The sequence below is a fragment of the Talpa occidentalis genome, unplaced genomic scaffold, assembly GCF_014898055.3.
Source record: "Talpa occidentalis isolate TD23 unplaced genomic scaffold, MPIMG_talOcc4v2.1 talOcc4.4, whole genome shotgun sequence".
In the NCBI taxonomy this organism is placed as follows: Eukaryota; Metazoa; Chordata; class Mammalia; order Eulipotyphla; family Talpidae; genus Talpa; species Talpa occidentalis.
The window spans coordinates 16,689,144-17,231,431 of record NW_023604295.1 but is presented as its reverse complement, the minus strand read 5'-3'; the positions used below and the strand labels follow the sequence as shown (position 1 = coordinate 17,231,431).

The window sequence follows — 542,288 nt, the reverse complement described above, 5'->3', positions numbered from 1 at the left end:
CGGCTGCCGGGGAACGAACCGGCGCTGCAGAGGCTGCAGGCAGACTCAGCCCAGCGCTCAACCGCTGCGCCACCAAGGGAGGCCCAGGAAGTTCTATATTTTAAGTTATAATGTATTTTTAATTTTTTAATAGGTGATACATTCATAGGGCATAAAATTGATAGAGTGAAAAGTATGATCACTTATTCATCCCAGATGCTCTGTACATATTCAGGTAAATGTGGGTGAGCCTACTCTGATTATTTTTAAAAATTAATAGTGACTGGATTGGTAATGGATGGGTATTAGGTTTTCGATTGGAGCAAATGCAAAATTATGACACTGAACAGGAAAGACAGGCGGAGCAGTAGCAAATTTGAAAATAGAGTCCTCTTTTAGCCATGCAACATTTAACATACTAAAATCTGGGCGAGATATTGGGACCTAAGTAGACAACTTGGGGCTCGAGATAGAAGTCATAAGCATGAAGACAAATTCTAAATATCTAGAATAGATGAAAGCACCGTGGCAGAAAATGTACAGAGAAGTAAAGGTGGAGTTTGATGCCTGATTCCTCAAAGATTTGAAAGTTAAAGTTTCAGTTTTAGTGATGTTAAGTTTGAGAAACTTACTCGGTCTTTAGGTAGAGCTGGTGAACAGATACATGGGGATATGCCACTGGAGGCAGGACATATAAACTTGGGAGTAACAGCATGTACATGTTGGAGATTAGCAAGGAATTTATGTAGACATAGCCTAGGGGCCAAACTAGGCATTTGACTTAAATAGAAAGGAGTAAGATGAAGAAAAAAATGTGTACTCAGACAGCAGACGCAGACAGGTACTGAGACACTGTGTGTTTCCACTGCTGCCACCCAGCGGCAGGAGAGTATTCCTGGCATACTCCATCTGCTGACTCCTGTCGCTGAAGGATTTTCTGGTGTTCTGGAGAGTTTCTATTTCTCAAAATTTTTATGGGATTTTTGTCTTGGGAGGGGTGAAAAATCCCCATCGGGGATACATTGAACAAATTTTATTTTGGCATTAAATGCAGGTAAGTGTAGGGATGGGGGTAACCTTTATCAGTACCTCAGAAAGAGTTTAGTTGGGAGAGTTTAGTTCTGTCTGGATGACCTTAGACAAAACACCTGGTCTCTCAATTCCCTTTCCTCACCAATATAATGAAGATAGTCAGACCAACTTAGTAGATTGTTCTAAGGTTGGTAAGTTAGTGCCTGTCAAGCACTTAGGCTGGCGCATAGCACTCTGTAAATGTTCATTGCCATCATCATCATTATTGTTAATAGTATTAAACAAAGTTCCATGTTTTCCAGAGAAGGTTCTGTCCTATGCCTCTTGTCTTATTGTTACTACTAACAGCAATAAAATATTGGCTTTTAAAAATGCCTCAGATTGGACAGATAAAGTGAATGCATGGCTTTTTCATTCTTTTGCTATTATTAAAAAACCCACCTTTTCCATTCATTTACTGTTGTCTATAGAGGGCTTGGGAGTATCTGACTGCAGGTAGACATGAAGAGGTTAAAGACCTGAAGACAGAAATAAGTATCCACCCGATTATGGAAGCAAGATGACCATTGCTCTGTGATTACCTCTGGTCTACGTAAGAGTTGATTAAAAGTCTTGTAGGTTAATTTTCTTTATAACTCATGTTCACTGTAATGCTTAAAAGCTTCCCTGGACAACCTCTAACTAAAAATGGTAAGGTCCAAACTCTAGCCTCACTTTAGACTTTCACAGCTGGTCTTCCATTACCATATTCTTCTATGCTTATACTTGTATGGGAGTGTGTTTGTATGTGTGTTTTGTAAACATTTTTTTTTCTTTTTTTTTTTTTTTTTTTTATTATTTTTTATTTCTTTATTTATTCATACAAGCAAGCACTGGGTACAGTCAGAAGCGCGGGAGGGTGAGAGAATTCACCAGAGCCAGAGAAGGGAGCAGAGCAGGCAGAAGGACCGAAGCACACTGCTGAGGGGAGCAGCGGGCGGCAGGAGAGATCTGCTCACCATGTGGGACCCTCCTCCGGTGGCCGGGGAGCAGCCGGGGACCGAACCGGCGCCGCAGAGGCCGCGGGCAGCTTCGCAACCCAGCGTTCAACTGCTGCGCCACCGGGGAGGCCCAAACATTTGTTTTTCTTAATTTAACAAATCCCGGAAGATCATTCTCAACCTATTGTCTGTCATTTATGTATCTACCTGTCTAAAACGACCAGTTTTTCCCAACTGTAACATTGCATCATAAAGATACACTGTAGTTTATTTAACTAGTCTATTTGATGGCCATTAAAATCAATTCCTTTCTTTAGAAATGAGATTATAAGCAGTATATTTGTGTAGACATCATTTTGCGTAAGTATAAATATATCTTTTTTTTAGGGTTAATGATACTTCTTTTTTTTAAAAAGATTTTATGGATACAAACTGGGGTACAGGCCAGAGGTGTGGGGGGTGAGAGGATTCACCAGAGACAGAATGGAGAACAGAACAGGCAGATGTACTGAAATACACTGCTGAAGGGAGCAGCGGGCAAGTCAGGAGAGGTCTGCTGCGCCATGTGGGTAGCTCCCTGGCCAGCTGGGGATTTAACTCATGCCGCAGAGGCTGTGGATTGCTTCATAGTGCTTAACCCCTTGAGCCACCAGGGAAGCCCAGTATAAATATACCTTTAAAGTACATTTTTAAATGGGACATGGTGAGTGAAGAATATTTTAATATATTATTGAAATACCTATTTAAACATTGTAGCAGCTTCTGCTTGCAGTGGATGAGAGTGCTTACCTCTCCCCACATCCTCACCAGTAATACTCTAATCCAATTTTTGATCTATCCCAATCTCTGAGAAGAAATTATCTCATGGTTTAGAATTCTATTTCTTTTTGTTCAGACATTTCCTATGTTTAAAAGCCATTTGTATTTTTGACAAGTGTTCATATGCTTTCTCCATTTTTATTTTGTATTACTACTCTTAAAGGATTAACAAAATGAGCCCTTCATGATATGAAATGCAACTTTTATTTTTGCTACTTTATAGTTTTGCTTTGTTTCTGGTCTTTTCTGTTTCTGACCTAATCCTAATCCTCCAAAACTGACTTCTTGGTTCTGTGACTTCTTCCTTCTCAACTGTATCTTCAGCGTGTTTATCTCGTCTCACTAAGTCAGACTTCTTGGAAGTGGAGGCATCTTTACATTTAACGTTTAACATGTAGTTGGAGTCTCGGTGATTTTCGTTAATAATTGCAGCAGATCTGACTTTGTTCCTATGAAGCTATCACCCCATATCTTTCCCTCAGTATTTCTCAATTTATCTTTAGTTTCTTCAAGTTTCTGGAGTTCTTGCTCAGAATAGTCTTTATGGAATCAGCACAAACTAAGCTAGTGAAGAACATGAGTTATCTTGCATTTGAAAAGATGTGTCTAGTTCCTCTGTGAGGTTAGCTGTCACACACTAGTCCAAGTTGAATGATGACTACTAGCATTTTGCTCTTTCAGTGTCACTAAGTAGGACATTTTTCCTCTCATATTCCAGAAATGTCAGCAGTGAGGACATTTTAGGGAGCAGTAGAATGAGCTTGCAATTATGAGGAGTAACTGTGATGAAGATAGCAAAGACTGCAATTGCAACCTGTGGGAAAATGAAAGTCTTCCAACATTCCTCTTCCACCACTCCTGACCTGATGAGACATCTTTTTTTTTTTTTAAAGATTTATTTTTATTTACTTATGTATACAAGAACTGGGGTGTAGGCCAGAGGTGCAGGGGGTGAGAAGATTCACCAGAGACAGAGTGGGGAGCAGAAGAGACAGGAGAGGTCTGCTGCCCCATGTGAGTTAGCTTGCTGGCCAGGGATCAAACTCATGCCACAGTGACTGGTGATAGCTTGATAGAGCTGAGACTTTCACCCCTGTGCCCAAGGGAGGACCCAGGGAACATCTTCTGTGTTCACAGAAACAATGAAATAAAATCAAACTATTTCGTGAGTGGAAATGCTGTCTCTACCCTGCTAACTAAATCTATGTCCAGTGCATAGGTAAAGGACAATGTATGCACTGCACAGTAGCAACAGGGCTTTGTGATCTTGTGTTGGTAGGTTTGATTTAGACTTTTTTTGTGCGTGGGCAAATGGTTTGTGATACAGTTAAGAAAATTACATAGCAATTCAAAATTTGTAAAAACACAACACCCAAAATATCCATAGGCTATGTCTAGTTGAATAGAATTTTTTAAGACATGATCAAGAAAGGTTTTGATTTCTTAAGGCCACAGAGGAACAAAATGCAGGTCTTCAGATTCCTGATCTAGTGATTTTCCTGGGAATTGAGGTGTACACATATGAATACCATGAAACAATGTTTCAGAATAAAATCAGTGACATAAAACGTTCATTTTCAAATTGGCCATAAAATGAATATATTTCTTATCATGGCACAACAGTATGGGAATATATAAAGTAAAAACTCTCTTAGAAACATTTCCCATCCACGAAAATATCTCCACTGGAGGGATTAATCTTTTCTCTGTGCTTTTAGGTATTTTTCTCCTAAATGAATAATATTACTTTAACAGAACAGTAAGTTTATAATCTTTTGTTGTGTTAATAACTATGGCACGCTTAATTAAAATCCCACATTACCAATGACAATTCTACATGTAGGTCCATAGTAAAAGAAGCTAATGCTTTTTGAGAAGGGAGATTTGTTTGTAAATTAGAAAAGAATATCTGATGCCCCCTTGTGGCCAATAACTTTATAAGGTCATTTATTCCTTTTCATTGCAATTTTATCTGAATCAGAATTCCATATCGATCCTGTTGTTTTCTAAATGACAAAATACTAATGCTTACATATCATTAACAATTTAAGAGTAACCATTATTAGAAGTTAAGGACTATCTTTCCAACCCTCTATCTCCTAAAAATGTGTCCTGGAGTTCAACTTGATATTTGAAATCCTATTTAGGTCACGTGGGCCAATTTATTTCAATACTCTGTTTTCTCATGTGTAAGGTGAGGGTAATACTAGAACAGACATAATTTTGTCAAAGAATGGAATTACACTTACACTATCTGTAAAATGGAATTCCATTTTGCTACATAAAATGCTTTATGCATGTTAAGTATACATATGAACTATAAAGGTTAATATCTTGTGATATATGAGTTCTATTATTATTTTTGGGATTTATTTTCAGACTTCATCCAGCTTATGTAAAAATAATAAAATTTATTGAGCATTTGGTATTTGCCAGGTACTGAAATATTTTACATTAATCATTTCACTTCATTCTATGACAAACCCGTAAGTTCTATTATTTTCACTTTTTTGGAAGTTTTCTCTCTGGGCCTTGTCTTTTAAGATGTCTTTTTTTTTTTTAATATTTAAAGAGGTTTATTAGAAAAGAGATAGGATGTAAAAGACACTTGCATAGACAGAAGCGGGCAGGAAGAGCTGCCCCGCAAGAGACAGGTTTGCTGAGAGAGGCCTGCATGGTTGCAGGCGGGCAGCCTTGAGGAGAGCTGCCTCCACTGAGGAAGGTCAGTGAAGAGAAGCCCCGGAAGGGACAGGCAGGAGGCTGCTGCCCTGCAGAGGGAGAGGGTTGGTGAAGAGGCACCTGCATAGTCCCAGGTGGGCAGTGGGATTGCTGCCAAGATGTCTTTTGATAATAAAGTTTTGCTTTACTAATTCCAAATTCAAAGCACAATTTTTCTGTCATGTGGAGAAAACATTCCTATGCTAAAGTTTGTAACTATGACCTTCCATATTGCCTATTTTTAGTTTCATAATTTCATCTTTATGTATCTATAATTAACCTTTTACATTCTTAAGTAGGAATTTACCATAAACGGAAAAAGATGCATAGCCTACTAATTCACTATTAGTGAACTGTTGGGCTGTCAGAAAAATCATGACCCATTTTTGTTTCAAAAACATAAAATACGTCATGACTTTTCCGACAACCCATTATTTATTTGTAAAGTCACATTCACCTCGCATTAAACTTGTGGTTCTGCACTTGTGATTTTGTCTCATTGGTAGAGTCTGTCTTATGTCATACATAAGAGTATACATAGATAAATCATGTTAAAACAATAACATGCTCATCTTTAAAACATTTTTTTGGTTATTTTTGAGAACTGTTCTTTGCGCAAATGGAAAATCAGGTTTTCAAGTTCTTTTAAATTTCATGGGAATTCTGATTACAATTAATACTAATTTTACATATTAAAGAAAAAGTTTTGTAATACATAGATTTAAAAATGTTTTTGTAAAGATTTGTTTATGCATACAAGAACTGGGGTACAGGCCTGGGATGGGGATGGTGAGAGGATTCACCAGAGACAGAGTGGGGAACCGAACAGGCAGGATGACTAAAGTACACTGCTGAGGGGGGCAGCGGTTAGGGAATTGAACTCATGCTGCAGTGGCTGAGCACAGCTTCATAGGTTGCATCTTAACCCCTTGCACCACCAGGGAGACCCTGACCAAATTGGTAGTTTATCTCATTAGAAACATAGTATATTCTTCAGATCATTTCTTTTTCTTTAAAATTTTTCTCCTTTATGGGATCTTCTGTCACCTTTCTGTTGTTAAATTTTATTCCTAGATATTTCTTTAGGCATTTTTCTCCCACAAAGTACTATTTTTAACATTTTCCCCATCCAATTGGTATATGTAATTGGGAGCATTGGAGGAAAAGTATATAATACTATCATTGTTTTACAAGCATTTATTACTTTGGACTCTTTCTTTTGAGGCACAGAGATCAGCAAAGATAAAATTTTGTAACCACATTGCGTTTAGTTCGGAATTTTAAGTCTGCCCACCAAACATACATGCTATCTGGTTATCAGCGATGTATAGTACTTGTAATATTAAAATTAAATCCTTAGGTGCTTTTGAAAAGTCTATTTACCCCGCCACTTCAAATCTTTGAAAAAAATTCATATCTCTTTTTCTCTTTTTGTAGTTCAAGTACGCTTTCAAGACTGATGACATTACAGTGGTATAAATATGAAGGACTACCGAAGAATGTGAAGGACTGTACTATTTGGCTTTAGACCTCTAGAAAAGACTTTAACATACTGAAAAAGGCACCAGGCACAGAGATTAGAGTGGTTGTTAAAAACAAATCTACTTTGTGAAATGGCATAGGGGATTAAAGTCAGATGTTACATCACAATCAGTACAGGCCAAAGTCTTGGGTAGGAAAATACTATGCATAGTCACTTTAATGGTAAAAGGATATTTTGTTGTAGTTGTATTTGCAGTTAGCTGCTGCTAACAAATTTTAGACCTTTTATACGCCTATTTTGATACGACAGCCTTTGAGGAAGACATGGTTAATAAAAAATTATTTTTAAGGAAAAATTTAAATTCTTGGTATCATTTTTTTCTTTGCTGAACTCTGACATGAAACATCCCCTTTGTTCTTTCTCCCTTATTTTTAATGCACAAAACAGAAACACACTGTCATGCCTCAAACTACTTTTTATTTACAACTACATGATTTCACGCAATTCTTCTGAACAACAAGACATAAAATAGATTTCCTTGTGTATAAATAACTTACATACTCTCCATAAAGTAAATGCTTAAAGGTGCTACAACAGATCATCCACTCCTACAGTGTTCTTGTATCCAACAGAGTTGATGCACAATATATAAATACTCAAGTCCAATATTAAAAACTCAGGCACTTGACTAACTTTAATAAAGTTTCTCAAACTATATCAGTATATCTAAAGTGCATATATATATATATTTTAAGAAAGATTATTCTCAATAACATCTCTATAAAAATAAGTTTGATGGTTTGGCCCATCTAACTGTACTACTATGAGTATGAACTTTTAACTTTTACTATGTAGTCAGGTTTATTCTACTTTTTCTCAACATGACACCAACAGTATCAAAAAGCAGCTAATGAGGTGCTAACATGTGAGGATTAATCCAGTGATTCCGATCACAATGCATTCCAGGAGGAGGTACCCATGTCACTGGAATTGGGCGATATGGTTTATTCTTCCTTCCCTGATTAGGATAACCAAATGGAACAGGAGGAGGGTAGTGACTCTGATGGCTATTCCCTCGGTACATTCCCGGCTTTTTTCTGGGCAAAGGATGCCACATTGGAAGAGGAGGAAATATGAGTTCTGAAATCTGTAGGCAAGAGAAAACATAAGTCAATTCAAAGGAAAAATTAGTCATATGTTATGTAAAAACTAAGTGACTTTCCAGACTCCTTAAAAGTACATTAAAAAGAACACACAGGTAATCAAGCAATGTTTTCTGAATGAATGAAAAGGAATAAATTCAAAAATAGCACTCTAAAAACCCTAGGAATTTCTGGCTATTTGAATCAGAAAAGATTAAAAGACAGAAATGAATGGCATCATGTTTTAGACCAGTATGGTTAAGTAATGGAGTCACTTAAGGAGTTGTTAAACACAAAACAGTCATGTTCTAGTTCCAGTTTACTGAACAGTAAGAGTAACAAAACCTTAGAAATAAAAGGTCAGTATTTTGATGGAACTCTGCAGGTGATTCTGATGAAGCCAGTTTAATGTTTGGAAACAATAGTCTTAGATTATCCATTAACTCAGATGGGACATCAAGTTCACATTCTTTCAATGTTATCAACAGTTTTGGATCTCTGTTAGAATGCTAAAACCTGCGGTTATGTGTTTCAGAGTTCTCTGACTTCTAATCTGCTACTTTTAGTACAGATAATTTATCTCTTGTTAAAACAAATGTAAAGCATGGCATTCATATGACAGACTACTTAAAAGATACAAAAACTCACACATTGGAAAGTCCTTCGTTACCTGATTACCAGCTTCCCAACTCCCCTGTCATGCGATTTTGTTGTGTATACTTTTAGTAATATTTTATATATACATGCCTATGTGTGTATGTACACACATTTAAACACAAATACACACAATTCTATATATTGCTTTCTGCACTTGTAGTTACTTGACTATCTACAATAGTAAAGAACTTCTGGTTCAAACTAACTGAACATATTACAAATGAGTAGCAGCAAAATGAAATGTTTTCATTTCTTCCTATATTGGGGTGCTGATAGGATTTTAAAACTGTAAGCAACAGACTAAATATTGGATCTTAATTATTCCTTCCCAGTTACTCCTCACACCCCATAAGCAACCACTGTTATGATGAATTTTATCATAGACTAAGTTTTCTGTTTATGAACCTCATATAAATGGAATTATCCAGCATGTGTTCTTTTCTATCTGGTTTCTTTTGCTCAATCTAATGTTTTTGAGGTTCTTGCATATTGTGTCAATTAGTTTTACTTTATTGGTATTGTTCCACTGTATGAATACACAGAATCCTTTCTACCCTCACTCCTTTGTTAACAGACATTTGGGCTGTTTTCCATTCTTGATTTTTTTTTTTACTTTTGAACTATTATAAAAGAAGTTGCTAAAAATATTCTAATACAAGTTCTTAATTGTTTCTTTTGATGAGCAAAGAGTTCTGATTTTAATGGAGGCAAACTGTCTTTTTAGTTTTTGTGTCCCCTGGAAGAGATCTTTGCCTTTTCTAATTAATAATGATATACTTCCCTACATACTATGCTAAAAGCTTAAATTTACATTTATGATCTATCTCAAATTATTATTTTTATGTATCCTATCAGGTTCACTTTTCCCTCCCATATAGATTACCCAATTGTTTTAGTACTAGTTCTTGAAGATTTTCCTCATGGAATCGCTGTGGCATTGACTGTATTTATATGATTTACACCTGTAATTGCTACTATTCCCATCTTTGTATCTTTAAACAATGACCACATTGTCTTAATAAATATAATGGCTTTATATTAGAGTGAGGCCTCCAACTTCATTTTCCTTTTTAAAAATTTTAAAATCAATCTGTCGGGCCTCCCCAGTGGTGCAGCGGTTGAGCACTGGGTTGCTAAGCTGCCCACAGCCTCTGCAGCGCAGGTTTGTTCCCCCGCCGCCGGGCAAGGGTCCCATATGGTGTGCAGACCTCTCCTGCCGCTCGCTGCTCCCCTCAGCAGTGTACTTTGTCTGTCTGCCTGCTCTGCTCTCCCCTCTGGCTCTGGTGAATCCTCTCACCCTCCTGCGCTTCTGACTGTACCCCAGTGCTTGTATAAATAAATCTTTAAAAATAAATAAAAAATAAAATCAACCTGTCACTTTCTAGAAAAGATTTGAGATTTTGATTGAGTTAAATCTATAAATTGGGAAAAATATGATAATGCTATAATAACATAATCTTCACTTCCTAATTAGTGGACAGTTTTAGTTTAGTTTCAGAACACAAAGAATCCTCAGAGAAAAAGACCCCAAGCTACAATGTTTTGTCCTTACTTTATTAACCCCTTTTGAAGCTTCTACAATGCCAAGTTCAAATGAAAAAGTGGATAGGAAGAAAAGATTAAAGTGGGCCCCTTGCACTGCTGTCTATACAATAGCTTATAATCACTATAATTCTCTGCCATAAAATGTTTTGTTGGTGAATATAAGGTCAAGGAGAAATGATTTTCTTAAAAAGCCTAAAAAGTAACCTTCATTTCCATTTGTTGTAAGAGTTATCCCAACAGTCTTCCAACATTGAAAAATAAATATAATGTAAAGTCAAACTAAAAATTAAGTCAATTTACTTATAAAAGTAAAGCAATCAGTTCAATTTGGACTTATATTAATGCATCAAGCAAAGAAAAAAAAATACCCAAATTATTTATGACAAAGGTCTTAAAAATCATCCCTGAAATACAAATATATGTCTACTTATCTATACAGAAAATCTCTTGGAAAGAATACAAAAATAACTGGTAATGGATACTTTCATGGAAGGACATGGGAATGGTGGTTGGGTGGAAGAGGGACAATATGTCATCACACTCCTTTATACTATTTGAAGTTGTTGTGTTTCTTTTTTTTTAAAGCAGGTGTTTGTATATACAGATGTATACACCCCTAAAAACATTATTTTTAGATGTACTCTTTCCCTCAAGTGTAGGAAGGATAATTTAACCCCTCGGGGGGCAGGGGCAAAATAAAAAAATTATACTAAAAGAGTACTCATTTGGAAATGTATTTTGAATGTAATAGTCTAGTTTCTCATTTTAAAAATTCCAGTAAGTTTTCATTTTAGTCAAAATTCAAGCTGAACATAAACCTGTTTATTTATGAACTGTTTCATTATGTCTAATTAAGGTCAAATTAACAAAGATAGGTATATTTGAAATATATTCAAAATTAGAAAAACAAAGTACTTAATGTAGGATAAGAGTCAACTTAAAAGACCTCTTTAATTTTTTTTAACATTAAAATATTTTCTATTAAAGAGTAGTCTGTTCAGAATTTTAAAAGTATATTAAATTTTCTTTGGTGTGTAAGATAAAAATAAGTAGGTGAACAAATCTTTAAGTTCATGTACAATTGCTGTATGACTCTTCAAGTGGCAAGGGTGATTGTTTTAGCTTGAGTGAAAAATTAGCTAATATAATTTAGCGAAGTTTCTCCTTAATCATGGAATGGGAGAGAACAAGAATGCTAAACTCAAAGGTACAAACTGGAAGTGTCAAACAAGAAGGACAGTAACTGGCCATTTCTGAATAAGAAACAGGAATTTAAGAACATTAGAAATATCTCATCACCAAGATTTTTTTACTCTTTGCCACGCCTTTTAAAATATATTTATCCTAGTTATTGAATAGTCAAGGAGACCTCTGAAAAAGTGACTCAGGATGTCTACTTCCAATTCAGAGAAGCAGCTTCTCCTTATTGTGAAAAGGTAAGAACTGTGGTATAGCATCGCAATCAGAAACTTTGGGCAACATGAACAGAACTACCTGCAATGACCTGGCAAGCCCTGCTTCAATGTGGTTACCTGGTACACTGGGCTTGGGGTTGCAGTCAATGAACTGGGTTTCACTTCTACTTCTTTACTTGTTTCTTCATCTGAAGAGGAGGATCCCGAATGATAATCAGAGGTAACCTTATCAAGGGCTCTAGTAACTTTCTTAGAGATCTCATCCTTGTTTTCATCCTCATTTTCAAAGCTGGCAACAATGAATGCATTGTTTTTCTCTCCATACCTAAGAATAATAATAAAAATACAAAACAACTTGCAAACTTTTCATAGCATCAAACATGAAATGCCCATAAAATTGAAATATTCATAAAAAATGAAACCCAACTAAGTCTGGACACACCATTGGTCAAATTAAAGAAGAAACCATCCCAGAACTTGACCTTATATATACCCACTGACAGAGCAGCAGATTAAGGAGCTATGGTATATACACACAATGAAATACTAGTCAGCTACAAGAAAAAGACGGACCTCTTGTCATTTGCAACAATATGGCTAGAACTGGAAGAGATTATGCTAAGTGAAATAAATCAGAAGGGCAAAGACATACACAGGGTGATTTCACTCATGGAATACAGACGGGAAAAAGGAACTGACAAAAACTAAACCAAGACAAATCCTAGAAATATGAATGCAGAATTAAGGCTCCTAAAGAGGAAGGCAGTGTGGGAGTGGAGGGAGAAGGGCAAGCGGGTATAATGACCTAGGGTAAAGGACTATGTGTGCTTTCATGGTGGAGACAGTGTGGTGACATACACTTGAAGTGTCAACCTCTTCCTCTAAGTCATGTACAGTGCTATAAACCAATGTTCTCTCCATAAAGAAAAATTTTTAAAAAGAAAAATGATGTTTAAAACATTAAAGAAAAATTCTGTTTAGATTATATTTTTATATGTACCATTGAAATTAGTTACACATACAGTAAACTTTTCTAATGTATTTTTAACAAACCCATAATGCATATGGATTTAATGTATACCTTAGTAAGTAATTCAAGTCTCAATTGACTAGATATTTCTGAGTTTCACTTTTATAATGATTGAATTAAAAGGGGGTATTTCCTCTATCCTCCCTGACAAAAAAAGATAACTGAGGTAATTACTGTTTTAAAGAAACACAACTATTGAAGAAAAATAAAGAGGTTTTGATTGTATTGTTTACCTCTCAGATTCCTAGAGTAACTGCTTATCTCTCACCTTAATTTTTTTTTTAAAGTAAAAGAACGTGCCTTCCTGGTGGCGCAAGGGGTTAAGCACTGCACTCTGAAGCAATCCACAGCCTCTGCAGCAGGTGTTCCATCACTGGCCTGCCAGGGAGCAACCTACATGGTGAGGCAGACCTTTCCTGTCTCTCCCGCTGCTCCCCTCAGCAATGTATTTCAGTCAGTCTGCTTGTTCTGTTTTCCACTTTGTCTCTGGTGAATCCTCTCAACACCCCACATCTCTGGCCTGTACCCCAGCTCTCGCATGCATAAATAAATAAATCTTTGCCAAAAAAAAAAAAGTGAAAGAGCAAGACTTTTTATTCTTCCAGAACTTTTTTAAACCGAATGGTCTAAGAATAATTGTCAAAATATGTAATTTTGGCTACTGGTTACTAAAAAAAGGGAAATAAATTTTGCAAAGAAGGCAAATAGCATAGTAAACAGAAAAACTAGGAGTTTTCATTCAGACAACAAAGGAGACACCCGCAAATCTATTTAAATAGATTGCACAACATATACATTATCAGACAATTTCTGGTTAACATCAGAACAAAGTGAATTTTAAGTGGTTCTTACATACATGTAATTAAAGTTAGAAAGACAATTAAATGGATTTTAAGCTTAAGAAACAAAAACAACTTCAATAGAAAAACAGGGCTAACTATGACTATGATGTCAATAAATTTCACTTCAAGATACCTCATCTCAAATTATTTCTGATCAAGGTGATTATCTAGCTTAAGCCTACGTGCAATAAAGCCTCTGAAAGTTTATATGGAAATTGAGTAGTTTCACAGGTGAGTTCTGTTATAGCTTTGGTGTCTTCCCCTCTTATAGAGGCATAACTTCCTTTTTATTTTTCATTTCACCTCATAAAAAGAGTTGCTACACAGCAAAACTGAAAGTAGGCCTAAGCCCATTGTTAAACATTACTGGCATTAATACATATGAATTAACCTTTGATTACACTGAAATTTGCTGAGTCTTTAAATCCTGGAGAAGACAGAAATGTAAGATTCAATTGCTAAAACTCAATGCTAAGTAAATTTAAAATATAAGAATTCTGTGTTGTGAGAAATGTGCCCTTGTTAGACATCTTATTACTCAACAAATCACTAGTTGAAGACCAACCAGTATCCAGCCAGCTATAGCTTCCTCACCCAGCACATATGAAACTGAGGCCTGGGGAAAATAAATGATTTGTTCCAGGTCACAGAGCTAATTCAGTGCCAGATCCAGAACTAGAAATGTGTATCATTCTGCAGCAAGATTTTTTATGAAGTTAAGTGAAAACCCATTTAATACTTATTAATGGAGTTTAAGTTCAAGCAAAGTCAAACAAAACAGAAAGGAAGGAAATCTGAGGAAAATTCCTATCTTCCAAGTAATAGAAACAGCAACCAAGAATAGACATCTATTGATGAAATGATCAGCTTTATTAAAAACTCATTTTTCTTTGATATGCAAATTCAATTAGGTTCTGCATCTTTCCCTTTGTAGTATTACTGAAACATTAGAAGGTACAGTTAGTTTCAGAATCAGAATGAACAACTTTTAACTTTCCATTTATCAATGACACTACTGAAACATTAAGGTTTAGTTAATTTTAAATCAATATTGAATGCTTTTTATCAGAAATGAATATAGAAACTACAGAATAAGATACAGAATTTGTAAAATAGATAGTAAAGTCATGAGCTAGTCTCAGACTTTCTCATTATAGGAAAGATCTGTTATTTATTCTGTTTTCTCTCAAATATTTCCCTAAGAGATACCCTTTCTAGACATATAACACTCTGCATCCCTCCAATATTTTATCCTGATAAAATAACTCAGACTAGCAACTATGTTCTTTTTGAGTGTTATTTCAAAATTTTTCTATAACCTTAGTCTCTACCAATGAGTTATTATAGTTAATGACTTTCAGATATTTATTTCATTATATAAATAGATTAGCTTTAAGTTTTAGACTATTTCTTTCCAGTTTTAGACCCATCTCTATGTCCTCAATTAGCTTACAGCAATGATTTCTACTCATCATTAGCATGTCTATCTTTTTTGAAGATTTGTTATCAATGAATGAGCCCCACATTCTGAAGGTGATTTCTATTAGCTAACCAAAAAAAAAAAATCACATCAAAATCCATTTTTGAATTTTAATCATAAATAAAATTACTAGGAAGCTACTGAACAAAGATTTTCTTATATTAAAGATGAAAGCACAGTAAGTTTTCATTACCTGCCATCATCAAGTCATGAAGTATATACATAAAAATGTCCACATAACTAAAGTTTTACTTGAGCACTTAAGCATTTCAAATAATTATAAGCAAAATGTTCATAAAATTACACAACTTCCTAAATATCCTATGAAAACAACTCTTTCCTAATGATTTAAGATTGTTGTGTTAAATATTACTGATTTGGTGATAATACATTTGTACTAGCTCTTTAGCTTTTTGCCACTGTCTCTTTGTCAGACTACATAACATTACAGGTAGCTTCATGACTACTGGGAACAACTCCGTTTCAAAATGCTACTTACAATTTCTTACAGGCTGAAAAACTACACAACTTAAAGAACTATGTTAAATAAGAGTCGATCTTATCTAAGTGTGGATCTAATAAAAAAGTAAGAAATTCAACATAGTAACTCTGACAGCTATTGAGGTCTTCTGCAGGGGTTCAGTAGTTAACTTTAACCCTAAATTAAGGTGAGTTTTTAATTAATCTCCAAATCTAAAAACGTTGACATTCTCAGACAAAAACTTGAGCTGGTCTTGCATTTTTCTTTTTCTAACTAAAAAACAAGTATGGAAGAATCTACTACTTACGCATCATTTCCTCAACCAACAAGCTTTTAGCAACAGCTTTTTTTTTTTATTTATACAAGCACTGGGTAGTCAGAAGCATGGGAGGGTGAGAGAATCCACCAGAGCCAGAGCGGGGAACAGAACAGGCAGACTGACTGAAATACACTGCTGAGGGGAGCAGTGGGCACGGCAGGAGAGGTCTGCGCACCATGTGGGACCCTTGTCTGCGGCTGGGGAGCAAACCGGCACTGCAGAGGCTGCAGGCAGCTTCGCAGCCCAGCACTCAACCGCTGCGCCAACAGGGGAGGCCCTTAGCAACAGCTTATACCGAGCAACTACAGGGTGGTCCATAAAAAAATCAGTGGAAGAATAATGGTGTATTTTTAGTATGATAGATATGTCTTGAGGTCAAAGGGTCTGACCACCTCTAGAACATAACATGACTCTATAAAGGAACAGCTGAAGTAAACTGCTCATTTGGGGGTTTGGGGAACGGGTAGGTGAGGCATGCATCTGTTAATCCCATTCCTTCTATCTGGAAATGTCCTATCCACTTTGACACCTGGTTAACCGCAACTCATTTTCCCTCTCCCAGCTCAAATATCACTTACTCAGTAATCCTTCCCGACTCCTGGCACAGGCAGTAACTTTCTCTTTTGGGCCAACAACCACTATGTTTTGCACATATTTCTATTATAGTACAAATCATACTGTTGTATTCTGCTTATTCTTTCTTCTCCCTTATTACACTGTGAACTACCTAAAAGTAGAACGTCATTTTCATCTTTTAAAACCTCACAGCTAAAAGTGCCTGGTCCCAAAAGAATGTTTTTAGAATGAATGGAATTCAACTAGATCATACCTAACAGAATTCTTTTACAATTCTGTTTATTAGGAAATGAGAGAAATAATTTCCATTATGAAATCAAAACCATGGAAATATCACTGTCACCTAAAAATCAAACAAAGGAGGAGCCAAAAATAGAAAAAACAGATTATAAAGTCGCCAGCTATTCCTAGGCCAAAGGTTATTATCCAGTATTATTTGGGATTAGTTTCTTTCTTAAATTAAAGAGGGGAACGACAAGTGGACCACCAATGAAAGACAACAACAGCCAACCTATAGGAATCTGTGTCTATAGTCTACTGCTTGGTCTACAGTAAACTTCTTGGCAAAGCTCTAGAAAACCCCTACCCAGTTTCTGAGGTTCTTTAGCTGTAAAACAGGAATGCAACCAGCCCTTCACTATCAAGTTTTATTTTTCTTAAGATTTATTTATTTTTTATACAAGCACTGGGTATAGTCAGAAGCGTGGGAGGGTGAGAGAATTCACCAGAGTCAGAGCGGAAAGCAGAACAGGCAGACTGACGAAGTACACTGCTGAGAGGAGCAGCAGGCGGCAGGAGAGATATCTGCGCCCCATGTGGGACCCTCACCCGGTGGCCAGAGATCGAACCGGCGCTGCAGAGGCTGTGGGGAGCTTCGCGACCCAGTGCTCAACCGCTGCGCCACCGGGGAGGCCCCACTATCACCTTTAGATGAGGCCTTTACAAAAACTCCTATTTGAGGAAGTCAAGCAACGAGCTCCTGGCCATAAATACAAACAGGCAGGCAATACTTGAAACAATTTTATGAACTCAGTTCCAGTCCCATGGTGATCAGTTTAGCCACTAAACTCAAGAACTCACCGGCAGCATACTTCACATGGATCCACCCACAAAGTGAGCTCCTTTGGCAAACCCAGGTCACTGTACAAAATGCAGCTGTTCTCACAGGCTTTCAGGACATCAGGATCAACTCTCTGAAACTTATTGACACGAATGCATCTACAACAAAGTACAGTAAAAATAACAGCTTTATTAAATCTTAATCATAAACTGTCATGTCTATTAGTATTTGCCAATGCGAATTAAGAAAAAAAAATAATACCCCGGTGGAGAACCCAGAACATCTACCTTAAATAAATAATAAATGTGAACTACAGGAAGAGAAGTAGCACCAACAAGACTACCTGGTGTGATGGAAAGAAGAGGACATTTGTGTGAGCCCAGAAATCAGAAATGGCTTATTTTACCTAGAAACTATTCAACCTCACATGAACAATGAGTATGAGATTTAGAGCTCTGAAGGTAAAAGTTTTTACAGGCCAAGTTCCTATATAACAAAATGTCCCACAATGTTTCAAAAATATTTGGAATTATTGTGACATGTTTTGACCTGTCGGTACCTTGCTTGTACATTCTAGGTAGCAAAATAAAAATATTAATTAAGAAAGGTGTCCTTTACCTTACCTACAACTATTCTATACAGAACCAATCAAGAACAGTCATTCATATTACATACTTAAGATTAAAATATAACTTTAAAGAGTTATTGGATTATTTCACTTGAAAAAATTAGAAAAAATTCTAAACCAATTGAGGCTCTTTTTTATTATTTTTTAAGCTAAGATATACTATTTCTACCTAATGAAATGCTCTAAGCTGACTTCCAGTATGAATGGAAAAAATACATGTTCAATTAAGCATACTGCATTTACATAGAGAAATGGCAATTACAATTCAAGTGTTCACTGCCTACAACTAAAAATCAATAAAATCCAGATTTTAGTACTAGTTCTAGTACTTATTTATTGCATAGATTTACATTTAGTCATTTCACCTCTTCCTCAGATCCAACTCTATAGTATAAAAAATACAAGTTAACTAACAAATAGTAACTGTACCATTAAATAATATGATAGCAATAGAATGTGCTATATTTTATTACTTTATTGATCTCAATTTATATTTAAAACCTTGAAAGTTTAAATTAACTCTAATAATTATTTCTACATAATTTTACACTTAAAATAGATTAACTTTATTGTACATAACTCTTTTTGAAATTTACTGTGAAAAGGACAGTTACCTAAATGCTTTTGTATCTATTAACTCTTTAACCTCTCATAATTATACTGCTAGATACTATTTTCCCCATTGTAAGAAAAGGAGGCAGTTTGAATAACTAGTCCATCACACAGTTAGAAAGTGATGAATCCAGGATTAAATCCAGGACTCAATACTTCAGAGCTCATATTATCAAACAATTATCTTTCCTGTCTGTACCTATCTTAACATCATTATTAAGATTTCAGCAAAACCAGAGTGAAAAAAGTTATTTTACAGCATATGATACTGTTCCTTTCTATAAGACTGTCCTATTTTACAGATTCTAGTGTTGTGCTGATTCAGAAGTCCCCTGTGCCTCAGGATCAAAGTAGTCAAGGGTAAGGAGATAGATGTTAAATGTGTTTTTGTTATCTGCAATGAGAGTGTCATAGGTTCTAAGTTTAAAAAACACATATGTAAATATACTCTGCTTCAACAAAATTTGCATATCTCAAGTATTTTTATGCTGTTTTTTATTTTACATAATGTGATTACTTATCCATTAACCACTCTTCAAAAACAAGATTTTAAAAGTTGCATTGAAATAGTCTATCATTTACTTAATGCTGACAGTTTAGTTCTTTCCAATTTTTTGCAATTATAAAGTGTAAGAAACATCCATATTCATACACTATTTATCAGCATTTGATTATGCTTCTAGAATAGTTGTAGACTTACACGTCAAGGAATATGAATATTTTTTCAGCTCTTTATAATTTTGTCAAATTACCCTCCAAAAGCATCTTATTTGTTTATACTGTAGAGAAACTATTTTAATTTATAAACACTTTAGAAGAAAAAAAATATACCCATCAAGTCTACGAACTCTTGTTAATCCTATATTCTATTCATTTTTATAATATAAGTCTAAGAGTTTTCTACTTCAAAGATGGTTTCAAAATGCCTCAATAATGATAGTTCTGATCACATGCCAATTTAATCCTTTTTGGCTAACTTTTTTTCCTCAAGTTTTTAGAATTAATGGAAATGAAAGTGTACACTGTCTGACCTTTAAGCATTTACTTGACAGTGTCTCTTCTTTTTCAGTAATAGTATGGTGGCCTGGCACTTCCAAAAGGCTTTGTTCAATGTCAATTAGATCAGTGTAAAAAGCCTCAACAGTTCTACCTCACAAAAGCGCTTCACTCTATCAAAAATGAAGATGTACAGGAAAAAAAAATTTAACAGACTCAAGTAAGAAGATAAAAAATAACTTGAGTCTTTTATACGAACATCCACATTTCTATTTTAATTCACATTTTACAATTTCCAATTTAGGGAACCTCTCAGGATAAAAATGAAGAGGAAAATACATTACTTACTTTGATTTTTCTTTTCAATAAAACATGCTCATTTAGCTTATGGCATTTGAGAAACAAGCCCTATTTTCACCTCCTTTGTAGACTTTTGAATAGTCTTCCCCTTAGAAGAGCTCAGCAATTAAAACTAAGTCCTTTTTACATCAAAGTAGTGAAGTACTGATTAATGGAGGAAACTCTGGAAAAAGCAATATTCATAAATAAAAGAATTTTTCTAGTCATGATAGCATCAACTGTTCCCATTATTTTCTATGACTACATCCACAAATGGGGCCACTGAGTTTGGTAGAACACGTTCCACTCTGGCTCCCAAGCAGTCACATAAATGCTCACAGGCAGTGAGCCTGCCAGGACACGTACCACCAGTGCCTGCTCTCCTTTAAACTGTAAATGTAACTTACAAGGCAGCGTGCGAAAGACAGCTGGAAGTGAAATTTACCTTCCCTATGAGAGTCAAAAGCAGTAGTCACACTGCAATGTACTGAAAGCCCACAAGAATTTAGGGTCAGTTAGACCTGAGTTCAAAATCCCAAACTAGTACTTGTCAATTGTGGACACGGGTGTTTCATCTATAAAATAATTTATACTGGATTCTATCATAAAGACTGTGTATAGTATAAGTCAAACCTGATCAAGAAAACATTAGATATTGAATAATCTTAACTTTAGTTTGCCATAAAACTCTTATTTTTTCAAAAAAACATAAAATGTGATTTTAGATAAAAGGAGGCTCATTTCTGTCAATTCTGACCATGCTCATATATGGATGATAGTTTTGGGGAGCCCTCTAAAATTGAAAAAGTAAGAGTACCCTTGATAAAGAAACACAGTCAAGAGCCAAACTAGAACTACATGACTAACTCTTATGAGCCTACAATACTGGCTTTCCAAGTCTAGGCAGTTGAACTCCAATAACAGATGCTTGTATTTTAAAATGAGCAAGGCAAAAATACCGAGACACCCAGAGTTCTGTATTTTGCAAATAAACTGTGGGAGCCACAGACTGGACACCTTCAGTCCTCTGGTCATGTACTCAATTCTGGAGTTGATCAGCCTTTTCACTTAGTCCAATCCAATCATCTAACCTAATCTTTTACCTGTACGCCTGTCCTTTTGATGGTTTTTCCGGATACCAGTGATTTTTGTATTTTTCTTGAAGTATTAGAGTCAATTTCTCAGCAAACCTCTCCACTGCCTCCTTTTTCAACTTATCATGTTTTCGAACTAGTCTTGTGAAAAAGAAGACAACAGCAGCAATTTCGTTCTTCATTTTTCCCTGCAAAAGTAAAAATTTTTCTCAGAAGACAGTAACATAAAAACTGGAAGATAAAGCTCTGTAAAATTGCTCTTCTTTACAACCCCCTCCCTTTCTCCTTCCAATTTTATCTTGTGTTTCACTGGTTCATATCTGGAAAAAGGAACAATCATGAATTCATGACATAAAGACCTTATTATAAAATGCTGTTGAAGAATTTTATCACTTAGCTTTGTGAAATTCAATAAAGAGAGCAAACCACTCAAAGAGAAGCACTATAATGACACTAGCTTTTACTATGTGTGTTAATATTTAGCTATAATAATTTGTTTAAAATCTGTGAAATAATTTGAGTTCTAAAACAAAAACATCCACTTTAAAATTTAGTGTTGCAGAGCCATTATAGAAGAACATGGCAGTTCACAAAAAGGTTAGACATAAGACCTATCACATGACCCAGTAATTCTATCCCTAGTTACATACCCAAAAGAAATGAAGTGTCCACACAAAAGCTAGCATATGTTTGTCACAGCATATTATTTATAACAGCCACAAAGCAGAAACCCAAATGTCCATCAACTGATGAATGGAGAAATAAAGTATGAGGCATATATATGTAATGGAATTTTATTCCACAGCAAAAAGAATGAAGTACTGATGTATGCCACAACATGGGTGAACCTGGGATACACTGAGCTAAGGAAACGAAGCTAGTCACACACACACAGGAAATATTGGGATTCCATTTATAGAATGAATATATGAAATAAACACATGAAATGTCTTGAATAGGCAAATCTAGAAGAAAGTAGATCAGTAGCCTAGGAGTAGGAGGGATGGTGGGAAAGGAGTGCTAATAAAACCCCCCTTTTGGGGTTAATGAAAATATCCCAGGATTGACTATGGTGTAAGTGTACAAGCCTGAAAATATTCTAAAGCCAATGAACTGTATACTTCAAATGCGTTAACGGTATAGTAAGTGAATTATATTCCAATAGAGCTATTATATATAAAGAAAAAGAATTCCAACACTGAGCTTCTGTAAGCATTTCTTTGGGAACAGAGATATATGTACCCAAAAGATGACAAAAACGAATTGTACTATCAAAACATTTAAAGGAGTAGCAATTCAGGGTCATCTACAGAAAATCAAACTAAAGGAAATAATCACAGATTGAACTGTATTTTGGAATTGCCTCAAGGACTCTTTCTAAATGGCAGATCTGATTTATCATTGATTAATCCATAAAGGCATATCCCCAGTTTCAATGTATATTCTGTCTTTAAGCGATGAGCTCATTCATTTGGCTGCTGCAAGTAACTTGGAATTATTCACATGCTGCATTTATGAAGCAACATCACCTTTTCTGAAGCCAATTATTAAAGACACACAACCTCTGCTATGTTTAGTGTAAAAACTGACTAGCCTAGCTGAGAGTTTGAGTTCTTACACATTCAAAAAATAAAGCTGATTCTATTAGCTTCCTTTTTCTTTTCTCGAACCTGATCTTACAGACTGTCTTTATAGACTGCATTACTCCTTGTGCAAATTCAAACAAGGGACCTCACTGTGAAATAAATTCTATATAGTTATCTGAGAGGTGTGCTGGCAGCGACAGTCCTGGATGGAAGACACCCAAACCCTTCCTGCCGGAACCCTGGAATACCAAATCCACCCTCTATGGCCAGCTACCAGGCACCAGGAACTGGGCTCCCCAAGAGTGTGCAGACACACAACTCCAGTCTCCTCCACAACTGCTGTGAGCCTTGTTCTGAAAAAATGCGAACCATTCCCACCTCATAAAGCTGGATTTATTTTCCACCACGTTAGGATGGAAAAGCAAACCCTCTGCAATTTAATATACGGTCAGGGGTGAAAAGTGCTGATGGAACTACATGAGCCTCCACCCCACCCAAGAAAACAAGGACCCACACTAAAGAAATGGGCAGGATTCAGGATTCTTAACTAGCTCATTCTCCTCATTCATTCAATTTGCCAACTCTGTTCTGCTTATCTGCTTTCGGGTTTTTTTTTTTCTTTCTTTGCTGTTTCACATCAAGAAAATAAAAGGAAGAGAGGAAAGAACCACTTAGTGGTTGTTTTTGGTTGTAACACAAGATGAGTCATAGGGAATTACTTTTTTTTTCCCTCTTTGAAGGGATGGTGGCTGCAATAGCTGAAAAATCACCCACCCCCCACCCGCCCGACTCCAGCAGCGCCGAAAGGTGGCAGCGGGCGCCCCATCCAGCCCCGCCGGGCCAGCCAGGTCTCGGGGCGCGGGTCCGGCGCGCGGCGCCCCCACCCACACTCGGAACCCAAAGCTCCCATTTTAAACATCGCTCGGTGACGTCATCCCAGGACGTCGTCACCTCGGCAGAGGCTCCTCAAGTTCTACTTTGTTCCACAGGCTCCGCGGCTCCCGGCGGCGGGGTGCACCCCCTCCCCCCAAGAAAAAGCCGGTCGGGCCTGCCAAGAGTTTCCAACTTTGACTCTTTCTCCCCTGCAACGAGAAGCCGCCGAGGGCGGCTCTGGGAACCGGCCTTTCCCCTGACAGACGCCCCGGGCTGAGGGAGCGGGAGGCGGGCGCCGGGGTCGCGAGGGGCCGAGAGCCACGTCCCCGCCGCTGAGGGGTTGGGGGGCAGGCGGCCCCCCAGGAGCGGGAGCGGCCGCGCCGGCCGCCAGCCCCGACGCGCCCCCGCGCCGGCCGAGCGCGCCGAGGGGAGCGGGCGCCCGCGTCTCCCCAGCGCGTCCAACTTCTGCCCCGCGGCGGCCCCGAGTCCGGGGCGGGCGCCTCCGGCCCCGCAGCCTCGCGAGGGGCGCCGCCCCCGGGACCCTGGCTCCAGGGCGGGCTTCCCTCAGGCGCGACCCCCTCAGCCGGCGGGCGGCCCCGGCCCCGGGACGCGCGCGCCGCGGAGGGGGAGCCCGAGGGTGGGGGGCGCGGAGCAGCCGCCCACCCCCCGCGGAGGCGACCGCGCCGTGGAAACGTGGCAGGAGCCTCCAGGCGGCGTCTCCTCCGTCCCGATCCCGCCCAGGGTCCCGCGGACGCCCTCCCGGGCCGCCCCCGCCGGGCTCGAGCCCGTCCTCCGCGCGGGTCCCCGGCGCAGCCCGCACGCGAGCCTCCGACGTGGCCGCCCGGGCGCCCGAGCTCCCTCCCCCGGCGCCTCAGCCCCGCCGAGGCCGCCCCCCTCAGCCCGGCGTCCTCACCGCCGCCGCGGCAGCTCTCGAGCAGCAGGTTTCGCGGGGCCGACCGTCTCCGGGCGGGAACCGGGGGCCGCCTGCCTGGGCCGGCGCCGGGCGGCAGCGAGCACCGCGAGCCTCGTCCGGCGCGTGCGGCTCCCGCGTCGTCGGGCGGCCCAGCGCGCGCGCAGAGGCGGCGGGAGGCGAGCGCGCGCGGGCGGGCGAGCGCGGCCCTGAAGCGGCGCGCGGGGGGCTCGCGGCCCGGAAGAGGGGAGGGGCGATGACCCGGGAAAGGGTTGGCGCCGCGCGGGACGGGCTCGCGCGCCTGGGGGGCGGGGTTAGGGGCGGGGCCTTGCCAGGAGCCCGCCCCTTCTCTCCCCCCCACCCCCGCCCCGAGACCCGGGCCCCGCGGCGCGGACGCGCGGCGCGCTCAGCCGTGTCAAGCGCGGCGCGCAGACCCCAGCGTCGCGCGGAGTCGACGGAGGGTCGCGGAGCCCGGTCCCTGGACTGCGTTTGGGCCTCTGCCGGCCCCTCTGGTCTCCGCTCGCCCACCGGCACCCCGACACCCTCCGGCCGGGAGGCGAGTCTAGACCCAGCTCTGGGGCTTCAGCTCGCTAGATAGACCCTGAGCCTCCTGGGCGACGTGGACCAGACGGGCCGGGAAACTTGGCATTTAGGGGCTGAGCCTCGTCCTTCTAGCTGTAGTAATTGAAGGCAAGTCAAGTGTGGGGGTGTCCCGTGATGGATATTTAAGGGTGGTTGTGTAGGACTCACCCTTTGGGCTTCCCCGGCCGAGGTCACCCCAGAGCAGGTAGGATCTGGGGACCGCTGTGTCCAGGTGTGGCACTGAGTACAGCACAAAGGTGCAGCTCCAGGGGTGTTGGCTGGAAAAATGAAACCTTGAGAATTCAGGGTTCCTATTTCTGAGACACTTCTCAAGGTTTTCCAGGATGCAAAGCTTGATCTTTGAGCAAATATAAAAAGTGGGAAACATACATTAACTTTTGTGAAGAAAAGGAGGAACAGCTTCCCAACTTTTTATATTGAATTGACACCATGGTAATAGTTTTGTGAAAACACTTTCATACATCAAAGGGCCAGAATTAAAAAAAAAAAAGGCATATCTTTTTTGGTTGTTCTTAAAAAAGCCAGGTTTCTCGCTTTTGATTGAAACTTGTAAATTACTCAAGAACAGATTTTTAAGTTACGGATTAACTAAGTTCTTCACTGCCTACCAGGCCTGGGAGCATGGTTTTAGCCCAGTTCCATGAATAAATTTTTATTGTTGGTGGTGATTATAGCCTGTTAGCAACTGAAAGTGATAATTTTTTAGCAGCTCTCAATGTGCAGAAATCAGTACAGTAAATTTATATGTAAAAAAGAAATTATGCTTTTGTAGGAAGGGTTACTTAGTCAAGTTAAAGAGGATATTGATATTTACACCCTAAACTGTTCTAGGAGGGTTTTCATTCTAAACTCATAACGATCTAATTGAGGTTGTTTTACCCATGAATTTCATAAAAGAGTTGGGTAGCCCCAAGCATTACTCAAGATTTGTCCAGAAATTTCTGTAGCTCAGTATTTTTGTGTGTGTGATATTTATAAACCTGTGGTGCAAGTGATCCACAGCAGTACTATATTCAAAACATGTACAAGTCCTTCAAAGCTCATTTCAAAATAACTTTTTAAAAAAATTCTCATAACCCTAACACTGAGAAGCAGGTAAAGAACAAACACTGCTACCTTCAACACTTGTTTTTTTCCATTCACTGTTCTCACACAGGGTAGCTGCTTGTACACCTCTGTCTCTCAAAACTTGCTGAACCCTGGTGGTCTTCAGATCTACACCCCTTTCCCCCCAACCTGGGCTCTCCTGAATCATAAAAACCCAAAAGAATTGGTCTAGCAAGGCAGGACTGTTCCTTTTAGGACACTGAAAAAGGAGAACAGCACTGATACACTCAATCATTCATTATTAATGTATTTCCTTTCACATCTCATTCCTTTTCATAGTAAACTCTAAATATTCACTAAGATGGTGTAGTAATAGGAGTAGTTTGCTTTTCGCACAGATCATTTCATTTGAAAATGTGCCACCCTAATTGGGCAGGAGCTTTTTAATCACACACACCTTGTGGTTGTATCCCCAAAATCACAGAGACACACTCAATTACCAAGATCTATAAATAGCTTTCAAAATCTGCACTCCTTTTCATCAAATGTCAGTGTAACTTTCAATCTGTTAGTCCTTTGAGTTCAGAGAAGTTCACCACCTTCTCAATCCTTAGAGTTTTGATCTGAATACAAAACTTCGCTTTTATAGTGGGCATAGAGAGCTCTGTTATGTGATATAAGGAAAAAGTGTGCAACTATAGGGAACATTGAGGTCTAGGAAGTGGGATTTGAGACTTTTTTAATTCTAAAATCATTGCAATATGTTTCTTTAAAAATTTCCAGGACTTAACTGAAAAATTCCAGGCTAAATTAAAATAAACTAGGTCTACCTTCTTTGCTTCAACTTCTTAGATATCCATAAACTGGCAGCAGTTTCAACAAACATAAACATAAAAGAAAATTTGTAATTTTTATTATTTTTTCCATTACATCCATTACAGCTATAAAAGTGACTTCCAAAAGTCACAGGCCCTCTTGATGAATGTGGCAATGGAAACTGGACATACCAACCCCTATTTGGAGTTGGATTAACAGTTAAAACCCTCCTCTGCTAGAGACATGCCCTGAACATGCCTCAACTTTTCCAGAAAACAATGTTTTGATCCAACTTCTTGGATTTTTTTATTGGCAACTGGTCAGGATTTATTGCATAGGACTGTATATAGACCATAATACTTATGTGGGTTGCTCTCTCTGGGCTCAAGTAGAGCTTCATGTTGGAAATCGCTGGTGTAAAATTTCCTACTCCCCAGGAGAGGTGCCATTGTTGTGCCTACCCTTATGCAGTATAACAAAATTAAGAACACAGGTATATTCATTTAACAAAATGTTCAGAAATATAAAAATAACTGCCCTTTTTTTTATATTTAAAGGGCAGGTTTATTAGGGGAGGGATAAAACAGTAAAAGACACTTGCATAGACACCAGCATGCAGGAAGAGCTGCCCCCAAAGGGACAGGTTTGCTGAGAGAGGCCTGCATGGCTGCAGGCGGGCAGCCTTGAGGAGAGCTGCCTCCACTGAGGGAGGTCAGTGAAGAGAAGTCCCAGAAGGTACAGGTCACGGCAGGCAGGAAGCTGCTACCCTGCGGAGGGAGAGAGTGGGTGAAAAGAGGCACCAGCATAGTCACCGGTGGGCAAACAGAGTGCTGCCAACAACTGCTTTGAAGTCCAACCATGTTAGTTAGGGTTCTCCAGAGAAACAGAACCAATAGGATGTATATGCAAAGAATTGGTTTATGTGATGTGAGAGCTTACAAATCTGTAAGGCAGACTGGCAGGCTGGAGACTCAGCAAGAGTTGAGGTTGCAGGGCCTCCCTGGTGGCGCAATGGTTGAGTGCTGCACTGTGAAGCTGTCGGCAGCCTCTGCAGCGCGAGTTCAATCTCAGTCTGCCAGCGAGAATCCCACATGGCATGGCAGACCTCTCCTGTCTAGCTCGCTGCTCCCCTCAGCAGGGTATTTCGTAGGTCTGTCTGCCTGTTCTGTTCCCGGCTCTGTCTCTGGTGAATCCTCTCACCCTCCCACACATCTGGTCTGTACCCCCGATCTTGCATAAATAAATGAATTTTTAAAAAAAAATTAAAAAAAAAAGAGTTGAGGTTGCAGTCTTGAGTCCTAAATCCATAGGCATAATTGCTATGGTTTCTTCAGGAATTAGTGTTCTTTTATTCCAGAAAAATCTCAGTTTTTGCTCTTAAACCCTTCAACTGATTAAGGTTCACCTACATCATTGAGGATAATCTCTTTTATTTAAAGTCTACTGACCATAAATGTTAATCATATCTACAAGGTATCTTCAAATACAGCACTATCCAGACTAGTGTTTGATCAAATATCTGAGCCTGGCCATGTTGACATATGAAATTACACAACGACTTAAAGGCATTGGGATAAATAAATTTAAAAATATAAATCCCTAAATGAACAACATGAGGCATGTTTTCATTAAGAAAACAAATATCCTTGTATTGATTCTGTGTTTGGTTAGTGTGAGGGGCCTGTGGGGATGGGAGAGGGAAGATTGGGTGTTGGTTTTCAGGTAACCTCTTCTGCATAACCATGTCAAATGTGTGAGAGCACTGAGGACAGTGAGTCCCTCAGAGAGGATCAAAGATGAACAAATAAATTCCTCACAATCTAGTGGAATACAGACATCTAACAATCTGTTTTACATATCATAAGTTGTATAATAAATTAAGTGCCACAAAAAAGTATAAAGGCAATCACATAGGTTTATAAAAGGGTTTGGATGTGATTGCCAGCTAAAAGAAGTTTCACAGACTTGTAGGGGCAGCATTGCAAACCCTCCTTATAAATTTTTGAATACAGACAAGTGGAAGGGGAGAGGCCATAAGCATAAGGAAATTGCTTCCAAGGAAGAGTCACTCCTTTGATGCGGCAACATCAGTTGCACCACAGAGACTGCTAGAATTAATCAAATTCACACAGCAAGTCCTGACATTTGATGGTCTAATTAGGATGATTATGGCTAAGCTTTAAAAATGTGCTTTGTCAGCAGATGATCCAATGAGATGTTACCATAAACAGCATTTCCCATCGCACACCTGGCCCAGGAGAAGCTCAAAACATGGACCTGAAGTTAGTACATTAATAATTGTTTGTGATGTGGTTGGCAAAAATATTTTGTAATTGTGCTTATAGGAGTGCTTTAGGGAGGTGAGTGCTTTTAGGGAGGTGAGTGCAGCAGTTCAGGTTTTTCTTTACCTTGTAGAAAGGTGTCAATCTTTTTTGCCATACAAACATTTTATATATGACATGTAGTATATATGTAAATAAAAGCTTTTTCTTTGAGAGAAATTCATGATAGAAAGATGAATGATATATTTTTCTTTCTTTCTTTTTTTTTTTTTTTTTAAAGATTTATTTATACAAGCACCGGGTACAGTCAGAAGCGCGGGAGGGTGAGAGAATTCACCAGAGCCAGAGCCGACAGCAAAACAGGCAGACTGACGATGTACACTGCTGAGAGGAGCAGCAGGCGAGGCAGGGGAGGTCTGTCACACCATGTGGGACCCTCACTGGCTGCCGGGGATCGAACCGGCGCTGCAGAGGCTGCGGGCAGCTTCACAGCCCAGCGCTCAACTGCTGTGCCAACGGGGAGGCCCGATATGTTTTTCTTTTTTGTTTTTATGCTAGCCTAAAGAGCTCACAATTTTTTTTTTTCCAAAAATAAAGTTACTGAGAATAAAAAACTAGTTATCACCCATATCTTTAGCAACAACTGAAACAGAGTAGGGGCAGAATGTGTGGAAGCAAAGAGCACTACAAAGTCGTTGCATTGGTAATTTTCTTGTTTGTTTTGCTTTTGGTTTTTAATTGCATACATTTAAACCAAGATGAAAGAATAATACTCTTTTCCAGACATTCAACATAAATGTTATATTAAAATGCGCACAATTCAAAGACATTAAAATGTTTCAGCAACAGATATTGAGGGAATATAATTCGCTAGTGTCTTGATATGGGTGTGTAGTTTATGCTAATTACACTAAGGTTTGATTTTTTTTTTCAACTATATCTTTTGTGTTTAGTTTGGAAAATTAAAATCAAGTGATGATGACTATTTTGGATTTATGCAAAAGTGTGAATATTATTCAATTTTACTATTTTTAGATACATAACTATTTTAAAAATGTTTTGGTGTGTGAGATTATTTCTATTTGTATTTACAAGTCAGAAAAAAGCATGATTTAGGAGAGACTTTCAAAAAGACGTAGGGGAGGAAGCACCCCTCCTTACTCCCATTTATCAGTGGTGGAACTCATCTGATGGCTTTGAACACCGTTGACGTGTGAGGACTCCATAATTAATAGTTCCATCCCCAGACTATCTTCTGAACTCCAGACTTAACATATCTAACAACTTAGTAAACATCACCACTTGGATGTCTGATAGGCATTTCATGAATCGCATGTCCTAAGACGAACCCTTGTTTGCCCCTGCCCCCCGCCCCATAAACTTGTTCCTCCTACATTGTTTATCTCTGTAAAATTCTTCTATCTTTTGCTTAGGCCAATGGTTTGGAGTCAATAGTGATGCCTCGCTTTCCCCCATGTCCTGTAGGCCATCTGTAAGCAAATGCTCTGACTCATCCTTTGATTTTCTGACTATCTTTGACCTACTCAAATGGCAGTTTCATTCTGTTCAACCTAAAGTATGTCTAACCCTTACAGTTTCTCTACTTTGAGCAATTGTGTGAAGGATTGCACAGTCCATCTAACTGGATTCTAGACAGAGGAGTTCAGAGTGATCCTTTTCTAATGTATGTTTGATTATGTCATGCTGGCTTCCAACCCCCATGTCCCCATCTCCCTGATCCCCTCTCTCCCCCATTTCACCCATAGTAAAAGAACAATCCTTCACCATTGTCTGTGAGACTATTGGATTAGCTTTCTCCTCCAATCCATCCACCCTACCTCTTGTTTCATCTCCTATTACCATCCTCATCTCATTTCAATCCAGTGTGATAACCTGTATTAGTTTTCTGTTGCTGCCTTAGTAAATTACCACAATTTTAACTACATAAAACAATACAGTTATTCACAGTTTTGTAGGTTATTCATTCCAGCTTGACTGTTTTCTGTGGTGTTTGAGAATTCTGTGCCATGTTTTTATAGGACTAGGGTCCCCTTTTCCTTGTTGGCTATTAGCTAGAGGATGCCTTTAGTTCCCAGAGGCCTCTCAGGTCTCTCAAGGGACCCTGTATCTCAGTAGCAACAACAGTATGTGGTACTTGTTTCACACTTAAAATTTGATTTTTCCCTTCTGCTGAATCTCTTTTGCCAGAGAAGTTTCTCTACCTTTGAGGGCTCATGTGATTAGATGAGACCTACCAGGATATCCCAAGGTAATAAAGTCTGGAATTTTATTTTGGTCTGCAATGTAATCTAATAAATTCACAGGCTCTGGGAATTGGAACATGGACATAATTAGTCTATCAATGATGGACATCAAAAGGTCTATCATTGAACCTCTTGGCCAAACATGCTTTCATCTCAGGCCCCATATGTTTGCTGCCCTGCTACCTGCAGTATCTTCCTCCTGATAATTATATAGCCCATTCTTCTTTTGAGGTTTTTGCTCATTTGTCAATAGATCCTCTTAGCCTCTTCCACCAACCTTTAGAACAAATGCCCGCCCTCCTTCACTTGTCCCCCTCACTGAAAGTGTGCAGTTTGGGAGGATTTCACAGGTGGGATTTTTCACCCTTGTGATGACAATTGTAAGACATGGCTCAATCTTAGGGTGCAACAACAGGGTTTATTTACAAAAGGGAAGCTGGGGTAAGGAAAGTCTCCTAAGACCATAAATGACCAGCTATCCTACCCAGGTAGCATCCAGTAGTCCAAACCAAAATCTCATGCAAGATAATGTTATCTCTCTGATTAGAGCCTGGAAGTAGCAGCACACCTATAAGCAGTAGACCAGGGTCCGGCTAACATGTGGCTGCTGGGGTAGTCACAGGTAGTGCTGCTGAGGCAGTATCATGTGCCTCCAGAAGCCAAAGTCCAGTCTGCTCTGAAGGTTCTTCGAAACTGAGTCAAACCTTCTGAAACCAAATCAAGCCTCTCCTTTCAAGCTGGCTCAAGTCTTCCAAACAGCTCCTCTCCTAAGTAGCTTTTCTCTCAGGCAGCTTCTCTTAAATCTCTGCTTATATCCTGCTCCAAGGTACCTGCCTTTCTAACCTGATTGGTTCTTTTTACAAACCAGCTCTTTCCAAGACTTAATTGGTGTTGGTACAAACTTGAACTTAATTGGTGTCAGTGGGAGCTCAAACTCGTTTGATCTGTTTTCAAAACCAACTCAGGATTCAAAACCAAAACTCTGGTAGTGCGTCCAATCTTCCCTGCACCATCTTGTCCAGGAGCTGAGCAGGTGAGCTCTGCTGTATTTGAGAGGTACTGGTCAGGTTCAAACCTGATCCACATGTTTCTAAAACTGTCACAATTTTCTCTCTCTTTTTTCCCTAAAACCAAAACATGGCTGCCATGGCTTAGCCCAGGTTTATGGTACTCACCTGGAGTTGCTATCACAACACCACTGCTTTTCTTCACACTAGCTAACATTGAATATATTTGTTTGCTGTCTTCTTCGACCAAATCCTTTGAGATCAGGGAATTGCATTTATTCACCATTGAATTTCCATTAGCTTCAGCAGTTCCTGGTAAGTGGTAAAATGTTCAATACAGTGGTTCCTACCACCTCCCATACATGGTTTTCAATTTTTATGGTTTCAGATACTCAATATTTTCATGGTCTGAAAATATTATGTACAATAACATGTTGAGACAGAGATCACATTCATGTAACTTTTATTGCAGTATATTGTTATAAATATGCTAGCTGATTATTAGTTGTTGTTAATTTATTACTATCCCTAACTTGAAATTAAATGTTATCATAGGTATATATGTATAGGGGAAAAGTATAGTATATATAGTATACATAGAATTCAGTAACCAAAGTTTGAGGTATCCAGTGGGGGTCTTGGAATGTATCATGTGTGGCTAAGAGGGGACAAATACAAATATTTGTTGAATGAATGCAAGTCACTAAAATAAGCCTGAAAGGCCTTACTATTTTAATCATGTCTGAGAAGAAGAGTTAGCTAACTTTGAATTGACCTAACAGAACTATTTTTTATTAAAACTCTTACTCATAAGGATATCATTAGTTTGTCAAATGCCTCTCTGAAGTCATTAGTTACAACTTCTACAATATCTCCTCATCTATCATAAAAGAACAAAGAGTTTGGCTTACCTAAACTAGCTCAAAGTTTTCATCTCTTCAAAGTGCTAACAAGCTTTTAAATAATCTGTTCTAAAATCTTGAGAGAGCTCAAGTCTTTAGTTTTCAGAATTCACTTTTTTACTTCATTCAAAATTAGGATATATTTCATTTGCAAATGCTTGGTATTGCTCTTATTTTAAATATATTTTCAAAGATTATTATTGACAGTTACCCTAAGTCTATAATGACTCCAGAGTCAGAGATATCAGTCCCCACAAAGTTACTTTTTCTTCCTTTTCTTTAACCCCCTTCCCTACAATGTTTGTTTTGTTCTTTGCTGTTTAAGTTTGCTTTGCTTGGAGCAAGGCATGGACACAGAATGGGATTTTGAAGGTTTTGCTTTCTGTCTCCTTTTGCACTGAGGAGAAAGCTAAACATTTTCTCTGAAATTAGCTAAACAGTATCAGCTTATCCTAACATTTAGCCTTCCCTTCACCATTGTTAAGGATTTCAGCCAATTTTTTTTTTATTTGTTGCTGTTCTATCAGGTATCACCTTGTTCAGTCTCTTTGGTTTCCTATGCATCATCCCCTTTTCTTTCTTTCTGATTAATATTTTTGATAATATGGACAGAATATTTTGGAGTAGCCCATTCTTCCAGAGCCATTTTCTATTTTAGATCTTTGTCGATGCAAGCGTATCTGTTCATCTGAATTAAATCAGATTTTGAAAACTGCAAATTTTTTGAACCCATGTTAAATGCAAGCAAGAAAATATGCTATATTGAGCAAAGCAGCAATTTTTTCCTCAAAAATTTCCCCCTGAATCAAAATCCTGAACCTCTTGAATCAGAATCACAGGATAGGGAGGACAGTATTTTTTACAGTGTAGATTACCAACTGCTGGATCAGCATTAGAAGGAGGTGGATGGGAAACTTGAAAAGTAGTATTTTAAACAAGTTTCTCATGTTATGATCTTTAAAGTTTGAGAAACTTACCTATCAAGACTATGCAGAAGAATCAATCCCTTCTATTAAAAAGCTAATACTATATTCAAGATAATATGGTATAAAAATAATATATGAATGGCAAAGATAGTAAGTGCACTTGAGCCAGTAAGTCCAGCTCTTAAGGATGGGGTAGGCGTGTTGAGAGCCTGTCGGTTGGCTTCACAGAGCCCATGTTTATTGCCCGTAAGATATACTCAACACAGTCTGTTGAATTAATGAAAGAGTTGTGCTGAAAGATGAAGCCATAACAGTTTTTAACTAAAAAAAAGAACTTAGAGTACTATTGTCTTACTCTATTATCACACAGATAAGGAATCTGAGTTTCTGAGAAGTTATTTGTCTCAACTGTCCATGTCACAACACTTGATGGTATTGACTAAGACCAAGGTTTCCTAATTCCAGACTTAATACTTTCTCCACTATTTCATGAGAGAATTTAGACTGGCTAGAAGTAAGGGAAAGGCATTTTAAGAACAGGTATAAATGTGATTCAGTATGTATCAGATGTGTGCATTAACCATTGTAGCAGGAAGGGTATAGGATTTGGTTGACAGATTGATGACACACAAATCTGAAAAGGTAGGTTGAGATCAGATTGTAAGAAAGTTTGAATGCCACAGTAAAGGATATAAATAGTGAAGAGCTGCTGAAAAATTTGCAAATTATTAGGAAGATTAAACCATTTAATGTGGGAAAGAGGAGATGAAAGGCCAGAGCCTGGGAGACATGGGGGAAGTGCCAGCTTCATGACCCATGATGAGAAAACTCACACCCAGATAATAAATGGATGAGTAAACAAATTTAAAGAATGGGTCAATAAAACATGGAAACTAGTAGGTAGTTGAGTCTGGTCTATTTCAGTGGTTTTCTTCTTTTAGCTGACTGACATTTTAGTTACAATTTTTAAAAATGAGGGATTCATCTTTCTCACACCAGTGTAGGGCCCAACTTTTTCTTTTTTTCCAAAACTAATTAGCTAACCAACATACATTTAGAAAACTATAAAGGCACTCTATACAATACCAATTTATTCTACAAACCTTTAAAGGAAGCATCTACTCTATGTTGAAGAAGAGAAAGAAAGAGAGAGAGAGAAAAAGATAGGAGAGAGAGAGAGCGAGCAGGGAGATATATGTTCCCCAGCTCCTGTCAAGAGAAGTGAACAGAATTTCAGAAAATAGAGATATCAAATGTACACTTTCAGATAATTGTTGAAAGATCAGTATTATATTAAGAGGATGATGAAAATCTGAATAGTAAAATGTATTAAACCCACTAAATATATTATTGTTACATTGTCATTGTAGTTTCTTTAACTGAAAAATAAGAATTCACTTTTTTTTCTTAAGGATACACTATGACACTTATTGTAAAGCCATATAGAGTTTAGTGGTCAATGGTTTAGTGTAGTTTTACAGCTTGTTGCTTATAGTTTCAGAATATAAAATAAAACAGTTGAACTGAAAATTGTTGCTCTTACCCAACTTCAATCACCCCGTGCTTTCCATGCACTTTTGCTTTCTGTTGGCTAGCACACGGTTTCATTTAAGCCAAGTATTTGAAAGTGTCAAATAAAAGTATTGAGCAGCTGACTTTGTTTTTATTCAAGTGTGAGATGGTGCTCACAGATGTCAACTTGATTTCTTTTTTTAATGAAATAATTTTTATGAATTCCAAATATACAATAACATTGCCAGAAATACCTTTGAAAACTTAGTGTGCGGGAATCAGTGCAGAGTCCAACAACACTTCAAATAGACCAAATACCCATTTTCATAGTGTCCTGGTGAGGTCAGCATTACAGTATTAATGACTTTGACTTTATAAAAAAATTCACTCTTAATATTTTAATTTTATGCATTTCTCTATGTGTGGTTATTTTATACATTTTTCCATATTACTGTCACCTAAGACAGACTGTAAGCTAAAGACATCTTTATGTGTTGCTCAGCCATCTCCAAGAGCAGTAGACTAGACTCCACTTGATTATGGAGAGGTGATATGAGTTTGAGAGTTACACTATTTCAAAAATGTTTTAATTTGGGAAATTTCAACAGAAAGCAGCAAACATGGTTGAGAATTTGAGTAGAAATCACTTATTTACTGCTTATTTCCAGTTTATCACATAGCTCCAGAGTGGACTATTGTAGCTTACAAAATTCATGCATCTCTCCAACATTTTGAAGGTTTTTACAGTTTATAGGTTAAGACTGGTGCCTGAATTAAAAAGTTTGTGAAAAACGAAGTTGAAGGGTTCAGAGAGAAATTTAAGAGAATGCAATGTGAGTTAACAGCCTTAGGAATCTCTTCTCAGCTTTTTGGCTAAGATCAAGTAACTGCCTTAGGAAAGATCAAAGGTAGGAAGAATTATAAAAAGATAAGGAAAGTTTGTAGACTAACAAAGTTACATATTGATATGGAGTCTCAGCTGAAGGGGATTAGGACAAGCTGGTCAAGGTTTCCAAAGGTGATGTGAAGGAGACACAAGTCAAGTTGGCAAATTAGATGGTCATTAGAAGTAGAGCTTCTAATTAAAATTAAAGGAACTAGATTTGCATTTAGACAAATCTTTATCTATAAGTCTGAAGGTTTGAAGGAGGGAGTTTAGATTCTGGCTAGAAAAGAACTATGGTGAACTATGGTTAAGTAGCCTCATTCTTTAAACCCCTGCTGAAGTAATTGTATAACATGAGAAAACACTTCTTTAGGTAAAATTTTCATATAAAATTTTCTTTATCTATAAGAAGCTTATAGCTCAGAATGACTTTATACACACTAGAAAAGATAAGCAGTTCTTTTGGACCAATGGTATGTTCTGGAATAAAGTGAACAGAAAAGAAAAGAAAAGAAAATTTCAAAAGGTCATGAAGCTGAGTGTGATCTTTAGAGGAAAGATTTCATCTCTTAAACTCTACATAATAGTGGAGCCCTACATGAACAGATCTGCCAGCTGGGACCTGCCTGTTGTAGAACAAAGTAGGGGGTACCTCATTGTATCATAGCTGAAAGACAATGTTGCTTGTCTTTTTGAATTTTGACTCCATGCACTAAAAAGAGATAGCCTCAATAGGACTCTTTTTGGACTAAGATCCTTATAAGCACAATAACTTACAGTATGCCAGGAATCAGACTGACAACCTATGGGAGCAAGTTATTCAGATATAACTAGAGAAAGTTCAGTTGGTGAATTGAATTCATTATTTCCATTTAGAACATTGAACCCAATTTTTAGCTCAGGTATACTTCCTCCAACATTCTAGCTTGCTCTGGAAATCAGTAGAAGAAATGATGGTTGGTATTTCATGTATGATATGTCAAAAACTACATTTTGGAGGACTGCAGAAAAAAAGAAACAGAAGTATCCACTTACAGTGTTTACCAGCACTTCACCATCTTCAGGTCACTTGGGGCATTCACCCAAGCTAATACTGATGAACCCACAGACCTTTGTTACCCTTAATTTCCTTCATGCCTCTGATGACTGTCACCCTCTGGTCTCAGTGTAGACTCCTCAGCCACCTCTTTTTATTTTTTTCTCCGTTATGCTCTGTGCTTTTCTTCTTTGAGTTGTCTTCTCATTGCTTCCTACTGATGACCTCTGTCACAACTCAGCTAAGCAGTTCTCATTTGAGTCTCTCTCGCAATTACAACTTGACCTATAGAAAATCACTTGATCTGACTGTAGACAACTAAAGACTTGACTGCACTGAATGCCCAATATTTCTCTCCCACGCAACTGGGAATAGATGCTAGTTGGAAGCTAGGAGTTTGACTGGATCTGTCTACCTGAGTACCTATGTCCTCTCTATATGTCTCCCTGTGGTTGTTCATGGCATGGTGCCTGAGTGTGAACAAGGGAGAGTTCCAAGAGCACACATTTCAAAACTAGGTCATAAACCTTGGAAACACCAGAACATCAGTGCCATTGCGTTCTATTGGTCAAACAAGTCAATGAGAAAAGCCTAGATTCAAGAGCAGGAGAAAGGCTTTTGATGGGGGAGTGGATATCACAATACTGAAGAGTATGGACAGAAAAATGTAATCTGCTCCATGCTAACACAAAATTCCTTGCCTCTATAAGCCATTTTTACTTTTTTAGTTCCCATGTCAGAGGAAGCAGTGTTCTCACATACTTTCATAGTTGATACCTATTAACGTAAAGCTTAAGTCTTACACACCTCTTTAGAAATCTCAGTTTATCAAGTCTCCTCTCATGCATTCAGTCTTCTCTGTTGTTTTTCCGCAAATATCCTCGTTTCTCCCTTAAGAAATATAATTTATCTTTGGTTCTATATTCCACTCCAGATAATTGCCTTATAGTTCTCTCTCTATAAAGACATGATTTTTAAAAATTGGTTCTATTCAAGATTTCATCTTGCTGTCTTCCCATTCACTGCTCAATCTGCTGAATACTGCATATGATCTGCTTTTCCTGCCACTATACTGACACAATTCTTTTGACTTTAAAGACTTTCTGACTGCCTAACTCTAAATGTTTATTTCAAACTTTTGGCAATATTTAAAGGTGGTATTACTCCTTAGACTATTTGTGCCTATTTGTGGGTTTTTAGTGAATTCTCTACTGGCTTTTTATATGACATATTGGTAACGTGTTGATGGTGAAGTCTTAAAGAATTAAAATAAAGAATAACATTAGTATGTTAATTTCCTATGGCTTTGTATTACCACACATTTGGCTGACTTGAAATAATAAGAATTTATTCTCTCTCAGTTTTGGAGGCCAGACGTACCAAATCAGTATCTGTGAGACAAAGATCAAGGTGTCATCAGGCTGTGTTCCCTACATTCTCAGGGAGAATAGGTACCTTTTCCACTCCAGCTTCTGATGGCTACTGACATTGCTTGGTTTGTGGATGTCATAATCTTGTGACATCCTAGGCTCCAAACTTCAAAGATAGCATCTTCAAGTCTTCACATCTTTTCTCCTGTGGATGTCAAATCTCCCTCTGCCGTTCTCTCCTAAGAACACAAGTGGCAGCATTTAGGACACACAGACAATCCAGCACATAGCTGCCTAGTTCAAGATCCTCATTTTTTTTTTTTTAAGATTTATGTATTTATTTATACAAGCACTGGGTACAGTCAGAAGCGCGGGAGGGTGAGAGAATTCACCAGAGCCAGAGCAGGAAGCATAACAGGCAGATGGACGAAGTACACTGCTGAGGGGAGCAGTGGGTGGCAGGAGAGGTCTGCACGCCATGTGGGACCTTCGCCAGGTGGCCAGGGATAGAACCGGCACTGCAGAGGCTGCGGGCAGCCTCACAACCCAGCGCTCAACCGCTGTGCCACCGGGGAGGCCCCTCAAGATCCTCATTTTAATACTATCTAATCCATTTCCAAATGAGGTAGAATTTACAGGTTCCAGGAATTAGGACATGGTTATATTTTGTGGTTCTATTTATTAACCTTTCATAGATGGAGAAGAAAACTGATTTAGTAATTCAAAACCTAAGGTTTGTTAAAATAACAAAAGACTGGGCCTCCCTGGTGGCACAGGGGTTAAGTCTCAGCACTATCAAACTATCTCCAACCACTGCAGCATGAATTCGATCCCCGGCTAGGGAGCTAACCCACATGCCACAGCAGACCTCGCCTGTCTTGCCTGCTGCTCCCCTTAGCAGTGTATTTCAGTTGATCTGCCTGTTCTGCTCCCCACTCTATCTCTGGTGAATCCTCTCACCGCCCGCAACCTCTGACCTACACACTAGTTCTTGTATGCATAAATAAATAGAAACACATCTTTAAAAAAACCCAAAAGACTGGAAACTACATTCTAGAGGAAAAGTAGTGGCAACTCTAGGTTTAAGATGAATAGAAGGAAGCCACTGTCATGGAAATGGGCTGTAAGGGAGGAAATCAAGGGAAAACTAGCTATCAGTTGAGATGAGAAGGAAGAGGTACCTACCTTAGATGAGTATGTACCTTGAAATAACAGTTGATATAGTGAAGTCTTGTTAGTGTGGTGAACAAACAGTATAAATCAATCTGAAATATAATTTGTTTCAAATTAATAGTGGTAGTACAAACCATTTATCATCATTTCCAAGTACTACCCTGGAATAGATACTTTATCATTAATGCATAATTAATTAATTAAGGTTTATATAGGAAGACTACTAAAATTCCAGACAACAGTGCCTGATTATACACTTGCTCAAGAACTTTAATTAAATGGATTTAATTGAATTAATGATCTAATGAATATAATGATCTCAGAAGTACTTGGAGTCTGATCTGCCCTTTCTGGGGAAGAATTGTCTCAGGAGACTCATTTGCACACTAATCTATCAAGGTAAGCTCACTTGCTTATAGTACCAAATAATCATTCACATATACAGTTCTTGAAATCCAATGTGTATGCAGTTTCTTTCTCTTTAATTTCCTATGTAAAATGGTAAGAATTTTAAAAACAGTCTATTGCTTGTAACAGTAAATTCTTATTTTAAATTATGATGAATTTGCTTTGAAATGTGGAAAAAGATTTTAGAATTGATCATGATATACTTAAATTCAAAAAGAATAAAGGCAAAAATGTACCATAATTGCTCTTGATGCAGAGGCTATTGATTTCTTCCCCAATCATCTCATCAAACAGAAAGTTAAGGAAGAAAACTACAAGTTCAAAGGGACCAGATACTATCAGACAAGAGCTTTGAGGGAAAATTTCTGCCTCATTAAAAACATTTAAAGGAAGCAGCTTGTCTTCATGTAGGAATCATTATTCTCAGTTCGAGTTCATCCTCTGGAGTTTCCCCCTCTTCAGAAGGACACATTCTGTGTAATTTCTAAGAAGTGATTTTTTAATGGGAGGGATTTATGTTAAGTTGATTCAGGAGAGGTAGACAATTGTGGAGCCTTTTTAATGGACTACAATAGACTCAAGTAATTAAATAGATTTCTTTTCCCTTAGATGGTACCTTGGTTCTAAAAACACTCCGCTGAGCATGTAAAATCAATTTCCATTACTGACCTTGACCTTTGCAGTTTTATAAACATGTTTTTTCCCTGGGTTTGGAATGTGGTTCAAGGACAATAGAAGACTAGAAGATGAGACAGGTCATTGTAATAAAAACTGCTCCTTTCACAGTGAAATCTTTTAACACAAGCATTTATTCAACTGTGTATGTTATTTATGTATATACATATAGGTATATATATATACATTTACAATTATAATTATATATGTAATTATATCCATACCTGTTTCTCTATTTTATATTATGTATGTATATATGTATTTATATGAAAGCAGGATTTTTAATATTGCTCTACTATAAAAAACTGTACTTTGTTTTCACTGCGGAAGATATTTTTCCCCTTCCCATGCCAAGAAAGTAGCCAAACCATTGTGTTCCTTTGCCCCAAGGGCTTTGGGTTGCTGAATGAAAAGCAGATGTTGCAGAGGACAGCTTTGTTTCTTTTCTGAGGTTTATTTTGGAAATCTAGATTCACTGTGGAGATTATGCCACATCCCTCAGGGTAAAAGAGAAGAAAGATAGGGCTTTTGGGCAGGTTTTGTGGGGATGGAGATAAAACGGGATATAGGTAAGCAATTCTGTGAGGCAAGCAGGAGGAAAGGAGTTTGGATGGATTCAAAAAAAGGTATCCCAGGTCTTGCTTGTTAATTCCCAGTTGGGTGGATGCTTGGGAGGAAAGATTTTAGGAGCCATGGACTTGGGAATTCAGATAATGGGACTCTTGTTTAAGCTTATCAATTCAGGGACAAAATCATGTGGCTTAGGCAGTGAAAATATCAGTGGGAACTGGTGGGGACCAGAGGATGGCATAGCCTGCCTTTGAATATTTTGGGCTATAGAAGACATTCCCCCATTTCGACCCCAACCTTTGGAACTGAGGGTGGAAATTGCAATGGGAGTGGAGGGTGGCAGTCTAGAAATGACTAAAATGGAAAATCCTATTAACTGATTGCTGGTCTAAGCAATTTAATTCAATTAACTTAAATTTAAAAAAATGTGATGTTCTTACACTCAGAATTACGGTGAAAATTGTACTGCCTTTTTTTCTCTTTCCCCTACTTCATGTGTAAAATGGTGATTATTAAATCTACTTTGTAGAGTTGTTTTAACATTAAATTAGTTGACATGTATAAAGTAACTATATCACTTTATATGATAGTCATTTTACAAAGTGACTATATTGATGTCATTTTTGGAGTTTGGAGTGAGGGGTCCTTGGGGTAACTCTGGGAAAGGTTTCACCAGCGTGCCCCTTTCAGTAGCACAGTGTGTTTCCCAGGCGAGTTTCTCTATGAGGCATATGTTAGTTATGTTTAAAGAACAGGTTTATTAGGGAAAGGGACAGAAGAATAAAAGACACTTGCATAGACACAAGTGGGCAGAAAGAGCTGCCCTGAAAGGGACAGGTTTGCTGAGAGAGGCCTGCATGGTTGCAGGAGGGCGGCCTTGAGGAGAGCTGCCTCTGTTGAGGGGTGTCAGTGAAGAGAAGCCCAGCCAGGTACACATCACGGGCAAAAAGGAAGGATGCTGCCCTGCGGAGGGAGAGAGTTGGTGAAAGGAAGCACCTGCATAGTCACAGGTGGGTAGAAAGATTGCTGCCTCGTTTTGGGGCAGCGTTAGGTTTTATCGTTTTCAGGGAGGGGCTCATCTTTGTGGGTGGATGGTCTGTGCTCCTGACACTCCCTATAGCAGTCTGATAGTTTTTGGGTGTTGCCCCTCGTGATCTGGGTGTTGATGCCTAGGGTATTGGTTCCTATAACTGGGCTAATGGCTTACACTAATCCCCTCTACCCCTACCTCCTGATCTGGGTGTTGATGCCTAGGGGTCTTGGTTTCTATAACTGGGTTAACAGATTACACTAATTCCCTCTACCCCTACCTCCTTGTGTGAGTTAGGTTCTGACCTTGTATCTCCTTTCCAGTTTTTCTATTCTTATCCTCCATCAATATTACCTAATAGATGTTCAATAAATTGTCATCAAGAGATATTTATATATGTACATATGTAATAGGAACAGTGAAATACAATCTATGTGCTAGTGAATGACACTCATAACCAACTCTATGGTAAAAGATAAAGCCTCTTGGCCAGGGGCTGATAGAAAATAGGAAAGGAGCAGGGCCATTGCCAGTTAAAAAGTTGCTGGGATTTTGGCAGTTAAGATGCTGATGAAGAGGGGTGTCTCTGGAGAAGCCACCAGCTTGCCATGTATGGCTTTGAACCTTAGTCTGCTCAGTGGACACTATCTGGGGAAGGGCAGACATCTGACCATATGCTAGCTTTTATATTCTCTCTCTTCCCTCCCTTTTCTCATTCCCTATATTAATATATCCTGTTATTGTTATTTCCCCCCATATGTCTGCTTTTAGGTTGTGTCCTATATTCTTAAGCATGAGAATGAGGACCAAACAAGTCAACATGGTTCCCCTGGGTTTGCTCTATTTCACTTACAGTTGAAAGAATGGAATCAGATGCCAGGCTTTCAAGAAGCACAAGGCATATTTCTTGTTCTTAAGGATTTTGTTATAATCAGAGATGCAATTAAATTCATAGAATTATCTGGAAATATTAGGTTTATCAGTAAGTTATACAGGCAGGTGAAACATGGGAGGAGTTATATGGAAATGAATGGAGAATTTGGAGCCAGGAATCATGTTATAGAACAGAAAACCTACAGGGAGTTTAGAAGAGAAAATGGTAATGCTAGGAGTGAAAGGAATTTGTGTATACTATCATTGAAAAATTTTCTTCAAGACACAAATAGTCATTCATACTATATTTGGACAGCAGGTATGGATTTTTTCCCTGTGCATTTCCCCCCTCAATTAAAAAAACAACATAAGTATAGGTGCAAAAAATTAAAAAAAATAGGAAGTCCATTGGCAAGACAGTGACTGAGTGAATATGCAGTGTTTGCCTCCTTCACATATTTACAACAAAAAAGCAACAAAGTACAGTAAACAACTCCTGAGATGTTGCATCAGGCAACACCATACTGATAAGAATCAGGAGTCATGGAGCAGGGTACATAATGCAGGATGCTGCTGAAGAGCAAGATCCTGGCCCTTTTATTGACACACATAATTGGTTGTAAGGGGGAGGAGCAAAAGGAGATTAAGGGGAAGGAGATTAAAGAAAGGGGAAGGATGTAGAAGATTAAAGATTGTGAATCTGCCCTCCAGGCACTTCTTATCTACTTGATGACACACCCTAATCCCCAGCCATGGTTCTAATCTTATCAACAAGGCGTTTCACTGATCAGCTTCTGGGGTCCCTTGTCATACATTGGTCCTGGGGGGGGGGGGCGTTGTTCCCGGTCTTACCTCTGATATATGTGTAAATCGGGAGTACGTGTTATGCATTGGTCCTCAGCCCCCTGGGCGTTCCAGACATACCCCGTGGGGTACATGTTATGCAGCCCCCTGGGTGTTCTGGACATACCTTGTGATGCATAACCTTCCCAGTGTGATCCAGCCTTGTGCTCTTGTTTGATTTGAAGGGCTGAAGGTTTGGGCTCCTGTTCCTAATTGGCCAGGCCATTTTGACCTTGTTTAGGTGACAAAATGGTGGCTGAATAGGTTGCCTAGGAGTAGCAGACCCACACTGAGAGATAAGTGGATCACTATCACATACATCAGGAGCAATGATATAACAGAAAGGGGTAGTGAAAACTATAATTAAACTGTGTTTGAAGTGATCCTGAGGCAGTACAACCCATGATAGGAAAGGGCAGCTGCTGAACAGGGTGCCACTGTTGTTAACTCAAGGGTACATGCCCATATCAGGAACTTTAAAAACCAGGCACTATACAGTGAAGGTGTGGGGGACAAGAGCTGGTGTACAGAACAGTGGGTGCATCACTAGAGGACTGTTGTAGGAGTACAGAGCAGTGATTACTGTTTTGTTCCTGAGACTTTCAAGCTAAGACATTTGGAGTCTCCAACTGTCAGGAAAAGTCACATTGGTTTATTTTTCTCCTCATAGGAAATGCTATTATTTGCAACCTGAAGTATAGACTATCTGCATTAACCCTGCAGAAAGGCCAAAACCTAGACAACTGAATGCTCTCACTAACCGAGCATAAGCACCTGGATTTTTTTTTTTTTTTTTTTATATATATATATATTTTTTTTTTTCTAGAGGCATGTCTTATTTATTTATTTATTATTTGTTTGTTTGTTTGGTTTATACATGCACTGGGTACAGTCAGAAGCGTGGGAGGGTGAGAGAATTCACCAGAGCCAGAGCGGGGAGCAGAGCAGGCAGAAGGACCGAAGTACACTGCTGAGGGGAGCAGTGGGCGGCAGGAGAGGTCTGCCGCCATGTGGGACCCTCCTCCGGTGGCCGGGGAGCAGCCGGGGATCGAACCGGCTGCAGAGGCTGCAGGCAGCTTCGCAACCCAGCGCTCAACCGCTGCGCCACCGGGGAGGCCCTGGATCTTTTTTTTTTAATAGATTTTATTTATTTTTGTGTAGAACTGGGGTGCAGGCCAGAGGTGTGGAGGGCAAGAGTGGGGAGCAGAGCAGGTGAATCTACTGAAATACACTGCTAAGGAAGGGGAACAGCAGGCCAAACAGGAGAGGTCTGTTGCATCTTATGTGGGTTTGCTCCCTGGTATTCATTGAACTCAAGCTGCAGTGGTGATAGTGCTGAGACTTAACCCCTAGGCCACTAGGGAGGCTCCAGCACCTGGATCTTAATAAAAGGAAAAATTACTCCATGATGTGGTTCTATACTCCAAAAGTAAAGAGAACATTCCCACAAGGAAAGAGGAAATTTTGCCATTTACAGTAAAATAGGAGTTTGAGGGAATTATGTGTAGTGAAAACACAAAGCAAATGAAAAATACAAATGGGCCTCCCTGGTGGCACAGGGGGTAAAGTCTCAGCGCTATCAAGCTATCACCAGCCACTTTGGCACGAGTTTGATCCCCAGCCAGAGATCTAACCCACATGGTGCAGCAGACCTCTCCTGACTTGCCTGTTGCTCCTCTCAGCAGAGTATTTCAATGGATCCACCTATTCTGCTCCCCACTCTGTCTCTGGTGAATCCTCTCTCTCACACACCCCCACCTCTGGCCTACACCCCAGTTCTTGTATGCATAAATAAATAAAATAAATATTACAAATATTACAAAGACAAATATTGGCTATTACATTGTAGACAATTCAACAGGGCAAATATTTATAAAATCTAGTGGGCATTCATGAAGTGAGGCTTTGAAGTCACTAGGGAGAAGGAAGAAATGTTCAAAGGCGTATGAAGGATGGTAATGGGAAAAAATATCACAATCCTAAGACAATCAACCAGCTAATCAGTCAATAAGAGTTTACTGTATGAAAATAACTTTAAAGAATAAATACCCTAATGGGATGTTGCAAAAAACACAACAACATCCTTAATCTCTTTCATACATTCTATCTTTAGTCACAAGCAACCATGTCTAAATCCTTCAAGTTTTTTATCTTCTTTCTTTCAATATATGTTTCTAACTAATATACTAATATTGTCAGTCTTAGGTTTTGGGTTTCAGTTATTATCTGGAAAATTAATACATCCCACTTTGGAAGATGGTCATTTTTCTGTAGTCTTTGTGCCTACATCCCACTCTATCACATGCATTATATTTTGCTCCCCATTTTGATAGTTATTTTACAAATCGGGTCAGGGCAAATTCATTGTGTTACTGTGTGATGTAAATGTAATTCACAATGATTTATTCAGGTATTATTATTGTTCCCATTCACATATTTAAGTCCCTTAAATTTTTTCAGTTAGTTTTCTGTGTATTCCTAATTGGAGCTTCCTGCCAATTGTTTAAATCTCTTTTTGGTGTGCTCAGAAACATCTCTGAAACACTCCCTCTTGAAGCACACTAACCTGCCCTAATCTCAGGGTCTTCATATAGCTGTTATGATCATGGATGCTCTTGACTAAGGTTGTACGATTTCCTCCCCTTTTCTCCTCAAAAGGGTTCCTGTCTGATTTTTTTCCTCCTCTTTTCCATTTCTTCATCTTTTTTTTCTCTTTCTGAGAGATTTCTCTGGAAATCACTTTTGTTGAGTTTTTCATTTATGCCAATTTATTTTTTTATTTTATAATATATTTTTATTTATTGCATTTATTTTTGTAATAAGCTATCCATGTGCAATAGAAACAATATATCTTCTTACCTTCACAAAGATACAAAGATAATATGTTTTCTTCTCTCTGGTATCTCTGGTTCATCTATGTTTAAACAGTTGCTCAATTTTCTATTTTTTGGTATTAAAAGAGTCAGGCATCTGATTATGCTTTATGTTTGCACATATTTCAGAGTATGGCATACTTAGAGTGTGAGCATAGAGCTTGTTAACTTTGCTGTAGGGAGATGTCAAGATGAGTGCTATCGGGCCTCCCCCGTGGCGCAGCGGTTGAGCGCTGGGTTGCGAAGCTGCCTGCGGCCTCTGCGGCGCCAGTTCGATCCCCGGCTGCTCCCCGGCCATCGGAGGAGGGTCCCACATGGCGCGCAGACCTCTCCTGCCGCCCGCTGCTCCCCTCAGCAGTGTACTTCGGTCCTTCTGCCTGCTCTGCTCCCCGCTCTGGCTCTGGTGAATTCTCTCACCCTCCCGCGCTTCTGTCTGTACCCAGTGCATGTATAAACAAAACAAACAAACCAGCAAACAAATAAATAAAGCATGCCTCTAAAAAAAAAAAAAAAAAAAAAAAAAAAAAGATGAGTGCTATCTAGTGTAACTTTATGTGTGATTGACATGTCTACATGGACACTATCCAGTTCTATAACCATTAGTCAATTTGTCTGTTGATCACTTGATGTGTGGCTAATGGAACTGTTGCTTTAATTTTCCTTATTTTAGTTTACTTACTTAATCTAAGTTTTACTGTGAATAAAAGTAGCTAATGTCTACTATATTGGACAGTGAAGGTCTAAGCTTTCCCTTTGAATATTTCTTGAGTGAATTGGGATGGATTCATTAGAGAATGAACTTTGAAATCCTTTCTGGAAGATTTAGGCCTGATTGGTAGCATTCTGAGAAATAGGCAGAATGGGAGGAACAGGAGGGATGGTATGAGTCTTCATTTTCTTTATATTGACATGTATTTAATTCCAATTTTCTGTTCAGTATTGCTGCTCCTCAACTTTCCCAGGGCCCTGTATTTAGTTTTTTCCCAAAAAATATGGTGAGGGTAAATCAGGGATTTGGAACTAGCTGTTTGTTTTTTGTTCTTCCTTCATTCCATCTTCCAGAGCCGGCTTGTGTTACCAGTTCACAAGATCTGTGAAAGCTTCTCAGTTTTTCTACTACCATCTTAGGAACTGGCACTCTAGAACATGTTATATCAGATATACCATTAGTTAATCTTTCCAACTTTCAAATTTTGTTGCTTTCATCTCTTTCCTCATTCTTTGTTCTTATAATTTTATTTCCTGAAAAAAATCCTTTATCATATTTTAGTGTAGTTTCAGAAACATCTAAAAAACAAACCATTTTTACTCCTCAGTTAAATTAGCTCTTATCTTAGTCCATTCAGGACTTAGGCAAATTGGCCTAACCAACCAATATTTATTTCTTACTCTTCTGGGGACTTAGAAGTCCAAGGTCAAGACACAGCAGATTCAGTCTTTTGTGAGGGGGCTGAGGGTTTTACCTCGTGACCTAAGTACCTCTCAAAGGTTCATCCTTCTAATACCATTATATCAGCCATTACAATTTCAACATATGAACATAAGCATTTAATCCATAACATGGGTTTATATTTATGATTTTTCTCTAGTGTTTTTTAAAGTTGATCTTTAAAAAGATTACTTATAATTTTATTCAACTGTTATAATTCAGAATTCATACCTCCAGGAGTAATTACAAATCTATATATAACATTTTTCCCTCATTTTTTTTAAAACAACTCCATCAGCCAAACTTTTATAAGCATTTTAAACTTCTACTGATTGTGACGGAATTAGAATAATTGAATAGGCCTCCCCTAACAGGAGCAATTTTGTGTAGGCTAAAATATCAAGTGAATTTTTAATCTCTAAGAAAAAAATTGGGGAAAAATATACCTTTTGTTCAGATATAAACAATTAGCTTTTCAAAATAGTTGAGTAAGCTACAACGGAGAGACTTTGTCAAGACTCAGATGTTTTTATGGAATAATTTTCAGGGGAAATATTTATGTTCATATTCATATGGCATTTAAGAAAATCTGTAGAAAACCTAAAGCATGGATTAATTTAACTACATAATTAGTGCTATTCTGTTTTCCCTCCTTTTCTCCCATGAAGGGGATCATCAATAGTGATGAAGGTTAGATTTTTCTGGAGGTGCAGATTCAGATCACTATGATTTATAGAAAATAATGCATTGTTTATTTTTCATTGGTTTATGGACTTGATCATAACAAGTAAATATCTAAGTAATATATAATGAGAACAACAGAGACCTAGATAGAATAAGCCATTTAACTTAGGAAGTAATACAATTCAAACTTATGTTTCAGTTTGGAGTTTTCATAAAGCTGAGTGATTTATTTCTGCTCCTCATTTCCTAACTGTAAGCTGACTTTATATTTTTGCAAAATAAAGATGGTTACCCATCTCTTATCTGCCATGAATGACCCCAATCTAGGTCTATGCTTAGACTTTGTAAGTGCTCCAATCTTCTGTGTGAATGTTACCTTGGGAATAAGCCACTAGGACTCACTGCTTTTCCTAGCATGTCCTCTGGGTGCTAGAATGAGTTTCTTCTCAGTAGGTTGGTCTTCTGTTTTTATTAAATCTACAGTTTCACATCTGTGTAAATCTTAGTAGTTGGCAAATCCAGTATGTGTTTGTTTTTTTGTTAAGTGGTTGAAGCTGTTGCTCCATCTACATTGTTTTTCCTTTCCTCTGAACTCCTGCCCCACCTAGAATTTGCACCACACAGTCTAGTATCTTATTCTACAGTGTTGTTTTGTTGCTGCTTGCCTCAGACTTTCTTAATTCCCCCAGTTTCCCACTCATCTCTCTATCTGCATTGGTTCAGAAGGCAAAAGTCGTGTGTGGTATATCTTTGTAAACCCCACAAGTGGGCACACAGAGAGACACTCAGATAGGACTTCCTCATCTTGAGAAACAGGATCCTGACATGTGTTACTGTTTATCTTGTGCATCCTCTGTTTCAAGTGCCATGTAGGCATTTTCATGTTATTTCTCATCTCTACAAAGATCTGCTATTTTTTTTTTTTTAACCTCATTTCTCAATTTAATCTGACACTCAGAGGAGGCATGTCACTTACATATAACTACTGAGCATCAGTCAGGATTTGAAACCAGGTGAATCAAGGATTTGATGCCCTGTTCTTTTTATTACCGTATACCAACTTGCCTCATTCACAGGGCTCATATTGAGTCCAAATAACAGATAATAGTAGCATTATTTAATTTTCATCTGTATTTGTGTCTTAGACTACTAACCTAGATGGAATTCAGTGATGTTCAATGTTAACTCTGCTCTTTTGAGAATCAGATGACCAACTTTTTTTTTTAAGATTTTATTTATTCATATGAGAGCTGGGGTACAGGTCAGAGGTGTGGGAGGGTGAGAGGATTCACCAGAGACAGAGTGGAGAGCAGAACAGGCAGACTGACTGAAATACACTGCTGAGGGGAGCAGTGGGCGAGACAGGAGAGGTCTGCCACGCCATGTGGGCATCTCCCTGGCCAGTCAGGAATGGAACCCGCGCTGCAGAGGCTGCAGACAGCTTCACATTGTGGTGCTCAACCTGTTGCGCCACCAGGGAGGCCCTGACCAACTTTTGCCCTGAGCAAAAACACCTGTCTCTACAAGGTCACTGGAGCCTGATTTGAACTTGGGAGTGTCAAGATATCATTAACTAACAGCTTGGTTCTGAAATGCAGAAACTCCCCTTAGTGAGTCTAACAATGGCATGACTGTTGTTGTGAGGTAGGCCCTGTAACTTGTTCCTTCCTTCCTTTCCTTCTCTTCATTTCATCACTCCCACATTTTTGAAACAATACTTCCTCTATGATATAATAATGGTCAAGTATTCTGAGTTTGCAGGTGACAAGTGAGTGCCAGGAATATTTTATTTGTCTTGGAAAGATGTAAATTCCTGGGTCTATGCAGACTCTAGTGGCTTTCAGAGACAGAATACGCTGCGTTCCTTAAGAAAGGCCACCAACAGGAATGATTTTTGGTGATGCAATGCTGATATTTTAGTACCATTCTGGAGAAGTGAAGAGGAGGGATTTCTTTGGAGCCAGATGAACTCATAATTAGTTTTCAGCCAGGCTGCTTAAGCAATTATGATGCAACCAAATCACATTACTCTTTTCTTCTGCTCTGGATAAAAGCCTCAACCTTACTCTTTCTGCCCCATAGGGCACTTGACTGGTCATTATTCCTAACACCACAGATGCTGTTTTTCACTTTTGTTTCCAGGCTACAACTGTCACTGTGTAAAATAAGAAGTGTGGGGGAAACAATGTATATCTCTCAGTCTCACTACTTCAGAGGCACCTAGCAACCCTGTCTCCAGGCAAGCAGCACGCATCTCCCTGGTACTTTATTGCCCACTCACAGCAGAGGCGGCATGCTCTCTGCAAATAACCTGCATCTTTGCTGGTGCCAGCTTGGCAGTGGGGTGGCAGTGTCATTTGGTGTCCTCAGAGATGCTTGGTTCTTGTTCTGGGAAGACTAGGGCAAAGCAATGACTATTTTCCCAAAGCTGTTTATAGAATCAGGAATTAGGTCACCAATTCCATACTTGAGGTTACATAGTCTACAATCAAATGCAATGGTTTACAATCTTCGTTTTTTCTAGTTTTTGATACATTTTTGTTGTGAGCCTCCTAAAATGTTAATGATATTCTTTTCTAAAAGATGAAAAGTTTGTATTCCAGGTTTATCTAAGGAATTGCAACTCTCCTGGTCATTTTGTCTATCTACCAACCTGCCCAATAATGCTATGCACATTAGCCATTTCTTCCATATCCACTCTCTGCCTTCAAAATGTCCATTATAGAGAGCACTGCACTGGCTTACCAGCCAATCACATGAACTTTCCATTTCAGGCTCGTGTACCACAGGAAGTTATGTATGGATGTTAAGACTTGTAATATGCTTTTTGTGCCTTAGAGAATTGATAAAGAGTCTTCATTTTTTTTTTTTTACTAAGTGTAATTGATCTGCTTTTTAACCCTCCCCCAGAGAAAGCATCTTAGAGAATGAAAGTCGCATCCCTTTTGGAGGAGAACCAAACTTTTCCTCTGTGGTGATTGATCATAGAATGGAAGAACTGTGCAGCTGTGGGAATGAACAAGTTCCTCCAAACTGAAAAAGTAATTTGAATCCAAATAATGAAGTGGCCATGTCCATTAACCACACTTGAAGTTTATTAAAGACAGCTTATGTACAGAGGTCCTCAATGCCAAAGCTGATGGACTGAATTTCAGGTTGAGACAGGATCTACCTTCTTCTTCTTCCCCATTAACAGAGGTCTTTTTATACCATGCTTATTATATGTGATCTTTCTTGTGTGAAACTAGTGATTCTGGGGGACATGTAACATGCATCTTTGTTCTACTAAGATTAATAGAATTGTGCATAGATCACAAGTATAGACTAATACAAATGAAGGAAATAATGGGGAAATTGGCTGTCTTCCTAGGGTAAGGCAATTACTGGTCACAAGCCTAAGATGGCATCTATAAAAAATGGAGTCTCTTTGGTTTTTCCTACAAAGGACTTAATCTCCCAGTAATATAAAGCTTGATTTGGGAAGATGTGAGTGCTATTGGGTAGAGGGTGATTTCAAGATATTAGGAAGGGAATAGGTTTTAACCTCCAAGAGTTATTCATTCACTCTCCAAACAATTGTTGAATTCCTACCATGTGTTAGGCCCTATGATAGGAGCAAGGGAGACAAATATGAATAAAAAATCTTATTGACAAACTCATAGCCTGGGGGATATTTTAGTCAGAACAATTAGAAACAATATCAGATTTGTTGTAATGTAAGTACTTGCAAAGTGCTTTGGGAGCTTAGGCAGGGATGGGAGGGCTCTCTAGAGAGATGGGTGGGGGAATGAAATCTGTGTTATTTAATATTTAATAACAACAATGTTTAACAATCAATTCACAACATTCCTGAAAATCTAACTTTTAACTTAGATTGGTTCCAGCACACTGTGAGATGAAAAGCAACATTAGGAAGTGTAGCTATGTCTTGTAGCCACAATAAGCTGGACTTTCTCCATGAGGCATAATGATCTGAAATATTAATTAATGCTTTTATTTTTTTTCTGGTGTTATATATTTTTACTTTCTCTTGCCAGAGAAGGTACCTAACTTTGGTTTTCCCTTGTCTCAGAAACTTTTTGTATTGCTGAGCAGAAACCAAATATTTCTGATGAGCTAAGTAAGCTTGGCATTACCTTCTTTCATAGGACCACATGAATATATAGTCAAGGTGAAGATCAGCGGTGAGCATGGTAAACTGAGGGCTCATCTTTCAATATTCAGTGGGAGAACTCTGTATATCCCCAAAGATCCTTGGTGGAAAGCAACACTGCTGGTGAGATTATGGAAGAACAGGAGCTCTCCTTCATTACTAATATAAATGCAAAATGGTACAGCTATTTTGGAGGACAGTTTGTTGGTCTCTTGTAAAACTAAACATACTCTTACTATCTAACCAGTAATCACATTCCTTAGTATTGACATAGATGAATTGAAAGTTTTTGTCCATGCATCCCTCCTGTACATTAGTTTATAGTAGCTTAATTCATAATTATCAAAACTTTGAAGGAAGCATGATATTCCTTCATAAGTGAATGAGTATATGAACTGAGGTACATGTAGACAATGGAATATTATTAATCTCAAGAAGAGATGAACTGTCAAGCCACAAAAAACATGGAGGAACCTTAAATGCATATTACTAAGTGAATGAAATCAGTTTGAATAGTTACATACTGTATAGTTCCAACTCCATGATATTCTTGAAAAGGCAAAAATAGAGACAATGAAAATATCAGTAAGAGTTGGAGTACAGGGGAGGAATGAATAGGCAGACCACAGATGATTTATAGGATAGTGAAAATTATGATTGTGATAATAAATGATATATGTCATTAAACATTTGTCCATTATAGAATATAGTACATCAAGAGTGAGCTCTAAATTAAATTGTGGACTTTGAGTTATAACAGTTGTAACAATGTACCACTCTGTTGTGGCATGTTAATAGTAGGGGAAACTGTGCCTCTCTAGAGAAACAGGCTATATCGGGAATTTTTGTACTTTCCTCTTAATTTTGCTGTGAACCTAAAATTGCTCTTAAAAAAAAATCCTATTAAAGGGAAAAAAATAGAGTCTGAGAGCTAGCATGAAGATTCTTGTCCCAATATCTAAATGACAGTTTTGGAAACCAGAGCATTCCTAACATGCACTAAGATGATTTCTTACCAGTAGGCTACATTTGTATAAAGATCAATGAGTGTGTCAATGAAGAGAAATGAAGGAGGAAATTTAGTGTGGTGGGAGGAAATTTAGATACCCAGAATTATAATGAGGTATGTGTTGAAGAATAGATTATGAAAATTTCAGCCAATTTAGGCTAGTTTACTGTTCAAGAATGTCAGGTAATTTTGGACTTTATCAGAACCCTTTTGGGGTTAGAAGGGGAGGTGTCAGCTCATGTTTATAATCATCACCTTTCTGCTGGACATATTGTTGCAAAAGCGTATTTCAGACCATATTATTCTAAGCAAGTGGTCATACAGCCTGTGTATACCTTGAATGTTTTCAGTCAAAGTCATTGATGCAAAGATTAGTACTTTTATGAAATACTCTCTCCAAGATGAAGATAGGTGTGTGTTAGAGGGAGGGTCAGGTCTTTTCAGTCAAATCGGTGGACAGGATCATCTACTAAAGGGAGGGACGTGGAATCAATGGAGTCTTCGATCTAAAAACTCTCCTCCTGACATGAACTGGCAGGGATATGTATTATTTATACTATGGGGGCACAGAGGAAAATGCCTGTACAACTCTGGGTTCTTCTCAGGCTGGAGAAACAAACAAATAACAGAGAGATTAGCAGGAGAAAAAGACCGAATTTAACTATATACATATGAAGACTTTACATGGCTATATATTCTAAGGTAAATAAGCCAGGCTGAATGTTTATATCCTGAACTAAGGAAAGGCATGGGGCCTGAGACATCAAGGAGAGAAGAGGGAATGTCACATGATAGGGAGGAGATGGCTTCCTAGACAAAATTGGTCTTTGCCCTGCCTTCAAATAGGTTGCTCTGATAAAAAGTTATTTCTGGAGATGACCCAAAATCTAGGTAATCTTTAATGGTAACAGGTTTTTCTGAGGCCCATAGGGCCTCTATTGATCTCATGTCTACACGTCAAGGTGATATGTTTTGGAAAAAGGATGCTTAAGATATCTTGGGAAAAGCCTAGCTGAACATTTTGGGAGAGGTCTGTCTCACAATACATTTTTCCTCCCAAGATGGAAGTGCCCAACTTCTAAAAGTCATATAACCTAAACTCTACTAATTTCACCAATCAAAACTTCTTGCTAACATGCTAAATAATAAGACTTCTGGGGTGTTGATTATGAGGAAAACACTTGAATGCAACCTTGTCAATTCTTAGGGTATTAATTCTATTAGGCCACTTCATATGCTAATTTATCCCTAGGGTGTAGATTAGTTAAATTGTGCACAGGGAGTTCCCTGTGTTTACAGTGCCTCAGTATTGTAAAGCAAATAACAGCAGACAGTAAAATCAAAGGAAACATCAAAGAATACGATTTTTTAAAAACTCCAAAATTAAAATGAAACTGTACCTCTGTGTTTCATTATACTAGTAACTATGAGGTCTAATTATACATGTTCCCAATTACCATGCTGGAGAGAGTGGGTTTATATGGGACTTTATAACATTTAAATAAAACAGTGGAAAACAATTAACTGCCTTGGGTTTGAAGTCACATCATGGCTCCTCTCTGAGATTCCCCATTAACAAAAAATTTTCCATTAACAAAATCTCTTATGTAAGACTTTATTTGATGAATTTTTAAAAAAATAACAAGAGCCATGAGTACTATGAATATACAGAAAAATACCCAGAGAGAAGTTGTCATAGGAACTATGCTAGGAGAACAGTGACACATAACTTAGAATGAACTGTCCAAAGAGGAGAGGAAGGAAGTGATCTTGAGGTACTTTCCATCACAGGGAACAAGCTTCATAAATCTCCTCATGGAAATTATCCTCAGAGACAGCAGAGGTATGTGGGACACTAGGAAGCTGTATGAGTAATGATATTGTAGGAAGGAGCAGTGGGAAAATTCCCTTTTTTTGGGCTGGTCACATAATCAAATTAACATCCCACAGTTTAATTGGAGAAAGGGAACAAATCTAATAACATGTATAATGGACTTACATCCTCTATTCTAGATAATAGAAAAGAGATAGGGGGCTGAGGTGTCAAGGAAAGAGGAGAGATGTCTCACACAACAAGGAGAGGGTGACTCATATGACAAAACCAGATGCTCTAGATGTTTGCCCTGCCATAGGAAGTTTTCTCTGATAAAAAGATCAGTCCTGGAGATGACCCTACATCGGAGTAATCTTCATTCTTTATGTAATGATACAGCTCTCTTAAAACTCACAGGGCCTCGACTGACCTTAACTCCACATGCCAAGGTGACATGTATTGGAAAAAGCCAGCTCTAGACATTTTTTTTTAAGATTTATTTATTTATTATACAAGCACTGGGTACAGTCAGAAGTGCGGGAGGGTGAGAGAATTCACCAGAGCCGGGAATAGAACAGGCAGACTGACAAAATACACTGCTGAGGGGAGCAGCAGGCACGGCAGGAGAGGTCTTTCGTGCCATGTGGGACCCTCACCAGCGGCTGGGGATCGAACTGGTGCTGCAGAGGCTGTGGGCAGTTTCGAACCCAGCACTCAACCACTGCGCCACCAGGGGAGGCCCAAAAAACAGACGTTTATAAACCAAATGAAGAAGTCCACAGCAGAAACCAACCTTGCCAAACTTAGACTTCTAGACTCTAGAGCTGTGAAAAAATAAGTTACTGTTGCTTAAGCCATCCTGTCAGAAGCACTTTGTTATGGCAACCTGAGCAAATGAACAAGTCCTAGAGTGGTCTGAGCATTATAGTTCAATTCAAACCCATGTCATCTTTTCATCATGGGAGCTCTACTCTTAGCATTCTGTGACTGTTGTATCATTATGAAGCATTAGGTATAGAATAGGAACCCACTGTGTAAAATGGCACAAGTCCACTTTGGAACTGGCTCCAGAGAAGTTAAGTCCAGGAAAAGTAATCAAGATACATGCTTCTTTGTGTTCTTATGCCTGCCTCCCACTCACCCAGGCTTTCCCAGGGAATGATGCCTTCCTCAGAGCGAACACAACACTTTGTTCATATTTAAATGCAAGTTCTTACAGGACTGCACTACCATTAATATTTTATATGTCTGTTTACCACCCCCACCCCACCCCCAGTTAATTTCTGAATTCATAGACTCTGAGATTGCAGCTATAAATGATTAATTTCTGTACTCCCAGCACCTATTACAATTCCTACTTCAAAGAAGTCACTAATTCATGTTTGGGCTTTCTCGAATAGATACACTTTTTATCTTTTCTTCTTTGCCTCTGATGAAGGGATGTTTGTGGTATATAGTCAAGTGAATGAAAATTCACATATATTAAACCTGTTATGCCAGAAGCCGTGGTCAATGTTATAAGAAAAAGTCTAATGTTTATTTTAAATGTTCCAATAAGAAGATTCTGAAATGTGTAAGCCTCTCCTTATGAGGGAGAATGCCAGCATAATATATGTTGAGTTGTCTAGGAAAAATGGTTAACATCACATCAATGTACTTAATGCCTATCATCGAGATAGAGCCAGCACCCTGTGATGGGCATCCTTTGGGAGGCTGGGAGAGGAAGGAGGCTGCAGAGGAGAGGAATTCCTTGGCATCCATTCAAGACAGACTCCATAAAGACTGTCTGGGCTACTCATTGGAAAAGAAATATTTCACCTCTGGGCCTCTGTGTATCTGGACTAGTTTTAAGTAGAATTGTTTCATTTTGGTAATGAACTGTATCTCATTCTTCTCAGACTTTTGGACAGAAGACAGAGAACATTTAGATTGTTATGAAATTTATCCAGTTGATCACACTGAACCATGGAGACGTGGCACTGCTCATCCAGTTCCTCAGTTTAGAGCAATGGAAGTAACTGCCCTATCAGTGGGTTGAACTGGAAACAAAATACAGTCTTTCTGAATATAGGCATTCACCCCCCTCTTCCAGAAGAACAATCCAAGGAAGGTCAACTTCTAAAACTTTTAGTAAAAAGCTGACAGACGACCATTGTTATTTTTAGACAACAATAGACCAGGGATGAAGTAAGAGGTGTTAATGTATTTTGCACACATGCTTTGCACTACTTGAAATACAATCCTTCTTCAGGAGTTTACTGTTGCTGACAGTGGGCCAACACCCACGGATTTGTGTTGGGAACCACAAGGATGTAGAATCATCATTTATGAAGAAGCAAAACAATCCCCCATTAGATTGTATATCACTAAATGTGAGCATCAGAGGAGGTCAGATCTATATTCCAGAGTCCTAATTAGAGGAGGAGCAGGAGGGAAAGGGGATGAAGAAGAAGAAATAAAGACTGATTGAAGTCTGGGAACACTAAACAGACAGGCATAAGATATTTGCTACGTTTCATGTCACATCTTCACATGGTCAGTTTTTTTCTTCTAAGGGCATTTAATTGTGTGGATTGAATTCTCCTGATGCCTAGGAAAATATAAATGTCATCAACTGTTTGATCTCTTTTGGGTAGTTCGAAGGCTGTTTGTTTGTGGGTAGGGAAGTTAATGCCACAGAAAGCACAAAGCCCCTACAACATTCCGGTTTAGAATGATTCCCAGTGAGCAGTTCACAATGCAGATCAGATGGTACATTTCTGATGTTTAAAAAAAAAAGGGAGAGAGTCCAGAAAACTTAAGATGTGTATACTATTTGTCATCCAGTGATAGCCAACTAGCATTGGGACATGGTTACATTACAGTTTGAAAAAAAAATATATTGTGGAAAACAAAAAAAATCTTCCTAATTTAAACAGTTTGAAAATTGTCACAAAGGAAAGAAAAGGGTCTTTTATGTGATATATAAGGAAGATCTGTTGAGGAAAATTAGCTCCTACAGGAATAGGATTGATAATGTGACATATACTCACTTTGATCTAAATTTAACATCTTCCCACATTTTCAACATTCCAGTGCCTTTCTAGTTACTATAGTGATTATACCTTGCAATTCAACATTCCCTTCCTAGGTAACAGACAACAATCATGATTACCAGGGTAGATACAGGTAAAAATCTATTTGTTAAATGTTATTTAGAACTAACTGCTTGAATAGCATCTCTCTCCTCTCTTTCTCTCTTCTCTCTCTCTTTCTCTCTCTCTCTCTCTCTCTCTCACACACACATATACATTTAAACTCAATATAACAAATGAGGATATCAAAACACCTCCAAATATGAGTTGTACAAGAATGCTCAAGAAGCGTGTTTGGACCCTAATTTTGAGTATAGGAACCTTGATCTGATGTCATAGTATTGCTAGTGAAACAAAAAAATGAGGATTCTAGAATAAGTACCTTTCAGCTGGAGTGACCTATAAAGCTACTCTTGATATTTAATGACGGTGTGGATAAAAAATACCCTGTTCTGTCCAGTTACAGTGTACCAAATTCAATGTTCTTCTTCTTCTAAAATGGAAAGATACATGATGTGGGAGTTTTATTTTCTCACAAAAGCAATGTATATTAGAAATTTCCAGATAAATTCAGAAGACTCTCCTGATGGCTGAAGAGACAAATAGTAAGGACTTTCTTATATTCCTAATCATACGTCTTAAACATAAAAAGGCTGATTTTAGCTCTCCAGTAAAAAGATTGTCCAAAGACTCATCACAGAGTAGCCCAGAAATATTCCACAATTCACACTTCTAGATGTTGGCTCTATAATGCAGTCTTCTTATGTTAAAGATAGTATTAAGTCAAATCAAATACAGGAATCCAAAGAGAAAACCATATTTTTAAATCTACCTTTTGTTACATGGTATACAATAAAAGTAAAGGCAATGATAAACAAATGAAAAATTAAAAAAAAAACAACTAAAAAAAACACATAGGAAAAGTGGCAAGTTACAAAAGAAGAGTATTTAGAAGTCAGAAACCTAAAGATAAATAATTGTAACATTTGTTAAATTCTTCCTATGTGTCCAGTCCAAAGCTATGTACTTTAACTCTCATTTTGTATTTAATCTTCACAGTAGATATGAGACTGTCATTATCTCTCCGTTTTACAAATGAGGAATTAATACTAAGAACATTAAAGTAACTTGTCCAAGGGATTTCAGTCAGGCTAGTAAGTGGAGGGACTTTTATATATTTTAAAACAAACAAATCCCAAGAAGTTCACAGGAAATATTATGGGTATTTATTCTTAACAAATTCCAAAATACAATTCAGAGGATCCTTCAGATGTGCCCTAGAGCCTCAAGCAATGAAGTCACAATGTCAAGTGGCCAGAACAGGTGTCCAAGTCTCTCCTTGAACAGAGGAAGCTAGAAGCTAAGATGTAGGTTTGACTTTCATAAAAACCTTTTCATCCTTCTATGTAGGAGAATTTCTTGTGCCCTTTGATAAAATTATTTACACTTACGTATATAGCTACATCCTCAAATTGGAAAGCAAAGTACGTAGATGTCTTTATTACAATATAGAAGAATGAGATGATATTAGACTTTATGGTTGTTTCTCTACAAAATAGTCCTATGGAATACAAATGAGTGGTAGATTTATTACTGTTGGGAACTCTGGGTGGGTGTCAACCAGTGATAATCATATTTCATTACAGCTCAGAGTAATTTTAGCAGCTAACTTTGCAAATCCCCACATATCATTGATTAGTGTTCTATTTGAATCAGTCACAGATGAAATGTAAGATGGAATGGTCTCTTGTAAATTGAGTTACATAAAATATAATGCGGACGTACCAAACTGCTAAATTATTGCAGTAGAAAAGAACAATACCTGAAACACACCGCAAGAGGGCGTGCTCGTACTTTTGAATATCAGAAACTTGACAGGTAGTGTGAACACAAAGACAATGTGCAGATTTCAAGTATAAGACAGTTGTTTTCTGCAATCATTAAATATCAAATCCAAATGATTTTCTTTCGCAACATTCGTGGGATTTGAAAAGAGTAATGAGGTTTTCAAGGCACATTGCTTATTTTCATAGAAAGAAATGAATTCTTAAAAATTTATTTCCAGCATATTTTATTAGATATGTAGTTTGTACCACTATAAATTATCAAGATAGACTGGGGAAAATTGAAAGAAGGGATTGTCTCCTTTTGTTATCAGCAATACAAGGTACAAGTTGGTAAAATTGGAATTCATTTCAGCAGATGGAGGAAAGATTAAGTGGCGTTAAAGCAAATTAGTAGAGATCCAAATAATCTTCTCTGTACCCCCTCTTCTCATACAAATAACTAGGTGATTCATTTTACATCAATAATGCATTTTAATGATAACATTATCATTTTTAGGTTTTACTATTGCCTCTTTAATAACTAGTGAAATCTGAACATGAGGGTTAAAAAAAAGGATATATACATACATGCTGTACCCTAAAGCTAAGGATTAAAATTTTAAAAAAGGCAAATGATAAAATTCCCACAGCTAAAAAAAAAAAAAATTCCCACAGCTATGTGTTTTGGAGTTTTCCTGGAAGTACACATGGTGTTTCTCTATTCAATGAAAATTTACAAATATTATCACAGGGAATGTTCCTTTAGTTCAGAAATCAGCAAACTTTTTTTATGGAAAGGGCTTTGCAGGGGTGTGGTCTCTGCCTACTTCTGCCTATTCAGTTTTGCCACTGTTGCATGAAAGTAGCTATGGACAAGCAAATGAATGGATCTGATTGTGTTCTGATAAAATGTTATGTACAAAAACAGGTGTCAGGCTAGATTTCTTCTCTGGACCATAAAGCTATGAACCCCATTTTAGTCTAGCTGTGGATATTGTCATTGAAAAGGTGTGACAAAAAAAGAGAAATAAAACTTTAAGACCTGGATATAGGGACACAAAAATAACCTGCAATTGGAGTGTATAAGGATATAAAAAGCTGCACCTCAGGTCCCTAGAGATACTGAATAGAATCCTTAGCAAGAAGAAAAATATAAAAAGTTTCTTAGGAAAAAGTGTATTTTAGAAAGTTGGCTGAAATATATGCTTAGCCCATGTCTAAAATATGTACAGCTCCAAAGGCTCAATAACTCAAAAAATAATTAAGGTAGGTGCTTTGTCCTAAGCACCAGTAGCATTGATACCAAGAAGGAAGGAAAATCTTAAGCCCTGCAGAAAACTGTGGTTTCGTAGCAGGACATTTGTAGGTTAAGAATTAGCTGCAAAGATACGCTCTTATTTTCTGGACATTAAAAAGCATGCTCTAAGTCCCAACTGAAGCACATTTTCTAAAGGACCACTGGAACTTTAAATATTTCAAAAATACATTTCATGGTTTGTAGAAGCATCAGATAGATTCCCTAACAGTATCAGATGCATTGTATTTTGACTTGGGAAATGAGCGAAGATTTCCACGAAATCAATTAATTGCTGAAATAAAAGCTTAGAAGGGGTTTTCTTGTTTGTTTTTACTACAATGGTGCTCAAGTCTAACCGCAGAAAAACATCAAGGAGATTTAAAAAACAAAAAACAAAAAACTTAGTTTCCCAGACCTCATTCCAGATCTATGGATTAGGTTTTCTGCATCTGTGGTCCAGATATTTTGAAAACCACCATGTGGTTCTTAGTACTGGCCAGGCTAGCCCAGGGACTAGTGTTCGGAAACCACTAGGACTAGGAACAAGTTTCAGATTTGAAGTATGGCCATGCTGATTTGAATTCAGGCTCTACCTTATATTTGTCATTTGGCCTTGAGTGAGTGATGTAACATTTCCAAGCTTCAGTTACAATATTCAAGCTTCCTGGGGAGTTACTGTTTGCCCTTAGGGAAGGCCTGCAACTCTGGTGTGGCTCTTTCAGGCCAGGGGTGTAGAAGCTTTGGGCTTTTTTGCATCCTCGCTCCCTTTTCTTCATGGGGAAAAATATAGCTGGATTTGCTCTGTTTGCTAAGTACATAGGTTTTTTACTAAAAGTGAGAATATTCTTTATTTGAGACCTAAGTTTAGTTTTGCTCCATAAAAGTATTTTTTCTTGAATTTACTGAGAACTCTGGGTTCAGGTCATGGTCTCCTCATCTCTATTCTTAAATCCCAGCTGGGGAGAAACCAAAGAAGGGAGAGATCAGTCCTCAAGCTTCCGACAAGTTTTAGCCTCTGCTGACTTTCTTTGCAACTTGGGTTAAGGCAGTTTTAAACTCATTGCTGGTAAGTTGGCTATTCCAAATTCCTGCTGCACTTGAGTTTTGTTCTAACATGCAGGTGTAGGAGGTTTTCACTGCTTTGTCAGTCTGGACAGCAGTGAATTAGGCCACACCTGCTGGTCTTTTTTTTTTTTTTTGCCTTTCCTCTTCCTCTGGTTTATCTCAACAAAGAACTTTGCCCAGTGTAATCTGGAGTGTGGAAAATTCCCCGGAGCAGTTTACCAATTGTTACTTGGCAGTTACATGATACTAAGGAGGGAACTGGCAACGACCTGCCTCTGGCCAGAGGCATTCTTATTCATAAGCAATTATTCTTCTGCTGTTTGAGAAGAGAAGTTGTTCCTTCTTCCTGAACATACAAGTCCAAAATGAACTCATCAAGGAGGAAAATAATCTCTTTCCCCCCCTTATATATGGAATCTTTTTGTTTTGTTATTTTATTTATGTTTTTATTATTGAGGTAATTGGTTTATAGCACTGTGTATAACTTTGGGAATAAGTGCACACCCCTGTACCCCACCCACCACCAGAGCACCCACATCCCTTTATCATATAAATTTGCTTCCTCCTACTTTGTTCCTACCCCCAATCTCCTCCTTTAGTACCCTCAATTCTGCAGTTATATTTCTAAGCTTTGTTTTGGTTGAGTTTTGCCAGTTCCTTTTGTTTTGTTTCTCGATATTCCACATGTGAGTCACATGATCCAGTATTTGTCTTTCTCCCTCTGGCTTATTTTACTTTGTATACTCCAAACAGGAAAATAATTTCATAGTGCAAGTTGCTAAAGCTTCTTCCACAGTAGGAAAGTGCTTGTGGAACCAAAGAGTAATGGAGTTTGGCAACCATCCCATTATTTGTTGAAAGAAGAAAGCCAGGAAAAGTAAAATTCCTGTTCTAGGAAGAGTTGCTTTGGTGTACAGGTTCATGAGTTGTCTCCAGTGGTTGTGTCTGGCAGATCTACCTTCTGGAACTTGTGGGCTCAGCATTTGATTCAAGTTTTCTTTAAAAGAGAAACCTCTGGGTTTTGTTGCATTCTAATTTAGAGGTAGGCGTTAGCCAAATTAGGAATGAAGAATCTCACATCAGCAAATTGCTTACTTTCACTACTGATTCTACTTAGTGACTTCAAGCAGAGTGAAGAAAACATCTATAATCTTTCAAGGAAACAACATGTGACAGTTGGACATCATTTGAACAGTAGAGTGTTTTTTAAGGACAGTAGTTATAAACTGAATGACATTCCTAAGGTCTGAAAGTTAATTTAATTTTTACATCCCTCAATTGGAGGAAAAATAAACATTATAGAATCAAAGTATTATTTTGCATTATTTTTACCAGAAAAAATCTCCAAGCTATATACATTTGTTCAAATTAGTTAGGAATAAAATTGTTAAATAAAGCTGAGATACTCGTATATAAAAAGGAAACAAAAATATATGAGTGATTTGCTATAAATTTTTATTTGCAGATTAACCATCTTAAATGCGTATAGAATCTCATCTCTAAGACAAACTATGTTTTTTATTTTTCTGCAATAACATTTCAAGGGCTTACTTTGGGAGTTGGAATAATAACACCACTTTTAGTGATTGAAAATGACTGTTTTGTACATTTCCAGGCACTTCTGATATTTGTGGTAGAGAAAATTAGTTCAAGTCAGGAGAAAAGACTTTCAGAGCTGTGGTTCTTATAGTGTTTTGTTTGTTTGTTTTTATAAATGGATGCAACTAACTATGACATCATTTAATAGTGGTGCTTCTCCAAGGCAGTGAAAACTTGAACTTTAAAAACAGGTAATTAGTGCTACAAAAGCAAATAGCTATCCAGTCAAGACATCACTTCAGAAATTTAGAAAGGTTGATCTCATCTTTTTTTTTTTTTTTTTTTTTTTTTTTTTTATAAATTTTATTGTTATATTCCCCATACAATTGCCGCCCCCCATTCTGACCCCAATCCCTCCCCTCCCCCCCCCCCCCCCCTAAAAGTGTCTCTGGTTCATAGTTTTTTGTTGATTTTGATTTTCACTTTCTTATAGTTTTTCATTTTCCTGGTCCATTATTTAAGTTTTCTAGATTCCTGCTATGAGTGAGACCATCCGGTATTTTTCTTTTTCTTTTTGGCTTATTTCGCTGAGCATGATCCCTTCCTGCGCCATCCATGTTGCAGCAAATTGCATGTGTTTATCTTTTTTGAATGCTGAGTAATATTCCATGGTATATATGTACCACATCTTCTTGATCCAGTCATCTATTTTTGGGCATTTGGGTTGTTTCCAAAGCTTAGCTATTGTAAACAGTGCTGCTATAAACATAGGGGTGCAGGTGTTCTTTGGAATTGATGTTTCTGTGTCCTTTGGGTAAATACCTAGGAGTGGAATTGCTGGGTCATATGGAAGCTCTATGTTTAGTAGGTCCAGAAATCTCCACACAGCTTTCCACAGTGGTTGGACCAGTTTGCACTCCCACCAACAGTGCAGAAGAGTTCCTTTTTCTCCACACCCTCGCCAACATTTGTTGTTGCTAGTTTTTTTAATATGTGCCATTCTCACTGGTGTAAGATGGTATCTCATGGTAGTTTTGATTTGCATTTCCCTGATGACAAGTGATGTTGAACATTTTTTCATATGCCTGTTGGCCATTTGCATTTCCTCTTCAGAGAAGTTTCTTTTAAGCTCTTCTGCCCATTTTTTGACTGGATTATTTTCTTTGTTGTTGTTGAGTCTCATCAGCTCTTTGCAGATTTTTGTGATCAGTCCTTTATCATTAGTGTTGGGTGCAAAAATGTTCTCCCAGTTGGTGGGGTTTCTCTTTGTTTTTGTTATTGTCTCTTTTGCTGTGCAAAAGCTCTTTAATTTGATATAGTCCCAGCTGTTTATCTTTGCCTTCACTATCACTGCTTTGAGTGATGTGTCTGTAAAGATGTCTTTGATGTGCAAATCACGTAGTGTTTCGCCTATATTTCCTTCTATATATTTTATGGTTTCAGGTCTTATGTCTAGTTCTTTAATCCATTTTGAGTTGATTTTTGTGTATGGTGTGAGGTGGTGGTCAAGCTTCATTCTTTTGCATGTAGCGACCCAGTTTTCCCAGCACCATTTATTGAACAAACTTTCTTTGCTCCAATGCATAGTCTTTGCTCCTTTGTCAAAGATTAGTTGACCATAAATCTGTGGGTTTATTTCTGGATTTTCTATTCGATTCCATTGGTCTGTATGTCTGTTCTTGTTCCAATACCATGCAGTTTTGATGATTATGGCTTTGTAGTATAGTTTGAAGTCTGGGAGTCTGATGCCTCCATTCCCTTCTTTTTTTTCAGGAGAGCTTTGGCTATTCGGGGTTTTTTGTGATTCCATATGAATTTCATCAATAATTTTTCTATTTCTTTGAAGAATGACATTGAAATTTTGATTGGAATAGCATTGAATCTGTATATTGCTTTTGGAAGGATGGCCATTTTAATAATGTTTATTCTTCCAATCCATGAGCAGGGGATGTCTCTCCATTTCTTTGTGTCTTCTTCTATTTCTTTTAACAGTGTTTTATAGTTTTCTTTGTATAGGTCCTTTACCTCTTTTGTTAGATTTATTCCAAATATTTGATTTTTTTTTTGTTTCAATAACAAAAGGGATGGTCCTTTCGATTTCTTCTTCTTCAGATTTATTGTTTGTGTATAGGAAGGCTACTGACTTTTGCGTGTTGATTTTGTATCCTGCCACTTTACTGAACTGATTGATGAGTTGAATTAGCTTTTCTGTGGAGTTTTTGGGGTTCTCTATGTATAATATCATATCGTCTGCAAATAGTGATAGTTTGACTTCTTCTTTTCCTATTTGGATTCCTTGGATGTCTTTCTCTTGTCTTATTGCCCTGGCTAGGACTTCCAGTATTATATTGAAAAGCAATGGTGAGAGTGGACATCCTTGTCTTGTTCCAGATCTTAATGGAATTGCTTTCAGCTTTTCACCATTGAGAATGATACTGGCTGTTGGCTTGTCATAGATGGCCTTTATGATGTTGAGGTATGTTCCTTGTATCCCAAGAACTTCAGGGCTTTTATCATGAATGGGTGTTGCACTTTGTCGAAAGCTTTCTCAGCATCTATTGATATTATCATATGGTTTTTTATATTTCTTTTTGTTGATGTGTTGGATAACGTTGATTGATTTTCGGATGTTAAACCATCCTTGTGCCCCTGGAATGAATCCAACTTGGTCGTGGTGAATTATCTTATGGATACATTGTTGGATTCTGATAGCTAAAATTTTATTGAGGATTTTTGCATCAGTGTTCATTAGGGAGATTGGCCTGTAGTTTTCCTTTTTTGTGTTGTCCTTGTTCGGTTTTGGTATTAGTGTAATGTTGGCTTCATAGAACGTGTTTGGTATTGTCCCTTCCTTCTCAATTTTTTGGAAGAGTTTGTGAAGGATAGGCACTAATTCGTCTCTGAATGTTTGGTAGAATTCATTTGTAAATCCATCAGGTCCTGGGCTTTTGTTTTTGGGGAGGTTTTTGATTACCATTTCAATTTCGCTAATTGTAATTGGTCTGTTTAGGTGTTCTATTTCTTCTTTATCTAGCTTTGGGTGATTGTAGAGTTGTAGGAATTTGTCCATCTCCTCTAGATTGTTAAACTTGTTTCCATATAACTGTTCATAGTAGTTACTGATTATTCTTTTGATTTCTGCTGTGTCCGTTGTGATTTCTCCTCTTTCATTGATGATCCTGTTTATTTGTGCTTTCTTTCTCCCTTTTTCCTTTGTGAGCCTGGCTAGGGTTTGTCTATTTTATTGATTTTTTCAAAGAACCAGCTCTTGGTTTCATTGATCTTTTGGATTGTTTTTTTTAGTTTCAATTTCATTTATTTCTGCTTTGGTTTTTATTATTTCTTTTCTTCTACTGGTTTTGGGGTTTTCTTGTTGTTCTTTTTCTAGATCTTTGAGCTTCGAGATTAGGTTGTTTCTTTGCGTTCTTTCTTGTTTCTTGATGTGAGCTTCTATTGCTATATATTTTCCTGTTATTACTGCTTTTGCTGCATCCCATACATTTAGGATATTGGTGTCCTCCTTGTCGTTCAATTCAAAAAATTTTTTAATTTCTTCTTTGATCTCCTCATTAGTCCAATGGTCTTCCAGTAGTGTGGTTTTTTAATCTCCATGAGGTAGGAAAGTTCCTTGCCTTCTTTTTATGGTTTATTTCTAGTTTGATGCCTTCATGGTCAGAAAAGATGGTTGATATGATTTCAATCTTGGTGTATCTGTTGATGTTTGTCTTGTGCCCCAGTATGTGATCGATCCTGGAGAATGATCCGTGTGCGCTTGAGAAAAATGTGTACTCCGTTTTTTTTGGGGTTTAGTGTTCTATAGATGTCTGTTAAGCCCAATTGCTCTAGGTCTTTATTTAGAGCTTTGGTTTCTTTACTTATTTTTTGTCTTGTTGATCTATCCATTGTTGATAGTGGTGTGTTGAAGTCTCCCACTACGTATGTGTTTTCTCTGATGTCTGTTTTCAGAGAGGACAACAGTTGTCTGATATATTTTGGTGCTCCTTCGTTTGGTGAGTATATGTTAATGAGTGTTATTTCTTCTTGAAGTATTGTCCCCTTGATCATAATGTAGTGACCATTGGGGTCTCTTTTTATCTTTTTGAGTTTGAAATCTGTTTTATCTGATATAAGTATAGCTGTTCCTGCTTTCTTTTTTGGTCCATTTGCTTGTAGGATTGTTTTCCATCCTTTAACTTTGAGCCTATTTTTATCTTTTGTAGCTAAATGTGTTTCCTGGAGACAGCAAAAGGTTGGGTTTTGTTTCTTAATCCAGGCTGCAACTCTGTGTCTTTTTATTGAAGAGTTTTAGTCCATTTACATTTAGAGTTAATATTGATATGTTAACATCTGTATTTGCCATTGTGTTTGTCTTTCCTTTGATTTTATTTATTTATTCTTTTAATAACTTTTTTTTTTTTTTTTTTTGGCCTTCTTTCATTGTTATTCGTCGCTCTGAGGTTCTGGCTTTAGAACTCCTTGTAGTATTTTTTGGAGTGGGGGTTTAGTTGCAATGAAATTCCGGAGTTTCTGTTTGTCTGGGAAGGTCCATATTCTTTCTTCAAAGAGGAAGGAGAGCTTTGCGGGATAGAGTATTCTTGGTTGGCATCTGTTTTCTTGGAGTCTGTTGACTATGTCCCTCCACTCTCTCCTTGCCCGTAGTGTTTCTTCGGAGAAGTCTGATGTCAGCCTGATTGGTTTTCCTTTGAATGTTATCTGTTTCTTCCCTCTTGCCAGCTTCATTATTTTTTCCTTGTCCTGGAGTCTTGGGAGCTTTACTATTATGTGTCTTGCTGTATTTTTCCTTTCGTCGTGGAAGTTTGGTGTTCTTCTTGCTTCTTGTATATCAATTTTCAGCTCCTTCTTCACATTTGGGAAGTTCTCTTCCATTATCTCTTTGAATATTTTCTCTGTTCCTACATCTCTCTCCTCTCCTTCTGGTATTCCTATAACTCTTATATTTCCTTTCCTCATGGAGTCCGATAGTTCCCGAAGTCTTTCTTCGTTCTTTTTCCTTCGTACTTCTCTTTCCTTCTCTGTTTTGGTTCTTTTTATTTCTGTGTCTTCAAGATTACTTATTCGTTTTCCATTTCATCTATTCTGCTTTCATTGCTTTTCCCAGAATTCTTTAGTTCTTCCATTAATTCTTTGATCTCCTGCATTTCTTTTACTTCCCTCTTTAGGGACTCAATTTCTTTCTTCTGACCATTGTTTCCCTCTCTAGGGACTCAATTGCATTCTTCTGATCGTTGATTATTTTTCCCTTATCATTGTTTTCCTTTATGACTTCTGTCAGTTTTTTAATCACGGCAATTTTAAATTCTCTTTCTGGAAGGCTCAGAAATTCTTCCAAGTTATTGTCGTTGCAATCTGGGGGCTGGCTTTCTTTTTGTGGTGTGCTTTTCTCTGGAGAGTTGCTAGGTTGCGTGTGGTTCTTCTCCTCCCTACTGTCTGTTTTCTAATTTGCCGTATGCGTTGGGACACTGTGTTGTTGGGACTTGCCGGCATCTTGGGTGGGCTTCTCTGTTCCCCTCTGGTTCTTCCAGGAGTCATCTGTCAGTTTCAAGCAGCCTTTACTGGAGAAAGGTCCCTGTTCTAAAATGCCGATGTGGGGACACACTCCCCTGTGCGCCTGGTCTGCCCCGGCGGTGGGTTCCTGCTCCCCTCTGGGCTTGGACTGCAGGCCAGAGGGGGTCTGGCGTGGGCGAACTTCCCCCGCTCACCTCTGGCTCCTGAGGAAGCCTTCTGCAGGTAGTCTTTACTGAAGAAATGTCCCTGTTCTAAAATGGTGATGTGGGACACACTCCCTGCGCTTCTGGTCTCAGGCACACTATTCTGCGCGCCTGGTCTGCCCCGGCTGTGGGTGCTCGCTCTCCCTGTGGGCTCAGACTACTTGTTCAGAAGGGGCCCGGTGTGGGCTAACTCCCCAGCTGGCCACTAGCTCCTTCAGTAGCCTGTGCTGGGGTCAAGTCGCTAGGTGGCACCAGAGATCTCTCCTAGAGCCCTTGGGGAGCTGATTTTCCACCCCGTGGGACAGGGAGCAGAGCGGGGATGGTAGGGTACACCTCAACGGCTTTGGGGTGCTGTGTCTGCCTTGTGCCCCACCGTCGTGGGGAACCCACGCCCCTAATTTCGTGCCCCGGGTCTCAGTTCCAAAGCCCTCAGTTCCAGGACGCGGGCTGTAGCCCAGATCAGTGGCGCGGGAATGGCGCCTTTTGAATCCCGCTCCCCTGCCTGGGCGCCTTGTTCCTGCTCACTCAGGGAGGGCCTCCGCCCGGGTCTCAGTTCCAAAGCCCTCAGTTCCAGGACGCGGGCTGTAGCCCAGATCAGTGGCGTGGGAATGGCGCCTTTTGAATCCCGCTCCCCTGCCTGGGCGCCTTGTTCCTGCTCACTCAGGGAGGGCCTCCACCGTCTCCCCGCAAGCCTAGGTCGCAGGCGCAGGGCCCTGGGCAGCTGCAATCCGAGCGCCGCTTTCGCGCAAGCTTACCGGGCGGCTGGGGCTGTGTGCTGGTGCTGGGCTCCTCCTGGTGGGCGGGGCTCTCTTTACTGGCGCCTGGAGCTCACCTCCGTGGCGGATCCTGCAGGGTTCGCCTCAGCTCCCGTTCACGGGGTGTGGTGGCTGAAATAGTTCCTTTCCACTCACAGTCCCACTTGCTGCATCCGTTTTTCTTGTTGGGCGTTTTGGTTTGTTGTTTCCCTCGTCTCTGCCGGTCGGAGAGTGCCGCCTCTGTGGGCGGGGGAGGGGAGCAGGGTTCTGCGCTTCCCTCCCTTCTCGTCCTCTTTTATGGCAACTCTCTTCTTCGGGCAGTTTGCTGGAGTCATCCGTTTATCTTCCCTGACTCAGTTCTCACTGGGACCTGCCGCTTTTCCTCCCTATTAACTTTTTTTAATGGGAGATCTTACTCGCAGCGTCTCCTCGCCGCCATGTTGCTCCGCCCCTCAGGTTGATCTCATCTTTGCTTTTGTTCTCTCTTCCCTTAATTTGTGACTAACTTCTTAGTCCCCTCTCCCCCATGTTCTCAACCATTGCTTGCATACTTCTCCCATGTATCTCTCCTCTAAACTACTGCAACAGCCTACTAAATGTCCCTCCTTTATGTTTTGGAATCCGTCCTCCTGAAATATAGACCTGATCTCCTCCCACTAAAACCTTTATTTGATGCCACTCTGATGATTCTAGTGAGGACCCATGTCTGGGGTTCTCTCTGCTTTAGAGTAAAATCTTCACTAACAGTAGAGCATCATGTAAAGAGGAATGTAAGGACTAAGTAGATTATAAGACCCCAACCAAGTAACTCAGGTTCTTTAAGATGCTAGAAGCTTAGTGCAAACCATGATTGCTGATGTGGACATTGAGACAGAAACCCTGTTGTATGCACTGGACACATGGAGAGGGTGGGAGCAGTTGGAGACCCAATGGACAGTGAGTGCCCTAGCACAGAGTGCAATGGATAGTTACAGAAAAACTAAGCCCAGAACCCACTCTCTGATGGATGGAGTATCCAGTCTACTTCCTGTTCTATCCTGAAGCTTTCAAATGCTAAAGCAATCATGATTAGATCTTGATAAATGCCAGGAGAGCAAGACTAAGTGGGGCTTCCTCTAATCCCTACAATCATGGTTCCCAACTTGAACTCATACTTTGAATTTCTCAACAAGATTCTAAGGACCCATTACAAATGGTCTGAATCATGTTTTCCAAGTCTAACTCCCGGAAGTAAACATTTTAAGTGGGTTTTTCATGTAGTTCGTATGTAGTCAGTTCAATATAGGTATGATCTAAGAGGGGAAAATAAATGAATTGGAGGGGAAAATAAAATTAGCAATTCTTATTATGACATTCAAGATTCTCCACCACAGAGCTCTGATCATTTTGTAGCCATTCACCTTTGTGAGCTTATTTTTCTCTCTCTTCCTGTGTACTTGATGATCCACCCATCTGTACATTTGCTCATATTTTTCTCCTTGCTTTGAATACTGTTCCCCATCTTCTCTGTTTGGAAAAATCCTACAGTTATATCAGTATCCAAGTAATAGATCTGTTGTGAAGTTTCCTTTGAAAACCAGCAGACTTAATTGGCTTTATGTTCCCAAAGAACAAACTGTTGGTGGTAATGGTCATGATAAATTTATAGTTACAAGGTCAAGATATTCTGAATCACAAACCAGGACACATGATACAGCAATTGGAACCATCTCAGATAATGTAAGATATTTGATTCCACAATTTCAGTTGCTTGTGTGCCTTCCCTGATTTTAAAAAAAGAAAATGTGAGCTTTTATGGGCTAGAGAGAATGCTGAATTTGCTAGAGAAACCACCCAACCCTTAATACAGTAAAGGCACACAAAGGTGCCTAGTAAATGTTGACCCATAGAGCATTTATGTGAATATGGTGTAATCATTGTGAGGGCCGAGGTACTTTTAGTACCACCAGAAAACTGGGACTTCCAGACACCTCTCTGCAGGTGAATGAGAGGTTTTGTTTGTTTGTTTGTTTTGTTTTTTAATGTGTGTGTTTCACTCTTTGTCATATTTCAATTAAAATTAGGCATAAACCATGCTGCACTGAGTCAGCAGGGTAAGGGAAGAACTCAGGACCTGACAGAGAGGGAGGAGTGTAGGCTGTATAAGATATATACAAAATCCCAGCTCTCATAATAATTAAATTCTTGTAGGGAAGATGGGCCAAGTTCAGGCTAAATAAATACGGTATTTCCCAAATTTTTAGGGCTTATTGTACTAAAGGAAACAGACAATGAGGAAATATACAAATAAAATTATTGAAATATGATAAGTGCTCTGCATAAAATAAAAGTGGTGATGTGTCAGAGAGGGTCTCTTCTTGTTGCAAGTGGTGGACCAGGATTAAACTCTTAGAAATGGCTTTTGTGTTGAAAAATGGGGATGAGGGAAGAGCCAGCCATACAGTGAACTGGCAGAAAATCTTTTCAGGAAGGGGAAAACTCAGTTGGCATGACCTAGAGATATGAATGAACTTGCATGAATGTTTGAGGAACAGAGACACAATATGACTAGAGTTCAGTAACAGAGGGGCCAAGCTGCAGGGGATATGAGTGCAAAAGGAGGGAGGACAGATGATGTGGGTGTTGGAATGTTTATTTTTTGCCAAATGCAATGGAAAGTCATTGGAGTGTTTTAAGCAGGAAGTGGATGATACTAGGATCTACAATTCTGAGAAATAGTTAAGAAGTACAATTAATAGAATCTGTTGATTTCTCAAATACATTTAAATCAGAGTGTATAGCAAAGGAATTCAGAGATTCAAAGGTGACCCTCATTTTTTTGGCCTAACTAATTGGGTGACCATGGTGCTACAGAAGGAGGAAGATTTGTATGAAAGTTAATTTGTTATTTTAGACAAGATGGATCTGAGGTTCCCATGCAGTACCTAGGTAGAGATGGTAAATAAGAAATTGTGTCTATGTGCCTGAAGCTTTGGAGAGAAGTCAAGGTCAGAGCTATAATTAGAGACACATCATTTTCTTTTAACTGGCTGTTAAAACCATAGGAGTGACTGCAATTACGCAGAAACTGTGCAACTTGTGGAATGGGACTGTTTTAAGAGTGGGTAGGGATAACAGTATCAACAAAAGAAATGGGTAATGAAATCCTAGGAATCACTTTTACAATAAAGACCTTAATCATATAGAATCTTATAGAATCTTAATAATATAGAATCATATAGACTTGATCATATAGAATCTTCAGTGACCTTGGGGAGGCAAATTGAAACAGAAGGCAAATGTTGGCTACTCTGAGAAGTCTGACAGACAAAGGAAGGCAGTGAATTGCACAGAGCAGTATAAGGTTGAATATTTTTTAGGGTGGGAAAAACAGGACCATGTTTCTTAGGGTTGGAAAAACAGCACCAGAGTAGAAAGAGGAGATTAAAATTTTTAGAGGATAGGGAAACTTGGAAAAGTGAGAACTTGGAAGAAAAAATGGAGGGAGTTAGAGGAGTTCTCTTTAAATAAGAAGGGTACTTCATTTTTTTTTTTTTTAATTTTTACTTAGAGGAGCTGGGATGTAGGCCAGAGGTACAGAGAGGGGGTTGTGTGTGAGAGGATTCACCACAGACAGAGTAGGGAACAGAACAGGCAGATTTACTAAATACACTGTTGAGGGGAGCAGAGGGTGAGACAGGAGAGGTCTGATGCACAGTATGTGGATTAGCTTCCTGGCCAGGGATTAAACCAGGCCATTGTGGTGATAGAGCTGAGACTTAACTCCTAGGCCACCAGGGAGGCCCAAACCTGATTCTTCTGTCATGAAATGAGCTGAGTAAAAGAGTGGATGTCCACATGTTTGCATGAGAGGCGATAGAATTTATATACAACTAAATAATTATTTAATCTAGTTAGATATTAAGAGGTCCTTAGTTCAAGAAATCTATTTTTTTGCTCTAATTTTTTATTGAGGTGAAATTCATATAACATAAAATTAACTACTAAAAGTACTTTTAGTACAATCACAATATTGTGCAACACCACCTACTTCTAGTTCTAAAATATTGTCAACAACCCAAAAGAAAACACCATATCCACCAAGCAGTTATTTTCCATTTTCCCCTTCCTTCTTGCCCCCAGCAGCCACTTATTTGCTTTCTGTCTCTGTGAATTGGCCTATTCTGGCATTTCCTATAAATGGAATCAATGTAATTAATATGTGACCTTTTGTGTCTGGCTTCTTTCACTTAGCGTATTTTCTTTTCTTTTTTTTTTTTTTTAAATAATAAATTTTATTTTTATATTCCCCATACAATTGCAACCCCCCCCATTTTGACCCCAATCCCTCCCCTCCCGCCCCCCACCCCCCAAAAAGTGTCTCTGTTTCATAGTTTTTTGTTGATTCTGATTTTCACTTTCTTATAGTTATTCATTTTCCTGGTCCCTTATTTAAGTTTTCTAGATTCCTGCTATGAGTGAGACCATCCGGTATTTTTCTTTTTCTTTTTGGCTGATTTCGCTGAGCATGATCCCTTCCTGCGCCATCCATGTTGCTGCAAATTGCATGTGTTTATCTTTTTTGAATGCTGAGTAATATTCCATGGTGTATATGTACCACATCTTCTTGATCCAGTCATCAATTTTTGGGCATTTAGGTTGTTTCCAAAGCTTAGCTATTGTAAACAGTGCTGCTATAAACATAGGAATGCAGGTGCTCTTTAGAATTGATGTTTCTGTGTCCTTTGGGTAAATACCTAGGAGTGGAATTGCTGTATCATATGGAAGCTCTATGTTTAGTAGGTCCAGAAATCTAACCAGGAGGTACTTTGCATGGCTGATTCAGTCTCACAAGGTCATGCCCAAAACTTCCAATGTAGACACAAACTTCTTTCATCATTATTGTGCCTCAGTAGCTGCTATACTTGTATTTTTGCTTGAATTTCCCAGGAAATGAACTCTGAGAGGGAGGTTGTGTGAAAAAAACTCAAGAATGCCCATGAGTTCTATTTTTATGGAGGGGAAAGGGGGCAAGATTGTGCAGAGGGAGGATTTAACTATAATGTTGTCTTCAAAAAAGCCATCAGCCGACCCCAAAGAAGGGATGATAATTAAATGAGGGCTGCCCACTAGACAACATAGCTTTTTAGGGGTAGAGTGATTCCCAGGGGCAAACTCAGCTGAGAACCATCAGTTACCAGCCCACAGTACCAGCAGATAAGGGAATGAGTGCTTTGGTCTTAAAGGGCACACAGTGGCTCACACACATTCACTACATGTAGGGGGGAAATACGTGAAAGTTGTTAGTTTCCCTAGAGTGTATTAAAGTTGTTTGATAAAGTTCCCAAGTGGGAAAGTTTTTTTTCATTTTTAACAAATCTCTAAAGGTTATTACTTACTTTGTATAATCTTTCTCTTTTGCAGAGCCTTCACCTTCTGAAAAGAACTGTGACTCCAATTTCCTCACCAGTAGGATCAGAAGACAATATTATTGACATTTGATAGTATCACACTTGCCTTCTCAATCATCCATACCCAACTTTGTTGTCCTTTCTCTACTCAGAGGAGTTCCTTTCTCCAGCATGAGAGCCACAGACCAATGATTAATGATTATGCTGAAGCTTCTTTCTCTTCACATCCATCTTGGAATGAGTTTCAATATTTCCCTACCTTGCTTTCTGGCAGGCTTCTTGTGCTTTTCGTAGGTAGGTCTCAACAACCTATAATGACTTGCCTAACCGCTGATATGGGTGATCCCTTGGGGGAACCTTGCCAGATATGGCACATTAAAGATGTCTAAGATTTTTTTTTTCTCTTCCCATCAAGAGGTTAAAGTGGGGCAAGATGGGATTGTTTATATGTCATTTCCTGGAAATTGTGTGACTGATTGCTTTGGTCAATAGAGAAAATGGCACCAGTGACATCGCACCGGTTGTCTGGCCTAGCCCTTAAGAAACTAGCAGGCTCCATTTTCAGATTCTTGGAAAACTTTTTCTAAGATCACTGTGCCATGTAAAAAGTACAGCTTCCTGAGACCTTACATCATGCTGGAGAGGCTAGCATAGGCACTGCAGCCTACCTGAGCCCAGCCTGCCAGACATTCCTGCCTGGGTGATGCCAGCATGTGCATGAAGACACTTTGGACTCTCTTTTCAAACTATGCATAGAGGAATACCCTGAGCAACCTCAGTCAGTGCTTTGAGCTGCTAAGGTTTTGGATCTATTAAATACGGCAATAAGTCACAGGATCATGAGGTATGTAACATTCTCTGTGTCTGACCAAGACAGTGATATTTCCTTCATAGTTATTTCATAAATGCTATAACTAAATGTTCCAAAATGTTCAAACTTCATCAACAAATTGTGTCTAAGCCCTCTTTCTGTTACATATTATCTTGGAAGTCTGTTTAGAGTTCATGGCTGTTTTTCTAGTAGATGAGTATCAAAAGTACCAGGTCTCTTTCTCTGTGTTTTCTCCCTCCCCAACTCCACCCCGTTCCCCTTTTCCTTGCATTATAATCCATTTCATACAACCTATAATCATATTGAAAGGATTATGAAGAGATTGATAAATAGAGAGTTACAAGTTGTGTTTGGAGTCAGAATGACATATAATCCTAGCACATGTGACCTTTGCCAGTTGGGGAATGCATCTCAGAGCTCTTCACAAGTCTGACCTTGCAGAATAGATACTGTTACTTAGTATCTTTCCAGTGAGGAAAAATCAACTTTCCACAGAAAAATTTCAATTGTTTTTTAAAGAAGAGAGAATAGAACATTGGAGTTAATAGGGTGATTGCAATGAAAATATGGACTTTGTGGAAGGAAATATGATTGAGAAATGATCCCTAAATTGAATCAGACAATGCAAAAAAGAGAATCTAGTTTCTTCTACATGCTGAAGTTTTGTCCTTGTGAGCCTTGATATTTTAAGATCTCATTGGGCCTAGGAACTTGAAAAGTCTCCTGAGATTTCTTTGTAATTTGGTTTATAATCTTGCACTGCCTGCCCTTTTCTGGGTGCTCTTGGATAGGTGTAGAGTACTGATGAATAACGAAAGGGTACAGAAATGTTATCTACCATACATGCAAGACTAATGCAATCACACTCATTTCTGTGCATTACAATTACAGAGTGAAAGAGATTAGATGCTAATCCTGTCTTTCACTCATGCAGAAAAAGGAGGCCCTCAGAATTTAAATGACTCATCCAATAGCACATAGCCAGTTGTCAGTAAGTAGGGATAAAAAAAAAAAGTCATTGTTCCTATTGTGACTACATCAACTCTTGCTTTTGTAAACATATTCTTCCTAAAATATTTAACCTTGGGCCTCCCTGGTGGTGCAAGGGGTTAAGTCCCAGCACTATGAAGCAATCCACAATCCACAGTCACTTCAACACAGAGTTCCATTCCCCACCCAGCCAGGGAGGTGACCCACATGGCGCAGCAGACCTCTCCTGTCTTGCCCGCTATACCCCACACCAGTGTATACCCCTCACAGTCAATCCGCCTGTTTTGCTCCCCACTCTGTCTCTGGTGAATCCTCTCACACACACTGCCGTCCCCTATCCCCGCACCTCTGGCCTATACCCAAAGCTCGTGTATGCGTAAATAAATAAATCTTAAAAAAATACTTAACCACTTCTAATACATGACATGTACTGTGCCAGACACAGGTAATCAAAAGCTGAATAAAATAGGGTGGTCTTGCCATGTGAAGCTTGCTTAATGAGATATGGTGAGGCTGAATAAAAAATATGTCACTCTGTAGTGGAATATGGAGTTAATGGTATGACAAATCAATCTTCTTTTAATTTCCTCTAGGATACTCTGATATCCAGAATATTCTAAGGGGAGAAAAGTTTGCTCTTCTTCCCACTTTTATTAAAATTAGAGATTAAATTCGCAAGTTTTATTTCTGTTACTTTGTTGCAAGATTTGTCCTTGGTCTCAAAAAGTCTGGAAGCTGACTAGTCAATCTCAGTTCTTCCTGTAAAGGTTGATAGTCCTATAAAAGATTTATTAGTTTGATTTTGTTGTCAGGGAGAGTCATTTATTTACTCTGCTTCTCTTGGTTTAAAAGTTTTATCAGGTAGAATTGATTGCTGTTATGAGAAAAATAAGTTAATATAATAATATAGACAATTCTAGTATTTTGATTAGTACAGAGAATGTTCCAGAGGAATATCAAGCCAAGATACAGTTAGACTTTCTTTATAAACATGTGAGCAGGGATAATTGAATAAGAAACACACTTAAAGACTAAATTCAATGGGAACAAATTAGGATAAATCATATAAGATTGCCTATATTTAACTATTTTTGACCTACAAAAATGGCAGTGTCCTATAAATGCAACCAAATATATTCTGTTATTTGTATTGAATTGATTTGATTTAATATTCACATTTATATTTGGACAAATGCTCTATTCAGAGCTTTGGGCAATTTTACCTATACAAAATTCAGTTTCTTTATTTGAAAAGTGGAGATATTAATAATTTATATGTATTTATGAATGCATGTAAGTGTATGTATGTGTGTATTTGTGTATGTTTATATGCATTTTCAAAAATCAACTTATCTGTCCTGGCATATGTTGGCTTACTACTCAGGTGCTCCACAGGAAGGACACAGTGCCATCCTCAGATTGGCTGACTCATGACTTTAACCTGCTCCTTGGAATACACAGGCCTTTTTGCTAGACCTCTTATTAGTCACAAACTGAAATCACTATGCTCAAAATCATCTGTATTTCAATTCCTAGCACATTTATATTGCATTTATTACTTTTAACTTGAACTTTTCAAGTTTCCCAGTTTTACTGACATATAGTTGACTTACAGCACTGTGTAATGACTTGATCTACATATAGTATGAGATGTCTACCACAATATAGTTAACATCCATCATCTCATACAGATAAAAAAAGAGACATGATTTTTTCCCTGTGATGAGAACTCTTAGGATCCACTCTCTTAGCAACTTCTAATATACTGAACAGTGTTAACTATAGTCATTGTTTTGTACATTCATTTATCATATTAATTTGTCTTTTAACTGGAAGTTTATACTTTTTGATCATCTATAAGTGAGATCAGTATTTGTCTCTTCCTGTCTCATTTATTTCAAAAGCGTAATGCTTTGAAGATCCATTCATGTTGTCACAGATGAGAGGGTTTCTTTCTTTCTTTCTAGCTGAATAATATTCAATTGCTCTGTGTGTGTGTGTGTGTGTGTGTGTGTGTATCTCACAATTTCTTTATCCATTCATCCATAATGGACACAAAGGTTGTTTTCATGTCTTGGCTATTACAAGTAATGCTGCCAGCTCTGCATTTTTAGATCAGTGGTTTGCAAACTTGGATGCATATTAGAACCACCCCATGAGTTTTTTGAGCATACTCGAGCCTGGAATCCATCCTAAAGCTCCATATACCGTTAGTCTTGAGGTTTTAAAGGAATCAGTATTTTCTCAAAAGGTCCTTAAATCCCATGTTCTACTAGGCAACTTGGGCTGAGAACTAAAGTCCTCTGAGAAATAATTCCATGCCTATGTATCTTCATTGCTGTTTCTCTTCTCCCTCATGAAACCCAGCACCCTGAGGACTTATCCTAGGTCATTGTAGTGGCAGGAGAGGACACTGAGCAGGTTTCCTATGATCCAGCACACAGGTAAAGGAGGGTCTTGGAGCTCTCGGTGGCTTTCTCAGGCTTTTATTGATCTGTACATGAATTGCAGCAACCAGGTACATGGCAGGCAGGGATGCCAGGGGGCCAGGAGGCCCACAGGCTTCCAAGCCCCTGGCAAGTCTTCACTCTGGGTTTCTTTCTCTGGCTTTCTCTTCCTCTCTTCTCTCTCCTGCCTCTTCTCCTGCTTCTGCGTGTCTTGTTTCTGCTTCTCTTAGTGACTACCTCTAAATACTCCTCCCATGGCCCACAGAAGTAAATAAGTCAGTTTGCAACAATGTAACAACTGCAGGTGCCCCATTGGGCAGGGCAATCCTAATGGTGGGAGGGCAGAAAAGCCTGAAAACCATCAACCAAACCATTTACCCTATAGTCATATTAGTACTTCTTATCTCGTTTTTTGTATACATCCCCTTGCATCTCATATCTATTCCTTCTGCATAAATAAGTTGTTAATGAATAAGGAGTTTTTTCTACTATAAGGCCTGGAAAAAGGTTGAAAAGAAGTTTAGTGATGGAGAATTGAGGGTGCTTGTTTAGGGAAGGCTTGGCTACTACTGGTGGCATTTTCCCATTTCTAGTGGGAATCCCAACAAACTGGAATGCATCCATGCAAACTGCCTAGAAAATACACAGATAAGCTTTTGGGGTCTCCAAAAATATGCCTGGTGGGGTCCTTGAGCTACATCACCATTGTACCATCTTTGCCTCATCTCGTCCTCTGTCTGCAATCTGTGGTTATGGGCCCAAGCTAGTATACCATTATCAGCATCTTTGCTGGACCAGTTCTGTCTCAACTTGGCAGTTGGAATTCTATCCAAATTTTGTCTGCTCCATAAAGCCTTTCCTAGGTCCCCTTCAACCCTGTCTCATGTATTGTATGAAACTTGTGACTATCTAGCAGATTAGAAATAACAGTGGATTAGGGACTGGACTAGGCTCCAATTCTGCACAAACCAATAGTGTCTGGACAACTATACTTACAATGAGTTGTTGAATGATTGAATGATCGAATGAATGGGTTGCGTTGGGGAATAAACTCTTCTGAAACTTTTTTTATCTATGAGATGAGGCCAGTATAGAGAGTGTTTTTACTTCTGTAAGGGTTGTCCTAAGAATGCCTGTATCAATACTCCTTGGGCTTCTTATTTAAATGCTGAATCCTGCCCTTTTATATGTATCACAATTACTGGAGGCCTAAGAATCTGTGTTTATTATGCACCCCAGGTGACTATTATGCTCAAAAATTTGGAAAACAAATGGATTTGTGGTTATATGTTCAATAAAGTGGCATGATGGCAATTATCAATGTAAATGTTTGGTATTCATAGAGATGAGAGGTTATTTTTGTTGAAGATATATGGAAGAGATATCTTGGTTGGAAAAGTGCTAGTAGTGGAAAGAAAGGAAAATATGCCAGGAATATTAGGTTCATCAACAGGTAGAAATATATTAGAGTACAATGATAGCATATTTGAATATCATATGCTCCCCTTTGTAGTCAATAGTCATGCATTAAGTATCTCTTCATTATCCTAGTCAAGTGATGGGGAGAGAGGAGTGGTTTTTGTCATATCTGTTCCATGTTCCAGATGTGACCATTATTATTATTCAGTCAGTTCCAGGACCAGGAACCAGAAGCTGAGTGTAATTTCCAAGATGCTCGACTATCTTCTTAAGATCTTGAACTCTGCCTGGCAACTGTTTTTTTCATCTGGGGTATATGGATCTGTTTTCCATAGGAATGGGTTCTGAGTTTTATAAACGAGTTAAGGGAGAACAAGATTTTCTTTATAAGAATGTTTTGGGTAGATATCTTTACTGTAATGTACCAAATCTAAGCAGGCTACATGTTATGTTACAGGTTTTTGAACTGAAAATTCTCCTAAATACATAAAATCACCAGCTGTGACAACTTTAATTTTGCTCAAATCATCATTCAGCTCTAGATGAAATTTCAAGTCATCAAAAAAAGAGCAGACTTGCTGTGTTTCTGATTAATTGTCAGAGATCTTCTTGTTAGAAATGCTGGCTTTTATTTCTGACTATATTACTGAACCACTATGTGATCTTAAGTATGTTAGAGTTTTGGAATATCTTGGTTTCACATTCTGTAAAAAAGAGACAAAAATACACTGCATATATCTTTCAGAAGTGCCATGAGAATTAATGAGTTAATGTTTCCAGGCATATTAAAGTCACCCAATTTTCTTCATACTCATATTTCGGCTTCATTTTCTAATACTGCAAAAGGGTTGTGGATTATTTTTTAAAAAGCAACTATGCAGGATTAAGAGTATAGTGAGCTGTAATAGTTATTTCCTAAAATGAACCAACAGATGACAAGGAGGATTATTAAGCTTCTATATATAAATTTCCCTTTTGCTTTAATTCCTTGTTTTGTCCATACTTTAGAAGAGAATTTTTTACAGTGCTAGGAATCTCGATCCATATGCTAGGCCGTCTGTTTAATTTAAAAACCACTAAAATGGATTAAAACCTTAAATTGTCAGTAATAATTTGCTTTACTGAGTAATGAGAGCTCTATCTCTAGGCAAGCAGTAAGCCCAGAGCCCAGCTTCTGTTTGAGGAGTATTATCTCTGAGAGAACTCAGTCCCTGTTGGATAGAACTCATGAACCAAAATTCATAGACTAAGGGAAAGGGAAGAACTATCCGTCATTGCCAGCTCATCCATCATGCTGTTGCTCTACATTGTGCAGTGAATTTGCCTGCCATGAATTTCATCAGGGTTGTATTTCATAAGGCAAGCCTGGTGATCCTACAGATGAAACCCCATCTGGCGAGTGAGGCATCACGTGGCTGCATGTCTTTCCTGAATTGATGGCTACCCCAGTATCTGAAGGTTTTAAAGATATCGAAAGCAACTCAGAAAAGGTTAAGGGAGCAGCCCTGTGGCTACATAAATGTATGCAAACTGCAGGAATTGAGGGCTGAGTGGGAGGCAAGAGTCTGGAAGGTGATAAAAACAAGGAAGAGGAGAAGCAGGAAAAAAAAAAACATGGGGAAAAGACCAATATTAAATAAGATAGATGAAGCAAATACCAGAATTATAAGGGAAAAGTGAGGATAAAAGGAAAAGAAAGCAAGCACAGATGGTAGTAAACCAGAAATATATTCATTTTTACATCCACTAAGATAGTACATTTGGGGGTAAATCCTCCATGAAGTTCCCGGTGTCAGGTCAGTGTCATTGAATCTACTTTCCCACAGCCTTTCATAGTCAAAGTGTTTATGTAAGTCTTCCCCATTCAATCCTTTCAACAAGCTAGGCCAGTGTTCTCCCTATTTTACATGTGAGAAAAAGAAGGGCAGGCTTATCATGAAGTAAATAGAAGTGAAGCTCCAGGATGCTTCACTAGATCAGGCTCCATCCAAGACTCTGGAGAGACCCTAACAATGTGATTACATCATCACATATTTCTGTCAACTTTACAAAGGGACCCCAATCTTCAGATTACTGCTTTCTCTTTCTGACTTCTTCACCTTACGTTGGGTGACATTAGGGCATTTTTGGCAACTGGCTTAGGGAAGTTGAGTTGAGAATGCATTTTGATGGGGGCTTCTAGGTCATTACCATGTTCGGTTAATTTATATATTACTAGTTGTTCCAGGTTAGCAGTAGCTTCCCAGATGTGTTTTATGTGCCTTTCTTCTTCCAGGAAGTGTCCAATTCATATGGCACCAGGCTTTGTTGATAGTAGAGAAGAAAGAAGACTCGAAATTAAGGGTGTTAGAAACTAGTTTAGGGAAAAATTTTCCAGCTATCTGACATGTGAGATTGTAAACCGGCCATAAAAAGACAGGGATAAAACTTAAATGCATACAGCAAAAGTGAAAGAAGCCAATCTGAAAGACTTACTCTATGATTCCAACTATAGTATGTGACATTTGGAAAGGCAAAACTATGGAGACAATAAACAAAGTGGTTGCCAGGATGGGGAGGGTATAATCCGTACAGAGGAATTTTAGGGCAATGAAAAAAAAAAAATATGATCTGATAATGATGAATATATGCCCTTATGTATTTGTCAAACCCAGAAAATATGTAATACCAAGAGTACCCTAACAAACTATAGGCTTTGGATGGTTATAATGTGTCAATGTAGGTTCCTATCCTTGGTGAAAAATGTAACATTCTAAAGAGACGTTGGTAATAAGGAAGGCTATGACTTTGTGGGGGCATAGGATATATGAGAAAGTTCTGTTTCTTTTTATCAATTTTGCTGCAAACCTAAAACTACTTTACAAAACAAGTCTTCAAATTGATGAACCCCCACCAAAATTGCAAAAAAAAAATATTTAGAGAGAATTCAGCTGTTTTTAATGTAGAAATTTTCTCTCAGGAATGTACTTGATAATGTAACATATGTAATTATAACGCACCATTTCACTTCTTTTTTGGTAGTAATACCACAAATGGAGCTTTTTATCAACATGTTTGTATGACAAAATGAGTAGCAGTAATATAATGAATACAACTGAATATGAAGTTGCTTTTTTTAAAATGGATCCCAACTATGGAGAGAAAACAAATTTCAATTAAACATGCTAGAAAAAAAATTTGTTCCCTTGAGAAAAAAATTGCCACATTATCATCATATGAATAAATTATCAAAGAGTATGCAGCCAGTAAGCAGGCAGAAAAGTATTAGCACTGTAGGCAGCATAAAAGTAACTTTTTATCAGAATATTGTGATATAGTTGTATTTTTCAGCTTAAACAATTTTTTGTTATGATTTTATATCTTGCTATAAATGTTTGCTTTTATAATTAATTTTGTATTCATAAATGTGTCTTTTTCTTAAACCGGATCTCTAAATATATTCTTTAGGTCCACATAACCTCGGTTTGAGCCTAGGAATAAAAGAGCAGATAATAGTTTTTCTTTTTAAATTTCATTCATTTACTTTTTACTGAAGTAATATTGGGATACCCCCATCACATATTACCACCGTAGTGCACCCACAATCCACCATAGACCATTGTGCTTCCTTCCCTCTTTGTTCTTACCTTTCTCCCACCTCCTCCCCACTTTGGTCAGCCTTCTGCCCAGCGCGTCCAGTGTCCAGTGGAGTAGCACCTAGGCCAGTTAAACAGAAAACAGTCATTTTAGAAAAGCTGTTTATTGACAGTTTCATGTCACAGTGAGCTGATTGGCAAACCCTTAGTATATTAAGAATGCTTTTTTTTTTTTTTAATTTGAGAGAGATGGAGGAGAAGTGGGAGAGAGGGGGAAAAAGTAATATTACAAAGAGAAATGACAACCATAGGTAAGAAAAGATAAGTCTTGGTGTATTTAGGATTTTTTTTTTAAGATTTATTTATTTATGCATACAAGAACTGGGGTACAGGCCAGAGGTGTGGGGGGGTGAGAGAATTCACTAGAGACAGAGTGGGAAGCAGAACAGGCAGACTGACTGAAATACACTGCTGAGGGGAACAGTGGGTGAGTCAGGAAAGGCCTGCTGCACCTTGTGGTTAGCTCGTTGGTCAGGGATCGAACTCGTGCTGCAGTGGCTGTGGACAGGACAGCTTCGTAGGTTGCGTCTTAACCCCTTGCACCACCAGGGAGGCCCTGTATTTAGGATCTTAAGGAAAAGTCTGAATCAACAGGAAGAATAAAATCTTTCCTTGGATGCTCACCTGTAGTGGCAATACGGGAACACAATATCTTGGTTGGGACAGAAATTGACCTATATGTTTCTTCAGTACTTTCTAAGTTGCGCAAGTCCTGGACAAGAGCCTGGTAAATAAAATTGCTTTTGATATTTCAAGTAAAGTTATCCATCTTGGATGGCATTAGAATAGCAACAACAAAAATTACTGTGTAATTTCTTTTCTTGCTATACAAAGTCTTGATTATATAAAATTCCTATCAGAAAACACACACATACACACACACAAACACACATCATACTTTAAAAACAACAACAACACAAAACTATGACAGAGAAGGGCTTAACTTTGATTAAATTTCAGGATCCTTTCTTTTAAGAGCTCTTTCCACTAAAGGATCAGATCTTACCAATAGAGAGTTGGTTCTTTGCTGTTAGCTTTCTTTTAATGTCCATCCCAGTAAATCTTGTCTGCACACATAAAGGCAACATCTCAGCATATTTGGTGTATTTAAACATCTTTGTCAACAATCCCCCTCTATCTATACCTAACTGCCTTCTGATCGCAAATCCTTGCTGACCTCTTTCATGTACATACATTACCTCCCCTGCTTCAATCCTTTCCTCCCTCAGCCTCACAAACTGGTCTACTTCTTAAATGCATTTATTACATCCATTTCTTTCTATCTGCACTAACAGGGTCTGACACTACCACTTTTCAAGCCTAACACTGAATTTACAGTTCAGTGCTGCTGGAGTGATATTTTTGACACCTAACTCTCTTTATATCAGTTCCACATTCTTGTGTGTGTGTGTGTGTGTGTGTGTATACATAGGTTTTTGTTTCTTTTTTCAATTGTGTTTCTTTTTTTACAACACTGTATATGATTTAGGGGCATAGGTGCACAGCTCTTCAGATAGGTGTTACCATACACACCCATACATACCCATCACCAAAGCACACAAAATCCTCCACTAGAATCCATTAGGCCCCATTCTCCCTTTATTTTACACCCCCACCATCCACCTCTGGTAGCCTAAATTCCAGAGTCAGATTTCTAGGGTTTGTTTGGTTTAGTTTGCCTGCTCCTTTGTTTTGTTTCTTACATTCCACATGAGTGAAATCATCAGGTATTTGTCTCTCTCTGATTTATTTCACTTAGCACAATCCTCTCTAGTTCCATCTATGTCCTTACCAAATTTCATCTTTTAAAATATATATATAGCTGAGTAGTATTCTGTCATACATGTGCACACCACAACTTCTTTACCTGTCTTTGGGTGCTTAGAGTATTTCCATGTTTTAAGTTTTTAAGTGGCTTCATTGTTTCCCTTGCCCTCTAGAGAAAAAAATAAAAATTCCTGAGAAACATGCAGTAGATCTTTGTTCCCAATCACCATCTGACCTCCTGCTTTCCTCTTGTGTCCTTCCATCTCTCCTGACACTGCAGCTATTATTTTCAGTACCTACAAGATGCCCTCTCTTGCTATCTCTTTCCAAGGCCTTCACTCAACACTCTTCCAAATCCTTCCCCACTCATCCTTCAGGATTCCACACCTTCATTTAAACCCCAGGAAAATCTTGCTGTTCTTCCTCTTCTGCTAGTTTAGTTTGAGTGTCTACTGTTTGTCTAGCTTCCTTCAATTTCCCATCTAATAAACCATCCTCTTCAGTGACTGTAGGCTTGTTTGTACTTTGTAAATGAATGATTCTTTAAGTATTTCAAAGATACATACATCTAAAAACTTCATGGACCACTTTACAGAGAATTAGAAGATGCAACCAATTTGCAAAAAAGTAAGTGGTGGAAGGATCTAATATCTGGTTTCTTCTCTGTGAACTTTTTCTTTTATTACACTCTACTATTCTACATTGTACTATAAAATAGCTGTAACTGTGGGAAAATTTCACATTGGTAGCATCCTCAGAAATTACCCTCCTTCCTCATCCTAAATGAGAGACCACAGTAAAGGAACTGGATGGTGTAATGGACATGTTATGATTCTTATGTAGGGTTCCGCATCCCTGAGATTACTCACAGAAAATCACTGACTGTATGTCCTAACTACTATATGTCCTAACTGCCTGCCTGCAACACAGTTACCTTCTTAAACTGTTATCTAGATATAGTTAACTGTGGGAGGAATTGATACTACCAAAGGATAAACTGTGTCACAAGGCAAACAGTGTGATTGTGGATTGTATATAGCAATTCCAAAAAGATTCAGAGTTAACCATCTATTACTTCTGCTCTAAACACTCCTGTGTTCAGGCTTCTAACATGTCCACACTTAACCGACTTCTCTATTGTCCATGTTTATGAATGTTGATATGTATGCCCATGATTCCCTTCTTTTTGACAGCACTGTGTATTTTCCTTATTTCTGGAAGAATAGTTTTCAGTTATAAAAAAAACAGTGCTATGTTAAATCCTGAAAAATATGCTTTGGTACCTAGAAATTTAGGTGGTGTTCTTTGGAAACCATTGAGCACAACTCATAAATTTCTGTTATTTGTATCTATTCACCATTGAGATATAAAGTACATTTACATCTATTTATCGTGTTATATCACTGAAGATCCTGTATTTTATCCCAACTGAACACAGTAGATTGTGGAAAAATATATAAGAATGTCTTACTATTTTCATTATGACTATGATTGACTTGCTGTGACATTCCATGTTCCTAATGAATATAAAATCGTTGCTAAAATGTCCTCATCCAGCAGAAATACATTAAAAAAAAGTAATTCAATTTTAGCTTATTTTTAACTTTGACTTAGAGGTTACCAACCTTGGGTGGTAGCCACAAAAAATCAGGCAAATTCCCATGATGCCAGGTTACAAGGCAAGTTTTCAGCAATAGAAAGTGATTGCAGGGGTTTTTTTCTTACAAAAGTTTGAAAATATAACTTTTTCAAACAAGAGGTACATTCTCTTGCTTAATAATATACATCCTATAAACACCCTTTACATGTACTTCCTGTTTTGTGGCTGCCATAGAATTCCTGTCTGCCCCTGATGTCAGCAACTTCCTCATTCTGTTGGTCTGGCTGATGAAATCCTGTGGTCATTCGTAGTGGGTTCTTCACATGCTTGCCTCCTCTCCCTTTCACCAGCACAGGAGCATCGTGTTTCCCTCTCTTCTTGATGTCAGAGAAGAATTGAATTTCAGAACTGAGAATATGGATACATGTGGTACAGTCCAAACTGGAACTCTAAATGTGTTTCTTGTTAGGATTTCATGTGGTAGACTACCTTATTCAACTCTGTGAAAGTTTGAATAGTGGATTTTCCTCACAGTCTTAGACATAAGCCATCACATAATAATAATTGTGGAGAATATGTTAAACAATGCCCTTGGGGAGTGGCAGGAGAATGGTGATTTGGGGAAAACTGTAATTGCCTGAGCTCCACCACTGCTCATATTCATATACTATTGAAACTTATATTCCCTTAGTAGCAAAATGCATGGTGATTGTAGGAAGTGTATCAGTTTTGAAACAATCAACATAGATAACTATTATAGGCATAATCAAATCAAAAGTGAATGACAAGCTCAGTTAAGTGACATCTGAGAGTGGCCTTCATCCCATTTTTATAAAGTGTTCTTATTCTAGATTTTTGCCAAAGGGTAACTATGGGAAATCAAGATAACTGAGGATAATTTTGAGGTTGACTTTGCTTTTTAACATGCCCACCCCTAAGACCCAATATAAATTTAGAAGGCAGATTTAGAGGTGTATGGTGTTTTATCAGGTTATTTATGTTTTAAAATTATTCCTAAATAAAATGCCTATTGAGACCTAATCACTAGGCCCTTTGGAAATTTAGTGAGCAATAAATGGTTGAGATAGAAATGATATGCTTGTATTGGTGAAGTTGAATGTACAGGTGTTTAGAAAGATCCTATGGCTTCAGAATGAGGGTGGATGTCATTAATTAAAATGAACACTCAGAGTGAAAATCACAAGGGAAACAGATGTGGAGATGAAATAGAGAATAGCATCATATGCCAGAATTAAGTGATTGAGTGGCCAGAAATAGTTATCAAATAACCATATGGGTATTTTCTTTGATAAAAAAAAAAAAAACAGGTAATTTGAGGACTAACGGACAGTAAGGACAAGAGTGGGGAAAATAAGCTAGATAGGGGAAGAACTTCCATTCTGTAGCTAAAATCTTCCTGTTGAAGCTTTACCCTTTTTAATGAATGAAGATTAACTTCTCTCTAAAGGTGAAGTCTCTAGTGTATGACTTAAGTCTTTCATGATTCTGCTTTTAAACGCTGAATTTCTTAACTTTCTAAAGGCAGCAGCTTTACAGAAAGATAACTTCAAAAGTATCCAGGGAATTATTAGTAACGAGAGGAAGGGACAAAGTAAAAAGAACCAGAACAAACTGTAAGCTTCAGGAACTGAGAGTGCAGAAAAGAAATTGCATTTTAATGCAGAACCATTAAACTATGTTTAATGCAGAACCATTTGTGGGGGAGACAGAGGGCTTAAGGGCAGTTTGCTAACAAAAAGGAAAAGTAGTGTCAAAATGCCCCTCCAAACATAACTGAAGGCAATGTTTAGAGTCCAGGAAAACTGGTCTGGCTTTAAGTTAATGTCCAAAGATTTAGGGTCATATCAAGAGATTCATAAAGAGAAAGATCAGGCACATTCACCAGAATTCCAGACCAAAAGAACTCAGTTAAAATCATTAAGCACCTGAAAAGTACTCTCTGTATCAGAACTTAGCTGAATGAATAGTGTAGAAGGCACAGAAATACAAGCCAGGGGTGTCAGGGGTTTCATTGACTGCAGGAACAGAGAGGGTGAGGTGTGGGTGGGCAAGAGCAGGCAAAGGTTTGAATGGGTTTCTAATATTTACTTATATGGGGGGGTTTCTAATATTTAAATAAAAGAAGTGAGTCATTTAAATATTACACAAAAACCTGGATTTAAAGAAGGTAAAACTTGTTTTTTTTTCAACAATATTACAGAGATGTAGTCCTGATGATAGGTGGGGACAAGGGACACAAAACTGACCAAATAACAAAAGAGGGGACACAGAACTGAACAAATAACAAATAATTGTCTGGGAGCTCGTTGGGGAATGGATGAGCTCCATTCCTAACTTTATGACTAATGTTTTAGTAACCATTTGGTATTTAGAACCTTGAGTTTGGAGCTGAGTTTGTGTGTCTCTAAATGTTGGCTATAGCATCCATTAAAGGTCTTTCTTTGTGACCTAGGGGAGCAGGAATATATCTGAATAAATTAAACCAAGTTCTCATTATATTGAAGTTGTAGAGTATCAGAGAAGCAGTGGGGATGTTGAATTCTGCCTACAGATTTATATAGTATTTCTTTGTCTTAATCAGTTCAGATATTTAAATAGCATAGACTGTGGACTCCCTTGGGAGAGAGGTACACCCTTGAGTTTTCCATGGCCAGAAGCATTCCTTGTTATATGGCATAATAGTTTTACCTGCCACATACCAAAAGATTTTTCTCACTATTTGGGAAACAAAGAACTACAACAGCTGATACTAGTGCACTGATATTTTTTTAAAAGGCAACATTTCAGGAGTTTACATTGTTTTGAATTTTTTCATCAACACCTCAAAACTAGGCGAAGATGGCTTCATCCTTTTACTAGCTCAAAGTATGTCTCTAGTACCCAGTTGCCCTATTCCAGGCAGGAAATCTAGATCCTCCTTCTTAAAGACCTGCCTGGTTGTTTAAGGATCTAGTCAGTTTGGTCATAATTACAAACACTAGAATTTTCAAACACCATGACAGACTGCTAAAGCAGTTGTTTGACAAAGTTCTCTTGCTAGGACTCTAGCAACTACTTCCAGATCTTCACAAACCCCACATACTCAGTCAGGTTGACCTTCCTTTCTAGGTAGCTATGTCAAGGGCCAACCTGTTTGACTCAGAGTTTTTTCTAACTTCAAGGCTCTGGAGGCAGAGCTGAATACCATCTTTGCCAGAAGACTCTGGACTACGTAAAAAGACTTATTTCACCTCAGGTGACAACTGTGTTACCTGCTGTTTCCATGAAGAAGAGAATCTTGCTTGAAAAATGAAAGCTGCTTTTTCACCTTCTGGAGCCCTTCATCAGCCCATAAAGAGCCTCATTCCTCTATTCTCCACTTTTACTTAACTGAGAGAAACCACCCAAATGCTTTCTGAAACAGATGATTTGCTTCTGGGTGACTTTCTCTAATTTTCTATTTCTAAAATTTCTTATTGAAGTGAACAATGCATATTTTTGCATAAACATTGGTTTATAGCATTATATAGATTTCAGGGGAACAACATAACTCAACACCTGTATGTACTAATTATGTTCACCACCCAAAGTCAAATTTCTATCCTTCACTATATGATTGGATGTTTTGACAGGATATACTCACCTTTCTTTCCTCTTCCCTCCAATAACCACTATTTTTTTTTCAAAATCTAGGAGTTTGTTTTGTTTTGTCAGTTAATTTGCTTGATTCTTGTTTTGTTTTTGCCACACAGAAGTTTTGACTATGCGTTTATTAGTATTTTAAGACTTCTAGATGTTGGAGTAACAGTTGAAAAAGTCTTATTTTCTTCTAGTACATTTATGAATTTCTTTTTTTTTTTAGTTCAATTTTTGAGACATTGATCTTTTTTTTTCTGGTGTTTTCTATGAGATTTCAGTTCTATTTAAAATTTTCCCCCAGATGGCTACCCAGTTGTCCAAATACCACATATTAAGTAGCTTAATTTCCCCTCATTTATCTGAATTGCTATCTGTAATCCTCTTGTGTATTTTGTTCTATTTTAGACATTCAATTCTTTTGCTAAGTCTTTTTATTCATGGGCTAGTCAATACTTCTATAACTGTTCAGGCTTTATAGTATACTTTAACATTTCAAAGGGCCGATTCCCTTGCATTGCTCTTTATTACCATAGTTTTCCTAGCTGTTTTGCCTAGTACTTTTGTAAAATGAACTGCACTGTTATCTTGTCAAACTTTAAAATATCATTAATTGTATTAAGAGAATAAGAAACTTATGATAATTTACATTTATATGATATTTAATTTTTTCTCCTAACACATAATATGCTTTTCCTTTTGATCATTATTTTGTGTCTATCAAAGGCTTTTTTTTAGCTACACTTTTTAGTTTTTGTTCATTTCTTATTAAGATAATTCTTAGGTATGTTATACTTTTTGCTGTGATTGTAAATCACTACAGTTACTTCTAGTTACTAATGTGGATAGAAGATACTCCTAAGTAAGTAAGAATGGCCTTTTACTGGGTCAACTGAAACTACATGATAGAATAAAAGTAATTCATTTTGAGTAAAATGTTCTCCCCTATTACAAGTATTAAACATGAGTTCAAATTAAGGACATGAGTTCAAATTAAGGAACTATTTTCAGATAATTTGAATGGAACTTGTTCTTTTCTACCTCATATTCTCAAAGGAAAATTATAAAAGTGTAAAATATTTTTCTTTTGCAGATGTTACAGATTTGTGTTTTCAACAAGAATAATAGGCCTGATATCTAATAATAATAGATCTGATATCTAAATACTATCAGTGGGGGAAAAATGCAGATATCTACTAAATTATCACTTTGGGGGGGTTAAATATAGCAAGGTACCCAACTAAAATTCTATTTTGCAGCTTTCTGCGATGCTAGATGTATTCCTTTGATTGAGTGCTGGCTAATGATGAGTAAAAAAAGTAATGATTTCCAAAAATGTTTTCTAAACATTTTTGTTTAAGGTTTAAGGAAAAATACAAATTAAAAGAGGCTTAATTCTCCCTGTTGAAATTAAGGGAAGAAATATTTCCCTCCCTCTTTTTCCTTAGAGCATTTACTTTTATTTATTTATTTATTTTTTAAAGGTTGTTTTTACTTTTTTTAAAAAAGATTTATTTATTTATTTATACAAGCACTGGGTGCAGTCAGAAGTGTGGGAGGGTGAGAGGATTCACCAGAGCCAGAGTGGGGAACAGAACAGGCAGACTGAGGAAATACACTGCTGAGGGGAGCAGCCTGCGTGGCAGGAGGGATCTGAGCGCCATATGGGACCCTCGCTGGTGGCGGGGGATGGAACCGGCACTGCAGAGGCAGCGCTCAATCGCTGTGCCACCAGGTGAGGCCCGCATTTACTTTTAGAAACTTGTAATCAGAAGTATTTTTTTCTCTCTTTAAAATGTATATCAATCATTTTGAAAAGTAATTATATCTCTTGTCAACTTTTTGACCCAGGAATGTCAGCCTCAAGAACTTGTCATTAAATATAAACTTCCAATGAAGATAGCACCTTATTTCTTAATTTCAGGAGAGAAGGAGCCTAACTTTAGCTGACTTTTCCCTCCAAGTCATGAAACTTTCCCCCATCACAAAGCTCTGAGAAGTTTGTCCTTTGTATAATATCAGTTAATAAATACAGATAGGCATCTCAATTACCACTTAAATGTAGGTTGAACAATGTGTAACAAAATGGGGTTGTTGAAGTCTGGCTTAAGGACCAGTTATTGTTTATTTTGAGAACATGTATGTAATGGGTTGTATTTGACTTGCTATATAGGTGAAAGGTAAAATTTGTTTTTGAAATCTCTTTTCATATTACCTAAGATGCAATCACCATCTGGTTTAGTGTTTATTTAGTAATAAAAATGTTTTTTTCTCTGCTACCTTTGTGCAGAGGATTCCTCAACTGGAAGATTTTTTTCCACACTGTAAACTTTTTCCCTTAAAAAAAAAATGAAGTAATATTGTTTTATAGCATTATATAGGTTTTATGTGTACAGTATTATAAATCAGCATCTATATACTACATTTATGTTCATTACCATAAGTCTAGTTTCCATTCTTCACCATGTACTTGATCCCTTTTACCCTTTTATTCACCCTTCCACCCCAAACAAATGAACAAACAAACCAAAAGCAAACTCTTAGACTATAAGAACAAAATAGTGGTTACCAAAAGGGGTGATTTGCTTGTAGCTGTATTTCACCAGTCAGTGGGTATAGTGCACCCTTTCCTATGTCCTCTTCAGATTCTTCTACGTGGTAGTAGAAGCTATAGCTTCCATCTTGGACCTTGAGGATGACCTTGAAGATGGCAATCACATAAGATGGTGAGGAAGATAAAGAAGGAACCTTGTTTCCTGATAGCTATGGAGCCACTATGCAGGCTCTGAATTGCCTATTTTTAGACTTATGATGTGAGAAGTAAAATTCTCTTGTTTTAGCCACTGTTATTTTGGTTTTCTGTAAAAATGAGGTTGAAATTTATTCTAACTGATCTCCTGTCAGAAAAAATAGCTGCAGATAAAATATAGGCAAATCAACTTTCTTATTTAAGCACCTCTAGCATTTAACTGGTTTTTTCCTCACACATAACTGCAAGTCAACTGATTTTGTTATTGAGACATACGTTTTGTAACTAGTTTATTTTGGATTCTCTGCCCTGGAGCCATGTGATCAAATTTAAATGTTCTGTAGGTGCTTTTCTGCCACTGAAAAATGACTAAGATTGATTTTTTGATAATATACATCTTTATCTCTATCAGGCAAAAATATTACTTTGGCTAAATTTTGAACAAAAATTTGATCAAATCAATCCTTCATCCATGCTTATGTTAGAATGGGCCTACAGTGTTGTTAAGGGAAATCTTGACCTTCTCTCAGACTCACTTTCAGGCAGTAGCTAGATCTTTTATTTCCACATGGGAAGGAAATATTCTTCAGTTTTTGTTAAAGGATGTTAATTCAGGGCTGGCTTTGCTGATGATTAAAACCCATCATTCTATCCTACGGGAGGCACCCGAGAATATCTCCAGGGACTTGTCATGAAGTATAACATTAAATTATCATCCACTCGGTATGAAGCAAAAACCCACTGAGAAGAGTAACATTTTCAAAGGACCAGCTTGAAAAATAACCCATCCTTCTTTTTTTTCAGCTGATTAAAAATCCATCTTTAGCCAAACAGATGATTGTGCGACCATTTATCTAGATTCTATTGCTTTCGTCTCCTGTAAATTGGCTTTTGTTTGTCAATTATGTTTTCTTGTTACTTCTGTCTACCTGTAAAGATATTATAAATAACATCTCTGTTAACTTCTAGTAACTACTATAAGACTAATTGTTGGGTCAGTAATTCATTACATGGCATGGTGTTTTCTTTATTAGGTCACATGCAATGACTTTGTTTTCATTACAAAACTTTGTGTATCCATTGAGTACCTTGTTAATTTTTATTGAGCAATTGCTTTATTTTAATAGCAGCACATTTTCATGTGATGTATCATTTTCTAAATCCAATGACATCATTTCTGAAATTGAAATACATGCTTGACTTTTTTTTTTTTTTTTTTAAGAGGCACGTATTTTATTTATTTATTTATTTGTTTGTTTATACATGCACTGGGTACAGTCAGAAACGCGGGAGGGTGAGAGAATTCACCAGAGCCAGAGCGGGGAGCAGAGCAGGCAGAAGGACCGAAGCACACTGCTGAGGGGAGCAGCCGGCGGCAGGAGAGGTCTGCGCGCCATGTGGGACCCTCCTCTGGTGGCTGGGGAGCAGCCGGGGATCGAACCTGTGCCGCAGAGGCCGCGGGCAGCTTCGCAACCCAGCGCTCAACCGCTGCGCCACCGGGGAGGCCCCTACATGCTTGACTTAATATAGCTTCCCCTTTTACAGTTTCACATTTTGTCCTCATTTCTCATAATTATTATTCTAATGATTTTTCCCCTTCTGACTCATCTCTTAGATCTAGTGTCTTTTAGATAAGGGGAAAGTAGGATACTTGGTTTACCCTGTTTTTCTTAGTAGGATAAAAAATAAAACTACTTTTTTTTGCCATAGTGGAGAAATTTTATTGAGTTTTAAGGAAAAATTATTCCAAAACTGAAAGTCTTAGAATGATTAAAAAATAGAAATAGAGAAAAAATAGAATTTCTGCTTTTTAGATGAATAATTTAGTTATTTTAAAAATCTGTTTAGAATCCTTATTTTACTTCATCTACTTTTTAAAAATTGATAATATATCCATGATGCTCTAAAACCAAGAGAATCTGTTAGTGGGCAGACTGAGGAGTACCCTGGAATCCCCAAACATGCATTCTCTAAGTGGGTTCTGCCATCTACCATCTACCACTAAGTATTCTTAGTGTGTAAGAACTTCAGTAGACCTTTAGTAGAAGAACTTCAGTTAGTGTGCATAGAGAGAAGAGAAGAAAGGTAAACAGTTTCCCAATGAAACACCCAATGTTACTCATTCTCCCATGGTTAAATGCCCAGCCAAACAGGGTTGGCCAAAGCAGGACTACCGAGGCCTAAATCTTGCCACAAGTCTAAGGCACCTTCTGGCAGGGAGCCATAGGAAAGAGGCAGAAGGGGTCAGGCAAATCTGAGATGAAAGGAGCAAAATCAGAGTACAAATTAAGGGAACCACTGCCATTGTCAGCTTCCCCATGGCTCTCTCACCCATACCTCTTCCAAGTGTCTCTACTCCATGTGCCTTCTCTAAGTCCCCACAAGTCCAAAACCTAGAAGTAAGTAGGCCCTTCTACTCCATGTGTCTGTCTGCTCCAGGTACCTTTCTAAGTCCTCTTCCAAGTCTCTTCCCTCATAGCTCAACTCCATCCCTTATTAGGTAGGGCAGGGAACATGGAGCCTCCCCTTTTTAATGGAAATTTTACTCTGTAAGAGAACAAGGGGATATGTAAGGAAGTTTCCCTACCTCAACCCATATCCCAGCCTCCAAATTCCTTTCCTTGGAAGTTGTCAATGTTAAGTTTCTTTGACACCCCAATGTTTGTTATTATTTTGTATAAATAAACAAATACAATTTTATCCTCATTTTTTTTTGGAATATATTGATCATACTGTGATGCCCTTTTAATGTCAAGAACAATGTATTTTAGCGCTTTCTCTATATTAATACATAAAATACATTGTACATGTATTTTAAGTTTCAATATGTATTGACCACTTATTGCCCATAGAAGTACTAATTTATATTCCTCTAGTTGTTTTTTATTGTTTTGCTAGTGAGGTTCACAAAGCACCATGTTATTTTAGATCATCACAGTGCTGTACAGAATTAGCCATAGATGTTCTGTACTTTTAAGAACTAACATTCAAAAGAGATATTTTTTTTCCTAAGTACATGCACATTTTTTAATTGATTGTTTTGCTTTCTGTCATGCATTGGCATACATTTCTTTGCTAAAACTTAGAAAAGTCAGGAAGAATGAGTTTAAAGAAATAGGCAGAATCAGCTAGAGAGGTAGTTAACTCAGAGTCCTCCTTCATGTGAGGGCCCATCATTTAGTCATGAAATTATCTCTTATCCCTGGATTTACAGAGGCCAGACGCTGCAGATTGTTCATCCACGTAACACCAAGAGAGTGAGGAGGGACGAGCTGGAAGTCTGGTGTCTAAAAGTGGAAGCTTAAACACAGACTCACTCAAGAAAATGTTCCAAACTACAAATTACTCTTGACTTAAAAACAAATCTATCCCCACCAAGAATTCTGAGGTGACGAATCAAAAGGCTATTTACAAACAGATTACTAGGCCTTGCCAAGCAAGAGTCAGGCAGAAACATTTAGTCTCACAGGGGTGGGTCTTATACATGGCTCTGTGTCTTTTCCTCCCATCTGTTTTTACCTGTGAAATTGAATGATAAATACATTTTTCTCATTGTCTTGGAGTGCTTAAGTGCTTGACCCTGGGATCATAAGCTAGTTGTGGCTGAGACCCGGCAGGAACTTGAGAAGGTGGTGCTATCAGCCTGCATCCTGGCCTTAGGGCCAGGATCTCACTCTCCCAGAAGTGGGAATGCTGCCTGGCACTCAGGACTCTTGCCCCTAAAGTTGCTCCCCACACTGTGACTCTAACTTATTCTCAGATAACTTTTTTTCTTTTTTTTTTTTTTTTTTTTTAACAGAATCTACACTGACACAAGGGAATTAAATGCTCATCTGGGTACAATATTCTTTTACATCTCATGTCTTCATGATCTTCCTATGTCTGGAAAGTTTTTTTCCCCATTACTATACATCAAAATTTCAGCCATACTGTGTGTTCATTAAATTTTCTCTAGGGCCTCCCTAGTGGTGCAGGGGTTAAATCTCAGTACTATCTAGCAATTGCCAGCCACTAAGACATGAGCTCTATCGCAGGCCAGGGATAGAACTCTGTCTGGTGAAGCCTCTCACTGCCCATTCCCACCCCTCCCCACACCTCTGGCTATACCCCAGCTCTTTTAAAAAAAGATATTTTTTTATTTATTTATGCATACAAGAGCTGGGGTGAAGGTCAGAGGTGCGGTATGACAGGGGGAAGGGAAAAGCGGGAGGATTCACCAGGGACAGAGTGGGGAGCTGAGCAGGTGGATCTGCTAAAATACACTGCTGAGGGGAGCAGTGGGCAAGGCAGGAGAAGTTTGCTGTGCCATGTGGTTTAGCTCCCTGGCCAGGGATCAAACTCATGCTGCAGTGGCTGTGGATAGCTTCATAGGGCTGAGACTTAACCCTTTGCACCACCGGGGCTGGGGAAGGGGAGTTAAAAAATATATCTTATAAAAATAAATACATTTAAAAAATTTTCCCTAATGCTGCTGTGACAAGCTCAGTATATTCTCCCTTGACCAACAAATGCTGCACTTTCTCATACTTCTGATCCAGAATTCTGGGAGAGTTTTCAAGTTTATAAATTTGTCTCTCTTATCCTACATTAGATGATAAAAAGCCTATCAGGGCCACAAATCATTAATCTTTACATGCATTCCAGTGCCAGCCTCACTTGAGGGACTTCCACACACACTCACACACATGAATGTATTTTGCATTTATACTAATTTATATTCCTCTAGTTGTTTTGTGTTATGATTGAAGATGAATGAAAAAGTGTGATTTTCTTCTTATAAGTTGGATGGTGGAAGACATTTATTATAATTGATGTCATATATTTGCAATGGAAGCTATTGTTTCTGTCCTTTCTAACAATCTTGTGATCAGCATGCCACCAGGATCACCAGGATAGATTGTTAAAACCCAGATTGCTGGGCCCTACTCCTAGAGTTTGAATGACTAGACCTGAAATTGTATATTTCTGACAAATTTCCAAGTGCTGCTAATGCTGTGGGTACGGGTACCAGATTTTGAGATTGTAATAAGCTATGGCAATTGTGTGAGTATAGTAACAATGATTCCCTAGTCACTTTTGCCCCAATTAGGTCTGATCTGTTTACCCAGGAGGATTTTTGACAGATTCCACAAACAGTTTGGATTGTGCCTGTGTGTTTGTAGACTTTGACTGAGAGAAAGGCCAACTTTGTGGCTCACATAATTGGAAAATTGTTCCCTTGAGTCTGTGACAGAATCCAAAGAAATCCTTTTGTTGTATTTATTACCTCCCAGATGAAGGACAGTAGCTCTTGAAGGTCAAACACTATTTAGACTTCAACACTCCATTGTGATAACACCTGGGATGGCATTTACCACCTGGGAGTCAGGTCCCAGGCTGACCTGGGCTCTTTGTGGTCCCAATGCCTAAATTACAATCTTTTTTAAAATTTAGTTTCTTACATCATTGTTCATTTTTATACATGAATTGGTTTCTCCCCTCAGGTGTAGTCACCAAAGTTCTCCCACCACCATAGTACCTGTGACCATCCCCATAGTCCCTCGTGCTTTTCCCTCCCCTCTTTTGATGCCCTCCTCGCCCCTCCCTTGCTGTATGCATCAGATCTATGGCCAGCTTGCAGGTTTTCTCTTTTTCTTGACCTTTTGTTTGGTTTCTTTATATTCCACATATAAGTGAAACCACCTAATATTTATCTTTTTCCTTCTGACTTATTTCACTTAGCATAATCCATTCCAGCTCCATCTATGGTGCTACAAATGAGTAACATTCTATTGTGTATATATACCACAACTTACTGATCCATTCATCTCTTTTGGGTCATTTGGGTTGTTTCCATATCATTGTTATTGTAAGAAATGCTGCAATAAACAAAGGAGTGCAGGTTTCCTTTCAAATTAGTGTTTTTGTATCCTTTGGATACATTCCCAGGAATGTATGAATCATATGGGAAGATCCATTTTTTAGTGTTTTGAGGAAACTCCACATTGCTTAGTGGCTAGATGTTTACATTCCCAACAGCAGTGTAAGAGGATTCTTTTATCTCCATATCGTCAACAGCTAGTGCCTAGATTTCAAAAGAATGGGATCACACAGCATATTGTGGGACCCTGCAAATTAGGGGTCCTTTGTTAACAAATCATTATAAATTTCAAATGGCTACACCAGGCAGGTAAAGCAAGTGTGGGGCCCTTATGAACATTGAACTTTGTGTAACTGGCCAGTTTGCATGCCCATGAAGCTGGTCTTGATCTGGGCCATGCTAAGGCTTCCCACTATTTCTGGAAGAGATAGCATAGACTCAGACAGAGACTGGGTGAGTAGGAAGAGCTGTACTCTTCATAAGTAGATGATGCAAGAGGAGGAGCTGGGGTTAAAGAGCTGACTTTCCTGATTTTAACTTTCTCTCCATATTGCTATAGTTTTTTTTCTTCTTAGAATGGAGAGCAACAAAGGGTTATTGTGGCCCACAGGATATATGGGCTATGATGGGTTAAGAGAAAATGCATAACACTACCAATCTGCTGTCCCCTCTAAAACAATGAAGAGCCCTGAGAAGCTCCAGGCTGACTGACAGCAGCAGGACCACCCCAGGGAATGTACCAGAAGTTAAAATTGCTGCTTTTCTTCCTTAAATCCTCTTTTTCCTTTGCCCCCCCCCTTTTTTTTTTGACTTCATGTACTATTTTTCTATGGAAAACATTTTCTTGAAAGAAATTATTTTGTTTGGTTTTTAATAAAAGAATCCCTGTATTCTCCATTAAGTGCCTACTAGACAGCTAGCTCTGGAAGAGCCAGGACCTGTTCCATTAAGCCAGGGATCCTTGCTCCCAGCAGAGTGCTAGGCCTGCAAGCAAAGCAAGGTACAATTATGATGTACAATTGAAGAGAATTGGTTTCGGCATTTGCTCTGAAGCTTCAAATTCTCTCCACAGGGTCTAGCATGGTGTTATTGCTTAAATTAAAAAAAAAAAAAAGTAGCTGATTTCATGCACGCATTTGGGTTATGAGCTAAAACTTTGTCAGCTTTACTATGGGTTCTTTGTTGTTGTTGTTACAATAAAACCATTTGCTGGATTATGTATCCAAAACATTTTTAAGGTTTGAGGAGATTTAATTTGACACAAAGTAACTGTGTCATCTAGCTTGCCATTGAATTAGCCTGAGCCTTATCTACTCATCCATTAATTTGTCACTTAATAGAGCAATCAATTCATTAACATTTGTTTATAGAATCAGGTTTTGCTGAGCACAGAGCATCTTTACATCTAAATATATATATGTATATTGTGTATATATGTGTGTGTGTGTATAATTTTAACCTATTTATCAGCTGGTGGTCATGACAAGTAAGGGAGTGATGTAGTTATGACATGTGCCAAAATGGCGGTAGGAAGAAGGATCCATGAACTTAAGGAAGGTCCCTCCTCTCTGTGTCTGGGATGTTGAGACAGATTTACAAGATGGACACCCAGTGTGTGTCCCCAGAAGCAGTGGGGCTCAAACTTCTAAGTATATTAGTCAGTGTGGAAGAATTTCTAAAGTTTCTTCCAGAGCTAGTATATTAAGATACTAGGATTTAAAAGAGGACTTTTGAGAAGCTTATAGTCCGCACATATATCTATTTTTCCCTGTTTTTAACTCAGGCAACCAACTATCTTTTCATAGACATATCTGTTTTCACTACATGGCTCTATTTGCTGTGGTAAGCAGACAGCTCTTTAGTATTTTTATTAAGGAGCATAATTTCCTCACCACTGTGATATATTGGTTTCTTCTTTTTTTCTCTACTTTCTTTTTTTAAAAAAGGTTCTTGAGAAAGCCTTGATTTAAAAAGAACCCTTTGAGCAAGAGTAATTTGTTTTCTTAGCAAAATTAAAGGTGAATCATCTCTGAAACTCATACCTTTATACATTCCTGAATTCTTGAGTTTTTAGCAAGGTTCCCTCATCTTCTGGTGAAAATTTTTACTGATGGTCACTTGTATTGCAAACAGCTTCCCTAATCCTCTCTCCAAAGGATGGCTGGGAATATATTTCTAAAGAAACCATGTTGATTTTATTAATTTTAGGAAGCATTTTAATTTTACTTTTTAAAAAAATATCAAGGTCTAAAGCTTAATTCTTCTAATTCCTTAGAATCTGAGAACTTGTTAAAAATAGAGGTTCCAGAAGATTTAGTGTTCCTGCAATGGGTGGCCTTGACCTTGAGCAGCTCTTTGTTCCCCAAATTGCTACAATAGAACCACTTAATCTTTGAGAAGAAGAATAACATTTTAGAACCTCGAGTTTTCTAGTATCAAATTAAAGCATAATTTCTGTAATTGATACACGATAATGTCACTTCAATTTTATTCCCTCAATGTTATTTTAAACAATGGGGATATAATATGTAAATAGTGAGGATTATCCTACACATGGGCTATTTTTAATTTTAATGTTTTGCTTTTTTGGTGTGATACACGTGAGTGCTTAATAAGGACTGTTACGTGATGCTGGTATCAGTATTGGAAGATGCAAGGAAGTCATTGAGTTTTGTGGTTCCATTTGGTATAAAGATGCTATGATCTCTATCTCCTAAATTGACTGCAGCTTTGGATTGGGAGTGGATTTTAAAAACTAGATAGAAATAGGTTTGGTGGAAAGTAAATATTGTTCACCCCATTGTCTTTACACTATTGGGGATAGATTGTGTTGTTGTTGTTGTTGTTTTTCTATTTTATAGCATTGCTCTGCCTCTTTTCCCTATACCTTCCCCTTAAATTTGGACAGCCTGGGGAAAAGATGTGACTGCTGACATTCAGCAGTTTCAGGAAAGCTGAGAAGGTTGAACAATTTAGTGTGATTCTCTCCTCTGTGTGTTTTTTCACATACTGAAAAGCAAAATCTGGAAAGATCCTGAAAGGGGGTTTACTTGGTACCAATCACAACTGCTAGGGTACTAGTGTTCTCTTAGCATACCTTCCCTCATGTGGAAACTGTTTCTTTCAAATATTGCTTCTATTGTGTAACTAAAGATTAAATAAAGATGAACTATAATGACAAATTCCTAAGAAAGATTTCACTATTTGCTCATTTAGACGAAAGTAGAGTCATTCACTTAAAAAAAAAAAAAAGCATCATTCTCAGCAGAATTTGCTTTTGTTTTCTTCCCTATAATTTACTGCTTGGTTATGGTTAAATAACACAATATAGTCTATTTTATTGGCCCTATAAAACTTGCAGGCAGAGAGACATCTGCAGTCAGATCTGCTCCCATTCTGGGTAAAGAAATGAAATCCTGAAGTTTAATCTTGGTCAAAGTGGAGCTGTGAAATTATAAGGGAAATTGAGTTTGCAGACATTTTTGTTGAGATAAAGTTGTTAGACACTCAACTCTTACAAACCTCCTTCAGACCTATCTCATCCAATGCTTTTACTTGGTTTAATTTCTTGACATTTTTTGTGTTGTTAGTATTAAGTGATGTAATATTTTAAAGAGTTATGATTGCATTGAATGTGCTTCTAGAAATTTTCTAAAGAAAACACTCCTAGGTCCCAGAGGGGTTAATTCTAATAGCGATTTCATCAAGGTTTTTACGTTCTATTTTTTAAAAGAAGCATTTTTTACTTTATTAGTATTCAGGGGAATGCAGGAGGTGATGGAGTGTAGAATGGTTTAATTATTGGAAGTATCTGTTTATGTGCCTGTAACAAAATGAGAGTTTTTATGACCTAAAGATAGGTTTATGAAAAGGCATTTGAATGAAGGCTAAAGAAAGGCATCTTTTCTTAATTGTCTCTTACTTTTTTTTAGAGATTTATTTTTTATTTATTTTTGCATGCAAGAAATGGGGTGTAGGCGAGAAGTGCAGGTGGTGAGAGGATTTACCAGAGACAGCGTGGGGAGCAGAACAGGTAGATCTGCTAAAATACACTGTTGAGGGGAACAGCGTGCAAGGCAGGAGAGGTCTGCTGCATCATGTAGGTTAGCTCCCTGTCCAGGGATCGGCAGTGGTTGGCAATAGCATGATAGTGTTGAGACTTTAACCCCTGAGCCGCTAGGGAGGCCCTCTCCTATGAATAAATGGGAAAAATCATATAGGTGACAGCATTGCATTTTGTAAGTAGATACTACAATTATTGAATGTTGGAGTAGAAGGCTAAGAACCCAGACCCTGTGATTGAATGCCTGGTCTCAAGTCCCAGCTCCAACACTCACAATGGTCTGACAAAGTAAATGCAATCTCATGCCTTGGTTTCCCTTCTGTAAAGTATAGCCTCATTTAGGTTTGCTAAGAAAATTATTTTAATCCATGTAAGTCATTAGAACAACTCATCGCACAGGTGATTGTTATATAAATTCTCATTAATATTTGTTTTTATCATTTATTCTAAATTACTTTGGTCAGATAGCTCAACTTTTAGTACCCTTTTATGCTTCTACTAACCAGAAACAAAGGGAAAAAAAGCTAATCTGTGGGTTCAAACATGCTACATTATGCTGGTCAAGACAGAAACTGAATGTGTGTATGTGTGTGCACGTGTCTTTAAAAATGTGTCTATGTTTCACAATGCATCTCAGTGAAATGCTACAATTCCCAGCATGCATACTGAATGGGGGGCATCTGGGAAAAAGCAAGGTGCACATGTATGTTGGAGGTGGAACAAAGGCAGAGGGGAGACACATGGGGAAGAAATATTGTGGAGAAGAGACTTGGGTGAGAGACACTTGGCGAGTCTGTTCCTTGGCAGAAGCAATGGCAGCTGTTATCTTGACCTCATGGTGAATAATATGGTATATTTTGAATTTTAGGTCTCTCCTGTCCCTACTCTCTGGGACCTGCCTAATACCCTTTTTTGTGGTACCCTGCAGGAGGTAACTTAGACTTGTGGCAAGCTTTTTGGCCTCAGCTGGCCATTTTGGGCTAAGTCTGAACATTTGCCTAAGAGAGGATGGGAAATTTTTAGAATTTTATGGGAATTCATTATTTGTAGTACTTTTTTTTCCTCTTTCTCTGCATACCAGTTCTCTTTTATTAAAGATTTTTCATACTAAGAGTCTGCATTTTTTGCTTTTGCACATGTGGATGAACAGACCCTTTTTAGAGTGTGCACCTCTTAATAATTTGAGCTCCTGGGTACCCCTCAGTTGCATACTTACATCTTTATGTCAAATAATGTCATCCTAGATACTGCAAAGTAATGTCTGTCTCCCTCCAGTGAGGAATATCAACTATTATATGTGCTCCTAAGGGATCTCTCCCTAGATATTTCCCTCACCACCCTGTCCCAGCATGAGCTCTCATACAAACACTGGGCCTCCTCTTCTACCGGAAATTTTAATGTCACCAATGATATAGTTAGCAGCCAAAAACTTTAAAGAGACAACATGGAGTAGCATGTAACAAGCCCTGTTTGCCCAAGTCATCTCTGTGGTATTTTGGATTTTGGCAACCATCAGTAGTAATACTGGTCACAAACACCAGGCCAGGAACAGGAACACTCTTCCAGAAACTGTACATTTTTATGTGATACTTAGTTTTCTTCACTGCCCACAGTCAGCGCTGGATTTACTGCCTTGGTATTCCAAACTCTTGCTGTGTCCTAAAAACTAAACACCTTTGCTTTTTGCCTTAAGGCCAAAATGTAAATGTGTAAGACGTACTTTTCCCCAGGCAAGTGATTCACTGCAGATGTAATGACAAGCTGTCCTTCAGCTTGATAGTTGATCATTGAACTGGATATGGAATTGCAGGAAATCTGCAGTGTTAGATTAGATAAGCAAGATTACCTCTAAAAGAAGTTGCTACTTGTTAAAACTATCTACTGCTTGAGCCTAAGTTAATGGATATCAAAATTTGGAAAAAGTGATTTAATAGATTAGTTATAGATATTTCCATAAAAGGACAAGGTACCATGTTCCCCTCCCCATCTAATTATGGGGAAAGCTGAGTGCCCAGGTGAAGTTATATAACACAGAAGGCATGTGGGCTCCGGAGACAGAAAAGGGAAGAAGAGAGAGACCTTTTGTTTCTGCTGCTTGATTTGCACCCTGGTACTGCTGAAAAGAAATGTGGGTGAGAGACATGTGGAAAGGCTGACAATGGCAGCAGTTACCTTGATTTGTACTTTGAATTTGCTCCTTTCATCCCAAACTTTCCTAGCTCCTTTCACCCTCTTCCTTTTGTTCCCTGCCAGAAGGTGCCTTGCGCTTGCAGCGAGCTTCTGGACTTCAAGCAGCCCTGCTTTGGGCCAACCCTGTTTGTCTGGGCATTTGCCCATGAAGGGGTGGATAACATTCAGTGATTTCTTGGAAGAAATATTCTTTGTTCTCTTTCTATGCATAGTAATTCCATTAAAGATCTTTAACATTAGTAACTGTCTTTGCCTTTGTGCACACGGATGGCTGGAGCCATTTAGAACATGCAAGTTTTGGGTGGGGTGTCCTGGGGTGTCTCCTTGGTTGTGTGCTAACAGACTGAGTTCATTTTTTTCTATATTAATGTAATGAACATTTACTGCCAGTCTCTGTGCAAGGGATGAGGTTACAAAAATGAAGAGATACTATCCTTGCCCTTAGGAAATTTTTAGTCTTTGACTGTCACTGACCCTAGAGAAATGCTCCCCAAAACAGAGCTATAAGCAAAGTATCACAGGCGCACAGAAATTTGGAGAATGATTTTTCAGAAGATCTTAAAGTGGGACTTAAAAAGTAAAAGGTAATTTCTGGAGAAAGAAGGGTAGTAGGGCATTCCAGAAACAGCCAAAGAGCACATGTCGAGGAAGAGACAAGGGGCTGTTGTTATGTTTGTGGGATTGCCCAGAGGGAACATTCACAGGAAAGCTTAGTGAGAAACAAAGTGAGTGAGTTTGGGTCCAAGTTTGGGTACAGAGCTTTGAATAGCATCCTAATGGGTATGAATCCCACCCTCAGGCAATTTTTAAGTACGGATGTGGGATGGATAAATCAGTCTTTGAAAACTTAGTTGGCAGAACACCTGGAGTATGACACAGTAGAGGGAAAGTCTGAACAAAGGCAGAGTATATCACTCAGCTTGAGCTGCTATGACAAGTACCATATACTGGGTGGGTAAACCCACAGAAATTTATTTCTCACAGTTTCAGAGTCTGGGAAGACCAGTATCCCGGTGCTAGCTGACTCTGTTCCTGGCTTTCAGAAGGAAGGAGAAGGGGCAACACCACCCTTTTGAGTCTTCTTAGGGCATTTTTCTGGTGCCATGTCTGCATCTCTAGTAATGAGATTTTACCTGATGTGACTGATGGAAACACCTCAACACACATAGACATGTGTCCAAGCCGCAGGCTGCTCTCAGACTTTAGTTGACTCTGTGCTTTGCAGCAGGCTCAATTTCTCTTCCTGTCCAATATCACAACAGGAAGCCACACGGTGGCTAACTGCTTAGGTTCTCCGTTTTCTCGTGATTAGGGTTAAGTTAGTGGTGATGACTCAGAAGAGGGTTACTTAACTGACAGTTTCAGATGTTCTGAAGTTTCCTTGTATGTAACTGGGTCTTCATTTCAAATTCATTGTTAGGTATGAGAGGAGAATTTGGCTTCTTAATAGGCTTCCTTGCTGCTCCTTAACCATCTTCTATATATTTCTAAGGTGTGGCCTTGAAAGATGTCATTTTTTTGCACAGGAGAGATAATAAAAGGGACATTTGGGGATTTGTCATTTTCTTCGTTGACATAGGAAATCCCTCCCCCCCCACACCCAACGCACCATGCTCAGTCACTCAAATATATGACTACAATTATAATGACTTTAGTGCCTTTGATTTGAAGGACCAGTCAGGAGCAGCAGAGTATGTTTTACTCTTTTTTTCTAGGCAATAGCAGTGGACATTTATATGCTTTGACATTTCCTAGGGTTGCATTTCGCTGAAACTGGCTTTTTGATGTAAGCACAACACTTGCTATGTTCTGCTTCTAATGATATGATCTGCTCTCATAGCCTATCCTGGTTGCCCTACAGAGAGAGGACATCTAAAATACCCTCTGGATTCATTAGCAGTTTTCCTGGTTCAGGCAAAACTTTTATTAACTTAGTAGGAAATCTTGCCCTGTCTTGTCTTTTCCCTGTGTTATCCTCTCCTGGCTATTTCTGTGTTCCACCAGGATGTGGGGAAATATCCTGTAATTCCATTATAGAAGTATAGATCTTATGTGATAGAAATAAAAGCTAGGGGCCCAGTTGGAGGAGGTATCACTTCATGAAATCAGAAGATTTGGGGGTTGGTCCTTGCCTCTGTGACTAATGAGATTTGTAGAATGTTTGGAAGTTTCTTAAACAAATTAGGCCTTCCAAGGGGATGAGAATAGACCAGCAGTTTCTAAGTGGTGCTTTCTTGATATGCAAGGCCCTATAGGTCATTTAAAGCCGCTCTGGGGCCCATGGTGGCATTTTTGGGGATGGTCACTGAGGAGGATGTGAAGGTGGCTTTGTTCCAGCAATCTCCATCACTGTCACACAGAATCTTGAAAATGAAACAAAACCTAAATCAGTCTCCATGCTTTCATAGCTCTGCTTTCATATACATAACATCTTGGTTGTTTTTGAAAGATTTTTTTAAAAAAGAACTCCCCTAAAATAAAATAAAACAAAATCAAATCAAAGCTATATGACTCCCCAAGGCTCCTTAAGTACCAAACATTTAGTGGTTTCCTGTGATGTTCATGCACCTCCCATGCTGGGTTGCTTTGTTCTCTAAGTTGAGACCACTGTTTCTCTGGGATGTGTCAATCTGGGACAGAAATTCCATCAAAACTTGATAAAAAGCAGGACATGAGCATCCACTGGTCTGTGCTTTGTTCACACAGACATGATGATGAGAGAGATGGAAGAAGCTGAGGAAATGTGATTGTGCATGTCAGTAGTTCAACTCTTCTATTTTCTGTGGCTGTTATGGAGCTCCCTCTCCACCCCCTATCTCGCTGTAGGGCAGCAGCAGTGCACATTTTTCTAGTGCTTTTGTGAAAAGCAGTGTGGCAGCAACAGTGGAGAGAAACTTAGCAGGGGGACTAGATACTGGGTTTTCTCTTTTCAGTTATCTGATCAAGATAAAAAGGAACAAGCTCCACACAACATGATAGGAAGCAATTTCATTATTTACCCAGTTAGTCATGGGGGGTTCTAGAGTTCTTCTACTGCCCAGGACTATATAAATGTGTTTTATAATGTATGACTTCTATTGACAGAATTGAGTGGTATCTTTCTCTGATAGAAAATAACTCTCTAGAGAGTTATTTGTGGGATGCAGGTTAAGAGAGAGCAGGGAGAATAAGAGTAGTAGAAACCAAACATTCAATATTCTAACAACTTTCAATAATTTACTTAAAATTATTGGGAATTGGATCTATAAGGGGTTGTATGTGTCTTTTACTTTTTGCATAAGACTCAGTCTACAAGTAATTCCAGACCACCACCACATTAAGAGGGGGAAAAAGGATAATTAGATAAATGTCTTTGTTATGTAAGAGATTGTTTGAAGAATAATGAAAAGCTGTCCCTCCAAGCTTTTTGAAAACACATGGAAGAATTCAGAGTTGTATCAGAGGTTCTTGAGTGCATTTCTTTCCCTGGAGATCACAAAGACCTGAGTTATGGGGTTTTGGTGTGGAGGCAGCTATCTGGATGAGATATGCCAGATCCATGGTTTCCAAACTTATCAAACTTATGGAATATTCAAATAAAGACTAACTCTGATGGTTACTTTTATGTTTTAACTTGGGTAGGCCAAGGTACCTGGTGGTTTGGTGTAACACCAGTCTAGATCTTGCTTTAACAGTATTTTTAAGGTGTAATTAATATTTTTTAAAAAGATTTATTTTATTTATTTATACATACAAGAACTGGGGTGTAGGCCAGAGTTGCGGGGAAAGAGAGGCTTCGCCAGAGACAAAGGAGGACGCAGATAAGGCCAATCTACTAAAATACACTGCAAAGGGGAGCAGCAGGTAAGGCAGAAGTCTGCTGTGCCATGTGGGTTAGCTCCCTGGCTGGTGATTGAACTCAGGTCGCAGTGGCTGGCAATAGTTTTATAGCACTGAGACTTCCCTGCACCACCAGGGAAGTCTGTGATTAACATTTAAATCAATAGGTATTGAGTAAAGCAGATTGCCCCCCATAATATGGGTGGGCCCCTTCTAATCAGTTGAAGACCTTAAGAAAAAAAGACAAAGAAAATGGGGTTCTGCCTACAGACTGTTTTCAAACTCAAGACTGTAACATCAGTATCATCTAGACTTTCTATCCTGCCAGGCTGCCCTGCAAATTTTGGATGTATCAACTGTCACAAATGTGTGAGCCAGTTCCCTAAAATAAATATGTATGTATCTCTGTATCATCTGTAACTATGTACATCCTGTTGACTTTGTTTCTCTGGAGAACTATGAGCTATACACCAACACCAGATTGTGGTGTTAATTTTTACCAAGTAAGGACTCAAAATTAAACAAATAAGTAAAAATGAAAATAAACAATAAATAAAAATGAAAACCTATCATCTACTGTTATAATCACTTCATGAAAGAAAGAACAATTATTCTAGTCTCATAATAGGAAAAATGTAATGTCATAATAAAGGACAATGCTATTGATTAAATAATATCCTACTTATACAGGCTATCCACTAACTTTGTATTTTTTAAATTTTCCTTGCGCAGATGGAAATGTCTGTGCTATAGATGACCCAACTTCTGATTGTGTGGGAGGACCATCCCGCTGTTATTCCTAAGAGAATAGTCTCCCCAATAATTTTCCCTGTTATAAGAGTGTAGAAGAGTAATAAAAGTTCTTTTTTGCTTCGTATACACTACATGCTCTTCAACAGTGTGTGGAGAACTGTACAGTTTATGAACCAGGATGATTCTGCTGTCTTTCCTCTTTTGTCACAGATGATAATAGAACTAGGTGCTTTTCTGTAAAAGCACCTCACAGTTTCTTCTAAAATGAAACCACATTTCCTTTATGTCCTTTCAGCCTAGTTCTGCTGTTCATGCAGGGTGTGAGAGATTTTTTATCGTGGGTGTCTTAAATTTATTATCCTTATAGAGGGTTAGAGCTGGAAGTACCCTAAAGATCAGCAAGTTCAATCTCCCTCTTTACAGATGAGAAAACAGGCTAAGAGAGGTAGAGTGGTGCCCAGAGGCAGAGGAGGGTCAGAAGCTATGACCCCAAATGTCTGTTTAGCAATCACCTTGCTCATAACTTCCTTTGCTCCTCACCATCTTTCAATAAAGTTGCCTCTTTGCCCTACATGAGCCCTTCTCCTTTTACATTGCCTTTTCTTTGCCTTGAAGTTACAGATAGAAAATGCCTTGGCTTTATTTCACATTCTGTGTACCAACTATTCTCTTATAAATCTCCTTTTATCTAGACCAGATGCTTCTATACTTACCTCCTCTGAAGGTTGATATCATCTGACCTTAAGGGCTTAGCTTTCAACAGTCTTAGTCATTCTTGTTTATAGGACCAATTATTGAGAGGACAAATGAAAATAACAGCTTGAAAATTATTAAGTTAAAGTTATAAAATTCATTTTCTGCCATACACTATGTGCAGTAGCTTGTCAGGTTTTCATTTTCTCCACTTGAAGTTTTATCTATAGGGTAAGGTCTTTGTGCATTTTGTCCTTAGACCACAAATTAATATGAGTTTCAGATTCTATTTTCAGCAGTGCTGGCAGTTTAGTTTACCTCAGTGGCAAAATATACTCCCTCTCTTCATGTATTTACGGCAGCAAAATCTGAATGCAAATTCAGAGAAATCCAACCAATGGCAGGTCATGTGTCTCTGTCTCTGCCTCTTCTAACACGCTGGCAGCCTTGCTGTGTAGCGAGAACCTCTGATAACTCTTCAGGAAGCAGCCATTTAGCACTTGTCCATTTCCCTAGGGTCTCTAACCCCTTTTTCCTTCTCTGTCATAGAAAATGGAAGTATTCAGGTAGAGGCTTGCTCAATTTACTCTTTGATGAATCTCCCTCAAATATTTTCAACTGCAGTTTTACCTTTTCTCCAATGTCAAAGCCTGAGGTGATCCTAAACCTCTTCAAAGACAAATCGTTTCAGCTGCCATGTTCTGTTAGCCTCCTCCATACTTTATGCCTTTGATGACTGCTCTCAGTCCATCTTTAGCCTTTCCACTAGATCTGTCCTCTCAGTATTTATTCTCGTTCAAGTACTTTCCAACTTAGAAAAAATCTTGGATCCATATCCCCTCTGATTTTAATTTCACTTTGTGGTCAGATCTGTCAGAGATCACACCATAAATTCACTACCCTATCTACCCCTCTCCCTCGACTTCAAACATTCTGACCTACTTTTGTTCCGGTAGGTCCATCAAAAGTCTTTGCATTGAATTCCTGGTTGCTAAATCGAATCACAATGTTCAATTCTTCTTCTTTTTTTTTAATCTCTGGGCAGAATCCTTTTCAACTGACCAACAAACTCACATTTGCTTTTATATCCCTTGGTCCCAAAGCCTACAGGACTTGTTAGAGTGCCTTGCAATAAAAAACCCTAACTTGAAAGAATTAAATGGAATACAGGTGGGAGTCACGTGGTGGGGCAGTGGTAATGTAGAAAAGTCTTTGAGCAAGGAAATAGCATCATCTTTTCTTTAGGGAAGTAAGCTCTGCAGTGATGGATAACTTGGAGAAGTGGTTTGCAAAGTGCTGTGTAGATTAACAGCTTCACCTGGGAATCTAGTAGCTGAACGTTTTGGGGTTACCTCTCCCTTAACCCCCAAAGTATTTGATACAGAATTTCCAGAGGGGTGTCGAGGAGTGTTTCATGAACAGAACAAGTAGGAATTATCAAGGCTTGAAGGAGTCATAGAGGTGTTAGGGAGAAGATTTGTAGTATTCAAACAGTAACTGAGTGGAAGGCCTTAGGGGTTTTTTTATGGGAGGGGGTTAGCTATTGATTTATTTTTAGAATATAGGGTCTGTGGGATAACAGTTTTCTTAGACTGTTTTTCACTGTGACCTTCCTAGTAGGCAACATGTAGCTTTGAGAGGTAGTGCGCATGTGCAGAGAGCAGTAACTGTGTGACTTGCATGTAACTGTGTTCACTTGCATGAACACCTATTTCTATAAACTAGGCTTAAACTTGGCCCTGTGCTGGCTTTGTCTATACATCATATAACATCTAATAGGGCTCCTGGGGGGAGGACATTCATTGACCATTCATGGGACACGAGGCCACTGCTGCAGCCCAAGCCCTAGGGGCTGCCGTTGCTGACGATGCTCTGTTGCTTTTGCTGCTGGTATTGCTGCCTTTGTTGCTGCTGTCAGGGCCCAGGGGTCCATGGGGAGTGCAGGTGGCCAAGAGAGCCTGAGGCTGCCCAAAAGGGCCCAGGTCCTGCCACCACCAGGGTTGGGCCAGGCTGTTGTCCCTCGAGCCACTGGGTTGGGCTGCTCACACCAGGCCAGCTGGACAGATCACGCTGTTGCTACCTGTGTATCTTCTGCTGCCTCATGATAAAGACTAGCCCCACATAGGGGCTTCATGCTTTCTTGTCTGCCGCCATCAAGAATCAGGCAACGAGGCCCTACATAGAGGAACTGCAATCCTGTAACTGCCATTAATGTCTCTCCTTCCTTCAAGTGATGTTCACTATGCCGGGGATCATTTAGTATGAGGGAAAGCACAGGCCTAGTCCAGAGCTAAAGTTATCATCATCCCTGTTGTCATCTCACCACCTCCTCCAAAATCCTGGTAGATACAAACTGAATCAGAGAGCTGGGACTTAGTGGACCATAGCAGCCCTTCTCTGTCCTTGTCTTGGTGAGGAAAGAATTCACCGAGTGTCTCTAACTAAACTATCTTACTTTTCTCCTTCAAAACTACCAGTACTTATTCAGCAATCAAAAAAGATAAACTAATGCCAGTCATAGCAACATGGATGGAGCTAAAAGGAATTACACTCAGTGAACTAAGTCAGAAAGAAAAAGAAAAATATCGGATGGTTTCACTTACAGGAGGAATATAGGGGAACCAAATAAGATCTCAGGGGCAAAAAATAATAACAATACAAAACAAAAATAGACAATTATAAGCCAGAGACATTCTGCAGGGAGAGGGATCAGAGGGAGGGAGATGGTGCACAGGTGCATTGGTGGAGGAAATTCTATTGGGACTACACCTGAGGGGAGGGGGGGCGGAAAACAAACATTGTTTACAAAGGGACAATGGTGTCAAATATAAATAAGTAAATAAAAAAAAAACAGATATGCTGATGTGAGGGAGAGGGAGAGAGAATGTCTAGTGACCAGATGCCTGGGAGAAAATCTCCTCATTAAGCTATTTGCTCCCTGCCCAGCTACTCTCAACAGCCAGAGAGCCACTGAACCCTCTTAATTCTGTGAGGATCGAATGAGACAGCATATGTGAAAACACCTTACCAAATATACTAGGCTATGCAGATGCAAAGGATCGTTATAGTACTATGCAGGTTGCTTTTATAGCCACTTTTATTGGCCTGGTTGCTTTTTAAATGCCGTAGTCTATGTGAATTAACAAACACAAGCCCATATCTGTAAAAACAATTGCACATCTTTGTTTTCTTTAAGTCTACTTAAACCCAAATCTAGATCTCATTATAATTCTGGGTAGCAGGAATTAAATCTAAATATTTATTAGTGCTCTCCTGTCCCACATATTGTGCAAAGATTCAGTATCTTAAATAGTGCCAAACCATAGGTTGAAGAACCCTATGGTCTTTGATCATTGTATCTCACTGGAAAATATGGAAATGGCCACGATCCAGTCAGCTTAGTCCTCCATGGCTTCTAGTGCATGCTTGGTGTTCAGGAATTTTTGAAAGACCTGGGTTACAGTGTCCAATCTCTGGGCGCACAACACAGTTATTCCCTAGTCTTGCCAGATGCTATGTCTCATTAGACTTTCTGAATCCTGACATTTCCCAACATCGAAAAAACTTACTCCATCTCTAAGTTTGTTTTCTTTAAGTCTACTTAAAAAGAGAAAAAAGAATTACTGATGTAAATTTGCAAGTCATGTAGAATATACAAAAGAAAGGATCTAGGACATCTCCATCACATTTCAGGATCTTTTAAAATGATCTTTTAAAAACTGTTTTTGAACACTTTTAAATACCAATATATAAGTGATGTATGAGTAATTTCAATAATTAGAAGCAGAGAATGGAACATTCTCCAAAGTCACTCCACCTCTGAATACTTTTAACAGGCAAACTGACATTGGTATTATCAAAATGTTGAATTTCTCTTCAGGTTCTTCCCATCAGTTTCAGCTGACCCACCAGGCTCCTGTGGTTCTCAGCAATTCATTTTTGTAAGATCTCAGTGCAGACCACTGGGTATGGATCCAGGTAGATGCAGTGTGGTAGGACAGTTCTCACTTGCAAGCTAGAGAAAGCTACTCTTGACTTAGCTCGGAGACCAGACAGGAACAAAGGGAATTAATAGCTACTGGGTTCCTGGCCTAATTTTCACAGAGCAGTGGCTACTTAATACCATAGGCCTGGAGTTGACGTTACCCTCCACTCCCCGCTATGGAATACTATGGACACGCACTTCAGCTTTCAACAGGGATCCTCCCCACCCAGTTTTCTGGCTTCATCAATCAGGGTGAGTTGTCTCAGATGTGAGGAGGTTGGGATTGTAAGCTTGTGCTTCCAGAGGTAAAGATGTATGCCACTGGAACACTGTAATGGGACACAGATGCAGAACACCGAAGGGGGAAAAAAGAGAAAAAAGAATTCTTGATATAAATTTGCAAGTCATGTAGAATATACAAAAGGAAGGATCTAGGACATCTCCATCAAATTTCAAAATCTTTTAAAAACTTTTTCTGAACACTTTAAAATACCAACATGTAAGTAATGTATGAGTGTTGTTATGCCCTTAGCTTTCCCTCCTATTCTATCCAATGCATACTATGTGCCAGTCTCAAACACCTGCCAAGAATTCTGGGTCCTGTAATGTTAAAATGAGGGAGAGCAAATCATTATACAAATACTTAGAAAATTTCCAAGAAGGCTTGGAAACTAGGCAGACATGAAGGAGTTGAGGCAGCAGTAAGCTTATACTTGACCAATTGTTTGCTCTAGAGTGGTGGATTCAGGCTTTAGAAAAGGGACAAATTTCCCTTGATGTCACAAAATAGTTAAAGCTGAACAGGAGAATATTTGTGGTCTGATAATCTTTCCAACATTTTGTCAAAACCAGACTTTTGGTCTTTATTGCCTCTTCTGAAAAACAAAGTGAGTGGTGGTTTTGGATTGTTAGCCTTTGAAGACACTTTCAGGGACACTAAATATTCTCTTAGCAACCCACTGAAGGTTTCAATTCTAACATCCCTTATTTTGTAATTTGCTTCTGATCTTTTGTACAACTGTCTTTGTCTTGGAGTTTTAAATTATTACCACAAAGTTATAAAAAATCACTTTAAAAATCAGTTGTGAGAAAAATGGTAATTTGACAAAAATTTAGATTCATAATGCTAACAGGTGACCTTGAATCCTTTGTTAATTTGTTTTTAATATTTAAAAGCCAATAAAATTATTCACAACATCTCTATTCTACCAGCCCCCAAGCGAATACGTGTTGAACCAACAGTTTAAAGAACAAATTATATATTCATACAATACTAGTTAGCAAAATTAGGGAATGAACTACTGATTCTTGCACTAATTGGATTTACTCCAAATCACTCAGCTAGTGAAAGCCAGAGGTGAGTATATACTACTTGATTAAAACATAAAGTGGAAAGCAGGCCAATACAAATCATGTTCATACAGAGCAGAACAGTGGGGGAAAGAGACTGGGGAGTGAAGAAATCACAAAGGGGTGGGGGTTATTAGACATTTGTATACATTTGTTAACACTTAAACACCACACCTAAAATCTGTGTATTTATTGAATGTAAACTCCAATTTTAAAAGTTGTGTAGAAATCCAAGTTAGTTACAGGAGTTTTATTTCCTGCTTCTGGACTTTTGGGACTAAGAATATTCACGTAAGTATCAACGAGATTCTCACAGAAAATTAAGAGACAACAATTCTAAGTATAGACTCCCTAAGCCTGTAAAACAAAACTCTTTTTATAGGTCAATCATTAAAAAGAAAAAGCAAAAATGATTTCTTAAAAATAACCACTGAAGCAAACAGATAACAAAATACTTATTTTATTGTTGTAAAATTAAAAATAATCGACAAGCATATGTAGTTATACTTCCAAAGCAGAGCAATACAAATATATAAATTATTGCAGTTTTAAAAGAAAACAGATAAAGTCTTAAACCTTTTTAAAACCAACTTCTTTTTTCCTACAGCAGCTTTTCTTTTTCCAAACATCTTAGCACAATTTTGTAAAATAAATTTCTAACACCAAAGAGATTAAGTTCAATGAACACAGATATGCTCCTCAAATTTAAAGGTTAGCACACAAACTGCAAAGTCAGGAATGGCAGTTAACAGAAGTCACTACTAAGCAATTTCAAATCTGCCGACATGGAGGCAGTAGAATGCAATGTCTACATTTATTGAGGAATAAACACACATTTACTAAAATTCCCTTTGATTAATGTTGAGTTGAAGGAAATTCAATTAACACTTTTTTTTTTGAAAATTGGAGGCCAATACTCAATACCCAACCACAAATTTCCTCAAATAATTATTTCCACCAAATACAATTAAACTCTGAAACAAAATCAATTATCTCTGCTTTATAGACACATCTGAAGAAAAGCTTTTTAAAAATTTTATACGGAACTTTTCATAAGTATACTTAAAATACTCAAATATCTTACTTCATTATAAGCAATAGTAACAGCAGTAAACTCTCATAAGTCAGAAAAAATAACACTACAAAAGTTTACACTATATCATTTAAAAGTCTACATGTCATATAACCTAGTTTTATAGTCACTACCTGACCCTCTTACTAAGCTACACAAATTATTCTTTAAAAATTCCTACTTAAGTTCAGAGCATATACATTTTGTATTACATTTACAACATTAATAACACAAGCAGATTTCTTCTAAAACAAAATAAACCCAAACTGGTAAACATTAACACAGAAATAGATTCAAAACATTTTTTAAAATCTAGCAAAAACTGACAAGTTTCAACAGTGTAAACATCAAAGCAGAAATATATAAACAAAAAAGAACTTGAAACCATTTTTCATTGGTAGAGAATATGGTAAAGGGAACAATGCACAAGAAATCTCAAGATGCTAACAAAAGAAAAATATGTATGACTAAATTTCTGAAATCACTTTCCAACATAAATTTATTTTTTGGAAAAGCTATATAGCAATATTTATTAAGAAACTTTACACCCTTATGCCTAGCAATCCATTTCTATTTACAATAATGAACTTGTTATCTTAAAATAATCCTCATGTGTATATAAAAATGGGCACTTTGTGGTGAAATGAGTACATACTTTGAAAAACTAAGAACATTTCTCTGCTCCAACATTGTGCACAAGAAACTATATAATGGAACATTCTGCTACCTACATCAGCTATTTGTGTTTACTTAGTGCATGTCTTCTTTTTTAAAAAAGACTAATTTGGCTATTAAAAATTAGGATCAAAGGATGATAACCTCAAAGTAGAAATTGTTAGCTTAATTAAAAGGTTGAACAGATATTAAAGTTTTAAGGAGTGTGTAATCACATTGTGTTTATCAAAATCACTTTTGATTTCAAGCTAATTTTTTAAACCCAACTTGTCTATGAAATCTAATGCAAAAAGAAAATGTTTTATTTCACTCCCCTTAATTATAGTAATGAATGAATGGCAGTCTCTCTTTTGCCATTTTTGACACTGAAATTACACAGAACAGCAGAGTATGGTAACCAGTATCTGTGGTATTTTTTTTTCCTCTCAAGGAAGAGCTCAACTCTGTCTTTTACCCATATTTTAGAATATTCAACAATTGTATATTTAATTAAGAAAAAAAGGAATATAAATTCACCAAATATTTGGATAAATGCTGTACAAAATACAAGTTAATTTACTGGAATATTCATCTGAATAAAGTACTAGAGTACCAGCAGACATTTTTTAAGAGCACCTTTCCTTCAAAGAGCTTAAGTAGGAATATTTAAATGGAATAAATCAAAAGTACATGTACAAGCCTATCCAATTGTTCCAAGTCCATTAGGAGAACTACCTATTTGCCAGAAGCTCTTTAAGAAAAAAGCACTTTCTTTGGATAACACTGTTGTATCAGGAATGCACCATATGGCTCATATTCGGGAGATAAGTTATTACTGGTATCAAAAGCAACACATCCCAAACGTTCATGGCTGTCCCTAAGTGATCTAAATAGAAGCAGAAATGTGTACTAGCACACATTCTTAGTGAATTATGCCACAAATGTAAAGTTAAGTTTGAAAATGTAACCTTAACAACTAATCACTAAGATACTGGCATCACCAGGAAATGTCTTTTTCAACTTGTAAATTTATAGATTTTGATATTGCACTCATTCAATTTAAAGCTTATCAAAACTAAGGCAATGCATCCCTACTCCCTGGATTTTAAATTCGTTTTGGATAATGTAAAGGATCCAGAGAAATTGAAAGCAACTTTCAAAAGCTCCCTCCATAAAGCAGTTATGTCTTACTATAAAGAAAACAAAATCAACGCGATATCAGTTAAAACCTCTGCACCTGCCCCCCCCCCACCCCATCTAAGCAAATCCAACTCATTTTGGCATTACAAGAAAATTGTTTTCTACTAGAATGAGACATTTCTTTGCTTAGTCAAAAACTGTGTTCAAGTTTAAAATCTGACCCAGGCCAGGGCAGGCTGCCAAATTTAAGGCAGAAGTCATTCACTCATATCTTTATGCATGAAGCTGCTAAGTTAATGGGCTTTTCTGTAGATCCTTTCAAGCAAAGGCTCTATTTCATGAACACATTCTAAGCACCAGTTGAAAACAGAATTTAGAGCCCATTTTAATTCTGCATCGGTGATAGTTTTTATTATAATACATCATTAAAAGACTTATCTGGAGGTTTGACACACATTTATTAGTTAAGAACTCTTTGGAATCATCATAGGCAACTTTTAAGACTATCCTTTTAAATAAGGATAAGGGGTAATTTTTTAAGGGATAATTTTTAAAATTAGTTTTGTTTATTTTGTGTCAAGCAATCTTCTCTTTTCTCCTGGATTTTAAAGTTTATTAAAATACCCCACAATGCTTTCTTTGGGCACTAACTTCAATGATGTTGATAACAGAATTTGGACAGTTTAAGGATTCTTAAAACTTCATCTGAAGTGGTACACAGAATAACTTTCTTTTAAAGATAGGACAATTTTGCAGTAAATTCAATGCAATGGTAGATAACTACATTTGATGTAGAAGAAGATTGGCTTAATTCTGTCTAACAAACCATTCAGAATGAAAGTAACAATGAAGTAGAAGAGTCTTTTACAAAATTCCATGGGGACAAGTTGACACACAAAAACTAGATTAGCATTTTCTTCCTGAACTAATTCAGAATTGCTTTTGATAGAAAAAAATAATGTTTTTTATTTTCTTGGATATGGGCTTTAAAAAGTTAATTCCTCTTTCATAAGAATTCTTAAGAGGTTAAAACAATTCAACTAGATATATTTTTATTCCAAAATACATTTATCTTTGGAAAATAACAATAATTGTAAAAATGGTGTATTAGAAGAATAAATGCAGTGATCTAAAATATGGGTGAACATACTCACACATGAAATTTACATATACAGAACCATTCAAATACACATTTATAAAGAGAATGGAAAGATACCTAAAATAGCACTTTATATATAAAATTTTCATAGTAAAATATTGTTCATAATAAATAAGGTGATATTATTGAAATTCATTTCCCTCTTACAAGTTACCATTAGAGTTCAGACTAATTTAAGAAGTTTGTTAACTTGCTATTGTTTGAGAGGTGAATTACATTAAAATATGTATAATAAAATTACACTGTAACAGTATATTTAAGTAGTCACATGTGGTACAAGTTAGGGAGGGCCATTAGTAATTATGGGAAAAATTCCCCAAATAAACCAAAACAATTAACCCTAGAAGACTAGAGAGTAACAGTCTGTTTTATTTCACAAAGATGCTAAATATCACCTTCAGCTCTGTAAATTTTATGACTATAAAAAATGGACCACAACTTTCTTCAACTTCTTTGAAGTTTGCACGTGGCAGACCAATTCATGACATGGCATAGGAAGTAAGTGTGTTTAGTTCGGCTGTTTGTGGGTAGGTGTCCTTCCCATTTGCAGGCATGGTAATTTTGAATAGTTCTTGAGAAGCTGTTCGATGGCAACATGGCGGACATGGAGCTCTGAGGCCAAAGAATCTTTTTCTTGTACTTGGTGTGTTAACTCTTCAAAAACCTCTGTGAAGATTTAAAAAGCAATTTAATTTTTTATACACAGAAAGGTGATCCTGTAGACTAATTTTTCAAATACACTAACTGAAATGAATGTATTGGGTAAATGTTCTCAATGAAAGCGCTCTGACAGTAAGGAAGCAGCTGTGCTCTGCTCATCCTAAGAAGCTGTATATTTGGCAACTGGAATATTGTGCTGTTTTTCCTCCATCAAATGAAATTTAAGAGTCATAAGCTATGATTATAGAGATGCACAGCAGAAATGGTGGTTATTACTACTCTGAGACACTTTTCTCAATTCAAATATATAAATAAGTTCAATCAGTAAATAAAATGACGTTATGGAATAAGAACTGCCCTTCTGTGAGGTTGCAGAATCAGAGTTTCTGAACTTCTGAATCCTTTCTCCAACTCTCAGGCGTCTCAGGGAAATAAACTATGTTTTAGTTTCTTCTTATGTATACTTTAATAACAACACAGTGAGCAACTCACAGAGTTAAATGACGATTAAATGAAATTACACTTGTAAAGTGCTTACCACAGAATAAGTGCCTGATAAATGTAAGTTGCTATTACTATTATTATTTTCAATAATAATAATAACTCATTTTGGCATTTAGTATTCTGGGAGGCTCTGAGGTCATGAAAGTCTACTAGCTTTGGAGTTAAAAAGACAGGGGCTAGAATCCCCAATCTCTTAATGACTGGGTGGATGACCTTTGTAAGCAATATAACATCTCTAAAGGGCAATTTCCGCACCTCAATGGAAATTAATTGGAAATATAGGAGAAAACTGGGGAACCGAATTGTTAATTGTTAGTGTTAATAGCATTTTATTTGGTGATGCTAAGGAATTACTAGCTGGTATTTTTTTAGGTGTGATAATGATTGTTTTGAAAAAAACCTTTTTCATAGAAAATTCTGAAATGTTTATATTAAAACAACATGTTATTTTGAATTTGTTTCAAAATAACTCATGCTAACGGTGGGAATGAGGGTGTGAAGGGAGTGGCTAAAAGTGCAAGTGGAGATGAAGAAAAATCAGTTATGCTTTTGATAATAGTTGAAGATGGTAGAGTTAGGTCAAGAGTTTCACTGTTCCTAATGTAAAGAATTAACTACAGGGTTAATACCACCTGTCTTAAATGACTGTTAAAGAGCACACTAACACAATGTCTGGCACCACTGTAGGTAGTCAATAAAGTGTTAGTAAGAGATTTAGTTAGAGATTAAGTTGTGGTCTCTATTCTCACAAGAAAAACCTATTTCCTTTGTAGTTCATAAAGAAGTTGTTTTCTTATCCTTTTTGCTCTGGAAACTAGCAGGTTCTAAACCCATTTCTAAATTTATATGCAGATAAAGCTTATGCCCTGTTTTTTTGTTTCAAAATTTCTATATGTATCTAAAAAGCATTGAGACTTATTCTTTACCCTGTATTTGCTGTCGGAGCTTTGCATTCAGCTGCTTTACCTCACCAAGAGACATCGAGTTCACTGAAACATGAAAATATATTCATTAATACCACAACCTAGGAAAATAACTTGCATATATCACAACAACATACCTTATTAAAAATAGGATTATCTGCCAACATGACATTGAGCAGTACCCTAGGATTCATTCATCAGCTCTTGGAAGTGTGGAGCTTTCAAATCCTGACTACAACCCCTAGAAAAGAACATTTTATATCACTCCCAGAATACCTCCACCTGAATCAAAAGTTTCACCAAAAAATGCTGAGTATTGCATCCACTGGATTCTGATACTTCCTTCTGTTTCAGTTTTTGAAAAGTGCTAGTCACTATCCATCAAGCTGATATTGCTCATGCACGACACAGTTCATGATCTCAGTTTAAAGTGAAAGTATTATAGAAATAGTTTAGTTTGAAAAATCAATTTGTCTGTTTAGCTATATAACTAGATAATTCATGCGTAGAATTAAGAAGTTTTATAAAAGCATACCCAAGCTTCAAAATCAACTGATTTTAAGTCAATCAAAATTATTTCAGCTTCTGTGAGTTTTTATAAAAATAGATGCAGAATGAATGAATCACCTTTCCAACATTAAAGTAAGTGCACACATTACCTTTGGTCTTTAGTAAAATGTCGGATATTTGCTTCTGAAATGCCACCTCTAGTCAATCAGTCTTGTAGGGATTAGCAACATAACAATGTGTTTTAGATAATAGTTGAGAATGAACTGCTAAATAGTATGAAGCTGCGCTTTCCAATTAATCCAGTTTACTAATTTAAAATGGCCAAATAGATGATGGGACTGTAGAATTCCAAAGCTTAGGATACACTAAGGAGTATTCCAGAGAACTGACAGGGAGTTCTAAGGTATCTTATTCTTGCCAAGGTGAACCTGTTATTTAAGTACCACATTATCAAATCCTTAATCCTACATCAAAATTCTTCACATATCACACACATATAAAAATGCAAACCAAAAATCCAAACAACAAAACTGCACTGTTTACCTTTCCATTTTACTTACATTCCTCTCTGCTGTATTGTGGGTGCTGCATCTGGACATTAGCCTCTGGATTAGAGATTGTCTCTTCTTTTTTCTGTGCCTGGTTGTGACTATGTGGCCACAATACACTTTTATGGCATAAATTGGTACCTGAATCTTGTAACACAGAAAGTCCAAAGTCTGTGTTCTCTCTCTGTTCCAAAATTCTTTGTGTGCAGTTTGCAAGGCCACCTGGACTTCCAGCTATCCATTTCGCAGAATACTTTGGTACTTGGGAGTCAAACTGTGGGAGTAACTTTTTATCCGGTTTATGCTGGAAATTAAAGAGGGGATGCTGGGGATTTTTAGAACACTCATTTTCTGAATCCAGATCCTTATTTTGTGCATACTGTACAATCCAGTTTATCTTCTTAGTCAAAACGGTTTTAACTTCTTCATAGGTACTTTTTGAAAGCTTAGATCGTGGACAATCCTGATTTGCAATCAAATGGAATTTTTCAAAGCAGTCTCTATGGCCTCTTAATGATCTGGTGTGCAAGAGATTAGATTTTGGTACTCCTTTTAAGGAAAAAAATAAACAGAAGATGAGAAAATTTTAAGTTATTTAAAAGTTGCTTTAAGAATATACAATATACAGGGCCTCCCTGGTGGCGCGGTGGTTGAGCGCTGGGTTGCAAAGCTGCCAGCAGCTTTTGCAGCGCCGGTTTGATCCCTGGTTGCTCCCTGGCCACCGGAGGAGGGTCCCACATGGCGCGCAGACCTCTCCTGCTGCCCGCTGCTCCCCTCAGCAGTGTACTTCACTCCTTCTGCCTGCTCTGCTCCCCGCTCTGGCTCTGGTGAATTCTCTCACCCTCCCGCGCTTCTGACTGTACCCAGTGCTTGTATAAACAAATAAATCTTAAAAAAAAAAAAAAGAATATACAATATACAAATCTTAATAAAATATGCAGTCACTGGTAGTTTGTTAATTTGAGGAAAAGTCCTAAATAATATTGCTATTAGTAATATAAAATATGGACTAATAATGCAGCTTCTTCAATTTAACACTATTTTCAGTAATATGAATTTTTTACAAGTAGCAAAGTCTTTCCAAGGACTTAATAAATTTAATTTGAACTTCACACCACATATATATATATTTAAAAAAAGCCATTTTTTATTTACAGAATTTTGACCTTACATTTTAAATGGTTTTTTCACTAATCTGCTCTGAAACACTTGTAAAAATTTCTATTATAAAGCTCAGTAAGAGATGAGCTTGACAATTTTTTTCTCAACAAAAACATATTAAATATTATCTTTAAATTATTAGTTATATTTTTACTGGGGGACCAGAAAAATACACTTATGAAAGCCTCAAAAATTAACAAACTATTTAGATTTACTTTTAAGAAAAAAGCATCTAAAATGAAAACATTTAATACATTTCCACATTTCTATTTTATACTTAAAATGTATCTCAAAATATAAAAATTCATACATATCCTTATGTTCAAGTTACATTATTAAAGTTAACCAACAGTGTTTTTATGCTGATGGTGAATCAGACATGTGGAGTTGAAAATTAATACTTGCCAGAACTAACCAGCCTAAAAATGCTTAGTTCTGAAAACAAAGTAGAGAGCCATTCAGGTGCTAGGATTTAAAAAAAAAAAAAAAAATTCTTGCCAACCTATCAGAAAAAAATACATTTTGTATTCGTGCTTTGTTTTAAAAATTGAAGTCAAAACCATTTTAGTAACTGAACTCCAAACTCTAGCTAATAGTAAAATAATGGAGTATTTGCACATTAATGATATTAAATCAGGCATAAAAGTGCTTGTGAATATTAATTTGCTCTAAAAAGATATAACATCAGCCAACATGGGACCTGCTGAGTTTGCCAAAGCCAGTGCTACATAAATGGGTTCTCTATTAGCTCCTTCACAAGTGAGCTATGTGAGCACATCTTCTGAATACTAATATAATCATAGGTGAACAACTTCTCATGAGGTTAACTCAAATATCTCAGCCTTGTTTTTTCCACTAGCACAAAATTGAATTTAAACAGAACTTCATATACATTTTATTTATCACTTTGCCACTTGTATTGCAATTCTCTGTCTCTCTGTCTCTCTCTCTTTCTCTCTCTGTGTGTGTGTGTGTGTACATGTGTATTTACCAGTTATTGTCTTAGGTCAGATTTCTAGCAAGATTAAAACATTTTCAGGGAAAAATCTCAAAGCTCTATTTGATAATGTAACTTCAAAAATCAGGTAAATTAACATAAAAAGTTCACAAACCTTGTTGATTAGAATAAAATTGTTAAAAGTTTTGTTATTGTATATCCTTTAGATCATGAATAAGACAAAACAATAGTTAGTTCAAGCTGTAAACCAAATAAAAAAACCAGCAGCTTCATTCTGCTGTTGGATTCTAATACTGCCCCTGTGTAAACAGCAGGTAGGCAGAAAGAATTTGGAACCTGCTTACTGCTAACTTTGGAAAGTTTATTAAGGAGCTCCTATAGGTCTCCTTGCCAACAGCTGGCAAGCTAGTGCCCCCAAAACAGTGAATAGTCTCATTTGCAGCCCACTGCCACAGGGCTGATCCAATGATTTAGTTGAGTCTAAACATAGTAAATTATACGTTTCTACTTCAGTCTATAGGAAAGAATTCTTCAGCATATAAAAAAGGATTTTAAACTAGGCTACACAAAATAATTGATTTTTTGCTGTGAACTTTTGGGTATTTATTTATATAAAGAAATTAAATAAATATAATATATAAAGAAAGATATAAAAAATTATACAAAGAAAGATTTAAAAAATTATATACAAAGATTTTCCTGATGTATCCCCAAAGCTTCAACAGGTCAACATAATAGGATGTCTATTTTAAGAATAACAAGCACTCTTAAAAGATTTCTTTATCCAGTTTTGTTTCTTAGTAATTCATATAAGTTTTTTTTTCCCTCCAGAAGAAATTTTTCTCTTAACACTTGTGTAAATGCCTAAATCAATGCTAGCAATCCAGGCAACAATTATACACATATAAGTAATCTGTTGAGATACACAGCACAATATTCAATAGACTATGAAAATACATAAGTGTAAAATAAATTTCAAGTCTTTTAGACAATCAGGAGAAAAATACCCTATGAATTAAGACATGAAAAAAAAATGTCATGAGCAAGAAGAGTTCTGAATACCTTGTACATTTCCACTTAAATGTCCTATAGCCTCCTCAAACTCACTCTCCTTAAACAACTCATCCTCTCAGCAAACTACTCAAATCCCAACCGCTATCAGAATTTTCCCAGTCTGCTACCCCACGTCAAAGAAGGAACATGGATGTCTTTCCTGAGATAGCTTCCCCCTCTGTCTCCCATCCGAGAGGTTTTGTCATCCATCTTAAAAAGGTTTTTTTCGCCATAAAATTTAGCACATTCAAATCTTTCTGCTTCACTCTATTACCACTCCCGTTATATACTATCTGGGTCATCAATCATCTCCTAAATATTTAAATCCTCTAAAAAGTCTTCTCCAACCAATATAGCTGAGTTAGTTTATCAACCAGATTTTCAAATTGCCTCTTCCCTGGCGTTTATCTCCTACTAGAAGCCAAGTCCTCTGAGAAAAAGGACCATACCTGTTTTACATGCATTGTTAATGTAATAGTGCCCAGCAAGTAGTGCATACACAAAAAAGAGGAGTTAAATGAATAAAGGCAAATTAAAATTATATTAAAAATACCAAAACCAAAGTTATTACCAGTTATTAAAGATCTACTGCAGTGAAGTTTTGCCCATTCTAGCAAGGATACCAGTATGTGCTTTTTTTGGCCTGGCTGCTCAGAGGATAATTAAAGGCATCTTCCCGTGAGGTTACTCCTATGTGAGTTTAATGGGGCCACTAGTCTCAGGAACTGACAAGCAGCACTATCATAGAGAAGGCATTCTTTAGCATCATTCAATCTACCAAGTAAAATGATGAACTTCTACTCAGTTATCTATTTTAAAAGATATTTACATATACAAGGTTGTTTTATGTAAACTGCAGCTCATTCTTCCAGATATATACTTCTAGCTTTTTTAGCCCACTAAACATTTAAAACTGAAACTGAGTTTTAAAGCTCAATTTGAAAATACTTGTTTTATAAATATACTTTAAAACATCCCATTCAGGGGCAGAGGAAATAAAAAATTTCAGAAATAAACACAATGACTTCTTCATATACTTGAAAAAATTACTTTTTAATCTAGAAAACAACATGAGTAGCCCACTTAATTTGTTTCAGCATTAGATGTCATTTTATAAACTTCTGAAGTGATTATGTTTTTTCCACATCATCAGTTTGAATTAATGTAAGAAAAACAACCATTGCTATTATCAGAGATCCCAATGAGTTTCCCAACTGACTTTCCGATTTTAATTGCATTTAAAAGTGTAAACAGCTCTGAGCACTAGTTTGTTTCCTCAGCAGTTTTTGAAAGGGAATGAATCTGAATGCAATTAAATAAGTTGATATTTTTGAGGAGCTGAGTTGTAAGGAATTTCTAATCAGTTCAACAAAAATTGCACTACACAAAGATTGCACTACAACTTCTTTACCAATAAAAATTTTAAAAACCAATGACTTGGTATGTTGACTATTATGAAAATGTCTTTAAAACCTATCTCAAAGATAATCATGTAACTATTTTTAACAAAAGGTCATTATTATTAAAGAACCAGAACCTTAGTTGGCAATGATAATTGCTGATTTTTTAAAAAGTACTAGTTTCTTCTGGATACAGCCTGTTTCAAAATTTATATAGGCAGTCTATTTCTGTATAGTAATATTTTAAAATTCCTATTCAATAGCTTTTTTCTTTTTTATCTTTTCCTACTTTTATCTGATTTTATTATGCCATTCTCAGATACTTTGAAAATGCTCCCACTAACCCATCTGGCATGCTAACCCTACTTTTATTCTTTAAATCTCTCTTTAAGAATCAATTTACTTTTAAAAAGAATTTGTTAAACAATAGAGGAGTGAAAGTCACTCAAATGTAGATCTTCATTTCTTACATTTTAAGTATGGTAATATTCAATCTGCCTATTAGAGTAACCTATTTTTTTTCCCTAGTCATAACTCAATGGCACTAAAAATAGTTACAAAATCTGAAACACTTAACTTCCACCACATGTCCCATTATCCTTGGTGTTTACTCCCAGTCCCTGCAAGACCTTTTTTATGATTCGGTGGTAATGAGGTAAGCTAAGCAATCTTTCCCTGATGGTTTACCCGCTGATCCTATCAATATCACCATCTCTCAGCTGACTACTCTGATGCTACATGGCTTTATACTTCACACATTCTTGAGTATCATCTGACTGCCTTATGTATGTTTATTCTGTCAATATGACATCATCTTGTATTTGGTGACTATTTCATTTCCAAATTGCAGGAATGAATGGCTTTATATAATCTGTTGCTCTAAAAGTAGAGCAAATATATATATATATATACACATATATATATATAACACAATACAATCTGCATTTGAATGTAAAGCTATCATACACATGTTTTCTCAGTAGTAGATCTGGAAAGCTCTAAGAGAGTGAGCACTGCAACTTTTACTTCTAACTTAAAACAAAATCAGAGAACTGGCAGTATTGGTTTTCCAAATGGTGGATTTGTATGTTCTTTCTTAATATTTAAATAAGGCAAGAAAAATTCATTATGATTTAACTCTAGGTTAACATACTGTGAAGTAATTTTAAACATATTGCCTTCAAATATGACCAACATTTGTGCAACAATTCATGAAGTTCTGCTCTGAAATCTTTTTTTTTTTTTTTTAATGGAGGCTCTCATATTGCCCAGCTTTAAGAATTTTCCAAGAATCAGGTTTTTTTGTTTGTTTGTTTTTAATGATTCTCTTATCTTGGTTGCAAGAAAGGGAGAACAAGCACCTCAGTGTTTATTTAGTGTCCACATTAAGAAATAATCCTGTGCTATTTTAAGCAAGTGTTACTTGTAAAAATGGGAGGACAGCTTAACTTCATTGAAAGAATAAAAGGATTAAGATGTTACTTCTTTGTTTTTGAGGCTCAGATTCCCATTTCTGATAAAATAGAGAAAAATCTTTGCAAGTAAAAGTGGCTGACCCATAGTCTAGATCTATACTGCAGAGAAGTTTTGTTTAGCCTACAAGTGTTTTCAAGGAAAAACACTAGAGTCTCTTACAATTTTCAATTTTTTGCTCTCTTTAAATCAAAACCAGAAGGTCTGACAGCAACTGGCTAGTAATGAGACGCTACTACTCTATGAAAATAGGGCAAGTGCTCAATTCAAATAGCCCTCATTCCCTTCATCAGCATACAGGTACTTGTGACTTAGCAGGTTGGTGGGCAAGTTAGTGGCACTGGTACCACTCCTACGACTGTGCACAGATGTAGATGTGAACTACTTCAGTGTAAACACTGCTTGCCCCATTCCCATGACACTTTCAAACTCATCTAAACCAGATCACTCTGCACTTGATGCACAAGCAGCACAGCAGGCAAACCATGATTCAGGAAGAGTTCTAACTAGTATATCTATTGCCATTCATAGCCACTCGGCAGGAGGATGCTCAGACTGTCTACCCTGTCAGTGACTAAAGGTGAAAGATCAGACTAAAGGGGAGAAGGCAAGGATGGCTAGTTGGTGCAACTACTTCCTCCCTAAACCTACAACAGGACAGAGATCTTCCTTTGGGAAATTTGTGTTAGTGGTCCCATGTACCTTAGTGAGTATGTGGTAAATAGTAGCCCATTCCTCTCCCTCATGCCTTTAGCTGACTCTGGAGACACTTAAGAGTCTGTCACATTCCAGTACCTAAGATACTGTTTTAAAGTAATAGGTAATTACTTATCCCTGCACTGGTAGCAGATGGAATTACTGGCAACCACAATATGCCAATATACAGATGGATTCAGCAACTTGCATTTCCACATTTTGAGAATCACTACCCTAACAAAAGATATATAAACAGGTGGTCTTTACACAGCAGATTTCAACTTAGAGCTGTTTATTCTATTTTAAATGTTTTGCGTGTGCTAGGATTAAGTCACTAATCAAATCAACTTAACCCAATAAATGAATTATAAGGGCAAATTTCAGTGAGCAAAGAGTTCAGAGATGTTAAATGATAAATTTCAACCTTAAGCAGAGGTAGAACTGAGCTCTTACACTGACAGAAGATACATAAACTGCAAATAACTTCTCAAAAAGAAAACCTCACTCATACAAATTTACTTTTTCATGGTAACAGTTGGAAAATTGGGGGAACACACCTACATAACAACTGTTTATTACTAACAGGGCATAAAAAATAACAATCCACATTCAATACTACTCCCTAATTTAGCTACCTGTTTTCTAACCAGCGTCCACCAGAACCTTCTGTGATGACAGCCATGTTCTCTATACGTCCTCTCCAATACAGTAGCCATTAGTCATATGTAGTTACTAAGCATGTGAAATACACCTAGTGTGACCAACCAACTAAAATTTTAACTTCATTTAATTTTAACTAACTTAAATGTAAATAACCACACTGTGGCTGGACAGCCATATCAGACAGGGCAAATTGTCTACAGGCAACTGGCTAAGCAAAAGGGCACCTGGGAAAGGAACATGGATGGAACCTATCCACTTCTCACTACTGATGTTCTAATGTGGGGTGTGAAGGTCACAGCAACATGGAATATAAAAACCTAAATGTTTTTCTAGTGTACTAAAATATGTCAAATTTAAGCTTCAATTTTTAAGTGCACAAACAATAAAGTTATATTATAAAAAGTTTTAAGTAAATAATAGAACTCAAGTAACATGGTACTTGCTCCACTTGTCCCTTAGGTAATGACATTTACTCTAATGTTGTACATGTGTGCATGAACAGACTCCTAGAAAGCTACTCAAATTAATTATAACATGACTTAGTTATCTGCTTTAAAATACTCTTTTAACTATGTGGCATATGAATATACTTATTTTCAGGGGAGGGAAAAACCCTTTCTAAACATAGACAAGGTTGAAAAGATGTTATATAAAGAGCCTCAAAAAAAAATGCCTTTACAATATCAGAGAAGGTAATTTTTTCCTCTTTTTTATTATTTTATATATTTTTTTTTACATCATTCTTCATTTTTTACAATGTATAAAGAGAAGGTAAATTTATGGGTTCAAAAGTAAGAAACTGATAGTCATAAGTCATTGTCCATCATCATCTGACTGCTAAATGCTCAATTAAGGTTCTGGCTGATTTAGTTTCTTATAAGTTAAAAAAAGCAAGCTGAATACTGGTCTTATAGCTACTACTAAAACATCAGCTTTGCATTTCAACTTCGTTGTATACATAAAAATCACTGTTCCTGAAATTCTATTTGACTTTTGCTTAAATAAGTGCTTTAGTTAGCAACAGGCTAGTGAATGTGAAGGCCATATATAATTCAATTACTACTATACAGATAATAAGTGGCAAAAATTAAGACTGATAGGAAACAATCACTACAACCCACCAACCATTTGTTTAGAAAAACTAATGCTAAAATAAAAATTGATGACTCATACTGTAAAATGCTAAAATAGAAATACTGTGACTATGTTAATTGTATCATAGCAATTCTAGAGTAAAAAGAACTCTGACCTAAACAAAAGGGTTGAAAACTGATGCAAGATAAAAATTTCCATAGTGAAACAAAGTTTTTTAATGATAGATTACATAGTATTAGTTCAGCAGTAATGGAAGACATTGGAAGAAATGATATAGGACTGTAAATTGGGGCATGCCTTTGACCCAAAAGTCTACCCCTTGTAATTTAAGCTATGAGAATTTGGAAACAGACATCTAAATAAGATGGAAAAAATAAGATATGTACATGTGAGAATGTTTTAATATTGGTAAATTGGAAGCAAGCTAAGCATACATGAATGGGATACTGGTTAAGTGAGCTATGGTACGAGAGAACATGCAACATTTAAGGAAAAAAATCACCATGGCTGGATTTCACCTACTGACATGAAAAACATGTTCTTAATATAGTAAATAGAAAAGATGGTTATTAAATGGTATATACTGCCAATTTCATTTTTTAAACATAATTTACTGCCCCCAAATACACAACTGCAGAAAAGTATTAGAGTATTAAGATACTGCTGGATAATAGATGGGATCTTAATTTTTTTTTTGCTTCTTGTATTGCTTTTTCTATAAAAGACATAAATTACTTTTCAAATGGAAAAAAAGGGGAAGCTATTTCCTGCAAAGCAAAATATTTTATCATTTGTACGTAGAGATAATGTTAGATATTTTAAATAATACCTGTAAAGAAGTACATTTTGGTTTGGTTTAGTTCACAACACATTAGGCATTAAGTATTCTACTGTTTGTTCCAATGAATGAAGTGAAACAAAAATAGTTAAGATATTAAAATATTAAAAAACAAACATACCTAAAATACCATAATATCCTTAATTTCTTAAAAGATTGTGAGAATTCATTTTAGGCTAACAATGTTTCTAGCAAAGAAAGTATTTAACTTCAGGTGAAAGCAGTCTCTTCCCAAAAAGTGAGATCATAGTCAACATACAGTTTTAACTGGCAATCCTTGCAGAGGCCCAAAACGTTAAAGGGCATGTGACAAAAAGACTAAGAAGTGAACACAATTTGTATTACTGATAAAAAAGAAAATGTGAAAGGATTTGCTGGGCAGGTGCTATATGATGGGAATAAAAACAAGAGACGATCCTACCAAAACCAACTCATAGGAATCTAGTAAGCTCAGGACAAAGTCAAATCTCAATGTACTTTAAACATTCAATCATTTTGGTAACGGAGAAGCTTTTCAATATACAAGCCAAATGTAAACTTTTCATTTCATCTTGGGAGATGAGATGAAAACAAAACCTTTGTACAATTTAAATTAATACTAACATTGCATCACATACCATAACTGCCAAAGGACTGCAATACACATCAGCTTTTGTGATCTTCACCACAGTCCAACGTAAGGGGTGATGTTATTTATCATCACCTCTATTTATTATAGTTAGAGGTTAGGCAGCTGCATATAGGAAGGAGAAGTAAAAGGTGTTTAGTGCAGAGCAACTAGATTAGCAAAAGCAGGAAGTGAAAAGGAAAGGAAGGGACAGAGAGTACATACACATGAGTGGCTTGGAGAGAGACCCCAGAGGGATTAGAGATGAAGGTGACCAATTAAGCAGCCACCTGGTCATGAAATGCATTACCTGTCATGTTCGGGTATTAACAAGCCAACCTGAAGGAAATAGTAAGGGATCAATGAAGCGTTCTAAGATGAATGACATTATCATATTTTACTTTAAAGATCCCTGCGGTGATCCTGAGAACAGGGAGTGTAGTGTAGGGTAATGATGGGGAAAGGTGGAAAAAGTCTCTAAAATTACTTAAGTGATTCTTGAGGTAATGTTAGTAAGGAGGAATAGGGTCTGGACAAAAGAGAAGCAGGAGGAAGATGGAAAGTAGGGAAAAGGCTGCAGAGTATCAATAGGGCTCAGGGGCAGACTGGAGAGGGTGGGATGGAAGTAATGATAGTAACAGGGCTGCTTGGAGCTCACAGGCTAATCTATTTTTTTTTCAAAGATTTATTATTTATTTATACAAGCACTGGGCACAGTCAGAGAGTGGGAGGGTGAGAGAATTCACCAGAGTCAAAGCAGGGAGCAGAACAGGCAGAAGGACCGAAGTACACTGTTGAGGGGAGCAGCAGGCGGCAGGAGAGGTCTGCGCGCCATGTGGGACCCTCGCCCAGCGGCCGGGGATCGAACCAGCACAGCAGAGGCTGTGGACAGCTTCACAGCCCAACGCTCAACCGCTGCGCCACCAGGGGAGGCCCTAAACTATTTTCTTTTTAAAGATTTATTTATTTATACAAGAGCTGGGGTACAGGCCAGAGACGTGGAAGGGTGAGAGGATTCACCAGAGACAGAGTAGGGAAAAGAACAGGCAGATTGATTGAAATACACTGCTGAGGGGAGCAGCGGGCGAGGCAGGAGAGATCTGCTGAGCCATGTGGGTAGCTCCCAGGCCAGCTGGGGATCGAACTTGTAATGCAGAGGCTGTGGATAGTGTCACAGGTTGTGTCTTAACCCCTTGTGCCACCAGGGAGGCCCTCACAGGCTAATCTACTATTGAAAACTGGAAAACTATCCTTGTCAGAGCACACAGCTTGAAAAGCAGGGCCTAGCATAAGATTACAGTCCAAACTTATCACCGTGTCTGTACAACTTGAAATCTTGAAGAGCCTGGATATATTAATTCACCAAGGAGAGTTTTTCTAAGACTGGTCATTAGTCCACCTGTATTTCTTGTTAAAATGCAATCCCTAGAATCAGCCTGAGGCCTACTCAATCAAAATTTCCAGGGCACACAGCCTGGAGTTCTATGTGAACCAATGCTGAAGGAATATAAAATGCATGTGTACATGGAAGGAGATAAATTTAGTTAAGAAACTTAAATTCAAGACACCTTTAGAATATCTAAATGGCGAGGTCTAGCTGTTTGGCCTGGTGACATGTTTGTGGAGTACTTTCTGTTAGCTTGCAGTGAGAGAAAAAGGTGAAGTATGAGAACAAGAAAGGCGAGGACAGAATTCAATGAATCACTAAGACTTCAGGAGCATGTAATAGGCAATGAACCTAAGAAGACAGAAATGTGGGCAGAAATCATAAGCCTGAGTGATTTTACTATAGAATTCAGGGAGTCAACCTATTTAAAGGAGAGGAAAATGTTAAATGTCAGATTTTGAAAATGACAAGGAACACAAAATTATTTGTTGTGTTGACAATCAGGTGGTCACTGGTAAAAGCAAAGAAGGTTAGCAAATTGTAGGGGTACTTAAGAATAAAATGGGAGGCGAGAAAGAGCCTGAATAAAAACTGCTCTTTAAAGAACTATGGTTTAGGGAAAAAGAAAGTTTTTTCCTTTTTTTTTTTTCTTTTAAATATGCGAGTCATAACATTTCTGCCACTCGAATCATTTTTTTGGTCAATTTGCCAAATTACAGAGAAGATAACTGTAGGCAAGATGATGAGTCCGTATAAAGTAAAACAATTGTAGGAGAGGGTAAATAAATGAGTTAAGAAGAGTAGATGACAGAAAAAAGGTTGTTTACAAAAAAGATTGTAAACATGAAACTATCTTAACTGAGAATTATGAGATTTAAAGTTCTTCTAATTATCAGACACTTAGTTAACGGAAACAGAACTAATCCTGAAATTTTCACTTGTGTTTGCACTGTCTGCTTCCACTTACTTGGAAACTCGTTCTGCGAGTGGAAGACTAATCATTAAGTATGTTAGTCTCTATTACCTGGATGCCTTGAAGGATGGGGAACAGCAATGTTAGAACCACTGCTTCATTACCAGCTGACACCTGCATGATTCTTCCGCAAATGTCAGTCTGCAGCTCAACTTCCTTGTCTCTTCTGAGCAGTAACTGGCAAGACTGTCTTATATGTGCCTTATCTTCCTAGGTCTTCCTTTTTCTGCCATCCAGTCCTTCAGATTATTGTCACACAGCTCATCAGTAGTGTACATTTTGGATATCCCTCCAAATGTGTATTAATCATACAATGACATGGGTTAAAACTATTTTCAATTAGGAACCCAAATTTTTTTCTTTGCTTGAATATTCACATCTGTACAATTCATCTTCAACTCTACCTAAAAGTTACTTAATATCTCCTAAATTCTTACAAGTCTATGTCATTTTCTTTGGAAGCAAAAATGATTTAGGCAATTTTGCTTTTTGGACTTGATGTCCCTGGGTTAGAACTTTTGAGCTGTGTAATTTTGGATTAGTTATCCAGCGCTCCACTTTCCTTATTCAGCAAATTGAACACAGCACCTATCTCAGAGTTGTATTGAATAGAATAAAATAATGCAAATAAAATTACACAACAACGGACAAACAATATCTGAATATTAATCTGGGTAAACCACTGATCTAAATGTTTAAATGCCTGAAACTCTTGGCAGTTGGACTAATTTCCCCCAACTAGAGAGTGATATTTGACTTCCTTCAGAGTAGAGCAATAACCTATCTTTGATTTCTTTCTTCACAGGTCAGTATTATTTGTAATAGAAAAATTACCTTTTATTTCTGGGCAACTGATTTTATAAATTTTCTTTTTTAAAGATTTATTTATTTATTTATACAAGCACTGGGTACAGTCAGAAGCCTGGGAGGGTGAGATAATTCACCAGAGCCGGGAACAGAACAGGCAGATGGCCGAAGTACACTGCTGAGGGGAGCAGCGGGCGGCAGAAGAGGTCTGCGTGCCATGTGGGACCCTCGCCTGGCGGGCGGGGATTGAACCGGTGCTGCAGAGGCTGCGGGCAGCTTCGCAAGCCAGCGCTCAACCGCTGCGCCACTGGGGAGGCTGATTTTATCAATTCTAGTAACAGTTACAAATTATTAGTCTTGAAATGTACATCCATTCACTGAGATAATTTTGACCTAAGTATTTAAGATTTCAATCTAGATTTGTTTCCATATATCTCATAAAACATTTCACCTTTGTCAATACATTGGGATGAATTATGAATTTGAACAAGAATGCCATTTTAATGTACACTAACAAATCATTTTATTTATAATTATGATCTTACTGGTAAGATATTCTGAGTGTATATTCTGCTTTGTTTTCAACCTTAAATCACTGATCTAAGCAACATACTTTTTTATCACTGATTTTTAAATATTTTTATTGAGGTTAACATTGGTTTAATTTCATCATTGGTTTAAAAAGCACTCAGGGTCATCAAATGCCTTTGGTTCTTCATTATGAATGCACGTCACTATAATGGGGTGTTCCATAATGCCATGTGTAAAACAAAAATCTAGAAACTTCAATCTAAACGTAAGTCCTTTCCTGCTCTGTATTTGGGGGAAAATACTATGTCTGTTTTTTATCCTCTTGACTGAGAAAGATAACCAGATTATCACTGTCAGTATTATTGGCTACATTATATATATATTTTTGAATGTGCTTAAAAAGTTCTCTATTCATAAGACACACAAAACTTTAAGTAGATTCTAGAAAGATCTCAAGAAATTCTATGAAAGGGCAGAAATATATAACACTTTCAGGGGAAAAAAAGAGTTTAAGGGAAAAAAAAAATATGAAGGACAGTCCCCAGAGACTCCTTTAGATTGATTCATTAGTTATTCATTCATTAATTCTTGGCAGTCCTTGTTCTACTACTGAGTATATACTAGTAAGTATAACAGACTTATCCATTTTTTCATGACATTACAAATTTGGAGGGGGGAGAGAGAAAATTCTAACGTATGGCAGGAAGAGAAGAATGCTATGAGGAAAAGCACATGGGGTAGGAAGTGTGGTGGATGGAAGGAGCAGTGGAGGGCAAGAAAGGAGGCTTTGAGAAAGTGACTTTTTAAGAATTAGGGTAGGCAAGTTCTTCTGTGAGGTTACCTAGCAGATACTTTAAGCAAGGATCTTTACCTTCTCTACGCTTCCTACCCTGATATTTTTAGTCGCGGGGATTAAGCTGAAGGGATTTGTTTACTTATTTACTCATTTCAAAAAGAGCTATGGGAAGGGTAAAATGAGTTTAGCTTTAGACATATATTTTGACGTGCTTTATGAGCTACACAAGTGAAGATAATCTAAAAATTAGATATTTAAAAATTAGATATATAACAGTTTGAGGGGAAGGAGGCAGGTGGAGAATCACTAGTTATCAGCATAAAAAAGGTCATGAAAGCCCAGAGAGCTTAGTGTGGCTGGCAGGCCTAGGAATGAGCATACCAACAAAAGAGATAAACGCAGGAAAAAAGGAGACTATAAAGCACACGATCAGAACTAATCAGAGGTATTAGGAAAATCACCCACAAGTGACTGCCATCATCACAGAGGGACTAGTCTACAATTGCTAAAATCAGAAAAGATCAGCATTCCAGAGTGATCACAAAAGCTCTAACATCACAGACTGGGATCTGAACCCCTTCTGACTTGCTTACTATCAGTGCTACTTTAGGGCAAACTCAACTTGACCCACAGCCTTTGTTTTACCATATAAAAGGCAGATACCGCTACTTACCTCTCATTCCTGATAGGCAAGCTCTGTGTTAGCTATAATAAATGTTGAATTTAGCTGAAAAATCAGTTGGTAAAGGAAAGGTTTCCAATCTTCCTAGTCATTTCTATCAGATATTTAGCTATATGCTTATCACTAATGAGAGGAAGTGCATATGAATCAGTTCCTTTTTAGGTGGGTCTATACCTTTAGCCACACTAATAATTTAGAAGGCAACTGCATGTGGTCTCCCAGTCAGTAAGTGGGGATTGGAATCCAGACAGTCAGGCTCTGGAGTGTGTCCCACACCTGGAATTTTGGACTCAGTTTGGAAACTCTGCTCCTAATCACTATCCTTCAATTGCTCTGCAGCTTCATTCTGAGCATAAAGAGCAAACCTAATCAGAGCCCCAATGCTTATACTGTCAGGTATTCTTTGAATGAATGGCAACAACTGGAGTTCAACCTTCTGAATCACTTCCTGGCACAATAATTTCAAGATTAAGAAATGAAAATATGAAATTGCTCTTACTGGTAACAACTGGGTATCAGTGTGACACTATAAACTAAGGCATCTTGCTAAGGAAACCCAACTAGTAAGTGGCAGGATCAAGATCCCCAGCTGGGTCTGAGTGCAGAAAAGCAATCATCCCTGAAAAGGGACTGAGGAAGGTGAAATGACCATGTTAGTTTGTTATGCTCAGAGGTTGGGAGAAAGCAGGGAGAAGTTTTTCTAAGTTTACAGTATCAACCTTGCTTATTCACACAAGTTTCTAACAGAAGAAAAAAAACTGGAACCACTTTATGAACATTAGTATTAATCATGACATTTTACTTACAGAGATGGGTGAAAAACCTGAAAACAGCTTTCAAGTCCATCTGAGTTCTGGCTATACAACCATCCTCGGAATATAATCTGTTTGCTAAAAATCCTTCCAGTTCAATCCCGAAGGTTAGAAGAATCATCAGAGCATAATTTGCTGGTCTTAACTGCAGCTTAATTTTTCCTCAATGTAGTTTAAGCCTTTAATTACTAGAAAGGCCTCCCTATGGCTGATTTTGCTAGTTGCCTACTCAATGTTCACTGTCCCCTTCTTTGTAAAACACTGATTTGGAGGAGCTTTTACTGGATTTAATGGCAGTAAAATGTATAGGAAATTGTTAGGTGGGACTTAAGGACTATTTAGAGGCAGGAAAGACTGTTGGCATGTCCCTTTCCATCCCTTTCATTAAATTAAAATGGTTAAATGCACTAACTCATCACTGCAGTAAACAGAAAAATATTTATTTGCAAGTATTGAGAACATCAAGAAGAAATTTCTAAAAATGTTTTTCTTAAAGGGTTTTTTCTCATGAAGGCTTAATTGGCATTTTAAGATATAAAACCTTGCAAGTGGGAGGAATATTAAAATGAAATATTTCTAATTTAAATACTATTATTTCAAAAACAAAGGACTTATATCATGCTTATATACCAATTTGTTATCAGAGATAAAATATTTATAAAGATAGTACCTGAGAAATATTTGTATATCTCCTACTAATGACTGAGAACCTATTAAAAGGCATATAAGAAAGGACTAGGAAAGCAATTATGACAGCTTAGGTTTCTGCGGTCGAATTTCATCACAGTGTAAAAACTATTAGCGATAATTTAGTAGGAAGTTCTGGTTAGGAAAAATTAGCTGACTGCATAGTAAGGATAACCAGTTAGGATATTCAGAAAGACAGGTTTCTAATATTAGCCCTAGCAATTAAAATGAGTACTGAAAATAGATCAATGGAATTACATAAGATCACATACACCAGAATCAGATCTTTAGGCTTCAAAGCCCAGCACTGCCATTTATTGCTGTGTGACTTCAAAGTCACATTTCAGTTCTGAAGGTTCAGTTCCATCATCTTTAAAATGGATAAGAGTTGTTTTGAGTTGGATAAGACTTATCTTGAGTTAAATAAGATAATCTATGTAAGGTGCTTATTTAGTGCAGTGTCTGCCATGTAACAATCGCTCACTATCACTACTAGAGCAACAGTGGGCAGTCCAACTACCTGGTCCTCAGTTCCCCTCAATATGCAAAACACAGGTTTGCACTGGGTAACTGCCAATGCCCTTGTCCATCTCAAATTAAAATCTACAAGGTAGGGTCTCCCTGGTAGTGCAAGGGGTTATGCACAACACTATGAAGCTATCTGCAGCCTCTACAGCACTTTTGAGTTTGATCTCTGGTCAGGGAGCAACCCACATGGCGCAGCAGGCCTCTCCTGCCTCCCCCACTGCTCCCCTCAGCAGTGTATTTCAGTCAGTCTGTCTATTCTGTTCCCCACTCTATCTCTGGTGAATCCTCTCACCCCTACACCTCTGGCCTGTACCCCAGTTCTTATATGCATAAATAAATAAATCTTTAAAAAAATCTACAAGGTAAAAGATTGCATAACAGTAACTTATGTCCAAAAAGCAAAAATTCAGATCTTTCATTCTACATGATTAAGGAATTAGAAATTTAAATACTACATAAGCATCAGATTTTTAAAATGAAATTAGTTCTAATTACTATAGTCATTAAAGCCAGCATTATATGTACTATGTATAACCCATAGGAAATCAATGATCGCCTATTAATTATCATAATCAGCCTCTACAATTCTTCTAAACAGTATAATGGCAAACTGTCATAACCGATATGATCTCAAATGGAAGATGAATATCATGTAATTAACTACAGGTTTTTACTTGTCTACTTAAGATTATAATTTTGACTTTCATTATGGAAAATCTAAAGATGTTAATTTGGTGCCTACAGCAATTTCTAAAAGACAACGAATCTCAAAGTAAATACTAATGTATATGTTCTTCCTACAATGAGAAGATCTCATATCTCCTGCTTAGTAAATAGGAAAGTAAAGGCGATGAGAATTTCTACATAAATAATCCAAGAAAAAGAATAAAATACTGTTTGGAAACTTCAAAATCTAAAGGTCTAACAATCTTTACTGAATTGTTACAATCAAAATTCAAATTTCAGGCAAACTCTCTAATGGCAGGAATATTCTTTATAGTGAGCCATAAATATGTTTTCAAAAACCAGAGTTTTATCATGATAACGTGAAGATAAAAAAAAATTCCATATATTTCTTGGAGGGAAACTAATGATATTCATAGACACTTAACCCAAATACTTTCAATATAAAGATTACTTCTTAGTATTTGTAGAACTTTTCCATGTACTCTTAAAGATACTATTAAATATTTTTAAAATTTTTTCCTTTTAAATTAAAAAAGATTATTAAAGGTATATATGTGAGCACTGAAAAAGAGGTCACATAAAAATCTAAAAATGCTTTCCAGATAAGATAGAGTCCTGGCTCACCTCAAGACCTAGCAGGTAGGCCAAAGGACTAAAATTACATTTGTCCCTTCAGTTTATTTAGCTCTCAATATTAGAAAAACATACTGAGTCTCCTCCCCCCACCCACCTGTTAAAATCTGACAACCGAATAGGCTTTTAAACCAGAAAACGTTTCCCAGTCAATATTTCTGTCTTAGCAAAAAATGGCGTCAGTGCCATGGAGGTTAAAAAAATAAGCTTTTAATAATAGAGGTGCTAAAGTCAGCTTTGTTTCCAGAAACCCCCATAATCTAGGAGAGCTCCACATTTCACTCCAGGCACAATTTGCAGTCATTCAAGAAATTTAAGCTCTACCTCACAACGAGTGCAGCATAAAGTTGTGTGACAATCTCATGCCATAAAATGAACGTATAGGGTGCCCTTACCGTCAATATTTAGTTCAAAACAAACGTGGCAGAAGGACAGGGTTTCTTTGTCTGTTCCCAGCTTACAAACACTGCAAACGTTGTCATCATTCAAATCAATGTTGACAAACTGCTCCTCATCGTTCATAGTGCCCCTGAAGAAACCGAAGAGGAAAGTTGCGCAATCTCAAGAACTTTATGTTACGACAATGTCAGAACTTCTAGGAACCCCGAGGGATGCTGTTCGCTGTCTATAAAGCCACCGTCCTCTCCAAAAAGCATCCCAGGCTGGTACTTGACGACCCTACCTCTAGTGCGCAAAGACTTAAAGCCACTAAAACTTGGAGCCGCGCGGGAGATGCATTCAGCCCGGGTGCCTTTTCTTTAATCCCAGATTTCATTCAGTAAAGGGGATCTGGAGAAAGGCAGTTCGGGGTACGCGAGCGAGGTCCCCCCCAAGCCCCCCGCTAGGCAAGGACATGCTCCGCGAGGCCTTCTCAGCGACCAGGTCCCAGCACCCGCCCGGGGCCGCTCGGCGCGGGAGGACGCCCCGCTCGGGACCCCGCTCCACCAACTCCACCGGCACCCGCGGACGCGCGGCGCTAACTCGGCGCCGCCCGCCGTCCCGTCGGGGTGGGCGGCCGGGAAATGCACGTGGAAACGCGAACACCGGGGCGGGCGGGCGCCCCGGCCGTGCCCCCGGCACCCGCACCCCCGGCCCGCAGCGGCTCCCCGGTGCGGGTCCCGCACGGCCGGGGTTGGGGTGACCACCCGGCCGGGGGGTTCCGGCGGCCAGCTAGCGCTGGCGGGAGCACCGCGACGCCCCGCCCCGGGCTCCTCGTACCCCCAGGAGCCGCCGTCCGGCGGCCACGGGACCCCCAACCCACCCCGGCGTTGGGGCGCGCGCCCGCTCCTCCGGGAGCCGCGAACCCGCCTCCGTCCCTCGGTCGGTCCCTTGGCCCGTCGGGGCGCCCCGCGCGAAGCAGCAGGAGAGACGCCGGGATCCGGGCGCGCTGGCGGCGGTGTCGGGGGGCGCGGGGCGGCTGGGGCAGTGGGGGCAGTGGGGGAGCGCAGGGGCGCAGGGGCTTTACCGTGCGGCTCGCGGCTCCCGGCTCCGCCACTATTGTTTCCGGCCGCTGCGGAGGCAGCAGCGCAGGCGGCCCCGGCGCGCCGGCCCCGCCCCCTCCCGCCCGTGCCACCGCGAACGGGCGCCGCGGGGGGCGCGAAGGGGGGGCGCCCCGAGCCGGCCGCCCCCCGGGGCTGCAGCCCCCGTCTGTCCCCCCCACACCGACGCCGCCGGCTCGGCTCGCGCCGTCTCGCGTCTCCGCGCCCCGCGGCTCGGGCCTGTCGTGGTTCTGGGGAGCCCGGCAGCTCAGACACCCCCTCCTCGGGGAGCAGATCGAGGAGTCGGTTACTAACACCCCCTCCGGCGTAGTGGAAACTACTGCCCCGGGGCGGGACGCGGGCGGGGGAGGAAAGTGACGAGGGGACGGAGAAAGGGGCTTGCGCGCGCGGGGGGACCTGGGGGGAAATGGGGGGACAGAAGCCCGGTAGGCCCCCCGCCCTGCGAGCTAGGCGCCCGCCGCGGAGGCCTTTGGGGACCGGAAAGTTCATTTTGTAAGTTTCACCGTTTAGGGGCGATTTTAAATACAGAAGCTTATATTTCACAGATTTTTTTTTTTCAATGAGGCGCCCCACATCGTGGAATGTGGTAGAGTCCCTGCAAGCCCACGCGGATAATCCCGGAGCCAACCTCTTATTTTGAGGTCCCGCCCCTTTCGTAAACTCCCTTTTAGCCCCCTGTGCCTGACATTTCCAGCCATTCTCCCCCCGCCTCCCGCCTGGGGTGGTAGCTCGTCTGATACTTTCGCTTACGTTTTCTGTTGTCGTTTTCACAGCAGCCTGGGGAGGAGAAACGGGAAGTGTTCTTTAATTCTGCAGTTTAGGGGTAACTCGGAATATCCGTTGATGAAAATCAGAACCAGGGCTTGAACCGAATGCAACTGATGTAAAATCGCTGTTATTTCCCGCAGCATCATAAGCACCGGTGCTGGTTACGTTTTTAAATAGAAGGGGGTCTGGGCTTGCAGTCTACCTGGGACTGTTGTAGGAGTGGATGCAGAGAGGTCTGGGGAACTTCTAGACCCAACCGACCCAGTTTATAAACCACAAAAGTGGTCCGTGTTCTAGCTAAAGTGTAGTAGATGAATCAGCAACATTTACATCACCTGGTGTCTTATTAAAAATGAAGAATCTTAGTCGCATCCAAGATATTCTGACTCACAACCTGCATTATAACAAGGTGATTCCTAGGCGCCTTAAAGGCTGAAGCATTAATTGGAATAGAAGTGTCTGTTTTTTCTATTTAAATTTATTCTATAGAAACATGATTGAAATGCCATGCATCCTGGAATTTACCGATCTGTTCAATAAAAGTGTATTCTAAAATCACAAATAATTTCCTTGTAATGAAACTTATTCTTTTCAGTTGTCAGTAATCCCTCTTCTCTGTGGTGTTTTACCCCATTAACTCTCCTTAAAATTCTTTTTTTTTCTTAAGTCAACTAGTTGAGTTGTACTTACAGAGATAACAGCTTTTCACTTTAGAAGTATAGTTAATGAGTCTTGATAAATGCATACCCTTTTATAACAATGACCCCAATCAAGGTATAGAACATTTCCACAACCCCCAAATTCCCTCAGGCTGTTTCCTTTTCACGTCTCCAAATTGTGAATTAATTTACATCACTACAGACAAGTTTAAGCTGTTCTGGAACTTCATAGAATTAACTGGCATCTATTCTTTTGTCACTGGCTACTTCGTGTTTTTGAGAATTACAACAGATATTTTGTCGCAGTAGCTCCTGTTCCTTTTTATTGTTGAATAGTATTCCATAATTTATCCATTCATTTGTTGATGAAGACATGAATTATTCAGCACAATTTCTGGGTTTTGGATGTTATAAAGCTGCTTTGGATATTCAAGTGAAGCCTTTTTAGGGTGCTTATCCTTTCTTTCCTCTAGGCAAATACCTAGGAGTAGAATATCTGAGTCCTGGCAAGGACTGTTAAGATTCTTTATGAATTGACCCTTTTATCATTATAACTTTCTTTTTATTCCTTGTAGTATTTCTTCTGTAATTGACTTCCTCTGATATAAATATAGCCACTCCTCCTTGCTTATGATTAGTGTATCCATTTCCTCTATTTGTATTTTTGCTCCCTCAATGTCTTTATATTAATATGTATATTTAACATAGTTTTGTTTGTTTTTTAAAAAAGTCTGATAATCTCTGTCTTTTAATTGATATATTTAATTCATTTACATTTAATGTAGTTTATTGATCTGTTGAGTTTAAGTCTACCTTTATTTGTTTTCTGTTTGTCCTATATGTTCTCATTTCTTTTCCCCTGTGAATTCCAGTAGTTGTTCAGTTTATGGTTCCCCAGTAATTCTTCTTCCCCTGGGAGCTCATTGTTGCCTAGCCTCTTTGAGTCACACTTGACCATGTGCAGATTAGTATTCAGGCAGGAGTTAAAGAGGCTTCTGAAAATCTATGTGCTGCATGGGGTCTTGTTGCCCCAGCCAGATAGGATACTGACAAGCAGCTAAAAGAAAGGGCCTCATACCATGGGGCTGAAGATCTGACATCCCTTTGCTTTTTGTTCTTGGTCATAGAGAGAGAAAAATTTATCAAAAAATATATTAGGCAATAAATTATATGTATCAGCATACTGTAAGTAAATGGCACAGAAAATTGTCTGTTTAGAAATTAGTTGTTGGGCAGTTTGGCCCACTTGACAATGGGAGACAGTTTGTTGTGCATGCCTGACAAGCAATCCAGCACAACAGTTGTAGTGGGTCCTTCTTTTGCCTTCTTTTGAAGTTTCTTGGGAAAGTTTTTAAATGAAGCTATTTAAGTTAGGAGTTTCTAGGTAGAAAAAGTTCTGATAGCTGAGTAGCAGCCGGTCCCCGGCTGAAGGCCACGCGAATAAAAAAAAAAAAGTCTTTTCTTGCTTAGGCTTTGGCTGATAGGGATGTACTGACAGTTATCTACTGTCTTAGGTTATTGTTTAGCTGAAACAATGAGTTTTAGTGTAAGGCTTAGTTTTTTATTAACCTTGAAGGTTGCCTTCTTACTGAGAGCACGTAGTGGCCAAAAGCCCATAGAAAAAGAGATGCACTGATTGTTTCTGCTTTGTTTCTATGCACATGATAATGTAATCTCATTGCTTGCAAAAAATGTATAAATAAAGAACCTGCTGAGCCTCTCGGCAGAAGATACTAGCACCTCACCAAGTGTCAGTGTCTCCTCATTCTACCTCATCCCCTTCCCCTCAGTCCTTTCATTTTCGCCAACGCCGTCTCTCATCCTTTCAGGAACCCCTGACACGACATTTTGCCGGAGGCTGGTCCCCGGCATCTATGTGTAATTTTTCTTCTCTAGTTTTTCAATTCCGGTCATCTCATACTCCTCAAATACAATCATTGTCTTTTCAGCCCAGCTTTGCTTAGCTCTCCCATGTGGACCATGGTTTAAAAGTAGTTCCAGGCATAAAACCAGGGCTACTTAAGGGCTCACCTCATTTATTTCTTTTTATTTGGGATCACATCTTTTCCTGTGTTTTAGTGTCTGACAAGAGATAATTCATATCATTTGCCCTATTTGCTAACTTGCTGATATTCCTTGGTGCGTCCTGGGTGGAATCCCTTATTTTGTCAGTGGAGTATTAATTCACCAATGAGTTTCTTCACAGATCCATTCTAATTTTTTTTTTTTCAGTTCATCCTTCACAGTTCATTCTGAAAACACACTCAGGAAATCTCCTTCTCAAAACTTGTCATGGCTTCTTGTCATTCTCCTAACAGTAGTACATAAGTCTACTTAGCATTTCAACAGTTACAGTGAAATTTCCAGTTTATTGTCTCATTTAATATCACTGATTAACTTGCAAGGTCAAGAATTTTATCTCTAACTGCAACCTTTCTAATCTTGTAACTCAATAAAGCAGGCAAAAGTGTGTCATATACAATACGGTGATATGCAATGATTAGTTTTATAATTTGTTCTTGACCTAAAGTAGATATTATCTTGACTTTAGCTTTAAATCAGTTAGAACCTTTTTAGATGGAAGTACCAGAAAGCCTGATTAACAGTACCTCAAGCATCATGAGGTTTTATTTGTTTCACAGAACAAGATCAGAGGAACCAACTACTGGCTAGTATAGATTGGCTCACTGTTGTCAAGATTATTACCCTCTCTGCTACTATTCAGACTTTCCGCTTAAGAGTGAAGAGTAGTTGTCCTATAATTAAGCAACATATTTTCTTCCAGGCAAAAAGAGAGAGGTGGAAGATATAGGAAGAAGGTAAGGGTAAACTGTCTCGTTTTTGCAAGAAAGGAAACTTTTTCCTGAGAGACGCTGGTAGATTTCTGCTTATAGTTCATCACCAGAATTTATATGCCAACAATGGATTCTAGAAAAAAGTACTTAAGAGTCTTTCTGAAAATAGGAAAGGAAAAAAAGATAGCTAAATAAACAAACAATGACAGAGAGGTTACATAATTTTTCTTTGAAAATCACTTTAAATTCATCACTGCTATGAGGAAAATAATTCTCACTCATCATTCAAGTGAATTTCTGCTACAAAAAATTCTCTAATCTTCTCACTTTTCTGAATATCCACAATTCATATTAATACCACTACAATTTTTGGTATTTTTCTTGGCATGGTCCCATTTTAAACTAGAGGATTCTGTATACTTAGCATATGCATGCATGCACACATCTATCCATTCATCTCTCACCTCATCTTGTGTTATTTTATTCTCTGCTGTTGGAGATGTGTCATCCACTTGGAAGATTAGCAAATGCAGCCCTAGACTTAGAGCTTTCGAGTATGATGACCCTAAATTCAATGGACACTCAAGATGTATGAATACTCAATTGCATTATTATTTCCACTTCTTCATACCCTTCCTCTGCCACATAACCTTTATGGTTCACTATAGTAGGCAGAATGTATTTCCCCACCCCAGTGGAATATTAATGAACAGCAATCTTACTTATGGTTGCATGATTTAGCTTGGTTTCTTGAGCCCTGCCACATATCATGAGAAGATATTCACCCAGTTACTACTCTAAGGAGGATGAGAAACATGTGAAGCAGATTGGGCCCAATCTGCAGCCTCAAGCTAGGTTCTAGAGGCCCCGCCGATCTACAGAAGTCTAACAGATGTTTGTTGTGGGTTTTGTTATGCAACAGATTGCAGTGGTGGCTGATGAATAAGCAGGATTCTAAATGGCCAAGTTAAATTCATATGTCCATCCTGAATCAATTACAATGACTGGTACTTTAAATGGTCAGGAATTGCGGTCAAAATAAAGGGGTTGCAATTGTTTGGGGAATATAAAAATAAAAAAAATTAAAAAAAAATGGTCAGGCTTGGATTACATTCCCTCTTCTCCCCCTCACCCTCAAATATATGAAGTTGGCTCAGAAATAGAGCTATGAGAATTAAAATTTGATCTCATGATATGGGAGAATAGTTTCTCCAAAGGAAATTGGTTGTCATTACCAGAACAAGAGAATTGATTTGAAAATATAAACTGGCAAAAAACATCATACTCTACTCTTGGTCCTCTATGTACATCAGCATACATTGCTAAATTTTAACTTGGTTGTATGTAGGAATTCTGCCTTAGTTATTGTGTATTTATTTCAACATATAATATTTTATTTATTTATTTATTTTTTAAAGATTTATTTATTTATACAAGCACTGGGGTACAAGCCAGAGTTGCGGGAGGGTGAGAGAATTCACCAGAGACAGAGCAGGGAGCAGAACAGGCAGAAGGACCAAAGTACACTGCTGAGGGGAGCAGCGGGCGAGACAGGAGAGGTCTGCCGTGCCATGTGGGTTTCTCCCCGGCCGATCGGGATGGAACCAGCACTGCAGAGGCTGCAGACAGCTTCACAGCGCTGTGCTCAACCTGCTGCGTCACCAGGGAGGCCCAACATATAATATTTTATAAACTCTCCTTTTAACAGTTAGGGTTAGGTTTCCCTGCAAGTAATATAAAGCCCACAAATTACAGTGACTTAGAAAGATTTTACTTTTTCTCTTACATTAAAGTCTAGAGGAGAGCAGTCTAGGGTGGATGTGGTGGCTCTGACCCACTAAGTCCTCAGGCAAGCATACTGTTTCTAGCCTTCTGTTCCGTTATCTCTAAGATGTGGGTCTCATCTGCTTGTGCCAGAGATAAGCCATTTTATTGGAACTCCCTTCCAAATAGCCAGGTGGAGGAAGATGAGATGTCAGGGCAAAGAATATATACCAGCTCCCCTTTAAGGACATTTCTCAGAAACTTGCCACAGAACAGTTCTAGTTACCCCCGTTTCTCTAGCTGAATGGGAAACTTGGGGATCAAATCTTGATTTGAGGCATTCCATGTGTCCAACCTGAAAGCAGAGTTTTTTAATTTTTTAAATTTTTTTTAGGTGATACAAATAAACTTTATTGAACACTTCTATGAAGCAGGCAGTTTCTACTTTCCATATCTTGTCTCATGAAATCTTAAATTTTGTTTGTATCAACTAAATTGTGTCCTTTAATCATTCTTTTTTTACAAAGAGATATATAGCAGGATTTATTCAGTGCATTCTTTATATTTATGAAAGTGTCAACAGGGCCTCCCGGGTGGCGCAGCGGTTGCGAAGCTGCCCGCAGCCTCTGCAGCACCGGTTCGATCCCCGGCTGCTCCCCGGCCACCGGAGGAGGGTCCCACATGGCGCGCAGACCTCTCCTGCCGCCCGCTGCTCCCCTCAGCAGTGTACTTCGGTCCTTCTGCCTGCTCTGCTCCCCGCTCTGGCTCTGGTGAATTCTCTCACCCTCCCGTGCTTCTGACTGTACCCAGTGCATGTATAAACAAAACAAACAAACAAATAATAAATAAATAAAACATGCCTCTATAAAAAAAAAAAAGTGTCAGCAGCAGAAATGGCACACATTTATACGAACTTCTGGGCTGTGTTTCCCCCACCAGCAGTGCATTTTGACCTTATTTATAGAATAGTAGGTAAAGTCAGAGTTTGTTCTTTCAGCTGTTTGCATTTCTTTTTTTAATATATTTTATTTTGTATAATTCTTACATAATTTTTCATTTTTGCACAATGTATGCATTTTCATTTTGGTTATATTCCCCATACAATTCCCATCCCCCCTTATTCTGACACTAATCCCTCCTCTCCTCCCCCACCCCCTATAGTGTGTCTCTGGTTTATCGTTGCTTGTTGATTTTGATTTTTTCTTTATTATAGTTATTCTTTTTCCTGGTCCTTTATTTAGATTTTCTAGATTCCTGCTATGAGTGAGACCATCTGGTATTTTTCTTTTTCTTTCTGGCTTATTTAGCTGAGTATGATCCCTTCCAATTCCATCCATGTTGTTGCAAATTGCGTGAGTTTATCTTTTTTGATTGCTGGGTAATATTCCATTGTGTATATATGCCACATCTTCTTGATCCAGTCATCTGTTTTTGGGCATTTGGGTTGTTTCCGTAGCTTAGCTATTGTAAATAGTGCTGCTATAAACACAGGGATGCAGGTGCCCTTTGGAATTAATGTTTCTGTGTCCTTTGGGTAACTATGTAGGAGTGGAATTGCTGGATCACATGGAAGCGCTATGTTTAGTAGGTCAAGAAATCTTCACACAGCTTTCCATAGTGGTTGGACCATTTTGCACTTCCACCAGTAGTGCAAAAAGCAGAGTTTTTTAAAAGAGGGTTTATGGAAATTGGAATAGGCAAAAATCTGCCACAGTGCTCAAAAAAAAATTTTTTTTCAAATAAATGTGAGTGAGTAAATAACATGTTTAAAATTGGTTAATAAACACTGAACTCAACAGCCAATCTTAGATTAGCTGGCTTAGTATATTTTGGGTTAAAAATGCCTGTTTACACTATTTTTTTATTTTTAGTGAGCAAGTAAAAAGTAATGAACTGTTTAAGAATTCCTTTTGCTTTGCACTCAAATTGGGCAATGTAGCAGACTTATTTCAGTTTTGTGGATGCATTTTCTGAATGTCTAATCCTCACTAGGTTCTAGACAGAGAATCCATCGCTGCTCTGTTGGAATCCTTAACTCTAAAGAAAATACTTTCTTGAAATTATAGCTCCTCTCAAGCTTAGACAAGTATTCCTTTCTGAGTTTGGGATACAAATATTTGCATTAAAGGAATTTACCACCTGTAATTTCAGTAATGCTGATATTATAGGTAAGTTCTTGGCTCATCCATTGTCCTGTTGTGCAGGCAGAGCAAACCAAACCTATTTCCAGCCTGTGGATAAATTTACTGTTGTTATTGCTGGGAGGAGATTGGGAGTTAACTACCAAGCTATTGATTTTTTTTTTTTTTTCTGCTGTGGGCCAAACCCAGTCTTTAGTAATGTGCACAATTCCAACTGTTAAATTCAAGGTGATAAAAGGAAAGTTTTGGATTGATGGCTGAAGTTAGAAGAGAGGCTGTTTCATAATATTTTACCAGAGTTTTATTTTTATATTTCATTGTATAAACATCAGATGTCTGGGAGTGGGATAGTCAGACTAGAATTTGAAATCCAGACATATTTTTAGGTTAACTATTTGTGTACCCATTGGGTTGGATATAAAATTTTAAATTTCAGAATTTTCTCTATTCAGGAAGGTTTATTTATGACAGATGATAAATTAAGAGTAGATGATAAAAGAATAAAACTTTCCTGGCTTTTTGTTTTTGAATTTCTACTAAATGTTATTTTTCCACAAAAATTAAAAATAATTTAATATTCTTTATTTTTTCATTCAATCACTTATTCATTCAGCAAAATTTATTAATTTCTCATTGTATGTGAGATACTGTGCCTTGTAATATATAATAGAGGGCAAGACAGGTTCCTTTTGAGATATTTATCAGCTAGTGTAAGAGAAAGGCAGTAAGAAATTGCTTTTGGAATGGAGTTTCTAATGGTACTGATGTATAATTTAATTGGCATTTAATTAATTCAAGCATATTTGCATTTTGATTGCTGTAGCACTATAAAAGATATCTAAGTAACACATTAGCAAATAATATTTTTCTGTTTTCTTTTTGGTTATTATTCTGCTAAATCTTACATGTCAAATATAGTAATAATTCATTTATCAATAGTTTGTAGGCAATGTAGGGTTTTTTCCAAAATAAGTGGAAAATGATGGGTTCACAACTTCAGAAATTTTACTGTTTTGAAAGAGAACTGCAGTAGACTGACCGTCTTCCCTCCCTGACATGGTGACAAAACTGTGATGAAGGTGTCTAGGAATAGAAGTGGCCCTCACAGACTGGGGTCCTTCACAATACGCAGAATCTGCTGGCACCCTAAACTTGGACTTCCAGCCTCTAGAACTGAGAAATAAATTTGTGATTTCTATAAGTCACCTTATTTACGGTATTCAGTAATAGTAGTCTAAACTATTACAAAAGCTTTCTAAGATATACTATGTCCTCTTTTGCCATCTTGAAATATATAGAAGATTATTTCTGCACTGGCCAGGGAGTTAAAGTTCTGTGTTAAGCAACTAAGTAGCTATAAATGTAGAGGTAGAAAAGCAGGAACTTAATGAACAAGATTATTTCTCCCTCACGTGAAAGTCAAAGGTGCTTCAGGTTGACTTAGCTCTTTTCCACATGATGATTTGGTGGCCCAAAGTTCTTTCATATTGTAACTTCCATTCTCTAGGACCTAGTCAGCAAATGCAAGGTCCAGGTTTGGTTACCACATGCAGGTTTTAGCCATTTGAAAGGGATTTTTTTTAAAGATTTATTTATTCATGCATACAAGAACCGGGGTACAGGCCAGATGTGCGGGAGGGTGAGAGGATTCACCAGAGACAGAGTGGGGAACAGAACAGGCAGACTGACTGAAATACACTGCTGAGGGAAGCAGCAGGTGACACAGGAGAGGTCTACCGCGCCATGTAGGTAACTCCCCTGCCGGCTGGGATCAAACCTGCGCTGCAGAGGCTGTGGACAGCTTCACAACACTGTGGTCAACTGCCTGAACCACCAGGGGAGGCCCTCAAAAGGGATTAATAGTGGAGAAAGAACACTTCTTCTAGGCCCCAGTCCTGGAGAAGCAGGCACACATCACATCTACTCACACATCACCGCTAAGAATTTAGTCACGTGGTTACACCAGTCTGCTAGGGAAGCTGTGAAATGTAACCTAATTATGTGCCCAGAAATAAGTAGGGATGACCATTGGTGGGTGGCCATTATCCCTCCCACTGTCAGCAACTCTGGCTGTCAAGATATTGTGTGTATCTTTTTTTCTCACACTCATCATGTCTCCAGGCAAGACATGCATCATACGCTCATCCCTTTCCCAAGGGAGAAAACTCAAAGTTCCATGCAGTTGCTGATTTAGGTTCAAACCAAATAACTCCTGGGTGACATGTAGTCCTTTGAGCTGGGTCCAGATATAGCTCAGGTGGATCGGAGAATTAAAACTTACTCAGAAAAGAGAAGAATATGAAAGAACATCACTGTGCTGGTCAATAGCACTGTTGGAAACCAACTGAGCAAGCTGTTTACTCTGGCAGTGGAGGAGGCATCTCACTGGAACCTGTTTCTGCTCTCAGGGAGGAAATTCTTGTCCATTGTTCTCTGTGGTCCTTTGCTCTGTTCTCTGGAAGAACTTCCTTGTCTGTTATTTTCCTTGGCCACAATTGAAATGGGTTTTGGGAATACATGCCCCTTGGGGGGAGGGGGGCTGCATATAATTTGCAGCTGTTTATAGACTCATAAATTGTTTTAAGGCTCATAGAGATATAGCCCTTTGGTTCTTAGGCTCAATGAATTTTTAAGAAGAACATTTGTTCAGTCTTTGTAATCTCCTAATTTGTTTGCTTCAAATGTGTCTGTAAGTACAATCTAAAACTTTCTGGATATATTCTACAGGGTACTTCAATCTTTGGTTTTTTGTTCTTTGTTCTTCTGACATGCTTTTTCATTTTGGTGGCAGCTGTCTTGAGGTCTTCTGAAAAATTAGGCTTGACCAGAAAGACTTGACAGTTTGACTTTCTGCTATTTCATATGCAGAATCAGTCAACTGTTCAGGCTGGGGGCCCTTATACTTTGGCTTTCTTTCCCTTCAAATCATTGTCACTTTCTCAGGAAGCCTTCTCTGATGACCCTTTTTAAAAAATCTATTCGGTTCCATCTCACCCTGATGTTTAACACAAAATAAAATAAAACCACTTATCACTTTTATATGCACAACATGGTTTTGCACTATATGGGTCCACTTATATGCATATTTTTTTCTTTTTGAAGAATATTTTTATGGAAGCAGCACTGCATTATAACATTGGGTAAGTTTCAAGTGTGCATCAGTAAAGATTAAGAGATGCATATATTATATTAAACATATTTTTTTTTCAAGAAATACAGTTGGTTGCCTATATCCACAGATTCTGCATTCATAGATTCAACCAATCTCACATATTGGTTGGTTGAATCTACGGATGTAGAAATCTGGACGCAGAGGGCCAACGCTAAGGCACTTGCGCATCTAAGGATTTTGGTATTCTGATGGAGAGGGGAGGAACAGGGGCACTGTTCTGAAATCAGCCCCCTGAGGATGTCAAGAGAAAACTGTAATTAAGTTTTTTGGGCAGTCAAACATACACACAAATTTTTGACTATATAAGAGTTGGTGTCTCTAACTCCTGAGTAGTTAAAGTGTCAACTGTATGCATGAAATATGTACATGTAATACCTATATCTTATTATTTATCATACTTATTGCTTATTATCTGTTTTCTCCTCTAGAATATAAACTCCATGGGTTTGGAAGTTATATTTTGTTTTTTAATGTATTGCAGGGATGGAAATAAGGCCTATCATATAATGGTGTTCAATGAGTATTTGTTGAATAATGAATAATTTGAGAGTGTGCTGACTTTTCACTTATGAAAATGCTGAGGTTTTAACCATTACTTTCTCTTTATGTTCTTTGATAGACTAGAGCAGGGAGGATGCATTTCTGTTCTCTACCCAGAGAGAACCAGTTATGGAAATTACATTCTTCTTTTATGGTCTTGACCAGTGAGCGGTAAACAGAAGTGTAGTAGAATGGAGGACTTCTGGAAAGAGAAAAAAGTTTTTTCCTATGTATTCCCTTCACTTCTGCTTTGGCCCTTTGTTCTTGTGATGATGTGCTGTCAAAACTTTACCAACCATCTTGTTACCATGGAAACAGATAATTGCTAACATGCTGAAGGTGGAAGGTGAAAGAGTAGAAAGGTAGAAAGAATCTGGACCCATATGAAATAACTGAATTTCTGTACTGACCTTGGAAACATTTCCTTTTAAAATGATATAATAAATATCTGCCTCATTTAATCCATTTTTAGTCTGCTATTCTGTTACTCATTGATAGCAGCCAAAAACATGCTGCTAGTTTAGGGGCATCTTTAGTAGCTATTGAGACTAATTGACTACCATACAGCTACTCAGTCAACCATTTGTGCTTTCATTCATTTACTCAGTTTTCTGTATACCAGGCCTATGTGCAAAACTTAGAGTAAGTAGATTAATGAGATACAGTTGATGCACATCCTCAGGGAATTGACAAAAAGAGTACAGAATTATCTATCAAGTACACTGTAATCATAGAGCATGTTCCTGTTAGAAATCAAAATCAGTATAGCTAATAGAATTGGTCAGTAATGGGCCTTCCTGGTGGCGCAAGGGGTTAAGCACCACACTATGAAGCAATCCGCAGCCTCTGCAGCCCAAGTTTGATTCCCGGCCCGCCAGGGAGCAACCCACATGGCGAGCAGACCTCTCCTGACTCGCCCCCTGCTCCCCTCAGCAGTGTATTTTGGTAAGTCTGCCTGTTCTATTCCCCACTCTGTCTCTGGTGAATCCTCTCACCGCCCCGCATCTCTGGCCTGTACCTCTGCTCTTGTATGCATAAATAAACAAATCTTAAAAAAAGAAAAGAATTGGTCAGCCTCCTAGGTGGACCAAGATGAATAGAGGATCAATAGAGGTGAGCTCTCCATGGCTGCAGTGGCTCCATAGATTCTACTCCAAATCACCATCTGAGGGAGACTGTCTTTTGTTGCCACAGAGAGATGGCAACAATGCAGGCAATGTTTACCATATTATTTATTTTTTATTTATACAGATATAAATTCGTTGGTAGGGAAGATTATAAAGTTAAGGAGTTAGGTGGGATAGTTTGCCTCTTTCTTCTCCATCACCACTTATAGGTCCTTCTTAAACATGCTAGAGAACAGAACTGTTGTGGTTAGAATGTTTTGAGTTAAGGGCCTCCCCTGGTGGCGCAGCGGTTGAGCGCTGGGTTGCGAAGCTGCCCGCAGCCTCTGCAGCGCCGGTTCGATCCCCAGCCGCCTGGTGAGGGTCCCACATGGCGCGCAGACCTCTCCTGCCGCCCGCTGCTCCCCTCAGCAGTGTATTTCATCAGTCTGCCTGTTCTGCTCTCCGCTCTGGCTCTGGTGAATTCTCTCACCCTCCCGTGCTTCTGACTGTACCCCGTGCTTGTATAAATAAATAAATAAATCTTTATAAAAAAAAAAAAAAGAATGTTTTGAGTTAATTTGTGGCAGCTTAAAGTGCCACTACAGACTATTGTGGGTAAAATTTGCATGTATGCCTAGAACACAAATATTTCATTTTAATTATCTGAAAGATTATGGTGTTTTTTGTCCTCAAAGACAAAATAAAACAAAACAAAAAACCCTGAAGCTTTATCATCTAAAACTAGTTGTCTAGTCATAGATATATTGAACTATTTTTTTTCAAATGGATTCAGTATCTGCAAATGGAATGGTAACTGCCAGATGAGTAGGTGGGGCTTGTACCTAGAACACAGTAAGGGAATTTTGAGTATACCAGTTCTTTTTATTAATTAAAATTCAGTTTTCAAGTGCATGTATATTCAATATGAGTCAATCTCTTTAAAGTGCATCATATAATATTAGGTTCATTGGCTTACCTTTGATGTTAGGCTCGTTGAAATTTCATGTAGGAAAAGCAAACTCAAGAAAAATTAGTAACTGAAGGTAGAACAATGGTTTCTGACAGACCTAACAGGTAGATTAATTTATATGCCCATGGAAAATGTTCAGGAGCTACTCATAGTTTATTTATTTCAAGTTTGTGTCAATACTTTAAATATCCCTAATTTTTTTTCTCTGCTATAGAATGATTTTGAAATTTCCATTCTTTGTTCTTATCTACTCTTTGATCACCAAATTTTCTAATGGTATTAGAATATTCCAATTGTTTGCTTTGATTTGTGATATGTAGTGATTGGATGCAGTTAATCAGGTGTAGAAGAGAGATTCTTTAATTTGACATGTGAAATTAATATTTTTGACACATGAAATTAATATTTTAGAGAGAGACAACTTATGTGTATGTCTGTGAAGAAAACAAAGAACAGAAGAGGAGATAAAAATATTTAATGTGTTACTTTCTCCTTATGACATTCTTACTACTGTATTAGGAGTAGATGCAATCTTCAGTTTATATTGTGCACTGAAGACTGACTTACCCATAGGACAGAGATGAAAATGATTCCAAGGGTAGTAAATTTCTCATCAATCATGAAAGACATTTTTATTCACTGCATTATGTATAAGATATCCTGAACAGGTGTCCCCTGCCTTTTGAAAGTTCACGTTTTAGCACTTTGCTTTTACAAAAGACCTACATTAGTACCTGTTTTTGCTAACTGAAAGAAGTCTGAAAGGGACTTTTTGCTTTTTAGACAAAAAACAAAAATTGAAAATAGCTTTTAGCATTGGTTTTGCAGCAGCTATATGCACCCTCAGCAGTGAGAGAGGCCCTGTCAAGCTCTTTCTCTGAGAAGTACTTTATACCCTAGGTATTTAAGCATATATTTCCTGATATGTTAGTGTTATTTTAGGTTTTATGTATTATTTGGTATGATTTTGTAGGTTATTTTTAGGTCTGGGAATACTCAAAATTTTTTCTGTATGAATTAAATATAATCATATCTTTGCTTTAACTTGCTCAGGTTTTCATAGGAACATTCTACTTTCAGATAGCAAAGCAACTTGTATTGTGTCCTGAGTTATTTTAGAGACCAGTGGGTCTGTAAAAATTCTGACTCACTGACTTCCTGAGGGCACATGGGCATTACATTCAATTAGAGGAGGAATAGAAGGGAGGGAAATACAATTCACCAGATGGGCAGCACTGGACATCACTCTTCTTTAAGACTTCTTGTGTGGGCCTCCCCTGGTGGGCAGCGGTTGAGCTCTGGGCTGCAAAGCTGCCCGCAGCCTCTGCAGCACTGGTCCCACATGGCGCGACAGACCTCTCCTGCTGCGTCTGCTGCTCCCCTCAGCAGTGTTTTTCGTCAGTCTGCCTGTTCTGTTCCCCGCTCTGGCTCTGGTGAATTCTCTCACCCTCCTGCACTTCTGACTATATCCAGTACTTGTATAAATAAATAAATAAATAAATAAATCTTAAAAAAAAAAAAAAGACTTCCTGTGCATCCTCACACCAATCTAGGGGCTAATCTCTGGTTTCCAAGTTGATAGTTCAGGTGAAGGTTGATACACTTCATACATGCCATTCATCATGGCTTGACAGTCTCATTTCTCAAATAGAAACCAATTTCTCTTTTACCAATGTTTGAACAAGCATTCTTTTCAGAGTCTCTGCAAGGAACCTGCTGTGTTGAGTCACTACACTTAGGGAGCCCAAAGCTGTGGTTTCCACCAGGTATATATAGTCCATACATAGTTTCTCTCTTGCCAGATGCAATTTGTTATCTTTTATCTTAAGAAATATTGCCCAGTAGCACTGCTTTAATTCTACCCATTTCAGGTTTCCAGGGAAACTGTGCTATAAAGTTAACTCAAGATCAATTTTGTTTATAAAGGACAAAAGATTTTGTTAATGTTTTGTCCACAGTTACGCAGCCTCTTTTGTATGATTAAGACTAAGTTGAAGACTTAGCAGACCTGGGTTGCTGATCAAATGACATATTTTCTTTGGCCTTTGAGAAGATGGAGTGGATTACATTTAATTTTATAGTTAACAAAAATATATTTGCATCTTATGTTATAAATATAATCCTGTTGCATATTTTATACTTAGAACCATAGGTAGAGACATAAGTAATTCTTGCCCAGTGGTACAGATCAAATGTAGGCGAGAACACAGCCCCACTGTGGGAAGGTCCTATGGAGTTAAAATGCTGTAACCCAGAGCAAAACAACCTCTAACACATAATCTGAGTTTCTACTTACATCTAAAACAGCACAGATGAGAACAGATATTTCCACGGAATACAGGAAACGCAGATACACTCTATTGGAATTTCTCCCAATATAACATTTTCTAGTAGAATGTTTAGTAGAATATAATAACAAATGTCATAAAGTGTACATCTCTCAACTGATGTATATTTAGGACAAGTTTACACTTATCCTCTAAAATGTAATATGAAATATTTTTGTGGCATATTACATGTGGTGAAATGCACAAATTCGAGGTACACCATTCAATAATGTCTACATACACTCATGTAATCTACACTGTTGTAAGTTACCAGCTTAGACAATTCCCTTTGCTATCTTATGGACAATCTTCTTTCTTTTGCTCCAACCTAAGGTGACCACTATTCTAATTTCTATCAACGTCTATTTGTTTAACTGGCTTTGAACTTCATAGAAAAGGAGCTATAAAGTATGTACTCTTTTGTGCCTGGCTTGTTTTGCTCATTGTGTTCTTGTGATCCATTGTATGCTCTGGTGGTTCATTTACCATTATGATAATGTACTACAATGTGTTTATCTGCAACTGGTAGTTGGACAATTGAGTTGTTTCCAGTTTTAACTATTATGAATTTGGCTGCTGTACTTTTGTGTAAATGTTAATAGACATGTTTTCACTTCTCTTGAGGAAATACTGAGAGTGAAATTGCTGCACCATAATACAGGTGTATGTTTAACAGCGTAAGAACATACCAAGCGATTTTCTACAGCATTTGTATCACTTTGTACTGTCTCCAGCAATTTATCAGAGATCTGGTTGCTCCAGATCTTTGCTTGCACTGGGTATTGTCAACTTTTATTTTTAGCCTTTCTAGTATGTGTAAAAGCCTCTGAAAGAAAGAAACTTGAGAACATCTTTGTGACCCTGAGTTAGGGAAAGACTTCTTAAGCAGGATATAGAAATTACTAACCATATAGGAAACAACTAGATTCATCAAAGTTAAAAGCTTCTGCTCTTGGAGATGATGGTAAAGTAAACCACTAACTGGAGGAAATATTTATAACACATATATTTGGTAAAGGACTTGTACCCAGAATGTATAAGTGACTCATATCTCAATAATAAAAATAAATGCAGTTGAATAAAGAAAATGGCTAAAATACCTTAACAGATTTAACAAAGGAAGATATACAAACACTCAATAAACACATGAAAAATATTTATATCATCACTATCAGTGGAATGAAAAAATCAACAAAATACTTTTAGCGCAGCAAAGTATCAAAGTTTTCAAATTATTTCCAACCACAATATCAGAGTAACATGCTGATATTTTGAAAAAATTTTAAAGTGTATGGAGAGGAGATATTCAGCACAATGCTATATACCAAACAACTGATTATTAGCTATATTAATTTCTCGGTTACTGGAAAGTAGTACTTTAAGCATTTACAATTTAACATGATAGTTTGTTATTTGTTTAGAGTTTTTTTTTACTTAGTTTTAGGAAATTGGCTATAAGTCTGTGTTTAAAATAGTCTTCTACCCAGTAGTTGCCAGTAGCACCACCCTCAATTGTGACAATTATCTCCAGACATTGCCATTTGCCCATGGAGAACAAACTCCCACCCCCATTCCCCACCTCAGCTATCCCCCTTCCCTATTGAAAACCACTGCTCCAGAGTTTTATCTTAACACTGAAGTCTACTTTATTTTTTTTTAAAGACTTATTTATGCACAGAAGAACTGGGGTACAGGCCAGAGGTGTGGTGGGGTGAGAGGATTCACCAGAGACAGAGTGGGGAACAAAACAGGTAGACTGACCAAAATATACTGCTGAGGGGAGCAGCGGGCGAGGCAGGAGAGGTCTGCCTCGCCATGTGGGTTGCTCCCTGGTCACTGGGGATTGAACTCGTGCTGCAGAGGCTGTGGATAGCTTGATAGTGCTGTGCTTAACTCCTTGTGCCACCAGGGAGGCCCCACTACAGTCTACTTTAATAGCAAATGCATTTGATTCCTGTAGCTGTCCTCTGACTCAAGAACAGACTATACTGAACAATGTTGGCTAGTGACATTTACACCTTAGTGACCCAAACCCAGCATAAAATTAGAATATGAACATGATTCAGAGTAGATGTTAGATATAAAGAAAATAGCAATTCACTTTGATAATTTCAATTTAGTATTGAACCATTTCAGTCAGTGATTTATTATGATTTTTAAAAATAATGTAAGTTATAGTTCCCCAAAGAGAGCTCTTAATCCTTTTAAGAATGCAATAAATGCAGGCCTCCCTGGTGGCATAGTGGTTGAGCGCTGGGTTGTGAAGCTGCCCGCAGCCTCTGCAGCGCCGGTTTGATCCCCAGAAGCTGGGTGAGGTTCCCACATGGTGCACAGACCTCTCCTGTCGCCCGCTGCTCCCCTCAGCAGTGTACTTCGTCAGTCTGCCTGCTCTGCTCTCCGTTCTGACTCTGGTGAGTTCTCTCACCCAACCGCTCTTCTGACTGTACCCAGTTCTTGTATAAATAAATAAATAAATCTGAAAAAAAGAAAAAAAAAACTAATAAAAATATATATAAAAGAATGCAATACATGCCTTTATATCTGTTGTAAGTATAATTTTTCATAGGCCTTAAAGTCATATATACAAGACAAGTAACATTTTATTTTCCCGTAACTGAACTTAGTTATCTCCTATTTCCCCTAATGCTCTAAAGCCAAATCTCGTCATTTCTAGGTGAACTTAGCCGTTGTTATGCTTTTTCAGTCAGTTTGAGTTTAAAATAGTGTCAGTTCCGGATTTCACCTTCCTCGCTTCCTCCTCAGGGTGACACTTGTGTTCCAAGGCTATTTTATGATAGTGACAGGGTAGAGGGGAGGAAAGGAGAAGAGCCATTGGGGAGGGAGGGCGTCTTCCCTTTGGTGGTTATAGTATTTGCCACTCTTCCAAAAGAATCATCTTCTGAAATCTGTGATTGTAAGAAACAAGATTCCCACTAGCATTCAGTTTACGAATTCAAACTCCTTTGGCTCTCAGCTGTCTCCATCAACTAACATCTGAGCCTTGCTTGGGGAAGTAAGGAAATCCCTCTTCCCACGCGTGACCTTCAGGTAGGATCAGAGCTGTCTTAGAACATCACTGTTCTCTGATGCCACATCTAGCTCTGTCTAACTGTTGGCCCAACGTTATTTTGGTGCAGTGAGACTCCCACGACAATTTCTGCCTTGGCATTGGGCTTCCAAAGTAATTTGGTAGATCTAGAACAGCACACTTTCCCCCAACCTTCTCTCTTCCCGAGCCAAACACATCTTGGAGAGAGGTCACCTTCTAGTTCTCCATGAATATGTTTAACCCTTTTGATGCTCCTCTGTGAATTCTTTTCACCCTAACAAGAATGGCATCCACAGACATGAGAGCTTGCTTTTTTTTTTTTTTTAAAGTACTTTTGCAAAAACTTTGTTATCTTAGAACATTGCTTTTGATATTGAAAGCAAAGAATAGGACATACTTTTCTCCTGTTCTGTAGATGTTCTTTTTCTGAATTAGCAAATGCTCACTAATAAATAGGAATAGGGGAAGTTCTTGGGTCAAAAAAGAATTGCAAATAAACACTCACACGTATACACTTCATTTTTTGTCATTTGACATATGAAAGCATTCCTTTCTCTTCATCCCCCCATTTAGAACCATCAGATTCTAGCATCTTCATTTTATTGTATGCATCTGTTCTTCCATTGCCATGTCTCCCCTTCTACTCTCATACTAGCATTTTGCAATGGCCTGGACTAGTTTTCACTCCCATTTTGACATTCTACAGACTGGTTCCAGGTGAATCTAATAAATAGTACCAAAACCTTTAATGATGCTGTATTTCCTTGTGATAAATTACATTGACCTCCTGCATAATCTCCAACTTTTATTTTTATTTTTTAAATTTTTTTAAAATAAATTTTATTTTTATATTCCCCATACAATTGCAACCCCCTTATTTTGACCCCAATCCCTCCCCTCCCTGCCCCCCACCCCCCATAGAGTGTCTCTGGTTCATAGTTGTTTGTTGATTTTGATTTTCACTTTCTTATAGTTATTCATTTTCCTGGTAACTTTTCTTTTTAAATAAAATTGACCTGCTATTTCTCCCTGCATGAAATTTATAGTTTACTAGTATGAAAACCAACGTTGACTACTTATTATGTTCCAGACACTGGAAAATGGGTGAAAGATTTTATTTATTCAAACAGAAAAATTCTAAATAAGAACTAAGGAATCTTTGAAGGAGTTCATACTTCCATGTATTTCATAATTCAGCCATGATGGGAGAAGTGGGAAGCCAGATATTTTCCAGGGATTATGGAGAGGGGTTAATGTAGAGAAGGATGAGACATGGCTTTCAGCATCAGTAAAGAAACATAGGGATGAAATAATAGGTCCCGTGTAGTAGCATTTGTTTTTCTGTCTTGATGACCCAGTATGTAAACATCTTTTCCACAGCTGGAAATTCCTTATTTTTATTAAACAGAACCCATTTCCATTGTAGAAGCTGAAGATACTGTTAGCAGAATGAGGGTCATCCTGTGCTCCCGAAACTTGCCTTCTCTAAATGGGTTCTGCCTTCCGCTGCATAAAAACAAACATACTCTTAGTGTGTAGACTTTTAGTAGGAAAGAACCTTAATACAATTAGTGTGCAATAGAGAGAAAAGAAAAAGTGTAGTTTTTTTTTTAAAGATTTATTTATGCATACAAGAACTGGGGTAAAGGCAAGAGGCGCGGGGTCGGGGGGAGGTGAGAGGATTCACCAGAGACAGAGCGGGAAACAGAACAGGCAGACTGACTGAAATACACTGCTAAGGGGAGCAGTGGGCAAGTCAGGAGAGGTCTGCTGCGCCATGTGGGTAGCTCCCTCCCCGGGGATCAAACTCATGCTGCAGTGGCTGCAGATAGCTTTACAGATTGCATCTTAACCCTTTGTGCCACCAGGGAGGCCCTGAAAAAATACATATTTAAAATGAAGCACCAAAGTTATCCATCCCCTCATGGGTAAATGCCTATCTGAAAGGGTTGAACCAAAGTGGGGAAGCTGAGGTCCAAAAGCTTGTCACAAGTCTGAGGCACTTTCTGGCAGGGAATCATAGGAAAGGGGCAGAAGGGGCCAGGCAAGTCTGGAAGGAAAAGAGCAAAGTCAAAATGTAAGTCAAGATAAGGGCTGCTTTTGTCAGAATCCCAAGGTTCTTTCACCCACATCTCTGTCTCTTTTAAGCATCTCCTTCCATGTCCCCCATGTCTCTGCTACAAGTCCAAGACTAAGAAGCAAGAGTGGCTTCTTCACATATCTCTTTGTTTTATGTGTCTCCTTAGGTCTTGTCTCTTTTCCTAAGTCCTTCTCCCAGTCTTTTCTAGTTCTTTTGCTGTTCAGCTCCATCCTTTCTTGGGTGGGACAGAAAACCTTGTCATGGGACAAGGATATAGAGAAGGGAATGATGGAGTCATTTTGCAATCAATCTACAAACACTGTATCTGTCCAGTTCTCTAATGTGATTCTTTGGACCACATAATAAGCCATTAACGTAGCTTAAACAATTTAGTAGTCATATTACTCAAATAAAAAAAGAAACAAGTGAAATTAGTGTTAATAATAATATTTTAGTTATCATAATGTATCTAAAATAAAATTTCAACTAATCAATATAAAAGTTATAAATGAGCTGCTTTACATTCTTTTTCTTTGCTAAAATTTTAAAATCTGTTGTTTAGCTCTCTCTGTTAGAACCTCTCATTTTATTATAGTGACATTTCAAGTTTTCAATAACCGTGTGTGACCACTGGCTACCATATCCATCTGTTCTAGAACATTCTTTGCCATAAATGAGTCTTTGAGAAGAACTGGAAAATTAATCAGCAGAGTGAATGGTATTTAAGAAAAGGTTCAGGGAAGAGAACAACATGGAGTAACCATATACTATGTATTGAACACTGTTAAAAACATTTTACATAATGTCTTAGTTTGTTTTTTCCCAAAGCAGAGTCTGAGGCAAACATTGAAAAGAAGGTAATCTATTTGTTAAATGTTTCTGGGAAGCCAATTAAAGGCACTATTATTAAGCCAGCTATTGCTATGAGCAACTGTGTTCAGCTGCACTGGGAGCCATCTAAGAACTGTGTAGAGTGGACTTCAGAATTGTCGCTCCAAAGAACCTCTGAGGACTGGTGCATTTGTCCATTCACTCCTACTCCTCATTGGTTCAGGGTTGCCCCTATGGGCAAATTGCCCCATCTTTTTGGAATGTCTTGCATAAGATTGATGAACCTTATATCTTCACAATAAGTGCTGAGGCATAAAAACTGAGAGATAAGACAGATTCTTGGAATTGAGTTTTGTCATAAGTTGGGGAATTGTCTTCTACCAGTTGGAATTGAAATCAATTACTAGGCACAGGCTTAAACCTCTCCTATACATACATAATATATAAAGTATAATACTTGAAGGTAGACAAAATCATTTCAGTTTAAACATGAGAAACCAAGCATCAAACAAAAAGGTGATACATCTTTTAAGCAACAGAGTCTACATAAATACAAGAAGGTCCACAATGGGCATATTTTGGGGAATTTTTCATTTTTATGGGAAATCTTCAGATATTTTCCCCTTTATTCTAAATTACTATATAAAATATTTAGCAAATATACAAGTTAGGTTTTGGTTGAACTATCTTTAACCAGTTCTTCTGAAAAAAATAGTATTAGAAGTTCTATATCAGAGTTTCATAAAGGTATGATATGATTAAAAATATACATTGCTATTGTGCTTGCTATATTCTTTGACCTCCAGAAAGAAATTTCCAGTAAATTTTGTAAGCTTACTTATTTTTGTTATTCACTGCTGAATTTCTAGTATAGAGTTCATTTTCAAGTCGATTATTAGTATAAAAGATCTTCCCTAAATGGAGGAGCCTGAACACATCACACACTGGACAGCTCCCATTATAGGAAATAGCTGTGAGCAGCTTTAATGTTAGAGATTTGGTTTAAAGGATCGTCCTTTTGGAAGGCTGGCTGTGGTTGTTTTTGAGGCAGAACAAATTATAAAATGATTATAGCTTCAAAGATGTATGTTTCTCAATGATTGTTTCACCAGTCTATAAAATGTCTGCTTTTTAAAAATTGATGAAATGTGAGTCTTAAGAGATTAGATCATTGAGATATTATTAAACTTGTTTTCATAGGGCCTGGATACAAGGTCACCAGGATATATAACTTACCAAGAGGAAAGGACAGGAAATTATCTGCATAAAGAAGACAGGTAAGTTTTAAAATGAAAAAGAAAAGTCATAAGAACAAAATTGTAAATAAACCTCACCCCAGAAAAAACAGTTGAAAGGGTACTGTGCAAACTATTAACTGTGTTTTCCTCTGGAGAGGATAATCAGAGGTGAAGGATGTAGGAACAAAGGTGTCTTTTTTCTCTATGTGTTTCTGGATTTACTTCAGTTTTTAAATATACAAGGATGTATCATGTATAATTTTGTTCAACTAAAAATAATCTTAAAAGAGAAAGTCACTGATAGAATTACTTTTCTATTTTATCCTGCTATTTTTCGCCTCTGATTTAATTTTCAAGTCTATTAGCATGCAGGAATATTCACTGGGCATTCCTTGAAGGAGGAGGAATCTTCAGAACTTTTGATGTTGTCAACAGTTTCATTTTTGCTGTGTAGCTTTTCAATGTTTCCTTCAAAAAGGTAGATTTTACCGTTAAATCTGATTTTGTGCCTGTCAGACTCATTCTACACAGTGGAAGACACGGTGTCTAATGCTAACAAGTGCAGAACAGAAGCTTTTTAAAAACAACAATGATGAAAAAGCTACCTGAAAAGAGAGAAGGAATATCTGTTAAAAAGGGACAATTAAAAAAATATTTTGCTATATCCCTTTGATCTCTCTTTTACATTAATTTGAAAATATTTGTTTTGGTTATAAAAGTCATAATGATTTCTTAGATTTATATTTGGGGTCCTTCTTAGCCTGTTTCATTGGAATTACCTCTCTCCAGACATTTAATTGAAAGGATGGTCTTGAATGGCTGCTGTGTTTTGACCAGCTGACTTCCCATGCCTGGTTCTAGCTTATTGAACCAAACAAGGATCCTTAATTCAAGGTCAGCCAATCATCTTGTCTCTTATGGATTTTATCTGAGAAAGAAAACAACTAAGTCAGTTGTTGGTGGTCTATGAAACTATGGACTAGAGCAAGAGTGGCATGTTGGGATCCTGTGTATATAAGCAGAGGCAATAAAGGGAATAATGCAGATACCCAGAAGGAGCATACACAAGAGATAATGTGCTCAGTGAGAGAAGAGACAAAGCAAATTTTTATTTGTTCCATTACTTACAGATTTAAATGTCTTGTGAGAACTTCTCTATTTCCTGCCTGCAGTTATAGTCCCCAATTCTACTTTATTTAGGATAGGTTGAGTGCAACAGTGAGGATAGGTGTTGAGAAGATGGCATAGAGAAGGTTCCCTGCTTTGTTCTTGAGAGGATAACCTAAAGTAGTTCAGAGAGGCATTGGACACAGAGACGCCTCCAACTCAGGGTGAAACTAGAGCAACTCTTGGACTTTGAGGACCAATGCTGACTGTGACAAAAGAGACACTGAGGAAATTCAGCTCTTTAACAAAAGGTAGATGGAGAGAGGTGCCTAGAGACTGGCCAGAGTTGAAGTCAATGGGGAGAAATGGTGCTCCCATATTTGGCTGGTGACCTTGGGGAGTTAAGCTGCTCCCTTAACTGAGGACACATGCATTTGGAAGTGCTGGAGTGAGACAGGTGGACAGGGTCCTCAGTGAAAACACAGGGTGCAGAGAGGCACATCTTTTTCCCATTCCTGTGAAGCAGTGCTAAAAGACTACAGAGACTACAGAGACACGGTCAGAAACCCAGTGAGAAGGGCAACAAAGATACCACAGAAAAGAGCCTTGTACTCCTACAGGCCCTTTCCCTACCTCCTGACTCTTGCTGTAGGTCAGTTTCCCCCAGAATTAATACTCATATGCCCTTTGGAAATGCTAAGACAGGAAAAATTAAAAAAACAAACCAACCATAGTGCCATCTACTGAAAAAATGGAAGTTCTGCACCCTTAGGATACTGGTGGGGTTGTGGAGGGAAGATGGGCAGATGGAACAATACAACACATGGTGCCTTGTGTCCTCAAGGAACTATGTCACCACAGAGAGAGAGCAAATTTCCAGAATCCAACCACAAAGATATGGAAGAGCTTTTCTTCCTATTACAGAGTTCAAAATTGCCATAATGAAGAAGTACAAAGAAATCACAGAAAAGCTGATCAATTTATGTAAGAAAATTCAAACACATTAATGTCCTGAGAAATAAAATGGGTTAACAGAAGAGAGAAATTTAAGTGTTCAATAAGAAAATGCTGGAGATGCAGAATATAAAGAGATCAGTAGAGGAGATAAAAGCTTATAGAAGTAGAGTAGACCAATGGAAGATCGAATCAGTGACCTTGAAGGTGATAATGCAAAAAGAATACAGGTGGAAGAAGAAAGAGAACTACAAAGAAACAATGTGAGAGCTATGACTCCATGAGGAATGGTAATATAAGAATAATGGGTGTTCCAGAAGAGGAAGAGAGAGAGTAAAAGGAACAGGAGAACCTATTTTAAGAAAAAAATAAAGGAAAACTTTGCAAACCTGGAGAAGAAACTAAATATACAAGCTAGAAACTAAATATACAGAGAGCTAGAAGACCAATAGATTATCTAAACATAATGAGACCTACACCAGTTGGTCACATAAGTAGTGAAACTTCCAAGAATTCAAGATAAGGAATGGAAATTGAAAGCCCAGAAATATAGATCTATAAACTGTTAACCAAGAACAAAGTAGTCAAGAATATACGTTGGAGAAGGAAACTTTCTTTAACAAATTGCTTTGAGAAAACTGCAGTCACATGAAAAGAATGGAGGTAGACAACTATCTGACACAAAAAATAACTCAAAGTGAATAAAAAGTTTGGATGTAAGGCCTGAAAGCATAAAATACATAGAAGAAAACAGGCAAAACAATGACGTAGAGTTCAGTGATGTCTTTATGGAGTCATCTGAAAAGGCAAGTGAAACAAAGGTTAAGTAAGTCAGAAAGAAAAAGAAAAATACTGGATGGTATCACTTATATATGGAATACAGAGAAACAAAACAAAGAATCAGATAAAACCAAACTAGTAAATCCTAGAAATCTGACTGTAGAATTGAAATTACCAGACGGAACAGGAGAAAGGGGAAAACAAAGTGGAAGGGGACAATGGACTATGGTGGAGGATTATGGGTGCCTTGGTGGTGGGTCTGGTATGGTAACATACACCTGAAGGGTGTGATCCTGTGCTTCTAAATCACATACAGTGCTGTGAACCAATGTTACCACAAAAAAAAAAAAAAAGGCTTAGTGAACATTGATTGTTGCAAAAAAAAATTTAGAGGGTATGTAAGAAGTTAAAATCTCCTGTAAAATCTATCCATATATAAATCTCCTTTTAGACTGCTTTCCCCCTTATGGAATTGCTATAATCATGCACTATGTCAAATTTCCACTTTTTTTAAATTTAAAATTCTGGGCATTTTTCCATTTTGTGAATCCCAATCCTGGCTAAAGCCAACTCTCAGTTTGTCAAGATCTGTCTCAGTTTGGCTGAACAGATATGGAGAAAAACACCAGCTCACTGACAGGTCTCACTTTCAGTTCATTGCCACTAATCACAAGTGGCCACTTAATGCTGCTGGCATTTCTACTGCATTTTGCTGGTCCTCCACTCCCCACTCATTGCCCAGAGACCATTTTATTCTTCTTTCTCCTCAGTGTCTCTTCCTCTATCCTCACTCTCTGCTGAGACCTTGTTTCCTATTTCATGAGACTATTGTAGAGCTTATGTCACCACATCTGCCCTCCTTTGTGTTCTCTGCACACACCCTGTCTTTCGTTACAGTGGGCAAACTTTCCATACTAGCTAAGACCAGTACCCTCTGTTTTTCCCCCAGTTTCCATGTCCTCATAAATGTTCAAGGATATCCCATTAGCAGTTGGCTTCTCTCTTCTGTAAAATCATATTTTCTCTATTACTTGTTCATTTTCATGAGCTCATACAATGCTATTATTTCCTCTATCTTAGCGAGAACAAAATTTTCCCGACTCTATCCCCCTTCAGTTACTGGATCATTACTCTGCTTCTGTGAGAAGCGTATCTTCTCAATAGTTATTTTTACTTGATATTTGCAATTTGCTTGTGTGTGATTTTCTAATTAGGCACTTATTCTCATAGCTCCGAAAAAACGGCTCTGGTAAAATTGTTGTTGACTTCCACATAGCTGACAGTAATGCTGCATCTTAGTTTTCATCTTCCTTGAGCTGTTGGCAGCATTTGATAGAGATCATCACTCTTCTCTTAAGTATTTTCTTCACTTGACTTTTAGGACAGTGGTGTTGATTCTGTTTCTTCTTTACTGACCCCTCTTTTTCAGGCTCCTTTGCCCTGTGCCCTGTGCTCTCGTCGCTCTGGACAAACTGGACGCATTAAATAGAAACTGTATTTTGGATTTTGAATTTTTTTAAAGATTTATTTATTTATGCATACAAGAGCTGGGGTGCAAGCCAGGGGTGCGGTGAGGGGTGAGATCATTCACCAGAGACAGAATGGGGAGCAGAACAGGTGGATCTACTGAAATACGCTGCTGAGGGGAGCAGTGGGTGAGACAGGAGAGGTCTTCCTCGCCATGTGGGTTGCTCCCTGGCTGGCCGGGGACTGAACTCGTGCTGCAGAGGCTGCGGATTGCTTCATAGTGCAGTGCTCAGCCTCTTGCGCCACCAGGGAGGTCCTGGATTTTGAATTTTTATCTTTTTCCAGGTTAGTGATATGGACTACAATTTTTTCTAGCGATGCTGGGCAGTGATGGAGAGCTGTAGCTTCTTCTCAGTCACAAGATCATGATGGTGCACAACTGCTACTCTGCAGTGTACTGTGTGGCCGGCATATTTGTATATTGTATTTTTACTACCATCAGGTCTACAAAGCATCCATCTGTGCCTTCTGCTAGTAGGAAGAGCTATGGAGATCAATAGAGTATAGTGTTTACTGTTAATATTTCCAGAAAGCTTAAAGAAATAGATTATGAGTATCAATTGTACAATTTCCTGCCTAACACATGGTTGATAAAATAGTGATTTTTTTTTGACTCTGCAAAAGGTACATCAAGTTTCTTGTAATCACTGAGTTGAAAGAGCCAAAACTCACATACAGCCACTGAGTATGTGGGTTGCCCAAATTCAGTATCATTTAAATTTGTGGCTTTGGGGCCTCCCCTTTGGCACAGTGGGTAGAGCACAGTGCTATGAAGCTGTCCGCAGCCTCTGCAGCATGGGTTCGATCCCCGGCCAGCCAGGGAAATACCCACATGGCGCAGCAGACCTCTCCTGTCTCGCCCCCTGCTCCCCTGAGTATTGTTTACGGTCGTCTACCTGTTCTGCTTCCCGCTCTGTCTCTGGTGAACCCTCTCACCCTCCCACACCTCTGGCCTGTACCCCAGCTCTTGTATGAATAAATAAATCTTTAAAAAAATTATTTAAAAAAATTTGTGGTTTTGTAATGTGTCTGATGTGAAGTCTAGGCATTGCTGAGGAAGAGCTAGGATGCTGATGTCATATGGGAGACACTTTATCTCCCCACTGAGTTTTGTTGCTAAGTAAAGCAGCCCTCCTTCATTTGTTAATGCCCAAAAACCCTTAACAAGTCCTTTAACAGATCCTTTTAAGGGGTTTTCCTGGCCAGGGAAAGCCAATTCCTTTTCTGTCACACCCTTACTCCTCTTTTTGTCTCAGCTTTAGCTGTTGTCGGATACCAGCATTCTCTGGAAACCAATTTTAAGCAAATCTGTGGGATAAAAGAAATTCCCACAATTAATTGACGTGTGTGTGTGTGTGTGTGTGTGTGTGTGTGTGCGTGTGTTCTGAAGGAGCAAGGCTAAGAGGAGCAGATGATTTTAGATCAGGTGATTGTAGTGTGATGGGGACACTCACTGAGATTTTGGATTCAATGTGCCTTATCAAGCTGGGAGTAATTCTATTTGTTTCCTTGCTTGGTTGACTTGCTAGGAAACAAAGCCTCGCATTGTGTTTGAATCAGAAACAATGAGTGGCACTGTTATTCTAAAAGCCAGCAGATGTTTGTAAAGAAGAAAAAACTGAATTGATTTCTCTTCCCTCAAAAACTTTATAGTACATATAGATTGCATGATTCTAAATCTTCTCTAAAATAAATTAGGGGTATTAGATAATGTAAGTGAATAAAATCAGATATATTATTCATGTAACAATAATTTGCTTTGATACATTGGAATACTCTCAAACAAAATTTAAAATATAGTCACATTTTGAGGAGAAAGATTCATTTATTCATTAAAATGCTTATTGAATGTCCAATATGTTTACGCAGTATAATAGGCACTGGAGATACAGTAGTAAACCCTGGACAAATGACCATTCCCTCACATAACTTATATTCTAGAGGAGGAGGAGCAAGGATGAACAAACATTAAAATATACAGTATATCAGAGGATGATTTGTCTAAGAAAAACAAATTAGAATAAATTAATATTCCCAGAGTAGGGAAAAAAAGAATGTCATGGAGGATGTAACATTTGAGCCATGGCCTGAAGGAGGTGTTGAGGTCGACTTGTGCATTTCCCAGGGCAAGTCTATTCTAGGCAGAAAGCATAAGAAGGTCAAAATTCATGAACACGACTGGCCTAATGGCGGAAGATCAGGACTGGAGTGGAGTGAGCCAAGGTGTAATGTAGGTGGCAACGTCAGAAGTATAAAGTTTCAAGCCAGTTTGGATTATTTCTTTCCCAATAAGACAAAGATAAAAGAATTAAACAGTAAGGCGTGAAAGATTAGAAATGAGCCTTGAAGTCAGACATGACCTGAAGTCTTCCATCAGTAAGAGGAAGTGGTAGAAGTGGATTGTGTCTAATGTACTTGTGAAGGCAGAAATGAGTTGCATTAGTTGTTTCATTAACACTCACCTGGCTTTCGCCTGCTGATTCACTCCAGTCTCATGGAAGAATTACTTCAGATCAATTTACTGAAGAGGAAAATATTCATGTCTGGATAAAAATGGTTTTAGACCAACTGGGTGCAAATTACTGCAACATCACTGCTCTGCCTAGCATTGGCTGTGTAGAACTATGGAGAAAGAAAGTATTTCTAGTGGACACAAACTCAAACAATTTATTTTATTGCTTGTCTGATAAACAGTGACTAATGGTATAATTAGATTGGAAGGGACATAAAAGAAAGAATTATAAGGCTGATACTGAGTTTTGGGGAAGAGTTTTGGCATAGACATATATGGATGAGCCTGTCTGAGTGAGGCTCAAAGTATCACTAAAGGTATCCTATGTGAATGACCACCGCGAAGATGCCTTTAATTATCAGATGTCTTTAATTATCAGCACTCCATTTATGCTACTCTACTTCTTTCCAAAACCTCTGTAGTATTTGATCAAAGTGGCTATGGTCACAGGCATGAGCTTCCACTCAAAAACCTGCCTTTGTTGCAGTTACCTGCAAATTACCGAGCCTGGGCTTGCAATATAGCCCCATAGCCTGGAGAAGCCAGCCAGACTCTTTCCATCACGCTTTAGATCTTAATTTGCCTTCTTCATTGGTGGTTTGGTGGAGAGTAAGTGGAACACATATATATATGGAAGAGCGAAAACATAACCCCCAAAATTAAAATTAAGACAATAATTTGTTTTACCTTCCAATTTTTCTTCTTTTAATACCACCATCCTGACCTCAGCATTTATATACTATTATAATTTTCTACCCAACCTCCTTCTGACCAAGGTATTTCATTATTCAGAGAAAGAAGTGGGACAAATTAGCAATTGACTGGTTTAAGATACCCCAATGCCTAGACAAAATTGTGGTGTAACTAGAGTCCCACATACAGTATAGCTGAGATACCACACCATGTGAGTAGAGGACATCTTATAGTATTGTTTTACGCCAGGATCAATGTATAATGTTCTGTCTCCCATAGGCTGCAATATGGGCTTGGAGACAATAGGATGGAATGAGAATGAAGTTTCTCCCTAATGCACCTAGTAATCTAGTTGCAGATGTTTTACCTCCCATCTCCATTCTTTTAGATTTGGTTTGCTTGAAGATTTTAGTATTGAATAGCGGAATGATTCCACCTGCACTATAAGAATGATTCCACTCAGTCTGACATTTAGACTGCCTCTTAGCCTTTCAGTTTTCTCATGCCATGGGGGAAATGGGCATAAAGAAAATAATGATTGCAAAGTGATGAATCCTGTCAAAGGCTTCACTACACAGTGGTTTCAGAGAGAAGCATGGATAGACTTGCAGCATCTTATGGATTTCCTCCTTGTGCTGCTATGTTCACAGGTACAATTTAACAGAAGTCTAAAGCGACTCTTTATAAGCAGAAAGATCAATAGCTTAGATACAGTAGGACTGAAATTTTATGTCAACTGCTGGTTGAGAGCAACGAGAGGTGCTCCCTGGATGGGTCATGAACAGGGAGCTCACGAGTACTTCCCTTTCTCCCCCAAAAGCCTTGGCATTTATCAAATCCTCCTTTGTTTCTGAACCCTAAACATGAATTTTTGTTCCCCAGGTCCATGAGACTGTATGTTCATCTGAGCTTCATCAAGAATCAGCAAAAGGGGAAAAGTCACTCTGACACTCAGATTCCCCACTCTGAACTTCCTTCTTTTCTTAAATCTAAGCCTCTCATGTCCTCATAGCCTCAGTAGCTTTATGACACATTCATGGACATTTTTTAAAATTCTACTTTTCTAGTTTACTCTGTAGGTTGGTCGGTCTGAAATAAACTAGTTTGCTATTAGTAGACTCATGGAACCACATTCCTTGTCCTCATAGCACTTTGTCTCACTTTGCAATTTTAAAAACATTTTCTGCAATAATTTGCTTAATACCTGTCTTCTTTACAACATGCCATACCTATTGTTGCTCACTGTAGTGTTACTGTCCTAGCACAGTGCTAGTTACATAGCAGATACTTAACATTTAGTAAGCTGATGAATGAATGAAACTTGGACAAGATACTTATTATCTTGGGTCAAGACATGTCATTGGGTCAAGACAATCTCTGAACTAATATCCTTTTGTTTATGCTTTTTTAAAAAAAAGATTTATTTATTTATTTATACAAGCACTGGGGTACAGTCAGAAGTGTGGGAGGGTGAGAGAATTCACCAGAGCCAGAGCGGAGAGCAGAGCAGGCAGACTGACAATGTACGCTGCTGAGGGGAGCAGTGGGCGCTAGGAGAGGTCTGCGCACCATGTGGGACCCTCGCCCATCTGCCGGGGATCTAACCGGCGCTGCAGAGGCTGCGGGCAGCTTTGCAACCCAGCGCTCAAGCGCTGTGCCACCGGGGAGGCCCACTATTATTTATACTTAAACACCAAAACGAGAAAGATTGTTTTGCTCTCTGGATCAAGGCTTTCTCTTACGTGGACTTTAAATAGCTCAGAAGGGAAATAAGTGTTTGAAGAACTCATTGCACACAGTGAATGACCATCCCTGGGAGGGCGAAGCCCAAGGGAATTGAAAATAGTCTGTGGTAGCATCGAGGAGGGAACAAGATAAGCAAGTGAGTTATTGGTTAGAAACATAATATATGATACCTGTTAAGTCAGAGATCCAGGATCCAATGTATTATTGAAATTTATATGTGTAATGTTCTTTTCATTGATTCATTTTATACTTTATAAATGGGACACCAACTCAATAATATGTTTGCTATCTGCTTAAAAATTTATGTCTGTGCATAAGTATAGATATATGTAAATTATGGATATATACATGATGGTTTATTGATGCTTTCTTGTTTGTAAGTTCTTGAAAGAACTGTATTTCATTGTTATTATGAAGTCCCATATTAGCTACTAGCTTTGACTAAGCTACATTACTCAGGGAATATTTCAGACACTCCAACTCTATTAGTGACAATTTATAAGAGTAAAATAACAACTGGACATGCAAAGTAGCTAACCACCATATTAAAAGTCATCCAGGGGCCTCCCCTGGTGGTGCAGCGGTTGAGTGCTGGGCTGTGAAGCTGCCCACAGCCTCTGTAGTGCCGGTTCGATCCCCAGCCACCGGCGAGGGTCCCACATGGCACTCAGACCTCTCCTGCCGCACACTGTCCTTCTGCCTGTACTGCTCCCCACTCTGGCTCTGGCAAATTCTCTCATCCTCCCGCGCTTGTGACTGTACCCAGTGCTTGTATAAATAAATACATAAATAAATAAATAAATCTTTTTATTAAAAAAAAAAAAAGTCATCCAGGCTTCCAGTTTCTGGATAAAGTTGAACAGGGCAATATGTTTACAAATAGAAATGTACCCATCCTAGATGATAACAATGAAGCATTTTTTCACGATCAATTTTAATTTGCAATTGCATCATTTAAGAAGAAACTTTTATTCAGAGCTTGCAACTACTATTGCACATTCAATTACTGGTAACAAAAACCCAGAGAGGCTAAACAAAGTAGAGACCATATTCTCTCATGTCACAAAATTCTTAAAAACATGCTGCTCTGAGCTTATATAAAGTTCCATGGCCATCAGGGAATGATATTCTTATCTTTCTTTAGAATGTGACTTTGCATCTTTAAGGACATATGATGTCTCCTAGGATTCCAGGCATTCTGTATCTTTCATGGAGAAGGAGGGGTGGCTTAAATGACAAAATTATTTTTCTCTCAATTGAGTCCTCCTCCTTTAAAGTGGTTTCCAGAAAGCCAGCGGTGAGTTTTTACATCTCATTGATCCTCTGATCTTCTGTCATGGCAAGAGAGAGTAGGAAATGGAGTCACTGAGCTGGATATTTTGTCACTTAGAATAAGATTGGAATTCCACAAGATATAAGAAAGTGCAAAATAGCTCTCTGTGTCACGAAATTCAAAGTAATCTAAGAAAGGCAATAGCTGTTGTTAAATACCTAATATGTGCCAGCCTATCCACTACATCTTGGGGCACAAATACAAAATTGGACAAGCTCTTAAGAGTCTTATTGTTTATTAGAGGAGACAGATTATAAACAGCTAGTTTGAAATGTGGTATTATTTGTGGTAATGACACCATAAATAATATGTAGATAAAGAATATTACATAAATATATAAATTACAGTAATGAATTTGTGGTGATAACGAGAGTTTTACAGGGTGATTGTGAGAGAGCAGAGATGAACACAGCCCGTTGTGAATGTTTTGGTTTCATGAATGATATGTTCCCAGAATCTAACCTTGAAGGACTGGGGTAGGGTAAATAATTGTCAGGCTTTTCTGCCCTCCCTCCATTAATATTGATGATGGATCCCTGTGGTCCTGAATGCATGCCTGATGGCGGGCACATGGAGTGGGGTGTGGGCATACTTAGGTGGGTACACCTGGGCTGAGAGACTGAGTTTATAAGGGCGGCATCACAGGATGCCACAAGATGAGACCAGACCAGACCAGACGAGGAGTACAAGTGAGAGAACAAGGCCACGAGAGAATGCCAGAGAGCCCAGAAAGAGTGAAGACTCGCGGGGGGCTGGGAGGTCTGTCAGCCTCCCGGCACCTCTGGCACCCCTGCCTGCCGTGTACCTGGTAAACTCCATAAAAGCCTGAAAAAGCTACCGAGGACTCCAGGACTCTCCTCCTTTACCCATCTGCTCCAATCGTAGAAAACCTGCACTGTGCCCTCCTGCTGCTACAACTGGTAGGCGCTAAGTGACATTCCAGGCCTGGGGAACACCATAGGGAAGCTAAGAGTAAAAGAAGCATTATTTAGAACTGAAGGCAGTAGAAACTTATGGAAGGTGGAAGTAGAAAAGTTAACAGTCAAGTTGTGGAATGTGTTAACTGAATAACAAGGCTATGGAGAACCTTGGAAGGAGGTAAGCATGGAAAGTTCATAGTCAAATTGAATTTGAGATATGTTATTCTGGCTCTTATGTGGAGGAAGATTCAAAGAATAAGATGAATAGAGTTATTAGGAGGGTATTTTAGTAGTCAAGTTGAGAAAGCGTGAAAACCTGATGAGGCAGTAGTAGTAGGGATGGGGAAAAGGATTATAGATTCATGTGGGAGGAATAATTAGTGAGTGAAAAAATGTGGGTAGCTGGAGAAATAGGAGTTTAGAGTGACTACAAGATTTCTGCTTTAGAAAACTAGGTGGATAATAGCACTATAAATTGAAATCGTAAGTGTAGGAGGAGCAGGTGGGGGTGGGAGTGGAAAAGTGGGAAAAAGATGAGCTCAGCTAGAACATGTTGAGTGTGAAGCATCTGTGTAAGATACAGTTGGAATAATTAGTGGGTAATTAGATATAAATTGAAGTTAGTGGTCAGAGTGGAAAAAGATATTTTTAAGTCATATCCTATAGTTAATTGTTAAATCCATGTGAATATAGGAGTCTTCTTTTGGAGAGAGAGTAAGCAGAGAACCACAAAGTTAAGGAAGAAACTGCAGAAAGCAACATTTGAGGAGGAAACACCTGATAAAGGCAATGAACTATTGAGTGGTTGCTGAGTTAAGCCAAATAAACCATAGAGACTTACTAAGGGCTGACAGGCACTAAACTGTAACTAAAAATCCTGTACAAACATGACAAACATAGTCGGCTGCTTCTGGCAGCTTAGAATATTGAGGTTCATAAATTCATACATTAAATAGAATTTACCTCCACTATGGACAATACAAATGACAAAAACATTCTCTTAGAACCTGAAGAGTAGGAAGTCAAGAAAAAGAAGCTCGCAAGCATCTAGGCTATTAAAGGTCCATGTGGCTGTTATATTTGACACTCAGTTTTGGGTTTCCTGGCAACTAAAGCATATAGAAAGGACTTACATTTCTTTTTGGAAAGGATTTTTACCCTCAGGAAAGCAAAAATGTTTTTAGCACTGAACTCTGAAAAACATTCTTAAATTAGGGCCATTGAGAGAGAGAGTAGACAATGCTCTTGATTTCCCCAAAGAAAGGAATGGATTCCCTGCAACTTTGTGTTGGTCTTAGAAATATTAACATCATCTTAAAATGTATGTTAATGGAGGCCTTCAATAAAATGAAGGTCATCTGGCCCAAATGAATTTCATCCACCAAAAGAAATGGATCATCTCCAGGACCCATTCAAGGAAAAGAGTTTAATACACTGAGTTTTTCCCTTGGTAACAGCCTATATGTTCGTAGTCTCTGTCATCACTCTTACATCTCCTGAGTGTATCTCTCTGTGACTCCATTTTTGTTTAATTTTTGTTGTTTTGCTTTCAGCTAGTTATTACTTCTCATATTAGCCAGAAAGTTTCTGTGCCAGCTAAATTTTTTAAAGATTTAAGATCCAATCCTTTTCTCTAATTGTTGGTCTTTTCGGAGCTTTATGTATAATACATGTTGTGACTCTCTAAGAAAAATAATGTTCAGAATTTCTCAATCTGGTGTGAGGTTGGAATTCCTTTCTCTTCCACCAAGTGCCTGCTGGGAAATAGTCTGAAAGCTATTCTTTGAGAAAGCCTCAATGTTCTCATGGGGTACTGCCACTTCGTTTCAGGATTAATGATGATCAGCAAATCTTTGAAAGTCAAAGCCATAAATTTGAGGTAGCATATCCTTGGCATCCTGGCAAGCAAATGGAAAATATTTGGGTAAGTAGGCCTTCTTAGAATCCTTTAGGTCATACAATATATTTGTAAGATCAGCTCCCACAGTCTTAGCCATGGTCCTAAAGTGTTTTTTTTTTCCTCTATGAAAATAAGATTGTTATTTTTCAGCCCAATCTTTGAATTCCAGCTGAAAAAAAGTAACCAATAAAAATACTATTGAAATCACTTGAAACCTGTTTTAAACTACCACTTAAAATTGTGCATAATAATTTTTGAGCAAGATTTATAAAGAATATATAAAGGTAGAACTTTAAAAAATACTGAATCCTGTCAACATGATGAAAAATCACTAGTAAATCAAAGCAAAATGATAATTAGTGATATCAAGCACCTCGTGCATGGAGCTTTATAACTCATAGCTGGAAGTTACTGAAGATTTTGAGGCTGGGTAGATTGGAAAACAGATCTCATTTTTTAAATCTTAGAAATAAATATTAGTAACTGTAGGGTAAATGATTGGATGATTGTCAGGCTTTTCTGCCTTCCCATCATTCATGCCTGATGGTGGACACCTGGTGTAGGGTGTGGGCATGCTTAGGTGGGTACACCTGGGCTGAGATGGGCTTATAAGGGCAGCGTCACAGAATGGAACAGAACTAGGAGAAGTGAGACAAGAACAAGACCAGCAGAAGAGAAAGGCCACGAGAGAACACCGGAGAGCCCAGAGAGAGTAAAGATTCGCTGGGGGCTAGGAGGCCTGCCAGCCTCCCGGCCCCCTGGCACCCCTGCCTGCTGTGTACCTGGTAAAATCCCAGTAAAGCCTGAAAAAGCCACCGAGGGCTCCAGGGCACTCCTCCTTTACCCATCTACATAGGATCCTAGAGATCCTGCACTGTGCCCATCCTGCCACTACAGAAACCATCAGGAGTCTGTATTTGGACTGAGGAAAGTAGCAAGATTCCTACAATTTGTCTTTGAAATGTCGGTTTTAATTTTTGGTGGTTGAACAATACTACAACTCTCCTCGCCCCCGCCCCCCATTATACCAAATGCGCAATTTTTTTTTAAAGATTTATTTATTTATTTATACAAGCACTGGGTACAGTCAGAAGCATGGGAGGGTGAGAGAATTCACCAGAGCCAGAGCGGGGAGCAGAGCAGGTAGAGGGACCGAGGCACACTGCTGAGGGGAGCAGCGGGTGGCAGGAGAGGTCTGCGTGCCATGTGGGACCCTCCTCTGGTGGCCGGGGAGCAGCCGGGGATTGATCTGGCGCTGCAGAGGCTGTGCACAGCTTCGCAAGCCAGCACTCAACTGCTGCGCCACCGGGGAGGCCCTAACAATTAAATATTTTCTCTGGACCTCCCGATGGTGCAGGCAGTTGAGCACAGTGCTGTGAAGCTGTCCGCAGCCTCTGCAGCATGGGTTTGATCCCAGCCAGCTGGGGAAATACCCAAATGGCACAGCAGACCTCTCCTGTCTCACCCGCTTCTCCCCACAGCAGTGTGTTTCGGTTGGTCTGCCTGTTCTGTTCCCCGCTCTGTCTCTGGTGAATCCTCTCACTGTCCCGCACATCTGGCAAGTACCCCGGTTCTTGTATGTATAAATAAATAAATCTTTAAAAATTTTCTCTTTAAAAATAGAATTTTAACATTTGTGACAAATGTAGTTCCTATCCTTCTGTCTATAACATTAGTCACCAGAAAGTGGAATTCTGTGTGATTAAGTTTCTCTCTTGTGCTCAGTAAATCTAGCCTGGACACTTTTGTCCACTCTTCTGTGTCTTTGACTTACTGTTCAGTGTAGCTGCAGAGAACTCTCTCACTGTATGATGAGCTCATTCATTCTCGAAAACCCAACATAGCTTTCTTTTCCAAGAAACTTATTTATTTAGCTAACATTGGTTTACAACACTGTATATGATTCAGAGTTATAGTATCACCCCCTTCAGGTGTATGTTACCACACCCAATTCCAAAGTACTCGTAGCCCTCCACAGTAGTCCACTAGCCCCCTCAACACTTTGTTATTCCCCTTCCCCTTATATCGTCTTGCAGCCTCAATTCTACAGTAAGGTTTCTAGGGTTTGTTACTGGCTTGTCTTTATCTGATCTTTTGTTTTGTTTCTCTATATTCCACATATACGTGACATCATCCTATATTTGTCTTTCTCCTTCTGACTTATTTTGCTTACCATTAGATCTTCCAGTTCCATCCAAGTTGTCACAAAAGGCAAGAGTTCATCTATTTTTTAATAGCTGAGTAGTATTCCTTTTGGCGCTTATGCTGTTTGCCTGGCTTACCTGTTGTAAATAGTGCTGCAATGAACATAGAAGTCCATATGTCCCTTTGATAAGTAGCTTTTGCTTAACAACCTCCTAGCTTCCACATATATTTAATCAATCTCTTTTGCACTAATCGTGTGCTTACACCTATTTCTACTTTCCCATTTATCCACTGTGTTCTTGTGGAATTTTCCCCACGTAGAGTGTGAATTCAAGAAAAATGTGAGCTACATCTTTTTCATTTCTGCACTGGTGGGCATGGGGGGAGAGAAAGGGAATTAGAGTTTACACTATAATACAAATAAGCACAAAAAGCCGCTTCCTTTATTTGGTGTAATTGGTATTATGTAGCTCTGGGGAACTCTGTTTCTATTACTAGTGTGAGTGTGGTAGAAAACACTTAACTTGCCTATTAAAGGTAACTCAAGATTTTGGGATTGAGTTAGTCTTTGTGATTAGTCTTTACGGGATAGTGGAAAAAATATTCCATCAGTTAATGTTCAAACTCCTTATCAGAACTCCTTCTGCCCACCTCTCATGAGGTCTCCTGTTCCCCTCCTTTGCTCCAATAGCATGTTTGTTTTGAGAGAAAAATTGTTTCATGCAGCATGGAGGCAAGGCCATCTTCTATGGTTGGGCTGCCTTCTCTGTTCTTGTTGGTCTCTGTTGAGGAATGTGTAGCCTGTTCAGTGCCTGGTTTTCTTTGACTGGTGTCTACTAAGGTGTTGGGTATCCTTCCTGGTCTACTTGGGTCTCCTGCTGGGCCCGCCCCTGAAAATCTACACTTCCTTTTATTTGTATGGCTTTTCCAGGGTTCCAAGTTTGATGGTCTCTTCCTTTCTCTCTGACTCAAAACAAAGGAACAGATGAAAGTAAACCGAAACAAACCCTAGAAATCTGACTGCAGATATGAGATTACCAGAGGGAGAGGCTGTGATGGGGTCTGAAGGGTAGAGTTTTGGTGGCGGATTATACAGGCATTGGTAGAGGTGTGGTGTGACATACATCTGAACAGGTGTGAACATATACTTCTAAATTGTATGCAATGTTGAAACAAATGTTACCATAAAGAAGATAATACAACATCAAAAGAAGAAAGTATAAAAAAGAAAGGAATAAAGTACATTGCTTTAAATTAAAAAACAAAACTGCTGTCAAAGTTAGACAACGGAATTGCTTGCATGTCATTGCCTAATCCTTGGGAAAACAACTGAATGTGACATAATTTCTTACAGCTCTTCCATTAAAATACACCTGTGAAAGAATACAATTTGGTGTGTCGTGGGTAGTAAACTAAAGCAGTGAATAACATCTGTTACTCTCAGAGATCATTTAGCTTGGCATCACTGCTTTTCCCCTTTTGCTAAAAACCTCTAAACATTTTTGAGAAACTATGAATATAAAAATTATAACCTAAGAATTCCCAGCAGGCGGAATTATTTGCTGAAACACTTAAGACCAGCAGGTGTTTTGGGAATATGTGACATTAAAAGCCATTTTCTCTCAGCCAAAGCAATCTTTCACATGGAGGTATAAAATGGTATCAGAATTCAGACAGGAAAAATGCTGAAGCAGTCTCTTATTTTTCTCCCTTGTGTCTGTGCTTGAGGCTGTTTTTGTTTTTTTTTTTAACTTTAAAGTCATTTTAGGACATTTCATTTTTTTTTTGTATAATCAGCTTTTATTTACCCTTTACTACTTTGAGCTTAATGGAAATTAACTTAGGCAAATAGAAGCATTTATTATATAATTGGTTAATCAGAAATTTTCTGATTACTCTGTGAAGTTACATAGTAATTATAGGCATTATTGTTCAATTTAGCACTTAGTTATTTGTTATTGTTTATCAAGTTTGTCTTATTTCTTTCCTAAATGATAGACTCTTTGTGTTTATGTGTGTGGTTAACTGGGTTACAGGGTATCCAGACATTTGGATAGACTTACTCTAGGTGAGTCTGTGTTTTTGGGTGAGATTTACATTTAAATCAGTGGACTTCCTAAGGTGGCTGGAACTCTTCCAAATAACAGAAGGGCTAAAATGAATAAAAAGTAAGAGTAAGAGGGAACTCCTGTGTGAGAGTTTTGAGCTGAGATACTGATCTTTTCTTGCCTTCAGACACAAACTGTTACATTGGTGCTCCTGGGTCTTGCCAACTATAGATGTTGGGACTTCTCAGCCTTTTTAATCATGGGAACCAACTTTGAAAAAAATATATCTCTTTATAGAAACATATCTTAATGTTTCTATTTCTTTGGAGAACTCTGGCTAATACAATGGCTAATGTCTCCAATACTCATCTCATAGTCTGCGTATAGCATACATAGCAAACCATGGTTAGGGGAGAAGCTTAAAATAGACCTCTTGGAAGTAGAGTTATATTTGATCAACATGACTCATGGAATTTAAAGGGAATTACTCTGAGACAAAATCCTGACTATACATTTGCTAAGTTCTGAGCGCATGTACTATTGTACTTGTAAGTGGACAAAGGTGGAAATAAATGCAGTGAGAAATTCAGTATTGATCTTGATTAGGTGGTATCAAATTTCTATATTTAAGTGATGAATTGTAATTATAACATTATGCAGCATGATTTTAATTATGAAAGATATTATTTAATGATAGTTTAAACTCTTTTGCCAGACATTTAAACTCATTTACCATAGTCAAAAATCTGTGTACATCTTGTGAAAATTCATGATATTCTAAATGACTTAAGAAAGGCTCTGTTAGGGCCTCCCCAGTGGCGCAGCAGTTGAGCGCCAGGTTGCGAAGCTGCCCGCGGCCTCTGCAGCACCAGTTCGATCCCCGGCTGTTCCCCAGACACCGGAGGAGGGTCCCACATGGCGCGCAGACCTCTCCTGCCGCCCGCAGCGCCCCTCCTCTTCTGCCTGCTCTGTTCCCCGCTCTGGCTCTGGTGAATTCTCTCACCCTCCCTGCGCTTCTGACTGTACCCAGTGCTTGTATAAATAAAATAAATAAAATAAATAAATAAATAAATAAACAAACAAATAAATCTTAAAAAAAAAAGGTTCTGTTAATCATGGTGGCCTGTGAGATTTGTAAACCAGTTAAGACATGTCTTCTTTCCTGTGCCAGCTGGGGCTTTTGACTTATGTCAGGGCATGCCTTTGGAATTGTTTTTCAAGGTGTTTTGATGAGTATCTTGTCTGAGTTCACCTGTGACCTTGGACATGGATTTGTAGGAAGACAGATTCACGTGAAAGTTTCGGTGTGTTTGCTATAAAACAGAATGAAGCTGCAACTAATCCATGTTAAATTAAACTTTATGATCTTGACCTCATTTTGTTTGTGTAATAACTGAACTCATAGACGAAGGTTAGAACATGTGCCAAACTTTAAACTAGAGATAAATGAGCAGAGAAGTGCATTTGTCATGAATGTGCTAGGATTCTGTTTGCTTCCTAGCAGGATGGTATGTGTGTCCTCACCTGAAAGTCTATTGCAAACTCACATTTATTGAATCCAAATACTTACAGTCTTCAACATAAGCATGTGATAGATACCATTTATGAAAATATAAAATGTATTTTTTCCCCTGAGAAGAGAGCTAAGGTATTTTAGCTGACAAATCTGAGAGAATGGAAACATCAAATTGACAAGCACAGAGGAAAATTCCCCATTGAAATACCTGATATCCTGCATTTGCTATTTGTCCAATTTTTATATGCATTTCAGGAAGTAATTTCCTCCTAATACTTTTCTGGAGTGAGCATAGAAATATAGAGAAATATGATTCATGCTAACATGCCTACCATATATTGGTCATGATCCAGTTAAATACTCCTGAACAACTTCTGGATCAAATGCTGACACTATTATAGGGTGGTCAACATGGCATCCCTGTTACTTTATAAGAGGCATCTTTTCAACTCCACTTTCATTAAGAATTTCTTCAAATGTGAGAAAAGAAGGCCCTCTTCATCACAATAATGATTTTTGTTATTCCACAAGTTATGCCTCAGAAGTGATAATTGCTAGCATAATGTTTTGAACTAGAGATGTGTTCAAATATATGTTAAGTGGTCCAGTGAGTAACCAACTTGTGAGTTAATGATTGTGAAAGTTAATCATAAGGCTCTGAAGTAAAAAAATGAAATTTTAGTCATATGGTGATTTTTTTCACAATATTGAAAAATCTCTAAAAATAAATAGGAACATTTATACATCCATGTTCTTTTAGCCTTAAGAAATAAAATCTCCTAGCTGTTTTTTCCGAGTTGAAGTTATCGAACTTCAGCAAACTTGAAGTAATGTTGCTATTTGGACTCAAATGGGTTCCCATTCACCAGCAAGTAATGATACAACTTTGCTCCGAATGTCTGTCTTGAGTGAATATATTTCACAAAACAGTTTTTGCTGCCCTCTGGTGGACATGGCTCAATAAATAAAAAGTATATAAAGGCATGACCTCTATTTGACTATATTCCCAAAGTTTCTTTTGAAATTTAAAATTTAATGCATTTTCACATATGAAGAGAGATCAAAATCTCAGATTTATTTATAAATCCTTATTATAATACAGTAAATGATTAAAATATGGCATGGCAATGCAGAACCTAGCAATGAGTGACAATGGTTCCATGAGAAAATACTGGTTGAAACTGTCACTGGGAATTCAAAAGTCATCTCCCCACTATGACCTTGATTACTGAGGAAAGTAAGTGGCAGTCCCAGGATCCCTCCTAGAGGTGCTTCAGCGATCAGGACAGTGTATGTGTGAGGGGACAGGGCTAGAGGAGTTGAAGTACAGAACTGGAATGGGTGGTAGTGAGGTGGAACTCAGTTTGAGGGATAGGATAAGAAACCAAGTATGAAAGAAAAAGGAGATGTGGCAATAAGATACATGATGGAGTTGGAGGGACAAGAGTGACATCAAAGGGAGGGAGGGAGCAGAAAGGAACAACAGGAAGGGCAAGGGCTGTGGACTATGGAAGTTCAATCCTACCCATTGGCCAGAGTTAATTGTCACATTTTTAAAAGTTTTATGAGGCAGTTGTTAAATGCAGACATTACTAAAGATTAAACCACATAAAATTGATGATGAAATAATTTTTAAAATTTGGATAATATACAATAAAAATTCAACACTTCTTTATTTAGTAAAATCATCTAATGAGGTCATGTCTGTATTTACTTATTTTTAAAATATTTTACTTTATATAATTCTTACATCATTTACATCTTTGTACAATGTATGCATTTTCATTTTGGTTATATTCCCCATACAATTGTACCCTCCCCCCCCTATTTTGACTCTAGTTCTTCTTCTCCCCTCCCCTCCCTAATCCCCCCCCCCAATGTGTCTCTGATTTATAGTTGCTTGTTGATTTGTTGATTTTGATTATTACTTTGAATTGATTAGTCTTTTTCCTGGTCTCTTATTTAGGTTTTCTAAATTCCTGCTATGAGTGAGACCATCCAGTATTTTTCTTTTTCTTTCTGGCTTATTTCGCTGAGCATGTTCCCTTCCAGCGCCATCCATGTTGCTGCAAATTGCATGTGTTTATCTTTTTTGAATGCTGAGTAATATTCCATGGTGTATATGTACCACATCTTCTTGATCCAGTCATCTATTTTTGGGCATTTGGGTTGTTTCCAAAGCTTAGCTATTGTAAATAGTGCTGCTATAAACATAGGGGTGCAGGTGCCCTTTGGAATTACTGTTTCTGTGTCCTTTGGGTAAATACCTAGGAGTGGAATTGCTGGATCATATGGAAGCTCCATGTTTAGTAGGTCTAGAAATCTCCACACAGCTCTCCATAGTGGTTGGACCAGTTTGCACTCCCACCAACAGTGCAGGAGAGTTCCTTTTTCTCCACAACATCGCCACATGTGTTATTGCTAGTTTTTTTAAATATGTGCCATTCTCACTGGTGTAAGATGGTATCTCATTGTAGTTTTGATTTGCACTTCCCTGATTACAAGTGATGTTGAACATTTTTTCATATGCCTGTTGGCCATTTACATTTCCTCTTCAGAGAAGTTTGTTTTTAGCTCTTCTGCCCATTTTTTGACTGAATTATTTTCTTTGTTTTTGTTGTCTCATCAGCTCTTTGTAGATTTTTGTGATCAGCCCTTTATCATTAGTGTTGTGTGCAAAAATGTTCTCCCAGTAGGTGGGGTTTCTCTTTGTTTTTGTTATTGTCTCTTTTGCTGTGCAGAAGCTCTTTAATTTGATGTAGTCCCAGCTGTTTATCTTTGCCTTCACTATCACTGCTTTGGGTGGTGTGTCTGTAAAATGTATTTAAATAGTAGAAATCCTATATAAAGGTGCATTACTGGGCTACTTTTACAAATTCTGCATGCAATGATATTTGTAGTTTGTAGTTGGTAATGGTAGGAATGTTCCAGTGAAGAAATTTGGGGAATGTTACATAGCAAGCTCTTGCTTCTGCCAAGAGCTTATTGTTAAACATATGTCAGCACATCATTGGTTAAGGAGGTATCATTGGGAACAGAGGAGGTTTTATTTTATTTTATTCTGATTCATTTTATTTTATTATTACTATTTTTTTCCACATAAAACTTCTTGTGAGAAATCTGTGCAATCTCCAGCTCACCATTTGCCATGACCAACATTGGCCTTTTGTAGTCTCCAGACTATTCTTCATTGTTCTCTTGTGTTCCTTATGCTGTTTTCTCCAGATCTGTTTCTTTTCATGCAGACTATGTCTTGCAAGCATAAATTTGGGTTCATTTTCCTATGTGTAATCCAAGGAATCGTAAATCATGCTCAAGCCAGTTTTCTTGCTACCACCGAACTAGGCTTTTGAATCCAAGAACAAAAATGACATCTGATGCTTTCTTTGTACATTTGGGCTAATTTTTCCAGAATTTCTGTCTTAAATACTATTGCCTTCCCAAAGTGAAGGATGTCGATGACATTTGTTTCTGCTGAAGTAGTCAGTTGGTCATGAACTTTGTGTTGTGGATAGATACTGTGTGATTCATGATGGAGGTTGATCTTCAGTGAGGGAGAAAAAGCTTATTCTATTTTTTTACATTTTATCTTAATTTCTACTACCTAGGCTAGATTGGTGCTCTAGTTCATTTAATCATTCAATCAACAAATAACTTTCGATTCTCCACTTTCTGGCAGATAATTTTCTGTGTTCCTGCACATATTGCAAGAAAGGCACTAAATATCCTTTGTCTACATATATTGAATAGGCTTAGAGTTTTGTCTCCTACTGGAATGAAGGGCAGGCTTGCTTGCTGCAATACATTCCCTAAACTCAGTTTTCCCCTCTTGTCCTACAACTCGCTGTGTCTATTGGTGTCACCTGGTCCTCTTGGGGTCACACTGTAGACCTTGGGACTCAAGGAATAACGATACTTGGGCTACAGCTATTGCTGTAATTAAACTGTCCTCATCTCTTACCCAGAGTGTCATGCTTTCTACCAATATCAAAGAAACAGTGACCGGCTAGCTCATTGGACAAGTTAGGGTAAAAGTAAGTAGAGTAAAATCTCAGACTCTTTCCCTTGCTTGATAGACTCCGGGCTTGATCAGACAGTGAGTGGCTCAGTGCTAAGATAAAGAAATGGACAAGGCAGATAAGTTGACCCTGTGGAAATCAAAATATCTTGTGGGATTATAAAGCATTAACACTAAGAAGCATGAAACAATTATACTGGGCTAAGAATTGAGAAATAGTGGAACAGTGATGTGACAGAATAGTGTGGCAGGCTAGAGAGAAATCTGCTTCACAAGGTCGTTGGGGACATTCTTTCTGGAGGGAGATTGAGAAGAAGGGGGTTAAATCTGAATGCTGAAGAGGAGAGGCTAAGTAACACAATAAGGACCACAGTGATGTAATGAAGTAGCCGTTGTTGGTTGGTTAGTGAAAGTGATTTTTTTTTTTTTTTTGAGAAGTAATTTTTCTATCGCCAAAGTAAGTAACAGTAGTGACAGGGGATTTCTGCCTCTTTCCTATTTTGGAATCATGTCAGATTCTGAATATTATGTAAAGGTTTGGGATTTGAAGAAAAAATAATAATGGGGGGCTCGATGAGGGTAGTTCAGTGTGGTGGGTGGCCGGAAGCAAGGAGAGCAGACAGGGTGCTATAGTATGAGGAATAGAATTACTGCATTGTCATCTACACCCTGGTAGAGTTTGTAGGGGAGAGAGAATTTGAGTCAGGGATAAGTTGCTGAAAATTGAAAAAATTTCTCTCAACCATTATTTTGGAAAATTAAGGAGCAAATAAATGCATAGGGTATAGATAAACTGCTGAAGGCTTTGAGTGTAGTTAGCCTCTCTCAAGAATTGAAAGAAAGTCTTCTGAGGCCCAGTTTCTAACACTTAATTGATTGTTCCATGACTCTCTACTGTCCTTATAAGATGTCCACATCTTTTTTGGACAGGTTGCTTTCACAGACTCTTTAAACTTCTTAGACTTGAAAGCAAAGATAGACTAGTGGAATATAAAGGTTTTTAAGTCTTCTACATATGCGGATATGAGTATTTCTGTGGATTTTAAAAAATACATGCTAGAATTTGTACGCAAAGCAATTTAAAAATATTTTTATCTTAATTATTTTTATTGACATAATTGGGCATATAAGTAGTGTTTCAAATAGAATCTGTAAATTGGTTATAAATATAATTGCTTGCTTCTTTTAGCACCATCCTTATGTAATTTAAAGGTATGCAAAAAGTGTCTATCCCTGGTTATGTAAACAGAGTGGCCTCTGTGGAGTTTCCAAGTAAAACGTTAACAAAATAAGTGTAGAAAACATCCAAATTGTTTTCCTGTGAGATTTTGCTAAAATGAACATATTATTGCAAAAATGTATCCTTACGTTTACCAAGTACTTAACATCCATTATCATAGTCGTATAAGAATCCCCCAAAGTAAGTTGCTGTTAATATTCCTTTTTTTTTTTTTTTTTTTTTTTTACAGACAAGAACGCAGGCTCAAAGGGGTGGAACAAGTACCGAGGACAACTCTGGCGTCTGTTTCAACCAGTCTGCAGAAGCGCAGCTTCACTCAGGTCCATTGGATGCGACCTCTAGTGGTTTCGCGATGCCATGAAATTCAACACAGGTGTGCAACAGCGACCAAGGCAGAAGATTTGGAAATTGATTGCACTTTGGCCAATTAAAATTTTTAGAACTTTCAAACTGTGTAGTCAGAGAGTTCTTAATACATATTAATGATTTGATTTCTTAGATAGAAAAGGAGTGATGAATGCAGCTGGGACAATTTCCTAGGAGCTGAGTTTCATGCTGTGTGTAAATTTGGTCACACGCTCGAAGTATCAGAGGGAGAATCTTAGGGCAGACAGAAGAGAAAATAATTCATCAGTGTCTCCATCTTTGGCAAAATTCAGAAAGGGTGCATGAAGTTTCTGAATAATTCTTGTTGAATAAATAAAGTAGGAACCACTAATTACATGATCTGTTTCTCTACTATTGTTGAGTTGGGAAAACATTTAAACTGTAGAAATGGCAGTATTTCCAGCCAAAATATCCATAAATTTTAAATTCATCTGTAAGTAAAATGATATATTTATATATAATAGATTTGAATGATTCCTCTATTTGGATTATTTTATCCAGCATATTTCATATTAGAAATCAGGACTATAAGTGGATAATACACCTTCAGAATATTTTTGAACAAATGATTATTTCATTTTAGCTGTTTATAACAGGGAAATAGTAGACCCAATAACTTATATTGATTTGGAAATTCAACATTATAAGGATTACAATTTTTTTGAGATATTTAGAAGTCAATTTGTATTGTAATAAGTTATTTTAATTTGTGATTTGGTTCTTATAGTCAGTAATTTAATTAGTTTCAATAAACATAACAGTTACAGGAGTGAAATAAACATAATGTACTGAAAAACCTCCAATTAGTAGATGTAATGATCATTGACTTTCCTCAAGAGGGCAGCAAAACTGCACAGCTCAGTTCTCCAAGATCAAGATGAAGATCTTAAAAAGTCAGTGCACACACATTCTTTGACCTGATCATTCATATTAGTCCAACTAATTAAACATAACATGTGTTGATATTTGTCTTGGCATTTTATGAAAGTTTAGCCTTCCCATTGTGAAATGAAAAAAATTTATTCTTCCTTTTAGGGTAGACAAAAGAACTACACTTGCTTGGAGTCTCAAATACATTGTTTAAATAAGTCTGAATGTTCAGGTAAGCTATGCTGGATAACAAAGAAGTAAAAGCTTATTTTTTCTGAATTATTGATTTACTACCAGTTCGATTGTGTTTGACTTTATTCGTGCCATTTTGGAAATCGCCTCTTCATTTATGATGTATCTGATGTAGAATGATTTTTAAAAATAAATCCCAGAGTGAAGAAAACTTGAAGATTAGCCCTAGAAAAAATAAGGAAATGAGAGAACATTGAATGCACCCTTGTCACCTCCAGAGAAGGTCAGTCATTTCCTAGACCACATGCCTTTAGTATTTGCTGCATCTTCTTGTAATATCCTACTCTCAGTGCCATTCTTGCACTCACAATGTGGCCAAGTGATCCCTATAAAAGTGTTTTACCTAATGGCAGCTCAAAATGCTTTTCTCTGGTGTATTTGCATTTAATAGAGGATTTGTGAGGATGGGAAGATTTTCAAGGTGTAATGTAATGGATTATAGAATGGTAGCATTCTGGACCTAAGCAGGTTTATCCTTTGTATACAGCAGACTTTCAATACATAATTTTTAAATGAATGGATAAAGACCTAAAGTGATAAATGAAATATGTAGCTATTCTTCCACTTGCTCTACGAACAGAATAGAAATTCTTTTCCTTTTTGTGAGTCTAACTTTGATGGCAGAAAAAAATTAGCTTATATTTCATGGAAAGAATTGATTAAGTCTAAAGTATTTGATAAATATGCTTTACAATATATATAGAATAGGTTGAACAGGGGTCAAGACAGGTGGCCACTGTGAACAAATCTAAAGTCTGAATTTGAGGGATGGTTCTCATTTCTCAGCTTTTTAAAGCTCTTATGAGAATTAGTATTTATATTTATAAAGCGTATAGTCTCTGAAAAATACCTGTGCTAGCTCAATATTGAAATTTACCACACAATTAAAAAAAAAACAAGATAAAACCTACCTTTGATTTCAATGAATTTATAATCTCCTTGGAGTCCAAAGCATGCATGAAAACATTGGTAACCATTAAAGGTGTTGATCACTAATGCAAATGAGTGAGTGGTAAGTACCAGGATGAAAAGTGTTCTGTAGAAGGGGAGGTCAATAGGAGTTAGGCTCTAGGGAAAACTACCCAGAGACGGTGACCTTGAGCTTACTCCTAGAGGACAGGTTGGACTTTGACACAGACAGAAAGGGAAGGTGTGTTAGGACAGCAGCTTGTGTAAAGATGTAAAGGTAATGAGCATGCACATTCAGAAAACAAACTAGGGAAGATCTACAAATTGGGTGGTAGTGAGGGCTAAAGTTGGAAAGGTAATCTTGGGCCCCCAAAATAAAGATTTTGGAATTGATGCTATAGAAAGAGGAATAATTTAACAGTGAGTAGGTGAATAATGAAAAGACAATCATATTTGCAGAATATTAATTTCTCTCCAGTTCCATTGCTTTGAAAACCATCAAGAACCCATAGAATAGCATAGCACTAAGGGGAGGCGTGTCGGGAATGGATTAAAGACAGTGGATGTGTTTGCTTCTGAACTGTGAATATTACAGTTCTGTGCTGAGTTATATATTCAAATCTATCTGTGATATATTTTAACAAAGTTGACTTAGATACATCTGTCTCAAATTCATACCAAGCTAGTATTAGAGATTCCAGCCTAGATCTAATGTATGTATCATTGTCCCCAGGAATGCATTTAAAACAAAATATGAGTTCCAATGATGGTACAATTTTAATTTTCACTAAAGTAAGTGCTATTTCTAACATCAACATTGGTAAACTCATGGTTAGAAGGAAATATGTCCTTTTTAATAGAAAGCCAATACATTAAATCAAGAACATTTTACTTCTTCCACATGAAAATTAGTTACAGAAGCAATGTTTTGTTTTCTTTTTTAAAGATTTATTTATTTGTTTATACAAGAACCAGGGTACAGGCCAGATGTGAGGGAGGGTGAGAGGATTCACCAGAGACAGAGCAGGGAACAGAACAGCCAGACTGACGAAATACACTGCTGAGGGGAGCAGCAGGCGCAACAGGAGAGGTCTGCCATGACACTTGGGGCCCTTGCCGTCCAGCCAGTATCGAACTGGCACTGCAGAGGCTGTGGATAGCTTCATAGCGCAGCGCTCAACCACCTGCGCCATCAGGGGAGGCCCAGCAATGTTTTTTTTGAAACGAATATATATTGCGGAAATATAAACAGCATATTTTTAGACACCAAACTAATGTCTTTGCCAGGTTGCAGTTGCATACATTCATGATGAGTATTATCACTAATCATCAATTCTAAATGAGATTTTGTTTGAAATTACCAATGCACTACTTAATGACATATGTGAAGCTATTTTCTTATGGAAAATTATAAATAAAATAGAATAGACAGACAAAAATATACTACAAAGTTCTGAGAATAAAAAAGGTAACATCTTGAATTCAAGCTCTGGCACTGGAGTTATTCCAGCACCTAACAGAATTTGGTAAATGACAATGGGGAGCAATTTCATCGATACCCAGTTTATTCATTTTCCTTTCTCTTTCCCTTTTTCTCCCTCCCTCCCTTTTTCTCTTTCTCTTTTTCTACTTTGCCTTGTCCCAACATCATCATGGTTCTCAAATTTTTCCAGCTCTTCAGTTGAGATTGTTTTCACAAATGTTTTAAACCTGGACTTTTTCTCTCTTTCTGCCTTTATATTCAAGCCATTGCAAGAATTTGGTTTTTCTTCTTATAGTGTCTCAAAGTGTGTCACTTTCTATTTTTCTAACTGCAAAACTAGACTATCTTATTACTTGGTCCCTTTTAATTTATTTTATTGCTTAGACATTTTCTTTATAAATATCCTCATAGTACATCTATTTTCTATAATGTCAGATAGAAAAACTTGTAATTCTTTTTCTTTTTGATTTCTCCTACTACCTCAAATACCCCACGTCCCAATTTTGCTATCATGAAAAGAAATGTGTATGCTATATTTTCTTTCACTTTGTTTCTAAAAGTCTGAAATTATAGATTTAAATTAATTTTATAATATAAGTACTGTAGGTATTCTTACTTTTAAGAATTGGAAGCTGAGAGATGAGAGGTTTAAGTCAATCAACAAATATTTATTGAACATTTCGAATGGGTGTGGGTAGTCCTCAGTGTGACAGAAACAAAAGAAATTTAATACATATTTAGAATATTTTAGGAGTATTTTCTCACACCAGATTTGCAAGTACTACCAGAGAGTATGAGTTTCCTCATATACTTTATTCTTGATGACAATCAATGTAAAAACTAACAAAACTCTATCAAGACTTTAAACTGTCTTCTAAGAGTAGGGACAACCCAACTGATGTGTACCAAAAGCTTAATTCATGCCAACTTTATCAGCACTTTTCACGTATTTACTCATTTATTCATTAAACAACTATGTGATATAATCATATTAACATAATCATCAAATAAATGATAAAACATAAAAATATTTAAGTTGTTTACAAATGGGTGGAGTGATGGATTTAAACTCAGCTATTAGATCTCTAGAATTAACACTTTGGGTCATATTTGCCTTTTGTTACTCTGTCTTTCCTCAGTACTGCCCCTAACTCCATTTAGGGGCATGATGATCTCATCGTGTGTCTCAGATAAATTAAATAATTTTTTAAGTCAGAAACATTCTGTTTGGAAATAGTCAAAAACAAGGACTTACTAAATTAGTAATTACTAAATTACTAAATTAAATTTTAGTAATTACTAAATTACTAAAAATTATTCTTGATCACAAAACATACAATATAGTTAGAGATACTAGATATGGAGATGTAGTTAAGTGCAAACTAGTCATATCTGTACTAACACTGTACATAGATATTAAATCTCTAAGAAATATAGTATAGATAGTAATTAGGGAAGGAATTAGAAAAGGATCTGGAATATACTGATGTATAGAGGAAATATTTTCTGACAATGTTGAAGAATGTGTAGGTTTTGAAGTGGGCGTGTGGGCTGGGGTGGATTGGGAGGCAGAGAGAAGAGCATGAAGACAGAAAGAAATGTGCTATTTGGAAGCAATCAAAAGTGATGAATGCCACTTCCAAGCAGAAGCTGTGAGAGCTGAATTGTGGTTTGCCATGCTCTCTTTGCTCTTTTTTGTGAGACTGACAATTTTTTAGACAAGGACTGCTCCATCAACTTGAATCTCAGAGTAAAGAAGCGTGAAGCAGAGTTCCCTGACAATCCCTACCTCAAACTAGAAATAAAACTTTCTATTTGTCATTGACATTTTGGATGATTTATTGACACAGCATCTCCTAGCTTATATAATAGGCTCATAGGCAATTTCAGTATCCCAAACATTAATGGTTAGGGATTTAGGCAATGTAGAACAGGAGACAAATCTAAAAGTCAATGTGACGAAAGAATCGAGAGGACTTAATGACTGATGGGTTGTGAGGTACAAAGATTTAGAAGATATTGGCAAGATGACCTTAAGGATTTAAGTTTGGGAGAATGAATTATTTATGAAAAGTGAGGACAGAAATGTGGATTTGAAAGGTAGGTAGGAGAGAAACCCTTAAAATCTTCAAGTAGTTGAAGATATTATGAGTTGGGGTAAGGAGGAAAGTTGTCAGGCAGATATTGCTTGGAAAAATTTGGTAGTTCAGAGAAATTTCACTGTACTTAGATAATGAACAGATTCAACAGGTTTTTTTTTTAAATTATGTTTTATTTTAAAATTAGGCACTACATCTACATATCTGAAATCATAAAAGAGGTAGGAATCCAGTGATATGAAATGATGCTGAGGAGATGGCTGGTAAATATGGAATTCAAAGTCTGTAAAAATCAATGACTATGAATGTATGTTTAGGAACAATCTGTGCAGGGGGGAGGGAAACATCTCCTGTGAAAATGTTTGGAAGACAAGATAGGCATAGAGATGCACTAAGATGAGGACAGGGTTGATGGTCCCAGTGTCTCAATTACTCATTAATACTGTAGGCATCGTTTGCTAAACTTGGGAAGGTGGGAGGGGGAGAGTTGAGAGTTGGGGTAAGAGAAGTTTTGGCAAGTCACTGAGAGGAACAAACCTGGTTGAGGTTATGGGATGGCTGAACACAGGTCCATTTGAAGTTAGACTACATGAATTTGTAATGTGCCAAGTCTGTTCAGCTCTATGTCTTCTCTCAGTCACATTCAGTGATGATGAGTGTGATCCAGCTTTGTAATATTTATGGATTAAACTATTTACCCAAGGTGTTCTTGCTAATTCATTCTCATTGGTTTTTTTTCTATAAAAATACAATGTTTCCTTCCAGCATTTTATATTGCTGTGGTTCTGATCATCTTCACGTTGGTTTGAAATTAATCTAACCACTGGAAGCTAAGGTTCTTTTTTCCACTTTGCTATATAAATTATGATTCTAGTTTTTGGATAGGCTTTTCAAATGATATTTATTGGTGGAAAAAATTTCTGTGGTTTTTTTGTAACGGTTTGTAATCTCGTTTAGTTCATCAGTCATATAATAAAAGACTATTATTAAGTGCCAAGCAGGCGCCAAGTTCTGTGCTAAAAGACAAGAATACAAAGATAAATGAAGCAATGCATATGTCTTTGATGTGCTTTTATAGTTCAAAACTCTGGGAAGTATAAATAGAACCAATCTACAACACCAGGAAAAATACTGCTTGAAGATTCTTAAGCTCCTAAAATCTGTATAACTTGTTTTCTAGTGGCTTTTGCTTTCAGCTGTTATTGAGGAACCTAGCTCTCTGAAAAATTCTCTTCCTTCCTCTTCCCTATCCCCTGTCCACTCCCTCTCCAATCCATATGCATTTATTACTGGATTGCTTTTCATTAAATTTGGTTCATCACTATGTGAAATCAACCATTCCTCCCATCCTGCTTTGGTTCCCAGTGATGAAACTGAAACTTTTTATTGGCATCACCTTATCCCACTGGTCACCACAGTCTCTGCACTGGTTTTGCCATCTTTTGTTAGAAATGTTGCCACTTCTGAAGGCCATCATAATATTACAAGTCTACTGGAAACTTTGAGTGTTAAAGATGATTGCATTCTATTTGGACAAGAAAACAGTTCTATTTTCCTATTTCAGATTGCATTTATCCGTAGAATAGTCATTCCTGTGTAATGACTATCGATTGATCTGGAAATAACTATGACTAAAATACCATGCACAGGGACCCTGATTTTAAATCGAATCAGTTGAAACACACATTTTATTCTTTGTGAAGGTTAAAGTTCTTCCAAAAATTCCCAGGGGCATATGAACATGTGGGTACCTCTGATTCCAGTTTCTGGTTCTTGCTAGATTTGTTTCTATGCTGCCTAATTTTATTCCCACAGAGACATTGCTTAAATATGACTCATTTTTCCTTACCAAGTTCTACAAAGAAACTCTCCTCATACAATCCTGAACATTTCTTGGTGGGAAATGGGGAAAAATGTTTAAAATTTGAAAAAACAGATTATTATTGAGCATTACAAATTCTTACTAACAAATGTCTGACAATGGATATTTATCACTACTCAAACCCATAATCTTATCTCTTCTTTCCCTTCTCTGCTTCATTTCTCAACTCTTTTATTCAGTCAGAAGGCTATACATTCCATCCGTTGTCCCATGGATAAATTTCAATATTCATTTCGGTTTCCTTGGCATTTGCTTTATCATAACTGTGAGCAACAACATAAGGAAAAGCAGATTAGTTAAGAACAATAGTTTTTGCTATTTTCAAAACAATTTCAAACAAAAAGAGCTCTTAAAACTCTCAAAAAAGGGATATAATGTTGGTTTGCAACCTTTGGAACTTCTAAGGATGGTCTGAAACTAGCCCAAGCACTGAGGGCAAGGAAAGACTATGAGGAAATACATCAGTCTTCTCTGGCATATAGATCATGAGACCCTCAACTTTCAAAATTGTGAGTCAACTCTTCATAATGAATCTTTCTCTTACACATAAATATATGCCATGCATGCTTGTTATATACTATATGTATGTTATATTTAATTAGTATATGGTATATACTTCATAAATATATATAATTATACTATATATACTGTATATATACTGTATACCACTCATGATATATCATATTGTTCTTGGATAATTCTATTGTTTCCTTCTCTGAATAACTTGATGGATATAGTAGACAAAAATCTCAGTAAATAAAGAGGTGATTTGAATATCACTATCAACTAATTTTACCGAATTGAGGTTTATAGAATATTAAAACCATAAGTACAGAATATACATTCTTCTTGTGTGCATCTTCAATGCTCACCAAAATAGGATACATGCAAGTTCATAAAAGAACTCTTATAAATTTCAAAGGGTTGAAGTCACACCACTTTTGTCCTTTGATCCCAAAGAAGTATAATAGGAAATCCATGAAATGAGATAACCAGAAAATGTTTGGAAATTAAACAACATGTATTCTAAACATAACATAGTCAAAAAAGAGATCAAAGGGAAAATGGAAAAATGCTTTGAAATGAATGATAATAAAAATACAACATATGAGTGTTTGTGAGAAGTAGTATATTTTTGCAATGTTTCTGACTGCAATAATTCACCCTGCCACTCTGGGAATGCCTTTTTTTTTTTTTTTTTTTTTTCCAATAAGACATGGTTCTTTTCCCATCAAGAAGCAGAGTCATTTTCTATCTCTTGTATCTGGGTCGGCCTTGTGACTTGCTCTCCTTAACTAATGGAGTGTGGCAGAAGAGATGTGAGACTTCTGATTCTTTGTCAAGAACTCCTCTTGTCTTTTTGGAATCCTGCCTGGACTGGCCTCTATGAGGATGAGAGATGAGATGTTGACAGAGATGCAGCAGATGGCCAGCATGACTGTCAAACATGGGAATCATCTGAGTAATGTCATCTTAGCTCCCTGCTCTAGTCAGTCCAGACAATGCATGGGTCCAGGGAAGACTAGCAGAACCTGTTCATTGGTTCACAGCATCAGTCACAAATAGAATGGTTGTAGTTTTGGGGCACTAAACAGAAGAATTGTTTAGTATGTAGGACTAAATAACTGATAAAGAAATTGGTATTTGGAAGTAGATGTACTGCTCTAACAAAACCTAAAATATGAGTTATTGGTTTGGGTTTAATCAGCCACCAGTGGCTGAAAAAGTGACAAAGATATAAGAATAATGAATTTATTGTTGTATGTTTGAAAACAGGTCTTATATATTAGCTAAAATATCAGCAAATATTTCCTGAGGGAAGTTGGAAGATAGAGGGTTTGATTAATGAATTTATGGACCATAAAGGAGATTGCTAGGCAAAATTTTGAATTCACCAATTGACTTCTCTTAGTTGTATATGGTGAAGTATAATAAGAAAGAGAGGAAATAAAGAGGCCAACAAGTTTGCAAGCAGAATTTAAAGAAAGTAGGCTCAGAACTTGTTTGATTGGAAAATAAAATCTTCAGTCTTCCTAGATTGGAAAGACCTTGCACAGTAAGAAATGACCTCAGGGTAAAGGTCAAAATATGACTATGAGACATTTTGTGAAAACCTGAAAAATTTTAAGACCCAGTAGACCTTCTTAGCTAGAACAAAGGGATTCTAAGATCATAAGGGAATCACCCCATAGCATCCTATCATGTAGCACAAGGGAATTATAGGAGGAGATAGAACTGTTCTATATCTCCATTCAGATGATAGTTACATGGCTGAGTATAATTGGTGAAATTTATCAAATTGTACATGGAAGATTGGTGTATTTTATTGTATATAAATAATCTCTCCCCAAATGGAAGGGTATTACAAAGATGAAAGTCACATACAGAAACAACTAAAAATGAAAAGAAACATGATTGAAAATTTCATGGTGCACATATATTATCAGAGATAGCATAGAACAAAGATGTATAATTATAGGGTATATTCTACTAAGGAATACAAACAAAGAATATAAATAAATCTAAAAAAGGGAAGAGGGTAAATGGGATAGAAAATAATATAAGGGGGCCTCCCCTGGTGGCGCAGCAGTTGAACGCTGGGCTGCGAAGCTTCCTGCAACTTCTGCAGTACTGGTTCTATCCCCAGCAGCTGGTGAGGGTCCCACATGGAGTGACAGACCTCTCCTGCCATGCCCGCTGCTCCCCTCAGCAGTGTATTTCATCAGCCTGCCTGTTCTGCTCGCTGCTCTGGCTCTGGTGAAATCTCTCACCCTCCCACGCTTCTGACTGTACCCAGTGCTTATATAAATAAATAAATAAATATTAAAAAAAAAAAGCAAAGAATATAAGAAAATGCCAGTACTCCTTTTCTGAAAAGGGAAAATGTAATACATGTGAATTTATTATAATGAAGATTTTAATTTTTCTTTATTTAAACTTCCAATCTTCTCTATGACCATTTGACTATCTTTTATAAATAATCATGCTATTAAGGTATACTGAATGAAAGACCTACTACTCTGACCAGTTGAATCAAAGCTCATTCAGTTTAAAAATTAAGATTTTTTTTTTCTTTCCCTTAAGCAACCTTACCTGCCTAAAGTCATAGAATTAAATAATAGCAGTCCTGGAGATTTATTTCATGATTGTAAATGGCATTCAGTGAATGATTAAAAGGCTACTCTTGATATCCTGTTGTCCATTTCTATGAAAGTTTCCCTGAGAACAAACGCTGAATTAAGTATTTCTTAAGCAGAGTTTGCGCTATTATTGACATAAATGTAAATGCCATATGATTGTTCTACTCCTTTCTCTTGAAATCTTGCAACATATTAAGCTCTTCTGTTCTATTACTTTTATTTCCCCTTGAAAACACTTACCTTTAATCTCCAAAAGAGTATTAAGCAGATTCAATTAAAACTCTGCATGATGGCTCTTTAGACAGCCACCAGGGGAGTGCTAATGCAGAAACCACCAGAGTAGCTTATCTTAGAGTTGCCAAATATACCTGAAAATCATGTAACGCGTGGATTTGCTATTGTACATAAGAGTTAGAGTAGTTGGAGTTTTGATATGCCCTTGGAAATGAAGTACTTTCGGGGAACAAAAATCAATTATGTTTTGGGCATAGAATCTTCTAAAATCCTGATGTGCTGTAAATCAAATCAGGGCATTTGAATTCCAGGCTTTCATTTTCACTGACTTATTCTATGGTTTGGTGTCTCTACTATTTTAGTTGTCAAATACTTTATGGGGATGTTTTGATTATTAAACAAGAATATCTTAGAAAAGGGTTTCAGAACTATGTTAAAGGTAATCTATTTGTTCAATTGAATGTTTTTGATCTAGGAAGAAAAGGATTTTGAAGAGTTCATATATTTGTGTATATTCTTCTGTGCATAGATCCTTGGAGATTGAGGGTTTAGCATTATTGGGTCAGAAAAATCAGTACCCTCCTCTTTCTGTTTTCCTTATGTCAAATACCTGAGAATTGTCCTTGATTTTTTTTCTCTCATTCACCAACCCTATCTTTTAGCCAATCAAATCACTATACCTCTTAAATATCTCTAGAGAAACCCTTGACAGGTTCCAACTTGATGACCACTACCATGTTAATTTAAACCATCAATATACCTCATATCAAGTCTCACCTCACTCCATTCCAATCTCCACACTTTCCTAATGATTTCAATAAAATAAACATTGAATTACACAACTTTTTTACTTAAAATCTTTCAAGATACAATTCAAATTTCTTACTCTGACGATCCCTCTCTATCCTCCTCCATGTTTTGTTCCATCAGTCCTTAGGAATTCAGCTGAGATAGACTATTATTAATATGGTAAAGGAAATTCATCTGGGAAGAGATTATGAATTATAGAAATGGGGAAAAAGGTTTTATTTTTTAAAATATAAGGCATATTTAGAATTCAATTTGGATGTCTCATATTCTCTTCTATATTCTATAAGTCGGAATATTCTTATCTCTGCAGTAATATCAGCATTGTAAGCAATTCTAGCTGCTAGAGACACTGGTGCAAGAAACAGGGACAGACAATTTATAAAAATAATAAAAAATACCTCTCACTGTAAACTTTATGATTCTTAAATTTAACCTAACAGATCTTAGAAGTATTAGAGACATAAATAAATATTGCTTAGAAACAAATGTTTTGGCTTGGGAATCTTTATCCAATCTTACTTTTTAAGCAGTTAAATTCTTATAAATATGTTTCAGACTGAAACTTCAAGAAGTTATTGGATTTAAATTTTTTCTTGTGGCAGAAAAATGCCTTCATCAATTAGTACAGATTGTTACTGATGTTTCCAAGAAATCTCACAACTTTTTTTTTTTTTTTTTTTGCACAGTATATGCCAAAGTTTCATGTCAAGGCCAAGTGTTTCTTCCTTATGTCCAACCAAGCTCTCATTCTCATTCTAATTTAGCAATTTCCTATTTATATTTCCTTGGTCAAGATGAAGAATAATTTTGTTGATTTTTTTTTAATCAGTATGCTACTTCTCATTAAATTTCCCCATAGTTTTTTCCCAGATTAAACAGTTGTGGTGTCTTTAATCTTTTCTCCAAATAACAGTTTCACATTTTTTTCTCATCATATTTTACTTTCCTCTAGTCCTCCTCAGATTTCTTCATATTCATTTTAATCTGCAAAAACAAACACTGGACACAGTATTTCTGTGAGGGGCAGGCTGTTGCCAAGAAGAAATGGAAGGTTGCTCCCTGATTCCTGGCAAGCTGTACTACTGTTAATACATCCTGGTATCCTACTTTTTTAAATGTTCCTTTTCCAATAACATTATCTTCAAAAGCATTTGTTCAGTGTCTATGGGCAGAGCCAGCTTGAAAAAGTATCAAAAGAAATTCAGATGCTCATCTGTTCCCATCATACTCTTGGTGGGAATAAGTATACAATGTTGGGATCCAGAGAGATCCAAATAGGGAAGATCGTGAAACCAGAATTAAATCTTTCATGGAAACTAGTGAGAAAGAAAGATTAGAAGATGCTCTTTGTATTTAAACTTGCTGGAAATAAATACATAGAGAGACCAGGTTTATTTAGCATTGAGTCTTTGATTATAACCTGAAAAATTCAGTCTATTCTCTAAATATAAGGAACTGCATGTGAGACTTTCAATGCTAAACCTTTCTTGTCTTAGTGTGGCCTTTCTTTTTGTTGCAAGATTCGAGCATGTAACCTGATTTACTTGTCTTTTCTGGTTGACAGTACTGTTACATGGATGCTTTTCCTTATGGATGTCTATTCAACTTGTGCTTTTTTTTCTTGTCCACAAAGACAGAGATACTCGTTTGTATGTTAAGAATGTAATAACTCTCATTAAAAGGTAATAGGGAAATTGGAAGATTAAAAACAGAGGCAGGGAGAAGGTATATATTACTATAATTGCGATGAGATGAGATGAGAACTTATGGTATACAATATTTCAGCACTCAGCTTTTAGTCTTGCACTCAGCTTTTAGTCTTGCATATCAGATATCCCTAACTTTATGTGTCTTTCTGATTGTACCTTTAGATGTCTTTAGGGCCAGGTAATGGAATAAAAATAGAACAGTCAACAATAAAATGCTTGACTCAATAGAGAATATGTGTCTTTGAGGTCTCCCAATCAACTTTACTAAGTTCATTAAGTTTTTGATCTTTCAATTTCTCAGGATTATTCAATGTCTATAAGGATGTTTAATAATGGGGGTGACATAGTTTAAGGAAATCCCTTTTCTAAATTAGTGAGCCATTTGGATTTCAGAAAAAAATCGTCAAGAATGTCTATATTCAGACTTGATTAAAATTATAGGTTTTGATCATGAATATTAACTTGAGAAAATTATCATCAAATAAAGATGAAGTAAATAAAATGTACCAAGGGTCATAGACCATAGCATTTATTACAGATGAAAAAAAAGTATTATTGTAAAATATACAAATTTAGCTCACTGAAAGGAAATTATCTTGTTTTCCCAAAGTTAACAGACCATGGCCAATTGGCATTTGTATTTCTAATTTGGAGAAAGTAGGTCTTACCAGGAAAGAAACACAGAAAATGATTTTCTCAAATTTCTGTGCTTAGGAAAAATTGAATGTCATTTTAAAATGGTAGTTTAAATTAAAAGTAGGTGATTCAAATTTATAACAAATATATTCACTATAATCATATTTAGGATTCAGGAAATTAAAATGGAATTAATTAAATCATTTAATTGATTTAATGGCTGTTCTATAAAGTAGCATCAAGAACTCCAGGGTTATTATCACTCTTATGATTGGTGAAAAGTGAGCAGACAAGGAGAACTGATGATATGGGGAGAAGATTGACAGAGAAGCATGCACCATGTTGGATAATGTAGCAGGGGGCAATGTGCCGATCTACATTCCAGTTGCCCTTGTCAGAGCCCTACAGATAATTCTTCATCTTAATCTACTACTGCTCTGTGTAATGCTGGCTTTTTTCTTAAACCAGGGTTTATAACTGGAAGATCAGACCCTTGGAACTAGAAGGGCCATTAGAAAATAGACAATAGAGAGTCCTTTTATAGCTCAGCCCCCCAAAAGAAGCAAATTGTTGTTCCAGAGTCCTGCCGTACAAACACTGTGATTTTACTCATATGTAGAATATAGAGAAACAAACCAAAGGAATTAATAAAACTAAATGGAACAAACCCTAGAAATCTGACTGAAGAGTTCAGGCTACAGAGGGGGAGTTAGGGGGATATTGGGGGATATTGGGTGAAAGGAGAAGGGGACACATAGACTATGGTGGGTGCTTTGGTAATCAGTTTGATGTGACAATATATATCTGCAGAGGTGTGAATCTGTACCTCTGAATCATATACAGTGTTGTAAACCAATGTTACCTCAATAAATATGATATAATATAAAAATAGATACCATTAATAAATAAATTAGGGTCTAGGCACAAGGGGGGAAAACACAGAGAAAGGAATGGTCTCCTAAGTCAAGATCCAGATTACTCTACCAACTAACTCTGATGTTTTACTCCTGTTAACTTAGTGACAACATGTGGGCATAGAAGACTAACAAAGAATTTCAGATATTTACAATATCTGATTTTTCAGCACATGTCTCACCTCGAAAACTTTCCTTAACACTATGCTGTCCTGATCACTCTCTTGAACTTGGCTACACCAGGATTGATATAAAATTTATTTATTTTTGTTCTCATTGCTGCTCTATTGTATTTATGTTACTAGCAGTGGTTATAGATGTACACAATTTATTTCCCTGAATGGAATTTAGGGTCACAAAGGTATGGTTTTCCACCTGTTTTAGATCTCCTATTGTTTGAACATCAGATTCTGATACAATGAAATTTATTCAGCATGAATATATTCAAAAAAGAACACAGAAATAAACTGAAAAAATAAGTTACTACTTACCACTCCAAGATTTTAAAAACCAATGACCTCAAATTGAAATTACTTGTGTATCAACTTTGCTTATTAGTTAGCTGAGGGCTGATCATCACTCTCTGTATACTTATATGGTCTTATAGAGTGGTAAAATGTTGATATAATTTTATACTGTTAGTAAAAACCTCTATGTCTTCTCCAACCCAGAGCCCCAGACATTCCACTTCTCCATGATCCAGCTAATAAAGGGTAAAAGCCTACCAACACATTTTTTTCTCAAAACCCTGAATGCAGCTCTACTGGAATCTAAACCCATTAAATTTAGAATATTTTGGCAAGTTGACAAAAACACAGTCTCTTATATCTGACCCCAATTTTTCTCTATGAAAACTGAGACTCATTGCAATAAATATTCTAATTTTCTCAGCCGATGAGATATGTTAAGTTCTCCAGTGAAGACTGTGTTGGAAAATAGGTTAAATGGCTCCTTAACCACCACCATAACCAGGCTGCAGTTGTTTTCAAGGTTCTGCCAGGTTTAGCAGTATTTTCTTAATTTTAAAATCCCAGGAATATTTCTTTCAATCATCTTAACTTTTTTGACACATTTGGGGCAATTGACTACTCCCTGTTTTGAAACATTTTGGCATCCCAGAAGCCACCATATTTTGGTCTTCTGCTTCACCGAATTTTGGCTATTCCTTTCTTTGCATGAAAAATGGGCAATATCCGTTTCCATTACTCGAACCCATCCAGGCACACTGCTGGCTCCCTCCTCCTGTGTCTCACCTGCAGGCTTCTCTTCTCTATTCTCCCTGCATTCCCTAGTCACTCTTGCCACACAGTTCGCATCCAGTTTAGTCTTCAAGAAATGATCATTGTTTACATCTCTTAAGTTTGCACCTTTTTCTTTTTCCTGCTGAGTTTACTTTTTATTGGGATTATTCAGACCCTCATTTTTGTTTGTTTCACTTCCTGTATTTTTTTAATAGCCTTCACTCTAAATGGCCATATATTTGCTTATATGATTCCTTCTCCTTGAGTTTCAAGGATGCAGGGATTGTGCCTCTTTCATGCCCATTCTCCTAGCTCCTGTTAATGTCTACTACAGAGAATGTCCTCCACAGATGCTTGTTGAGTGAACAGCACTTTGTATTTGCATGTTCACTTTCTTTGGGGGATATTCTTTTGCCTCTTCTTTTGCGGGAGGATTCCTGGTTATTGTAGCCTGATCTTTCTGTCTGAGAAGTGAGCTCATTATCTTTCAAGTGCCGATTACTTCTACGTGTATCAGTTCAGCCAGAGCAAACTAAAAGCAAGTTTGGCCCACAGTGAGCACCTTGTTGTAAATGACCAACTTTGAAAGGTTCTCCTGGGAATCTAATCAATCTCTGTTCGTAGGGACATCTTGCTCTGATGCTTTCCAGGAAGCTGCCAGATGGCTTGCAGAGAAGCATCCTTATTTAAAATCCTTTCAGAGGTGTCCGGGGAAAATGTTGTGGGCAAGTATTCAAACAAGATCAGTAAATGAAGTAGTGACTAGGGAAAAGATATCATTTAACTTACCTCTCCCCAGCTGATCCTTATGTTTGCTTCTGAGCAAAATGAAATCTGATTTACTCACTCATCACAGTACTTAAACTGTGATTTTTAATCTTTTAGAGCCATCTCCTGTAAGCAGGCCTATCTTAACATGCATATCTTAACAAACATTTATAATGTCTTAGAGATAGGATTATATTGCTAATATGGTTTTTGTTAGAGGAAGACAGATAGATAGTAACAGTGATTCTCAAATATAAACAAGTTTTGGGTAATAAATGCTCAGTATCTGAGAAGTCATAAAAGAATGGACAACAGTGAATGGACTTATTTGGGGAAGAAGAAAGGAACTGTTGTTTGCTTCCCCTAAGGTTTTCATTGTTTCTTCTTTAGTCTTTAATGTGACCACATCAAAAGAGCTGGAGATTTTAGAAAGAATTGGAAGCAAGACAAATTCAATTTCATGAATAGAAGATTCTAGGAATTATCCTTGTCCTGGGTAGATCAAACCATAGCAGTACATTTGGCCCCAATGTAGGGCTAAATTACCCCAGAGGTCAATGTGTGAGTGTTCAGGGCCTATTTTTAAGGATGTGGGAAAATAGAAATAACTTGCGTTTTTTTCCAATAATTTTTTTCTAAAATGTGGGGTCAAGAACACGTATGTTCTCTTAAAGGTGTAACCTAAACTTGTCCTAAAAGCTCTATTTTTTGCAGTTTGGAGTTTATAAATAGCTCTTTTTTTTTTTTGTTAATAAATTGAAGTTCTAGTCTTCAAGATGAAGAAGGGAGAACTTAATTTTATTTCATTATGTTGGAGAAGAGGTTAGATTTTAATTTGTTCACATTTTTAGACAGAAAGCAGTTTCCTCATGAACTGAAGGTGGATTTGGGTGGTGATTCTGAAACATGGATTCTCAGGAGTTCTCTTTCAGAGAACTGATGCAGATGGGCGAGCTGACCCCGAGGACATGACTATGCTGTCTGGGTGGTGTGGGTCACTGACCATCTGTGAGCAATTATGCATAATCTCAGCACCTGGCCACAAGGAATTGTTTTATCACCAGATGTGACCATGAAAAGGAAACTTTCAGAAAAACTGGAGGGAAGTCTAGTCGATAAAGTAATATTTTTTTCCTGGCATAAAAAAAAAGCTCTGAGGAAATAAATTATATCATCACAATTAGAGTGAGTAGTTGATGCAGCTAGTGAGAATGTTTAAGAAGTAAAACTTCCCTTATGGAACTGATCCTTTCCCCCCCAAATTGATGACAGAAGTGTTTCCTTCCTTCTTATATGCCATCTGGATGGGCCAGGACATTTGAGGTATATCCATGACTATTTACATCAGAGACATATTAAAAAAATGAGTTAGTTAAAAGCTCTTCTAATTTGCTAACCCATCAAATTGGGTTGACTGGTATTTACAAAGAAAAATGTGAGACTGGGAAAATTCCAGAAGATGGCACCATCATAGTCACCTTTCTGACCAGTAAAAGGCCCCTTTCTCCTCTGCCTTTGCCTTTTACATCTTTTATTTATTTATTTTATTAAGGTAATGTTGGTTTACATTGTTGCTTGTATTTTGGGAGTGTAAGACCCTCCCCTTAAAGTTTTGTGTACCCATCACCAAAGCACTGTGGTCCACCACCTTAGCCCACTGTGCTCCCTCCCTACTTACTTTCCCTCCTCTAGGTCCCTCAGATGTACCATCAATTTTCTAGGGTTAATTTTTAAGTTTGACTTTACCTGTTCCTTTGTTTAGTTTCTCTATTTTTCATTTATGAGGGACACCATCCAGTATTTGTCTTTCTCCTTCTGCATTTTTTAACAGCTTCTCCCAATTGTGTAACTGAAGGTGGGCCACCCTTCCGCTCTGCTTCTCTTGTAACTGCTGTCATTTCACCTGCTTATGACCTTTTGCATTAAAGCTCAGAGAAAAATAAAGAGCATTTGGTTAAAATGAAATCACTTCACATTTAATCTGTTAATGGCTTTTATTCTTCCATCAATGGAAACAACTTGCCAAAAAATCACAAACATACATAGTTAGGGGGAAATGTATTCAGAGAGCATAATCACACCCTGTTATTTGTTTTTGACTATGAGACGTATTTAATCAAGAGACTTGTTAAATCAGAGATTATACAAATTAACATAACATTCATGTTTTGAAATTCTTTCAGGAGAGAAAAATTACCTTTAGGAGTGAAATAAAATTTAAAAATTGTCTTTATGTATCGAATCCATGTCATTTAGAGAATGATAGCTACATGTGCTTCATATTTTGCATGTGAATGACCTGCAAAAAGCTCTAAACCTTATCTAAGCAGAATAAGAGGCAATTAAAAGTGCAGAAAGAATACCTGTAGGACAAATGCATACACATGCATGGACACCACATGCACATTCATACTTAAACACCACACATGACAAAGCTGGAACCAAAGAGAATTAATCAACTTCAGTTTAAAAAATAGAGTCCAACAATTTAGTTTAGCAAAGATTTCAGTGCAGGTGATCTGGTGTAGCTATGCTGTAAAGGAAAATGACTCTTTTTTTTTTTATTTTAGAGTAAATGGGTATACTTATTTGTGGATAGTATTCCTTTTCACATTACAATTGGTTCCCGTCTGCTTAAATGTTTGTTTTAAAAGGTTTGTTTTAGATTCTTTGTTTCCATCAAGTTGAGAATTATTTTCCAGACAAAGAGTTCCTGGTTTAACTATCAGTGTCTGTAAACATTGCCAAAATCTCACTTCATTTTGTGATCTGTCCAATGTAATCAATATTGACTGTCAGCCTGGATATCTTAGATAGCTCTTGGTTGGCTTGATCTATTTCTTATTTGCTTGATCTATTTTGATCAAGTTAACCACAGAGAGCTGCCAATTGCCAATTTTAATATGTGCCACATAGGTGTTAGGTGAGCAACTGCTGGGTCCCCCTGCCTTATATTAGCACTTTCCTTTATTACATGTAGACAAATAGAAAACAAGAACATCTGGAAACAATCAGTAAACAACAGTTTGGACATTTCTGCTTCATTTAGGCTCATGCTTCAGAAAAGACTACACATAGAATAGTTAAGTTTACATTTTTATTTCATCTGGAAAATTCATCTACTTGGCATCTATAAAACCGTTAGTTTCCCATTTACATTGTCATTGTCCTAATTTCCTACTACTTGTATTTAGTATCCCTTCCTCCTTAAAACATATACAACCAGTCTCTAGTCACGAATTCTCTTCCTTAAAGTGTAGAATGGGCCATCCTTTCACTCTCCACTTCCCTAACCACCAAACTCTTCCAAGGGTGTGCTGAAAAAAAAAGAATAACAAGCTCACTAGTTTCAAATCCAACATTCAGCATAAGCCAGAATTCATCTGGTCTCAACTCTGTCTCATCTCTTCTGTCTGTTTCAGCCACATCTTTTTACTTTACTATCTGTGCTTTCCCATGTGTCCTTCTTCATCTTCCCCGCCTGGTTTCTGTCTTCTTCCTCTCCTTCCTCATTTTCCTTTTATTATAATTATTGTCATTTCAATTTTTACTTTAGAATCATCCCCTCTAACTCCTCCATTACAAGTTGCTATTTCTTTTGGGCTTTCCTCTCACATTGTCTACACTGTAGGAATGTGATCATTTAAATTTTTACCTTGCAGATACAGATGCTTGCATATCACTTTCTTTTTTTATTTTATATATATTTTACATCACTGTTAATTTTTATACAATGTATGCATTTTCATCTTGGTTATAGTTCCCATACAATTCCCATCCCCCTTGTTTTGATCCTACTACCTCCTTCCTGCCACCTTCAGGCAGGATTTTGTTGATTTTGATTTTTACTTTATGATAATTGTCTTTTTCCTGATCCCTTATTTAGGTTTTCTAAATTCCTGCAATGAGTGAGACCATCTGGTATTGTTTTTTTTCTTTCTGGCTTGTTTTGCTGAGCATGATCCCTTCCAGCTCCATCCATGTTGCTGCAAATGGCATGAGTTTAATCTTTTTTTGATTGCTGAGTAATATTCCACTGTGTATATGCATCACATCTTCCTGATCCAGTCATCTATTTTTGGACATTTGGGTTGTTTTCATAGCTTAACTATTGTAAATAGTGCTGCTATAAACACACTTTCTTCTGCTGGATTGTGAAATTCTTGAGCACAGGGCCCACATTTTATTCACCGTTGTATCTCACAATGCCTAACACAGCAGTGTTGTGAGAGGGTCACCATATTAAAAAGGAACACAATTAAAATGAGTAAAGGAATAAAAAAGGGAATGAATGCACGGAAGACCCCTGGTCACAGCCTTATGAAAAAAAAATTAAGTTACATGGACCAAGGTATTTCAAATTTAAAATTAATTAGTCATTCTATTGAATGATAGAGCTATAAATGACTATCAAGGAAAACTCAGATTTTTAAAAAACATCAGACTTGTTTTGGTGACAGAAAACCAGGCCTAGTGGGACTGTGGTTCTGATATACAAGGATCCCTAGTTCTTGATCATACCATTATTAGAATGTGATTTCTCAGTCATTTCAATATTCTATGTGTTTATAAAATCCATATCCATTCTCTGGAATTATTGATCATACAAGAAGTGATGGTGGAACTTGGTCTCCTATGACGCTAATCTTAAATTTAATATAGGGGCCCCTGAAGACCCCTAAATTTGTTTATCCCTGACAGTGGTGGCGAAATACAGCTCCAAAGAGCCACATTGATTATTTCCAAGGAAAGGAGGTATTTGAAGGGGTACATAAGACCCAGGTTGTCAGGGAAAGAAAGAGAAAACAGTTGTTTACTTCCTAATATTTTTTAAAGTTTAAATAGACTTTTTGATTGGCCTATCCAGATGGAAACTGGTTGGATTTTCACTTTCCGGCTCTTATTTCTCAGGTTACTTCAACCACAAGAAAAGTAGTGAAATCACAGATTATAATCAAGAAGGACAGAAGTGGGTGTAAACCTCTGACTTATTTTGCTTGTTTGTTGTTTTTTCCCATGGTCCACAATTTCAGAATTTTCTCTTCAGGCTTTTCCCAGTGTTTATAGAGTCAGGGTAATTCATTTCATTGAGAAGAGAGGAGGGCCTCTAGTAGGAGAATTTCTTAAGCAGCAGGGCTTCTTTTTAGTAACTCCCTGGAGTGACTCTTGGCCTGCATCTCTATTGCTGCTGATTTCCTTTCACTCCAGTGTCTGATGATGTAAAATGTCCCAAAGAAACTTCTCTCTTCAGTAGTGATAAGATTTATTTTTTTTCTGAGCTTGTTTATGTGGCCAGCAAATAGCTATAGCTTATTTTGATCAAGGAAGTTTCATTTCTCCAACTATTAAATTATTTATCTTTAATCATTGAATTAGACACTATGAATGCAGTACAAGTTTGCTAATTGTTTTTCAAGATTTTATACTTTAAATTAGATGCATACATAAGGGGTGGATAAATAAACAATCCATTTTTTATTTTAATTATAATAATGTATTATTCCAGGAATTTCAGAGCTAAATTTAAGGCCAAACATACCAAATACTTGTCATTCATACAATAAATATTTATTAAGTATCTTTCCTGTGCCAATGAGAAGCTGCCAAATGAAATCATCTAATAAATTCACCAAATTCAAACAATTCACCAAGTTAAAAAATTATTGGTAATTGTTTCCTAACAGCTATGAAATTAACAATGTGCACTCTACATAATGATTTTCTACATTGGAATCGGACAGATTATCTATAGTTTTAAAACTACAATACTCTTGCCTGTATTACTCTTGAGATTTTATACCCTTTTTTTGGAGACACATCTATTTAAATAATTTATTAAGGGTGTTTCAAATTTTTTTGTTATTGTGACTATAAGAAAGCAGTATAAACTTGAAATAATAACACCTTTCATCTGATTCATTGGTAAACATAATTAGGGGTCATGTGACATCAGGCCTGACTTCTCCGTGGGATGTTGTTTAGAAATGTTAAAAGGATTTAAAATACTGTTATCAGTTTTGTCATATAACGCCTCGTTGCTTTGTGTAGCCACCTAGTGATAGAGTGGTGGTAACAGTAATTCTTGAACTTGGGTTTGTGACCTTCAGAAAGTTTTAAAGGATGCTGTGGAAGGGAGAACAGAGATAAAGTAAGAATATTCCATGTGCTTATATATTTATTAAGCCATTCATTCATTCTTCAGCCTTGTCAGACAGCTAGCATTCCCAATTTATAGAGGGAACTAAAGTTTAAGAAGAATAAAGAAGTTGCTCATGTCTTATCCCCACTCTCCTGTCTTAGTTCTTTATATTGTTGCCATCTTGCATCTACCAGAAAGAGGAAGAGATGTTTTTAAGGCATAGTTGCCTGATTTTAATTCCTTAAGAAGATACATAGATGGTAAGAGGTGATGGGAAAGCAGATTTTGGGGTTGCTTTGTATTTGTTTCCTATTGTTGATGTAACAAATTATCTTGAATTTAGTAACAAGATAGGCCATTTATTATCTCACAGTTTTCTAGGTCAGAAGTTCTAGTTCATTTGGGTGAGTTATCTTCTCTGAGTCTCACAAGCTCAAAACCAAGAAGCAAACCTTTGGAGTCTTATAAAAAGGTTGTCTAAGACTCCACTTCTTGGTTTATGTACATTGGCAGAATTCAATCCCTGAGTTGGTTGGACTGAGAGTCTTATTTTCTTGCTAGCTGAGTTTGAGTGGAGGCCTGTCCTTAGCTCCAACAGGCCCATCTGTAGTCCATACAAACATGCTCCTGAATCTCAGAGCTAGCTACAGTGTGTTGAAAACTTCTCAAGCTTGGAATCTCCTTTGCCTTCCTCTTCAAAGTTTTAGTTGGAGAATATTTTTAGCTTTGAAGGGATCATGAAATTAGATAATTTTTCCTAATAAAAACCTGTATCCTCGACTATATCTGCAAAGTCTCTTTTGCCAGGCAATATAACATATTCACAGGTTACTAGGATTAGACCATGGGCATTTGGCGGCGGGGGGCGGGGGGCGGTCATTCTGCCTACAGACAGAAAAGGAATAGAAGAGAGAAAAACTTTTTCAGTTTACAAGTATATTTGAGGGAGTAATTGATATTTTTGTTAAGTTAAAATTTACTTTAAGTATAGCATTCCCTGTTTAATGCTTGTTTTCCTGTTTAGCTGGAATTTGTTGGTAAATAAATATATAAAACTATAGTTTAGAGCTTCTTTATCTTATATTTTTCATCTAGGCTTGTTTTATTTTTTGGTTCTAATTTATGACTTTGCATATATAATTAAGCATAAATTTTGAATTTTTTTTGCTTGTCCATTTGGAATTCATTTTCCTTGATTACTAAAAATTTTTGGTTTATTGTAGTTTCATTTGTATTACTGTGTTAATTAACATTATGGCTGAGCTCAGGGAATTGGAAATTCTAAGTATCACTCTAAGGATCTAAAAATTGAAGAAACAGATCATTGACAGTAATGAGTTTCAAATTGCAACTTGTATTTTGTTTGGAAAACCACCTCTTTCCTTGAGGAATTATGTTTTGTTTGGATTTCAGTGTTTGGTCTTTGAAGAAGTACTTGTGATTTTAGGAAACACTGTAATTGTAACTGCAAATTAAATGTCACTTAGGTCTTTAATGTCATGATTTCCAAGCTCTTTAAACTAGAAATAACTTTACCTCTATTCCAAAGCATCCAAGTATTTCAAGGTTAAACAGTGAGTCATTGTGATGTCAGGGATGTTTCACCTTTACTAGTCCAAAAAAAATTCTATTCTATGGTTTATTTTCCTACTTCAATAGGAAAATATTGACATAAATTAAAAGTGAGGTTGAGCCGCTCTTTTGGGAACTTCCCCCTCCTCTTTTCCTGTACTGACATTAAAATCATCCATTTCATTTTGCCTGGAGACAAAATCTGCTATATCAGTTTTCCATCTACATTTTGCCTGAGAAAAAATGTGGAAGACAGCTGTTTTAACGTTGAAATAGATCCAATTCCTACAGAGTATGTCCACAGAGATTTTGGGCATTTATTTTTAACTCCAACAGAATTAAATTAGAAAAAGACCATTGTCAAAAATGACCAATACTGTCCCTATCTAATTTTCTGAAGTTGTGGTTACCTATGCATTTGATTATGCAATAGAAATTTGTACTCTCTACTAAAGCAGAAAAATATTATTGCAGGGTAAAATAATGTATCTATTCAGTTCCTGCTGCAGCTGCTTGAGTTGGCTAAATATTTTCATCATTTGATTAAGAATTTAAAAGAAGTTATTCACTCATTCAAATTAGCAAAATTATACTATTTATAAGGGCCATTCTCTAAGACATTGTGGTTTATAGTCTAGGCTGCATTTGGTGGTTAGAGGGTGAGATGTGAAAAGAGAAAGATTGTTGCATTGAATTCCACTGCAAGATTAAGGCCTGGACAGATTAGGTCTCATGTTTGGATGACAGAGCCAACTGTACATTCTTTACACGACCTGGTCAGAGAAAGAGCTAACTGATCTTAAGCACTTCTTTGGAGTTTGAGTCCCTCTCACCTCATTCTCCTCTGTGGATTGAATCCTGCAAATGCAGTTTTGTGAGTGTGACAGTGTGTGTGCACATCTGTTGGATGAGGATAGGGACAAACTGTTCTTTCTCCATTCCATTCTTAACACTGAAAAGGATGAGAGAAGAGCTTTGGTCCCAAAGAGCCAGATCTGAGTGAATCAGGACTCTGTCCCTTGTCAGTATCTGTGTGATAGTCATTGAGTCTCAGTTTCTATGTAAAGTGGAGACAAATATTGATGACTGGAGATCCATTATGGAAAGTATCCTCCACATTTTTAATCTTCTTATAGGCAGGTAATAGACAGCAGTTATCATTATTGTTATATTACAAAAATCCTCATGTCATTATATTTGACTAATGTATTCCATTGATGGGAAACATATATGAATAGAAACAGAGGTTATTCTTTTTTTTTTTTTTTAAGATTTGTTCATGCATATAAGAGCTAGGGTACAGGCTGGAGATGCAGGGGGTGAGAGGACTCACCAGAGACAGAGTGGGGAACAGAACAGGCAGACTGACTGAAATACACTGCCGAGGGGAGCAGGGGGCGAGACAGGAGAGGTCTGCTGTGCTATGTGGGTTCCTCCCTGGCTGGCCCGGAGATCGAACTCGTGCTGCAGAGGCTGCAGATTGCTTCACAGTGTGGTGCTTAACCCCTTGGGCCACCAGGGAGGCCCCAGAAATTATTCTTTATCTATTAAAAAATTTAAAAAAACTATCTTTTAACTATTGTAACTATTAAAAAAAACACGTTTAGCATTCACACTATAGGTGCTTCATTAGCACAATAGACTGAATGTGTAAGTGCTACCAGAAGCAACTTTCAGAGCTTAGCTCTATCTTTGCAGTTTATTAATCTGCTACCATGGAAACAGATATTTAATCCTTAAAAACAAGAAAATGACTTTCAACAAAGCTCTGTTTCAAATAATACAATGATGGTAGGCAGTATTTCTTTCTTTAAACAAAATATCATTTTTAGGTGTCTAACCTAATTTGTGGCAATCTGATTTGAGTTACCATGGAAATAGAAGTGACAGCTAAGGCCCCCAAGATCTTGTAGTGTAGGGCTCTCAGGTTAAATCTTGCAAATGTCAGTTGTCCCAAGGCACCTAAGGGAGCCAACAGAAATAACAGAGCTGACTGAACTCAGGGAAAAGGAAGGAACAATAATTCAAACGTTCACAAAATTATACATACACAGTGCTGAGTTTGTGAAAAACACATGGGCAGGTAGGAAGAGACTCATGGATGAAATTCAGAGCTAGAGGTAGCTTTACCCTGTACCTGTACTTCTTCTTCTGGGTGGCTAGGCAACTCACCAAATTACAATGTGTTTTTGATACACTGAGCATAGGAATACCGGTCAAACTGAAATGGTGGAGTATTCATGTAACATCGCATAATAGTCCTCTTATTTACTTGCAAGAAAATTATTTGTGAAAGAATAGAAATTAATTAAAAAATGTATGAAATCCAAATAATAAAGACAGCTGTGTTCATCTGATATAGCCCAAGTAATTGGGGGGCGGGGGAGGAGAATGGACTTTCACTATAAGTCTTTGTAGAGATTTTTCTATTTCTTAATATTTAACAATGGCATTATGTACTTTTAAGGCTGGTTAATATCAAGATAATATCTCTTACTTTAGAAAGAAATTTTAATAATTCTACATTGTATTAGAAGAAGAAAAAAGTCAGAATTTTACTTCTTGAATTCTAACACATGCTCTTAAAATAGGCCGCTTTTGGGCCTCCCTAGTGGCGCAGGCGGTTGAGTGCAGCGCTGTGAAGCTGTCCACGGCCTCTGCAGTGCCAGTTCGATCCCTGCTGGCCTTGGAGCAACCCACATGGCAAGCAGACCTCTCCTGTCTCGCCTGCTGCTCCCCTCAGCAGTGTATTTCGTCAGTCTGCCTGTTCTGTTCCCCGCTCTGTCTCTGGTGAAACCCTTTCACCCTCCCGCGCATCTGGCCTGTACCCCGGTTCTTGTATAAATAAAATAAATCTAAAATAAAATAAAATAAAATATGCCACTTTTTTCTTCCAATTCAAGTATATTAGAATGTTTATTGAACTGCTGTATCTGTCCGAGAAGAGCTATGTCTCTGAGTTGTTTGTGAGTAGTGCGCCACTCAGACCACTAGATTCTTTGCTAAAAATTTTTTTTGGATTCTATAGGTATTTATAAAGTTTTCTTTACAAATATCTAAAGAGGTTTCCATAAGTGAAGATTTTATAAAGAGAGCAAAATTTTTTGTTGAGAATGACTGAGTTTGCTTTGCAGCAAAAATGTAATTTCTTGTTATCTAATAATTAAAGAATCACAAGTTGAATAGGATATTCAGATGAAAAAGTCAACTTATTTTTATTCCACAAAGGAATAATTTTATTATCAAAAATTTTAATTAATCACTTTTCTGATTATAAAAATAGTATATACTCTTTTAAGACGCTTCTATGATTAAAGAATTAAAAGGAAAATTGAACTTGCTATAATCTCAACATTAGTTAGCATTCATATGTCAAGCATACACATTTAAAATATGGTCACATATATTCTTATATAAATTTTGACTTAAGTACAATCATAACAGTCTTTCACACACACACACACACACACACACACACACACACGTATATATATATTCCCATGCATAGCTGTGCATGAATTTGTGGTAAAAGTACATATTCTTTTCTAAACTATTTCTCAAAAGGTATTTTCTTTTTATTTAAATTTTATTATTCTATATTTTTATTGAAGTAAGAGTTCTTAATATGGAATCTATTCCCTTAACAGATGTTTATATGTACAGTGCAATACTGTTAACTACAATCATGGTGTTCTACAGCATATTTCTAGAACTTTATGCCTATTGATTAGTAACTCACCATTTTCTCCTCTTCCAAATAACCATTCTACTCTCTGTTTCTATGACCACTTTATAAACATCATTTAAGTAGGAACAAGGAGTAATAATTTCTGATTGGCTTATTTTACTTAGCATACTGACCTCCAGTTTCATATATCTTATCACAAACGGTTGTATCTCCTCCATTTTTTATAACTGAATAATCTTCTGATACACACATTATCTTATGCCTATACACATATATGCATATATACCATTTTCTTTATCCATTCATGCATTGACAGACATTTAGGTTGTTGGCCATTGTTGATAAAGCTGTAATGAACTTGGGGTGTGAATACCTCTTTGAAATCCTGATTTCTATTCTTTAGAATAAATATCCTGAAGTGGGTATGATGGATCTATTGTTAGTTTATTTTTTTACTTTTTTGAGGAACTGCTATACTGTTTTGCATAATGGCTGTACCAGTTCACATTTCCACAACCTAAAAGTGTTCCCTTTTCTCTGTATGCTCACCAATATTTGTCATCTTTTTTTTGATAGTAGACATCTGAACAGGTGTAACATGACATTTTATTGTGGTTTTGAATGCATTTCCCTGATGGTTAGTGATATTGATCATCTTTTCATAAGCCTTTTAGCCAATTGTATGTCTTCTTTGGGCGGGGAGAAAAGGTCTATTAGGATCCTTAGCCCATTTTTAAAATCAACTACTTGTTTTCTCATGATTTATGTGTGTTTCTTATGGTTTGCTAATATTTTCTCCTAATCTATCAGTTGCCTTTCCAACTTGTTTATTGTTTCCTTTGTTATACAGAAACTTCTTAGTTTAATGAAGTTTCACTTGGTTATTTTTCTTTTGTCCTGTGAAGTTTTTTTTTTTTAACTTTTTTATTTTACTTATTTTTTATTTTTTTAAAGATTTATTTTTTATTTATACAAGAATTGGGATACAGGTCAGAGGTGCAGGAGGGTGAGAGGATTCACCAGAGACAGAGCAGGGAGCAGAACAGCAGACAGACTGAAAGCACTGCTGAGGGGAGCAGCAGGTGGGCGAGACAGGAGAGGTCTGCTGCACCATGTGGGTATCTCCCTGGCTGGCTGGGATCGACCCGCACTGCAGAGGCTGCAGACAGCTTCACAGTGCTGTGCTCAACCTGCTGCACCACCTGGGAGGCCCTGTCCTGTGAAGTTTTTCTTTTTTTTAAAGATTTATTTTATTTATACAAGAACCAGGGTACAAGCCAGATTGCGTGGGAGGGTGAGAGGATTCACCAGAGACAGAGCAGAGTACAGAACAGGCAGACTGACAAAATACACTGTTGAGGGGATCAGCAGGCAAGACAGGAGAGGTCTGCTCAGCATATGGGTTGCTCTGAGGCTGGTGGGGACTGAACTGGCACTACAGAGGCTGCAGACAGCTTCACAGTGCTGCGCTCAACTGTCTGCACCATCAGAGAGGCCCCCTGTGAAGTTTTTTTTTTTTAAGTAAAAATTTTAATATTTACATGGTAGATAAATTTTGGATGTGGTTGTGTGTGTTTGGGCTCACGATTTTAAATATATTTCTCTTTCTAACCTATGAGCACAATAAAAGAAAAGTTACTAGCTAAAAAGGCATTCAGCTTCAAGCTTCTTTTTTCTGAGTATTTTCCTGAACTTTTTGTTTTACCATATATTGCGAACTTTCACATTGAAGAAAAAACACATTTGCACATTCTGAGATTTTTCAGTGAAATTTTCTATGATGTATACTGGCTTGTTTTGTAATTGAAAATTATGGGCTTTATGTTTTGTATTGTACAGAAAGACTTTGGTTTCCCCACTATAAATTTGTATTAACAGACCCTAACATTTGTTCTAGCTTATAGTTTTAAAATTTATTCTTTAATTGATTTATAATTTATTTTGAAATAAGGTTGTAGTTTTGGATGTAGCTTTTTAAAAGAAAATCTAATTTATTTGCTTTTACATCAATTTTTCACTAATTTGAAATATTCCCATTATCACTTGCTAAGGTCTTGTATAGTCTCTCTGTTCTATTAAGAAATTGTATAGATTGGAAGCAATATTACACTATTTATTATAATTTGGTGAAACATATGTATGCCAGTGAAAATTCTTTTTTATTAGTCTTTTGTTTTTACACATTTTGAGATGAAATTTATCCCATAATCTAGTCCAAAGAAAAACTCAGTCAGATTTAGATTGCAACTACATTGACTTTATAGATAATGTGGAGAAAATAGAAATATTATAATATGGACACTTCTATCCAGAAACATTTCCAGCTCTTCTTATTTGTTTATTAGAAAAATTTGTTTCTTTCCTTAAGCCCAGCATTTTATTTTATCGCTCTTTTAGGAGTCTTTATTCAAGAGCATGATTTCATGCATAATTGTTTACTCAGCATTAAGTTATCTTCTCCTTTACTCCATCATTCATGCCACAGTGGGATTTGCTGTTTACCCGTTCCACTTCAGCAATTAACAGCAAACATGGCAATGTCCACAGAGTTGGAGTTCTCATGAGGCCACACAGTCAAGGAAGGGAGAATGGCATTTCTATAGTGACAGAGGGAAAATTCCAGTTGCTTTCCCTCTTTTCTAGGTCTTCTTTTCAATTAGTTCCTGAGATAAATTGTTCTGGCTCACTTGTTGCAATTTTTATGGTGGCTACAGGGTTTGAATTGAGCAAAAAGGAAGGTTCTTATGACCTCCTATCTCCAGGAGAGGCTGCCCTCCACCATGTAGGTGCATTCCTCTGGTGGACGGGTCTATCTCTAACACAACTCCTCAAGGAGGAATGATTCAGACTATTAAAACCTAGTAACATTTTAATTAACAGGTTATTTCCATCTGGGTTCCTTTGTAAGAGCAAGACTTTGACCACTTTGACCACTGTGGGACATTAGATGCATAACATTTAATAGTGAGGTGGAATCCACCAAAATAGGCATGTCAGAAATGTGGACTATGGTTGAAGGCTGTGAGTGGTAAGGGGACATCACCAAATTACAGAGTTGGAGGGAGAGATGTGACCCTTTGAATAGAGGGAAGCTATTAATGAAACAGAGCTCAGAAAAAGAGATTTCATTTTTTTGTCTACAGTGTGTCCTAATTGTAAGAAAAATTGCACTTGGAATAGAGAAAGAGGGGCAGGAGCTATAGAGCTGCATTTACAGTCAGAATATTAGGTTTCCTTCCCACTAGCCCAATCTCAGGCAACAGAAGGCAGCATTGTGATTACTAAAATGAGCAAGCAACAGCAGTCCTACCTTGGACAGAATTTTGGTTGTCACCAATACAATCATTTTCAGTAAGACATTGAAACAAACATCCAGGCCAGAATTCCTTCTCTAAAATATCTTTTTCTCAACTGTAGTCATTAGAATGATCACACAATACTGTGTTTTTTAATGAAACATAATATTTTCTATCTTTATTCTACCTAGCAATCTACATGGCGATATTACCAACATGACAAATCCAAAGAAAAAAAATCACTTCTAAGCAGCTACATTTCACGTGCAGCACACACAGCTGCCACTTGAAGCTCAGCTCACAATCACTTTGATAAGTCAATCAATTTTCATTTTGTCTTCATCTCCTAGGTAACCAGAGCATCCATCCAGACCCTTGCCAAGGGAGAACATTTAAAAAGTAATATGTATTCATAATCGGTTTTCTTCTAACACTGACTTAATATAAAAGCAAAGCGCTATCCATGCAGTATTTTAAATCAGTCATACAAATTTTCTTTGATTCTGGAAAGAGAGTGCTTGAGGAGTAACTTACTATAGAATACAACATCATTACATTTCAGTCTCTTAAGATCTATCAAGAATAAAAGCTGCACCACCTGCTATGTCTATTATGTATTTAATGTGAATAACAAGCATCCCACTGCTGGTTATTACAACAAATCATAAGCCATCTGACATTATACTTATAACCCGTCCCCTGCTTCATAACTGAGAAAGACACTACTTGGAGGGGAGCATTGGGGTAAACCTTTTGATGTGAACACAAGGCATCTGGCCTCAAAGGAAGTCATTTATCTGCCTCCAAATTCTTAAGAAAACATTATGTAAAATATAATTATAAAACAGTATTATTGGCGCAAGTGGAGGGTGAAACATTCAAGCAGTTGCAAAAGGCATTAAGTTTTGTTTTACCTGAATCCTCTTGGTGTGTGAAGTCATGAGAAAAATGGAACATTTGGTGTTTTTAGGAATAACTCACATGCAGGAAACCATGGATCCTGCTATGTTTGTTGATATAGTGCGACATTCAAATTCCACAGCACAGGCTTCAAGTTCAGCTGGGTTTGCACCATCTGCTTGAACACAGCTAGTTGGCTTATTTCCTATTATTTCCTATGGAAAAATTTCACCCAAGCTTTGTAAAGATTCAACACTACATATACATTGGAGAACGTCCATATCATTATAGTCTGAAGAAAAGTAACACTTGTTGAATACCTGTTGGAATTGAGAAAAGGAACAATCTGAAAATCAAACATATACATGAGTTTATCAGTTTATGAATTTCTGTGTTGTAAATGTTTTGGTTTGGGTTGAATATTTTGAAGCATTTGGAAACAATTTAAGGTCCTGTTTCTATATCTGAGCACAAGATAGAAGCAAAGATTGGACCCATAATGTTCTTAGGAAGACCACACACTGGAAATATGTCCTGGATCTCTTAGGGTTTTTCTGTGGGATCTTGAAAAAATCACTCCCTTCCATTTGGGCCTCAGATGTAAAATGAAAAGTGTTGATGAAGAGATCATTGGGTTTCTCAACTAAAATTCTATGTTTTTTCTAGTAGACTTTGAGCACCATAGGAGATTCTCCCTACTTCCACATATGTCCATACAGATAATCTATTTAAAATACTCTAATTTGGTTACAATAATAATGTAGTTTATATAGGTGTAGAATTACATGTACACTTGAAACCTATATTGTTTTAAACCAACATTACTTCAATAAAAATTTAAACGACAATAACATAAAATGCTCTAAAAATCTGAGGAACACATAATAAAATATTTAATACTTGAAAGATTTTTGGTAGATGTTCAAAATTATATTTGACTGGGTGGTAACCATTCTTTTTAATGTAATAAAACAAAAAACAAGAACTACTATTGAGTTTGGATTTGAATTGTCATTTTATTTCATATCAACCTGTAAGAAAGCACCAAGTCCCAGAAAGTGGGAACTTCTCAGGTAACAAATGAACCCACAATATGTCAATGCAAGTCTCATGAGGTTGCTTACAATCCAAATAAATGCATTTTAGTTTTCAAAAACAGATAAGTACTTTGGACTACATAGTGAATGTTAATTGAAGGTCCATAATTTGAAGGTAATATTACTGAGGAATTAAATAAAAACTTGGTAGTAAGGAGTTAAACATTGCTGGGAGCTTCTTGAGTCTATATAATATGCAGTAATATATAAATATAATGCATAATATCATGAAACAACATTTTATTTTATAAAAAAAATTAAAACTGTGTATTCTTAACCTCTCCTCTCCTCTCTTTGTTGCTATTTATTTATATATTTACACACTTAGCTGTAATTCTTGAAAAAAATGCACAGTGAGAATCAGTTTCAAGTCTTGCAAGCTAAAGATATTTTCCTATCAACTCTGCTGTATAAATTTGCCTTTTATCCTCATTTTCTGCATTGAAGATGAGAATGCTGTTTTCAGCAAATATGCTGGTATAGAAGAACATATAGTCATCTTTATTTTATGTGCATTATTATTTCTACTATAGTTTAAAATAATTTAGGTGATTTTCAGTGCGGCATTTAAGCAAGTTAATGTCTAGATATATCAATTGAGTAGAAATTTGATAATTAATCTTTTAAATTTGGCATTCATGGGGGGAAGTATATTCTTTTTTTTTTTTTTTAAAGATTTATTTATTTATACAAGCACTGGGTACAGTCAGAAGCGCAGGAGGGTGAGAGAATTCTTCACCAGAGCCAGAGCAGGGAACAGAACAGGCAGACAGATGAAATACACTGCTGAGGGGAGCAGCGGGTGGCAGGAGAGGTCTGCGCGCCATGAGGGAGGCTCGCTGGCGGCCAGGGATCAAACCGGCACTGCAGAGGCTGCGGGCTCAACTGCTGTGCTCAACTGCTGTGCTGCCAGGGGAGGCCCAGGAAGTATATTCTTAAAAAGTAATAAATAACAATCCCAACTCTTGTGCAGCTGGACTCTTGGCTCCTATGTCACCTTAGTTATTTCTTACTATCTCTGCATCATTGGGTCACTCCCTCAATATTCAGGGTCTTGCTGAAAACATTTGACCCATATGACTAAGTGTCATGCCTTTAACCTAATTGCTGAAGCATTGGGAAAAAGAATCAATTTCCTCAAGTTTCGAAGTGAACAAGTAGATCTCTGAATCTCATTTACTCTTACAGTCCTCCAAATGAGGTGGAAGTATCCAGTACATTGTAGAGTCAAGGTTTTTTGTATTCTGGCTCAGTCTATGTCTTCAACACTATCATTCAATTTTCTCACCCAAGCATCCAGTGCCTCTGCCAAACTACTTGACTTCGTATTCTTTCTGGATGCGATGTGGCATCTGATCTGGTTACTTTTACTCACCATCTTTTATTTTTTCTGAAAAGACAGTTTCCAGGTATGAGCACATGCTATCTGTTCTTCAATGTCTAACTCAAATATAATCTGCTTTATTAAGTTTTTCATGTTCTTCAAGCCAAGTAAACCACTTCTTTCTGGTAAGATAAAACACCAATTGTTGGCTAAGTTTAGAATGTGCAATGGTGTCTAAACGATAGGAAAATAAGAGGCCATGGGAATGGTGATCAAGCATGAGAAAAAATAACCCTAAATATTAATATTTTTCCTTAGGAATCTGCATTTCCTATAGGTGCTTCTATCCTTCTGGCTTATCCCAAGATTATTTATGTCAACAGTTAATCCTTGTTGGTGGACTTAATGCAACTTGAGGGCAAGAGCTACATCTAATAATTATGGAATCTCTATGGGACCCTGTACAGTAGCTTATGAAGCAGTTGCTGCATAGTTTTGAAAAGGAGGCAGTGATTTTACCAATATAGGAAACACACAGTGGTAAACACATGGTACCAGGAAATAAGGTCAGGGATCAAATTAACTGCTGAGGACCAGGAACATCATCCCAGAGGGGTTTGAACTGGAAATTGAAGGAGGAGTGTTTTTTTTTTTTTTTTTTTTTTTTTTTTTCTAAATGGTGAAGGCAGTGGAGGTACTTAATTATTAGATTTTATTTTTTTAGTATGAAGAAAGAGTTTTTAATAATAAACACTGTCCAACAAAGGTGAAATGCCTCATGAGATCATGGACCTGGAGATATTTAAACAGAATCCAATTGCTTTTGCAGAGTTTGTGGAAGAAATCCATGTGCTCTTTGGCTGAGAACGCTGAAAGATCTGAATTTATGTGATTCTTACCATGGAATATCAGAGGGATTTAAAGATCAAAAATAATTTAAATAGAGAATTTTTATTAGCTAAATGCATATTATTTTAAAAATCAACCTAAAATAATACCTTTTACTGGTTTGTGGGAAAACATACATTTCATTCTGAGAAAAAAACATGAAGAATTTTTATTTGTAACCTGACTGTTAGTCAAATGATAACACTACATTAAATGAAGGACTTAAATTTTGTTTCTCACCTTTTCTTCAAATCCATACCATGGAGTAGTTCTTCTGTTTCCTCTATTGAATATTTCAGGTCACTTTAGTCTTCCCAATAGTCTCCTTTCCATCATTGGTGTTTCTAAATGTGTGTTATGATCAAATCTCTGATCTGGATTTAATGTCATAGCTTTTCCTTTCCTCTGGGGAGGTTGGCCTTTGTCCAGAACCTGGATGAAGGGAGTGGAGGATGGCCAGTTTCTTCTTTTCCCTACTGTAGCTTCTTTTGCCTTTTCTTGCTCTCTGTTTCTGGCTCCATCACAATCATACAAAGAAAGGGAACAGGAAATGTTGTACTTAATGATCCTGCCATCAGCATTCTCCGGGCTTGGCAGATGTTGGGACATCTACATTGTGGGGATGGAGGTTGCCAGGTCTTTGTAGACCTCCACTCAGATGGGCATCTCTCCCCTGCAATTTCTTGGCTTGCATGGTTAATCTCCATCTGGTCACATCAGAAGACACATGTCAACCTCTCCAAATGGACCTTCTGAATTTTTTATATCATGCTCAATGGAAGAAGATAGAAGCATCTTTTTTCAAAGAGGTAGAGAGAGGAACAACCACAGCCCTCTGCCATTTTTTTTCCCAAAGGTCTCTCAAATATCTAGTTTCAACCTCTTAAAACACTGAAAGTGGGCACTAAAAAGTGAAAATTACAAAATTGGGTATTGACTGTCTCATTTTCAAATGTAATTGTATCTTAGTTGTCTAACAACTCAATTTGGAACGCAATACTAATTGATATTTTTGATTTAGGACTTCTGGCATAAATAAGATTGCATCCCATTGAACATACAGCTGTCTTAGGATGTTCCTAACCAAATCACAAAGGAGAAATTCCTCAACAATTTGCTAAAAGCATAGAAATATATCTTAGACTTGTTCCTTGGCCTGGAGGAAGCATGTGACTATTATAAAGTGACTATAAGAAAACTTTAATAGTTTTAAAACATTTTGGGAATGGGGAATGTTTTTCTGACTGTCTTTTCTGGTTTCCTAAATTCCTATATGAACTCTGATAACTATGTATTACTTAAGTGGGCCAGATATCTATTTTTTTTTTTTATTTATACAAGCACTGGGTACAGTCAGAAGCGTGGTGGGTGAGAGAATTCACCAGAGCCAGAGCAGGGAGCAGAGCAGGCAGAAGGACCAAAGTACACTGCTGAGGGGAGCAGCGGGCGGCAGGAGAGGTCTGCGCGCCATGTGGGACCCTCCTTGGTGGCCGGGGAGCAGCCGGGGATCGAACTGGTGCCTCAGAGGCTGCGGGCAGCTTCGCAACCCAGCGCTCAACCGCTGCACCACCGGGGAGGCCCGGGCCAGATATCTAATTAGCTACTACTGCTGCTTTTATTTGTGTCTCCTGTTTCAGGAACTCGTGGTTTTATTTTTTTTTTTTTTTAATTTTTTTTTTCAAATTTACCTAATCACTTTATTTTTTTTTTTATAAAATGTTATAATTTCTATAGAAAGATGATGTCAACAAGGCAATAAGTATACTGGCATCAAATTTGCTGACAGCAAGATACAAAGGTTAAGAAAACATGTTACTGTTTCTAGAATACTGAAATAAAAGTTGTTTAGAATAATATTTAATATCCAGCAAAATGGTATGAAAATGCAGTGCAATAATAAAAATAAACATTCAAGTCTTAAGAATACTATAACACCAAGATCGTTTTGAAAATACACTTGAGGAACACAGTTGAGCCAAACATGATTCTTTTCTCTCAATGCCATGTATGCTCTCTCATAGTCTGCCCTAGATTGCTGGGGTTAGAAGTTAGCAAATTATATTTTCAAAATTTGTGTCAACCTCCTGGTTTGTTGCTTACTCATGTAGCTTGGTTGCAAACACAGTGATAATCTTTTTTTTTTTTCAGTTTTTATTTTTTTAAATAATAAATTTTATTTTTATATTCCCCATACAATTGCAACCCCCCCATTCTGATCCCAATCCCTCCCCTCCCGCGACCCACCCCCCAAAAGTGTCTCTGTTTCATAGTTTTTTGTTGATTCTGATTTTCACTTTCTTATAGTTATTCATTTTCCTGGTCCCTTATTTAAGTTTTCTAGATTCCTGCTATGAGTGAGACCATCCGGTATTTTTCTTTTTCTTTTTGGCTTATTTCGCTGAGCATGATCCCTTCCAGCGCCATCCATGTTGCTGCAAATTGCATGTGTTTATCTTTTTTGAATGCTGAGTAATATTCCATGGTGTATATGTACCACATCTTCTTGATCCAGTCATCTATTTTTGGGCATTTGGGTTTTTTCCAAAGCTTAGTTATTGTAAACAGTGCTGCTATAAACATAGGGGTGCAGGTGCTCTTTGGAATTGATGTTTCTATGTCCTTTGGGTAAATACTTAGGAGTGGAATTGCTGGATCATATGGAAGCTCCATGTTTAGTAGGTCCAGAAATCTCCACACAGCTCTCCACAGTGGTTGGACCAGTTTGCACTCCCACCAACAGTGCAGAAGAGTTCCTTTTTCTCCACACCCTCGCCAACATTTGCTGTTGCTAGTTTTTTTAATATGTGCCATTCTCACTGGTGTGAGATGGTATCTCATGGCAGTTTTGATTTGCATTTCCCTGATGACAAGTGATGTTGAACATTTTTTCATATGCCTGTTGGCCATTTGCATTTCCTCTTCAGAGAAGTTTCTTTTTAGCTCTTCTGCCCATTTTTTGACTGGATTATTTTCTTTGTTGTTGTTGAGTCTCATCAGCTCTTTGCAGATTTTTGTGATCAGTCCTTTATCATTAGTGTTGTGTGCAAAAATGTTCTCCCAGTTGGTGGGGTTTCTCTTTGTTTTTGTTATTGTTTCTTTTGCTGTGCAGAAGCTCTTTAATTTGATGTAGTCCCAGCTCTTTATCTTTGCCTTCACTATCACTACTTTGGGTGATGTGCCTGTAAAGATGTCTTTGATGTGCAAATCACGTAGTGTTTCGCCTATATTTCCTTCTATATGGAACTCATGGTTTTAATCTGCATTTTCATCATGGTATCTTTCAAATAAGGAAAACATATTAGCTTTTCCTCTCTTGTGAACTTTAAAGGCTTCCTTGGGGAATAGGAAAAGGTACACCTGATTTTTTCAACAAGTATTTCTCCTCATTCCATGAAGAAAGGGCTTCCTTAGCTTCCCCACATCAATAATAAATTATTAAAGAAATCTCATGGGCAAGAAAAGGAAATGTGGTACAGCTGACAGCACCGTGACAAATACTCATATTAATTATAAAAATAACAAGGGTGAGAGTTCAAACTCCAAACCTTGTCTCAAACAGACTTTCCCCCCCGTGCGAGGTTTCAGCTTTCAATACTGAACGTCATCAAAAATAGACTGCTATTTTTTTAAGATCTTTAAGATCTTTAAGCCAGATCTTAAAGATTAGTTTAGCATACCTTACTTTTTGCTCTGGTTTTTAAAGAGGAAAATATATGTTAATAATAAAATCATCATCATAATAATTATCATTATCATCATCATCATCATCATGACCATCCAGTGTGTGATAGAATCAAAGTTCAGGATTAGACCAGGTGAGAAGAGGGGCTATTGCAAGCATGGGCCATGGCTCATCATCTAACATGGGAAGCTAGTGTGGTATTACATGTTGTACAGTCAGAGATCAAAGAATCAGTGATAGGTAAGGTAGGGCAAAGACTTTTAGAATAGAGTTGTTTTAAAAACAAGAAGGCTTATTCAGTTCATGGAGACAGAGTGTATGAGAACAAGGACCACCCACTTCAGGGAGCTTTGATAACAATTTGATAACATGCCAACCTTCAGTTTTATTGGCCTTGCTGGCTACATATGAAATTCCCTGTGGTTGTGTTTAAAGAGCCCATGAGACTCTAGGCAAATGGTCCTTAAGGATGTCTTTCTTTTTGTTATAAATACAGAGTAATGACATGCCTCATTTACCAGTTAAAGCCATAATGGCTCATTCAGATCCATCATGCTAAGGATTACTCAGGGACTGTAGAATAGACACATGTTTCTGCTGCCAGAAAATACATTTAGTCCTCCTCTTACAGTATATTACATTGTGATATGTTGCTTTTTCATGAGTGGTTAAAAAAGCCGAGGTAGGAAAGGGAGAAGATTCATGGGGCACAATTGGCTTCATTCTCCTATTAATTATTTCCCACAATCCCATCATCATAGTCCATTTATTTCCACAAAAAAAGTGAAAGGAAATGTAATAATCATAAAAGTTCAGTTTTATAGACAATATCTGTTTTCCATAGGTATAAAAATAACACATCAGTTTATAATGTTGTCCACTGTTTTCAGATATGTCAAATTATATAAATTCAATGTTAAAATTTAATACTGATGCTAGCTATTTATTTTCATTTAAAGATCATTTTTCTAGAGTACTACTATAGCTAGAATAGAAATGACACTTTGAAGATAAAATCCCAGGCTTAAAGATGTCAAAAGTAGCTTGATTCCAATATCCTTCAGTATTCTCAATATAATTTTTTATTTCATATCTGCTTCTTCATTTTTTAAATTTACTTTCAATTGTCAAGGCTTACCTCATGTTAGCTTGGATAGGTTGCAGTAAGATTGTTGCTCTGAGACTTAATGTGGGTACTTCAGCCCCGCCAAGCCTCTGGCTCCATCCCTTCGGCCTCATGGGTCCCATAGCCCTGTGCTGGTGGAAACACATCTTCTCTTGCACTCAAACCTGTTTCAGGGACCACAGAAATAGATGTTGATGTACAGAGAGGGCTTCTGGGAACTTAATACACTGACATTAGAATTGATAAGACACATCATTAGGATGTGATAAGACATCATTAGGATGTGACATTAGGATTGATAAGACATAACACTAGGATTGATGCACTCACTGCAGTAACAAAGTACCATAAGCTAAGCTATAAACAAGGGAGGTTACTCCTCACAATTCCAGAGGCTGGAAGTTCAAGAGCAAGGTTCGGGTAAAGTTGCAGGTAATCATCTCTACATTGTATCTTCAAACAGCAGAAAGAGGGCAATAAGCCCTCAGTGGTTCCTTTTATAAGGGCACGGATCTCATTCATGAAGGTGCCTTATACGTCTAATCAGTTTCTAGTATCATTACTTTGGGGGTAGGATGTCAACATATGAATTTGGCAGGGGCGGGGGAGCAGGTCGAAATGACCTGCTCTTTGGGGAGAGAATGCTGTTAAATTCAGGAGTCCCAGGGTGTTCATCCTCACTAGCTTCATCTAGCTTCAGCGTTCTCATTTTTACCTAATGTTGGCAGGAGAATTGCTGTTCAATACAGGCCAAACGTTGCTTGAGGGGCAACTAACATTCCTTGACACACCTCTTAGGAAACATCCTTTTTACTTAAATTAAGCACTTTTGATATTGTCATCATTGGCAGATCATAAAGACTTCAGAAGAATAATATATTAGCAATCTAAAGCATAATGTTAAAAATGAAAGCTGATATTGATTGATTGCTTTCTAAGTGACAGACAGACTGTTCAGCACTTCCCATGTGTTATTTCATTAATAATACATGTTCATTTAATAATATACATTCATTTAATAGTATATTGGAGGGGCAAACATCATTTATTCTATATATAACTCAAAACACAGAGGCAAAATTCCTTTAATGCTGACATATGGAGGAGTGCACCAGTTACTGGCTGAGAGAAATGCTTTATTTGTTTTCCTTTTTACTTAGAAAAATATTAATAAGTAAATAAAATTTTAAAAAGCCGAACTTATGTAAAACATTAGTCTGAGAAAAGGCAAGTTAGTAAAAATTGTTCTATTTTCAAATACTTTTGCTAACTCAAAGAGACATAGTTGATCATATATTTTTAATTATTATTTAATGGATACTGAAATAGACATGTTCTTACAGTCAAGAATAGTATGTAAATTGGCTTTTAAAAGGAAAAAGTTTTAGAGTTTTGGTTTCTACTCTGAGTGGTGTCAAAGGTCTAAATCAATATGTACTGGTGCACCGTTCTTCTACCACATTAAATCTTCCACAAGGATCTTGAAAAAGAAAATCCCATCAATTACAGCAGAAATACTTTTGAGATAATGAAAATAGAATATTGATATTATGCTAGTTGGTCTACCAAAAATACATAACCATAACTTGAAGGAAATAAAGCATATGATTACCTGAATTACATGAAAAAGAGTCAGGACAAATGAGGACAATTACATTTTCACAGCTTGTTTATTCATTGGTTTGTTTCAGAATCCATTCACTCACATATAGAAACAGTTCCCTGCTCACCATTTTGTTTTTTTTTCCCCTCTCTGTAAAAAAAATCACAAACTCACACCATTTTATAGAAATGATGTCAACTATTTTAAATATGTAAAGCAAGAATCACATTTTCCTTGCAGCATTGTTGTAGAGATTAAATGAGATAATGAATTGTCCAAAATTCATTAGCTGTCCTAAAACATAGTAACTATTATTCATTTTAATGTATGATGATATCCTGGCATCACTATTGGCAAGTGATGTGATGAAACAACAGCCAGTGGTGGCTTGCTCCCTAGGAGCAAGCCTGGGGAGTTTTGAGTATGTCATATCTCCATTTTACAGATAAAGTAAGTAATTTGTCAGAGTAATGACAAATGTCAGAGCACTGGTTCAAATACTGGTGCAAGAACCACTTGTTAAGAAAGGAATCACCCGGGGTGGGCAAGAAGTGGAGCTTGGAAACTCGGGCCATATTATCTGGGTTGTAACTCTGCCACTTCCTTGTAGACTGACTTGAGTAGGTTGTGTATTGACTCTCATTGCTTTGTTTGTAAAATGGGAATAATAATATCACCTAACTCTCATGATTGTTATGATTATTTAAGGAAGTAATACTTGTAAAGCACTTTGAAACTGTGTCTAACACACAGTAAGTGCTACACGTTTGCTTAGTAAGATCAACATTCCAAATTACACTCTATACTGTTAGAAAGATTTGCAAGGCAATTTTATTAAAAAAAATTATTGAGGGGCCTCCCCGGTGGTATAGCGGGTTGAGCTCAGCACTGTGAAGCTGTCTGCAGCCTCTGCAGCATGGGTTAGATTCCCGGCTGGCCAAAGAGATACCCACATGGTGCAGCAGACCTCTACTGTCTTGCCCGCTGTCCCCTCAGCAGTGCTTTCAGTCCATCTGCCTGTTCTGTTCCCTGCTCTGTCTCTGGTGAATCCTCTCACCCTTCCACACCTCTGGCCTGTACCCCAGATCTTGTATAAATAAAATAAAATCTTTAAAAAATTTTATTGAGGTAACACTGGTTTACCACATTGCTCATGATAGGGGCACATCCCCTAAGATGCATGTTAACATACCACACCCACCACCAAGGCACCCACAGCCCTCCACCAGAGTCCACTGTGACTTCTCCCCATTTTGTTTTCCCCCAAACCTTTTGCAGCCTCACTCCCACAGTCTTATTTCTAGGGTTTGTTACTAGTTTGGTTTTGTCTGACCATTTGTTTCATTTCCATATTCTAATTATAAATGAAACTCTCTAGTTTTTGTCTTTCTTCTGACTTATTTCACTTAGTGTTGCCTCCATCCATGTACAAGGCAATTTCAAATAAGCTCATTTAAGAATATCTATGAGTTTATTATAGCCCACAGAACTCAAACTTTTTGTGCTAAAGTTATCTGGAAACAATCAATACTAGTTTCAGCAGAGAGCAAATGGCCAGACATTCTTCTAGATCGCAAGCTTCAATGTGTAAATTATGTCTCATATTTTTCCCAGACACCTTCAAAAGCTCAGATTCACTGGCCCCCATTTGAGAGACTGGGCTCAAAGGAGCTGAAGATCCATATTCTTTCTATGAATTAGGAGCTCCTCTTTCCACCCATGCCTCTATCCCAGATCCACGTCAGCAAAGCCTTCTCGCTTACCTGTTACTGCCATTTGGGATGCTTTTTATGTCCTCTCCTTCCACTCTGGTTCACTGAATGGCAAACAAACCAAAAAGGGGAATCTCAGTTGTAGCTATTCTGATGCAACAGGTCCTCAGTGTCCTTCAGGTCGTTTCACTATAATGTTGTTTTGTTATTATGTTAATGAGAAAAAAAAAGGATTCCAGAAGACATTGAAGGAAACATGTTTATTTGTGCATTTGGTTTTGTTATATATAAATTTGCTTAAAGTTACAGTTTCCAAGAACCTCTTGAGGACAGTAAGTGAGGATTAACTAGTTAGATTCAGTATTGACATTCAGGGCTAAGTATGATAAAAAATACTTATGCAAAATATTCTTTCCATTCTGATCTTAGCATCAGAGCTAGTGGTATTTCAGGCTAAAGTGGTAAGATAGCTTAGGCTATTCTAGAAAGGGTTATCTTTCTAGTGAGAAATGTTTTCTAAAGTGGTCTCATATGCTTTGGTTCCTTTTTCCAGTACTTAAAACTTCACTACCAGGAAACTGGTGGCAGAATTATATTGTTGCCCCTCATCCACTCTGCCATCCTTTTGCAATTTGGCAGCCTTGGGAAGCACTTAAGCATCTTTGGACTATCAGTCTGACATTTTGAAAGTGGCCTGATGTTATAGATGCAACTGTGAGCCTATCCATGAGTAAAAATGAGCTTTTAAATTTTAATTTGGGGGTTCAGTTGCATCTTTAATCACAAATATTTTGTTTTGATATATTGGGAAAAAATAAAGATATCTTAAAGATTTCTGTTGTGCAAACAATATCATTTCAAAGAAGATATATTGCATTGAATTGAAAAAAACTAATTCAAGAATAGGAAAGTGAAAATGTATGATGTAATTTTCTAAAAGATCAAATTAAACAAACATGGTGAGGCTTCACAGAACTGAGAAGTAGTTAATCTGAAGATGGCCTGGTCCAGTATAACCATTTCCCAAGAGCTGACAAGTCAAATAAATTTGTGTATCTGATAAGAAAAAAATAAGCATATTTCACACTAAACTGTTTTCTGCATTTATTCAATATATACTTGCTATATGACTAATTATGAGCCAAACAGAGAATTGGCTACTAGGAATAAAAGACCCTTACCCAAGTGCTAGCCTGGCATTTGCCCTGATCTTCATACATACTCAGTTCAAATCTTCCATTGTTATATACCTTTAGGTTTTATTTTTTGTCAATAAATAGAACATACATCATAGTATTTCCTGTAGAACACTATCAGAACATTTTTTTTTTTCAATTGGAGTAACATTGTGTAATATAAGTTTCAGGAGTATAGCTTCACACTAGATTGATGTATATACCCACAATGCACATTGTACCTGCCACCAAGGTTCCAGTACCATTTACTATGATCAAATTGTCCCCAGCTGTTTGGGGTGGTAATGGCACCTGAAAAGGGAGATCCTATACCTCTAAATCACAATGTTGTAAACCAATGTTACCTCAATAAAAAAAGATTTACCTCATTAAGTGTTCCTTTCAACCTCCATCCCCTCATTCTGATAACCACCATTTCATTGTCAGAAACTAACAGTTGTTTTGTTACAGTGTGTGTTTGCTTTGTTTCAATATGACTGAAGTCAACCAAATTTGTCTTTCTCTTTTGGACTTATTTTGCTAAGTATAATCAACTCATATGAAAAATGCTAATTGTCATTTATTGTTAGGGAAATGCAAATCAAAACTACAAAGAGATATTACCTCCCGCCTATGGGGTGGGCCTATATTAAGAATGTAATGAATAAGTGGTGGGGATGTGGAGAAAAAGATACACTCATAGACTTTGGTAAGATTATGAGTTGGGTAGTCTTTATGAAAAGGAGTAAGTAGGCTTCCCCCCCAAAAAATTAGATCTGCCATATATTTAGCAATTCTACTTCAAGGTGTTTATTCAAAGAAAATGAAATCATTAACTTGAAAAGTGATATATGCATCCCTTTTTCATTGTATCATTATTCAAAATAGCCAAGATATTCGTCCATAGGCGAATGTATAGAAAAGATGTGGTATATATACACACAATAGAATACTACCCCAAAATTTTATCATGTGTGACAACATCTTCAGTTTTGATTAGCATGAATGTGGTTTATGTTTCAGAAATATTAACATGAAGAAATATAGGCATTTATTGATTACATGTACTAAGTTACCTAAGTCATTATATAGTTCCTAAGAGAACTCAGGGAACTTCTTAAATTGAACTGTTATTTGTTCTTTTTAGGACAAAGATACAGAAGATAAATGAATAGAGGTTACATTGTCAAAGAAACTTTTTATAGAAGGGTTTTCAGTTTCTAGAAAAGATGGTGACATCAAACAAAGGACTTAACTAGAGTTTTTAAATCTGCAGATTTTTCCATATAGGAATCGTGCGATTGAATATACTTTAGCTCAATATTGGTCAGGCAAGATCCTAATATGGAGTTTAGAACAGTTGATATTGATCACCGAGAGAATAGTATGACAGTTTTTTGATTTTTAAAGGTCAAATCCATGCACAGACTTTTTATTACATTGTATAGTTTTAAGTAAATGCATTTGTTTGGAATAAAATGAAGAAAACAATCATTTGATATTAACGTTCCAGAGAAAGATGCTTTGCTAGAGCTGTAACATGTTGAGAAACATTTACTGTATAAGTCTTATAATTTCTCCTGTGTAAATTATTCCATTTTAGCATAATAGAGTTGGTCCAATCATATTTTATCTTACTCTGTTGTCATATTGGTTCCAGATAAATAGCTCAAAATTATCCCAGTTTGATTACTCTTTGAAAATGTTCATTAAAATAGATTAAATGTCCCAGAAATACACTCTGATTACTGATGTTTTGAAATAAACAAACCCACTTTAAAACAATAATGGGTTTCAGACAAATTTACTTTATAGAATTCTGTGTTGAGAAAAAGAGAAAAAAATACAGCAAGCTATTTGGTACATTGATTTTCTAATTTTTGCTATACCAAAGCATTGTCTTTTCATATTTTTTCCATCATAGACAATTGAGTACAAACTTTGTTCATAAGTTTTGTCATGAATACAGTTCCATTCAGTGAATGGTTTTGGTCCAATGGTTATTTATTTTCTCATATTGCTAAAAGTATATAGCTAAAAATGTAGGGGTTGTTCATGTATGAGATGGTTTTTTTTTCCTCTAGTATTCTTTATTTTGAACTTGTGCTTAACACATACTTCATTTTTAAAGGAAATAAAATAAGGACATACATTTTGCTCTCCAAAAGTACAAACCTAGAAAATGAGAAATGATTAATATATGCCTAATATGCATATTTAATTGTGCTATAAAGTGTAGGTTATACAGACCACATTTCATTTAGAAAATACAATTATAATTTTTATTTAATAAAGTATAAAATGAAAAGAATATAAAAAATGTGTAAGTCAAAGTCTTCAAATTTATACTTTAATGCAGGAAACCTAATTGAAATTCACAATACATTGGAATTGCTGGCTGGCTTACCTTTAAAAGAACACCATTTAAGTAACAATGAATTAGGTTGAAGAATTGGACACAGGGCAGGTAAGTCCAGAAATATACACAGACATGATCTACATTGCTTTAAGATCAATGCCGTGTTCAACTTTTCATATGGTCAATTTTGATGATCCACAGTTAGAATCATTAAAAGAAAAAGTGGTTCAACTGAAGAAAGTTGTCTGGTGGGTCAAATATTCCCACAAGTGACTGGAGAAGTTTCATCTGTTGATGGTTCAGCTGAAACTCTTGACACATTATCACTGCAACTTATTTGCTTCTTCATCTGGGTCTCAGTTTAAACTTTTCATAATTGTCCCACTGGCCATGTCTCAAGAATTCCTCTAAGTCCTATTTAAAATCTATTTTATTTAATTTTCTATTTCACAAATATAATTTGCTTATGTTGTCTCTTTCACAGGTAAGGGTTTTAACAGTGTGACTCATCTGTGGGTTATAACTGGAAAAAATAAAACATTTAAAGCTGAACTATTGAGGGAGACAAAACAAAATACTTAAAGACAAATTTGCTTTTTAAGAGAAATCTGAAACTTTTGAAATTTTCAAATGCTTCCCCAGAAGCTTTTTAGCACTAGCGTTATGAAAGATCCATCAAATTTTGATGGCTCTGTTTATTTAAGTGAGGCGAAGTGAAAAATATAATGATTTAGTCTGGCTTTCAGAAAGCATGATTCTTCCTTGACAATATAAGTGAAAGTTCTAACAAGGACCACTTTTTAACGCTCTTAAGAGATATATTGACTTCTGAACAGTTACCCAAATTTCCAACTAAATGGCTTTCTGAAGTTGTAGGCTTTTTAGAAAGGCAAAATGTTTAAAGGAACTTTTCCAAATTTATTATATACATTGTATGTAATGCTACCAATTTTCACATTTACTTTGTTTGGGGGCAAGCGTGTGATAGCAATGATAATTGATGAGAAACCTGATATATTTCTTTGTCAAAATGTTTAATGATCTTATTAAATATTAATTAGGTGGCAAATGTCAGGATTTGGGGTGGATAACTTGGCCGAGGAGAAAATGTTAGACTACATTTCTTTGTTGTTTCTTTTAGGAATAAGTGCAGATAATTATTGGTTGCAACTAGTGCTACATTCTAAGTTGACAGCAAGGCAAGGAGAAAAAGAATAAATGCAGTGTAATAAATAAATGGATTTTTAAGCAGAATCCAAAGCAAAGGTTTTGAAGATGTAGGTGACAGAATAGTTCCTTTCACTGACTTTTAAGGGGAAGAGCAAAATATATACATGACTTGGCATAGCTATTATTTTCTCTTACTGAAATTTTCCCCCTCTTGAAGGAAAGGGAAAAATTTGTGCCAAATAGTTAAAAATATGCCATACTTTTTACTGAAAGACACTTTTATTTTTAAAGGGTCCTACTGCTTTCATTCTCTTAAGTTGGAGTTTAGTCCTTCACTCTACAATTTTGCTATGAATAAATCACTTACTCTTTTAGTATGTGTCAGAAAGTTTTAAAGCTTAGGTAATAGGAAGATGTTATTTTTCTTCTTTCTCTCAAACTGTTGGTAATAGTGAAAGGCACTGCCATTTTAGCAAAGCAGGTTTGCTAAGGGAGAATTTGCAGATTTTAGAGACATGGTGTGCTGCAGGGGATTCTATTCTGCATGATTGTTCTACAGTGGTTTTCAGGGCATTCACTTTCATTTTCATAGAAGACTTCAAATGGACTCCATTCACTCAATAGATGGTGAATACTTTTGATATCTCCTGGGCATCATTCTAGGTGCATCTTTAATGTTCTATATTTTATATTATCATATAGACCACTTTATCCAGCCCCTGGATGTGCAAAGTACAGTATTAAGTGTTATATGGATTGAATCAGAGATGACTAAGCATAATACCTCACAATCTAGTGATGATGTGTCATGGATATGAAATAACAATAATAACATCAATATTTCTGAGCAATAAAAATGTGACAATATAATAAAAGTCATGGAATTATACTTCCCCAAAAATGTGCCAGGCATTTCACATATATTTCTTATTTATATATCTGCTTTAATTTATTTTTCTTTTAACTGGACATTTGTACATCTTGACCACCTTCACCCAGTTCACACATTGATACCAATGATCCCACCAATTTGTTCTCTGTATCTATGAGTTTGGGTGTTTTTTTTCAGGTGCTGCCACTTTAATCTCTGTCCCTTGATCAAAAGACATACAGAGCAGAAGCATAGCCATTCCATAGATGCAACATGCATGAAAAATAAACTCTTTCTTAGCCCTTGAGATTCAAGTATTATTAGTTGAAATATATAGCAGAAATGCAGGTATGCATGGATATTAATTGAAGCAGTACCACATGCTATAGAAACAGGTATGTAGAGAATGCAAACTCATTATCACAAAATAAAAAAAATGAATTATTATCTTCTTGCTTGCTTTGTATAATATCACTGATGAATTAACCTATTTTGCTGTAGTAACTCACTATTTTTGAATCTCCAATTACAAACAAGGATTTATATTTATATACATGTCATGTATATGGGGTTGCTGGGCATCTGCTCCATATGTCTTTTGATTCAGGGTCAGAGATCGAGGCATCAGGGAACTTCCTGTTCTTGAAGTAGAGGGAAAGAGAAACAGAGCTGTGATAACTCACAATTTTCTGAAGGCTTGGCATTGGTCATATCTGCCCATATTCTTTTAGCCAAAGCATCACATGGTCAAGCCCAAAGACAAAGAAATGAGCTGGGAACTCTTCTATTACAGAGGAAGCACTGGTAAATTGTAAGGAAATGGATGGAGGCAGATAATCCTCTTATTGGGAAGGGTGACAGTGAAAAATTACAATTATACAATATTCAGAAAGTGGACTCTGGGACATTTTCTGTTTAAGACTAATTTTTCATTTTATCCCTCAAGAATCTATTTTGAAATTGTTTGTATGATCAAACAAATACCGATTTGAAGTTCCATGGAGACTCGAGATAACTATGGGTTACTGGTCACCTCGGGTATAAATTTGCATTGATTTAATAACTATATGAAGTAATGTAGCCTAGGTGGAGGAGCTAGTTAAAGGTCTAAAGAGACAATAAAAAGATAACTATAATCAGGCTGACAGTTAAAAGCACCAGTTGGGTATTTGGTGTCTTGAAGTGCTTTAACATTAATTTTATCTTATTGGATAGATGAATATACTTGATTATCTTTAATCATCAATTAGGCATTCACAAAAGTCATGTGTGATAAGACATGAACTCAAACCTCCTCCATTCTTTTTGCCTTTCTCATTTTGAGAGATTAAAATAATTAAAATGAATTCAAGATTTTACTCTTTAAACTCTTCAGTTCTCCTTAGCATAGAATATTAGTTTCTTCCTCAGTGGCGGCTACCTGGTTTTAGTTCATTTCCTTGCATCCCTGCTCCATGTCCAATTCATATGCTGATGTCCAAACCCTCCTCCCAATGTGGCTGTATTTTGAAGAAATGGGGCCTGTAAGGAAGTAATTAAGGTTAAATGAGGTCATAAAGGTGGGGACCTGATCTGATAGGATTTATGGACTATAAAAAGAACAGCAGAAAGATCTCTCTTTCTCCCTGTCACCTTCCCTAACTCCTCCATTTCCACCAAGTAACAAGGAGGTGGTTGTCTACAAGCCAGAAAGGTCATTTTCATCAGAGATCATATTGACTGGCATTATTATCTTGCCCTTCTAGCCGCCAGAATTGTGAGAAAATAAACACCTGCTTTTTAAGCTACCCAGCAGCTGACGCAGACTAATATATTATTCCATCAACAAATATTTGTGAAGTGTCTGGCACTATCTAAATGTAGGAAGTGTAAGAATAAATAAGACATATTTTGGTTAGCATGATCCCTTCCAGCTCCATCCAGGTTGCTGCAAACAGTGCGAGTTTGTCTTTTTAGATCTCTGAATAATATCAAAATTATTGACCTTCTAGAGCTTACATTCTAGTGAGGGGAGACATTATAAACATCCAGTTCATAAATATATAACATAACAATGAATGAGAATAAAGGGTAAGTGAATGGGGAAGGAAAACTAGCTTAAGCACAGTGATGAGGAAAGGCCTGTCTAGGAAGATGGCATTTGGTCATGGACTTGAATAATGTCATACAAATATCTGATATACAAGTGTTTTGGGCAGAGAGGTTGGAGGAGTGGTCAGAGGCAGTAGAGCTCAGCATGGCACTTGTAGGACACTGTAAGGTTGTTAAATTTTATTTTATGTGTAAAGTCATAAAGCTTTGAGCAGAGATTTGGATTGATATTTATTTTAAAACCTCATTATACTTGTTATGGGGCAAATAGTCTGTAAGAGGCCAGATGCACTGGCATCTTATTGAAATAATCCAGGAAGGAAATCATGATGCCATGGACGAGGATGATAGCACTGGAAGTAATGGTATGTGGTCAGATTTGGAAAATATTTTAAAGATAGAGCCAGTACAACTTATTGCTAGATTGACTGTGAGACATGGAAGAGAAATTAGAGTCAAAGACGACTCCTAGATATTATTGCTGAGCATTGAGTAAATGGAGGTGTATTTGAATGAAATGAGGAAGACTGAAGAGTGAACTGTGGGCTATGGAAACACAGATGACTATTTTGGATTTATTAGTTTTGAACTACAGATAGCTCCACCATAGACCAATAGTGGAATGTCAAGTGGTGAGTTGGAATTAACATTCTTGGGGTTTGTTATCATACAGGAGGCCCTTACTACCCTATTCTTGGATAACATTGATTAGGTCTGAATGTAGTTAGAAGAGACAAGAACTAGAAGACTGAACCCAGGGATAAACTGATATTTAGAGTAGGCCAGAGAAGTAAGTTCCTACTCTAATGAGACTATGAAATAGCAGCCAGGGTGATAAGAGAAAAATCAGAAAAGTTTGTTATGCTTAAGTGACCATCAATAGATTCTTCATTTTGGATTTAGTACCCAAGAAAATTTGTATCACAAATTGATATTTACTGTGCCCACTTTCCTGACTACTTGTTTTTTAATTCCAAATATAGTCTATTTGTCTAGGTTTCTAGGCTTGGAAAAGGTAACATGAGTCTTGTGCTCTTTGCCCTGCTGGAGTAAAGTAGACAGGCCACTTTAGATAGAAGGGCCCCAGGTTCTGGATTATATGCTAATAAAACATTGGCATATTCCTCCATTTTGAATCCCAATGATATTGACTAAAAGATGATTAATACATATTTCATATCATTTAGTTGGTGAGTGAATGAGTTTTAGAGTGAAAATTAATAGTGAGAGGAGTAGAAATGTTTAACGGTTGTATGTTAAGTCTCTATGTTTCTCTAAGTCCTCATAGTAGAGGGTACAAAGTTACCTATTCCTGAGTAGTAAGTGGAGAGAGAATGTATGATACTGAATGTGGCCATCAGAGCTGTACTTCCTTTGAAGGCGCTAGGGGAGATTTTGTTCCTTGTGTCTTCCAGCTTTTAGAGGGGCCAGGCATTTCTTGGCTTGTGGCTACATCACTCCAATTTCCTCTGAGATCACATTACTTCTTTTCTGTCTCAAATTTCCTTCTTACTTTCATGGATAAGAACTCTTGTTATTGTATTTAAAGTAATAGCCACATGCTCAGGGATTTAATGTGGATATATTTTCTCCCTTTTTTTGGGGGGGGTTGTCATTTTCTTGGTTCTCCTCAGTCTTCCTTGAGGAAGACTTCCTTCTTTGAGATTTGGACACTATAATCTCAAATGCAAACTTACAAGGAGGAAAATGAGTGTTAGTGAATCTAATTTTTCTACTCCCTGAGCCAGAAGGTTCCAGTTAATTTTGAGCTACAGCCCCCAACTGCCCATCATTATTCTTTACTGTTTAATTTTTTTGGTCTAGAAATGCTTTTCTAAATTCAATTCTAAGTTCAGTTTACGTGCGTTGAGAAACTCAGGTATGTTTTATAGTTCTAGGCTTTGTAATAAGCATGCTCTTGTTTGTTGTTCCCAACAATGGAGACTCTTAGAGATTAATTGATTAACGTCCCATTGAAACTGACCTCTTCCAAGTTCAATGCTTTCTTTTCTCTTCCATAGATAGGCCTGGGAAAGCAGAATTGAGAAAAGGGGGAGAAAGGCACATATTAACATGTCAATCCTAAATGTTTAACTGAAGATTTGACTGCTATCTGACAGCAACTGAACTGTTTCACTTGTATTCTTGGGTTTGGCTGCTGTCAAGATACAGGTGGGCCTGAATGCTTAGCTACAGCAGCCGGCTGGGACCAGCTGAGAACGATGGGGTGGAGTTGGCTCACTAAAGAGAGATTTCCCAGCTGGGGCTGCTCTCAAGGGGAGGTGGTATGAAGGCCAAGCTGCTTTGAAAACTGGGTGGCTAGTTGGTTGTGGTATGTGCCAGATTGAGACGGATGTTATTTACGGGAGCCAGTTCCAGCTCATAGGATGGATAGGAGGCAGCGGTGGGAAAAGCAGGGTCAGGGGCCGTGCTGATTTTGGGTAACTAAAAGGATACCAGTATGTGGACCCATGAATCCAATCAGGAATGAAGAGCAACCAAGTGCCAAAATGTCTGGAACTGTTGGTTGTGCATTTGGGTCTTCTCTTGTCACAAAAAGGAATTTACTCAGGCAGATACAGCATCTAATGTTCTTTTGATCTTGTCTCTTGGACCAATATGCTCCTCTTAAATATTATGTTGGGAGTCATAGGATCTAGGTTTTAGAGCAGAAATACCTTTACCTCATATTCGTTCATGCATAAAATGTAAATATTTTTACATTCTATTGTTCTTTTTCATACAGAAGCTAGGAGGATCAATAAAGTAGTATACAAATGGCTTTCCTGGAAAGAATTGCTGTATAATACAAACATATCTTGTAAAGAAGTTGAAAAGGGACAGAATATCTGCTTAAAGCATGAAAAGCTAGTAATTAGCTATGGTAAAAAAAGAAGCCAGAAACACAATTTTTTTCCCCCTGTGAGGATAATTTTGGCTGCCCTTCAATCTTTAACATGTATTTGTCCACTATGCTGAAATTGTTGGCCAGAAATTCTGATATGACTATTTGCTGCATTTCCATCTAAGACTATCTTTTTGTTTGTTTGTTTTCAATTAACTTAATTGTGAATGAAGAGATTCGAATGCTTGTTTTGGAAGTCCTGCTCACCATGAGAAAAAAAGACATGGCCTCATTTGTTTGACTAAGCACAACTGTTATCCTACTTTTCCTTTTAAGAAATGACTTGTGGACCTCCCTGGTGGCGCACGGGGTTGGGCACCACACTGTGAAGCAATCCGCAGCCTCTGCAAGCACAGAGTTCGAGCCCTGGCTGGCCGGAGAGCAGCCCACATGGCAAAGCAGACCTCTCCTGTCTCACCCGCTGCTTCCCTCAGCAGTTTCAGTCAGTCTGCCTGTTTTGTTCCCCGCTCTGGCTCTGTCTCTGGTGAATCCTCTAGCCCCCAGCATCTCTGGCCTGTGCCCAAGCTGTTGTGTGGATAGATAAATCTTTACAAAAAAAAAGTTTCTTAAAAAAAAAAAAAAAAAGACTTGTGAATCTTATGCTGTTAGGTAGAACTACGGCTGTGATATTGATAGAGAAAAATGATGGGCAGGCACAACTCATGAGTCTTTTTTTTTTTAAAGATTTATTTTTTACTTATTTATACAAGCACTGGGTACAGTCAGAGCATGGGAGGTGAGAGAATTCACCAGAGCCAGAGCGGGGAACAGAACAGGCAGACTGACAAAATACACTGTTGAGGGGAGCAGTGGGCAAGACAGGAGAGGTCTGCGCACCGTGTGGGACCCTCTCCAGCGGCTGGGGATTGAACCAGAGCTGCAGAGGCTGCGGGCAGCATCACAGCCCAGCGCTCAACTGCTGCACCACCACGGGAGGCCCAACAACTCATGAGTCTTGATGAATTCGCTAAGTCTAAGAAGTTCATGTTAAATAAAGTTTCTGAACAGGATTATTTAGGGCTATATAATGATATAAAGTAAGACTACATAAAATAAGAAAACATGCAAATGGAATATAATGATATTTATGTCTGATTTGTGAACAAATTCAAAGATGTCCTCAAGGAAGGGCCTCTTACTCATTGCTTCCTTGCCTAACTGAAAAGAGGCAATTCTGAAGATTGCTCTTTTTTGGAGCTGGCAGGGTGCATCTCCACATGGTGGGAGTAAGTTGTGGCCAAATTCACTGACTCACACCTTACCTCATTCTTTGATGATATCATGAAGCATTTTGCCAATCTTTGGAAGTCTGTTTTATGGAAAAGTCCATGTAGAGCTGTAATGTTATAGGCCTTTACTTGGTGAGACCACAGAGGATGGTAGGGTTGTACTTTCTTCAGAAACATGTCTTCTGCACTGTCCAACACTCAATTACCCAGAGAATTTTACATTATAGAATATAATGGCTGAACTATATGCATTTACGTTGCTTAAATTAGGTTTGGACTGACCTCAAGAACAGTGAATACTGGAGGTGGTATGGTAACATGCATCTCAGGAGATGTGAATATATCCCCCTAAATCATGTACACTGTCTTAAACCAATGTGCTTCAATAAAGAAAAACACAATAGTGAATATATTTTATGACTTACACATGCCTGATCAAGTCTGCATAAGACAGTAATATTTCTCAGAGCCAAAAAGTCTACCCACAGGGAAATTTCTGTTTCCATTTTTAGAGTAAAAAAGGGAAAAATTCCCATTATTTTTAAAGCAACTATGATGTCCATAATTTCTGCTCTGTCAAGTTGTGAAGTACAATTTACCTTTGAACAGTATTGAGTTGGGGTGCTGACACCCTCCTCTGCCCCCTGCAGTAAAAAATTCTTATATAATTTTTGACTCTCCCAAAACTTAACTACTAATATCCTGCTGTTGACTAGAAGCCTCACTGAGAGTATAAACAGTCAATTAAATCAGATTATATACTGTATTCTGACAATAAGCTAGAAAAGAGAAAATGTTACTAAGAAAATCATACAGAAAAGTATACACATGGTGTATTTACAGTAATGTACTGTATTTATTAACACCATAAGTTCATGTCATCTATTTGCAAGAATGAACAGGTATGAGTGAACCCTTGCAACTAAAATCTGTCTTGTTCAAGGGTCAACAATACTGAGATCTAGACTTGCAGTGCAATGAAAAATATAAGATTTAAAAACTGAATTTTATATACTCCTAAAAAATTTTTACCAAATAATCTACTAAAATATCAGCAGTCTGATTCAATGTTAGTTACTTGGCTAACTTAAACATGACATATTTTTAACTTTAATGCTGCAAAACTTAACTATAAATGATCATCTTTTTCTATATGATTGTTAACAAAAGAAGATTGATAGAAGGGAAATAATTGGCACTCTCATCAAAGAGTCTTAATGAAAAAATTCATTTCCTTTATCAAGAACCCCTCAGCTGTGTGTGTGTGTGTGTGTGTGTTTAAAGAATTGGTGAATATCTATACTTCTCAGAGGTGGAAGTAAATGGATATCTCCTATCTCCCATTTTTCTTCTATTGCTCTATTTTTTTTGTAGCACATACAATATTATAAAATATGATATAATACTATCATTTTGGGGGGTTTATTGGCACATTAGTTTGCTGGGGCTGCCATAAAAAAATACCTTGGACTTGGTAACTTACACAACAGAAATTTACTTTCTCACAGTTCCTGGAGGCTGGAAGTTGGAAATTAAAGTACAGACAGGGTGGATTTTATTGGAGGCCCCTCTCCTGTGTGTGTCAATGGCTGCCTTCTTTTGTCTTTACACAGTATTCCTCTGGGACTGTGCAGGTCTGTGTCCAAGTTTTCTTATAAGGACACTAATCATATTAGGTCTACTGTAATGACCTCATTTTACCTTAACCACCTCTTTAAAGACTTCAAATACAGTTGCATTCTGAGGTGCTGGAGATTAAAACTTTAACATAGGAATTCTGGGGACATAATTCAGTCCCTGATACTTGATTTTGGAAGGTAGAGATTTTTGTTTCTTTAGTACACTTATGTATCCTATGTCAGTGTCTGGGACATAATAGACACTAAATTAATAGTTGCTGAATGAATACATAAATTGGTTAATGAGTGAAACAAAGAAGTTGAGCAACAAATCTGCAAACCTCAGAGTTCTCTACATGTGACAGATGCTACTGCAGATGATTTTATGTGAATTAGTAAGATTTGAATAGTCTTAGTCATGCTTATTCTGGCATATGAGCATATCAGTAACATTTGTGGGTAAAGTCTGTAATTAGAAGTAAGTACCAAATAAAATGCATTAATAATTTCAAAGTGAAATAGTAAAATGCACATCAACTGTGGAGGAGAGACAGGGAACAGTATGGGTTCTATCAAGCCAATAAAACTTTAAGGGCAAAGATTTGTAATTAAAACTGAAGTGAATTTAATCTTTCTGCTAATCACTCCCTCACTGTTAGCCTGTTTTCATCAAACTAATTGATGGCAGATGGAACAGATGCATGGTGAGATTACAGCTCCACTTTATGGCAGGGTTATAACAAATGTGACTTGCCCTCCACTGTACGCATTAACATTCAGAAAATACAACGCCTTTGCTTTGTTCACACACCAAAAACGGTTTCTTCTTTTGTATGACACTGATTAAAAGAAATAAAAAAAAAGTTTTACATAAGTGGAATCCATTTGATTAAGTGGATCTTTAAATTAGTCTTAAATAAGCATTTATTGAATGCTGCTATCTTCAAGGTATTTTATTAAGGGACATATTTTTTCTAACTTCAAGGAGCCTACAAGAAATTTTATAGTCAAAAGATTAAACACAATCATTTCTTTTTTTGACAGCTTTCAAAATTACAGTTTTTGAAGTGCATAAGGTTTCAAATCAAGTCATTATTTTCTCTGTTTCCACAAAGGAAACTCAAAAACAGAGCAGGTAATATCTTTAAAAATTCCTTTCCAGAAGAACACACTTTTTCATTAGTTTTTAAAATGGCAATTAGAAGTTAAATTGGCACAAACCTAAATAATCCTGCTCTAATTACAGATTTGGGAATCAGTGAAAGAAAGCTAAACACAAATTATTATTAATGGTGATAATATTGCTCTATAGTGACACAGAAGGATCACACACAAATTACCTTCAGTTTGGTATGATTCATGTATGTTAGATTTAATTTTGGTAATGAGAATTTCATCTTGAAATGAGTGTTAGAAAGTAACCACGTATGATCTCTTTCAATATTAGCCACTACTCTGTTCTTTCTTAGCTTGAGTCCCAATTCTATACCTTTCTGTCACCCCAGCATGTTTTCCATTCCTCTAATCCATGTTAATAAAAATATAATAATGGAAAAATATCTCATATTTCAAATCTTAAATATTATCACTCTATAGAGAATTATTTTGATTCTTTTTATTTTATTTATTTTTTAATTATTTTATTTTATATAATTCTTACATCATTTTTCATTTTTGCACAGTGTATGCATTTTCATTTTGGTTATATTCCCCATACAGTTTATTTTGATTCTTGAAGTAAATTAGTTGCTTCTGTTATTCTCTAGCATAGCACCTTATTTCCTTTTAGCACTTATATTTTCTATCTCTATCATTTATCTCTCTCTATTATCATCATAGCATCATTTATCATCTATCACTAATGTAACTTGCTTATCTCTTTTTACATATAAGTTTCATAAGATTGAGAAATTGGCTTACTTTGTTAACTATTTTCCCTCAGTTTTTAGACAGTTACCAGTGCATAATATAGGCCAATAAATATTTGCTTAATATTTTGGAATAAATAATTTAAAAATTGCTTTTTTAACCTGCTCTATAGACACACACACATATGTGCACACATAGTTATCTAAGATGAATAGCTGACATCTTTTCTTGATAAAAATGAAAGGAAATTTTATAAATTCATTGTCCTTTTTAATTATTTTGGCCTAATTTAGAAGTGGGTGTGAAAAATTATGAAGTAGGTCAAGATTGTTATGCCATCTTCCCTTTTTCTTTTAAGATTTAATTTATTTATGCATAGAAGAACTGGGAGAACTAGGGTGTGGGCCAGAGGTATAAGGGGTGAGAGAATTCACCAGTGACAGAGTGGGGAGCAGAACAGGCACATTTACTGAAATACACTGCTAAGGAAAGCAGCGGGTGAGACAGGAGAGGTCTGCTGCACCATGTGGGGTAGCTCCCTGGCCAGGGATTGAACGCAGGCTGTAGTGGTGATAGCACTGAGACTTAACCCCTACACCACCAGGGAGGCCCTTGGCATTCTTATGTCTCTTTAATATTTCATCTTCATCAAAGGATATGAGGTTCGAAGTCATGTTTACTTAGGTATTAATGAGCTAGTAACATCCCTCCTAAAGATATAAATGTATTTGCAGGGATTTCAACTTTAAATGAAATGAGTGGTAATAATTCAAAGATTGGTCTCGCTGTGTGAATGTGTTCCATAGAGTCAAGAATCCACAGAGAAGCAGAGCAATTTGCATAGTTATAAAGATATGAATCTTCATTCTAGGATTCTCCAAATTATCCTGTTTCTACCAATCATCACATGTGTGCCATTTTTATGATTGGTCAACACTGTGAACAGATTAATTTCTGGGGATTTATACCGCAGACTGCCAATCAACATAGGGTCTTATGGTGAGTCAACTGATAAATAGAATGTTGCCCTAAGCAATGCTGCGTCACTGAGGAGGAGCAGAGATTAGTGCCACGATCAAACACTTGAAAGATGTGGGCAGTTGATTCCTACCCCATCCTCATTTATCTTTCCAATATGGCTGATTCTGGAGATAAATGAGTTTGAAAAAATGACAGGTGGTTACTTTAATTGCAGCTGCTGTTTCACATGTCATCTCCTTACTGGAGCAAATCAAAATACCCTGGCACCTGTTATAGGCAGGGTAACTTTTCACATGAGGACTTCACCTTCTCGCAAGGACAAAGGAGTGTTACAGTGTTCTTTTTGCAACAGCTTTAGTTCAAAATAATCAATATGTGAAGGAAGCATATTTGGGGAATTATTTCATGATCAGCACTATTAGAGATTTCCACCGCCTGAGTTAAGGGGCAGGCTTTGCTGGGGGATACCCACAAATCAAGACCCAGTAAATGAAGAAAAGCATGGTGTGTGGCACCTGAGTGATCTTTATCCCACAGAGATCTAATAAAACAGTGGGTTTGCACTAGAATGGAGAGTCTGCATATTCCTGTCACTGCACCTCTGACAGGACAATTATGAGAGACACATTGGCAGTGGGCAAGCCTACGCACTCTTGGGCCACCAGAAAGTGTGGATTTAGAAACTCACTAGTTTCATGAGATTCTGGGAATCCTTGCAGTCCAATATGCTTGGGGGTCCATAAGAAGTGGCTGTCCCTTCCCAAAGGAGGACAAAGTTATGATAACATGGGAATCATAATTTAGGTACAGCCTCCTTGACCAGAGAAGGAGAGGGATGATATCAGCTAGCTCATTGTTCAGGGAAACTGGGGAGACATTCCCAGATATGCCTCTTTTTTTGAGTTCACTGTATTAAGATGAAGGGGGATGGATCTTAAGTTCTGCTTGGGATGGTAGTGTTACAGGGAAAGAGATCACACTAGCACAGAGCTGGGAAAAAAATCACTTGTTTTACAGTATCCTTTATATTTTTCCACATGGTTACTGTTTCTGGGCTCTTCATTTGCTGGTGTACACCCATTTTTTCCTACTTAGTTTCAGTTTTTTTCTTCATGAGAAGATTGTTTTGAAAGATACTCTGCTTGGTTTCAAATTATAGGTTGGCAGTTTTCTTCCCATATTTTCAAGATGTTGTTCTAATTTGCATTATTTTTTTAGTGAGAAATCAATCATTCTTAAGTTAATTACTCTGAATATAATGCATTTTTTTTCCCTCTGGATGTTTTTAACAAACAGGAACAGAACCAATTATATATATATGTGTGTGTGTATATATATATATATTATATATAATGTTTTTGTATTATGAGGAATTAGTTGACACTATTACGGAGGTTGAAAGTTCCTTGATTTTCCATCTGCAATCTGATGACTCAGGAAAGATGGTGGCACAATTCTAGTCTAAGACTAGTTTCTCCGGAGGGCAGGACTTGCAAATAAGAATAGGGGCTCTGATTTATTCCAAGATGATTCCATCCCCCTGCCACTGCTGGAAGCTAGAGGGGACTTTTCTCCTGAGATTGTCTGTTAGAAATAAACTTAATTGAACTTTACCTCCCTATGATTGGATCCTCTGGGAGTTTTAAACTTTCAGCCTTTTAAACATTTAGCTCCCAGCAGTCTGCCAGTTATAGTTCTAAGTTTCTTACTCTAATACTGGTTCCTACTGAGGCTTCTTCTCTGGTGTGTTGTGGTTCTCTCTGTCTGTCTGTCTCTCTCTTCAGTTTGGGGGGGCAGCACTTTTTTCCCTCTGACCTCACTTTCCTATTGACTTGAGAAGAGTTGTTGATTTTTCAGATTGTGCAACAACATTTTACTTATTATTAGGACAGGGTGGAAATCTCTAAGTTCCTTACATGTGGAACCCAAAATCAAAATTCAGTCATTATTTTTCTATTTGTTTTCTGTTCTTCCACTCTTCTCTTTTGGAAACTCCATTTACAAAAATACTAGTTTGCTTGAAGTCTACTAATGCTATGTTCTTTCTTCAATCTTTTTATTTTTATTTCCTTTTGGATAGTTTCTAGTGGTATTTCTTCAAGTTCACAAAATCTTTTCACCTTCAATATCAAATCTGAGATTAGTTTCATTCACTTTATACTTTTATATCTGAGACGTTGAATATTTTTTTCAGAAATTCATTTTGGGTCTTTTTTTTTTAATAGAGGCATGTTTTATTTATTTATGTATTTGTTTGTTTGTTTGGTTTATACAAGCACTGGGTACAGTCAGAAGCGCGGGAGGGTGAGAGAATTCACCAGAGCCAGAGCGGGGAGCAGAGCAGGCAGAAGGACCGAAGTACACTGCTGAGGGGAGCAGCGGGCGGCAGGAGAGGTCTGCGCGCCATGCGGGACCCTCCTCTGGTGGCCGGGGAGCAGCCGGGGATCGAACCGGCGCCGCAGAGGCCGCGGGCAGCTTCGCAACCCAGCGCTCAACTGCTGCACCACCGGGGAGGCCCCATTTTGGGTCTTTTAAAATCTTTCATCTCTACTTAATATGTTTAATCTTACCTCTACCATCTTGGATGTATGAAATATAGTTATATATGCATGTTTTTATGCCCTTATCTATAATCCTATCATCTGACATTTCTGGTCTATTTCTATTGATTGTTTTATTTCTCCTTATTATAGATAATGTTTTCTCCTCCTTTGAATGTCTGATAATTATTGATTGCTTGCCAGATATTATGTATTTTATCTTGTTGATTGCTGCTCCTTCTCTCCTCTTTCCCCCAATGCAGTTATGTGAAAACTTTTGCTCTTTTAAAGGCTTACTTCTAAACTTTTTAAAGGTGAGGTGAAGTAGCCCGTAGTTCTGGATTAATTTTGCCTTATTACTGAGGCGATAAATTTCTGCGTACTTTATAACTGATAGCCTATGAATTATGAAATTTCTCCACCCTGGTGTTTTCTGACCCTGTGTGATATCTGAGACTATTATGTCTAATTTTATGGGGTTACTTTTTCCTGTCTTTGTATAGTTTCTTCAGACATGTATAATGATTAATATTCAGCTGAATGTTTGAGAGGGATCCTCTGCATATTTTGGAAGCACTTTCTCTGTGCAAATCTCTAGTTTCTGGCATTCTTCTTCGTGAATTTTGGACTACTACTTCTTCACAAGTGTTCTACCTTTTCTCAGGTGGAACAGAATGGCTACAAGAGGTTGGAATTTAGTATTTCCCTTTGCGCAGGTCAGTTAGGACCTAATCAAACCTCAGCAGATTGAGTTCCAGTTAAATAGTTTCTCCTGAGGTCAGACCTTGCAAACAAGAGCGGAGGACTCTGGCGTATTTCAAGATGGTTCCATTTCCTTGTCTTCCTTGAAGACAAACCATGTTGACCTCCTTGAACTATTAACTATCTGTTCATGTAAGAAAGAACTCTGGACTTTGGGTTCCCCGTCCTGCATGGCAGCCTGGGATCTCTCTCCAGCCCCAAAGGAGGCAATTGTGGAGTTTCCTGTTTTTTTTCTCCTTATTATGAATCATAATCCTCCTTTTCATCTTTATTGGAAACAGAAGTCATGTTATATTATGTTATGTTAGGCAGTGTTGGAAAACTTTTCTAACTGATGACTTCTACTTGAGATTATAAATACTTCTGTCCTTGTAAAAATAGAAATTTAACTTTCAGAAATTCCCCTAAAATTCCTATAAAATAATTAGAACTCTATATTAGCCTGGGTCCTGGCAGGGTTCTTTTGATTGGAAGATTTCACTATTTGTGACAGCTTGAATAATATTTCCCATTTTCAGTTATTATCAATATTTCATCTTTGCAAAACCCACAAGTTTTAGAAAGTCAAAAATTAAGACATTTTAGAATGATTGATACTAAAAGATTAATCATGTCAACAAAGACACAAATGTAGCATTATCTTCTGGAGATTGTATGTTTTCAAATGACATTTGTTCAGAACATCAGATAGTAGGGACAATGAATATCTATTTTTATCCCAAGAGACCTACATTGAATTAAACCCTGCTAGGGTATAATTAGGAATTATGTACTATTCTATGCCTTGGAGGGAGGTTAAACTGTCACCCAAGTAAATAGAGAGTAGAGCCAACTGAAAATTTTAGTTTTGGAAAATTTGTCAGCAGGAGGAGACATTATAAATAGGGAAAATTTGTGTTTTCTAAAATAAAATCAGGAAACATATCCTGAAATGTTAGAGAAAGACTATTATTTTAAAACTGTCTATAGTGGAAATCAGAAAAAAAAAATAAGTATTAGTTACCTATTACCTTTTAAAGAACTAGGAAATTCTGGTCTCTTTAAATAGAAACGTAATGCCAGTAGGAGTATAGAGGTTGAGATGGAAAGGTGAAATGATATGGAAAAAAATGAAACATTTTAAGGGTATAGTGAAAAGCAGAACTGATGTCGTGGAACAATTAAACAGAGATGGAGGAATCACATTTGTAGATGACATAAAAAATAAGTAAGTAAATATATGTGGAGAAAAGCATCAAGTAGAAAGCTTGAAAAATATAAGGCATCTGATAATCATTATGAACTTAGCAACAATAGAGTCTTAGAATGATATACTGAATAAAAAAAATAGTCTGAAAATTTACTTTTCACTGATGCAAATTGAATGGCAGAAGTCCACATTTACATACAGCCTTAACATTTTTTTTGAAAAAAAAAAATTTAGAAAAACACCTGGTATCTGCTTCATTGTGGAAAGTTGTTTCCAAAAGAACCAAAAACAAACAAAAAAAAAAGAATCACTTGAGACTTCTCTTTAGCAATAAATACCACAATAAAATGCAGTTAAAGCGATAAAAATTTGAGGGGGGCAATTGGAAATGCTGAAATTTCATTTCATCTTTTATATTTTGCTTTTAACTAAGTTGTCTCTTATGTTCTAGTATTCTGAAATATCCAGGGACTCAGAATATATAACTCACATCTAAATCAAACAAAACTAAGCCATAAATTAACCTCAGGCATATGAATGATAAATAAAAGTTACACAATCAAGAAAAGTGGTTCTTATGATAGAAATTAATTATGAGTGTTCCTTTTGTCAATTTCAGGAAAGCAGAGGATATTGTAGGTTTAGTTGAATTCTGTATGATGGAGATTAATGTTATTTCTAAACTTCACTGAATTGTTTTTCTGGTTCTGCTCTATTTCTACTGACAAAGATGAGTGTTTCTTAATCTACATTAGTTTAGTTTAGTAGAATCCCTTTCTGTGTTTGAGGACCACTTTAAATAATCACAAAATACCTGCCAATAATCATCGAAATACTTACACTTATTGGGATTGTGGAAAATTACTGAGCATGAACATTTCTGAGTAGAGTTGCCTAGAACAACTTAATGGCTATTGGATATTTTCTGGCTAGTTTCAATATCATTAAAACTAGTATAGACTGACTTGATGTTAATTTTAGATCTTGTGGCTGTCTAACAAATAATTTAGTGGCAAACATCAATTATAATTCCCCTGTGTCATCTACGTGTAGAACTTTTGAATACACTGTACTGATGTTTAGAAATGACATCTAAAATGTGATCCTAGGTATGTAAGCAAAGTATTACTTGGATAAAGAGACCATATGGAAATACCTAGACTTGCCCTTGGGGAGACTAAAATGTTTTTCTTGTTATGAACTCATGGTCTAAATTGAAATTTTTAGTCATATCTTGTACCATTTTGAGGATGGTAGTTATTTGATATAGTGAAAGTTTTGATTTAGGATTCTGAATGCTCAGGGTTTGTGTTGCTCTAGTATAATAATTCCTTTGTGTTAGCACATTGTAACTAACCCTAAGAGATGTACAACTGTTGTTTATTAATTCTTAGAGTATATTTATTTATTAAGATTGCTATCTTTCCATCATCTTAAAAAGAAATGTCTGTTGATTTTCTTTGAGGGTGGGATGGAAAGTGTAAATTTGTACCTGTATGGGTAAGGAATAAAAGTCTCAGGATCAAAGAATTGTATAGAAAATGATAGAGTTCCATACAGGTCTCAGAATATTTACACCATGCATGGATTCTGCTCCCTGTTTATTCTTAACTTTTACTAGTCATAGATTTTAATCTAAGATCCTAAGACTTAATCTTATTTTTGTAATCACCTTTCATTAAAGCCAAACAAATTAATTAAAATAGATTTTTGTCTGTGCTTATTCATTTTAGAATTTTGACTCTTAAAATCTTGAACTTGGCTTTTTTTTTTTTTAAAGGTTTATTTATTTATGCACACAAGAACTGGGGTACGGGCCAGAGGTGTGGGGGGTGAGAAGATTCACCAGAGAAAGAGTGGGGAACAGAACAGGCAGATTGACTGAAATACACTGCTGAGGGGAGCAGCAGGAAAGTCAGGAGAGGTCTGCTACGCCATGTGGGTAGCTCCCTGGGTAGCTCCGCTGGGGATCGAACTTGTGCTGCAGAGGCTGCAGAAAGCTTCATAGGTTACATCTTAACCCCTTGTGCACCAGGGAGGCCCCATTGAACTTGGCTTTCTTATTTGGGATTTCTTTTGTACCCTTTCCCACATGCTTGGTTGAATTTCATTCTGCATCCATGCTGCTCTAGAACTCTGAACTTGATGTTGCTCAGGTGACTTCTGGTTCTAATTTTTAACTCCTCAAATAACCTGATTATAAGTGACTCACTATCCCTTTTCACTTATTGGTAATAACTAACACCTCATTCTCATATTTCCCAGTCTGATTCTGCCCCCTCCACCTCAACTCAACACTACATCAAAATTTTTATTAATTAAAAAGTTAACAACAATTAGAGTCTTTGTGGATTGCCCTTTCAAGAGATTTATGGTTTGTTGTTTTTCTATTCAGCACCAATGAAAGGGATTTGACATTTTTATAGCTTTCACCTTCCATTTAACATATGTTGAAACTTAAATTAATCTTGATTAGTTCCAAACAATCCTCTAAACATGGGCCAAGTCCATGGGATCACTATTTTATAAATGGGGCATATCACACGTATAAGGTTGTGGCTATACTCTGAAAATTGTTTAAACAGAAGTATGTTATTTAATCATCCAGACCATTTAAAGAATGCATTTGTATAACTTATTTGCTACGGGGCTTTATCTTTGCACATGAAATAACACAGTAAAAATAATTTTAAAGGAGCATGGTTGTGCTCCTTAGCACAAGCCCCAGAATCCTTTGTTTTACTATTCTTCCTGAATGTGAACTGCCCTTTTCTGCACCCACATCTCTTATCCTTTCACACTTTATTATCTTTATAAAAAGGAAGGAAACAACATACAAAATTAATTTAAGTAAAGGTCTGCATTACAACTGAAAGCCATTAACTGGCAGCCGTTTACCAAAGCACAGGCAAAAATCAATTTTAATTAGTATTTTTGGCTTTAATGAAAGGTGATTACAAAATTGGCATTTCAGCTAATACTGTTGAGATTTATGGTAAGGTGATACTAATTAATTTTCTGTTGAATTTCTATGGATCTTGAATATCTGCAGTAAAATGATATATTTGTTGATACTAAGGCTGCATCAGCATTTCAGTTTCATAACAAAAAGCTTCTTAATGGTATACAGGTATATTTCACACCACTGCTAATAAGTTATAGAGTATTTTTATTTTTTCCATAAAACAACTGTTATAGGAAATCAAATTTTATGTCATTTTATTAATTGGGAACATTTTATTTTAATGTATCTTGAATGTTAGCCAAAGAACCCTTTATTTCAAGTACAGCTTTCTTTTGTCTAGGTGGAAATGGTGTAAAAAGACAGGATATACTTTAATTAGAGAACATTTAATAAATGATTTCTCTTTAATCTCCAATCTCACCCTTTCATTCTGGTAGCCTCCATTTGAGAAATTTAACTTCTGAGTGAACAAAGTACTCTTTTTTAACTGTGTAAAAATCTGATTTATAATTGTAAGATTGCATTATAGGTATAGAATAGGGGAAATTGGTTGCATTCCTTTATGATTCAAGTCACTGAGATGATCCATCTTCGCTATAGGAGTTTGTTGACCTAGAACACCAGAATACTCATTGCAGACATGACTTCCAAGTTATGCAACTTGTATAGTCACACAGGGTTCACACTTGGAAAGGATTAATTTTTGTATAAAAATTCTGCTGTTGCATTCTTGACATTTTTAATAATGTTATTTTTGAATTTGTGTTGTGTAAGTAAAGTCTGATGGAAAATGGAACACATTTGTGAGCAGAGAATATACATGCAATATGTGCATCTGCTATTTCTTACTACTCCATTTTCACATTGCCTTCAAGATGTTCCATGAGTACAGAATTCTAGTGGACTCATTTTGTGTGGGAGTTTAGAGAGACTCAAAGCTTGGTAGTGTACTGGGTAAGCAAGGTGCTGACAGTCAAAAGGCCATGCTTTCTATTCTAACTAGAACTTGCTTAGGATACAGAAAGAAGCAATGGTGTCCTGGGAAACGCAAATGACCAAAGAACCCTATTTTTTTCTTCCTTATGTTATTTTTCTGCATTAAACTACCACTGATGCTAAAAATGATGACATAAAAGGGAAAAGAAAGAGCAACTTAGAATTCATTTTCCTTTCTGTGTTTTCTTACTCATCAGTAAGTCAAAAGTAGAAAGTATTGGTCAAATGAACTTGTACTAATAATGAAACAAATACAGTTGGGTTCATTTTGTGTTATGTTTCCACTTATCTGGCAAGAATGAAATCCACATGTATGTATGAACTACAAAATATAAATTGTGTAATTTTGATGATTTGACATATATTTCAAATGCTCTTATATTTGCATTAAAACTGGCATTGTGTAATGTCACGGTAAATAGCAAAATTCATGCTAATAATTTAAAATATTTTTCTTAGAAAGACATTGATTAGTGAATGTAAAATACCATGACAGAGAGACTCCAGAAGAAAGGAAAAGCTTTGTTTTTAAGTACCTATCGCAGCACACCTTGTAACTTTTTTAATTGATTAGATAACCTTTATTATCAATAATAACTTAGTCATGTATTTTTGAGATTCTGTCTTAGTCTTCTTAACTAGATTTAGGTTTAGATTTGAGAACTAACTTATCTCCAAGTTTACTCAGATTTCATCCTACTTCACAGAGTTATTGTGAGGGTTAAACTTGTTATTCAATAAATGTTTTGTGAGCAGGTTTTACGTGCTGGTTTCTGAGATGGCAAGCAAGGATTCAGCAGTGAGTAAGACAGGTTCTATACCTTCATGGATATTGCATTCAAATGAGGGAAACAGGTAATAGTAAATTAGTAAAAAGGACAAACCTCTCAGATTTATTTATATATTTATTTATTTTTTACATCATTGTTCATTTTTAACCAATATTTGCTTCCCCCCAACCCCTCAGGTAGAGTCCCCATACAATTTCCTTCACCAAGGCACCCATGCACCATCACTTCAGTCCCCTGTGCTCCTCCCTTCCTCCATCTGATGCCTCTCTCTCCTCCTTCCCTGCAATATGTCTCTGATTTAAAATTGTCTGTTTTTGCTTTGTTGTGTTTTATAGTATTATTAATTTTTTACACTGATGTTTTATTTGGTTACCCTATATTCCTGCTATAAGTTAAACCAGTCAATATTTTTCTTTTTCCTTCTGGCTTATTTCACTGAGCATAATTCCTTCTAGCTCCATCCACATTGCTGTGAATGGAATGAGTTTATCTTTTTTGATTGGTGAATAATATTCCATTGTGTATATACATATCACATCTTCTTGATCCGGTCATCTATTTTGGGGGCATTTAGGTTGTTTCCATATCTTACCTATTGTAAATAGTGCTGCAGTAAACATAGGGGTACATAAAACTCTCAGATTTAAATGCATGTTGTGATGAGAATAAATAGGGCAATAGGAAAAAATAATGAAAGGAGACCATTTTCGATAGGATGGCTAGGAAAGAACTGAGAAAAGACCTTGTGAAATATCTCAGGTGAGACTTGAATGGTGATACAAAATTCTGAGAGAAGAGTGCTACCAGCAGAGGAAACAAGAACTGCAAATGTCTAAAGATGAAAAAGTCATGGTGTAGTGGGTTGAATGGGAATCTCCAGTCCATGCCCCAGAACCTTTGAATGTGACCTTCTTTGGAAAGTCTTTGAAGATGTAAATTATGTTGAAGCTCTCAAGATGAAATCATCCTGGGTTAAATGTGTGGGCCCTAAATTCAGAGTGAAGCTTCACTATAATATATGGAGGAGGAGACATAGACACACAAGATTACACATGTGAAGACAGATCAGAAATTTAAGTTTAGCTGCCACAAGCCAAAGAATACTTGGAGCACCAGAAGTTAGAAGGGGTAAGGATAGATTCATCCCTAGAGCATGGACCAGTGGATACCTTGCTTTTGCTCTTCTAACCTCCAAAACTGTGAAAGAATAAATTTCTGGGGGCCTCCCCAGTGGCGCAGCGGTTGAGCGCTGGGTTGCGAAGCTGCCCGCAGCCTCTACAGCGCTGGTTCTATCCCCGGCTGCTGCCCGGCCACCAGAGGAGGGTCCCGCATGGCACGCAGACCTCTCCTGCCACCCGCTGCTCCCTTCAGCAGTGTACTTCGGTCCTTCTGCCTGTTCTGCTCCCCGCTCTGGCTCTGGTGAATTCTCTCACCCTCCCGCGCTTCTGACTGTACCCAGTGCTTGTATAAATAAATAAATAAATAAATAAATAAATAAATTCTTAAAAAAAAAAAAAAAAAGACTGCCACCTTTAAAAAAAAAGAATAAATTTCTGTTATTTGAAGACACCTAGTTTGTGGTAATTTGTTATGGCATGGCAGCCTTAAAAAGCTTAACATTTATTGAAGAACAGAGAGGAGATCACAAAGTGGGCAAGATGGAGGAAGTGAAGTGGAGATTAAAGAAGCAAATAGAAATCAGATTCAGATAGGTCATGTAGACCATGGGAAGAAGATGAAATTTTATTGTAAGTCATGGAGTGTCATCAATTGGTAGATATTAAGCTAGAGTATCATTTGATCTACATTTAAGCTAGTGCAGAAAATGGACTGTTAAGTAGATGAAAATAGAAAGGCTATTTGTTGACCAATTAGTCCAGGATAATCTGGTTCTTATAGAGATGGAATGAGGCAAGCTGATTGAGATATATTTTGAGACATAAATGACAGGTCTTGGAATGAACTGGAGGAGAGGAATTAAAGATGCCTTCTAAGATTCATGGCAAACAAACAGATAACAGTAAAGTTGTTTGCTGAAATGGCAATCGCTAGTAAAGGAAAAAGAACCTACAATGGAAAGTAAAGATCAGGGCCAAATGCAGATGTTATTGAGGCAGCATTAGTTGAGATAATGTATGCTGAAAGCCTAAATAATTGCACCTATATATTTCACAAAAAATGAATGTGTCCTTTAATATTTAATGATGATTTTCTTAGTTTAGTTTTGACAAGATAACAATTTTATCTCTTGGGGACATCACTTTACAGTGTAATATTATTTGTTGTCTTCATTTATTATTCGAACAGACTAATTTTCTGTAAGGGCAAGGCTTCCAGAGCCTAGTTAATTTTCATGTCTCCAGTTGATATTTACATACCAATTCACAGGTCAGACTATAATTATAAGTTTAGGACTAATATGCATTACAACAATTCCCTCATAGTAAGAAATTCCCTGAAGATGGTGATTAGTTTGAGTACTTAATCTACCAACTAGAATAAATGAAAGAATCAACTTTTGCCCAAGCTCTACTTTAATCTGGGCCTGAAAATCTGGGCTTGAAAATCTGGGTTTATAGATGCTCTTTCTAACCCTTCTCCATTTAATCAATAATGACTCCAGCAGAAAGAGCAAGTATATCTTTTATTCCCTAACACAAGTAATTGAATATTGCCTAATTGAATTAACTGCACTACTTTGATGCCATAGCAATGCTGATATATAGAAGACCTGACAGAGAGAGAGAGAGAGAGAGAGAGAGAGAGATTGATTGATTGATTGATTTAATATAAAGTGAAAGATACAGGATCTAGATACCACAACTCTGAATATGGTTTTCCCCTCCCATCAACATTTGAGTATAGATTTAAATTAAAAGAGAACACTTCAAATGTTAAAATATGTTTAATTCCTTTCTATGACTTCTAACTTTATATATTAATATGATTACTTTAGATTGTTTGAACTATTTCTGGCTAAGTAAGAGACAGCAGTGCATCTCCTTTCTAATCTGAGTAGGGAAGAATGCACCACCAGCACTTGTGCACTCACCATTGCAGTATCTATAAAACTCTAATACTAAGAAGGACCTGAGTGCCATGTACAGTGGCACTGGTCTCATTTTGACTGTAACCAGGCTCAACCACAATGTGTACCAAGAGTATGGGTAATGGATCTCCTTGCAGGGGAAATAGACATGTTATATAGAGAGACTTGAAGAACAGCTACCAACTTGGGCACCATTCCATGGGATTGACTAACACACATTGATGGAAGGTGAATATCACAAAAATGTATGAGGCTATACAATTTATGTAGTGATGGCAATAGGCCATTTTGAGAAAAATGAGGGGACCAGGGTTCCATAGATTTAACTACCCATTTTAGGAAGATGGCCACCAACTCCTCTATCATATTATTTGTGCTTAACTCCAGAATGCGGAGAAGTACCTGCTTTTCCTCATTGATTCAGGTTTTTGAATGCTTAGTATGTTTATGTTATGTGCTTCTAAGAAATGTGTGTTCATTGTATTTGACTGTATAGAAGCAGTTTCTGGAGAAAGGAGCTGACCCTGGTAGCTGTCCAACTAGGTAAAAGAAGTTAAACTAAAAATCTTTTCCTGAGGAAAAAGGAGAAATTGACTGTTTTCTTTCAATCATAATAGAGTTCTAATTTTTCTCTTGAAATTCCAAATAGGAGACGTGTGGTAGTTCTGAAGGAAATTGATATAAATCCTTGACATTTATTTAAATCTGAAATTTTTGTGAAAATCATATTGAATTCTATAACTTAAAATATATTTTTCTTTGTAAAATGACATAATCCCCGATTAGGCAATTTGACCAGTTGTGGGAGAGAGAAAGAGAGAGAAATGGTTGAAGGAGCTGAGTATGAGGATCTGAGGCTTTTCATAGCCATATGGATCTGGTATATTGTTTCATATGCATGAATTTAGAAAAACTTGTATTTAGGAATAGGAAATAAAAGAACTGTGAAAAATGTAGCATCAAGGAAAATAAGAGAAAACAACCCATTAAACTCAATGGGCAAAAAAAAAAATCATTTCTATGCATATATTTTATTTTTTATTTATTTATTTTTTTAATATTTAATTTTATTTTTATATTCCCCCATACAATTGCAAATGCCCCATTCTGACCCCAATCCTTCCCCTCCCGCCCCCACCCCCAAAAAGTGTCTCTGGTTCATAGTTTTTTGTTGATTTTGATTTTCACTTTCTTATAGTTATTCATTTTCCTGGTCCCTTATTTAAGTTTTCTAGATTCCTGCTATGAGTGAGACCATCCGGTATTTTTCTTTTTCTTTTTGGCTTATTTCGCTGAGCATGATCCCTTCCAGTGCCATCCATGTTGCTGCAAATTGCATGTGTTTATCTTTTTTGAATGCTGAGTAATATTCCATGGTATATATGTACCACATCTTCTTGATCCAGTCATCTATTTTTGGGCATTTGGGTTTTTTCCAAAGCTTAGCTATTGTAAACAGTGCTGCTATAAACATAGGAGTGCAGGTGCTCTTTGGAATTGATGTTTCTGTGTCCTTTGGGTAAATACCTAGGAGTGGAATTGCTGGATCATATGGAAGCTCTATGTTTAGTAGGTCCAGAAATCTCCACACAGCTCTCCATAGTGGTTGGACCAGTTTGCACTCCCACCAACAGTGCACAAGAGTTCCTTTTTCTCCACATCCTCGCCAACATTTGTTGTTGCTAGTTTTTTTAATATGTGCCATTCTCACTGGTGTGAGATGGTATCTCATGGTAGTTTTGATTTGCATTTCCCTGATTACAAGTGATGTTGAACATTTTTTCAATTGTCTGCTGGCCATTTGCATTTCCTCTTCAGAGAAGTTTCTTTTTAGCTCTTCTGCCCATTTTTTGACTGGATTATTTTCTTTGTTGTTGCTGAGTCTCATCAGCTCTTTTATGCATATATTTTAAATTTGTGTCAAAATCTGTTTTTAATCTTTGAACTTCAAAGTGAATGGTATGTCAAGCAATGGACTAATACTTTCAAATTAAAAGCAAACTCATTGCCCAAACATATTCATATTTCTATAGAATATAATTTTTTTCTGGATCCATTTTATAATATTTGCAGGAGGTACCATAATTAACATCTCTTTTTGACATATAACTTTACAGTAGTGAGGTTGAGGAAATGCAACTCACTCTCCACAGCTAATTTTAGATCTGTGGAAGCATATTGGCTATTTGTTTTAATGTTCAGAACTTCAAGAGTTAAAAAAATTAGAATTTGGATTTATTTCGATTTTCGGATAAGACTAAAGAACATTTTATTTAGCCATTTTTAATTTGTAAAGTGAGGTGAACACAATTGCAGAACTATATAAAACTATTTTCTCTGTAGAAAAAAATGCTTATTACCTACATGGTTTTGTGTTATATATGAAATATAAACAGAGCACAATCTATAAACTCTAGCTTCAGTAATGGCTGATGTTGATACATTTGAATAATCTTATCAATTATTGAACAGGATGAAACTGATCTGAATGTGTTATATTTGTCAAAATTGTCATCAATGTAGATAAAATAAATATTGTACAAAAAAACTTTAGAAGTTTGCCTAGACCAATTGCAGAATTTTAGAATTTATGTTTGTTTGGATGATATTGATAATTAACAGACCTGGAATTCATTTGATGCTGTAACAACTGAATTCAAAATCGAAAACATATCAAATGCATAATACTGCTACTTAGGAAAATGTAATGTGTTTTTCAGTTTTATATCTACATTTCAATTTTCTATTTACATTTCAATTCCATTTGTGTTAGTTTGCTAGGGCTGTCACAAAATACCATAGACTTGGTGGTTTAAACACAGACATTAATTTTCTTATAATTTTGGAAGCTAGTAGTCCAAGGTCAGAGGCTGGAAGGTTTGATAACCTTTGTGGTCTCTCTCTGTATCTTGCAAATGACCACCTTCTTGCTGTGTCCCATGTGCCTTTTCTCTGTCAGTGTGGTTCCCTAGTGTCTTTGTGTGTCCAAACATTTTCTTCTTATAATAAGAACACTAGTCATGTTGAATTGTAATAAATCCCCATGGCTTCACTTTACCTTGATCACCTCCTTAAAAATCTTACCGCCCAATAAGGTTACATTCTGAGGTCCTAATAACATGAATGTAACTCACATATCTACCAATATGAGTCAAGCCAGTCCTAAGCATCAGCCCTGACATAGGCACAGTGATTCAAGAGAGATAGGCTATCTGTCCTTAAGGAATTAACAGTTTAGTGGAAAAGAAATTCAATTAAGAATTAAATGAACAGGACCTCCCTGGTGGCACAAGGAGTTAAGCACCACACTATGAAGCAATACGAAATCTCTACAGCATGAGTTTGATCCCCGGCCCACCAGGGAGCAATCCACATGGCGCAGCAGACCTCTTCTGACTCACCTGCTGCCCCACTCAGCAGTGTATTTCAGTCACTCTGCCTGTTCTGTTCCCCACTCTGTCTCTGGTGAATCCTCTCACCCCCCACACCTCTGGCCTGTACCCCAGCTCTTATATGCATAAATAATTATTAAAAGAAAAGAATTAAATGAACAATGGCTGCATATTTATAGATGATAATAAATGCTATGAAGGCAATGAAAAGAACATGTGATAAAGGTCAGTGGGATGTGGTGGGGGAGGAAGTGGTGGGAAAACTTCAGATAAAATCCTAAGGAAAAACACCTCCTTGGAGGAGCAGTTTCCTTGAGGTGTGAGAGGTGGCTGTGTTTGAAAAACTGAAAGGAGCTAAGAGTGGCTTGAGCAGAGTGAATAAATGTGAAATGAGATAGGTTGGAAAGCCATCCGGTGTGTGGATTTGTAAGAACCTGTAAGACTTGGGAAGGAATTTGGGCTTTATTTGAGTATAACGAAGTTTCCAACAAAACTGCATATATTCAAATTACATGCATTTGAATATAATGAATATGAAGTTATTGAACATGTTGAAGGAAAAAATAAAGATTTCTGTTAAAAAAGTTTTACCCTGGCACCTGTGGTATGGATTGAAAGAGATAGCATGGCCACAGAGAACCCATCCAAAGCAGTTCAGCATTGTGATGGTTGATTGGATGAAGTTGGTGACAGTGCAGGTGACTGGTGGACAGTAGATAAAGATCTATTTTAAGATAAGTTGGATGTACACAGTTAGGTGAGAACAGAATCAAATGTGAGGCCCAGCTTTGAATAGCTATGTAGATGATAACGTCATTTTCTTGGAAGGATGGACTTGGGGGTGGTAGGGAAAGATTTCTATGGATAGTGAAGTTAAGAAAGTGTGTTGAGGGCCTCCCTGGTGGCGCAGTGGTTGCCCGCAGTCTCTGCCATGCAGGTTCGGAAATTCCAGTCTAGGTTTGTTACATTGAGTTGCCTAATCACCTAGCCAGGAGAGTCATAAGTTCAATTAGAAACATTTATTAAAGCAAAAAAAAAAAAAATAGGGTGGGGGCTAGCTACTGGCTTGTCTCCTCCCCCCATACTATATAGTAGATATTAGATGTCTATATATGACAGATTCACTCAAGGGTTTCCTATTTAATTTGATAATGTTGTTATCAAAGCTATTTGGAAGGGCAGTGTCAAAAGACTTGACACTGAAGACTGTCATGCTAGATTTTAGAAGTATAATAAAAGAGTACTTCAGAACTTAAATGAAAGTACCAAGCCAAGTGTTTTTAACATGACTTTGCAAATTGTAAATCTGGCAGAGATTTTTAAAAATGTTTGGCTCCTCTGGCTTTAGAGATTTAGTGAGTTTAGTGATTTATTAAAGACTCCCTGTTAACAGGTTTTTAAATATTTAATGCTTTAAGCAGAAAAATCGCATGATTAAAAAGTTTGCTTTTGATGAAGAAAATAAATCATTTGACTTATTCCAAAGTACTGGGGTCTTAAAAAGAACCATGCATTTTGAGAAGCTGCAAAAGGCCCTTTTTCTTAATTATATAAATAATTTATAATGAAAAATAGTAGTCAGGAAAACAAACCAGAATGTAATATGCATAAAGCAGTGGCCTTAAGAGTCAAAACATATAGAGTGTCTTTTATAGATTTGGTAAAAGGTAATGATTTTAAAGGCAGGGAAAAATATCTTTAGTTACTCTGTCATTATCGCTTTCTCTGTGAGTTTGTTTGGCAGGAAAGGTTCTATTTTCAGTGTTTAAATTATTCCAAGGAACAAAGTGAAGTTTACCAGAAGTTCACCATTAAATAGATCAGTAGATATTTTGGTATTTATATATAGCAGAAGCTAATCTTTACTTATTCACATTAAGTATAGTGATAATCAGTAGGACATGCATTTGAGTTGTTTTTCTAATTGTAGTGTTTATTTTTATGGGATATTATTATTAAAAATACTTCAGTATCATGTTTTTCATAATTTCTTCATTTTATAGATGAGGAATCTAAGATTCAAAATGGTGATAAATGTCTCGTCTGTGGTTAATAGAGGGACTGTAATCCAGGGGTTCTGACTTCTAAGCCACATTATTGTATTTTCCAGACTGGTCTTTTTTGATAAATAACACCAAACATGCACAGTTCCTTTAGAAGAAGAACAAATTTTACATTTTGTTAGAAAGACTGTAGGGACAAGAAATCACTTAGTTTTTGCTAAGGATTTTTGCCGTAAAAAGATCTGTTAGGGAGGATGGATTGCATGTAAAGAGATGATGTTTCCAAGTGCACAAACACAATGGAATCTTTAGACGAGTATCAATTCATCGTTCCTTAGCACAGCGCTAGTTGCCTCTCATATTGCACCTTTTTTTGCCACCACTGTCTAGAATGAAGGAAACATCTCTGGCCAGTATTTTGAGAAATGCTCCCTGAAGCACATAAATTAAATTTGTCACTTTTTATTTCATTAACATGATCTTCAAATGGATTGCTCTGATTTAAGTTTAAGTTAAATGAATAAATGTTTTAAACCTCCACAAATATATTTACTTCTCCTTAATCCATGTCCAAATAGATTTTCAAATATTGAGGAGATAGAAAAATACGGCAGAGTATATTAAATTTCTCATTAAGTACACTGCATGCATCTTAATAAGTTTACTAGTCATCTTTAGTCAATATTGCAGTCTTCAAGGCCAACCTCTTTGCAGATTGTGTATGTGTGGGTGTGTATGTATATCTCTACCTCTGCCTCTGCTTCTGCCAATGCCTCTGCCTCTACCTCTGCCTCTACCTCTACCTCTATCTCTCTCTAAACAGTGTATCAGTGGTGAAAGTAAGGAGATCTACTTTGAAGGAGCTAATGTGCTGGCTGTATCAGAGCAATTTGGCCCCAAAATTTAGGATAGGGAATGAAGACTATTATCAGTAACTACAAATAGTGGCAGAAGGATGATGTAATAATATAAAAATTGGCAAGTATCAAAGGGGAAATATTTTTTTCTCTTGCCAAAGAACCATAGGATCTTGACATCATTGTTTTTGGCACTGTTAACCTAAAGTACTAAATGCTGATGTTGCAATTCTGCATTGACCTCAGATGTCTTATTGCCTATATTGCCAATATCAGAAGTAGCCAAAATAGTTTTGTTTGGTTTTTCAATACTGACCTGGTCTGACACTGATTAATTTATGGTGGCGGGAAGAACCAAAATTTTATAGTGACATCATGAGATTGTTATTTTTTTTTTAATATTTATTTATTTATTTATACAAGCACTGGGTACAGTTAGAAGCGCGGGAGGGTGAGAGAATTCACCAGAGCCAGAGCGGGGAACAGAACAGGCAGACCAACAAAATACACTGCCAAGGGGAGCAGCAGGTGGCAGGAGAGGTCTGTGCACCATGTGGGACCCTCGCTGGTGGCCTGCGATCGAACCGGTACTGCAGAGGCTGCGGGCACCTTCATAGCCCAGCGTTCAACCGCTGTGCCACCAGGGGAGGCCCATGAGATTGTTATTTTAGAACTGAACTACCAGTTGGTCATTGAATATCTCATACTTTCAAGTAGTCTAATGAAAGCAAATCAACAGCAGAATATTTTTTTGAGATAAATAGTAAATTAATCTGTGTATTTCTGTCTACTTTCTAACATTCATTTTGGACAAATTTTCCTCTACCTCCTTTGAAAGAAGTGGAATCAGTGACACATACAAATAGTAGGCAAGTAATTGTGCAAGAGGTATCACAGATAGATATATCATATCATATACATAGATAAGATAGATCTCATATATACATGATACATAAGCATATGTGATATGTGCATGATTATGTAAATATATTGCCAATTACATATAATATGTGATATATGGTCACAAAGATACACATTTGTCACATATATCATGTATGTAATATATCACATGTGTATCTACAGTTATGGAAATATAGTTATGGAAAACTGTATATATCACATATATATCATATATATATGATGCACCTATCTGTGATGAAGATGTATATCTGTGTATATATTTGTATATGTATATTTATATGTATCTATATACATCTGTATGTAGAGAGACAGAAAGAGAGTGAGATATCAAAGATGTGGAAAAATAAATCAAACCAACTGGCAATATGACCACGAAGTTACTCTGGTATGAATATAAAAATCAAAACCAAAAGCAAATTTACAGAATTTTTTCCCAATTATTTTATGACCTGAGAATATTACTTGATCTAGGGGAATTATCTAAGTTTAAGTCTGGATATAGCAGGCTAGATTAGAAAACCAACCCCTTGTCTTAAAACATGACCTGCTAACCCCCAAAGTCTTAGTTGTTCTGAGGGAGATGAAAACAGTGGGAATCATAGCACATGGCCTGACAATCCAGGTAGTATGGAAAAGATTCTGGATTAGAATGATCTTTGGGTTAAAAAGAAAGAATGATGGTGACATATGACAGCCCTGTTTCATTATTTATTCTTTTAGTTTAATTAGAGTTTGCTTTGGTTTAGTTTTATCTGTTTTACAGTTTTTCCTGTCTTCTAAATTCCTATTTCCATACTTTCATCTGTCTTAGACATCTAACACTTTCTTGATGAAGGGTGTCTGGGAAATACATTTTTTGAGACTTCTCTTACCTGAAGTTATTTTTACTCAGTTCTCATGCTTTTACTGATTTTTTAAAAAGAAATTAGAAATCCAGTTGTAAGATAACTAACCTTCAGAATATTGAAGGCATTGCTCCAGTGTCTGTTTTTCTAGCATATGTTAAAGCCATTTCAAATCTTATTCATGTATTTTATGTATGTATGTACATATGTATGTATGTATTTTATGGTTGTAAGTAATTATAACCACAATTTCAGTACATAGTAGGATAGGACTGGTTTGATGTAAGTTCCAAAAAGGATGGCTGACCTCAACAGCATTTCAAAGGACTGAAAATGGATTTAACTTGAATCCAAAAATGTTTATAAAATGATAATGATGGTCTCTAGATTGAACCATTGCTGACAATCCAGCTGTGTTTAATTTTCATGAATCCCTGTGGGCAAAGGAACAGAAACAATGTAGAAGAATTGCTTCAGAGAGAAGAATACAGAAGAATACAGAAAATGGCAGAAAGTGCTGGAAAGATGTGTCAATGGAAGAATGAACTTTATAATTAAGATTCAGTAAGCATACTGCCACACTTTACTGACTTCCTGTCATTTATTCACTGAAGACATATTGAGGATGAACAGCATGACATTAATTAATTTAAAGTGGTCTGTCTCTATTTGTATACGATTTTTCTCTGGGAAAAATAATTGATTTAAGAGAGAATCAATCATGTGCCCTTGGGGTAAAAATAGGTGTGTTTTGCAAGAAACATGTGCAGGCTCGTACTCTTTGAGAAAAAAGAAAAATAGCCACAATTACTTTCATATAATTGCAGTTTCATGAAAATTTTAGTTTGGGGTTGGTTGAAATGATAATGAATCAAAATATATTCAAGGTGATTTGCCATTTGCAAACATTTAAAGAATTCTTTTTTATATGATTAAAGAGTTATGTTAATATATTACTTAAAATATGTTGAAGAAACAATCATCTATGAAAATCCTGCCATTTGTGACAATGTGGATGAAACTGGAAGGCATTAGTTTAAATGAAATAATCCAGTCACATAAGGAAAAAATACCACATGATTCCATTTATTTGAGGAATCTAAAGTAGCCAAATTCATTAAAGTGGAGTGTGGAATGGCGATTGTCAGGAACTGGAGGGAAAGAAAACGGGGTAATGTTGGCCAAAGTCTACAAAGTTTCAGTTACACAACATGAATAAATACTTGAGATTTATTGTAGCATAGTGCCTATAGTTTACTATATTTTATAGTTAAAATTTTGCAAAGAGGTATATCTTATTTACCTATTCTTGTTATAAAAAACAGGGAAAGAAGAAATTTTTGGAGGTGACAGATATGTTTATAGCATTGACCGTGGTGGTAATTATTTGAGACATGTATATTTATCTCCAAAATTTCAAGTTGTGGACATTAAACATGTACAAATTTTTGTATGTCAATCCTCTATAAAACAGTTTGAAAAATATCTCAATGGATTCCCATTGCTCTTAGGATAAAGACCAAAGTCATTGATTGTCATCTGTAACCTCATGTTTTTTTTTTTTTTTTCATGTTTCTCATTCCCACTTTCTGCCCTTATCCACTCTATTCAGTGCGACTAGCTGCTTCTTATTGAAAGTTATTTCTTCTTTCTCGATGATGTCCCCATTCACATTCAAGCTTTCAGTCTACTTTATGTTTCTGTTCTTCCTTGAGATTGTAGATCAATCTCCACTTCCTCTGTGATTCCTTCACTTGCCTCCTACTATGGGGGTCCTTTTAGTGCCTTCTTTTTTAGCTCTTATCAAAATTATAGTTTATTTTAGTTTGTGTTATACTTGACTCCCATCTCTTTTGTTAAAACCCCAAGAAGTCTGGGACTTTGACAGTTTTTAATTAGTAATATATTCTTAATGCTTGATACAAGCTAGGTATTTAATGACTTGATAAAATTAGTAAAAATGAACCCAAATTAAATATCTATATGAATAGCTGTTTCATTAGTATATCAGTAGTTGTTTATAATTGACTAAATTAAATGAAAGAATAAATAGGAATATTCTTATTAACACAAATGGAGTAATGGGTTTAAATGGTTTATACATGTGGTGCAGGCAATTGTATTATATGTGGTGGAAATGAAGGTCATTTGTGAATCAAATATAGCTTATACTCTTGAAAATGATGGCTGCCATTACCACTTGAAGGACAGATTTAAAAAAAATATATTGACCAAGCTTTAGTTCTTTTTTATATAAAGGTCCTTAAGAAAACTTAAAGTAGGATGGGTAAATGAAATGGTATTAAAAACAAAGAAAGCAAAGGAAAGTGTTGAAGGTCTGAGAGAGATTTTGGTGAGAAATTTTGTGTGCTCAGGTGACTTACTATGGAATGTTTTGGTTAACTTGGGTATCGGTAGTATACACCCATGTAACACCAAGCTAAAAAAAATTATTGAAGTATTGTCTATTTACATCATTGTTATTATTTTGGAGGTGTATTATCTCCTCTCAGGTAGCGTGCCCACCATCAGAACATCCATAGTTATCTACCTTAGTTCATTGTGCCTTCTCTTCATACTGGTTTTTCCTTTTCTCCCCCTCCTCTGGATGCTTTAATTCTATGGTCAGCTTTAAAGGGTTGACTCTAAAGTTTGTCTTTGCCTGATCCTTTGTTTGGTTTCTTTATATTGCACATTAAGTGACACCACCCAGTATTTATCTTTTTCCTTCTGGCTTGTTAATTGTTTAGCATAATTTTTTATAGTTTTTTTATGGGTACATTCCATGGAAAAAAATGGTACGTGTACCCACTAGTAACATCATGGTTATCTTGCCATATCTTCATCTTTGAATACATACAAGGGCACTGCACACATATAATTTCAAATTCAAGCAACAACCAACATGCCTGTATTAGAATAGATATTATAAGTCATTGTAAACCTCCTGAGAGTATAGACATTCTCTTCATCTTTGTGTTACCACACTCCAATAGAATGCTTGGCTCATAACATACACTACTTGTTATTATATGATAATAATATTTATTGAATAAATAAGACATGAATCTATCTATCTATCTATCTATCTATCTATCTATCTATCTATCTATCTATCTATCTACCTACCTACCTGTCTATCTATCTAATGCACACAGTTCACGCAAGGAAATCTGAGAATTGAGAATTCCTTGTATACTTGAAATTTTGTGTCAACAGTTTTATGTCTTTCCTCACAAGATGATGATTCAACTATTACTTGAAAAGAAGGGAAGGATTTTAACCAAAAGCATTGAACTTCTGAAGATTATGGTCAAGTTGCCGATGGAGCCCAAGTAAAGTACCAGGCAGAGATTTGGTCATTACATTAAAACTTTTAAGAAGCTTAGGAGAACATCATGTTTAGCAAAGCAAGTGATCATTTATCATTCAGAGGCACTCATTAAATGCAGAATTGGTGACAAATTTCATAGAACATGAGAGACTATGGCACTTTTATTTTCATTGGCAGGAAAAGCTTGTGAAGATTTGGTTAATTGAGGGTATTAAGAAATTCATAAAAAAAAAAAAACTTTAGCAGGAGTGCTGTGATGGCACATTTATGAGGACACCCACAGTTGATAGTGATGCATTGCTATTTAACATAAGCAACCTAATTCAATTTATCTGCTTCATCAGAAAACTTGAAAGGCAAGTATATATAAATCTATAGCAAATTTTACTAGAGAGGTTTTGGAGGACGTTGGGACTGATTGTTGACTTTAAACCTGGGCTAGAATTAACTTTACTTGGAAACTTGAAATTTCTTTTTAATGTCCCATACTCATGACTTATGGTACTAAATTACCTTTTCTGTGAAATATTAGGTTATATATTTTGTTTGGGGTAATTTAAAAGGTAAGAAATTAGGTATTTGATTTTCAATCTTATTTTATAAATATTCAGCCTTTCTTTTCCCATAAACTACGAGTTTCAGGCCAGACATTACTCAGTTTTAAGAGAAACCCTAGTAATTTTCTTCCTCTTAGTTACATGGTTTGTTTATGATTTTAAAACCGCAATATGAGAGTGTCTCAGTATTGTTTAATTCATAGCTGCATATTTCACTTCAGTGTTGTTCCTTCTGTATGAAGTTGTAGGTTTAAGGACTCTAGGTGGACAGGTTTAAGGACAGGTAAGGGATACCCTATACCCTTTCTCTCCATGAATAAGAGATCTCATTACAACTTTGTGGAATTGTTCTTGGAATGGGTATAGAGAAGATCACATAGGGAGAAGAAAGAAGCCCCTGTCACTACCTAAACAGAATTATAGTGGGCTCTTTTCTATAACATTTTCTGGGAAGTATAATGCAGGGTGTTTGTTATGAGTAGAATTCTGCCCACCCCAATTCCTGTGTTGAAGCCCTAATTTCAATATCTTGGAAGGTGACCTTATTTAGAGATAGGTCAACACGTGGTAAAACTGTGGTATAGGTTTTAGAAATAAAATTCTTTTGTTCTTTTATAGAAGGATGTGGTAACTTGTTATACAAATTTATTTTAAAAAATAATTTAATTGGATTTTAGAGCTATCTAGTTGACTATTCAGTTGCTAGAAGACCTTAAAGTTTCTAGTTCTCAAAATATTTATAATAAATTAGCAAAAAATTAAAAAATGTGATGTTTGAAAAGGAATTTTAAAGACCTCAGATTGGTTGGATTCTCTACATATGGCCTCAGTGTATTTCTGTCATGATGTTTTTAGTGATGAGCACTAAATGACCCACCTATCATTTGTCATTTGAAATTATGGTAAGAAACATTTTGAGGACAAAACAGCCAGTTACATGGATGAAGCCTTTTTCATCCCCTACCACTCTAACTCTAAAAGAATCACATTTTCAAGTACAAGAGCTGCAGACTTTGGGTGGAATTGAAGAGAAAGGATCTAGCAGAAATGAATCAAAAGAGTGTTACTAGTTGTGCTGATTACTGGAATTTCAATAACATCTGACAAATTTTTCCTGATAAATATGCTATTTATTCATTGGTCTTTTATTGTCAGTCATAAGAAATTCATATAAAAAAAACTTTAGCAGGAGTGCTGTGATGGCACATTTACGAGGACACATATACATTTTTATATATGTGTGTATACACACACAAACACATTTTCACACCTTCATTTGTACACGTGTTTCACTCCCCTTCTACCAAAAGTTCTGTAGCAACATTCTGTCTACTTCCTTCCACTATCCCCTTTTCCTACCCCCATTTCCTCTGGTAACCAGTATATATTTTCACAAAGTCTAAGGATTATTTTTGCTGTGCTTTGCCAGTATGTGTTCTTTGATTATTTATATTCTACATGTGGAATTTTGATAGTTGTAAATTATTGCAATGAAGGTAAATATTAAACTTAAAGTACAGCCTCAATTTTATGTATGCCTAAAACTTACTCTGCTGGTATTTTCTTGAGAAGGAAGGAAACATTTATTTAAGGAATAAAAATCAGAAAGGAAGAAAAAAGGGTAAAAAATTTACAGACTACACAATTTCATAAATATTACCTCACAAATGACATTCCTCTTGCTACATGAAAACTTGCTACCTGCCACTTTCCCCAAAGTTGGAGAAATTCCTGTATCAAATACACCTATAAAAAAGTTTTATTTTACATAAGTGGTGTTTTAATTTCAAACTATGTTATTTGGTGTTCATGATAATGGCATTTGCAAAATATTAATATCTGTATGTATTTTGATGTCTCACTTATTATTGAAGTTTTTATGTTGATATATAAAGGCTTAGCTTTTGTAAGATCCTTATTAGTGTATGACCTGGTCACAAAGAATAACATTTAGATTGACAATTATTTTGGGACAGGAACTATTACAAACCACCTCCATACTGTCTGTGGATACTTATCTCATTTACTGTGACTTTGGTCCCTGTTGATAATGAAGTATCTATCAATATTACTATGTTGGGAAATTTTTTTGAAATAGAAAAAAAATAAGTGTCTTTAATCTGGAATATAAGATTAGTACTCAATAAAGGATTTCAAATAAAATGAAGGTGAAAATATGAGAGTAATTTAAAGTAACTAGCTTAAAAATGACACATAAGGTGAATAAAAAATTCAGGAGCAGATGAAATTGGTTGCATTTTATGTTGGGTTTAGACTATAGTTTTATCTTAATAAATGTATCACTTGCAGTCTTGAATGACTATCTTTCATCATCATCCATCTTTGGCATTATAATATATAGTATGGCATGAAGCCTTTTTGTACTTACAATGATTATATTAAATTGATTTAAACTTTTGGTAAGATTCTATGGTTTTTTTTCCCTTGAATTGTTCACCTTAAAGCAGAATTATTTTTCCTATTTGCTTTATCTTTGTACTGTATGGGTTCTGTTTATTCAACCAGTATTATTTTCCTGAACAAAATAGTGTAATGTTCATGTTACAGTTTTAACTTTTTCCTTTCTAAATTTTTTTTTCAGAGAGGAAAAATGACTATGGATAAAAATATGACTTTACCGAAGGACATATTTTATTTTTATTTTTTTAATAATAAATTTTATTTTTATATTCCCCATACAATTGCAACCCCCCCATTCTGACCCCAATCCCTCCCCTCCCGCCCCCCACCCCCAAAAAGTGTCTCTGGTTCATAGTTTTTTGTTGATTTTGATTTTCACTTTCTTATAGTTATTTATTTTCCTGTTCTCTTATTTAAGTTTTCTAGATTCCTGCTATGAGTGAGACCATCCGATATTTTTCTTTTTCTTTTTGGCTTATTTCACTGAGCATGATCCCTTCCAGTGCCATCCATGTTGCTGCAAATTGCATGTGTTTATCTTTTTTGAATGCTGAGTAATATTCCATGGTATATATGTACCACATCTTCTTGATCCAGTCATCTATTTTTGGGCATTTGGGTTGTTTCCAAAGCTTAGCTGTTGTAAACAGTGCTGCTATAAACATAGGGGTGCAGGTGCTCTTTGGAATTGATGTTTCTGTGTCCTTTGGGTAAATACCTAGGAGTGGAATTGCTGGATCATATGGAAGCTCTATGTTTAGTAGGTCCAGAAATCTCCACACAGCTCTCCATAGTGGTTGGACTAGTCTGCACTCCCACCAACAGTGCAGAAGAGTTCCTTTTTCTCCACACCCTCGCCAACATTTGTTGTTGCTAGTTTTTTTAATATGTGCCATTCTCACTGGTGTAAGATGGTATCTCATGGTAGTTTTGATTTACATTTCCCTGATTACAAGTGATGTTGCACATTTTTTCATATGCCTGTTGGCCATTCGCATTTCCTCTTCAGAGAAGTTTCTTTTTAGCTCTTCTGCCCATTTTTTGACTGGGTTATTTTCTTTGTTGTTGTTGAGTCTCATCAGCTCTTTGCAGATTTTTGTGATCAGTCCTTTATCATTAGTGTTGGGTGCAAAAATGTTCTCCCAGTTGGTGGGGTTTCTCTTTGTTTTTGTTATTGTCTCTTTTGCTGTGCAGAAGCTCTTTAATTTGATGTAGTCCCAGCTGTTGATCTTTGCCTTCACTATCACTGCTTTGGGTGATGTGTCTGTAAAGATGTCTTTGATGTGCAAATCACGTAGCGTTTCGCCTATATTTCCTTCTATGTATTTTATGGTTTCAGGTCTTATGTCTAGTTCTTTAATCCATTTTGAGTTGGTTTTTGTGTATGGTGTGAGGTAATGGTCAAGCTTCATTCTTTTGCATGTAGCAACCCAGTTTTCCCAGCACCATTTATTGAACAAACTTTCTTTGCTCCAATGCATAGCGAAGGACATATTTTATTGGTTTAGGTTACAAACAGACATTTCCAAATATATTTATTAATGTTTATTAGTGTTAGTTATTTTTGTTCAATTATTCCATTCAAGTAACATATCATATAGTATATTATTTACAGATTAAATTTATCTACATATAACTTATTAAAGTGGTAACCTTTATATTTAAAGAATAAGAAGTTAAAATAAATATATTTAGCTTGGAATAGAATCTCATTTTATTTTCTTATGATTCAGTTTTGATTTTATATCACTTCAGTATGGAATTGAACTGATGTATGAGTTGAAATGTTGAAAAATACTTTGATTAGTTCAATGCCTAAAACAAATGAATCTAACTGATTACCACTAAATAAATTGCTGAGCTATTGACCATTATAATGGCTGATGGAATTGATTATATAGAAAATAGCCACTCTTTTCTAAATGATTGAATGATGAGAAAACTCTCATTGGCCAGTCAGCTGTTTTGGAATCATCCCTGGAAAAAACTCTTGACTGTGTGCATGTGTATTAGCACAATGAGATATAATTGCTAAATAACTTCTGACTTAAACACAAGTCACTTACCACATAAGCCAAGTGTAATGGCACAGATTTTAACAGCAGTCATTTCGATATTGGAGCAATAATTAAACTAAGAATTTCTAAATTAAACTTATGACTTTCTGGCACTATTGTTCTGTGAAGATTATGTGGCCTTTATATAAATTTCTCTTTAAGACACAGTAGGAATATATATGAGACAGTAATGTATATGTAGAAGTTTTGCTGTATTTACTTGTTAGTAGATGAGGTGGAAATACGTGAATGTCATGAGTTTTCACCTCTGTTTAACTTTATTAATAATTCAAGAACTAATAGAAGAAGAGGAAAAGTTGGCTAACTTGTGGTGGATTTATTTTTTGAAACACTATTCAGTTTTTCCCTGGAAATTTCCTTTCCTTCCACATTCTGTCATTAGGGTTTTCTGTGTTTATTGCCTAAGGACAGAAAAGAAAGTAGGGAAAAATTAATCTATACCTGGATTATAAATATTCTTATGGGTGATTATTATAATTTATGGGTGATTGTTATAATTTATATATAATATTATATTTCATCCATAATGGAATAATATTCATCCATAAGAATATTAGATGAAATATTCTTTTTTTTAAGATTATTTATTTATGCAAACGCTGGTTACAGTCAGAAGTGCGGGAGGGTGAGAGGATTCACCAGAGCCAGAGCGGGGAACAGAACAGGCAGACTGACGAAATACACTGCTGAGGGGAGCAGCGGATGTGGCAGGAGAGGTCTGTCACGCCATGTGGGACCCTCGCCGGTGACCGGGGATCGAACCGGCACTTCGGGCAGCTTCGCAGCCCAGCGCTCAACCACTCTACCACCAGGGGAGGTCCTAGATGAAATATTCTTATGGAGAATTATAAATATTCTTATGGATATCTCTATGATGATAAGCTATGTCTTATCAGCAATATAAAAACAGCACCCCCTCTTCTTCCTCTCAAGGTTAGCTTTTTAAGCACAGATGTCACTGAAATAGGACTTATTCTGATCATTAAACTTGGCTGCTTCTTTCCCCAACTGCAGTACTGACTCTTCCCTTTACTCTGCCCTTTTAGTTTTTTTTTTTTTTTCATTTTGACAGCACTTAACATGTTCTAAAGTGCTAATTTACTTATGTGCTAGTTTACTTATTTCTAAATCCTCTTACAAAAATATAATGAGAGCAGGAATATTGGATGTATCAAAACCACTTAGAACAGAGCTTGGAATAGGATAGGCACTCAGTTAATAATTATTAAATGAATGCAAACATTCACTTGCCAAAAATCACAGCTAACTAGAAGGTTAGGATTGAAGCCAGATCTGCTGATTCTTATTTCAATTGTCTTTCCTTTGATACCTGACACATTATTTATCAAGCAAAGCTACATCTCTGTGGGAGTTATTTTATGAGTTTTATTTAACTTACAAATCAGATATTGAAAGATTGTAATTTTTTTCTTAATACAAATGATATCCAAGATGAAACAACGTAGGAATATAAAAACTGCCTGATTACTGCAATGAAGTATTATGGTCTCTATCTGTGAATAGTTCAATTTTCTATGTTTTTATATCTCAGAGGTTTGCTCAGTTCTCCTTGGAACTCCAATTTATTTGCTCAGTGCTAGCCTGCTCCTTGCTACAGTTGCATGAAGGAGATAATTATCCCCACAATACCCTCTTTATCACCTTAAACTTCACTCTGATCTCTGCTGCTGAAATGTTCTGTCTTTCTATGGGTGCCTATTTGTCCTGTAGTATTCAAAATTACTGGTTCTGAGATTCATTGGCATATCACTGATGTATTCATCTTAGTCATAAAAAATAACCATTCCTTCCTGTGAACTCAAAGTATCCTCCTAGGAATACTTACATTTATTTTCCTGAATATTATAAATGAATTATAATATTGAATCCCTATAGAATAGGACCCCAAACCAAAATGTCACTATAGGAACCTCTTCCTGTCATCACATCAATGACACCATAATATCTTAGGTTTATTCAAACATTTTTCTCAGTCCCTAAATGTAGTCACACACCAAGTTGGTGGAGACATCATCTATCATAATTTTTTTTCATATTTATATATACTACATCCGTTTGTTTCCATAAATAATTTACTGTTTTACTTGAACTTTTGTAATTTATAGCTAGGGTTGTTATAGCTTTCCAAAGAATCCTAAAACCTTAAATCTATCCCGTTTTCACTCTTTATCCTGCTCCCAGTTTACTGCAGAACTCTGATTTATAACATTCCTTGGATACATATTGCCTATGAATTAGAAGAACACTACCGTGATAATTCTTAAATCTCCCTACCATTATCCAGTGACCTGCTAAATACAATGAACAAAAAATTCTCAAGAGAATTCTTCAGTGGCCACTTTCATACTTGAAATGTCTTTAATACTTCATGTTTCATGCTAGCATTTATTTTAAATGTCATTATATCCCATTAATGTTTTAAGGTCTTGATATTAAATCCTTTTTTTGATGCCCTTGGAATATGTTTCAGGAAGTTTGTGAACAGCAGGCAAATTGTTTCAGATCCCCCTGGTTTTTCACAAACTCCAGTTTGAGAAGCATACATTTCTAAATGGTGCTCCTAAGTTATTTTACCAGCCTTGTCTTCCACCATCATGCCAACTTCGCATGATTTGATGTGTTTTTTTTTAATTCTTTTGTTTATTCTGTTCTTACTGTTAGCAAGTTCTCCTCCTAAATAATCTTTTCATGTCCATAGTGTTCTTTATCATTTAAAAATATATAGATACCATCAGTTTAATTAGTTTCTTAACATTGTGTTCCATTTATAAAGTTTAAAACTGTTAGAAGTTCAGTTTCTCTTCTGTTCATATCTTTTGAGAACAAGCAGTGAATATTTTTCTCCCATTTGACATTGCCTTGAATTGTGCTAGTCATGGAATAATTCATATTATAAATTTCTTCCTAATCAATTGTATTTGTCACAGCATCTGAAAAAGCACCAGAATTCCATAATGTATTTTATTTTATAAATGAGCATATCAAGGTTTTGTTTTTCTTATATTATCTCTATCAAAGTACAATTTATTCTAGGATATTAAATACTTTTCAATTTCTGCTTCAAGGCTACAGATTGAGCCCATGTGGAATACATCCTTTGTTTCTGACATTCCATTAAGGGGTTGATAAAGATATAAAAAGCTTTTATACCTTCCATAATGGAGAGGATAAGAAGAATGCTATCACGATATTTCAACACATTTATTGCTAATAAAAATCAGATGGATGAGTGTATCTTGATTAGCAGAGCAGAAGAATATTTCAGTGTAAATATTTAGGAAAAATTTTGTAGTGAAGAGGAATTTAGACTAATAGTTTGTAAGATACATGAATGGCAAGAGTGAATAATGAGCTGTAAATCTGTGGTATTAATTGACTCTCTTCTGGAGTCATAATGAAAAAACTTAACTACTTAAACAAAAAAAATTTTGACCAATCAGAATGGGTGCTCCAAATAAACATTAAGAAGCTCTCATATCGAGCTGTGTGGAGATTTCTTTTTTTTTTTATTTTTTTGATAGAGGCATGCTTTATTTATTTGTTTGCTGGTTTGTTTGTTTGTTTTGTTTATACATGCACTGGGTACAGTCAGAAGCGCGGGAGGGTGAGAGAACCCACCAGAGCCAGAGCGGGGAGCAGAGCAGACAGAATTACCGAAGTACACTGCTGAGGGGAGCAGCGGGCGCCAGGAGAGGTCTGCGCGCCATGTGGGACCCTCCTCCAGTGGCCGGGGAGCAGCCGGGGATCGAACTGGCGCCGCAGAGGCCGCGGGCAGCTTCGCAACCCAGCGCTCAACCGCTGCGCCACCGGGGAGGCCCTGTGTGGAGATTTCTTGACCTACTAAACATAGAGCTTCCATATGATCCAGCAATTCCACTCCTAGGTATTTACCCAAAGGACACAGAATCATTAATTCCAAAGAGCACCTGCACCCCTATGTTTATAGCAGCACTGTTTACAATAGCTAAACTTTGGAAACAGCCCAAATGCCCAAAAATAGATGACTGGATCAAGAAGATGTGGTACATATATACCATGGAATATTACTCAGCATTCAAAAAAGATAAACACATGCAATTTGCAGCAACATGGATGGCACTGGAAGGGATCATGCTCAGTGAAATAAGCCAAAAAGAAAAAGAAAAATACCGGATGGTCTCACTCATAGCAGGAATCTAGAAAACTTAAATAAGGGACCAGGAAAATGAATAACTATAAGAAAGTGAAAATCAAAATCAACAAAAAACTATGAACCAGAGACACTTTTTGGGGGTGGGGGGCGGGAGGGGAGGGATTGGCGTCAGAATGGTGGGGTTGCAATTGTATGGGGAATATAAAAATAAAATTTATTATAAAAAAATAAATAAATAAATTTAAGAGCTAATACTATACAAAAAAAAAAAGAAGCTCTCATATCAGTGTATACTGATTATAATCCCTGTATAGTTATGTAGTTATGGATTTAACCATTTACCCCATCTACCCTTGAACACAAAAGGGCTAGAAGGTTGTGTTGTTGATCAAACATAAGACTCATCCTAAGGAAAAAGAAGTATTTCAAGCATTAGAAGATAACTTTTAAAAAGAACTTCAACATAATTGAAAGGACATTGAAACCTGAAAATAACAACTGTGCATATAGATTTATTAAAGGCTTAAAGATAAAATGGAAGAAATCTACCACAAGGGGGATAAAAAAGAAAACATAAGAGGGAAGATGAAAGATGCAGAGTATCAATATATAGGAGTTTCAAAAACTACAGAAAATCAGATTATAATATATTTATGATAATTTATGTCATTATATTACAAAGTATTCTAAAGACTAAATTTTCATTTTTGAAGGCCTGCTGATGTCATATAGAATGGAAAAGAAAAAGAACTAGTTCTGCACATGTCAAATTTAAAAGAATAGAGAAATAATCCTAAATTTTTCCAAATGTCATCCAATAAGAGATTGAAATCTGTTGAAATCAAAACTGTCACCAGTTATGTTGGATGCTAGAAGACAAGGAAGCAATAATTTCTAAAAGTTCAAATGAGACAACATTTTTCAATCCAAATCATCTATACTTATCAAACTCAAAAAACTTACTTCTCCACAACATTTCTTTGTTAGTTACTTAGAGATATAGTTACTCGATGTTGTAAACTAAGAAAAAATACGTATGACCCAGGACTTTAATTCACATCTAATTCCAATCAGCAGTAGCATGAAATTCCAAAAAGATTTTGGTAGCAGCACTAGAGAAGCTTTTATTTGATTGGGACAGGATATTGGGCTCCAGAAGATATTTAAATAAACAAACGCATTGTAGGAATTTCCTTTTAATACTGATAGAACTGGAAGGTAGAGATTTTAATATTTTTAAAGTCAAAAGATTCTGGCCTATATTTGAAATGTATCAATAATTGAAATACGGCAATACTGAAAAACAGCAAAATGAGAAATAAAGACAGTAGTTACATTTTCCACACCACCGTCTATTTCCACTTACCACAATTTTTTTGCTGATGTCTGTACTTGTGAGTATATAAAAAGTTTCTCATCCAGGGTAAGAAGCATTAATGAAATTACTGTGTCGCAGTCTTTGAAAAATGAGGGAAATACACATTTGGTTTCCATAATGAAATCTATATTTGTTTGGTCATAGTCCAAATTGGTTTGGAAAATTATATATTTAATTGAGGCAGATGAAGTGGTCCAAAACTTAATAAGGATAAAAAAAGAAAAAAATTTTAAAGAGAAAATCTCCAATTAAAGATGAGTAACTGTTGATTACACAAGTCCAAAAGTTAATACTGATGAATGTTATATAATTCAGCAGATCTTGCCAGGATGAAAAGGTATTTGAGTGTAAGATCAATATCGTAAGAGACAGCTGCTTTGCAACTTTCATTTTATATCTGCCCTTATCTCTTTAGTCTATACCTTTAGGGTAGAGCATAACTTTACCATAAAATTACCATTTTAGGGAAATTATTCTTTGTAACTTCTGGGTTTTTATCCTTGTCAATCAACCAAGTAATGTCCTACATTTCTTTTTACCACTTCAGAATTCTGCTTTATATCCCTTTACCTGAATTCATTTTCTAGATCTGTTCTTCACAGTAAGTAACCACAGTATACTCACCACTGAATATTCATAAGCTCTGGCTCGATTTTAACTGTCCAAGGAGGCTGAGTTTATTTGTTACCTATGTTAGTATCATGAAACAGGATTTGAGGAGGCAATAGGCAATGACTACCCATGAAATACATCTTGTATATTTAAAAAATGTAAATGTAAGCCTATTTTAAATTGGTTTTATTTAGGATTTATTTATTCACTCAATTTATGAAAAGTTATAGCACTTTATGATATCTTAAAAGGAGTGTATAGTGTAAAACTCTAAAGAAATACCTATTACTTTTTATAAATATCTAACTCATATATTGATTTCATAGATTTCAGCCAAGTAGGACAAGTAATATAAACAAATAGGAGAGATCAGCTAGGGCCTGAAGGATGATCAAAAGAGGTGTACGATAGTTTAATGGGACAGGATGGAACTTAATATCTATCAATATCCACTGTCATTAGCTGTGCACTTTAACATTTGAGGGGGCTAATGAATATTTTGCTGAAATACTTTTTTGATTTCTCTGCTGAATAACAAGATAGCACTATTTGTTGGAGGGAAGGATATTTTAAAATTTATGTAAGAATTGGACCTGAAAGTAATGACATTAATTTCCTTGGCACAAATTTCTGCTTTTTCATCCTGAAGTTTTATACTGGCAAGAAGATAGCAATAATGCTAAGCTCTCCTTTGGAATCCAGACTGAAGACAGAATATTTTGTCTTTAAAAATTTTATTATAAAGGACCAAGTATAGAACAGATTGAAAAGTATTTTAATTTAGTGACAAAAGTGTCTTTTCTAGAGTTAGAAAATCTAAATTTCAGACATAGTTTCATTTGTTGTAGCTTCTTCTTTTAGAAAATACAAATACAATCTATTTCAATGGATGGTTGCAAAAATGAAAGAAATCATGAGAAAGTATGTAAAATTTTTAAAGTATAATATTTTATATAAAATGAGATATTGTTATAAATACAAAATAGGTACAAAATAATTTAATCTGTAACATTAAATATCAGTAGAGCTCTACATCTCCACAAGGTTCACCAAAGGCCTTACCTTTGGGAATGGCTATCTATGCATATAAGTAATAGTGATAACACCTGAATAAATATATGTAACATCTCAATGAAATGTGTGAAATTGGTTGAAGATATTAAATTAAAACAGAAATGTGAATTGGTTTGACATCACCTGCCTCCATCTCCTTGGTTTTAGCATCAAAAAATCTGCAATCTAAGATGTGAAAGTCTCCTTTCACAAATGCAAATAATTTATGTGTTACTGTAGAGTCTCTAGGAACTCAGTTATGCCCTGCTGCACCACTCATTTATTGTATCTCCTACACATGGACAACACAAGTGATAGCTCAATACTTGTCTATAATTCTCATTCTAGCACATTCTACTTGAAATCTGTCCAGCCTGGCAGATGTCCTTGCTTGACTCTAAGAGTCATGCAGACCTTTCGTGGGCATATCTGAAGAATGTTTAGGACAGGACAAAATAATTCTATTCATAGTTTTACTGGGGAGGTTTCTGCAGTAGAACAAATCTTAAAAATGGAATGTCATGCACAATAAATTTACTTCAATAAAGAAAAACCATGAAAACCAAAAGCCTTGGTCATTGGAAGAGAGGGAGACTGTTGAGCACACTGAAGTTCTGTTAGTTGGATCTGACCCATGTTCCAATATACTGTGACACATATGGTATACTTACAAAATAAAGAATTTTAAATTATTCCAGACTAGTGAACAAGTAACAGTGCTTCTTCATCCCCATTTTAAAGCATGTTATAAAAGACAATCTATTTTACAAACTATGTCATGAAGACCCCAATCTCCAGTGACCTGGCAGAACTTAGCTCGAAGTCTTGGCTGGATTGGGTAGAATGGTGGGTTCCTTTCTCTTCAAATGACTTTTCACATGCATGGCAGTAGAGTCTCCAAAAGCAGCATCCCAATAAGTAAATGTAGAAATTGCAAATTTCGTAACGTCTCAGACACTATTTAGTCCCCATTTCTGCCATAAGCAGGGCCAACTAAGAATGAAGAGAAAGTTACATAAAATAACCCTTCAATGGAACACACCCATCTTCACTTTAAAATGATATGATCCTCTCCCAACCCCACACCATTGAAATATTTGAAGAAAACTTTATATGATGTCAGTGCCTTACATTAGAAGCAAAATGGGGGGACTGGATCATTAGTGCAAGTGTAATCATCTCTTCAGCTCAAAAAAATCTGGAAACATTCAAATAATAGCAAAGTTACTTTGTCACTCCCCTTTATTATTTTTTTAAAGATTTATTTATATATGCATACAAGAGCTGGGGTGCAAGCCAAAGGAGTGGGGGGCACAGCTTAGAGGATCCACCACAGACAGAGTGGGGAACAGAACAGGCATATTACTGATATACACTGCTGAGGGGAGCAGCAGGCAAGACAGGAGAGGTCTGCTGTGCCATGTGGGTCACCTCCCTGGTGGGGATTGAACTTGTGCTGCAGTGGCTGCAGATGGCTTCATAGTGCTGAGACTTAACGTCTTGTGCCACCAGGGAGGCCCTTCACTCCCCTTTAGAGTCCTTTGCTTTACCCAAAGTGTTCAAATTTTGTATACTATTCCCTATGTGCATGGCACCTACATTTTGCCATTTTCAGTGGATACTCTCTTAAAAGAAAACATTAATTCCAATCTTCTTGACCAAATGGAAAAAAAAAAAAACTCTTCCTTAATCACTGAGTGCATTCATTTCCTCTTTCTTTTTGTTTCTTGGATTTTGAGCATTTCTAGCTACTCCATTTTGGATCATCTCAGAAAAGAATGCTCATTTCACATCCACCTTCCTGCCTTCATCCCTTCTCTATAGGTCAGAGTTTTTATTGCATGCAACATAAATAATCTCTTGATGATGTAAACAACATTATTTTTATATATTACAAATTTTTAAGGGAAGGGGGATGCGGGAGATATCAAGCCTAATAATGTCTAATAATGTCAGTTGTACTTGCATTTCCCTTAGATTTACTATTTATTAGAGAGTGGGAGTTTCAGAGATTTCCACTTAGCTCTTATCATAATAACCTACATTCTAGGGCAGGAAATAAAAAAGTGGATTCTGACAGTTGCTAAGCACAGCCCATACCCTTTCCTTCCACACACCTGAATGCAGAGAAAATAACCACATGGTGATATCAGGCTCCCATTTGTGTACTGACACCCAGAGTGTTCAGTGTCCCCAGGGATTATGATTAATTCAGATATACTAACAGAGATAACCTTTTAAAAGTTTTCAGATTTTCCTTTTCCCGGTGCCAAGTAAAGATCTTTGAGTAATTGACCAAGGACACTTGAAAAAGGCTAGGTGTATAGCCTCAGTTGATACTTGTTATATTATTGTATATCCATCTTTAAAGGCATTGTCTAGTTTTTATTCAAGAGCTCTGGGTGTATCAACTAACATATCTGGAACTTGGACATAGATCCATGACTGTCAAAGATGATTCAAGTCATACTTCCATTTGCCAGACTTGGACATTTTCCAGTTATATAAATCAAATAAGTACTTTGTAGACTTCTCATCAATTTTAGTCCTAAGAAGCCATGATTAATTTGGCAACACCAAATCTCTGGTTGCCAAAAGGGCTAAAATAGGAAATATCTGCTCTTCTCAACTTCTTATTGGAAGGTGCGCTGATTCCCTGCAAGATTCGATATAAAAAACTCCAAAAATGTAAAAAGAGGATTCAGCTACTAGGAAGGCAAAAATTGACAGATACTTTTTGCATTATATCATAGCATCATACTGAAACGTATCAATTACAAAACAGTATTAGGAAGTGAAAAATTCCGTGAGTGAGAGATCTTGCAATTTATTACCTTACACATTTTATATTAACTATTATGGCTAGAAATCTTTCTAAAATATATATTCTCTTATAATTACAGGAGACACAAAGTAAAATTTAAACTTGTGTTACTGGAATCATTAGGAGCAACAATTTGTAGCTTAAGATATAAAACATGATGCTTTTAACCTTTTCCATTATTCTATTAAAAATAAACAGAATGCTAGAGTTCAAGTGTCCTTTACTTGATTCTTTCCTCCCCTTTGGCTTCTAGTTTCTTCGATTGTGTATCATTCTTAGCAGTCCAGCTCTCTTTCATTTTTCTTCCTGATCTTCTCACCACTGGAAAACAAATAACTGTGATAGTTAAGCTACAGTAAATTAAAGATCCTGTATGGTCTGAGCCAGGGTATTTTCTGTGATTAAAGTACATACACTCACTTGACCCTCATTTTTGAATGTTCAGGGCCTAGTTGCTTCAGTGTTTCTCAATTTTTATAGTTGGGAAGCAGTTTTCAGACTCATGAAGAAGAGTAAAGAGAATTTTCTTTGAAAAGTTTCTATGAAAAGCAATTTAAAGACATTGCCTGATTGGCCCTTCAAAACTCTTTCAAAGTAGGTTTTACCAAAAAGGAAAGATGAGGCTCAAAGATATTGTGATAGATCAAGAGTCGGAGACTATTCCCCTTCCTCTTGAATTTTGATTGGATGTTTTTTTTTTTTTGTCTCCCTTGGTGAAAAGAATGTAACATCAGGGATGTTCTGAAACTTTTAAAAATTAAAGTGATGTCTGATCTTGGCCTTGAAGGTTGGAGTTCAGTAAATAGATCTGGAATAAGAGCCTCAGTTATATACTCATGACTGGCAATACCTACGTAAAACAGCCAGTTCCAGGCGATAGTCAATTACCAAATCCCAGTTGATGGTAGACATTTGAATGAATGCAACTGAGACAGAAGAAGACCTACCAGGCTTACCTCCATCCCGTGGATGGTTTTATAAGTTAAAGAAATACTATTAAGACACTAGACTTGGGGGTGGCTTGAATCTGGATATGACATGAATGCAGTGACTTTCTTATCACTCCACTCTAAGTATTCTTGAAAGGTTGTAAGTAACCTGATAGTTGTTTGAATACAGTGGATATTTTCAGTGACATTACTTTTTTTTTTTTTTTTTTTTTTAGGTGAGTGTTGTAAGTCAAAAGGGCAGATTTGTTAAGGGTACAGGACATTCTTGGTCACTGTCATTGAAATGCTCTTTTTGTTTAGATTTTTATTTACATATTTCCTATCTTTGTAACATTTCCCCTTAAGATTATTTTGTTTATTCATCTTCTGTCTATTCTTCAAATTTTGTTGTTACTTAGGGGTGCATGCAAAACCCTTACTTTTAAACACAATTCACAAAACTTTCTTGAATGATCTAATTTTTTCATAGTTTGAATTACTATGTGTATGACTATGCCTTAAATGAATCATTTTTCTCCTGAGATCTGACTCTTCTTGTGTATATTTCAAAATTAATTTAGAAACAACAAATCCTCTAAACCTGTTTCTCTTTCTAATTTCACCCCGACCATTATCTCATTTAGTGCTACCGGTAGCCACTATAGTTGCCTAAGCCAAAACCCAACTCCCACACATCTATTTTCATTCATTTACCAATTTCTAAATTCCTAATGAATTTGTTTTCTAAATATCTTTATCATTTTTACACTTATCCCTATTTGCATTGCCATCATTCTAGTTCAGATCAACACCATATGATTTCTAAACTAATTTAAGATTGTTGGGAATGAACACCTGTTAGACTAAGAAATCTATCTGATAGACTAAGAGATCCCACTTTAAGGTCAGGTAGTCAAGGAAGGGAAGTTGGAGAGTGGGGTCTGAGATGAGCACCAGGACCTAGTTCATTGGAGAGAAGAGTGGATCTAGGACTTCATCCAGAGACCAATACTTATTTTTTTAAATTTACTTATGCATACAAGAGCTGGGGTATAGGCCAGAGGTGCAGAGGGTGAGAAGATTCACCAGAGACAGAGTGGAGAGCAGAGCAGGTGGATCCACTGAAATACACTGCCCAGAGGAGCAGCAGGCAGGCAGGAGAGGTCGGCTGCGCCATGTGGATCAGTCCACTAGCCAGGGATTGAACTCATGCAACAGTGGCAGGCAATAGTTTGATAGTGCTGAAACTTTAACCCCTGCACACCAGGAAGGTCCCAGAGACCAATATCTATTGAAGTGTGTTTTTATTAGAGTGAAGAATATGGGTGAATTAAAAGATATGCTAGGAAACACTTGGGACTTAAATAGTTTTCCTATAGGTCAGGAAATGAGTGACAGTGAGGGACCATCCTGTGCATGTTAGAGAATCATTGTGATATAGCTGAATGAGCAAGATTGCCAAAAGAAAATGGATTACTGAGGGAAACCAGGGCAGGTGGCTTCATTGTGCATGGTCAGAGATTCAGGGGTAGCAGAACTGATATTAATTTCCTGAAAGGGTCAGCTAGCAAGGCACTAGGAGCCAAAAAGAGTGAAAACCTGATGAGGTTATCACAGTGCTTCACCAACAACAGCAAAACAATGGTGTAGGAGCTGATGCTACCTGGGTCACTTCAGAGACTATCATAACAGTAAAAGCTTTGAAGCAGAGTCTTCCCATTATTGGCAAGTAGTCACTGTGTTTTTGAGCCCTGCAGCCCATGGAATGACTGGGCAGAGATGGGCACCTGGAGCTCCCAGGACTGTCGTGTTGAATCACTTAATCTTAGCATATCTGATATATTATTTCCTCCAGTGCTCTGATGAGATAAATTTGGGGAAGTTCTATCATTTAAAGAAAGTCTAACTGCTAGATTAAGTAGCAATTCCCCCAGTATCACTCACTGATGTCTGATGCAAACCAAAGACTCAGATCTCAGAGGAAACTCCTACAACCTCAGGAGGCTTAATGCACCCAATATAGTCAGTTGTGTCTGTTTCCAGTCCAGCTTATGCCAGTGGTATTTAACTACCTACACAAAAATTAATGGATGAAGCTGCCCACCACCACCCCAAAAATAGATTAATGAACAAGACTATTGAATTTTTTTATGTTGAGGTAGTTTATTTTTTAGTGGGGGAGAGAAACAATAAACATAGAAGTTACTGTAATTATGGCTTTAATTAAATATCCAATAAAATAATGAAATTAGAATTTTAAAAGGAAGGGAATTATTAGAAAATTAAATTGAATTTGGAAAAGTGATGAAGGTAACTTGTTTAAAAACTATTAAAATAGCTGTAAGCAAGCCATAAAATTAAGGGAAAATTCTGTTTGTCTTGCTTTAGAGCAGTCTTTAAATTTTTACTCCACTTCAAAGAAAATGCAACTTTAACTCAACCTTAAATCATCTGTATTATGGAGGTATATTAATGAGAGACAACAGGTTACTCCAATGACTAGATCTCATTGGTTCATTAAACACAGTAGGTCAACTGACTCTTAGAAGACATTTGTTGGATACCAAAATGAACCCGCTTATTGTTCATACCTTCTTGATTAAAAATATGTGTGTGTGAATGTCTATCCATGTATCTACTGTATGTGTAGTATATAATGAATATAATGTATATATATATATAGTAGATAATGTTATGAAATATTATCTTGACCATAGCTAATTACATTTTTATTTGCTTTGATTTGGTCAGTGTTGGAAAAGACCTCTGTTACTATCCTGGTAATATATTGACCTCTCCTCAAGTATTCATCCATACCAGTTCTATTTACATAGGAAAACTAAAATTCTGTATTCATATTGAATTTGCTTTTCCACATGTGTTTCCACTCCAATCCACTCATCACTAGGGTGCAAATCTCACATTTCTTCTGAGCTCAGGGGTGTTGACATGGTGAATGACCATTTACCTTTAGGTTACCTCTGATTACAAGGCAAGGATTACATTTATGATATTAAATTGCTTTCAATTTTTCCAAATTCTCTAATTTTCTTTTAATCTTAAATCATTGGATATTTTGTTCTGTCTGTCTTCTTTGGTGATTTTTTTTTTTCAAACTCGCACTTTGAAAGCTCCCCAGGATGTGGTCATCCATTTCCATGGTTTCAAATACCGTCTTTAAGAAGATGACTCTAATCTCTATTATACCTCAGATTACTGACTGAGTTAGCCAGTGGTGATCTCACCTTTTCATTCAGATGTCAAAGAAACATCTCAAACTTAACATGGTCCAAACTCTTATCTGTTTCCCCCACCCTGTTCCTCTTTCATCTTCCTTATTTAAGTAAATGTTTCTCTCCTTCCAAATCATGTAAGCCAAAAGTATTAAGCTATTTTTTTTTATTCCTGCATTCTTTCATAATCATATATCCAACTTTGGGGGTACAACTTCCATGCTGATGTCCCTGCTTACTGCCCTACAATTCTTTCCTCTTACAGATCCAGAGTGACTGTCATACTTGTATTTATTCTTCAGTTACCACCAGTCACAAAAGCAATAAAAGCTACTCCTTACCCTTGTTTTCCAAGTTTATCTGAATCCTACCTCCTTTTTCCTTGGACTAATCTTATACTGTTTGCCCTCGTGTACACTATACTTCAATCACTTTAAACTGAATTTTTAAAATCAATTTCTGCCTTAAGTCACTATACTGGAAAGCTCTTCTTCCTAGTGTTTATGCCTTTTCCTCAACATTCAGAACTAAGCTCAAGTACTTCTTTTCAGAGTGGTCTTCCTGACCCCCTAATCCAAGGTAGCACACTCTTTAACATTATGTTCCAATTTTAATAATTACATGGCGCTAGTTAATATTTTTATGATGTATGCAGTAATGATGGAATTCTAAATACCTTAACCATTTCAATTGAAATGATCCCATTTTCCATTATTTTATTAATATTTTTTAGTTTAAAACTCCAAATAAATAATAAATGTAAGATGAGGTGCATTCAAAACTACCAATGTACATACATTTCTTTTAAATCATTTACTGTTATACACTTTCTTACAGTCACTGGACAAGGTCCATGTACTGCATTAAATTCTTATAAAAGATGGGTTTTCAACTGAAGGAAGGTAATTAATTTGAGCAGTTTAAATAGAAAGTTAACTTTTTTGTGTGTCATTTTCTGGAAGAAATTCTCTCTGAGCTCGAATGGCTAATTAAAAGGCTGTGCCAAATTTTAACAACTCAATAACTATCACCCCCCTCCCCAACACATTTCTGCTCTTTTCTTTTTTGTTGGTATTGGCTCTGTCGATATCAAATTAATCTGTATCAATGTGGATATAGAAGTAGTATCACCAATGAATTAGCACAACATTGAAAAGAGGCTTTCTTAAGAGAGTGGTTTACAAAAGAGATGATGCACTTTGATAGAAATAAAGCATGGTTAAAGCTAATTGCTGGATATTTACAAAATGCATTTATCAAATAAATGTACATTTCCTGTCATTCCTAACCGTGGTGTTTCCATTAGAGGTTTATTCATTTACTAAGTTTAAAATATCTGTCAATTTAAAGTGATTTCATTAATCACTTTATATTTACTGCTTAATATAAGGTACCATAATCTTTCCCATAGTTGTATGTTCATTGAACCATCAATTTGTGCATGAACAAGTTACACAATTTGATTTGAATAGTTAATTTGGTTTTTGTATGAGATTACTGAGATAAGTATTTGACTTTCCGGTGTTGAATATTTAGGGCTTGACACCCATGCTTTCTGACTGGGCAACACAGTAAAAGACCAAAGTCTTTTAAGACTGCTTATGGGGGTTATGGTACAGTGGGGGAGATTATGCAAAAGGAGTAAGTGAATTTATGCAAAAGGAATTAAAGATCTCCATCCAGAATTTTTTTTTTCAGGAACATACCCTCCCTGGACCTAGTGGTATAACACCTAAAATTAAAGCCTAATATTATGTGTTGCCTTGATATTTGTTGATATCAGAAAGGCTCCTTTGACCTAATTGAAAGTTTCCAAGCCCCCATAATACCCCTACTTACACCCCCCACATACTCTGCTATCACTTCTGTCTTGCTGGTAAGGTCCCTTAGCTGAACAATCTCCTTATTAAGAAGACTAGGTGAAGTGCCGTTTTATCCTTGAGTGTAGGATTCAGTTCCCTACTGGCCTGTGGAATTATTAAAAAGAGCCAGTCATATTCCCTTATGGAAATAGGAGACATCTCTCTCACTTGATCCCACAACCCTGTTGCACAATGTGGTCCTGAGTACAATCCCGTGAGACTCTCCATGGCATGCACTGTCCTTCTCCCTCTGAGCTCTAAGTTTTGGTGACTAATAAACTCTGTGAATCTCAGCAGGTATGTGTTTGGTCAGCTTCACTGCTCTAGAGGAAGAACCCTCCCTCATTAAGGGGTGAATTGCCGTCTATCAGAAGAGGCGATCCTCCTTTGCTCACACAACTATGTGGTCTCTTTGACTCTTCCCCAATATGCTGTTGCTCAACATCCTTGGACATCTTTCTATGTCATTGCTAAACTTGTTCTTGGAATTATGCCCCTCTAGTGTCTATCCCTTGAGGGTCAAACATAGCATCCAGTTGCTAGTATAAACCTAGCTGGTCCCATGTGCTCAAATGTATTTTAACTATAGATTTCTCCATAGGCATGATGGACCACTTGTTCTAACTCATTGGTGAGTTAGAATTTTAAGATTTTTAAGACTATTAAAGTACATATATCAAATCATTATGTTATATACCTAAAACAAACACAATGTAAATTATACTTCCATTAAAAATAACAATAATTGCATCTCATAAAAGTTTTTTTTTTTGGGGGGGGGCGGACCCTTGCTGGTGTCCAGGGAACGAACCGGCGCTATAGAGGCTGCGGGCAGCCTCACAGCCCAGCGCTCAACCGCTGACCACCAGGGGAGGCCCTAAAAGATTTTTTTTATATATCTACTGGTTTATTTTTTTTAAAGATTTATTTATTTATGCATACAAGAACTGCGGTGTAAGCCAGAGGTGTGGGGGAGAGAGAGTTCACCAAAGACAGAGTAGGGAACAGAACAGGCAGATTGACTGAAATATACTGCTGAGGGGAGCAGCAGGTGAGACAGGGGAGGTCTGCTGCATCATGTGGGTCAGATCACTGGCCAGCCGGGGATCAAACTCTTGCTGCATTGTCTGGCAATAGCTTGACAGCACTATCTTTAACCCCTGTGCCACCAGGGAGGCCCCCATGCATTGTACATAAGTTTTAATGGTGAGAAGTTTGAAAGTACATTCTTAGGAGGTCTGCTCAGGAAGCTGATGTACCTAGAACGCATAGACAGACATAACCTGCTTTGCACATAAAGCTTTTGAATGCTTTGGATATTTTATGATTAAACTAGTGTTGAAAGGTAGAACAGAGAAAGTGAATAATGCCCTGAACAAATAACTGTCTAATGTTTACCAAGCACTTACATGACTTTCGCATGCATGTTCTCTTTTAGTTTTCACAATAAACTTATAGAATAGGTACAATTTTCATAGCTTAAAAATAAAGCAAAAACAAAGCATTAAAGCATAGTGAGCTAAATAATTTGACTACAGCTAGATGAGTTTAGAACATATACAATTGTCAAAATCCAGATCTAGAATCTTGAGGAACACCCTGCATGGTGAGTCACAGAAATCAAAATGGCACATTAATTTGCAGCTCTGCCACTTACTGGTGGTGCAGCCTTGCACCAACTGTCTGATCTCTGTAATTCCCTCTTTAATAACTAAAAATAAATGAACCAACAAAGGATTGTCCTAAAAGCTTACTGTCATAATATAAATATAAATAAATAAATATAACATGGAATGTTTTATTTGATAAATTCATGGTTACTCCTTTTTATTCAGTTTGCCACACATTGAAAGCATATTTTCTGTACCCCTAATGGGTTCTACCTACTATTTTGGATACTTGGACTATATTAACCAAGAAATCTGCTGTCAGTGTAGTAGTAGTTCCTTTGTAGATTACCATCTTCTTTTTTTCCTGTCTGCTTTTAAGATTCTTTCTTTATTATTGATTTGACAGTTTCATTGTAATGTGTCATGGAGAAGATCTTTCTGCATTAAGAAAATAGGTCAATCTATTAGGTTTGTGAACTGTATGTTCCAAGTCATTCCCCCAGGTCTGGGAAGTTCCCAGCTATTATTTCTTTCTACCAGCATCCAGTGTTCTAAAATGGAAGCTCTGCAAGTATGAGGAGGGCAGAATTTGGGAGAGAGGTAGCTAAGAATTTTAAACAGTATTAAAGGCAGCTCTCTCATTGGAAAATTCACCCACAAGCTTCTGGAACTATCACTCCGAGGGTCTTTCACACCCAACCCACTTTGTGCTAAGCCCATAGTTATTCCTACTTCTAACTCTCCATGTGTATAGTCTTGAGTGATTCTTCAAAAATGAGTTCTGATAGTGCATTTTTGGAAAGAAAGCAATCAGTGGGAAGAAAGAAAAGATATGAATTTACATATAAAGAATCTTAACAAACTCCAAGTAGAATACATTTAAAGGTGTCCATATCTTGACTTATCAAATTGTACAGGACAAAAGAGAGGACATTACCCATAGATTGTATGAAGTGTCACATGTAAGGAATCTTCAATAATACTAACACATTTTTTATCAGAAACAATAAAGACCAGAAGGCAGTGAGATGAACTATTTAGAGCTGAAAGAAAAAAAAAAGAACAAATGCATGTCAACTAAGAAGTTTTATATCTGACAAAATTATTCTTCAAAACTCAAGGAGAAATTAAGACAATCTAAGTAAACAAAAATAGAGAGAATAATTGCTAGTATATCTGTCCTATAAGAAGTTCTGGAAGGGTTTATCCTAAGTGAAATAAGCCAGAAGGAGAAAGGTAAATATCAGATCGTTTCACTTATATGTGGAATACAGAGAAACCAAACAAAGGATCAGAAAAAGACAAACTATAAAACCAAACTTAGAATGCTGACCATAGATCTGAAGCATCGGTGCGGGGGAGGGTAGGGGAAAAAAGCACAAACGGACTATGGTGGAGGACTGTGGGTACTTTGGTGGTTGGTGTGTTGTGGTAAATGCATTTGAATAGGTGTGATTCCATACCTGAATTATATGCAATGTTGTAATAAAACAATGTAACTTCAATAAAAAAAATAGACTCAGTGGAGTTGTTTAGTTTAATCTAAACTGAATAGTTTAGATTTATTTCTTCCTTGTGGTGCCCATTTTAGCCACACGAGCTAGATGTACCAAGATATTTGAACTTTATTTATAGAAAATCTGTTTTATTATCTTTTTGGATTTTAATTTCTTCAGATGCTATATATTCTGCAGCAGTAATTTCTGTAAAATGGAGTTTCCTTAATGATAAAAAGAGCTTATTTTAATAAAATCTTACCTCATAAAATATATAAAGAAAAATAATTTTTATCTTATCAGTATTAGATCTCTTGCTAACTAAAACCTGACAATGGGCAGATACTTTTAAAGCATGCACCATCACTTTGTGGGATTGCTTTTGGTTTATTACTCTGTCATTCTAATACTAAGTTGACATTTTCTATGACAAGCCTTATTAATTTGCAGAACTTATTCCTTCTGGAAGCATATATTCAGAGTGCATCATATTGGAAAGGGATGGGTCGTGAGTAGAAAAGATGGAAGTGAATTAATAATAATAATTTAATGTATGAAAAAGGAAAATGCTATGCAACAGCACCAGAGGAAATGCTGTGAATTTGAATAATAGATGGTGAAGTTTCTGGAGTTCTTCAGAATATTAGCATCTCTATAATAGGACTTGAGACTTGGAAAGGACCCTTACAGGTCATCTGGCATCGCCTTACCTTCAACAGAGCCTCAACTAAAGCAGCTTAGGCAGAAATAAAAATCCATTAAAAATCCTCAGTAAGAGTACATTTATCATATTCTCCCTATGGGCCACTTAGCCTTGGGGAAATTATATTTGGATAAGTTCCTGATAATACAGAAATAGTGTGATGTTCCTGGAATGTGGCTGCTGAATGCCTGGTAGTTGCAATGCAAAAATAAACATGCTTAGTAAAAAATGTAACTCTAGTATTATCAGTCTGTCCTCTCTCTCTCTCTCTCTTTCTCTCTTTCTCTCTCTCTCTCTCTCTCTCTCTCTCTCCCCCTCTCTCTTTCTCTCTCTCTCTCTCTCTCCCCCCACTTCTTTCTCTTCCTAATACAATCTATATATCTATGACAGAAATCTATATAATCAAAACATATTTTGGAAAGCCAAGGAGTTCCTTTCTTCACACACAGGTTTTCCCTTCAGTGAGGAGATGGAATAAAGAGCACATTGATGTCCATGTCTTACTCTATTTTTGTTTTTTAGCTTTGGTTTCTTTTTCATGTGATTGTGTCTATAATAGGTAGTAAATAGGGCAGGTACTTAATTTGTTAACTTGAATTTTCTCATTTGTAAAGAGGTAATAATAACTACTTGTTAAAGGGTTATTTTAAATATTAAATTACATAATTATAAAATTCTTAACACCATGTCTAGCGCATAAGATGTGCTCAGTGAATGTTGGTTATTGTTTTTATTTTCATTCCTAGTGCTCACTGTCGTCCATATAGTTAAGTAGCTGGTAGCTGGTAGGACTGATCCTTCTTCTCTCCACCTTTTGCATACCTAGATTATTTCTCTTATGGGCCAGTTTGTGATTTTCTGATTGGTCTTTTTTCTTTGCTGTGAGAAACCTATCTTAAGGTAGTGAATATTTATTTTCAACTTACTTTTTTTTTTTTAAGATTTTATTTATTTATTTATACAAGTACTGGGTACAGTCAGAAGCATGGGAGGGTGAGAGAATTCACCAGAGCCAGAGCGGGGAGCAGAGCAGGCAGAAGGACCGAAGCACACTGCTGAGGGGAGCAGCGGGTGGCAGGAGAGGTCTGTGCGCCTCAACTTATGTTTTGAAATGTGACACAGAGACATAGCAGGCCTAGCATAACTGAGACAGTCATCAAGATTTATTGTTTTTAAGTAATGATGATTTGGGATTATTTGATTTGTAACTTTAGCATCACTTGGAGAATACTGACTCATGCAGACCTGAGTAAGTCATGAATTTTATGTGTTTTGTGTGCATGAAAGTAAAAACATAGACAATTAAGACAAAATATGAAAACTCTTCCATGTGCTCACTTCTGGTCCCATGTCTATAGGTATCTACTACCAACTTTTTGATGTTCATTACTTCTGGTCTCCTGCCCATGCCTATAAATGCACACAGACACATGATTATATAACTTGAACAGTTCACTTTGTTTCTTTTAGGATGCTTTTGCTATATGTGACAAAATATCTTCTGTGAACCTTACATATAATTAACATCCATATGGATTGAATAATTAAACACTAAAAATTATAAAAATGCACACATACACACATACATGCTAAATTTCCCATGTGTCTCTTTCATTTCTACATATCTTGTATGAACTTTCATTCTGGATATCATTATTGGACATTTACATAATAAACAATGTCTCCTTGGAGTAGAAAACAGTAAGTTTTCTGTCCAGAAAAATAAAGATACTATCTCCTTCCAAGACAAGATTGGACAGTGCACAACAGTGTCAATTATGGTGAAGATCTACTTCCTGGTCAACCATTTTTTTTCCCTGAGTTCTCACATGTTGGAAAAGGGGTGTGTGTGTGGGGAGGTGGGGCGGGTAGTTTCTCCAGGGTTTATTTACTAGATGCGCTGATTCTGCTAATGAGGCTTCAGTTTCACAACCTAACCATCTTCCAGTGGCTCCAAATTTTTATATGATCACACTGAGGGTTAGGATGTCAACATATGAATTTTGGGGAGGCACAAACATTCACTCTATAGTGAATGGGAAAGGCCCTTAATTCCAGGTCTATCTGTCACTTGGTCAGTTTTTGTCAGGTTACCTAAGAAGTAAACAGATCAGGTAAAAGTTCAAATGAAAAAAAAAATCAGTTAAGAAAATGTTTTTTTCTTGATTCACCGAAGCCATGCTTGCATAATAAGAACTGCATTTACTTTAAGTAGATGGCGTTCTCTTTCTCTCACTTTCTCTCTCCCCTATAGTATTGAGGTGTGATGGTGCCAATTGTGATTAGTGTCTTTTATCCTTATCAAAGAGGAAAGTTCCATTTTATTCCTTTACACTTAGGTTTCATTTAATCAAGTTTACAATTTGCTCTGCCAATTCTATTAGTTTAATTTCCTAGCATTTTCATACATGTCCTCTCAGCTCCAGCTATTTCAAACACCTAAGAGTTCTTTACAATAAGCTCTTACTCTTTTAAATTTTTTGTGAAACTCAGTAAATAAAATCTTAGATGAAACTTAAAAAACAGACAAAAACATGCATCCCTATGTTCAGTATGGTAATATTTACAATATCCAAAATATGGAAACTACCCAAGTGGCTGACAACCCAATAATGGATAAAGATGTGGTATATACACACAATGGAAATCTCAGTCATAAAAAAAGATGAAATCATGCCATTTGTGACAAGATAGATGGACCTTGAAGAGATCTTGTTAAGTAAAATTAGAAAGAAAAAGACAAATACAGTATAATTTCACTCGTTTGTAGAATATAAAGAAACAAAGTGAATGAAAAAACAAGACAAAAACAAACTCTTAGACTCTGACAAGAGAATGGCAGTTATCATGGGGGAAGGGGTGTGGAATAGGTAAAGAGGCCATATTGATTGTTGGTGGTTCATGATTGGACATTTGGCAGTGGGCGTGGTATGATATATATAGTTGCTGAGGATAGGGGAAAACCATTCCAGATGAACAATAATCACCACCCTAAAAGAAGCCATCTTTGAGTATTTCACCTGGAAGTGTGATTACTTTCCCAGAGAGTTGTTACAAGCCAGATTTTCACTTAGTAGTTTATCCTGTGTTTGTGTATAAGGGTGTATGTTTGTGCACATATGCTTACTAGGCAGAAAGGGTGTACAGGGTAAGATGTGTGTTGTGTTCACAGACAATTTACAGAGTTACAAATACCCTCAATAAAGAAGTGGGATTACATAAACACACACACACACACACAAGCATATATTCCTATGTATTCATAAAATATATGTGTATATATCTGCACACACAGAGGGATACACACATACACACACACACACACACACACACATATATATATATATATAAAATAGGTAAGTAGTTTTGCTAGGAAGCACTGTTTTTGACTGAATTGTTTTCCCCGCAAGCCATATGCTGAAGCCCTAATCCCAGTGTGCTAGAATTTGAAGGTGGGGTGTTAGTTTCAGAGGTGATTACATTTAGATGAGGGTTACACTTAGATGAACTACCAGAAAGCTTGCTTCCTCCCCCCACCCCATCTCTCTGCCATGTGAGGACACAGAGAAGATAGCCATCTATGAGCCAGGAAGAAAATCTTCACCAGAACCACGCTATGCCATCTCCCTATACTCAAACTTTCCGACCTCCAGAATGATGAGAAGTAAATGTCTGTTTCCCCCCTGTTTATTGTTATAGCAGCCAGAGCTAAGACAGGCACACTGAACACTGCAACAGTGTGGTAACCCAGGCAGATGTGCTTTATGTGAAATCTAAATGCCATTTACAGTAAGATACAGAGAAAATATTATTTTCTGCTCATCTCATTTCATATTTGAGTTACACTAAATGATTGGTTTTGATAATTCAGTAGTGGTTTGTGGTTAAAACCTCTGACTAGTACTAAAGATGAGTGACAGATGTTTTAGGTTTCCTGAGTAGCATCAAGTGTTCCTCTTAAAATGGTGTAAATCCACTTCCCATATCCAGTGTGAAATAGCAACTGTTCATTATTTCTGGCACCTCTAATTTTGAATTCCTTCTACTAAACTCTTATTTATTTACCTTTCCATCATTACTTATGATTGCTTTTTTCTCTCCTTTCAACTTTTATTCATTGTTTCCCTTTTCTAAAGATATTGATTAAAAATAACAATTGTTATCAGCACTTTTAAATTGAAAGATGCAGGATAATGGATGAGAATGAAACACAGCCAATATCTTTAAATATCTATGTGTTGGTGTCTTCCTACTTAGAATATTTTCAATAAGTACCCATCACTAACGATCTACTCTAACAAGATTTTTCTTATTAAGTTATTTGCCTCAATTCCTAAATTTTTTATTCTGCAGGGCGATTTGACTTTCAAGCTTTATCCTGGGACTAACTTCCTGAGTCTAAGAAGATCCATTAACAACCTTCCTCTGTAAAGTTGTCAACCTCTGATATAAATGGTACTAGTGCCTGAAAAGTATAAGCACATTACAGTAAAAAATTGGCAGAGGGAGAGAGTGGAGGGAGAAGGGAGAGGCATATATGTGTGTCTGTTCTTTCTTAGATACCTGGAGGAGGTGTCAGTCTTACTGAGAGAAAAGGTTCATTCAGGAGCCATTTCTTTCCCATTAGGCTGTTGTGTGTTACTGCATCTGATTCTATTATCCACACATGGATAAAGATCCACCATGTATATCTTTATGTTTATCCACAGTCAGAATTTTTTTTTGTTGTTTTTAAATAAAACCTCAAAAACTCAGTGCACCTCTGGGAATTTAAATACAAAAACCTCAACAACAAATGATTTTTCTAAAAAATTACAAATGAATTACAAGATGAATTGTCAGGCTCTATGTTATCTTTCCTATGAAGAACATTTGGTTTTTCAACTTCATCATTAAAATAGATTATTTCCCCATGTGCACAACAATTTATATTGTGAACCATTTTTTCCCTTGTATGTAATAGTTCTAGAATTATAATCAATTGAAATAAATGTTCCTTACTTTATTTTCTACTGAAAAATATGTTAATTCAATTCATTCCATATCTTTCTCTCTATATATCTGATATTTTATCACATATAAGCCCAAAATGTTTTGATTCATTTTCAGTTTAAAATGCAAAACCTTAATTAAACTTCCATTAACATAATACTTAGCTTACTACTTTTTAGTAATTATGTTACATTCTTGAAGTAAAATTGAATAATGATGAAAATTCTATTCACTACTGCTCCCCCCTCCCCCAGATTTTTGGTTTAAATAACTATTAGTTAAAACATGACAACTTTTTCTGTTATCATATTTATAGTAATATTGATGGAGATTTCATTTTATTTACTGAATTATATTGATTTTGCAAGTTCCTAAAAGGCTCTTGGAAAGAACAGTAATGGAATGGATGGATGCATTGCCTTGTAGATCAATCAGTGAGAATTTCATGGATTGTAAAGTAAGGACAAATGTACCGAGGTCAGCATTTTTGTTCCTGCTGCTCTTTCTGGAACTGCAGCCAGCAACTTATTAGTACTAGTTACATACTTTCTGGAATAGCAAGTGAACGAGAGCACAGTGCAGCAGAGTTTCTTGGCAAGCAGTTGCATTTTCTTAACTGCTTTAATTCTGGTGATTGCATTAGGTGCAGTTCATCTCTGATGAAATGCTCTCAGCCAAGACCTAGGAATATATCAAATAGGAGCTGATGCCTAATTGCTTTGTGCAGGGTTTGCAATTGCAGATATAAGCATGGATGGACATAAGTGCAGTTGTAGTGAAAATGAAAAAGCTAACAAGTAGTTTCGGTAATATTTTCTCTTTAATGTTATTTCATGGAAGATAATAGTAAATAATATTACAACCAGACTGTTGTGTTTGTAGTTGTTAGTGTGTATATGTACAAACCTATGAATAAATATGCAAATATGTATATATGTGAATGTGTTTATACCCAAATAAAAACTGTCCATTATGGTCAATTGACAGTTGTCTCCATATTAAGATAGTTGAATCTATTCAATGATGTACATAGGATTTGCTATTTGGAAATTGCAAGCACAATAAGATAGGGATAGGATATAAAGTATGTATGCAAAGAACAACCAAGTGAATGGCATGTAAGATCAGTGGAGAACCTATAGTAGGAGAAATTGATTTCAAGTCCCCTCCCCCAGAAAGATAGAAAATGAAAAAAAAAACAAATGTCAATGATCAATGACAGTGCTATTGTCCCTTCATTTGGGTTGCTGTTATGGTGTTATGTAGTATGATTTTATTACTGGAATTTGGGACATGAGGGTTCACAGTCCAAGTAATCTGGGAGCAGAGCCTGAACCAATGGAAAAGTGATGTAACAGCTAATGGCTCATCCCAGACAGAGCTGATCATGACCTTTGGCTGCATCTAAGATTTGTGCTGTGCAATAGAATCCTGGGAAAGTTGGGATGTTACAGCCTGGTATACTTGGTTTTGCAGAACCATTAAGAAAACTAAATATAAATGACTGCAGGTAATGACAGTGAATTTTGTGGCTAAAATATCTAAGAAATTTCAATATGTATTCCAGGCTATGTGTTAAATATTTGCTATATGTACTGTTTGGTATTTTATTTGCTATATGTACTATTTGGTATTTTGCTATATGTACTATTTGGTATTTTATATTTCCTAACTAGTTTTTAAAAGAATATTATTCTGGAATGTTGAATTGATAGGATAATAAGTGAGCAGGGGCTGGGACAGTATTTAATGAATCTAAATACTTGGGACAACAGGAAATATCACAAGGATTATGGTGCTAAAAATGCTCTGTTATCTAATTGTATTATCTGTCCTAATCTCTTTACAGCTCTTTATCTTATTGCACTGGCTCCCACTTAAATTCACAAAAGCAAACTGTTAGTAAATGTCTCTCTTCCCTGATTCCCAGATTCACTTTGTGAAAATGGCTAGCGTTCTAGGAAGAGAACATCTGTTTTGTAGTTCACTCTCTCAGAACATGCTTCTAAGATCTAAGAGTAAGTGGGGGAGATAAAAAAAGGAATTGAAGAATTTGAAGACATGGATCATTAGCAACTTAACTTTTGGATAATTTATTTAACCTCTTTAAATCTCTATCACTTTCTTATAAAATAGGGGAAACTTGATAATGCTTAAAGTTTAAGGCTTTTAATGTATACACAGGGGGAACTGGCAAACTCAGGATTGATATCCTTTGTATATGCTTTATCATTTCATATATATATATATATATATATATATATATAACATATAACCCTTCTACTGCTTCACTTTTTACTGTTTGACATAACCAGTGGATTGCCAATATTTCCTTTTCCCTATAGTAAATGAAATTATATAGAACCCTTGTAGATTCATTGTAGACCCATTCCATAGAGGTGGAGGAGAACTATGAAGCAAGAGAGCTGAATATGACTGTAAAACTCTTCCCATAATTACTCACTGCTTGTTCCAGGATCTGAAAATTCCAGATATAGGAAAAGTTATACAAATATAGAGCCAGCAGATGAGACCAGGAGGAACTCTTCTTGGAGAGTTCAAATGATCCATATTTTTGTTCTTTAGTAATGAGAAAAGTTGGTAATATCAGTGATAAAATTGGCAAGCATGTGTGTGTGTTATTACATAATAAATAAAATTATACCCTTGTATGTATATAATTATATATTTTGTTCTATATAGCTGTATTTATATTATGATATGTAATATAAATATATCTAACATATTATACATATATACACACATATATATTTTGTATTATTACAAACACAATAAGCTCATTCCATTTAGAAGGCAATATCCCCCTCAACATAAGATCTAATTTTTGTTGAAGTACAGAAGTGGATTTTGTTTATGCACCTAATATTAAAGTTTCTTAACATCAAAGATATGGAAAATAATTAAATCATTTAATAAGTGAATTGTCTTTTGTGTGAGGCACTATTTTTAGACTAGAAGCAGAAATATAGGCCAGTAAAAGAAACTTGGTGAAAATTAGAAGCATTTTAAGAAGTTACATTGACCCTGACTAGTCTACATGGAAGCTGTGAGGGCAGCTGCCAAGGCATTATTGATGTACTGAGGAGTGAGTGACCTGGGCTTTACTTAAAACTTGAATTCTCCAGTCTATTTTTCAATCAGACCATATAGAAGAAATGAGTAACGAGGGTTATAAGAAGGTGCCTCCAAAAAACTTGAAGATAATAGAAATATGTTTCCTTTTAGACGTAAAACAAAACAAAACAAAATCTAGTGACAATAAAATCATATTCACTGACCTACAGAGAAAAATGTAGTTAAAGGAAGAATGCATTGACATGCATAGAGAAAGGCCTTTCAGAGAAGCAAAGTTTGAATGTTCAGACCCAATATTGTCTAAGAAGATGGACTCTACATTTGGGAGATTTAGCTCATTCATGAACAGTGTTCTTTATTTTGGGAAGATATATTCCTTAGACTCATCATGTCTTGGGTAAAATATTCTCCATGTTGAATATTGGACATTCCCTTAATTCTGTGCTGTCAATCTACCTACCAATCCAATTATTGGTTATAAATATTGGCAGGCAAGTGTACATTATCTTCCACTATGAAGTAATAGGTTGATATTCTTAATGATATATCTATTTTGTGAAAATTTAGTTAGAGTCATTTTATCACTTATTTGTAGGTACAGTATTAAGTCCCAGTTTCTGGCCTTGAGAGAATGAAGATCAGAGACCATGTAAATCCACCCTATTCTTGTCATCCTCTGAAGTCACTTTGTGTCTACTTTCTTTGGAGTTTCTGTTGTAAGAAATTCTAAATATGGAGTCCCCTGGTGTTCAATTGGTCTTTTCTTATTAAATGTGTATGCAGATCTGCTAGGAGAATCATCAGGTGTTACATGATTTTCTGACAAATATATGCAGGCGATAGTTGGCTGAATGCCTAGGTCAGCGTGTGGTAAACACAGCTGGCTGATTGATCAGGACCTACTTTGCATTTGATGGCTATGGAATACGTAAGTGTTTCATGCATTTCTCTATTAGGGTTGTTCAAATGGAAACATTCCTAAGGCTTTAGATACCCAGTATAAATATATTTAAGAACAGGAGAAAGATGCCTGAGCTATAGTTAAGATTCCACTGAAAACAGAAGATTCAGCAATTCTGACAACTCAATTAATTTACCCATCTTGCATTGTATATTTGTTTTTGCTTTCAGTGGGTAGAACTGATCGACTTCCACTAAACCCTAGGGGAAAACACTATAAATGAATTGATAGTTACATAAATGCAATATTTGTCAAGGCACTAAGTGCTAGGATCACATTCTCCAGGTTAAGCACTCCTAAACTACTCCACACATATTGAGCCATCAAGAGGGTCTGTGGTCAAGTATATAATTATTTGAAATGTTTTTATTAATCGATCTTTCTTCCTTTAATATCTAATATTTCTCCAACATCTATTTGTCAAACATCTTCAATGTTACAAGTAATGGAAAAGTCACATGATTTTAATTTTTTATAGCTAGTATTGCTTTTTATAGAGAGAGATGAATTCCCTTATCTATTAGTATCAATGGATACCATTGCAAATGAATATTCATTTACAGATTTTATGGCCTTAGTTTCCCCAAATATAACTGGCTTTAATTAGTTAAGAACAATGTGCTTCTTTGTCTTTACATATTAACTACTAAACCTTAGTATTGTTTTGAGATAAAATAATTTAAAATTTGTGAATGACCAAGTGTGATGTCTAGAACATTTTAAATGTTAAAAAATAGTTGGTTATAATTATTGCTTGATATGTATTTATTTGGGTACTCAGTCATGTTACAAAGATGTTTCCAAATAATAGCATTCTACATTTGATCTTAGCCAAAAGGCTGAGAAGCATTTATATAGCATTCTAATTTATAAAAACTACTTCCTGCTTGTGAATATTAATTAAGCCAGTCTTTTACTAAATTATATGTACAATATTTGTTCAATATAATCAAATATTTCTTCCCTCCTTTCTTTTTATATTGTGCTATTATGATTCTATGAATTTTTCTAATAAAACCTACATTATTAAATTGATACAATAACATAGTCAAAATTGCCAGAATTTGCAGAAGTTTTAGTGATTTGATAGCAATCCAGATTTGCCTGAAAGATATTTACTTTTGTTAGTTGCATTACTTAAGTCTGGTCAATATATTATCTCTGATTAAACAGTAATAGCTGAGGCTGAATATATCTTTTTCTACATAAAACTTTTTTTTTAATTTTAAATTCTTGGAATCACTCATAGTAAGGTGAATCACACCAGAATTATCTGATATCTGGGAAGGCAATTCCTCATGTTTGGTAACTATTACATGCATTGTACCACTTATAGAAATATTTCTGTGAAGCTCTTAGTTTTAGAAACAGAAATGTGATGTGGAATATATATTGCTAATGTAAAACAATACAACAATTTAGTTTTACCATTAGAAGAATTAGTGTAGCTTATGTAGTTATCACTTTTCATTTTACACATGCAACTAACCTTAAGGCCACGTTCACATTGGAGTTAGTTTGCTCTGAACCTGTGTCTGTGTCTCTTGCAATGATTTCTAGACCACATCATGTAAAGCAATTTCAGTAAGTGCTTAACTTAGAGTGATTTACATTCACACACAGGCCGTAGGGATCCTAGTTATATATTCTGTCCTACAAGCTTTCATAATTCTCTATTCCTCAGCAAAGTTTATTATAGATACCTGCATGAGATTTTATTGTTTAAAATGCTTAATCTTCTCAACTCTTCCTTCTCTGGAGGTCAGGAAGAAAATGTAACTTTTTCTCGAGTGTGTGAAGACATTTTTCTTTTTCCTTCTACAGTATTATTGAATTCAGGAGGCAGGGCAAGTGAGTTTAGGAGAAGGTAAAGACTGAGGAATTCTGTGACTGAAAAGAGAAAAAGCTTTAGAGAAATCAAGTTATGTTCAGTATCACCTCGACAAAGTAAGGTTCAATATACTGTTGTTTTAAATGAAAAACTGCAATTTTAAAGGTTTGAAAATAATTATTTACATGTCAGTTATGTAGCTTCATTTCAATTCATCTTTTCTTTATAGTAACTAAAAGTGATCTTTATTTATCTTGTTAAAAACATACTTTGATTTACTATTGAATACACATTGTAATTTAAGGGAAAATATTTAATTCAGTGAAGTAGAATACTGTAAAACTGTAAAAGGTTGTTTATTAGAAAGACACATTTAGTATGTTGTTGAGTTCATCTAAACCAGTATGTGAAAAGATTGAGTGACAGACATCTGAAGTTGGTTTTTCTTAAAGCTTGGGTCTATAGCAGAAAACAGAGGGGAAATGTTACAATGAGACAATAAACTATTTCACTCAGTTTTGATATATTCAAGAAGGAATGTCTGGCCTTCTGCCAAGTTTTATGAAATGCATCATTGTGTTTCTAAGGCTCCATAAAAAATCTCAGAAGTTTACAGCCTGAGAATCTGGTTTGAGTGTGTTTATTGATCGAAGAAACCAGATGTTCATTTCCTTCCATTTTGCAATGATTCTGTTGATCACTGAGCAAGTTTTACATACATGTGCACACACACACATATGCCAGAATTGTCTCATGCCTCTAACCCAATACACAGAGTTGTAATTGTATGAGTCAAAGTGACTGAACACATTGAGTAAGAATCCTGTGCACATGAGGAAAAGTTTAAAAATGGTAATTAAATTCCACTACTACATGAAATCTACACATTGTTTGTGTACATCTGTGGTTTTATATCAAGAAAAACTTTTAACCCGTCCTTTTCTTATTATCTGCTTGTATTACATATTGTAAAGAGGGAGTCTACTCTTTACTGACTCCTCAAAAATTATATCCAGTGTGTTGGCTTTCCTAGCATTTCAGAGTAATGCTGTTTTCATCAAAACTGAAATGTCTGCCTTCTTCTCTGTTTGCTAGTGTTTTGGAAACTTGGAAGAGCGATAAAAGTCACTCATAAGTTTTTCCAATCTTTCTCTGATCTTTTTAGCTTCACCTTCTTGGCTTGATGTACTCTGCTTGGCAAAGGGAAAGAAGCTTCATGTTCTGACCACTGGAACATAGTTTTGACATGTTTTAAATGTATTACTATTCTCGGGGGCTATATTGAGAGACAGGTTTTCATGCTTGTTTGGGTTCTTCTCACTCCTGTATTTGAACTTAAAAATCTCTTGGAAGAGTATACTTTGTTAGGGTAATGCTTTGGTTTGGGCATAGGGGATACAAAGAAGAGGCATGCCTATTTTGGAGGCTCAAAAAGCTGTCCTCTGAAAACTCTGTCATATTGGATAAAGCTAGAATCTTCAACATCCTCTTCCTTCTCCAAATGCCAGTTGTTCTACTGTTGTCTAGTTCTCTCCTATTCCGGGTGTATCCCCAAGCTTCATCTATGTGAAGTAGTGGACTAACAGCTGGCTAATTCTGCTAAATGAAAGTTTCTGAAGCAGTAAGTATTCTTTCTATGAGTGGTTTTCTATGAGACTATAGACATAATCTCAAAGTTTTTTCTTATCATAATTATAGTGGGGAGTTCTAAAACTTTTTGGTTTATGGCATATAAATTATGGAAGATCCTATTGAATTCTTTATCTTAGGGATTAGCAAACATTTTCTGCAAAGGGCCAGGAAGTAAATATTTCTGATTTTGTAGGCCATACAATTCTGCCACATTTACTAAACCGTGCTGTTGTAGTGTGAGTCACAGACAACACATAAACAAGAGTGGGAATGTAGTTTGCTAACACCTGGCCTATCTAATAGTTTCTCCCTTCATCTTCCTTTCTGAAACTCAAGTGTTTTTTCCAGTGTTAGGTTGGTGAGCATATGCTCATGGGAGTTGGCTCCTTCCTTGGCTTCAGGTGATGAGTCATAATTGATTTAAAGCTGCAAGTATCCCCTTTTATTAGTGATTGGTTTAGGAGTAGGTGTACATCCATTTGGGGAAGAGTTACACTAGGCTATGCTAGAGGGCTATGGGTGCCGTGGTAGTGGGTATGGAGTGGTAATGTACGCCTGAAGGTGTGATCCTACACCTTTAAACCACACTTAGTATTGTAATCCAATTTCTCAACATTGAAACATAAAGGGAAATCTGTTGGAGACTTCTAGTACTATTGCTATTTTGCAAGAAAAAGCCACACAAGAAAAGAAAGTTCCTTGGGCAGCTTTTATTATGAAGATGTGACTATATCACATCTATCAAGACATGATAGATGATAATTCTGATAATTTGCACTAACTTCGATTAACTCATCATGATAGCCCCAAATCTTTGACACAAATTGATATCACTTATTTGGGAAAAGTTTTACATTTGACAATAGATATTTTTAATTTGCTTGAAAACCCACAACAAAAATAATCCTTATATTTCTGGAAACTTAATTTAAAAACTCTTATGAAATCTGTCAGTACCTTAAAAAAAACTATCTTTCTAAAAGATATTACAAAGTAGCTAAATATTTTCAAGATCTCTCAGGGAATGTAGCAATGCCACCTAATACAATTTTTTTTTTTTACTAATAGAAGAATATTTTCTAAGATTGAGGAGAATTGATAGAATGAAATTTAACAGTTGTGATTTTTACAAAAAATTTATAGATTTTTACAGATATTTATTGTACTTAAACACATGCAAACAATTTCTTTCACTGGAAAATAGATACAGTGCATCTCATATTGAGTCTTTTATGATGTGTGAGGTCACATAAGCCAGTCTCTAAATATTCATATTTATATGAATTTCTTTCTCTATGATTTCTTCCTTGTACAAGAAGTACTATTACTTATTGAACATTTACACTACACACATCTCATTATATCTTAAAATTCCATACAACTAAGCAGTTTAGTTGCTGACATTGAAAAACTTCCTATTAACCTAGAAATATCTTTGTCTCTCCATTTACTATCAATATTCAAATGGAAATTTATACTGCAAGTTTACATCTTAATTCAAAATTTTGACTGTCAAAGGAAAAGATGCTCAGGAAGACCCCCCCCCCGCCCCCCACAACACACACACTTGTTAATCATGGGAAAAGACACTGATTTATTTTAAAAACCAGCCCTTTTGTTTGGAGTAATTTTGACCTTAATAGCTGGTCTTCCGAGAATTAATTTTTTCTTTGCTGAACATTCTGTTTGAATTTGTTTTCCTGTCCTGTTTAATTTCTTCCTGATTTGTAAAAGTAAAACATAGCCCTGAGAGTCAGATTTTTGGATTTGGCTTCAATGACATTTGAAGGGAAAAAATAAGAAAAGCAAAGCTGTGCTTTTCAGATGAATTGTTCTCTTGCTTTTTTAATTGTTATTCCATCTAGTAATGATTGGCAGGCACAGTCAGTTTTAGGAAGAGGGATCTGGCCTTGTTGGGCTTTCCTTACATAGATACTCCTTTTACTAAATGTTGTGGAAGAGGACTGAGGACTGCTCTTGAGATGCACACACAGTTGCTCTTAGGGCATGAGTGTTTAAGTTAATAGATGTCATAGGGTCCCCATTTATCAAATATTTACAGAAAATTTGAAGTTCTGTTTATGAGAAAGAATCTCATATGTATACTTACAAGAGGATTCTCCTTTTGCATTTAGACCACATGTAATGTCTAGTCTTTGAACTATCCTGAGCTATTTTCGCCTATATAGGAGAAATAGGCAAGAGAAGTCTGAAACTTCTTTGGTAATTTACATCTTGATGAGGATGTCAAATTAATTATACATACTCAGAAAAATTTAATTCCTGCAGAATAACACTTCTCTTATAAATGTTAATACCAATACATGTCTTAAGTGTCTTTCCATAAGTTAATGGGCACTGGTGAATTGGGATGACACAGTATGTATGTAATTGTGTACATGTTTCCCTGTATGGATGTGTAACTTACCAGTTTCATAGTATAGTAATTACTTAAATGAGAGTTTATAAGATTGATTGTAGAATGGATTCGAGCACACAAGTAATTTACTCAATGGATGGCATCTGTGTAATACATGGAGGTATAAAACCAGAACTTGGTTTTTAGTTTCAGCTCTATAACCTAACAGTGACCTTGTCTTTACCCTCTGTAGCATTGTCTACAAAATGATAAGCTTGAACTAAAAGCAATTCTATATTAGTTTTATACTTTATATTATTGTATAATGGATCACCAGTACAAACACACCTGTTTATTATCACCAGTTCTGAGCTGCAAAGACTGAATATTTCTCAACTGAGTATCTCTGTAGGGTCTCACCGGACTGAAATTAAAGTGTAGGTTGGGGCTGGGTCCTCATTTGGAACTCATTGAGATTGTTGGCAGAATTCTGTTCCATGGAATTATGGAACAGAGGTCCCTATTTAATTACTATCTACAGACCAAGGATTGCTGTCAGTTTCTGAAGGCCTTTCTCAAGTCCTAGTCATGTGACCCTTTCAAAACATGATGAGTTATTTCTTTAAAGCCAACAGGAAATTCTCTCCAGTAGCTATGATGGATATTACATGTTATAACATAATAAAGAGAGAAATGATCCCATCATATCCCCACATAAAATCAATAGGAAGGATTATACAGAGTACCCACAAGGTATTGAGGATCATTTTAGAATTCTGCCTAATAGATGAACATATTCATATTAAAGTTGCTACAATAATTATGACATTTCTAATAAATATTCTGACAAAAATTTAAGAGAAGAAATACCTGCTGCTATCAACAATAATGAGAAGTCCTGCTTTGGGGCTATATTCTAGTCTTGCTATTCCATGGAATGAAATAAAATTTATTTTATTAAGTATTCCCTTCAAATTGTAGCAGCCCACATATAACTGATGAATTATTATTCTGGCAATAACCTCTGTATGAGTTTTCTGTCATTGCTATAACAAATTGCCACAAATTTAGTGGCTTTAAACCCCCACCAATTTATTATCTGAAAGTTTAGCAGTTTGGAAGTCCCAGCACAGCTTGGCTGGTCAGTTCCCAAATTTGGGTTTCATGAGGCCAAAATCTAGGTGTCAATAGGGTTAATCTCCTTTCTGGAGACTCTGAAGATATACCCATTTCTCAAGCTCCTTTAGAATGTTGGCAAGAATCTGTTACAATAACTGTGTGACTGAGGCTCTCATTTCATTGTTGGCCATTGATTGGGGATCATTCTCAACTTCCAACAACCGCCAAATTCCTTGGATCATGGCTACTGTCCTCCACCTTTAACACATAATGGTGGGTTCAGTCAATCTCATGTTCCAAATCTCTTTGACCTCTCTTTTGCCTCATATCTCCTCTATCTCCCTTTTCTGTTCTATATATCTCTTCCATCTTCTTCATATGCTTTTAAGGGCTCAAATAACTATACTGTACTTATCTGGGTAAATCCAAGAAAATGTTCCTATTGAAGGTTAGCTTATTAATAGTCTTAATTCCACTTGCAATGTCCCTTTTTAGCAGTAGTTAGATTAGTGCTTGGCTGAATGACTAGGAAATAGGGAAAGTGGAGGTCATCTCTAGAATTCTGCTTATTATATCCTCCTTACCTGAAAGGAATTAATAAATGTTTATGGTATAGTCCAGGAACTCTAAAATGAGAATCTACATGAACTTAAAGTTTCTGAGAGTAATAGACAAGTCAGGAAAAGCAGATGGAAATAAGCAAAGATTGTATTTGGGATTGATGTGAGAAGCAGATTAAGATAGACAACGGTTTGGAGAGGTGTTGGGTTCAGACAGTGGGGTCCTTGGATTACCTCTGAGCTGCCCTTTCAATGGCACGTGGCTAGTTTCCTCAGGTGAGTCTCCCCATGAGGCAAAGACATTTAGTTATATCCGAACGGGCAGATTTATTATAAAAAAAAGGAGGGGAAGTCAAGGACACTTGCACAGACACAAGCGGGCAGAAAGAGCTATCCCTGACAGGGACAGGTTTCTCAAAAGACAGGCCTGCATAGTGACAGGTGGGTGGTCTTGGGAGGAGCTGCCTCTGCTTCTTTGCAAAGGGAGGCTGGGGAAGAAAAATAACTGCATAGTCAGAAGTGGGCAGGAGAGCTGCCTCTTGCCTGTGCAGAAATCATACTGTTATAGTGTTCTTGTCTCTGGGAGGCATTCATCCCCATGTGGAATTGTTGTTAAATTAATTTTTTCTAGGGTTGATACCTAAGGATTTTTTCTCTGTATTTGATTTGCTAGGTAGACAGGTCCTTTTGAAAGGACTGCTGATTTTTTTTTTTTTTTAAACAATGGCCCTCAATCTCCATATCCCCACCTCCAGTTTGGATACTTCCTTTCCTAAAACTTGTTTAATGACTATGTTAATCATTGCTACCTCCCACCTCCAATTTCCAGTGTTGTGGCACCAGTTTCTGATCTTATTATGCCTCCTTCCCAAATTTTCTGCTCTTAGCCTTCAACAAGATGACAATATTGGGCAGGCACAGGGATATCACTATGTAGGACATTAACTGTGACTTTAAGGACAACCTTGATTTAATGGTAGGGAATCAGGGAATAGAGAGGAGCATTTAGCAAATCTGGACTGTGAATTTTCCTGAAGTAGAGAATTAGATTCATGCATTTATTCATCCTATTGTCACTAGTGGGAACTATATATCTATCATGCCCAAGTTCTCCACCAGAATTTGGAACCAAATAGAAAGAGAATAAAAGTCACGTTAAAGAGATCACCAATATAACAATCAATTTGACACAAATGAGGAGGACAATAATTGGATTTACCCTCAAGTTTGCTAAGTCTTCCCTAGAAAAACCTGTCATTGTAAACAAAGGAGCTCAGAATTTATATGCTTGTGGATATACTGACATTGTCTTCCAACAACAACATTTCTTACATATTCCTCTCTACAAGAAAGCATATGTGAGGGTGGGGCAAGAGGTCAAGAATGTTGAACTTCTTCCATTATGAAACATGAGCAAGAGCTCTGTCCTTGCTAATTTTGCAAACTTTGGCCCTCAACTGAAAGGTAATAGTATCCACTCCCATCCAGGAGTTATTTAAATTTAAATATGGTAAACACAAGGGAAGAACTTTGAGAAGCCTTGTGGTGTAAATACAAATCCACTGAGTTTGACTAAGTCCTTTTGACAAAGGAAAACTTCAGTCAGAAAGTTAGTTATAAAGCAGTCTTTTGCAGTGGTTCTTACCAAGGTTATCAACATTAGGAAGACATCTGTGGAAACAATAATCTTGACTAGAATTGTTCTTTCAAAGTGAGCCTTTAGGCTTCAGTAATTCGTTCTTGGGAGAAGGCTATGGATTCAATTCTAGTCCTTTTGAACCTATCTTAAGTTGCTAAGCAATAGTAGCCTAAGACCATTTATACTAAATGGACTGAAAAGTGTCAGGGTCATCCATTAACTAAAAGGAAATCCTAATACCAAAGTAACTTAAAGCCATTATGAAATCAAGTATTTTGCAGTCAGGTCAGAAGTGATACTACTATTGTAACAGGGTGGTCCCCAGGAAAGGGGGAGGTTCCAGGTTCCCTGCCCCACCCAAATGGAGGGTAGAGCTGCGCAGAGAGAGAGTGAGCCCCCCAAGGCCCACGTGTTTGGTTTTTATACCAAACCTGGCTGCTTAACTCCACCCTTATGTCCCAGCCACCTTCCCTTTGGTGGTAACGGGATTTTTCTTTCCCAATGTCTTGATGGCTTTGGTCTGGAGTGGGGGTGGAGTCCACAAAGCCTGCATGGAATTACCTCAGGACATCTGTTCCCCCTAACACTACTACTACGATGAACTGTCTGTGGTGTTAGATACTCAGTCACAGGGACAATCTCTGGCCTAACATATTTCTTTTGACCTTAAACACTGGAAGGGAAACCAGAGTAAATCATTCTACCTAGGAGATCTGCTAAAAACTTTGTACAGATAAAAAGACATTCTAAAAGGCAACTTATTTTCTATTAATTTATCCTGGAAAGGAAAAAAGTAGGTGTAATTAAAAATTAACATTGGCCTAAAAATTGAGGGTTAAACATTTTTGTTACTTTCCATAATTTCTATTTATTAGAATAATTTTTAAATTAGTCACATTTGTCTAATTTTCAAATTAGACACATCTGAAGAGGTGTCAACTTGTACATATGAATCACACACTCTGTTGTAAAGCAATGTTGCTTCAATAAAATAACACTAAAAAATTTAAAAAACAGTTAATAATAAAAAATGTGACCCAGGCCTCCCTGGTGGTGCAGCGGTTGAGTGCTGGGTTGCGAAGCTGCCTGCAGCCTCTGCAGTGCCGGTTCGATCCCTGGCCTCGGGCGAGGGTCCCACATGGCGCGCAGACATCTCCTGCTGCCCGCTGCTCCCCTCAGCAGTGTACTTCATCAGTCTGCCTGCTCTGCTCCCTGCTCTGGCTCTGATGAATTCTCTCACCCTCCCGCGCTTCTGACTGTACCCAGTGCTTGTATAAATAAATAAAAATAAAATCTTAAATAAAATAAAAATAAAAAAAAACATAATTCCACTTATCCATTTTTTTTTTAAATGTGACCCAGACATCTCTCTTGTTCCTTACGTTATGTGAGACTACATTAAAAAATATAGTATTTGTGAACTAGACACAAAATCTACCTTGATCTTGAACTTTTATTCTTGATCTTGGACATCTTGTCTTCAGAAGTATAAGAAATAAATTTCTATTGCTGATAAAATAATAAAATAAAATTAAGAATTTCCACTCATATAATTGGTAAAGCAAAAATTTTAGGGGCCTGATCTTCAAGGCTGCTTTCTGGGTCAGCAGAGTATCAGTGAAGTTTAATACACTTCAAAGATTTGTTGTTGTTGTTAGACTTAATATGAACACCATATTCAAGTATGCTTGCTAATGGTTAGTCCATTTATTCCAGTGACTATGGCCATGAACCAAACCAGCCCAAACTTGATAATGTTAAATGAGCTTCTATTATACTCACAGTTTTTGAGGGTCAAGAAATTTTAAAGGGAGATGACCTGTCTCTGTCCTATAATGTGTGGGGACTCACGAGAAAGACTCAACTGTCAGAGGGGGGTCTATAACTTTGATAGTTGTAGTTCAGTCATCTGATGAATTGTTCATTCACATGATATATCTGGGTTAGCAGGATCCAAAATCTAGGATCGTCAATAGGTGTGTCCATTCTTGTTCTCTCTGAGTGTTTTTGTAACATTATGATATCCATAGAAAGGGGAAGTTCCACATTCCCTGCACCCTCCAAGAAAGGGTGGAGCTGAGCAGCCATGAGAAGCTAGAAGACTGGGAAAAGGCTGGAAGGAAGAAGAAAAAGGAGGACTAGAAAAGAGAACACCTGGAGGAGGCACATGGAGCAGAGAGGTATATGAGGAAGCTGTGCTTGCTTTTTGGGCTTAGACTTGTACCAGAGAATTGGAAGATATGGAAGGAAACACTTGAGACAAAGACATGGGTGAGAGACCCGTGGGAAGGCTGACAATGGCAGCCTTTATTGTGACTTGTGTTTTTGTTACAGGGAAACCCAGATATAAAACGGGTTGCCTGGCTATGGGTCCTCACCGGCGCGCTTAAAGGGACTTATTAATACTTAACTGCAGGCACACACAAAAGGTTAATAAAAGGTTTATTTACAAGGGAAAGGGGAAATGAGGAAATGTACAACTCAGGGAGAAAAGAGGGAGATAAAGTCTTAAATGCGTCCTACCTGTTCCACCAACATGGAATCCCAAATGGCACTCTCAGAGCTGGCGATGAGCCAAGAGCTGTGAAGCCAAGAAGCGAGAGAGCCCCAAGACCCACGTGTCTGGTTTTATACCAAACCTGGCTGCTTAACTCCACCTGCAGGTCCCAGCAACCTTCCCTTTGGTGGTGATGGGATTTGTCTTTCCCAATATCTTTATGGCTTTGGTCAGGAGTGGGGGTGGAGTCCACAAAGCCTGTATGGAATTAGCTCAGGACATCTTTTCCCCCTAAAATTTTGACTTTGCTCTTTTCCTTCCAGACTTGCCTGACCCTTTCTGTCCCTTTCCTGTGGGTCTCCACCAGAAGATGCCTTAGACTTGTGGCAGGCTTTTGGGCTTCCGTGACCCTGCTTTGGGCCAACCCTGTTTTGTTGGGCATTTACTCATGAGGGGATGGGTAACTCTGGGTGTTTCTTGGGGAAACAATTTTAACTATATTCTCTCTCTTCTTTTCACTCTATTGCACACTGATTATATTAAAGTTCTTTCCTATTGAAGGCTTTACACACTAAGAATATGTTTTGGGTTTATGTGGCAAATGACAGAACTCATTTAGTGTTTAGGTTTGTTGGTCCTGAGTTTCCTCTCATTCTGTCTGCCAACAATTTGACTTCCTCATTAGCATGCTAGCTTCATTCATGTTCAAGTTTCCAACTGCAAGTGTTTCAATAAACAAAGTAGAAGCTGCATTAGAAACCATGTGATGGCATTCCCCTCACTGCCACCCTTCCTATAGGTAACAAGGAAGTCATACATTTGCTCAGAGTTAAGGGGAGTAGACACAGGTACCAATCTTAACTGAAGGAGCTTCATGGTCATATTGTAGAAGCAAGAATGTGTGAACTGGAAGATACCTGTGGCTATTTTTGAAAGTGCAATCTGTCACACTGTTTATGGTGTGTATATTTATTGTCCAATTGAGAATCTTCCTAGCTACAGTCTCTCTTGCTTACCTGCCATTATTCATTTGGGAACTATTCAGAAAAAAATCTTTACTTGTGGTCAAAAAAGAAATGAAACACATATTCTAAAATAATGACATGAAGAACAAATGCTAAATTGAACAATGCCATATATTTATTATTCAGTTTGCTGGTAGCAGTATAGATATATCCATTTGTACATATCACTATGAAGATTTTATTTCTCTTTAGTTAGGCAGGTTGTGTCAGCCAAACAGCAGATGGCCTGCCCATAATGCTTTTGGGCAGATGTTCTCATTTGGGCCATAACATGTGAATAAAAATGTCATATTCCAAACTATCTCATCATCTGCAGTAATTACTGGATAAAATCCAATGTGCACACGGGTTTTTAATAGCTCTATCTTACAGTGGCTAGTTCTAGTACTGGAGGCTTGGTTTACAGTAACTTTTTTTGCTAAGTTTCAGAATGGATTATTTCATGCTATTCATTTGATATGTACCAAATGGTCATAGTTATACACTTTTTTTTTGTATAAAGATTTTTATTATAAAGGTAAAACCTTTTTTATTTTAAAAATAGTTTTATTGAGGAATTATTAAGTATCAGGTGTGCATCATTGTAAGTCAACCTCTGCATTTCAATGTTAAGTACAATTCTATCCTTCAACATACAATAGACCAAAGTTATTTTATTAATTCTAATTTTCTGGTTTTACCATTTGAAAAAATTATATTGCCAAAATAAATGCATATAATTATTGTTTTCTGTAATGGATTAGCTTTATCTTACAGTTCTGTAGGTACACAGGCTGAAGAGGCTCATTAAACTAAAAGCAGGGTATTGGTAGGGATGTTTTCCTTGCTGGAAACTGTGGAAAGACTCCATTTCCTAATCCTTTCCAGTTTCTAGAAATTGTCCATATTCTTCTCCTCAAAGTCAAGCTTGAGACATACAGCATGGGAGGGAGAGGGGTCAAAACAGGGGAGGGAAGAACACAAGGGACGGTGGTGATGTATCGAGGGTGCTATAGTGTTGGAGAACTACAGGGACTACACCGGAGGGGAGAAATCAAATACTGTCCAAAAATTAACAGATGTAAGAAAATAAATAAATAACTACTAAATAAATAAATCAATCTCTAGGATACCATCTATATTTCATATGCCTCTTTGCGTAATACACTAATAAAAGTAAATACATATTCTGATACTTGCTTTTCTTAAAATGTCTTTTTCCTCAGTGAGGTGAAGTGAATAGAAAATGTAAATGAGAGATGCAGGTGCAAAGGAAAACAAGACAGTGTGCCTTTTAACTAGTTCTTTTAAATCATCAGTATTTCTGCCTTATACCTAGCAAAACTACACCAATAAGAATTTTTTTAAATGCAGCACTTTCGTGCCCCTTTTAAAATTTCACGCAGATGCTGAAAGGGCCCATTTTCATGAAAATGTGGAGCCTGGATAAAGTAGGAATGATTGAATAGTATTCAAGTTTGAAAGAAAGAAAATGATGCACCAAAGCCTATTGTATGTCAGATTCGGAATGTTTTCCTTTTTCATGAAATGGAGTAATTGTCTTCCATTTTCACTCCCAGTGATCAAAATGACTTACTTCTAGTATCTCTAGAAGTTCACCTAATGATGATCACCTGAATTTTTGAAAAAACAAAACTGAAAAATTCTTGATGCCTTATGTGATGGAAATGAGTCCTTAAATTAAAGACACTATAAAAACATCTTAATGTTTCTACTAACTGCCTAATTTATTATTGACTTTTTTTCTGGAATTAACCTACTTTCAGATTTGATACTTAGGGATGGAATCACTGGTTCCTATGGTAGACTCATTTTCAGTGCTTTGAGGAATCCACATATCTTTCCATAGTAGCTAGACCGGTTTCCATTTCCACCAGCAGTGTAAGAGTATTTCTTTTTCATCACATCCTCATCAGTATTTGTTTCTTTTTTTTCTTTTTTTAATATGGGTCATTCTCACAGGTATGAGGTGGTAATTTTACAACACTTTGGAACTATGTCCTGGCTCTTGTTGTCAGTGCTAGTTCTTAAAAGTGGGCCTGTTAATCAGAGTTTATACATTTCCAATAGGGGCAGTGGTTCTCTGATGCAGGCAGTTTGACCCCAGATTACATTTCACAATATCTGCTGACACTTTTTGGTTCAAATTGGTTCTCACTGGATAAAACTGTTTCAAAGTGGATAAAAACGTTTCAAACTGGTCCTAACAGATTAAATACAATTCAAACTTGTTCTGATTGATTCTGACTGGATAGAAACCATTCAAAAAGGTTCTGACAAGAGTAAGCAAGTTAAAACAGATTCTGAACAGATGAAATGAGTTCAAACCAGTTCTGAATGGTTAAAACCAGTTCTGACTGACTTAAACCTGGTCTAACTGGATATAACTTTCTGATGGGGTTGAACTGTCTCTGACCAGACAAATCAAGTACAAACTGGCTCTGACCAGATAAAACCGCTTCTGACTGGTTAAAGCCACCTCAAACCTGCTCTGACCAGATAAAACTGGTTCTGACCAGATCAGACTTGGTCTGACGAGATCAAACCAATTCTGACTGGATCAAACTGGTTCAAACCTGTTCTGATCAGTTAAGACTGGTTTGAGCCAGTTCTGACCAATTCTAACAAGAAATGATTCAAACTAGTTAAAACCAGGTCTGACTGCATAAAATCATTTTAAGATGATTCCAAACAGTTATGAATGGATAAAACTGGTTCAACCCATTTTCTGGATGGTCTGACTGGATGGACAGATGCAGTTTTGAGTGGTCCAAACACGTTCAAATGAGGTTTGAACCAGTTTGAGCCAGTTTCAGCTGGTTTGAATTGATCAGAACTAGTTTCAGCTGGTTTCTGCCAGTGTGAGTCAGGCAAAGCCAGTGTAAGTTGATTTCAGTTTCACTTGGTTTGAGCAAGTCAGACCAGTTACAGCCACTTTGATCATTTGTCACCAGAGTTAGTTGGTTTCAGTGTTTTTGGTTTCAGTTGCTTTGAACAAGTCAGAAACGGTTTCTGCCAGGTTTGGTTTGAACCAGTTCCAGCTGGTTTGAACTGGTCAGAGGTGGTTTCAGCCAACTGCAACCAGTTTCAGCTGGTTTGCACCAGTCCAAACCGATTTTATCTGGTTGGAGCTAGTTGGAGCCAGTGTCAGTTGTTTCAGTTGGTTTCACTTTCACTTGGCTTGCACAAGTCAGAATTGGGTACAGCCATTTTGCGCCATTCATCATCAGAGTCAGCTGGTTGCAGTGTTTATGGTTTCAGTTGCTCTGTACAAGTCAGAACTGGTTTCTGCCATTTTTGGTTTGAATCTTTCAGAACCAGCTCCAGCCAGTCTGAACCGGTCTTAAACAGTCAGTACCATTTCCAGCCAGTTTGAACTGGTCGGAACCAGTTTCAGCCTGTCCAAAACGTTTTTTTATATGGCTTTTGGTATTTGAAAGTATGTATTTATTTAATAGATAAATTATAAGTCAGCTGGAATACTTACTCTCACCTTAATAACTTAACTAATTGAAAATTATCACAGCTTGTGGGGAGAGAAATCAACTTTCTCCAAACATGTTACCTAGAATTGTAGTTCTGCAGATTCTCAGTGGGGGTTTCACTTTTGAAGAGAACCCTGGCTAAACAAAAGGCTTGCAAATATTGACTTGAACAAAGTTATACACTTTGTCTGTTCTTTTTAGATATATGGCAGTGTATTTTTCAGACTTTAAAATGCTAAGTGAATTGTGTTTCTCCTAGTGAATGGATATGAAAGGCACTATTTCTCACATTTGTTTGACAGTGAAGCTTTGTTTTGGACAGGATTTAGCTAGGAACAAAATACAAACAACAATGTAAACCAACATTACCTAAAAAAAAACTGTTAGACTCTACACTTCCTTATTAAATAGCTACCTGACTTTTTTATGATCTCTTATGGCAAATTTCTTAAACCTAAGTGTCTCAGGTAAATGAAAATATGGTGTAGACCATAGTCCACCTCATGACAAGTTTTTTCTTTGCTTGTTTGGGGAGATAGCTTAAATTTCTTGAAGTATTGTTTGTCCTTCAATAATAAATCATATTTTTATAGGGACTTCTTTGCATTCATAGATTTTTCTGTGATAAAAGAGCTGTCTCTCTAGAACAGTCTCAAAATTCAGCAAGAATAGTCATCAATCAGCCAGGGCTATGCTTTTGCTAACATTTTACTGATTCAGGTGTGATTAATGCTTAAAAAGGGAGAATAAGCCATTTCAACTCTCTTTTCAATTTTATTCTTAGCAGAACAATAGATTAAATGCTTGCAAAGAAGTTGTTTCTATTGCACATCTTAAAAGAATTAAATTTTAATTACCAAATGCATTAAACCTGTATATTAATTAAGTGGTTTTGGGTTGCAATGATTCAGGCATCAGCACTTTTTCTGATGTCTCATTTTGCTGACTGCAGTCTGAGGGGAAGCTTGTCCCAGACAGAGGCAACAGGACCAGGGCTGCCAAACACCATGGAGGCCAAACAAAAGGGCTTGTACCCCAATTAAGTTAAAAGTCTCTTAGCTGCTCTTGCATTCCAGATGGCAAGTAAATTCAAATCTGCAGGAGGGATTTAATTAGGATACTTTGATTCCAAGCATGAAGCCAGGAATGCAATCTCAAGCAAGTACAAAACAAAATGCAGTGGCATTTAAAAATGACTGCAGTACAAGTAAGGTCTAGCTACAGTCAAAAGTTAGATCTAATGCCCAGTGTTTCTCTTCTTTCTGTGCTTATTGCTAACTAAACAACTAGAAGTCTGATTTTTTTTGTTTATTTTTTTGACTGGCCTAGTCACTTTAGGTTTTTATTCTTGGTGGTTGAAATCACAGGCTTTGGAATTAGACAAATCAAATACTAGTAATTGCAATCATAACTATAACTTCTCGAACTTCCAAATGTACATTTGGCTCCACTTTATCTTGTTTACCAGGTACTTATAATACTGTTATTTACCCATGATAATGTAAGAATTAAAAACGAAACAAATAATAGCTTATGAAATAAAACTTCACACAGAAAAATATAAACTTTAAAAAAATATATATAAAATCATTTTTTGGAGATGTTGGGTTTGGAGAGTGGGGTCGTTGGGTTGACTGTGGGAAAAGTTTCACCAGAGCTCTCCTTTCAGCAGCACTGGTGAGTTTCCCAGACTAGTTTCTCCACCACACAGAGACATTAGTTATAGCCAAAAGCACAGATTTATTATAAGAGGAAGAGAAGAATAAAGTCATTTGCATAGACTCAAGTGGGCAGAAAGGGCTGCCCTGAAAGGGACAGGTTTGCTAAGAGATAGGCCTGCATGGTCACAGGTGGGCAGCCTTGGGAGGAGAGCTGCCTCTGCTGGTAGTGGGGAAGATCAGTGAAGTAAAGCACTGGCATGGTGCAGGTCACAGGCAGGCAGGAAATCTGCTGCCCTGCAGAGGGAGAGAGTTGGCAGCTCTCCAAAGGGAAAAGGTTGGTGAAAATAAGCACCTGCATAGTCACAGGTAGGCAGGACTAGGGCACACAGCCAGTGCAGCAATTGCACTGATAGTCTTCTTCTCTTCTCTTCTTCTCTCCTTTGTGCAGTGGTTTGATTTTGTTGATTTGAGAAGGCCAGAGGTTTTACAATGACCCTCAATCTCCATATCCTCACTTTTGGTCTGCTCTGATGACACTCTCTAACAGAAGTCTGACACTTGCTTGGGTCTATGCCTTGGAGCCTAAGGAAGTTTTCTTTCTATAGCTGGTTTAATGACTATGTTCATTACATCTACCCTCACCTCCAGCTCCCAGAATTGCATGAGCCAGGTTTCTGGTCTTGCAGTGCCTCCTTTCCAACTTTTTTACTCTTATTCTCCATCATTCATATGATGCATACACAAAACCATTTAGAGTAGTGAAGCTTACTTTATTTTCATTCACATCATATTAAGGGAATTTCTAAAAGAATAAAAACACAGCATAGCACTACATTGTATTTGGAAATCATATACAAGTAACACACAAAGGAATCTTATATTTTTATGCTAGGTAAAGTGCTATTCCAAGAACTGAATTCAATATCTACCAATTTTCCTTGAATCTTAAGCTAAAGCTGTAATTAAATGAAATTTTTATGGCATCAGTAGCTCTGAAATTCCTTAAGGACCATGTCAGATTATGAAACACGTTTGCTCTTAGCCATTAACTTTCATATTTAAGGCCAAGATTATAAGCTTTTCTTAATTTGTCATTTTCTGAAGATAGAATTTTTGCTGACATAGCTTTTGGAGATAAATAATGGATGTGCAAAAATAATGTTGAAAATGATGAAATGGCTTTTTCTAATTAGAAAGGACTGGACCAAACAGCTTCCACTTAAGTCAGTAAAGGAACAATCTAACTGGCAGAGTTTGGTTATCAGGCCTGAAAGGAGATATAATTGTTCTTTTTTTTTCTTTTTTTTTTTTTTTGGCAGATCAAGCTACATTTAAAATACTAAGAGAAATCCTTGATATAGAGGCATTCTGGCCAATTCTCAGAGAAAATTATTATGATTATATAAGTAGATTCTGAAGCAGACTCTGGATTTACCACTTTTAATTCCATCATGCTGGGAAAGACACAAACTTCCCCCTCAGGTTCCTTCATTTGTAAAATGCATAATATTAGTTGCCAGTCCATACATTTGTAGAGAGGATTAAGTAGTTAATATATGTAGAGCACTTAAGCTAAAGTGAATATTGTATGAAATGGCCATCTATTGTTAAAACAATTGAATGTGACCTTTATGCTTTTTTATAATGAGGTTTCCTAAATTATGATAAAGTATGTAATTTTAAAGTAGCTGGTGCGAGAATTTTCATTTGACAATGGTATCTTGTATAGCCATCCAGTGCTTTTTTTTCCCCCTTTGTGTCTATTTTATGTCTAACAAACATTGTTAGATACTACTGTGTTGGAAGTTGCAAGACACAGGGTGATATTATCGAACCGTAAAGATAGGGTCCCTGTCTTCACGGAATTTATAACCAGATATGGAGAGAGAACAAAAAATAACAAACCATGAAATAATTGACACTTGTAACCAGTTCTGTGAAACAGAGTACTATGATAGAGAATATCAGAGAAGAAGCTTCTTCATATTGAGGATCCTGGAAAGACCTCTCTGAGGAGGTGACTTTCAAACTAACTGAATTTGAAGAAGAACCGAATGGTGAATAGCAGAGTGTGCTAACCAGGTGGACAATCCTTTATCACATGTATTTTATATTATTTAAATATAAAATAGTTTCAGATTTATTCTAAAATTTTGTTTCCCACTACTTAGAAAGTATTTTGACCCTGTACCCCACATACTATTAAGTTCAATGGAGACAAAAGAAACACAATCTTGCTTGGAATAAAAAATGTTAGTCTGATGTGCTCTGGAGAGGTTCAGGATACCAAGAAAACATGTAAAAGTTAGAGTTACAGACTTTTTCCTGATAACATTAAGACTGTGACAGATGAAAATGAAATTATTTTAAAAAGCATTGTTCTGGTAACAAGTTAGGGATAAGAAGTTGAAAATTACAATAAATACAAAGAATAACAAAATCTTACACTCTGATCAATGTAAAATAACTTTGGAAAGTAATAAACAGGGAAAAAACTAAGTGATGATAATTCAATATATACTGTTTTTCAAACTAAATGGATGCCACTATATGGTTTATTCACAGATATTGGTGTGGAAAGGATTGACTCATCTAGCTTCCTGTTGGAAAATTAATACCCTCTTTTAAAAGTTCACAGTGTCTCTAATGGACACAGATCTTATTCAACTTAGTGGAAGTCAGCTTTTAACTCCATTCCCCAAACCTATTTCCCCTACTGTGTTGTGTGTTATTAACGATCTCACAGATTAAAACTCTCTGGAAGGAACTGATTCTTTCAAATCTCTTATACCCTCACAACCGCACAATGTAAAACTAAAACATATCTATTTTTCTGCAATGAGCGCTACATCAAGAGTTGCATCTACTTCCCTCCTTTTGCCTTCCTCACATTACCTGTCATGTGGGCCATACCCTCATCACACATTTAACATCCTCCCAATTGATATTCTGCTACCAAATTATCCTCTCCTTTCCCTTCTTCATTCTTCTGATTTAGGCAATTTTCCTAAATCACAATTCTTATAACATTCCTCCATTTCAATAATCACTTCTTGGCTTGCAATAAAATTTAATCTATTTAGCCTTACTTTAAAAAAAACAACAACAACATACATTTGTTTCAAACAGACTTTTTTAAACACTTATTAATATTTGGAAAGAATACTAATTTTACTTGATCTCAAGGACAATAGATGGCACCAGACAAAGAAGCCTAAAAAAAGTCAGAAACACAAGCTACTTTGAAGAAATTATATTTGATGGCAAAAATTGGGGGGGGGCATGAAATTGTCCAGACCACCATAAATGACAAGCAATATTATTTACAATAGCTGGAATATGGAAAAAAACAAAATATCTATCAAGGGATAAATGAATAAAGAAGATATGGAATACTACTGAGATATTTAAAAAACAAAATTTTGAGGGTATTCTGCTAAGTGAAAGAAATCAGATGGAGAGAGACAAATATCTTATGATTTCACTCTTATGTGAAACACAAAAAAGCAAGCAAACAATGCAAAACAAACTTGTAAATACAGAGAACACATTTGTAGCTATCAAAGGGAAAACAGGTTGAAGGGTAGGTGAACACAGGTAATGAAGAGTATACCACAACTTTTGAATTTTCAAAACAAACAATATCATACAAACAATAATAGCAAGAGCCAAAATTTCTGCACTTTTTGATGTATCCTAAGTGTTAGATAAGTGATATATATCATATAATTATATATTATATATGCATGATGTAAATCCTCCCAACAACTCTGCAAAACAGGCATTATTAAGGCTATTGTTTAGGAATAAATTGAGGTAGAAAAAGATGACAGGTATTGCCATTCTGAAATAGTGAAAAAATGGAAGAACTGAGATTTATGTCCAAGTAATTCTTACTTTATGGTCTAGCTCTTTCTAGTATGCATTTGCTTTAGATATTTCCCAATGTGTATGTCAACATAATTCTTGAATGCAAAATTTACAAATTTTTTTTAACTTGATCTTGATGGAAACCATGAAAGTGTGCCATATTAGATTATTTTGGGTTAATTTACTTCACAAAGGAAATTATTCTTTGACTCAAAACTGAAATACTGAAATACCTCAGAGATCACTTATAATGCCAAAAAATGCAATAACATTCATGAGCAAAATGATGCCATATAGTCAATAATTATTCATTAGACTTAACTAATTACTGAAATTTGCTAATTTTAAAACTTATTTAAATTATATCTATTTAAAATTTGATAAATATATTAATTTTCTAATTTACAATATTGGTAAATTGTTTGCAATATACTTTCAAGATAAATTAACTACATTTATTCAACTTGTTTAGAGTACCAAATCACCAGTAAATTATTTATAATATACTTTCAGGATAATTTAATTGCGTTTATTCAATTGGTTTAAAATGTCTCTATGTAAACAAATTTCTAATCTTTGAAAAAGTTATTTACTTGGGTCCAAATATAACTATTTATTTTCTGCAAGAGCACTGCATTAATGGTTTTTAATGCTTTCATTTCCATTTCAAATCCCAAAATAGATAAAAACCTTAAGAAACTGGTTTGGGATAAGACTTGGCCATTAGATTATGGTGAGTAATAATTAATTCAGAGAACTTCTAGCTAGTTGTTAAACTGTAAATCCACATTTTTATGATGTAATCTTCACTCTATACTGTATACAAGTTTGTCATTTTAACAAGGTTATTGGATAATCAATACAGTATTCCCTTCAGATTATCTGTGTGTGTTAGTGACAAGAGAAGGCAGTGGTAAGTACAGACGCTATTTCATTTTTTGGTGGTACTTTGTTTTTAATTTTTTCCTTTTCATTCATATCACACTCGTAGTTTCCTAAGTTAAAAAGTATAGTTTCCTTTGTTAGGAAGTATTACTGATCTTAAATATTTTCTGCTATAGAATCTTAGCTTCACTATAGTTTACCATGGAATTATGCCAGAGTTTGCCAGAAAACTTATTTCTTGCTAGTCTTCTAAAACCTTGTCTTCTTGTTGGTAAGAACGGAATATTGTTAAAAAGAAAGCTGACCTCCACTAAACACATAAATCTGTTTCTAAAAGCTGCTTCTGAACAATCAAAACCTCAGTGAACTGAAGGTCTATATCTGAAGTTCCCAATTATAGAGTTTGAGGTGATGCAGAAATACTTAGTTGCTTTGGAAAATCTGTCAGGTTTCTGCTTTGCCATTAGATCCACTTCTGGCCCATTTCTGCCTTTAGTACCAACTTTGGAATTCTGTCTCTCTCTTCCTTGATTCCTGTCTTTATTACTTTGGTTTTCAGAATATGACACTGAAATTTCTGCTACTATACTTGCCATTTTGAATGGATTCAGTTTTTCCTCTTGGCTTATGGTTTTAGATTTAGCCAGTGTTAAGGTTCTTGTTTCAGAATTTCTTAGAAGTCTATTCCAGACTGATAGAAACTTGTCATTCCTCACTTATTCTACCGTCTAAAGTTGAGGCAATTGAACCTCATGTTCAACTAGTAATTTGGCAAAAATACTTGTGGTAAAAATGTTTGCAACAATGAACTTATGTTAAACTACCTAGAACTCTCCTACATCTGTAAATAGAGGATACATTTGTTTTATTGTTTTAGGTGTTAAAGAGATGGTACATGTGAAACACTAGTACCTTGGTTTATTTTTAGCACTTTGAAGAATGTTAACTTCTGTTGTTACTATTGACTACATTTTAAGATGAGACTCCACTTTGTGTGACTGTTTTCTCCTGTTGCAACTGAAAAAAAATTCCACCTTACAAGATAGAAGTAACTTTATATTTTCTTCTGGAAGTGCATTAATACTGTGCAGTATTAATTCACTACACAGTATAATAATTGATGTAAAGAATTATTAATTTGCTTATGCATTATCTCAGAAGGAATCCTGCCAATTTTGCTAAGACATAGCATGTCACTCAAAATCAGTGATTACTCAGTTGTCATGGATGCACAATTAGATCAGTTAGACTCATTATTACCATTGGGATGGGTTGATACTGAGCTTGTTGATGTGGAGCTTCTTTCTACTAGCCAAAATTAGTGTTTAAGAGAAACACATCAGTCCAATATCTAACTCATAATATAGCTGAAGATTTTTTTGTGGTAGCTCAGAGGTACTGAAATTCTATGGAAGGAGACAATATTAGCTATTCTGGTTTATATGATGAGTTCATCCAAATATTTATAGCTTTAGGAAGGTTATAAATATTTGATCAAGCACGGCATTCTAAAACCAGTTACATAATATCTGTCAGGCTACTACAGAGAGATTACGTATTGCCTAAGAATTTGGCCTATGGAATCAATTAGATTTGGGGTTATCTGCTCTGCTATATACTAGACTTCCAGATTATGGCAATTCTCCAAAGCTTCTAAGCTCCAACTTCCTCATAGGTAAGAGATTAATGATTCTTACCCATGATAGAATTGTTAGGAATAGTTAATACTAATGTTTTCATTACCAATGTCAGTACTAGTTTCTATTACTAATGCTATCTAAAGCAGCTAAATAGTCCTTAGAATACTTGTCATATATTTTATTCCTATTCCTATTATTCTAAGGTAGGGTGAAGTGATATGTACATAAGTATCAAGGGAAGGTTGTATAAAATTTATCCTGGCAAAAATGAACCATTAATTTATACAGCTATGTTCATACATAATCACTTTAAAAATAATTTTATTAAAATTAAATTCTTAGATTATAAAACTTGCCTATTTAAATTGTAAAGTTTAAAGATATTTTAGTATAGTCAGAGATATGAAATCACCTCCACAATGTAATTTTAGAATACTTCTTCACATCCAAAAGAAGTCTTATATCTATTAACTGTCACTTCTCATTCTCTGTCAACCCAGGCCATTAATCTACATTTGTCTTATAGATCTGCTTATTCCGGGTATTTCATATTAATAGTATCATTTAAGAATATGGTCTTTTGTGACTGGTTCTTTCACTTAGGGTAATAGTTTCAGGTTCATCTATGTTGTAACATCTATCAGTATTTCATTTCTTTTTATTGCTAAGTAATACTCCCATTGTATGATTATCACATTTTGTCCATCAGTTGAAAGACTTTTGAGTCATTTCAACTTTCTGATTACTACTAATGTTGATATGAACATTTGTACATACATTTTTGTGTAGACATATGTTTTCAAGTCTCTTGGGTATGTATCTGAAGAGTGCAATTGCTGGGTAATATGTTAAGTCTACATTTGACCTTTTGATGAAATGTCAGACTATTTTCCAAAGTGGATTTACATTTTGTAAATGCACTATTTACATTCTTGTTAACATTATGCAATATCAAATATAATTCACATGGCCACTACTTTGAACAGAACTTGTGAAATTTATTATGAACAGAGAAACTGACATTCAGTTGATTTTAGGATATTATCCATGGCTATCTCAAAAAAGGTAAGATGAAGGCAGAAGTCAAGAGTCACATAAGTCCAGCTGTCTCCAAGACCTCTGCTTCTTCTCCAGAGTGGTAACAAGGCCTCAAATGATATCTCAAAAGGTTGAATTTTATTAAGAATATGTCAGTCCTTGTTGCAAATGACAAGATATCACCTTATTATAGCTGAATAATATTCCATTGTGCACATATATCACATCTTATCCATTTGTCAGTGGATGGCACTGAGGTTTTTCCAGATCTTGGTTATTATAAATGGTGATGAAATAAACATAGGGATGCATATATCTTCAAATGAGTGACCTTCTAAGAAGCCAATTCTGATACCTCCCTTTGCTATTCATTTTTCTTGATCTGTTCCCTACTTTTCCTGTAAGATAGCATGAATTTTGTTATTTACAATTAAAAAACATTAATAATTCAAGCTCCCTAGTGCCACAAATAGAAAGATGCAATGCTTTTTCTTCTTTTCTTTTTTTTTTTTTTTTTTTTTCATTTGCTGATCCCGGTATCTGTACACATAAGATGTCTTAATTCTATACTCACTAATGTAACTGAGAAATCCTTCAGGAAGGGTATGTCTTGGTTTGCTATTATGCTAAGTGGTATAAGTGGCTTCAGACTTGATCAGGTAGCTCTATGTTCAAAATTTTGAATTTTTTTACAAAGGAAAATTTTTTATTTGGATATTGTGATAATTTGTCATCTGAACATGAATTATCTTTTACAACAGCAAAACCTAGCTTTTTGAAAGCTGTCCTTTTTTTGCCCAGAAAAAAAAACACATTTTAGTGACTAAAACAATCATTAAAAGCATAGCATTAAAAAGTTGATTTTTCCAAACTTATTGGACTCAAATGAGATTTAACTATGTGAATTATTCATATTTAGAATTCATTTATTTGTACTTATAATGGAATCTATGCAATTACACATACTTTTATAATTTTTATTGCAAAAACATCACAAAAAGAACTTCAAATTTAGCAATTTGATCTCTTGAAGGAAAAAAGAATTTTAAGGTTAAAAATAACTGCAATAGATTTTGCTACAGACATTTGTAGTTGAAAGCCAGATTTTTTTTTTTTACATAAATCTATGTATGTTTGCTAACTTTGAACTCTGGATGATCCTTTTATTTTTGAAATACAGAATATATGTAAAGGTTGTCAGTATAAAACTAAATGGAATTCAAACTGGTGAGAAAGTTTAAATGGGAATAATTAAATTAGAATGCTTATCCTTAAAATCATATTTTTAAATTAAATGAAGTGTTAGGAATATATATTTCACTCAGACATTGGTTTAAAAGATGTGAATTCTATTCCTAATACTCAAGCATATTAACTAATAAAACTATTTAAAATTGAACTGAATCTCACTCCAAGTTCCTAGTCATCAAGGTTGTGTGCTGCTCAATATCAAGTGTCATGGGAAAGAGAAGCTTTGGTACAGTTTGTATTTTCCCAAGTGAGAAGTATCTGATTTTTGGTATATTAGGGGCAGGGGTAGACTATGCTCCTTTGGTGGCAAACGGGGACAGAGACTTCCAGTGAGATTCCTAAAAATAGGATCCTGTTTTTGACAGTTTCAGAAACTTCAATCCACTATTAGTGCCGATGTTACAGGGCAACCCCGATATAAAACAGGTTGCCTTACTGAGGGTCCTCACCCACATGCTTAAAGGGGACTTTAAACTGCAGGCACACACAAAAGATTAGCAAAAGGTTTAATTACAAGGGAAGGGGAAATGAGGAAATGTACAACTCAGGGAGAAAAGAGAGAGATAATTTTTTAAATGTGTCCTACCCGTTTTGCCGACCTGGAATCCCAAATGACCTACCGAGACCAAACCTGCATGAGTCAAGAGAGCGAGCCCCACTCACATGGCCAGTAATAAACAGAAGCCTGAGAAAATGGCAGCTTAACTCTGCCCTTACATCCTCGCAACCTCCCTTTGGGGATCATGGGATTTGTAGTTTCCAGTGTCTTGATGGAGTCGGGGTGGCATCCACAAAGCCTGTATGGAGTTTGAGCAGGATAACTTTTTCCCCTAACACCAAGACTGGAAAGCACTCTCCTTGGTTGTGTACCTTTGCCTTTTTCAGAGAACTTCCAGAAACAGCTGCCCTCCCTTTTGTCAGTGGATCTCTGACTCCCAAATAATTCTGATGATGGTTTGTATCAATCAGGCTCTTTCGGTGCAAGTTACAAGAACCAAACCCAAACTCAAACACATAAATATATTTGTTGGCTTGAAGAAGTAGGAACTCTGTAGGCACCACTGACTTCAGCTGTGGCTGGTCCAGGGGTTGAAATGGTAGTTCCTCCTCCCTCTGCTCCTTGCTGTGACTTTTCTCCTTGTTGACTTTCTTTAGCTTATTCTCTCCACTGGTAAATGGCTACTTGCTCACTTGGCTCACTTTATTCTTACTTACTTTAAAAAAAAAAAAACACAGAGAATGTTCTGATTTGAGTAGAAGCTAATCCTTGATCCATTGTGGCCAGAGAGAAAAATAATTGGATTGTCTAGTCAAGAGAGAGGGAGTGTTTATATGAGAATGGGAAGACTATGGCTTAGAAAGGATCCTTAGAAAGGATCAACTTGGGGCTGGGGGAATGCGTTCAGTATCTGGCTCTTTTTAGTAGGACTCTGAAAAAAAAAAAAAAAAGAATATAATTCCTTTTTCACAAAGGCCTCATACACAGAACACTACCGTATCTCTTCCCAGCCAATAATAGTGCCTAAAAGAACATTGTAAACATAGAATTTAAGTGGTAAGCTTAATGAAGTTTATACACATGTTCATTTCTAATGATGTACACCTGAAACTCATGTAATATTAAAATGCAATGTTGCTAAATGAAAAAAATAAACACTTCTTTTTATTAATGGTGATGTTGAAAAACTAGTATGTCATCAACTAGTATGTCATCACCCTTACTAAGTTTTAAGGTCAGAAACATGTTGATCCTTCTAAGACTGGTAAATGTCATGGGATATTTACCCCATGATATTTTTAAGTCTAAGTCTGTTACCTCAGTTTCCTCATCTGCAATACAGGGCATTAAATCAGAATGATATTCAAATTCTTTTCTAGCTCTACAAATATACATTCCTAATAAGCTATGGTAAACTATTTTAGGCTGCTGGTATTCTTAATTATTAACTATCTACATCAATCTGTACTTCAAGCTTGAGGATGAAAAACATTGTGCAGTATTAGCAAGAATATCATGCCTGTTATTAATACAGAGGTGTTTGGGATGGCTGAAATCTTCTATGAACTCAAATTATGTTCCCTTATAGCCTGGCTTATTACAAACTGTCTCAAATAACTCTTTATTACTGTCGCATTAAAATTCTCAACATGAAAGTTTTATTATGATCAAATAAAAATATAACATTTATGAACCTTAGGAAAAATTTTCCTACTTTATTGATGTGGGAGACTTTTCAAAAATATATTTTATAACTTCATCTGAAATGTTTATATCCATTTCGTACAGCATTGCTATGTTACAATTAACTGAAAGTGGTGACAGGCGTGTATAACTGACAGAAAGACATTATTTTAGTGGAGGGATGAAGTATTCACAAAATCAATATGAATCCATTTGGGAAAGTGAAATTGTTTAGAGAAATATAAATGTCTTCACTCAGTTTTTGCCCATTTACTGAAAACACAATGTGAAACTAAAATTGAAAAAGCAATGTTCTTCTAAAGATCTATCTACCCATTAAATATTGTACCATATAAAAACATGATTTTATGGCTGGTATCACAAATATTTTCCTTCCTTAAATAATTTCCTCATTTCCCTTTAATTGTATCAGTTATAGAAAGAATTCGTTAAAGGGAATTTATAAAATTTTCTAGAATCTTAATGATATTCTTTTAATATGTTAAGTATATATTATTAACTTTCCTTTATATAAAATATATATTAATTTTATATTAATCAGAATACTTTTTTTTGTACTTTAATGTCAGTCTTTACTGTTTACTCAGAATAATATACAATAGTCATTTGCAGGTTCTGAAGTTAGTCAGCAAAATAAACAGTCTCCCACTCACCTCCACCATATTAACATCAGAAAGTCAAATGAAATTTTGATTTCTACATAAAACTATAAAACTAATCGTTGTATGCTAAGGTATACTTTTATCATTTCTTCGAAAGATGTGTCACTTTCCCCCTTTACATTAAAAACCTGTTTTTCACTTAAAATTAATATCAAAATTCATGTGACTTAAAACCCCTACCTAAATCAAAAGCTCAATTGTATGTTACTAAGTCCCTACCAAAATGTTTCCTTGGGAATTATAGCACCGCTTCAACATTATATATCCATAAAGTGAAATAATCATTCACAATCCCCAAATCAGCCTCCCGTCATTGTCCTTGTTTCTGGTAATGATATTGCTTTCCTCCTAGTCTTCATGAACAGTTGTAGAAAATACAAGTTGAACACCTAGTATGTGCTAAGACCTGGCCTAAATACTGCTCTAAATATATAAAGTTCCTGCAGTAATGATGGTGGTAATTAGGGGAGAGGTCATACTAGCATCATGTCCATTATAATTCAGAGGGGTAAGAAGTAATGAGCTCAAGACAGGCATTATTGAACACATAGAAAGAACACCTTACCTGATGTTTAGATGTCAGAGGAAGCTTCCTGAAGAAAGTATCTAAGTGGATGTAGAGTTAGTAGGAGTGGCCAGGTGAAGGAAGAATCTGAGATGTTGGAGTAATATTTCAGCTTGTGTAAAAGCTTTAGATGCAAAAGAACAATTGCATTTGTGGGAAACTGACATTAAGTATGATTGAACAGATTATGAGAAGACATGTTGCAGGCGTGCCTGGCAGCTTTTTAAGGCTTTGTGGTTTTACTTGCTATTGAATAATTTTAATTAGGGGATTGCCACGGCTATATTTTATTTTAGTAAAGAAAGTTCAATGCAGTATGACTAGCATACTTAAGGGCAAGAAATGAGGCAGTTATTATATTGTAATAAGGGCAGTTGCATGCTTGCCCCATGAAAGACAATGACAACCTGAGCGAGGTTAGAAACTGTGGAGAGAAAATTTAATGGATTTAATTGGCACCATGGAAACAGTTTCAACAAGACGTAGTGATTTGAACAGTGAGTTTCAATGCGCCCTGAGTAAAATTTACTTGTTTGGACATCATGGTGGGTGGTGGGGCATTTATAGAAGACTTTTTCAGAAAATATTGAATTATTGGATGTACTGAACATTTAAATTGAGAGCTGAATATGTAGGTTGATATCAAGAAGCAGTAATGACCAGGGATTACAAATTTGGAGTATTCAGAATATATAATTAAGGAACTCATTGTGGAAGAGGTAGTCAGAAAAGATGCCAAAAAAAAAAAAAAACCCGAATATATATGCTTCTCAATGCACATGGGACATTCTCTAGACTAGATCACATATTGAGTCACAAAACAACTATTCAACATAGTGTTGGAAGTCCTGGTTAGTGCAATTAGGCAAGAGAAAGATATAAAAGGAATCCACAATGGGAAAGAGAAGTAAACTTTCACTGTTTGCAGATGACATCATAATATACATGGAAAGCCCCAAAGATTCCTATCACTGTTGCTTTGAAGGATGTCTGTGCTAGCTAGCATCACCTCCAACGATATTTCAGACACACTTGCCTTATGTTGATACTGGACATTAAAGTTTGAGACTCCTCTAATATTATTTTGTTGTTAAGTTCAGGATACATAGTTGCAATCTTCTATAAAAATATAAGCTGATCAATGTTGTATTGAGAAAAAAAGCAATTCTATAAAATGTGGATGCTAAAATCTAAAAGACATTTATCAGGAAGATATTACTCAGGGATATGATATGAGAGGTATCCATCATTCCTATGCTAATTTGTGGTATTGTTAGTCTGTTAGTCATACATTTAGGGAGCATTCCTTTGTAGCTACTCTAATTAAAATACAACTATTAGGAGATAGGCATCTAAATGTTAGATTGAGTGTAACTTTTTGAGGATTCCAAACAAATTGCATTTTCCTTCTTTCTTCTTCTTCACTGGAATATAAACAAAATGACAAATATAACAAAAAAAGGAATATATACAGGAGAAATATTGGCTTTTTACTAGTAAAGATTAATATGGAATATATAGCTTAAAATGTGAGAGCCAAATGGATCTATAAATGGGATAAAACTAAATGGGATAAAACTATACAGATGAATCTATTTTATTGTGGTAAATCAGGGCTGGCATGATCCTACCAAGGAAGCCAAATTCTGCCGTGCACTGTCCTAGAAGCAGAGGAAACAGCCTTCATCCTACAGGCAAAGCTGCTCCTAAAAGAGAAAAAGGGAAAAGATGAGCTGGGCAAGCCCATTTTATTATCACATTTGCCAATTAGAACATTCACTGCCTCCCCGCCAGGGCAGAGCAAGTAAAGGGCATGGACAGAGACCAGGAAAATTACACTCTAATCAGCTACTGTAGAAAGTAAAAAAAAGATCTTTTCTTAGTATTTCTCAATGTTTTATTCTCTGTTAAACCATACAACAAGACAGTGGTTTCTTCTGCAAATGATCTTCTTGAAGAGAGAAGATAGTTTGCACAGGTGGGTTATTGTTCAGAAGATGGTAGCGATAGTGCCAAAATTAATGTCTGTACTGTGTGGATGTACTCCAGTGAAGTAGATTAGTAAAATCTCAGAGAAGTCTCTGACCTGCCCCCTGACACCAGCCAGTTTCTTTAGTTATTTTTCTCAGAACAAGACTCCAAAATGGAGTCTGTGCAAATATAATTTCATTCATCAATTTCATGCGGAAAGTGAATATCCAAATAATTTCCTTTGCAAGTTGGTGTCCAATGGCCAAAGGATTGAAATCCAAGAAAAATGAGATGTTACCTGACAACTGTGAGAACGACCTATGTCAGAAAAACTAGAAGCAAGTATTGACAAGGGTGTGGAGAAAAAGGAACTTTCATACACTATTGGTGGGGATGTAAACTGGTGCAACCTCTATAAAAAGGAATATGGAGAGTCCTAAAAAAAAAGTTAAAAATGGAATTACCATGTGATCCTGCAATTTCACTTTAATTATTTACCTAGAAAATGTAAAAACAAATTTGAAATTTGAAAGACATATGCACATATATGTTCACGGTAGCACGGTAGCATTGGCAATAACCAAGATCTGGAAACAAGCTAAGTCCCCTTTGATGGATGAATGTATAAAAAAGTGGCATAGGGCCTCCCTGGTGGCACAGGCGGTTGAGCTGTCCGCAGCCTCTGTAGTGTGGATTCAATCCCAGCCTGCCGGGGAGAGACCCACATGGTGTGGCAGACTTCTCCTGCCTCCTGCTGCTCCCCTCAGCAGTGTATTTCCATCAGTCTGCCTGTTCTGCTCCCTGCTCTGTCTCTGGTGAATCCTCTCACCCTCCTGCGCATCTGGCCTGTACCCCAGTTCTTGTATAAATAGATAAATCTTAAAAAAAAAGAAGTGGCATATTTATTCAAAGGCATACTCATCTATAAATAAGATGATGATTTCTTTTGTGAGTAAAAAGTCCAAGGTATTCTCCAGTCTCTCTCAGTACAAAGAAAGAACTAGGTTCTTCAACAGTCACAGGGAGAATTGTGTCTGCCAGGAATGGATTCAGTTAATACCGAGTGTCTATAGTCTTACAACCAATTTTGAGTTGCTTGGCTTTTTAAAGAGATCAAAGACTTAATAAGACATAAGATTATCATAGCATTTTCTGCCATCAAGCTAAGTGAAAAAAAAAAAAATCTTCGTCTTTTTGAGTGTTACCTCTGGCCGATTTTTACTGCCAGAATCCAATATCCTTTGCCAAGGATCTTAACAGGGACTCAGTGGCATCTGAGGATAACTTCTTAGTGTTATTTTTGACAGGATGCCAATTGTTGCCAGTTGTCCACAATCTAAAGTTTGAAGATGAACTGAACTCTACTGGGATAACCTGATTTTGGCACTATGGATCTCCCATATCTGGATTATAACTCACTTGTGCATACTGCCTCTTTTTTTTCAGAGATGAGCTATTTCTACTACCACTTTCCAAGGAATCACTTAAAGCTGATAAAGCTGCATCCCTGAGAACTGTACTTTTTTCATGTATACTATCAATATACAGAGACAAAACAAGACCAAAAGGTGCAGTGATCTTCAAATCTATGGACAAGCAATAGGAATCCAAATTCAGTGCCTCCAAAATTCATTCTTTGGTCCTAAAGATAGATAGCTCAAGACAACATAACAGAATGAGGTGTAATGATGCCACTTATCTAAACTTAGTGATAATAATTTCCTAATACCAATGTCTTTTTTTTTCTATAATTTTTACCTAGTCCTCCCTGCTAGGTCTGTGTTGTTGAAAGCTGGTTGCACCATGGATCTAATCTGCTGGTGCTGGCTGAAAGTTTAGGCCTTTGCCAAAGAATCTTGGGAAAATACACAACTTTTTTCACATTGGATGACATATAGGATGTCATAATAAGGGTCCAAAGAAGTCAACAGGATGGCTAAAACAGCCAATATCATCTGGGTAAAGGACTGTCAAATGGAAGGAGGGAAAAACAAATGTGAAAGCTGAAAGAGAAGGTTTGTGTACTTCACAATTATTCACATGAGTATACAATTTGCAAATGCAACCAAATAAATATTTCATGTAAGTTTAAACTTACCTAAGCATTTTGGGTCACCATTAAGGAGAGAGACACACAATTGAGTTGACAACCACAGAGCATTTACTTAATGAAAAGCTATTGTTATTAGTAGACTTTATTATTTATTTGAAAATAGCAAGCTGAATGTTATCTACAGGTCAGCAAATAGCATAGACAATTGAAAGCACATAGGTTGCTTTAGTGTCTATAGTTCTACTTAATTAGATTTTTCAGTTAGAGGCTATGCAGTACATTATACAAAGAACTCTCATATTCCCTAGGTAGATATAATAGTTTATGGAGACTTTACATCCTATTAATCTTAGAGTAATGGGAAACCAACAGCAAGATTATATACTTCATTCCCCAGAAGATCATGTAAATTTTGCAGCAAGGTTAAAATGGATTATATTTTAATCAACTATTTATACTATTTCCCCCTTGATATCACAAATGCTAGCATATAGAATATAATCTTTATTGTTAGAAAATAATTTTTAAAAATTGTAGAAGGCAGCTATATAGCTATTTAAAATAATAATATACTCTCATATGAAATCATAAAAAACTTAAACCATATATTTTGGCAATGTTTTATGACATCACTTAATCCCATTTAAATAAAAAAAATCTCCAGACTTCCAAAGAGCAGTTTTTCTCACTATTTTGCAGTTTTAAAATCTGGTGGTACTTGCAGTAATATTATAGTGTGAAAAATACCATATTCTTGAGGAGAGAAATGTTATTGTGTTTATTTTTCTGTGTGAATAAAAGATGCGCTCTTTTATTAATATGTTATATATTTCTACATAGACATGAAAACCTTTTAAAAGATGGAGTAACATCACCTAAAGGGAAAAGATAGAAACAGCCTTGTCCCAACGGACCCCCAAAGAGAAAAGAGGAAATGGAAAATTAAGCACATATTACACTAGTGATGCTGTTATTTTAAGCATACAATTGTTCTTACATATAAAATATTTAAAAATTAATAGGAAATGGCATTTTTTAAAGAATCACATTTTCAGTTCCTGTCTAATACCATTTTAATGATATTGAGAGAGATCCTACAGGCCAAGGAATTAAAATAAATTCATTAAGTAATTTCCTGCTGGATAGAAAACCTAAAATGGTAATAAGTTTACCTTCAGAGATTTGGTTCTCAACAGCAGATTTGATTTATTTGCTGGCTTTTAGCTATCATTGTAACAGAACTCCAGACAATATGGGAAAAAGGAAAATACAACAACAACTCATAAACCAGGCGTCATGGGTCAGAGGGGTAATCCCAGATAACTCTCAAGGGCTGCATTGTTTCAATCAAAGATGATTTAGGATCAAAAGAAGCACAACTTCAATTTTGTTATTAATAGACTTTAATTTTTAGAACTGTTTAGATTTGTAGGAAAGTGAGTACAGAGAGTCTCCTTCCTACATACCTCCTATCCCAAGTTTTCCCTATTACTTGATTAGTGCAGTACATTTGTCACCATTGATGAGTCAATACTGATAAATTATTAATAACTAAATTCCATTTTTTACATTAGGGATCACTCTGTATTGTGTGGTTTTATGGTTCTGGCAATTGTAGAATGTCACATATTCACCATTACAGTAGCACATTTCATTAACGTAAAAGTTCCCTGTGTTCTACCTCACCTAAAGTCCGATAATCAATGTTTTTTTTTTTTTTTTTACCATCTCTGTAGTTTTGCCTTTTCTATTTTGTCATAGAGCTGAAATCATATGCTATATAGCTCTTTCAGATTGACTTCTTTCACTTAGCAATATATTTTAAGTTTACTCCATCTGCTTTCATGGCTTGATTTCTCATTACTTTTGATTTCTCATTTCTTTTACATAAAATAATAATATTTGTTTATTTGTATGGCTATACTGAAATTTCTAAATCCATTTACCTTTTTTTTTTTTTTTTTTGGTGGGACCCTCACCGGCCGAGGAACGAACTGGCACTGCAGAGGCTGCGGGCAGCCTTGCAGCCCAGGGCTCAACCGCTGTGCCACCAGGGGAGACCCTAAATCCATTTACCTTTTAAAGGCATCTTGATCATTTATGTGCAGATTTTTGTGTGGACATAAGTCTGAATCATTATGTAATTAGGGTAGGATTGCTGGATCTTATGGTTAGAATATATTTACTTCTATAAGAACTGACAAATCATTTAGTACATTTTGTTGTACCCACCAGCAGTGAATGGGAGTTTATGCTGCTCTATGTATTTACCAGCATTTGGTCTTGCCAGTGTTTTGGATTTAGTCTTTATAGATTTTGGCTTTGTGTTGACTCAAAAAAAAAATTTTTTTTTTGCATAGAGGAGTTGGGGTGTAGGCCAGAGGTGCAGGGGTGAGAGGATTCACCAGAGACAGAGTGGGGAGCAGATTAGACAGATTGACTGAAATACACTGTTAAGGGGAACATTGACTGAGACAGAAGTCTGCTGTGCCATATGTGGATTAGTTCCCTCTCCAGGTATTGAACTCAAGCCACAGTGGTGATAGCGCTGATACCTAACCCTTTGGCCACCAAGGAAGCCCTCAGAATATTTTTTTTTCAATTTTCATACTCATTATATCATCAACAAATTAAAATCTATAAATCAAGTAAGAAAAAGAAAAATGGTAGATAGTTATACCTAAAGAGTTACATTGAACAATATGTAAAATTAACAATAAATATAAACTTAATAATCTATTAAAGTGAACTTCCAAATAAACTGTTTACTGTAAGGAAATAACCTAAAAGCAGAACATTTCTACTTGGTCTCTTTATTTTATTGAGGAAAATAATTTAATCAGCTGGAAGCAGACACTGTTTCTCTTTGTTTCAGTAAAAATATAATTAATTTTGGAGAGAGTAAGGTGAATATAAGAAGTAAAAATAAAAGATAACTGGTTTTCCTCTTTATATACCCCTCATCCCATTTCTCATATATCTTGGATATTTGATACATTTTAGCAAAATCTTAGCAACTCACAGAATAGCAAAGAGAATCAATTCAAATTTTGATTCTGATTACTTAATTAGAGCCTGTGATAGATTGAATTTTCACCCCCAAAAGGCAAGCTTAAATCTATTTCCAGAACCTGTAAATATGACCTTACTTCAAAATAGTGTCTTTGCAGTTTTAAATTAGTTATGAACTATGGTGGAGGTTATGGTGAGTGGTGAGTGTGCCTTAGTGGTGAGTGTGGTGTGGTAACAAACTTCTGAAGAGGTGTGGACCTGTATCTCTGAATCATAAAGTTGTGAATCAACTTTACCTCAAAAAAAAAATTGTACAATAAGAATAGTTCATACAGTTGTTATGATAGTTTCTTTTAATTGTTAAACTGTTACTTTTTAACAATGTTAAAATGTTAATAATTTCTGAGAAAGTGGAAAGTTAGATTGTGGAATAGATTAATATATTAAGTGAAAATGATTCATTGATAATGTGAATGAAAAACGGAAGGCATATGAACACAGAATTAGTTCTTAATTGAATGCTCCGTGTTTCTTAGGAATTTCATATAAATCTTCCTAACTTTTAACAGATGGACTGATGCTAATAGAAAAATCATTTGAATTTCAATAAAGTGAAATCAGATTTTCATCGTTGGTCCTTAATGGTATAATATCCTGTACAATTTAACAGAGGCAGTAAATATTCTTCATGTGACTACATCTAGCAAAACTAGCTGATCATTCAATGTCAGTGATTAACTTGAATAATTTAAAAGGAAAGTTCATCTTGAAAAATCATTGATAGAGAACATCTTCCGATATAAATAAAAAATAATAATTTAGATGTTAAAAATTATTCCAATCATTAAATGAAATTCTAAGTTTTGAAGTCAGCAGGTTTTAGATTATCCAATCAAATCAATTTTAAAACTATCAAAATTATTCACTTGTATCATTTAGTGATCTTGGAAGCATCAACATTTTGCTTATATCTGAGAGAATCCTGGCTTAGGTGTAATTTTAGTGACCATGAAGGAAGTAGGTGAGGTAGAAACAGTCTGTAGAAGTCATTTGAGTATTTCATGGCTTTTTGACATAGGGGCAATCTCAGCTGAGAGGGCTGATATATCATTTTTAAATCAAATTTTGAATGAAGTTCTTCAATATTCTTAAATGATTGCTGAAAAAATTACTATCAAATTGTATGCATAAGTAAAAAAAATAAACTTACTCCTGTAAGTTGAATTGAAATTGCCATAGAAAACATCACTATGGAGTTATAATTTCAAGATTTGTTTCTAGCTACACATTCCATTTTCTTATTGTAAGTGAAATTATTAAGAATTTTCAATTATATTAATTTGGGACCTTTAAGCAGTTTAAAACTCTGCCATTCCCTAAGTTTTATAGTAACAACATCTGAAGGAGGAGAATCTATACTTCCAAAACACAATATTGTAGACCAATGTTACCTCCATTAAAAAAAAATTCATTTATTATTTATCACATCTTTTGGAAAGACTTGATCACCAAATAAATAGTATTTAGGAAGTATTGCATAATTGATTTTAATTAAAGGCATACACTATTGTGTTCTGTTCAACATGAAGATATTCAATTTAGTCATTAAGTTGATATAATTTCAGCTAAAAGGAAGGTTGTCCAATATTAAAGAAAACCGGGTAGCTTAGTCCACAAGAAAGGTAAGCAAAATCATGACTGATTGATGCTTCTGAAATAATTTGTGGCCCTCATTCTTACATGCATAGATTTCCTCATGGAAAAAGACCATCTTGAGGACAATTGATACAAATTTAGAATATAAGCCAAATAACCTATCATAGTGTCCCCTGTTAGTTAGCATCTCATTGTTAATAAATGTTGCTCTAGTATTTTGGAAATAGACTCAGCAAAAATGTTTCTGTCTGTCTATTCCCTTAGCTATCCCTTAAAATTGTATCTATAAATCAATCACTTTGAACCACCTCCTTAGTTACTACCTTTCATTCAAGCTGCCTCCTTTTTTTAACTTGGGCTTCTCTAAAGTCTCTCAATCCTGAACTCTTAAACTTGGTCCCTTCATATTTCCCCTTGATCCTTGCAGACTCATGCAGCAGTCAGAGTGGCAGGGTAAATGTCAAAGGGTATTTTACTCCTGCAAATTTTTCCGATATCACTCAAACTAAATGTTAAAATCTTCTGCTGCCTGACCCTTATCTGCGTCCTATTGCTTTTCTCATATTACCTTCTGTTCCAGCTACACAATATTCTTGCTTTGTGTTAAAATGACCAATCATAATTCTGCTTCAGAGACGCCTATCCCCAATTCCTGTTCTTACCCTTACCTGAAATAGTCTTCCTTCAAATATTCACATGACTTGGTTATCATTCTCTTTTATATTTGATTTCCATTTGGGAAGAGGTGGGTTCACATCTCTCTTTCTACTTCAGTTGATTTCTTTTTTTTTTTTGTTCCAGGGCTCAGTAATTAATCATGATAGCAAAAGGCATGAATTTTGGTCTATTTAGATCTGATTGAGTACATCTCACTCTCAATGACTTTTATTTAGCAATTAGGTAGGTTTTGGACTTTCATCACTGAAATGGAGTTGAATCTTTCTTTTATGCTAGTGCCTCAGCTGTCAGAAAAGAAGTAGTTGAACACTTGGTGTCTAGCAAGTTTATATTTATTGTTGAAAAAAAGCCAATCAATATCAGTCTGAACGTTAACTAATAGCATGGCTTTGGCACTGCTCAAACAATATCAAAGTTAATAGCAATTTTAATGTCTGAAACCACCCTAATTGCCCTCAGAAATCAATAGATCAATAAAAGACTCTTTTTGGTTTTAGATACAAATAATGAACCATGCATCACATTTTGAAAAGGTTACTTTTGATCATGACAACCCAGACAAATTCAAAATTAGTTTGAAAACCAATAGAAACAGACTAAAATAAGAATAGAGTTCTTATTTTTAAAACCTGTAAATTTAGACTTAAAATTTTTCAAACGTGCATTTAAAGTTTTATTATATTCTATTTATATTTTTTCGGTTTGAGGTATATAATTTGTTGATTTGATACATATTGCTAAATGATTACCACCGATGTTAGCTAACACCTCCATTACGTCACATAATTTGCCCTCTAGAGTACTATTACCTATAATCACCAGGTTGCACATTAGATCTCCGGAACTTAATTTCCCTTATACCTGGTAGCTTGTCCTCTTTGACGAGCATCTCCCCATTTACCCCACCCTCTCAGCCCCAGGTGGCACCATTCTAATCTCTCTTTTATGAGTTTAGCTTTTTTAGGCCCACATGTAAGTGTGATCATACGGTATTTGTTTTTCTCTGTGTGATTTGTCTACCTTACTAATTCTTTTTGACCTTCACCACATCCCTTGGTGAGAGGCAGGGATTGAAATGGAAAACACAGTAACAGTTTAAACATAAGTTCTGTTCTTGGGTGACACAGAACTAGTTAGCAACCTTGCTGAGCATTTGGAAAGTAAAACTTCTACCAAGGCAGTTGTGGGCACTCAGCCAAGTGACAGGCATTGGAGGCCTGCCCATGGTAAATAACTTTAGCTGTTCTTTTTCTCTCCTGTGATGTTTGAGTCTGGGCTAAATATCTGTGCTGCTATTTTAGGTATTTTCCTGCTTTCTCTTATTTGCTACTGAGGCCAGTGCATATATATGTTTAAACAGCATCAGGTACTTTATGCTTGAGTGTCTTGGCAACTTTGATGCTAAGAATAGGTCATTCACATATCGGCCCTTATTGAGACATGAGGAGGTGGACTTGTGTACACACATGAGTTCTTGAGGGTACTATGTGAACAGCACTATCTAGATCAGGGCTCCTTAACTTCAACACTTTACATTTGTGGTCAAATAATTCCTGCGCTTGGGGAGCAGTCTAAGAACTTTATGCTATTCAACAGTATTCCTGATCTCTACCCACTAGGTGCAATAGCCACTGCCAACACCCCATTGGGACAACTCAAAATGTCTGCAGTTGTCAACTGGGAATCAGGGCACTATATCACTGATATAGATGTACTGTTTTTAAAATTTCATGTTTCATTGGAAGTCCAAATGTATTCAACTGAAAGAATTCATAAAGACACAGCTATACAAATGTTCTAAATAAATTTAAAATGTAACAGTAAACATAGTAAATGTTAACATAGTAAATTATCAACTTGTACTGAGATTTGATTTTAATAGAAATTTGACCAAAAACAAATTTATAGAAAAGTTTCTTTAAATATTCTTTTTGAAATGAGAGTAGTTTTTATTCATCCTTTTTATTTTTTCTGTATTAAATGTTGTGTGTTGAGATTTTTTCTATGACAACATCATGCTTAAAAATTCTCTACAAAAGGAAATTGTTAATAATCTACAGTGAGAAGTGTAAATACCATACTTATCTGATCATAAAAAACTAAGATGAAAGCAAAAAGCTTAAGGCCATCATGTCATTTGAAGGAAGTGATGGCATTATCGTTTAAAGAGCAATCACATATATTGATTGCATTCAACATTCAGGAAACACTAACAGAGATGCAATGGTTTGTTTGCTTTCTCAGCTGTGAGGTGATGTCAAGGAAATTGTCTGGGTCCAATCTTTTTTTTTTATTTTTTTTTAATTTTTTACAACATTTTTCATTTTAAAACAGTATTTGCTTCCCCCCTCACCCCCAGGTGTAGTCCCCATAGAATTTCCTTCACCAATGCACCCATGCACCATCAACTCTGTCCCCTGTGCTCCTCCCTCCCTCCCTCTGATCCCTCTCCCTCCTCCGCCCCTGCAGGATGTCTCTGATTTATAATTTTGAGTCATGAAAAAGTCTTGTTTTAGTTTGTGTTCTTATGGAAATATATCTTTTGAGACACTCATCATTTAGCCAGACAGACTGCTTTAAATTGCTATTTGGATATTTTCAAACGTTAATAACAGTAAGGCTTGTGCTAATACAGACCTATTGTTTATGAAATGGACATTAACATCATCAAAGTGCTTGTAATTTTTAAGGAGACAGGAAGCAATCTTTTCTGACCTTGAATCCAAACAAAGCGCCCCACAGTTACCCATATTGTCTTATTATATACTGACTGAACAACAGAATGCTATTATGGTCCAATTCTCCTTTTCATCTGTGCTGGACCACAAAGAACACTTCTCCATTATTGCAGCTAACAGAGTTTGGGTATTTTAGCATGGTCCCAGCCATTTGGTAGGCTGAAGTAGAGATGGGGACAACTATTTCAAAACAGAAAAAGTGAAAATACTGGGGTTAGCTTGTATGTGAAGGGGGTGCAACTAATATTAAGTACAAATTTGAACAAAAGATGCTAAGAACCCACTGACATTTGAACGAATATGTGTGCATCCTAAAACCCATCTTAAAACCCTACCGATCATCATAGGAGATTCCAATTAGCACTATGCTAATAAATGAATTTTTATCTATAAAATCAAAGCAGTAGGACAAGAATTGGGCCTACTCAATGGTAAATGGGTCAGGTCAAAAGATGTGTTTTCACTAATTGTCAGGATTTAGCCAAGGCAGTATTCCTATTGCTGTTGAGTGACCTCAATGGAGAAAGTTAGTAAGAGTCCCTCAGTAGCTATGTTAGCTGTACCCTACATACTGAGAAGAATTGAAGTCAGAAATTGTAAAATATTTGGGGAGTGAGAGCAAGTCTCTTTTCAAAATTTCATTGATTCTATAGTCATTGGTATGGATTTTTCCTCTATTTATGTAATCGAATGATTTCCAATGCCAATTTTATCATCCACCTATTATTGTCCCTCCAATATCCTTATACTTCACTGGTTTGAAATATGACTTGTATTATCACATTAGCCTGGAATTTTCCCTTCTTCAACCCTGAAAATGTTATTTATTCAGTAAAGAAATGTTAAAAATCACCTCATTTAAAAAATGTTACCAGGTCTAATCATCATAATGAATCACAATTTCCTTAAAAATGCCTTTTACCTTGTCAGTAGTACTTATTTCAAGCTGTTGGTTCAGTTTGCTACTTTTTTCCTATTAGGATGGGTAGCAGTAATGTCTTAATTATCTTTCTATCGCTATACCATCTAGCAAAGTGGTTTGCACATAGTAAGCATCAACAAATGTCTACTCAAATTGCATTGTATCTACATAAAATCAAGTTTAACCCAATGAATCACTTATTGTCCTTACAAATTACTTAGCCTACCTTGCCCCATTACTAATCTGTAAATTGTAAGAAAGTCTATTTTCACTGAATTTTTTGATTAATTTTAGAGTTAGAAAATTAATATCAGGAGAAAACCAGAAAGACAGTGACTGAGTCAATGCATTTATTGAACATCTGAAGTTAGCCAAGTACCCTTCTAGTCATCATTAGTTGCTAAAGGAATCTCTGTGGGGTCAACTCAGTGTAGACAGCATTTGAACTCTGGCCAATATCACATAGGAGACAGCCACTTAATATCCCCATTTACAGCACTGACCAACCTCACATCTGTCCTGTTTTTTTGTTTTTTGTATAATTGTTTTGTTTGAACAATACTTTAAAAACTGTATAGAAATAATAAGAACGTAAAATTAGCATCATATATATTAGTAAAAAGTAATGTTTGGAATCCAAAAGGATAAAGGCAGTGAAATAAAATTATATTAAGCAGGAAAATCCAAAAAAAAGATATTCATGCTAAAACAACCCCAATAGTTTAAGAAAAATAAACATAATTTTGCAAAGAAGTTGCTGAATTCTGATTTTGCTGTCCATGATCAGGAGACACACTGCCTCATTTTGCATTCCAGCCTTGGGGTTACTGTAGGATATTTGTCTAGGTGAGAGAGAATCCAGGTATATATCCTATAGTTTCCACCAATGCAGGAAAAAATTGCTTTCTCAAAATCACTGCCTTTGGGGATCTTCTCTTCTATCATTCCACAATAATCAGTCTGTTGAGGTAGCCCTCCTACCCACCCTCTTACCTTAGTGAGTGGGGTAATTGCTGAAAACAACTATCATGAAACATGGTTGTAGGCATTTGTTGCATGTGGAGAGTAATGTCAAAGAGTGAAGCCAAGCAGAGAGATAGAGTGGCGTGTTCTGGGTAGCCACTGAATCCCTTCATCTATACAAACCCTAATTTGGTTCTATTCTTTGACTTTCCAGTTACACTGGGCTTCAATATTCTCTTTTGCCTAAAGCTAGTTTGAGTTGATAGATAGATGTAGATAAATATAGAGATACAAAGATGCTTGTATGGATATATAGACAAAGATAAGATATCTAGATATTGATGTAGATGTAAATGTAGGTAGATTTATACAGTTGACTTTGAACAATGGCAAGCATGGACAGTTTTGGGGGCCAACCCCCAGGCAGTGTAAAATTTCCATATAACTTATAATCAGCCCTCCATAGACTCAACTAACATCCTTTGTTGGTTGTGAATGCAGAACCCATGCAGTTCAAACTCATCTTGTCCATGGGTCAACTGTTTATGTAAGTCAGGGATATTAGGTGACTGTCTCCTGTGTGATAATGGCCAAAGTTCAATGTGTATATAAATATATATTTTATATATTGCTTATGTGTGTGTGTCTTACATCTGAAAGAATTCAAATTAATACATTCCTTTAAAGTTAATATTTAGCATGTTCATCTATTTGCTCGCAATCATCTGTGATTCAGAGATCAATTTACTTCTTGAATTTGCCATCTGATTTAGTTTCCTCCTAAAAATTATATACAAATATTTGATTGGTTCTGTGATCTTGGAGTCCTTACTAAATCAGAGCTATTTGATAGAAAAAATTTGTGAAGAAGCATACATGTGAAAAATTCACCAATTCTATTCTATGTGTATTCCCTCAAGTATCTTTTGAAGTCTCAATAAAATTGGTTTCTCCACAAGGAAGAAGAGTAGTATTTTCATCTGGATGAAATTACTATTAAATGTCACTTCATCAATTAATAAAAAGATATTTTTAACATTATTCAGTTTTCAAAATGCAGTCAAATGATGAATTTTGAACACAGCTGGGCAAGACAAAAAGTTTTAAGAATACCATAGATACAGGGATGGAAAGAGACTTGCCACCAGTAAAATGACAGGTTAGTGATAAGGACCTAGTATAATATTTCACTTAAAGAGGAATTAAACAGAAAAATTATTAAAAATTTAGAAAAGCCAATGACAGGAAGTATGTAATCACATAGATGGGCATGGTTGATTAGAAGTTGTAGAGTGATAATCAATAAAAGTCACAGAAATTTAGGAAAAAGCTATTGGTCAGTAGAGCTCGATAAGTATATTTTTCAGACTTCTCGATCTTCAATAGCTATAAAATGTTGTCACTGGCACCAAGAGAAAATCATAGGAAATGGTTTTTCCTGATTAACAAAATTTAATTAATTCAAATTATATTAAAATATACTTTATAAAAGAAGAGCATGTCCACACTGGAATATCATAGCATTCCCCACCAGAAATGCAATTTATTTAAGGGCTTAGGACCCTCCCAGGAGAATGGCCAATGAAATTTGAGACTCATAATTAAGCAACCAGAATGGCAGGATCAATACACCAGAGCAAGGAGAGAGAACAGGAATGTTTCTAACTTCTAAAGGGTAAGGCAGCATGTGGGCAGATGGGCTACCCCAAACAGACAAGAGTGATTCTATTTCCCCACCCATCCTGCAATTAGAACTTATAGGCTGCGGCAGTTTTAGAAGGTGTGCTTCTGTCATTTCTCTGCCATTTTCCACCAATACTGGATGACATAATTAGAAGATAAAGTCTGTTTTGCTCATATTAGAATCTATAATCATAAACTTCAGTTGTCAAAAGCCATTGAAATGCAGGGAATTTTTAAGTTAAATATATATTTTATCTACTACAGTTGTATTCTTTTTATTGAGCTAATGTTGGTTTGCAAACTGTATATGATTTAGGGGTACAGTTTCCTTGTCTTCGTTTATTAGTCAGCATTGGTTAGAGTAATAAACTTGTGCAGTGGTCTATAGTGGAAGACTATAAGTGCTTTGGTGGTGGGTGTGGCGTGGTAACACACATCTGAAGTGTGAACCTATACATCTAAAACATATATAGTTTTGTGAATAATGTTTCCTCAATAAAAAAAAAAATCCCAGATTCCAAATCCCAAATGCTATGAGGCATGTCCAATTCTTCTTTCATCTTAGGGTAATAAAATCACTATTTAAACTGGAAAAAGAAAAGTTAAGAAAAAGTAGAGCAGTGTTAGAGATTGACTAAATACCAGTTGCTAGAGGGAAATGGTCTCGTTTGGAGACCCTCTGCTTAGAGGGGATCACAGGGGAGCCAAGGAAGAACCCAACTGGGTTAGCCTAATGCTAAATCTCTGGGGAACTCTGAACAGTGTTGGATCGAGGTCTCCCAGATGCCATTCCTTGCCAAGCTGAATCTTAGAGTTCTCAGACTTCACTGTTATACTGGAAGCAGGCTGACTGGCTTTAAATCCGACCTCCAGTATTTCCAAGCTGGAAGTAACACTTAAATCCTTAATTTATATTTTATGTTTTGTATCCAAAATGGTAGCCCCTTTTAATTGTACCTTGTTCATTTTTAAAATGGGGATAATAACTATACTTACCTCACCAAGTTGGCATGAATATTAAATGAAATGATCGTGTAAAGTTTACTCTTGAATGTGAACTTAAAGTATTTGGTTTTCCCTTTAGGGTGATTGTAAAATGTCACTTTATAGACTCAAATTTGCTTACCAGTGAAAAATATCTGATAAAGTGACTATGCAACTTGAATAGGTATTATTATTATATTTAACAATTAAACTACTTTAGAGACAGACTTTCTTACACAGTATAAGGTAAAATAGAGAAATTTAAAAGAACAATTGCTTATGTAAATGTGAAAATCTCTAAACTATAAGGTGAATTTAGAAAAAAGACAAAATCATGTGTGCTATTATTTGAGTAAAAATAATAGTGAGGGAGGGCCTCCCCAGTGGCGCAGCTGTTGAGTGCTGGGTTGTGAAGCTGCCCGCAGCCTCTGCAGCACCAGTTTGATCCCCAGCTGCTCCCCCGCCACCGGAGGAGGGTCCCACATGGTGCGCAGACCTCTCCTGCTGCCTGCTGCTCCCCTCAGCAGTGTACTTCAGTCCTTCTGCCTGTTCTGCTCCCTGCTCTGGCTCTGGTGAATTCTCTCACCCTCCTGCGCTTCTGACTGTACCCAGTGCTTGTATAAATAAATAAATAAACAAACAAATAAATAAATAAATCTTAAAAAAAATAATAGTGAGGGAAAGGAGAGAATACATATTTATTTTTTGTACATCCGCTTAAAATATATCTAAAAGACACCAGAGGCTAACAAAAGTGATTTTTTTAGTCAGATATTTGAGAATTAGATGCAAAATTAGAACCAAGAAGACACTTCATAGTAAATATCTTTGCTGTTGATAGATAATGAAAAATAGAAATTGATTGCCTACTCAAAGGTAAACAAATGATGTAACTATATGAATAATTCTCCTAAGATGTTAATTTTTAGATTTTAGGAATGTTTATCTTTAAAAACCCATATAAATCAGAAAGATGCACAAAGGCAGTATACTTGGGCTGGAGGGAATGGAAGGAATCTCTCACGTTAGAAGAAAAGGCAAGAAGTGTGTGGACTAGGAGGAATTTAAAAGGATATGGGTATGGAGCCAAGGGTAAACTTTGCTGATTTGTAAGATTTTTGTTAGTGACTGTGAGTTGCCAACTTTGGGCATAAACTAAGGTGCAAACTTTTCACAAAGAGTCTTCTGCTTTATGCTTGGAAATGTGAGTGACATATTTCTCCTAGCATTCCAACGGATGGTTTCAATATTTTAAGTAATAGATGAAATGAGTTGTGATTGAAAGGAAATGTTTTGCATTTTATATACTAAATAAAGCTACTCTTTCTGTTACTTAGCACTCTTAATCAGAGTGCTGCTGTAATATCTTTTATTTTTTTATATAAATTGATTTTTTAATTTTATTCATCTGGAACTTCTCAAGCTTCCTGATGTTTTTAATAAAACAAATACATGGATTCATATATTTAAAGTAGCTGATTAAAATCTGTTATAAAGTAACGTTTTCTTTTTCTTGGGGCAGAGAGGAGAGAGACAGGATCCCAGAAGAAAAGTTTAATCATTTTAATCTTAAAACTTCTAGACCATTCCTAAATTAGCCATTTTACTTATTTACCTATTTCTATCAAACAGATTGCAAGGAAAATAATTGACCTTAATCTTATCAATTTTTCTAACTGTGACATGTTAAAATAAATAATTTTGCTTTGAAATCAAGATTCTTTACATTAAAATTGTCAAAATAAACTGATATATTTAAAATATTGTTTAAGATTATCATTTAAATTTTATAAATTCAACTTGTTAATTTAATGCTCTTATGAAGAGGGAAAACATGATAATCTAACTAGTAAATAAAATCAGCATTTAGTAGGAAGTCAATCTGATATGTAGAAAATCTAGATTCATGTCTAGTCTCTCCTGATTAGCAATGATGTGATGGGGGCAGGTGTCCGGGACATGCTTCTCTCCATGTATTAGGTGTCCAATGCTTCAATTCAGGTGATTATATCTAACATTTTAGATAGTTAATAGAATCAAATATAAACTTATGTAAATATTTCTAAATTTTAATCATCTTTAAAATGTTATTATTCACTTGCCTATAGCATAAAATAAATTGCAAAATTTAAAGTTTCCATAGTACTCTGTTGGGTCAATCTATCTTCAAAGCAAAAGATAGTAAGTGCCAACATCTGAATGAAAATACCATTTGTGATAACAGCAGGTAGTAGTATTTCGCAAGTTCGACCTTTCTAGAACACCAAAACTTTTGTGTTGACATTTCTGTAAGTCTCAGAATAAGTCAGCTATGACTAGATCATGTTTATTTTTCAGTTTTGCATTTTTTCATTTGATAGGAACCAATTTAGCGATTCTGTTTGCTAGTGTCATTTGTTCACTGTTTTTAGAAACTAATGATATCAATCTGATTTCCTTTCCTCAAGACTTCCTCTGTCCTGTGTAAATATCTCATTCTAACAAATTAATTTATTTGATGGCTTACTCACTGTCGCCACTACGTTAATTTTGCAAGCTGCTGGGGTCATATGCATAATGTGTGGATGGTACAACATAAGACATCATTGTGATGGTTTCAGATTTATTGAGCTGTGGTTAGTAGGGCAATTCTACACACCAGAATCCTCACTATGTAACTTGTTTACATATGATTTTTTTTTTCTTAATGCACATCTCTAGTGACAAAATGGTAGATAAATAAACCAACAGATGGTTTCATCTCAATGGCTACATCAAGGGATGCATCATTAGTTTCATATTCATGTTGCACAGGGAACACTGGCTTCACCGTAGGCATCTGGCTGGTAGTTGCTGGGGGAGTTGTCACACACCTAATCCAAGTATCCCAGCTGTGTTTTTAGTTCCCTTGTGTCTACTCTGGCATGGAAAGGTACTCATGAGCCAATGTAATCCTCTTGTCAATTATGTGAGTAGTTAGAAGAGGACTCTTGAATCCTAAAACCCTATTATCTACCCTGAATTTCATCTTTGACTTGAATTCATTGATTTGTCAACCAATAAATTAATTTTTAAGATTTTTTCTCTCTTGATCAAAAAGATTTAGGATTATTATAGAACAGACGATGCTTCATTTCAACTAAAAATGTTGATATAATGAGACATATATAGGGTAATTAAATAATGAGAACTGTTCTTTACTAGGTGCAATCACAGGGCTTTTATGGTTGTTTTGTTACTAGCTCATCAAATAAAATTATCTACTAATACAGTTCTAAAAATATACTATTATTATTTTAATTGTTATTAAAGTACCTTTGTTTACATCCTTACCAGTATTTTAACCATATAGGATTTCCCCCTCAGGTGTAGGCCCTTTAGCACTCCTATCACTGAAGTACCTATAGTCCTCCATCATAGTCCACTGTGTTCTCCCCACTCCAACCCCACTGCCCCCTTTCTTACTCCTTTCTTCCTCCTCTGGAAGTCACAGATCTATGGTCAACTTTCAAGTGTTGGTTTTAATGTTTGTCTTTGTCTGACAGTGGCTTTTCTATATTCCACATATAAGTGATACAATCTGGTATTTATATTTCTCTTTCTGGTTCATTTCACTTAGTGTAATCCCTTCCAGCTTCATCCACATTGTTGCAAATGGCATGAGTTTATCTTTTTTGATTATTGAATAATATTCCATTACGTATATATGCCACATCTTCTTGATCCACTCATCTATTTTTGGACACTTAGGGTGTCCCCATGTTTTAACTATTGTAAACTGTCCTCCTGTAAACACAGAAGTGTATATTTCTTTCAAGTTAGTATTTTTTGTATTTTTTGGGGGGTGGTTAATACCTAGGAGTGGAATTGCTGGGTCATATGGCAGATCTAGGCATATCCATTTTTAGTCTTTTGAGAAACTTCCACATTTAATGCACAGTTTTTACAATACCTTTCTAATTTACTTTACAAAGACAAATCCTCTCAGACTAAATATTTATGAAGTGTATCTGGAGAAATAGCAGTATTGACTTCATGAACTCAACAATTCATCTATAAATCTCCTGAAGCCCCTGGAATGTTCTGTGGAGTATGGTTTAAACAAGAGATGCCAACAAAAATATGTCTTTATAACATTATAGAATAGACCTACAAATATAATTATATAAATTGCACATATGAAATATATAAAAATGGGAGAAACTATGGAGAAGGTACAATCAAGTGAAATCAGGTGAAATATTTCTTTTACTTCCTCATGGGTACAGATTGCTGATTTAACACACATCAAAAATGGATTTGTATATATTTGAGATTTCCTGTGATAATGTCAACAAGCCCCATACACCAAAAAGGATTTTTTCCTTATTCACTTATGCAGGATGGCAGAGATATCTCTTCCCCTCTCTCTGGATGTATTTAGGTGTGTTCAATATTATCTGTCATTCTTATAGGCAAGCTAAAGGAACATTGACTAACTAGGCCATAGTCTTCTCATGGCAGAATGTAAGTAACCAAATCAAAGCATATAAACATGTTTAAAATCTCTACTGAATAGAGTATATATGTTATATCCCATAATATTCCCTTAGTCAAAGCAGATCACATAATCAAGCCCAAATTCAATAGGATAGAAATATATTGTTCTCCAGTGGTGGGGTGGGGCGTATGACTATCTGGTATAATAATACAATATAATCTGCCAAAAATTTGTTCTTTGGGTAGTACATATTAACTTTCCATTCTTCTGCCTACAAAATATATTCACCGTTACACCAGTGAAGATTGCTTCTTCTCTTCAAAGTTTTATGCTTTTATGACATCAGACTTGAAGTGCAAAAATCTTGAACTCATCTTTTGGTAATCTTTTCATCATATTATCCCTCTCTCTGCAACTAACCTTCAATGATGGAATAGACCATGCCGAGTTTCCTGGCCCCAAAGTAAATGCCATAAAGTTTAGGTTTCTCATCAGGGGAATACTTCCTCTTGTAGTAGGTTGCCTTTGCTATGCTGCTGCATAAGAATGAATCAAAACCAATAATTGACAGCAATACAAGATGAATCCTCACCAACGTTCCTGTTATTGGCTGGGGAGACTCTGCTCTGGGTTATCACTGAGGGTCGGGTTGTGCCACTTGTCTGCTATCTTGTGAACTAAATGAAGGAGCACTCAGCATGTGGGAAAGCTCTTTCCTTGTGGAGAGATCAAAAGTTCACAAGAATAAGACAAATCAGTCATGCACATTTTAAGTTGTTGCTGGGATATGGTTTATGTTACATTCTCTTGCTCTGTTGGTAAAATTACTGGCTAAAATTGAAATCATGAAGTAGGGATTTTACTTCTCCATCTACAGATGATGTAAGGGGAGAGTAAATATTTTTGAAAATAACGTGATCTGTATTGAATGATTTGAGTAGGCAGTTGCAAATCAAATGTGGTTGTGAACCTCAGGAAAGAGTTTCCAAACTTACCCTAAGAGGTGATTGTTAACTTTAAAATATCCTCCTTTGTTCCGTTGGATTTTTTTTTTTTTCACCACACAGGGTCCTAAGAGTTCAGTTTCATGAAAAATTTGCTTTGCTAGAAGATTCCCTACAGAGAAAAAAGCCAGAAAGAAGTAGAATGGTACAATATAAATCAGTCAAATAGTAGGTCTCAGATAGTAATTCACTTATTATGCTGAAAAGATTATTTTCAATGAGGCAATCATGCATTTCAGGATCACAAAATTAGTTCTTTGTTGTGAAATTGTTGACCTTTTAAATTAAAAGCTTTACATTTCTATGATTACTAGAAAGGGAAAGGGAAATAAAAACCAAACAGAATTTTAAGTATTTAGACTTATGATTATTTGCATTTCATTTCTGCAATGCTCATTGATGCCATATAATAGAGACTTCATAATTTATTATAAAGTATTAAAAGACAAACAATGTAGGGGAAATACTCATATATGCAAAGAAATTAACATAACAAAGTTTGTGTGTGGTATCATTTCATAAGTAAAAAGCTTGGTTAAAGAGGATTGTCTGGAGATAAAAGGTAGGTTAGTATGCCTCCTCAAAGCAGTATTATACATTGAAAACACCAATCAAGAAGATAAAATGTATGAGTATGAATCATAAGTAAGCACAGTTAATTTTTTTATCATTATTGACCAAAACTATTTTTGTGATAATGATTTTCTCAAAAGGTGGTTATAAAAGAAGATAAATACAAACTGCTAGAAACACAAGTCCTTCTTTTATTTTATGATTTTTCTTTCACTTACACTTCAATGATCTTCATTCACTCCTACACAGGTGTTTCAACCTTTATAATGAATCTGAGTAATTCAACAAACATTTATTTATCATAACCCCTGGGCAAGACACCATGGGGATATGAAGACAAAAATGGTCCTATAACTGCTGATATAAATTATAATTCCCCAGGGAGGATATGACAGTTGTAGTTTGTCTTTGAAGAAACAAATTTATTCAGCTTTTATGTTTAGAGAAGTACTCATCAGTATTACTATAAAGTAGCAGTGTTTCTAATAAAGTTTTTGATATGATAACTGTCAGCTTCTTTCTCTGCCAGCTCACTGCAGCGTTTAATAGTTTTGGTTCCAACATCATGAAATGACACTGCTTGGAGAGTTCCCTGCAGTAGCTATTTATTTTATAACCTACACAGCAGAAATGGTTTCTATGGCTGAGGGCCATTGGGCGTGTGCTAAGTCTATGATTTGGCAACAGTACTTCCTTCCTTTTGATTTAATTCAAGCTGCATCTCCAGCTATACCTTCCAGTGAATTCTTATGTTTTTCAGAAAAGGGTGCTAGAAAGAATCCCAAACTGGCCATTTGACTATCCAGATTATAGCTTTGGAGATGTGACCATGTGGTTCTGTCTTACTTTATATTTTAATCTGCTAAAAAGAATTTTAATTATATCTTTTCAAGGATTCTTTTCAGCTTCATTTCATCCTCTGCATATTGTTTCTCTTCTTCAGTCTCTATTGCAGAGCACAGGGAAAGTCCACCAGCTTCAGAATCAAAGAAGCCTAGTCACGGGTCTTGCTTGTGTGTGGGTTTTGGTTTCCTTATCTAGACAAGAGGGATGACAATGTCTTCACCTCAAAATTACTCAGAAAAGTAAGCAAGGTAAAGTCAGGATGGAGCTTAAGAACCTACTAAGCACAAAGCAGATGCCCACCCTTTCCTGGTCTCCCCAAATGACAGTTCTCTATTCATTTATCTATACGCACATTCACCCCTGCTTCTCAGGCCAATACCAAAGGGACCAGTAGGTGTTCTAAGGACCAGAGAGAGAGGTACCCCAATGGGCTCTCCATGGGCTTCCTGGTTGAAAGTCTACAGCTAAACTATGGCTACCACTGCCTTGACAGGTCTGCGTTGTTGTGAACGGAGGAAGTTGATCACTTCATAGACAGCAATGGTGGGGAAGTCTAACCACACTATGACATAGCTAAACTAATTCTGCCTTAGTTTTGCAGAGACACTCCAGGGCTGGTCTAAATGGAAGTTTCATTCTCAGAGAAAAGCACTGCCAATGAATGTTATTGTTCAGCAAACTTCTATCAGTCACAAGCAGTGTTCAAAATTTCTGCTCCATTTGTTTATCACCAGTCCAGTTATTTACTTAATTTTTTCACCTTTAAGATGACATTAATTATGTGTTATTTCATTCAATCTTGTTCAAGCAACATTATCTGTAAAGTCATATTTTTTTAATGTGCAAGTTATGCTGTGTCTTAACACACACAAAAGTAAACAATTTTAAGTTTAAAATAAAGTTATATTTCACCTAAAACCATCTCAATAATCTCTGGGAAACATTGATTTAATTTTGGTTGCAGTTGGCAAATGGCTGGGTGAAGGAAGAAAGATTACGCATGATAATTAAAAAAAACCAAACAAACAAAAAACAGGGCCTCCCTGGTAGCACAGTGGGTTGAGCGCAGAGCTGTGAAGCTGTCCGCAGCTTCCGCAGTGCCAGTTTGAGTCCCGGCTGGCCAGAGAGATACCCACATGGCACGGCAGACCTCTCCTGTCTCTCCTGCTGCTCCCCTCAAGGTGCTTTTGGTCTGTCTGCCTATTCTTCTCCCCACTCTGTCTCTAATGAATCCTCTCACCCTCCGGTGCCTCTGGCCTATACCCCAGCTATAGTATAAATAAAATTTTTTAAAAAATGAAAAAGAAAACAACAACAGTGGTTCCTGGAGATACCTGGTTTGCAGCTTCTATAGTCTAGGAGGACCCATTCTTGGGATGTGGTTTGGTGGATTTAAGAGAACAGATTCTAGATTCTGACTCCCTGTGTTCAAATCTCAGCAGTCATACTTTGGTCATGTATGACTTTGGATGAGCCACTTAAGTAGCTTCTGTCTCAGTCACCTTATCTTCAATAATGTGGAAAACAAGAGTGTGCTAATACTTTTGTGAGCAGGAAACAAATTCAGATATGCAAATCTTTCAGAACAGTGCGTGGCACATAGAAAATATTAGCTGAAATTACTATCATTGTTATTATAATATTAAGAAAGGATCAAATTAACCTCAATCTCTAATAATATTATCCATCCAGCATGAAGACTGAGTTTAGCTTTAACAATTCAGCTAATATTTTACTAAAACACCAAACCTAATATTTTGTGCTGTTTTATGAAAAGAAGATCATTTGGCCCTAGTTCAATGTTTAGGCTGCTAATGTTTAGGCTAATGTTTAGGCTGCTTTTGGTAAACCTTTAGCATTCCCTTCTCTGCTCCTCTAAGGTATCAATGAAGATATTTCATATTCAAAATTATGTTATTTATTATTTTATACTGTGACTTAAGACAATAAACCTATCAAGATTGAAAAGTTTTAATCAATAAAATATTGTCTATATTCCAACCACAACTTTGGTAAAACACATAATGAAAAGTGTATGATATTTAATTCTTTGGTGATATATTGAAGAATGATATTCCAAATTATATTATTCATACAATAAATCAATAGAGCTTAACTTTTTAAATAACTTGGAATAAAGGAAGAGATTTAGCATGCCCAAAATTCTTGGTTAATTGTGCACATTAATAGAGGGCAGTAAAGTCAATGACATAGAATTTTTTCAAACTTTCAAGGCAATGAATAAGTTACTTTGCATCAGAACCAGTATGTGTCCTTACCCAAATGCATTCAAGTATCTTTCTGTGATTGTGTCTGATTTGCCCTGCAATGCACAGTGAATGAATCCGCAGGGCATCACCTGCTTATGTGATCACCTTCTCAGAATGTTAACAGGTGTGTAGGAGAAGGAAGCAGAATGCACGACATTTAGTTTTCTTTGGTCATAAAACCTCGAAACAGTATGGCTTGTGGTTAAACAGGGAAGAAAGACCTGTCTCTAGTGTTTTTTCCTGACCTTTTGATCTCTTTTCACCTGTTTGCTTATGTAAATTTAGAGCCTATACTAAGGTCTAGTTTTGCTGTGAAATAATTGGTTGTCACATTTATGTAACATCTGGAATAAAAAGAAATGCAATTAAAAGAAGAGGCAGAAACAATATAACCTTTCATTCTCAAGCCCATCAGATTTCCCATATGCCTGAGGTGTGGGTGTAAAGAGAGTTCACAGGTGTCACAATAAGGGTCTAGCACAAGGCTTCTCCTCCAGAGGTTCCTTCATTAAGTCAAATAGCATTGGGGTTGGATTGGAAAAAGACCAACTCTGTTTCTGAACAAACTTTCCTTGTAGTTGAGAAGGTAAAATACATGCATGTAAGATGCTAAACAATTTGTCAGAAAATAATAGCATAAATGTCCTACAAAAGAGATTTTATTCAACACTAAATGGGTAGCTTTTATCTACATGGGGAGGGAAGGAGAGTCTGAATAAAGAGGAGACACTGTTTAAATAGCTATAGCAAACCAAAAATGTTTGGAAAGGCAGACAACATTGGAGAAACAGGTACCTGGGTAAGAAAACATAAAGATCACCAGTCACCTGAGTTTTTGTGCTGGCTGATTTATGAAAGTAGGAAATGGAAATGAAACCAGAAAATAAAAGGGGTCAGATTTGGGGGTCAAAATTAGAAATGAATTCAAACTTTAGTCCATTGGTCAGAGTATAACTGAGAATTTTTGAAAAGAGGAAACATAAAAATTGTGTGTTTTTTAAAAACAGGAACTTTTGGTGTATCATTATATATAAACTTTCCTTCTAATGTTTGTATTATATTTTCTACAAGTATATTTATATTAACAATGGAAGTAAATTAGGAAATTAAAATAGTAATCATATGAAAAATCCATGTTATAGGCAAAACAATGTTTTGATGATATTTAAGATATCTGTGCTGGGATTGGGGGAATGATAAATCCTAAATCCTAGTCAGCAATTCATCTTTACTAGAGGCATTTCTGCACTGAAGTTATTCCTGCTATAGTCTTATTTTAACAGTTATTTTATGTTATAAAAGGGTTAACAAATAGTAGCCTTCAGGAATAATATAATCAAATAATTTTTGAAATGGAAAAATCTATCATACATATAACGGTGTTCTACTTACAGCAAATTAGGTGCTCTAAACAGGTTTTCTACTCAAACTTATTGAAAATAGCATTTTGTTGCTATGACAACCTAGAACAGCAATTGAAAACTAGAACATTAAAGGTGAGACAGGAAAAACAGACAAATAATTCATATTTATCTAGATGATATCCTTTTTAATATTTTATGAATCCAGGGAGGAATTTGAAATTCTCATCAGTTATTCAAAATGAATAATTTTCTGCCTGTGATCGTATATCTTTAGAATATAGTTATATTTGTATTATCTATTGGTTATTAAATAAAATGAATAACTCTCCACTTTTCTCTGAATCTCAAAAGTCTTTTTCTTCTATTCTTGTTTTGATTGCTTTTGGTAGATTCTGAATGTTTTGACTCAGGATATCTCAGGACATCCTGAGATATTGTAGCTTTTTATTGATTTAAATTCTGGTTTTCAAAGGTGTTTTATATATGAATCCTTCGGGTGCCATAAAATATCTCTACGTCTTCTTTGGAAGGAAGTGGAAGATGATTATGGCCACTTGATTTAGGCATTTTCCATTTTTTTTAGGTTTTATCTCAGTACCACATAGGAATTGCTACTTCAGAACTCAGCAGAGAAGTAAGTCACTTCATAATTCAAAAAGTTTGCAGCAATTTGACAGAAATTATAACACATTTGAAACCCTGATAATTTGGGGCATGAATTTCCATAATCATATGAACAAAAAATGACTATATTTTCTATTTGTGTTTATAAATTACCCTCAATATCTTACATCCAGATAGTGAAATTTTATATTAACATTCATATTGTAATGTTGTACTTTGCTTTGCTCTTTATAGGCTTTTGACAAATCTTAATTGAAATCAACATGTATTGAATTTCCAGTGCCTGGTAGCAAGATAGGGGATATTTTATAACACAATAGCTATCCTAAAGGAGATTGGCGTGTCCACATAAAGAGATATAATATATCCAACTAACTACTGGAGAAGAAATACCATTTAATGTCTAAAAAATTCAGAGCAGGAAAATCCCATCTTTTGGCAATTATAAAATAAGTTGCCTATAGGCTATGAATATATGATAGACAATACATGGAAAATATTAAGATGTGAGCAGTCATTGTTCTGGGCAAAGTGGGATGTGTGGTCACCATATTCATGGAAATGTCACTGATGGGAATATAGAAAAACAAAACTTAGAATCTCTAACATCAGCTAAGAGTATACATCTGAATTTTGGGTTCGTGTTCACTGTCTCCCACAACATCTAACTACAGCTAAAGTGAGGGTCACTTTTAGACTTCTGCAGACTAGGAAGGGAATATTTAAGGTGCTATAAGGCAAGTGACATGATTGATTTTACTTGAAAATCTTCCCATTTGCTAGTTTAACCCCACCCCCACGCCTTAGCAAATCCTGACATCCTTCAATAGTGGCAAAAGTATATAGGTTTTGGAGGGGTCTAAAGAATTACCAAAGCTTTCTTTAATTTGTAACTGTCTTTCCTTTGTTGGCTGCTGTTGTTATCAGTGGTCCCTCCCAGGGATAGAGATGGCTTTGGGTATGTGCTTATGGAACAATTTTCTGCCGATTCAGACAGGGGCAGGACAGTGTTTTCACTTCCCTTGTGATAATCATAAAACTTCTTAGCACCCAGAACTACTAATCTGGGTTATGGGAAACCGTGTAGAGTCTGGGATTTATGTTCCAGTGGCCCTCTACATGTTAGAGGAAGCCATGTGCAGTAATGTGTTGAGGTGCAGTTGATATAGATGGATGAGGGATTGACTAGGGGATTTAGATACTGAAGCTTACTTCTGACCTCCTTTTTATTCCCAGTATATCTTTTCAAAAATCATTAGAGTTATATCCTAATGAGTCCTAGAAGATGAACCTGAATCCACAATAATTATTCTAGTCTTGTATTAAATACTTTATATCTTTTTGTAACTTTTTGTATTATTTGACTTCATAAATATTTAAAATTCTAAACCATTATTCTTGATAATTGTAGTCCCAGATTAAATGACTCCAACCCATTAGAGAAGAGAGAAGGTACTTGGCTAATATATGCACCATGATTTCTTGTCTTTTTGATGTTCCTGAGAGCTCTTGAAAATTAAGGGTATCTTTGGGTCATCTCTTTGGGGAGAAATTTTACAGCTTCAGTCCTTTATGTAATGTAGTCAGTTTATTTTTTATGGCACAAGGGATTTGACAATAGGAATGTACTTTTGTTATTTCCCCACCTTTCTGTTCAGTTTTATTTTAAAGGAGTTTCTTTGGAAAGGAGGCTATTTAAGCTTCCTTACAGATCAGTGACTATATATATAAAAATATATATATATATACACACACACACACACATTATATACATATATATGTATATGTATGGTTCAGAAGATGAGACTTTTATGGATATTGATATCTATGAGCTACCTGAGACTGTACTCCTTAATATTCCTTAAATTTCCATTTCTCTGTGTAGCAAGAGCCACATGCACTTGGCACGTGAACCATTTCCCTTAGAAACAGTGTTTGAACAAATAATGAAGTGACAGATGTATCTCCAGAAGGACACTTAAATTGATTTTTTTTGGTCCTAATACCTTTCTTTTTTCCTGCATCCCCTTTAACTTTATGTCATTCCTCTAACCCAGTTTATTTTTATCGTGGTTGCTTTGGCATATTGTTTTCTAGTAATTTGATTTATCTGGAGAAACACTGAACTTTTGTGAATACCATAAAAGCTTGTTTTATGTTTTGTAGTTCTTTAGCTATGCCTCTTCCTGACACCCTTTCCTTTATTGTAAAATGGAACACTATTATGAAAAAAAAAAACTCAGTTCATCAAATATTCATTTATAGTTTTATAGTCTTTTAGTTACATTATCTTTCACTCAAGTTGGCACTCAATTTGACTTTGTTTTGTTTGGATTTTCCATTCATATCATCTGTGATATGTTTATATGTTACTCAAAGGACCATAAAAATTTTTCCAGCACTCCTGCTTACTAGTTAATTTGGAAATCAAATAAGAGAATATCCTTATTCATTATGAATCAGCAGCTTTATACGAGAAAGGAAAGATGGAAAGAAAGGAGGGAAGACAGAAAGCAGAGAGGGAGGAGAAGAAAAGAAGAAAGGGGAAAAAAGGAGAAAGAAAGAAGTGTTACATTTCACTATCTTTAGAGAAATAGATTTGCAAAGCTAAAAAGGACTTCAGAAAAATTTAGTCTAATGATTCTTGACTTCTTTGGGTCTCAAGCCCTGATTTTAACATACATATTTTTCCAGGATAATAATAATAAATGTTATAATAATAATATTAATTACATAATAATAATTGTTCTTTCAGTAAATATTGATCAAAAATATGTGGAAAAATGTATTAGGAAGAATAGTAATATTTTATTTTATTTTATTTTTTATATATTTTTCAAATTTTTTACATCATTGTTCATTTTTAACTAATATTTGCTTCCCCCCACCCCCTCAGGTGTAGTCCCCATAGAGTTTCCTTCACTAAGGCACCCATGCACCATCACCTCAGTCCCCTGTGCTGCTCCATCCCTCCCTCTGATCCCTCTCCCACCTCCTCCCCTGCAGGATGTCTCTGGTTTATAATTGCCTATTTTTGCTTTGTTGTGTACTGTTGTTATTTTTTTACACTGATAGTGATATTTTAAAATTAAACTTGCATCTACATACATTTGGAAAATTAGTGCATATATGCAGATAACATGTAACTTAAATGACTTGAGGATAATACTCAATACATTTAAGATTAAGACTGAAAAATTTGTGACCTCCTGAGAATTTCTGGGATAGAATGCGATCCAGTCAGGAAAACAGCACTTCTCCAACATACACTTCTTATTTTTTTAAAAAAGGAAACTAAAATAAATTTCCCCGTGATCTTCTCTGAAAATTTAGATTTATGTTTCTGCTGGCCAGTTAAATTTTCCATATCAGAACACTCATTGACAGTACATCAATTATGTACCTAGATAAACCAGACACTTGAAGGGAGGTTCATTTTAGCTTATTCCTGTTTTGGTTTAATAATGTCAATTGTGTTTGGTTGTATTAGTGTACAATAAGATCAAACCTAGTAATGAAGTTAAGATTAGAATAAGAAATATTTTCTCAAGCTAGATTTATAACAATAGCATCAAATTGCATTGCTTCAAAATAATGAGGCACTGAAAGCAATTTTTAATTTAATGAGTTGATAATTAGCTAGACATTTACATAAATTCATGATTTTTCAGTTCTGATATGCTTCTAAAAATTGAGTTCATAAGCATTTAATTCATCATCTGAATGGTCAGAGCCTCTAACAGAATAAGCCATTCCTAATTTTGAATTTAAATGACAGGAAAGCGTATTTTCTTTTTTAAAAAGGTTTATTTTTATTTTTATTTATTTGTGCATATAAGAACTGGGGTATTGGCTAGAGGTGCTGGGGGGTGAGAGGATTCACCAGAGACAGTGGGGTGCAGAAAAGGCAGAACTATTGAAATACACTGCTGAGGGAGCAGCAGGCAAGACAGAAGAGGTCTGCTGTGCCATGTGGGTTAGCTCCCTGGCCAGGGATCAGGATTGAACTCATGCTGAAGTGGCTGGCCATAGCTTGATAGTGCTGAGACTTAACCCTTGCACCACCAAGGAGGCTCCAGGAAAGCATATTTTCATAGTGTATATAATTCTTCATTCAACTTCTAACAGCATTATGAACCATGAGTATCCCTTAGATAGCTCTGTAATGATTAAGACTTTTCCTAGGACTAAGAGGAAGAGTAGAATAGGCTCTTGAATGAGGCAGAAAAGTCATGTCTTCTTTGGCACAGTCAAGTTTTGAAAAGAACAAGTAAATCTAAATTTTGGGGGGACTTTGGCCAATCACTCATCCTTGCATTTGAGCAGGGACATATCTGCACCAGAAGCCGAAGTGCCATTTCTGGAGAGCAGAAGGAAAAGGTATTCCAAGCTCTCTTCCTGGAAGTGACAACTAACCACTATTCAGGGGGGGGAAAAAAAGCATCGGCTGAAGTGGTTATATAACAGTTTTATACCTTTATATTCAAGTATCAATTATCTATTTTCTTATGTCCTGGCAGTATTATGGATGATACTTGGGGAAAATATTAACTTTCATTAAATAAAATATAATCAAATGAATAAATCAGTTAATGTTTGATTCCAGTGACATCTAAAATATATTTGCATAAAGTAACAATTGTAAACATTGTACTATCCCCCCACCAATTCATACTGGGAAATAAATCCTGATCCCCAATATGATGGTTTTAGGATTTGGGATCTTTGAAAAGTGAATAGATCGTGAGGGTGAAAGAAAGCACTAACACTGGACATACTCAATAATGAAAAACAAAAGATTATAGTGGCCTGAAATAAGACAACCATATTGGCCACTTTTTGCCCTGGAACACAGGTGAATGAATGAGCCCTGCTCAGACTGAGGCTGAAGCCACTGCACAGAGCTGCCCAAGTGAGGAGCCACTGGATGCCAATCAGTGCCTGGAGTCAGACAGCAAGTCCTTGAGACTTATTAATGGTCATATGAAGCAGATGTAAACTGGGAATTGCAGGCATTTGAAAGAGGCTGGGTTGACTGGAGGAGAAAGCTGTATATTGGGGACATTCAGATTCCACAGTGTATTATTAATGGCTCTGATGTCTCTTTTCAAAACTTCTACATATTGGGCCTCCCCAGTGGTGCAGCGGGTTGAGCACCATGCTGTGAAGCTGTCGAAGCCTCTCCAGCATGGGTTCAATTCCCAGCCAGCCAGGGAGATACACACATGGCGCGGCAGACCTCTCCTGTCTCACCTGCTGCTCCCCTCAGCAGTGTATTTCAGTCCATCTGCCTGTTCTGCTTCCCACTCTATCTCTGGTGAATCCTCTAACCCTCTCACGCCTCTGGCCTGTACCCCAGCTCTTGTATAAAAATGAATAAAATCTTAAAAAAAAAAAACAACCTTCCACATGTAGTTGCACAGTTGATGTCCCAGAGCTTCAGGAGACTCAGTGATGGTCTCATGTCTGAGATTTTTTTGGGCTCACTCATTGAAATCATCCTTTTATTTCAAGATATGAGAGATGTGTCTTAGGTTGTTGAATCAATGTTGAACTCCTTAGTCTCATCTGTTTGAAGTTCTCATTTGATTTTATTTTTAAGTGAATAGAGCATCTTGCCTTGCAAGGGCTCTCTCTCCTTATTTTCAGTCATGTGGTCTTGTCTACTTGGTTTCAGTAAATCTGAAGGCCCAATTCCACACATGCACAAACATTTTTCACATATCCCTAGGGTCTTTTGGTTGCCCTTGTGGGAGCAATTATCTGCTGATTGTTCCAAGAGCAGTTCTCATTTTCTTTCACTAATATTGAACTAAACTGTGTTTGCTATGAGAAAATCATTTGCCTCCCATGATACTTCATGTATATTTACAGGAAGTAAAAGCAAGTAAAACAAACAAAAGTCATTTGTTAAAAAAAATGCATGTATAATTTTTTTATAATGAATTGTGAGTTTATTAAAATTAGGGGAACTGGGGGACTCGCTTCTCTCAACTCCCAAAAATTTTGTAAAAGTTTTTAAAAATACAATTTTGTTGAAAAATTTTAATTTATATGACTGACTATGACATAGGATAAATACATATTGAGAGAACCACAATCCCCAGAGCTCTCTCAAAGAAATATCTAGTTATCACTTATGTTCTGTATTTAAGATTACCTAAAACATACTCTCAGAGTTTAGTGGCCATCCATCCAGGTATCATTTTTTTAAGTGGTGGAGAAACAAACAACCAAAAAAAGCTGGTCATGTCTGTCAATCCCCTTAAAAAGAAAAATCTAAAAAAAAGTCTTTAATAATTTGTTTTGATAGGTTAGCCTGAACGGATATAGTCTAACTGAACTGATATATTCTTTTTTTTTTTAAGATTTATTTTTATTTATTTATACAAGCACTGGGTAGGTACAGTCAGAAGCATAGGAGGGTGAGAGAATTCACCAGAGCCAGAGTGGGGAGCAGAGCAGGCAGACTGAAGTACACTGCTGAGGGGAGCAGCGGGCAGCAGGAGAGGTCTGCGCGCCATGTGGGACCCTCCTCTGGTGGCCGGGGAGCAGCTGGGGATCGATCCGGTGCTGCAGAGGCTGCGGGCAGTTTCGCAACCCAGAGCTCTACCGCTGCGCCACCGGGGAGGCCCTAAACTGATATATTCTAACTGATATATGCTAACTTTATCTTTATTCAAGATAAAGTCATTATTATAATTTGGGTTTTTGGAAGTGCTAAAATTGTGGGATGCCTCCAAGCCAATAATGGTTTGAAGGACTTGAGGAATTTTTAGGCATCAGAGACACTTGAGAGTTTGTTGCTAAGAGGAAGTTATATTCAGTGCTTCTGTTGAAATCTACTGGTATTCCTGCCCAAGATGGGCCTTTTCCTAATAGCTCAGGGCAGTGCAAATATCTGGGAGTGGGATGTCATGAAAGAAGAAAGGATATCCTACACAGAATTCTAGTTTTGCAAGCATTTGAAGAAGTGACTCAGGTCATCAGCCAACGGATCTTCACCCTCACCCTGGAACACTGCTAGAGAATTCCTGCAATAATATCTCCGAATTAATTCCTCCCCCACCCAAAGCTGTCCATCTATCCTTTTACTATAGCAATTAAGCACACAATTGCTATTACATTTCTCTATTCACACTGAGTGGCTGGAGAATCTCTCTGACCACAGCCATAACCAGTGACACGTTAACATTGACATGATTTATAGGACTGAGTTATATACACCTCCATAGCCCTGAGGATTTATCAATTTTCCATATTCCATTCAAAATTCCAGCAGTGCCTATTTCTTTACACATTTAGTTAATGACACAAAAACCCATCACAACCCCCCCCCAAGATTTAGTAATTGCCTATGTGGTCCCACAATAAATTAATATTTTAAGGGTTATACATGGAAAAAAGTGATAGGCATCATTTAAAAAATTTAGAATTCTGCTTTCTTGAGTAGGTTGCATTTCATAATCTTTAAGGTCTTTCCTAGTGCTAATTTTTTTTTCTGCCAAACTACTCACTTTAGCAGTATTGACTTTCTTTTCCCAAGAAAACAGTCTAAAAATGTCATGTGTGTACTTGCAGCTTATGAAAACCTAATACTGGAAAGTGTTATAGGAAATAGCACACCCATTAAGACCAAAGGATTTTATTTAACAAATGCTGGTGCATTTAAAGTAATATAATGGTAAAATACCAACTTTACTAGGTTCATTATGAGAAAGTCATGGGGATTCCTATCATGGGCTAGAAATAGATGTGTCTCTCTTGAAGGTCTTTCCAATACTCCAGATAGCTCTAGCTTCCTTGGGTAGCCTGTGCTACCCAACGGAAAAGTGTTTTGTAGGTTTTAAAATAAATTTTACCAGTAATAGTAACCTTAGGCCACCAATAAGTGATTGCAAAGAAATACATACATTTTTATCCAGAAAACTCCCAAGCATCCAGAATACTTATTTGGTTTTGATGGCTTTCTCTAGCCCTGCAAATACTGAGACTGAAATCAATTGGGAAGCCGTGTTTCAAATATCCCTTCAATTTGCTCCTGTGGCAATTTAGTCAAACAACCTGCTTGGAAGTAATCTATTTGCAGAACCTAGGTGGGGAAAAACCTGCCACATTATATAATTCACTGAGCAGATTTTGGCTCCCATTCCACCAATCCATCTTAAATAGTGGCTAGTGCTCTGCATCTAGCAATACATACGATCAGGCAATTTAGCATAAAAAGAAAAAGGCCCCACAACTTGGCATCCCCGTGGACATTAATCTTTGAGAAAAACCAAATGGATCCAACTTTTGCCAGAGTTTAATAGCAAAGCTGTCACATTTTACATAAATGAGTATCGGGTCTGTTAGCGAATGGAGAGGGGCCAGGTAAGATGGGGGGATGGGGCGGGACTGCTGACTGGACGGGCTTCAAAGTGGCTCCGGTTTTTAGGGGAGGGGCCAGCATACTTCCCCATAGCAGGAGAGACGAAGTAGTTAAAAAATATTACTAGCGCGGGGCCGGAGCCTTGGGTGTGGGTATATAAGTAGCGCCTCCGGCGCAGAGCTGCTGCTGTGAAAGCCGCAAGCAGGGCGCACGGGCTCAGCCGCTCACTAGCCAAAGGCCGGAGAGAGGAGCAGAAGGGGCCCCGTGGAGTCCAAGGAGCGGCTTCAGCTCCACCTCTGGGACAGAACCGGGACCCCAACTTCAGTTCCCGCTCCCGAAAGCCCGAAGGGCCGCGAGGCGCGCTCTAGCTCTGCACCCCCGCGCGCGGCAGGAGCGCGCCCGGCTGCAGGTCCGGTGCAAGGCGATGCGCACTGGGGGCCCGACAGCGGGGCTCCGGCGGCTGGAGTAGGGCTCGGCGGGGAGGCTGAGCGGCGGGCCAAGAGCGAGGTTCCACGGCGGCCAGAGGCCACCTTCGCTGCACTCACACCTGCTGCTGCCGCCGCGCCGGGATGAGTCGGGTGGTCTCGCTCCTGCTGGGCGCTGCGCTGCTCTGCGGCCACGGAGCCTTCTGCCGCCGGGTGGTCAGCGGTGAGTCCGGGGGGGCCGCCTGTCAAGAGAACGAGCAGGGGGAAGGGGCCGGGGGTCGCAGGGCTGCGGCGATGTGGAACTGCCCGTCTGGGTGGAGGCTTTCCAGGGGTGGGAAGTCTGCGGGGCAGGGGTCTGGGGGACGCGCGAGGAGGGTGGAGGGTTGCACTGGGTCTTGTTTTCTCCTCCATGCCCTCGTAGAGGAAAGTTTCATATTTTGGAAATGCCTGGGTTAGTAACCGACGCGAGCTGTGTCTGCTCTATCATGAGTGGCACAGCCTTCTCTAGGAGTGATTTCCACTTTCTTTGTAAAAGAAGAAGTTGGCCACAGGGCAGGGCTTGGCACCTGCAAGAGGGGTGGGGTGCCGCGGAGACAGAGGAAGCCCAGGCAGAGAAGAGCTGCTGAAGAAATGCCACCGTCTCTTGGTCTGGCTCTTGACACCCCGCACCGTGTTCACTCGAGGGACATCTGAGGCCAGACATGTTCGCCTTGAGCTGCTCACGCACCTCCAGGCGCACAGTCTTTGTCCTCAAGAGAACTGACAAAGAACCCGGGACTAGTCTTTGTGCGCAACCGCTTTTCCTTTGCACGCTTCATTCCAAGTTGAGGACTTCTCGGAAATGAAGTCAGGGGAGTTGAGCTGAGTTGTGCACGGTTACGACTGCAGGTTCCTGCACATAGTAGGTACACAATATTAGGTCTGTGAGTCGGTTTAGGGAGACGGATCAGAATTGGCAAGCTTCCCATTGTTCTTTAGGATTTTTTTCTTTTTCTTCTATTTTCACTGTCCTATTCTTGAGAAATTTAGATCGCATTTACCCTCCGTTATTTTGAGAAGGTTTCTTTAAAAAAAAAAAAAAAGCATGTAGATTTGACTGCAGGATTGAGACTACCAGTGGGGAAGATTTAGGGGTGGGAGGGCATGAGGCGAGGAGACCCAGTGGACTGCTGGAGGATAATGGTGCTTTGCTGGTGGGCGTGGTAAGGTAACATACATCTGAAGAGGTGTGATCCTGTGCCCCTAAATCATATGCAGTGTTGTAAACCAAAGCCAACCTCAATCAAATAAAATTTTTAAAAAAATACAAGAAGAAATAAACATAGATTCTCAAAGTCTAGGATGAATGAAGAGGATCTTAAGTGGAGGTTCAGCAGAGAGCTACACTCACTGAGGTCGCTTGTGATGCTTATTAGTGTCGCAATAAATATTTGTTGAATGTGTGTGGGCGTGTGTACTAAGTGTGGGAGGTTTTTAATGCAAAATGCACGAATTCCTTTTCGCAGTATGGGCATCTGTATAACAGGTGTCACTGACGACAGATGACAGATGACAGCAACTTAAGCAGTAGTGAAGACAGACCTTTAGAAACTGGCATATTCGGCTGAATTCATACTGATCTTCCCCTCAGCAATATGTGATGTTCTGCATCTTCAGAACATAATTCTTGAATGTCTAGTATCAATCTCTCTCCACTAACTTTCTGACCTCTGGACACACTGGAATTAAATGAATTGTGAAATGTCATTTGGGAATGCATGTTGCTTGCAATTTTTTTTTTTTTGAAGAAAATCAGGCTGTTAATAGTTACAAAATGAAGACTTTACAGTATCAAATAAGGAAGAATCTATAACTTTAGATCCCTTTCTCTCCTAATTTAGTTTTCAAGAAAAAGATTACTGTATAGACTCATCTGAATGTGTGAATTACATATTTAACTGCTTTTGTGTTTGTAAGAATTACACTTGCAAATGAATGAATGGGCAGGGTCTAAGCTTTGAACATAAGGTATTTTTTAAAAAACAATAGAAAAACCTCTTGACTTAAACAATATCATTTTGGTATATTCTTGTTTGTATGATTTCAACTTTGGTAGGTAGTGAAAAAGATATATAAAGTAAAAAAAATGAAAGTTTATTTTATGTTTTATTGTTACAAAAACTGTTGCAAACATTTTGCTTTGTTTTCCTATTAAGTATTTATAGGCATCTTGTAGGTGACATCTGGAAAATTTCTAATTAACTGAACATGATCCATTTGATTTGGCCTAAATGATGATGTTGACTTGATATTAAAACAATTACTTAGTTATGGTTTTCATATGAATAATTTAGTTGTCTTTGGCAATAAAAAATCGCATTGAAATTTAACCAGCATAAATTGATTTGTGATTCATTCCTTGAATATTAATCTTTAAAAATATTTATTTCAGCCATAATATCATCAGTACAGAGAAGCCTAAAGCCTGATATTTTGACAGCACTACATATAACATCTGTTTGGTTGATGTTAGGTTTCGAGTGGTACATCAACTTTTTTATGTCATTAGGCACCATTTGCCAAAATTCTTTCAAATGTCTGTTGACTGAGATAAGCTCTTTGGGATCATTACTGGGAATAAATCTGCAATATATGGAAAACATTTTCTATTTATTAAAAATCAATACAAATATTTACAATTTCTATGTAGTGTACTAAAATAATTACTCCATATAAAAGACACAAACTCATAAAGTAATTCTTTATAGAAATTATCTTTATTTTAACACTTTAAGTATTCAATAGAAACATTTTTCAACTTTAAATGCATCACACTTTTAGACTTGAGAGCATTACTTGTAAGTGAAGTGAAAATATTTTTTTAAATTTATTTATTTATGCATACCAGAACTGGGGTACAGACCAGAGGTGGTGGTGGGTGAGAGTATTCACCAGAGACAGAGTGGGGAACAAAACAATCAGACTGACTGAAATACATTTCTGAGAGGAGCAGAGGTTGAGACAGGAGAGGTCTGCTGTGCCATGTGGGTAGCTCCCTGGCTGGCAGGGGATTGACTCATGCTGCAGAGGCTGCTGATAGCTTCACAGGGCTGTGCTTAACCCCTTGCGTCACTAGGGAGGCCCAAAATGAAAATATTTTAATAAGAAATAACATTTCAAACAACCTTATCATCATAATCTGTCCCAGAAGATTTAATATCTAGCTGTAATAGAAAATTACTTTTATATGTTAGTGGCCATACCTATTTTGATGCATGAATATACAAGAAAAATATATGACAATGAGAATAATAAAGAATATTTAGTGAATATATCATTCTAGTTTGAGAACTATTTTTAGGGTCTTACACCTGTACTAATTTGATTTTGAACACAGATGAGTAGAGAATAACTATAGAGTTTGTAATTATTTGATTTTGTGAAGTGATTGGTAGGTAATCACACAATCTTTAGAACAAAGTAAGAAGATTTTATCAATGATAATCTGGATACATATGAAAAGGTGAAAATCAAAACTCAAGTATCTAGGATAGAAGAATATGTTTAAGGAGCAAGTGGATATTTTTGTACATTTAAAGTGCTTTGAAGTAATGTTTTTTTTTTTAACTTTCTCTTTTTCTTTTTAGTGCATGCAGCAGTGATTCCCCAACCTGTTCATGCTGCAAAATGGCATTCAGTATATTTGAAGCTACCTCCAAATGTTTCTGCAGAACACTGTAATATGTATTTAATTTGAGCTAATAAAAATTGGCATACATTTTATTGGGGGGATTGGGTGATTTAGAGGCCTCTCTTTTTACAATGCAGATGCTGCAAAATATTGCAAAATCATGGGTTATGACCAGTATATAAATTAATAGAGTAACAAGGAAGATACAAAAACTGCTGAGCACTGGTAGTACTATTCCATGACATCATCAAAAGCATAAAGTGATGACAGTGCAGTTTTCAAAGATGCAATTACTTTAAGTATCTGTTGGACAAGGAAGGAACATATTAATCTTATTACTAGTCATTTAATAAACTACTCATTTATCATAGCCATTACTCCTTAACTGCTGTCTGTCATCATTTTATAATTTTGCTTTTTAACTCTTTCCCCCCAATGATGGCAATATTTATAGAAAAGAAACAATATTAAATAAAGGGATCCAAAGTGAAAATCCAGCTGATGCTTTCACTAACAAGTTTACTTTTTACAGCTGTCTTCTGTGCTTGGCCATTTGCATAAGGTGGGTAGATGTACACAACTGCCAGGGAAATTGTTCTCTTTCATTATCATCACATACTATCATGAGATAACATATAACTAAACTTACACTCCTTGTAAATGAGAAAACATTCAATTTGGGCCTTGCTTTTCTGTTGTTTGTTTGTTTAAAAATAAAGAGGTAGATTAAAAAAAAAACATTAAGGACATCCATGGTTTGAAAATCCAAGAAAGTCCAATGTTAATGCTTAGTAATTGCTGTGTCTAAGTGCTTATTAGTAAAGAATCCAAAACCTACTCAGAAATAAGCTTTTAATGCACAACCACTTGTAGCTACCTAGCTATCAGCAATGGATCAATGCTAATATTATAACACAGGTACATAAATATGTATATATACATACTCATAGATATACATATTCATGACTCTCTTTATTCATGAAATTATTCCACCTTAGAAACGTATTCTAGTTGAGATATAAGTAAAGTCAGTTTAGAAATCTGGGTCAATGCATGGACAATAGGAGCCAGGTTGTAAATCCTGACTTAGCTACTTATGAGCTGTGTGAATTTGGAAATTAAACTTTTCTGTGCTCCCCTTGCCTCACTATTAAAAAGGGAGGGGAGCAGCTATACCACAAGGTTATTGGAGGGTTATTAAAGGGGTTTGAACACAGGTGTGCAGACCAAGAGGCTTGGATTGGGGGCTCAGCACAGAGAGCCCTGGGCCTGCAGCTGAGGCCACCTAGAGGGAAACACCTTGTTTGTTTGTTAGTTTGTTTCCTAGCTGAACAGTTTCTATCACCAGATCATTTTTTCCTATTTTATCTGAAGGTGTATTTTGTGTATACAGTGAGGCTCTGCATACTAACTATTGATAAATGTTAGGCTTTTAACGTCATTCTTTATGAAAGACTCATAACCACTCACTTTTTAGGACAGAATACTGAGCCAGTCCCCAATGCCACTCCCACTTAGTTTAAGGATAACTTTGGGATCCAGAGGTAGTTTGTAGTGATCGAATGCTTGAAAGGTAAGTCACAGTTAGTAGGCTTACTATTTATTATTTATAACTCAAATTTAAATATTAGGAATTATGTAACTGTGAGGGAGGGTTACTGGTCCTTTGGTGGTGGACATGGTGGTAACACACATTTGAAGAGGTGTGGACCTATACTCCTGGAACACATACAGTGTTGAAAACCAAAGTTACTTAAATTAGAAAAAAAGACAAGTACCTTCTCCCAAATTAGAAAGTAAATGTTTGGATTTATAAAAAAATAAGTTTGTCCCCTTCTCAGAAAACTTAAGGAATTTCCAGCAGGAGAGGCAGGGTTTGCAACTGTCCCACCATCCATAAAATGTTGTTAATGTAGGAGAAAGGGTTCCAGTGCAATCTTATAGTGCATTATGTAATTAATTGTATTAAAATATCCTGTTGCAAAATTTATTGTAAGAAAACTTTTTAAAAAGAAATTCTTAAGGAAATGTTATATTTGAACACCAAAGGCAGGGCACATAGTGAATAGCATTTTCTTTCATTTTAGTTCAAAGATGTTGCCATTGCTCTCTGAGGTCATGTCAAACAGTATATATAGCATCAGCATATTTAATTGTGTGATTCTGGAAGAGTAAGGAAGTGTTAAAAAGTACAAATTATTTTTGGGGGTTCTAGTAAAATGTCCCAAATCCTGTTAATCTGGTTGGGAAGATTTAATATATAGATCCTCCTTTTTGCATTTTTTTCTTCTCCAACTAAAGGTAGATCACAATTGAACAGTAGGAATTCATAAAATATTTTACATGTTTTTAAGAAAAATATGTAATTCAATATTCACTAAATATTGATATATATATAGCGTGAAATATGTAAAATGTGATTACTTTTACATTTGAGGACTCAATGATCAGAAAGTTAATAAAATATGATCAAAATAAAACCAGATTATAGGTTCTTTATGTTCAGGAAGAAAAAATTAAACTGCCATGACAAGAGTTTAGCCCCACTTTTATATTACTTCCAAAATCACTTAAAATTCTGCCAATATTTAGCTCTAAATGATTTTTTATGTAAAGAAGGAAAATAGTAACAAAATCTGGGACAGTTAAGTAAGGGTCATTTCTATACTGAGAATTATCTCAGAATAAAAGTGCATGCATATGATGTAGTTCTCTCTCTGTGTGTGTGTGTGTGTGTGTGTGTGTGTGTGTGTTGTGCATGAGAGAGAGAGAGAGAGAGAGAGAGAGAGAGAGAGAGAGAGAGAGAGAGGGAGGGAATAATATAAATATTTAAACACTTCTTAGAATTAATAGTTATCTTCCAGTGCACATCCAAAATGTATCAACAAGAATAGACACAAAGATACTATCTTTAGTATCTGCCATTTTTACTAATATGCTTTTCAAACTTTCACCTGTTTGTAGGACCTCTTCCCCTCCAAGTGGATGGTGTGTTCCATTTCTTGTAAATAAGCCAGCAGTCAAAGGCTGTTTCTCACTATAAATGCTAGGTAACATTTAATAAGTTATTGTTAGGCAGTATGAAAATCACCTTAGTGTGATAAAGTTTGTTATGTGGTTATCAGAATATTTACCTAGCTGATAAAATATTCTATGAAAGATTTTTTTTAAGATTTATTTTTATTTACTCATACAAGATCTGGGGTGTAACCCAGAGGTATGGGGGTAGGGGTGAAACGATTCACCAGAGATAGAGTGGGGAGCAAAACAGGTAGATCTACTGAAATACACTGCTGAGGGGAGCAGTGGGCGAGATGGGAGAGGTCTGCTGCGCCATGTGGGTAGCTCCCTGGCTGGGATATAACTCATGTTACAGTGGCTGTGGATACCTTGATAGTGCTGAGACTTGAACCCCAGCACTACTAGGGAGGCCCCTTCTATGTAAAATTTTATCTGAATATAGCATTTAAAAGTAAGAGGAAAAAAAATTCTGCATGTGACCTCACAGAATGAGGAGGGAGGTAATCATAATGGTTTTCTTGGAAGATTAGTCTCTACAGAGGTGGGAAAGTAACTTTCAGAAGATCCGTAATAATGCAACTTTTCTGGGAATTAGAGCAACATTTGTTTCCAGCTGTTGGAGTTTTACTCTATTTCAGCCAAACTTGATCAGCTGAAGTAGTTGGTGAGTAGTTCAGTAGCTTCCTGTGCTGCTGATTTTGCTGCAAGTTGGACAAAATTTCCTCAATAAAATGGAAATTAGCTGTAAAATACATTTGCATGTGAAGAAATTCACAGTGTCAGCTTTAACTGATAATATATAAACCATAAAACTGTACAACCTATCTGTAATTTCCTGAAAATTGCCTTGCTAGATCTGAACTGCTAGTGACTTTTCAGTTCAAAATCTGTAGACACAGCTGATATTCAATCAATACACTTTGGAGGTAACATCTATCTGTAGTTGGTAATTGGCTAGCTGATTCTCTGAGTTCCCCTTCTATGCAGCCCTCACAATCTCCACCCCTCTCCCAGCACCCCTGGACTTTTCCATTACCCATAACCAAAGAGAGAATAATTGGCAAGGAATTCCAAGGCTGGCTAACCTCCAGGGCCCATGTAGTATTATTTATTAATTATTTTAAATGTAACCACCATTTATAGTTTTTTCCTTTATTGTTATTTCTCTATGGACTAACAGAGCCATGTTAGGAATTTTAGATCACTTAGGGCTGTCTTCATCACTTAATTTTGAAGTGCTATCTTAATTTTATAAATGACTTAATTTTCATCTTTATTTTTGAATCCTCACCATAAATAAATGTGTTGCATTTATTTTTTTAATATATCAGAGATAATCAATGAGCAGAAACTTTTAGAATATGTCATATCTAGGAATCCTCTGAATGTGTAGTGACTTTGTTCTATAAATAATTTTTACTCATTTAAACTTATGGTTAATCTGCTTCCTTTTTTTCTTAATTTGATTTCATTTTGACATCTTGCAGAAAACACTTGGACAAGTTTAACATTTCAAAAGTGCAAAAATCAAATCCAAGTCTTAGCCATCTTGTAGTGAAAAACTGAACAAGTTGAAAACCCAAGGGAATGCAGTAAAGATATATTTGGAGACTTAGAAATATGTAAAGGATGTAGAAGAAGATAAAATGGGAACAGTGTTTCTGTTTAAAATACAAGCATAGGGCCTCCCTGGTGGTGCAGGGGTTAAAGTCTCAGCTCTATCAAGCTATAGCCAGCCACTGCAGCAGGAGTTTGATCCCTAGTCAGCCAGGGAGCTAACCCACATGGCACAGCAGACCTCTCCTGTCTCACCTGCTGCTCCTGTCATCAGTGTATTTCAGCAATCCTCCTGTTCCCCACTCTGTCTCTGGTGCATTCTCTCACCCCCAGCACCTCTAGCCTACACCCCATAATAAATAAAATAAATAAATCTTTAAAAAAAAAAAGAAACATAAACATCACTAGGTCCAATAGCATTGTCAGAATATTACCAGGAATAACCATTTTAGACAGTGAAATCATCACAAAACCTAATAATTAGAAAAAAATTAAGTAATATACTAATTGTATTAGAATCCACCACTGGGATTTTCATGATCAACTCTCTGGGATTATTTATTTCAGACTGATTTGTGCTCCTGAAGTCTTTTTAACCTTAGTTTTCAATGGTCATTCATAATCATGTCCTGTTTTCCTTAACAATTAGTTCGAGCGCTGTTAATTTGCTCATATACTTGGTGTGCTGCTCCTGCATCCAAAACAGTTAATAAGATAAAGAGGACAACTGATTGCCTTACTTGCAATGCTGGAACCGCTGTTTTATTTGCTGACTGTTCTCAGCTTGTGTCAAGATATTGAATGCCTATCACTCAAACACTGTTGTGAGGTTAATGGCCTTCCACTGATTTCTGCCCTCTCCTGCCTCTGAGTGTCATTGTAGGTCATTAATCGCTGACTCTGGGAGAAATTGGATGTGATACCGATTCTAGATCACTGTGAAGTGCTGTCATTAAAAGTACAACGCCTGAATGTTTTATTTTTTAGCCAGTGTTTAAGTACAATAACACCTTTAGTCACCCACCCCCCATTACTGAAAGTTTTTCTCAATTGGCTATAAATTTAAATGCATATCACAATAACTTTTCAATTCCAACAAGAATAATGTTTACTAATTGTAAGAAAACAGTAAAACTATGCCTTGATTTCTTAGAGTTGCTAACTCTAGGTTGCTTAAAGTAATTTGACTTCATTTTACATAATTTAAAGTCTGTTTTCCAAGGCCAAACCTAACCTGATATCAAAGAAATCAAAGAGTAGTGAAAGCTACAGATAACAAGTAAGGAATAGTGACAGACAGGATTCTGTGGCATTTTTTAAAGTTGACAGCAGAGATCAGAGGTGAATCGAAGACACTAAGGCAAAATAAAACAGCATGACCATTTTGGAGAGGGTCTGTTTAATCTTGGCATACATGGTTGATGGTAAAATGCATAGTGTATACAGTAGAATAATAGGAATTCCATTGCGGGTGGAGTTAGCTAAATCCTATACACTGTACTATCCCTTTCAATAGATGATTTTATTATGACCTAATATGATCATGCATGTTTGCAAATATTTGCTGAGAGTTTATGACTCATTTGAGAATTCTATAAAAAAAGAAAAGATACTGGCTTAAGGATTGGAATTTCACACATGTCCTGAAAAACCAGAAAGTATTCAGTGAGAATTTTTTCAAAAAGCATATTCTAGAAATGTATCCTGATACTTAAAATAATATGATGCTATATTAATAAATCATTTGTCACTAGAATTACGTTCATTCTGACCTCTATTAACTTTCATTTTTAATATATATGCTTTCAGGTATATGTACAATTGAAATAAATATACCTTAAATTTGCCACTTTATGTCATCTTCACAATAGCTTTGCAAATTGTTTTCTCTAGTTGAATTTAAAAATGACATTTCTTTATGACTTGTTCCTTCTTGATAAGTTTGAAGTTTTAGCTTTATTTACTATGTATAACTGAAATTTCTTTAACTACTTTTTACCTGCTGTATGCTATTCAGTTTATAAAATCTGTCAGAATTATGACTGCCCTTAAGAAAGATTTCCTTGAAATACTGTGTTTAAAAGTTTGCTTTTGGATCACATACATAACTAACTAAATAAATAGATTATATGTCTGTTAGGGAACAGTTTTTAAATTGAAGGTGTTAATCTAGGGACCAGGTTTACCACAATGATTCAGCTGGATAAACATACTTGATCGAGTGTTCCTTGTCTTGAGTGGTTGTTTAATATTAATTCTTAGTAACACTATGAATACCATTCACATAATGAATATATGGGCATCTTTCTTTCAGGCCAAAAGGTGTGTTTTGCTGACCTCAAGCATCCCTGCTACAAAATGGCCTACTTCCAGGAACTGTCCAGCAGAGTGAGCTTTCAGGAGGCACGCCTGGCTTGCGAGAGTGAAGCGGGTGCTCTTCTCAGCCTTGAGAATGAAGCAGAACAGAAGTTGATAGAAAACATGTTGCAAAACTTGACAAAACCAGGAACAGGGATTTCCGATGGTGATTTCTGGATAGGGCTTTGGAGAAATGGAGAGGGGCAAACTTCCGGTGCCTGCCCGGATCTCTATCAGTGGTCTGATGGAAGCAGTTCCCAGTACCGGTGAGTATGGATCCTGAGGAGCTAAATGTTTTCTGGGGGTGCTGATGGTAAAAGCAGAGGTCTTTACCTGCAGAAGATGTCAGAGTCGAATAGGCAAAACCACTTAGAAGCGATCCCTTTTCTCTCTATTGGCAGAAACTGGTATACGGATGAACCTTCCTGTGGAAGTGAAAAGTGTGTGGTGATGTATCATCAACCAACAGCCAATCCTGGCCTTGGAGGGCCTTACCTTTATCAGTGGAATGACGACAGGTGCAACATGAAGCACAATTACATCTGCAAGTACGAACCAGGTAGGACTCATTGCAAGTCAGTGTAGCAGATTTTATGTGTATTTGCTTATCTTCAGTTTTACTTCCTGCCTGTGACTCTTTTATTTCTGCTATGAAACACGGAATTACTTTGTAGTTTGTTATGTCACATTGTATTCTATACAACAGACTGCTCAGTGAGCTAAATAGAAGGGTATTAACAGAAATATCTAGAGAGATGTTTGTCAGAGAAAATAATAATTTCTAATTTCAATGTCATATTATGTTTCTAGAAACAGATTTTATGGACAATAAATGTGTATTTAAAATATTTTAACATTTAATATAGTGAGTGTGAAGTAGGTATAAGTCAGCCAAATGCCTGTAGATTTATGCAACTGAGCAAAATTTTAGGTCATTATCTGGTGGATTTAAAAGAACAAAACCACTTTCTCTTAGGACATGGGCTCCTAAGTGAAGGTCAGACCAGGCATAGCTCAGTGTCCATAGTAAAAATCAAGTATGGGTTGGTGCTATGTTCATCCTATAATCCTCATTCTTTGAAATATACATACCTCTAGTGACTTTTGCTGAAGTCTCCAATGGCGTACCACGTGGAGAAAATGGAAAGATTGCATTAACTTAAGTTACATTATAGTAAATTCCTGTTGAAAATAATACATATGAATGACTTTGAAGACAGTGCAACTGAATAAATATTTGCTCAAAAGAGACTAATCAAAACCATGTAAACTCATTTTTAAAATCATTTAAGAAAGTGAAAGTAGACATTAGGCTTTAAGTTATTTATTTTTCAGTTGTTTTTCTCCTACTCAGTGAAGTACCATTTTAACACTTCCAAGGTACTGTCTGCTTGACTTCATAACATGTATTTACAGAGGCAATTATAATCAAGTGCTGCTCTTTTCATTGTACCCTTAAAATTACATGATTCTTTTTCTCATGAGACTGTTAAGTACAAAGGATTATTTGGATTAGAATTACCCTTCTCTTATATTTATCCTGCTCTTGAGTGTATTAGCCAACTTGCTATATCCCTGGTGAGTTTATTCTTTAAATCCATTGGTTGCTAAATCCATCATTACACTCTTAGATGTCTTTGCAAAGCTAAATGTGTTCTGCTCTTATTTGTGATCTTTGTCTTTATTTTGTTCTTGAGAAAAACATAAAGTTGAAATTCTCTGATATTTTAAATTGGCTGAGATTGTGTACTTGAAACTATTAAATGAAGCAAAGTATGTTGGATTCTTAATACACTATTGTCGTTCTCCTTTCTTTGAACTTTTTTGTTATCTATCTATCTATCTATCTATCAATCTATCTATCTATCAATCAATCAATCAATCATCTGTCATCTATCTACTTAGCAGTCATTTTTAACCACATTTACATTATTCATCTATCCTAGAATCTTGGTTATGTTAATCAATGAAGAGATTTTAAGACAATTTTTTTTCATTAGCTTCTGTATTTTGCCTAAATTTTCAAATTATCTATACTTTGTGAATATAATTCTTTTTTGGTATGAATTGTCATTGAAGCACATACACAAATTTATAGTTGATCTAATGTGCTTAGAATTTTCCAGTCCAGGGCCTCTCCGGTGGCACTGCAGGTTGAGTACAGTACTGTGAGCTGTCTGCAGCCTCTGCAGGATGAGTTCTGATTCCCGGCCAGCCAGGGAGATTCCCACATAGTGCGGCAGACCTCTCCTGTCACACATGCTGCTCCTCTAGGCAGTGCTTCCGGTCTGTCTGCCTGACCTGCTCCCCAATCTGTCTCTGGTGAATCTTCTCACCTTTCTGCACCTCTGGCCTGTACACCAGCTATTGTATAAATAAAAAATAAAATCTTTTAAAAAAGAAAAAGGAAAAAAAAAGAATTTTCCAGTCCATTTTACTTTAGCTTCATTTTGAACTGCTTAACTATTTACCATTTATCTGAATTTCATTGAGTATAGTGTGTTTTGTTTTGTTTTTCTTTTTTGTGAAGGATGTTGATTGATTACATTTCTTGTTTATGTAATTACTGCTTTTTAGTGGTGAGTGGTTAGCTTTTAGGGTTGAGGTCATCGGCAGATTAAACAGTAGGACTAAATAACATTTACAAACTATAATGCTACTTATTTTGAGCTTTTTCATCAGCTGTATTAGAACTACACTGTAAATAAAATTTGGTCTCCTCCATCTATACAGAATATGAGTAATTCACTTGTGAGTTTTCTTACTTTCTTCTCCACCATTTTCTTATTGTCCTATGGTTGCATATCTGTTCTTTGTTTCAAAGTGTGAAAATAACACTTCCAAACCCTGAGTAGAAGAAAAAGAACTAAAAGAAACTCAAAGACTATTATCTACTTTGATTTTCTTAAATGATTTTAAAAATGGATTATATAGTTTTGATTAGTCTCCCTCTTGATCAAATAGCATATTAATTCAGTTGAATTGTGTTACTCAAATTTAGCATTTTTAACAAGGAATCACAATAGTGTAGCTCAGGTCAATGCAATCTTCAGACTTTTTTTATGGGGTTATCTCTGAACCTAACTTTGTGTTTATTAAAGTTGCATTATATACTTTTTGTTCTTGGACATTAAATATAGTATGTATGGGATTCTGTTTCCAAAATTTTGTTAGCCATTGCATTAATTGAAAGAGTATAAAATTAAAAAAAAAATAACCAGTTCTGTGTTGATAAATTACATAATATGTATTAGTTGTTCAGCAAATACCAGTTGAGCAACTCCAGGCATAGAGTATATAAGAAGGATTCTTCCATAGTGGAATGAGTATAGGGTAGGGCTATATCTGAAACCTAGAGGAGGCAAAGTGTTAGGTGAATTTGTGTAACATGCTTCATGTGCCTTTTTTCTCACATCAATTGGCAAAAGTACTAATTAACATTTTTAGAACTAATGAAAGCAAATTTACAGGACATTTTTAATTAATTCTGTTTACTTACACTGAATTTTAATTTTATGAATAATATTCTAGGGAAAAAAATTAAGCAACACAGCTGTACCAGAACATGGCAATAAATTTCAATATTTTAAGTATGTAGCAACTGAGGATATCTTATCTCATTAAACCAGAGAAACAACCCAAAAACCTAAATTTATTATTATTGCTTTTTAATGAAGTAGACCATATTTGAAGCAATCTCAGAGTGGTTGTATTTAAATGCGACAGAAATGTGCTATAGAACAATTGTTACTGGAATCACTAATTCCAGATGCAATCCATGCACAGTTGTCTGCTGATTAATAATGCAGGGGAAATCCTCAATATTTTACTGATTAGTAAAGAAACTAATTTTGCCTATCTTTGAATTGCAGTTATTTTGTGCACATTCTTATTCACAAAAATTCTTGTTTTTTGCCTATCTTTGCATGTCATTATTCCTATAGACTGTTAGCATAGACATGCAAATAATTGCTGTTTTGTTATATTTATTTTCATCCATTTTTGCAGATCTCTTGCTATATGATGGTTGTATATTTTCTTTTTACAGAGATTAATCCAACAGTTCCTGTCGAAAAGACTTATTTTACAAATCAACCAGGTGACACCCATCAAAATGTGGTTGTTACTGAAGCAGGTAATTAGTTCATCTGACACCTAGATCAGAAACAGAAACTGATCTTTTAAACTGCTGTACATTGACCTCAACTTTTCTTGTTGTTTGATGCACTAAATACGGCGCTATGGAAATTTACTTTTGAACTAGATTAGAACAAATGACAATAGGCTAGTTTTTGAATAAAAGAAACTTTTTTCCTCCAATGTTTTACTTTAAATGGTAGTATCTAGGACTAAGTAAATTCATTTTAAAACCTGGACCCCCAAGGCACTTCTCCAACATTATGAACTGTGATATAAACTGGCACATTCAGGGACCAACAAATAGTGGTGTGATGGTGAATGTTTAGAGATGGTCTGGGATGGGTGTGGCTATATAATGAAAGCCTGCTATGTAGCCTTCGCAGATTTCCATGGCGTAAATATTCCCATCTTGACAAAATCCAAGCTACCACCGTGTAATAGCAGTTAGGGAAGAATGCACGCCTCAACCCAGCTGTCTCTACCACACAACTGTCTGCTACAGAAACAAAATTCACTCTCAATGCGAATTCCAAGTCAGTCAAAAGCAGCTCTTAGGCTAATTTTGCATGGATCCATGCCAATTAACAGAAATGTCAATTTATCTTAGTTGTTTTGTTATGATGGAACCCCAAACCCAAGTCTCAAAATCTTCCCCAAATCCATCAAAGAGTAAGAAACACTCACTTTTTCTTTACTATTATGTATATGGGATCATGATGGTATTTTGGAAAGAAAAGGAAACATTTCTTGAACATTTAAATGGTTGCAGTCACTTGTTAGAGGTTAAAGAGTAGGTGAAAACAGCAAACTCTTCCCCAAATATCCATCACTGGACCTCAGTTAATGTATCTCCTATAACCAAAGGAAGTGATGTGCAGTTTAATGGCCAATTTGATCTAAGTCTGGTCCACTTTGGCAAGAATTGTTTATGTTGATTATAATGAAGATTTCGATTTGCTAACTAAGTACTTAGTTTTTCAATTTGCTTTTCTTGTATGAACATGAACCTAAACTGTAGGGCTTTTAGTTTTGTAGTTATCTGATTTTAAAACCATGCAAAATATCTAAAGCTAATTAAAGGTATCAGTAGCTAATTACATTAGAATATTTTCCCTTTTATGACATTTAAAAATGGTTAATAAAGTTATTTTAAACTGTAGGAGTTTAAAAAATGATTCATTTTAGAATTTAATTAATATCAAGCCTTTATGCCTGTGGAATTTTTTTTTCTTTGTGTTATGACTTATCATCAGCTAGTATTTGCCTATTTTGTACTAATTTCAGAGTATTACATGTCATCATGCCATTGAACTTACTGGCGAAGATAATTGCACTTCCAGTAAATCAACAATTATTTTAATAGTGATTATTATTCTTTAATAATCAGTGCTTAATTTCTCTAAGTGGTAACTGAGGAGGATTTACTGAAGTGAAATAGCTAAGATTAATAATACATTAAGAAAATTTGTCACCTGAATTATAGATTTAATAATGGACATTGAAGTGGGGCATTGCAACTACTGCAGCATAATTTTGTTTTTATTTTTTACCAAACATGAATATATACTTAGCTAGATTATTCAGTATTTTGGGAAGAACTTTGCTTGCAATCTATTTATTGATAATAATTCTATCTAACCTTAAATGTTTGCAATAGTTTTATAAAATTTTAATGTTAGTCACTTGCCTCAACTATGTTTTTACACTAAAACTGTTTAATTTTATAGGCATAATTCCCAATCTAATTTATGTTGTTATACCAACGATTCCACTGCTGTTACTGATATTGGTAGCTTTTGGAACCTGCTGTTTCCAGATGGTACATAAAAGGTAATTACTATACTGTCTCTTTTTTTTATTAAGTGTAGGCATTCATCTTAAACTTTTCAATCTTGTCTCAAGTTGTATGCAAGATTTGATTGTTCTAGATGCTCTTTGAGTACCTTTCCAAAATGTCAAGTTGTAGGCTTCTGTTTTATTTCAAAATGATCATTTAAATGCAGGAAATAAAGCACAATGGTAAATATCGGTCATTTTTAGTAGATATCTTGAAATAAAATGAAATATCTTAACAAGATGCTTGAGCATTCTCTTTTATGATTATTTGAGCATATCTTTGAGTTACAGGTGAGATTTTTTTTTCCATTTGTGTCAATTTGTCCATTAAATTAACAGATTAATGAATATAAATTTTTATCAGAGGAAAAGAGGAAAGATGTTGGATTTAAATAAGAACATGTTTCCTAGAATAAACTAGACACTTTTTTAGAGTTTTCTAAATTAATATCGATCAAGCAAATGTCTCCATCTACAAAGAGACTGCAAGTGAAGACATATTTCTCTTTTGATTTTACTTCATCTTTTTCTTTTATGACATAAACTCTCAAGAATCCATTAAGTAACACAAGCCCCCACCCCCCCACCAAAAGATGAAAATTCTAAATGGTTCACATGCATTTTTAAAAGAATCCAATCTAAATTCAGTGGTTGTATAAACGAGGTATCTTGAGTAATGATAAGTAAAACCTGGTAATAGTAAGTAAATTAATAATACCTAAAATTAACACTATATTTTGTGTACTCTTGGCCTTCCAATATTTATGTGAAACGTAGTAAAAATCATTTCCTGCCATAATCCCCCACCCCCTTTTCTGTAGAGGTAACATTAGTTTACAACATGATATAGGTTTCAGGTGTCATTTCTTACTCCAGCAACTGTATATTTCACAACATCACCTCTACCAAATGTCCAATCATCACCCACCGTCATGCTATTCTATCCCCCTTTCTTCCCATCTGGTAACCACTATTCTATTATCAGAATCTAAGAGTTTTTGTTGTGTCCTGACTTAACTAATAAAATAGGTAGAAAGATGGCTTATCACTGTGAAATCTATAAAGTACAGAGAAGATTTGATATAAATACTGCCTAGACCAGCTTCACTGTTGAGGAGCTGCTAATGACAAATCAGCTTGAAAAAAATGATATGAAAAATATTATATAGACCTTCATATTTCTAAAATAAAAATTATGAAACTACCATTAACTAAGTTTTTTTTTTTTCCTGAAGTTTGTTTTCCTTCTGCCAAATAGTATATTATGGTGAGTCTATTCTTCCTAAATTTTCCAGACTTTTACACCTTGAAGATCTATGGAGTTTTCTCTTGTTAGAAATTCTCAGAGTGGGAAAATAACCAAAGTAGAGTACCTGCAGATGCCAGAATTAGCTTTGAGCTTAATTCATTCGTTCTTAGATCCTGCCATTTTCCTTTCTTCCAGGAAAGCAAGGAGAAACTTCATCAAAGACTCAACTCCATTATCATCTGAATGCCTTGCAGAAAGTTTAAATTCCAATCTGGTACACATGATGGTTTCTGTCATTCCATGTCATGTTCAAAATAATAACCCTTGTTTCCTTAGCTAGTAGTGACTCAAAATACTAACACTACACAAAAGTCACATTAATAACTTAACCACCTTTTTTTCCTACCATTAAAAAAACTGTCATTTTTTCATAAACTTTGCTTGACTTATTTTCCATTGATGTTAGATGACTTCATGGATAAAGAATTGTTCAAACTATTTTGATGTACATGTCCAAACTGTAATTTGGTCATAATATTTTATTAGTAACAAGTCCTCAGTTAAATTGAAGTTAAGTAATATTAGAAAACTCTATCACTCAGGCTTGTTTAGGAAATGTTCTTTCTTTGAAATTCTCCAACATCTGGTAAATGGAGTGTGACTGGGATGAGGCAGAAAGAATGCCTGCATATTCTAGAACAGATGTTAGAGGAGAGCAAGGAAGTTCAGAACAAAATTAACAAAGACAGGAAGTGGCTTGTGGTTCATGTGAGAGGTTCTAGTTTCTTAAGAAACTAGACCAATGAGAATCTAGACCTTTGATAGGTAGTCTTTGATAGATGATGACTTGAGTTAACTCAGGAACAGGATTGTTGTAGGAGCCTACATTGTTGTAGGTCATTGTTATATTACCACTTCATGGAAAAAGGAGTTAGAATCACCTCAGCCTGAGGCATAGGCTGGATATATGGACATGAATTCTCACTCTGACAAGAACAATGTTCTATCTCACATCTAGATGAACTCAGATACTCAAATTATCAAGGCCTGAATCTGCTTTCAACTACATTGGTTTCAGAAACTGACACAAAATCAAACTTTTAAGTGAGTTAACAATATGACAGGAAAACCAATGGGAGGAGAGGAATGAGAAGGCCCTTAGACTTAAGACAAATCCATTATTTTGATGTTTAGCATTAAATGCATCATATGTTAAGAAAAAAAGGTTCAAAAAGCAACATCTCAAAAACTATTGATCAAAATTTATTGGGGATTATTATAAAAAGTTTTGTGTTGTTTCAGGAGTTTGTGTGTGTGTGTGTGGGGCATGGTAAACTATGAAGGGCCAAACAAAGTTCTATGTTTTTTTTCAGTATTTTATATGAACTATTTGCCATCTTCATCTACAAGAATAATATAGAATTTTTTATAGGAATAAAAATTATGCTGGTGAGAAAAGGACCCTTCGGTAACAAGGGTCTGGAGAGATCACCTTTGGACAAAGACAGGTCTAGACTGATAAGATGTCTCATGCATTGAACTTCTTATGTTTTTCAGTAAAGGAAGAACCAAAACTAGTCCAAACCAGTCCACACTGTGGATTTCAAAAAGCACCAGAAAAGAAAGTGGCATGGAAGTATAATAACTCATTAACTTGGCTCCAGAAAAGAAAACAGAGATTTATAATTCTGGATCTGTGTAAGGAATGGCATCAGAACATTAGCTTGGAATGGCTTGAAATCTCAAAGAATCAGCAAGATGAACTGTAAGCTCCCCCTTGAGGCAGATATTAAAATAATTTTTATATGTTTATTATTTCATTAACAAAATACGCTGTGCTAATAAAGGAGTGAGACATGCTTATTTTGCTAAAGGATGCACCCAGACTTCAAATAAATAGAATGGACCACATAGATAAAATTGCTATCAACACATGAGAAGTATATGTGTTGGAAGCAGTTATTTTTGTTTCTCTTTTCATAGGTTATAATCTAGTTAATGTAATGTAAATTGTATTGAAATTTACATTGTGCAAAAAATTTTACCTTTACATAAGTGTTTGATAAAAATGGACTGTTCTAATATTTATTTTTATGGTGTTTCATTTTTCAATACATGCGGTTTTGATTAAAGGAATTTATCACTGTTGTCAACTGAATTTACACACACATACAAAATATAATATCATAAAAAAGTTTCTTTTCTAGAAATGGTTCATCTTCTTTCAATTTCTCTGCATTTGGTCAGACAATGCTTAGGAAATCTCTTCAGAAATAAGAAGTTATTTCATTAACTGTGCTATAAATCTACTTAAATATTTTCCAAAAAGGCAAGGATTGTCTAATTTCAATTGTGCAAGACACGTGCCTTACAATTTATTTTTAGTTTTAATTTAACAGATTTTGTAATAACTTTATTAAAAGCTAGATAAACAATAATACAGTCGATCTAGAACAAAAGATGCAGCATATACAATGTAAATCATATGTCTTCACATGTTGCCTATTTAACCACAAGTAGCTCTCTGAAGGTTCTGGAAGCAATTTGGTTCCTCCCTTGACCACAAACAAAGAAGGTTGTTTGGAGACTGGGATTGACATGGATGGCATATAAATAGTTACAGAGTATCCTGAAGGTTTATCCTGGCTGTTGAGCCTCAGTATATAAAAGAATTTACAGCTGGGACCGGCTGAGTGGTCACCATGGGTGTGGAGGTAAGCACAGCTCATTGACATTTCTGCAAGGAAAGAAACTATGAATTGGTGTGAAAATGGGTTAGAGGGTATCAATGATTATGTGTTGTTGAGGGTTTGACTGGGAGAGCAAACTGGGTCTCTTCAGTCTTCTTGTTTCACAAATGCTTATGGCTCCTTCTGCTCAAGAGAGAATTGTAACTGTCCCTATGCTCCTTTTAACCAAATAAAAAGTTCTTGTTTCTGAAGAATTATTGGTGTTGCCTACATCTCTTAAGTGACACAAGTAGAGATATGTTTGCACGAATATATGAAGATGAGAACAAATTACTGGATGGAAGGTGTGGTTATAGTGCTTTAAACTTCATCTTTTCCTAATCAATCCTTTCCTTTAGATAATGAAGAACTTTCATTAGGGCAATTCACAACTGGAGTTGGTTGGCAAAAACAAGAGGCAAAGTAGAAATTAGTGGAACTGCTCTCCTTTCAGCTGCTTGGAGACTGAAGGAATGGGCAGCTGTACTCTAAGCTTGGATTCTGCCCGAATTTAGTGCTCTCTCTCTTTTCTTGGCAACTCATCTTTCTGAGAAGAGTGGGAGACCAGCTGCTGGGATCCACTTCTTCCCTACCAGCTTGTGCTGTGTGTTTCTTCCTTCAGTCAGGACTTGGTGGAAGAGATATTAGTCTTCACCCTTTGTCTGTGCCACCACATTGCTGTGTGGAAGAAGAGGCAAAGCAATAGGGAAAGGCCTTGCTTTTGCCTTTTGTCTTGAGTTATCCACACTTGGATAACTCTCCTGGTATCCATGACTGAAGAAGGAAGTTAGTTGACCAGGTAGACAGCTACTCAGAGTCCTGGGGCCCCAATCAGTAAAACAGAGTTGGCCCTGACAATTATAAAAATCAGGAGTTGGTGAAAAACAGAGCCCTTGAAAAACAGGACCCAGTGACAAATAGGATGGGCCCTGACAATGGTAAAAAATAGGACCCATTGAAAAACACGACCCAGTAAAAAATAAAAAAGCAAGCGAAAGTTTTGCAAAATGGCAGCAAGATGGGTGGGGAGACCCTGAACCAATCACCACAAAGGCCATTAGGTGCTGACCAACCAGAAGAGGACAACCTCCTCACCCAAGCCACCCTAAAAAAAGACATAAAAGGCTTAACCAGAGACCCCTGAACAGCTGCCCACTTGGGACATGTCTCTGTTCAGAGAGTTTTCCCTGTCCTTCTCTTTGCCTGACAACAAACTTGCTTTTCTGCCTAACTCTGGTCTTGATGTTGAATTCTTACCTTGCTGAGACAAGAATTCCAGCCCAATTCATTACTAACTCTAACAGTTACTAGGGGTGAGGCAGTGAACTTCCCTTTTGTGAGAAAATGATCATGGGGCTTTGATAAGGGCTTTTTAAAAATTTTAGTTCACTTTTAAACATGAAAAGAGTACATGTGTACTTGTTGGGCTATTTGTGTTTTCAGAAAATACTTCCAATGTGATTTTGAAATGCAAATGAGTTTTAGAACAATATTCAGATAGAGAATTTACAATTCTTTAGTAGGAATATATATATATATATACTTTGGTATGAAAACACATGAGTCTCTACTGTCCCGTCTTTTAACTATCAGGGTCGTTCCCACATGCTCAATGGTCTCCAATGCCCTCTTCAATACATCTGTAATAATCATTCCTTCCAGGTTAGCACAAGTTTTGTTTTTCCTATAAGACCAGTTTCCACTGATTGTGTCCTTCTTTCAATTCCTTTAAACTTTATGCTCTCCTTTATGCAAGAAGGCACGTGCATGTGCCCGTGCACACGCGCGTGCATGTGTGTGTGTGTGTGTGGTGTGTGTGTGTGTGTGTGGTGTGTATGTGTGATAAATAGGGATGTATTTTGTCTTCCCTCCAAATCAACAGATTTTGTTTAGTAAGTTAAGTTGAACTTTGCACTTACTCTGGAAATGATCCAGGACATTAAAGCAGTGAAACCAATTCATTTATTCCACATTTTAGCCTTCTGATGGGCAATTCAGCTGCATCTAAATAAGTTTTGCACATGTTAGAAACATCCACTGTAACACACATTAACCAGGAAAAAGAAAACATTTCTAATAGTTGCATGTCTTTCACATGTCTGATTAGTTTTTGTAAGTCAAAAATATACAAGCTTGAAATAAATGGACAGTATTCCTAATCCAAGTAAAAAATAATTCAATGAAAGATTGTCCAAATTAGTAAATTCATGTTTTATTTTTAAAATGCAAGTGCAATCAATTTAGCCCAGGTTTGTGATATGATGTTACAATAAATATTTTCTATGAGTAGGAAAAATATTAAGGATTTGCTCATGCTGAACTGGAAATACATTTGTATAGAAAAAGTAGGAAGACAACTTAGATTCTGATAACAATAATATAAGCTGTAACTAGATAATTCACAGCAGTTATTCTAACTATCACATACTTTGTGCAGTTTATTTCACTTTTTTCCCCCCTAATTTATATAAACTCTTAATATTATACTAAGTGTATAGTAATGCTTTAACATAGCATTCCTTTAAGAGAAAAATGTGATAATAGTGATTAAGAAACAAAGGAAATGATATACATGAAAGAACAGCTATTCATAGTACTATCCATAGGTATTATTTTTAAACTCACTTTCTATCATCAACATCAATTTTAATTTAGCTGCCCCCAAGATTTCAGTGACTTGGAGAAGAATAAAGGCATTTAGAAACTACTTTTGACAAAACTCTCAATTTCCATGTTCCTTTGAGGAGAATGGGAAAGCTGCCTGATTTTCACCCTTGGGTCAGGAAGTGCTCTAATGCAGAAAACTCTGTATCCATTCCACGAATCTTGGGACACGGACATAGACCCCTGGGCGTTTGGGTAGCGCACACCCTTTTCCAAAGGATGTCACACCTGCCAGGAACCACCTGTCATCCTCTTGGCACATTAATGGTCCTCCTGAATCTCCCTAAAGAGTAAATTGCAAAAGACAACTGTGAATGTGTGGTTAATTGATATAAATATATTAGCAAATCAATTCAAAATCAAAAATCAAAACTATGGTTTAATTGCCAGTCATCTGTAATGATTCTTGACATCAACTCTAAGTCAAGAATGAGAACCCTGTGTTTGCTCAGTTAGAAGACAGAAAAACTATGGTTAACTAAATCATAACTCCATGTAGCTTTTTATGATGCACTCTTATCGCATGGTTTTCCTCACTTTAAATATGGCATTTTAAAATGGGGACTAAGAAATTCTCTATGGCTATGAAAAATACCTAACCAAAATATGTATTAAAAGCTGATAATTTTATTAAAGGAGATATGTTCTAATCACTATGAAGGACTTTGTGGTAAAGACAATTACTCCATGTTATGGACTTTAAAAAAATTAGAAAACTCACATTTAAAGTTGATTTTAGTTTTCTTGGGTAGCACTAACTTTTTGGCATTAGACAACACAATCTGAAAAACCTAGCATTTCATAGACAGATATATGATAATTTTTATTGATAGACACACCTGTTTTCATCTGGGACTTCAACTGATGAAATTTTTTTGTTTTTCATATACATTAATTATAGCAGACCCTAGTAGAGTTAATTACATAGACTTTACTTGCACATTGCATTTCATGATGTAAATGAACATAATGCTTTCCATATTAATTGTGCAATTTTTTAAGAAAATCTGTCTTTTTAATATTTATGAAGGAATTTAAAACCTTGTGTACCTTGAAATCACTGTACAATAGAATAATCCAAGCTTGTGTTATAAAATATTCTGACTTTTTACTACTTCTTTATACCATTCATGCATTCAATATTTATAGGAAAAAGGTGATCTATAAAAGTACCTTTTCTGTCTTGGGTGTAGAGGAGCATAAATTGCATTGGTAACCACAAGTTACTTCTAGATGTAACAATATGAGTTGTTTGGAAGGCGGTACTATGATTTTAATGCAGCATTCTAAGCTCTTAGTTGATAATACTGACTTAGAAATATTTATGGAACAGTAGCAAACCAAGATAAGAATAAACACAGCTCAAGGTTATATGTGACAGAAATTATGAAAATAAGCCTCAATTGTTTGAAATATTTTTAAAAGACTCATTTGGTTTTCCTTTATATTAGAGAAAATTTAGTTCAATTTAGTTTAAATTCTGATTCAATTCATTCTAAATAATTTATTTTTAAAAATAAATAATAGAATACAGACACTTGATATCTTGAGCAATGATTTTACTTACCCAGCACATGCTGGATCAGTTGTGTTATTAAAAGATTTCATGAGTAGGCTTGATGCTCAACTACTGGGGTGGGCTTTCCAGCCTAGAGACCTATGACTGATTCTCTCACCTCCCATTATCTAACTATACCACTTCAACTCAGTTTTGTAACTTCTTTTTGTCTTGATATTCTGATGCATTCAATGAATGTTCAGAATATGAAATATAATAACTAAAATTTGTTTGTATTCTACTTAGATGCCTATTTGTAAAATAAAAACAACCTACCTTCTTGGAGTATCTAAGTGTAGGGTTCGTGAATTTTTCATTTAGAGCGGTGGTTGTCAAACTTCAGTAGGCATTAGAAGGATTGCAAACACTGTCGGGACTGATTCAATAGCCTAGCCTGTGGTGGGACCTAAGAATATGCATCTATAACCAGTCAATTATCTGGACAGAAGGCATACTTTGAAAACCACTGGTCTGGAATTTGGCTCTGAATGGTGAATTTAGTAAAATGAGTTTGTTCTTTGTGTTATTCACTTAAGTTTATATAGAGAGGAAATTCTACATTCACTCATGGTGCCTTGAATTGTGAACAACTGCCTTGCACATACAAACCTCTGCTTTCAAGAATGTGAATGACTAATATGGCCAAATTCATTGCCACTGTAAATGGGAAGGGGGGTAAGTAATACTTCAAAGAACTTATTCAAGTGATATATCAATAATAACCTGTCCATAATCTTAAGTAATGCATTCTTCTTTAAACAGTTACTCCTTTTATATAGCATGGCATTAAAGTTGGACAAAGAAAATCATATGACTCTCTAGACTATTGATTTCTTAATCATGATACATTTTATTGCATCAGATATTGCCTTGAGTGGGAACTTTTTTACTTACTAATGAATAACATATTTAGGCCACCTAGAAATCAGAGCCAAATATAAGATTTCAGAGATCTGGCTGAAAGACAAGATTTCAGAGTTATTGGTTAATGTAACCCTAACATCAATAGCATCGACAGTCATATTTCTAGCTAGTACATGAAGTGTCGGCCACACAATCGCCATTAACTGTAATTGAAGTAGTATAGCTGATTCCCCCTGAACAGTGATTCTATACATCTCCTTCTAAGTGGCAGTATATCTTATCTTTAACACACTTTCTATTTTAAAAGGAAAGGATAAGTAAGATCCAGAGATAAATTTTAAATTTTAAATAAGAAATCTATTTATCTTGAATTTGCAAGTGTTTACTAAAGCATAATATGTAAAAACTAAGTTTTAACTAAGTTGAAAGTTTAACACGATTTAAACACTGACTGAACTAGAGGATATCTATACAGATTTATCTTCTTAAATGTCTATTAAGTTTTGTATTGAGTAAAATTATGACATACATGTGTTAGTATATGCGACATGTACTTGTTGATTATAAAACATTACTTTAAGAAAATGAAAACATTTCTCATGGTATAAATGGTGCTCCCACATTTGTAAGTCATTCATTTGTTTAGAACTGCTCTCAGGTTTAATCAAATACAGTTGATGTTAATGCATTAGTATTTTATTAATTTTCAAATACAGAAACAGTGCCAGAAAAATTATTTATAAAATCTGTTAATATTTTTGAGTGCTTACTTAGGGTCTTATATGAGTGACCTCATTTCAACCTCTCAATCCAACCTAAATGACTTGCCCAGTGTCTCATTGATAAGTGTTGAAGCAAGAGTCAAATAAGAGTAGTTCAACACAGAATCTAAGTTCTTCATGCTTGTAGCATATTGCACCTAAAAATAATAATAATTCTAAAATCTAGCAAAATTGTTGAGCATATGTGGATTAATGGAGTTAGTGGATGCCACATTATCTCTTTGTGGTTAGATGTTTTTCTGTTCAGTGGGGGTGATTGTGAGAGATTTTGCTTGATGCTTACTCAGGTCAAAATCATTGATAGTGCAAGTATATTACAACGTTGACATGCAATGAGTTCATGTTATTACATCTCAAAAGTGAAATATTAATGACATTATGAAAATTCCTAGTATAGGATTTTCAGAACCAGATTAGAATAAGTTTTCATTTAACTTTTTGCAAGTGATTAGCTGTATGCTGCTTCTGACCATGTTCTCTTGACTGTTTTCATCCAGGTTATTGGATACCCAGATTCCACTCAGGGTTGAAAATTAGAGAATCAGCCAAATTTATCCTCAGACCAGTTTTTGTTTGTTGCAAGTCTACATAGGGTTTTAAAGAATTGGAAATTTGAAAATAAAGCTTTAGTGAAGGTGTGCATTATCCAGTTCAACAACTGGTCCACTGCTGCATATTTTTACCTGCCTGTGTCACACATTCATATTTTATGGCTGGTCTCTAAAGATAAAAGACATCTAATTTGTAACCTATGTTATTAAGAATTAGTTTTGTTTCTTATGATCACATCCACCCAGGAGTAATATGCAAATAGACCACAAATAAAAGTAGAAGTCACAGTTTTGTAAAAGACGAGAAAAGTTAAGACCCTGGTGTTTTCCTTACTCCCGAATCATTGTTAAGCAATGAAATCATTTCATAGCAATGCTTTGTGGAAAGCAGTTTTAGGTATTTACCTGACAGGTATCAATTCCTCCTCTTTCATAGCCTGCACAGACCATGTTTTCTGTAATGTTATATCTGGCATCTGTTGTTGGCATTTCTCATTTGATATAAGAGGAACTTCAGCTTCTTGCAATACGTCTGCAGGAGGAGCTGTTCAAAATGGATAATGCAGCCAGACAGTCAGAAATGATAAACATGCATCATTGAATGAGCCACCATCAGTCTTATTTATTTGAACAGCTCACTCTCGTTATCCAGTACTGTGTGTATATATATGGAACTAAATACTAGACCTTGTACTTTAAAGTACATAATAAAGCCCATCTGTGCATTTTGCCAAATGGATAACAGTAAAGCGTTTCTTTAGTTCCCAAGGGCTAGCAGGAATTAGATTGGACTAGATCATCTTTAGGCATTTTCAGTAATTTTAAACATTTACAGTACTGCTCATGGGGGAAAATAAACGCAGCCACACAAAGCCTTTCATTCATGGAAATTAGCAACGCTCAGAAATCCAGAAGTGCTTTTCATTTGGCACCTGAAGAGGTGTTCCTTTCTAATGGCATTCAGCTCCTTTGTGATGCTGTGTGAGTAAGCAGGTGCACATTGAGAAGAAGACAAAGCTCAGATGAACTGTGCCCTGGTCTAAGGGCAATCAGCTTGTCACCCACGTGCAGGTGAAGAGAAAGGAGGCATTTTGTTGTAGAGTGTGCTTCCATGCTTTTTGCAAAATGATTCATCTCCTGGAAACATGAATCTCTGTTTACTGAAATACTTATCCCAAGAGGTTGTAAAACAAGCAGGTGTCTAGTGCCCCAGAAAAGGTACACGATAAGCACTTTCTAATAATTAGCAATTCTATTTGGCTCTTCAAGAGGTGCAAAAAGTTGAGGAGAAGTCAGTATGTATGATAGCTAGCAGTTTTGCAAAAATGCAGGCCGTCTCTCTTCCAGATAAATTTAATCCACACACAAAGGACTGAGGAAGCACGTAAGACTGTGTGTATATAGTGTGTGTGTGTGTTTGTGTGTGATTTAGGTGTGGAGCAATACATATATGACTCAGTTGTGTGCTGGTGAATGTTTAATAACTGACTGTCAAGGAAGGAGAAGCTTCAATGTCTATTGTTTGCAGATTTACCTGGTATAAACAATTTGATCCAGTCAATTTCAAGGTATGAGCATGACAGTGATGGAGAGTTGGGATGTGATGTGCATAAGTGACTATTGCCATCTGCTGCCAGTACTTCTGCCACACACCACTGACTTTTAAAATTTGACAAGACAATGGTTTTGAGTGAAGAAAGTGAACTGGAGAAGTTAAGATGGAGGAGGAAATTCAGCCTCTCCATCCTCTGAAGAACAGGACAAACTGATAGATTTTAGTATTATAATATAAATCAAAGCCCATTTTGCTACTTGTCAAGGAGTACTGAAATTAGCTTGGTATATGATGAAACTGTTTGGGAAAGGAAAATTTAAGTAGTGGTCTTAATACTTGTCAACCGGAGTTGCCATGAGGATTCTTGAGAATATACATATAGACACAGAGAAGCAAACATAAACATGGCAGTAAAGTTATTTTGAGTTTACTAATTTGCCTTAATATCACTTCCTTTCTTCAGTAAATGATATGTTCATGGTTTTCCTAGTTAATTAGTTATTATAATATATTCAAAGGGGGGTGGAATATTACAAAGATAAGTTGCTTGAACTCATAAGCTGAAGTCCATAAAATTTGTTAAATTTGCCATCACGCTAAAAGTATTTAAACATGAGCCAGTTGTTTGTTCCTAAATGAGATTGACTTCAGACACAGTTTTTTCCTTGGCTCCATGTCACTCTTGCAGTCTTTCTTAAGTCAATAAAAGTCTATCTTTGGTGCCAATAAATAAATGTGAGCCATGTTTACTCACATCTTTCAAAAACTACCCATTTCCTACAGAATGAAGAGTCCTAAATTTTGTTAGTGGATAATTTGCTTTTGAAGAGTCTACATTATGGTCATTATGTCTTTTAGTTTGAAATCTAGTCAAGAAAATATCTATATAGGAATCATTTTTTACTCTTTAGATTACAACTATAATGAATCATGACATTTTTCATAGGGAGGAAATAAAAGAATAGACTGTCAGACTTCAATACACTGTATGGACAGCAGATATGAGGCATTTTCAGCAATGGCCTTTGTCAGAGAAGAATTTTTTTAAAAAGATTTATTTATTTATACATACAAGACCTGGGCTATACACCAGAGGTGTGGGAGGCGGGGTAAGAGGATTCACCAGAGAAAGTGTGGAGCAGAACAGGCAGATCTATTAAACTACACTGCTGAGGCAGGCAGCGAGCAACATAGGAGAGGTCTGCTGCGGCATGTGGGATAGCTCCCTGGCTGGCTGGAGATCAAACCCGTGCTGTAATGGCTGACGATAGCTTGATAGTGCTGTGTCTTTAACTTCTGTGCACTAGTGGAGAATCTTTGTCAAAATCATGGGGCAAGGATTTGACTTAGAACTTGTTACTTTCTTTTATAAGAACCAAGGGTATTTTAGCTGTGCATGCTTTGCTTTGGGACCTGCACCTTTCAGCAAAGTTTTGTGCCTTTTCATTTTTCTGATTTATTTTATTATTTACTTTGCTACATTGTTGTTCATTGTTGGACAGTATTTGATATCTCCCCTAAAAGTGTAATTCCTCCCACCACCATAGCACCCAAGATCCACTGTGTGCCGCCCTTCTATCTTAAATGCAGTTAGGATTATTAAATACTTGGCAGTAATCAGTGGTGACTCTAGAGGCCAGGTTCTCCAGCAAATTATAGTGACTTTCCTTTTTGGTTAATTATTAAAGAGTAGTCAGATTCCTGACCTACATAGAGTATCTCCCATTAGGAATTCTGTAGCCAGTAAGCATTGTAGTTACATTTAGACATAAGGAGTTTGGAATCTATTTTCTTTAACTTTTTAAACTCTAGTCATTCAGGCAACATGGATGGAATTGGAAGGTGTTATATGCTAAATGAAATTAGGAGAAAGACACTGGATGGTGTCACTTACATGTGAACTATAGAGAAACCTAAAAAAGGTTCAGTAAAGGGTTTCCCTGGTGGCTCAAGGGGTAAAGTTTCAGCACTATGAAGCTATCTGCAGCATGAGTTTGATTCCTGGCAAGGCAGGTAACCCACAGGACACAGCAGATCTCTTCTGTCTTCCTGCTGCTCCCTTCAGCCGTGTATTTCAATAGATGTGGCTGTTCTGCTCCCCACTCTGTCTCTGATGAATCCTCTCACCCCCTGCACCTCTGGCCTACACCTCAATTCTTATATGCATAAATGAAGAAATCTTTAATAAAAGGGAGGGTCAGTAAAGCCAAATTAAAAAAATTAAGCCTTGAAACTTTACTACAGAAGGCAACCAGAGCAGCCAAGGGAGGGGGAAGGAAAGGGGGAGAATAAATAAGGGAGAGACAAAGGGTCTGTGGAGGTGGATTGTGGATGTTAGGCTGGTGGGTGTGCTATGGCAACAGCTTCTGAAGGGGGCGATCCTACACTTCTGAATGCAAACAATGAGGCAAATCAATGTTAACTCAATAAACAAATACTAATTAAAAATGTTAGATTAGTTTTAATATGCATCCTCTCTGTTTTTAGAAAAATGTGATATTAAAGAATGCTAGTGAATCAATGGTATATCAATTTCTAGTCTTCAGTGTAAGATTGGTACCATGTCTGAGTCTTCTCAGTAGGCAGAATCAGCATGTTGAAGCTCCAGGAATTCCTCTCTCAAACTCATTTAGGGAATACGAGTTTAAGGTCATTACATGATACATACAGGTTCTTTAATTGAGGGATTATAACAGATAATAATTGGCTTTCAATGAGACTTTATCCATGTACTTTATAAATAAACTCCTATAACATTTAATTATATTTATTTTGAATAGATGTATTTTTCTTTTATCAGTATTTATAATACCAAAATTAGATATCAAATTCACCTCCAAAGGAGTACAGTTTTATAATATGTACAGTTTTATAATACAATTAGAAAAAAAGGTTTTAACTGTGTAGATACACAATATATGTGTCTTAGTCTGTTAGTACTTTAAAGAAAATACTGCAAAAAGTTATAAATGTCAGAGATACCACAGAATGGCACCATAGCATGCATTTTACTACTAAGCACTTTATTTTCAGAGTCTGACAATTTACCTTGAGAAGAAAGTCTACCCCAGCCAGCAATAGAACACTTTTTTCCTGCAGGAAAAACTTGATTTTCTCTTGGTAAGCAAAATAGGTTGTATATAATCTGGAAAAATAAAACAAACAAAACACAAAACTCTTACATGTGTATTTTTAATGAGTGAAAAATCAATCACTTTCAATATTTCATCTAAAAAGCATACATTTTTGTTTATCCTGCCTTAACATTTTCTTCACCTGGGTCTTAGTGGAAAGAAGCATTTCAGAGCATACTTCTTTTTAACAATGAATTAGGGACCACGGTGTGGTTTTAAGGTCTTCAACAGCGTCTCTCTAGTTACTCTTTTAAAATGTAAACAGTCCTTAATCAAATTAAAGAGCTTTTGCACAGCAAAAGAGACAATAACAAAAACAAAGAGAAACCCACCAACTGGGAGAACATTTTTGCACCAACACTAATGATAAAGGACTGATCACAAAAATCTGCAAAGAGCTGATGAGACTTCCAACAACAAAGAAAATAACCAGTCAAAAAATGGGCAGAAGAGCTTAAAAGAAACTTCTCTGAAGAGGAAATGCAAATGGCAACAGGCATTAAAAAATGTTCAACATCACTGTCATCAGGAAATGCAAATCAAAACTACCATGAGATAATCATTTACACCCATGAGAATGGCACATATTAAAAAACTAGCAACAACAAATGTTGCGAGGGTGTGGAGAAAAAGAACACTTCTGCACTGTGGTGGACGCAATGTCCAACACTGTGGAAAGCTGTATGGAGATTTCTGGACCTACTAAACATAGAGCTTCCATATGATCCAGCAATTCCACTCCTAGGTATTTACCCAAAGGACACCGAAATCATCATTCACAGACACCTGCACCCCTATGTCTTATAGCAGCACTGTTTACAAGCTAAGCTTTGGAAACAACCCAAATGCCAAAAATAGATGACTGGATCAAGAAGATGTGGTACATATATACCATGGAATATTACTCAGCATTCAAAACTAAACACATGCAATTTGCAGCAACATGGATGGCGCTGGAAGGGATCATGCCTCAGCGAAATAAGCCAAAAAGAAAAAGAAAAATACCGGATGGTCTCACTCATAGCAGGAATCTAGAAAACTTAAATAAGGGACAGGAAAACAAATAACTATAAGAAGTGAAAATCAAAATCAACAAAAAAACTATGAACCAGAGACACTTTTAGGGGGGCGGGGTGGGAGGGGAGGGATTGGGGTCAAAAGGGGGGGCTGCAATTGTAAGGGAAATATAACAATAAAATTTATTAAAAATTAAAAAAAAAAAAGTAAAAAAAAAAATAACAAAAAAAAAAAAATGTAAACAGTCCTAATTCTGGAGTTAATCATTTATTTTGATTTTTTTTAAATAATGGTAGCAACAGAGTGAGTAGTGCCAGTTCTGTAAAAATAGGCTGTTTTTTTTTTGAGATCAGTCAAAGTCAAAACTTGGGGAAATGTTCTGAGCTGTTTTGATTTTCCTAGATTAAATATCCACTTTTAAGAAGGCTTTTCTGTGATTGCTGTACAGGCAGCTAGGACAGCATGAGCGTGGTCACTGGCTTTAAATCCTTCAACAATTACCAAGTACTAGACATTCATTAGACTGCGGAGTATGGAAGACCCAGGGCAGACACCAACATGAGTAAGAAATGAAATGCAGTGTTTAATCATCAAGGACAAGGCCCACACACAACTATAGTATTATTCTGCCTTTGACAAATGCCATAATAATTGCTTAGTCCAATCCCACAGGGCATGAGAAGGCACACTCTGTCTTAACTGGACACGGAGAGCTTCTGAGTCAAGACTGGAACTGTGGGCCTCCGTGGTGCGCAAGGGGTTAAGCACACAGCACTATGAAGCAATCTACAGCCTCTGGCAGCATGAGTTTGATCCCCAGGCTGGCCAGGGAGCAACCCACATGGCGCAGCAGACCTTTCCTGTCTCGCCTGCTGCTCCCTCAGCATGTGTGTTCAGTCAGTCTGCCTTCTGCCTGTCTGTTCCCTCTCTGTCTCTGCTCACACCTCCTCTCACCCCCTGCATCGATCTGGCTTGCCCCAGCTCTTATATGCATAAATAAACAAACCTTATAATAAATTAAAAAAAAAAAAGACTGGAATTGTGCAGAGCTCCTCAGGATAAAGTGCACTCCCTCAGATGATTTCTTGTACATTATCTAGGCTTTGGGAGGGAGTCTCCCATCTGCACGCTATTCATATTGAATCTCATTTTAAAAAATCCCTTCTTAGAACATATGCCTCTTGTCTCCTTTGTCCTGAGCAGGTCTACTCAGGCCTATGTGGCAGATGGCCCTGCCTTCTTTAAATGAGAAATAGACAGGACGTGCATTATAATAAGGACTACTTTTCTCCCACTGCTCTTTTCAGTTTACTGCTATAATGGACTCTAATTTTATTCTTCTGGTCACTTTCTAGAAAATTGGATTTAAACACCTCAATGAAGGTAATTTAATATGTTTCTCTCCATTCCCCAATTCCATTTAAATTATAATGATTTCTGTAACAAATTATCCAACTTTTATGGACTATTAATGTATTCATGCTGGTAATATTTTAAATATTTTAAATCAAATGCTGAATTAATTTCTGCAGATAAGAGGATTCAAAGCGACTTATTTTACCTGTGTAATTCACTTTAAATTCGAGGTGCATCATGGCGATGTCACTGTCCTTAACCCTTTTATTATAATGTGGATTTATGATAATTTGGTCTATCAACCGTGTTTCGATATGAGGAGAACTCAGGTTTGATGCCATATGCAGGCCCAGAATTGCTTTCCACTGAGTTGGTGGTTCATTGCGCCTGAAGAGGATAGGAAAAAGGTAAGAAACTCTATCCACCACACTGTTACTGTCTAAGAGATCTTTGGCATTGATATTTCAGAACTATGTGTTCACATCTTAAAATATACTGGAAGGCCACTGCATCATTCACCTTAAAAATATTTCTGGTGGCACAGGCGGTTGAGCGCCACACTGTGAAGCTGTCCGAAGCCTCTGCAGTGTGGGTTTGATCCCAGCTGGCCGGCCGGCAAGAATCCCACATGGCACAGCAGACCTCTCCTGTCTCACCCGCTGCTCCCCTCAGCAGTGTATTTTGTCAGCCTGCCTGTTCTGTTCCCCACTCTGTCTCTGGTGAATCCTCTCAACCCCACACCTCTGGCCTGTACTCCAGTTCTTGTATAAATAAATCTTTAAAAAAATAAATATTTCTTTAATTTTTATCTTTCTGATCAAATCATAGAGGAAACCTTAGTTAGTCTTCATCTTTTTCTCTTCTAAACATCTCTTGATCTCTAGTTCTAGATTGTGGTTCTAAACTTTGGAACCACATTTGAGTCACTTGCTACCTTTAATTAAACAAAATATTTTAATTTTAATGTTGGGGTTACAATTTCACTCCTCCTTATATTCACAAGTTCCTCTCACCCCCCACCAAACCATTCAAATCAATACCCACTTCTTCCTCTCCCCTCTCCCTAATGGTAACCATTAAATTCTTTCATTAAGGCCAAGATTTATTCCTGCTTTATTTTGCTCATGTATGTTTTTTTGTTATTTATATTCCACAGATGAGTGAAATCATCCAATAATTGTCTTTCACTTTTGACTTGTTTCACTTAACATAATCATCCTGAGGTCCGTTCATTTTGTCCCAAATGCCATTTCACCCATTTTAACTTATTTGTAGTATTCCATTGAGTAATACATTGGTTTTACAAGCAATGTGAATTATATGCACAAAATTCTAAGGAAAAAGAGGTCTCAATCAAATGTGATTCAAGATGACGAATTAATTGTCAAAGTAGAGGTAATTTCAGAGATCTGATATTGGAACAATTTATTGAATATTTTATTGAAAATAAAACTTGTGTGGACTAATAGTTATCACAAGATACCTATAAATAATAAATATGCTATTTAAAATAATGCTAATAGGATAGCATCAAGGAAATGGCTTACACACTATGGGCCAAAAGAGACCGGAGAATATAAATTTTGAGGGATTGATATCAGATTAGAAACTGATAAAATTTATGAGGAAGGAATAAGTCTAAAAAGTTTTAGCAATACAGTGAGATAATTTTAACTATCAAAAATATGCCTAAAAGCTTAAACTTGAAATACCTTAAAAAAGGAACCATCTTTTCAGTAACCAAAAACTATTAAGTCACTAACCTAATCTTGAAATCTAATAAGCTAAGAAAACACCCTTCTTTCTGCCAAAATTACTATAACCTTGATCTGCAAAGATTATTATAATCTTGAACAGGTTGTATAGTATTTCTGAAACCTGAATGAGATATATATTATTACTGTAAACTCTTACAGTAATAAAAGTAGAGAGAGAAGTGAATCAAGCCAATAATGCTTATATTTTGACTGTAGGTTTAAGTGCAAATAAAATAACTTTATAGTAACTATTTTTGTGTATAATGTGCTCTAGTCCTAGAAGTGTTTGAAGCACTCAAAAACCCAAATATTAAATTTCAGTAGAAGCATCATTTAATTAATGCTATTTTATCAGCAATGCTAATGTTTAAAAAATTTGTTTCAAAGTTTTATTAGTATTACCAGTTTATTTAATTTAGCACTAAAGTATAAATAGTGTCCATTTCTTGCTATACCTCAAAACATATCATATATATGAAATCATCAGTTTCAAGATTGTTAACATCCATTTATGGAATCATTTCAATAAGGAAGAAGATAATTCATATGATATATTTGCTCTTCTTGAAGAGTTCAATTAAAGGTGGAAGATTGACAAGGGGCCTCTCTGTGTATTATTTAACCATTAATGGATTTCTATTCAATAAATGTTCTCCAGACTATAAATCTATGCAGGACTGCTCACTCAAGTGACTGAATAGTGTTTTTTTGTTTTTTCTTTTTCCTGAAAGCAGGGATGATGATTGACCTAGAAAGAGTAGTATGCAACTTTCCAAGAAATGAAAATGTTTTAATGTCTTGATGGGAGTTTAGGTTACTCAGGTGTATACATTTTAAAAACTCCTCAAATTCTGTACTCAAGATTGTGCATTTTGCTATATATCAGCTGGGAAAAAAATGGAAACAAATACGAAACTCTACTTGGCAAGCTGGCTTTATACAGTGGTATGGGTTAGCAAATTTCAAACTACATTTTGTGTTTGAAGCTTGAGCAAATACATATATATATTGTGGATGTCAGGAGCAAGGTATCTTATTATTGGAGATAACATTTAAAAATATGTAAAGATATACAACTAGAATGTACCCTATGGTACTATGAGTCAGAGCTGTCATTTGGAGTCCTACTTACAACCATATAGCCACATGCATTGAGCGGACACATCAACAGTGGCAAGGAGCATGATGCAATTTTTTATCGCATATTTTTATGCTTTGTATGATTCATAGCATGCAAAAGTATTACAGCATCTTAACTTCATCTTGACAATCACCCTAAGAGGTAGATTTATTAATGGTCACCCTACAGAAAGGAAACTGAAACTAAATACTAAGTTACTGGTCTATAATTGCATATGAGGTCCGTAGTGTTGACAGGATCAAAGTCCTCTCCTCTGATTCAAAGTGAACCTGGACATTCAAATCACAGCAAAGTTGGCCAATACTTTCCACACCTCTCCTTTATGCAGGACTGCATAAGAGATGCAGTCCTCTTCTCAAAAGAAGAGAAGTCAGTGATCATGAACTAGAACAGGTGTACAGATGTTTCAGGTAATCCAGGCACAATGAAGCTGAGGAATGGGAATAGCAATCACACAAGAATATAGACAGCAAAGAACTATGCAATTAAACTATTAAATGACCTGTAGGTTTAAATACCTGGAACAGATTTATATTGAGGATATGTATGATTTCAATAACTTGCTTGATCTCAATTCCTTTGATTAGGAAATTAAGTTTTTTATTGAAGAAAGGATTTAAAAAAGACAAATAACAAGCAATATTAGCATACAGTAAAATATGTATTTTGATGAAACTAAAATAATACAAGAAACACGAAGTAGACAGCAAGGAAAACTGGCAACTGGAGAAAAAAATAATGCCCTTTAGTGACTAAGGGAGAATAAAGTACAAGGTTGATGAGGATGTTACAATTTATCACAATTCAGTTATAACTTACATTTGCTATGTTCAAATTGAAACGGTGTAAAAAAGACCTTTTATGGCCTATATGACTGTACATATGTTTATATTAGAGGAAACTGCTTTTCTATTCCTTTCATATATTTGAGGTTTGAAAAGTAATGACACTGGTATCACTGACCCACAATAAGTCCACCTGTAAGGTGGATAATTGAAAGATGTCATTAGTATTACTGCAAGCCTGGTTGACATTCAAAAGCATATGATATACATGAACATCAAACAGATGAATTTATCAAATATGAGATTAATACAAGGCATTTCAACTAACAACAACCTATGTGCAACAGAAAACAGTGAATTATTAACTAAAGATACCTTTACTTACAAATTCGGATATAGGCGACCACTTATGGCATGCCCAAGGCACAGAGTTTGTATAAGTAAAGGTTCAAATCATGTTTAGCAAGGAAATGAACTGTTACTGACATTTGTTATGTTATGGGTGAAAGCAGATCAATTATTAGGAGGAAGCAAAGTAAAGAAAGTGCCCTTTAGATATGGAAGAGCTGTAGTTTACTGACCCAGATACAGGGTGTAATGAATATAAGAATCAGACTTAGATGGGGCAGTATTGTGAGGAGTCAGTTCCTTGAGAGGCCAGGTTACTGACCAACTGGAATCTAGCTGAGGGTCTTCATTTCCAGGTTCCTAGAATTGTGAGTTCAATTTACCCTTACTTTGGCACAATGGTATTTAGGTGTTAACTCAATCCTTTAATACTTATTCTCTCAGCCTTCTGTATCTCCCACGTTTCACAACCTTCTGTGTCTGTGTCTCCATCTACCTGACAGTTTTTAATGACTGTGTTGATAGGGAGTTAGTCTTTTAATCTGATCAGCTACAGATGCTTCTTTCATTCCTACACACACCTGGTTCTTTCCTCAGAGATTAAGGATGCTGGCAAGGGAGAAGCTCATTTCAATTCTCACAGCTAAGGTCATTCTCTGGAAGTCTCTCTCAACTAGGAGCAGGAAATCACCCTGAGTCTTGAATCTTCTTTGAAGAAGCTATTTTTTTGTAACCTAATTCAGAAGTGTTATAATGAGATTACATAAAGAGGTTTCTTCCTTCATGCAGATGCAAAAAATTAACATGTTCTTGGGTCTGGGATTATTTATTTTCTCCTCCTTTCCTTACTGTCTCTAATTCTTCTCTGAGCTTTAGGGAGGGCTGCCTCTACAGGGAAAAATAAATCCAGCCACCTGAATTTATAGATAGATATGATCGCTATCCTAAGTTTCAGTTATGGGGAGTATCAAAGAGGCTTGACTTGAGAGCTACATAAACATTTTCATCCTAATTCACAAAAAGTGCTTATTCATAAATTTCTAGGGCACACTTTATTTTATATATAAATTGAGGGCTATCTTTTCATGATTTTTTGATATTGTCAATTTGTTGGCAATAAATTTTGACCTAATTGAATGATAACAGGACAATTTACATAATAAATACTAATTTTATACCTTAAAATGCTTACCAGTGAATAGACAAAAAAGTTTATGTAAGTGGGAAACATAGTATTTGATGCAACTTTCTAAGAAAGAAAGATTTTTAATCTAATTTTCTGTTTTTACACATGACTTGAAGGGAAAATGATTGGACAGTTTATGATATAAACAGCAGGAACATATCCCCGATGGGAATTGTTTTAGGAGGTTACTGGAAATGGAAGCCCAATGTCTACTGTGCCATCGTGTGAGGGAAGGGGTGCTGTGGCATCACACTCACCCATACACGCAGTGAGCCGCAGACACCAGCCAGTCAGGGCTGACCAGAGAAGCACCACACAACAGCCTGTTGTCAAAATATAGACTGACGACCCAGGGCCAGGCTCCTTCTTTGGCATGACTTCCTCCAACAATCTTTGGGTTGACTTCTTGAACTGCCATTTTTTTCCCACAGGCTATTAAAACAATTGAAGGAAGCATCTATTTTATTTTGTTGGATTTTCTCTGTTCGTGACTATTGAGTGAATCATTACAATAAAACTTGAGGCAACATACCAACTCTATTTAGAATTTCAAAGTAAAAGTTTGAAGGAAAACATGCCAAAATATTTACTTACATTTATGGTTACATTGTAACATAATCAGTGAATCCTGTGAGCACTGTTGACTGTAATAGAAGAACAATTATATTACAGAAATTGTGCACCTGGCATTTTACAGGAAAACATACTTTGGGTTATACCATTTTAGAAAAACAAAATGGACTTTTAAATGTTTCAGATTAAAATGCAGGGAGACTGTATTCACTGGAAAAAATTCCTCAGTTTCAAGCTTAACGTTACCATTTACTCTTTATGTGATTTTGAATAATCTCTTCAATATCCTTGAGACTTAGTTTTATCACCCATAAAATGGGGGCAATAGTCCTTTATTGGAATTTTGTGAGAAGAAAGTTTCCTGCAATGGAATTGTGCCTTAAATACAATGCACACTCACTAAATTGTGACCGTTGTTAGTTTGCTTGAACCAATATTGAATTTAATCATTCTTTAGTACAGATGTGACACATTATTGCTAATCAGAGAACTACTCAGTTCCCAAATCCATGCATGAGACTGTGGTCTTCATTCATGGAGTTCAACAGTGAAGGAATTCCAGTCCATGCTTCCAAGAGAGGTAGACATGAAAATGAAAATAGGCAAATATAAAAGAAATTTTAGGCATAAATAATTTATAAACTCATTACCTACTTAAATATTTTGCTATCAACTTTTTTCAAAGTCAAGAATTCTGTTTGAAACAAAAATTTAAACAAATTTGTTTTTAAACTGTGTTATACTTACTAACCACTAGAGGTCAGTATAGTACAAGGCATCATGAACTTGACCACAGCGTTTCCTGATGGAACTACTGCAGATTCTTGTCACATTAAAACATACACTTACACACATATATAATTTTAATGACTTCTATTTATGTATTTAATTGCAAGTAATTGTGAATGTTTTTCTAGGTGCTTGAAATTTTAGGGAAGAACAAAAGATACAAAACAGATCCAAATGTGATCACAAGCACAATCAAAACAATTCCGTGCTTCTCTCTTATACATGATAAAGTTTATTTGAAATCGCATGCATTCATGTTGCTGACTGACATATACTTTAGAAATAGAAGCAAATTCAAATAAAATATAATGGCATATACTTATATTTTATATTTACATTTAATATTTTAATAAGCAATGTCTTACTAAAGGCATATAAATATAGGTATATATATAAGTATTTATAATCCCCAAAGAAGCCTCAACTCCCCTTCTTGTTATCCTCTCATGGTTATTCTTTGTAGATTCTTTGTAACATGCTATCAAGTTTCATTTAAATTCTTTCTACATATAGCAAACATCAATGCAATCTATTCAAAATAATTCATTATTCTTAGATGTAAAGCAATGCTTCATATTTTGTCACAGGTAGAAAAATGATGAATTTCTTTTCAGTAAGCACAGCAGCTTAATAGTTAGCCAGAAAATTAAACATGATACCTCACTCTCCATGTATTTTGGTTAATCAAAATTTTTATACACACATACACTTTCTCTTGGTACAGAAAATGTGACTTAAATCATTGCATTCATACTTAGTCTAAGTATATTTAGAGACATGAGAAAGAAACAGAATCACTGTTCTGGACTTTGGCCCCGAGTCGGGGCTAGGTTAGCCCTCTGTGCAGGAAGAAAGACAACAAATACCATGACCTTGTCTTTCTCTCAGCCCAGTGGGACAGTATTATGATATAAGTGAGTTTATATTTATATATAAATATATATTTATATAAACTCACTTATTTATATAAGTGAGTTTGTATTTATTGGATTGACAAAATGAACTAATTTCTCTCCCAATATCTACCCAGCGATATGACATTTTTTCCTCTCAGAGGGTATGCTTTTTCATTTTCCTTTCCAGAACTGTTATTTAAAGTGAGTTGTTGCCTTGGGAATTTAGCACAATAGAGTAGACAAGTAGAGGACTTTGAAGTTCGACACAATTGGCTTAGAATCTCCCAACTGCCTGTAGGTTTTATGAACGTGTGCAAGTCACACGTCAACACTGGACTTTTATTTCCTCATCTTATAGTAGAACGATACTACCTAAGCCATAGGGCTTTTGTATGGGCTAAAAAGAAATCTCTGTGATATTCCTACCAATGTCACATGATAGACAATATAACATCTAATATGCACTTAATATCATGTATCTAGTGCCATACTTACAACACAATGTTAATAAATGTATGGTCATATTTCCCTTGATATCTAGGACTGCTACTGTGGTTGTCCAAAGAATTGGAAGAAAGAGAAGTCCACTGCTGGGAGCTGCATGAATTGAACAAGATTCCCAGTCTTGTCTAGTCAGATTGCTACTACCCTGTTGAAAGGTCTTCTCACTGCGGTGGGAAAAAGTCCAAGTCTTGCTTATGCCTCACAATAGGAGGAAAAAATGGGAAAACAAGGCATCGATTTTCATAGTTGGAAGAATCCAACTCCCTTTCCTTATTTTTGGTACAACCACTCGTGCAAGGGTGTTTACAAAAGCTCAAGTTTCATAGGGTAGTAAATACAATCTCTGCAATAAAATCATGAACTCTGTCTGATGGTCTATCAACCTGGGCAATGTAGCTAATCAAGGAAAGGATTAAGGGTATCCCCTGGCTTAATATGATGAAAGGTTAAAGTAGCTCTATCTATAAATATTAGCTCTTTCAAATGATATAACTACAATAGGACTATCATGTAAGTAAGAGGATACCAGTATTTTTGTTGCTATGCTAAGCATGGAATAACCTAGTTTTGGTCTAAAACACACATAATTAAAATGATTTTTTCCCCTATATTTTCTGTTTTGTTCTTTTGCTTACCCGTTCTTAAATACCTCTAAAATATTAATTTAAAAAATTCTCAATATACAAACTAACCAGGATCTTTGTGGGAATGTCATTTGAGTCATGTCTTATCAAATGGAAATCTAGAAGTCTGTTTTCTCACTTACAGATGCTTTATTTCACTGCCAATAACTAACAAGATCAGTCAAGGCCCAGCAAACATTCATATAAAACATTAAACTGCAAAGTTCTGTGCAATTGAAAATATTCCCTTATCAATTTGTTTTATTGGTTGAAATTTAAAACTCGTAACTTTTCATGAATAGCTGAATACTTACATACTTTCATTTTTTACCATTAAGTATGTTAAACAAAAATGGACAACCTAATGTACCACCAACGGCATCTTAAAACCCTTGTCTGTGGTTTTTGAAGTTTTTTTTTTTCCCACCCATAGCTGATCTTTAATAGAACTGTAAATTGCAGAAGTCAATTTCAGCATAAAATACCATTAATGTTCAAACAGGAGAAATGACATCATCCAAGCTAAAACAGATCTTTGAATACAAGAAAGACGCTGCTTTTTGAAACAGTCTCAAAAGTTGTGAACCTAATTTTAAAGAACAAAAGAGAAGATGGAGGCACAACTGTGGGTGTGGATTTCTTCACTTAATATTTATGTTCTATTTGCTAAAACAGAGAAAATAACACCACGACTTTTCCCTGTGTTTCTTTTGATGGTACTTAATTTGTGTTGCAATCATTAGTCTCATCAACTTTGGGCCTATTTATCCCAACTCTTACAATTTCTTTTAATGTGATTTAACTGTTTATGAATCTGGGCTTAAAAATAAAAGGGTATGGAATTAAAACTTATTAGACCACTACTATACGCTTGACAACTATACAAGCCATATCTCATATATACGGTAAGACAGTCAAATAATATGTACTATTTATATATATATCATATATATGCCACTTAGAATAAAGTAATAAATATATTAACAATCATACCATATATATTACTCTGTGTGTGTTTATTACTAAGTGATGTTATCAGATAGGATCAATTAGATTCAGTTTAAGATTACCTAAAGAAAAAAAGTTAAATAGATTTCAAGGTTATATGGTTAGTTTGTGTTATTAAAACTTCACTGACTTGAAAAGTTTATCATCTTTCCAATTCAGGAACAGATTTTGAGACCCACCTTGGTGTTAGTATTAAGCTGCCATTTGGTGCTGTGCTTAATGTTACAAATGGCCCATTTCCAGCAGAGGAAACTGACAATGATGAGTTTTCACTCCTGTGGAAAAAAATAAATACAGACAAAACAAAAAGCACAAACGAAAAGCCATCAGTCAAATTTCTACTGATTGAATGCTGTTGACATTGAGAAAACTTATGGAATTCCATTCAGAGATTATTTTTTAATTTTTTTAAATTTATTTTAATTTTTTTTTATTTTTTACATCATTGTTGATTTTTAAACAATATTTGCTTCCCCCCACCCCCTCAGGCAGAAATTAATATTTTAACATAAATTGTCAAGTATTTTACTATCCAAAGGATGGTACAAGTCAAAAATGGAATCACCCATAATGATATAAAATTTAATTTTAATTAATGTATCTGGTTTTATCACTTGATGTTTCTATATTATTCAATGGTTTCCATAATGTTCAATTTTAATGACATCCTCACAGAATTGCTGTTTCCCAATTTATGAAACTACTACCAGAGATAACTCTTTATAACAGAAAGACTATTCTGCATGGCAGGCAAACATCTGTTTATCAAATATTTGCTCTTCTCATTTGCTGTGAATTTTCTCCCTCCTGTTGGAAGCCCTGGACACCTATCCCCTTCTCCTTAGTTCAAGTTGGCATGTAAGTATCAATTGTCTGTCTTAGTCTCATATTTGTAATGGAAATCATATATATATATATATATGCAATATATATACACACATATGACAATATGATTTTCTCCTATAAATCTATTTTATGTCAATTTAATGATTAGCTCAACCAAAAAATCAGAAGTGGAAGGAAGGAAAAGTTTTCTTCTCTCTTGCTTAGGTTCCTAGTGTCATTCTCCTGTGTGCCGACATGCGTTGGACATTTTTCTAGGTAGCTTCTCTGTTCCTGACTCTCGATGACCAATGCTTTTCGAGTGTGTTCTACAGATGAGCACAATTAGCTTCAGCCGGGAATGAGACCCGCATAGTCAGGTCGTCGAGGTGGGGTCCAGTGATCTCTCTTTTAATAAACCCTTCAGTTGATTCTGACACCTTTTAGCCAGTGAGCTACTGCCACAGCCAAATAGAAATTTGTTTCGTTGCTTGTTCAGGGATCTGCTTTCGTGTCCAAAGTGATCTCTAATTATTTGATAAGCAATCTGTTTTAAGACCCTCCTAACTGCCTGAGGGAATTTACTAAAAATATGTCTCAGAGACGTGACCTTAAGACTCTTGTGCTAATTCCTCTGGAAATTCAAAGCAAAATGTGGGAAAATTAAATTGAAAAAATACCAAAAATTTATCGATAAATCAGTTCTTTTAATCTCGTATCTATTACATGCATATAGCTGGCATTTCACCATAACAAAACTGGCAGTTAAATATTCAATATAAACCAATGCTAGAAGAAAGGAAGCAGAGGCAGGCTTTTAAGAATAAAGAATATTTGGTAAATGCTGATTATTCTACCCTAGAATTTGCAAGTGTTGTTTTCTCTATCAAGCAGAGAAACTGAGATTATGTCTGTATGTGGAGGAAAAAAGACGCACACATATTTTATATTCTGAGATTGTCTTCTTTCCATTTTTGGCTCAGACTTAACATGAGAAAACAGACTACAGTTAACGGTGGAGATCAGTTATTTTGTGTTTGCTGGAGAAACAGGATAAAACATTCTTTTTAATAAAAATTTATAAAGTAATTGCATCATTAAATTGTTATAGTAAATATTGATATCAGCAACCTAGCGGTGGTAAACAGGACCATCAGTTCATGAAAACATTTCCAGGTGTCAGTGTGGATATTAGAATGTGGAATCTAATTTGAGACAGATGAGCTGAATTTTCAAATCCTGTCAAGTTGAATTCATCCTTTCAGACTGAATATAATTTATTTTAGTTTGTATTCACAGTAAGCTGAATATATGTGGCAGAAGGAAGTTTGCAACAAACTTTACCTTACTTAAAAAAAGTGTCTTAAAAAGGACAATAAAAATATGTTTAAAATGCTATTGGCAGAAATACAAATTTAACAACTACATATGAAACCACATTTGAAAAACAAAGTCTCAAAACTGAAAAATTGAATTGAGATGATATATTATATAAAATTCTGTAACTGAAGTGTGCAGCTGAGTCCTTTTCTGCCTCAGTTTCCTCTTCTTGCAAGAAAACTAGTTATTTTTATAATTGTCAAGATTACATCTTGAGTCTGCATTTTTTTTTTAATTCTGAAAATGTCCCAGCTCTGCAGATTTAGAAAATTGTATCACACATTTGCATAGTTGTTGGAAATAATAAAAGTTTGGTATCATACAGAAATGCCATTCCACACAGTAGTACTTTCTTGCCTTTGACTACCTATTTCTAAACCTTCATTAACATTTTTATAGGTTATGTACCCTTAGAGTGCTCCTCAACTCCAGGGAATCCTTATTCTATGTGAGCAAAAAGGCATATAGATGCAACCAACTATTTTTTATGTCATATCTGGAGTATAAAAATATAACCATAGATGAATTCTAGGGAGAGAAAGAAGGCTCTCCCAAGGTGTCTTGCACAGCATTAAATCTCCAGTTTCTTTTCTCACACTCTGCTTATGGTTCCCTCTTTTGTCTCACTCCTCACACTGTATTTGCTGTGATAAGATTTCCTCCCTGAAGCAGGAGCTTAGGTAGGGTTGTTTGAAGCTTTTGGACCCAGGAAAACTAAAAAGAATAATAACACATGTTGCAAATGCTGCAGCCAGGCGCTGTAGCTCATTTCACACCCCAAAAGGTTTAAGTAATGAATCTTGCCAGGTGGGATTAGCCTGAAAAGGGTTTTGGAGAAGGAAGGACCTTTCTTTTCAGATTGGAAAGACGGAAGGGGATTGATTTGGCAGGACAGAAGGAGGAGGAGAGCATCTGAACAGGCAGGGGAATGATGAATGAAAGAGTTTGAGAAAAGCATCCCGCAAGGGGAGTCAGGACATGTGGGTAGTTAGGTAGCCCCATGAGTGGACCGGACACATTTCAACTACAATTGCTTATTCATTCACCACATTTACAGCAACAGACTTAGCACAATTAACTCTTAGCACCCAGGTATATAATAAATCTTACATTTTTTTCTGATATCAGCTCTTAACATTTGTGATACATAGAGGAAAGAAAAAAATGCAACAAAAGTAATCTTCACCTAATGAATTAACTATTTTGGGAAAACTATTTTACTAAGAACAATAGTGTAATGGTATTAAGAGGGAAACAAACTTCTGCCATCTCTTACTGACAACATGACAGATAAAAAAGATACTCAGGGAGACTCATAGAGCCAGGATCTCCATGGACAACATAGTCTTAAACCCTGAACCTTGACCTTTATGATGTTATTTTTTCAGCTGCTTATGGGCTTTTTATTTTTGAGTAAGACATATATGACATCTACCTCCACATTTGCTATGAAGTTTTCTCAATAAATATATTTTTCCATGCATTATTACTCCATAAGGACATAATGTAAAATTTCCTTTAGAATTTAGAGTTGGGAGACATCTGTACTCCCTATGGAACTGGTAATAAATCCTAGCTTCTCATGAAAATTATGCCTTTTAAAATTTTTCCTTTTAGTGTGAGTTGCCAGGAATCTCAGACAGGAATGTCAGCAATTACACTGATCCTATATGTTCTATCATTGACCTCCTTATTTTCATCTACAAGTCTATTAATATTATAGATCATATTCTTTATTTAAAAATATCCTCAGTTTCTTTTGAAAAAGAAAAAAAAGAATGAAATGAAGTAAAGGAAAAAAGAAGGAGGGAAGAAGAAAGCATAAAATAGGGCATAGGAAAGAGGGAGGGAGAGAGAAATAAAGGCGATAAAAAAAAGTGGAAAAGGAAGGGAAAAATTGAAGGAAAAGAGGATGAAGGTGGGGGCCTCCCTGGTGGCGCAGGCAGTTGAGCGCAGCGCTGTGAAGCTGTCCTCAGCCTCTGCAGCGCCGGTTCTATCCCTGCTGGCCTCAGAGCAACCCACATGGTGAGCAGATCTCACGTGTCTCGCCCGGCCCGCTGCTTCCCTCAGCAGTGTATTTCATCAGTCTGCCTGTTCTGTTCCCCACTCTGTCTCTGGTGAATCCTCTCACCCTCCTGCGCATCTGGCCTGTACCCCACCTCTTGTATAAATAAAAATAAATCTTAAAAAAAAAGAGGATGAAGGTACTTTTCCATTAGATTTATCAATTTTACTCAAAATTGTCCTTGGTCTCACAGAACGTATAGCTTTATTTATAGGTTGAACAGTTGGAAATAATTTTTAGAAGGAAATAGATGAACAAGAAATTTTTTGTTCATTTCACAAGGTGAAAGTTTTCTATCCTTACATGTTTCTATTTTAGAATATAGAAACCTCCACCTTCCCAAAGAACCAGAACCTTCCCCAAAAGTAAAGGATATTGGTTTGGGAAAAAAATATAATCTGTTCTTTTACATAATAAACGAACCAGTATACAGTGCAGAAAACTACTTGTAAGTGCTCCAAATCATACCAATGCATAAAAAGGATTTTCTGAACTTTTTGTGTATATAATTATATTTTCTGTAACTTCCTTGGCATATAAATCTCCCTCAGGTAACAAAATACCTAATAAATTATATGTCAAAGTAAAAGTTCAAGACTAGGAGAATTGTTCGTGAGCTGTATCAATACAAATAAATGACATGTCACATAAAAGAGGCCCTTCATTAGCAATAATATGTTTTCACGTACTTCATGAAAAAAATCAAGAATTTATCTAACAAGTAATAATGCCAGACTGGTAACCAAAAAATTAGCCTTTTTTTTTTCACTTTTTACCCTTGTAACAATGGCCTTGTTAGAGAGGTCTATTTTTATTTTAAGCTATGGGGAAATATTTTGCAGATGTTAAAAGAGACTGTCAAAAAACAAAATAAAGAACCATTTGGATTAATTCAGAAATTGTCCTCAAGAGTATTTAGCTCTGGGTACAGTAGAAAAAAATGTTTGATGTATTGTTTAGTTTCTGTTTGCTTTGTCTGAAAGTTAACAAATAGAAAAATACTCAAAGTTGAAGACAGTAGTTATATTTTTGCTACCAATTCCCATCTTATCTTTTTTTGTTTGTTTTTTATTAAGTTTTTCCACATAGGTGGTGACACCAAATGTCAAACTTTGGAGATGCTTGTACAAATTCTATGTTTTAACTGAAACAAGGACCCACAGGCTCATAGTGCTTTTGCAATGTGAGGAAACCATCCCAACTGAATCACCTGGAGCTCTTAAAGAATCAAGTTTTTCTAACCAAAATTAGATTAGAAGTGGAGTCCCTAGTCGTCTGTGATAACGTGGAGGGGATTTGAAAATGGATGAGAAATAACTGCATCTTAATTTTTACTATTCTTGAATGGAAATTTAGTTTTTACTTCCAATACAAATGTAGGTGACTAACTGCATATTATTAGCAGAACCTATAATTCTGTCACTAAGCAAGCTACTGTTATCTCCCTATCACATTGTAGTTGCTATGTACATCTAAAAATATAGTTTAGGTTCATCTTTGATAATCTAATCATTATTAGAACCATAGCAGACAAAATTACCTGACTACTTTCCTTTTCCTAACCCTGGCATATAATAAACCTTTTAAATATTAATCTTCGAAAGGGCCTCCCCGGTGGCACAGCGGGTTGAGCGCCGCACTGTGAAGCTGTCCGCAGCCTCTGCAGTGCCAGTTCGATTCCCGGCCAGCCAGGGAGAAACCCACACGGTGCGGCAGACCTCTCCTGTCTAGCCCACTGCTCCCCTCAGCAGTGTATATCAGTTAGTCTGCCTGTTCTGCTCCCTGCTGGCTCTGGTGAATCCTCTAACCCTCTCGTGACTCTAGCCTATATCCCAGTTCTTGTATAAATTAAAAAAAAAAAAAGTTATAGTCACTGCAGCTTGTTATTGATTATTTTCCCCATATGTATTTTAATCAATGTATTTCTAATTTTAAAATAGGAAGAATACCAGGATGATAATTTGTACCCCAGGCTAATGATGAATTCTTTAAGTTGGTCAATTAAACCTAGTAAAATAAGTTGCTTTTTTTTTTAATCATTTCACCTACCCTTCCCTCCTATCTATCCCACACTAAGAGCACAGCTAAGAACAAAGTAAAAATTTCCTTTTAGTGTTGAATTCACAAATTAAAAATAACAGATAATATTATAAAACTATTTCTGTGTAAAATTAGCAAATTAAAAGAAATCATTTGAGGTTGAAGGTAATATTTTATTTTGCTAATCCTCATATCTTTATTATTGCTTTATATTAAAGCTTTTCCCATATAATAGAAAATTTGGAACAGTGGCAGAAAATATATATCAGCACAGGGTGTTTACTTGTCTACCCATTTCTTAAACTAAAATGAAATAAAACACAGATTCTTTCTATTTATCAGGATCCAGTGCTGTATTGTGGCTACCAATGCTCTGGTGTTTACATAGGAAGTTAAATCAAGATGCTCTATGTTTTTGGGAAGCTTTATTAAAAATATATTTAACTCCTCAAACCCCAACATTTTCAAAACACCTCTGAAATGGAAGAACACTGAAGTGATTTCATTTCTTATGGGTTTGAGAACAAGAGGATCAACTTGATGTATCTGATATTTGAACTGAATGTCTCTTGTACAGGATTATTATGGGATTTAAAAATGAACCCCAGATTCTCAGAGCGGCATCTGCATGTATCCAACTCTACCTTCAAGATGTGAGAATTTTCATCATGTTGTAAAGCTGGGCAGAGTTGATGGCATCATATTTTTAATAATGTTAACAAGACAATCAACTGCATAATTCATTTCCTGGGGTAGTAACTGGGTAGTATATTTTCTGAGGTAATATGTTAAAAATCACTAAGTTTCTTATATTAGTAGATGTTTTCTCTCATACTTTGCTCAGAGACATGAAAATGTCATTCAAAGTACTTTATCACTTTACCCATGCTATAAATGACAGAAAATGAAAGTGTGTTTGTAAAGTAAATGATCGTCAGCCTTTTCTGCCCTCCCGCCATTAGGATTAATGATGGATCCTGCTGTCCTGAATGCATGCCTAATGCCTGGCACCTGGAGTGGGGTATGGGCATACGTAGGCGGGGACACCTGGGCTGAGAGACTGGGCTTATAAGGGTGGCATCATAGGATGCCAGAGGACAGAAGGAGCAGGAAAAGAACCACCAGAAGAGAAGCAAAAGAGAGAGAATGAGACCATGAGAGAAGGCCAGAGAGCCCAGAAAGAGTGAAGATTCACGGGGACCTGGGAGGCCTGCCAGTCTCCCTGGACCCCAGACACCCCTGCCTGCCATATGCTTGGTAAAAATCCCAATAAAACCCTGAAAAAGCCACTGAGGGCTCCAGGACACTCTCCTTTAACCTATCTGCTTGGAGCATAGAGATTCTGCTCTGTGCCCATCCTGCCCCTACAGTGTTTTATTTAAAATGTGGCAAAACCAACGCAATCTTCCTCATAGGGTTTCCTAGAATCTGGGGGGAGTTGCATTTTGTACCCAATCTGCTGAAACAATTTTGAGAGACTACAGTGTCTTTTGAATAAATGGAGTCCAAAATTATTTTTTATTGTACCAAAACACATCATTTTATTATTTTTATTTTTTTGTTGCTTTGTGAAATTATTAGTTTATTTTATATATTTTTTACATTGTTCTTCATTTTTTTTACAATGTATGCTTTCTCATCTTGGTTATAGTGCCCATGAAATTCCCACAACCATAAACTCACTGTTTTCTTTAAGTTACTATGCACCAGTCTAAACAAATTCTCATTAAGGCTGTAACTGTCTTTCAATTGCCAGAGCACTACGGAGACTACTCAATAAGTGCAGGCCCAAAGATGAAAGACTTTGCAGAGATTACTGGCTCATTTCTGAAAAAAGTCAGTGCCTGACCTTTATCATGAACACTGGATCAACGGTGGAGAGATGCACTACTTGCTTTGCAACACTAAAAAAAAAAAAAAAAAAATCCAGTTCTTTGGCCCTCCTGCTGGAAGCACTGTGATTGCCAGAAGATGAGGTCAGTGAACTAGAGAGTAAAATCTAGCTAAGTAAAAACTTGTAAATATATAGTACACAGTTGTGCGGAATTGGCTGTCATCCATTCCACGTAGGGCATTTTCTAGAAAGCCTTCCCCAACATGCCCAAATTGAGTAGATTCTCCTAGAGCACACTGTATTTATCACATATATTACAATTATCTATAGCATTTATATGTCTATCCCCACCACATTGAAGGCAAGAAAGTCAATATAATGCATGGAACAGACACAGTTTCATTGCTAATGCTTGGGTTTCTGATCCCGGAGTCATCAAAATAATGTATTTATATTAGCAACTGTTGAAAAGTATGTGTCCTTTCCAGGACAATTGTCTCAGGCAACGGCAGAAATTAGCTTGATGCCATCACCCAATACATTCTACTCAAATTCATTTTAAAAAACTTCTGGCGAACAAATGTTGAGCATTTGACCTTTGCAAATGATTCCTTTAACTCCATATATCCTCCAGGAAACAATTTAGTTAAGATTCACAAACCACATTGAAAAGAATGCCTGCGTTTATAATCATACTTAGAAAGGTGGCGGATTGGAACACCAGCCCCTCTGGGGTGGAAACCCAATCATCTAGGGCATCCGAGACATCAATTGTGGAAACAATTGAAGTTACCAATCTTCTTAGCCTAATCATTGCAAACTAAGTTCTGAGTCTGTAAAACTGCTCCTCAGGTATCGCTGGCAACTTAGAAGTGGAAGCAAATGACTTCCTATGGCCTTACCTATATGAAGTCACTATTAAATGAAATCAGTCTTCAAGTAGGAACTGGGAATCAATGTCACTTACCTGGTGCTTTACTAGTAACGAGATAAGTAAATAAATGTCAGCTTCAGTTTTTTGTTGATTTCATCAAAAAACATTACAACTCACCCTCTGCCACTCTAGGTCTGAAAGCCCATCATGTTGAAAGGTTTTTTGTAAGAATGCAAGCTATAATGTATAATAAAAGGAAATTGACACATATACATATAAAGTATAGGAAGATTCTAACTAATAGACATAAGCTAAATTGATGATTATTTACACACTGGATGATGACTCACTTCGTTCCTTGCTCTTCCTGATGAGACTGACTTCACCTGCCTGAGGCTTGGAGCTAGGGAATTCTGAATGAGTAGCATTTAGGAGATAGTGTGAGTTGAAAGTTCTCAGTCTAATTGCAGTAAGTTTTGGGAGATTCTTGATATTCTGACTTTAACTCAGCCATTTTTCTATGGTAAATATCTACATGTTGTGTTTAGGTATATCTTGGTTTGAGTAGAGTATAACTTTCTCCATCTACTAGAAATTAAACAACTGTTACAGGATGGACTGAAGACCTAATCACTGCATGTGGTGCTATTTCTAGTGGGAAATATGTTTTAAGTTAAAAGAAAGCCACTTTGAAATAAATTTTGAAGATATGTATATTGCATGAGAACTCTTTGTGAACTACTAATCAGAAAGAGGAGCCCCATATAAGAGAAGCAATCAATTATGTTTGACTTTAATTATTAAGGAATAGCTGAGACAATTGCCAAATCCTGTGTATGGGTGGATGTAGACTCCAATTTTCTTTTCTAACGTTATAGAATAAACGGTACAATTTTTTAGAATAAATTTTTAGAATAATTTTTTTTAGAACAAATTAGAATTTTTTAGAATAAATTAGAAAGCCATTTCTAGTAGAGGACAAAAAAATGATGAGTTAATTGGACAAGTTAGTGAATTATATCTGTATTTACATATACAGGTATACCTGAAATAAATGAATAATTTATTTCTTCCACAACATTTTTTGGCACAATATTTTGAGATAAGGATAATTCTAGATGTCAGCAATGCAATAATGGATAAAATACATTTAGTTCTTATGATTTCATAACTTACTATGGTAAGTGAAATAAACAATAGACTGTTATAAGTGATAAAAATAACATGTGTTACACAATGTTGTTAAGTCTCCCAAATCATGAGTGCTGAAGGGTCAGATGGAAAATCAGATAGGTAAACTGTACATCTAAAGGAAGTAAATTATTACTACTGAATACCTTCCATTTTCATCTTACTAGTTTTGTAACTGATGGGAAGGTAAAAGCAATGGTGAATTTTCTATGTTTGATTCATTATATTATGACATTAGATTGGGAGGTATATTAAATTTTTGGTGCATCACAAATATGAAATTATCACTTGGATTACCCTTCTTGGAAGAGTCTTAAAATTTTGTTCATCCTTTTACAAAACCGTTGTACTGCCACACATTTTACGAAAGAGCTATTGTGAACATGTTATAAACATATAACAAAAGTATGTTCTCTGTGGTACCCTTCCAATTAGTTATATCTATTATGATAAAAATGAAATGTCATGTTATTTTAAAAAATTATAATGTTTAGAAAATATCATGACATGGGGAAAAAAAAAAAAACTCCTGTGTAGGAAAACTACCATTGGATCATATAATAAAATATTTTATAATGTAATGTTTCTATAAATTTGCATTTACATAATATTTATAGAAAGGCTATTGGCAATGGTTAATTTATTGGGAATGAAGTAAAGATTTTTACTCTCTAGATTCATAACTGTCATAAATTTTAAATTTCTTTGAAAATCCAATTTGATATCAAAAAAGCTTGAGAATCCCTGAAGAGGGGGAGAGTAGAATTACTTACCCTAGTCCCAGCAGTTGGCAAACATCATTTGAAATCTGGGGGTTCCAGTTCTCAGCACAAGCCACATGCCACACACTCTGAATTCTGAACTGCACCAAACCATTGTTCTTCATCGTTGAATTGAAAAGACGCACTAAAGAGATTAGATCACAACAGGGTCATTTGGACCAAAGTACATCAAAGTAAACAATGGACTCTAAACTAAAAGTGCAATGTTTAGAGTTTACAGTATGATAGAGGGCTAAGTTGAAAAATACAAATTTGGTAGACTTAACTTTGCTTTTTCATATAACTAAAAATGAGAAAGGCAGAGATACAAGTTCATTGCATATCAATGCAGCAAAACAGAAAATAAAGTGATATCATAGAAACTTAGTCTCTAAAAACAGGAAAACTATAAAGTTCAGAATCAGCCTAAAGCAGATTTTCCTACTCCTTTTTCCAGAAGTTATTTTCTGTCCATTTATTCCTTTGTTGTTTGGTTTCTATCCTCTTCCTCACCATCTGATAACCATTTTGGACAGGCATTCAGTCCATTCGTGGCCAGGTAGGAACTGGGCCAAGCTAAGCTAGTTTATCAAATAAGTAAAACATCAGAAAGGTTGTTTTATCCACAAACACCATATTGTAATTCTGTAAGCAAACATTATTGTTTATATATTTTTCCTATTATGAGAAGAATGAGGGCATTATTGACTTAGATTTAGACAAATTTGTCTTTAAAACAGCTCAAGCCCTTGGCAGTCACTTAACTTCATCAAGGCTTGGTTTTCTTAAGGCTAAAATAGAGCTAGTTTTCACTATATTAAGATTTTTTAGTGCACTTAGTTATAATGCCTGGCACATAACAAGTAGCATGAAATATGTGTGTAGAAATGAAAATAAGACATAGTACCAATACTCATGTTATAAAGGCAGGGTGACTGACTTAAGACTCAGAAAGGCAAAGGAAAAATATACTGAAGAAATAAGAATGCAAAAGACCAAGTCTAAGAAAATAAATTATAAAAAAGCATGGAGATTCCTCTGTACATAGGCAGGTTACAGAGAATAGCAGTCAATATGAACAGGGCTAGAAAGTCTGATGTGGGCTATTGCCTCTGTGATGATTTATGTTTCCTATATATATATATATTTTCCTAGACATAAAGTTATTAAATATAGCCAAATGTAAATAAACAAACAAAAAGTCAAGGATTTCTTGTTAATTTTTTTCCTAACCAGAATGGGGGCAGAATTGCTGAATTCACCAAGAATGATATGCATATGAAAAGCACCAAAGCATGTCCTAGTAAGCACATTCACAATCTTCCATTAATTTATAAAATCCATAGGTTACAGTGATAAAAGTATTATTCTAAGAATAAAACCTACCACAATGCTTTTCATCTGAGCCATCCTGACAGTGTGGAAAACTGTCACAGAGATTCGCCATTGGAATGCAGTCTCCATTCTTACATTGAAAATGATGTTCCTTGCAGGGTTCTATGGGGAAAGAATATTTATTGTAAAGGATAAAGAAATGAAAGGTGATTTTGGAGTACCTGTCTCATATTTGCCCCTTAACACATCAGCTCTTTGCCATAGCACATGGTTGAGCCTGCTTTTGTATTGAGACTTAGTTGTGGGCCTCCCTGGTGGCACCGGAGTTAAAGACAGCAATATCAAACTACTGCAAGCCACTACAACACCTGTTCGATTCCTGGCTAGCCAGGAGCAACCCACACGGTGCAGCAGACCTCTCATGTCTTCTCCGCTGCTCCCCTCAGCAGTGTATTTCAGTAGCTCTGCCTGTTCTGCTCTCCACTCTGTCTCTGGTGAATCTTCTTACCCCATGCACCTCTGGCTTACACCCCAGTTCTTGTATGCATAAATAAATAATTCTTAAAAAAAAAAGACTTAGTTGCTCAGAATAACACAATGATAATAGTGTTGAAATCAGAGGTGACTTGAGAAGAGTGTGGATAAAACTGTAGGTATCACCTTTGCAACAGAGCATGGGACAATTCTAAGAGATGACTGAGGTTTGGCACACACTTCTCCCTTACAAATTCTCAGTAGTATTTTTTCAATAAATATCTCCACTCTAAATTTGTATAAGAAGAAACCATTGCAGTATGTGACGCCAGCATAGAGAGATTGTTTGCTTTCCCATCCAAATAACAAACCTTTATGATACAGAAATGTGCTTGTTGCCTTTTGGTAGAACCATAGTTGGCCACCCTGGAGACAGCAAGTTCAATCAAAATGTTATTCAGCAGAGAAAAGTGTCCCAAAGACATGAAACTCTATAAGTTGGGGATGAAGTTTCAAACAAGTAAAGCAGGTTTGGACTCACGAGAATATAATTCACAGAATGCAAAAGCATGGAAAATTAAAAGGCTAAGCAAACACGGAACTGAGCAGACAGGAAGGCAGAGAATAGTTGTTTTTAGAGTTTGAATGTCCAAAAAAGGCATACTGGAAAATATTCATGTTTAAAAGGATTGGGTACTGCTGTACTTGGAATTATTTGGTCTTTTTTTTTTAAAGATTTATTTATGCATTTAAGAACTGGGGTACAGGCCAGTGTTGCAGAGAGTGAAAGTATTCACCAGAGACAGAGTGGGGAGCAGAACAGGCAGACTGACTGAAATACACTGCTGAGGGGCACAGCGGGCGAGTCAGGAGAGGTCTGCTGCGCCATGTAGGTGCTCCCTGTTGGCCAGGGGATGGATCTTGTGCTGCAGAGGCTGTGGATTGCTTCACAGTGTTGTGCTTAACCCCTTGTGCCACCGGGGAGGTCCCGTTTATCTGGTCTTAAAGAGTTACATTTCACCAGGAGAGAAGGGTCAGCTTCCCTCAAGGTCTTTTCTGATCATGGCCTGGGAGGGATATCTAGCTCTACACAGGTATTTGTATCTCTTTTGAGAGCCACATGGGATTTGAATTCCCTGAGAAGGAAGATGGTACCTGGGTTTGGAGAAATTAATGTCTCTTCCACTCATATGTCTTCAGCATAGATAGTCATACTGAGAAAAATTCTAGGATTATATGACTTTGGGTTGAGCTGTAATTTAGCCATTATATTTTTATTTATTTTTGACCTGGGCAAATAAAATAATCTGTTTCCTTAACTGTCAAATGGGAAAAAGAACTATTTATTTATTTATTTATTTATTTATTTATTTTATTTTATTTTTATTTTCATATATTCTATTTTATATAATTCTTACATCATTTTTTTCATTTCTGCACAATGTATGCATTTTAATTTTGGTTATATTCCCCATACAATTCCCACCCCCACTTATTTTGACCCTAATCCCTCCTCTCCCCCACTCACCCCATAGTGTGTCTCTGGTTTATAGTTGCTTGTTGATTTTGATTTTTTCTTTATTATAATTAGTCAAAAAGAACTATTTATATCTTAAACATATATTTAAACAATGATAATGAAATGCCTTTAATATACCTAACCAAATAAATAATATTCTTAACAAAATAGTGACATTTAAAAAAAATATTCATTTTACTGACATTTGTAAAATAATGTTCTTACTTCCATATGCCCCAGTGGTTTTTTTTTTCCTGCTGATAACCAAATAAGCAAGAAAAAAAATCATGTCTAAGACATTCCTCTGGGTATCTTATAACAATAATTGAAGCTATTTATATACTTTATTTTAAACTTCAAAAATTTTATATATTTTCAATCAAAATCTAAATTACTTTAAAGAAAAAAATATTTTAAGGAAGACATGACTGGACTGGTTGTTTTGATAAATCTTTATGCCATGGGAAAAGTAGGTTGCACATCTCTAATATAATACTGTTGGGAGTATTATATATCTTGTAAATGTAATTGTTAATTTGTTTCACAAACACACACTTTTTAAACAAGATTAGTGGGATGCTAAATGGGTAAAGACAACAACATATTCTACAGGCAAGAATTAATAATGTTAACTGACTTTATATTTCCTTCCCTGTATTAATCTTTTAGAAAATAGGAAAGCTTAAAACTAGGTATACATGTCTTCTATATACATATTGTATTTTTAAATCTATGCTCAGTATATATTTACAGGGTTGACAGCACTAATTACATATCCATGATCAACTATCTTAACATACTTATAAAATGCAATTCACCACTAATTTTTAAATTATCTCATTATTTTGTTTTTATAGCTTGATAAATTGTTATGTAGAAAAGAGTTCTCAAAGTGAATAATTTAATCATAAATACATTTATTGGTAATTTTACTCTTTTACTAGTATAGTCAGGCTGTATTTAACTGGAAAAGCACATATTCATTGACTGGAAGCAAATTTAATTTTCTGAATAAATATATAAATGAAAACATGTAAATATCTGAAAATTATAATTGATTTTTTGTGGTCTAGCCCAAACTGCTAGGATTATACTCTATGAATGCAGAATAATTAGTTTCTTTAAGATGTATGCATTGGATGAAATGATGCTGAATGGGGCAAAATAATCTATTGTTGATGAACAGAATAAAAATTATAAATTCTGAGAAGAGGCATAAATTAACTCAAAATTTTTTTACATGCATGAATTCATTTCTGATTCTTTGCAACATATAGCAGTTTAGGTTCATTAAGACTCTTTAATCCCAAAGTTTAATTCTCTGTGGCCTCTGAAATCTTATTTCTGATTGTTTTATGCTCATGATGAGAGAAGAAAGAAGAAATATTGCTAAGAATTGAATTTTCCTATCTTCTTTTTATGAAGTCTCTAGTAACCCTGCCTCATTCAGTCAACATATGCTTGGTTTAAAAATGGAACTGAAATGATCTCCATAGCACATGCCATACAATCTGGGGAGGGCTTGAACCCCCTGGATGTAATCAGCTGTCACTTCCACAGTTGCCTGATAAGCACTGTTGAATTCCTAATTAAGACTCCAAGTATCAGAAAAGAGCAATGAGGAGGCATTTACTGGAGACCGATCTTAATAAATCCAAATTTCACATACTCTAGCTTAATATATATATAGAAAGGTTAAAACAGGACAAAAATAGGAGATACAAAATACCTTATACAATTGTTTGATATTTCAATTTAATGCTTTGCAAGCAGCCCCCAACTACGTCATAAAAGAAGCACATAAGTGCTGAAAGCTTATGATATCTCTTATATTTTTCAAAAATGATCACCAGAGTAGAGCTGCAATATAAACAGAGATGTATACCTGATCTCTTTCTATTACTAGCTTGATTATCTTCCCCTTGCCAATTCCCTGCTTCTGTAATTGCTTTTCAATCTTTCAGAGCAAAATTCTTGCTGGGAGTAGACTGTGCTGATGACAACCCACTAGTTTCATTTTCTGCTCCCTGGCAGCCTCTATCTGTGTCCAGAAAGAATGTGAAACCACATTCCTGGCATACTCACCACACAGGGATGGCCATGGAAGGCTTCATTCTACCTTCAATCAAGAGAAATTGCTCTTAAAACGATCTATTTCTTAAATGACATACTAATAGTAACTGAAAACTAGTGAAAGAGCAAACAAATATAGGCAGCCCCTACACCATAAATCTGGTATCTATTTTGTATTTTCAATAATAGATTATGCTTGCTTGGCTTTTCTTGAATATAAAAGGCATCTAATATTTTTCAAAATTTGTTGCTGTCTTCCTTTTCACAATATACTCTTTTTTCTACTTTTTTATTCCTCATTTATAATTTAAAATACAGGCTTAAAAAGCAACTATTTCTCCAAAATTTGTTTTAAGATGCTTTCATTTTTATAAATGGGGTAATGCCTGATAATGATTTCAATTATTTAGGTTTATAAATTTACCTTACCCCTTATCAGTTAGAACTTTCAGTTAGTTTTATTATTCAGCTCCAATTTTTAAAAAAATATAATACTTCGTTCCATGATATCATTCTTGGAATAAAAGTTGGGAGACTCTCTCCTCCAGTATTTGGTGTTTGCTGCCTCTATTTTAAGATACTTTGAAGAAATTAACACATAATTCTATTGTGTTCAAATATGAATTCTATTGATGCTTATTTATTATTATTGAAGTAGATTTTCCTCAAAAATGTAGAAATATCACAGCACCCTTTTTATTTCTTTATTTTTAAATTTTTGCATAGAAGAACTGGGGTATAGGCCAGAGTTGGGGTGGGGGAATGAGATGATTCACCAGAGACAGAGTGGGGAGCAGAACAGGTGGACCTACTGAAATACACTGCTGAGGGGAGCAGGGGGTGAAACAGGAGAGGTCTGCTGTACCATGTGGGTCAGCTCCTTGGCCGGGGATCAAACTCAGGCCATAGCTGTGATAGTGCTGAGACTGAAACCCTAGGCTACCAGGGAGGTCCTGTTTTTAAATATTCATTAAAAAATGAGTGAAATATAAAGCTGATCTAATTTCTAACAACTTTGTACAATGATGATGTTTATTTTGCTTAGGAATTTGCTCAAAACTTTCCTCTTGAAATTTAAAACTTAAACAGGAAATTTTATAACACTGATTCCTGCTAATTCATTTCTTACAGAAACCAGAAGGACTGAGTTTTTAGGCCTCTTTAATCAGATCCAGAATGTATATAATTTTTCCCCTTTTACCTTTTACTGTTAATTTTGATTGATTCTTTTCTTTTTGGAAGTCTATTATTTTTAAATAGTTGTGTCTTAACATTTTTCTTTCATGCCCATGATAGACTCTCATGTTTTTCCACATTATTCTATTATTTTTGTAATCTCTATTATTTTTGCAATCTTCACCATGCTTTTGTGCAACAACTTTTGTGGAAAATATGGGTATTTTAGTGCCAGAGTTTTTGAGTACATATGACCAAGAAATGTACAGTACAAATTGTTACTAAAGGCCTCTAGTCAACTCAAAGAATAATCCGATTATGGTAGAGTTTCAGCAGAAAATTGCTCTGCCAAAAATGGTCATGGTTTTCCAAATTTCTTGAGGGCAAATTGAGTTGTTATACCACTCTTGGTATATCTGGACCTAGCGAAAACCACTGAGTTATCTGACAACAATTTGAAAAAAATAAATATTACAGTCCAAAGAAAGCGGCAAGCTATAAAAATTTCTCTGTATATTGTTGAATGCAAGGAGTTATATTATACCCCCTACTTAGGAATGTAAAGATACAGATATGGTTATAGATTTAGATATCTATGATGAGCAGGAAGGCCCGAAGTTTTTCCTACTGATTATGTTTTAGATGTGATAAAAAAAAATCTAGAGTAAGAAGGTTGTACATGTCAGTGAAAGGATCAAATTCTTTCATCCTTCATGATAGCAGAGATTTTATGATGTTTGTCTCTAAGAACTTAATGATGTTAATTTTTAAATTGGATGTTGTTGGTATTCAAAAAACTCAGTTGCCTGTCTCCCTGATCTTCTCTGAAACTACTTTTGGCAAAAGGAACAGGACAATCTTCCCCAAGAACTCTACTCTTCATGTTTAGAATGGCATTTTCCAGTGGACAAAATTCATGATTCTTCAGACACAGAGAGTCATGTGATATGTTGAAAAATAGGGATTGCTGTTCTGAATAAATTCAGATAGTGGTTAAACAGATATTAAGGAAGGAAGAAAATCTTCTTTAAGATGATGAACAATGTATGTTTTAAAGTGAAAATCTTCAATCATATTTAGATCTTGAAATTCTATATGCTTTTATTGTTTTGCACAAAAAATTGCAATGCAACATATAATTTGAGCACACTTACCTGGAATCCCTAAGTAGTAGCCAGTAGTGAAGTTTGCTTTAAATCCCCCTTTTGCCCCATTATCACTGGAGATGAATATCACAGACATTCTGTTGGTGGTTGAGAATACGTCCTTTACTGGACCAGACCCTGTGTACACAGCTGCCCCAAAGGAAAATGAATAAAATCAGAGATATGACCTTTTTAATCTAGAAGGAAATATAACCCATTTTGTGATTCTATCACCTGGAAGTTGGTTTGCTAATGAAGTAGCTATGTACAAATAAATATGCACATTCTTTTATATTTTGGACACTGCTTTTAGGAAAGCCAATTGCTTTGTTGATCTTTTTCAGTATTATTTGAAGTTTCTGTATCTCCACAATTTAATGATGAATTACTCATCTTGTCTGACTTAGCACCACTACTATTCAAAACTTATGCTATTTCCCGAAATAATGATTGTATAAAACATTAGAGACTATCATCTCCAATGATAGTAAAATTTGGCCCCAAATTATTTCATATTTTTTGTGAGTTGAATCATAAACCCATAAACTAATAATTTGAAAGATGGGGTAATGAGATACAGAAAATACAAACCTATATAGTGGTTTTCAAATGGGGATTTCATGAACAATTAAATATTCTTCACTAAATTTTAAGCTAATTAAAAAAACACATTCATCTTATTAAATATTTTATAATGGAATCCCCAAAATTGATTCTGTTTCAAGAGAACATCTTGCCTAAAAAATTTGAAAACCATAATTATGAGATACTTTGAGTGGTTATTTATGTTTCAATGACATACAAATATTAAGAGGTAACATGGTAAAAAATGATTCCTCTTAGATAATGAGAAAACTGAAGTTTTTATTAGAGAGACAATGTAATTTGAAAATAGCAAAGTGACTCAAAATATGTTTATAATTGTACATATGAAAACCAAATTTGAAAACCTTAGTTCTTGCTGGCACTAGCCTCCAAAGTCTCTTCAAGACTTTCATTGTTTATTTGTTGAGTATGAATCTCAAAATCCTTTTCCAGAAACCTTGCACTTTAGATAACTTGTGAAATGTTTTTTAAGAACCCAACATCAGGAGTGATGGATTCATGAGTCTGGGAAACCCTCCCCACCTATTTCCCCTTAATTTTATAGGACATGCCCTTTAGAGTTCTCTTGCTTTGGTTCCAGTGATCATGTAGCTTCATCCTGATTATACAGAACATGAGTCAAAAGCATAGTTAGATAAAACACTTTTATTTGTAAAGTCTGTTGCTTCATGCATTCCAGTTGACTCCTTAGTCTTCATAATTTAATTGTCAATAAATGAAAGGAAAAAAATCAACTTTGGTCAAGTTTTGTATTGTTTTCAGAAACTTTTTTTTATAAGAAACTAGTACCAGAGACACAGATAAAAAAAATAATGAAATGCAAATTAAAATCATTCAAAAATGTTCATAACAATTTATTTTGTATGAACACAATTTTTTAAAGTGAAATAAAACTTGATTTAATAGTTATATTTGGCCATCTGATGCACACATAATACATAGAAAACCAGATAATGGGTATCTTGAGCAATTAATCTCCAAGATGTAATGGTTATTGTGGTGAATTAATGCTAGTTGATAGGATCTGCTGACACAAAAATATTATCCCTGGTTTTCTAAGAATGCTCAAGAAGAATATAATTCTGTCATTATTGCAAGCACTCCCCTCTCCATATTGAAAGCTTCATATAAAGTTCAACAAGTTATTTTACTGCTGTATTTTCATTTTGCTAGTTGTAAAGTTTATTATAATTATTGAAAAGTACTTTCTCTATTATCTAATGTCTTCAATCATGCAACTTTTACAATATTTAAATTGCAGACTTACCTAAGAGCAGGGAATCACCTTCACCATCTCTGATTTCAACTACATCATTAATATTTTCTAAATCAAATTCTTGAAAATGAAGTTGGATATTTTTTCCCTTCTGTGCATTTAAATTCCAAATACCTTAAAAGTAATAAATCACAACACATGAATTATAACACACTTCTTTTGATATCTCTTAAAATTTTTATTATCTGGAGAATTTCAAATCATTTTTAAAATATATTTTTGCATTTCATAAAAACCAATATTCCAAGTTGTTTGTTTATGTTTATGGGAGGGAATATATTGGCCTAGTCATGATTGCAGTACAATTTCAATGAATTAGTTTCATTTTATATAAAATGAAATAGTTTAATTAAATCTTGCAAATAGCCTTTTACTCCTATGATGTAAAATTTATATAATGTCAAAAGGTTATTAATAGTTTATTTCTATTTATTTTATTTTCCATGAGTAAATCTAGAGGAAAATTAGGTGATTAAAATTCAATTTGTAGGGCAAATAAACTTTAATATTTTTAAGTGATTTTTTTCCTATTAATATATGGTATACTGGTAATTAATTTTGAAAAAACAAAAACACAGCTTTAGTATCATTAAATCCTCTTTGTTCTTTATTGATTCCTTAAACAATTTAGTATCTAGAATCTATCCAGACCCTTTCCTCATTCTGTAAAATAGTTCTCATTTTCTCTTAAGGAAAAATATCTCATCAACATAGTAATTAATGACTTTCAAGTCTTTATTTTCTGCACTTTTTTTGAGAAGTAGATAAACGTATCCAATTATTTGCTGTATATAGAAGTACATATCTCAAACCTAACATGTAGTAAAGAGAACACTCAACTAATTCTCCCAAACTCATTCTTCCTATCTCAGTGAATAACACCACCTGTCATTCACTCACAGTTGTCTGTACCTGAAAACACATCTTGCCTGACCCCTGTCCTACCACATCCTATCAATGGCCAAGGCCCATCAATTCTACCTACTGTATTCCTTGAATCCCATTTACTTGTTGCCACTAGAGCAGTAAAGTCATTCTAGTCTCTCATTTCCAAATCAGTGATGTTGATGACTGCGCCCTTACCATCTAGTTCTGACCTTATAGCCAGGGTGGATCCATCTAAAATATACATTTGATTTTATCACCATTTACTGTAAACTGAAGTTTCCTCAGTGTTCTCAGAAAAAAAAAATCCGAATGACTTAACAGGGCATGAAATTCCGTCATGCCTTCAACATTTTTTCATTACTGTTACTTAATTTTGCTTAAAGATCAAGAAAAGATCAAAATATCCTATCTTAGAACTTTCCTATGAGTACCTCTCCTATCCTGCCTTAGCATTCTGTCTTTATCCTTTACCACAGTACCTTGGGCTGATAACTCATTTGAATTCCCATCTAGACTGTGTTATGTTTGTTTCTTCTTACTTCTTTGTGTGATTAATAAACATTTGTTGAATAAATCAATAAATTTAAAAAATTTCTCCAAATTGTTCTTGTAATGTTCCACTGCTTTCTGCACTTTTTAGATGATTACTTTGTACAAATGATATGTTTAAAAAATGTCTTCAACAGAAAGTAGAGGAATAGTCTCTGGTTCTCCATACAAATCAAATTAGATGCATTACTGTTGATTTTTTTGAATCAGATATCTTCTTATAATAGTAATTTTATTTTCCTATGAAAGTAATACTTGTCTCTGAATCGTTTAAAGGAAGAAAAGTTAACTTTTTCTGAAAATTCATTTTTCACTGCCTTTAATGTATTTCTTTCCCTGGTAGAATTCTCCACTAAGACAGTGGTGCTAACTAAGTAGGTGCAACCATGGGAAGTACATCTTCTTCCCAAACTACTAAAATGGGATCTTTGAAGGATGGGCGGAGGAATGGACATTTTAACACACCCTCCATGCAGCTCTTTTCATCTTCTCTAATTAGAAATGTTGACTTAGAGATAAGTTTTGTACAGTTCTAGCAAACCATCCTTCTCTTAGAATTGGATTTTTCATTGATTCGTGATTTCATCTTTTATATTGGGAATCTGATCACAACAATCTAGCTGCCTGCTTTACTGACTCTAGTCTATATTTACTACACGTATAGATGTCACAATTGGTTCCTTGCTTTTTATATTTTGTACTTTAGTCTATGGAATTCCAAACTTGTTATATACATTACCGGTATTCTTTGTGTTATCAAAGAAAGTAATTAAAAGTAGTATCTGGAGTAAGGCTAATTCATTCACTTATGGGTTTCATTCAATTTATTTTTAATTTCAGACTTATAATTCCAGCATCTGCTTCAAAGAAATATTGTGAGACTTGGCTGAAATAGTGTAAATTAAGTCCTAGCACAATGTCTTGCATGAAATAAATGCTAAAAAAAGTTAGTCATTATAATTGTTATTTCTGTTGTTTTCATTAAAATTAGCACTCTCATAGATGTGGTAGTATACCCAAGTTTGACAAATTTACTATACCCAAGTTTGACAAATTTACTTTGTTATTTCAAGAGGGTATCTAGTCTTGAGATATATATATTTGTTTCTCATCCTCATGACTGGAAAAAAGGAAATGACTCACAGAAAGCCTTATTTGGGTAGCTGTTAGGAAAGTTCATAGATGTGAATGTTGAATTTGGTTCCCACAGTTCAAAAGGCCCTCCACAGTTTGCTGGAAAGGAAAGCAATTAAAATATCATTAGTAAGTTAATGTTTATATCAGAGAGATGATACTATATGCCAGAAAATTTCCAGACACATTTCTTAGAGTAACAGTTTTTACAGATAGATTTTAGAGGTTTTATAAGGGAATACTGGGCAATTTAAGTATGGAAAACATAAACAGGTCTCTTTTCTGAAGAACTCAGAACCTTAAATAACCTAATATTCTTTAAGAGTCTCCAAGAGGCTATAATAGTTTGCAGCACTTCCCGAACTTTCTTGAGAAAGGAAACATTGCTGGATATCTTTTATAAATGGACTTCATGAGATAAAGGTATCAACTCCTGTTGCAGAAAAAAATGAGTCTTTATAGTAGAACATGTCCTATATCTGCCACTCCTTTATATGAAGAGTTAATCATTCAAAATCGAGCCATTTGTTGTTTTTATTTTACTTTATTTAGTTTATTTCTGTATTGGAGAGGTAGATGTGCTTCTTATGAGAGGAACCAAAGACTCATGAAAGGTAATTCTGGATTTCACTGTCATGCTCTGTTGTAGAAAAACCACCCTCACTCAGAGAGCAAGAATCCAATAGCTTGACTGGATGGGGAAGTCCATCCACTAACAGCTATTCAATCTTTCATTTTCTTTTTCTTTGAGACGTTCTTTCAAAGATTTGTACTATGGTTGATAGCTTACTGTGCCAATTGATATTTTTATTAGTACACTATGGAAATAACATGCAGTATTTTGCAAAGCAATTGTTATGTTTTTTCTTGAGCCCTATCATTTTTAATCTGTGTTTAAACTTTTGACATCCATGAGATATATGGAAGCATTTATTGTGGAGTAAAGAAGAGACCAGCTTTCACTTACAGCAAGTGTTTAAATTAAACACACACACATACACACACACACACACACACACACACACACACACCCCTATATATGGTAAAGAAGGATACAGTTAAAATTAGGATTTTCATTGGTTTTCTTAACTTAAGGAAAGAATGAATGTAGCTTGAGAAATGATATCTCATATTCATGTTTGAATATAATTTAAGTGGCTCCTTTTATAAATCAGTAATTATTTTTCATTGTCTTGTAAAATGAAAGCAAATTCTACAGTACTACATATAACATTTTAAAACTTCATATTATAGTGTAAAGTAAAATTTTTCTATCTAACTTATCAAAAATTCTATTTTCATTAATAGATTCTAGGGACCAGCCATAATATAAGTATTTTTTATTACATTTATGGCAATGTCATTCACATTTTTATTCTCCTGTGGCTTAAATTTTATTTTTATGTAATGATAAAGTCAAAGGTAGCTCTAACAAATAGGTAGATAGGTAAAAAGATAAAAACAAGATAGAATAGCCAAAAACCCCATTGATACAGGAGAATGTAAATGCAGTTACTATGAAACTTGCTAGAGTCTGAATATTAATTATAATAAAGATATAAAAAGCAAGCTGATCTGCTTGAATATGGCCATCAATTACAAAAGAGGTAGAGAGATATAGTTCATTTCCACATGAAGAATAGAAGTTAGATTTTTAGCTCTAAGTATAACGTTATGTCTATGAAACTTACCAAATTAACTTTTATTTTGTTGTTTTAAAATGGAAAATGACCTAAATAATGACTAAGTAGAGCAAAACTGTGGCAATAGTGACTAATAAAATAGCTATAACTCTCCATCTATTTTCCTCATAATTAATTTTAATGGTCCCAGAAATAGGTCACAGACCAAAAATATGGATTTCTTTTTGCATATACCTATACTATTCAGTAGATAATCTTGTCGCAAATCATCCAAATTGTTTTGCAAATTAGTGTATTTGTATAATGGAAAGTTTACTTTTTAAAAGGTTCTCAATTCAATCCCCACATTTAAATTATCTGTGCCAATGTCACAGGGCAACAATCTGAGGGGGTAACACATGACTGAAGATACAAGGTGGAAGAATGTCTGCCATTAGGAAAATGCACATTTCCCCAAGCTAGTCATAATGTTGACCTCTAGGAGGAAGGGAGAAAACTGATCCTTGCTACCCAGTTACCTAGGTAGGATTATTTTCTTCTTCAAATGCTCTAAAAAGCTGAAGAAAAAAAAAAGGCTATTAGCCAGTCAGCCTTTTATTTTTGCTTAAACAAATCAGTGATCTGGAACCAGAAAAGCTCTGTTCAAATGAGAATTTCACTGAACCAGTTACAAATGGCATTAGATGAAATTGTTCAGAATGCATTTGAAGGTAATTAACATTTTCTGCTGTGCTAAATATTGTTCCACTTGGAAACTTGGAAACAAATATCTCTGGGAAAAGTCTAAAGTTTACATTTTAAAATCAGATGGTTAATTTATCATTATAATTTCCTTATTGTTAAAATATGCAAGGATATCATGCTTTCCTGTTATTGAGATATTATTTTTTTCTCTTTCTGGTTGAAATAGATATGAGCACTGTATGGGTTATCTACATAAAGTTTTAATATGGCAGATCACATTTAGAATTTTATATGTATGATGTTTTCAAAAGCTATCTCAAATTTTCTATTTTAGATAATACTGAGGTTAAAATATTGAAGCTGTGCGACTTTCAGCTAAAATGTTTTTTTCTTCACCACCTATTGATGACTAAAAGAGTGCACTGGCAAAGGATGATGAAAACAATGTATTGTTTCAGATGTTTGCAATGTCAAAATGGTAAAATGTTACTAATATTTGGTACCTATAGAAATTATTTATCAAATCAATAGAGATTATAATGATTACAAATACTTTGTGCATGAACCTGTGTTATATATTAGATAAGCAGAGTATGACACACCTACCAGGATAAAGTGAGACAATTATTTTTAGATAATGCCACAAAACCCAAATTATTGCATTCGTGTACTATTTTCTTCATCCCATCCCCACCACTATATATAAATTTTAGTTCTGGTGTCAAAATTTTGTTTGGTAAAATGTTTGCATTAACAAAAGAGAAATACAGCCAAAATAAAAAGAGACTGACTTCATATCTAATAATATTTATTGATCATCTATTTGCATGACATTAAAAACCAGTCATACCCTGGAGAAGCAAGTTTAGTGTCTAATAACTCACTACTTGCCCTAATTTTTCTGCTTCTGTTGCAGATTTATGAATGTTATTCTGTCTCTTAATTTTAACGCTTTTTAAATCTTTCTCTGGTTTACTCTCTTTTTCAAAGTTTCTGTCACTTTTCTTATTTACTACTACCAGGGCACATAATTATGTCTTTTTTTAATTATTATTTTTTAATTTTTAATTTTTTAATTTATTTTAATTTTATTTGTACAAGAGCCGGGGTACAGGCCAGATGTGTGGGAAGGTGAGAGGATTCACCAGAAACAGAGTGGGGAACAGAACAGGCAGACTGACTAAAATACACTGCTGAGGGGAGCAGTGGGCGAGAGAGGTCTGCTTTGCCATGTGAGATTCTCACTGGCCAACTGGGATTGAACCTGCACTGCAGAGGCTGCAGACAGCTTCACAGTGCTGTGCTCAACCACCTCTGCCACCAGGGAGGCCCATAATTACGTCTTTTTAAATATTTTTTATATTGACTTTTTTAAGGATTTTTTTTTGTTTCAATGGTTATTGCTACATTTGCATTTGTTAAGCAGTACTTTGTACAGAGTAAACACACAATTTGAATAATTGTTTGAAATACTGAGGAATTTATATGTAACATATAGAAGCATCTAAACAGGTTAATACAAAAGATGCTTAGTGTAAAATGACCTTTTGGTGGAACATAAGGTCTGTTGACAAAGACACATTCAATCTGTTGACAAAGAACTGGTATGATAATGTAATTACTATCTTCATCTTCATGGCAGCTCATTTGTTATATGATCTCAAACAGTAGTCATTTATCTTTAGAGCTTTTGAGTTATTAAAGCCACTCACTGACATGTTTTTTGTTTTGTTTTTTTGTGACTCAAAGATCGAAAATGGGAAAACATAGTTTGGGAAGTGAAGCCACCTTTGGGTAGATTCACCAAAATGATTTGCTGCTGTGACTATAGGAAGAGTTTCAAGTCTGAATGAAAGGAATTGAATTGGAAAAAGTGTTGTGTTCGTGGGTTCAGATCTACAACAGAACGTAAACTTCCATGAGTTTCAACACAAGCAATGGTGTAGAGCCAGATCAGCTCCTGACCACAATTCAGACACAAATAGGATGTTCTTGCATCAAAACTGCAAAGGAGGGACGACACAGGCTTGATCTAATTTATCATTTATACACACATACACACACACACACATACATACAGATATATGTGTTGGGAATATAATATGTATAATACATAATGGGACTGTACAGCCCCACAGTCTGCAAGCAGTATGAAATGATTGTCTCCCTTGACATGATGAGATAGATGGTAATGTCGCTTCTGCCTCTGAAATGTTGAGTTTCCAATTCGAATTAAGAGCACGGGTAGACGCCATTTTGTTCTTTTGAGCTAAAGATTCCAAAGGCACCAGAAATCCTGGTAACTGCTAAACTGCAGTATATAAGTGTCTCCATTTGGGAGCCCATCGCCGGCTTTACAAAGGCACCATGGCAGGAAAAACATCTTTTGTCTGATCTATGTCTTTGTATCTATGTCTTTGTATATATCTATGTCTCTGTATATCTATGTCTTTGTATATTGGGCTAGGCCCAATCATTATCATTGAATTATTCTGGAAATATTCTTGATGTGTTTGAAATTTAACCAAACTCCTGAGATTTTTTCATCAATTATTTTACATCACTGGGCCTCCCTGGTGGTGCAATGGTTAAGTGCTGCGCTGCGAAGCTGTCCGCAGCCTCTGCTGCGCCAGTTCAATTCCCTGCCGGCCAGCTGGCCGGGGAGAACCCCACATGGTGCAGCAGACCTCTCCTGCCTCACCCACTGCTCCCCTCAGCAGTGTCTTCTCTCCATCTGCCTGTTCTGCTCCCCACTCTGGCTCTGGAGAATTCTCTTACTCTCCCGTGCTTCTGACCTGTACCCCAGTTCTTGTATAAAATAAATAAATAAATCTTTATTAAAAAAAAGAAAAAATTATTTTACATCACTGTGAGAATCATAGCTTTTCCTAAATGGTTACAGCTCATACCACATGGCCAATGCAGCATTAGTTTCTATTCCAGAAAAAACAATATGAAAAACACCACCTTCATCATTTTCAAAATGAAAATGTATTAAAATTATCATAAATATGATGCATAACAAAATACTGAGTGATTTCATTGTGGTTTTATGTAAAATGTAAACTATTCTGTTAGCTTCCATTTTACTTATATTTTAAAATCTTTGATTTTCTACAAATAATATTAAACTGAGATAATAAAAGATAATATTAATGACTTTTTAGGGCAAATGCATATTAAAAATACTTACTAGGAAGTTCTGGTGGAGTAGTTGGAACCAAAGTTGGTTCTGGATACAGATTTTCATTGCAAATCCCACGTGTTAAGCTAATGTCATCCAGTCCTATGTCCCTCCATAATTCATTTTTATAAGCATTAAAAGCAACCTGTAATTCAGAGAGGAATATAAAGTGATTCCATTTAGTATCTGACTTGCTTCTTCTTATGGTCTAGTATTCCCTAGAAAACCAATACTGCCGTTTCCAAATGCCGTTTCCAAATGCAGAAAATAAGTTACTGCATAGCGAATGGCTGATGGATCATGTTTTTATTTTTATCCCCTGATGTGGAGCAAGGCATTGTGAGGCCCTGGATTGTGTTTTTAAAAGTCCTGCTGAGCCCACTTCCCATATTTTATGAAATCCTGATAGCTATCTGGCTTTCTTAGAGAACACAGCCCTGAAAAGAAAACATAGTTATTAGGTAATTTAAATGGCATAAAAAAGGACAAGAGAAAATATGAACATACTTTGGGTTATTCAGAGTCAGAGAAAGACCCAGGGGTTAGAGGAAAATGGTAGGTTCTTAGGGACATTAGATATTATTCGCTAGACTTCTGTGGATCTTCTCTTGTGCAGCAGGAGAAAGACATAAACCTGCAATATGCTAATTGCTATGTTAGGCAAGTAGTGTACATTATTTCATTAATTTTTTCACACTATTGCACAATCATCCATCTATACATTCAGATGTTCATCCAATATACCCACATCGTTCTAGACACCATTACAAAGGGTTGTTTTCTCCCCTTCACATATATACAAGCAGAATTTCAGAGACTAATGTGATTTGTTCAGGATTTCACAACAAACTAGCTAGTCAACATGAAAATGTCTGTAGAACTCAATGTTCTTACTTTACCTAATGAGCTGACATTGATAAGATGGATGCAGTTTTATGACTTTTTGAAAAAAATGGTTGATCCATAATTGGCCACTGCAATACTCTTTTCTACACTTCTGCCGTTTCTATGTCCCTTTGATGTTGCACCATTGTTAGAACACAAAGGTGGAGAAGAAAAAACTTCACAGAAAAAGATAGAGTAAGAACAAATGAAGTGGAAAGGAAAGAAAGAAAGATCAGAATACAGGTGAGGGCTGTTGGTTATGGCCTGCTTTTTACCAAGTCACGGGAAAGAACTGAAGTCTTTACCGGTGACGGTTTTGTCCAAACATACATCTTCTGGAAGTTATACTCTTTTGTCTGAAAGTACCCAATTAAAACATTGTTAATTTGGTCAAACTATTAGCCTATATTATCCTATATTTTAATTGCAAACACCCTGAGGAAGAGAACACATTAAGCTGAAAAATTAATTCACCCTAATGCAAAATAAATGGCCAGAGAATTCCCAATGATACAGCTCATAGAATTTGTTTCTAGAGGAAATGTATAGAGATTAAGTCAAAGTGGGGAAGGGTGAGTGGATACCCCTGGATGGGGATGTTCTAAAAGACAAAAAGGATGATTCCCTAGAAAAGTGCAAGACTGATGTAATATGTTTGTGAAAAGTTGGAAGTCCCAGGTATGTAGGGGATGTAGGAAGATATGGTTCCTACTAGAAAGTTACTTTAAAAATGCTGAAATATCCCACAAGGTCTTTATGGATTATATCACTCACTATCAGTAGTAATTTACTGCAGTAAATCATTTATCAGTAAGTGGTTTTACATAAGTCATTAAATAAGTGAAAATAGGGGCTTCCCTGGTGGTGCAAGGGGTTAAGATGCAACCTATGAAAAGATCCACAGACTCTGCAGCACAAGGTTGATCCCTGGCTGGCCAGGGAGCTACCCACATGGTGCAGCAGACCTCTCCTGTCTCACCTGCTGCTCCCCTCAGCAGTGTATTTCAGTAGATCTGCTTGTTCTGTTCCCCACTCTGTCTCTGGTGAATCCTCTCACAAACCCACCCAACACCTCTGGCCTGTACCCCAGTTCTTGTATGCATAAATAAATAAATCTAAAAAAAAATGAATGGAAATAAACACAGGTTTTAAAGGAAGATAAGGAAAGTAGAGAAGGTGGCCAGGCCACTTCAGAAAATTTATTTTTCCTCGTATATTATAAGCTATAATTGTATCACCATTTTTAGAATACAACTACATGATCATACATCAGAAATTATTTGCTTACCTTAAATTCCATCGTTTCATTTAATGTTACTTGTCCATAATTCCAATTTTGTCCATAATTTCCTTCCTTTTGGAAAATTGTCTTCTCCATGTTTTGGCCATTGCTGATATTAACACTTAATTTATAGACATTTTCACCACACATATAATACCTATTTGGAAATAAGTAAAAATCATTGGATCCCTATATTAGAATAAATACATTTTAGGGTTTTTCTAAAACTTTTATAGTTCTCTTTTCCCTTGGATAAATGAATTGTTAGAGAAGGGGAGTGAGCCTTTCAACATCTTGATACTTTATTACTTGTGGGAAAATAAAGACAATGTATGAAAACTTAGGACATCTTAGTGAGAATGGAGACTAGCAAATGTTACTCATTAAATAAGATAGTGTGTAACTTGTGTACAACATACCAGAAACTAAGGCACACTGGTTCCAAACTGGTTAAAGGAAGACTTAAAAGGCTGACTCTTTCTTTTCTCCCTGGTCCAAATGGGGTGGAAATATAATATCCTGTGAAAACAATGAAAAAAAATTCATTTTGCTTAAAAATCAGTATTTTCATTGTGTAAAATACATCACTCAAAAGCAGAAAGGAAAACTTTTAAGGTGAAAAATACAGCTTTCAAATGAATTTCTCACAACAAATAGTTATTTACAAAGATCACCTCTCAATTCTAAGTCTCTGATTTGTAAAACAAGCTCTGAATTGAAGCCCTGCTAAGAATATCTCAAACTCTGACTTTTTTTTTAAGATTTATTTATTCATGCATACAAGAGCTGGGGTGCAGGCCAGAGATGGGCGGGAATGAGAGGATTCACCAGAGACAGACTAGGGAACAGAACAGGCAGACTGACTGAAACACACTGCTGTGGGGAGCAGCTGGCGAGATAGGAGAGGTCTGCTGCACCATGTGTGTTTCTCCCTGGCCGGCCAGGGATTGAACTCATGCTGCAGAGGCTGCGGATTGCTTCATAGTGCAGCACTTAACTCCTTGCGCCACCAAGGAGCCCTCAAACTGTGACTTGTTTTGATGCCTGGGATTGTTTAATCATATTATCATGTGCAAATCCTGTTTTAATCCAAATTTGTTAAATGCTTTCATTCACTTCTTGAAGGACAGTCCACAAATGAGGGTATTTAGATGTACTGGTGGACTAACTCATGAGCTAGGCAAATATTTAAAACAAATTTGTAGACAGAGTTTCAATGGCCACCTATTTTGTATTCCATTGACCAGTCTGCATGATTCTAAATTTAAAGTTAGCTGATTTTAATGGTTTCATTTTCCATATCCTTTGAAAGAGAACAAATCAGATCACAGAAGAGCACTAAACATGTTAATCCTCATAAAGACTTTCTACATAGCTCAAGTCACTGCATAACGTACTTTCTGGCCTGGAATTCATTATTCCAACCAATGATTTGAGTAATTTGAAGTATGGGAAGAGTTGTTGGGGTGAGAGCATCTTAAATATTTTTGAAGGGGAATTTAATTTTTTTATTCTTAATTTGCAGTTCATTTTATGACAAAAAACAGGAATCATAAAACAAAACTAACATGTAGAGTAAGAATAAGACATGAAGAAAAGAAGAAAAACATTAGCAGAACTACCAATAGATCGATGTGTATTTAGATCAGTGAGACAAAAGCTATTCAGAATAAATTAATATTTTATCAAGGTTAAATCATGGTCAATTGACTTAATAAATGTAATATATAAAAATTCACTGGATTTAGATAGCACAATTTGAAACAGAAATGAATGCATGTTCAGCATTTAATGTTATGAATACATTACTTATACTTGATGGAGTGCTGTGATTTTTTTGTTAGTACTTATTTTGGATATATAATTAGTGCTTAATTATTAAACCTAATAGAAGAAGAGCAAAGATACAGATGAAATCTTCCAAAATCTACTCTCTGAATTCCTAACTTAAAGTCTCTTTTGAGTTGATCTTATATTTTAGTAGTTTGGAATGTAATTAGGAAGGTAATAATTAAATCATGAAAGCTATGAAATATGGAAATGGCTAGTCTATTGCTGAAACATTTCTAGTTAGCTGCAATTATGTAACACAAATGTATATTGTACTCCTGTTTATCTTTGAATATGTTAATTGTTGATTAGCTAAAATTTGAAAAGTTTTGAATCTGTTGTTTACGTACTAAGCAGTGATATATTTGAGCCTTTAGTCCAATCATGATATATAATGCTATGAGTTTTGTATCATTGTCCAGATAAAACCCAATTATGTGGCAGCCGGGGATCGAACCGGCGCTGCAGAGGCCACGGGCAGCTTCGCAACCCAGCGTTCAACCGCTGCACCACCAGGGAGGCCCTGGGTCACATTTTTTATTATTAACTGTTTTTTAAATTTTTTAGTGTTATTTTATTGAAGCAACATTGCTTTACAACAGAGTGTGTACAGGCCAGATGTGCAGGAGGATGAGAGGATTCACCAGAGACAGAGTGGAGAACAGAACAGGCAGACTGACTGAAATACACTGCTGAGGGGAGCAGTGGGCGAGACAGGAGAGGTCTGCCACATCATGTAGGTATCTCCGCAGCCAGCCGGGATCAAACCCACACTGCAGAGGCAGCAGACAGCTTCACAGCACTGCACTCAACAGCCACCAGGGAGGCCCTCACAAATTTTTTTTTTAAGATTTTATTTATTTATTTTTATGAAAGAACCAGGGTACAGGCCAGATGAGCAGGAGGGTGAGAGGATTCACCAGAGACAGAGTGAGGAGCAGAACAGGCAGACTGACTGAAATACACAGCTGAGGGGAGCAGCAGGTGAGATAGGAGAGGTCTCCTGAGCCAGTTGGGACCCTCACCTGCTGGCCAGGATCAAACCGGCACTGCAGAGGCTGTGGACAGCTTCACAATGTGGCATTTCAACCACCTGTGCAACCAGGGGAGGCCCCCGCTACAAAATTATTTTAATTTTCCAGTGGCTAGATATTTTATGACTTCAGGGATTTTTTTTTCTGTTTTCCTATCCTTCCACTCACTCTTACAATTGTACCTGTAAAAGTCCTCTAGCAATTTTTAATGTCATTTTAATCAAATTGCCATCCTCTTCAGAAGGACTCTCTTGTTCCTCCCAATTAGATGCAGCCGCTTCTTTTGAATTCTCGGTTGCACATGTACTGCTCTGATTTAACTTAGTATTTTCTGTTGTTATTTATGTAATTCTATAACTTTTTAAGCTTGCTATAGTTTGGGAGAAACTAAAAGACTTGATTCATTTTTGAATTCTCTAAGATTAGCTGAATGTTGCTTAATTCTTGTTACACTAAGTGGATTTGCTTTTTCATTTTTAAACTTATTGAAGTATTATACAAAAAAAGGAATGATTGAATAGATATTTTCCACAACTACATGGGAATTTCTATGGTCAAATGATAATTTTTTAAATCCTCCAACTGAAATGTCTTTAAGAGCTTTTGAAATTGACCTCAGAATCTGCTTATAACCTAGAAAAATGAATACATTTTGTTAATTTAAATACATAGTGAATCTCTTTCGTGAGCCATTAGGTTTTTCTTAGAACTTTCTTCTATCCTTTTTCCTTCATATTTCTCCATAAATCTAACTTAACCTTCCCCTCCCCAACTAACAACCCCAATCATTGAGTGAAAATTCTGGAAATATGCTGATGGTGATACAGAGATAATAGTAACTGGATGGATAGTAGAACTTTCTGAAAATTTAGAGATTCCTCTCAAGAGGAAAATAGGCTGGTATAAACAATTTTGTGAGATGTAAATGCATGCCCAAATCAACTGAAATTAGATAAATATTGAAAGTTTCAAATGGAGAATGGCCCAGATTCAGACAGAGTCTATCAGTATTTCTTTCTCAAATATATCACAGGAAATATAAGGAAAGAAAAATAATTCTCTTTTGAAAGTGCTGAAGTTATGCTTAATTTAGAAAAATTTTATGTGCTAAATGACAGACAGATCTCTAAAAAATTTAATATATTTTTGAAAATTGAGCAATATAACTATTTTCTTCTCCAGCATAATACTTAGAGTAGTGCCACAGATGATTTTTCCCTTTTAAGTACTTTTGGGGCATGAAAATAAAGTACTTATAATACATAACAGTTCTGCAGCAGTTTTCATGTGCCAGGTAAATATAGTAATCAATTTAACGTTCTTAATATGCCTCTAAAATCAGGTCCCATTATCATCTCACTTTCCAGATGAGGGAACTGAGGCAGAAGGAGCATAGATAACTTGCCTAATGGCAGAGCTGAGATTTAAACCTAGCTAAGATTTCAGGGTCTCTATATTAATCATCGTTGCTACTACATTATGCTAACCCCCACACATGAGAAACCATTATGCTCTCATTGTCCAACAAAGAAGAAATTTCTCTGGTCTGTCAAACCCTTTTATGACCCCAACATTTTTGGCGTTTTCATATGTTACCTCATATAGTCTCTGAATGTTTTGAACTAATGGACTTCTGAGCTCCCATCCCAGAGCAACATCAGTGCCCATATCTCCACCAGTTCCCTTTGCTTCTAACAGGTACAGAAAAACTCCCAGCATTGCTGGTGCAGAGATTTAAGATCTGGTGCCCCACCAGGAGAGAGTTCTTCAGAAGAACTCAAAAAAGTTAAGGGGCTTAGATGTTCATCCCTAAAGCAATGTTAATTCAAAGTTTATCTGATTCATTTAGACTTTCCTGTCATTTAAAGTGAAGGTGAAGAACAAAAAAAACCTGCTTAGATAAGAGGAACAGCAGGAGGGATTCAATTCTCTTCCATTTCAGAGGTAGGATGTTCTGGCACATGAAAAAGCACGTTGGAAGAAAAATGCCCCTTAAGAGGGGATGACTGGTAGATTATGAAATTACCAGTATGAGAGTTGGAGAGGACCTATTAAGCCTTATCATCCGTTCTCATTACCCTGCTGCCTCTGCTGGGTTCTGAACTGCTCTGATTCGTATCATTTTAAATAACTCCCGCTATACAACTTTCTCCAGGGACTCCATTTCCAACCCAACTATTTAAAACCTCCACCTGACATTCAACCTGCTACACTTTGGTCAGTTTCATCTTATTTCTTTAGTTGTTTAAGCTGTTGGCAAGAGGAAGCATTTTTTTCTCCTATAATGTAGTACTTATATTCTTCAAATATCAGTGGAATTATTCTATCTCTTGTGATGATGACATAAAAGTAGAAAAATGATAATTTGAACATCAAAGATTTCAACTACATAAAAGGTATCTGTCATCGTCAATAGATATAAATGCTTTCTGCACTTTTCTCTAGCTTTACTCTTGTCCAGGTGTGGTAAAGACCTTTTTTTCCTCTATTACAGTGAGGGGGATTGAGTGGTCAAATTATTTGACTGTTTTAGAACAAGCTATTTTAGAAAGTAGGGGTAATTATCACTTAGAGATTAGTCTTCAGCTGCGCAGATTACTTATTTATCTGTAGAAGATCAAGATCTGAGAAATCATTTATTCAAGGAGGATTAATTATGTTTGAGACTATGAATGTTGTAATTTTCAATACCAAGAATGTGTGGTCTTATGGGATTGGCTGTCTACACAGAGCACAATTTTTTTTTTTTTTTGTCGATCCACACTGATAACCAATTTAGCAGGATCCTCTTTGAATTTACTTTCAGATTGTATGTAGCTTCTGGCCACTTCTCTGTGTTAGTCACTAGTTCTTCCACACATCACTCTAGTAGTCAATGTAAATTCTATTGCATTATTGCTATCCTCAAGAATCACCAATAGCACCTCAATTCACTGAGAAAAAAAAAAAGCCAAAGGCTTAGAAAACCCATACTTTTGTGGAACTTAATGGCCTTATTTTCTCTACTCCAGTCACAGTGACTTCCTGACTTTTCTTCAAATGGGTGAGCCACACTCTCTTGAGAGACTTTCCTCTACATTTTCTTTTGGTCTGAAATAATCTGTATGTCTAATTCCTTCAATTCCTTTAAGTTTTGATTCAGTTTCACTTTTTCAATGAGATTAGAAGTGATCATCCTATTTTAATTTACAATGCCACCTCCATACCTGCACTTCCCATTCACCTTAATCAAGGTTTATATTTCCTGAGTGCTCATTCACATTTAATATACACCCAAATTGCAATGATTTTTCACTCATATTGTTTATTTTCCTTACTGGAATATGCATTCCAGGAGAACAGGAAATTCGAATCATTTTGTTCACAAGTATATTCTGAATGCCTTAAATAGGGCTTAGGGCTCAAAAAACACTTCTTGAATAAAGGAGTCAAAGAATAAATTGACTTTTGAATGGAACTTTTGTGGAAAAGCATTAAAAGTAGTCAATTGTAAATATTTTGATCGAATTGAAATACTTTGATGAACCATATTTTATTTTCAGATTTTCATGGGTAATCTTCACACTATGAGTTGTCTCTTGATAATTCCCCATGATTTCTGGTATTCTTTGTCAAATGCTATTATCACCAATTTAATGTTTCCACCTGAAATTCAATTCTCAGTTCCATTCACATGAAAATGTCTTACAAATCTTACAACCTTAGGACATGCTTTAGTATTAGCTCTTCCATTGTCTTTCTGTTAGTGAGCTGGATGGTTGTGTCCTCTTAAAATTCTTATGTTGAAACTGTAATCCCCAATGTGATGGCATTTGGGGATGGCACCTTTGGTAGGTAATTAGATTAACAAGGTTAGAGAGATCCCTCATGATAGAATTAGTGACTTCATAGGAAAAAAACAGAATCTCTCTCCTTTCCTCCTATTGAGGACATGGTGAGAAGACTATGTGTCTGTAAACCAGGAAGAAGGCTCTCATTAGAAACTTCTGGCACCACAGATCATAGACTTATTGTGTACAGAGCTATGAGAAATAAATATTTGTTTAAGTCACCCAGTCTGCAGTATTCAATTATAGTAGCCCAAACAGACTAAGACAGCTTCTCAGAAGTAAACTTGTCTCTGTATCTCTACTTCAAGATGACAGGATCATATGTATTGAAAAATACTAAAGAATTGTTTAAAAACTTTTAGCATTAATAAACAAGTTCAGCAAGTTTTCAGGATACAAAACCAAAATGCATCACTTGTATTTCTATATATAAGCAATGAACAATCAGAAATGAAATTCAAGCAAAGTAGACCAAAGTTTAGAAAAGTGAATTATCTCACACAAGTACACTTAGTTAATAATAAGATACAAATCTGGAATGACAACACAAGCCTCTTTGTCTTTAATGGCCTTGGTGTATTCTTCAACATTTGTAATATATGAGGTAAAATAAAATGTTTCTTACCTAAGAGATGACCATTTTCTCTTTAAATGCATTTGTCAGTCCGCGATTTAAAAAAAATCTTGAAATGACTCTCTTGTATTTAATACTGCTCACTTTAAATTACAGAACAAAACAATTACTTTTTATGAATTAATTATGAATTATACCTGAACTATTCCCAAAAGTGTGGTCAAAATCTGGTCCACTAAGAGGAGGAAGGGCTTTTCCCCGAAATCGTTCCCATTCATTATCATCATTTAAATCCTGGATCCAAAAACAAAAGCCATCTTCAAAATTACAATTAATTTTCTCATAATCTGTGAATTACAAGAAAAAACACTTCACATTTAGTCCACAATGTGATTAGTTGTTGATAGATTGCATTGAAAATAATCTAGCCCTTCATAGTTTATAATTAAGAAGCATGTGTGAAATGATTTTTTTTGTTCATCTTAACCGTTTCATTCCACTTAATTAAAAAAAAAAAAAGCACTTTGTTGCCCACTGAGTTAATTTAATGTTTTTTAAAAAAGATTTTGTTTACTTTTATGTAGAAGAACTGGGGTGTAGGCCAGAGGTGTTGGGGGTGAGAGGATTCACTAGCGACAGAATGGGGAGTACAACAAGCAGAATTATTACTGAAATACACTGCTGAGGGCAGCAGCAGACAAGCAGGAGAGGTCTGCTGTTCCATGCGGGTTAGCTTCCCTGCTGGGGATGGAACTCAGGCCTTCCAGGTGGTAGCACTGAGACTTAACCTCTAGGCCACCAGGGAGGTCCTTAATATGTTTCTTATACACCAGCACCAGTAGGACTTTATCAAGACAAAGTCTTCCTGTTCTTTGTTACATCTTACCTCATTGGTTAATCACATAAATTTTATTCCACAATTTTCTCTTCCAGTTTAATATTCTGGTCAAAATTAAGTTGATGTAGAACATTCTCAGAATTAGTTTTATGATATATACATTTTATATTTTGAATGCTTGTATTATATAAACAATTTAATTTTTATGTTGACATAATTTTTCTCAAATTAATTGCATCTTTTGAAGAATAAAAACTATTTTCTAATTTCTCATTTCTTTCAAGTAGAGACAGATATATATAAGGGATATATGCATTAAGGAATTTATATACTAAAATATTACAACCATGTTCTAAAATATGCTAATTTTCAAATTCTATTACAATATATTAAAGCATCTGAAGATTCAAAGGCTCAAGAATAAATAATACTTACTATTAATCTCTCTGCTGTCAAATGCAGTATATGTTGCAATAAACCCAACATAATCATTTTTATCAGATATTATAAGAAAGGTGGCAGTAACTTGGTTGGAAAAAATTCGAATTGTGCCAGGACTAGTTTGAAAAAGAGAAGCTGCAAAATAAAACGAATGTCTGTCATATGTACTTATCTATTTATTCATACATTTATCCACCAATCTATTTAAACTTTAATGTTTCAATCTATAAATCTGTTGATTTATCTATCAATCTATCTGCTACTACTCAGCACACTAAAATCATTGATGCTATGATTAATTTACTTTAATTGAAATGACTTCTCATAGGCATGATAAATATCCAATAAGATATATTTATGATTAAAAAAACACGTATCTTTTATTTTTAATTGTTAGCTACTGAGCTAAATACACAGATAAAAAGAAAATATGCACTCCTTTACTGACAAAATTCCTCTACACAATGCATGTTAAGCAGTTATAAAATTAAAAATTAGATATTCTCATGCCAAACTAATGCACTAAAATCAATGACAATAATAGAAATGAGTATTTATTTGGCTCTCTGCCCAAATAACTGTATGATCTCAAAATAAGATTGGTGACTTAAGAATTGTTTCTACAGAATTTTATATTGGATTTCTTTTTATCAATTTTCTCTGTGTTTTATACATTCAGAAAGGTTATGGAAGGCAGTGTTTAAAAGTAGAGTCTACAGTTCTTCAGCATTATTTTTCTTTGCAGTTTATTTTGAAAATGTTAATTAATATCCACATAAATCACTCAGTACAGTGATGATACATCAATGGCATCAAACAAAAGGTATGTATTATTATGAAGTGTCACATTGAAATCATTCTCAAATCTATAAAAATTGATTTGTTAGATACAATTCACTTCCATTACTCACAAACACAATTTGAAAGTCAAAATTATTAAACTACTTAATTGCTACTTTTATACAACATTTAATAATAAGTATTACTTGCAACCTCATCTTAACACTTGACTACTCCTCCCAAGCAGGAGGAAAACTAGTTATTTCCTGGACTCCATTTCCACATTTTCTTCTTCATCCTTATTATAATTCCTCTTGTGATTTCACTTCTATTTTTGTGGGCTACCATGAGTAGATCCACACATTTTGGGATTAGATGGAATAAAGTGGAGTGGATGCATGAATAATACTAGGGCATTCCCTGTTCTCAACTTCCATCTGCGACCATGTACAAAATGACAAATGGTTAGGTACTGACTATGCCACCTGCATCTACAGTTTACTGAGTATACATCCTGATCTAGTCATTGATTTAAACACTTTACAAGTTATAATCTTGTAAGAGACTGAAGAGAAGAGTGCATATTGAAATTAGGAGAAGATATTCTCTTAGTTTTTAACCCATTTGATATCAGAAAAAAATATATTAATAATTTTTAGGGTTTGTCTAAATTTTGCTTAATGTAGAATAACACAAAGCATAGTGACCAAAGATAAAATTATTTTTTTTTTTGAAATTTCCACATGATTATTAAGACATCAATTCAAAAGGGTATTATGTGAAAAATGAACCATTAATTAGAAGATTAATCACGCAGAAAACCAAATCATTATTTTTTGTAATGACCAGTTACACTTCTTTCCTTCAGTAACTTATCTTTCAAGTCCATATATGTTTAAAAATCAAAGGGAAAACATATCACTCAAAAATGTTTTCCATATATTTTCATTTTTGATAATGGTTTGTATATTTATTTTTAACTTACCTCTTAAAACCTTGTTTGTGCCCACACCTTCATAAATATCTAATACATCATAGGAAGATGTATTAAAAGAATCAAAGCTCAGTTTAATGGAAAGTCCTTGGTTTACACTAAATTAAAAGCAAAAAGTAGGTTATTACATTTTTTTAACAGTGGTCACAAATTTTAATGAATTCCTTTTTTTGCTAATTTTGATTTAAAAAACTAATAACAGGGCCTCCCCGGTGGCGCAGCGGTTGAGCGCTGGGTTGCGAAGCTGCGCGCGGCCTCTGCGGCGCCGGTTCGATCCCCGGCTGCTCCCCGGCCACCGGAGGAGGGTCCCACATGGCGCGCAGACCTCTCCTGCCGCCCGCTGCTCCCCTCAGCAGTGTACTTCGGTCCTTCTGCCTGCTCTGCTCCCCGCTCTGGCTCTGGTGAATTCTCTCACCCTCCCGCGCTTCTGACTGTACCCAGTGCTTGTATAAACAAAACAAACAAACAAACCAGCAAACAAATAAATAAAGCATGCCTCTATAAAAAAAAAAAAAAAAAAAAAAAAAAATAAAAATAAAAAACTAATAACATAGCTTGACACTCTTAGTGCATTTCAGGAGTACAGTGCAGTATTGTCAACCATAGACCTAGTGGTGTACAGCAGAGCTCTGGAACTTGTTCAACTTGCATTGTTACAGGGCAACCCCAATATGAAACAGGTTGCCTGACTGTGGGTCCTCACCCACACGCTTAAAGGGGACTTATTAATGCTAAACTGCAGGCACACATAAAAGGTTAATAAAAGGTTTATTTACAAGGGAAAGGGAAATGGAGAAATTAATAACTCAGAGAAAAAAGAGGGAGATAAATTTTTAAATGCATCCTACCTATTCCACTGACCTGGAATCTCAATGACCCACCATACTGATGAAAAGCCACATGCCATCAGGCCAAGAGAGAGACCCCTGGCCACATGGCTGGTTAAATGCCCAAACAAAAACATGGCTGCTTAACTCCACCCCCCAGGTCCTCACAACCCTCCCTTTGGTGATCATGAGATTTGTAGTTCCCAGCGTCTTGATGGAGTGGGGGTGGAGTCCACAACACCTGTATGGAGTTTGCTCAGGACATTCTTTCCCCCTAACAGCACGATTGAAACTCTCTACCCATTGAACAGCACTTCTCAGTCCGCCCAACCCCAGATGCCAGTGGCCACCATTTTACTTTCAGTCTACAAGTTTTTTTTTTTTAATTAATTTGATCAGGTTTTTTCTTTTGTGAATTTTTATGTTTTTCTGCATGTAAGATATTGTCATTTGTGAAGTAAAATTATCTAATTTTACTTCTTCATTTTTTATTTCTATGTCTTGTGTTCAATTTTCTTGCTTGGACTGATCTTTGAATTAAGAGTTGGAGTCAAAAACACAGAAACTAATTCAAGTGTTATCCAAATTATAGGAAAAAGAATGCATAGTATATTCTCTTTTAATATGCTATGACTAAAATCATATCAAAGGAAATAATCATACAGATGCTGGCATAAAAAGAAAGACACCAATCTGTAGCCAGGATACAGTTGTATGAAAACCAATTTTTGAAATACACAGACATGAATATGTGTTCTTCGCCTGGCAGCAATTGCTTTATGACAATCACAGAAAAAAAAAAAAAAAAAAAAAAAAAACACCTGCTCCAGAGCCTACTGAGATGACTCCATTCATTCATTAGACAGTATTGCTCATAAATGGAACACCTTTTTAAAAACATTAAACATGAAAGAGAAATTTCTTGGACAGCTTATTAGTGAAAAGAATTTATTTCATAGCAAATGACAACAATAATAAAAAATAAGTATACTGCTACAGGTGGTAAGACTTACTGCATCAGAGAAAAATTATATAATTTAATAATAGAGACTAGATGGCATTTTACCGTATAATCCACTGACAGACAACACTTGATTCAGAAGGCTTTGGATGATGAGTAGCCTGGAAGGACCCAGAAGATCCAGTCAACAAAAATTTTCCATCACAAACTGTTGCTGTGAAAGAATGGAAGTTAATGTTAGATTAAAAATAATCTTGGAAGATTTCTCAAGTAAAATGGGATTCCAATTGGCTAAGGAAGGCTTCACAGAGCACTGTGTGACATGTATGAAGAGAATTACAAAATAGAAATGATCAGTGGGTAGTAGATTACATCTCATATTTAAAATCTATTAATTACTTTCAAATACTCTTACACCAAGTTCTATAGAAAAACATTTTTAAATGCCATTTATTAAACACCCATGCATAAATTGTATTTTAGTATATTCTTTCATATTTGTAAGAAGATATGTATATCTGAATTATAAACTTCCAAATCAGACAAGCAACTGTTATTTTTTTTTTTTGTCTTATTTTCCCCATTACATTGGAGTTAGGGCGAATTTCAAATACATGTACTAAGTGTTATGTCTTCCTGAAAACAATTAAAATATGGCCAGGCAAGTGATATGCTTGGAGCTAGTGACCTGTAGGGAACCCATCCATCTAATTTATTTCTATAAGTACCCCTATGTTCATTGCATAACTATTTACAATAGCCAAGTTATGGGAATAACGTCAGTGCCTAAGAAAAGATGAGTAAGCTAAGAAGATGTGGTATTTTTACACAATGGAATGATATTTAGCCATAAAAAATGAAATCTTTATCATTTGGAATAATATGGGTATATTATACTCAGTAAAACAAATCAGAAAGAAAAAGACAAATATTGGATGATTTCATTCATACGTGGAATATGAAGAACCAAATCAAAGTACCTGACAAAATTAAATCAAAATAAACCCTAGAAATCTGACTGCAAAACTGAGGTTACCAGAGAAGTGAGGGGTAAAGTTAAGGGGAAGGAGAAGCAATGGACTATGGTGGAAGATTATGGGGTGATTTGCTGGTTGGTGTATTGTGGCAGCATACTTCTAAAGAGTTGTGAATCTTTGGGACCTCCCCTGGTGGTGCAGTGGTTGAGCGCTGGGCTGCAAGGCTGCCCGCAGCCTCTGCAGCATCAGTTCAATCCCTGGCTGCGGCGAGGGTCCCACAAAAAAAAAAAAAAAAAAAAAAAAAAAAGAAAGAAAGAAAAAAAAAATAAAGAGTTGTGAATCTCTACCCCTAAATCAACTTCACCTCAACAAAAAATAATGCAGTCGAATAAAAAAGAGCAGTGTCCTAGGAATGAATTAAATTGGATTATGATTTTATAGACTGATTATCGGCAGGAAACAGAAAAATAAACTAAAAAAAAAAAAGCAACATATAAACACAAGTTAAAGGATTAAACTCTGAGCAATCTACCATAGACCTCAGGAAAGGAAATAAAGAAAATTGGGACTTGTTAAGAGAACTGAATCTCTTTAACATACCAGAATACACAAAGACAATTAAGGCAATCTATATGCTTTCCAGATAAATAGTAAAATACGTGACTTTTTACTGCAGCACTAGATAATTTTCTAGATGGAAAAGAAAATTTCCTTCTTCACCCTCAACTCTCTTTTCATCACCAATCATAACATATAAATGGATCAAATAAACCCATAGCTTCGGTGATCATATAATCAAGCATATTACCTGCTTATATTTTATGTGACATATAGTCTTTCAATTATATAGTTCATTAAAAAGCATATGGACTCCAAGATCACAGCAATACAAGATAGTTCACTGCTGTTGTGAATAGTTCACATTTCATGAAGTAGAATCATTAATCCAATTAGTTCTAAAATGTCACTGTCTAAAATGTCACATAATGTTTATAAATTGTTTACTTCTGCACCCATCATTGTACTAAGGCCATTATATAAATATTAGTGTGATCTTCAGAATGACCCTAAAAAGTTTTTGGTGAGGAAACTAAGATACAGAAGGATTAAGTAACTAGCATAAATTCTCCCCGTTTCTATGTGGTAATTCAAAACCAGTCAGTATTTCTCTATAGCATGATGTTCCATAATACCTAATATTATAGTATATAGAGGAATCATTATGACATCACCCACTCTTTTACCTGAAAAGCAGAAGGCAGGAAGGGATTGGAAATGAAAGAAGAAACAAGAAATTTAAAAGTAAGCATTCCATCATTTCTAGCATTCTTAACTCGATCTTAGCCAAAAGGCTGAGAAGCGATTCTAGCATTCTTAAAATTAGAATATAGTTCATGTTTGCAACAGCATTCCACAGCAAATAGGAGGAAGGAAAAAAAATCCAGTAAAATAGGGAACAAAACAGATTTAAGAATTTGTAATCCTATTTGCAAAACTGGTCACATTTGAAATTATTCTCATCCATTCATTGTGTCTGTTTTGGGAACAATATCGACAACTTTGTGCTGACAACAGGATTTATAAATTCCCCAGAAGCTGAATTATGTCACTGGTGATGGACATGGTTGTGCTTGCTATATTGTTTTTGAATCCCTTCCTAAGCACGTGAGTAAAATGCACTTCCCAAAACGGGACCATGTGACTGAGTCTTATCAATAAATTATTGTGGAAATGACTGTGTTTGTTTCCAGATGTGATGTCTACAAAGATTTTCCATAACTTTCTTCCCTTGTCTGTCAGCAGGTTGCAAAGGATCCACGCAGGACTGTGAGCAGGAGAGGATGGTGGAGATAAAACTGGTATCCTAAATGACTACATACAGTATAATCCTTTGGCATCTTCTTTGGACACAGGTGATGGACACAGGTGATTTATTGTTAACTTACATTGCAAGTTTCTTTATTATGATATTTAGCCTGTCCTAAGAAACGTGATCAATTAGCCTTTCCAGTTTTCCATGAAGATGTTGATTTTTCATGGCAAAGGATAATCTATAGATCAAGTTCTGTAAAAATTCATTGGTGAACTACGGCATACGAGTAAACATCAAGAATATATTCATAAAGGAATTTTAAAATAAAATCATCATACTATGAAATTACTTAGAAAAATTCAGAATGCCTAAATATTATCATTTCAAGATCTAGCCTTGTGCTAGGAACTTTCTCACCTGTTCTTTCATTTAATAGTGGGATCTTTATGCACAACCTAATTTTATATAAGATAGTGAAGCAGGTTAAATGTTGAGAAAAATATAGAACCTGGACCCTCTGGTGGGGCAGCCGTTGAGCACTGGGCTGTGAGGGTGCCCTCAGCCTCTGCAGCACCGGTTCATTCCCTGGCCGCCAGTGAGGGTCCCACCAAAAAAAAAAAAAATAAAAAAATAGAACCCAACTGTGGCTGAGTAGAATTACTGGGTTTCGGATTGAAAATTTTTTAGACTTTCCAGTGCCGCTTCAGAAAAACATTTGAAGTAGGAAAGAGATAGATGAGCCTGTCAAACAATATCAGCCTTTCTGTGGAGTTATGAAAATGCCACCTGTAATGGGATGGGATTCATAAGGCATGTTCTTAGGGTCCACTCAGCTGGCTCAGTGTTTACTGATTGTGAGTTTGCAAAGGGCATTGAATTCCCCAGATATATAAATCAAACATGATCTATGCCCTCCACCAAGGTCTTTTGTACACCTATAGAGGGACATGCAAAACCATCTATGGAGACACTTGCCAACTTCCAAGCAGGCCTGAACATTGGCCAAAAGACTGTGAGTCAGCATCTTTCCGTCTCAGGTCAGCTAAAAAGTGAACTTTCCTGCTGATGCAATTCTAATCAGAAGAGAAAAACAATTTAAAGAAATTTTGGTTCAGCTATAGTCAGCAATAAGTTGTGCAAACCCAAATAACTAAATACTAAAAAAGGAAGCTGTGTGAGGAAGTCAACATTAATGTGACTCTATTAATAACACCAACTAGAATTAGAGCTCACAGCTGGAGCAAAAAGCAAGAGGGAGCAAAGGTCATTTTCATGTAGAGAGAATTCTCTTAATTTTCTGTGAATGTGGATTGATGGATAAGGGCTTTCATGTGGAAATTATGTTATTAGAAGTTCAAGCTGCTGAAGTGAAGTGCGCTGGGTTCTTGGGCTCATCATCATTAGTGATTAAATGATCAGTAAAACAACTGATATGTCTGACTCTTATTTGGATACAGGTTGATTGATTGACCTATCCACTTCTTCCTTCCACAAAGACTAATTTTTTTCCAAAGTAGACACACTGCTATCTTTAAAATACACATGATGAAAGATTCAAGAAAAATGGAAAAGGAATATATGAAGTTTTAAGAAAGGTAATGTCATGGATGGCTAGTCCATACACCAAGTTTCAATTAACACAAAACATCTGTCAGACAGAGAAGCAATAATGTAGTTTGATTATATCTTTAAGGCAACTTTAGAGAATTAATTCAGTTCTAACACTGAGGTTCATGTCATGAGATTATAGTGACTAAGAAAAAATAATTCATGGCCTTATCATTTATTTTTGAACAAGTTGTCACACCTGCTACTTCTATAGTTATTTTTTGATATGCACTGATATTAATTTATCATGAAATTTATGAACACCAATACAGTAAAGATCAAATAGCAGGTGTGGTTCTTTTTCTGAATATTCAATTCATCTCATCTATTCCACCCATTTAAAGTTCTTTGTGGTGATTATGTAGGCTTAACCTACGTGTCTAGCTTTGATGTACATTATTATTTTTGAACTGTAAATCAATATCACCTTTATTACCTCATGATGGCACACTTGTATCATTTTTCCCTAAAAACGTTTTAGAAACTGCCTGAAAACCATAGCAAAAAGAATGTTGCTTTCTTCTTTGAGTAATATAGTTATATAAAATAGATTAAAAATATTCTGTAGTCTGCACTTTCTTCCAATATACTCTGAGTGCACTTCAAAGTATGTAGTTAAACTCTGAAGGCTTGGATTTTATCCAAGAACATTTGATTTGGGATTGCTTAGTTAGAGTCTCTTTATCAAGTTGCCTTTTTGGGAGTTGCTACTGGGAAACACACCTGAGGCCTGTCTCTTACTGTATGTACCAAGTGGACAGGTAATCTTTAAAAGTTCAGTTTTATGAAGAGTTCATCTTTAGTTACTATCTGGCAAAAAGAGCAAAGTGTAATAAATACTAGAAGAACAAAGTAGAGTAAAGCCTAACTACAGTCTTTTAGGAATTAGTTGTGCTCAAGGTCATTTTTAAAATTGATTATAAACCATATCAAAAATCATTCAATTCACGTTTTCTGTTTAATTTTTGAAGAACAAACTAGAGATTAGAATCAGCTAAATAATTCCTCATGTTGCTTACCTATCTGTATTTCCATGTATGTGGTAATGTGTCATGTACTTGTGATGTAATCTGTCAAGTTACCTACCTAAAAAATGAAGTAAGTTAAGAGCAAATGTGTGGAAGTCACACAGAGCCAGGTTGGCATACACTAAGTACTTTAGAAGCATTAAATAATAATATAATCATCATCATCATCACTCAAACCAGAACCCAAATTTTAAATGAAAAAATGAGACATAAAGGATTAATTCATCATGGAGAAGTAAAATTCAAGTGCACTAATTACTATTTATTATTTTTATACCAAAAGATGAAGATAAGGAACAATCAAAATGAAGGAGTGCTAAATATTGAGTTAGAAGCTGTTAGGGTACCCAAAAAGGACTGATATGATGACATATTGGTAAAAAAAAAAAACTAAAAAAGCACTGAAATTGACAAAAGATTGGAACACGGTAGTAAGGAAGAAAAGTAATGCCCAACTCTTCCCCTTTCATGACTGACATTGTTTATCACAGCATCCTTTCAGTTACCAGTAGTGATCAAAAGGAATTCTGCATAACTAATTGATGTGTAATAATGTTCAATAAAGTTTTGGAAAATACCACTGTTTTTGAAAGTTTGTATTAAATTGCAATCATGACTCTTGTATTAAATATGTCATTCTCCCATGGTGTGTGTGTGTGTGTGTGTGTGTGTACATCACAAGGGAGGATGAAAATTAAAGGCGGGAAATGAGTGAGTTCTTACTTACCACATACTTTACTGTCTTCGTCTGAACCATCAGGACAGTTGACTTCTCCATCACAGAACAAATTGCGTCTTACACAAGTTAGCCCATCAGCACAAAGTCTTAAATGAGGTGAACATTCTACTGAGACATTTTCTTAAAAAAAAAAAATACAGGCTCAATATTTTAAGTTTCCTGCATGGTAGATTTAATTTCCAATCAATGGGAAATATATAATATTTTGATATTTATTATGTATTTTTGTCATTTAGGTCCTTATGAGGATATATTTTAATTTGAAATAAAAAAATTAAATAGGTACATGAAGTAAATATTTACTTCATGAAATGAATAGAGCATTTGTAAAACATTAGAATTCTAAACTTTAGAAAAAAGTATTTCTTTATAGATGTTAAATAGTTGCACCCTAATACTTATCCCTCCTAGGGTTATTGAACATGTTAAGTGAGGCAATTAGAATTTTTATTACATCATCTGCAGTATCTAATGACCCCTTCATTTTCTTATAAATTTATTCTTTGAAAATACAGTGGCTAAAGTAAAGATTTGCATTCTGCACAGCAAAACTTGTTAACAAAGTTAACTTTATTTTATAGCAAAATAAAGTAATTCCAGCACATTGCTACACTGAGCACAAGGGAAAACCAAATCTTATTCCATTCATTATGTCTTTGCTTCTAGTTAGAGGTCATTCGCAAGAAAGCTGTAAACATCCTCTAAAATGTTCTCTGTTGTATTTGGTCAAGGATGTGATTGATTGGTATTACCCAGATTGTTCTGTCCTACACCTCTTCCTCTTCCACATAGCTGGTTTAGAGATACCCAAGAAACACACTTTATTTTTAAAAATTAATTTGGAAATTTTAGGTGCAATTATAAAATTCTTACATGACAACTAGGTAAAGATGTATGTTTTTATATTCCCGTGAGGTGAGAATGTGAGTATTTTGGTCTGTGATTAAAATAATGATGGATTAAAAAAATCTTTAAGCTCAATAGCATTCTTCATTATTCTTAATCTTAAAATCAGCACTGTACTGCCATCTGCTGGGTTTTAAACATATATTTGATTCTGAAATTTTTCCTTTGCTTCATAAAATTATTGGAAAAATAAAACTATTTTTGTCAATAGATTTTCTGAGGTAATAATTAGGAACATGTATGTGCAGCATTTCTGGGTATATATAAAAATAATTTAGACTTTAGTAATCAGTCTTAATATGGATAAAAACACGTGGAGAATTCATAGATCACCTAAAATATAATATAAGGCAGAATAAAAATCAGAGACATTTCCAAACGACAGGACACCACCATATAAGAGACTAAAATATTGGCAAAAATGGTATTAAATAAACCCACAATTATCTATAACTACTGAATGTGAAATATTCATCAAGAAAGTAAACTTAATTATTGTGTCCCTAATCCATAAAGACATAATGTCTGTAGTATTTCATAAAGCTTGATAAATAAAACAAGAAAAAAGCATTCTATAGAAACTCTAGGTCTATTTTTAAAAAAGTAAATAGAATTCTAAGTATTAAGCATTTGAAAGTATAGATTTGGGGATAGAGCTAAGAAGCACAATTTGGCTGTTCTGCTCTCTAAGGATACATCACCTCCAGATGGTTCACATCTCACTTGATTGCCAATTTTGAGCTCTGTAGGTTGACCCTCAAAACCACACTTGTAAATGACACCACTTAGGATCCTTTGATTTCATCATTGATTATTCAATCAGTCCACAAATATTTATTGTCTAATATTGCTGACATGGATTATTAAGTGATGGAGATAAAAGAATGAGTAAGAAAGTAGCTCTATTCTTGTGGAGTTTGGGATTTTGTGGAGGTCCAACAAACTATTTTTAAAAATGAGGTATAAAATGTGCTATGGGAACACCCAGCATTAGCCCATCGGTTTCCTTCTGAAGTAGAGTTTGATTACATCTTCACATAAGGTTTTAAGTGTGTTGAGAAATGCACGAGGAATATGGAATGTTTACATTACATTACAAGAGCACATCGATGCATGGAAAACAGGTAAATCTAACATCTAGATGGCAGAATGTTTTCAGAATTTATAAGAAGGAGACAACTTGGTGCCAAATCTGGGATGTTTTTTAAAAACTTTGTAATATATTAGAAATGTTTTTCTATAAGCAATGACTTTGAAATTTTATATATATATATGTATGATATGGCCTTTCTATGTTTCATTAAGACAATTCTGAAACCATGTAGAGAGAGGAGACCAACTGAGAGGTTGTTTCAGTGGTCAAGGTGAAACTTAATGAGGGCTAGAACTCTTGCACTAGCAGAGGAAATGAGTCATGGACTCAATTGCTATTTTACAAATAGAATTGTTAAGTTTTAGTGACTAGATGGACTTGAACAAAGGGCTGTGGAAAGAGGGTATTAAGGATGATGTCTATACTTTTGTAGTGACGAGCTCAGTTGCAAATAGTTGTTAGTCTCATCAATAATTATAAGGGACATAACTGGGGGAGTTAGAAAATGACTGTTTTGAAGTATTTTTAATTGATGGTGAAATATGAGATAGTCTTGTATAGGTTGTATTCTAGGTCTCTCTAGGCTATTCCTCTGCTTGCTCCACAAAAAAGAAGTTTCTCATATTGAAACCAATATGGGAAATACACACAAACACCCACACATACGTACATGCATGCATGTGCATGTGTGTTTTTTAAAAAGGAAGTACATTTTAGGATTTTATCAGATTGTATCTTCACCAATCTTCTGTTTTCCTCTCATCTTCACATATACATATACATTATGATTTCTGACAAACTCATTGACAAAACATTAACTGTTGTGGAAATTAGTAAGATGCCAGTTTTTTAATATGACCACCTTTTCCCAAAACTAGAGTTCTTTCACTGTGGACAATATTGTTTCTCATTTCATTTCTTAATAACAATAGTTGTTCCTGGGCCTCCCCGGTGGCTCAGAGGTTGAGCGCTGGGTTGCGAAGCTGCCCGCTGCCTCTGCGGTGCCGGTTCGATCCCCGGCTGCTCCCCGGCCACCAGAGGAGGGTCCCACATGGCGCGCAGACCTCTCCTGCCACCCGCTGCTCCCCTCAGCAGTGTACTTCGGTCCTTCTGCCTGCTCTGCTCCCCGCTCTGGCTCTGGTGAATTCTCTCACCCTCCCGCACTTCTGACTGTACCCAGTGCTTGTATAAATAAATAAATAAGTCTAAAAAAAAATAAAAAAAAAAATAGTTGTTCCTGTAGTCTCATTTTCTAAGATATCTGGATCAAACTGTACTTCCAATAGGGATTTATTAAGAAGGGAATTAAGAAATTCCACCTAAAGAAGTGTGCACAAGAAAATATTAATTGATTCTGTTTATTAGAAGCTGAATAGGAAAAAGACATGCACATATTTTTATATCTAGATGACATTTTATCTTCAGGATTCTATTCTTTAGCATTTCATGAAAGCTCACCAGTAGATTATCACTATTTGAAACTGTGCAAATGAGAATTTAATAATTATCAGTTAATATTTGTGTCATGAAAGACTCAGTATAAACTCTAATGTAATGACTTAAGAGTAATCGGAAGTCATAGGTATTTCCAGTGACCCGGGCCTATTCTATTTCCCACTCTGTCTCTGGTGAATCCTTTTATCCTCCACTTATTCTATGCAAAAATAAATAAAAGAATCTCCTGTGCCTAAAAAGACTAATCCATTATTATTATTATTATTATTTTTGCTCTAAACCAATTATAGTAACCGTTGCACACAAATAATAGTTTGAAGATATTTTGGAAAACTAAGATTTTTTATTTTCCCTATTTTTAAATGGGCTGATGGTGTTTGGCGACCAAAGCTATTTGAAACAAATTAAGCTTACTTATTAGTGGCAGGAGAATGCAAATCCATGCATGTCTGCCTTTAGAACAAAATTCATTTTACTACACTTCATTGGAAAAATAGACATCACTTTACAGAAATAATCATTCACTTTGATAGAACAAATTCAATCTTTTTAGAAAGACTGTAGCTGATCAATCCAAATGAAATTACAGTGCAAAGATACTTTAATAGTTCTGATATCATGTGGCAGGACTGTCTTAAATTAGAAGAGAGTGTTTCACATTATATATGTTGTTCTTTCAAATGCAGAGAAAGAAAAGTACCTGCAGTCACAATATACTTGCTGTTAGATAAAGTCCTTGTGTCTCAGTCCTGGGACAATTCAATTGAGGAGCATCATTCTATCTCAGCGGCTCTTGACCCAATTTCTTGTTCTTCGCTAAATCAGCTAATTCTTTTTCTTCCACCCCCATGCCCTTCCACATAGTGGAATTGGAGCAAGATTGCGTTTTGTACAAGATTTAGTAAGCCCATGATAGTGAAACTTTGTTTTTTTGCAATCATTGCTCACACAGTAAGCAACAAAGGACTAGAAAAAGCTATACTCTAGAAACCCTTCAAGCCTATGAACAATGCCCAGAACAGCCCCTCTTGGCTCTCACGAGCACCTAAGAAATCAATCAGTATAATGCACCTGAGTTCCCATCTCTCTCCTCCTAGGTTCCAAATGGGTTAGTAAAACTTTACAGTAATTGGCAACAAAGGCAGTTGAGCAACAGAACATAATCCTCATGGACTTTGTACCTGCTATCATATAAAAATTCTCTTTGGCAGGATTTATAATAGCACTAATGCCAGGTATATGATGCATGCATTTGTTGATTTTTCACAAACTCTGTCTTCCAGGCATATAAAAATGAGAATAAACTTAACATCCCTGAAAGGCATATTCATAATAAATTACTGCTTGGAAACTGGTTTTCAAGCTTAATTGTCTTGTTCTCCTTCGTAAATCTATAGTATCTTGCTGTCTGAGAGGAATAAATGGGAAAGATGATTGGGGACTGGTATAGTCCTTGGATCCAATAAAAGAAGGAATATGCTATTTTGTCACCTACTTATAATAATTCTTTGGGAATTGATTCAAATAATTTAATAGTCTCAAATAACAGAAAAGTTTTAAAATGGATTTTTTTGGTCAAATTCATGATCAGATTAAAATGAACATTACCAAGTACAATTACCTTGTTTTAAGCTTAGTTCAGCTTTTGGATAGGTTTTTAAAAACTATCCAACTGCTTTCTTCTAAGTCAGAAGGGAGAATGGAGAGACCTGTAGCCTTGTTATGTGTCTCTCTTTCTGCCTATTATAACATGAGATGATCCAGTAGAATCCAAATGGTCTTTTTTAACCCTCATGACCATGCTCTAAAATACATATTTGAATCATTATCTTATTATCTTCAGATAATAAATATAAAGTTCAAAAGAAATAGGTAGCTGGCCAAAGACCACATGTCAAGTAATTGCTTATAAAAGTGTGAGAGATGGGACCAAACGTGTACTGATCCTATTCCTGTAGTTCACACATAGGAACAGAGATTTATTCTCTGCTTTCTAAGAGAGAAAAATATAGGGGGAGTATTACCCCATGCTCTCTGTCTCACCATTCACCATGGCCTCCAAATAGAGGAAACTGGTTCAGCTATTTATATTTTAGCAGGTTTGTTTCCTGGATAATATGGGAGAAAATCTTAAATCCAAGGAATTCTTTCTTTAATATATATGATATATATTCTTTATATATACCAGAATTAGGCACAAAGTAGACCTTAGTGAAAAATTGCTGAATGAATGACTCCAAGGCTTCTTTGATACTGGATTAGCAACCAGTGGTATGTTGAGAGAGAGAGAGCAAACATGTCTAACTTGTATGGGGAAAATAAACAAAGGAAAAAACTGTTTACATTGAATGAAAACTACTTTCCTTTTAAAAAAGCATGTTGATCCTAATGGTGTCATTCTTAGCAATAGATAATATCACTATCTAATAGAGGAGGGGAGTGATGTCAGGCAACCCAAGCTTAGCTTCTAAAATAAGGTTCACTTTTTGTAAAATTTTAGGCTAAACCTGTAAGCTTTTGTACTCCAGTTTTCTTATCTATAAAATAGAGTAATATTAACTGCTCTGTTATCAGAAACTTCTCAGGAACTTAAAATGAAATATAAGTGAAAACTATTTTAACATGATAAAAATAATATTAAAATTGACCTGGAGATGCCAGAGAACTGCTAGTTTATAACAATAGGTGATATTAAGATTATTGCTGTATTTTTATTTATTTATTAAATTATTTTTATTGTGGTAACTTTGGAGTACAAAACTGTATACAATTTAGCGGTATAAATTTACATCTCTTTAGACACATGTTATACCTCACCCACCATCAAAGCACCCATAATCCTTTACTATAGGTCACTAAGCTCCCACCCCACTTTGCCCTACTCTCCACCGTTCTCTTTTAGCTTCACTTCCATATTCATATTCACGGGTCTTTTTTGTCTATTCCTTAGAATAGTTATGTTCATAACCAGAACATAGTACATTCATTTAAAGAATGAGTATTTGTTCACTAAGCATTTGTTATGTGGTGACACATTACACTATTTTCTTTCTTTTATTTTTATCCTTTATATTGGTTTTGATAATACAAAGTAAAGTTTAAAATTTTCTGATCAGTAGTGGGCATCTGTTCAGTAGTTAGAAAAATGGAATGAAGAATATGCCAGAATAAAACAAAGCTATCACTAAATCTTGGTTCTTCTTTCTAAAGAATGCAATGCAATACATCCTGAAAGTCATCATTTGCTTATCATTTAAACTTTCTTTTTCTCATTCCTAGTAACTTTACAAATATCAAGTCTTCATCTGCAAGCCCACATGAGCAGAACCACATTTTGGGATGCCACACACATATTCATCATATATGTATATATATGTATAGAAACAAGCTTAAAATATGAAAGGAACATTGAAATTAGAAATGTGTATTCCTGATATATGTGTATTCCTGATATATAATTCCTGGTTAGGCATTATGAGCTCTGCAATATTTTGAGCTATGCTCTTCCAAACCACATTTTCACATTTTAATGTGAAAAATAAAATTCTCAGAAAGAGCTACAAGAAAAATGAATGCTTTCTTAATATCATGGAGTATGATAATCATCAAGTTACCTTTTTTGAAATGCCATAACTACTGACCTGAAGTTGTTATAGAACTTACTGTAATTAGATTCTTCAAAGATGCTGGAATGAAGATGATTTAAATACTGGACTTTTAAGCATATCACAAGACATTAATGATAGTTTGAATATTCATTCAAAGGGTGTCTAATTCTATAGAGTTTCCATTTTATCTTATCTCATGTTGAATGCTATTATTTAATTGTGATACCTTTATTAAATTTCCAAAATCTATGTATTTATTCTATGAAACTTACCTCTGCAAAAAGTTTGTTTTATTTTCCCATTCAGAAAGCTACTTATTCATTAGAGTTTTATATAATAATTTATATTGAAACTAGATCTTAGCCTACCTGGAGTATAAATTTGTTTTATGACAAAACATATTAAAATCATCAATAACAAAATAATCTTATATATAATAAATATCTACTAGGACCTAAGCTAATAGGTTTGTTCTACTTTAATAATCTTCATTATCTTGCTGCTGCAACAGATGTATGGAAGTTTCTAAAAGTTATGTGGTAGATAATTGGTGAAGGGAATTAAAAAGCAGTGATACTTTTTAATAAAAAGATAATACTTTAATTATTGTTTAGTTTGATTTGTAAGTACTGTATAAAAATCTGCAGTACTTATGAAATTTTAAATCAATATTAAAGTATAATAAATTTGAAAAATTACATGATAATAAAGAGTATTAAACTGAAATAGATTGATGTCATGTCTATGAATGTGTTTTAACAAAGTCCAACAAGTTAAAATGTGCCTTGAACTTGAGCATATTCTTGGTTTGATTGATATAGTTATCACATTCATAATGACTATTCTAATTTAACTCTGTTATGTGGTTTTATTGAATAAATTAGTATTTCTTAAAACTACAAACTCCTTTCTCCCTAATAGCCCAACTGTAGGAAGCCATGAAAATGAGTTTTGAAATGTCTACCACAGCAGATCTTCAAAAATCTGATGCACATTCAAATAAACATAGCAAGGGGACAATTTTCAAGAAGAAAGGTGACTATTAAAATTAATCATCAGGTAACATTTTTTGAAATGCCTTAAATACTGGCTCAAAGGTTAAACCATTATAAACAAGTCCCAGATTACCAAACTATCTTTGCATTGATCTTTTCACCTGTACTGTGGAGTTAGGAAGATATTATATATCTATATAATCCTATGTAATAGGATTTATGTGAGTAAATGTGTTGCTAGGTAAAGCTAATAACAGTAGCAGTTTTCAGGTCTTGTGAATCAATCAAAGACTAGAAACAGTATTTGCTCTAGCAGCTGTGCTGAAGGGGATCAAACCATAGATAGAAGAGGCACTAAACATGTTAGCTCTCTTCTCACTGAGCAGGTAGGAGACTTAATGCAAGTATATGTAACAAAACTATGTGAACATTAGTTTTCTTTCATTCCATTTGATGTGCATATTTATATATTGATTAGTTTTTTAATATTCAAATATTTCTAAATCCAAAGCAAGGAATAACACAAAAAGACCCCAAGGTTTCTCTATAAAGGATTGTGGGCCTGGACAGGACTAGAAAATTATTATTGAAAACCAAACACAAATTGTCAATGTTGAGTTGAACTGAATGGAGGAAAATTAGAATGGAAAATTTGGAATGATGAAAGCATTCATAGACATCTTGACCCACTATAATTTTTGATGTTCTGTGTCTCTCTGCCTTTAATTTGTTCATATCTTAAAATTACTTATCATTTTAAAAATAAAGTTTAAATTTGTAAATAAGTAATTGGGGTGGACCAAACTCATTGACTTTGTTACTTCTCTCCTTCTTTTAAATTCTCAAGTAACAACTGGACTTATCACTTGACTTAGTTTTAATGTCTCTAGAAAGTAATGAGTGTCATTTTCTAATGGAGGGTTCCTGGCCAGAGTATGTTCGATGACTGCTAAGTATGTGATGAGACCCAAAAACATTTATGTGTTCCAATATTTTCAGAATCTTTTGGATATGTGATATTTTATGAACTTTTTCTCTTTGACAGTTTCCTTCAAATACAGTTCCTCTTGCATTTCAGGTTTCTCATGTAAATGTATTACTTCAGGCAATAAGGCCTTTTCCTGAAGTCAAGGGCAGTTCTGCTTCTTTCTCGGTATACAGCTAGAATTTTAATTTCATAGCTTAATGATTCAAAGAAATCAAAAAATGTTCACAGATACCTGTGATATGAACGCTGTTCAAATCAATATGGAAAGTGGCCAGTTGACTGGATTTATTTGCTTCAATGCCGTGTATCAGTTCTTCTTTTACATTTTCATCTGATACCCACTGGGCAAAGAATAGGTCAAATATAGCTATAACGCTGCCTTTTCTGCAAAGCAAAAGATGACATAGAAGGTAAGAGATAGGTTTCTTCTAGTGATTTGTGCTCAATTCATATAAGATGTCTACGAAATTTGCTATAATTCTCTATAGCATGACTTTGATAACCCTCATTCTATTGTACCAGATTTTTTTTCCAAATATTATCTTTATTTTTTTTTACAGATGGAAAAAAATAATAGAAACACAAAATGTTTTTCTAAGAACATAAAGACCTAAAGTAGATCGAGGAATAACAATCTTTTGAGTTATTTTTCTGACAGCAAGATTATAGCAATTAATTTATATTTATTTTTTCTCTCTTTTTAATATAGCATGTCAATGTATGCCCTAATTTTCAAGGGATGGAAAGAAGACAATCATATCTGGGATGTGCCATTCAGTATTCTGGTAAAGAGTTGAGATTATCTTGCCTACATCATCTCAATCATAGCATTCGAATTCAATTATAGGACCAGAACCATGTTTTCTTCATGATTATTTGTTTATAGGTTAAAGAAATATAAAAATGAATACATTTTTGGCTGTTACTTAAGGGATTTTCCCCTTCTGTCTACATTTCTACTTGCCTCTTGCTATCCTTTTAAGATAAAACCACTTGAGAGACAAATTAGTTCTACTTTTTATTCTGTTCCCATTGGTAAAGTATATTACAGTATAGTAAAGTACAGAACCAGAGTAAACTTGGATTCTCAAGAGACATAAAAGGAGAATCAAATTTGGCACTGAATATTTGCTGATCATATCCTTGTGATATCTGTAAGTTAATGAGATTCTTGAAGGACTTCATTAACTCTAAGAGAGTTCTTTATCTGTCCATATATCCCTCTTGACAGAGCCTAGAATTTTTTCCCCTCCTTGACTTTATATAGGATCAGAATGTTCCTGAATCTTTATATTAGATTAACATTGCCACTCAATAGAATATTTCTTTTTTAATGACTTTAATACTATTTAGGTTTAGTGTCCAGAAGTGATTGCTTTCTATGTAACTCTTTTTTATTTTAGAAATGAACAAGATATTTTGATTAAAAAAATCTCATTATTAACTTCTATTAAATAATTTCAAAATGTTGGAATTTTTAATTTTTCAATCATTTGTTTAAATCATAGTAACAAAATCCTGTAAATAAGAAGGCTCCTTAGTAATTATCTTATTCAGTATTGCCAAATTTACCCTTACATATACTTGCTTGCTATCTTTAATAAGGATACATTTTGTCACAGACACTTTTTATAAGCCCTTCCCCACTTAATTCATTTTTCCATGATGACCCATTCTCAATTTTGAGAATAACTCTATATTCTCAGACTAGGGGCGATTTCTCAATCATTGTTTATGTTAATGATGATTTTATTGTGGCCATCTGACCAGATCCTGGTCAATGGATCTGAGGGTACACTGATGAGAAACTTCTAGAAAATATTTCTAAATCAAATAAAATGAAGTTTCATAGTGGATTATTAAGCTTTTTGGACATGATTATGTCTACATGTGGTAACTAGAACTGCCACATCATCTTGGAACCATGAGATGAACTTCTTGGCAAGCTAAAGATAGCATAGAAAGAAGGAAAGCATATACATTTTTTTATTTTTATGCCATTATCATCATTGTGCAGAGAATTAATGTCCACTGAAACTTTCAGATTTTTTGTGAAGTCAGATGATTTATTATTTAAAGCACTTTTAATCATGTTTTCTGTAAATTGCAGATTAATGCATAATTGGCATATGCTCAGATCTTACCTCATTTATTTAAACGAAGTTCAAGAAAAAAAGAATTTATTTTTACACCTGATGGTGGTCAACATTGTCATTTCAGGAATAAGAAGACTGAGAGAGTAAAATAGGTAACTTTACCCAGAGTCATACAATTAATTAATATCCAAGATAGGAATGAAACCAAGAACCTCTATTTTCCAGATGTGTTTTTATAAAGTTCTCATACACCCCCTCCCCCAACACTACTGCTATCGACCTCATGATAATATATTTCAAAAGAAAAGAGAATACAATGCATTTACCTAGATGCGGGGCCAGGTTTTTATTGTAGTACATTGTTATCATAATAATATAACCAAGTAGATGAGGAAGATAACTAGTTGAGTTTTTTTTAGAGAAGGGAAAGATATTTTATTCTCTCCAAACATTTGAGAGATAGATTCTTTCCTCTTCTGCTTTCTCTTCTATTCCCCCGCCTCCTTCTTTTCCTTTTCTTGCTCTTCCTCTCATTTCTTATATTGTTCTTTCTCTTTTTCCTCTTCCTCCATCTCCTTAACCACCCTCACTACTCAAGCATTAAATGGATAGAATTAAATATGACTAAGATAAAGCGAGAGTAAGTAGCATCCATTAATTTTTCTGTTTTGAATTTCACATCTTTGCCCATGGGTTACACACTACTTTTAATTGTGATTAAATCTTTTTTTTTATTATTATATAATTTCTACTAATGTAATTTGACTGGACACTTGCTTTTATTTCATTTAAGTTAGGGAATGGAAAAGATAAGATATTTTTAATAGAGAAATTACAAATCTGGAATGTTCCTTCATTGAGTTGAAAGCAACTGGCTTATCTTATCCTCAGACATATTTTTTTAGTTAAAAATGTATTTTCTTAGTTGCAAATTATATATTGCATTTAATAATTTACACTTTGCAAGGACAGGAGCTTCCTACCCTGTATTCATTTGCAGTTGTATTCTTTAAAATTTTTTTTTCTTAGTGTAAATGTTGAGATAAGAGAGATGTATAGTAGGAATCAGCAAAACCATAATAAACATTGTGTTTCACCTAATGAGAAAGCAAAGCTGTTAATTTAATGGTTAGTAATGAGCTTTATTATTGTCGTCATCTGATTATGTTTATTAAGGTAAATGAGAGTATTTTTGTAGGAAAACATATTAAAAAACACAATAGGTATTTTCATCTCAGAGTACTTGTTCCAGCAGAATATCTGAGTCTTTTTTCTTAAGCAGATAAATCCTATCATTGTACAGGGGACCTGTGTGCAATAAATCAAAAGGTTTCTTATCTCTTATTTTCCTTAATGATATTGATAACCTTTAGAGCTGCTGAGTAAACAAAAGTCTTTCCTTTCCTAACTTTGTGATTCATCTGTGCTCAAAGGGCAAAATAAGCTGCATTGGCTACAAAGGGTAAACAGTACTTTAAAACAAAATTCAACTGCTAAATGCTGTCTGAGTCAGAGCCTTTGCACAAAACAGAATTAACAGAAAATGTTTCCAGAGAAGAACAAGCCATCTGGCTGTCCTGCAGAGTGGTTAAACACACAACACTTAAACACACACACACACACATACAAATTTTGGCAAGGGGCAGGAGATGGCATCAAATAATATTTGTAAAAAAATTAAGAGATAGATGAATGGGTAAGTTTAATAACTTCAGCATCAGCAGTGCTATGTAAATTTGACCATACACACATGCATGTGCAGATGCATATTGTGTGAATTTAATTAAAATCAGCAACAAAAAGGAAAAAAAAATAGGTATTTTGCCTGAAGGGGATGGTGAGTAGCAAGGAGGGGGCCCAGTAGATTATGGTGGATTATGGGTGCTCTGGTGACTGATACGTTATGGTAACATACATGTGGAGAGGTATTCTGTATTCATTCATACCCCTAAGACATACAATATGTTTTTATATACATATACATATATACATTACCTCAAAGAAAAAGATTTAAAATAAAATGAAATAACTTACTCTGTGTGTGTGTGTGTGTGTGTGTGTGTGTGTGTGGCGGGAGGAGGAGAAGGGTGAGAGAATAGAGAAGGAAGAAAACATTTGTAAAGGAATTTTTAGATGCTTTTTTTTTTTTTTTGCAGTTGGTGTGGATAGTAGCTGAGAACTCAGCTATTTCTGTTTCCTGATTTTATCAATTGGAGTTTACACTTCAAATAGTTTATAAAGTTATTTAGGAATCTGCCACTTTTCCCTTTAAATGGAGTATGTCTTTTATATATGATTATTTAAAGTAAACCTAAATGTTCTCTGTCTCTTTCCTGCTTCTGATTTCCTTTTTCTATCCACATCACAGTTTCCTAAATTACCAATCTGAATTTATCTTACGTTTTCATGGGATCCCTTCACAGTGCATCTTTCAAAAACTCACTTCTGATTAGAAGTAGTTCAGTTATCAATGGTGAATGTATACTAATGATATTAGTATATCTCTATACTAATTTAGTATGTTATTTGAGAATCACAATAAAATATGTATCAAGGTTTAGCCACTTAGGTTTAGCCACTCCTTATAAAAGAGGAAAATAAATAATTCATTAACTCAAATAATTAAATAATTTCAAACACAATGATTTAACTACTTAGAGAATGAAATTAAATATAAGGGGAAAATGCCAACATATAAAAACTTACTTTTAGCAAATTTTCCCAATCCATTAAAATACAGTTACCCCGCATGTTGTAGGCAAAGGGTTCCATAACCTGCCCTGGACACTGTGCTTGTATGGATTTCACTGGGCAGATCCTTAGGAATGATAGAGAGGTGTCTGGGAAGCCTCTCCTTAAGGAATGCTAAGACCTTTGAGAATTAAATCCCAGTTGATGTTTTAATGCAAATGTCCACAGTCAATCCTTTACCATGTTGGGAAAAAAATTTTGATTCTACACACTTGAAAGCAGATAAATGACTGAAAAGTGTGGCAAACAGTTTTTATGCATGGCCTTATCTTTACAGAATAAATGTTGAATGGATATTTATAAAATATTGGGAAAGATAAAATAATGAACTTTTCCTAAGAGTCCCCGTCTCCCTATCATCCTGTTATAACCTTAACTATAACCCTGTCTCCCTATAACCAATACACAAGGTTATGAGAAAGAGTAAGTCTTAGACAACACACGTAGACATCTCTGTACTGTAGATTGGAATAAGACAGTAGGAGGAGGTAGGGGTGGCTGGATTAAGTCTCAGATGCTGTGGAAATTCAGTGTGGTAAAAAATGATAAATATAAATAGGCAAGAGAGAAAAGGGAAAGGAAGGTAAGAGGAGAAAAGAATGGGAAGAAAAATAAAGAGGAAAATATTTTTAACTTTTTTGACATAAAAGATAAAGTTTCCTGCTTTTTTTTTTTTCATTGTACCTTCCACTAATAGGATATTTTGTCCAACAGTAAGTGGCAAGGACTTAAATTTCCTCCACTCATTGAGTAATCCTCATTTGACCTTCATTATTTTCTAAGCTTGATCTCTTTTGACTTGGCTTTGTACCTCTTACTTTTGACTTGAACTTTGTCCCTCTCTATGGTTCCTGAGAACTAAATTCTCTTTTACCAGGATCAGGACTGTTGTGAAGATCATATACCAAATACATTTGTCACCAGTTTCTCTGATTCATTTATTGCTGATTTGAGATAGGAAATTAACTTTTTCATAAAGTCAATCTCATTGTGTTTCATTGACCTTGAGTTTTCTATTCCTCCCACTTGATACAGTTTAAATATCTGTATGTTCTGATTATAAATTATAAATAGTATGCAGACTATTTCTCTACATACTACTTACATTCAAAGCCAGTCCTCTCTATGTGTTTCTGCAGAAAACATGTTAACATAAGGTCAATTATACAGAGTTAGTTATTATTATTATTATTTACTATTAATATGAAAGTTTATGCTGTACCACTTTTCCCAATCCTCAATAAAATTTAGAATGTCACCACTTTTCCTAAATATAGTGATGCTATTTTATGAATATTAGTGAAAAGATCACTAATTATGACTCTGTGAAAGGAAAATTTCCACTCTAGTGAAAGGAAAATTTTGAGCTATACTCACGTAAATTGTAAAACTCTTGAGTGTTTATATATATTCTTCAGATTACTTGATTGAAAGATCTCATCCAACTGAAAAAAAAAAATTAAAAAGAACATTAAAGATTTAAACTTTTATTTAAAACTAACCAATGTAATTTTTATTATAAAATTATTTATTATAAATAATTGGGAAATTTCCTTTTCTGTGGTGAAGGTGTTCATATATCTAATTGTCCTGGGCATATTACATTTATTTATTAATTTTTTAAAGCAAGGAAATGAGATCCATGTATCTTTTTGTGAGTAATTAATGAAACTATGTCATAAAATCTATAGCCAAACAAAACTAGAGTTCCCTACCATTTGCTGAAGGTCAAATGCAAGCACTTTGAACTCCACTGAGAGTTTATCTTGCAAATTAGGATTAATGTAGCTCCCGATGTTATTTTAAATGTTCCTCTGGCTTCATGACTTTTTCCAAATTCTGCATCTAGATGAATTAAAAAGAAACAAAACATTAAAAATGCAAATTAACGACAGAGAATATACACATTCTGGCTTAGACGTAGAAGCAAAATTCTTGCTTAACATGTTGGTCTTGCTTTTTAACATACAGTGTTAACATGTTTTTAACATGTAGTTTCTGCTTTTCCTAGGCAGTCTTCATGTTTCATAATCAGGTTTATTTTTAGATGTCTATTTGTTTCAAAAGATTGAAAAATAAGCTTCTTCACTATCCAATTAAATTTTTTTCTTGTCTTTGAAGACTAACCGACACGTCAAGCTTCCAGGTTATTTTTATTATTGAGATTTCTGTTGGAAGACACAGGATGGGCAAGTTCCACCAATTATGGGAACCAATTCAGGGAAACATGGTGAGAAATGAACCATTAAAAGTTTTGTAGTTGCTTTCAGACACTTCTTGAACACCTAGCATCCAGGAATACTGCTGGTTTCCTACATGTGGATCGCTGTGAAGATTTCAGTGTGTTTGTTACTTTGAAACATAGCTTTGAAGCTACTTCTTTCATTCTAATAATTATAAAATTGATATGTATGACCTTTTGCTTTTAGATGATAGCTATCATTATTGCAGCAGTTATTGAAAATGCTGCAAAAAATATATTATCTCAATAGGAAAAAATGTAAGGAAAAAAGTTAATAAATTGAATATAAGTGTAGGTAATGGCATATACCATTAAGTCCTGCACAATCTCTTTATCAGAATATTTTCTTTGATATATATTTATATTGAAAATGAATCACTTCAACTGAAACCCTCATAATGATAATTCATAATGATAAAATCATCAATGTAATAATAATGATACATAATTGACCAGGGTTATGAAGATGCTATTTCTTCTTTTCCAAGATGGGCAATAGGAAATTATATTCATTAAGAAAATTTCCCAACATGATAAAGGTCATAAGTGACAGATCTGGAATCTGGATTTAGTAATAACAAACTTTAGAACCCAGAATCTGTCATACATTGACACCAAACTTCCCAGGCTATATGGAACTGTAGAAATAATATCTTATATAATCTAAACAGTTACAATTGCATAATTAATGTAACACTGTTACTTATACTGTTTAATTTGCGTTTTAAATATTCAAAATCACATTTAGATCTACATGTTTAAATATGTGAACGACAAGGAAAGACTGAGGATCTGTCATGGAGAGGAGGCTACAGAAACATGATAACTAAATCTTTATCGGAATCCGTATTGGATTCTGAATAAGTAAAAGAAAGTGGAAAAACTGGTAAAATTTGAATAAAATGTGATTTAGTTAATAGGATTATATCGATGTTCATATTTTGGTTTTGACAATTATATTATACATGATAACTGACACTAGTTAAAACTGGATAGAGGTTATCAAGACCTGCACAATTTTACAATGTTTTTGTAAGTCTAAATTGATATAGTAAAACATGACTTAAAAATATCATAATTTATGCCTTCTAATGCTCTATTATAGATTTAACTGAATCCCTTTTATATTCTTTTGTTCTCTATTAAATCATATTAGCTTTTATATTTATTCTCTATTTTGATTGTAGAATAGCCAACTTTTGTATCTTTACTGAACATCAAAGAATCCAATGGACTTCCAAATGATTATACAAACTTGAGTTATTCAATTTAAAAAGACTAAAGCACTTAATTTTCTAAGGGTCTAGCTGAACTTCTATTTAGTTATTTTTCCTATAGTCATATGAGATATATAAAAGTATTCTTTTTCCTTAAAGTATATCTCTGTAAGTAGCTGTAGTGTTTACATAAATTTAGGGTTATATAGGAATTATTTTATTAAACTATAATTATTTACATTCATATTTGTTACATTTGAATTAATACTTATTTATAAACCAGAAGAAAATAACTAAATGAAAGGCTGACTTTTCTTGATAAAACCCAATTCAATCACATTTAAAAAGGTTTAACCTGTGACTCTTCAGAAAGAATTAATATGCCTACTTTTTACAATTCATCATATAAAAAATGCGAACATTTTCTCAGGAAAAAAAAAAAAACAAGTGTAATATTCAGGTTATTGTCTATGATGGCAGTTTTTAAAAATTATCCATAAAATAGCAAATGGTTAATAAGAGCAAAGTCTCACAGTCAGATTATCTAATTTGGAATCTTTTATTATCTAGTAATATAATATAAATTTAAAGAAGTAACAAGCTCTATCTCTGATTTCTCATATACAAAATGAGGGCAAGAATAACAACTAACTCATAAGATTTTTTTGTTTGTTTTTTTATATGCATGTTGCAGCTTATAACAGTGAAATGATACAAATAAAACTTAATAAAGCTAAAAGTTGCATTGGGCAGAATCTAGGAAATACCAAGTTCAAGTTTGTTGTTGTCCATTCCCAGGGGGCATATGGACAGTGCTTAATTCATCTAGCAGCTGTGTGTGAGCTTACTCATCTCACATGCATTGATAGAAAATATAATTTAATTTTAATTTTTTTTTGTTTTTGAGGTACTACTATTTTACATCCTTGCTAGTGTGTCCACGGTATAGGATTTCCCCCTTGGGTGTTGTCACTCTAGCACTTCCACCACCCATGCACGTAAGTTGCAACAGAAGAATATAGTTGAAAATCTTTGAAACCCAAGCTCTGAGTAATGGTTTTCTTTCTTCTTTTTTTTTAAATCACAAGTTACTACTTAGGCACCTTCACATTTCTATAAGTCTGCATTTGCATCCAAGCTCCCTTACATTGTTTACATTCAAATTGTTGTCCCAATAAGAGAGTGAAGTTATTATTCTCTAGGAAAAAACAATATTTTCTCTTTAACTTGTCTAGTTATTGACCTGTATAGTCAATGTTTTAGTATGTTTATGATTTAAATCCTGCCGTGATGAACATACAGACTATGAGATGTATCTTGTTCTATTGTGAAACTGAGAAACTTGCCCTTTTTTAAAGATTTATTTATTTATGTATACAAGAACTGGGATGTAGGCCGAAGGTGCGGTAGGTGAGAGGATTCACCAGAAACAGTGGGAGGCAGGATATGCAGATCTACTGAAATACGCTGCTGAGAGGAGCAGCAGACTAGACAGGACAGGTCTGCTGCACCCTGTGGGTCAGCTCCCTGACCGGGATTGAACTGGTGTTGCAGTGGCTGGTGATAGCTTCATAGCGCTGTGTCTTTAACCCCTGTGCCACCAGGGAGGCCCAGAAACTGAGAAACTTGCATAACGTGGTTGGACATCCTTTCCCCCTAACAGTTTATTTTAAAAACTTAAGTCTTAGGTTTTAACTCTGTAAATTTCAAATTTTATGCCAATTAGCTTTTTAAATACTCTATGATGTGACAGTAAAATAGCCGAATCTCAGAATGAGCATAAATACCTTGTCATGAAAGCACAGCAATGCATATAACTTATCAGCAGGTAAGAACACCTTCAATAGTCAATGGTATATAACTTACCTTTTTGTGACTCCTTGATTGCCAGACAGGACACCGCAATTAATCCAGCACAAACCACCACCATCATGACAAAGAGAGCTGCAAATACGGCTTCATAGGTGTTGAGACAACAGTACCTGGCAGGTACACTTCTTTTTGACATCATTTCTGGCTTTTGAAGGTATAAAGACCTTCACCCCCTGGAAAAAAAAAACCCCTCAAGTCTTCAAAGATTTGTAAAGCAGCAACATACATCTACACTAATCTTACCAGTGTGTGTAAATGAGTCAAGTAGTTCCTTTGGCAACATTATTAAGTAGCTTTAACAGGTCAGTTAAGAAGGTATAAGTGAGTCAAAAGATGCCTAGAGTTGTAAAAGGTAATCAGTATGAATCCGCCACGTGTCAAGATGAATAAAAATACATGCTGTAAACAAATACAAGACTTTATCATTTTGAAAACTATTAGGAAATAAGTGAAATTCATGGTAAACAAATTAGTTATTAGGCACGTGACCTAGATATTCTGAGTTCCTAACAGATCAACCTTCAACCCTCTGACTCAGGTCATTAAGCATTTCTTCTGTTCTACATAGATGTAGACATTCTAAAAATAACTTACATGCATAAATATATGTAAAACTTGACATCAGCATATATTAATATGTACATCTGTCTCCTCTTCCTTCCCCTACCTTTCTCTTTCTGTGTTATTATATGTGTGGTATATCACAAACACACATTTTGTAGTCTTCATTATGCCACCAATGTGAAGTTATGGAATGCAATGTTAAGGAACTATTGATTTAATTTAAAGAAAGTCCACTTAAACAAGGTATCACATGGTTGTTCTTTATGGCCTGGAGAAGTTATCAATGAATGGGTGTAGCTGCTGTGAGAGAAATAAGGCATTTGTTTCTATTTTAAGGAAGTATTCTGGGTGGGAAGATACTGTTCACTTGCCTTGGACTTTATCTGTTTAAATATGCCAATTATAACAATACAGCGAGTTAAGATAACCTCTTCCTTAACGCCAGACCTATGCTTTATGGGAATATCGAGATTGTTTTCTGAAAATTAAAGTACATTTTGTCTTTGGAATGTTCATGCTTTGAATAGCAAGGTGTTTAGAATATAAAAAATAATAAAGTCAGCACTCATGTTACAAGTTACAAATTATCTTCAAATAATGTTTTTGTTACAGTGCAACCCTGATATGAAATGGGTTCTGACTGTGGGTCCTCACCCACGTATTTAAAAGGGACTTAAAGTAAGACTCAAGTGCAGGCACCCACAAAAGCATTAATAAAATGTTTTACAAATTTACAAATGAAGGAAAAATGAAGAAATGAATAACTCGGGGAGAAAGAGAGGGAGATAAATTGGTGAATGTGTCCTACCAGTTCCACTGAGCTGGAACCCCAATATCACGCTGAAAGCTGGTGAAAAAACAAGCACCCCCAAGGCCCACATATCCTCTTATACAGCAAGCCTGGCTGCTTAACTCTACCCTCAATTTCCAGCAATCTTCTCCTTGGTGATGATGGCATTATGGGATTTATAGTCCTTGGTGTCGTGGGGTGGGGATGGAGTCCATAAAACCTGTGTTTGTGGAGTTCGTTTCAGGACATCCTTTCCCCCCACCATTTTAAATTATTATACTTAATATGCTAAGTATCTAGGTTTCCTTTAGAAAAGACAATAATTTATGAAGGACAAACTGAAATAAAACAACAGGTTAAGGTGAAAATACCAAATCATTTATCTTGAAATTTTAAAAAGTTGCTAAAATAAAATGAATCTCGCCTTATCAGATAACAAAACTCAATACAACACTATAATAATAAAGTGTATGATACTGTTTCAGGAGTAGAAAAATATCTTAGTGGAATATAATAAAGAGCCCACAAACAACTTGATTCACATATGGAAACTTCATTTATCAAAAAGATAGTGTTTTCCTCACCTAGGTGAGGAAAGGGTGTTTATTCAATCAGTGGTGCTGGGTGGGCTGGCTATTCATTTCAGGATTAGGTCCTTATTTCATGCAGATAAATAAATCTCTAGTAGTCTCAATGTATACTAAAAATTACAGAAAAAAAGAGAAAATGTAGAAAGACATCTTTCTGATATAGAGTACTTAAGGAGTTTTTCAAAAAGGACTACAAAACAAAAGGTCAAACTAGGAAGGAGAATATTAATAAACATAGCCAATAGTAGCACAGACATTTTAAAAAGCAATCAATATCAAAAAGAAAGTAAAAATTTAAGACATAGATTAGAATTTTTTGTACTTTTGATTTTTTTTTAACTATGTATATTTCAGCTGAGTTACAGCAGAGCAGAATTGAGGCAAAGACTGTTAAAGCAGTTTTTTTTTTTTTTTAAAGAGATTCATTTATTTATGCATATAAGAGATGGGGTATAGGCCAGAGGTGCGGGGATGAGAAGATTCACCAGAGACAGAGTGGGGAACAGAACAGGCAGAGTGACTGAAGTACACTGCTGAGGGGAGCAGTGGGCTAGAGTGGAGAGGTCTGCTGTGCCACGTGGGTCAGCTCCCTGCCAAGGGGATTGCATTTGTGCTGCCTGCCGGAGGCTGCAGATAGCTTCAAAGTGCTGTGCTTAACCTCTTGCGCCACCAGGAAGGCACTGTTAAAGCAGTTTTTTATTTTATTTTATTTTTAAAGATTTATTTATTTATGCACACACAAGAGCTGGGGTACTTACCTCATGCCTTTCAGCTTGCCCTGTGTGTGTGTACAACAGTCACGGAGAGTCAAAATCCCTAGCAGAGCCAAATGAGAACAATTGTGGTGGGACACTTACAGTTTACAACTGAATAGCCTTTTCCAGAATTTGTAAAGCTCTTCTACTTTACAGCAGGCAATTAACAAAAACACAAAGCCAAACAGTGAAGACAACTCAAACCTGCAAGTCCATAGGTGCTCTACTTTAGGAGGTATTCAACTTTAGTAGTAACGATGGAGTTTTGATTACAATTAAAAATGAAATATTGTCCTCAAATATACTAGCAAAAATTAAATCAGTGGGATTTCTAAGAGGTGGTATTCACCGTGAGAGAAATAATTCAAATAATCATTTAATACAATGAAAATAAATGTAGGGAAGTTTATGCATAGACTTTTAATCTTGAGAATTGCAGAAGTTATAGCAACACCCCTCTTAACTCATTGAATGTCTGTAGGAGAGTAAAACTTTTATTTTAAACACATACTTAAAATATCTAGCCATGGACTGTGGTGGAGGACGATGGTGGTGGGGTGATAATATCCTCTGAAGAGGTGTGCTCCTGTACCTCTGAATCATTTACAGCATTGTAAACCAAATTAACCTTAATGTAAAATAAAAGGAAAAAAAAAACATAATTTGAAGTTATCTAGGTGAACTGGAAACATATTTGAGATGGAAAAGAAGATAATCTGTAGGTCTGAGTAGGTAAGTGTAGGGTAAATGATTTTTAGGCTTTTCTGCCCTCCTACTGTAACAGGGTGGGCCCCAGGAAAGGGGGAGCTTTCAGGTTCCCTGCCCCACCCAAATGGAGGGTGGAGTGAGCAGGGAGAGAAGAGGCTGCAGAGGAGACTGAGGAAGTGTAACAGGGTGGTCCCCAGGAAAGGGGGAGGTTCCCTGCCCCACCAAGGAGGGTGGAGCTGAGCAGGGAGAGGAGAAGCTGCAGAAGAGACTGAGGAAGGAAGCAGGATGGAGCCAGGAGACCTGGAGGAGGCGCATGGAGCCTAGAGACACGTGAAGAAACTGCGCTTGTCTTTTTTCGTGGACGGGGTGACACAGATGTGGGTGAGACCCATGGGGAGGTGACAATGGCAGCTTTTATCTTGATGTTGATTTTGCTCTTTTCCTTCCGGGCTTGTCTGGTTGTTTGTGACCCTTTTCTGTGGGTCCTCACTGGAAGATGCTTTAGACTTGTGGCAGGCTTTGTGGCCTTGCTCTGGGCCAATCCCATATGGATGGACTTTTACCCACGAGGGTACGGGTAACTTTGGGTGCTTCATTTAGAAACTAGACTCTTTGCCTTTCCTGTATTGTTTCCTAGTTGTATTAAAGTTCCTTCCCATTAAAGTCTCATATGTTTTGTGTTGATGTGGCGGATGGCAGAACCCATTTAGAATAGGCAGGTTTGTGGGGTTTGGGCTGCCCCTCTCCCTGTCCTGTAACACTACCATTAGGATTACAAGCCTGATGGTGGGCACCTGAATTTATTAGTTATTATAAGTTGTATTGTTTACTTCTGTGGGCCATGGCTGCGGTATTGATGCATTCACCAAGAGAAGCAGAGGCAGGAGAGAGAACCAGCTCTATGCCTTCCTAGCGCTACAATTGGCGTAAGTTGGCAGGATGATTGGATGCAGATGGGTATAGAGCCCTTGAAGACCTCGGGAGGGACTGAGGAGTAGCAGACTGCGAGCCTGTGACTGCTGGAGTTACAGCAGAACACAATTGAGGCAAAGACTGTTAAAGCAGTTTTTTTTTTTTTCAAGAAATTTATTTAGGTGCCAGGGCAGCACAGGTGGTGATCAGAATCTAGGAGCTGCAAGAAGAGGTAAAAATGCTTCAGGAGCACAGGAGGTGGCCAAGGTCCGGGAGCTGCGGGATGAGACTTTGAGTGGAGGAGGAGAAGGCCTGTGAGGACCAGCCCACCACTTTGAGGCAACAGAATCATCTGGGAAGAAAGGACCATGATTTGGAGCTCACCAGGGCTGATGCAGGGAAAAGCCACTGGACTTGGATGGACAATCCCACCAGAAAGCGTAGGAACTTTGGCTGGGTAGTGTTATGTTTTGAGGACCCTGGGGGGGTGGTATTGTTTGTACACCCCAGGAGATGGGGATCTGGGGGTGGCCAGTGGGCCTCCGTGGCCAAAGGCAGCCTGTGTACTACCTGGCAATCCTAGGGCCATAGCCCAGAGAGGCAGGGGCCAGAGTAGAGGTAGGAGCAGGCATGAGAAGAGACGGACAGACTGAGGGAGGAAGCCCTCGCCAAGTTCTCTGCAGCCAGGCAGAGGAGTTGAATTAAAAGTGAACTTAGAGCATGATCCCTTCCAGCGCCATCCATGTTGCTGCAAATTGCATGTGTTTATCTTTTTTGAATGCTGAGTAATATTCCATGGTATATATGTACCACATCTTCTTGATCCAGTCATCTATTTTTGGGCATTTGGGTTGTTTCCAAAGCTTAGCTTCTTTGAGCTTCGAGATTAGGTTGTTTCTTTGAGTTCTTTCTTGTTTCTTGATGTGAGCTTCTATTGCTATATATTTTCCTCTTATTACTGCTTTTGCTGCATCCCATATATTTAGGATATTGGTGTCCTCCTTATCATTCAATTCAAAGAATTTTTTAATTTCTTCTTTGATCTCCTCATTAGTCCAGTGGTCTTCCAGTAGTGTGGTTTTTAATCTCCATGAGGTAGGAGAGTTCCTTGCCTTCTTTTTATGGTTTATTTCTAGTTTGATGCCTTCATGGTCAGAAAAGATGGTTGGTATGATTTCAATCTTGGTGTAAATACCGGATGGTCTCACTAATAGCAGGAATCTAGAAAACTTAAATAATGGACCAGGAAAATGAATAACTATAAGAAAGTGAAAATCAGAATCAACAAAAAACTATGAAACAGAGACACTTTTGGGGGGGTGGGGCAGGAGGGGAGGGATTGGGATCAGAATGGGGGGGTTGCAATTGTATGGGGAATATAAAAATAAAATTTATTATTTAAAAAAAAAAAAAACCTAGTTGCACATGAAGTCAGATTAAATGCATGACAAAGTAGCCAGGCTTTCAAATTAATTTAGACTTTTGCTCAGAGGACAAAGGTTTAAAATACTTTGCAAAAAAAAAAAAAAGTGAACTTAGAAAGACTAAAGCTGGTGCTAAGATTGGGAAGCCCTGAGGGGCTGTTAAGCACTAAGTATGCTAAAGAAGGCCAGAGAGTCTCTTAAAATCACCTATGGGTTATGCCCTTTCATTGTTGAGTAAAGGTGAGGAGCTGAGAAACCATCCTTGGGGATGGATGGGGAACGTGGCTTTAGGGGAGCCCACAGTCGAAGAGGGGACCCAAGAGAGGCCGCAAGTACAGCTTGTATCCACGGATCCCCGACACGGGTGCTTGTGCAGTGGGTTGGCCTAAGTGCAGGGGTCTGCGTGTCGCATTGGTGGCTACAAAGGCCCAGTGTTGGAGCGACCGCTAGACAGAAACCCTGAGGATTGGGCGATTACCCCCGAAGAGTACAGAATCACCAATCCAAGAGTGAGTGCATCCTGGGGGTGGATGTGGTATGTGGTTTGCGGCAGAGATCACAGCCCGAGAAGGGCAGGAAGCCTGATGGCTCCTGGTATGTGAAGGCCTCTCCATGCCTGAGTGGTTCCTTCCTTGCATGAGCAGTGCCTTTGGCAGCAGAAGTGGGGGATCATCTGATGGTGCCAATGATCATCTCTTGCCACTAGGTTAGTATCCTGCCTGGACTTATTGATTCTGTTGTATTGGTTCATTGTTATTTTCTTTTGTGGACTATGGCTGCAGTGTTTATGTTTGCTAAGGGAAATTGTATATAAATTATAGGTGGACTGTATAGCACAAAACCCTAAGGGGTGGATTGTAGGGTAAATAATTTTCAGGCTTTTTTGCCCTCCAACTGTTACAGAGCAGCCGGGACATGAAACGGTTGCCTGGCTGTGGGTCCTCACCAGCGCGCTTGAAAGGGACTTATTAATACTCCACTGCAGGCACATACAAAAGGTTAATAAAAGGTTTATTTACAAGGGAAGGGGAAATGAGGAAATGTACAACTCAGGGAGAAAATAGGGAAATAAAATCTTAAATGCGTCCTACCAGCTCCGCCGACCTGGAAACCCAAAGGCACTCTCAGAGCTGGCCAGACGCTGCGAGCTGGCGGAGAGCCAAAAGGGAACCCCCCAAGACCCACCTGTCTGGTTTTATACCAACCCTGGCTGCTTAACTCCACCCTTAGGTTCCAGCCACCTTCCCTTTGGTGGTGATGGGATTTGTCTTTCCCAATGTCCTGATGACTTTGGTGTGGAGTGGGGGTGGAGTCCACAAAGCCTGTATGGGATTAGCGCAGGACATCCTCTCCCCCTAACACTATCATTAGGATTGGTGCCTGATGGTGGGCACCTGCATTTGTTACATTGTTATAAGTTGTGTTGCTTATTTCTGTGGGCCATGGCAGCAGTATTGATACATTTGCCAAGAGAAACAGAGGCAGGAGAGAGAACCAGCTCTGTGCCTTCCTGGCACTACAGTGAGCATCACTAATACTCTTTTTAAAATAATAATAATCTTTTTTTAAAGATTTATTTATTTATGCCAAAAGCTGGGGTGCAGGTCAGAAGTATGGAGGGGGCAGTGAGAGGGTTCACCAGAGACAGAGTGGGGAACAGAACAGGTAGATCAACTGAAATACACTGCTGAGGGGAGCAGCGGGCGAGGCAGGAGAGGTCTGCTGTGCCATGTGGGTAGCTCCCTGACCAGGGATGGAACACATGTTGCAGTGGCTGCAGATAGCTTCATAGGTTGCATCTTAACCCCTTGCACCACCAGGGAGGCCCCAATAATAATAATCTTAATGAAACTTTCAGTGAGGAAATATAAATTGTGACCATTTTAGTGATTGGAATGGCCCATTCTGGTTAGGTGGATAATAAAGTGGGAAGATACTTTAGGATAATGAGAGATGGAGTAGGTAGAAGAAAGCTGAAATTTTGAATACTTCTAAGGGAGGATTGTAATTATATTCTCTCAAATTAATGGAAGGTTAAGAATAGAACAGCTACGAAAATTAAGAGTCTGTTAAGTGCTTGCTAAGATTATTGAAGCAAAAGAATCTTCCGGTTAAGAATCAAGGTAAACAATATAGGTGGCCTCCCCAGTGGTGCAGTGGGTTGAGCATTGTGCTGTGAACCTGTCCGCAGTCTCTGCAGCGCGGGTTTGATCCTGGCTGGCCAGGGAGATTCCCAAATGGCTAGGCAGACCTCTCCTGTCTCGCCTGCTGCTCCCCTCAGCAGTGTATTTTGGTCCTTCTGCCTGTTTTGCTCCCTCTCTGTCTCTGGTGAATTCTCTCACCCCCCACACCTCTGGCCTGTACCCCAGTGCTTGTATAAATAAATAAATCTTAAAAAAAAGAATCAAGGTACACAATATATAAAGTATTAATTATCTCATCAAGTATGTGATTTTATACTTTATAACAGGTAGCAGTAGTAATAGCAAAAAGTCTCTAAACACCAAGGCCATCCATGGGCATTTCCATAAAATTTCTCTCACCATTCAATACAGTGCAATAACTTTCACCTTCAAGTAATTTGCTGTGATGGGGTTATTATCAGATAAATATCTTTTTAACAACTAATATAAAACAAGAAAATCTATTGTGATCCTCAAAGTACCTTTGAAGATTTGGAGAGATGATTTTTCTCTCTGAAAATGTATCCAAGTGCCCCAGTGTACAAGTCAATTCACACTTAGCTTACAACTGTGATTCATGGCTTTATGAGGAGGTGCCCTTACCTTAGACACATTTTCTAGTCTCCAAATCTGATATATTTATTTTCTTTGATTGCCTATATCATTTTAACACATCATTCTAATGTCTAATTGGGAAGGCCCTTTACATTTTAGGCCTTTCAAGAGGACAGTAATCTTTTTTTGTACAAAATCTGAGGACTACTTGACAAACATTTTACTGGGTAAAAATAGGTCAGGAGTGGCATTTCAAATACCAAATATATTTCTTCAATGAGAATCTTCAGGAAGTATAATACTGGATATTTGTTTTCTGAATCTTGTTTTTTTTGTCATTTTTGACACTGAAAAAAATTGACTAGATATAAGATTTGCTGTCATTTTTTTTTTTCTTCAGAAATTTGTAGATATTCCTTTGCTTCTTTTATGGCATTAAGTACTACATTTAATAAAAAAAATAAGAAAATATTAGATGATACATGCAGAGTAAGTCCTCAATCAATAATAAATTTAAAGAAAGTAACATCAGTGAAAAATGGTGAAACAAATAGTGAAGAATAATAAAGCAAACTTGTTTAAAAAAAAGAATTGAACTAGTTTCTTTTCTAATCATTCCTTTCATCTTTTGATCCTGTGTGTATCATTATCAGCTGGGTTTTTTGCATTATTTTTAGAAGGGTTCATGGATTGTATATCTCCTAAATTCACTTATATGTGAGAAATTTTCCTCTTATTTAAATATTTTCCTAGGGGTTAAATGCTAAAGTCATCGACAAGTTAATTTTGTCTTGGAATCCTGAAGTTATTTTTCTAAGCCTGCTCTTCTGAAACAGAGCATAATTGTGGAAATATCTGGTGGTAATCTTACAACTTACTTTTGTGTGAGGAATATTTTATATCTGTTGGAATGCCTAGAGCATTCTTTTCACACACTTGTATTTCAATAGAGATTTAGTTGGTATTGATTACTCTGAACTGAGCTTTGTTGGAATGTGGTGTGACATTTCCAGGTTTCTGAAAAATAACATTCCTTTTTTTTAAAGTTTTGAATTTTGTTGTTGGTGTGATAGTTTGGTCTACTAGATGTCTTACTGGGGTTCAGTTCAATTTTCTTTAGGTCAAATTCTCTTAGTCATTTCTTTATATCTATAGTTTTTTCCTAATGGTTTTACTATCTGTAAACCACTCATACATTTTAATTACATGCAATATTCAACTCTATTTTCTGTAATCTTCTAATCGATTGATTATTTGTATAATGCTGCTGATTCAGAGTCCAATTGGCTTCCTTAATTGTAATACTTCTAATCTAATCTTGTTTTATTATCTTATTACTGAGTTCTTCCTGTCTTGAGCTCATTTTCTTGTTGCTATTTTATGTTACTATAGATAGTTGTCCTTTGGTTGAATTGGTTCCAAAAACAGTTTTTTGTCAGTGTTTTATTTACTATCTTTCTTAATTTCATTTGTTTGTTCATTTGTTTCTTCCTTCCCTCTGTGATATTTTATTTCTTTTTACGTGGCTCATGCTTCACTTAAATGTGGCTCTTTCTCAAGGTTTTCCCACAGAGTGGGTGAATTCCCCTTGAGTTTGTTTTAGCTGCAGTTTGAAGGTTATATGCAATATACCTTGTTCTTTTCTATAACCTGAGGGGTAGGGAGAAGATGTTGAGGGTGGAGGATAAATTTCTGTGAGACTATGAACAGCCTTTACGTGATGACTCATATTCTTTTCTCTCTTCTTCAGTTTTGTGAAACACCCTGTATCAAGGTTCTCTTGTACAAAAAAGAGGTTTATTTTCTTGTTGAATGTGTGTGGGATGCCATGGTGCTGCCAAGTGAACCAGTAGCATTGAGAAATCCCAAGCCCTTGTGGTTTCCTACCATTTCCACAAAGATCCCTTAGCAGTCATTGAGTATTATGGTTGCAAACCCTGAGATGTTTTGTCTTCCTTTTTCTCAGGCTGCCTACCCCCTAAGCGGACCTGCTGTTCAACAAACTGCAACATATTAGTGGGAATTATAATTTTGTTGCACTCTTTTGAGCAATATTGATAGGGAGGAGAGCATTTATAGGTGAATGATAGGGAAAAATAACCATATTGAACCCCTTAATCTTCTCATTTTTGGATAAAATTTATTTAATGAATTTTTCTGTTTCTTTTGCTTTTTGTTTTTGCTCCTGGTGAATTTTTGACAGGTTTCTAATTAGTGTATAACTCATTCAATTAGATTTTAGAGAAAGATGTGTTAAGCTTTGAATGCCATTCAGTCTTTACCCAAAATTCCATCCACTAATACTTCTGGCCTGAATACTGTATCAATTTTATTCAGCTAAAACTATACTTAAAAATTCATTTTGATGTCAAATCAAAGCTTCCTGCCTCGGACAGTGTTACTTAGATCCACTATGTACAATATTCTCAGCTGAATAATATTTCGTGGAAGGAGACATACATGAAAACTGCAAATAAAAAGATTCTAAATCCCTTTAATTAATAGTAATCCCTTGCATCCTTTTACAATCCTATCAAACAAGGGTTGGTTTCCTTTACAATTTTAAGTGGATAAGAAGGAAAGCCATTAAATATGTTATATCCTGGTCTATTCCATTTCAAATTGCAAAACTGCACTCTTTGAATTGCTTGAAAATGTATTTGCCATTTGAAAAGGTGTGTGGTGTTGTGGGAAAAACACTAGACATGCAGACCCAGCACCACCTCCTATATAGACTCTGACCCTCCAGAGCAACCTTGGGGATCCATTTGAGTTTCAATTTTCTCAACCCGAGAACAAATTTATTGATCTTAATATCACTTTCATTTCTAAAATTTCATGACTTTATGATTTTTATGGTCCCTTCTAAATGAAAGTATATGATTTATGTTCCTTCACATTAAAAAGCCTTTCTTTCCCAGATTTCTTTCAAATATTCACCTAAAAATCACCTGTGTGAGACAATGTCTTTTAAAACATTTTCTTAAGATCTTTTCTTTCTTATCTTCCACTGACCTTTCATTCTCAGTGCAGCTTCTTTTCATCCTTCTCTTGTCTCACTACAGTGAAACCATATTTACTTTCCCTTTGCTAATGCAAATTCTGCTTCCTAGTTCTTCAGCCTTTGTTCTGCTCTGCATGCGGTTTCTTACCTTGCCATATGAAAGTCTCTTTCACCAAGCATATCTCCCTAATCTACTTTTGTCTGTAAAGTGGATTATGAAACTTTTGAATAAAAGGTATTATACCAGAATATGCTGAACTGCATAGCACTTAACTGTTCCAAAGGCGAGAACTCTATTCATGGCAGTTTTCAAAAATAGACCTGCATTTCAAGAAAGAAAAACGAACTAGGCTGGGTGAGATTGGTTTTGCCTAGTAGGGGTTACCACATTTTTTTATAGCGTCTTAGTTGGTTAGTAGAGAGCTTTGAAAAAATATCAGCATGTTCTTCCCTATCAGCTGCTAGTTTAGGTCATTTTCAAAGAAACCCCCTATGAATCCAGAATCCTTACCAATTCACAACCCCATGATTTTATATTGTTGTGCCAGCCACATCTGTAGCTCAGGCAGGATTTATCTTCTCACTATGTTACTTTTTAACTTTAATCATCTTAGTGCCTGGAGGTCAAAAGATTTTTTTGATTTTGAAAGAGAGTCAGCCTACTTGTCAAATTTTCTCAGTGTTCTTTTTATCTAATTGCCCTGCTATCATCACCAGTGTGTTATATCAAGATTTTCTTTGTCCATAGAATATATTTTCCATGTCAATTTACTAAATCTGCACTGTCTTGTCATTAAAATACATCCAGGAATTGCTTCTTTTCTTTCTTAACTGAAACAATATAGATAAGATCTAATTTAAAGATCATTTTTTAAAAAGATTTATTTATTTATACAAGAACTGGAGTACAGGTCAGAGGCACAGGAGGGTGAGAGAATTCACCAGAGCCAGAGTGGGGAGCAGGACAGGCAGACAGACTGAAGACACTGTTGAGGGGAGCAGCGGGCGAGGCAGGAGAGGTCTTCCGCACCATGTGGGTTTCTCCCTGGTTTCGAACTCATGCTTCAGAGGCTGTGGACAGCTTCACAGCACAGTGCTCCACCCGCTGCGCCACCGGGGAGGCCCTGAAGATCATTTAGTTAAGAAATGCAGTGTTTCCTAGCTGGCCTTAACCTCAAGATTAACAAGTGAAATTCTGCAATTCATTTTTAGGTCTGTGATTTTTTAAGCTAACACCCAGATAAATCTATTGGGTTATATACATTTTCTATGTAAATTGCATAACTTCTCTATATGAACACTGTTTATTTCTATTCTATTATTAAGGGTGATAGTTCCTAAGTGAAATACCCAGGTATGTAATGCTCATTTGCTTAAGTAATGTTCTGTTTGAGGGGTACAGAATACACCACCCCAAAATAAACTTGGCAAGTGGACTATTTTGAGCTGAAGGCAATTAATTAGGACCAGCAGACTCAGAGACCTTACCTCTCTCTTAACTATAAGGGTTTTATGCCAAGAATAGAATTGTTAAAGATACATCTTTATATCATAAACATATTTATAAACTTATAAATATCATAAACTTATATCATAAACTTATTTATGTGGCATGGCAACATTTTTTTAACCAAATATTTGCTTTTCATGCCTTCTTGTGAATTTTCTCCCCTTCCTTTGAAGCTTTAGACCCCTACACCCCTCTCCTTAGCTCTGGATGGCATATAAGTCTCAATTGCCTAATTGTTTTTGGGTCTCACGACTTTGGGGCTTTAGTACACTTGAAACTTGTTTTGCTCCTGTTCGTTTGTCTTAGGTCAATTTAATGTTTAGACTAGCCAAAGAACCTTAGGGAAGAAGGAAAACACTTACACCCCTACATACTGTACCCAGAATTATGTGTTTCATTAATGTTTCCAGTAATGCTGCTGCTAGTACTACAAATAGTTGGGACTATTGACATTAAAAATAAAATAGCTTATAGTAGCCAGGCATGTAGTTTTATTGTTGAGTCATTATTTAAGGACTTAAGGACAGTAGAGTCAAACATAGAGTCGTGAATTTGGTATAGTTAGTTAAATATAAGGAATCAAAAGGTTAAATTTCTTGCCTTAGATTCTTAGATTGTGAACTAAAAGAACTTTTATAAAAACAAACTGTAATGGAGATCATTCTCTGCTTTCTCCTTTTACTCGGGCACCCCCTGAGTATCACCTATGGATCACCAAGGCCACATAAGTTTTCATCAGTCTCTCAGTTTAGAGGTGGCCATGTGATTAACAAGTGGACACTGAGATGTGAGAGAAAGTGATTTATGCAACTACTGGATCATCTCCTTAAGGAAACCTGCTGGAGATTTTTTCTTTCCTTTTGAAGTCTGCAAAATGGGGGAAAATTCTAAAAAGTTACTTGTGACTGTCAGAGTCAAATCACACGCACTGGCCCTTCATGCGGCACTATTATGTGAGCAGGAAGTAAAATATCGGCTTTATTTGGTCAATTTAATGTTTCTTTCCCACTACTATAAGTTTTGGTGTAGAATTTAAATAAAATCCATAACTTTCACAATGTTTTAATTTCTTTAGAAAGTACTTGCTTATTTGAAAGTAGCATTTCTTTGTTATAACATATTAAAGATCATTTCTTTTCCACAAGTAATTATCCAGTGTAGGAATGTACTAGTTTTGACTTTAAAAGGCTACTGCTAGAATGTGATATCATATCTATTTGACTTTTCTCAGTTTCATTCAAAATCTTCCTGATTCTTAAAATTTTTGAGTATTTATATCCCACTTGAAAATTTAATTTTGCAGAATATTCTTATTAAAATTCAGATTATCCTAAATATCTTTTGGGCAGTGGAAATGTACAAAATTGCTGTTAATAAAAGGCCTTTGTTTGGAGAGGTTAGTGCCCCATCTCCCATATTTGAAATGACCTCTTGAGAATACTGACTCCCTGTTATTTTTTCTGTCATTAGTGGAGAAAGTATTGTTTAATTTGTGAAGTTCTAATCTTGAAATAAAATGTAATATCCTTTGGCAAAGTCACATATGATTTGCAGCATATTCTACATCATTCAAAAATTATTCTTTTGTGGATTTTGGCTTTAAAATATTACAGATGGCTTTAGTTTTGTTTTTTTTTTCTTTTACTATTGCATATGATAAGCCTATTATTTAAGAATATGCACATTTCATATGCTGCTTGCACCTAATGTGTACTTGTGTATTGTGGCCACATTTTCCATGCTTTTTATTCTATGTTTTAATGAGGCTATATGACATTATTCTCAAGACAGATTGATTTAAAATAAAAAAAATGCCAATTAATTTTCTATCTCTGTGAAGATAATGGTAAATGACCATACCAATTTACATTATGAGTAATTATAAGATTAATGTTTATATATGAAGTAGCAATTTTAACTAAGAGTGAATATAAAACAAACTATAAAAATTACCATGTTGGCTTATATAAAATACCTCAAAAAGTAGTTCTAAGATTTTGGACATGTAAGCCTAAGCACCATTTACTTGACACTTGTGCTTTTAAATTGTCTTTTGTCCTTTTTCACCAAAAATTGGTTCTCAGAAGTTCAATCAAAAAAGTCTCCACTTTGTGCAAATAAGTAGCAATTAATAATTCCAGCATTTCACAAAATCCTACTGTTTTCTCCTCATGTAAAAAGTTCTGCCAAAGATAATAAGAGATTTTTGGTGTTTCTGAGATTGTTGGTGATTAAAAAAATAGAGAGGTAATAGTGAGATCTCAAAACATACAAATGTAACTAAAATATTCAATTACAGTATGAAATAAGATCACTAATGCAATGACTTTTAGTAACAGGAGACTATCTAATAAGCTAGTATATATGCTGAACAAGATCTTCTATGTTCACAATTTATTAAATCCAAGCTCAGTAACCCTATGATAAAAAGACACTAAACATCACAAATATCTAAATGTTTCTGATCAAAAATATGAAATTAACTCTTCAGTGAAATGATCCAAGTCTTGTTCACCATGATTTGATCCTTATTAGGAAAATAATTTGGAGCATGCTGTTATCATATAAGCAGTTGCATGTTTCAGTAGAACTGCAGTCCCCCCACACGAACACATACATGCACAATACAGGCATGCTTACCATGAACATGTATTCACATACAGGTGCATAGTCAGTATCCCATATACATTCATAGAAAATCACACAAACACATATTTACCTACATATACTTGGAATATGATTGCCAAAACTGTTATATCCATTTCACATAGAATTTGTTGGAGAAAATTTGAAGTGCCTTTTTTTCCTTAGCACAGCTGTTTTAGGGAAAAGTTGAGCCTGGCTAACAATTTAAGAAAAGCAACCACTTTGTATCCTGATGTCTTTAATTCTACTAAAAGGTGGTAAATGGATCTCTCATTTTTTCTTTCAGCTATGACCAGTTAACACAAAAGAAATGACACTTTCTCTCCCACTCTGACAAACACACTCTCCCTTTTGGTTTCATTCCATCTATTAATTTCTTTAATGCTTGATACTACCTGGCAGGCCACATCTAAAATACAGGGTCTAAGGGATACCCTGCTTCTTTGAATCATGCACAAGGGAGTTAAATTCCTTGTTCTGCAGAATCTTCTGTGTCTTTTCTGTATATTTTATCACTCTTGTTTGTTCCAACAGTGGACACCTGGAATGAGAATGTCATTCTGCAGCCGGTACTATAGAATTCTAATGATTTTCTAGGCACATGGAGAGTCACATATGTACACGTGACAGTGGTGAGAGCTTTGTGAGAGTGGACTAGTCCACTTGTACATCAGATAGATGGCTCTAACTTTAAGCCTGAATCAGCATTCCCGTGCTTGGGAGCTGCTGCATAGGTGACCTCCTGGTGATAGTAAAATGACACTCATCTGACCATCTCTCAACCCCATGCCCCTGCCCATTTTTCTCTTTGAAGTATTTTATGTATAGTGTTGCTCCATAATCTGCTAACTATAAAATGGTGTTGTGGCCACTTAAAGGTATAAAAATATTCTTCTCCGCTCCACTGACATCAAGCTTGGCCATTACACTGTAGTTCCTCTCTGAGGGTGAGACAGAAGGGGTCTGCTCCCTGGCTGGGGATCGAACTCATGCCACAGGGGCCGGTGATAGCTTGATAGCTCTGAAACGTTAACCCCTCCATCACCAGGAGGACCCAATTTATTCAATTTTTTGTATTTTACTTTTGTATATATGCAGTGAATGGTTTGGAAGGGACATTAGCCAGCTTTAATAACTGCCGCGGACTAACGCAGCGGTAGACTTGCAGGACTGTCTCAGGATTTGAGAAACTGTGAGGATGCTCAAGGAATCGGCGCATAAATGACAGACAGACACACTTCAAGAGTGAAGATCTGAATGTAATTTGCTCAAAATCATCATACACTTTTATACCATTTCCAACAATAGATGATTTCATACAATTTAATTCTTTCTCAGCATAAAATACTTTGTAAGGCATAAGACATCTACTTTATTATTCATGTGCATGTGATCGCTGATCCATGACATGGCACAGTAAACGATCTCCAGGTACTGAATCTACACAATCATTTTAGCTTACACCGAACAGCATTCTTTAAGCTAGCTTTTCTTGATTCGTATCCCAAAACCACAATGATCAAAAACATTGATATTTACCTACTGGCACCTTCTACTTTTAGTGATCATGAGCAATATATTCTCTACGTAAGCATTTTGATTTTTATGGTGTTGTCTCATGTGAGAAGTATTATGATTATTATAAAACTACTATTGCCACACACTATTTTCTTTATCATGCATTTCCTGAAACTGATTGTACACATATAAAGAAAAAGCAAAGTAAGTGAAAAAGTAGTATGATTATAGACAGGTTGCTAGGTTGCTACTTATTCTGAAACAATGGCTATTTGATTAATGGTAAAACTGCTTTGTAGGTAATTCCATCAGGCTTGTTTGCAGGTGACGTTCTTAGCAGCCTTGTTTCCATCAAAGGAGGGGTTAATTACTGCGGGCTTGTTGCCTAAATTAGGCTTATAGGCATGTGTGCCTTGTTTGATCTGAACGCCAAAGTTTATCATGATGAAGCCCCTCGGGGACTGCGCCTGTCTTAGGTCGTCAGGAGTCACAGACATGAGGCTGGCCAGTGCCTTCTTTAGTCTGCCCCCGATCTTACCCGTCATTGACTGTCCAGTCCAGCGCACAGGGGAAGGGGGTCTTACTCACTCTGATGTGTCTGAGTGAAAGCCTCCCTCTTTCCAGTAAGTTCACTGGCGTTCAGCGGCAGAGGCTGCCGCAAATAACCTTTTATTAAAGTCACTATTTGTCTTATTACAGGCTGTTAGGACAAAATACCAGGAGTGGCTGACTTATAAATAACAGAAATTTATTCCTCAGTGTTCTGGAATCTGAAAGTCCAAGATCAGGGGGTCAGTATCATCAGCTTATCATGAGGGCATTGTTTTAGGTTTCAGACGACTGTTTTTTCATTGTATCACACGTGGCAAAAGAGTCAAAAGAATTCTCTAAGGTCTTCTTTACAGAAACACTAATTACATTCATGAAGGCATCATCTCATAACTTAATCACCCCAAAGGCCCCATCCCCTGACACCATCACACTGCAGGTTAGTATTTCAACACATGTATTTTACAGAGAGAGAAACACTCAGTCTTTACCATCATTATCTAGCTATGCTGGAAATACTTTTCTTTATTTCTTTATTACAAATCTAAGAGATCTTTTGTGGTACCATTGAACTTTTCATTTCTATGTGGTTGAAAAAAGATCTTCAACATTGGAAAAGTATGATAAAAATGCAAGTGTTGTAGAGATAGTCAAATCAAGCTCTAGCAAAGGCTTACTTATAGTAAAACCTTGACTTTACTTAAAACAATTAGCCATTTGACTGAGTGATATTGTTACTCTTAATGACAGCATGCTGGACAAGGTGTGCAAATAATAAGCACATTTGATCTTGTTGCTCTGTGAAATAAGCCTTTGATCTTTGACTTTCTCTTAAGTACAAACCATATGGCCAGACTTGGACAGAGAGGATGACACTGCCAGTGGGGTCCACCATGTGGATGTCACTCTGGGTCTTAGTCACATTGGAGATATCATTGTAGAGAGTCTCAGTGATATAGAATCAAAGAGTTTCCTGGCATGTAGACAGTCTCCTTTTCTTTCTTTCTTTTTTTTTTTTTTTAAAGATTTATTTATTTATTTAATTTATTTATACAAGCACTGGGTACAGTCAGAAGCATGGGAGGGTGAGAGAATTCACCAGAGCCAGAGCGGGGAGCAGAGCGGCAGAAGGACCGAAGTACACTGCTGAGGGGAGCAGCGGGCAGCAGGAGAGGTCTGCGCGCCATGTGGGACCCTCCTCTGGTGGCCAGGGAGCAGCCGAGGATCGAACCGGCGCAGCAGAGGCCGCGGGCAGATTCGCAACCCAGCGCTCAACCGCTGCGCCACCGCGGAGGCCCTAGACAGTCTCCTTTTCAACCCTGAGAGGTATCTAAAGACAATTTGAAGAGATTGCAACTTTACTATTCAATTTTGGTCTCAGAATGTATCTGGAAGCTTACTAGAAATGCAGAATTACCCCAGAATTATTTATCAAAAATCCCCATTTTAACAAGATCCCCAGGTGACTTTCATGCTCATCAAAGTCCTAAAAGTGTAAAGTTACCAAAGAGTAAGCTCAGGAGTGACTCAGAAATTCTCTATTACAACTGGCATATTCCATATTTGACCTGTGACCTTAACTCCATTAAACCTTATACTACTAATATTGGGAAGCACTACATACTAATAAATGTTAACATTGAGAAACAGCACTAATATTGGATCAATGTGACTTGCAATGACATAAAAATATGCAGAACATTTCAAATGGGACCTTCATCTTTGAATAGAACCTGGAATTTGGTGTCAAGTTTTTCTGTTCTCCTGATTATAAAGGGAATGCAGTTTGCACAGAGGATGGAAACATTGGCTTTTGAATCTTACTTTGGTTCAAATCTTAGTCCCTTATTACTGTGAAACTGGGAAGTACTTACATAATTTCCCTGAATGTCAGTTTCCTCATCAAAATAATGGGGATAACAGTTATTAAAGAAAATGTCCAAAAATAATTCTTCTTTGAGACCAGAGACTCTTATTCCTGGCCAGGTAATCATTTTCCTTTTCTTAGAGTTCACTAGTAATATTGTAGCTGCATTTTTAATTTAGGTTTGTCAGAGATCAGTATGTTTTTGTAGGGACTATACAGCTTCATTAAAGAAAAATAGATAACAGTTGCAATTTCCATGCCTTTGTTTGGGATTCCTCTCCATCTATTGAACATACTTCTCTTTAATCTATTTATGGAATGATTTGTTCCTTTGTTTAAGGATTGAATAGGATCATTCTGATATAAAATTTTGCTCAGAACAATAATGGATTAAGTTTCATGTAGCTATAAGTAGATGTTATCATTCGTTCTAAGTTCAAACTTCACTGCCCTTAGAAATATTATTGTTGACACATCCCTTCAGTTATGACTACTGAAAATTACAATGCCAGCTTTGGGCAAAAGATTTCTTTAACTACTTATGCATCTTCCTTTAGGCTGAGGGCTGACAGCAACATATTATCCTTAATAGAGAATAGAAGGAATATGAAACCATTGGTGTTTTGATATTTTGTCATATTTATTATTTTAAAAATCACAGTGTGCTCTAATTCAAAGCAAAAGCATGTTACTTGGGAGCAGATCCTAAGATAATCACCATAGGATATTATTTTAAAAATAGAGTAAGATAAGATAAAATATTTGAATATAATTCTATTTAATGGTCACTGAGTATGTTATTTGTGATTTTAAGAGCATTACATGTATTTACTGATTTAATTCTCATAATCACTCTGTGGGTTAGATGCTATTATTATCCCCCTTGTAGAATTCAGAACTGAGCCACAGGCCATTTTAGTAACTAGCCTTAAGTATCAGAACCAACTTTCAGAAATAAATGTAAGCGTATCAGCATGAAGCGCAAGTTGCAGGAAATAAATTCTGGCGCTCTGAATTCTAACCCTAAAGTCAGTGGTTGCCTATGTGTCATTTTTGCTAACTGACTGTATTGTTCAAATGCCCTTCTCTGTATGATTCTGGGCTAGGTCACAAGAGAAACCTGTGAGATTTGGAAGGTCACTGTGATACAGTAACCAGCAGACAAGAAGGTTGCTGCCTGGACTCCAGCAACACTGTGGGTCTCCTGCTGTTCTTGATGTGCTAGTTCATCTTAGTAGGAAGCAGCTGCAGCCAGCAGAGTTCTTTCTGGTGCTTTCAACAATGAACTAGGTTCATTGCCAGCACCCAGAAGGATCCTGTCTTCCTCTGTAGGTCACCCAAGACAGGTCACTTAAGATTATGGAAACAATAAGAAAAACAGATAGGGGTTCAAGTTAACCTCATGATTTTACATTTGTCATCATGGGCTCTGATTTGCTTTTCATTTCTCTTACTTTAGGCCCGCATTTTATTCACAATTGCCTGCCTTGGGGATCTACCACAACTGCCTGTCCACTCCCAGAGGTGCAGGTGATAGTCTCCTGTTGGCTTCACCAACTCTTGTCCATGATTCTTAGCTTTTTCTATGATTCTCCAATTATGCACTTCCTGATCTTTCCCTCTGTGGAGAGTCTAATCCTTGAAATAAATTCTTTATTCTGTGTTGCACTGGTTCTCCTTCCCCAGTAGAACCGTCACTCCTACCTGTCTCCATAAAACAAAGGTAGTGATTTTCAACAAAATAAAATCTTCCCTGATATCAATTAATTACAGCTCACTGTGTCTAGCATGGTGTTAGGGACATAATCACTGTGAGATGGTCACTATCATTCTGTTCTTCATCTTTACCTCTTCCTCCTTGAGAAAGTCATTAAACGTTTTCAAAGCGTAAAACAAAAAAGATATTTAAGTGTTGTTTCATTCAAGAAGAAATTTGTTTAATCTGACATCAAGAATTTCTCTAAAAAATGTTAATGAAAGGCAAAATCCTCTACAAGTTCTAAAATGGAAAATCATTATGTTTTCTTTCACCTCTAAGGCAAGTGTTTTAAATGTTCTTTATCTATATGTCCATAGTGTTATCTGAGCACTTACGTTTATTCTTGAGGCTTCTGTTTACCTCAGTAACAATTTCCAAATGCTATAAATTCTGCCAACTTGAAAAAAGATTCTATTTTCCAATATTTAATTCTCCTTTACACCATCTTCAAATCCCAAGCATCTTAAGTTCCAGTACCCAGATTTCTCCCAATTGTCTAATAAAGCTCTAAGCTGAACCAAATATTGTGGAGCTACTATACAGTGATTCCTTTATCCAACTCTCTTGTTATGACATCTCAGTGAGTCTATTTACATGTAGTAATTTCCCAGAGCCAGTTAAAGTCAGAAAAAGTGATTCGCTATGGCATTCTTGCAAAATATGACAGATGGGCTCATTAGTCTTTTGATTCATAAAGCCCATGATGTTGTTTTGCCTAAAATAAGAAGCAAAAAATAAACAAGTCTCTCATAGGTTTATTTCAAAGCCAGAGCAAAGTAATGCCAATTCTGCAGATTCCTGTAAATATCTGACAAAAAGAACATGGGTGTGTGTGTGTGTGTGTGTGTGTGTGTGTGTGTGTTGGGGGGAGGGGGCTTGGGTTTGGGGAAGGGAGATGACTGTGCAGATGAATGCATTATGCTTTGTGGAAAAAAATATGACTTTATAAGCTGAAGCTTAAAAAAGAACTGAGGATCCAACAGCTAAAGAAAGGAAGTGGAGAAAAAGAACAGTGACTACTAAGTTACATGTTCTTCGTATATATGCAGCAGTAGACAGAATTAGCCCCAATAGGATGTAAAATGGTACTATTCTAGAGATTTTAGAGAAAAAGAAATCCTTGTCAATGAATGGCTAATATAATGTGGAAAAATATCTGTTCACAAAAAAAGCCAAAATTAAAGGAAAACATCTTTGGAATATCAACACTAAAAACTTCAGGAAAATTCTGGTAGAGTAACTGCATGCCTGCAGAAATGAATTCTTAGTGGAATTTTCTTTCCTATTGATTGATTGGTCATTGTGTTTTGTTGCAATCAGCAAATCTGCCTGATGGAACAACTCCATCGTCAAATCTGAGTTTAAAATTATAGACAGTAAGTTTCCAAATCTGATCTATTGTCTTTGTTTTGAATGATGCTTTAAAATGACTGTACAGGTGGCAATTTTACACACACTTAAAAATAACTTAAAAAGCATGAAATTAGTAATAATGAAGTCTCATGCAACTCGTCATTGGGTGAAAGCTTTGGTCAGTAAACTAAAATATTGCTATTGCTGGGGAAACAATGGTTCTTCCTTTTCCCATTAGTTGTGCCTGTTTCTGTTATTTTCCCCACAATATGTGAATTATAAGTTATTTCTTAATCTTTAACAACTACTCATGCAGTTACATAGATGAATAATTAAAAAAATAAATATATATATATATACAGATAGAACATTTCAAAGTTTCAAATGTTGTATTGATACTGTCTTAACAGTAAACTGCTTTTACCTTATTCCACATTCAGGAAAAAAATTAAAAAGTATCTTCCAAATACACTTGAACACATTTTTTGTGGATATTTTGATGACTCAGATATATCAGTATTCTGAGTTTTACTCAGATTTGGTGTCAAAAGCCTTTAATAACTTAAATGAAACATAGCACAACAAGAATATATTATTTGGTCGAAAAAGAGGAAGCGAAATTCATTAATATTTATTTTTGGCTGTCTACTAATCTGAGTGTTATGAAAGTAACAAATACTGGCAAAATATATTTTTAAACATATTTTGTTAACTCCCTAAATATTTGTACTAAATTTTTCTTTATCTGTGTACCTTATTGATTTATTTTGGTAATGATATGATTGCTTTTCTTTAACAACCCAAGGATACAGAATTACTTATTTAGTCACTAGATACACATACACATGTAATTTTATATAAATATACATACCTATAGATATGGGATAGGCATTATAAGTAATTACATTAGATATTGCCTCTTTTAATCCTCATATGTGTCCTATGAATCAAGAATTAATATTACTCACTTTTTATGAAGAAAGATACCAAAAAATAGAAGTTAAAGCATTGTCAATTAGTAATTAAGTGGCAGATTCAAAATTCAAATTCTAATCGTAGAGTGATGCTCTTATATGTAAAGTTGTAATTTTCAGGACAAGAAGTTCCATGAGGAGTAGAATTCAGCGCCCTATACTTTTTTGATGAACTAACTTTCTAATTTCTTGGTTTTATTAAAACTTCTTTATGATAATGTGGTAACCCTAATTTGCTTCATTGTTAAGTTCTGCTGATGATGGGAATATACACTTCATGTAAATTTTTCCAGCCTTTTTTTTATATCACTGTTTTTTCTTTCTTTTTCTTTTTTGAATGTCCTTGTTTATTTTTTAACCATCTATATGATTGCACCCCTCAGGTGCAATCACCATCGTTTTTTTCACCAAAGTGGCCAGCCCTCCACCACGTTCTGCTGTACTCTCTTCCCCTAGCTCTACTCTCTTTCTCTCCCTCCCCCTCCCCCTTCCACTGAGTGTCTCAGTTCTATGATTTACTTTCAAGGGTTGGTCTTACAGTTTGTCTTTCTGAGCCTTTGTTTGGTTCCTCTAGATACCATATATAAGTGAAAACATCCAGTATTTCTCTTTCTCCTTCTAGTTCATTTCACTTAGAATAATCCCTTCAAATTACATTTCATGTTACCACAAATGGTATGAGTTTATTTTTTTTGATCACTAAGTAGTTTTCCATTGTGTATATGTTCCACATCTTCTTGATACACTCATTTATTTCAGGGCATTTAGCTTGTCTCCATATCTTGGCTATTGCAAATAGTGTGTTCAGCCATTTTGGAAAGCAATCTGAATTTACCTTAAAAGACAAAAATGAAAATACCTTTTTACCCAGCAATTTTACTCTTGGGCATCTATTTGAAGAATGTGAAACTATCAAATCAAGAAAGTATGTGCTCTACCATGTTTATATTTATAGTGGCCTTGTTTCCAAAAGCAAGGACATAGAAGCAACCTAAGTGCCCACTGATAACTGATTCAACAAAATATGATGTAGCCACACAATGAAATACTGTCCAGCCACAGGAAAGAGAAAATGTCACTATTTCCAGCAAAATGGAAGGAAATCATAGGAATCAAGTGTAAACCTAGTCAGAATGGCAAGGGCAAATATTCGGCATTTACTTAAAGGATAATTTGACAAAAAATACTTTAAAAACTAATGGTCACTCATAGATGAAGTTTCTGAAGTTAAGAGGGAGCAGGAAGGATGAAAGTGTCAGAGAGTTAAAAAGGATGGTGATGAGAAAAATATATTTTCTAATTAACTTTTGTTATTTACTGGCTTACCAAAGATTTCCTTCATTGTAAAATCATACACTTTTATGACAAAAGTTGAAAAATAAAGAGGTAGAAAAATGTGTTGCCAAATGGTTTATCAATTAACAGTAGTGATAACATATTCTTCCTAGCTTACTCAAATGTCACAATTTGAGTTCTTTTTACCACAGGCATTGCAAAGGACAACACTTTAAATTTCAATTTAAAATTTAAAAGAAAAATATATTTTGCCTTCCACTTACCATATCCATCCTCCACCCAGCCTGCTTAAAGTTATGAATCTCATTTGGAGTTTGTGTTTATCATAAAATATGATGTATTGGAATGCCTCTCATTGTAGTTTAGTTTTTGCTGGTTGGTTAGTTGGTTCTTTCAAAGGAAATAATTGACTGTAAGCATCATTTTAATAAGTACATTGTACATGAAAGCAACCCTCTGAGAATTGATTCAGTTCTCTGCCTGTTCTTTGCTCATTTGTGTCTGTCTGTGGCAGGTGGTATTAGCTACATTGCCCAACATTCTTTCTTCTATCTTCTTTGTTAACACAATCCTGATTTTGATCAGGATGTCAATGTGCATGACCCTGAACAAAGAATGGTGTTTAGTCTAACCCTTTAAGGCAGTCATCAATACCTAGTTTCCATTTTTCTTGATTTATATTTCTTCAGTCATCATCTACTTCTTTGAATTTTTCAATTTGGTACTCATATTTTCACCTTGAAACAATTTTTAATTGCCTCAAAAATTCTCCCATTTAGTCCAATTGAAAATAATAATGAGCTGTTTCTTTTGAAAGAAACATTTTGCCTTATTACCTGTCATATTCCCCCTAATGAAAAGCCTCTTACAACACTAACTTAAGGAACATATACAGGAGCACAATGAACTATGGGAAAGTGCAGAGTGTACTTTGTCAGTTCAACACCTGCCCAGCTTTATCAAAATTCTTCAGTTATTAATAAGTACCTAATAATTGAAGAGATGTAGTCATACTAGATTATGATATTAGTAAGCAGAAAATGCCAGGTGATGAGCAAGGTTTAAACACTCAAGCATTTATTTGGTGGTAGGTGTGGTATGATAAGACACATTTTAGATATGTGAACCTATACCCCTATAAAATAGAGTGTTGTAAACCGATGTTACTTCAACAAACATTAAAAAATATTTTGAAAGATTCCAGAGCTGATGACTGCCCTGAACTGGGGTGGTGTAAATCCAGTCACCCTTTCTTCTTGATGGCACATGCCATGTCCCAAAGGCAGAGTGATTTAGAGCAATTGTGCTTGGGCGTCCCCTGACCTCTGCTAACTGTCACCATCCATTCCATGTGGCCTGTCCTGTATCTTTTCTTACAGGTGAGTCAACTTGGCATAGGGTGACATTTATTATGTCTCATAGGTCTTGTCAATATGAATTCAAGACTGCTGTCACTGGTCAAGTAAAGTGGGCTTTTCCTTGTCTATTTAAAATATTTTCTCTACTATCTCATAGAGAGAATTTTGTATTAATGTTTCAGCTCTTGTTTTGGTTTTGAATGTCTGGCAAGTCCAATGAAATGCCCAGTGTAAGCTCTTGAGTAGATCTAGTCTCCAGCTCTAGTAAGTTGAGACCACCTGTATTGCACTTGCAGTTTCTCTTAGTTGTCTGATAAACTGATGAAATATATTTTTCTTTCATTGTACACTTTGTTGTCTCTTTAGATATAGTTTTAGATTACCAGAACTTGAATCCAAGAAATTAAAATGTACATGTGTATATGTATTTTCAGCTCATGAATCATCCCATGATGTTTATTATCATTGGTTGACATTCCTTAGCACCTATCAAACTTATAGAGCATTAACATCAGACTTTGTGAAAGCTATTGTTCTAGGCCAATTTTTTAAAAATATGGAACAATAAAATTTGTGATCACAAGTTAACCCACTTGTTAGATGTGTTTCTGTGCTAGTGAATGGTATTATATGCTACAATTTTTTTCTATTTCTTCGAAGGAAGAGTTTTCATTTTGTTCTGACATTGATAGTTTAAATGGTTTCTCACAAAGGAAGCATGTGTGTCTCTATTCAAAACATTTAATACCAGATAAAACAGAAAGGCAATTCCTTTTTCCTTGGACAATTTTATGTTGCTTGATCATAGGTCTAGTTACAATTTGGGTAGTACCAGAGACACTGGAAAAGATTTAGAAGGAATTTCTAAATGGATAGATTCATTCTTTGCTGTGATAGTTCAATCATACCTGGGCGTTTTTCAGCTTCTCTCAACTGGTGTAGTGACCTTTACTAAGAGTCATATCTGGCATCATCCTCTCTTCAGTGAAATCATACATTTCAAGTCAAAAATGCTGCTCTGTGTGCTAAAACAAATTATTGTGAGAAAACATAAGTTAATGGAATGTCAAAATCAGTCTCATACTAGTTTTAAGGTTTCCTAATAACTTCAAGGATACAAGTAATCGTGGAGCACAAACAGGGAGAGGGACTGGACCGCCAAGGTAGCTCCTATTGTTCTTTCTTGCTGCATCAAGATGCACTCTGGTTCACATTAGCATATGAAATCTTTACTATGTTTACAGCTACATTACTTACACAAATGAGACTTCCTTTAGTTTTGAAACATCTCCATTTCCTCTTCATAGTTACATAGTTTATGGGACATTTTCCAGGTAACTGTGCTCCATATGCCCATAGATAACCAGATTTATTTACCATATGCAGTCTTCTGCATGTGTTTAAAAGCAGGCCATAGAATGAGATCCTCTGGTAGTAAAGCCATTAGTTGATTAGTTACTATAGCATTAGCATGTTTACAAGAAAATTGTCCAGGCGTTTTCTTTTCTTTGTTGAGGAGTCTCCTAGTGAAGAGACAAAGGATTATAACCGCTGCATTAGTTTACAGAAGAGAAATTTGCTCTCATCGAGCTGAATATACTCTAAGAGCCAACCTGGCCCAAGGATCTTATGGTTTTACCTGGGCATATTTTATTTATTTATTTGCTTATTTATTTATTCGCTTATTTATTTATTTATTTTTAAGATTTATTTTTTATTTATTTATACAAGCACTGGGTACAGTCAGAAGTGCGGGAGGGTGAGAAAATTCACCAGAGCCAGAGCAGAGAACAAAACAGGCAGACTGACGAAATACACTGCTGAGGGGAGCAGTGGGCGTGGCAGGAGAGGTTTGCTGTGCCATGTGGGACCCTTGCCCTGCGGCCAGGGATCAAACTGGCGCTTCAGAGGCCACAGGCAGCTGTGCAGCCCAGCCCTCAGTCACTGCGGCACCAGGGAGGCCCTGGGCATATTTTAGATTGTGATATATATCCTGTGCTCTTACTTCTCAGGCAGATTTTTCCTCTGTACATGTTGAATTTCAGTTATATTGACCAATAGTTCAATATAGTCTTATAATGGCATTATCATATAGAAAATTTTATGGTTCTATTGATTCATTACATTCTTTCTTGAAAGCCTCTTCATGTTAAGGTTCTGAATATCCCCCATTTCTTGATTTTCTTTATCTTTTCCAAGACAACATATAAGAAGAGTAGTTAAACATGATGATTTGAGCCATCATGCTAAGTGACAATTTTTTTTAAAAAATCATTATATGCATTTTCTCCTTTCTGTAGTAAGAATTTCCCCCTAAATTATATAATTTTTTACCAATGAGACAACCTAAGTTATGCTTCTTTCTGCAACCACTAAATAAAAGTTGAAATTTCACTATGAGAGCACTGAACAAGATCTAATTAATGCCTTCAAATTATGGTACAAGAATGCTTTAGTTCAGAATGTTGCACAACATCCCTTTGTTCTTTCTGAAAGTCACAAAGTCCCTTAATCCATATGATTTTCTTTGATATCTTTTAATTAATCTGTATTCTACACTCTTCCTTATAAATCTTCCTTCGTATGGTTAAACAACATTAAAAACAATATGCTGTAAAAGTCAATTTTCCTTTTATATCCAATTCCAGATAAAATCTCTTCTATGATCCTCAGAAATCACTGCTAACCATTTGAGGTTTACACGTGTTCATCTCCTCTTGCTTTTACAAATTTACCCATGGCAAATGTTCTTTATTTTTTTTTCCTTTTTGTTATAATGCTTTGCATTTAAATAGTTCATTACATTGAAAAATTTCAATTAATTCTGTTAATACTTCCACGTGAAAGGAAGCAGGTATTTTTGTGATCATTTCATTGATAAAGGAACTGTAGTTGAGAGAATTTAAAAGAAGTTTTACCCAGAGATAGTTAGCAAAGAGTTTAGTTTGTGATAAAAAGACAGTACAACTTATTTCTCATCAGTCTTTATGCTTTCTTTTAAGCAATCTTTTCTTAGTATGTATAACAGAGTTTTGGAAGAATTTTTGATAAAGATAGTGATTGAGTTTTTATTTTAATATAAAAAAATAAGTATTAGAGTTATCAGAGTATAAAATATATAACCCAGGACTTTCACACTCTCTGTATTATTTTTCCCATTCAAATAGCATTCATCGTCTTTTCTTAGGTTTTTGAAAAGAGAGGAGTTATTATTTAGATGCTAGAACTTATAAAAGCATCATAATCAAAGTGAAAACAGTCAGTAGCAAGGAAGTTGTTTATTTTTTTAAGATTTATTTATGCATACAAGAACTGGGGTACAAGCCAGAGGTGTGGGGGGTGAGAAGATTCACCAGAGACAGAGTGGGGAACAGAACAGGCAGACTGACTAAAATACACTGCTCAGGGGAGCAGCGGGCAAGGCAGGAGAGGTCTGCTGCGCCATGTGGGTAGGATCGAACATGTGGCGGGGGATCAAACTCAATCTACAGTGACAGCGGATAGCTTCATAGGTTATGTCATAACCCCTTGCACCACTAGGGAGGCCCTGGGAAAGCAGTTTAAGGAGAGGTATACATTAAACTGGATTTACAGATGTGTGCGGAAAAAAAACTAATTAGAAGTAGAGGCAGAAGGGCCTCCCCGGTGGCGCAGTGGTTGAGCGCTGGGTTGCGAATCTGCCCGCGGCCTCTGCTGCGCCGGTTCGATCCCCGGCTGCTCCCAGGCCACCGGAGGAGGGTCCCACATGGCGCGCAGACCTCTCCTGCCGCCCGCTGCTCCCTTCAGCAGTGTACTTCGGTCCTTCTGCCTGCTCTGCTCCCTGCTCTGGCTCTGGTGAATTCTCTCACCCTCCTGTGCTTCTGACTGTACCCAGTGCATCATGTATAAACAAAACAAACAAACAAACAAATAAATAAATAAAATAAACATGCCTCTATAAAAAAAATTTAAAAAAAAAAAAAGAAGTAGAGGCAGAAAATTATACCATAGGTAAATTTTGGATATCATCTTTAAATCACTTATTAAACTCTTTAAATTAAACATCTTTAAATCTCTTATTAATATATTCTGAGTAGATAGAAGCATAACCCAGTGTTGGAGCATAAGAGAAATCATTTTACCCCTCTCTGGGTTCTTCTTAGGCTGGGTAAAGAATCAAAGCACTATCAGAAGGATGATTAAAGAAAAAAAAACAATTTAATAACATTCATATGGAATATTTACATGGTTGTAAATTTCAGAGAATAATAAAGCAGGACAGGAATATTTATCTTGTGTTTTGGGATCTGGGACATCCAATGACAGAGGAGAGACGGTTCATATGACAGACAAGAAGAGTGGTGACTTCATCTCTACCTCAGTTAAAGATGAGATTCTTCCACAGAGAGAACATGTTTACTGATAAACCTGCAACTGGATGAGAAAGCCAAACTACTGAATTTTCAAAGAGCAAAAGTTTGGAACACAGTGATCTTTTTGATTAGGGAAGTACAAGGGCTTAGGCAAAACAGAAACTTCTCCTAGCCTTGCCATTCTTCACTGCTCTTTTGTAAAATGATCTGCATTCTTTAAGTAATGGTACTAGATCTCCTGAGGGACAAAAGACCTAAATTGGCCTCCAGGTGACAAGAGGTCTATTTGGAAAATGGTAAGAAAAATCTATCTGACCCTGTTGGAGGAACTGATCCTATATCAGTTTAGAGAAGTTTATCCAAAACTTTGTAACTTGAGAATGAAGAGTAGAAGTATGATATAATAATTGAAGGGCATAGAATTGTTTCCTATAGGATAGCTATCAAGGGGGCAAGGGGTTGTGAAATCCTGTAATTAGAGAACACCTAGGATTCCTGAGCAAAGTGGTCAGGGAGAATATGGACAAATCTGATCTCTATGGAATCTGATTTAGACAAAACTGTCCTAACGCATCTTTCCATCAAGGCCAATACAAAGAGTCTCTGTAACCTGAAAATAGGACACATTGAGATCATGAGGGCTGGTACCTCCATTTCCTTGACAATCCCATAAATCTGGTGTATATCAGAATCCTAGGCATAGGTGATAAATTGGGATGAACTGCAGAATCATATGACTTTTATTTTATATGTGATATCTAGTATCATAATTTAGTTTCCATTTTTAAATGATGGAATTACAAAACACCTCACTTAGAAAAAGCAATGAGACATGCATAATTGTTTTAAAACAAAATAATACATTGTTAAAGTATTATGACCTATTCATATAAATGTTAGCTAAGCATTCATTGTAATATCTTTTCTTACATTATTTAAAAATCTGTTGTGAGGAAATCAGTGTAATAGCAATTGCTTACGAGAGAACTATTTTAATGTCAGAAAATATTCAATGCACAGCCTAAAAGCAATAGTTGAGCTATTTGAACAATTAAACATTCAAGAACTTCTTGCAAAAAAGTCATGAAGGTTGTCAACTTTAGAACACATTATTTTTATTAAGTTTTCTTCCTCCGGTGAGTATAGTTCTTTTTTAGCTTAGCACAATCTCCTATTTATTTAATCCTCCTCTTCGTATGATCTTAATTCACTATAATTTTCTATTCTGGGGGAGGGATGTGAACAGTGTGGTGAAAGGTAGTAGAAGCTCTATGATAACAACAGCTTCAAGGAGGGAGGAGGGACCCTATACTTATTAAACAAAAACAATGATTCAAACCAATGTTACCTCAATAAAAAATTTTAAAAATCCCTCTCTCTCTAATGATACAACTTAAACTTTAATGTCAATAAACTGCTTCTTCTTAGTTCTCTTGAATATTATTTTGATTAATTTCATTTTAAAAAACATTATTCCCACATCAAATATGGCTCTTTCCCAAGAATGATATTTATCCTACTTTGCCACTCATTAGCTCTTCGCATGGATGCACTTGATGTATTTGCTAGCAGATTATCTACCATAAGTAATGAAACATTCTGGCACCACATGACTATTTATGTGAACTGAACAAATACTTTCTGTGCTTTTTTCTCCTTACATACATTTTTCATTCACTCTTGCAAACTTTTGCTCCAAGTTGGAATTAAGCTATAAAATTGTAATTGATGTTTTAAAATAAATTATTCAAAGTAATCAATGCTAGTTTTCCTTAATGACATAAAACTTCCCTAGGCATTTTTGGGAGAGGAATTCACTTTCCATCATATAAGACCAAAGAACTACTACCTTGAAAATCACGTTTTTTAAGAGTGAGTTTGGGACAGCTTCCATGTTTCTCTGTCTTCAGCTAGTTAATTGTCAGCACCAAACATAGCTTTATTTTCCTATCAAGCCAGTCAATGGTAATTCCTCCCAAGCTAAAATCAAACTATTACAAGGTTTATCATGACTATTCCATTCTGCAGTTCACATAGTGTTCTGTATAAGTAAAATAAGTACAAAAATAAAAATATCCTTGCATGTTTCTGATTTATAAATTCTATTTATTTAGCATGAAGAAAAATAACTGTCAGTATGATAGATATAGTTATCTACAAGTTTTTATGAAAAAAAATGAACAGCTGGGGTAAGTTAGTGTGTCTACATGCATTAAAAAGAATTTAGTTCAAGTAAGCTGGCCTTGTGAATTTCTCACCTTTTATTTGTGTATATTTACAAATTATAAATAAATTGCTCTGCTAACTCCAATTAAATAAGAATAGCTAAATAAGAAATGAAATAGAACAGGAGAAGAGATAAAAAGGAAAAATAAAGCTAGATGGGAAAAAAAAAAAAAAAACAGGACTTGATCTAAGGAAATTTGTAAGTCATCTTCCTAAAACACATTCAGAGAATTCTATTAGAAATGGGAGAAGATTTTCAATTTGTCTGCTGACCACCCTTGTCCCCTGGCTAATTTCCTTGTAATGTTAATTGTCACTATTATTATCAAACTGGCCTCAGCAGGGGGTTGTTCATTCCTTAGCATTATATTCTACAAATTAGGCTAGAACATTTAAATTGAGTTTAATAACCACTAACAGCAGGTTAACAACTAAATCTCAAAAGAGAATCATCTTGTTTAAAGAACTTAAATTACTAATATGGACTGAATGTTTATATCCTTCCAAATTCTTATGTGTTGAAACCCATTCCCCAATTTGGTAGTATTCAGAGGTAGAGCCTTTGGGCAATAATTTATCATGAGGTTGGGATCCTCACAAATGGATTAAGTGCCCTTGTAACAGATACCCTAGAATGTTCCTTTCCTCTCCTGCCATGTGGGACACAGCGAGAAGACAGGGCTGTCTATGAACCAGAAGGTGTATCCTTTACAAGACACTAACTCTGTAGGTACCTTGATTTTAGAGTTTCCAGCTGACAGAACTGTGAGAAATCAATTCTGCCATTCATAGAACCCAAAGGACGGCATCTTATTAAAGCAGACAGAGCAGTCTAAGACCCTTATTTAATCTTATAGTTCAATAAAGGAATGTCTTTATGCCCAGGTTCTGGTTTATCTAGGTATGATACCAAATGCCGGCCTCAGTTTCCCTCGGCCAATAAAAGGAAACAGAGTTTGAAGAAAAAGGAAGTTTTTTAATTTGTCGACAATTGAGGAGGGCAGCAGACTCAAGTCTGAAAGACAACCATTCTGCTCTTTGGCAGAATGCAGGGATATTTACACAAAGGGAAAAGGGGGAAGATGGACAAGGGTCTGCAAAGGGGAGGGGAAGCTGTCCACGCGGAGAAGGGCGGGTGCCAGCTTGCTTTTTTCAACTCCTTGGAATGCAAGAAGACAAACCTGTCCAATAAAGGGGGAATTGCAAGAAATATGGGAAAGACAAACTCGTTAATGCTTATCTGAGAGACCAGTCATTTGTAACTGCATGAGGTAGAGCAGATGTCATCATTAGTCAAGACCGACTGGCATAATCAGAATCATCTTTGATGTTAATCCATTATCTGGAGAAGCATTTTTTCCATAGTTGGCCTTCCAAACTTGGGTTTCCTACTGGAGGACCTGCTCCTTCATCACACAATATCAAACATACAATTTTAACTTAATTATTTTGGGGAGACCTACAGCTAACAGTAGTTATGTGGCCTTCTATGGTTATTTCAGCATAACAATATAAATATAAAATTCATATAAAATATAAATATCTAATGTGTGAAAAGGAACTAATTTTGTTACAGAAGGTTAGAAAGGTTAGCTTGGGTCATGTGAAATTTTGTATTGGGATTCTTAGTTATATATGCAAATGGAACTTTGGGGATTATTGGAGAAATTAAAAAGAAAATGAGAGACACAGTTACTTGAGGAAGTTGGCAGTAAAATTAGACTATACTTTCACAATGAGAGAATTTATATTTGCCCTCTATGTGTAAATTTTAAAAAACACTAAACATAACACTTGATATAAATTCATAGGTGGTTTTTGTTTTGTTTTCAAAGCTATGAAATGCATTCTTTAAAATGCCAAGCACTTTCACATCTATATTTTATGAATCCCAGAACCATGTACAAGAGTGAGTGCCATTGTGATGAAAATAGTGAGGTTAAATGAGAAAGGAAGGAAAAAGGGAATTTGGATTTTATTCAATATATATGCATGGAGTTAGGTCTACAGTGACAAATAATTTTGCTTTTATTTATAATTAATATTTATTATTAATCTATGGAGAAAACAATCCATTAACAAACTGATTTATTATTTTCTTTTAACATATTTTAAATATGTTAAAACAAACAGTTTATTTCATTTAACATATTTACTGAGCTTGCCTACCATGTTTGCTTTAGGAGTTGAGAACACAGACATGGTCATACTTGAAAAGCATCATGGCCTTCAAATTTCATGTGTTCAAGAATTATATAGGCATTTTACTGAATTCGGTTTTTGTTTTTATTTTTTAACATAGCACATTTTCAGGCCACATCACCAGGGATTTTGAATTAATTTATCCTTAGCAACGCAAGAGGTACTTTTAAATATAGTCTCCTGACCTAACCCTCAGCCATCTGCTTCTCTGGCTATATTCTGAGAATACTGGTCTGTGTATCAGAAAAAGGGATTATGACATTGTGTCTAATTGCTCTTCGAGGTCAATATACTTTACTGTAAGAGGGTCATGAAAAATGCTGTCTCTTTCTGAAAGCAGGTTTCTCTTTGTGTGACCAGTTAAAGTAACACTCACAAGCTTTAGAAATTTGGGCAGGTCATAAAACCTTTCTGCTACATTGCTACCATCTTCAAAGTGGAAACCACAATAGCTCCTTTTTCATTAGACTTATAATTAAAGGAAGCAATAGATGAAACACACTTAGAACATACAAGCCACATTTTGAAGAAGCAATCCAGCTTGGTTCTTTCCTTTTGTTTGCAAAATGAAAAATATCAAAATCCTAAGCATAAAATGATCAAACAAATATATTAGTGCATGACATAGTAGCAAGAATGTTATATAATACAATTACATACTTTTAACTATCATACTGTATTGTGTCCCTATGTTAATATTCAGAGACCTAGAGCCCATTATGTTTGCATTTGTTTCACAATTTTTATTTATAAATGCCAAAGACTATAGTTTTGATTAGCTATTTTAAACCAGTTCTATTGTCAGATATAATGAGATCAAAAAATTTAAACCCACATATCAATACAAAGAAAATATTTTTATCAATGACATGAAAGCTGCCTGATATTTTAATTCTATCTTTTTTTAAACAAAACTAACTCTTAAAATACATCTGATATATTGTTCATGTAGGTGAATTATATGAACCTAGTTGGCAAATGAGGAAGAGATGTTTTATTAATCAAAATATATAAACATAACCTGCTTTTCTGAACTAAACTCCATACCCAAGATGAGCTGTTGATTTTAGTTCTTTCAGTCAGGAAAAGGAAGGGAGAAAGTTAATATTCATCACATAAATTATGACCTGATTCCAGAAGATTTCAAAACATAAAATTTCTATATGAAACACAGAATTTAACAGTTCCCACAAAACAACCTTTCATATATACAATTTTATTTAAAATACAACAATCCTGTGAGGTGAGGATTGTTAATTCTTTTCATAGACGGGAAGTACTAGCAAGAGTTGGGGTCACTCGTCAAAGCTCCACGAGGACATGCTTCTTCTGATTTCAGAGCTGCTGGATGTTCTACCAATATTCACTTTTTTCCCTGGTGTAAACAATGATGAACATTCTTGAGTTCAGGGTCGACAATACCATTTACTATGTGATTTTGGTCAAGTTATTGAAATTTACATACTTCAGTTTCCTCCTCTATCCAATGGGGAATCTTTTCTTCCACAAGTGTTTGGACTGTCATTGAGGTAATTTATGTCAAGTGTTTAGAAGAGTCCTTGTCACATGATTAGTACTCAGTACCTCCCACTTACAATTGTCATTTCACTTTAAAAACAAACTTTCAAAATTGTCTTAACAATGAGAGATCTTTGGCCCTTCATCATGTTCATTGAATGACGCCTAGCTCATTTTTACAAACACTTTAATGGAAGAGGTCATACCTCTGAGGTGACCCTGAAAACTAATCAGTCTTCCCCAGCAATACACACACACACACACACACACACTCCAAATACAAATCCACACAAAATGGCAGTCTGTGCCTTCAATTAGAAAATAAAAAAGAAAAACTACCTATCATTTATAAGATCAAGCTGAGTTTTCCCTTAAGACATCTTTTTCTTCAAGTTCTCATCACTTGCATTTTGATAAAGACTTTCATTTTCAACTTGTGGCAGCAGTTGTTTGCTTGAAAACTCCAAGTGTCTAAAAAGACACAGAATGTAGCTTGAGACACATTTTTGCATTCTTTTATATATAATGTGCATTTATTTCAGCTTAATGAAAATAATCTTAACTTCATGTTTTTAATTGCTTTTATGAACTATCATTTCGAATTAAGTAGAATAAACTTCCATTATTACACATGTATTTTCTAATATATATATTAATATATATTTTGCATGTGGGGTTATACAATGAAAGTATCTCTTTTTCTCTAAGAGCTTTTGTCAGCGTTTGAAAGAATCAATGACTATTCCCTGTATTTCAGTTTCACATGACTATTTCCTATGAGTGGGTTTAAAACTTAGAATCTCAATGCATTTTCACCTGCTTAAGAATTTTAAATCTTCTTACTTCATTCTGTGATTATGCCATCCCTTGACAATGGTTTCTCTAACAGATTTTCAAAAGCTGAGTCCTGGGAGTAAAGACAGGTTTCAACTTTGAATGCTATTTTCTGATCAATTGGAGCTCCTTAATCCTTTTCTTCCTTTACTCCACTGTGCTCTAGTAAATAGCTGTCAGCCAGGGAAGAAGTTCAATACCTTTGGGCCATGACCCACTTAAATGCTCATTCTGTTGGGGAAAAATCCACGGCTACCTTAAATGTCAGTATTCTCCTGGCATCCCCCACTGGTGTCAGCCCCAGGGATCCGATTGCCATGTATATATATAAACTTCAATCTTTCAAAATAAAATACTAGAAGTTATTGCACCTGTCAGGTGAAGCAGAGGTAAATATGAGGCTAGAATATAAAGATTCAGTCTATGTATACAGTGTAAACAAAACAAGGCCAGGGAGTCACTATTATTTAGGCCTGGATGACAATTTTTATAGTTATGTGTGATATTCATTACAAATTGGCTGATTATTTTTATCCTGCTCATTTCAAGATAATCCACAATTAATCACTGACACAATATTACAGTGCAAAATTTTATCAAATTATACAAAAGATTGACCTACTTTTTTAAAAACTGAATGCTTCTCTTTCACTTCAAATATAGTTGTTTTTTTAAGAATTTTATTATGATGTACTTCTTCAGTTCTCTGAGAGTTTAGATCTATGTAAAAAGACATTCCTCAATAAAAGGCCCATCATGAATGGGAAAAGCATGTCAACACCACTTTCAGTTCACTAGTACACACACACACACACACACACACACATACACACATACAGTGAATTGGTCATAGATTTGTCTGCCAGATCTCTTCATGAAGATGATAAGTCACGATATTGTGCAAAACTGCAAATATATGCATTTTTCAAAATGTAAAACTCCCCCCAAGTGAAAGCAAATATTCTTTGGAGAGATGATAAACCTTGGTTTCTCAATATGTGGCACTGAAGTCTTTATGCTGCCTTGACACAGCATTATAGAAGAGTTCTGTATATTTACGAGCTCTGCTTTGTCTTCCATTCACCAATTTTCTGCAATTACAAAGTTGTTTAGAGCAGAGTTTGTGCTACGTAGGGCAGCTAATATGCTTTACTTATTATTAAGTTTAATTTTGCTCTCCTTTTCCACCCTGTTTTCTATACATTCCTGATGGAAGTAGAGTATTTGTATGGCGATTCAAGATGAAAATTGTTAAATGATACATGTTTTGGCTCAGGTGAGTTTACACCCAATCATTATTGTCAATGCCCATGGCATATACTAGGCAATTATTCTTCTAGTTGCACCTTTATTCTTTCAGTGTGGTTTTTTTTTGCTTCCCATTAATGTAGTGCAATTTAAAACATTGTTGTGATTGTAATCAGGATTCTAAAATTCTATCTGAATTTTCAGAAATCCAGTGCAAGATTGAGTGAATAAAGCCCATAGGTAGCAGTTAATGAGCTGGTATGAAAGTAACAGTATCTCCAGTAGAATGAGATGAATTAATGGCAATTTCAATACAGAATTGATACTATGAGTCCACACAAAGCATTTACAACTTCACTTAAGCTTTGCAAGACATAGCTTTCAAAGTAGAGATGTATGTATGAGAAATTTAATATTAGAATATTTGAAATCTTTTATTCTATAATAATGGAAATTATATCATATAAGGAACATGATTTAATTTACAAAGCACCAGAGAGGACACTTACACTTCTAATATAAATTGTAATTTGAAATTTGGAGATTCTGAAGATCATTTTTAAAGAAAAACTGCTTAGCTATTGAATGCATCATTTTTTTTTTCTAGTTAACATGCTCTGATGGAGTCCTTCCTTTATCAAATACCCAAATAATGAAATATTTCAATTAGGATAAGATATATAGTGTTTCTTCCCAAATCCATTTTAATATGAAAACACATAGTTCTTCTTAGGGACATCTGACATCGTTAATTTAATGTTTGGTAAAGCTCCATTATCGTCATAGGGATCATGTCACTGCAGCCCTTTATGAAATGATAATAGATATATGAGTACATGAAAAATATATCTGCCGTTAGGAAATAACTAGACTAATGCAATCATGACCTCTGCTTGCCAGAAACAGCAAAAGCTCAGTTTCTAAATTCCAATTGAGCTCCTCAGACATTGGAATTATTCATTTGTCAGAATTCACTTGACCATTTCTTCTTTTCAAGGGAAATATCTGCTCACGCTTTAGTCCTGTGTGCAGAGAGATAAGATTTTCAGTCCTGGGAAAGAGATTCTGGTTTTATGTTCAATATCAACAGTAAAAATTAGTGAATGTGGGGAAAAGAAGTATAATTATTATTTTAAAAGAGAGGGGAACATAATTATTCCTAATTTTAATAATTGACGGGATAAAACCAAGTCCAAAGAGAGTGAGAGTGAACATGTCTCTCCTTGCATTGCATTGAATGATGACAATTTAGATAAAAATAAGATTTGGCTTCCTTAGAAGAATTAAGTTCTGACTACTTGTAGATCATAAAAGGAAAAAAAACAATTCTTTTGCAAATTATTTAAAGTAAAATGAATTCCTTGAGTAAAACTGTATGAATATAATTAACAAGTGGGAGTAAATCCTTTAATTAGAAAATTCAAATAATTATTTTTCTTTGAAGAAATGAAACTACTGCAATTACTTTTTGAACAGATAATACAGAATTACTTAATAGATAACTTTAAAGAGCCCATGAGGAAGGAATTTAACTGTCAGTAAAATATTTATAGGCATTCAGGGATTAACTTTCTCCTCCAGGAGTTTCCTTAGAAATTCAGCATTCATTTATTTCCAAATTCTAAAATAGAATGATGCCCATTATCTAAGTTTCATTGAACAACTACTTAGGCAAATTAATTTTTACTTTACAAACTGTTAGTCAAAGAGATTCTTTTTTTAAATTTTTTAAAAGATTATTTATTTATACAAGAACTGGGATATAGGCCAGAAGCTTGGGAGGGTGAGCAGATTCACCAGTGACAGAGCGGGGAGCAGAACAGGCAGACGGACCGAAAACACTGCTGAGGGGAGCAGAGGGCGAGGCAGGAGAGGTCTGCCATGCCATCAAAGAGATTCTTAAATTGATACTTAAAATGATGACTTTTCCTTCTCTCACTACTGCATTTTTTAGAGTAAAATATGTTAACTTTAATAAAGACCAATTTACCATTATAAAAGTAAAAAATCATAAAATTCAATAAAATATGTGATTTAGCATCTCTTTAATTAGATGTATAAATAAAGTTCACTTATTTTGCCAGACCTATTTCTCAATGTGTAGAACATTTAAATTGAACTACTTCATGTTTTAAAAGCAATTTAACGGAGTTAAAGAGGGATATTTAGTTTCCTAAATTCTGGTATGATATTCAAACCACTCAAGTGAGATAATCTTTTTAAAAATAGCATGGGAAACAGTACAAATATTTATCAAGATTCTTACTACAGAGCTGATTAGAATTGTTAGAGCAGGATATTTTTCATGAATTTAAATCATAAATGAATAATTGAATAGATATTGTTAAATTGCTATTGCTGTTTATAAAGAGTAATCAAGTTTACACTTGGAATCTTGGAATAAATATATTATTCTATATACACACACTCTAAAATGAACAATGATATCTATAGAGATTGGTGCTTTTCTCTTTAAAAGAAGATGTAATTATCTCAAAAGATAAGGAAATGCTCTTCGGTGTAATATTCTATTCCACAGGATAACAAGTATATCTAGCCTGAAATAGGCAGTCAATTTCAAATTAATTTTTTCCTATACTGTGGTCCATTATACTTAGGTAATATGCATTGTGGTTAACAAAGTGGACTCTGGAATCAGACAGACATGGACTTGAATTTGTTCTTTGCTTCTTACTGTTTGACTTTCAGTGAAGTATTAGACCCATGTGAGTCTTTGCTTCCTCACTCTGAAATATAGAGAATAATTGTAACTATTTCATAGGATTGTTGAAAAAATTGAGAAAATTACATTTAACTTCCTGAGAACAGTATTTATACCAAGTGTTTCAATCTGCCTGGTCTGTTATTATCAGAACAGACTGGGGTTAGACATGAGGAAGAAAAGTGAGAATGTGGATGTCAGCCTTAGATCATTTTTCTATTTAATTAGGCCAGAAAGAATAAGGTGATACACGAGCTTCTCCCTCACCCCAAGTCACTTCAGAGAAATAAATTTCTGCCCCAACACACAGACACATAAGCAACGTAAGTCTCCACTTCATTTGGAATGGGTGCTTGAGAGTCCTGAGTACTATAGCTGTGGATAGGAGATTGCTTAACTTTGTGGTTATCTTGCCCTGGAGGTTTAGGAATGCAAAACAATGTTTAATATTGTTTTATTTGTGAAAGTAACTTATACTAGTCATTAATAATGCAAAAGGCTTTAAAATCTTATGTTCCAACAAGGAAGCTAAAATAGTTGGTGCTGGGCCTCCCTGCTGGCACAAGGGTATATGAAGCTATCTGCCTCCTCTGCAGCACAAGTTTGATCCCCGGCTGGCCAGGGAGCAACCTACATGACGCGGCAGGCCTCTCCCGCTGACTCACCCGCTGCTCCCCTCTGTTCTGCTCCCCACTCTGTCTCTGGTGAATCCTTTCACCCCCCCATACCTCTGGCCTGTGCCCCAGTTCTTGTATGCATATATAAATACATCTTTAAAATTTTTTTTTAAATAGTTGGGGCTAATAGGAAATATAAGTTGCTTTTAATGAGAAAGATTTGATTATAAACCAACAACAAGATTATGCCTTCTCTATGGGAGAAATAAATCATTAAGCAGCAAGTGACAACTTATAATACTAGTGGGTTAAAAACATTAAAAGATGACTCAATCCTTATCAGTAGATGAGGCCCTAACCTACTCTTTTGTCTTATTTCTTTCTCTAACATAAATAGTAAAAATGCCCTCCTTTGTTTTCTTTAGTACCTTTATAGTTTAATATCTATGCTTAGGTCAATGATAAGTTTTTTGATTACATATTTTTATGCGTGTATAGTGTGAGGTATATTGTGTGTGTGAGATTAGGTTCACTTTTTTCTATAGGGATATCCATTTATTCCAGGATGATTTATTGAAACAAATTTTTCCCTAATGAGTACTGCACATTAAAAAAAAATCAGTCAATCTTATGATATATCCATTTCTGAACTCCCCTGTGGGTTCTAGTATCCATATGTACCCACATGTTTATTCTCATACCAATATCTATCTCTTGATTACTACAGGTTTAAAGCAAATGGATATATCAAACTATAAATCCTGCAAATGCAATATCTTGTTTTCAATATTTGCTATTCATGTTCATTTTACAATCAACTTGCCGATTTCTATTCAAAAAATATGTTGGAATTTTGATAAGATTGTTTTCAGTGTATCCTCTCAATGCTGATTCTTTTAATCTATGAACTTGGTACATCTCTTCATTTATGTTGTAATAAATTAGAAATGTTTTATAGTGTTCAGTATAGAGGTATTACACATAATTATTCAAATTTATTTCTAAGAATTTTGCAGTTATTAAACTTTAAAAAATTCAGTTTATTTCTAATTTGTTTATTTATTTATTTATTTTTGTGTAGAATGGGATGTAGGCCAGAAGTATGGGGGCAGGTAGTGGTGGTGAGAGGATTCACCAGAGACAGAGTGGGGAGCAGAACAGGAAGATTGACTGAAATACACTGCTGAGGGGAGCAGCAGGTGAGACAGGAGAGGTCTGCTGTGCCATGTGGCTTGCTCCCTGGCTGGGACTGAACTTATGTTGTAGTGGCTGCTGATAGCTTTATAGTGCTGAGTCTTACCACCTTGAGCCACCAGAGAAGCCCAGAATGCTATTTAAACTTTATAGATTTGGCAGAGGATAGGGTGGGTTACAGAAAACTCTCTTCTCTTGCACCTGCCCAAGATAAAATTTCTTAAGTCTCCTTGCTCATTCATTTAAGCTTCCACCTATCAATCTGGAGTGGTCTGTATTTTCCTGTGATCTCTCCCTGTCCTCTTTCTATGATACGGGCTTTCGACCTGAGGTTATGACCCAACGTTAGGATAATGTAGGTGAACATGGAAGACATGATATAACTTAAATAAGTCAGAAACAGAATGACAAACACTGTATGCTCTCATTTATATGTGGAATATAAAAAAGTTGATCTTAAAGAACCCGAGATTTCGGGCCTCCCCGGTGGCGCAGCGGTTGAGCGCTGGGTTGCGAAGCTGCCCTCAGTCTCTGCCGCGCTGGTTCGATTCCCGGCTGCTCCCCGGCCTCCGGAGGAGGGTCCCGCATGGCGTGCAGACCTCTCCTGCCGCCCGCTGCTCCCCTCAGCAGTGTACCTCGGTCCTTCTGCCTGCTCTGCTCCCCGCTCTGGCTCTGGTGAATTCTCTCACCCTCCCGTGCTTCTGACTGTACCCAGTGCTTGTATAAATAAATAAATAAATCTTTAAAAAAAAAAAAAAAAAAAAAAAGAACCCGAGATTTCAACAGTGGTTGCCAGGGGCTGGGGTGTAGAGAAAATGCAGAGATATTGCTCAAAGAAAACAAACTTTTAGTTGTAAGATGAGCAAATACTGGGGAATTAATGTAAAGTGTGGTGACAATAGTTAATGTTACTATATTGTACACCTGAAATTTGTTGAGAGTACACCTTAAGTATTCTTACCACAAAAATAGTTAACAATGTTAGGTAATGGGTGTGCTAATTTACCAGATCATTTCATAGTGTGTGTGGGTCTACATACAAACATGTATATACACATATACTATGTGTGTGTATATATATATATATATATATATATATATATATATAAATAAATAATCACACCTTAAAAAACCGTGTTGTATAATCTACATACATACACTTTTTTGTCAACCATACCTCAAAAATGCTGGAAAAAAAATTAATTCTTCTATTTTCATTGTGGGGACAAGTCATGTAATTGATATACATTTGCTGGCTATTAAGGAGACATTTCTCTTTTACATTCATTGATTGCAATATCTTTTACTGGCTAAGCTATCTCAAATGTCTCTAGAATTTTTAAATTTTTGGTGCATATAAGAACAGAACAAAACAAGAAAATGTCTAGTTATTCTAACAAAAAGGCAAGCAGTGAGATTGTTGCCTATTTTGAATCTGCTTTATCAATTATTTTTAAAAACTTTTCATAACATACATTTGTAAGTCTTCTATTTGATTTGCTAGTTGGGAAATACGACTAAGCCTGAGAAATATAACAGCTTCAAAAGAGTAACTGCCTCCTTTACCTACACTCAGTGTTCACTTTATTTCATTTAACAATAAATGAATAACTGTACTTCTTTTGTGTATTAGTCCCCTGCCTTTTTAATTTACCCTATAAAAACTCCAGGTGGCATCATATGTAATTCTACCTTTCACGGGACAAGCTGCACCCTGTTAGTTTTCAATAAATGGTTCTGGTAATAACTTTCAGTTTGGAAAAGCAAAACAAAATATTGAGTATTCAAGCATGGTCTTAAGTTATGACTTCCTCTGAATGAAAAAGAAATCACTCTGCTCCTAATAAAATTTGCATATTTATAAAGTAGAAAATCACATGCTTTAACATAAATGCCATCAGAAAAAGCAATTGCAGCTGGTTGTTGAAAGTCTTGGCTCTCATGTCCACCTGGCTGATGAACACAGCCCTAACTACAGCTGCTCTTCCAGCAGTTTCCCTTTATTTGTCAAGCACAGTTTGGAGACTGCAGGAAGGCATGGCTGATTAGAGAATTCCTTTGGATACAAATGAATGTTTGTAATAAAAAAAGGTCACTTCCTAAGTGTTTGAATGCCTAAACTTTGGCTTCAGATTTGGGGATGTTGTAGCTAGAAATTAAAATCAACAATAAAATGGGGACCCTTGTCCCTCATCTCAAAAAGGGGCACAAAACAAAAAGCCAAGTCTCAGCTGGACTGACCTTGGGAAGAAGCTGATCCTCAACAACAAAAAAGTTTTCTCCTGGCAAAGAAAACTCCCAGTTGCCAGAATATAAAGCTCCAAATAGCGTAAATTTTAACAACCCTCCTTGTTTTCCTGAATGCGTAAATAACGTCAACTAGATACATTAACTGGACAGCTGCCCAGATCCTTGAAATGTTTCCCTTGCAAAATTGTACAAAATTCTCATTGAAAAGCTTAAAGTTGGGAAAGCCTTTGCGGGGCTCTCTTGAGACTCTTACAGGCTGCATTCCTCAAGTCTTGATGCTTGAATAAGCTCACTTGATTTTTGCTTGTCTTAATTTATTTAAGACAACATAGTTTATACATTTTTAACTAAATTTAATTACTTAATTTGATTCCGTAGATTCTGGAATTTCCTTAACGTTCGGTTTGACTTTCTTGACCTTGATGCAGAATTTTTATCATAAAAGAGGAAAGGGTTGGGTAAATTATTAGTATTTTTTGTTTGTTAGGAGGAAAGAAAATGTTAAATTCTGTATTTAGCTTTTGTAGAAACTGTGTGATAAATCACTGTGTACTTCTATCTGGGTTTATGTTTCCTCACTCCTCATCTAAACTGTTATTATAATATTCTATATAATGGTTAGAACCTTGATTTAATGTGAGAAGGAAATAAATGGTGTAGGAGCCACATATTGTAATAGATTTGGTGGAGGTTTAACGTTGACAATGGGAAAAAATATTTTAGATAATTATTTGGATAATCTCAATTCTTTGGTCCTATGAAGAAGCAACACAAGTATGCAGTCAAGTTTTACGTATATAGTCTTATTTCTGTTGGTCATCAGAATAACTCAGACTCATTATTTTATACTATCTCGGCAAAAGTAATATAGTCCTATATTTTTATCTTTATTAAAGTTAAAGATAACTATTTCTTCACATTGCAAATAAGTAAAATGATTGTGAATTTTCTTGTAGTGGCAGGATGGACCACTGAATAGGTTTTCTGATCTGGCAGAAGGGTAAAGAAGGAGTCCTGGTGCCGTCAGTGGGTTTCTCAGGCTTTTATTGAGCATTGCAGCAACCAGGTAAATGGCACAGCACGCAGAGGTGCCTCCAGGCCCCAGGCAAGTTTTCACTCTGGACTTTTCTGGCCTTCTTCCCCCTTTCTCTCCTTCTGCTTCTCCTGATTCTGCTGCTCTTGGTGACTATCTCTCAATGCTCCTCCCATCGCCCACAGAAGTAAACAAGATAGTTTACAACAATGTAACAACTGAGGGTGCCCCATCAGGCAGGGCAATCCTAATGGTGGGAGGGCAGAATAGCCTGAAAAACCATTTACCCTGCATTTCTCAATTACCATGTTAGCTAAAATAGCAATATAATTACTGCTAGCTTTAGTAAATTTGGTAATTTATTCTAAATATATGCTATTTTGTTATTTTATTGACTCTAAAACAAAACAAGGGCAAGTGGGTGTTTTAGTAAATTTTCAGGTGAATAAATCTACTTGAGTCCTAGTTCCACAGTCTGGAGCAAGTGAGGATTACTTGTGGGAATATCCTTTGTTCTGTGCCAAGACTGTGATCTCTTATTTTCCCATCTCCCTACAGCTTTTCTTTGTGACTCCAACTCCTTATTAGCTATTTTTTTCTTACAAATAATTTTAGTTCCTAGTACTTGGTTTCAAATATTTCCTACCAATATAAAACTAATTAGGATGCTTTTTTATGAGCTTCCTTGTAAGTCTTGTAAAGTTTTAAGACTCGCAGTCCATAAATCTCAGTATTATTCTATGATATTCCTATGTCTAAACTATGTTTCCTATGCTTCCCTGTGAAATTAATTTGTGATGCAAGTTTATATTCATGAGGCCTAACCATCGATTCTACATACATCTCACTTGAGTTATGTAGCATCCTTATTTTCCTTTTTTTTTTTTTTTGATGTAGTTACCAATAATGATAAACTAAACAATAGGAAGAGAGGAAAGGCACTATTAAATAAGGGACTATGTAAAAGTAAATAATCTTATTCTGAATATTCCACATTGAAAAATACAAAGCCCAAGAGGCACAAAATGCCTTAGCAAAACCTGAAATATATTAAGCTAAAGCTTTCCCACTAGTAGATACTTTAGTGCTAAGTATCCAGAGGTTGTTTTTCCAGGAAACCAATCTTTGTATCTTTGAAAAGATTGATCTGAAAGTAGACAAGTCGCAAGGTCTGTAAATATGAGGATCATTGTTTTTAAGATGCCTTAAATCTCTTCAATTCAGGATGACTGATAGACAAAAGAAAGCCCCAAACACCATTATTACCCTAGAACAAATTTTAGATTGAACTCACAAAGATGGAACTCATTTTGTCTCTCTGTCAAGGGCACAAAAGTAGGGTTTCAATAGTCTGAAGTTCAATAGAATTGTACCAAGTTTTCTCCTAAATAAAGTTAGACTGCCTGTGGAAAAAAGAAGATAGCAAAAAACATATAATATTTATGAACAAGTATTTACATGTCTATGAATTAATTATATCTTTTAATCGATTTATAGTATCTATGTTGCTATTATGTTAGATCTATAGTACCCTTACATGGACATCACTCTCCTGACTATTATAGCTGCTATTTTTTATTTTAATTTTGTAGACCCAAATAAAAGGAAACGTTGTGAATCTCCTCCTGTCTCTATAGTTCCTGCAGTGACTGCAGTTTTCTCAGACTGTAACTTTTGGGGAAAAAAGCAACATGCTATGGTATTTTTCCAAGGTTCTTAAGTATCAACTAACATTCACTCAAACTAGCAAATATAGAGTGCAGAAATAAGAATACACAGAGTGTTTTAAATATGCTTTACAAATAATCATACTTTTGAGAATGTTAATCTCTACTGAGACTTTTCAAACACTCTGAGTCACTCAAATGGTAAAATAACATAACGTGAAAATTCTGCATGCCCCGATGCGGAGATATTGATGTATGTTGTCTGCTCCCCTAGCCAAGAAGGGATTTCTAACTTGAGCCACATGCAAACAGACAAGAGAGGGCCTCCCTTGTGCCCTCCTCCCCTCAGTGTCTTAGTTCTTGTCTTTATCTGATTATTAATTTAATATTAAATTAGTTACTTTATATTCCACATATTTTGACATCATCCAATATTTGTCTTTCTCCTGACTTACATCACTTCACATTATCCTTTTAAGCTCCATCCATGTTGCCACAAATGACATGAGTTGTTTTTTTTTTAAATTGCTGAGCACACACACATATACACAACATCTTGATCCACTCATCTTGAACAAATGAATCTTTATCTAGGACAGAGTCTTACAGCAGCTCAAGGGGATTGGTCATAACAGATACTTTTTCTAGAAAGCACAATAAAATTGGTTGCACAACTGGTCATACCACACATTCACATCCTAAGAATATATATTCAGAATTTTTCTTCATCATTTTAGTGTCTGCATATTATAGTTAATTTTTGAGTCAGACAGTTCTTTTTTTATAAATTATGATGACCTCCTTATTTTTATTAATAAACAGGAAAGTTGATTTTAGCAATATAATTTTCTATCTATATATATATTTGACTACTGCATCAAGGTTGCTATTAAGAATTTTTGTTATCTTGGCCAGTCTCAGTAGTATGTGATTAATCTATTGGTGCAGCTAGATGACATTAAACAGAGACTAATAGCCAGTGACCTTTAAATTATTCAGAGTGATGAGGGAGTTTTTGCTTTCAAAAGGGTTAGTTCTTAAGTCCACAGTAGTTCTTTACATGAAATGAAACATATACAGTATTATATATGCCCATATATATCTCTATCTATCATCTCTATCTACCTATCTTTTAGCCATCTTCCCATATATCCACACAGATACATATATAGATAGCAAAGCTGAAAAAGGTATAAATAAAGGCATAACTTTTGTTATGTCTACAGGTATATGATATATAAGTAAACTGGCTATCATGATCAACATAGAGAGTTTTGCAAAATAGCTGAGAATAACTAAATAGTCAGCCCTAGGAAAGTCAGGAACAAAGAAAATTCCTGAAGTACCAAAAATAGGTTTTGATGGACTCATAGTGTCAACAAAAATGTGACTGGGTTCAAGCATACTTAGAATCCATGATTTGCTATACCAATCTTCTACTTTATGGAAGAGGGAGTCAGATCAGCTTACTCTGAAGACTACACAAATGTACTGCAGTTGTCAATGATAAGGGTGTGAGGTTATGAAGTGCAAACATAAGGACAAGAAATCACAATCAGAGAATAAGAATCTTGATAAATTCAGTAGCTTCTCCCCAGATACCTACTTCCTTTGAATAAGAGGAGATGATCCAGTTACCTAGACAAGGAAGACATGAGACAGTAATAGAGTCTGCATGTGTAATTCCCTTTCATATTGAACCTGAAAATTCTAAGTTTCCAAGAGAGATGAAACCTAAACATATTATTTTAATTAGTTTTCCAGTAGAAGTTGTAAATTACTATGTACTGATATAATAATCCAATGAAAAGATTAGAAGATTTTTATTTGATTTGAGTCACAATATAAATGCCAAGGCCAAATAATTTTTTCTATTCAGGCACATGTTAAAAGCTTTCAAAATGGAAATAAAGCCTAAGCTAAAAAATAAGTCTGTCTTTAAAATGTTCAACATTGTGAAACAAAGAACTAAAAACAGTTAGGACCAATATCTGCTTGCAACTTAAAAAACAATTTTCCTCTTGAAAATTTCAAAATGAGGGAAAAAGCAGATATCAGTCCCCAAAATGTCTTTTCCTTGGTTAATTTTAAATAAACGATAATAAATAGGTTGTTAGACTGAAAACTAACAACTTTATCAGTCACTATCCCCAACAGCTATAATATTAGATGAAGCCATTGTATTACAAACAAGACAGCAATGACTTTGACTTAAAGTCTGTAGCATTTTGAAATTTTGACTTTTTTTTTTACAAGATGATGCTTGGACTTGGTACAGATTTAATTTTCTCATATAAAATTATTAATTATTATTTTTCTCATATAAAATTAATAGAATAAAATTATTATATATCTATATTCATTAAAAGTAAGATTTAATATTGTTTATAAAAATGCTACCTGAATTGCCAAAAGCTTGGTGATGCAGAAAATAGCATGGACTAATGAGAATTGTATTTTACTGTGTTCCAAGGAAGCCATAGAAGTGTTTCATGTAATATGGGCAAGTCTGAATTATAGGAACATTCACACAGCATTAAGAAATTATATATTAAAAAAAGAAATTATATACCATAAAGATACTTTATCTGAATCATATTTCTAAGTATTCTTCTCTATTAAATGGCTGACTTAGGGCCTTAAAACATCCTGAGAAATAATGTCTTCCTAAGTGAGATTTATAAATATTTTTTGACAAGAAAAGATACATTTGTCTCTATTTTTAGCATGTGTTATTTTATAACTTCAAACAATCATTCCAGATTTCTCCTCTTATTCAACTACTTTTAGATTGTGGTAGAAAATGTATTTCAAAGGAGGAGAAAATGAACCATAAATATCAAAAAAGTGATTTTTGCAATCTGTTTAACTAATGAAAGTGAAAATATTTTACATCAGAACCCCTTTTATGAGGTTTTAAAGGAACCCTTTTAAAGGTTTTAAAACCCTAAAATTAATTTATTATAGTCAAACTATTGCTATGAGTCACCATTAAATCAGCAGATATTTATTGAATATTTATGGTGTTCAGAAAATCATAGTATCTGCTACAGGTTTGCAGTACCTAAAGCAAAACGTTGCTGCACTAAAATAACTTAGAGTCAAAAGAATGATTTGTTCATCAGTTACAGTAG

At 36.1% G+C, this 542,288-nt stretch overlaps 4 protein-coding genes and 1 long non-coding RNA gene across 9 annotated transcripts; 2 read left to right on the top strand and 3 right to left on the bottom strand.

Annotated features, from left to right (window-relative positions):
- Positions 1-7,407: 7,407 nt before the first annotated feature.
- BTG3 (BTG anti-proliferation factor 3) lies at positions 7,408-24,779 on the bottom strand. Its single transcript, XM_037525077.2, has 5 exons — positions 24,600-24,779; positions 21,237-21,415; positions 17,579-17,716; positions 11,888-12,095; positions 7,408-8,158 (listed from the first exon to the last, which is right to left on the bottom strand). Exons 2-5 carry the CDS (start codon positions 21,407-21,409, stop codon positions 7,919-7,921), a joined length of 759 nt encoding a protein of 252 aa, XP_037380974.1. The 5' UTR covers positions 21,410-21,415; positions 24,600-24,779; the 3' UTR covers positions 7,408-7,918.
- A 36,401-nt stretch (positions 24,780-61,180) lies between these two features.
- Positions 61,181-194,675, top strand: LOC119257263 (uncharacterized). 2 transcript variants are annotated; one of them, XR_008553781.1, is made up of 5 exons: positions 61,181-61,221; positions 63,934-64,043; positions 77,469-78,299; positions 169,782-169,858; positions 194,488-194,675. It is a non-coding gene; the product is annotated as an uncharacterized LOC119257263 (long non-coding RNA). The 2 variants fall into 2 exon arrangements; XR_005127985.2 differs by lacking the exons at positions 169,782-169,858; positions 194,488-194,675 and adding an exon at positions 142,342-142,789.
- CUNH21orf91 (chromosome unknown C21orf91 homolog) lies at positions 119,718-146,407 on the bottom strand. Its single transcript, XM_037525076.2, has 5 exons — positions 146,346-146,407; positions 145,276-145,409; positions 126,426-126,962; positions 125,359-125,421; positions 119,718-123,934 (listed from the first exon to the last, which is right to left on the bottom strand). The coding sequence occupies exons 2-5, from the start codon at positions 145,400-145,402 to the stop codon at positions 123,777-123,779; spliced, it is 885 nt and encodes a 294-aa protein (XP_037380973.1). The 5' UTR covers positions 145,403-145,409; positions 146,346-146,407; the 3' UTR covers positions 119,718-123,776.
- Positions 194,676-195,687: 1,012 nt separating the features above from the next.
- CHODL (chondrolectin) lies at positions 195,688-398,515 on the top strand. Of its 4 annotated transcripts, none has more exons than XM_037524526.2 (7): positions 195,688-195,747; positions 382,635-382,724; positions 389,571-389,880; positions 390,016-390,173; positions 393,663-393,749; positions 395,482-395,584; positions 398,397-398,515. In XM_037524526.2, the coding sequence occupies exons 3-7, from the start codon at positions 389,615-389,617 to the stop codon at positions 398,479-398,481; spliced, it is 699 nt and encodes a 232-aa protein (XP_037380423.1). In that variant the 5' UTR covers positions 195,688-195,747; positions 382,635-382,724; positions 389,571-389,614; the 3' UTR covers positions 398,482-398,515. The 4 variants fall into 4 exon arrangements, with proteins under 4 accessions (XP_037380423.1, XP_037380422.1, XP_037380421.1 ...); XM_037524525.1 differs by lacking the exons at positions 195,688-195,747; positions 382,635-382,724 and adding exons at positions 379,130-379,231; positions 397,035-397,113 and having other exon boundaries at positions 398,397-398,433; XM_037524524.2 differs by lacking the exons at positions 195,688-195,747; positions 382,635-382,724 and adding an exon at positions 379,130-379,231.
- Positions 398,516-402,359: 3,844 nt separating this feature from the next.
- Positions 402,360-491,115, bottom strand: TMPRSS15 (transmembrane serine protease 15). Its single transcript, XM_054701143.1, is given in 27 exon segments — positions 402,360-402,515; positions 406,393-406,457; positions 406,460-406,531; positions 410,591-410,669; positions 410,671-410,687; positions 413,255-413,436; positions 418,524-418,698; positions 418,861-418,910; positions 422,839-422,934; positions 433,639-433,771; positions 435,013-435,123; positions 441,358-441,498; positions 443,222-443,344; positions 445,811-445,900; positions 451,322-451,457; positions 453,486-453,636; positions 453,899-453,998; positions 460,945-461,094; positions 462,021-462,161; positions 463,792-463,898; positions 465,694-465,802; positions 471,742-471,873; positions 481,031-481,182; positions 487,023-487,090; positions 487,361-487,428; positions 487,431-487,490; positions 490,971-491,115. Coding segments are annotated over 27 exon segments (3,009 nt in total).
- Between the last annotated feature and the right edge of the window lie 51,173 nt (positions 491,116-542,288).

Bases quoted from the DNA above. Each gene is read 5' to 3' on its own strand.
- BTG3 (XM_037525077.2), bottom strand. From the start codon at position 21,409: ATGAAGAACGAAATTGCTGCTGTTGTCTTCTTTTTCACAAGACTAGTT. The intron at 12,096-17,578 runs GTGAGTTCTTGA...TATTATTCTTAG, and splicing joins CCATGTGAAGTATGCTGCCG to GTATGGAGAGAAAAACAATG. The intron at 8,159-11,887 runs GTAACCACATTG...TCTTGCCTACAG, and splicing joins CCCCAAGCCCAGTGTACCAG to ATTTCAGAACTCATATTTCC.
- CUNH21orf91 (XM_037525076.2), bottom strand. From the start codon at position 145,402: ATGAACGATGAGGAGCAGTTTGTCAACATTGATTTGAATGATGACAAC. The intron at 125,422-126,425 runs GTAAGTAAAATG...TTCATGTTTCAG, and splicing joins ACAATACAGCAGAGAGGAAT to TGAACTCGATGTCTCTTGGT. The intron at 123,935-125,358 runs GTAAAGAATAAG...AAATCTTCACAG, and splicing joins GCTCCGACAGCAAATACAGG to AGGTTTTTGAAGAGTTAACA.
- CHODL (XM_037524524.2), top strand. From the start codon at position 379,153: ATGAGTCGGGTGGTCTCGCTCCTGCTGGGCGCTGCGCTGCTCTGCGGC. The intron at 390,174-393,662 runs GTAGGACTCATT...TTCTTTTTACAG, and splicing joins CATCTGCAAGTACGAACCAG to AGATTAATCCAACAGTTCCT. The intron at 393,750-395,481 runs GTAATTAGTTCA...TTAATTTTATAG, and splicing joins TGTGGTTGTTACTGAAGCAG to GCATAATTCCCAATCTAATT.